This window comes from Andrena cerasifolii, chromosome 5, assembly GCF_050908995.1.
Source record: "Andrena cerasifolii isolate SP2316 chromosome 5, iyAndCera1_principal, whole genome shotgun sequence".
NCBI lineage: Eukaryota > Metazoa > Arthropoda > Insecta > Hymenoptera > Andrenidae > Andrena > Andrena cerasifolii.
Window position 1 is genome coordinate 9,220,964 of NC_135122.1, and position 443,317 is coordinate 9,664,280.

At 40.1% G+C, this 443,317-nt stretch overlaps 8 protein-coding genes across 21 annotated transcripts; 4 read left to right on the forward strand and 4 right to left on the reverse strand.

Moving 5' to 3' along the window:
* Window positions 1-5,631: 5,631 nt before the first annotated feature.
* LOC143369222 (nucleolysin TIAR-like) lies at window positions 5,632-8,796 on the reverse strand. Its single transcript, XM_076812878.1, has 3 exons — window positions 8,594-8,796; window positions 6,880-6,976; window positions 5,632-5,762 (listed from the first exon to the last, which is right to left on the reverse strand). The coding sequence occupies exons 1-3, from the start codon at window positions 8,620-8,622 to the stop codon at window positions 5,676-5,678; spliced, it is 213 nt and encodes a 70-aa protein (XP_076668993.1). The 5' UTR covers window positions 8,623-8,796; the 3' UTR covers window positions 5,632-5,675.
* A 4,512-nt stretch (window positions 8,797-13,308) lies between these two features.
* Window positions 13,309-36,218, reverse strand: LOC143369217 (SEC23-interacting protein). 5 transcript variants are annotated; one of them, XR_013085355.1, is made up of 10 exons: window positions 35,915-36,217; window positions 21,726-22,187; window positions 18,415-20,072; window positions 17,537-18,022; window positions 17,162-17,339; window positions 16,033-16,475; window positions 15,353-15,719; window positions 14,548-14,875; window positions 13,914-14,225; window positions 13,309-13,553 (listed from the first exon to the last, which is right to left on the reverse strand). XR_013085355.1 is itself a non-coding variant. In XM_076812865.1 (9 exons), the coding sequence occupies exons 1-9, from the start codon at window positions 36,045-36,047 to the stop codon at window positions 13,967-13,969; spliced, it is 4,311 nt and encodes a 1,436-aa protein (XP_076668980.1). In that variant the 5' UTR covers window positions 36,048-36,218; the 3' UTR covers window positions 13,309-13,966. The 5 variants fall into 5 exon arrangements, 4 of the variants coding, with proteins under 4 accessions (XP_076668980.1, XP_076668981.1, XP_076668979.1 ...); XM_076812865.1 differs by having other exon boundaries at window positions 13,309-14,225; window positions 15,353-15,716; window positions 35,915-36,218; XM_076812866.1 differs by having other exon boundaries at window positions 13,309-14,225; window positions 17,162-17,312.
* Window positions 22,735-34,353, forward strand: LOC143369219 (uncharacterized). Its single transcript, XM_076812868.1, has 13 exons — window positions 22,735-23,316; window positions 23,683-23,771; window positions 24,369-24,463; window positions 24,530-24,673; window positions 24,759-24,888; window positions 26,740-26,958; window positions 29,004-29,104; window positions 29,745-30,041; window positions 30,164-30,504; window positions 31,655-31,814; window positions 32,751-32,877; window positions 33,669-33,842; window positions 34,069-34,353. Exons 1-13 carry the CDS (start codon window positions 23,012-23,014, stop codon window positions 34,254-34,256), a joined length of 2,370 nt encoding a protein of 789 aa, XP_076668983.1. The 5' UTR covers window positions 22,735-23,011; the 3' UTR covers window positions 34,257-34,353.
* Window positions 36,219-37,120: 902 nt separating the features above from the next.
* On the reverse strand, window positions 37,121-38,254 carry LOC143369033 (uncharacterized). Its single transcript, XM_076812404.1, has 2 exons — window positions 38,095-38,254; window positions 37,121-37,631 (listed from the first exon to the last, which is right to left on the reverse strand). Exons 1-2 carry the CDS (start codon window positions 38,099-38,101, stop codon window positions 37,303-37,305), a joined length of 336 nt encoding a protein of 111 aa, XP_076668519.1. The 5' UTR covers window positions 38,102-38,254; the 3' UTR covers window positions 37,121-37,302.
* A 918-nt stretch (window positions 38,255-39,172) lies between these two features.
* On the forward strand, window positions 39,173-42,606 carry Gen (XPG-like endonuclease). Its single transcript, XM_076812215.1, has 6 exons — window positions 39,173-39,517; window positions 39,598-39,874; window positions 40,312-40,598; window positions 40,680-40,841; window positions 40,912-41,077; window positions 41,147-42,606. The coding sequence occupies exons 1-6, from the start codon at window positions 39,360-39,362 to the stop codon at window positions 42,284-42,286; spliced, it is 2,190 nt and encodes a 729-aa protein (XP_076668330.1). The 5' UTR covers window positions 39,173-39,359; the 3' UTR covers window positions 42,287-42,606.
* Window positions 42,607-48,226: 5,620 nt separating this feature from the next.
* Window positions 48,227-135,281, forward strand: LOC143369348 (putative G-protein coupled receptor No18). Of its 3 annotated transcripts, none has more exons than XM_076813170.1 (8): window positions 48,227-48,910; window positions 92,219-92,330; window positions 125,818-126,046; window positions 126,517-126,654; window positions 130,824-130,936; window positions 131,696-132,029; window positions 133,452-133,752; window positions 134,290-135,281. In XM_076813170.1, exons 3-8 carry the CDS (start codon window positions 125,891-125,893, stop codon window positions 134,463-134,465), a joined length of 1,218 nt encoding a protein of 405 aa, XP_076669285.1. In that variant the 5' UTR covers window positions 48,227-48,910; window positions 92,219-92,330; window positions 125,818-125,890; the 3' UTR covers window positions 134,466-135,281. The 3 variants fall into 3 exon arrangements, with proteins under 3 accessions (XP_076669285.1, XP_076669284.1, XP_076669286.1); XM_076813169.1 differs by lacking the exon at window positions 48,227-48,910 and adding an exon at window positions 71,847-72,094; XM_076813171.1 differs by lacking the exons at window positions 48,227-48,910; window positions 92,219-92,330 and adding an exon at window positions 71,847-72,094.
* A 1,210-nt stretch (window positions 135,282-136,491) lies between these two features.
* Window positions 136,492-262,362, reverse strand: Fife (regulating synaptic membrane exocytosis protein fife). Of its 8 annotated transcripts, XM_076813163.1 has the most exons (24): window positions 257,833-257,883; window positions 225,160-225,200; window positions 224,409-224,777; window positions 218,565-218,673; window positions 205,519-205,600; window positions 203,969-204,110; window positions 202,185-202,418; window positions 195,278-195,437; window positions 194,134-194,439; window positions 191,306-191,513; window positions 184,842-185,017; window positions 180,826-180,894; window positions 173,955-174,079; window positions 172,179-172,291; window positions 172,011-172,081; window positions 170,597-170,655; window positions 158,302-158,480; window positions 157,665-157,880; window positions 156,179-156,510; window positions 154,368-154,556; window positions 147,324-147,411; window positions 146,330-146,412; window positions 146,058-146,165; window positions 136,492-145,635 (listed from the first exon to the last, which is right to left on the reverse strand). In XM_076813163.1, exons 3-24 carry the CDS (start codon window positions 224,442-224,444, stop codon window positions 145,334-145,336), a joined length of 3,387 nt encoding a protein of 1,128 aa, XP_076669278.1. In that variant the 5' UTR covers window positions 224,445-224,777; window positions 225,160-225,200; window positions 257,833-257,883; the 3' UTR covers window positions 136,492-145,333. The 8 variants fall into 8 exon arrangements, 6 of the variants coding, with proteins under 6 accessions (XP_076669278.1, XP_076669280.1, XP_076669279.1 ...); XM_076813165.1 differs by lacking the exons at window positions 225,160-225,200; window positions 257,833-257,883 and adding an exon at window positions 261,860-262,362 and having other exon boundaries at window positions 195,278-195,428; XM_076813164.1 differs by lacking the exons at window positions 225,160-225,200; window positions 257,833-257,883 and adding an exon at window positions 261,860-262,362 and having other exon boundaries at window positions 194,134-194,436.
* A 75,904-nt stretch (window positions 262,363-338,266) lies between these two features.
* LOC143369349 (uncharacterized) lies at window positions 338,267-357,651 on the forward strand. Its single transcript, XM_076813172.1, has 5 exons — window positions 338,267-340,192; window positions 345,464-345,702; window positions 352,722-352,862; window positions 353,210-353,347; window positions 353,976-357,651. Exons 1-5 carry the CDS (start codon window positions 339,850-339,852, stop codon window positions 354,186-354,188), a joined length of 1,074 nt encoding a protein of 357 aa, XP_076669287.1. The 5' UTR covers window positions 338,267-339,849; the 3' UTR covers window positions 354,189-357,651.
* The last annotated feature ends 85,666 nt before the right edge of the window (window positions 357,652-443,317 follow it).

The following is a 443,317-nucleotide window of genomic DNA, read 5'->3' on the forward strand; positions in this document are numbered from 1 at the left end:
GTCAGTCACTCAAGAACTGTCAAAAATGAAGTTGCACCCCTGCTGCTGCAAAGCTTCTCAATTATTCTTCTTAATTTATGTGCACAAACATGTAAGTCACTGTATGCTTTACGTCGAAACAAATAGTTCCGTGTTTCTTCGAATATAGACGTATGGAAATGCTTCTGCGATACACAATAATTTCTCTCGGTGCATTCTACGGGCAGAATTGATAATAGTGGAAATAATGCTTGCATACTGCAGACACGATAACAAAAGCAGGTAGGTACACATAGTTTGCGTTTCCGTTGTAGAACTAAAGAGTGCAGTTCGAAAGCATTCTCGATGAATGCACTTCCTGTGCTATTTTCCATGTTATCGAGTTTCACGTATCGGGGTCTACCAACGGTCACTCTTAGAACCTGCTCGAGTGCTGCGGCGGAAATCGTGTCGATTTTACTCGGAGAATGGGTACAGTCTTAATTGTTCAAGGTGCAACAGATCAATGTCCTTCTCCGTTAGGTACACTCATTCTGTTCTGCTCTAAACAATAGAAATCAAATAAATCGTCGTTTCAGTGACACGTTTAAACGATTCAACAACTCATATATGGAGGGCTGAGAATCATAGCGGCGTAAGCAGAGTTAATAATTTCGAATAAAAATTGCGAATGTTATAATAAATATTTATTTGAATAATGCCCGACTCTGGGTGTAAGTCCTAATTCTGATAATTTGAGTTAATAACAGTTTTTCAATTTTAAATGCTCCATCTGTTTACGCGCATAGTGAGTTAAGTTATAACTTCATTCTTGACTGGGAAATAAGAGCCTTTCTCTTTATCACTTAACTAACAAAAGTAGAGTGCTTCCAAACATCTTAATATATAAAGCAGATGATGTGCCCCAACTCATACCTAGCTAATCCAGATGAATGTGACTATTTTCGCAAAAAAAATAAGTAAACAATTTTTTTTTATAAAATCAGAATCTAAATTTCGGGCGAAGTCAAGTAGTAAAGCTAGTAGGGGAGAGTAGGGTAAAACGAAACGGGTGGGTAAAACGGAACATCAATGTTTCTCTTAGATGAGACCTGCGAATGAGTTGGTATCACGTGACATGGGACCAAATGGTCCTCGCAGCATTTCGTAACAGACCATAGACCCGTGTACACGTTAATTTTTTATTAACAGTGTTGTAAACATTTCCGGTATCGAAGTTCCGATATTGTGTTGTAGTTTCGATCACTTTTCGTCACTCGGATTTAGAAAATTTATATCGCCAAGAACACCGTTGGATCCTATAGTCCTCGCGCTACACTTTGACGTTTTACCCACTTCTTCACCTCGCGCTGAGGTATAAATATTAAATGTTCACTAAATTACCGCAGTTTTGTATAACAGTGAACGCCAAACGTTTTACGAGAAACACCATGCGAGTGACTTACATCGCTATGAATCTGCGCCCTGCATATAGCAATTTTGTTGAGCACTTTAAACGTCAAGTGTTTGATGCAGAAGCACTAAAACACATTCCGAAGTCTGAAGTGAAGAATGCAAATACCGTGGCCGCTATTTGGCGTTTCGCAACAGGTCTGATTCATTTTAGTTCGTACATTCGAGAGTGAAGGAGGATTCATCACACCTGACAAGCACAGTGAGAAAATGGTGAAAGCGATGCAGAAACTTTTGGCAAAGCAACTAATGTTGCCTAATGTACATAGTGTCATGCCCATCTACATTTCAAGCAGACTTCATAATTCTGAATAAATTGGACTTCGAATGTTTAGCTCATCCATCATGTTCAATGGAGTTATTTCCCCTTTCGAATTCCACTGTTAGTCTCACTTGCGGATGTAGCATATAAGTTATTAGGATCTGAACTGTTGAAATACATATGAAGCAACAAGAATAGCCTTATCTCTGGATAAAGGTAGGCTCTCAGTACGCCTCGCCTCGCGTCGGCTCGATTCATGTGTTTGGTCAGATGCTCAGAGAACCGCACCCGGTGCACTCGTCGATTCAACAGGCTCACACTACGCCTCGCCTCTCTTCCTCAAACTATTCTCGAGGAAGAATCCGCGCCGGGGCGAGGCGCAGTATGAGTCAAATTGTCAAAGTGCATAAGAAAAGCATTGAAAGAATAAAATGAGCAGAGGCATACTAAAGGTAGGCTCTCATTACGCCTCGCCTAGTCGCGGCTCATTTTATTCTTCCTATGCCTTTCTTATGTATTTTGACAATTTGACTCACACTGTGCCTCGCCTCGCTTCGCCTCGCCTCGGCGCGACTCCGAGCCGCAGATTCTTCCTCGAGAATATTTTCAAGAAGAGAGGCGAGGCAAGCCGAGGCGAGGCGTAGTGTGAGTGGATGCAAATGGTGCACTGTTCAAATGGTGCAGTGATTCTGAAGAATAATTCCGTTAGTCTTCGTACTATACAGTCTTCTTTCCACGACTCGCAATCACGATCCTACATCAATGAAAAATGCAACCGACAATAACAAACACGTGCTTTCTGGGCATCGGCAGATACCTACTCGTGTGTGTGTGTGCAGTTTGACTCCTGCAATCATAGCTCTGACTTGGGGATTAAAACAAATGGAACGAGGTGGTGGAATCTGGTTGGTCGTTAAATCCAACCCTTGCCTCGATGCTTCACACGATTACGCGTCCCTGCCGCCGTTTACAAACTCCCGCGCATACAGGGTATTAAAATCGTTATTCAGTAAGGTACTTGGGACACCGTTCCATCGGCATTGTCGTCGTCGTTGTTGCTATCGCTTTGATAGTTAATATGTATCAATATTTTATGTATTCCGCATAAACAGCACGGCAGGTATTTGCGTTTATTAGCTATAAACCCCCTGCAGGTGGGGCTCACCCCTGCGGGATTTATGGTGCACGTTCTTAGGACAACGACGGCGCCTCTAGACGGAATCTGGTTTTGTGCATTACGGTTACGGCGTTACGTAAAACCGTTAGATGCGCGGCTATCATCGTGTAGATTTATGTACATGAATGTAGGAACAGAATGAGAGCGTCGTTTTAACCTGTCCGACATCCTTCGCATTATAATATTGCCCTAATTCCTCTTCAAGTACTCCCTTAATGAATAGAGGATTTAACCCTAGACGCTAGCATATTAAATTTTCACTGCGAAATTTCGATTTTCTTGCTGTGAATGGAAACCGTATGAAGAGTAAGGGGGGAACAGGGAATGTCACAAAACAGCTTTATCGAGAAAATTAAGTTCTGATACTTTAGTCGACCAGTAAAGAAACAAGGTCCAATGAATTCATCTGCATTCTTCATAACATGAAGCTTATCATGAGTGAATTTTTAAATATTCAAATTTCCATTTGGGGTCGATCGCGATATACTACTGTGTCAGATATACTTAGAAGTGTCACAGTGTCTAAGTGTATTTTAAACTTTAAACTGAAGTTGCTAAATAGGGTGATCCAAAAGAAAGTCGAAGGGTTTAGGTCTGCAGGTATAGTACCTACTCACAAACACAATACTTGATTTGTCTCCAATTAAACAACAGCTACACGAATGTCTGAAATACTATTTGGGAATCATAGTATATCAAAGAATCTTAGCTAAGATAAGAAACAAGAAAGAAATAATGAACACTGACTATTGTACTATTTCATTGCGATCGTGTGCTACTGCGCATCACGTTAACAAGGTATACGAGGACATTGCGTTATAACTTATACGCCTCAATTTACATTATAATAGTAGTCTGTACTTACGTGTAGTTAGCGTTGATGCATTTTATAGTTGCGTGTTTCGATGTTATTCCACGCGGAGCACATTTTTCGCCACATTTTATTCTTGCACAGCCGCCTTTCTACAGCTAGCAAAGGCTAGTAAAGAACTCGTTGTCATAAAACACTGTGTATCGCGATGATACTATGCTAAATGTCATGGCTGTGTATCGTTGTTGAGCAACAGAACACAAATTCGTTCCCACGAATGAACTGAAAAATCCTTGTAGAAAACACTGTAAGTGTCAAAGTTAAAAAGAAAAACACTTTTTGTGATGCAATTGGGTAATTGTATACTTAAGCATATTTAGCAATCAGAACAAATCAAATTTCGTAAATAATTTAAAGTTGCAGATGCTTTTCTCTTAATTGTATACAAATTTTGCAAGTATTATAAAATATAAAAATAATTGAATCGTAAGTAGCCAGCACACTGAATATAAGAAGAATAGCAGTGTTTAATTGTAATACATAGAAATTAGACAGACCGGAGGTAATTTAAAAATATTATTATACATACTACTAACTTCGGCTACAAATATCAGAATTTCTTGGTATAGGTAGCTATAGATAGTTTTTCTTATCGAATTATACTTTTGATACTTTTAACATCATTTAATTTTTAACCTTTTCATGAAACAACTTTAAATCTCAAATCACTGATTCATGTAATATTACGCAGATGTAGATGACAGGAACGAATGGCACCAAACGAGGCAACACTGTTCTCCTTGATAGCTTCATAATGGGATAGGAATAATTGAAAATTTTTATTAAAGCAGTCGTAAGTCTAGCATCAATTCCACATTGACAAATTTGTGAATTGTAAGAGTGTGGAAGACATTTTCATTATTTTATTATGCAGCAATTAATACTTCAGTATAAAAGTGATAAAATACGAGAGTACCTTCTATTTAGAGTTATATCATATTATGGACAGATAAGTATACATGTTTCCTTATTCACAAGTTAAAGTATGATTAATATACTTCATACGGTGCGTGTGTACCTATATCGATTTCATTCCATAGCACCATTTTGCACAATCCTTGCGCCTGGTAGAATGATCGATGGCATCCGAAAAGTGACTATACGAAAGAAAATTTATAATATATTATTATACCTTCCACTAAATAGTTTTCACATACCTTTCAAACAAAAGCTACTCGAAAACCTTCACCTATACAAATATTTCTAAATCATAGAACAAGCAACCAAATTTGGGATTTCTTTTAAGAAACTAGCTATTCGTTACATCTGAAATTTGGACCATGTTTTCATGCATCTCATTAATGTAATCACGAAGTTCATCAAATAAACTACGAATTACCCCACAATTTGCACTCAACTTATCAAAATTAATTCAATACACATTTCTTCATTATATCCGTGAAGAGTAAACATGAATGAGAAATACCCGTGAGTATATTTTTCGTAACAATTTCCGACAAGGGCATTAACAAACACATTCACCATCCCCAAGCGACATTAAAGAGCCGTTTAATTTTCTATGATTAACGGAAAAGTCAGCCAACGTGCGCAAACTCCGCCATATTTCACGGCAACTGAATCGAGCCTCGCGACGGCGATGAAAAGAAAAGGAGGGAGACGGTGAACAGAACAGCGGAGAACAGTGACGATGAGGGAAAGAAGACTTTCGGCGGTGTGCACGCGAATGTGTATGACGTATGTGCAAGCGTTAAGTCGCACGGAACTGTGCGCGTGAAGCGAGCGTATATCTTCGCGCGACGCGTGCAATCCACCAGTACGGAAGGAGCATAATATATAACGAGCGCGCGACGGTGGGAGGCGGAGAGGAACAAGTAGAGAGGCTAAATCTTACGAGAATCAAGGAGAAAAGTGTACAAACCTCGGTTTCTTGGCGCACCCGAACCCTGTCTGGCCACGTCCCGTTCTTTTCGCGGTTACGCTCCGAAGCGGTTCGTCTCCCTTCTCATTCTCCCCGCGATGCTAGCACGCGTTTCGCCAAACGCGTGCCCGCGTCTGTGCCTCTGAAAACAACATCAACGTCGTCTTTTAGAGAGGCGCGCGGCTCCCGAGGATTTTTGCGGTCTCGCGAAGTTAAGACGCAACGTCAGACAAAATAGCTTGTTCCTACGGTGCGGTCGTTCTTAAACTCTGCTTGGTTCCCACGATTTGAAATTATGGTTACGCAGGGGGGTGGGGACACTCTTGCGGCTCGCGACTGGTATTTTGGGTATGTTCCGTAATTTGAAGGAAAAAAATGGAACGGAATTGAAAATGGAAGCGCTAATTACGAGGTGTAAAAGTGGATCGTATGAAAAAGCCTATAGGCTTCTAAAGGAAGTTTCAAATCGCTGTGTGTAGTTCAATAGAAATGCGAGTCACTTTGAATGTTAATCGAGTTTCAAGAATTTTAAAAGGATCGATGAGTTTTTCTATTTCGCATCTGACGTGTGACCAGTCGACCGTGGAAAAATGAACACTACATACGCATATAGATATACTTATAGTTTGTCATTAAATTATTCTCTATAGTATTTTCTGTGAATAATATATTTCTGTTTAGTACTATCTACCAAAGAAGTACTCAAATAAATTTTGATACAATGATGAAACATGATAAGCATGAATATCAGGAGAAAAACGACTTACATGGGAACATATCAAACCCACACACGCTGATTTTGATGAGACTATAGATTTGCAGAATAGTGAAGAATATTTGACATGTTTTGTTATCGGCAATCACCCATGTTAAATGGGTGAAAACAGCCCCTAAAGTTGAGGGTTGAAAACATGTTTTGTGAAATTTTTTAAAAGCTGAGCGTTTTCTAAAAAATGCACGCATTAAAAAAAATTTGTTCTACGTCTAATAGTTCTCGAGATATTTCGGCGTGTGCGGGTTCGATATGTGCCCTTGTTTGTTCAATGTATACGTAATAGATTACAATTTATATAACTACTTAATATTTTTATAAAATATTTTTATACACTTTATATTGGTGCGTAAATTGTTTAAGTGTTAATTACTGCATCGCGAATACGCATCACTTTAGAAACTGAAATTTATAAGGATGTTTGATATTAAAAAAAATTAAGCAGGGGAAGAGAAGCATTTGACAGAACATGCAACGTCACCCTTACCTCCCTGATGATCTTGCACCCCCTAATGACCCCGATATGCGAGAAGAGAGCGCAGAGTAAATCCTCCGAAACACTTTGATCTAAATTCCCGACGTACCTGTATCGACAATTGAAAAATTAACGAATTAGTAAAACGCAAATATTCACGTAATTCAAATAACTTTCCATGAATTTCTGAAAAAATTCTAAATTGAGAAATCGTGCGAGAATAAATTTAACAATTTTTATAGTTTTATGCTATATGATTCTACATCACTAATTACTAATTAAATTATTTTTTACAAAATTTTTACTACGATATTCCACGGAAAGGACTTCGATAACATTCGTAATTAGCATGTATACACGCTCAACTTTGACGTAACATTTTAAAAACTGAACTACCTTCTTTTACTTTTACACTACTTGCACATGTGTAGATTTGTATATAAAATATTTAAATAGGAGCATGAAACTTTATTTATAAGCAGAATACTTTGAAGGTTGAAAAAATTGGCAAGAATATATCGACTATCTGTGAGCAAATATCGTCTACTTTACATTAGTATACCTACATGTCTTCCTCATTGAAAGCAAGAAAGTTTCATCATTCCACCTCACAGAACAAAAAAGCAATGCATTTTTAATTTACACTATGACCCACGCGCAGGTAATAAATACATTACAATATATGTATAACTAGAAATTAACGTTTGGATAAAAATCTTGAAAGCTGTAGAGGTGCTAAAAATTTAAAAAGATATATTTCAAAATGCAACGTACAATGGTTGTGAAAATGTGAACTCATCGTGGAAAGTTGCTTCCGACCAAATTAATGAAACGCCCTCCGCATAGATGCATAAACTATTATATCAAGACAGCAGCAGTGCACGAGCGATTTCGAAGAATTGTTATCGGTGTCAGCGCGTTATTTTCGCAAATGCTGGCCACGTTAAGACGGCCATAAACGCGGGCCGCGGCCAAAAGCGGAAGATTAATTTCAAATTCGAACTTGATCGCCAAATCTTGATAAAGGGAATCACAGAGCGGTCTGTAATTCCAGAAAATAGCGCGAGATGGATGCTTGCCAAAAATCCCCGCTGGACAGTCGAAACGAAGGCAGGCAAAAATCCAAACTTCCAAAATGCATAAGTTGTGATTAATGCTGGTGCCTGGGGTTCTGACGAGTTTCCATAAAGTGGCCGCTATATTCTCGAATGCTGCGACGCTCGATTTGGAAAACAGCACGGCGAGACCATAGTCGCTCTATTACTAATCTAGAATGAGTGGAGCAAGAATAGAGCGGTACCAAATGTCATTGGCATTAGAAATGAAGATGCCCCCAATTTATTTCAAACAGCGTAGCGTTTGCAATTTGCGGTCGTAATTAATTGAGACCGCTCGAAATTGACGCAGCTTCGATAGCTCCGGAAAAATAATAATGTGAACCATACGTTATCAAACTTTGAAAAGAACGATTCTCTTTCTTTTCCATACGTGCTTTTCAAATCACGTCCAATTGTAGGCATACTGAAATATTGGAAAATGACCTAGTATCGCCTAAATTATTTCGCTGTCACTAGCACGTGACAATTTCATCTAAAACATGAACTCTTTTTTAACCAATGATATTGCCAATAATATTGCCAATTAATTTAGAATTGATGTGGCTTGAGAGGGTCTAGTCGATGATATCACATCCTTTTTTAAGGTAAACAGTTTAGGAAGCACTTACAAGGTTTTCTGTGCTGTCGAGTCCGCCATGGTGTTGTTTGAGACTATTTCACACCACGACAAACTGCCAAGCGACACAACACTTTTGCACTCTGGCGCGTTACATAAAGTAATTTTATTTAAATACAGCTTTGTACACGGTGACTAGAGTGCAGGGGGTATAAAGTGCATAATATAGCTTGGTGGAAGGAAATAGGAGCGAGTGGGGAGAGAATCGCAAGCTCTTGGCGCTTGCGTCGATCTAAAGTGGCCATCTAGATCATTGTCGACACTTTTCATTAATGTAACCGCCACATTTCGACTCGTCCTTAAGGGTACCTCCCAGTCAAAAGATCGAAAATTTTTGTTTCCATATTTTCTTCCCACAAGAATGACCAGGTAAAATTTTAGAACGAAATTCCTAAGGGTACAGATTTTACAGGCAGTTTAGGGGGGTTAACAGTGTGACGGGTTTAAAAATTTGAATCATAATCATAAAATGAAATATGTAATTAAGTGCCATTTACATTATGTTACTTAAACACGCCTTGTTTCATAAACTAGATATTATAAATTATTCAAAGGAGTATTACATTTCAATGTGATATTAATTTTCCAACGAATGACGTCTGGTCGTTTACCATTCTCTCTTAAATCAGGTAGCAAATTTTGGTAGAGATTGATGCACTGACATGAAATATGAACTACTGTTAAGATGCGAATCCACGATGAGATTTTATATGAGACTTTTCTGTCATGAGACAAAAATCTCAGCGACAACAAAATGGAAATAATGGAAATAAAAGAATAATAGCGAGGCACGATATTTTTGTCTCATCGTGGCTATTCACCTTTACGCGTAATTAAATTATTTTATCGATTTATTTCTATGACCTGCAAAAAAAACAAACGAAAAATTTAATATCCTTGTAAATTCAATATCGAAGGAATATTTACAGATATGCATTCAGTTTTGATTAAACAAAAAGTTATTCAAAAAAATGAAACGAATATTAGCAAGATTCAATTAAATCCGTATTGCTTCACTTCTCAGCGATATTACACTTTCTACAAACTATAGAAATAGCTAATATAAACATAAATAATTCTTCTATTCTCTGTGATCAACTGAAATCTCGATAACAAAAAGAGTTTGCAAATAACCAGAGAAACGAGATTTTAAGAAATTTCATGAATATACAAACTTCTTTAAAAAGCAATTCTTCAAATCTCCCTCACTCACGAATAATTAAGTACAAACTAAATAGATATGTTGCAATTTTGAAACTGAGCTTCTGATATATTCAAAACGGGATGTAATTATTTGTATACATGTTTAAAAATATTTTCAGTACCATTTCAAAGTCAGCCCTATTTTTCAAAACCTACATCTTCTAAATGTATTCAAAGTATTAAACAATTTGTAACAGGTAACTTATTATATCCTCGTTACAGTCACTGAGAGTATAATTATCTCATTCGTTAATTATTACCCATACCACTAATCATAACGTCCACCCGATAGTAGGTTACAACCAGATATTTAAAAAATATTTAATCGTGACGTCTCGCGCGACCAAATCGAAATTACAATTATACATTTCCCATAACGGCCACTCAAACCATTTCTCATCACTCCCAAGTTATTACTCATAATACTCCAACAGTGTGCAATGTGCGTATCAGAGCAGGTGAGAAACAGACACAAACGAACATAAAATCCTGACGTCAAGCGTGACCAAGTCGATGCCGCAGCTAAAGGTACCAATTATCCGACGTACATAGATGCCGATGGTTAAGCCACGTTGGAACGTTTCACGTGAAACCCGTGGGGAAACTCAGTTGACGAGATTCCAGAGGCGAGAAGAGGAAACATATTTCAGCGTGGCTCGGGTTGGATGGAAGGGACATAAAACACGAGTCGATCAACGGCGTCGAGTCGCGTAAGGAACAGGGGCAGACGTTTCTGTGCGCGGCCCAGAACGCGGATGTATAGTTGCATGTGCAAAAGCATTGCCTGCACCTTCCAGGACCCCCGAGGAGCCACGAAGTATCGCGAAAAACTTAGTTCTGTCGGGACGATAAATCATGCTGAAATTCGCCCGGGCTGACAGGCATGTAGTTTTACGAGGGCCTGCACGCAAAATGCAAAGCAGCGGCCGCACCGCCCCCGGGCTTGCACCGCAATTAATTAGCGTTTCGTGATACCCGTGCATGTGCCGAAGCATTGTTTTTTATGTCAGCTAACTAAAAACTGCTCGCACGATAAGCTAACGCCATTCGATGATCCCTCCAGTGGAAAGTACAGCGCCGGCTCCAAAGGACAAGGCAGATCCGACCACCGATTAGGACCACTGTGTCGGAATTTCTTCCAGACGAAGGAAACGGGCGATAAGAAGTGAAGCGTTCTCGTTGCTCGCGTGAAACGATCGTCGAAAGATCGAGTGATATTAACGGTGACGTTATAGTACCGTGCAGAGATATAGCGATGTCGTAAGGGCAGCAGGGGGTGAATAAATGAAATTTAGTGAAGTAGATAAAGTCGTTAGACAATGGAAATAAACCAAGGGTGTGAGATAAAGGAAGGTCAGCCTCGACAAAACTATTTAAGGAACCTGGACTTAAGTACCAGACTTTCTACGGGGAGATAAATTGGTACTGGTCATACTATCTTGAGGAAACGTGAAACACATTTGTGAAACGGTTCTGGAGGGGATGCTGTGGAATGGTGGGCGGGGAACGAAGGGGAATGAAGTTGGTGGTGCCCTTAATTCAACACTCCAGAGGCATTTTGGGCATATTTTTTTAACATTAATGCTTCAAGACTTTGGGGTGTGCAGGAATGTGACGAAATAAGTGCAACCCTGTAGCAGGTGATGGAGAACATGTTTGGTGGTTCGCACCCTCAAGGATATCACTTTACACACCGCTTGAATGGGTCTCAGGTTATTCATTAGATATACAATGTCTGCAAGGTACAGCGCAGGGCTGCTACACAAGTAATAGAAGATGGTCCAAAAGGATCGTGTAATGAGAAACGACAGACATATTTGGTGTTAACTTGCAAGGGTTTATACCACTTCAATTTGCCTGCCTTTTATGATTTTGCTGCTGGCGTATTTTGATTGAGAGCTGGAAATCACGAATGTTAGGATCACTTGTGAAGATACTCCCATTTCATTGTGAATTTAAATGTGGTGTCATTGGATTCATCTTGAAGCCAGCTTTCCAATGGTGCGTAGAGATCGCGACATACTTCTTGGTCACAAATTATTCTAGAGCTTCAATATATTCAATAGAAATTAAATAGAAAGCGATGATCGACATTAGATAGCGAATTAATCCTTTTGGAGGAAAAGGCTACTTTCCATTTGAATGATATAAATTATTTATTTATTCGTGTCTCTTCATCACTTATAGTTTGAAAATAGAGGATTGCCTTATTGTTCGTTACTCGATTTCAATAAAACTAGGATTTGTCAAAGAGTGCAAAATTCGATGAGACGAAGATGTCAAGTATGTACTGAGATGAAAGCATGACACGTAGAATGCCTTTTGTAACAGATGAAAATAATAGAATGACTAATTCTACGTAACCAGCTTAACAGATTATTGTGAAAACACGCGTAAGAAGTTGTACGCGTATAGTAAATATATACATTACAAAGTAGATGTGAAGTATTCAGTAAACATAGATTCACAGATAAATAACAGTAAAGAATTTTCCATTGTTTACTCTAATGACGTAACTGCCTTGCTTTCCCGTCATTTTCCAAATGAAGAAAGAAAAGATAACATGGAACCAGTTATAAAAGCAGAAACATGAAAGATGATACGATAAGTTATAATAATGTTCCCGATTTTGCCATAATACTTGACAAATATTACGTCAGGAATATTACTTCTGTTATTGTAATATAAGCTTTGTATTACTTTGATAGAATCGATCTGATGGTTTATGGTACGCAGATTATTTTTATCTACTTTGTGACTATTATCTGCCTGTTGGTTTCTATAGACGAATAATATATGTAATCGTAAATATAATAAGTTTCGAAGGTAATTAAAAAATATAAATATTTAGAGGACACGATGATTTCTTGACAGAGTTATCCTCATTTTGGAGATCAAGGCTGAAACTATTTGGGACTGAAATAGAAAAGGCTCTCAAATAGAAGAATATCGTATTATATTCATATTCTTGCTTGGCTGAGAACGTGCATCTAGATTCTCACAATGCAAGTGTATTTCTCAGTTCACGAACCGAATCTGTCCCTCGGTATCAAATTGGCACAGTGGTATAAGATCGATGAAATGACAAAGAAAACAATTATTTTTCGATATTTTTTTTTATTCAAATTGATGAGTTAACATTTACATCTTAGATTTTTCACAACTTCCGCATATAATAAAACGATGTGCAGGGCATACTGCTTATTTACAAGAATCACAAATAATAGAACAGAATCACTTATAACGGGAAAATTGTGTCAAATTGACACGGGGGACGGATGAGGGTTAATTTATATATCCGTTTATAAATCATATATTTACAATAAACAATATGATTAATCTTCGCAACGTTTTCTTGTATTACAAACTTCCACTCTTACTCGCTTGTTCACGAGTCGCGTTCATTAATTTCCTGCGTTAATAGCAAGTGTTATGTGTGTGTGTATATATACATGTTTGTAGGATTGGGATTGACGGTGGTGGGCGGAATTAAGTAGCAACATCCTAAATGACAAAAGTGTATATTTAATAAAAGAAAAGATATATAATGCTTCTCGCAACGTGGCTAGGCCAGGACTGTCTGCCGACGCACGACGCCGCTTCCGGGGGATCGTCCTCGAAAATAAAAACCGATCGCACTCTAGGTGCGTCACACGCGACTTCGGGACCCGCTTATTCCGCGACCCTTCATATATATCTTTAAGTGTGGCAAAATAGTGGAACGGGTATATCAACTCAGTTAGTAAAATCTGAAATTCAACGTTATAAAGTGCCCACTTGTTAAATCGTCAAACAGCGTTTCTAATTTATTGTAGTCATTTTTTACGAGATACGATTTTAGATTAGTTACTTGGTGCTGGCAGCACGTTGCATAGGCCGATTTTCGAAACGATCGATCGTTCACTGTTCAGAACACACAACGGAACAATCCGTTTGGGCAACATTTCGAAACGCCACGACAGACTCGTTAGTAACAACATTCTAATTATAACTTTCGTACAAAGAACATGGGTTTCAGTGTCTATGTTACTTGTGACTCGTATCAGGTACAATGCCCGCATCAACCTGATGATAATGATAATGGTTTGCTATTAGCTGTTCACCATCACCTCGAACTTTACAGTCGCTAAACTCTTCAAGGCTCGAAGAAATTATTCCTCAATCACGACTTCCTGACGAATCCGGTCTTAGGTGGTGGGCCGACAGGTTTCTCAGCAATAGGTGCAGTGGGATTGATTCCTATGAATGATACAGACGGGTTGACGTCATCCTGGGTAGACGTGGATGGCGGAGAAGCCGAAGATGGGGAAGGGTACACGCGTTCTATCGACAGTGTTTGCTGAGGAAGTTGTGCGTCTGTCTGGATACCCGTGGAACCGTATATCTCCTTCAACATCATCAACATGGTGTCCTCGGACTCCCTAAACAGATACGAAGAGCTATGATATGGTAACTGACAAGGGGAGTGCAGATTCTTCAGATTGCCGACTTGTCTCAAATGTCGAATCAGATTTTCTCTCCACTTCGTTTGTAGATATTTAAATAATATTTCATGCGAACGGAAAAATTGCAGACTTCAGCGTTCTATATTTTTTAAACAAATTGTATACCAGCAAAATGATCACTTAAAGCCCCCCTAATTTTACGCGGATTACATTATATTTCAAGTTCATCAAAATCCCTGACACAAAATGGAAAAAAAAATTTTCGCTTATCAGTAATATATTCAAAAATTGTACTAACCAGTAGCAGACGTGACTTGTCAAGGCAAATATGTACTCATTAATGTATTCGAATGGTGCTTCCTGAAGAACGTAATCTATTCTTCGGCCTCCATTCAACATGCCTACTTTAAAGTCCGCCCCACCATCGTCGTTAGTTTGTTGCTCTGATACAGTCGGCGTTTGCTGCAACTGCTCCTCGACAACCTTGTCGATTTCACGTTCGAGCGCACTATTATCTGGCTTATGAAACACTGCTAACTGATAGACAGAGTTCCACGTGTTCCTCACGGAATCCAGCAACTTCTGCTTTAGATCCGCGCCAACGCGGGCCATTGTTTCTTTCAGTTCTATAACGCGTGACAAAATGTTATAAAATCACTTCCATGATAACTATCATACAGTGGACAATGGTTTTGTGGCTTCCTATTTTCAAACTTCATTTAACAAGGAAAACAAATACGAATTTATACGTCGTGGATTGCAATGATTTGGACTATTTGCGAACCAGATAGCAGGATTGTAAGTAAAGTTTTTGTGAAAGGTAAAATATTGTATATGAAAGTATTAGCGTGTATATAGTAATTTAACACGTCGCTGAGAAGTCAACGCGGCTTTCCCTTTTTCTTCGGCTCACCAATGAATTAAGAAACAGCGGCGTTTTTCAATATTATGTTACACTTTTCGTTTACATTAATTTCATCGTTTAACAGAAATTGGTAACAATGCCGAACAGTATATTAAACGAAGATGAAAACAAACTGATTCATTGCGAATAAGATCGTATTGATCTTTTTAGAGATACCGTATACTGGGTGAACACTTACCTAAATGCATTCTCTTGCGTCCTTTGTGGTGAGGAATTAACATTGGTCGATATTTGTGAGCTTCCGGATTAATGAGGGCCTCGACTCTGTACGCCACGGGATCGAAGGGGTGAAATATGTTGAAGAAAGCTGGGCACGTTGGCAACACGAAATCTTCCCCGAGCATATCGATACCTCGAACCGTCACGAACATACCAATTGGGCTACCAAGAGCGAAAAAGGCACGTGGGTGAAAGTTTAATTGCGGATAATGTATATAAGGTTGGCCCGTTCCAGCGGCGCCTATCACGTAGCTGATCTTTTTACTAAGACGTCTCTTTAGAACTCGGCCAGATAGCGTTTGAGATGAACCAGTGTCCTCGTCCTTCTGCAACAGAAAAGTAAATAATAGTGCTACAAATTGTATGTACAAAATTTGTTGGCTAATTACAGAAGGTACACAGACATAAACTTAAACTCATAAATTATTGTTGGAAATTCTGTAAATTTTGAAAACTGTAACAAAGTCTAATAATTTTATACGTCGTAATATAACAGTAAATAATTCCAACAAAAACTAATTGTTTGGAACCTTTCGCTTTTGATTAATTTCTCCTAGTTCAAATGTGATTTTCGAGTACAGATTTTCTTTGTTCCAATCTTTGTTGCAGGTAACGGAATTAGTGAACACATTCACTCACCTGTTCCTCCTTAGCTTCGGTATCATTGCCATTCGACTTATCATCCGATACTGGTTTCTGATGACACAGGAGGTCAAACAAGATCAGGCTGCCCAACGAATGCCCGCCCAGGTAAATTCCTCCATTGAAATCCGGGTTTCTCTCTTTGAAAAGGGCGTATAGCCTATTCACTTCGCTTCCAACTGTTTGCATAATGGTTTGGCAATACACGGGGCTGGTGTAGAAAAGTATGTCGAGCAACGTGTCGTTGGTGAAGTGTCGTAATTTCGGTATACTCTCCAATGTGATAGCTTGTAATTTCTTATCGATACCAGTGTCTTCGGAATGGAGCGTCGTGTGCCATGAAATCGGCAAAACCTCTATCCTGTTCACGATCCTCTGTTCGCTGGCAGTTCGGTAATGAGACTGGACCAACTGCAGCGATATACTCCGAAACTCGTCAACTGCAATAGGTGTGCAATGCGTTTCATTATTGGTTATCGTTTGCAGTAACTAAACGAAGAATTAATTTAGAAGAATTTTATTAAAATGGAGCATGCTTTAACTTTTCATAAATAATTATTGTGAAAGGTGTCATTAAAGGAGTGGCGCATAAAATACTTGCTGAACGGTAGGAGGCAAAAGGGCATATAAGAAAGCTTCCTTTCCTTATTTTTTAGGTATTATGCGTAATGGTGCAAGAATTGTTTTCTACGTTTTGCCAAACTTATTTCAAGGATGCTCTGCGTTTCTTGTCAATGGAATAATCTGTTCTTTGAGGTTTTAAAATTATTCATGGACCTTGAAAGCTTCGGCGATTTTTTTTTTTATACAACCGAATGCATACATAGGATTAAGAACATTTTACATCGTTAATTTGTCGTATGTCGAATCAGACGTTCCTGAATACTTTTTAACCCCCCTCGGGATATTTAACATTCATGAAATGGAAATGATATTCGAAGTGTTTCAAGACTTGCGTCATATGTTCGAAGTTGCCCGAGGCATCCTGAGGAGTTTCACTGATGCGAATACATCAAGAGAAATGACTACTCATGCGTTCAGGCATAATTTGATTAATAATATTATTCCTTTACAAAATTCAGATATTATGAACAGATATTATTTTCTATCTTAATTCAATACGTACCGACTTCCTCTACGCTTCGAAACTTCAAGTCGCAGACGCTGCCTATACCGTGAACGAGGAACAGAAGATGATCCACTTTTTCGGGCTCGCCATCTTCAATGTGAAACTCGTCGAGGCCTCTTTTTATCACTCGCGGTCTACTACCGGCACCCTGTAAATATGCACTGTCCTCTGAGCCCTGTACAAATTATGATTGAATATTTCCAACAGAACCATGCGTGCGTTATTAATTAGGGAAGGACAATGATGAATGTATAAATGCGTCTATCTTCAAAATTCTACACAAAATATATCCATACAAAAATCATCGAACATGTTCGAGCTGAACATTTAATTTCTCTACATAACTTATCAATACTGCCAGTAGAAATTTACCGCACTATTGCCCCACGACGCTGCCAGCTCTGGGGACGCGGGTGTCGAATAATGAACCTGCACCGTGGCACTGTGGAAGACGATGTACTCTCCATTGTTCAAGTCGATCCTTCGATTCCAATTGTTAGTCAGACACGCTTGTTTGTACTCTTCCTCGAGTCTCGCGGCAGTGCCCTCGTCGTAAGGGATGTATCTGGATTCGGTGGGTCCTTTGAAGAACCAAGAGCACCGTCTCACCTCCGCCGGTCCACCGCTCCAGTAAACAGAGGACCTTTGGCGTCGTAAAATGTCAACATCGTAACGACCACCGTCGGTGCCGACTGTGGTCTCCGGGGTGATCTCGCTGGAATTATGGACCTCCTCCAAACGCAAGCTATCTTGCATGGAGAACGGCAGCCATAATACCTTATTCTCCACCTCTTTGCGATAAAACCAATGGTGGTACACCGTTCTGTACTGCATGCGTTTTTCTGGGTGGCCAGCAGCCTGGAATTAATTAGAAAGTAACGTGTGCTTGTCATTTAAATTCATAAGTGATATTAATATATGCGACAGTTATGAGGTGGACGTTAATAGCGAGGATATTTGGTATCCACTTTTAGAGTATCGAAAAACGTACGTTTGTTGAATTACTAGTTTTGGGAAATTCCGAAGGGATAAGATTTTCAAGCTTGAAATGGCTCTCAAGATACATTGAAAATTCGATGATTATTTGTGCTTTATAATGGAAATGTCTGTGATAAACTAAAAATGGTATTTGTATAAATAAAAGTAGGATGTATTACGTATTTCATCGTTATGAGCACTTCTGTCGTATTCTAGTCTCAACATCATTAACATATATAACAGTTTATATATGTTTATACTTCGTGTCTTACCAAATTTTGAAGACTTGGAGGCACGGTATCCGCGATGAGGCGTCCAGCCAGAGGATTAATTGAGCTTTGTACCGGACTTAGAGTAGCCGAACCCGTCGGTTCGAGTACCGTTGTCATCAAAGGAGGCGTAGCAACAAATATATTATCGCTCCTGCCCACTGTATGGTGCGTTTGCAACGATCCAACCGAATTCTCAAAATACTGTTGAGCTTCGTTCACCACTGGTTGCACGAGAGGGGCGACATGCGGGTACCTCGCAGAGAAAGGTTTCTGCAATTCGTCCTGGAACTGCGCAGGATTGTAAAACAATGGCGGCGGCGCTGACTGAGTCAACGTGCTACATGTTGCGTTTATGGTCCCGGCCTGAGGGATCTGATTTGCATTCCACCCTGATTGGAGCACAGGCGCTGGGGTCCCGGCGAAATTCAAATCAAATAAAGTGCTCGAAGGCGACTGTTGCAAATGGGTCGTGGAGAAAGCTACTCCTAAATCGGTCCGTGCGTTTGTGCTGTGCTCTTTGTACTGGGGAAGAAATGGGTTGGTATTCTCCGAGGAGCTGAAAAACGAGCTCGCTGGCTGCGCGAAGGACTGTGATGGCCCAGAGAACGTGGCTGGACCTTCGGTATAGTTCAGATTCGACTTCTGCTCCGCTGGCTTCTCTGCGAAGAAACTGACGCCCGATGGAGGAGGCTGAGTTTGGTGATACTGTTGGAAGGATGGCACATTCGAGGCAACACCATAACTTTGGGTCACGTCAATCTTTTCGTTGGGTACACGCAGTTCCCGGGGAGCTGTTCGTGATTGCACGGGTTCGGAAGCTTCTTGCTTCAGAAGCACATCATCTAACGAATCAGCCTTTGGCAAATCGCTCTTTTCCTCAGTCTCCTTCGACTCGACGTTAAATGTTCGAACAGCTTCTGTTTCTACTGTATTCTCGTTGAGCTTTTCCCCCGAATCTTCTTTCTGCTCTGCGAGCAAATGCTCCAATTTCTCTGTTACTTGAACGGCAGAGATTGGACCGAACGTTACAGCGGGTTTAACTTCACTAGGCGGAACTACGTTCTCCCTCGAAACTTGCGAGTCAGCTCGACTGGAAACGCTCCTCGTCGCTGCTTCTTTTTCCGAGTTGGGCGTCGCGAGGAAGGCGTCCCGTTGACTCGCGTATAAATCGAAGCCAGAGAAGGCAACGTTGGCAGGTGTGTTCTGTGGTGTTGCAGGCTCTGGAAGTTGGAAGGGGATCGGTCGAGACGAGGATACAGGAGCTGCTGGCTTCCCAGGGAGTTGGACACTCTCGTAGCCCAAGTTGTGGCTCTGGGGCGTCACACTTCGAGGACTTCCGGTTGAGCTGTATGGAATTCCAGTCGCTACTGGACTAGATCTAAAAGACTCTTGCAGGGAATTAGCCTGGGATAGTTGCTCTGGCGTTGAGCGCTGTATCGATGGCGGACTCGTGGGAACTGATGTTTCGTGGGGCTGGTGAGCTTGAGGCTGAGCGACTGGCTCGTTTGGATTGAAGATAGTCGGCGTTGCAACGGTTTGAGGGGTGAATAATGGTTGAACAGCGGGTGCTGAATATTGTTTGGAGGTGCTAGACGTTATGTCGGGCGGTGGGGCGTACTTGAGACGTCTCTGATTGCCGAGTCGATACGAAATGGGGGCTGAAATAGAAGGAAAAACGTCATGGTGTTTTGTGCAAGTAGTGTTCTAGCAAGTACATACGCATTGGGAAACGAGATATCTTGTTCTTTTCTGTTTAACCACTTGCTGCCTTATTTCGAGGTGGACTTGAAATTGTTTCGTTTCAAATGGTCGATAGTGAATTTTGTGGAGATTGTTACATGTATAATAGGTACTAGCAATTGCAGGTAGGTATATTCGTTATGATGTTAGGATTATGTGTTGGTTTCTGCAGGAATCTCTTATGCTCCTAATCTTACTAATTTACACTTTATAAGGTAATTAGGGGGAAGATGCCAAGCAATCATAACTCAGAGTTTATCCAGTAGATATTAGCAAAATCGTATCTACGAGTTCTTGTTTTATTATTATTATAATTACTATTATTATTATTAAAAAACCTTAGGTACCTTCCCCGCAATCACCTTACGCAGTTATTACTGATAATAGTCAAACATAATACTTGCACGAATTTGAGTATGACGATCTTTGTTCGGTCAATGGCAGCTTTAGGTGAAAGATTATATGTTTATTCCGCATTCCGAATTAAAAGATAAAGATTATACAGCGGAAGGAAACGAACGAGAGTTTTAATACATATATTGGACATTATAAATATTTCATTACAAGTACAAAGCCATGTTTTTTACACTATTAGTTATGTAATATAAATAGAAACATGAATAAAAACATAATACAGATAAAGTATATGACACTCACAAAAATAAATAAAAGACTGCAAAGGATTAACGATGGCTTTGAATTAACGAGACATCTCGTTTTTTTATTTACTTTCTTTAAAAAAAATGATGAGATAGACCAATAGACCCCATTATATTTAATCATGTTATTATATGTATGTATGTGAACTATACTCTAAATAAATCTTTGAGGAAGGATTCACAGTTGAACAAATAGGAGAAATTAAAAATTAATTCAAGGATGCCTAATAATATGAAATTACAAAGTTTAAGGTTTTCATTCAATTTTAACACTTTTTGTTGTACTACACTATACATATGACGCATTGAGAACAAAAACTGACTGACTCACATTAAAAAAAAAATGATTTTCCCTATTTTATGTGATTCGTAAAGCCTATTGGAATACACAATAATCCTACTAACACAATTTCGCAAAAAATGTGAGTCAGTCTGTTTTTGTTCTCAATACCTCATGTGTACTTAAAAAAATCTGAAATCTAGTGTATTGTGAGTGAAAATCACTCGAAAACGTATGTATTTAATCGTTCGTACTTCTGCGTTCAGATTTAGCTTCTTTATACCAAATACTTATAGGGAAGCTGTGCCTTTCGCAGATATCGCTAAGGTCAAGAATTCCAGGCTTATGCAACTGACCCTCTGCTTTATCTATTCATATATTCATATGAATATCAATAGGATAACTGTTTAAGTATCTTCAACGATGCAATACTATTCGCCATATTTACAACATTTGTACCATATAATCACTATCCCGGTTACTTGCTCATTTTTATACAATAAAAAGCAGAAGTTTATTGGTAACTCGAAACATTATACCTAACACTTGACATGAAAACGTGGACAGTACAATCACGATACACAAAATTCTCATCTACAGGACGATTAATCGATAAAAATAAAAGAATTTACCATCAGATGAGGAAGGAACTGTAGGTGGCAAAGTTGATTGCGGCGGGGCTGACAAATTTGCGCCACTTCCTGGGTGAATGTCGCCAGATCCCAAGAAATTTGTACGTCGGGGATCATGAAAATTAGGGACTACGGGCGTCGTCGTATCTTTCAAGGAATCATGACGATCGTGAGAAGGCACATAAGGGTTCGTGTTTTGTACACCACCCGCGTGTTCGGATCCCTGATTCCCTTGCGATGCCGAGGAATCGCCCGTAATTGACGACAAAGACAGGTTCGGGAAAGAGGAAAGTATGGAGGTGAAGTAGCCCTGTCTTGCTGGCTGACTAGTTGGGATCTTGGTGTCTTCGGAATGTAAAGGAATAGGTGTGAATTCGGTGTCCGTAGCAGCTGGATTCGTCGGTAAAATTGAATCGGGCGAATTGACTGGTTCCTGGCCTACGAGATTGTCCAGTTCAGCATCTGAAAATCATAGAAAATTTCGGTTGAAGGTATTAATATAATTTTTTGGAGCGAAACAGTGCGATGCAAAGCTTGTACAGAGTGGTTTAGTGGACATTAGGGTTTATACAAGAACCGACTTCTGAAAAAAAGGGTTTTTGAATTCCACTACTCAAAAAAAAAAACGGTTAATCCCAGTTATACGAGAATAGCGAATAATTTTTTATTCGAATAAATTTGTATTGTAAAGCAGCGAATAAGGGTTCGCATGGCACAAACCAGCGCAGCGTTATTCACGAACAAATCTATGGCGTTATTCGTTATTTACGAATGCATCAGCAGTGGAGTATAACCGTCAGGAATAAGCGTGTGTCAGAACTCGAATAAAAATTTATTCGAATTAACACGATTAAAGGTCCTCGTGATTTTAAAAAATGAATGAAAAAGTGTTCGGTACACCGAGGTCCCTCGGTTCGATTATTCATAAACTGCCAATATTGAACAGGATACAATGAACGTAAGTCCCAATGACGAAGATAATGCCCAGAGATACGACGTATCTCTTCCTACGTGGGCGATCGCGCGGGGCATCCTGTCGGACCTCGAATTACCAATTTCTAGACGCGATCACATCCTGTACACGTATGCACATCAAACACCTGCGATTGTGCGACGGGCCGCGTTTACGCCTAGATTTACTTTCCTGTTCGCTCGTCGTTATCAACGGCGCAATAACAGACACCTTAGCCTTTTCTAAACGAATACGCCCGCCACTTATAAGTGGCTGAACCATTTTTACGGACAGTCTTTCGCGAAGATCGTTCTCGAGAGGGGCATCACCGAAGATGCGAGTTTGCATTCGATATTCGGTAATGTGGTACTTCTGCGTCACGTGCGCGATCATAATCGTTGCTACGACGGCTGCGGGCCCTAGCACGACCGTTGAGGAGGACGCCAGAGAGAGTCAAAAGCATTTGGGGGAAAATATGGCTGTGGGCGAGAAGACGCGATCGAGTATGGACTTTCAGCGTGAATCGCCGTATTGGATTATGTCTGTAGGGGACTGGATGGATACTAGTTTTTCTGAGAGATTCAAGGAATCAACTATCGAAGGAACTATACTCCTCTTCTCCACAGATAAGTGTTCTAGGTGAGCTGTTCGTAGAGAAGTGTTTGAGTACCGAGTGGAATGTAATGGAGGCATCACATTGGTGTCCTAAATGTCCTGTAGATTCTTTGATTTCAATGTTGAAAAAAGTGGATGTTTCAGTGTTGCGTATTAAGAATGAATCAAAGTGTCTATTTCGAATAATTATGGAAATACATGGAATGTTTGATTTAGAAAGTTAGTAATGGGCTTTCAAATATAGAATGATATTTTTATGAATGTACCTAATACATTTTAAGAGTGACATAACATTAGTGTCTCTTACGTTTAAAGAGAAAATATGTCGCTAAAATCCAATTTGATTATCGGTATGAAATACGTGAAATAAAATGAAAATTTATCACAAAGGTACTGCATTGGAAAGGGTATCAACAAGAAGGACGATCATTTGCATTACATTAATCTCTTTTGGTCTGCTAATGGCACTGACACGACTGGTAAGATACGCAGAATTATAATAATTAATTATAACTGGAAAACAGAATGGAAGTATCAAAGCATTAACCCACTGACATTGAACATTACGTAAACATCAATTACGTTACGTGTATGCTTGCTTTATTGTTGATTTCTGAATCGACTATCCGTCACAGATAAACTGCAATGCTAACATCTACATATATTTATAGTAGTTCTGTGGATTCGAGAGAGAAACATCAAGCTGAAAGCAGGATACCATGCTGCTTATTTGTGCGAAGTTATACAAGCAATCATAAACAAATATTTTGCACGTGTTTGTTATTGACTTGGGAAACAGAATATGACGTAAAAGAAATTAAATTAAATAGACGAAAGAAGTAGTTGTTGATCACTAAGAGCATTAACTTGAATCTAAAAAGCTTAATTAAAAATATTTCTAATTCTAATTTGTAATAATAAAAATTATAGAGCATATAGTTGATTCAGGAATAACCACTAAACTGTCCTCCGATTCTTCAATCATGTACTTACTATTCAAATTACTTAAAATTCCATACTTAAGCAGAATAAATAAAATAATGAACTAAATTGACTATGTATCATAAATATTTTAGATAATTCCCTCCCAAAAGGTTACTTGCAATTAATCATGCCAGAAGTAAAGTGGTCCGACGAGAAGAATTTAAACAAGGATTCCACAAAATGTCAGGTACAATTCGACACAACTAGCACTATCATTTGAATAGCAATATTTGTGGTCTTATTACTCTTTTAGATTTACCTTGACCTGAATTGCCAAACTGCTAAATCAGGAACTGACACTAATTATATAAAGAAGCCATTTCACTCGAATCTGCATAACAATAGGGAATATGATGGTAGTACCAAAAAATCTAGCAAATCCAATTTTCAGTCTCTCGTTAGTACAATTACATTCTCTATCACGTTATGTAGTCTGTTCCACCAAGTACATTGTTCTAACGAATACAAGCGTTTCTTTCCAGGCGAAGATAGTAGAAAGATTTAACTTGAGCGAACATACAGAAACGAAATTCGTAGTGGACAGTAAACTACGTCGAATTATCCTAAACATCGATGGGAATGTTTCGAACGCCGTGCTTCGAATACCTATGAGTAAGTCTCCCTTTATTCTTTACTGTATTTTCGAAAACTAGATTTTTAAAAACTAAGTGTTAAGAAAACCAAATCGCACAAAACTGTAGAATCAGTAAACCAGATCCTTGGGAATAGGATAAATCCTAACCCAGAATTTAGAAAGCTACGTAATTAGAAGACCAAATGTTGAGCAGCTAGATAATTAGAAAACCAGATTGTCAAAAACTGAATAATTCAAAAAAGAGACTTTGAGATGCTAAATAATTAGACAAACGAAATTAAAAAACTAGGTAATTAGAAAGCCGGAAGTTCAAGGTTACTAATAAATCGATACTAAATTAATCAGTCCTGGGATTATCAATCTGTTTACATAGAGACGAAGGCTGCTGCTCGTGGGATATGTATTTTAATGCTACGCGGCCAATCTCGTTATGTATTGCAAACTAAAAATAATTTTCGGCACTGGTAACGTACGCTGCCGCGTGAATTAATTGCACGCCTATAAAATCGTGTCCGTGTTCAATGTCCGATGACAATGCACATTTATTTCCTACAACACGTGGCCGTCACCGTCCAATGACGACACCCACTTATTTCACACGAAACCGCGACGGTCACGGTATTACGTTAAGGAAAAAAGTTAAAGGAGTGGAAAGTTTCTATTGGAGTTACCTGGATAAAAAGAAGTTCACTGCGCGTCTTAATGAACTGTGCACAATCGTTCGCGTAATTAAAAAATTCACGTCTTGACGGCGTGAACACTATTGCGACGCAGACTTAAATTGTGGATGTTATTAATGGAGTTACAAAAAGGATTCAACGCTTGGAACTTATTGAATAGTAAAGAATGTTTAGTTAACAGAGGCTGAAGAGTTAACTCTGTGAAATTATAAATATATAAAAAATTTTCATAATTTTTGTATAAAAAATATTATACCATTGCAAAATATGAAGTAAAATAATTGATAAGTTTATTTAGTTAATATTACAGGTAATTATTTCTACTTATAATACCGTGATATTAAAAGAAGCAATAGAAAGTAGAAACAGCCTGTCACGCACAGACCAGATACTTTTGAAACACCGTGGCAATAAAAGGACAGTATGTACCTAGGAAAATTTTCGTAGACACCAAAGTGATCACATAGCAGGGCCATTAGTGTTTATGTTTCATTAACTAAGTACTTGTGCTATGTGCTTATCAAATCCTGAATCTTTTTACCACTCTATGAAGACTTCTGAAACAATGCACCAAACGGTGTGATCAAAGATTAACGTAGACTGGAATAACTTTAATGATTGCTTCTCTGACAAAAAGAGAGCCTCTGTCGCAGTGAAGTGATAAACCTATTGTAGTAACGTTTAAAGCGGCAATAGCAATATAAATAGAAGCCCGCGAATGAACTGTTAATCTTCCACGAAACGATCCACCGCGAACTTACTAACAAACGTTCTCAAATTTACGATTGTTAGTGCCACTTCCTCTTCGTCCTCCACGCGAACAGTAAACTGTTTGGGAGCAGTCTTGTACACTATTCACCTACCGTTCATGATATCGACCGCGGCGTCGTCTCGGGGTGATTCAGTTCATGCTCCTCGTATAACACACAGCGATTGTCTTCACTTCAACAAAAACCCAGGCGAGACACTTCGAACAAAGCCTGACGATTGTATCACGCGTGCCCTCTAACCATTGTCCTCACCGAAACGAAAGACCTTCGGTTGCTGAAGGGGTTGCAAAGCTTTCTCTCTAGATGCTCTAGCCCACAAACATGTCCCTCGCGACGACCAACCCTGGCAGTTAGCATTGGGAACACTTGCCAAAGTAACTGTCGAACACGAAGGGATAACACGTATTCTAATTAACAGACGCAACAGTGCCGTCACCTGCAACGGTGATATCTTGGACACGTAAGGGCGATGCGGATGGGGTGAGAATTGACACGAGCAACGCGCCGCCTGGCGAGTGGTGGATGAAGCTCACTGGGGAGGACAATTCGAACTACCACTTCACTGCAGAGAGTTTCGATGAAGAACGGAAGAACGAAGAGGAAGACAAACTGTTTTTTCCGATACATCAACTTCATGGTGAGTGAACATTTTTATCGATAAGTTGGGGACTGTATTGGGGTTGAGAAGTTAGTTCGAACTTGAGGCATTTGATGGAAAAGGGGCAGACGTACCCTTTATCCATAAATCGTTTAAATCGACTCAGGTATATGTTATATATATATAATATACCAAGGACATTACTTCTCTCGCGTTAAGTTAGCTAGATGCTGTTTTGTTACGTGGCGTGATTGACAATGAAAACTTTGAAATCGATTTTCTTGAAATGGCATTTTGGCGTATGTGTCCTTTTTTCATTAAATGCCTCAATTACTTCAACCTTTTTTTAGTTTTGAGTAGTAACCTTGGATTCCCAAAGAACAAGTACCATCGGCAGAGTGATCGATACCGCTCCACGCGCATCAAGCGCAAACAAACGACTCCCAACGCTGACTCTCAGGATCGCAAAAAGACCATGCACCATCGGTCACGAGGCTCACGAAATTTCAAACCATCACCGGCCACCATCGCCACCTATTACACTTACCATGTCCCTCGAACAGGTCGTCTGTAATTAAACCCCAGCCACTGACACAATTTCGAGGCCTAGCCAAGCAGCATCTCGAGGCGCGGGATCAATCGACACGCGGGAACAGCCTGGCGTGCCGTCTGGTCTCGGGGAAACACTGAAGCCTGATCGTTCGATCCAGAGGCACCTGGCGAACGGAATCGTCGTGCTTGCTCGCGATTCTTTGACGCGCCGTGCTCGAAACTTGCTCGCAACGTGTCGTCCATCTGACAACTGCCAAGCGAGTCGACGTTTTCTGGCAGGCAGATACTCACGGTTGTGCAACGAACGGCGAGGCTGCCCTTTGATCGCCAGCTCGCGCGTCCGCGGCGTTGACGCACGATGATCTTCAAGCGGAAACGCGAGGCTCGCGAATTTTTCGTTTTCAGCCTCGCCGCAAACGGGAGGGTGCTCCATGCAGGAAAGAGTCTGCCCCGCGAGCTTAAATTCGCCCCTCATACGCGCTGCTCTATTATTATCTAGTCGTGCATCTTGACCGTGCACTTTGCTTCCGATTACGTGCGCCTTTCCGTGCGCTGATTTAATTTTGCTTAGCGCAGTGAAACGTTGTTAGTCAGCTGTTGTTAAAGACGCAGCTGTTATTTCGTTAACGGTTGTTAAGTAGGTGTGGTGGGGTGGTTGTGCGTCAGGATGGGTCGGTTGGCTCTGAGGATGTCTGGGTGTATGCTTCTTTTCCTTGTGTGCGGACTGTGAATTAGGTAACAGGGCGAATTTCTAGATTAGAAGAAGATAGCTTGCGTGGAGCCTGAAGGAACTTGTCTTGGAGGTATTTTGGATAAATGAGTGCTTCGTGGGGGGTGGAGAGTGTAATTTTAGGTGAAGAAAGTTTCATCAGGGGTGCATACTACTGTTTATGAGTTTGAGATATTTTATAGCTTTTTAAATAAAGCTTTGTCGTGTTAAAAAGTGAGTGATTCAGCAAAAAGTAATTCCCGTCGCTTTTATTAGCGCAAGGATGAAAAAACTGTGGAGCATTCATCTTGAGTTCTTGTCATTCGAGTCAACTCCTTTCTGTTTTACTACTTCCTTAGAAATCGTAGGTGTTTTTTCGATAAATTTCCACTAGAAAGAATTAAGTAGAGATACCGTGTTTCTTCATTTATATATTATAAACATTTTAATTTTGAAGAAGATACGATGTGTTTATCAACTCTATCACCAATTCGTATAAAATCTTCATACTGTATAGGGAATGTACGGATCGGAAGTAACGAATAATTCATTTGTATTACGTATGATTTACGTGTTAATTACATATTGAATTCCTTTTCTACATGCATGTTTAACAATAATTTTCTAAATGATTCCTTCGAAAATATTTGAAATATTTATGAGTTCACATCATTCTTAATTAAACTGCACTGCTCAGAAGGTGAATTGAAAAACTTCACCTAACAGTAGTACTTTCGGGATGCCGGACACAGAATACTGCATCAGTATTCAGTTCACTCCACTTCGGAGCGCAATATCTTCTGATTAAAAACTTTCTTCACAGATAACTTAAACGAAGCACTGGTTCCAAGATATTATTCACGTGTTAAAATAAGAGACGATACAAAATTGGACAGCAACAGAACATTCGATGACTTTGCAAAGGTACTTTTTAATATACAAAAATAGATGGTCGCATTACATTCTTACCTCAATAAGTACAATAATTATTACATGGCTTGTTTCAACAATCCGAGTCAATTTTTGATAATAAGAATCTGAAATTTTATAATACCTTGCCTATGATACCACTGTACACGATAGGTATGTACTCCAAAATAGAAGATAAATATGCAACTTTCTCAAGCTAAAAGAAATCTAAACTCTCTTTACTGTTTGCTAATCTTAAGTCTATTTTTAACCTTTGTTTACTGTTAACGATAGAATGTATGCGAAATTCTAACGTAGAAGTGCGTGTATGTATAGCCTCACGTGTTTATATCTGTCATTTAACCAGCACGTACTTACAGTCCTAACCAAGAGCTTTAATTAGAATTCGAAAACGAAGTTTCAAATTGTAACCAATTATAGTACCATTTATTTTCTCTTGGCGCAAGAAATTTGTATATTTCGACTTGTTTCATAATTTTGGGGCATCCCCTATATTTCAACTTCGCAATAGACTCGATAGCTATTATTAAAAGTAGATTTTGATCGTTCAAAGAGTCAAGGCAGCAGCTTTCCTCGTAAAGTATTTGAAACAGATACACAAATTCAATATTAAATGCGCAATAAATCCTTCTAGACTATTGACTCAGAAATAATCCCATTGGGACGACCGAACTCACACGCATCAATCAACCCTGAAGCAGTCGACGAGAGAAAAATAACCCGGGAAAGATCCTTGGAACATCAATCGTTCGTACAAGAGCAAAGTGTTCCAGCGACAGTGGGGAACTTTGCCGACGATTCTGGCACTGAAAATGTGGTCGTCAACTACGCTGAGTACGCTAGTTTTACAAACGATGGTAGAAACGCAACTACCTCCTCGAGTAGTTCCAATAACGATCAGAAGATTTCGGACAGAATACTTCCAACAGAGGTAAAATAGCAAAATTCTTCAGAATGGTGACTGGAACAGGTCCAGCAACATTTCAGGGTAACACGATTAATTGTTAGCCAATCAAATTTGACATAATAATGGCCCGCGCCTATTTCATTCAGAAAGGGCAAAAAATTCACGGAAGATCGTCGATTGGATTAACCGAAACTTTCGATGTAGATAGTATCGGAAAACCAATAGCGAACTTTAGTACGCCCATGAAAATGGTCGAGGCTTTGGATAATCGTGAATTATCGGAGGAGCTGGTGACCTACAGCAACGAAAATACCGTCGAAGAGAGAAGGATGCTCATAGACGTTAATAGGAATTCTAATTTACTTGCCACGCCTGGAACGGTGCACAGAATAGTTTTCGACGTAAAAAACAGCTGCGTTTTGCCAGTCAGATATGCGTACAGAGTCAAGAGCACGCCGTTTAGAGTGGTCGGTCTTCAACCTACCTTGTAAGTGGACATACGTTCTATCATTAGTAATCTGTTACTCAAGCTTCATTTTTAAAATGGCAACTTTGTGCATATTAAGGGGGGATTCTCGTCTAAAAGCCCCAAAAGTAACTGATATTTAAGATTTTTTTTTTGAAAAACTGTTGGTCATATTGGATTAAACTCTTTTGGGATATAAGGAGACACCTTTAAACTTGCAGAAAATATTTTTTATTGTGGAATCTTGTCCACCTCTTCGACGATGTAACTCCTGTTGGCGGGATGTGCAGCACCTATCACAGTCATCTGATTGCAAAAAAAAAGAAGTTTCTTAAAGTTAGACAGTTTACGCTGGAATTTGTCCACTTTAAAAAAAAAAATGAAAAATTGAAAAAGTTATAGCGTTTGAAAGAAAAAGTAAGTTTTTTCCTTAGACAAATTTTTCATATTCTTCTTTATATCGACGAAAAAAAGTATTAGAACTTAAAACGAAAATTAAAATTTTAGGTCCAGTCCCAGCACAAATTATTTAACTTTAAGAATATTTCCTTCTTTTTGCAAACAGATGACTGTGACAGGTGCTACACCTGACGCCAATATCGTCGAAGAAGTTAACGCGATTCCACAATAATAAATAAATAATAAGAAGGATCAACATTAAAAAATTCTACGAGTTTAAATGTGCCTCCTTATATCCCAAAAGAGTTTAACGCAATATTAACAATACTTTTTTTTTTTAAAAAATCAAATTTCGTGGGCTGTTACACGAGAATCCCCCATTAATTTGCACCATTATGGCCAATGGCGGATTTAAGGGAAAAGGCCCAGGTGGCAAACGGTTTGGGACAGCCTGTATACATAACAGAATTACAAATAAATTTACGCGCGTGTGGTATGAAAATTTTGGGAAACAAAAAAAATATAGTGTGGATAAAATCATAAGTTTTGTTTTTAACACGGGGCCCTTTGGGGCCTCTTGGGCGCAGGCGGCAACTGCTAATCGGCCGCCTGTTAAATCCGCCACTGATTATTCCTTTGTACATATGTACTACTCGGGCGTGAAGATTCTACTCGTCAGTGCTTTGTTCGATTTCTTGAAACAACGCACACGTCGAGGGCCAAGAATAGGCGTGATGAAAGTACGGGTGCGTTTTCATATTTTCAACTTCAGCGCGTGGATATATCCTGGACAGATGAGTAATGTGGCGGTGGATTTGATTATACCCGATAATACCGCAGCGGATACAGATAATACAGTGACGTTATTTATCTCGGGCACGGAAATAAAGGAGAAATCTGCGTATCTGTACGTACAAGGATCGCTTTCGAAGGTAATCATGCATAGATCTGTCAGAGGGGCGATTAATTATAACGGGTATTTATTGAGCGAAATCTTACTGAATGGAATTGTTTTCGCTGCCTGTTGCAACTCGGTTACACTAACGGCTATGACTACAAATTTTCAGCCGTTATCTAACGAAACTAAGTAGTGATTCATGTAACTTGTTGGATCCTTATCTGGTGATAGAGGTCGTAGCGTGTATATGTGACTACGTTGATTTTAAATAACGAATCTGTAGACTTTAGATACAATGCCGAGCAAATGTGCAAGCATGCAGTCATATGCTAAGTTTATTTCTGCGCGTTTCTCAAATGAATACTGAGAATTCTCATAAGGTCTCGTTGTCATTCAAATTACATTTGTCCGTACTATAAAGAAATTTTCCTTCTATTTAGTTTTATTTCGCTTCACTTTATATCTAAATGTACGGAACCGTTGGTCATTCCTTTAAATGGCAACACAACGACGTTTAAATTCTATTATAACTCACCTAGTAGTTATTTGTACTCATTTCGAAAAAAATACACTGTTTTCTTAATGTAAATTTCGAACGTGTGAAACTATAGACGTTAGGTCTGTTTATAATCACCGTAAAAGGAACAGGAGAAAGAAAATGTCACCTTTCAATCATACAGCAATTAAATAAAAGGGATAGCTTCTATTTAGTAAAGAGAGACGCAGTAATAATTAAACTACACGATATGAAGTATTTTCTGATTGCTTCGGAAGTAAACAGATGGGAATCTGGGTTTTGGATAAAAGCGTTTTTTTTTTTAAATTCATCTAATTTTTAAATTTTATTATCGAGGTCTAAAAACTTACAGAAATATTAAATAGATACACCCCGAAGTGACCACGAAGGGTTAAATACACTTTTTCTTATACCGTGCCCACGTCGAACTTCATACTATATTATATTATCCAGTTAACCGATGATGTAAAGCCAAAAATCGAATATTCCTTCAACAACAACTGCGGTGGAAAATTGGAGAAGGATCGATGCTACAAGTCTCGTTGGAGCGTGGACGTTACAATTCAGGACTACGATTCAGGTATCAGTTGAAGTATTTATACGAAACTCGATGTTAAAAATAAATGCTCCCGTTTTACTTTATTTTTGGAAACAAAAATAAAGACCCTGCAGAAAGTGGAGGGTATAAAAAGTCAGCGTGTAAATCTTATCTCTAAGTAAATAAAACTGATTTTGGGGCAAACAGGATTACACGAAACAGTTAGAATCTTTTTAATAACTGTAGTAGATACCGTTTGGGATATATTGTACGATAAATTTTGTACATTATTTTCGTTATCTTATCGAACCGCTTGCGCTGTCATGACGCACGAACCATTTCCAACATGGCTCTTAAATATAACTAACAAGGGAAGATCCCGAACCCGAAAATTCAAAAAATTCTGAAACTTTGTGAATATGTGGGGGATTTCCTCCTGATTACAACGCAATTTTTGTTTGCTGCCCAAATTCACTCGAAGGGGGTGAAATTAACCCTTGAAAATTCGGCTATTTTCCGATTTTGTGTTATAACTCGCGAAGTGTAAGAGATAGAAAAAAAGTTTCAAGACAAAAGTTACTTCTTTTAATTAGATCTATCATTTGGTGAAAAAAATTACTTTATAGTTCACGAGTTATAACACAAAATCGGTAAATAACCGGATTTTCAGCGGTTAATTACACCCCCTTAGAGTGAATTTGGGCAGCAAACAAAAATTACGTTGTTATCAGGAGAAAGTTCTCTACATATTCACAACGTTTCAGAATTTTTTTAATTAATTTTGGATAAAATTAATTTTTCCCGCCTAAAAGAATGTTTAATGGTTAATACAGGTTTGAAACGTGTGATTTCATCCCCGAATGAAATATATCCGCGAACTGAGTTTGTCAGTGGTACAAGAAGCTCCGTAACATTTTATTATTCTGCTACTTGCTGCGACACAACGGTGAAAATTACAGCGATAGATTTACTGGATAATTACAACACTCATACAGTGGATGTAACAGGTAATGTCCAAATAAACTTCCTCACGTTCGTTGCCACAATTCTTTATCTAGCTAATTAATACAAATTGTATATGCTCCAACGTTCGATTTTTACTCCTTTTCCGTAGACGTTGATATGTAATATATTCGTAAATTTCTGCAGAAGAACTGCTGCTTTGATCCTAAAGGAGTTATGAACTGACGAGAACACGCATTTTTAAGAATAATACATGATTCATTCTTTCAGCATGGAACAACTTGTCAGAAGCAGAGATTGCAGCTATTACAGTGGGAGTCTTGCTTGCTCTATTACTCATCATTGTAATTGTACTTTTAGTAATCTATTGTGTTCGAACAAGAAAAAGTCATGATTTGCCTTACACACAAAGATATGGATCTAGATCACCCGCACAAGCTGAAAGGACTAGTTTCTAATTCCTTATGAGTACTAAACAACGTATACAAATTAAGTATGTACTAAATATGTATATTTATTATAACACTGATTAGCATTAAAATCGCGTTCTATTCATATTGCATATACAAATATATGTACATAAAGACCTATCAATAAATTTTTGTATCATATTATAATTATGCTTGATTGCTGTATTAAATAACTTTTCAGGAACTAAAAGTGGAAAAATAAAAGCACAATTTTATTATAGTCTGACTGCTTCGAGGGCACTAAATAGGATTGACTGCTTCAAATTATATTTTACTACAGAAACCCAACGCCAGTTACTTTACAATTCAAAGCTCTCTCTATGATCTTCAATGTGTTTTTCCTAGCACTCTAATCTTGTTTTTATACCTCTTTCATAACTCCTTCATAAGAGTTTCTCAACTCTAGTACTTCGTATTAGAACACCCAAGTTACAGTGGACACAGTAAAATTTTAAATGTGTGGGTATGGACAAACAAACTCCCGTGCGTTATTAGCTCCTAACCCAGACCTAGGACTTGACTGTGTCTACTACTTCGTTATGAATTATGGGTATATGAATTGTTAGTGTCTCATTGGTAATTTTCTTGTTGTTTTATAAGGATTATAAATAACCTCATTAGAATCCTATGATGCATAGTATTTGATGTACTGTCAACTACTAGCTTAAAGCACCCGGCGTTGCCCGGGTAAAGCTTCAATTGTCACAGAGTATCAAGGGGGTGAAATAAGGGGGAAGGGGTGTATAAAATTTCAGAAAGATTCGTTGCGTAGTTGTGACGTAATTGAGTAACAAACATCCAATCCAAATACACTTTCGCATTTATTATATTAGTAGGATAGGATGCAAAAATATTTGTTTTATGTCCGTAATCGCATTCTATTATCTATAAGCATCTTTGTCACTTGCATAGAGATTGGTTTCCTGGGAATAAATAATAAAATACTCGCATCAATACAACTTTACCATATATTTATAACAAGCCTTGACCAAAAGGACTCTAAAGTATATTAACTTCATTTTATAAATTGCTTTTAAACATTCCTTTACATATAATGCCTAATATTGATTGCACATATTGCTTATCAATATTACACTGATATATCAATATCATGTTTATCTTTCCAATCCTTATCGGTAGCAGATTGATAAGTATTATGACCATCACTTTGCCTCCCTTTCTGCAACTACCTGATGGCTACTAAGCAAAAACAGTGATGATATCTCTACAATCACCTATCTTCCCAAAATATTTTTCACAAAATCAACATCTAAACATTCCTCATTTTAAAACAATTAGAAGGTATTTTATCGAATGATACGTGAAATAAATTTCTGATACTGCACCATTTGGAGCACAATGCTTAATCCTGACACTTTAGAGGAAAAACATAAAGTGGCACTGAAAGCAACAATAGTTTGCTTCCGTTACCGACCGCACGAGCAGTATGCATGCCCAGATGTTTAGTCGGGTACAATGGCTCCACGCAGCTGCGTGAACATAAACCCATGCAGTGGGCAGAGGGGCGAGCAAGATGCCTATTAGTTTCATGATGGATAGAATTCAGAAATTTCGTCGCGTGCCAATGCGATTACAAAAACACGAGCCTGTAAAGCCCCACCCAGGTGCTTCAGTAATTGACTCACCATCGCGGAGCACCGCAGGTGTAGCGGGCGTGACAGGCACCAACAGCGTATTTTCAGCATAATTTTCGAACGGGAAGCCCTCGCCAGCCGCTGTCAATAACGGATTTTTCACTTTACGTGATGCACCACTCATGTTTGCAGTGATGTTGGCACCACACGGCCCATAAGCACTGCCATCAAAAGATAACTAAACTAAATATAGGAAAAACACTTTTAATTCACCATGAAATATGCACACTTGACCTATACCGCCACTTCCACGTAAGCACATATACGCGACAAAGGTAGCACGTGAACTGTCACAAACCTTTTTTAACCAGACAGACGTAGCGGGGACGTTGCATTTAGTGTTGTGGCGACGCCTTGCGACGCTTCGTGACCGTTGCCAACAATGCCAACAGATGGCCGCGCACTGCAGATGATTTTTGTGAGTCTCCAAGCGTACCAACTTCTTTTAAATTTTGAAACCCTTTCAAATAAAGTGTTCTCATGTATAAAGCAGAGTACATTAGATATATCCTGCTAATATACTTTATTAGCCACCATCCTTTACTTTAAATATTAGTTTCAGTCGTTGCTGCTACCTCCACTGATTAGTGAAATACTAATATCCAAGCACTTTGTAATTTGTCACTGATAAGCAGTGGTAGGTTTACTACGTTGCATCGAATTTACTACGTGACACGCGTAGAAAATGTAAATAATTGTATAAAATGTAAAAAATGTAAAAAATTCAAATAGGAACTATTAATCTCTGCTTATTGCATTGAATTTTACTGCACAGTATTTTAAATTACTTTAAAAAAGAAATTATAAGTAATTTGAAATTTTTTAGTAAATTTCATATCTTTGGTGTGCATAAGATACGTATTCATAGAAACGTTTAAATTTCAACGTTCGAAATATCTATTTCTAAGGTTTAAGCAGGTAATATAAAGGATAAAAATTAAGATGCTTATGAAGGGTATAGATTTATTATATTTGTAACAATTTCAATAACAATTCTTCCATTAATATATTGTACCTGAAATGGTAATTATGGAGAAAAGGGGGCCTTAACTCGAACTTTGTTGAATTTCAGATGTGTTGTAGAGGGGAAGATTCTGAGTAATATGCACTTTGTCCGAAGCTTGGCGCGATCGTGGTTCAAAAGGTATTAGGCCCCCCCTAATCAGTCCCCAAACCTATACCCATACCTCAATTCACTTTTTAATACTAATGACCGCCGATTATGTTACAAGGAAAAGTTACACAGGGTCATGTCCTTGACAACATATGTCAAGGTCAAGATCATTGAAGTTGAGGCCCCTTTTTCTGCATAGTTACCCTGCAGAGAAGTGTTGCTTTATTCACATATTATATGTAGTCCTGTAGCTTGTTGTTGGTTCCTATGCGGCTTCAGTTGATGTTTCCCATTCGGGTGCAGTTGGTGAAACAGATGGTGCTGCGGCAGTGGGTGGAACCGTTGAAGGGCGGTGGTGTGCATGACACATAGCGTGTTCCGGAAAATCGCATACGCTTTTTCTGGCGTTGAATTCAAGTCCCTCGCTACACTGCATCAAAAATGCGGTGCCGCTGTTGCAAATGTAGAAGGTCTTACAGTCTTCTGGATTTGGTAGTATGGTAACCAGAGCTCCATTTTCTTGTGGGCATTCAACGGCTTGGCTGGTAGAAGCGAAAGCCACGAGAATCGTAGCAAACGCAAGTGCAAGGGTAGCTGAAAATTTTGAAATAATTCTGTTGAACTTCGTGTCAATCGTCTACAACTTTCAGACAATACATCTCCCGTTTAAAAATTAGACGTATTTAATACGAATGAAAAATAGAAAAGACCGAATAAATAACAAAATCCGGTCTTATACTGTAAAATGTTACAGTTCACTGAATTTAGTAGGAATTTCGTTAGTTTTTAATATAATTCACCAAATTACACAATTAAGTTGTTTCTTCAGATACGGAAATTCAGATATTTTCTATCAAGCAATACGATCAACATATTTGATTAGTTTCTAAATCTTATTATTTACGCGAACAGTTTATTGCAAGTAAATAATCCCATTTCTGTCATCATTGTTAACGCGTGTCTTTAATTCACTTGCTACAAATGTTATTTATTCACCGTGCAATGCAAGAAGTTTAAGTAATTAATCTTGTAAATTTCGTTATGTCAGTGAACTTACCTTTCATTTTGAATTCGCAAATTCGTAATTCCCTCGAATCACGTTATAGCAACTATTACAATTGTGTCATCGAATCTAGAAATCTCCTTTATATACCCCTTGTAGATTTTTCTGTCCGTCATTATCAACCACTGATTTTTCATACCTCGCATAGGAGTTCTTATCGATCTCAACATAGCAGTGACGTGATAAGTGCTCTAATGACAAGTCCGATATTCTATGAAAAGATCGAACTATACTGTCAAAAGAATAGTTAATAATTTCTCGTTTACGTTTTTTCCAAGTTTACTCATTCAAATTCCAAGTAGACACAGTCAAATTTTATCTATGTCATTTTTTAATATTCGTTAACACTTGCATTACGATGTGTAGTGAAAGAATGTCTTCTTTGAGATATATGTAGATGTGAAAGTTTAAGAAGAAAAGACAGTCGATTTGGATTACGAGTTCATTCAGTCTGTACATGAATAAGACGGAAATAGATGTAGTAGTACTAAGATTGGCGTTTTATCGAAAGTTTCTCGAATACGTTTCCTTCTTGAAATTTCTTTGTATCACATAGATTAGTAAATAGTTATATCTGAATTTTTATACAGTTAGAAACTAATTTAAAGTTTTTAATTCTAATGTACTTCAATTTTATGAAAAAATCACACTACAGGTTCATTCTTGTGAAGATTGGTAATCGATTACACGATCGTGTTATCAGAAACTGTAATCTTTATCAAGAAATATATTTTTAGATACACGAAGACTCTAATGAACGAGGAATTGATAATTTCCAATAACGGAAAATAATATACCGGAAACGATACGGTATTTTTAAAGGAATCAGTTTTCAAAGTAATATCTACAGATTCAGTAGTAGCAAAATAATACAAAATTACACAGTAAACAAATTGCTAATAATATTTGTCTTTACATTAAATTATGTAAATCCGACTATTATTTTAACGCATATTTTGTTCATAAAGTGAATCTGACAATACTCAAACAGGCGGGTACTCAATAATCTTCTCTCTCTAGAGGACCCAATATGGCGGATGAGCATACTCACCTCTTTAGTGCTCTAGTCGGGTACTCGTCTACTCAGAATAACTTCAAGCCATTGAATGTGGTATTGTTCGATCATTTTTGGCTAACATCAGACTATACCACAAACCATCACAATTCAATTGCTTGAAGTTATCCCGGGTAATGTCCGGGTACCCGGGTACCCGACGGGTTAAAAAGTAACTGCTGTAACCTGATTTAAAGTGTTCAAGATGGGAGTGAAAGATCTGTGGAATATTTTGTCGCCTTTGTGCGAGACAAAACCAATGTTTGAACTTCAGGGGAAGACAATAGCCATTGACATGAGCTGTTGGGTAGTGGATAGTCAAACAATCACCGACAATTCCGTTCAACCGAAAATGTATCTTAGGTTGGTTTCTGTCAATTCTACCTGTCAGCGTCCCCCGTTTGAAATTAAAATAGCGTTAAGTAACTTGTCTTTTATTACAGGAATTTATACTTTCGCACAGCATTCCTTCTCATGCAAGGCATATCACCAGTATTTGTGTTAGAAGGAAAAGCACCTACCTTGAAGCACAATACAATTGCAAAGAGAAATGAAATTCGTCATGGATTTCGAGAGAGGAAAACTGTTAAAAAAGGAGGCAGATCACAGTTCAATAGGATTCTCAATGAATGCCGAGAAATGCTTAAATATATGGGTTTGGCTTGCGTACAAGGGCAAGGAGAGGCGGAAGCTATGTGTGCTTACTTAAACGAAGATGGGGTAATAATGTATTTCTCTCAACACCTGCATTAAATTTAATTATCTATTATTCGAGCCAATACTAAGTAATTTAAAAGTCTAAAAATTAATAATCATAATATTTTTTTCTTCAAATTATTATGTTCCATCTACATGCAATTTTGTTTGCTTTATGAAATAATTTAATTACTTTGTGCATGTCGGATAATTAAGCTGATGTAACTGTAAGTATCGGGACTGTAACAAAAACCACAAAACTGAACAAATAGTCAGTGTTTATAAACATTATCAGTCACTTGAGAAGTCACTTTGTAAATAAAAGTTTATTCTGTACTTACGACTTATTTTTGCACTAAAATCGCTTCATTCTTAGCTCTAAGAATTTTTTCCCACCCTGTACATTGGTTAATATGAATTCTGCTTATCTCTTAATGTTAGTACAATATGTATTCATACAGCTTGTTGATGGGTGCATAAGTCAGGATAGTGATTGCTTTTTGTATGGAGCAAAAGTAGTTTACCGAAACTTTTGCACGAGCGCCCAAGGTAATCGAGGGGGTACAGGCGGTGCTGTGGATAAATACACCATGGAAAAAATAGTGAGGCTGCTGAATTTGGGTAGAAATAAAATGATAGCGTTGGCCTTGTTGTGTGGGTGTGATTACAACGACGGATTGAATGGGGTTGGCAAAGAAGCTGCTCTGAAACTTTTTAAGATTGTGAATGACGAAGGCATACTGGAACGGTATAACATAAATCATAATTCCCCTCGATTCCATCCAGTTCACCCTATAAGGATGTGAGGCAAATATAATTATTTTTCTAGAATAAAAAGTTGGAAAACAGATAATACTCTAGATCAGAGAGAAGCAGAAATATTGTGCTCAAATGTGTGTTCATCCTGTGGACACAGTGGTAAAGTGCAGAAGCACACAAAATCAGGGTGTGTAGATTGTGGCACTGTTATAAAATGCAATGATTCTTACAGGTAAGTTTTCGTTTATTACGCGTTAATCCGTTTAGGCATCTATAATGTTTGCTGCACTATATTCTTCTAGAGAAAAGAGAGCCTTAATATTAAATGAAATTACTTTGCGAAAGAAAGCACTTCTTATCGAAGATTTTCCCAATCAGGAATTGCTAGATGAGTTTCTAGTTAGAAAAGATTCGGTACCTAAAAGAATAGATCTTCAGTGGAAACAACCACAAATGAATAAGTTGATAGTAAGTTTGTAAATTAAATTTTACAGGTTTTTAGCAAGTTTCGTGCATTCATGTTTCGATTTGTGTTAGGACTTTCTGGAACGACATTTATCATGGGATCCACAGTATGCGTTTGAAAAAGTATTTTCTTTAGTGACACGATGGCAACTGGTTCACCTTCCAGATATATCTGTCGCGGATCGTTTATTGATGCCTGATTTATTCGTGCCCGAAGCAATAAAGAAGATTCGAAATATTAGGTCCGTCGCTAGTTACGAGATCATTTGGAAAACTGATCATGATGTAGTAGTAAAGTTGAAAGAATGTATCGCAATGGATGCAAAGAACGACGACGATAATGTCGATGTTTTATCCGAGTTAACGAGCATCGAGCCACAAAGTACCGTATTGAAATGTTATCCAGAGTTAGTGGAAGCCTTCGAAAATGCAAGAAAGCCGAAAGCAAAGAAACGCGCAACAAAAAGTAAAGCGCAAGGTGCTTCGAATGTTGAGAAGCCCGAGGCAGATAAAACGGAAAAGAGGCGACAGAAAAGAGGCGTGAAAAATCCGCCAAATGCGGCGAACAATCGAAAGATTGATGATTTCGTGACCAAAAATCCTACCGTATCGTTAGAAGAATCTTTCGAGAAAATGAGCATCACGCCGAAAAGATGTAAGAAAGTAAACGGGCCACGCGAAAGTCAAGAAAAAGGTAGCAGAGTGAAACGTGGTCCTCAGTTCGATAAAGTGTTGCAATTAGAGAAAGTAAATTCAATGTTGAATAATACTTTGGGCAGAATGTTTGATGAACTTTCACCGGATGATTTTATTAGCGATAACGACGATCACGATTTAAATATGACGGAGATAATCGACAATATATGTGGCGAAAGAGTTTTTCAATTTAATACCATAAAGGGCGAGCACGTATCTACGAGTGAAAGTAATTTAAATGCGAAGACTGATGAAGATTTTAATACGATCGATAAGGGAATTAATAACGAAACAGAGTTTGATCGAAGTCGAGAAAGTATCGTAAATTGTGATCAATTTGTTGATGAATTTGCTAATATAAGTGAATCCTATGTGCCTCTTAATCAAAGAATATTAACTTCTAAAGAGAAGGATGGGTTTAAACAGATTTCTGTTGGGAACGATGAAAGATACAGTTTCGGAATTGATGATCTTATGAACGACACTGACCCCGAAAATGCACAAATTGTTCCTTAACATGGAATGTAAAACGAAGCTTCTTATAGGAGCACTAGTTTTTACCAAATTAAAATACTGTAAATTAACTTTGTATATACGCTACATGTGCATGTAAGGTATTAAATGTATAAATAAATATTTTATATTTTTAGACGACGTTTACTATATTTTTATACTTTAAAACTAATATTATTGTATGAAACAAATGTGAGGCAATATTTTACAAGGAAAGTGTTAGAAAATCTACTCCTCGCGTGCGAATATGATTGAAGTTGTGAAAGAAAATAAACAAGATTAAAATATGTACCGTGAAGGTAATAAAAGATGTTTTTATTGATGATGAATTAAAATTTTATTAAAACCTTTTGTATAATTTATTTATTTTCACTTTATAAGGTATGCTTACAAACAGTTATTTTCGGAACCTTTTCAAGCCCTGCAACTAACTATTGATCACAGTTTTTTTGTAAATATCTCGAAAACGAAAGCCGAGCGGCGGTAACATCTATACCTACAGGAAAAAGTGGTTCAGAATGTTAACTTCGACAACATATTTCAAGGTCACCGAAATCGGTTAGGACTACCCTTTTGTAAATTGTTATCGGAAAAATAAATGATTCACCATGATTTTGACAATTATGTAATTCCTTCGATCGTCTTTGGTATTTTATTTTATATATCCAAAGTGCTATATATTAATTTGACCATAAAAGTCAGAACGCCCTGCACGATTTGTAATATTGATTACATATGAAGTAAATTAACGCGTTAGAAGTGGAAATTGTCGATTTTATTACGAACTGGAATCTTGAGATGGTCCGATATGAAGATGTTCAACGAGTTACCGCACAAGAGGCAAAGCAGAATCGACATGAAGTGGAATAACGTTTTCAGGCTAGAAGTAGCGCAGACATAAAAGCAACGGATGAAATATTCATTGCGAATGTAATGATGGTAAGCAATGAAGCGTAAAATTACAAAGCTTGGATGGAGTCGGGGTTGCGGAAGTACGTAGACAAAAGCGGGCTTTGAATAAAAGGAAAGGGTAAGGATCGCCAAAGGTAAATGCATTTCGTGGATAAAAAGGGGAAAGCTAGAAAAGAAGATAAGAAAGTTGCCGTTCAGTAACAAGGTGTATTTTTAGCTTAGTTAGTGTGAGCAATTCCGTGGTCGCAAAGAATAACTTTGGGCAGACTTGAGGAAAGTTCGCGAGTACATAAAATCAGTCGTAAAGATACAGTTTCCCGGTTAGTAACTTCAGGTCGGGGGTGTAAATGATGGAGGGTATAACATAGATTTTGAAGAATTACCTATTCCATGTTTGTAAGTAAATTTTGGACGAGTGTTTTCAGAGCTAGAAAAATAGCTATTAATAAAATTTAACAACTGATTTAACCTGATAGTAGTTTGTTTCGCTGTACATTGATACTGATTGTAATTGAATGGTACATGTACCTATAAAACGAGTCATTAAAGAAACAGGTTTTACAAGAAACTCTTATTTTCAAAAAAGAAATAAGTTTGGAACATTTATGGTTACTTCATAAGAGTTCGGGAAATTTGTTTTAAAATAAAAACCCTGTGAAACCTCCGCGTTTCGAAGTTCTTTGAAGGAACGCGTGAAATTCACTTCAAGATGAGTGCTTAATAGAGCTCCAAATGCTTGAAATCTTTCTGCGAGAGAGGGTGAAATTCAATTTATCATAAGAACGTTATAAAATTTCTAACATTTAAATTCTGTTTTAGTAGAAAGTGTGAAATTCCTTTTGAAATGAGAATTCAATTACTCTCCGATTATATTAAACGTCTTTCGATGAAAATAAAAAAAATTCAATTATTATATCACGGATGGAACATTTGCCATTTATTAATGCAGTCACTGAATGTCATTATCAGGAGAAAAATGTAATGGGAATATAAATGCTCTTTATTTTGCTATCGAATGTTCTTTGAATTACAAGAAATCTTTCCTCCATCCTGCAGCATAGTATTGTATTACCATGGAGAGCACAGAAAGCTCCCAGTTGCCTGAAGGTAAAGTGCATTTCTCAAAAAAGGAAGAGCTGGTCCGAGTTAAGCCTCTTTTCTAGAAATACTGTAAGAAGGCTTTTAAGTACATTGCACTGTTATATTTAAATATTGTGACGCTATTCAGAGGTATGTAGTGTGTATACATACGTTATGTATGTACACAGTGGCCTGTAAAGGCGCGCATAAAAACTGGAAAGCGTTCTCGACATTTTGAAGGACGGATATAAAGTGTGTGTACAGGTTTTTAAGCTTTTATTTACGCAGCATGAGTGAACCAGTTGAGGAATCAACGCGCGGAGTAAAAATTATTAAAGGAGCACGTGCAATGTAAACGTTCTGATTTATTTAAGGGCAAAAAATCACCTTTCATTTAAATAGGATGTGTAAATAAGGATGCTCAATTTTTGGATCATTTGACATTTAGTGATTTATTTATTTTGATCGATTTTTTGTATTCCTTGTACAGTGGCTCACGCCAATAATCGTACACTCTTTAAAATCGCATAACATCGCTGATTTCGAAAATTTCGCGATTTTCGACCTTATTTATTAGTTTGTAGCTCATAGCAACGTTAAACGATTTTGATGAAATTATCAGCATGTATACAACTTACTTAAATCTGCAAACACGATTTTTGAATTTTCATTACAGGCTCAGAAGAAAAAAGTTGAAAAACGACCTTTATTATTTTTTTTTAAACTAATGCTTCTAGTTTCTCAAAAAAAAACCCAAGTCGTTTGGACCAATTGTAAAAATGTTATGCGATTTTAAAGTGTACGATTATTGGTGTGAGCCACTGTATATACTTTGATAGCACGTAGTTGTTATTTTAAGAAATAAACTAATTAGGATTGATTTTGTTTATACATTCTAAAGTACAAAAGAATATAATTGGTGCAGAGATTGAAAAACGAAGAATACATTTCGAAATTTTGATTTATGCGATGAATTAAATGAATTTTTATGTTATGCAATAAACCAAAGGAAAATTTTAATTCAACTTAGTTGAAATTCTAGAGGGAGGCAAATATTTTTTTAAGGCAAGCATGTAATTAACGTTACTGGATCCAAAGAGTGCTGGGATTGGCTTTGTCGACCTACATCAGGGAAACTTTTAGTTCGTCTTTGGCAGTACTCAGTTCCTCGATTCTTTCTTTACATCACCTTGCATATCAATTATCGATCCACAACTTCAATATCTATTTTCTGTCTTAAACAAATAAAAAGTAGAAACTTCAGATCTGAAGTTAGTAATCTAACTAGGACCACAAAATATGTCATCAAGAAGGAAGATAAATTTTTCTCACCATTCATAATGGTTCTAATTATTAAATCTGTGTAAGTAGATTCCTATCGGTTCGCCTTAATAGCAAGTTCAGGAATCAGACAGTAGAAAGTAATTGAGCAGCACTTAACCGAACGACACTTCTCTCATTAATTTAAATCGAACGGGCCCTGCTCCATTCGTGTCTGGATAGTTTGACTTCGGTGCGGATTATTTCGATTGAAAGAGAGAAAGATTGGCGAAATGTTCCTCTGAATCCATTAAAGCATCGTAGAAGTTTAGTTTACATTTCCCCGAATGCGAGTCATTTGAAAGTTTTGCAAGCGGACGAAGGCATACGCAAAAGTTTCGTTCGTTTCTCGATGGCTTCGGGACGTATGGAATTTCCTTCATGAAAATTAGATCCTCTAGGGTGCTCCACGACTATAAGAATATTGCCTACGAAGCATCTACGAACTCCACGGGTATAAATAGGTATGAATTGTACATATGTGTAGACTGATTTGTGCGATGCAGTAAACAATTTACCAATACGCTTCACAGATAGTGGTTCTGGTACGTTCCACCAATAATAATGATTGTTCGATCAAACTGAATTGGATCCTCGCATCCCAATGCTCGGAGTGAAATTTTATGGCCGTAATTATGCAAGTCCACGTCCAGGTGACGTCAATATTTGTGACGCGGATGATCACACTTTCCAGGTAAGTGCTTGGTGTAAAGTTACCCTAGATTCGATAATTAATTCGACTAAGGACTACATATCACTATTTCATGTTTTTTAAATTTCGTAATATAGGATGTAGGGTAAAGGTAGGTAATATGGAATGGCACGTAACACGGAGCATCGTAAAATTTCAATGAAGAAGCAACAATAAATTCCAAGAAATGATATATATTTGTGTATTTGTATCCCCTACTTAATAAATCTTCACTCTTTTTAGTTTCTTCAGTATAATTTCAAATCGTTTGAATTTTTTATATTCGGTTATGCAAATATGATTATGCATTAGTTCCTACCACCCCTCATGCCAGTTTCATTAAAAAAAGAACAAACTCCCCCACTTTTGGCAAGCTTTTAAATTCAGCTGTCCCATATTACATACGTTTGCCCTACCTACTTTGGCAGATATCTATGAATTTTTCTTATTCCCTTTCTTTCAAATCCGAAATGAATATCTGTTGGAAAGATGAGTCGGAGAGTGTGAAATGACATTTCTTCGTAGAAAGCTTTCTTCCTAAGTAAACCTGGAGTACAAGTGGGGTAGGTATAGACCATGACCTACCAAACGTATTCGTTTAAAAAAATCATGGTGGTGTGGTTGAAAACCTATGGTTTAATATCACAGACTCTTATAGGTCATTTATTTTTCTGAGTCCAATTTGTGTTTATTTTTGCAAAAAATAACGCCCTTCATGATTTATTGCATCCTTTACTCTTTGTGTTGTTCATTTATCCCTCTTCGGCTCGAAGGCAGATCAGCGTCGAAATATGAAGTATTGCATAAAAACACCGTTTTGCACTTTATCTTCGGAATCTGCTTGCATCTTTCATTACTGGTATAAATAACAAATAACACAGCAGGGCCGTAAATAAAATATATCTCCATTACCCATTGTTCACACTTGAAACATCATACTATTAACATGATACCTTCGTTGCCACTTTTAAATTGAATTGTTTATTACTAAAAAATGACCGCACTCTACCACTTAGCAAAATCTCACATAACTACAAAATTTTATTACACAAAATGATGCCAAATTACAAAAAAAAAAACACTTCAAACTGAAGCAGAAATTTTCTTAATACGAGTAAAATAAAAACAGATTCGTTACTCATATACGAAGTAACATCCTTCTCTCTCGTTTCGCGCGCGAAATTCGAATAATTGAGTGTCTCGTGCATCGAACGACGATCAATAAAACTTCATTCAAATAATAACGCTAGTACCGAATCCAGCGATAAATCGCCCTGTACGCTCACCATAGGCCAGCCGCCCATCATAAATCATCCCTTCCGCGCGCTCGAACGCGGGCGGAATTTTTGAAGCGTCCAAATGATATGCCGTGGGCGTAAGATAGTAAAATGGTCGGGGCGATTCATTCACGCAAGGGTATCTCTCGATCGAAGCGACAGTTAATTACTCGAGCCGCGACGGAACGTTTCAATAACCATTGCTCCTCGCGGCATCGGCGGTATTTAATTCCGAGAAGGACGCGTGTGCTCGTTGCGCCGCCCCGTCCTCCCACTGGCGATCGCAGGCGCTGTTATCGAAATTGGTATCTCTCGAACGTACGGAATCTTTCCCGTGGCTGGAGGGTGCTCTCGAGAGCGAACGAAATCCGCCGCGCTGATTAATAACCGTGCGTTTAACCGATATCACCCCGCTAGCCAAAGGGTTGTTACGGCCGCTGATAAGGCGACAATTTCACGTGGAAGTTCAAGTTCCCGGGGCGCGAATGTGCACCGGATGCGTTCTACACACGTAACTTACACCCCCACAACGGCCCGTCGCTACGTGCATAGACGCAGACAGTGTTGTCTGTATTAGAACCGGGGCGGTTGGGGCGCGAGGGGAGGGTCGACGGGGGGTGGTTACTGGGATTTTCAGTACGCGCGCGATCGCCGTGCCGAAAACACGGCTCCAACGTGCATCTGCCCGCGCTCATCCAGCGATGCCTGGCTTCCCGTGACGCTTGAAACGTGTTCAACTTCTCCGGCCTCCCCTTCAGCGGGCTGGGTATTTTTGAAAAAAAAAAAAATGCCGTCCGCTAAATCGCGTCGAACAAACTATGCGGCGTGCTCGTGCTGCGAAGTTGGACAATGAAAAAATTCACTCGCCGGCGGGAGGGCTGAGTTTCTCGGGGAAACGTCGGTGTAGAATCGCAGGATGCTGAATTGTAACAGATTAAAGGACCCCTCGATAAATGACGACGTGACGTTTGTACAAATGCTTGGAGCGTACGTGAACAGGGATTTAAAGTTTTAACGTTTTAAGTAACAAGTTTTACGGTAGATGAGATTTAGATAATTCTACGGTAGAAATGATTCCCCGCCTGATTAAGGGGAACTATTGCTTGGCCAGTTCTCCGAAACGAAATTGAACGTGATTAAGAGTTAGCAGTCGAGCACGCGTCGGAAGTTTTGCAAATACAATTAAATGTGTCACGCGTTTAAACGAACGGAATTACGATGCACGGCTCTTAATAATATACGTACGTTTCGTGCACGGGCACTTGCGACAGTTCAGTGTGTGCATAAAGAATCCGAAAGCCGACGAGGGGACATGCGAGTGGGGTGAAGCGGAAGAACGTAAATTAGGTATGTACACGTGCGAGGGATGATGGTAGAAATTCGTGAATAGGATCAAACGGGGAATGAGGTTCTTCTTTCGGGCCGCGACACGGATGGACATGCTCCAATTCAAGGGAGATGAATTTCCAAGAACTCTGTAATCGTGCACCGCCAGATCCACCTAGGGGAACGCGTTCTTTTGTTCCGCGGGTTACTGCCACTTTGGAGGAAAGTCGGTCCACGATGGGCCATTAATGCTTGCACCTTTGTCAGAGGTCCGCAGCGAGGCTCGACAACAAGTCGGCAGGCCCGTGCTGTAAATCTGTGATCGATACATTTTAATCTGTGCACTCCGGAGTGATACATTCTGTTCGAGGAACTTGCAGCGCTCATTTCGCCCGGCGGTTCCTCGAGAATTCGTTACATCGCTTCGGGGCTACGATGTGAATATCTGGCATGGCGGAATCGCATAATTAACTGGCGGGACACTTGCATTTGTTGACGAACAATGGCGCACACGTTGCGGTGCTTATCATTCTTCTAGTGTTCTGCCGGAAAGTTGGCTCCTGTATTTAGCTCGGGGGGTCGTATTTTGATATGCAGGAGGCGGTATGGAATCGACTGTGTAAACATTCAGGGGGCGGGATCTTTTTTAAGCGTTGCTTTTATTCGATAGGAGAGATGTAGAGATCCGTTTTTAAATTTATGCGGAATTGAAGAGTCCTTGTGGAAAGTATTGCAAGTGCGAAAATTAAAAAGAACGCATCTTTTTAGTGGAAAATATTTTACGTGTCAATGGTAGTGTGGAATTTGATTTTTGGCAGTGTTTTCTACAAAGTCTCTTGAATTATTGGCACTTCCATTTTATGTAGAATATATCGATAGGCATCTGTAGTTTGGCACTCTGCTGTATTTTAAAAAAGAAGTCCGGCAAATGTGTCATTCGCAGAGAAATTGGCGTCCAAGTATGTGCTTACTGGCGACAAAATTGGCTGGTGGATCTAGAGATGATAAATGTTGTTCAGGGATGCTGCTATTAATTCGTCACCATTTTTTTTCTCATTTTGCGCAATTTATCAATGGACGTCGAGACGCTTCCGAACTATTAATTTGTTTCAAACTTGCTGCCACTGGTATGTGCATAAAAGGCGGCACTGTGACGCCGATTTTGCATAATAATGCGGAAAATATGGGACTCTGAGCGGAATGAATAAGTAGCACTTCACTGTTTGAAATTTCCTCCTTAAACTTATGTTTCCCGTCATTAGCGAGCGGATTATTTAAAATTTTGCGCGGATTCAGGGCACGCTCGACATCTGGCACGCATTGCGGTGGGAATAATATTTTTTATCGTTATTGTACGCTCAGATATCCGGTCAAATAAGACAATTTATGTTACCGATTCGGTTGCGTTATCCGTAATTGTTATTAATACCACGCGTGTATTTGGTACTTGACACTTGTTTGCACAAGTTCCTGGACGTTTTTCCACGTACTAGATATTTCCGTCGCGGCGATAAAATCGATGGAATATTAAAGAGAGAAATTAATTAAGAAAGTGTGTAATACTTTCCAAGTGGCGTCAAGTAAGGTTTCCACTTAAACGAACCTACGTGGCAGTGCTGTCGAATTGCGCAACATTTTAAAATGTTCAACTGCGTAGGTTCATATTTTCCTTGCCTCGAATGATTTGAATATTTTATTTAAATGTTTCTTTCAATGCCATGAGTAGATACATTACAGAATTCTCGAACAAGATATTTTTAACGATAGTGTCTTCAATATTCCTTTACTCTGGCTTGATACGTTGTACTTTTATACTACTTTCCCACCACTTTACAGATACATATAAAAGTAATTTCTTTTACTTATTCCACCGTCGCGAAGGACGGATATGTTGCTAGTCGCTGATAAGTGACAAGAATGTCCAAATCACGAGGCACGAGAGTGATAAGAATTAAGTAGAATTCAATAGTCCTGCTCGCGAGCCGCTGTACAAAGGTGCAGTGGAACGAGAAAAAGTTGCAGTACTGTGGAAAACCATCCGGTACCACTTACCGTTAGTAACGATAACGATGCTGTAGCTTTCCTTTTCCAAAAATCTGCTGGCGGCTTGAAATCCGGGAAGATAACAGCGGGGGTTCCTCGCGCTTTGGATCCAATTGCAGGGGGCTGGCGGGGGCAGTGCTTGCCGTTCAATGACATTACTACACCTTGATAACAGTGGGATTTCTTTTATCAGCGTGATTTCGCCGTGTGCTACTGGCATTGTACCAGGAAACGGCACTTTGAATCGCCTCGTTAAATTCGCTATGAATACTTATTGTTAGAGGACTGCGAAAGAGATTCGTGAAGATTAAAGGATCTCGGCCATTATTTCTTCTCCTTTTCGTTCTCTCTTGTTCGTGGCGTGATGGCCACCGAGCTTGAAGTGTGCCCCGGAAACTTTGCGGAGTCATATTATGCTTGTTTTAGAAAGCGCATAATAATTACTCTCGACTAAAACACTTAGCCGAAGTTCACACGTGCAAAGGACCCTTTAGTCGTCACTTGTTTAGGACGTGTTGCGAAAAATGTATTCGTGGTGGCTGAAAGTGTTTGAGCAACCCTATTACGCGAGCTATAAAAATACATTCTCCTTCTGCCATTATAGCTGTTCGTTAGAGCAGTTCCTTAACGATGTTTGGTATTTGAACTTGTTGGTCGATTTATCAGATTTTCGTTATTATCGATACTTTTGCATTCATGGGTTAGTAGTTCGAAACAATTATAGGCGCTGATTTGCTTCTATGGAAATCTATTAAGAGTGTGCATTTCTATGGAGAACTTTATATTGTGAACGCGTTTAACGAGATCTCACCTGGGAAAAATAATATTCCAGAAATTATACTTTCAGATTAACTTCATATGTACATCGCAAATAATGTTGCAATCTTAATTACACAGAGTGACTTATAAATGTATGGTAATTTTTCTGGAGAAGATTCTGCACTCTGGGGCAAGTAAAAAACGTTATATGGATGTAGGTCGTACGTACAACGGTTGCTGAGCTACGAAAGATTAATGGAAATGCTCAAAGTATTTATTCTTTGTTGAATGCACGCTGCGAACCGTCTGGATCTGATATAGTGCTTATAAATAATCTTGCTTTTTGTGAAGCAAATTGTCTAGTAAAGAAACGAGTAGTAACGGCGTAGGAACATAATATTAAATACACTGACAAATTAGTGACAAGGAATGATATGAGCTGGATGTGATATTCTGCAAATGACGTTTAATGTTAATTAAACTGCGTTATTGTTCCCTTAGAATTGGTAAACTGTGCTGCATACAATCTACGCTCACGTAACAGTTCTTACTTGTTGTAGGATGCAGAATGCAGATTCATCCCCTAAAGTAACGATATGCAATATGCATTTATGAAGCAATCTGCATTTCTTTGGTCAGTTTCGCATATTTGTCTTTGGAGGACATTTTCCTTCTTTTTTTCAGTAAATCGGCTCGGTGAATTTCATTAATAACTCTTAAAAACATTTCATTAAATATTACTGCTATAGAAAATACTGTTGAAGCCGATTTTAGTAGCAGTGGGAATGACATTAGTTGTACATTAAATTACATAGTCTTCTGTTTCTGCAATATAGTTCCTATTACAATAAGAACTTATATAGAAGATAACAAAGCTTTTGTACAATAATTTAGGAACCGCGGACAGGTGAAAATGGTTAACTTGTATCGTAATAACGATAAAATTGTTTTTCTGTCGAGTACAAAAGCTTTTCAGTGTGTGTGAATAATCGAAGGTTATTGAATCAACAATACAAGAATCAATCTTTGCATATTATTATTTAACAACATAAATATTTTACTTTAGATACGTTATAATACTGCTGTGATGAGATATATTCATTTATTTGGATCGATACATAGAATTCTTCTGTTATAATTAAAATTTTTAAATGGCTGCAGGACAAAGTGGATTTTAGTACAAAGATGAGGGATGATCTTGTCTCACTTTAAAGGAGTTTTAATCTACATTGTTGCGAGTAACAAACGAAAACTTTTGAATATATTTTTCACCATTCGACTTTCCTACGTGGTTTTGTTTTCAAATAAATTTAATTTTAATATTCGTTGCTGTTTATATATCTAAAAATATACGATGACATTGTTCCACGTAATACCACAGATTTGTATAACTCACTCAGTTCAAAACCTCATACCAAAGTATACCACTGTTCATATTCACAGCTCTGCGAAGGCAACAGCAAGTAGAAATGATCGTTTATAGTCAGCCACGCTATTCAGGCCGTAGTAAACACACTTTACATACTTTCAGATTCGATTTCCTCGAAAACGAACCTTTGTACGAAAATATTTTATTCTACGATTTTAACTTTTCTCGCGAGGCATTCGATCTTTTCTATATCGTATCCCAAATTACGCACAACTCTACGTACTTGTCAAAGAACTACAGTATGTATTTAATTAAAACTTCCAGACCCTTATTAAATTCTTATCTAACAAGGAACTGGCTTAATAAAAGAGAAGTATGGGTACACTGAATGGATGCAGATTCCAGGAAATTTTTACAATAAATAGTGTTACGAATCCAGTTACAAATACTACTTTTCTCCCAAAATTGGTATTCCCTTCATGAAGGGATGTTACCGTCGAAAACGTATACTAACGCAGACAGCTGGAAAAAATGTCGACATGAAATGTGTAAATTAGATATGTGCGGTAACGTCGTCGCGCCCTTACAGAAAAAGCGCAGCTATGTGCTGCCGATTAATCTCATTTAAATGCATGCGCGAATTGTACGTGCCTGAATTCCGAGAATGCCCAATTTATTTCTGTTGGCCGGCTTTGAACGTTTGTATTTTACAGTGAAAATTATTTTTCGACTTTATATGGCATTGCCGACCGTTCAGTGCGTCAGACAGCAACGTTCACAGTTTTATTTTATATTTAATGTACACAGCTCTGAAACCTATTACCGTTTCTAAAACTAATGTTATACGGTTTTGAGTGGCGTCTTATTTCATTTTCAAAGTAACGGCCAAGTGGTATATAAATTATACTTTAGAATTAATAGTGTTACTTTATTAATGATTATAATAAAAGTGGAATTATTTATTCAATTTCCACATTGCCGGTAATGTCGTTGTAATTCATTCTACGATCTTTCAAGATAGGTTTCAACCAATGGTGGAGTAAATTTTTTTTATTAGTAACTTTATGCACGACGATGCTTTGATTTAAATAAAGCTTGCATTGCGACTGAACTTTCTCAAATTCACTTAATATTTACAGCGTGTTAATTTCATAGAGCAAATTTAAGGTTTCATACCTTTTTAACGTTATTAAATTAACACTGCTACCTTCAAGTTGAGTGACGAAAACTGGACAGGGGCATCGCGTGGACCAAATTAGAATAAGAAAAGCTAGATACAGATAATTGTATATATTTGTAAATGCAAGAGCTCACCAATTAATTTACACGCGACAGTGGAGGTTTAATAAATGTATCATTAGTCCTAGAAATTCTTAGTACTCGAGTGGATGACCTAATCGCGTGCTCCAAATTTATTATAATATATATATATATATATATATATATATATATATATATATATATATATATATATTATTTCATTTTTCCATTTTACCAATGTGAATTTTGCCCTACATTTTAGTTCTCCCTCATGGATGATTCAACCCGTTTAAATTGAATGTATTTAAAAGCTCGGCAAGTTGCCATCGTGGACTGTCTGCCTAATGTAGATTAACAGGCACCTGTGTGGGAGGATCGATAAACTTGAGTGAATAGCGTCAAAAAACAGGAGAGGTGATACTGGGGCCCGTAATCGCTGTGTGTTTCTCGAGTATTCGAAGAATTAGTGAAAATTTATTAGGGTCGGTGTCGCCGCCAAAACGACGAAAACTCGACCGCCAGGTTTTCAGTAACCCGTAAATGCACCAACAACTCGTATTCTCCCTGCCTTCTTCGTATTCCTAGTTCCGCTTTGTTTCCTTGCAATTTAATCCCGTCGCCGTTACTCACCTCGGGCGACCTTTATTTTTCGAAGTCCAGACTGGGACTTCTTGGTCGACTCAATCGTTGGCCGTTTTACTAACGATTAAGAAACCGGGTTTTCTTGCTTGTTCACAATTCACAGCAGCCAGGCCAGACTTCTCGATCATTCGCATGAGTTCATCGTGAATGTATCACAGGTTATTAAGTTTACATAGTATTTAGATTCTTATAATTGTAGATATTTTCAAAGTAATGTGTGATTTCATTTTAAGGTGTGCTGACGATCTTGATTATTCTACAAAGAAATGTCTTTTAGGGCAAACGAATGACGTGCTTCATTCCCTCCACGAAATTACTCAAGCTTAACTCCCGCAATTTCTTTACTTTTATAGTAAAACTTAAAACAGTAAACGTGCCTTCCCTGATGGACCACCTCATATGTATCGTAAAACGTGAAGTGCTTGGTGAAATTTAAAAACTCATCTCTGTATGCTAACATAATATCGTACAATGATGAATTTTCCACACATAAAGTTTTACTCGAGCAATGTACCCTACCTTCCTTCCTGAAATAAAACGGTGCACTTAATTTCGTATACTTCGACATCAACGGATCATGTTTAAACAGAAACCTCTAAAATGTTTCAATAAAATTCAACCGCAATATTGGGTAACAAATTAGCGTTCACACAAACGAAATGAATACCTTAAACTGAGCATTATGTAACATTCATAGTTGATTAGCGAAACTAATTATTAGACGCGGAACGGCAGTAAACGAGTTACAGTGATTGGTGTCAACAGGCGTTAGGAGTTGCTTTAAGTTTCCAGATACAAAGGAAACAGTGGCAGAGCCTCATCATTTAGTTGGAGCCGAGGCATGAATCGATTTATCTCCCTTTGTCTCCCATTGTCTTTGCGACGGTTCTGCTTCGAGGAGACATACTTTTATATTATTCAAGATTACATCAGCCTGCGAAGGGAAAGTTGGCTGAAACATTAACCCAAAAGCGGGTGTAAATGATTGAATCCGGAGAACTTCTCAACTTCCATTTATTCGAGTTTATGCAATTACTGCCGTTCGCATCGGGGGCGTAAATTATAACGAGCTGCAACTTGATAAGCATTTCCGTGGGTGTATAATCAAATAATACCGAACAAGTACTCTGTGGCAACGAAACGTCTCGTTTAAATTACAAATCCATTATTAATTGAACGAGTCGATGCAACAAAGTGGACGATTTAAAGGCAACATCGTATTTGCTTCTGATTATTTTTTATCAAATAAATCTGACTTTTAAATACGTTAGGAAAATTGAAACCTAACCGAAAGGAAACTGAATAACAGCTGCAGGGGAATTATATTTACACTCGGCGAAACGTTCTGTTCTTAGAAAGGAATTAAAATCTGTTCGTTACTTAAAGAAATTAGTATTTACTCTACTAACTCCATTACTTCTAAAATGAGTATTTTTCGTACTTTAGGTGGAATAAACGTTACTCTCCCTCAATTTTCGTTTAATTTCATACCAAATAGTTCTTAGTTTCTCTAAGCAACTATTAAATAAATTATTGTAACAGGTACATACCATTGAGTCCATCTTTAACCCTTTATAGCAACTATGTGATTTTCGGGTAACATTATAACATCTGTATTTTATATTGCAGTGGTTAATTCACAAAAGTCCCATATTCAACTATTGTAAAATAGGAATCACAAACCTTTACTTTACCATAAAGTGTTTAGGAAACGAAACTGGAATTAACTTGTTAATTTATGTAAAATCTTCAATATCCACCAATGCCCTAAAAATATCTATTATAGAGGGTAAATTCCTTCACACGGTGGTTACCATATTCCCTCTTCCAATCTGTCACTTTTTCAACCACTTCATTCAACCACACTGAAATTACCCGCCGTACTTTGAGAGGGCCTGCTCTATGTAGAGCAGGACGTAATTTGCGGTACAATTGGAACGGAGATGATCCCTCAGAAAGGAGAGAAAGGAAAGTGCGAAATAGGATCTGTTTTTCATACAAGCATTCGTCTCGAAGAAAATTGAGTTTGAAAGTTCCCGGTAATGTCCCTGCCTTCGACTACAACTTTACGAAGACGTTGCTGTATTAGTGATCAACTCGATTTGCGCGCTGAGAAAGATGCCTTCGCTTCTTCCCGCTGCACGTCAGCTTAATATTGCGTGACTATTTTTATGGCGTATATGAACAAGCTTGCTGAATAGCTACCGATCCTCTGGGTGACGTGTACGGAAATTTCGCGCGCTACTTGCAAACGACCTCACACGTTATGCATAATCTCGCGAAGCCCTTCAGTCTGAACGCCATGCAGCCACGTGCTCGAAGAATGCAGCACTCAATGAGGTGGTTTTCAGTCATAGAGTTGTAAACGAAACTTCCAGCTTGTTATAACATGGAGTTATGGTACATAGTATTGTTTAGGTGTTAGTTGGTCCTTTTGCTTCGTTCCGCCGCTGCTTTATCATAAATTAACTCGTTGAACTCTGCAATAAGCTGGAATGAAGTATCATTTGTACGTCGAGTTTGACTTGGGGTTGGTGTTTGAAGGGTTACTGTGGTAAAGTTGGTGCAACGATACGATGCAAACCTAACTTGGTGTGGAATGTCACCTAAAAACAATAATGTTGCCTTCTGTCAGGATGAAGTGTATTTTATAAAAACAATTTCTTATTCAAATTAAGCTGATCACGCCGAGACACCAGATAATCATTAGTTTCGACCATGAAGCGTAGGATCTCGAAGTAGAATTGCAAAACAGCGCGCTGGAAACAGCGGTGCCAGTGGCATTTTCTTTCTCCGGCATCTACATCACGATCCCTTTCTTTCTGTTTCTTTCATCTCCTCCATTTTTTGCTGAGTACACTCCAGATTTAAACGCAGCTCGTCGTTTACGCGTGCGTTAACGAATGGAGGCAGGTCTACTTTCATTTGACAACGAGCCAGACGTCTATGCCAGAATCCCGTGGTTTCTTGCTTTGAATTTGCTCCTACTTTGATCGGTCGCCGATTCCTTCAGACATTGCTGTCTGCTCTTTTCATCCGTAAGGTCATTCATAAACACGACCCCGCCGCTGCCGCATCAGGCAAAATAAGCTTTCGCTAGTGAGAAACCAGTGTTGGCAGTCCTCTTGACCCAGTATTAATTAAAAAGAAAGAGCCTTTTCCGACGAGATACGTACAAAGCCACCAAAGGTACGAAGAGAATTACACAATGCCACGTATTTTCAGAATTACACCAGTGAAGACTGCGTTTCATCCATCAATCGACTTCTTTTTTTGTAAATTCACTTCAAATGTAATTGATTAAATCTATGAACACAATTGCAGGGAGGACTTGCTTTCGTTCACCTGAGAATTGTAAGAAAAATTACAGCATCGGTTCGCCTCGAAATAATTATTCCCCGCGGTACCAATCACGAGGCATTAAACAGCGCGTCAAGTGAATTCTCTAATCGCCCGGTAACTCCAGAAGGGCGGTCGTAATTTTCCCGACGAGATACCAAATGAACTGTATCATCAGCGTGCAATATTTCAGACGTGCACCGCTATCTAACGCAATTATCATCGTCTTCTGCCTCGCTACCCCGCGAAGACGAGGCCGAGCAGTGGTTTATCTCCTTCGCCTCCCCTTATTGCTTGGCTGTTCTTTCACGTTGAATCATTTAAAGTGCCGCACCAGTTTATACGATAATGGCACTGGCCCGAAGGCTTGAAATGTTCAGCACAATAGCGGTTCAGCTGGCGCCGTGTGAACTGTCTCGTGCAATAGTCCCGCAAGAAGTAATTAAACGAGTGGAGCAGCTTCAAGGCTGCCAGCGGATCTCCCGCGGAGTCAGTGAAATATTACTCCGCGGCTGGGATTCCTGGGGCTGGCCCTTTTATTTGACGAATCGCGACGCCCGTCATTTCTCGCTTTGACTTGCCTCTAAGTTTCGGCAGGCGCCGAACGCGCCAGGGCGCGCGCGACAAGAGGGGTAGCTGTGGCAATCCCGGAATGTTTACTGGATGCTTTTTGGTCGAACAAGCATCGCGTGCTGGAAGTTGGCTACACTCGCTGTCCGTGCTTTCGATTGATTCACTGCAACGCCTCGTGATTGCACGAAATGGGCAAGAATGGATAGAAATAGAACTGTGTAACTAAGAATACGTAAGTGGAACAGGAGAATCACGTGGACGAAATTAGAATGAGGATAGCCAGATACAGATGATTAGAGTCACAGGGTAATTGGGTCATAGTGGGTGTTTCATTCTATCGGAAAATATGTAAAAGTACGACTGAGGAACAAAAGGAGCTGTGGGAAACAGATAATGGCTTGCATTTGGTTGGTTAACGTGTTGCGTTGCAAGACGTCTTAAGCAGGGGTGCACAGGGAGCCGTTTTCAGAGCCTAGCTGCGAGCAACCCGCCTGTCCCGTTGCTAAGTTCATAATCGGTGAGGAGAACTGCATACACTACTGCAGTTCGCCTCACCGACTCTAATCTTAGCAACGGGACAGGGGGGTTGCTCGCAGCTAGGCGCTAAAAACGGCTCCCTGTGCACCCCTGCCTTAAGGTGTTATACTTAGTCAGGCAGCCGAAAAGAGGCGAATATTTGTGAATTTTTTTTGAAGAAACGGAAGCATATATTTTTACAAAACTTTTTTTACTTAAAAGAGCAATATTTAAAGAACATTTGGTAATTTTTTTGTAGAAAAATGTTTACGTTTATAATAAAGTAACAACCGACATCCAAGAAACCCTTTTAAAAAATTAAATTTATACTGTTACTGATAAAGGTATTTTTATCTTGACGCCATAGTAGAATTATTACAATAAATTACGTCTTCTCCTTGGTTTATTTCGCACAATCAAAATGCTGCACCTTTTATTCATTCATTCATTCGCATTTATATTCGTATTCCTTCCACCTTGTTTGTTAAAATCGTAGGTACCCAAGTCAGGCGTTTAATTGCACGTAGAAATGCAATGCAGGCTTTGCAGAGGTCTTAAGGGACTAAGTATTTCGTTCGTTTTGTACTTTTTTGTATTATAATCCTGCTGCTTTTAATGGCACCGCTGCGATAAACTGCTTGGAAAGATTTAATTCTTCGCATTCTCATTGAACTTAAACACAGTTCAAACAAACGTATACAATTCTGGAATAGGTGTTCTTTGCTCTGTTCCCGATTTAGGTAAACGATTCGCTATAAGCACATCGCAGAAACTGTATTAACAATTCGGAATTTTCGGTTTTAATAACGCAAGCAATATGCTTTCTACTGTTGATGACATAGAGTGTATAAATAAAACTTTATCATCCATGAGAAGTGTTTTTGACCGTTCTCTTTTTATTTCTACAAACACTTCACACTTTTTAATAGAATCCTTTACTATTTCAAAAGTTCCTAGTCTGCTTTTTACAGGCATCTTCTACTTCTCATAGCAAGCACCTATTCTTTTTCGTAATATTATAATATTATTACACCGTAACAGTTATTAATTGCAGTATTAATAAAATAGAGTTATCAATTATATCTAGCTGTTTTCTGGTATAATACTGTTTTCCTTAGAGAACATTGCTCCTAATTCTGGGAAGGGTAGCTTTTCAGCGTAGACTGACTAACTAAGCAATTTTTCCTCAATTCAGGGAGCACTAAACACCCTGTAACTTGTGAAACCTTTGCTCAGCACCTTATTAATAATGATTAATCTCTCCATGGTCCCCTTCATGCAATGAATAGAGGCGATAGCTTTAATATTCATCGAATTCCAAACAAGTACGAAGTACTAGCTATCACCTATTATCCTGGATGATGATACTCTTCATCAATCTGAAGTGTTATGCTTTGACACTAAATTCAAGTTAGTTAAAGTTGAACTTGTCAGCCAGGATTGGGGTCATTGCTTTTACAAGTTAAATGCTTCTACAAAGAAGTGGTGAATTTGGCGAACCTTTCGGTCAATTTGGACATTCATTTTCTAGTAGTTTGACTGTACGATAAATGATATTTATTACTGAATTCGTAATTTCTTCTCTATATAGTGTAGATAGATTTTTCAGGCGCATGAGAAACTATCGTACTTCGTTTCATTTTCCACATTATAGTCTCTAAATTTCAGAAATCATTCACTCAGTTTCATCTGAACCAGGGACGTAGCCAGGATTTCATTCAGGGAGGAATAAATAGTGAAACCGAATTTTGAATTTATGTACGTGGTTAGAAATCAATATAAGATTTATTTTCATTTTGTAATAAATTAATTTAATTTTCGATTAGCGACTAATTTATTATTTTTTTCCCGCGCCGAGGGGGGGGGGGGCAAGCCACCCACCTTGACTACGCCCATGATCTGAACATTTATACGCAACAGCGCCCGATTTTACGCTAATCACTGCTGTAATACATAATTTAGCATGGCAATGCGTGATTGAATATGATAATTTGTAGTTGAATATGATAATATGCAATTTAATGTCGAATGGGTAGATAGTAGATAAGTCGCAGCATATATAGAGCCCATCATTCGTTTGATTGTAAGTGGTCACCATCGTGATGTAAATATCCGTTTACGTAAAAAAGTGCAGAATTAAAATTCAAACTCTATAACATCTTAGAGGATATAAACACTTCGCCATTAGTGTAGAGAATGAGCTTGAAACTTTCTAACACAATTTCTATGGAAACGTATAGGTATGTATCAAATTATCGTTTCCCTGAGATTTTTAATACTTTATTTCTGAGTGGTGTGATCGATGGCGAGCAGGAAAGTTCACTGCAAACTATTAACTGCATGGTTTACCTACATAGATTTATGATGTGTATCGTCGGTACGTGTAGGTGGAAGAACATAAAGAACGTTTGTAGTGTCGAACTCGTATGATTTAGCATGTAGCTGCAAGTATACATGAGCTACATGTTCGACCCATAGTTTATAAAACACTTGAAGAAGTTTCATAAGAAAAAGTTGGTGGTGAGCTGTAGACAATGCATTTGCACGTTTACGGTCCCGACTTACATTCAAACTTTAAATTGTGTTCGGCAACTACTCTTGCTGAATTTCATTAGCTTCCAATCGAATAGGTTCTTCTGCTTTCGTTTACTAATGCATTAAGGTATGTAAATACATTCTATTCCTGCGTTTATTATTGACGAGACACTAGAGTAGAAGTGTTATTCGAATCTAGCTTTGCTCACTCGTGTACACGAGAACGGTTTGCCATTTTTGGCTGGCGCCAGTGGAAGCCGAGGATATCTGAATATGAAAGATTTTCAATTTTTGGAGGTGTTCGTGGGGGTTTCTAAGATTTATATGATACATTTTATTTTAATTTTGATTATGGCGGTCGGGGTAATACAAAGTAGCAATAGCTCTGCGTTTTGATTGCAGTGTGGATCTCCTTTAGAAGAGTAAGAAGAATAAATATTCTATGTAAATAATTTTAACTATATTATTACATTAAATTTAGTGTGAGTAATTTGACAGAGTCAGTAAGTTTATTCAAACTGAATTTATTTCTTTAGTAAGTGAATAATATGTAATCCTTGTAGCATCTGTGACACTTCTTGCAATTTATATTCACGTGGTTACTACTTCCTAACAATCTACCTACTTCTACCTGTTCTGTTAACATTTTACAAAATTGTATCACCCTTTCAAGAAGATCTACACAGACGGTTTTATCTAGTCTTTTAATTACTTTCATCGATTTATAAAGCCACAGACTTTAATGTATTTATATAAATAGTAGGGGCCCCCTTAATCCAATTAAAATTACATCTACCCTCATCAAAAAGGCGCCTTCTTGTTTGTTTATACTTTCAACTTTGTAGGCGTCACATTTTCCCTTTGACGATCCCTATGCAAGAGTATTACTGATTTGAGTAGATACTGTGTATCTGAGTGTCCTCTTTGTCTTTATCTTCTGGTTCAATACTCTGTCCCAAGATATCGGCTAGGTCTCAATAGTTTCTTTTCTTCGATTAGGTTTAGCATTCCACTAAGACATTACGATATCTAGATCACATGGGAGCTCGACAAGTTTAATTTGGCGTTGCGCCAAGCATAATGTTCCTCACGAACATGATGATATTATCTTCCGGGGCTTCTGCTGATAAATTCATACCTCAGTAAAAATGTGAATGTCGGCCAGCGAAAATTATACCTCTCTGTGATAAACGTAACGCTCTTCTGCGCAACTTTAAATGTGTTTACCGAGTAATTTAAGTAATTTTACCGGGCTGTTCTCAGACTTTTAATAGTTTTTTGAATAAACACTCGCTCATTGTGTACTTGCATTAGATAGCAGTTGCGTCGTTTCAAACGAATCACCCTCTTCCTTTTTATGAATCTTGCGACACTTAAGAACCATCGAAAAGTACGCTGCTCCTTCTTTTTCTGCACTTTCATGGTCGACACAATGCTTTTCGAATTGTTAATTTTTACAAGTTCTTGGTTGTTGCTAAAGGAAATATTAATATATAGAGTATTGAATAATTATTAGATAATATCGAATGCCGACTAAGTACACTAAATTGGACCGATATAATTTTCGGATTTCACAACAATGAGTTACCTTATTAAGGGGGAGCCTCCTTTAAAACATATAAAAAAGGGATAAGTTTGGGAATATTTTCCAAAGAGCCACTGCAACGAATCTTTTTCAAAACTTTTGGGATATATTTGTGTACATGTTCATTAATAAACAAAATTTTTCATGTTACAAAATGGCCGACGGTTATCGAGTAATTAATAGATTCCACCGTGGTCTCACCGCCGGAGTTGCCAACTCCTCATCGGTCTCACGAACGGAGTTCTGACGTCCGTACTCAACTGCAACGAAAAAACAAAGTAGTTTCTTGTTGCGCATGAAATTACGCTGTCGACGTACCTATGGGAGAAGAAAAAAGTGCAAAATTGAGTAAATAATAAGCTTTTAAGTGGTGGTACGTAAACAATGGCGTATTTCACAATATTTTTTCGATCGATTTATGGAAAAAAGTGGGTCATATTTATACATTATCTTCTAAAACAAAAAAATGCCTTTTGTTCCTTTCAAAACATATTTATGATGTAGTTATACCAATTTCTGATTTAGCCAAATTTAGGCTTCTTCTCTTCAAAATTATTAGCAAATACTCTATCCTTAAAATTTAGTCAGTTGTCTGGCGTATTTATAATATTTTATGGTAAAGTTCACTGAAAAAAATATTATGGTATCTTCGGCAAATCGTTCTTAGGAAAAGCAATTAATGGAGGGTGTGATTTCGAAACTTTCACGGTTAATTAGACACTGCTGTCACTTTGACGGAAGGTCCTCCAGAACGGAAAATACCAACGAAGAAGTTATTGGTTTACATAGTACGAAACCACATCGTGCAATATAAAGCGTCGAGGAATCGTTGGAATTTCAATTCGAAACGAATCTGTACCATCGTGCTTTAAATTTGATTCCCTTCCGTCTTTTGGCGTTAGAATCACGTATGACGCTCGCTTCGGTTCGTAGCATCCCCTTTCTTTTCATTCCATTCCTTTCGAGCTGTATCTTGAATATGACGATTATCAAATCGACTTCAAGTGTAGATTTGTCGAATTTAAATTACCATTCAACATAACTTAGTAACAGTGGCGGATTTAACAGGGCGGCCGATGATCAGTTGCCACCTGGGCCCCTGCACAGAAGGCCCCCTCAAGGCCCCATCCTTAAAAAAAAATTATGATTACATCCAAAGTATATATTTTTCTGTATTATTACATTGAGCCCGTTCTTAGCAACCTACCTCTTCATTTCCCCAAAAAATGGGCCCTTCAGAACGTTTGCCACCTGGGCCTTTTTTCTTAAATCCACCACTGCGTAGTAACTTATTGCATAGGGTGGTTATAGAACTCTTTTATTCTAAATAGAAAGTTTATCTTATCATATAAACTGCTACGCGATTATCCCACATGTTTCATGCACTCGCAATCATTCAAAAGTGTGTCGTCAGCAATAAGAATATTTCGTGGTTTCATGATGCATTTATTATTCTACATCATTCCCAATAACAGTAGGTAATATAGTTCGCAATTCTAAGGATAAGGAAATAATTCAATGATGCCAAGTTAAAAGTGGGTGGTTTCATTATTTATTGACTCCTGATTGCTATATTATGTGGTCAACTATTATTCTGGTGCATGGGAGTTACGGTATTATCCCTGAAACTTTACACAAGTTTTTGGCAGCTGTTAGCTTATTGCACATTTGATATTCATAAAGTATACAGTGCGTCAGGTGCGGTTTGTTCGCGAGTATCTCCACTTTATCACAGTACGTGAAGAAACGTTTTATTTCTTCCGAATTCACTCTGTTTTATAGCTCAACACATTCACCATAACAATTTCTATTAATGCCCCTGTGTACGTGCCATTTGGGACTCATATGCCCTGTACAATTTTATGACAAATCGGAACGTATGCACTGTACTTCCTGAATACTTATTCTACAATTCTGAAAATTTATTTCAAATTTTCTGAATATTTGCTTTACGTTTTCTAAATATTTTTTGTATATTCCATGAATATTTAGTTCATGTTTTCTGTATGTGTATATAATATTTGGATTCAACATTTTTTTCATACTACAAAGTGTGGATAAAAAAATATTTTTTTAGTATTTGAAAAAATATTTCACCTATATTTTGCGCTACTATGGTCTCTTGGTAACTGTACGGGGATCGTTAAACGGTATCGCGACATGTGGAAGTTACGTTTTTGTTTCTGCGCCACACAAGCTGATAGAACATGTGAAATTGTACGCCATTAATCAGGGAAGACATTGCACCAGAGGCTCTTTCGCTTATTACGAACGTATTAAATATTGCGTGCACAAGAGTGACAGAATATTAGAACAGACTTCATACGTTTAGGTTAGTAATAATACGATTTTATTACACGCATAATTATATGATACATTTAAATTGATAATTATGGCGCAAAGTGTGAAATTCAGCTTTTACGGGAAATTACGCTGTTATGGAATCTGACGCTACTGTAATATGATATAACGTCATCGCCATAACTAGGAAGGATAATTTTGCGAGTTTTAGCGTTAGACAAAGATTAGAGCTAACCACTGTGACACAATTCAGCGTGAGCTGACATTACGTAGGTAGTTAAGAAGTAACAAATTATTCGCGTTAGATTTTTAGAAAGTGATATGCTACTTTAAGTCGTATTTCTCGAAGCAACATCGAACAGAAGCTGAGTAAAAACATGTGTTTCTATTCAAAAAAGTATTAGCGATCTTGGAAAGTACTTTACACGTAGAAGATGGAAAATATGCGAATATGTTGAAATAAAGAAAAAGTAATTATCAGTCGCAAGTCACAAAAGTGTCTCGTGTGAAAAAACCCTGGGGAAACTCTTCTTGTCGATACCTTTGCTCCTTCACATTATATTATTTTGTAGCATCAGAAGTATTTATTGTGGGTGACTCAATATCGCCATAGTAGTTTTACTTTCAAGCTACTAAAATACTGCATTTTGTAATGGACGTTGCCAATGGATGTTTATTTGTTCACCGAGTGTTGACAGGTAGATGGGTGGGGTGAAGTTTTTAAGTTTCAAGGGGTGCTTAAATCGATGGAAGATATAATGAAAAAATAACACATTTTGGCACAAAATTTTTATGACATTCGCGAGGCCGCAGTTTCGGGTCAAGGAGAATTCGAAAGCCCTCCATGGATCGATAGTATGATGACGATGAAACAGCAGGAATATTTCTATCGGTCCTACTTCTTAACGTTTTCTTTCTGCTTCCCAAGCTTCGTCAGAGTATCGGCAGAAACTTCGGAACGTATACTTTCAGACTGAGTTTCTCCTATTCCCTTCGAGATTTGTGTTCCACAATCAGATTGAAGGCAGTGCTGCGGATTCTTATTACGAAACGACATTTCAAAAAAGTAATATACTTGTTACATCGTTGGAATTTTATGTCGATGGAGTAATTTTTATAGAATACAAATGTAGTACGTGTAAAAAGAAGCTCGATTTTCATTATGCTCACTTAACTTTAAGGCAAAAAGAAGGGTGGAAATTAAACAATTACAGAATGAAAGTACAGAAGATATAATTAAATAATGTATTTCCTACTGTAACAGTGATTTATTAATTCATATCACATTATTTGTTAAATTGATAAATAAAGCGTAACTCGGCGAGACGACATTTTGTTATTGTTTGCATTCGGGATTAACGGAGAACGGGTAGGAATACGTTTTCGTAAAATCCGGCGCGTAAACGAAATAATTCCCTTAATTAAATGGCTTAGTGGAAGCTCTTTACAGTCGAAACTTCAATTGACGCCAAAGTTACGTTAATAAAAGCACTGTATTAAAAATTCAAATTCTGAAACAACCGTGTCAGAAGCTGAAAGTTTAAATAAAATTTAATGCCACTTAAACACCTTTCCAATATAAATTTTGCAGTGAGATGAAAATTGTGTCGAAGTCGTTCTGTATTATTATACTTTTAAGTTCTTTAACTGAATTAAAGTTCTCCACAGAAATACGGACATTCCAATTTCATTTCGGAATTTATTTTATGCGTTTTACGGTTTTCATGTATTTCGAACCGCTTTTCCAACAGTTAAACCATCAACAATGTGTTGTTTTCGTATATTACTGTTCCTCGAGCTTTTGTACATATAATTGTCGTTTTAATAACTTCCACAAAACATGTCGAAAAACTCCCCAACCGTGTTCGTGAATGGCATTTGCCAATACCGGAAATGTTAACACGTCACTTGAATTTCCGGACCGGATCGAAGCTATTCGGAATTCTATCTGATGGTGGGATGCGATAGTAACACAAGTTTGTTTGATTGACACGCGAATCCCAACCTACCTTTTTATCGCTTAGGTGGAAACTGCGGGCGCGGTTTCCCAGTGTTTCCCCAATTTTCCCCGGGATTTTCTTAACAATTCAAATTTCACCACCTACGAAAAGTGCACCCATGTTTTATGCATGCAATGGAAAATTTATTACAAATTTTCGAATTTCTTTACAATGGCGATAACAAGGAATAATTTGAAATTTGTGCCAATCAATAAAAACATTCGTTCTTTTTTTTCCAATTAGATATACCGAAATCTGAGCATAGATAATGTTACTGAAGCAGTTACGGTTTATTCTGTGCCGTGGATAAATAAGTTTTAGGAATAGAGAAATTGCTGTGTACTTACGGTTGAAATGGGAATTTTCTTTCTCGCTTCAGCGAACGACGTGCAGCTTATATCAGCGTGTTTAGATAACGTCACTGGATATTGGCACCAAAATCGTTCGATACGTATGCACGCGTATTTTTACTGGTTCCCAGAGATCAGCCATTTATGTATATATAGAACCCTTCTTCGCCGAGAACATTCGGTTTTATGCGCTGGCTTATTTCGTATTCACAGTAATCTTTTCGCAATTTCGAATACTTTTAGGCTACTAGATCTATAGAAAACAATCTACATAACTGGGATTTGTGCTTTACAAATTTTGAATAAATGCTCTTGTTACATTTAATAATTATTATCAACTATGAACGTCAATGATTCGAAACTGCAAAGCTTTGCGTATTGTAGATATATTCAGCTTGTGTGACTTTGATTTCGTTTCCATTATAGTTGACCTGTACTACTTGCTATTAACTGGATCACTAGATAAATACTAGTATGATTCATGCGTGCTTCGTAAGTATTCGAAATTGTTTGCCTCATTGAGAATAAATAAGCAAAATCAAATATGTGACATAGCATGGCGTTGAAATATATTATATATTTTCCCGCAAATAAAAGGAACCGTAATATTTAGTTTCTTTCTCAAAGGAATGAATTTGAAGAAATTGAAACACAAATTATTTGATTCGCATGTAATCTGATTAATTATTTAATGAGAGAAAAATACTACCTCGTTTTTTGTATTAAAAAATGACAATCGCATTAAAAATCACTACATAAAAATTGTGGAAATCACGTAGGAGTGATTAAACCAGTTATACAGATATAAAATAATTTATTTTAAAATGCAAGCCAGTAAATTGTAAATTTAGACGTTCATGTGACAGAATTTGCGTTTTTTTATTCGGATTCCACAGCTCATCTGAAGTTTTCTTTATTACCTTACTCGTGAATTGCGAAATGCTCGTAAATCTTTCCCGTCAGGAACAGAAGTGAAATTCTCCGGAAGAGGCCAATGAATAATGTAGTTGATCAATAATGACATGATTTATATTAATAAGTACATGCAAAATTTTCTAAGCGTGAAGCACGAATTAGTTCCATCAAATCCATTTCCATAATATCTGAAATATTTACACAGGAATTTTTATATTTACTAACAAACAAGTGTTGGTTATATTTAAGTATCAGGGAAAAAGGTGAATGAGGATAGGATATTTATTAAAACCCCGAGATTTTAATTTATTGTTGTCACGAAAATACAGGTCTGAGATATTATTGACAATATTGATAATTCCTAATAATGAATAAGGAAATTGCTATATCTCAATATATTATTATCCACATTACCTGTTTTTAGATTATTTCTATTTCAAAAGATTTATTAAGTTTCAACACAAGAACTCCGAAAACTCTCTTACAACTTTGTAAATGAAATGAATGGCACGAATTTTCGCCTGGCTACACATCTGAGAAACTTTTTCAGATAAAGCCAGGATGTATTAAAAAGAGCTCCATAATTTCGTGAACTGGAAATAAATTTCTTCTTTAAAGGAGAATTTTTAGATAGATATCAGTTAGAAATAATTCTTTAAACTTGTTTAAAAGCATTTCTTTCTTAAATTTATTTTTAATACAATTTTATTAAAACTAAGATTCACTGAAATTTTTACTGTAGCTGTTTTTGAACATTGTATTCTCATCGTTCCTATCTTTGATTTCGATGATGGAATGCCACAACACGTATAAAGTACGTTTAGCTGATTCTTGAAGTTAGCATTTTCCTTTGTTTCTTTGAATGCCAAGGATTATAGACTCGTAAGAATGCTTCGACCCAACTTTAAGACACAAAGAAGAGCGCTAATCGTAAGTTAAGAGTCGCTCTGACGTCTTGAAAAGCTACCTTAGCATATTGGAAGGAACTTTTCACGAAGGTCGACTCTGTACAGGGAGATTCAAAAAACATATCTCCTATCTCAAATTTTTGTAGAAAATATATTATTCTATTAGTCTATAATTTAACAAAACAGTTCTCTTAAAAACAATAAAAGCTGAGGTCAAAGAGAAACAGTAATCTACTAAGAAATATAATATCTATCAAACAGATCCTTCTTCCATGAAAACAGAATTGTTATAAAAAAGATTAGTCTTTCCTTAATTTAATTAGTGTAATTGTCTAATTATGCCACTGTCTTACAAGTTCTTGAAACTGACTTGCTGCTAGAATGTTGCTCCTGCGCCGCGTTATCTGCTTACCACGAAGAATACGTGACTCTCGAGTGTTTTTGTAAACGAGGATACGCGTTACGTGCTCCAATAGCACTGCTAACAAATGTTAGAAGAATACAAACATATACGGCAGCAGAATTTTCTAGCAATGAATGTAATGAATAGTTCATGGTATTTCTAAATGGGAAGAACATAACTTTAAGGGTGGATTCACGTGTAACAGCCCCAGAAGGAACTGATATTTACAATTCTTTTTTGAAAAAACTATTCTTAATCTTGGATTAAACTCTTTTGGGATATATGGAGCCACCTTTAAACTTGCAGAAAATATTTTTGTTATGTCAATGCTTCCTGTTATTTATTAATTATTGTGGAATCTTGGCAACCTTTTCACTCGAAATGCTATTAAAAATCAGGAGAATCTGAGAAGTTAAAAGGGGCTACACCTCCAGTCACGTTGGTTCGGAGAGCACGTCTGACCACACACGTTCCTCTATCCCTTATTCTCTTATACTTTGGCTCCTCTGTCCCCTTTTATGCAAACGGGTCAACCTCACTTCGTGTATCGAGGTATGCAATACACACCTACATGCATTGCATTGAAAATTCTTTGGAATAAAAGTTTGCAATGATCAAAATATTTTATCTCCACAAGTGCCTAACTGTTTGCCCATTAAGGGGTTATACCTAGTCAGGAGACCGAAAAGAGTCGAATGTTTGTGAATTTCTTTTGAAAAGGTGGAATTTAAAGAAAATTTTTGGTAATCTTTTGTAGAAAAATATTTACGAACATAATAAAAACACAACGACATTCAAGAAGCCTTTTTAAAAACGGTGAGCGAGATATCTAAAAAACTACTGCACCAATCCTTCCGCAATTCAGTAGATTTTTATATAAAAAATAAGCCCAAAAAGTTTCAGAAAAATAGGTGCAGTGGTTTTTGAGATATCTCGTTCACCGTTTTTAAAAAGGCTTCTTGGATGTCGTTGTGTTTTTATTATGTACGTAAATATTTTTCTACAAAAAAATTACCAAAAATTTTCTTTAAATGTTGTTGTTTGAAGTGCAAAAAGTTCTGTAAAAATATACGCTTCCGCTTTTTCCAAAAAAATTCACAAACATTCGCTTCTTTTCGGCCTCCTGTCTAGGTATAACCCTTTAAAAACATGAGGTTCCAATTAAGTAACAAAAACTCAGCTTCGTAACTATCGACTTGATAATATTTTGGCAGATTCCCAAAATGTTTGCTTGTCTCCACACGCGTATCTCCGTCTCTGCGCTAATGCATCACTGTGAACGCCAGCAGTGGTGCCATTGAAACCGAATCCCCACCGATATGTCATCTGCTGCGTTATCTAACTCTTCGTCGAGAATACGTGACTTGCGAGGATTCGACGAACAATTATGCACGTTACGTGCTTCCGCGGAGCAACCTTCGCGCTCACGTTTCTCGAAAACGCCAGTCAGCCTGTACGCTGGCGTAGGAGGAACTGTGTTGACTCGGGGCCGCGGCGGGCGTGTTAAAAAATGTGTGCGACTTCGTAATTGAATGCATTTTCATTCGCCTTTTGCATCGCGGAACAAACAACCACGATGAAGGCGAACAATGTGCGCAAAAGCACTCGAGGGAGAAAGCAACTGCGCGTGCTGTCTTGCGAATGTTTATTGAATTCCGCGGACATTGTCGAGGGAGGACAATAAAACGCAGCCCTTCGTCATGAGAGGTAACATTGTTCCTTTCAAATATTCAGTGCAGATATTTCAAGAGGACCTTCAATTAATGTGGCGGTGAAGTTGTGTTGGGGGGGCTCGTGTGACTGGCTCGATACAGGGCGACGAAAAACTTTCCTCTGAGGCTTCTGTACTTATCCCTTTATTTTGGGAGGGAAATTTGAAACGAACTTTAGGTAATCTGCGATTGAAATATGAAGCAGGAGAGGGAGAATATGTTGGAGGGATAATGAAGGACTCATCACGCCATCTACTTTTTTAAATATTCTTTAACCCTTACAAGGGGAGGACACCATGTGATAGACATCGATTTTGATGAGGTTTGGCACGATGGATCTATGTCGAAAATAAGTAAATAGGTGTCCGAACTTTTCAGCCAGTAGGCCTTAATAATAGAGATATTTATATTTAAATTATTAAAAATTTCATAGTGGCCGTGGGGTTTTAGTGGGTAAAAATCCCACACTACCCTGGCGCTCCCGGGGGATTCCCCTCTGGAGGAGTTGGGGTGCCTGTTGAAGATTTCCCAAAGTTAAAAAAAAATTGTAAAAGAAATAATTTATAAAAAAAAATTTTAACCTTCAGATATCATCAAAAGGCATCCCGACGCCTTTAGAAGGGAATTCCCCGCGGGCGCCTGGGTACTTGTAGGATTTTTACCCACTAATATTCCTTTAAAGTCGATTCAGACTGACTTACGTACCCTTAAATTGATTATTTTTAAAATCTACGTTCGTTTTGAAAATCACTGTATTGTGTCCTCTCAATTTACTTTTAAACGAGATGTGCTTCTTTTAACCGTATAAAGCATTTGCGTGGCCCAAATCGGACCAGCTGGGGCGAGGAAGCATTCATATGTATTGAAATCAGGAGTTTTTCGAAAGTCCCCTCAGGCTTCCACACGTAGAAGTTTAGAGATCATACGAGAGTCGCGAGTGAAGGAGGCCACTTGACTTTTAAGCGTTTAATCGAAAAGTGGGTAGTAAAGTTATATTCGCGTATCTACGAACTTCGCACCAGGTGGTCGTAAAGTTGAATTGCCCACCTACGGAATCCTGATAGAAACGGAAGGTGCGTTCGCGCCACGAGAACAGACACCTGCGCCACCGTACCCTCTACTTGCCATGCTCAAAATGTAGCAAACTTACCTCCCCCCCCCCTCTGTCACCCCCGTCTGGAAATACTTGCTGCTTTTTACGAGGCTATGTAGTGGTCGCGATGAAAACGTTCCTTCCGAGGGCCTGGGCCGCTAAGAACACACAATAACAATTTAATAGAACTAAGAAGATTCACACGAAAAGTGTTTGAAATCGAGGAAAGGAAAGGGGGTATTAAATTAAAGTCATTTGCTTGTGAATTTAGATATTTTTTATATTATTTAGAGACCTGAAAATCGGAGAATACCGCCCTGATACCACACCGATGATAAATGGCACTTGTGCTGGTGGCGTCACGGGTGGGAAAAAGTTGCAGTCATCTTCCCCAATGGAGGAATTCATTTCTTCAAATACTTACAAATTAAGTTTCACAAGCAATTGCTGTTCAAGAGCCTGATCGTTCGTACAACTCGCAATAACGGCCAATGTCGCGAGTAAATTCATATCGAGTATAGAAAGAAGCAGCAGAATGAAATTTCATGATTCCAATTTCTATCGAACCTAACATTCTTCTCGGTAGCAACGAAAGGACAGAGTGGACCATCGATTGAGCGATTTGATTAGGACTGTGGTAGGTAGGATAAATGGAAACCCGCCAGACAATCGAATGGAGACTTGACGGAAGAAGATTAAAGTGGTCTTTATTGGTGGAATTTTTTCCTTACAAAATTAATGTACACGTATCTTCCTGCTATTATTGTATTATATTATACGTACCGTATAAGTTACTTCTTGACTTAACGATTTTTTACATTACCGAGTCCTCTGCTTCTGCATTATTGCGTCGCTCCGGTGCAACACATATCAAACGGGTCGATTTAAAATTATAATACCATCTTGATCCCAGCTCTCTCATTTTCTACCGTTCCTTCATCGTCTATTTCATATTGCACATCAACGACTACATTCCATCAACAATTCATTTCTTGATTGTCATTATCTTCCCCCTATATCTCATTCGTCCGCATTTTTGCCGATGTCCACGGAATCGACGATCTTCTGTGAATTAAAAAAAAAAAAATTATCTCACCTTAACCTGTACCTTGAACTATAAACGCTGTTTTCTCGAAACTACGTTTTTCAAATCGGTGCCGATGATATTGCAAAAACTACTGAACCGATTTAAATGAAACTTGAAAATTTTAAAAATAGCGTATGATAAAGTCTAGTTTTTTTTCTTCTTTTGGACGACACCCAGAGGAGATTTTTGGCACCACAAACTACTTACGTGACGACCCTGCTATGTTCAACAGCAGCTACACGGCGAACGAGACGCGTTACGCCATTTTTTTTTTTTTTGGAAAATATTCTTTAAATTATAAGTTTTCAAGTGCAATTTACGATTTTTGATTAAAATAATTACTTGTAGATAACAAAAATTCCTCTGTTTACGGAAAATTTCCCGATTTGTTGAGCTTTCATTTCAGATTTATTCCCTCCCAAATTCCATTCTTCCCACGCATTTGTATACACTCTTTCACGAACAGGGGAAGTGGGGCAGATAAATAAAAACTGACAATGTCAATCGGACACTTTCCATCCCCGGTGGGTTCACTGGTGACGAAAGGATCGACTGGAATAAAGGTTAATATGCAAATGGTTCAAGTGTTTTATAGTCGCGTTACTGTCAGTGCTTCCCGCGTGGGAATTCGAGCCAGAGTACCCTCGAGTTCTGAAATATTTCCAGCATAAATATTCGTAATTTAAGATGATTTAATACGCGTGCCCTATGCAAATGCAGAAGAGTATGGAGGAGCGGGGCTCGCGACAATCTGATGGTTTATCTTCGTCCGCGTCTTAACAAGCCGAAGTTGAATGGATGACCTAAATCTTGGGGGCAGGTTGTTCGTAATTAGCAATAAAAATGAGGGAGCAAAAAAAAATAGAGTTACTGCTTGGTGGCAGGGGGCAGGGCGAGAAGGGAAGAGAACGAGATTCTTCTGCAGTCCGCGCTGGGCGAAGAATGACTCGTCTACCGTTCAGGGGGAAAACAAGTTGGGCGAGAAAGAAGGAAATTCCAGTTAAACCGAATAATTTGGAGCAGAATTTGCTAAATAAAATTCCCACGTTAATGATATCGATTTGAAATACTTATCTCCACTGTGCGTCACGAAAAGTGAGGAGGCGTAGAAATATCGGAAGCATCAATATTATGAAAACGCCGAGTATTCATCTCGCGAATGACGCTTGTAGCGACGCTTTCGATAACGTACGTTATCTCTAATTACGTTACCGCTAACAACCACTTGCCCGTTCATACCGTTGCACTAGAACCTCCAAAAGCCGTAATATCAGCATGCAAGTGCAGCTGAACGAAAGCAATTGCCGATTCATCCGCTGGGAAATTCGCAAATTAAATTTTCTGAAGTAAGGGGATCGTGCAGTTCCATTGTCGAATTCATCCAGGCCATGTGGTCATTGTCTGCCCGAGCAAGGGAACAATGGAAACTTCAGAAAGGACAGTTAAAACACTTCTTAGATCGGATTCTGCGATCCCGAAGGGCAAAGATGCTCGCGTATGAAAATTAGAGGTTCACGACGAAATAATTTCGACCCTATTATACTCACAATTAATTGCAATAAAATATTTAGAAGATAAGGACGTGAAATTTGATTCCTTTAAATATAACACCTTCGTTCCAAAAAGGAATCAGTGTACTACTAAGAAGAAATATTATTCTGCTTAGACACTCATCATCAGTCTATGTTAGAAAATTTTCGTCGGAGATTTCACGGGATATGGTGGTAGTTAATTAACTTAGTAACAAACGCGAGATAAATTGCAAGGATATAAGTAAGCAAGGAAACGAATAATGCAAAAAATGAAGGTGCTTGAAGGGAGTTATCAGAGTTATAATTTATAACTTTGTTTAAGTTTGCTGACGATTTTCAGAATTTATGGGCATGTTTCCTCCATTACACTATGCGAAATAGGTATTGCGTACTTCATAAGGTCCCCCAGGTGTGTCCTATGCCCACAGCGTATGTAGATTTATTACACGTATTCCTGTGTGTAGGAGATACCCGTAAACTGAAGTTTGTTCGTTAAGTAATAGGCATGGTTCGTCTGCGCTTCATCATGTCAGGAAGTAATTTGTGATATAGTTTGTCAATGTTAAAGGAGTCCGTTAGAATACACCTCTAAACGCAAAATCGTGTTTCATACACGAATTCGTATGTAACAAATAAAAACTTTTCAAGGTACGAAATTTACAAAGGTAATAGATATAGTTAGGGGAAAGCTGGGATAGTTGATCAGCGGGGATACATGATCAAATCAGTTTTTTAATCAATATATTGGCAATTTGTGCTCGCTGTCACGTTATCGTGGTAATGTTTGCATTATCGCAATTTCACACTTCACGTTGCAGTTTTCTTTCGGGAGCATAGCATAATGTTGTTAGAAGCTTCGATCTTATTTGCAGCCAAAAAGTGAATATTTCGGTCACCTTGTTCTTCCTCCTTTTCGAGTGAATGTTGCATTTTGAACGATTTGAAATATATTAAGTAAAAACAGCAATTTCTGGTCTATTAATGCTATTTATTGATTGATCTAAATATTTAAGGTATTTTTAATTTATCTTTATCAAATCCAATGCATTGAGGGATACCAACTTGATTAGTGTGTGAGGTGGGATACTTGAACAGCTGAAAATGCCCCAAAAAGAACCATAGAACTTTTCATCATCTTCATCAGATGATATCTAAGTGACATGTCTTTTAAGAATGCATTTATGTTGTTTTATGTCATAGAGTTTAATTCTTCGGTTTTTTTCAGTAATTCTTTCAAGTTAGTTATAGTTTACTTTCCTTTTATGATATTTCCTTTATTTCATGTTATTGACTGAGATAATAAATATTTTTTATAAAGTTAATGTGTTATTTACTCTTAAAGTTCACTGATCAAGTCTCCCCTTCAGTGGGGGATACTTGCGCGTAACGTCACTGCCAGAAAATGTTTAAATTCAGTGATTAAAATTAGTTTTCAACTCTCAAGATTGTACAAGTATATTGAGGATACTCTAAGAATCACAACTTAAATAATGAAATACAAACAGAGCAAGCCATTGTTATTATTTTAGTAAAAAAGCAAAACTGTGATCAACTAGCCCACCTTCCTCCTATTCATATTTTGTAAATTAGAATTTTTCTTGATCTTATTGTTAATAAAATAACGCCTGAATGTGAATGTAAAGGTTGTTTTTAGAAATTATCTTTAATATACAAGTTGATTTCAAATATTCAACCGAGACTTCTAGTTGTACTTGAATAATAACTCACACTGGTAGCACTGGCAATGCTGCCATAGTTGCAATTCACTCTTGACACAAGCAGCTGGTTTCATTCCAAATATTGATCCAAGGTTTGCTATGAGCGTGCAACCGAACAATTGTATAAACCATATTAATTTCTCACGTGTGCTGCAACTACCTAATGTTGCTACTGCGAATAATAAATTATTTATATCTCCAACCAATTACACAATATTAAGCTTCGTTCCTGCCAGAATGAAAGGAAAATCTGCGTAGATCGTACAGTAGCTTGTCACATTATGATCACTGATTGTGAGATAGTAAAGGAAGAGCTAACTGTTACAGCAAATTCTAAGGTATGATACAAAATGGACGAATTACAGAAAGTTAATAACATCGATGAGTTAGAAAAAGAATATGCGAACCATGGTAATAAAAATTCTTAACTAAAAAAAGAAAACAATTGATATATTCTAACATAATTAATGCCTTCATGACATTGTGCATAACCAAGTAAATAATACTGGGCTACAGCCCGTAAATTTATAAATAAATAATGAGCAATAAGAAAGTATGAAATAAAATTCCCCAATTTCCTCGAAATTTGATTTGAAGATGTTACCTACTTTATTTCAAGTATTTTCAAAAGCTTTCAAAGCAGCCTGTTGATCTAGAAATTGTAACTCGTCTTATTCCCCTTACGAATTTCATTCAGAGCCGCGATTCGTTGCTTTTCGAATCCCCGACATGGTCATCCCGTAATTTAGAACAAGGTCACGTCTGTCGAAAGTTTTCGTGCTGCCTTTTTCTCTGCATACCAAGGAGGAGTGACGTATTTTAGCAAACGTAATTCGGCGCACATCTGTAGCGAAGCCGTGCAGCCGAAAGCAGAGCAATTTTCCGCGGTTAGTGCGCCACGCGAGTTATTTTGTGTATCTCGTTGATTCTACAGTCTCGTCGGTTTTTACGGGCGCTGCGCGTATTCGACGGAAGTTGTTGCTCGTTGTGGGTAGTTTACTAATGCTCCCCCGGAAACCAGACATATTTCTATCCATCGGCGACGTCGATAATGCCTCACACGGGCCATATAGAAGTCTACCCGTCATTATTACCAAGGCAAACATTTTCAACCGGCTTGGAAAAATAGCGTAACACGGTAGTCGCGTTGGAACTACCATCTGTGGAGCTGTTACGGAGAGCCATGCCCGTTGGGTGCAATTTCGTTGGAAGATTTATTTTTCGAGCGTATTTGTTAATTCTGGTTAGTTACTGGTTCGATAACAACGCTCCATTTTGAACTTAAAGTTTATTGCCAATCATCGTCAGAAAGATCGACAGGAGTCACAGTGTAAGATTCGAAAGAAAGTTGTCAACCCTCTAGCATGCGCCAGGCATCCCCCGCGAGTCTCTGCTGCTTGAGTTCTGCGCTCTCCCTCGCGAGAACGCTTAATGAAAACTATTTCTCCTACCACGAACTCCTTGGCGGAGTTAAGTTCAAGGTGGCAGGATGAACAAGACCAAACTGTTGGTTTAGGTGACACGTTGAGGCGGTTCCCCGAATTTGGCAATGTTGCGCCTTTCTTTCTGCATGAAAAATGCGCAAACTTGCTTGAATCGTACCCCTTAAGAACAAATGCTTATCACGTGAAACGTAACAGGGAAAATGAAAGAAAATTAGTGGTAATCAACTCTTTATTAATAGAATAAACAATTTTATAAACTCAAGCAGCAAAAAATAATCAGCTTGTTTTCATAAAAACGATTTATTTGTAATATGGAAAAAGTACGATTTAGGATTAATGTTCCTAAATCGTACCATACTTATCCTAATTCGTACTTTCAAAGAGTGACCGCGAAAGTAGAATTAGGCAAGTTTACCCTACTTGGAAGGAATGCAGCGTGGTCGCAGAATCTGTGGGTGTCTCAAAGTTTACAGCTGCGAGGTTTTAGAACAAGAGGTCTGGAAAAGTTCTCTGCCACAAAAAGTACCGAACCTCTTGCTTCGCAACCTCAAAGCTGTGAACGTCTATTTTAGGTACAGTAACTGTAAATTCGCGACCAATCCGCTGAGCCGCCAGGGCCCCCAAGCGTGCGTATTATCCAGGGGGTTTATGATGCATCGATCGGTATTGAGCGCTAGAGACTGAAGGGTTCCACGTCCTAATAGGAATTTGGAGTTTTTCTCCGGCCACGTCCGCATCATAAATTCTTGACAACTGTACATCCAAGAAGTGCCTTGCGTGAAGAGGCCCTTCTCCATCGATTTTACAAAGAGTGTTATTTTAAACAGTACTTAACTTACAAGGGAAGATCCCGAACCCGGAAATTCAAAAAATTCTGAAACTTTGTGAATACGTGGGGGATTTCCTCCTGATTACAACGCAATTTTTGTTTGCTGCCCAAATTCACTCGAAGGGGCTGAAATTAACCCTTGAAAATTCGGCTATTTTCCGATTTTGTGTTATAACTCGCGAAGTGTAAGAGATAGAAAAGAAGTTTCAAGACAAAAGTTACTTCCTTTAATTAGATCTATCATTTGGTGAAAAAATTATTTTACAGTTCACGAGTTATAACACAAACTCGGTAAATAACCGGATTTTCAGCGGTCAATTACACCCCCTTGGAGTGAATTTGGGCAGCAAACAAAAATTGCGTTGTAATCAGGAGGAAGTTCTCTACATATGCACAAAGTTTCAGAATTTTTTGAATTTCCGGCTTCGGGATGTTCCCTTGTTAGATGGTAAATGACAACTGCTGTCAATTCATTATTCATAGGAAATGCGGTATGAAATTGTAATTATTTTAAGTGGTACCCATGTGAATTAGACGGTAAACGACAACTATTATCAAATTTTACCTGAAACATTAATTTCAAGCCGAGTGGCACGGGCCCCTTTTCCACTGCGCATTTGTTTTTTTCTCAGCGTGAAGAAAATTTAATATGATTCTGCTTAGTGAAACGTACATGCTATTATATTAGGTGGTGGAATGACACTACATCGCAGGGACGAATTAATGGCACAAAGAAACGAAAATTTATGCATACGTGGCATGTGCCAATTTTCCCCGGGGCCCATTAATTGTTGACAATCTCAACGAAAAACAAGCGATTTCTTCCTTTACACCACTGTCAGAAGTATGAAGGATCCATGGTCAATTATGCAAGGAAAACGCCAACTACTACAATTTCATGGGTCGCGCACCATAGTAGGTGGTTGTGAGCTTGCGCGCGAACGGTGCCAGGTGAGTAAGATTGGGTTATTTACTTTGACGCTGCTCTTGCACTCTGTTTACGGTGCACATAAGTCATGCACTTGGTGCGAATTTGGTATCCAAGTAAGCAAAGGCACAGTTCGGTGTTTGGAACGCCAAGAGCTAGGCTGACCAATTAAGGTGACTTATAATAGAAGTTCATAAGTTGGCGTACGTGTGCTGGATAAATTTTGAAGTATACACAACTGAAACGGTGTCAGCGAGTGAAGCATGCGAGTCGTAACTTGCTGGCGGCTTGTCGGGGAAGTTGTGTTTGCCTGGCTCTGTAACGTTTCACTTCGATGTCACGCACTTTGAATAAAGTGTAAATTTATAACGTCAAGGGTTTCCCGGTTACACAATCGAATATCGTTCACCCGTTCGGCCAATTCCAGCGAGGATTATTTCTCACAATACCGTTTGCGCAAGTGTATTTGCCATGGTAATTAGGTTTCTCGCAATTTATGAGATATTTCTGTCGACAATTTAATTTTCGCATTACAATATTTTACGCGTTTATTTCGGACTGGAAATTTTAATAAAATTCAAGCCACGGACAACGGTAGCCTTTTGCATTTTCAAGTTAAATGGATATTTAAATATCGCAAGAATTTTGTGCATCGAAATTGGATTACAAAGTGCATCGAGGCCCTTTTTAACACCTTGTGCTCCCGTTTTTTAATTCTCTACCTTCATTTTTCATAATAGTCTTAATAATTCTTAATTTCGATTTTACCATTTTACTTGACACGCTACAAAGAATTATTAGTGCGGCGGTAACAAATTAACACCTTTCTAGTTACACTAGTTACTTTATCAGCAAATCATAGCGTCGTTTTTTCCTAAAATTAATTCTGTTTCACCCAAGAGCACATAAATTCCATTTAGCGTCATACGTGCCCATTATACTTTCATATACGACTACCTACAGGAAAATTTATAAACTTGACACATATCTTCCTCTCACTATTAATATCATACCTTCAACTGTTAATTCTGTGTCCGAACTGTGCACGTGGGAGTCCTAACAGTCCTCCACCCCTTCTCCTACCATCCTGCAAATTCCTGTCAGGGGTAATCTGCTAAAATCCTTAAAACCTTATAATCTTCAGAAGTGCGATAACTAGTTGCTCATCAGATTAACCAAGCAGTAGACCATAACCATCTTCCTATATTTAAGAGAGTGCAGGACTATTGCATACGTAAAATCGATGATTTCTTTTGTCTCGGATTGTTTAGGTAGAGTAGACCGAGGCGAATCGGATCACTTTGTGTTTGATGGTAAAAAAATAATAGTCAGCCATTAAAAAACTAATTTTGTAATATATATTCGTGAACAGTACACCTTTAGCTTGAACATTAATATATAAAAATTGAAATTAAACATAAAAATCTTTCATTTATAAACAAAAAACGAAAAAGTGAGAAATACCCGTTTCGCCCCCCTATCAGGCGAACCAATCATCTGAAAGCAACATGCTTTGGGGTGGAATTTCTACACCAAAATTTACAGCATGGAACTTGACTGGCGAATTTAAATAAAAATTGTGAAAGTTACGCACGAATCAATTTTTTCCCCACATGTTTACAGAAGAAAATCGTCTTTAACCGTTTATAAAATTTTTTACAAACATCCAATGTTGATGCGGAAATTCCATGCTTTAGAGAAAGGAATTCTACACCTCCAGTTAAAATTTCAAGTGAAAATAATCATTTGTTCAAAAGTTACGATGTACACGGTGATGTATGGTGTTTAAAAATGTAGTTTCGAGATAAACGGCTTTAAAGTTAAGTCCCCTACGCCAATACCGCTCTGCGAGGCCGTTACTCGGCGGTGCACTCAGTTACGTACAGCGCTATAATTTCCGTAATTATTCGAATTTCCTCATGCAACTTTGTTGTAAATGTTCGCAAAGGATGACACTCTCAGAATTAATAGTAATAAAAAAAAAACGATTTTTCGATATTTCAATAGTCCTGTACCCCTTAAACAAGGGGTGAAAAAATCCGTCGATGGCCTGTGTAGCTTAAAATTTGTTACGTCGATTGGCAAATGAGGCATCCAGTCTCGCACCCGCTCTCACTTTCCCCCGCCTCTTTTCTCTCCTCACAAATAACCCTCGTTCTCATTCAATGGGCACCGTTTTCTAACTACCATTGCCCCGAAACCCTCGTTTTCTTCGACATCAATGGTGACCACTTGGTACGTCCGTAGCATACCTAAGCGAACCTTTGCGGCTCCGCCGTCATTCGCGACCGCTTTAACCGTATTTCCTGTGTCACCACCTGAAATACATTGCGCCAGTGTTTATTGTGCTTTGCCAAGGATACGGGCCCATTGGCCGTGTTACCTCCGGTGCGAAAGGAAATACTACGGAAATAGTCTATCGATATTGCCAGTCAAACGGTCCTCGGTCCTCGGCCACGTCTGCACAAGTAGAATATCCTAACCACTTTCTGCACCGGTGATTCCTCTCGATCCTGGAATGTTACAACAAACAGGGAGCTGGGGTTGAATATATCCTTTGAAATCTACACCATGCCTGTTGATATACTATGGGGATCAAACACTTTCGATATCCCAGGAACGAGGATTGTGTCGGTGGCTGATCGCAAATTGGTTGGCACCCGAGATTTTGTTGTTCTTTTTGGCTGCTTTTCTTCCACGCCTGCCTGCAGCTGCGCGCCTGGCATTGCTCCAAAGCACAGTGGTGGGTAAAAAGATTTTCAGACCGTCGAATTTTTAATTAAGTCGTGCTCCGGAGAAGGAGAGTTAAAGGGTCGAGTAAAGCTAAGAAGGGATCTGCTGATAATATTGGAGTGGAGGGTAATGAGAAGGAAGGGCAGCTTGCGATGGGGGAGCATTTTTTATCTGGTTTTCGTTCAGAAGGATATTTACGAGCTTTCATGTTTACTAAATCAAATTTCAATAGAAGGCACCGGTGATGAACGTAGTGGAAATCGATATTATAAATGGCCGCGTGTATAAAGGGCGTAGAACACCCTTGGCTGTCATGCGTTGAGGGGGAAATAGTACCTGATTGAGTATTTCAACAAAATCATGGTGCGAACCAGCGATCGGAGGTGATCGATTGCCATTGAAGAACGTTGACATGTAAAATTATCCGTAACTAGTTTAAAGTGTTGAAATTTTAAAATTGCAAAGGAAATTAGAGGCTCGACTATGAAAATACACATATGTACTTAAATAAAAGTGAATTGGGCCGGTGATTATGAAAGTGGCGTAAGTAAAAGCAAAGAGATATTATTTAATCACCTCTAGAAATTAGCTAAAATTCTTACTGTTCAGAAATCACTGGATACAATTATAAATTGATGTACTTAAATTCATATTACTAAATCCCCTTTCTCATTCCATTTATACACTATAGCAATATGTAAGTATATATTCTGTGCATCATTCTGGAAATATGTCATTTCTCTGGGAGCATTGAAAAGTACACAATAATGTATTGATAACCAGTAATAATTAATATAATTCTGAAAGTAGATCACACAATAGTAAATTAAATCAGGTTTTCAGATTACCGCGTGAAAAAAAGAATGCTGCAGCAGTATTTAATATAAAAGCAGCTGCTTCTTGTTAAATGTTAAGACTGTACAGTGATAAGTGATAATTACAAGTCTTTAGGTGGGCCCGCGTCCATTCTAATTTGCGACATACCCATCCTCGAAACCTGCCATTTATTACACAGGACGTGAACAGAGTACGGGGCTTCTCGTTGCGTAAAATTAGTGAATCGCGTCAGGTCCGGCCAGGCGAGTTCCGCTTTTCTTTTATCTTCCTACTCTTTGATTACATTGCATCGGATTAGTTTAACATAACTCAGACTCGCATAAAATTGCACCCGCGACGGTGCTTCTATTTCGTCCAACTCTTAACTCTAACTTTTCGCAACGTCCCTCCTCGCTGACAGCTGGGCCCAATAATACAGAACAGTCCACTGCAGAAAGTCCAGATTAATACGGTCTGCTAGATTAATAGCGCGAAAAATTGCGCCAACGAAAGACTGGTGATTTCAAAGGTAAAAGTTTATTTAGGTGCTTGGTTTGTTAAGTGGCTAGGATTATTTGTAGCTTTTTCTTTAACTCTATGAAATATAGTTTTGCGTTTTAATTGCATATAACACGAAGACAAACAAATATTTTCTGATTAATGATTTTACATACAAAAATAACTGTTTATATTTCTTCACGAGCACCCGAGTAAATAGAACCATTCAAATAAATTACTGTCGCATTGATCAAGCTGTGATATAAGCTTCGTTAATCAAGTATACAATTAAATCTCACTTTTCTCCTTCAAAATTTTTATTTTCCAAATCCATCATACTCCTGCACTTTTCTAAGTCAACTACGGGCATTTCACTGCTTGAGAAGACAATGGCGCGGGATAACGAGCGATTTTCATTTCTTGAGGAAATCTAGCATCCCATTTTAATGAATTTTCACGCGAGGAAAAGCAACATCCTTCAGCCACGGCTGAGAAAATATTTAAACGTCCTTCTGAATCCACTGCATCGTAACGTAATCTTTATACTATTCAACGGTCCTCGAGATAAAGACGGGATCTCTTGGTCGAGGGACAATGAAGCTCCCAGCATTATTCACTAAAGTGTATTAAACAAAATACTTTCCCTTCACCCTCACTTTATATTCTAAAGCCCGTTGTTCTGAAAATTGCTCCTTATCATCGGAATCTGCATGTGAACGTCAACCCCGAATGTACAGGGTGTCACCAAACTGTTGATAAAAGTAGAAATTCTGCCGGAAAATACGTGTCAAAAATATGGAAAAATATTTTTTCATTTGGAGCTTCGCTTTCAAGAACAATTACTTGGAATAATTGTTAAGTGCGTATACACGTGACTGAACCTGCAAAAACAAGTGGAAATTGTAGAATACTCGTTTTTAAATCGCGGCATTGTTTTTAAGAAATAGAATTGAATTTTCACTGGTTTCTTGAAAAATAAGGCATGTTCGAAAAAAACTGTACAATTTCGGCCTATTTTTGCACAAGGATTCTTTCATTTTTACATTTCCACTATATGTACTGTTGCAGTCTACCAATTTCAACGATACGAATTTTCACAAATGATATCTTGGAGAATGAAGTCTCGCAAGAGAAAATGTCATTTCATATTTTTTACTTATTTCTTCATGTAGAAACACTTCCTTTAGTATTTGCTTGTGTGCTTTTCTCTTCAGTCTGTAGTATCATAAAATGTTCCGATAATCCAAACTAACCGCGAAAAGGAAACACAACATCAATGTAGATATTTCATTTTTCAAGAACTCCATCGTTGTTACAAAATACAGCACGTGAAAGAACAATGTTTCTCCTGTTGGTTTTGAATTTTCAGATTCGTTTTTTCCCATAGCAACGTATAGCATGACGCCGGTAACACGTGACAGCGCGATATCACTCTGCAAAACTCGCTGACTTCATTCTTCATAAAAGCCACCTCCCTAGCAGAGCTTCACACTGCGATTTTGGAAGCATTCTGTCAGCACCGCGACATGTGATACCCAGAAAAAACATTACGTGGTCAGTTCGCATTTCCAGATTCGTTTTTCTTGTCGATGTAACGCATGGTGTATAAAGTTCCAACAGCGTCCCTAGTAAACTGGGTGTTTCGTATCTATTCATTGATATTTTCGTTGATTTTTATGACTTACTTCTGTCTGAGTTTTGTGTAGGAACAGTCCCAATAGACAGTTAATACGTCGTGCCAGCATAATCGTAATAATGTCCGACATGACAGCAGGATTCTCATTTTCCTGCTCTCAACCCCGTGCTCTCGAGCTTTGAATAAATGACACCTCACCCCTCCTCTCTCCCTTCACCCCGTGATCCTTTAAGCATTTCTCGGCGGTTTCAGAATGGCGTGAACGAATGATAGACACCTTCGTTCGCGACTACTCTTCTCCAGTTAACGAGGCTTCGCTACCCTTGGAGCAGAAATCGCTGGTGCAAGTTTCGTCGAAGCTCCGAAACGAAACGATTTCGTAATTAATTGCTCCGCCCACTGATTGGAAGCACTCTTAGCACGAAATGATTTATCGCCGGCTCCTTATGACCTACTTTCATCTTCGGATAAGATTGTGTACACTTTAATGTGTATTATTTGGAAAGATTTTATACCGACGTGGATTGCAGAGAAGTTACGTCATACATTTCGTGTTTCTCTTGCCGTCTCTCTTACAAATAATTCATTGGTGTTGCAAAACGTGTGTGCAATTGTAAGTTTGTGAAAACAAATGTGAAATTACTGTAGGGAATGTATAATATTTTTCGGGTAAACTTATTGTTTTATGGTTCGTGTGTGAAGACATGCCGGAGGCTTGAAGATCAATAAGTTTATTGATTAGTAATAGTTTCTCTTAAATGAAACTACGTATTTTGCATATTGCAAAATTGTAGCCCACTTCCCATCGAATTTTTTTTAATCATAATCGATAAAGATGAATCACAGTTCATTCCGTCAACATAACTCTGAATTGATATAACCTTCTTTGTATATAAATCTTTTCGATTTTCCCTAATCATATTTTTTCATTTCCCTAATCAATTTTAACCTTTTAATTAGTCACTTTTCAACCGGAACCGCCTCCATCGTGTTTAAAAATGATTAAATACAAGCCACTTAGCCCATTTTGTTTACAGCGAATGTTACACACGGTCTATCACTATATTTATTACGTTTATACATGAATAATTATTCAAAGTTTCGTGGTGCCCTATGTGCAGAAATTTGCAAGTGGTTACTTATTGTTAGTTAAGTCATCTCGCCTCGTTAACAGGCTTTATTTTCCCTTGTCCACTGTAAGTTCACCATATATTAAATTACCTTCCCTCGACAAGTTTACAGGAAGTTGCACCGTAACGACGATGTCGATGCTAATAAATTGCATTGTTAGGTGCGACACAATGAAGATTTGAAAGGGCGATACACGCGAAGTGACATTAACGTTTAATCATTTGAACACGAGATTTATTGTTCAAATAGATACGAGGTACATATTCACAACAAATCGATAATCAGAATTGGAACGATGATTATCAGACATGAAGCCAGCCATTGGATATTGGGTCACGTTTCTCTATTCGTCTCAAGAAAGCCATTGTATTAGAAATTATCTAATGCATTCGACTCTCCTAATTGTATTAAATGAAGTAAAAATGTAAAATTTCTTGTTACTTATTTCGTCGATAACGTTAGATGGAATGGCTCATTCAAGTGATGTAATCAGGTATCTAAATTGTATATTTATCTAAAATAACTGACCTTTCCGCTGATGCATTTGTCTAAACGACATAAATCCACGAAAGTAAACTAGGAAATCTTTTTATATCTTCCCATCGCGGTTCTACCATATAAATTCAGGTACATAAATTTTTAAACCCCAGTGTAGATGTCAGAGCGAAAAATACTCGTTTTATAAATACAGAAATGGCTTGGCCGTTGAATTTAGTAGTTCAGATCGCGACAGTAGGAACGAATCTATATTTTATTTGAGTAAAGGCATATCTAATTTTAACGTTCTCATATTTCCATGTCCTTCAAGGCAACTGGTTTATTGATTAAGAGGGAGCTGTTCTTGGCGAGTTAAAACCGTCGAATCTTTAATATTCGATGACGTTGAAATATTCGAGCCGGGAAATCGCCTACACCACGAACATACCTCTTTTTTTTAGGTGTCACATTGACGCTATAATAAAACATATGAAACAAATTAAAAAAAATCTTTTTAAATTTTGTTTGTATAATATAAGAGTAGTTTAATAAATTACAAAAAGATTTATTTCATTGTATGTTGTACTTATTGAGAAAATAATCATTAAATATAGCTTCATTTTTCTGCCGATCAAAGTAGAATGACCTCTTAAGTGACCTAGAAAGTAGAACATAGTACTTGATTAAATTGTTCTATTTTTATTAGGTGCTATTCATACTTTAAACTGTCTTTAACTATCGTTACTTGTGTTCATATAGTTAATTACGTTGCGTTCGATTTAGGAGTTACCTATCCCAGGTAAAATTTTTTGAACACCGATATTTTCCCTGCATATTTCCATAGTATGTGCTTTTAAGAATGCAAACGAGCAAATCAGAAGTTACGAGTTTTTAAGCCCACCGAAGAATGCCTTCAGAAAATTCCTGAAAATGAGATATACCGGTTTAGTGTGTTAAGTCCCCGAAACTTATCCAAGAAAAGGGTGGCCACGTTCCTAGAATACTTTTCCTACTTTGTGGCATCGCTTTTCTACATTTTCGGGAATCTCGGCGTGCAACCCAAATTCTTCTCGTAAAGCTGGTAACCACGTACCCCTGAAAAGTGACTTTTGAGTGGGGTGAAAAATCATCTACCCCTAAAAGGAGACGGTAAAATATACGAGGCATTGGTCGCTTCCCTTGACAATTTGGGAATTCAGATCTTGATTTTTACTTCTAAGGTTGCTGTGAAAGATATAATTAATTATTTAAATTCAATTTAAATATAATTTTGTTTCTAAAGAACAGATAGCACTTATATGTTATAGCTATATAAATTCCCATTATTTAATCGAAGCATAACATTGTATGTATGTTTAATTTTCAGAGTAACGGTATTTATTTTTAAACTTGATGTTAAAATCATGCACACCAAGGTAGAAAAGTGATTTTTAATGTCTTAATGTTTCATTGGTCAAGTTATGAGGCTTCAGTCTTATAAAAGAATTGAGTTGAAACTAGCTTGGGTTAGAATTGAACAAAATATTCTTTTCTGTTGAAATAGGGTCGCCAATTTATTCCCTTTAGTAGTAAACCCTTAGACATTGTATAGCTTTGTTAACCTGTTTTTGCTTGCTGCTTTCAAGCTGGTAAGTCGACAGTATGTAAGCTTGCTCAAAGCGGGGCGAAATTACTGGTCATGTCACGATTGACTGAAGTGCACATTCTGGGGATGACAGCGAGTGTGTCGTGCAATGACAAGTAAAGTCTATTGTAAATCTACTCCTATCACGAGTGTACACTGAACTGAGCTAATTTAACAGCGGGAACTAAATTCAGCGAAATTATTGCAGAAATGTTTCGACAGAATTAGGGTACTTTACGCAGCTAACGAAACACACAATACTTTCAATTGGACATTACTTTTCATCCACCGCTGCTCGCTATTTGTACTTTTCCGTGGCACACGTGAAACTGCACGAGTGGAGCCAGCGAAGCGTAACTGAGAAAACTTTCTTCAAGGAGAGGTAAGACAAGAATGGCAGAGATAGAAAAGCAAACAACGAGCTCTATCTCTGCAAACGTACACACTATAGAAGCACTATACACTATACTATAGTACAATAGAAGTATAACCTTGAAGAAGCTGCACGAAGAAAATTAACTGTAGGCGATGTAAAATTCATCCTTGAATCGAAAGAAGCATCGTTTCTCTTTGTTATAAGATTACATGTAAAGTTATATTCTCTTTTTGTCACTGTTTGGATAAGAATACAGAAGTTTTGTAATGAATTAATATAAATTAATTTTCTTGCTGTGCTAATTTAAATGTGAATCAATATTCGTGATTTCTGTATGTAAAAGTAATAATTAGGTTTCTAAACTACGTTGCTATTTGAGGAGGAGAGAAGGAGACTAAAATTTATATTGTTTTCAACAATTTTTACTCGAAACTATTTCTGGAGTAATACACGTATGCAGAGTTACTGAATCATACATACAGGTCATTGAAGACAGAGCTTGGTTCAGACAGACTTCTGACCAAAGGCAATCCGCTTCCACTTGGTCTGATATATTTGGCTGCATACTACTTACATATGCTTTACTCAAACTTATTCCACCCGAAGTGGCTTTTGTTTACTTATATGTGGTAGTCAAATGTTAGTTTAAGATTAATGTTTATGCATGTGTACATGAATAATTCTGACATCAAATTTTATATACCACTTTGATATTCAGGGCCCCGAACGGAACAGAAACGGAAACGGTAAACGAAAAGAACGAAATATTTTCTCGAAACAGAAACAGAAACGAAACGAAATTCTCAATCCTATTGCAGGAGTGAAAACGATACAACTGAAATAAAAATTCTGGTTAATAGCGTTATTATTTTGTTTTCGATGCACACTTTATGTTAAAAACATTAAATTGAGCGCGCCCTTTATTTTCATCATAAATGTATTTGTGCCTGAATATAAACAGTATCATATTTCATTTATTATTACATTAAAAACATCTTATGCATTCATGTGCAAATCAATTTAGATTAATTGAAGCGTAACGTCCCTGCGGGATTGTATTTGATAGTTGCAAAGATATATGTGCTGATTTATGCAGAATTAACAATTCGTTGTATGTAGGTCTGTGGGAGCTCAAACGTTGCTCACGTTTACATTTCGCATGTCAAAACGAAATTAATGATCGCAGAGGACAAAAATGATAATTCTATTTTCTTTTTATATTTACTAGAGTTTGATCTTTGAAACTAATTTAACTGTAACTGAAGCCTCAAATTCTACTCATCAAGATATTTTTATAAGAGCATAGCTAAAGGTGGAAGAATCCTTGCAATCTTGAAATTAATGTCGGTCTGGAATCCAGTGTTCTCATGGACTTTCGATACTTCCATCGCTACTGACAGATAGAACGAAACTCCAAGCCATTCGAGTCCTAATTAGTATTTTCGAGTTCTCTTGGTCACATACGTATACCGTAGAATTGTTACAAAAAGATACTTGGAGATTGTGACTTGTAAACGCAAAGAAAAAGTCACGTGCGCGTCGTAAAGTAAGTCCTCGTTGTCTCTGATACTGACAGACGTGCGGTAGTAAAAGACGAGGAAATTCTTCTTATCGGCGACGTAAATAAAACTGACGCAACAATTTTTTCTTTTACGGGGCCGTTGTCAAAATAGCAAGCTCAAAATATTAATCAAACGTATCAGTTTCAAATATTGATTTAAGGGACTTTGCACAGTATAAGTATAAATGAATAGAAAATAGTGGAAACAAATTTGAGCATAGTGAATTTTAAAAATCACGGATAGTAATAAATATTACAATATTAAATATCATAATAGTAGAGATAATATATTTAGCTAAGAAGCTGAAGAATTGTGTACTCCGTGTGTAAGGAGTTTGGTATAACTAGAAGTCAGATACTTTAATGTTATTTACCCTTATAGAATTTAATAACCCATGAAGTATTATAATTATTCGCGAGTACATTCAATTAAATGGTAATTTTTGGCAATTGTAGCTGTTCGTTTATTGCATTCTAGAAAACAAATGTAAAAATGTTGATCACAAGCTCACGTTTACAGTGTAATAATTACAAGTTACTACACCCATTTAACTACATTCTACGTGAAATATTTTTATTAATACTAAAATTTAGACACGACTTCATAATTGACATGCTCGTATCTGTGTGTGCAGGCAAACCATCTTGAAGAAGCTTTCAACCTGTAGTTCACTTTTTCATTCGGACTCGGGGTAATGCTTGCAAAACAGAGGCCACTTTACGACAGGAGGGCGATAATCGAAAATGGTAAGTCCTGGTTTATGCTGCTCACTGAAACGGGGATATGAAAACTAAAATAACAACATTGAATAAGGAAGAAAGTTTTGGGTTAAATCCTTTCTAAGTGGATCTCATTTTAAGACGCACTGAAAGCCTGCAAACGGGACGAAAATGTTTCACAAACATTTCAGCATAGTATCAAACGTATAAGGACTGTAGAATCTACAAACAAATATGTATTCAAATATTGTTTTTAAAATTGAGCAAAATATTTTTAAATGTAAACATCATATTTTCGATGAACGAAGTAGCGCGTATATAAAAAGAAGGGTGCGAGAGGGATTATGTCACATAGAAATATTGGAGCTAATTTTCCTTTGCATCTGCTCTATTCGTGGCAGAATATCATTGATTATTTTAAAGAGATATAAAGAATAATGATACCGGAATTACGTATGCATTTTATATATGAATTATTCTGTCATGTGTAATGTTAACTTTCCTCTGTTTACAATGTACATTGTTTTTCACAGCAGCAAGTAGATAATGTAGATTTCACAAAGATAAAGTTCGTTTACAGCCCCATAAACACGACGACGTGCAATTTAAAGTTGCGGTCAAACAACGTGCTCGAGCTGGAATTATATTTGAAAAATTTGCAAAATTTCCAGCGCGCTTCCCCGAAAGCTTAAAAATTACCGTTCTCAATTGTAACTCGTGTATTGCTATTACATCGCCGAAATCACGTCGCAAATAAAATCAAGTGCAACCTTCTACCTCAATTTAGCATATAAATTGCCGGCCCAGAGGCATTGCATACAAATTTCACAGGGAGTTACACGCCTGCCTTAAAAAAAAAAAAATGGAGCGAAATACTGATATTTAAGAGGTCTACAGAGGCATAAAATCCGATTTCCATTCCAATTCGATCTTTTCAACAATTTCACTCGACCCATGCAGCGGTTGCAGACCAGAGGGGCGTTCTTTTTAAACGTCGATTCTTTTCCATTCACCCGACATCGATCAAAACTTCATTCCCTGTGCATTGCGCAAAAACATTGCATCGTGTAAGTGATATTAAGCGGTACCTATATCGTAAGAATTATTTCCACGGAATATTGACACTCCAGTTGCATTCCGAGGGACACCCAGCTCGTGTTTGTATGTTCTAATTAATATATCCACAGTGGTTACAATTTCGAGGCCAGGAAACACGTGTAGCGAAGTTGTTAGCAATTCTACCGCTATTGCTGGATGTTTCCCAGGGTGAGCACGTAATAAAGAGGGAGCCGTGGATACATAATTCACTCATGTCTGTGCCACAATAACAAAATATTGCAGTCAGGAGGACATGTAGCTGCACGGTGAATCTGGTGCGAGTGCAGCAAGTTTCAGTTGCGACGCTGGCCAGGTCGATTTATAATGAAAAGCAGCATTACCGTTTAAATTATGATATAGGTATTCCACGGAAAAGAAAATTCTGAATTTTGTCCAATGGGTGATTTCACCCCCTAAAACCGCACTACGGTACCTAAAAAAATATCTACTTCCACACACCGTTGCAAATAATTTTCTGAATTGCCGGGTTGCCTAACTTTCCTTCTAAGCACTCCCCTGATTATCGAAATTTGTTTACGAATTCTGAGTTAACAGGTGTTCTTCACTCTTCGACGGAACATCGTTTGAAATCATAAGATTTAATTGCCTTAACACTAATATGGGCTCTGTATTATTTCTGTATACATGAAACAATTAAATATGTTTCACTACGCCATCCAACTATTTACGTGACCGGATAGTGGGAATTAAAACGCAGGCGCGCAAGGTGCAAGTGAATATTCAGAAGGAAAAGTACACCATAACCGTCGAGATCCCGCACAAAGGTGGGGGTGGTGTCGTTGGTTAATTTACCGTAAACTGGCCTCAGACTAAAACTCATTTACATCAGAATGTAGCGTTCCGACTTGGAAACTGTTCAAATCTTCGAATATACCCGAGGCTCGCCTTAAAGAGCCTCATTCTTCAGTCCCCAGAATTACCTCGCGTGTAATTACCTTACACAGCTGTATAGATTTCAACAGGCACCATATTCATTTCAATGAAATTTCTGTTCCCCATTTTTCATTCAACAATCAAACTATCAAAACACCTCGATCTCCAATGCGATAAAGCTCGTGCTTTGACCAATTAGAATTATATTCAGAATGCACATTTCGCAAGCAGCTTGAATCTGTCCAACTTGTGTCAAGCGCAGGGTGAGATGGGACGCTTGCAGTAGAAAAGAACTATGAACCATCAGCATCGAATACACAGTTGCGGCAATTATGCTCGCGTAACATTCGAAAGCGAATGTACATACATCCTCGAACTCTTGATTCCGTTATGTAGGTACATAATTCCCTTGAATGCAACCACAGACAAGGTATAAAGTACGCGGAACATCCCATGCATTTTTCTGTCCCGAGTGTATAGGGTCCTGGTCCTTGTCGATAAATGTAATTTGGAATACCTCCTCAAGGAATTGAAACTTGGTATATTTCAGTGAGGTGCTGGAGCAGAGAGGAACGTAACAAAATTTCAAACTCCGATCAATTTCAACACCAAGCTGAAATAAAAAATTATTTAAATAACGGGTCAAATAAAAGTTACTTTAACTTCAGATTATTCGACGAAGAAAGTTAATTTGTTTAAATGTAATTTTTGTATTCATTATTATAAAGTTAACCCGGGTCAACTTTATTCGGCACATGCTGAGTAATTTATTTAACTCTTATTCGTAATTAGAAATTTGATATAAACAAACATTCTGCCCGTCTCTGGTGTGGAGGTGCTGGCGAGCATAAAAGGGCTTCGTGAAACGTTAGCAAACGTTCAAATATGCCTAGAGACGCGTGGGGTGGGAGTTAAACGAGATTGCCTGAGTAACGTGTTGAAATTTCTATTCGACATTTCGTGATGCTACATTTAACATCGCAAATTTCGTGGCGTGGTTGCTGCAAGTTGGGTAAGTGGGTGGATGGGGGAACGATAGAAAATAGAAATGAAGCTGGGATTGATTTTCCTCTGCCATTTAACATCAGGAGCACGGATATCAATATATATCAATAAACAAAATCCCTACATAACACACCTTTAAAGTTGTTAAAAAGTTACCACTTTTGAAAAGCAATAAAAAATCTAATATTTGGCGAGGGCACATTCTGATTTTAGGATGGCCTAAAAGAATACCTGAAGTGGTAACTCCTTTGTCGGCCCCAAAAAATGTGTTGTCCCGTTCAATGTCATAATTTTTTTTTGTTGATTACATAAATTTGACTGGGTTTTATACAGCTTTCAATTATCCATCAGAATATGTATATTAAACACATACACCAGCTCCAAGTTGAAGTTAAAAAATAACAAAAATGAAGCAAATTGAAAAAGTGGTAACTATTTTGTCCGCTACTGTATAAAATTTCGTATCATAACCAAATGCAGAAAATTTCGTATTATAAACAACTGAATATGTGTTTCAAATTGTTTTGAAAGAACACACTTTCAGTAAGAGTTGTTAGAAATGTTTTTCTACCACAGAAAATAGTTCAGAGCCTCCAATGAATGCATTCGTGAAGAAATGCATTACAGTAAGCTTCTTTACGTGAGGAAATATTCGAAGTCTGACTTTAATCGCAGCAGGAATGTTTTCATTTCACCTCATGATGATCGGGGCATCCAAGCTCCCTCGAATAATAGATGCATGTATGCAAAATACAGAGCTGCTATAGTATAGTTACACCCATGACCCGATTTTCGACAATTTTCTATCGATTTATTTGACCTCCGAGAAACGGGATTGAAACACCAATCTGTATATAAATTTAATGGTTGCTAACGTGCGGCATGATGCAATAAAATGCAGAGAATTAAGATTTATAAATTTTTGCATCTACATCAAGATTATTAAAGTGACACAGCGTTCCTAACGCCACAGATTAATTACTAAAATTCTAAGTGGATTACGTTATCCACCGTTCGCCATCCAAGGTGTAAAATCGATTTGCAAAAACACAGATATATTCTCATGATAAAAAATTATTCCTCCATAATTCGTATTTACTCTCACTTAGCATGTTGCTCTGTGATCAGCAGCTTTTTTTCGTTTCCGTGGCCGAAGAATCCCGAAAATGGATTTAATTACACGGAACTGCTGACTCAGCTGGCGACCGTGCCCGTTGTTTTCTCATTCCTAACTGCGGCCGCAGGTGTTAGCGTGTTCTACGTGGTCTAACCCAAATAACGCATTAACGGAAATTATGCCTTGAACGGCACGTTGTAATCAACACGAACGAGCAGTGTTTACTTTAACACCCACCGGTTGATAATGCAGCGGTTTAATCACCCGCTGCAGATTACCATAAAAGTGCAACGGAAGCGATACGACAGAATTAGAAGTTCGCGTTTGTTGCGGTAATTACGGACAGCTGCCACGGGAAAGATAGTTCAATGCTTTTAAGGTGAAATTTTAAAAGTGCAAGAGCGTCAATTAATTTCACGTTAGGCGTCCGCTCGAGGGGTGGTGGTGAAAGAAGCAAATCGTTTAAAACTCGTGAAAGAAATTACATCGGAGACGTTGATGGTGTTGAGTATTATTAGCACGTATTAAAGAGTTCGAAAGAAGTTTTTTTTAGTTATACAATGGCGGGTAAGAGTTCCTAAATTAGTTGCACGCCTTGTTTCGTTGTGCAGGGGAAAAGTCGAAATGAGTTTTGAGCAATATGAGTTGGAAGTATGGTGAGCAGAGATAAAAGTATGGTCGAGAAATATTATATTTATTTATGGTGGTATTTGTCAATTTAATATATTATTGCGATGTGTATAGGGTTCTAGGTAATATTTAATTCATAAAATAACGTAAAGCTTGTGGTAAGGAAATCAGATGTCAAAGAAAATCACAAGTAAAAAAACAAATATTTATAAATATAAGCACTTTAGGCATTCATTACCTTTTTACACAAATATTTCAGGTTTCAACTTTGGATGACTAACTTTATATTTTGCATATATGTTGCATAAACATAAATAGCGATAGATGTACACGGTACCCAAGGAAATACTGATGAAAATGTATTGTAGTCGTACCGATTGCACTTTTAATTTGCACTGTAAATAATAGTTACAATTGCACAGTATTCTCATAACAGATTTTTACAAATGGAAGGATTAAGTTGGTTGAACGCCAACGAATTACTCTGGAAGATAAATGAAATGACAATCACTGGGTGGAATATTCTTCACAGACAAGTTCCCCGAGGATGAGTTACGCGCCCTTGCTCCTTTAATGTTCATGAGGCGGGGTACACCGCGTTAAAACGTAGATTAAATCTGCCGCGCGATACTGTTGACAGTAGACGCTTCATGAATCACAATAACCAGTTGCTCTGCACCATGGAAAACCAGTGTTTACATTTCCAATTTGTTTGCTTTCATCTCCTCGAGCTGCGCCATGAATTCCTTTATTCTCACGTAATCTTGCTCGGGATTGTTCTGGAACTAAGATGTGCCTTTTGCTTGCTGGTTCGTACGAGAACGCAAGAAGTAGCGTTTCAGTAATACCTCGTGGTATATCTGTACGAATCAGACTGTTGCCACATTATTTTCTAAATAATTTCTGAGAACCCATTAGCCCTGAAATAATCTTCAGTTCAAATCGTTATTTTATACACCACTGCTTCTTCATGCCATCAGTTTTCTTCCCGCCGTTCCTTAAGGGGGAACAACACCTTGAAGCCCGGAAAAAAGTGGAATTTTTTTCAATTTTATGTTAGATATCCATACTTCGTAGGAAAGTCATTGATATGGGGTTTAAATGTGCACGTAGTGGACAGTATTTTAGAATTTTTGTGTGACAAAATGTACAGTTTTAATCAAGTTATAGAGGTCGCCGTAGAGCGCGACGCCTCGAACACGGTCTGATGGTTTCCCAGTTTATTCACGTCGCGTCCATCTGAGAAAAAAAGGAGATTACAGTTAAGCGTACGGAAATTTAATTTCAATAATTTTTGGAGAAATGGCGGAGCTTAAAGGGGAAAGTTCTAAAATTTCGAGTCAGTTTAAGGAAAACATCAATATATTTTGGGGTGGAAAAAATAGTGAAAATAATTTATTTTTAATTTCCATACGCTTAACTGTAACTATATTAATATTTGCACAGTTTAAGCATGCAAAGGAAATAGGATAGAATACTTTCGTAGGCCATATCTATTTAAGTTTGTTATCGATACTAAGCCGAGAGAAAAAAATTCCTCAAAAATGTTTTGTTCTTTTAGTTAAAAGAATTTCAATTTTCGACAGGTGTAACTTAACTAGGAAAGATACTTGGTGGACTCTTGAATTTAAAAGATCTTCCTATGATCAGTTTTATACCCTTGTAAGACTAAGTAACGAGAAAGATATCGGAATATGTGCCAATATTCCGTTTCATGTGGTACAGTGAACTCTTTGGGGTATAGGATTCATGTAGAATTGGCAGTGCAAGTTATATTCCTACTTGTCCTTTTATACGTCCTGCTGGATCGGGAATGGATATCCGGTTAGAACGTGAAGTAGAATCTGAAAGATACCATTCTTCGCTAAAATAATTACCTGCATTGGACATTTTATAAAATCTCGTTTACTTGTTTTAACAGTTACAACATCCTTTAGAAATCAAGCACATTCATTCACAGGACTCAATTGAATTCTAGAAAATTAATTCACTGCAGTTTTAACTGGCCGAACGGTAATTAGAGTTAATCTTTCATATTAACAGTTATTGCAAATGAAGAAGGAGCAATGAATAATCAGACTTCGATTTCCCATTAGTACCATTTTATTTTCCAACTTAGAATCATTTGGAACGGCGTGATTAGGTACTATTAAGACTGATAATCGTTACTTTTTTTTAAAGTTGGTCTCACTTCTTTCTCCTTTTAAAAGACGAGCTAACTGCTGCGTTTTGGCATTTGTTTTTATTTCCAGGCACGACTAAATCCAATCGCACAATAAAATTGCTCGAATACACTTTAATAATTTAATTCGGTGCTGTTGCAACTTCAAACAGCCAATACGTGCGCTGCATCAATGTGCTGCAATATAGATGCTTTGTGCCATTAAGATTCAGTATGAACAGATACTAGAAGCCAAAGTATCGTCATACACGCATTAACCCATTCGAGTTTGACTAGATATCGGTATACAGTATAACAGCTGAAATTTGTGCACACAATTATTTATAAAACTATTGAAAATATAAACCAGTTGCTCGTGTAGAAGTTATTTAATTTGCAAAGGGAATACTAGGGAATACTTCTTCCCTAGAAGTACAATACTAGGTTTCTTACAATTTTTTACGATATTATTACATGCGAAATTGCTCTCCCTATCATGTGAATCATTCATATATCGTGCTGTGAATACGAAGATGCAGTTAATGAGATAAATTAATGGTACTTTACGCCGACCATTTATCAGAGATTTGCATGGGCGTACATAACATAGTTATAGCTATAATTCTGGGATAATTCAGTGATTTCCCACATCATAAGCTCAAGCAGTGTTTAACCTTTATAGGTACCTATCTGTCGCCAATACTCGTGGTAAACGATTGATTAAAAGTGCACTCCGTTCACCTCGTTAAACGCATTCTGGGATGAAGAATAAAGTGGGTGGAATAAAAATGTACCCTTCCATTGACTAACATTGAGTGTTCATTGAGTGTACCATTGAAATCTCTGCAAACAAAATATCTTCCACTTTGAATGAATAAACTCTAATACGGACAATATAATTTTGTAATTATTAATATAATGTGCATTATAAAGATATGATAAAAACTAATGTGCATTATAATACATATGATAAAAACTAATGTGCATTATAATACATAGGATAAATTTTCATATTATTGTGTACAACCATAGGTCAAAATTGTAGATACGTCGATACAGTTTTATTTAATTGTATGGCCATTGGGTGAAACAAACGCAAACTTAAGTGAGGCCACTGAAGATTTGAAAATGACTTCTGCTTTTGTGAAAGTACACGTATATGAACTTTCTATGGTATAATTTAAATGCATCTATAAATTGCGCGAAAGATTCCAATTCGTCAACTCGCAAATTGGAAGTTGGAAGCTCATTAATGCAGCTTTAACAGGCACTATTCGATTAGCAACGATTAAATATCCTTCAATTTCATCACAATTCGATTAAACAAATCAAAGTGTAACAGGAACTTCTAGAAACACGCGGCATCGCTGAAACACCTTTCGATCGTTTCACTTTCTCATCGTCAAACCGTCAAACGAACTGTCTAATTCCGTGTAACAGTCTCTGTCGCGTGTGAAATTTCAATTGGCGGTTTCAGCTTACGGTCGCGTGTCCAATTAGCATGCGAAGTAATATGAAATCAGTTTAATTCTAAATTCAATTCGGTGGCGAAACGTTACACTGCAATCGGGATAAAACATCGAATAGTAATGCCACGGCAGGGATTTGCATTTTAAACTAATTCCTATGGGTGTTCCCACGGTAATCGCGTTATAACCAATTTCACAGATCGAATTTTTCTCGGATCAACGTGACGCCTAACGGAAATCGATAGTGATTCGCGCAACCTCTACAAATAACGATTAGATTCTTCTTTCTGTTTCAAACAATTGGCAGAATGTATGTAGCTCCTGAAATTTCGAGGATGAGAACATTGTATTTCGAAAGGAACGTGACTTTACGAAGTAAATACATACACTTGAATCAATAAGCGCAAGTAATTGCATTTTAACCAATATTATAGATTTATAGACTGAACTTGTCTCATTTCTTAATCGCTAAGAAATTTAGATCGATAGTAATTTTATTATGACCACGAATAGTCTTAGTCAAGCGCTCGAAACTTTGATTTGATACCCTATAACAAATCTGCGACAGGAAACAGATTCAATGCGAATTTCCACGTAGGTTTGTTCTCCTCCCTGCGTATCGTATATCGAAAGGTGCTCGATAACGCTTCTGTTATCGGCTAACGTGTATATTATTGGATATTATACGCAATAATTTAGATCCAATAGCGTAGCCACATTATTTATCGGAGTGCCGATAGAACAGTGTCTGCCTTCCGGGCGCAACCAAGCACAACTTCCATTTAACAATCGCATCTTCGATACAGCAGAACTTTAACAAACAGTATTTTCAGTTTACTGAAATGGTTGTGGGTTATTTAGAATTCTTAATACATTGAACGACGTTCACAAAATTTTTGTGACTTGAAAACTTGTTGTATCTTCTTTCTATCATATCAGTCTATCAAGGCACATGCCCTCTAATACAGTAACCAAAATTTCAGAATTATAAAAATATTATATAAATATTACACAATTATATAAATTGTAATAAGAAAATATAAAGATTTCCTTGAATTTGGAAAATCAGTTCCTACAATTTTCTCCCCATTCACGTTCAACGATTCAAGATCCATGCTACAATATACATATAGAGTATATCGTGCTCATTATTAGATACATATTGTGCATTCAAATGAATTAATGACCTTTTGATACCGTGACAAGGAACCAGATAGGTGGAATGCTCTCTATAAAGGCAGATAGTACGTAACAGCTTTTGATTCTGCCCGGCATGGTGCCACGAGGCTATTATGGAATTCGAACATACTAGTCTCGTACGACTTGGTTGGTATCAGATATTTCATGTACTTCCTCGAGGATGTGGCAGTTACATAATAAATGCACCGTATGGGTGTGATATGTACCTACTGGAAAGTCGATTCCGAGGCAATAAGACAGGATTTTCCTAGGGGACGCGTGCTGGTGCTGATATAGAAAATGATTGTATCTTTTGTATTCACGCATGTGGTGCATCAAAGTTTAATAACTTCCTTATGTGTGTACTTAAGCAATCGAGCGAGTAGTCCGGTTAAACTCTTTAAATAAATAATATAAATTTGTTTCGTGGTTCTTGGATGGAAAATATTGGAAGAATAGTACTACAGTTGAAGAATTTATTACTGTAAATTCTATTGGCGTAATACGTTGAAGATATTGTATAATAATATAAGCTGAAGTAAGAGATGAAACAAGCAGCAATCCCACGATGCGTGTCATTGCAAATAATTTTTGTGATATATATTCTTCACTAGAAACAGGGTGAATCGAAGTAGATAGAACTATGTAGACCAGGACTTCCCAACTTATTGGACTCTATCTTGCGTAACACATTTTCTTAAGTAGTTAATTATAATCACTCTATATTATATTACCAAACTAATATTAATCACTCTAAACTCTACACAAATATGCATTCCTTCATGCGTGTCGTAACGAAAATCAACGAGTTTCCCTTATTAAAAATCTAAATGACGAGTCGATTCCATAAATTACTTACGAGGCAACATCCCGAACCCGGAAATTCGAAAAATTCTGAAACTTTGTGAATATGGAGGGAATTTCCTCCTCATTACAACGGAATTTTTGTTCGTTGCCCAAATTCACTCCAGCGGTGTAATTGACCGTTGAAAATCCAGTTATTTTCCGATTTTATGTTATAACTCGTGAACTGTAAAATAATTTTTTCACCAAATGATAGATCTAATTAAAAGAAGTAACCTTTGTCTTGAAACTTTTTCCCTATCTCTTACAGATTGCGAGTTACAAAGTAAAATCTGCAAATAGCCGAATTTTCAGGGGTTAATTCCACCCGCTTAGAGTGAATTCGGGCAGCAAACAAAAATTGCGCTGTAACCAGGAGGAAATCCCATATATATATTCACAAAGTTTCAGAATTTCTTGAATTTTCGGGTTCGGGATCTTCCCTTGTTAGAATAATTAAATTAATGGTGGACATTTCTCAGAAACGAAACTCCATACAAAACAGTGTATCCTATTTACGTGTATCTCTAAACAGTGTTTAAGTAGGTCTTACGTACATACTTAATCTTGCACGAGGATATACTATCCTCGTTGACCGATACAGATGTGCAATATTCATGGAGCCAATGCAGCACCTGCTGCTCGATCCTGGAATCCAGAATTTGCGACCTTGGATCCTAGTTGCGATCGCCAATTTCAAATTCATCCCTCGTTGCCCGTTTCTCGAGGATGTGTCGAAGTTTACGAACTTTTTATCCGCTCATTCGTTGTGGACGAAGCTCAGCTGTCGTTCCATCAACGGGAAGGGGAGATGTGACGTGGTGTTACGAGGCAGCCCCGCTTTTCTCCCATTTGCTTTCAGAGATGAAATGCAGGGCAGTGCACGCTGGAGAGTGACAGCTCTTCTTCCCAAATGAAGTCGTGTCGAGGAAAGAATGCTTTGAAATGTCAGGCTTAATTATGCCCAGCATTTCACTCGAGAGGATTGTTTATTCTGAGTGGTATATTACTTAATATTTATGCTTCTATCGTGTTTCGGGCTATTGGGAGTTATTTGCACAAGTGGGTGGAAATATTTTGTGCGCAGGTTCGGCAAAGCCTTCGAAAACCGAGTGTGATTTAGTTCTTTAGGGGCGGGGGTGGGGGAGAGGAATTTGTATGCGTATGTGAGGTTGTAAGCGTCAGTAGGGGACAAAAGTATTTGCGCACTCTTTAAAGCAGAATAACTTTTTTAAAATTGGTCGAAATGATTCGAGTTTGTTTGAGAAGCTGGAATGATGCTTCGTTTATTCATAGGCCTTTCCTCTTGAGTTGTGAATAATGTTTCAGCTTTCATGTTATTCTTATACTAGAATGTCGAATAACCGGCGAAAGCCTTTGCGGCCCGACCCGCTCGCGGTCGCCTACCGGTCAGATTCCACAGAATCTGAATTTGTTTATTTCTCTAAACTTGTTCTGAAACTATAAATTACAAGATCAGTATAAAATATTTCCCCATAGGTAATATATTCAACTGTTATTGGCAAGCGTGATTTAAATATTTAAAAGAGTATTATACGGCCCTTCGTATACTGAAATGAAACTACGACACTACTTGAAAATAACTCAACCTTCTCTCAACAATCACGGTAAACTACAATCATTGAAAAATGTAACCTGAATGTATTCTAAAAGATTGTTCTCTGTCAGGGCTCCCAATGTTACTCACGCTTGGCAACGATCTCGCAGTTTACATTACCTTTTCACGTATTTGAAAGGGACATGTACTTTTGTGCCTAGGATAAAAGCCTAGCTGCAACAAATGTGCTCACATGTATGTACGTACACATGTCGCGAGCCTCGCATGTGTCACAATATGGCCATTTGCCATTGTGCATCATTATCCGAGTAGCCAGCTGTACAGCAAAAGTCGCTATTGCATTTTATTCCTTTGGAGGAAATTTCCCGCGCATTGCGAATTTGCTAGAAGCACCTGCAGCATTGTAAAGAAAAAACATAATCTAAGGTAGGCGGATGGCTGTTCGTATACTGTAACATTTTCTACTGATCGTTATAAAAAAAACACGAACGGTTTCGTTTCAAGCCAATAAAATTGCGCAGGGCTGTATCGGATGTTTGCGTTCTCGGTTTATCGTACACGGCGGTCCTGTGTACAGAAGATATCGCAATTTCAGTTGCAAAAATGGCGTGAACTAATTGCGAAATATTTTAATATCTGGGCCCGGCAGCGGCTCGTGAAATATCACTGGATTTCTGCAATTGCTCAGCGTGGCAGCGTGGCCAGTTGTCCCGTAACAGGCCACGCCGCGCACAAACGTGTAATTTACCAATCCCAGAATTGACTTCATTCATTCCCCCCCTCCCCTGTCCCCCGTGATTTATATTAGTTTTTGCACTGTTCATTACACCGTAACTTTTGCCCCCTGCGTTTCCACGCATCACGCGTCCAGCTTCCTCGGCTGTCGTTTCTTCCTGAGCAGCAATTTAATTAGAGCACGAGTAGGGGGTTGGAAAAGGGGGGAGAAAGGCAGCAGGTTCGAGGGAAGTAATCGGATCGCCGGAATAAAAGACAGGTTATCGTTATCGACAACTTAGGATTGCCGTTTGTCGATAGAATTCCTACCCTTGGAACACCAATAATCGCTAACTGCTGGATTTTATTAACCCCGCCTGTATTCCCCCGTGCCACGGGCAAGTTTGACGATGAGGTCGTTCGAATGCTAATAACGAACCGGGTGATATCCGGTCGGGGGGCGTTAGTGTCGAGTGAGGGCAGGATCGTTTAACGAGGAATGGGGAATTCATTCGGAATTAATCGCCAGCGCATTAAGCCGTCGCGGACGGTCGCTTTGTGGAAAAATTGCCAGCTGTAGGTGGAAATTGCAGCCCATAAACGCCGCGTGGAAAGGTAAATTCTAGTCAGCCCTCCGGGTGTAATCGTGAAGAGTGTTGTCGCGCGTCCATCTGCGACTTCCTAGCTAGCGACTTGCAGATGAGTTCACGGTGAACGTATTTATCTGTCTTCCTCTTCATCGCGCCCCCGCGTTACGCGTTCACGTTATCACAGGCTGAATCTTAATTCGGTACACGAGAATTCGATTATTCCACTTCGTCGTTCGTTGAAATTTTCACGTAGATAGGGTAAAGTAGCTGAATATGAGACCCATTTCTTAAAATCATCATAACTCTTGACTAAGAACACTTTTATTAAAATTCGATACACGTTTTAAAAGTAGATAATGTATCCTTTAGCAGCCTACCTAAAAGTACTATAACAAAGGCAAATTGTAAAATATTTGCAATCCGGTTTCTTCATAATAAAATAAACACGAAAGTCATTTAAATGCAACTAAGTGAAAGTTTAATAAATACGTGTGGATAATGCTCATTTGTGAAAGCTGTGTAGTTTTTTTGTGCACTGCCCCTAAAGAAAGCAAAATATTGGCCTTCTACACGAGAATACCCCCTTAAGTGTGGACGAAGGGAAAATTCACTGTTTTTAATTAAAGATCCATTATGAATTTATTCGTAGAACCACCAAAACATTGCTCACGTATGTAATCCTAAGGTATTTAACCAAAGGAGAAAATCGGATTAAATTTACATAGACAAGGGGCCCGGTAATGTTTCAAGTTCAGATTTAAGCTAAGCTTTCGAGTTCGTCGAAGTCTGAAGTACGTATATCCTCTGACGTGGAATGTTTATTAAGTAGTCGTTCCGTTAGAAAATTGGTAAAACGATGCGGTAATAGTAATTGTGGTTTTGCAAACAAATGCTCTCGAATGTGTAAACACGACTAATAAATCTCATAAAGAATAATATAATTCTTCCGTTCCCTTGCAATTATAGTGATTTGAATAACTAAGGATGGTAGTAAATTTGAAAATCAAATTAACCCCGAAAATATATCAGTTAATAAAGTACGAAATGAATTGTTCGTAGAGATGAAGATGTTACACTGCATACTCCGGTGGCATAGTGTATTCTTATTCGAAGGGAACTGTATACGTGATTCTCAAATAATCGATAAAATGGAGAATTCTTTGACAACAAAGCTGGAAGCTCGTTATTACCAAAGCACTATTAGCGAACCTCTCTCCAACGAAGAGAGACATTCCCACGATATCTTGTCCATTGTATTCAATGGAAAATACCGACCTCCTACGTTTAAAGTAAACTCTTCACGTTGATGTCAGCTGTGCAAACCTTCTTTTTTTTAAACAAGTTCCTAACAATAGTACATTGTTAGGAACTTGTCCTCCGATGATGATGTTTATAGAAAGGATCCCTTAAAGAGAAGTCCTTGCAACGTTTTGAGTTTTACAAAGCACTGTCGTTTCTAAGATGAAAAATTATGGTGGATGACTAGCACAGTGGTGTTACTGTTAAAAGGTACAGATTTATGAATAATTCATGATTGCAGAATAGGTTCTCCATCTTTGTAAACACTAAATCCTCTAAAAGTCGTAAATTCTTTTACTATTAATTGCAACATTAATTTGTGAAGCAGATAGGAAGATGGTTTCACATTTATTTATCCCTCCCCCAGAGATATAATAATTTCTAATAAAAAAAGGAGTTATTACTCGAGTAAATTGCAGTGTAGGCCAGGGTCCTATTTGGGAACTGTTTTAGTCAGCAAATTGTGTCACTTATTATCCTCCCTAGTTTGTGAAAAGAACAATTTACAAACATAACGAGATGCAGATTTCATGTAAATGCCTGCCCTATGATTTGTGTAAACAATATTATGCTATGATTCAAAATAGACTCTGAATAGACAGTGCGATCACTTGCCGAGCGATCCATCATTCCCAAACATATTTTCAATGCATTCTTAAAGGTTACCAAAACTGCTTCAGTGCCTGACTTCAAAATAACAATTTAAAGAGAAAGATGAATTGAATGCAAGATGAAACACACAATTTGTAAAAGCAAATTTACATCGAATATTAGCGGTGAGGTTCAGCGATCTAAAAGTACGCTGCTGTTACACGAAACCCTAAACTTTAAATAAAGAATTTTAAAATAATTCAGGACTTGTCCACACGAAACAATTTTATGCCTCGCGCCTGGCATTTTAAACATATTCACATATTTCCTATTCTCTTCTTTTTCAAATCAGCTCTGCATCTGTGAAGTGGACATACCCCGAATACCATTCGCGAGCCACATAATCGTCTCGTGTGAAAAGACCCTTACTCTAATAATGACGGCACTCTTGTTACCGCGCTGTCGAATTTAAGACTTAGGAACTCTTAGCTGACTTATCAGCGCGAATAATTTTCTTAACGTCTGTATACGGCTGATTTATTCCTACGGCGTTCAGCCACGAAAGCGAAGCATTCTGAACTTCCGTCGATGTTACGGGCCTCGATTAAACCAAGGATGCAATAATCTCCTCCGGAAACAATTTCGCAGTAGCCATACTCGGCGGGGGGGGTTAGCCATTTTCCAGACTCTCGAACGTATGTATGTGGGTCCGTTCGAGAATTCGATTTTCAGTAAATTTGCTCCAGCTAAAGTAAATTCTAACGTTATCACGTTCGTGGCTTCGTTTGCATATTGTCTTCGTAAAGAATGCCCCGAAAGCCTGCACGAAGGTTCGCATGAAATTCGTGTATCCCTCAACTTTTTATTTACCCCTGGCGTGTGTTCGGGTAATAAGGGGAGATATCGAATAATTCTTTGGGAAGTGTGTGAAACAAAAACTCTTTAACCGTGTAATTTATTTTTCCAATATATGATTCACTTGATACTTATAAATACATACTTATTAATATTTATAAATACTGAGGAATTTTCCATAAGAAGTCACCTCGAGAGAATCTATAAAAAATAGAAATATTTTCTAAAAATATGATCTAATTATAAGTAAATGGTCTGACCATTCCACGAACTTTTAGAATGGTGAGAAAAAAAAATCTACAGCATGGAGGATTTTCTTCGACGTAAACAAATTTTATTTCTTCCTGGGGAAAGAATCGTTGGACTGTAAAATGTAGATTTTGCAGTCTCGTGTGGGAACTACTGCACATTCTATAATAGTTCAAGGGTTTTGGGTAGTACATTTTCTTCTCAAAGAAATGTGTTCTGCATGCTTATTACAGAGGGTGGCTAAATTATTATACACAAATCATTTTCGTCAATTTTGGGGGTTATTTTAAAATGGATTTAATACTTAAGTTTAAAAGTTATGCCTACGTGTTACGAAACGTATGTAGGTATAGTAGTGATCTTTTGATACCAGTGATTTTGGATGTTCTCCAACAGTGTGCAAGAAATCTTTCCGTCTGAGGGATCTGTTTGTCAGACCTGACCTCGATCCTTCGCAGGCAATACTTCATGCATCAAAATAGTTATGTAACTCCCCCAGGTTTGTGGACATGGCGGTTTTAGAAGGATGTAGGTATCACTGGTCTTGTTTAACGTTGTAGCAGTCTCTTCGTAGCATATTGAATAATGTTCTGAACTAAAGTAAATCAAAGCGTCCTCCAATTAGACGTAGCTCGACTTTAGCAGAATCGACACAGTTACATATACACAGAGTACACATAAAGACGAAGTTTTCAAGTAAAAAGTTCAACTATCTTGCTTCTGTTAATCTTTGTCAAAAGACAAGCCATGTTAGTTTCAATCTGCTATCACCTTTACGAGTCGATTCTCAGTATTATTATAAGTAGGCAAATTTACCAGCAATTATATCCATTAAGGGCCCCGTATCTCGAGATTTGTGTCAGGTATCAAACAGCACATACACGCTGAAACGGAATCACGAGACATCAGTTCAGTTCAAAACGCGGTACTGAAATGTTCCCTCCACCACCGGTGTGTATATCAATTGCTGTAGCATTAACAGAATCCTTAAAGAGAAAAAGTTTCAGTACCTCGATACAGGCGATGATACCAGCTGATACTGATACATCGATACTGAGACAGTCAAATACACGTTGAGATTTGTATCGCGATACTGATACTTGCAACATGTAGCGATACAGCAGTATGGGCCCCTTTACTGTGAATATAGTGATGCTGGATATCAGGAGGTCTCATTATTCCATCTTGTATTCAGTCCTAGTGATTTCGAATCACTTCGAGTATTATTCAGGCCTCAAGAATGTCAAGTCCTCAGAATGTTGATGAATGTTTTATTCCTTTAAGATTGAAGTAGATTGAAGTATGGATGAACAGTATTAAAGTAAGATCGAAATTAGAATCGCGAGACCCCACGTCTATTTATTAAAAGTCCTTTCGAACTACCAAAATTGAAGGGTAAAGGGAAAAATCTGGAAATGTCCATTTCTCGTGATTTTGCGATTTATAGCATATTTTGTTGGTGGCAACTGCGACTACAAACCTGTCAAATCACAAAAGGTTATGAGGTTCAAATACCCACGTAACATGACGTTAAAGATAATACGTACTGGTTAAAAACAGGAAATGTCGACTCTGCACTGTAACAAAATACGTAAAACAAGAAATTATTTGAGAAGAAAATTATGTAAAAAACTTAATTGATAATTAAATTCATTGAACCTTGTTTATTTACTGATGGACTAAGGATTACAATTTAATTTTCTCAATAAAGTTATTGTTGTGACAGTCCCTGCTTATTCCCCTTACCCTTCAATTCTAACATTAAAAAAACATTCAAAATGTTTCAAAACGAGCCAATAGAGAGCATCAAGTAACCATCAGTAATGGATACGTAATAATTCTCCACCACCATTGACCTATCAATAAAAATGTAACAAACATGAGTACACGCGTCGAAATGAAAAAAAAAACAACAAATATTGACAGCCACTGCTATGTTAGCCATTAATTGAAACGGAAGAGGGTCGTAACAATCCAATGTCTCTTATTTTTCATGTAACCTGATTGTCTGTATTGTCAGAGCACGTCACAATTGGCCCAGTCCGAAGCGAGAAACTGTTCCCCTTAAAAATGGCTTTTGTTTCATCGCCGTTGCTCGACGCGGCTAGAATATCCTCGTTTAGAGGGTGGTATAATTTTGAATATTTTACTATCGCTGTTCCGCTCGCGCTGACGGATTTCTCGCTCGTCACGGATCCACCGCAAGCTTGGTATCTATAGAGTGGTCAGTGGCGGACTCTGAATCAACGTTTCATTTTTCCTTTCCCTTTTTTTTTACTTTAGCGCCAGTCGCAACGTGCGTGTTTCCATGAAAGAAAGTAGGTCACGCCGTTTCCCGAAATTCCTGTCGTCATTAAACACCCTGCCTGTACCTACATTTTCGGAAGAATTTAAAAAAATCGCCTTCCTTTGGTTGTATTTTCTATTCGAACCGTTACACTGGTATGTGGTAAAAGAAAGTTCACCAAATTCTATTATTTCAAGTAAACGCGAGGCACTTGTTCGTTAGGTGTGACAATTTCTGTAGACTAGACGCACCTGCACGTAATCGTGTTCGATTCTCGTGGCTGGATTTGTGAAATGTATCAATCGAACAACAATTTTTCTTGCGCAGCGTGAATGGAAAATTAGAATTTTGATTTAGTAGCTCTTATTTTCTAGCCATTTTTGAACCTGAAGTAATAGTGTTAATATTATTTACATAAATATTCGCGTTAACCTTTTAGCGCCGGCACCTAGAGCTCGTTGGAGGAAAAATATCCTGTTTTCCTTTTATCGTTAAAAATGATCTGAATTTTTATATTTTTATATAAAAACTTTTTTTCACAGGTTAAACAGGGTTCACAGGATGAGTAAAACTACTCTAAACATGTACCTACTGCATAATCTGGTGCAGTGCAAACAGCGAGAGCAAACTGTTAAACAGCAAAGGAAATGTATCATATATGTATGATACGTTTAGCGCTAAAGGGTTAATCGTGTTAATACAAGAAATATAGGCATCGTTTGAAATTCGTTGAGGATACTCTTCCTGCAAAACGTTTTTATAGCGATTCTTGTGTCGCAAAAATATGTTCAAATATTTAGGGGGAAAGAGTGAAGGTCTTAGCCAGTGTTGGCAATTTAGCTATCTGTTTTATGCTTCATTTAGGAAAAATGGTGTCAGGGGATTACACGACGGTATGTGATTTATGCATCGCTTGCAAGGCAACCGCCGTGTTGTCAAAGCATTTACAGACGTTTAGTCGTTCTGCTAACAAACACGCGAAGCTGAAATACACACGTTAAACACGCTAAAGCAGAATACAGAAATCCAAAGGTACAGTAGTGGTGTAAAAAATATTCAACACTGACATTTCTATATGCGACTATAAATAACTTGAATTCTGGACTTTATTAATATATCGATGTGTAGGACCTGCAATTACACCTTCTCTAATCATGGTATTTTTGTTATCATTGACATTTTAAATTTTCTTTCCTCTAACATTGCATACATTATGAACATATAAATTTTCATATGAATGAATTTGATTTGAGCTGCTTTACGATTTTTAATAAAATATCGTTTACTTGTTTCGTAGTCATTTATTTTGTACTATTGAAAAGTTCATTTTTAGAGTTAAAGTTGAGTGTGAGACGGAAACTGAAGGTTTTAACTGTTAAGAATATAAAGGCTAATAGCGAGTTCACTGCTGTATAAGCAGGAAAGAAAACACCATCGAAATATTGGCAGCAAAAATATCCTAAAGGTGGACTCTGACACCTCGAGTCCTTTAATAAAAATATAAGATTCTCGCGATAGGATATTCCGGGAACAGCTTCACGCGATCGATGTGTCGTCAAATGAAGTTCGTTTGAAACATTGTATCCCGCGGCGATTTGAAAATCACGGTAATTTTAATTAGAAGGTTTTTGTTCGCCTGTTAAGTTCCCCCCGCGACGTACCTTCGAATCGTTCGTTTCGCTGGCAAAAGTTTTCATTTCAGCGAGACGAAATTGCTTTCCCATCAAGACCATAGAAAATGGTAAAAAATAAAATTATATTCTTTTAAAATAATGTTGCCATTACAGGCTAACGGGCTATTTTTTTATATTTTATTTGATTAATTTTTCATGTACAATTACAGAGCAAAATTTTGCATGAAAAAAAAATCGTTTAACTTCAAAGTGCCATCAATTGTTTACTTTTGTGAAATTCAAGAATTTGGCTCGTCAGCCCATTATGGCAACTTTTACTAAAATTTATTATAATAAAGAACGTTACAACGACCATTAAAAGTATCAACTCCCAAATAGAAATAAATTTATCGCACGATATAATCATAATAAAAATCACCAACCGGGCGGAGTCAAAAACCACGATGGAGCCGAATCATTGAGATTTCGGCAAAGTCGGAGGAACCAGATCAATAGGGGAGAGTGATCCCAAACTTGTGTTCGTTAGAGGCAACTCTAGTTCAAGAACGACGGAAAATGCGTGAACATCCGCCAGTTGCCAGCCACGGAAACAACTCACGTGAAAAGGTTCTAGTTGGCCGAATGTTTCTCAATTCTTAATTGACTGCGGAACGCTTCGCCAGGGCGTGAAGGATTTACTCGAAGTTTGAGGGGGCGCGAACTTACTTCTGCTTCAGCACGTAATGCTTGAGGCGAATCCGATGTCTAAGACTGTTGACTCGTTAACAATCTCTTGTTTCGAATACCTGGGGTCTACGTGAGAGCGTCGGGCGTACCGGAATGAGATATTGCATACGCGTTTGCGCGTTTACCGCATACCGAACGAGGGGCCCAGACAATCGTTGCCAACAGCGAACTAGGCAACGACGCGTGCCCCCGCTGAGAACACACGTGAAAATAAATTCCCCGAATCCCTCGGTATTCGCCGGCCCTTCACCTCGAAATGAACACAGCGAAGCGTCGCGGGAGAACGGGGTGGAAACGAGCTTTGTTTTCTACGCGAGGCCAGTTCTCGGCAGATCAAAAGTTTCGTATTGCAGCTTTTACGTACGAGAGAAAGTTTCGACACGGGGATGGCTGTAAAATATTGTCTTATAGCAGGGAAACAACCGTTGCTGGACCATATCCAGCATATTTTTATCGCCGGAGTTAATATCGCTAGGGCAAACGCAGGGGAGAGAACATTTTAATTTCGGGGATGTTACTAATTTTGCGTAGGTTTTTATAAACTGAATTTCTTAAACCCGAAGGGCACCATAATGAAGCCTATATGCAACACTTTGCACCCTTTCACGTACAACACCTCCTCATCGCTGTGTCGCAGCAAAGTGTCATTTGAAAGTGTTGAGTTTACAGTTTTATTTTATTTTAATATTAGTTTGTTCAGAATAACTAATGCTCTTGTTTGAAATGAAGGGGATCAGGAGGATTCCGCAGGATCAGTTATGAGACACGTGTTGTACGAAAGTATAAACTAATATATATTTTAAACGTTAGAAATGTACTTTGTACAGGTGAATTTAATAAAAAATAAAGCAACGGAATTATTTGTTGTAATCTTCACTACGATTGGATTTGCTCTTCTTTTCTTAATATTTTAATTGAGTATTTCATTCTCTTATCTATCTGACTATCTACGGTGAGCTCACCTCTGCGGTCGCAGCCGGGAAGGACGATGCTTCTACGACACAAGTTCGCGTTTCCTATTCCATACCCTATCTGATATTTCGCGAACTATATCAGGGCGCACAGTTTAAAACTGTTTAGTATTCTGTAAAGTTGCAAGACTGACCAGAATTATGTTTTTGAGGTCATTTTCTTAACAGAAAGTATATTTTAATCAATGATCATCATCTAAATGAAAGCCCACCAATCCCTCGGGAGCTCCGTGTACAACGCGCCACTGGCGCGTTGTATTATGCAGCACGAATGTCCTTTCCACCCTTTCGCACCTCCATTTTCCAGCGGGTCCAGCGACCAGCCAGGCCTGCGGCTCGTTCGTCTTACCATGGATGTTCTTATCCACTGCTATCCACCGAGTCCTGTTTTATACGTCGTAAACCATTTCTCTGATATTGCGTCAGGCGAGCCATTATTTATGACTGACCGGGGGTCCCACGGCTACCAGCTCGGAATATCTCTATCGCCATTTGATCGATCCACCGCGAAACTTCTGAATTACGGAAATGGCTCAAGGCTGGCGGGGGCATTATTTTCGGTTCCCTTTCGGCGATAGCCGTGCCTGCGCGTGTAACGGTAAGTTTCGTTGCTGCGCGAAAATTGTGGACACAAATCCTTGCACTTGAATATTCAGTGGTGATCTCGATTTATCGGTAACATTCTTCTCGTTTGCCACCCGCCGTTTTCCAGAGGGTGTCCCTTTTTAAATTCCGTATTTTGTTCAAAACAGCGGATGTCCTAAGGCATTTAGACGGGAGTGTGCATTGTTAATCGTATTCCCGTCAAAACACCCTCGGGTCATTTTAAACCATACATCGTTGCTTGGCACCGACAGTAGCATAAAAGCAACTAAAAAAAGATCACTTTTAAACTTTGCATTTGCCTAATAGTTGAATACTGATCGTATAATTTGTTTAAAGTGACTCTACTTTTGCATCTATTTCGATTAAAGATCACAGATAGCGTGTCCACCAAGAAATTCAATAGAATATCAAATCAATCCTAATCAACCCTGTACTTTACTCCCTCTTTTGAGTTGTGCCGTTCTTCGAGAAATAACTCCAACTTTTCAAGTTGTAATCCACGTTGAAATAAAATAAAACATACAACGTTATCAACGAAATAACTTGATCGCAAATACGTAGAAAAATACGTAAATATTACTGAAAAAACATAGTCACGTTGATCTGCTCTCTGGTGTAGAACTAATGCCGTTTTATATGATAAAAACACTGCAGGTACGTATATAGTAAATTTGTTTAAAGAACTTAAAGTTTACATTTTTTCACTTATGAGAAAAAAAAGTCAAAACATCCTACGACACATCCTCGTCTGCTACCTGAACCATTCTTTGCACACCCTCGGTACATCCTGTATACACTCAGCTCTAATGCGATGACTACCGAACAAATCCTCAAAGGAATAAGGTAATAGGCGTATTCAAACTTTTTCCATAACGTTTTGCGTATTTCCCAGCGAAATAGCGAACATAACTTGGGCTACAGTCACCAGAACGCTCGGGCGCCATTTCGCTTTAAAGCATAATCGCGCTGAAACGAAAGTTCTGCCTGTAATAAATTCGACCAAAAGCGCGCATTCCTCCGCGACAGTTTTCGTTTCAGCGGCGACGCGCAAAGGGAACAGATTTCGGCACCCCCCGGCTGTCCTGGGCGACCGATTTTTCAAGACATAAGCTTAGAATCGTGTTACCGCGATGAATTATTTGGAAGGGTTAAACCACTTCCGGGGTTTCCAACCACGAAGGACCCCCGCCTTTTTCGTCGAATATGCGAGTGGCGCGATATTGCGCGGGGCGTTCTAGAATTTCGACGAAACTACACCATGATGTCGTTGCGGAAAATTAAGTGCCGGCGAAGAAAGCGTTTCATTTTAAACGCACCTACCGAGTAAATTCCAAGCCGTGCACAGTATTTCGTATGTACGTACGTAGGGATATACAGGGTGTCCGTGAACGAAATGACACTTGCTCGGGACCTGCCAAAGAAACGTTTCCAACCCGAAAATTCTGACTTTAATGAAACTTCATGCGACTGTGGGACGTGTTGGAGTATGCAAGGCACAATTCCTTTTTCTGCGGAAATTCATTCTGAAGGGGTGAAAGCAGCCCTTAAAGTTATTGCGGTTATTCTTCTCTTTAATATAATACAGGAATAGGTTTCGTAATTCCTACATGTTTGGGAGCTGCGGAAAGACGTCTAAAGGTACTTTTATGTTGAAGCTGCGATGCATTTTTTGTTAGGCAATGTTTGGATCTTAGCTGTTATGGATTGTTCTATATTCAGAGTAAGTGTTTCCTTCTTCTTGTTGCTTGAAATAGTGGGGTACGGTTCTACTCCGTATGGTTGTGCCCCAAGACGTAAGCACCTACACTTCTGGTTACAGCTAAATATGAAGATTAACAACAATCGGCCACGATCTTCAAAATATAATAGAAATAGATGCTGTTACTAAATATTTTCACGTAACTTACATTCTAAATACCAAAACACTAGGGTAGTGGTGCCGTTTGTGGCCATTGCACTTTTTTTGCCCATGTGCATAATTATCTTATTTTTAAATTGCTTGCAGATAATTATTATGTGGAGAATTTCACATCATAAATATTTTATTTAGTATACCGCCAGAAATACAAGGTTACATTTATTGCTTACACGGAAAAATATTATATTTTTTTAAGAAGTGGCTGAAACTGGTACAATACCTTAAACTTGCCACAAATGGTGCATCTACCCTATACAGTCCAATTAAAGTCAGTCGAAAATAAGATCAAAGCACTTAGAAACAAGATAAATTTAATAATTCGCTGGAGCGTACGTATTTCGTCATGAATCTCTGCCAACTAACAGTTCAATACAGCGGAAAACAATTGCCGAACGCGCGTGGGCTTCTTTCTTTTATTTTCAGGAATAAGTATGGTATCAATCTTCATTCTCTAATTTTCCTCAGATGTAAAAAATCGAAAGGTATGAGACCTAGTGACTCCTATACTAGTCGCGACTAAACAGCACGATGGCAAAAGTATTTTACGAATAACTTTTAGAGGAATCATTTCTGATTTAATCAGATTCCAGACCAATGCCCTGGCGTTGGAGGACACCCTGTACATGCTCATTCAGACGCGATGTATTCCGTGCCTCTGCACTCTTGCTACATAATGGCATGGAACCGTATATTCTCGACTTGTACTTTACGTTTTTACAACATCGCCATTTCAATCACGAGCTCTGTTACTTTTCCCCTGGCGACGAGCAGGAAGACAGCTACGCGGATTGGAAAGTGACTTGCTGGGGGGAGGCTCTCAAGTCAAGATAAAGGGCAAACACGAGCGAGTTGGTCTACTTCACATCTGCCTCTTGCATCTTCTGGAATTTCGCTTCGCGTAATGAACGAGTTACTTAGGAGTTTTGCGTTCGATTTAATTGATATCGGCGAAGTGGAGGAAGGTGGGAGACACTGCAGTTTAGAGGAGGCTTGTTAAATCAGTCGAGTCCCTTTTCGCTCATTCATGGGCTTTAGATCTTCCTTTTCTTAATTTGAATATTGTTTCAACAATTGTAGTAAATTTTTTCTGACAATTCGCTTGTAAAAAAATTATAAAGTAGGCGCCGCTGTTCGGTAATGCGACGAACCAGGCAAAATTCTAATTTGAAAGCCTGCTTTTAAGATCCAATATTATATTGTCATTGATATTAACATTTTACATGCTTCATGTTAATGTAATAGGCGTTTCGAAGGTGCCTCTAGTAGTTAGTCTAGTTGCATTCTCATTACCGTTATTTTGCAAATTGTTTTATTATTTCACACTTCTTTTGCACTTTGATTGAAATTGCATGAGAGAAATTAGAGTATCACCTAACCTTTTCTACCTCCAGCTTCATTTTTCCAATCCATTTAGCGGTTAGGCTTGAATGATTGAATTCCAGTCACTGCTTTACATTGCAAATCTATGGTATTTACATTAACGCAGCGCCGTATTTGTACATTTCAGCGGGGCAGGATACGTGGAAAGCTCTCCAAAAAGCACCGCAGCCTGGCTTACTTGTTAAATAAATGAGAGGAGAATTGATTTCGTTGAAGAAAGCGATGAAACCGGTGTGGGATCTAATGAAATGTACGCCCTCGATAAAATTGTATCACGCTCTACTATATTTAACGCGAATGGAGCCACGTTTAATGAGATACATTTTTAGGGCTTAATAGAAAGAAAAAAAATAAATATGGCGCGACTTGCGAAAATGTAAATAATTCTATATATTCCCGCGCACTGAAATACCACAGTTAAAATGAAGATGGATGCAAGTTAGGTTCCAGGTAGGCCACAAATTATTCTGTGCAGATGTCTCTAGCTTTATTACAAGCAGAAATTTATGTCCTCGCAGGCTTAAAATCCTAGCTTACCAGGCGGAATTTCCTCTTGCATTTATTTCTTAGATATTATACGGGGACATTATGTACCCTTCAATTTTGCCCCGTTTTACAGAATATTAAAGCAAAATACACTATTTTGTTCTTCAGTGAATTATAATTATCACGAATACAAAGATTTTGGATCGTGCGAAATTAAAAATGTAATTCGTCATAAAGAAAGAAGGGATAAACTTGAGTTATTAAATATTATCTATACTTTGTTCAATCGCCCAGGATATCTTGAAATTTTTCAAATTTATCGTACCGAAAGCTCCTTTTCTTTCGTGAATGAACACCGAATTTAATTATCGTAAGATTGTTAGCGACGTAACACGCTGGATAATAGCGCTGTAGCGGATGCCTAAAAATGAAATAGTGAATAGGCGCGTTCTTGCATACACATGTGCAGGGATATATGTATTTCCTTGCTAATAAGGCTGAAAAATGGATATTGGAGGAGAAGAATTCTCGCGTAGCTGGTGAAATAGAAACCATAATGTAATTAGGAACATGCTACAAAACAGGGCCATTACGTTAAATTTATGCTGTTTACTTCCTCGCTAAACGATTAATTCGGAGTAAAAGGAAGAAGAATGTAAATACCATTCGTCTTTCGCCATCCTCTTTCCGCTTCGATCGTGATAGCAGCGTGGATACATGTAGCTTCTTCTAGAAAAACTTTCAAATATATCAAGCAGTAGATATTTCCAAGAACTTCTTCGGGAATTATTCACTTAGGACATTTCTATCGTTTATTTCTCGAGTAGTGTCAGCAATAACAATATAAAAACCTCATTTGTAAGCTGAAAGAGACATCCACGTCTGAATATCGATAGAAATTTATAGTATGCAATATGAAACAATAATAATTTATTAATGTTGATTAATCGTTGTAATCTCATTATCTGTGGTTTCGTTCTTTTCAGTGATAAATCATATGGTAGGTGCGAAGAATGTCGTGCAATATTCGTTTTTAAAATACTTATTGCTACTGTTAGTACTCCTCTGTTTCACAGTGCAGTTAGTACTCTTTCTGTTTAGCAGTGCCTCTGTTTCGAGTTCAACAATCAATGTGTCAATCTACTGAATATCGTGAAGTGAGAACCATCGGTAGTTTGATGTTTCGGTATTGATAAGATAAAGCAGGTTGTCAGGGATCAATGTTTCACGCCTCTCTGACATATTAAATCCTTAACAGTCGGAGTAGTAATTAGGCCGAACAAAGGGGCGTGCAACAGTGCAGGCATCACACTTGTATCCATTCTCATTTTTGAAAACGTTCGTCGAGGGAACTTCACTCCTCCAGTGTTTCCTGAAAATCGGGTTAATTACTTCGCGAGATTAGTATGTCTGTTTGCATACCAACAAGACTTATCGACAGTTCTTAGCTCTCTATCATCGCTGAAATTTAATTAACAACCGACAACATTTATTCTCCCTCTTCCATTTTCATGGATTTGTATTTGCAGCTGCTTCTAAATAGTGGAGTGTTTAAAACGATTTAAACTGTTTAGTACTTACATAACTTAGTAAACAATTAATCTTGTCAGTGTTATGAATAGACTTTGGCAATGTCAGTGACTTAATTAGTTGTGGAGCAGCGAAATGTATTATAATATTATAGAATGGATAAGTATAATTAACAGCTGCATTTAAAAAATATTACACAGTATTAATTACTATTATTCTACTACAATCTTAGAATATTACAAGTCATGAAATTATAATTAATATAATAGAAAGTAAAAAAACATTGCTTCCTATTCGTTAAATAGTATAAAACTATAAAATGTCTAGCAAGTACAAATTAAAAATGTTTTTTTACGGCTTCTTTTCAAACACCCTGTACATTAAATACAAGTTCAATGGATGTGACTATTACTAACGATTCTATTTAAAATGTTAATCCATATTACAAAAACTCCCTCGGAAATCATTTTCTGTGGCTTACCAAATAATTGGAGAACTTCTTCTATCTCGAAGATGTACTTTCCTCGAAATCGGCGTGTAAATGTAGGTCGCGGACAATTTGCGTACTCCTCTGCGCGTGACAACGTTTTCACGCCATAAAAAACAACGCATTATTGCGACTGCATTATCGCTCCACCGCTAGCAACACTTCACTTACGAATTGTCACAGATTTAAACCGTATAAGTACACTTTATCGTTGCGTAGAAATATCTAGTACACGGTGAGTGAAATGATCGTCCTTTAAGTTTTCAGCCTGGAAAGTTTAGGCCGATTACATTTTAGGCATTACACTCTCATCACATTTGAAGAATCGAGCCTGCCCAAATTTTTACCATTCTTTATCCACAATAATTTCTAAACTCGAGATAGTTCCTTTGCAAATACATTTATCCAAACAAGTTATAAGTACGCGATAGTGCCATATTTTCACTTGCATTAACTCAAATCAGTATTGTCACAAGTAAGAATAGTTCGTAATTCAATGAATTACTTAATATTCTACATAACTTCGAATAACAGCAGAGTTCGTCAGAAATTTATAAATTGCAGAATTTATGTCTTGCACGCATTCATAGGAAAAATTCTTGTTCGAAGTATTTGCCACAAGTAACCCCTATGGAAATCAATATATTAATTCTACAAAATTGAAGTATCCTAAAAAGAAGTTCCATAAATTGTATTTCCCCAAAGTACCTACCTGTCTTTTAGATGAACTTCATTTTTCTACTTTCGATTTTTTAATTCCAAGCCAAGGTTCTGCTTCTGAAACTTCCCTTAACGGACCTTTTAAATCCAAAGAACATTAAAAGCCTGTCGCGCAGCGCGCCATTATAATACAATCCGTATACTTTTCCTCCATTTAGTTCGCCACGGGTAATTTTAATTGGAAGACACGATCAAATTCGGCGTTCCGTTCGGTCCGAGTAATCCACTTAGAGCCGGTGGATTTTAGTGTGCTCATAGAATGGAAACTACAGCCTTGGTTCAGCGAGTTGGTGTGTACGCGCGATTATTCTCGCGAATTTATAGTTGCCAGCGGTATCCAACCGAAAACTTCACGGGAAAATCTTCGAGTTTCCCCACAATCCACTGGCGCGTATCCGTTGACGTTATTAATTGGAAGTAACGTTGGAACTGTCCCATTCACATGATTTGTATCAATACTTTCGCCACCACTTTCGAACTAATGCGCCCGCTAATGGGCTAATTGCCACTTCGGGTCAGTGGGATTTTCAACGAATGGTAAGAGTTTAATGCGCTAATTTCGTAGACGCAAGAAGCTATTCCGAAGTTTCTGTGGTTTGGTAATTTATAAGAGGATCGTTTTGGAATGTGTTGAAATTAAAAAGGTATAATTTTATCTCTATTTTCTTGGAAGTATACTATTTAGTAACTCGATTTGAAATACTGTAAATGAATATTGTGTGGGATGATAGAAAAAAGCACAGACTTTCAGGTGTTTTGTACACGATGCTAAATAATTCTTGTGATTTGATAAAAATTTCTTAAGAACGCATAGAAAATAAGAGAATGTGTATTACATTATTATTATATTTACATGCTGATTAACCTTTAAAATTATTCAGTTTATTCAGTTTAATGTGCTTCTGTTTATAAAATCACGAGGCACTTATGTCACCCAACTACCGGATTTAATATGCCCCATTTAGTGTCCCGTATTAATTAGTTGGTCTAATTTGCTCCAACGTATGCTGGATAAGTATCAAGGCGCTACCATACAAGGATACTAACAAGGTATCATAATGAGTCCAAGCTTTTTGTTGAAAGCAAGATAGTAATATAACTGAAAATGTAATTAAATGAAACTGCGATCAAAATAGCTACTAATTTACATACCTGATTGATGGAAATTTGTGTTGCAGTTGGAAGCAAAGGTAAATTTCCATAAACGTCGCAGATTGCATTGACAATCAAAGGCAATTACAACAATTCGAGTTTAACTGCATTTCCCGCTGTAACGATGAAAAATGCGTTTCCATACATTCGTAATGTCATTAATATTCTGCATGAAAATTGAACGTTTCTTGTAAAATGCGAGGAAAAGTGAAATAGCAATTAGTGCTACTTCACTGATGACCGGGCCATTTGAATCCCATTGGACGTCTTTGATTTTTTAATTCTTTATGCAATTTTATGAAATAAGAATACTCAGACATTAAATATTTATTGTAAGTAATTTCTATTTAGGTGAAATGTGTCTTTTAACACATGTGTGAGAAATTTTCCCCTGGAATTATTGCATCGAAAGGGGAGGGAACATCGAATACCTTCTACAGTAAAGGAAAGCATATTTTCTAACACTTTTCTATTACAATATGTGTGATATTCGTACATTAGGGTGGCTCCTATTTACTCTTGGTGAATTTTTTGTCATGTTCTTCTTGGCAGCTCCTAGAATAGTTCCAAATAATAAAAAAAATATCATCCAAGTTATTGATTACATAAAAAAATATGTCAAACAAAATTTGTGGATCCGGACAGGGAGCATATTTCATGATGTATTACTTTTCTTCGAAAAAAGTGCGAAGAACTAAAAAAAAAAAATTTTCATTTTAAAATTTTGAAAGTTTAAATCCTTCTTGAACACTTTTTACACTTCGCTGATGCAATCGCTATTAACAAGAACCTAAGATAGTTTACGCAGAATGTGTTAACTTTACATTGAATAACTGCTATTCTCTTAATATCTTCCATGTGCGAAAAATAAAACCTAATTGTGTTTGACAATATATCGAAAGCAATAGTTATGTATATCGATTATATATTTGCCTCTCTTGTGACTATGTTTCGTGAATACGTTTTACATACCTCAAATACGTACAGAATATTAAATCCACAACGCGAGCTTAGCCGTCAATAATATCCAGCTACGCACAGTGAGACAATATTAAAATATTCGATGGAAAAGTGTGCAACTACAGTTGAATGTATATATATATATATATATACATAGTAGGCATGGCAAAGCTTCTTATAATGAAAAGCATTGCCTAACTCGAATGAAATGAGAATTTCACTCTCGGCACGTTTAATATCACTGTCTTTATTCATTTCAGCATCGATGGATCTTTCATGCAAGTAAAGCGCTGTTATAGAAAAAATATTAAATAGCTACAGACGAAATATATCCAAGCCCCGTTCAAAGCTTTATCTGGGAGAGTCGTTCGCCCATAGCATTTAAGTTGAGTACCACGCGATGCGCTCTTATCTTTCCTGAATTTCTTTATTCCACTAGACATCCTCATTCAACTTCTCTTCCTTTGAAACCCCTCAGATCCTCTGTGTACGATCTGCAGGGGGATTTCTACTTTTCAATTGAACGCCGTGCGGGCTGATTGAGTGGCGCATTTCAGCCTAGTTCACCGAAAAATAAACTATTTGCTAAAACGACATTCCATTGTCCAAGTGGAGCTTTTGCGAAACATTGCTGGGTTGTGTAAAGGATATTTCCACGTCCACTTGACACAGGTAACTCTGATATTTAGATACAGTAATGTGGGGAAAAGAAGAAAACGCGTGATATATAAAAAGTATTAGACTCCAGCCTCGAAAGTGTTTCGCGTAAAAGGGCCATAATGGTTTAGTTAACATTTTAAGGTGTTACATGCATTTGAACGGTTTCCCCTAATAAACTATTAACTCTTGTCAATCTAATTTGTATTTGTGTATAAGTATGTATGTCGAACTATTTCTTTTGTGAACTGTTTCCAAGTAGAAGTATGTTTTAATCGCTGTCAGACATGTTTTCTTCAACAGTACATCACAGTGTATACGTCGCTGCCAAATAACATTTAAACAATTTTTTTTTAAAGTGCAACATTGTAGTTAGTTAGCCACGTGCGTGACAATTTAAATTTCTAGTTGAAGTCAAATGATGGCCTTGGATGAAAATAACCCCTGTATAGGGGCTTTTTACCACTCTATTGTTGCTCGTTGAAACCACCTACTATCACCAATACATTTCTCGTGTAGCATCGACGGGATGGAAGGCATTGCTGTGGCCCATTTCCTGTGGGTCGTCTCGTATTTTTGTTTCCCTCGGAGCCTAACATTACTTTGTCACTGGAGAAAATCGTCGAACACGACATAAAGCCTGAAAATATCTGGGCAGACTGATCTGACAGATGCAACAGATCGGTGCATACGTAATACCAGTCACGATGCAGAGGCTATGTGTATCCTACTGATCATTTTCACCAGCTGCCCATAAAACTTATATGCAGTTCATATTGTGAACGAATGAACGTAACTTCTCCATGATTACTGAATGAAAATTTTAATTCGTAATAAAATCAATTCTCCCCTCTCTTATCCTACCAAGGAAACTCTGCTGCAGAAGCAACACTAGAACTATTTGTTGCATCTATAGTGAAGGTTTTATTCTATGAAATAAATAATGAAAAGAAGTCATGTGAATGATGTGAAGTTTACCACTGACCATACCCTGGACCATGATGTAAGGATATAAGATCTGCTCTTGCGCACCCTTTCAAATTAGCCAATAACATGCTCTTCCCAAGATCCTTCATACTGGGTTGTCAACCAATAGGATAGAATGAATTTGTCAACATTTCGATACATATATTTTAATATGGCGAAAATTGAGAATGCGCAGTAAAACACGAAAATGAGCCGCTCAACGAGCACACCTTATATCCTTACATCATGCCCCGGAGTACTGGAACTGAGAAAACAAAAAGGGCAGTCGATCAGTGTGGCCTCTGTTGCTCTGTGACTTATTTTTATTCCATGGTACAATAAAAACGAAAAAAGAGCGATGCGAATGCTGTAAAGGTACTACTAGCCGGCGAAAAGAACATACATTGTCGCACCGCGGGACGAAGAGAGCGAGCGGAACAGTGTATGTGGCTACTTCAGCCAATAACCAAAATACGTGTGCCCCGTCTTTAGAAGTGTGCCTAAATAGGTGACTCGACCAATCGTCACAGCGGCGGACTGCATCGCCCGAGACAACCTGCCAGGAGTCTTCTTTTCGCCGGCTAATAGTACAGTACCACCGACCATATCCTGGAGTACCAACAGAACTGAGGAATTTATAAAATGGGGGTTGATCAGTATGACCTTTGTCAAGCTCGTTCGAAAGAAGTAACTTCTTCCCTAACTGAACTTGCGCGTTCACAATGTGTCACCACGATGCCACAAAAAAATTTGTTTTGCAGAAAGCCCTATGACGCTCGGAAATGCGCAAATTGGTGAGCAGAAATCATCGTCGATGGACCGGGGGTAAGCGCCATGGCGAATCAAACGGCCAATTACTATGAGGACGTTTATCAATTGAATCACACCGGGTCGACGGACGATCGCGATCAGGAGTTGGAATACTACCTGCCGGACTGGACGGATCTCGTTTTAGCTGGCCTATTCACCATGCTGATCATCGTCACTATAGTAAGCAACAATGAAACCTTTCTCCATTCGGGGGGCCTCTTGTTTGCATGGCGTTACACTCGGGATTCTAAAGCATTTTACGAGTCGCTGCTTGAATAGGGAGAAACTCGTTGAACTCTCCTTTGTGTACTACATATTTACTTTGCTCCATTGGGGGAAGTTTCCTTCTAAACTTATCTGTAAAATGATTTGGCGAATTTAGGGTCACGCAATACACATAAAAATTTCGCAAACTTTTCATTCCCTAGAAAAAAAATTGTCACATAGTAAGCGCCTTTTCAAATGAAACTCTTCTGCGGCTCGCAGCTGACATTTCGGTAAATCCGGCAGTGATTTTAAACCGATGGAAAAAGGATGAATATGTTCGAAATACAAGCCATGGAAGTGTTTCGTGTGAAAAGGCCTTAAGACTTGCACTTGACGTCTGACACGTGTCAGAGATGAAACGTGTACTTTCTGTTGCATCACAGGTAGGGAACACTCTAGTAATTGCCGCTGTGATAACAACCAGACGCCTACGTTCCGTTACTAATTGTTTCGTATCCAGTTTAGCCGCTGCGGATTTATTGGTCGGCTTGGCTGTGATGCCACCAGCAGTATTACTACAGGTACACAAACGACATATTTCAGAGCTGTTACTAATACAGAAACGTGTCCATAAATAAACAACTGACAATGACAGTGACCTAAATCAAGAAAATTGCAAAATTAAATCAGTCGTTTTATGTGAAATCGATTTTTTTCACCGTTTGATAGCAGGGATTTTTGTAAAATTAATATCTGATGTAGTTCACGAGAAATTAGAGGGAGTTTAAGTCATCATTTTACTGGTTTCAAGTTTGTTTAAAAACTCTGAGGCCTCGAAGTTTCCGACTGTTACGTACTTCGACGAAAACGTGCTGTATACATGAATTTTTATCTTCAAAACTGTCAAGCTTACGAAGTTTGTTTTCCTCCTTCTTTTACTTGAAAAGGATCAGCCTGTCTGAATAAATTTCTGTTTAAGTCACAATGTGGTTTTGACAATATGAAAATTGTAAACCAATTATTATTTTGCAAATTTTGAATTGAGACACTGTTTTGAAAAATGCGAAAAAAATATTCCTAGATTTCCCGAAGCTTCCTTTACAAAATCACGTTGTTTCTAAACTGGTCACTTTAACTTGAACACCACAACGAGGTGTTAAAGATCGCGGTGCCGTCATACGCGGACTCCTTATCATCGATATTACTACTTAGAAGTGCGCAGTGGTATAAGTCAATAATTACGTATACGAAATGCTCAATTCTGTACTGTGTAAAATATTTAAATACAAGATACCCTGTAACTGAAATTACAATCAGGAAATTGACGATGTTACACGAAAAAGTTGAGACAACAACGTATTACAGTAAAATTTATTCATACAAAGTTTTACACAGAGTTTTTCCTTCCTATGCTTTCAGCATGCTCAAAATTACACCAACTTGCGCCACTTTCATTCCCATTAATATTTCTCTAAGAAGTTAGCCGCTGCAAACAGAAAATAATCATTGTGTGGCACAGATCGAAAAAACGGTGAAGCGGAGAGGGCAAAAGTTTTTCGTGTGGTTCTGCTTTCAAATTCAAACTGTTCGTGCGCGAATACACGCCGTTGCTGTGCGAGCCTGCACCGCGAGATTTTCGGGGCACGTCGTGATACAACGTTCGTGGAAAAAAAAAAAGTTAAAACAATTTGTCACGCCATAAAGTTGAAAATATCTGGGGTTACGAGCGATCGAAAGCTGGCGCAGGCAGTGCGCGATGGTCTCTTGAAAATCGGAATATTTTGTCGTCAAATATCGTTCAAGCAATGCGATAGCTAGCGAAGAATACGTGGCAGGCACATAAATCACGGTATTTACATTCACATTCGTATTTTCCGCGCACTGGCAATACGCAAAGCCCCTCGTAACCATTAACTCCTAGGAAGTCCGCGATACCAACTATTTAATGCATAAAAACATTAGCTGCAGCCACAACAAACTTTTTTTAATAATGGCAAAGTTTTAATGGAAATCTGAGCATAGCTGTTGAGGACATCTCTACGTTAGGGGCGAAAACGTTTTATATACCCTGCGATGTCGCTTGAAAGCTAATCTTGCGCGAAATACAATGTGAACTAATGACGAACGTATTATGTGCCATGAAGCGTCGAATAACTAGCTGCTGAAAATCATTGGGGATAAATTTAAACTGAATTGGAACGAATAAATTGAAGTGAAGCGTAGCCACTTGAGAAGAAATAGTAAATGTCCCTTTTGCTTTCTCGATGTGCTCGTCATTCGCCTTAGGGGCGTTAAAGCGTCACGTGAGACTTATCAACATTGACCCTCCGTTCTTCTTGAACAGCCAAGTGCAATTTTGCATATAGATTAAAGCTGAGTCGGGCCATAATGAATGCTCTTCGATACTAGGCGATCCAATCAACTGAGTCTTGCGAAGACGACTCTTAACGTCTACGATTCTCGGTAAAAATGATTACTTTCCCTTATTTATGGAGATTACATGTCTGGGTATTCTAACGAGCAAAGATAATGGAGAGCGTTGGCAAGGGAATAAATTCTTAAAACAAGTGATTGTTAAAGCTTCCGTGCAAAGTGAGGAGTACTTTATAAGAAATTTATTCACACATCTTTATGGACACATAGAATGAATTTTGTTGTTGATACTTTTATATTGCATTCAACTTAAAGTAATCAATTCAAACAAATCAATTCAAACAAAATAAGGTATACCTATCTATATAGATAGGTATACCTTATTAATAAATTCATTTTACTAATTTAGTAATCCTATTTAAAATGTAAATACTATAATAAAGAAAGTTCATGTCTCATCAACAGTTCTACTTTGGAAATACTTACTTTGAGTTACAAACAAAAGAGGTAATTGTGCGGAATTCCTACGTTTCAGTAATACTATTGAAATTCAAATTACGAAGTTCTAAGCGAGAAAACCGGTTACACATCTAAGTTTGAGTTCTGATAGGAAAACTTCATAAATTGTCGCTGAAAGGTTTCTATCAAATTTCCTGCTCTTTTTGTGTGAATCTGAAAGTTCACCATCTTGAAACGTTCTAAACGTTGTAGATACATAATGGAATAAATCGTTAAAAGCATAAAATATGGTGAATACATCCATACGAGATCTTCATGGTTCCCCTATACATCCTTGAAATTCTCCAATATAATTTCCCACTAATTTATGTCAAAGGTCATAGTATCCTCATTGGCTTTGAATTATGTATCAATAAATTGCTTCAGTAAATTCGATAGAAGTTTCCTCAGTCTTTTGCACAGCGAAATATATAATGTTAAAAAATATCAAATGTTCAGAAATTAAATTTTTATTCGAATAACGCTCAACTTAGAATCCAAAATTTCAAAAATTTAAATCAATGCATATTTTAATATGTACTCAACTATAGATATTATTCAAGAATAGGAATTCAGTAGTTAATAATTTTATTACACCGAATTTCGATAAAACGCTAATTAATGTAAAGCTTTTTAAACATCACCGTTCACTATTTCTTACCTAAAAGTGTTCGTTAAATATTGCTAATATATTGACACTTTTAATTATACAGTAGTGGTAAAAAAATCTTTAAAACTCATATATTAACATTTTTGCGTAACTATAAATTTTAAGATATAATTATTTCTAATGGAAGTATCTCATATTAGTTACCGTTCACAGTTTAAACTGTCTTTTGATTGCTGCTGTATATTAGACTCGATCTCATTGACATGATATTCGCATCTTTATCAATATGATAAAAATGGGAACTTCGAAATGTCTTTCATTTTAAATCAATCAAATGAAAAATAGAACTTAGTCTCTAACAAGATCTATAATTCCACCTTCAATAAAATTCTCCCCGAGTCTGTTCGAAACTAAGAATGACATCGAAAGAACTTCTACTGTCCCACCTATCCACCTTCAATCCCCTAAATTCAATTGCATCGACCATACAAGACTTCGCGGGGTCCATCCACTTACAGATTGAAATACAACACCGTGTGTAAGGGGAAGCACACGAAAGCTTCACCGTCAACGGGTTCCCAGTGTCCCGTTGAAATTGTTTGCAACGCTAACGAACCATTCGCGCCACTTTCCTCGCGAGAGGAGTGCACGAAGCTCGTGTTATGGAGTCCGCTCAAATTTCGCATGCAGTTAGTGCACACCGCGTATAACAATACACTAAACAAACACAAACTACTCAAGATTTCGCGAGAAGATCAAGTTCAAACTGTCAGATTTCTACAAACGTCATCGGCTTCACAATCATAGAAATAATTCAAAATTAGGAAATAAATGAAAGGCAAAATTGAGAACTAAGTAGAAACTCACCACAAACTGCCCTTGTAAGTACTTTACTCCAGTGTTATTCAACCGGTGGTGCACGGGCCGGCAGCGGTCCGTGAACAATTTCGCCCCAATCATGTAGCCGCTACTTTAAATAAAAAAGAATTAAATTGTAATTTTATAACATTAGATGTAATAAATAAAACACTAGGTATCTAGATTGGTTTTCATTTCCTCGCAGAATACGCTTAATATATTGTTATACACGGTGTGCACTAATTATCCAGAATGTTTGAGTAAAATCGGTGACTTGAATAAGTACAGTGCGCTGTTCTTATCGAGGATACCAGCTTCGCGTGCCTCGAGACAGGGGAATCCTTGCATGGCTGATGATGCTTAAGTATCCACGTTCGAAGCGTAACGTCTAATAAAACGAATTTGACAAAGCTCACAGGTGGTACTTGGGAGTTGGGCGAGGTGCTCTGCGACTCGTGGGTCTCCCTCGACGTTCTTCTCTGTACTGCCAGCATTCTATCGTTATGCGCCATATCCATCGACAGGTGAGTTATTCGGTTCCATTATCGACCTCCAGCACGTAAATAGAGCGAGATTACCGCGCAGGATTCCCTTATGCGGCTCAAATGGACCGACTTGTCGTCAATGAAAGTTTCGCGGACGCGCTGCAAAGCGGGATCCCCTAAAGTTCAGAGGAGATTTTCCAGGGCGGAGGAAACATCGTTTAGCAGCATTTCAGTTGCCGATCACGTGCCAGCTTTTCTCTATCCCCAGGTTTTTTTTGGTATCGATCTCTGCTTAATCCGCTGAGCGGCGGCTACATCGCAGTAAATTAGAAAGTTCTTAGGCAAACTGCTGATTAGATCGATGGCGCGGAAATTATACACTAAGTGGACGTTCGATGAATATCGTATGAACTTTTTAAACGGAACCTTTTATTGCTTGCTCGTAATTAAGATTCGTTCGAAAACTGGACATTTTTGGTACGCGTATATTGGCATCGTAAATAAGTTACGAAATTACGGGCGTCGATACGATTGTTTGGGATCTAGGTGTGAGGTAAATGTTTAGTTATTGTTTGCTTTATTTCCAAGCTACACAAATTTTAGTTATTGCGTGCTTTATTTCCAAGCTACACAAATTTTAGTTATTGTATGCTTTATTCCCAAGCTACACAAATTTTAGTTTAGTGTGCTTTATTCCCAAGCTACACAAATTTTAGTTTAGTGTGCTTTATTCCCAAGCTACACAAATTTTAGTTTAGCGTGCACCAGATTCTTACGCAGGCTTAATTTTCGTTCAAGGTACCTAGCCGTGACTCAGCCATTGTTATACAGCCGACGACGTCGAAGTAAAAGGCTAGCTGGGCTAATGATAGTAGCGGTGTGGATCCTAGCTGGGGCAATCACTAGCCCACCTTTGCTGGGATGCTTTCCACGCGCAACGAATCGCGACACTAAAAAGTGCTCGTACAATATGGACTCGTCGTACGTGATATTCTCGGCGATGGGCTCCTTTTTCCTACCGATGCTGGTGATGCTGTACGTGTACAGCCGAATATCGTGCGTAATCGCGAGTCGACACAGAAACCTGGAGGCCACCGAAAACGAAAATATCCGACCACGACGCAACATGTTGGTAAGAATGTTTTTTCACCATTCGAACAGTAATGGTATTAAAATTCTCACGCAGTGGCGAAATTTTGTTGTGTCGATAAAAAGTGAACGTCTGATATTTAATAGAAGGTTGTTGCAGGGTTATCGATGTTATATAATAATTTGGGAACTTATTCTTTTAAGTTTCTGGTATGCCTTACTTTCATAGCCCTAGGGCCGGCATTCTCTGTAAAGGGGCACAGATGCAAGAAATATTTTGGACACCTAAACACTAAAAGGTCCATGCTGGCCTTTACCTCCACGATTTACCGACTTATTTGTACTTTCAGTGTGGAATGTTTTTGGTCGCCATAAAAGTCCTTCGTGTGTGAACACTGCTCCAGCTTTAGATCCTAGTTTCTGGCACGTTATCCTGACTAAGGCTTGCTACTTGTCCCAGTTCGTTCCCTGACATCGTTACCTATATTCCCGAATCACCGAACATTTCTGAGGAGACTCCGCAACTGTCATAAGCATTGGAAACAAGCGTCTTTAAAAACATAAATGAACTGGAAAACTGTTTCAGCAAAAGCACTTCGGCATGCAGAAATGATATCGATATGTGGAATAACTATATATTAGAATTCTGTTCTTTATTTTCAATTCCCTCTAATTTCATCGTAATTACACTGCTAATCTCTTTTTCCTTTTACTCGATTTTTACTGATTCTTATTTCATTGTGTCTTCGTATTAATTTACGTGACTTTTAAAAACCATCGAAAGGCACTTATAATTAAACTACAAGTAAAATACGTTTATATTGAATGCACACTTTGCATTCAATTTAATTTAGTTAATCATTTGTACATTTGAAACAGGAATAAAAGTGGAATGTATTACGACGTTCATTTCAGAGTATTAATTAGTCGTATTAAACGACTTTTGCCTCTAACTGTCCTCTTTCATTAGAGGCTGCATCGAATGATTCCCTTGAGGAATTTTAATAACTAGCCAAAGAAACAAAGCCGACAGAGTTCCATGCATGGTTTTTTGTATTAAGGTCACGATTAATGTATTCTTTATCCTTAGAGAAAGATTAATAATAGCAGCAGCAAATAATCTAATTACAATTCCACTACTTAAAATAAATGAATTCCACTTCTTTACAGTATGTAAAATAGCTTTTTATTCTCGTGTGTTCATTCCATTTCGTTTACATGAAACTTACATAAAAAGCAGTTGACAACTGCACAAATATAATCAAAATTAAATTACACTAATCTCGACCTCTACAATCATTTTAATTGCAACGCAATCTCGGTTGCACAATCCCATACGCATTTTAAAAACTCAGCGTGCACAGTACAGTATTTGTGGGATATCTCACAGAATATTCTATTCGTCCATTGTTTGGCTAATTCTTCTGGCAAACTTGTAAACTGCCCAATTATGAATTTCATACAGATCGAACGTGCAAAGACTATCAGGGTACGGAGGGCCGAATGCGTAACTAGCACTGTGACATGCGACAGAACTTCTGACGAGGTGGAGCCATCGACCACCAGCAAAAAACCAGGGATTGTCCGCAGTCATCAGCAGAGTTGCATCAACCGAGTGGCCAGGGAGACAAAAACCGCTGGGACATTGGCAGTGGTCGTCGGTGGATTCGTGGCATGCTGGTTGCCATTCTTCGTTCTCTATTTGGCCACCCCTTTTATACCCAGGGAACCACCGAAAGTCCTGATGCTAGCGTTAACTTGGCTAGGTACCCATACTCACGCTATAAACTTCATCATCTGGGACCTATAAATTTCTATGAACATCGCTGCAACCGCATATACTTTTTAACATGATTCACTGGAATTCTCATGGAACTGTGGAATAATAATCGATAATTTCAAGTTCGTAATATGAGCCATAAGAATGGAACATCCTCAAATGTTCTAATGCATGACAGTGGGATTACCAATTTTGCATATAGTTATTGCTTATCGGGTGTAATATATTAAATGTGGAGGATGTAGCAGTAAAAATATCGAGAGATCAATAGAGTTCAATATGTTGTCTTTGAAGTTGATTAATAATTCTCAATCTAATCTAATCTTTCACAATCCGTTTCATTTTCTCAACAGTTTATTCATATTTTACAGTATTAAGTTACATTCTTCATTGAGAACTTAAAATATCTCGAAAACAAGTAGTGAACAGTAATGTAGTAAAGTTAACATATCTGAAATATCAGTCGCGAACTATGCAACTGCCTCAGCAATGGAATCAAATTAATTTTCACTCTTGATTTCAGGGTGGATTAATTCGGCCATTAATCCATTCATCTACGCCTTTTACTCCGCAGACTTCAGACTCGCGTTCTGGCGACTAACGTGCCGAAAATGCTTCAAAGGTAGAACCAACTTGGAACGCAGCAACCGGAAGTTGCCAACGCCAGCTAACTGGAAGAAAGAGACCTCGAGAACGTGAAGAACTGAACAGGGAACATTGATCGTTAAACGAAGACCTCTCGATCGTTGAAATCGAGACCGCGGCCACTGTGACTTACCAAAGAGAGCAATTTTTATTCTATCAAATGTGAAACGACATTTACATAACATAAAAACGAGACATACGTATTCCACCGACGAAAGTTGATCGACACGCATAACTTTATCAACACTCTTCAGACCCTTTTTTTATCATTGCAAAGAGGAAACAGAATGACTGTAATATTTACATCATTCAAATGATGCGGGTATTAATTTTCTCCATAAAATGAAAAATGGCACATCTGAAATAAGTTTTCCAGTTATAAATCGATCGCATTTATAAGATGCGAAGTTCAAAGTTCTCTATCAGACTGTATAATTAACACAAAGTCAGTGAATCTTGAGTTGTGCCACTTTTCCACTTTATTGTTTCATATACGACTACTTTCAACATGGATCCTATTACATCCTTTGAAAAATAATCTTTCAAACTGTTTCATGAAGGTATAGTTTCCTTTAACATCGAATTTATCCGAAAATATCATCAGCGAGTCAAGTAATATATTTCAATTTCGAAATCACTATTGTCGTTGTCTAACTGAAAGGTGAAGCAGGCCGGATACTATAAATCGACTATAAAACGACCGTGCGTACGGAAATTAACTTCACATTCACATTGTAGAATCCACCAATAAATTATAGTCGGTTATATGAAATAGTCTTCCTTCGTCATTAAAGTATCTCTCCTATATTTATCAACGTACGAATGTCTGTAAATGTAGAAAGAACGCAAGTATACGGATTTTATAACGTTCTGATTGTGTATTTCACTTCGTAAACTCCCACAACGCTCCATGCATTTCTGGAGCCACTCCATTGCAAATCTTTCTCCACAATTTGACGACCTTGCAGCAAGTGGAGTGTAGTTCTATCTTTCCCAAATTCGAGTAAATTAAAAAAAAACTGTTTAGAAAAGAACATTAATTGAAAAATATATATTTTCGCACAATAAGTAGTAGTTATTGACTTGATAATTTTTTTTCATCCGTGGCGAATTCTTCAAATCTGGAGTTGCCCATAACAAAAATATTGCACAAAACAGTGATAGGTGCAGGTTCGAAATTTGCAATAAATCGCCTATTTGTTATAGGATTTGCATAAAACGTGCACAAAACTATGTAGAATTTTTTTTAAAAAAATGGAGTTGTTCTTCTCGCTGTAAGGTCCTCAATTCTTTTTACTAATCCTTTCTTCGTTGCTTTCTCAGACGTAGGGCGACCAGCCAACTCCTACAAATCTGATAAAATATCTTCTAAACTAATGGTTCTCCATACCGAATTAATTTTTTGGAGAACAACTTCAAATACAAGTTCCATCGAAATCCGCAATTGTACTTTGAAAGAAGTACCTATGCACAATGTATTATGCAGCGTGCATTTTATTTTACTAAAAACGCAACGTATTAGATAATCTATTCTAATTTAAAAATGACCACACATTGAGAAAATGTCATTACTAGACTCAAATTCCAAAATACAGTATGAGGTATTGGATCATAAATATTCATTAGTTTAAATTCTTTTATACCATTGGATTTTTTTATTTGAATTAATTTAGGCAATCCAATGAAACCTTTATTGAATTTAAAATTTTAGTCCTACGACATGATTGGGAGACCAGAGGAATAATCAAGCTGGCGAACTTGCAGGTTGAAGAATTTATCAGTTCATGAATTATGAATGAAGTCATACTTGGTAGAAGCATTTCCTTATACTCTTAACTCATTAAATTCTTTACTTACTAACTAAATTGAGTAGAAAGTGGCTAATTAACCAGTTCGAAAAATTAACCTCTTCAAAGTTACAATTAATTATCTTTATAATTCACGTTGTTCATTTTGAGGAGTAGTATTTCTCACATAACGAAGGAAAATATAAGAAGAATATGAAAAATTGTTTCCTCCAAAATTACTGTGCAATGGTTTCTTGAGAAGGAAGGGGCAATGCAGCACGACCTTTTGCAGCTCCTTTTTCTCGCGTCTGTATTTGTACATTATCCGTTTATACATCTTTGTTATTAAGGGAACAGGCCAGCGGGGACACGGATGGGGTACACAAATCCACAAAGTTCCTCGAGGCGAGGAGTGGGCGAAAAATTCGAAAGACTCGCGCGACGCGTTCATTCGCGCCCATGCACACTACAAAAACGTCATTCATCTTCAGATTTCATCGTTGCGCCGAATAAATTAATCACCGGAGACGCGACAATCTTTCATCGAAATACACTTCACACGAAATTACGTACGACTCCCGCCAAAAATTTCGAAGTCGTCCCCGTATCAACCGTTGTGCCTAACCGCGATCGTTGAAACACCCTCGCCGCTCTTCCTGTTCCTTTTTCCCCCCAGAACAGTGATTTCCAAACCACGTGTACACTGTCGACTGTCGCAGAAGCGTCTGACATTTCGATACATCTCCACGTTCTCACCTAAAATATATATTCGCTCACACACAACGTACATATTCATACCACAATTGTTCTCCTTAGCTCGCAATTACGCTTTCATGCAGGAAGGTCATGATCTCTTTGGGAATTGTCCTAGTAGTCGCGTAATTTCGCTCACTTTAGAAAGCTCAGGGTTTCGGCTGGTGAATTATTGCGTCCCGAACAAAGGAAGACGATTCGTCTATGAGGAACCATTGTGTACTCTGATAAACTCTGGGATCATATATTTCTCTTGCAACATCGATAGAATTATTGATATTCAACTTGTTTTTGGTATTCCGCTATAAATCTCTTTGCATCTGTGCTTCATAAACTCTGGGGCCACAATTTCGTCGGCAACATCGATAGAATTACAACACGTGTGTCTAACTCGCTGAGAGGGATCTCCCACTTTCCTTTCGCAAAATTATATATTATATACTTTCATCTGTAACATTCGATAGTTCTATTGTTTCGACCATTCAGAAGATTCGTTCCCTTGCTAGCTTATCCTTAAGCCCGAGGTCTCGTGTCCTTCTAGCGAATCAGAATGTACGCCTCGAGAACGAAAAGGTTGAAATACCTGCACGGTCCATTTTGAAGAAATGAGAAAATAGAAATAAGATGAAATTCTTTAGAACAATATGAAATTCTTTGTGTCGAGCTGATGAGAATGAACAGAGAAGAGTAAATGTTCGCCTGGTAAGTTTCCATTTTTCGCACTTTTAAGTAATTGAAATAATTAAACCACAGAATCGATTCATCTTTGAAGAAGCGTCTTTCAGCCGGAAAAAGTAACTTCGCACAAGAGCGCTAAGAATATCGACGAAATTTTAAGCAATTACTTCAAAGGTGTGTACATACAGAAAAGCCAACCCCAGTCTCGTCGAAATTCCCATGCAAAACCGTATTTCGTCGCCGCGACTCGAAGACGCTTCCGCCCCTAGCATCCATTACCGAATCCACTTACACACGGGCTACCGCCATGGGATAAATCGAGCACAGTCGATCGCGTAACCTCTAAGTTGATCGTTATTCGATTAACATTATTATAGCCTACCGCACGCCGTGATTCTAATCCACATGTGCGACAATCAACACTTAACACATAAGGAATCACATGTAATCCTGTATACAACGATACACCGTCTAAGTTTGCTTAACTACCTTAAAGATGCCTCACCCAGCGTGTCTCTTCCAAACTTCGTGCTCCACGAATACCCGAAAGGAGTTTGCACAGATCGTTAATCTTACAGCTTCGTGGAAAGATGAGCTCGAAATGCGCCGACGGCGATGTTAAGAATCGTTAGAACCGCGAGATAAGCAGCGATCAATGTATTACTTTCTTCCCCTTCGCTCTTCCTAACATACAGTTCATCCTTCCGACACTGCTCGAGGTGTACCCGAAGTGCTTCAGAGACGTCGAAGAAGTGCGACATCGGAGATACGTTAGATTGGCCGAGATTTGGCTTCGATAACGGGTGTTTGAAATTTGGCGCGATTCAAATCCCCGTGCACGTTAGACCATGCGTGTGAGGGATGATTTAGAACGTCCCGGAGCGGTCCAGGCCGGGAACTATCTCGTTGCTTGCCCGTTGGAGTGTTAGATAGTTATGTTAAATAGATTAGGTTACACGTATACTAAAGCTGTACGAGGATCAGTGAAAATTGGGGTTGAAAGTTCGTTTAAAACGCGATTCGTAATACTTCTGCAGCGCGTGCCTGCAGGCGTTGGATGATTATTGTCATCCTTTGGCATCAAGGTCTCCGCGACCTAGCAACACCGACTTCCGAAACATTCGAAGCAGTGTTTGTTATTAAAATCTGCTCCGCGATATTATACTTTTCGCAGTTGATAAATCGATCGCGATTGGCCACGCCACGTCGCCGCTGACGACTGCGTCCTCGATGCGCACGGATAGTTGTGCATATCGTTAAGAAATACTCATTTACGAGGATCAAGCACTTGTCGAAAATATGGTAATTTACGTTCGTTTGCCCTCTTCTCGGTTTAGGCCGTGGATTGAGCAGTATCTGTACGACTTGCATGGAACTTTTGAAAGAAACAGAGCGAGTTTGCGTTCGGTTGTCTCCTGCGAGTTGTTCGAGTTAAGTTTGTAAGGATTCAATTTTGTTATTTAATTAAGCAAAGCGTAACTGGGTGGTATCAGTACTTTGATGTTACAGAACGCTACTGGCCAGAATTGTGAGATCAATGAATTTTTTTTGTTTTTGTAATACAGCAGTATAAAAAATGCTATAGTTTATAGTATAGCGCTATTTTCTACGTAAGAATCAAGGAAAGTCAAACTGTGAACGTGACAATTGTTTTACTTTCGAAGATAAGGTGTTTAATTTTGGAAGAACTATGTGGAATTTCTTTACGAACTTATGAGAATGTAGAAATCAGTTTTTAAGACAGAATACTATTTCTCACCAAGCTGTAAATTGAATGATATTTAACAAATTTCACTACATGGCTCTAGAATGGTTTTGCACGTTTCTAACTATTTCGGTATATTTCAGGCCAGCAGTGTCCGTCGGTGTAACATTTTTTAGTCAGTTCTTATGATTACTTTGTAATAAAAGATCATACGTTTCTTCTACACCAATTAAGAATCTTGAAAGAATGACAAATGACGCCGTGACTACTAGTTCTCTATACCAAGGACAGTTTTCTACCAAGTAGAAAGTTCCATAAAAAGAACTCTTAAATAGGAAACATACGAGCATCATTATATCCTGACGCAATTGGCAGAATAATAAAAATATGCTTCGAGAAATCTACTGTAGCTCAAATGTCTAAGGCTTTCATGGCCCTGGTTGCTACCATTTAATCTTTCCAGCCATAAACCACGTCCTATTGAATTATTGCGCCCACTGATACTACTATCAGAGTGCTAACAGATCCCCGAAGAATCTAACTTGCAAAGCTGATGAAACATCGGAACAAAATTCCAATAGCACACGGTTTTACACCTAGAATCTTTTAGAGCTACTCTATCCAGCTCTAGAATTAAATAGAAAGAAGCAGAGATTAGAGCTACAAGACCCTTCAATTGTTGCCAGTAACACCGATCACAGAGACACCATTGAACTCGAAATCGATCTCTAAGCTGAACGCGGACAAAAGTTCACTGTCAGTTGTTTGATCCACGTGAGCGTGGGCGCGATTCAATGAGATTGTCTTTGACACTTAGACGTTAGAACTAGTACGTACAACACAGATATGTACGGGAAGAGGCTGTTGCTTGGATGTAAGTCCTAATTTATACTGTACCTCGTTCCCCGAAACCTTCGACTGCATCTCGGAAAGATTTTGTAATATTTACCCCGAGGACCTCTTTCGATTGTCTCCCTCTTCAAAATGCAGTCGAGTGTCTCGGTAGCGCGCGACATCGCAGGTTCATACATTCAACTATGCCAATGATGTCATATCTATACACATCTACAATTATTTCGCACGTGGCCGTGCTTAGATAAAATACGATTACGTACGAGATATCTGTTAAAAGATTCGTAGCATACATAATTACATAATCCAATGATTAATGATCTCGATTGTCAATTTCGATACGGCATATGTACGCATTTCATATATGTGTGTGTATATATATATATAGATTCCTTTTGTATTTATATTTAAATACCTATAGTACGTGTATATTTATACGTATGTATATAAATGCTATGTACGTGTATATATATAGTATTTATGTAGGCGATACAGTAGTCACAAAGTTAGGCAGATTCGATATACACTCGACATCGAAGGGGTGATATCGTTTCATAGAAAAAGAAAACGATAGCTTTATACGAACTCAAGTTATTCTTTTCATAGCGTCGACGTTCTTTCGTCGCGTGGCAGAAAGCTGAAAGGGACGTCGGCACGAGTGCCTACGTACAGTGGCATACGAAGGTAACCCGCGCCTTTGGGAAACATATCTCGCGTCAACTCGAAATCCACCTGCATTCTCGTTGTCGGAATGCAAGGAACGCAGCGACAGCTTAGGTAGAAACCGTAGTGCCAACGAATGCAATGCCAATAGTAGATAATTAGTTAGGTAGGTCACTTCGAAGTCTAGTAGAAAATGTACCTACAGCGCGCTTAGCCACTTACGAAGGAAGAACCTTTCATTCACAGGTTTAGATGATTGCATTCGTTCAAGAGGATTGTCCATGCGATTAACATCTGGCGAAGACGCTTTCGAGGGGAGGGTCGCGCGCGTCGCGAGCATCGATTCGTCGAGCTCTCGTCGAAAATCTCTTCGCGCCTGATGTACCCTTAAAGAAAAGTTAGGATATGTTTGTAGGCCGATCAGATTTTGCGTTTCGCCAAACATCTGCCCGTGTATCCCTTTCCTCGAGCGTTCCTTTCTCTCGGTTCGTCGTCTTTGATGGGCCACCGTCACCCTTGTACTTATTCTTCGTGATTAGACGACAAATGGATCGTCCCGGTTCGTCTGCTTTCGAAGGAGCGTCTGTTTGTTCCTCGAAACGACGGTATAGGTGCATCGAGCATTAGAGAAGTTTGTGGTAGGAGTTAAAACAAGGATATTAGAATAGATGTTCAGAGTAGGTGGTCAGAATAGGAAACATAAGGGCCCATGAAAAGTTTCTTGGTCGCTAGCCACCTCAGCGGTGCTTCGATACTAAATCTGCCAGACCTCGAAACTAGTCATCGCTGTCCCCCTAGAATTCGCCCAGTGAATACTACGCCCACTTCCCGCTCTCTCGCTTGCGCATGCGTTCTGGGGACTTCGCTACTGCTCGATGTACCTATAGGTAGGTGAAACTCAACGTAGCGAGGTAGATTAAACCGATGATCTATGTGCGCGCCAGGGCTAGATCGTCTTTGGAATAATTAGAGAAGTGATTTGCATCAAATGTAACACGAGCGTGATCAGAAATAATCTGCAGGAGCCTTTAAGACTGGCAGACTTCTATACCTTTCTCCATCTTCTCCTTCTCAAACGGTTCTGCAATTATCGCTGGGACAAGGTCATCATCCAAGATAATAGTAATTTGTAATACTCGGAGTTCTCTCTGCAGACATTAACCTTTATCGCACGAGAGATCGATACAATGGTCCATACTTTTACCGTTTATTGCTCTACGAGGTTCTCTCCAGATAAAGCACTTGCGCGAAGCAAGAAGGTTCGATCCTGAACAAAGTACTAAATCACCCAGACGCAACCGAAAGACCTAGAAACCCACGAAAAATAATTACACACCTCTTCGTTATTAAATATCTCAATCGTCAAACTTGTCTCTGCAGCTGTATATCCTTCAAGCTGTTCCCTTCTTAAATCTCTGCCGTTCCACTGGCACTTTTAAAGAAATTCGAAACATTGCGCGTTCGCGCTGAAACTTCGATCTTTTCTTTCAAAAAGAATTCAATACGATAAAGGTTAAAGCTGCTCGTAACGGGGATTTGGTCGGCGAAATCATTGATTTCTATGTACCATTAACGCACGCTTATGTTTGATTACGTCGTGCTAGAATTACCTTGTAAAAGTATCGTATAACGCGCGCGACCGCTGAATACTTCCGTGACGCGCGCATTTCCATATACGCGTATCGAATAATTTATACTTGACAATACAGTGTAGCATCTGCTTCTAACTCGGGCGGGGTAAGCGCAATACTTTCGGACAATTTATCGTCCGTAATTTACTCACGCTTCGATTCTTCCGCCACTAGCTCCTACCCCCGATTCTCTGCTCTTTGGCCACGTGCCGGCCCACCGGAGGACCCAAAAAGAGTCCCACCGAGAAAGTTACTGTAATCGTTACTCTCGTGGCGAAAGAACGGAGCGTTCATTTAAATATGAACATCCCAGGTGCCACTGCAATGTCATCGCAGATAGAATCGATCAATTGAAAGCTTCAACAGGTTGGTAAACATCACAATGTAACGCGATTAGTGTCATTAGGTAAAACACGTAATTGAATGATTTATGGAATATTCGTCCTATTCCCTGCTACAAGCATGTAGATAACACGACAAGCTCTCGGAGCGTGCACAGTGGCCCCTGGGATCGCCTCTCTCTGGAGGACCTCGGATATGAAATTCGCGATCGTTAAAGGGATCTTTGTCAGTCTACGAGCTACAAAAATTGCGTGACCTCTAAACACCGATTAATCAGTTGCTATTCATGTTGCCCGTAAAGTTGCTGTGGTTATTACCGATTGCTCCTCACATTTGGGCTCGGCCAGCGAGCCTTGGATTGTCTACCGTTAAACGATTAAAGCGTCGAAGGAGTCGTCTCGATCTCTGGCTACCATCATTGAGCGTACCCCCACACGCAGCGGGGCCGATTGCACACCCCTCTCTTCTAATCCTGGCAATTGTCGATAAGTTTCATTGCTCCTCTTGTTTTCATTTTATTTTAATCACCGATCATTGAATCGTCGATTGCCATCGGTATTTAAATACGAGTCAATGGGAGCGTTCGCCTCGGGACGCCTCCTCGACGAGAAAATACCTAACGACACGTTCGTCAGTGAGCGCACGTGTATAATGTGCCTCACCGAACACAAATCGGTTCGCCATTTTCGCACGAGACACGATCGAATCGCGATACTGGATCAACCAGAGCACACCACGCCGTGGTAGATGTCGATCGTCCCTCGTATTTCTCCGTCGATCCTTAATTTTATGGGAAAAATGGACCCTCGTCGTCTTCGTAGGACGTCACTTATATCGTTCTCCACCCCCCTCGCTTTCTCTCGCCCTTTGTGCTTTTTCGCCTAACAGTTCGATGAAAAAAATAGAATCTCTCTTACGTTGCTTTCGTCGTAGTTGCTTCTTCGTTTTCGTATGTCGTTTACATTTGCATAGGTTTGTACAGGTACACCCTTATTGCTAGAACCCTCGTGGACGTTCGCGAACAATTCTTTCGTAAGTAAGGTGGGAAAATACGATCGAAGGGGATCGATATCCAGGGATATCTGATCGTTCGACGGTTCCATTTCGTGTGTGCATTGTTTTGAGAATCGTTCAACGTTTATTTATTTATTTTTTTTTTGCTTCCACGAAGGGTCATATGAAAAGGTTGTGCTTCCATTTGCCATGGGCTCCAATATAGATACTCGGGTAAATTATCGATTGGAGGCGTTCTGGGAGTTTGATTGTCTTATACCACGATCTTTGTTGTGAGATCGCGATCGATAAACGAAAGCTGGAGCTTGAATAAACGGTCAGTTCGTAGTACAGCAGAATCGTGGCTGCTGGAGTTTTGGTCATTGTTGACACGTTCTTGTTAACTGCATCCACCAGGATAGTAATTGGAATACAGTCACCATTTGTATAAGTGCTTTGCAAAACTGAGTTTTGAATCCTTGTAAAGAATAAAGTTATATTTGGAAGTAAATGAACACAAAGATATGTATACTCAACTACTAAACTTGATTTCCAGTATTAGAAGAATGAATTAAAAAGTGCAACACCTGATGTCACATGAGACGTACAAATATTATATACAATAGGGTGGTGCTTAAATTTCAACTCTTGAAATATTGCTGGGGCACACTAACATTTTGTTCTCTGTGCTGAAAAAATTGTCTTTCCGAAATAGTTGCCTACCCCTTACTCTGACTAGTAAACATTACTACTACGCTTTTATAAATATAAATTGACTATTTTTAAAAGTTGTTGGTTCACAAATTTACTTGGTAATAATATTCCAATGTTAAGTAAATGTGTTTAAAAAATATAATACGTCGAAAAGAAAGTTGCATTTTTATTCTTAAAAAGCACAAAATTCAATGCCTGGTAGCAACCCCTAATATGTAACTGCAAAAAATAAAACTAATACCACGTTACTTATAAAGGTGAACACATTGACAGGGTGCCCCGTGAAAAAATACAAAAATAATTTTTTGGAGTCAAATAAGCATTATCCTAATACACAAGTATCCCTAATAGGATTCAAATCTACATTCTGCCTAATTGAAATCCAAATACCTTAATCGCCGCTACTATCCACCGCCAAACTACTCAAATTCTCAGCCCCTATCTTCCCTTATTAGACATCATTTCGCCCGACCAATCCTACCATTATTTCACTAGAATCTCCCATTCTGATCACCAAGCCGCCCGCAGCCGCACTCGAACCAGCAACGCATCTAACTGGTTGCCAAGACTCTGCTGTACAGTTTCACGAAAATCTGGTGCATTGAATCGAACAAAGGGACATCCGTTCAGTAGCGAAATTTAAAGGAAATAAGGAAAAGCAGAACGAACGGGGATGTGTTGAAGGAACAGTAACCGATTCCATCAAGAGATGATCTTGACGACGGACTCGCCCTCGTTCTTGAGCAGAAGGCTCAGCCTGAGGTCGAGTTCCCCAGCCTCGAGGGCCCATTTTTCCCTGAACCATCATGGAGAGTCCGCGGTTTGGGTGTCAAGGGTGTGCATCGGGAACAACGGAAACCAATCGATGGTCAACCGTGTCAATGGAAGACGATCGAGTTCCACTTCGACGCCGCCTAAGCCCTGATTACTCTCGAAGGCCTGCTTCTTCTCCCACAGCATCACCAGCACATTCCTCCCGAGCGCGTCGCAGCTGCTGTACTTGATGGTCTGACGATACTGCGGGTTCCTCGAGTGTCGTATCACCCGCGTTTTGCGCTTCTGCAGCCACCTGTCGCCGTCACGGAGATACGTTTTCACGTATGTATCTGCGTAGCGACAGAAATACGACTTAGTCGATTTGGAGGTAGAAAGATCCGAGGAACTTTGGGCAGAAAGATGAAGGGGATTATTTGTGGCAGTCGGCGAAGCTAAAGGAGCTGAAAAGGGTTGGAGACAGGAAAAGGAATGAGAAGACAGTTGGGATTTATTTAATTCCACCAGAGTTTCTGACTTTTCTGTTCCCCAGCACCTTCAGCTTTGCTTGTGACGCCTATACGGGGTGTATCATGATACGTAGGCATAAGGTCGAGGGTGAAAGTGATTTAAATACTTCTAAATACTTTGGATTATAACGTCCCCTATGAGGAACAGACATTGCCGTAGAGAGCAGAAAGTATGGAAGGAAATAAATAATTACTAAGGGTAAGTTATTTAAGCCAGTTTCAAATAAACAGGAGGCACAGGTTACCTGGTTCTTCTTTTTCTCCTGGACAAATGTCTTTGGCACAGATAACTTCGACCTCGAGCGTTCCCTTGCTTAGGCAGAAGCCCAACTTCACCTCGCCAATGTGAACTCCTGAAATCCATGAAAGATTCATACAGTTGACCCAGGATTTGCCAGGACGGCTTTTCTCCAATAAACTCATTTTTCTTCACTCTGACATAATCTTGCACCAGTTAAAATTGGTATAATAGTGTTAAAAAGTGTAGTTTGTCAAACGTGCTTTCCAAATTCTTTACCAGTGATCATCTTGACTCCTCTCGGCGGCACTTGCCCACGACCCAACTTCACGTCGATACCATTTTCGTTTCTCGCTGGCTGACTGAAAGTCACAGGGAGCAAAAAGAAAAATGGTCATTAATGAGCTGTGTCAGGATGAAACAGATAAAAAGTGAAACGAGAATATAATTATTCAGAGAATTATACGTAACGTATTAAATTGGTTAACAGAACGTGAAGTGGTATTTGAAATAGCATTAGAAATATGGTGTATTTCACTTGCTGATCAGAATATTACAAAATACAGAATAATCCTTTGAATTTTTAAGCAGAGGTATTTCGACTGGATTCAGTAATTTTACTTCCTTCTGTCGTCAATTTTTATTTCAACCTACACACTGTTTCTTAGAAGCTACATCTATGAAAGAAGATACTTTAAAATGTCAAGGTGGAAAAAGGTAATTATACATCACTTTGTGTAATTTTCTTTCTAATACAGATTTCCAGGATTTCGAGAAAACATTCAAAATGATTCAAGTACTTAGACAGCAATATTAAATTATAAGAAGCGATCAGTTGCACAAAAATTCTTCACAGTTCCATCTTCCTTTCCCCTATTTCATTTCAATGTTCAACCAAAAATACACCATACCCTCGCTTAAGGGGGAACCTGGTGTAATCGGCAGAAATCAAGGCTCGTTTTGTTCTGGAAACACTTAGCTCCGAAACACTTGCGCCACTTGGAATTGCTGCCTTATTTTTATATAAAAAAATGTTTGTTCACTTCTTTAAATACATAATAATATAGCCTGAAAGTTTTAAAAAGATTGCATGCATAGTTGCCTTACAAAAAATTTCCGAAAAGAACCCTTGACTTCTGTTGATTACACTACTAGTAATCTAATTTAGTGATCATTAAAAGTCCAGTCCAATTGCTTTCTTCCAGCCGCAGAAATGAAATATTCGCGAATATTTAAGCTTCACTTCTGTATTCATTGAATTCACTTTGCTTACCCCCCTCTGTCTTCCTCGTCCGAGTCATCGTTGCGATCTTGGAACCTCTCCGGAATATTCATGATGCTGTCTTTGCGCTCACCCCGCCCTGCGATTTAGAGGAAGATATTTTCTTTCTGTGACGCGTGCATTTCACGATTACACGCCCACCAATCCGCGTGAGCCGCGCGATGTGCAGTGCATTTTTCAAGTGTCGCCTTGTCCTTCGTTAGCCCGGAGAAATGGGGAGGCAGTTATTTCGCTTGCCTTCCCCTTAAATATGAATATACGCGACGTCACGCAGATTGCTGGGCCGCCACTGCTCGAAATCCATTTTATACCTACTGAGTCTGGCTGTCTACCTAGGAATTCATACTTTCAGAACAAAGCCTTGCTTTACGTTACAATCACGGAAGCTCTCAACTGGATACGAAAATGTCGCCAGGACTGCAAAACACCTCCGACTGCGCGTATTACAGGATGTTTCAGAATTACAGGTAAACATTTAAGGGAGGAATGGGATTCGTAAATGGTGTAAGAAGTTTTAATAAGTACAAGGTATTGCGACAAGTATGGGACATTTTTTTCAGGATCTAGTATACGCGTTAAAATATTAAACAAGATTTGTATGCACGAGTGTTCTCTTCGTGAACTTGTGCAGGCTTCATTATTGTTCGATATACGCTTCAATATCGCAGAAGTGATTGTAATTTGAGGAATTGAAAAGTCCTCGTAGAAAACACTGTAAGTGCTAAAAATCTACTTTTACAGTGTTTATTACAAATACAATTTTTTTTCTCGCGAATTTGGATTATATTAATACAAAAGATTGGAAATCTTGCGATGTATTTGGTTATACTTAAGTGTGTTTAGCAATCGAAACAAATCAAATTTTGTAAATAATTAAAAGTCAGGGACGATACTTCTCCCACCTGTAAAATTAGATTTTTGGCACTTACAGTGTTTTCTACAAGGCCTCTTCAATTATGGAACTAACTCGTGTCTTTGTCTTGCTACTTCGTTGAGTCTATACCCATAGTTCTAAAATATCCTGTCTACTTGCAAGACGTGGGATGAACACTGAAGTAATTTCTTCGAGGAAATTGCTCTTTGTGTCTTCAGAAGCCAAGGAATCAATACCTTCCAGGCCACTGATTTTGATTGAGGTCTTAATATGATACACAATAAAATATCATTTTATAGGACACTTTCAAGAAATCTCATTAAATTCGATGAAACATTGTATTACTATACAAGCAGTAACGAAGGAATAAATATTGATGTATACATTATATTCGTTCAAAGTGTCAACCTCCTACGTACTACCTACACTAAAATATAACTATCTATCCTTGCTTGACATTGAGAATATCCAAACTCCATCAAGTCGAAAATGTTCGACTAGAAATTTCAAATCATGTCACTGTCGACGTAATTGCATGATACACAGGTAGTAAAACGTCCTACGTCAGAGTAAGAAACTAATTCATCTTAACAGCTACACGAGATAAAAAAATTTACTGAAAAGACTGTACCTAATATTACCTGCGCACTATTAGCAGTCATATAATTTGTCACAGGCACAACAGAGAGTTTTTTACCATTACCATTGCACGAGTAAAAAGAGAAGTAAGAGGGAAGCGTTAGCGTCGACAAAATCCACAGGCGGCGGTGTTTAAGTCGCCCTTAAGCCTACTTACGCTTTTCTTAGCTACGGGTAGCAAAACTCTAGCTAAGAATGGAACGGGTGCTTGAACTGTAGCTATCTCTTCAACGCCTACGAAATTACTGGTAATGCGAGGTTGACAGTGCTATCACAAGGTACTATCTACTGCGTCTACTGGACCTACGGAGTCTACGTGAGAGAAGCGGCATGAATAAGTATGGTAATAGCTTATGGGAATACGTACAAGAGCGTAGAGTTAGCACACTTTCGATCCAGCAACTTTTAATCACGTGCGAGCAATATTACTCTACATTGTGGAGCGAGAACTAAGTATCTCCTCCTTCTAAGGCATGCTCTACTATTTACTGTGCTAAATGAAGGGCTACTCTATCTTCTCTACTACCACTTATCGCACAAATGAATTTTGAGAACCAGGATGTCAGCATTGTCACTCTTACTGATTCATTCGAATATATTTCAGAGTGTACGTTCAAAAAAAAAAATTCAAATTTCGTCTGGATGTCGCAGGAGTCTATTAGTGAGCAGGCTCGTCGGTTCAGCCCCTTTAACAATAACATTCCGTTACACATCTGACAGACATGTCAGAAATCTCTCGTGGACGATGTTTGATGCGAATACCGATAGCATGTTTGGAATCTATCGGAAGGTTATGGCAGGACTGAAATTACTGGGTCAATTTGCGGCGTGTTTGATCAGTAAAGTCTGCGGTCGTACTGCCTCCTTTCAACGTTTAATCGTGACGATTTTGTTAATGTCAGAAGTAGATTAGAACCAGAATAGAAGTGTTAAAGCGGGCTAATAAAGGCAACGTTATAAGTAAGTAAAAATTCTGTTTAAATTAAATATTTACAACAAACTAACGTAACAATTTAGGATAATCAATACTGTATAAATAAATGAGTTTGATGCCTATTTTCGTTTACTCTAATCTGTGTAGATTTTTAGTAAGGCAGGGAGCTGAAACAGGCAGCAAGTAGTACAAGTCAATAACTAGACAGACACTTAGGTGTAGTTCTGTTCTGTACCAGTTTACTGACGTGTAAGTAATTTTGATGACCCCTTGACTTCGTTCATTCACTATTATTGAGGAAGCTTTAATTGTGAATATCTTTGTCAATGAAAACAGATTGGTGTTCTCAAAGTGCATTCATCGATACTCTACTATTCTGGTTTCCTTACCTAGAGTCATAATTGCGGATAGCAACGTGTGGTTAGCGATTGAAGGTAATCTACAGTTAATAGTATCAGACCAAGCGAATAGTTTAATCTACGAAGCACTACTAGCAGGAATAAAGGGAATTAACTCGAAACGAGGATGTGGGAATTGCTACGTGATGCGTAAACTTCCTACTCAAATACCCCCCAGACTTGTACAGAAGGCAGCGTACTTTCGATTCTTAACGAACACTTACATTTAGAACAACATTCCAGGACAAGCACAATCATCTGTGATACGTTTGCCATTTCTTTTCCCCTTTTATAATATTCTAACTAGAATCTTCCCCTTTAAGGTATAATATTCAAATAACAAGGTAATAACGAGAAAAAAGGTACCTCTAAGTTCCCATTTTTTTTCTAAATTTCCAGTTAAATTAGTAGTATCTGATAAACGGCAAACGAAATTCTAAAGACAGTCATTAATAAACGAAAAAGAAGGGTTAAATAAAATGCGGGGTGATACTCGTGACGATCGCCAAGATATTTGAGCTACCTTTGATAGTTTGGTATGGAAACATATTAATCAATATCCTTTGAGGTGATCTTAACTCTGTTTAGTAGCAAATAGTTTTCAAGCAGTGTTTGTGTTTGATTGGGTAAACTGTACAACGATTGGCACCCTCAGCGGAAATCCCAATTGGAATGTCTATATTTTTTTGCGAAGTAATAAGATAAAAAAAATAAGAAATTGTAAAAAAGTACTTCCTAAGTTCGTGCTTCTTAATATTTGGCTTTTTATTCAGGAGTGCCAATGATTAGTGCAGTTTACCCTGCACCCCGATTTTTCACTCAGCTGTACCTATCTGTAAAATAGTTTCTCAAATCGTCTTTTTCGATTTGTGCCCGTCAGAGTCTTTATTATCCCAAGGAACAGAAGATTCCGAAACGCAGAGGGCGTTAAGAGGCATAACGCAAAGAAATTCCAAGCACTGCACACAAATAAACTTCAGAAGTGTAAACAATAAAATTCCTAGCAAGGATATGTTGCACCTCAGACATATCATTTCCAAAGTTATTAAACTTTAAATCCAGTTTATACAGTTCAAGAACTTGACCCCCAAAACTTCAACATCGAGCTGGCCCCGACGCAATGTCCCCTTCCAGCTTATTGCCAAACCCAGCGCATTACTTTCGCTAAAATTTCTCCTCCACCCTATCAAAAATATCTGAAAAGCCGGTTGGCATCGTTACAAGGGCCGTTCCGCGTAACAGAAAATACGGCACAAGGGGAAGTTAACTAAACGAACATAAAACACCACGCTGAAGAGGGGAATGACGCACGTGTTCGTCCAAGAGTAGGCAAACAGATAAACAGACGGATAGGCGAGGCAAACGTGTCAGCAAATATGCTGTTCGGTTGGCAGATAGACGGAGAGACGGAACGAAAGATAGAGAGGGGGAGTAGGGAGAGAGGGGCGGAGGGGGGAGGGGAAGATAGATAGAGAAGTAGAGAAAGAAAGCGAGAAAATGTGTCTTACCGATGGCCCGTGACGGTGGTCCACAGTGTCCTGTGGTTATTTATCGAGGTGGTATGGAGTGCGGCAGTGGGAAGGAGGCCGAGTTACCGGTCCTCGGAGATACAGGCTCGCACTGCCATACAGTAACCGTTGGGACTACGCACGCTGTTGTTCGTTGATCGATGGTGGTGGTTGGTCGGTCGATCGAGAGCCCACGATTCGTCGTCGATCGGGGTGGTTGTGACGATGGCCCGATGGCGTTTCGACCGAGCGAACCGAGCATTTTGATCGACCGTGTATGCATGTCAGAGATTGCCGGACGGTGCCGACCGAGAAAGGAGATGAAGAAAAAATGAACAGAGAACAAAGAGGCTTTTATTGAGCTTTCAGCTGTGACGCGACGATTCACCGTCGGGCGGATCATGAGAGAAGACGAACAGTCAATAGTGGACGAACGATCAGCGCATAGCTTATTGGCAACTTTTGGCGTGTTATCAACGTAAACGAGGAGCCAGGCCTGCGTGGGGTAGAAAGGGGCGAGGTTGGGTTGGTTGAAAGGTTTTTTTTTTTTTAACATGGCTTGCAAACCCGCTGGCGGCACAAGTGCAAGTGGCACGCCAGGTAGGACGAGAGCTGAAGGTTAGGGATAGGGGGGAACCAAGGTCTGTCGTTCTTGGCACAATCCTTCTCGTCCTCCTTCTCCTGTCTCTCCCATTTCTATTTCTCTTTGGTACTGTATTCCCTTCTACGTGGCTCACGTGCTCTTGCCAATCACGTTCTGCCCTTGGTCTCGTGGACGTTGGTGTCTCAGGCTGGCATAGGGGGAACGAGTACTCAGCGACAGGCAACAGCGGCGCAACAGCGATCGCACAAAGATGAGCACAGAGCACATATTATTGCGACGGGTGATCGTTTTGGGGATGCTGGCTTCACCATGAACAGAGAGATAGACAGACAGACACAGGATGACGCGGTATCGCGCGGTCCGAGCGCGACGCATCCGGTTCCAGGCTTCGATCGATCCCACTACCTGTGGCTTTCGAAAATCACTTGCTTGCCCCGAGTGATTTCACGCGTTAGGGGAACTCGAGTTCCTGCGGCACGCACCTGGGATTTATCTTTGGTTTAAGCGACAGTACTTACGGGTCCCTGATTCCGTTTCGATCAAGTTTTTGAAAATGGCCACGCGAGGAATCACATAGAAGTTCCCTTTACGCCGAATAAAATGCAACGATAAAATAATTTCAGGGATATCGGAATGTAACGTTTTTAGCGGTAAACCGCGCATATTCGGTGACATACACGGCAGCTTTATACAATCAATGTTCAATTAAGAGCAAAAGTACCAACAAGCGTTGGCCCGGTTTGCAAATCAGTGTGGAAAAAAAGAATCGAATATCCAGAGCTGCGGTAACGTAATCAACTTATACGAATGGAAGTTCACTTCTGTGTTACGGGCTTCTGGCGAACCAAAGATAAACCTCGTTTCGATAAAGTTTCGATAGGTCTCTGGCAATAATTTCCACACGTTAAAATGATCGGTCACCGAGATTCAGTATCGAGTCGCAGACGAATTTTGAATTCGAAGAACTGGAGCAAACAACCAGCGAGATGATTAATCAATAAATCACCGAGCCATTCCCAATGCGCTAATTATGCGGAATTCTGACGAATTTTTTTCAACGAGCCGTCGAACATTCTCGAGGCTCCCTTCGGGGGCAATCCGTTTCCGGCTCGAGCAGCTATTACTTACGATTAACGAGTATCTGGGAATTCCACGTGGGCTAGCTTGGGCAAGAAACTCTCAGGATACTCAAACCGTTCGCTCGGTCAAATCGCTCGAGATCGATGAGAAGTGATCACACGAATAACACTCGGAAGAAGGAAAGTAGAGAAACAAACAGACGTGTATAAGTGAAAAGAGTGAAGGAGAAGAAGACACATGGCGACGCATAGGCAGTACACACAAGTGTTAGATAATAAAGACGTGTGAGTGATGATGCGTGGAAAAATGTACAAAATATATATATAAATGATATGGACCTACATATATACAAAACACTGCTCTTTATATTTACATTGATCTTTGTATTCTTTAAAAAGCATCTGAACTGTATACAATGCTTTGAATAGAAAATAGGAAAACGAACTTTCTGTAATAGTTCCTATTGCAATTACTATTTCAATTTCTAGTTCATCTCGTTGAATTTCATCAAAACATCCATTATTTTAAACTATTATACTAAACGGAATAAATCTTCATCAACAATCGGCTATTACCATTCAATAACCCGGTCTTCCTAAGTACATGTCTCGTATGTTTCACATTTCCATTGAAGATGGTCGATGATCATTCTATTCGCTCCAGTTTCATTGCTCCCTACCCCCCCGGGTATACGTGTACGTCCATGCACACATATTTATTTGCATGCGTACGATACGCACGGCGTTGGCCGACGAAGAGGATTCGATCTGCAGATCGGCTGGTGGACGAAGATGGATCGAGCAGAACGACGATCCGACGATTGTGGTGATGAGAAAATAAGAGTGGAGAAGTGTATAGAAGGTAATCGACGAGCATGTGAAAGACAGACAGACAGACAGGCAAACAATTTTACGAAATGGATGAACGAACTGACGGACGGACGAGCGGATGGTACGGCGAGAATGGTGGACAAAGAAAGCAACGTGACTGTTACTCACGGTTCTCACGTCTTTTGTCTCCTGAGAGACTCATCGTTCTGCCAAGCTCCCTCGCCTTGGTCACCTTCAGCGATCGTAGATCTTCCAGAATCGCCTCCGGGTCCCTCATCGGTCTGGTGAACGAGCTACGTCGACGATCGCGATTATAGTGGACGATGGCCGGCATGTCAGCCTCTCCCATGCTTCCGCCTGTGAAATCGACAAGTGTGTCTTTCTTAAACCTGTAACTCCCAGGGTTACACCGGCGCAACAGTCATTTCAAAAGTGCGTAAATTTCTATCGCCTGTTTATATTTTACTTTTGTTAACAACCATCCGCAGTTTTCCTGATGGTAGATTTCAATGCTCTCGGTTTAGAAAATCAAACATCCTCTTCCAAAAATTATTGTGGATTATTATATGAAATTAAAAATAAAAAAATAAAAAAATCTCTATGTTTCATTTCAAAATAAGTAGAATAAAATTAGCGGACGTCCCAACATTTTATCGCGCCTTCAATTCTAAGGGACACCCCACTCTCTGTGTTTTGTGAAATGAAGTATGGTGGAACTAAAGAGTGACTACCCTTTTAATTTTCTAAATTTGGTATATCCGTGTTTATTATATGGATCCTTGAAAAACTAGCTTTATTGCTTACGAAACTGTTACGCGCCTATCACTTTTGAACCACTTGTTCAAATATCCCTATAAATAATAAACTCAACAAGTTATAATTCAGTTCTACGATACCTACTCCCCATCGCATGAATCGAAATTCGGAATGTTTCCTAATCTTTTAAGAAGATTATTTTATACTTACGAACACTGTGTCACACTGTCTAAATAGTTGTGCTGATACAGCTTATGTAAGTTAAAGAATTATATCATGGAGTATGTTGACTGGAAAGAACAAATTGGATGTGCACTTTAAGAGGATTACGTTGCACGGAGTTCTATTCGCTTTTATCGAGTGAAAGAAATAGGATCAAATGAGTGTTCGAGGTTGAAGAGTGGTTTTGAAATAGAAGGTAGTACAAAATAGATTCTGTCCGTTTCAGGACAAGGACGGGAACGAAGATAAGTGCCATGAGTAACCTGCACCAGCCGCGACGCGATATCTCGAAGTCTGATTTCCAACCCTGACCTAGTTTTCAGAACAAACACAATTCAAATAAATTCTGCTCCCGTAGGTCTATTATCCCCTTACTGGCTAACGAACGACTGTTGTCCGGGAAATGAAAAACTCAATTTAGATGCTAATGAAATTTGCCAGGTGATATAGGAGAGCTGGCAAAAGGTAGATTTTTAAAGTATAAAAGTGGACTTCGATTAACCGCGTTCTCGAATTAATTTCTTTGTTAATAATCAAGCTCAATGAAAGAAAGTCGAATGAATTGAGGACGCATAATTTTACCGTACAATTACGAAGTTAAAGCTAGTCAATTATTAAATTGCAATATAATATACTTCCTAGCTGTTACTATTTTTTTTTAAAATTACGTTAATTTAATACATAAAATTATATTTTACTTTCGATTTATACTTTCGATGAACTCCAAAGATCGTTTAAATCGAGATTAACATTTGTACACACATTTGTACTAAGTAATTTATAAACATTGTAAAACAAAGTTTACATTATACTGTCACTTGTGTGTGAATACACAATAAAGTTTCAAGTATTCTTTTTATACTTAAACAGTGCTAATCTGGAATTGTTCCGCGTGGAACATGAACCTGCAGCACTTTTTCGCCCAAGCAGAATCAAATTCGAAGGTAAATTGTATTTCTATTCTTATTATTTCAATTTAATGGATTTTCGTATACACTTACGTTTACTATCGGATCCTGCTTGGCTTTGGAAGCTGCTTCTCCGACTGCCTGGCAGGGATCTGCTGTAATCCCTGTTCAGCTCGTATGGTTCGACTTCCAGTTGCTCCGACTGGCTGGAGCCTCTTCTTGAACCTGCATGCCAGGCGTGATCTGGATGCAGGAAACCTAGCTCAGGGCTACCGCTGTCGCTCTGCGTATCGTCGCTGTAACTTCGTTCGCGCAGTTCCGTCTTCCGCAGCAGTCTTTGGGCAATCTCCGTCGAGAAGGACCCACGGGGAGAGCAGTAAGGTGATTTGCATACGCGAAATCCGCGAGGGTCTTCTAGGCGATACCTGAAATACCTCATGATCTTACTTGCGAGTCGCTGCGTACCATTTCTGTAAACACCCAACTTATCGGAGGCACGCAGTAATTCGTGAAGTATCGCTTTGGGGAAAAAGATTACTGAACTGGAGAACTGATATCGTTTCGTAATCCGACGGAGACATTAGCTATCTCGATACTACGATCTGAACGCTACACGTGCATCGATTCTGTGGGATCGGGAACCCTCAGACCATGAGAGGGAGAACCCGGACTAAGAGACCTCGGAGAGTCGGCGCTAGCTGTGGTGGTTAAAGGTCTGAACACACTCGTCAGAAGAAGAGGGGCATAGAGGGTCTTTTATTCTTACCACTGGTACACCGGAACGGCATTGACACGGTACTGACAAGTGTGTTTAGATCTTAATGCGATTGATCAGTACGCGGACGGCTTGGGTTCTCGAGTCCCAGCAGCGTTACCGGGAAATATTCTACCGTAGCCTATTCGTAGTGGAGGGGGTACCAACGCCAAGATAGGTGTGGACGTAACGATGGGAAACAATGGAAAACGACCGATGCCAGCGCCACGTATCTCCCGGCGAAGCTGGTTGACTGTGGCGTCACTTGGCTTGGCGCTGACGTCGGTTCGTTTCCCATCATGGCGGTTTACGCACACATACATATACCGCCGCGGCCGTAGATGTTACCCCGCCACTACGCTAGGCTATGGTAAAATTAATTAATATAATTAAATTTTGAGCATGTTTTTCTATTTATTTTTGTGTATAGTCTCTTAAGCCATTGTACTAAAGGTAGGTAATAAAACTTTTATTCGAAAACTGTAAATTACACCCGAAAAATATTCTTAAAAATGGCTTATTTTTCCGGCCGTCACAGCGGTGTTCCCTCTTAACAAAAAAAAAAAATGGATACTGAAACCTAAGTCGCAGCCAAAGAAATTTTGCTCCATAACTGTATCATAGTTATTAATAATTGCTAAAGTTTAGGGGGGGGGTGCTATTTTTGTTCTGTTTGATGAAATAATCTATTTTCCAACATGAAATCGATTACGATCAATGAAATTATTTATTTAATTGAAACTTAGTTGCGAATAGTAGCGAAAGATAAAGCGAAAGGGCGTGAATAATCAATAACAGTTTCGTTTGTATAATGGGAATACGTACCAAACCGCCCTGTCGTTTTCGAGTGCTCGCTGCAGATCCACGGTGCACTCGCCGAGAAAAACGATATCACCATCGGGGCAGAAATCCCAGAGAGTCACTTCTATCGCGCGCCTCATTAAGCTCTCCCCCTCGACCCCGGGAAAAACTAACGTCGCGTTCCAAATTGGCTTCTGACTTGGCTCGGCGACCACGGTTTTCAAAGTGATTTGATCAGTGCTGAAATAACAATCACGTCGAAATATGTTACAAAAAGAAATGCACGTTTCTATTCAATATCCGCATAATCTAACAGAAGCACATATTGCTTCGTACATCTCAGATCCTCCCATTTCTTTCACTCCAACTCCTCACTACCATATAATACCTAAAGCAATCACTACTTCCACAAGCTTGCAAATTAGTAAGAAGTATTTTATTTTAGCAAAGTTCCAATTAGAATTTGGCTCACTCCATGGCAATTAAACTCTAGATTTCGCCCGAACCCGAACGAGTGCAGGTGCCTTGAAACAATTTGCAAAAATCGAAGCTATGTGCAACGTTTCCAAAAAAGGCAGCAACTACTTAATCATACAAACTGTACTCATACATAAAGTTATATAAAAAAGTTATTAAAGTTTATCTTAAACCAAAGCCTTACCAAACCGGAACAAGGACCAGTTTAGCATACGCTTCTGGCAGCATTCCGTAGCCCGTGTCTTTCCTAACGCACAAATCGTCAGCCATGAAAACGGACACGATTAGCTCCTTGCGATCCGCCTCGTACGAGACTTGAATCTGCACACGGCCCGAAACTTGCTTCTCTTTCGCGATTTGTTCCTAAAATAGAGAAAACGGAACTTGAGATCAGCCGTGTCTGAGGCCAGTCGTCATCGGGGGTAATGTCGAGTCTACGAATGAACAGAGACGCGATCTTTGGTGTCACAGGAATCGAACACGCGGTAAATTCGATTCGCTTGATAGAGGCATGGAAAACTTGCGAGAATAAAGGCTCCGAAGTGAGGAAAGCTTGGCAACAGATCGGGCGTCTGTGTTGCACACGTGGCTCCTAGGTGGAAATTAAAGGGTAAGACGCATTCACGCATGCAAAAGCGACTTGTGAGGGAATCTTCGTTGCTCAGGCAAAATAAGAGCGAGCAATCTATGTGTGTCGGGGTTCTGGTGTGTCTTAGTCCTGTGAAGAGTAATTCTACGCGACAGCCGCATTTCCGGTCGATAGCTGCAACTACGGGAGCATGGTAGCGAGCATCAGTGATGAACAACGTCGTGTTCGACGGCATTCACGAGCATCTGTGACGTTTTCTTGAGTTTGGCCGGGCAAATTGTAATGGAACCTCGAAGTATCTCCTTTCAATAAGGGAAAGTATTGCCAGGCTTCCTGAAGGGATAAATGGCGATCTAGATTGAGAATTTCAAATGAAATTGCTGGCAGACTTGTACACACGTGACTCAGAATTTTGTAAATCTGGCAAGGGATAGGCAACTCGATAGGCAAACAAATTAAAAGGACAGTGGTAGAAATTGGTCAATTTTGGACCTGGCAAACGAATCTATGCCGACATCACTAACACATTTAGAAGAAATTCTTCGTAACGGAGCTAGGGAGACATAATTGTGCAGAAACTTAAACGAACACTATTTACTTTTAACATACGTTCACACTTTGTAGAGGCACCAGTACTCTCTAAATAACTACGAACGCGTATTCTATCGACGCATCTATTCTGCCCCTTTACGTTACTTTACTTCAAATCTCTGTCATCACTGGCACATAGCTTGAAATGGCAGTGCTATGCTATTTACTACGCCCATCAGCAGATGAAACGTGCAACGCAATTTCCGTCGAAGGGACCGTTGTGCATCACTGATGCGTGTACGATACAGCCAAGAAAAAGGTTCGTTTCCGTATCTCTTTCGTTGCAGCGCCCAGCATTCCCTCGCATCTCCCCAGTCCTCTTGATCCATTCGCCCTTCGCGAACTTCTTAGCACACCTTTGCCCTAATCATATTCTCCGTCAGCCTCTACATCCCCCCCCCCTCCCCGACGAAAAGAGCGCGAACAAACGTTGCGTTCGTTCGCCTTTTCTTTCCCTGCACGTCCCGTTTTCCCGGACTGTACGTCATCGTGCTCTACATCGTCGACCCATTAACGCCCAGCGCCCTTTCGAAACGACCTTTCCAACAAGCACTCGAGCACTTCAATCCATGCACCTGCTTCTACTCCATCGACTCCAGAATTCACTTTAGAAATCACGTAGGATTCAATCGTAGGTTCCAAATGCCTCGTTTGAGATTCTCGTTAAAAGGTCACCAGAAAAGCGATTCGTCTCTACAAAAATTCTGGGCGTCAGCGGGCTAACGAGAGATCAAGGATCTACGCAAGCGAGGTGTGCGTGCCGTCGCGGCGCTTTTTCGGCCTTAAAGTTTCCTTAAATGTTTAGAACTCGAGATAGTCGGGGAGACGCGACGAACGAAGCGGAAGAATCATCGACAATCCGACGGAGAGCGGCTCCGTGGGAAATTTTGCTCGCTCGGAAAATTTGCCCTCTCGCCTCGTTTGCGCTCGGCCACGGTCTGCTCGAGCGGTCGACGCGGATCAGTTCCGTGCCTCTTCCGGTTCGCTTCCAACAGCGACGCTCGAGAATCTCGCTAATGGCGACGAATAAGTTGACGAGCGCGTGTTCACGCCCGTTCACGCTTCACTTGGCGAGCACCTTTAAAGCCGAAGCAGAGTCGCGAGAAAAGCGTGGCGTTCGTGTTGTGTGTGCAACGATGTCAGGCTACGATCACTTGTGCGTACGCTTCCCCCTGGTATCATCTTTGAACTTGGTACTATCGATGCGATCACTCCAGGTCGTGATAATATCCTTTTTAATTTAATTATAATTGTAAACTGCACTTAAATCAATTGCAACTCGAGTCTCATTTCATTTGATTCGTTTAGGTGGGTGTTTCCCGGCTAAACTCGCAATACCAACGTTTTCACTATTGTCACTCGACCATGCAATCGTTGGTGGTTCGTTTAATAGTGGTTGTCAGCGATAAATTTTAATTAGTTTGCTTGTAAACGTTGGCTGGTCTTAATTGTCAGCGATGAATTTTAATTAGTTTGCTTGTAAACGTTGGCTGGTCTTAATTCAATGGGGCTCGTTGAATATAGTCCATGATCGAATGAATTGTTTAATTTATTCATTTTGTTGGTTAATGGTACCAGTAATTCGGTCTTGTCAATGGAGTATTTAATTATGCGTGATGAACCCGTTTGATTTTCGGCGTAACCATTTTATTCGTTTAATTGTTATGTTTATAGTAAAAGGTTACTGTTTGTTACAACCTATCTGTTCGTTCCGTTAGGTATAATACGCAAGCACCGGGCTTGGAAACTTTGGGTTTTCAAAGTGACGCGACTAAGCTCGTTCATTGATTTATTATAACGCGAAAAACAATTATATATTATATTCTCCGTATCAAAATTAAGGTGGTTTTTATTCACGTCCATAACACGTAACAAATTCCTGAATATAAAGATAATTTGTATAATTTCTTTTTATTGTTCCTACTTGTGAATGCATTCTAAACATTATTGTAAAGGAAGTGCAGCATATTTGGAATAATGTTGGTAATTTGGGATACCGAAGTATCTAATAAACCACTAAAACTGTCTAATTTGTAATGCCGTAGATAATAGGGGCTATTGGCCTGTTAACTAATGACATTTGTGGCTGAACCGCTATTTTGACATTTTCGACTTGATCTGCAGAATAAGAAAACGTCAATCTGCAAAATTTTTTCAGCAAGTATTCAATCGTTCCAATCGTGGTTAAAATATGTCACAACTTTAGAGTTAAACACTTAATTTACTCATTTGCATGTATCTTCTATTGTTCCACGTCGGTTTTGCGATAATTTCGAGAATGCAACGTGTGACATGAAATTGTACGTTTCAATGCCATATTGCTAATTCGGAATACCAACGGTGAAGGTAATTTGGAATATTCCAAAGCTTAGCGATGCTTTTGTTCCGCCCATAATGGCTACCGCCGCGTCGTTTTGGATCAGCTCTGTCCATTTATATTTACCTAAAATTGTCCCTATACTGTGATTTTTGAGCCTAATTAGATCGTAAGAGTCTGTAGTTCCTTTTTTTTTTTAAGTTAATAAAGTGAAGGCTACTCGAGCTGAAACATTATCTACGATCGAAACTGGTGACATTACGTGCAGTCGCATTTGCAAGAAGAAATTCTCAATACTTCGAAAGCAAGCGGTGTAAAAAAAAGTGCAAAAAATCGCATTCCTTTCCCAGTCGAATCCAATTGTCTCGATCGCGTTTCACTCTGTATTGCCAGCTGACAAATTTCCGGGGGAAGCGTAAACCAAACGCCCGCAGTTTCGTGCTCGTTTGCCGTCCTCTGTACGCCAAGGACTAGCGAAATTTCCAAAAAAATCCCTTTAGTTACGTTTGGCGCGCGCACATAGTTCTAAAACGAGTTTGCTGTGCGTGTATCTGCGCTTGGAAATGAAGTAAAATCGGTACGTAGTTGAACAGACGTACAGACAGACAGAGAGATGAAAACAGAGCGAGAGACAGGCAGAGAGACAGAGAGACAGAGAGAGAGAGAGAGAGAGAAAGAGAGAGAGAGAGAGAGAGAGAGAGAGAGAAAGAACGACAGAAAGGAGTACAGAGCGAATGAAAGAGAAGATACGGAGCAGAAGAGAGAGAAAGAAGAAGTGAACCCTTCGTTTCATACTTCATCGTAGGCAGAGCAAGAAACTAACAGATTCCACTGGTTTCGTCCAATTTCGATTCAATATAATATCTACACATCTACCTCGACGAAGACTACATACTCCGCTTGCATGAACATCAAGTCACAGACAGATTAGAACGTACTTCGGCAGCCGAAGGTGAGAGCTTGCGCGTTCAGCTACCCGGCAACAAAGTCAGATACCAATCACACCGAGCTAATCCTCCCCCCCCCCTCACCCTACCCCTCAGTTCTTCCCTCGCGACATCGCCACCGCGATCGGTTCGGTGCTGAGGCACTCGCTCTCGCCTCGGATCTTCTATCGACAGCTACTGTCAAGTACACGTGCATGCCTTTGTCATTCATTACGCTCTAAGCCCATGAAACGAAGGAGCGGAGCAGCGGAGAGAACGTAACAGACCAGGCTCGAGGAATGGGGGACGTTCGCGGGACAAGCTGATGAGCTGATCGCTGCCAAGACGACGAATTAGCCATACGTGAACGATATCGAAAACAGACACAATGGGAAAGAAGAGAACAGAAGAGGGGGCTGGGCTGGGCTGATGGCGGGTGGGCTAGGTTTTTTTTTTTTTGGAGAGACGCAGGGGTCGAGCCGCAAAAGAAAAATGAATGCTAATATACAACTAGAGTCGTGCCAGTTGGGAGAGAGTAGCATGGAGGGCCAATATGCTAAGTTTGCTCAACAATGGACAACTTACATTTCCTTCTCATTTTCTCTTTCGTCAGCGGGTTTCTATTTCTCTTTTTGTTTCGCTTTTCGTGGCCGGGCAATGTCATTTAGGAGGCTGCGGCAGGGTGGGGGGTGGGGTCGGGGGGGGGGGGTGGGGTAAGGGGGAAGCGACGAAGGGATCGGCAAAGAGAACAACTGATGGGCGTACATGTGCGAGGTCCACGGGGGTTTACAGAGAGCGGCGTACAACGTGGATGGATGTCGATGGCGACACACCGACCGGGCGGAAGTACATGACGTGGACGCGGGGCGAAGTCGAGTAGATACAGAGATGTAACGTCACGTGCAGCTTCACAGAGCCGTACAGGATAGTAAGAGCGTAGAGAGAGAGAAGTGTGACGGAAGAGACAGGGAGGAAGTCGACAGGTTGGAGAGAGAACATCCAAGTGAAAATAGTAAGGGGTGGCAGCGAAGAAAGGCACACACATGGTACACCAGCGCGGTCCTGCAATTAATCGCCCGCCCACAGGTTTACACATACACGCATGCAGTTACGGGGACGCGTCCTTGTGTACGTATGTGTGTGTATGCTCTTCTTCCGGCGTGATCCGTTCACGTACACGTACGCACGCATGTGTCGTATATACATGACGAAGGAGACACAACGCGAAGATCGAGTGCCGTAGCCTCCATGCGTGAACGCAGCTCGAGCTCCCGCGCCAAGAATCCCTTCTGCACCATTCGTTTCTCCTTCTGAGTTTATTTCGTTCTCTATTCTGGTTACATCCGATTACACAGATTCGAGGGCGACACGCGGCTGATTATAAGCTTTCCTGGGGTGGGGTGGGGTGGTGGGGGTTGGAAAGGGTCGGGCGTGTTACGTCCCGCGTGTTTCCCGTCCGTTTCGTTCGAACGGGCAGGTCCGACTACCAGCTAAGATAGGGGCACGTGGGGTAATGGGTCGTGTGTGTGCGCGCGCGCGGTTACAGACCGAGGGCGAGAGGCCGAAAGCGAGAAGTCCGACACGGGAGCTTGGTCGACGTCGGCCGATAGAAACGGAATCTCGTACGGTGGGAACGAAGCGGAGTAAAGGAGAAGAACGGCGAACAACGCAACTCGCCCCCAACTGACACTCTCGTTTCCCGTTTCTCCTGCTACATATCAGATATAAACACTGCCAAAGGGGTGCTTCCTTTGCCGGTGCTTCGATCAACCACGATTCCCATCCAGCGGAGGGGCAAACGGAAAGCGCGCGAACGTTCCTTCTCTCTCGCGGAACATGGGTTCTCAAGGGATGTGTTCTTGGTTGTGTCTCGCCCTGTGTTCCACGCGGCAGGCCGCGTATACTCGAGGCGCCTCCTGGCTCCCGACCGATTCCTCGTCGTCCAGACTCACGGTCCCCGAGTCTACGCGCGCGAGGCGCGCCGGGTGGCGCGAGATCCGCGGCTAAGACTACTTTACCGCGATCCTCGGGTTCTCTACTTCTAAGTTACATATATAACCGGTGACCAGACGCACATAATTCTTAGCGCTTACTTAAGTCGATTGTCGTGCGCTCCTTTCGAATGAAGTAAACTCATCGTGTGTTACGAAAGAAACGGGCTTGCTGGATTGAGGGAAGCTCGATCGCGCTGAAAGCATCTGCGCGGGGTCTTTCGATTGAATAGACGCCCTATTAGGGAAAGATGGCGAGGACGTCGAGTGATGTAATGGTGCACGGAATCACAACGAATTTGAGACACTCACGTTGGATTATCGTGTCAAAGGAGAGTAATTGCAGATTGTAGATGACTCGGACCTTTCATGTCTTCTGAAGTAACTGTCAATTAATGCGACAATTTGGTAAATTCTTTAAGGTAAAACGTAAGTTAGTGCTTCCCAACCATTCTTGAGTCGGGATCCCCTTTTATAATATTCAAATAACCTGCGATTCCCTGCATATAAGGTAAGGTAAATTTAATAAGTTAAAGGAAACACATAAAAATTTAGAAAATCATTAAAACCGACTTCAAAAAAATAAAAATGCACTAAAAAGTAAAAAATAATTTTTTCCCTTACTTAATCAGCTAAAAATAGGTGTTCTAGAATATATATCAAACTTTATAATAATAAACAAAAACGAAATCCGTGGTGACCCACCGGTTGGGAATCACTGACGTAAGTGAAATGATCAATGAGTATTCAAGGAATTCAAGTTCAAAAAGTATTCAGCATCTCGAACAAGATTTCAATCTTCGCATAAGATAAACATTTCTGTAATTACTGTAATTTACAAATTTGGAATTACTGTGTGAATAATGTGTGCAAAGAGGTATTATAAATGCAATTTTTTTCATTCCTCTCTCACCAAGCTGTAAGCTCCAGAATTCTCTGACCTCTGACTGTTCAAAAGATGCGAGTTTCGTTTATCCGCGTTAGTTATTTAATTTTCTAAAGTAGTACAATGGGTTTAGAGCTTTCCGCCTTACCACAGTATATTTCCATAAGTGCTATAAAATTTTCATATTGTGTAAGATTATTTTCGTTTTTCTTTTTTTGTCGCTTAGAGGAAATACAAATTTACCAAACATTGAATTATAAAATACTTTTGCCACGCCAGAGTAATGCCACCGTAAATATAAAATGCGCGGAGAGTGAATATGAAATTTTCTGCCACTGAGCGTGACTGATATTAATTGACGTCAGAGAGTGAATGTACCTTTTGGACGAGCGGCTCCAATTTCATAAGAATGGGAATGGAACAGTGGGCGTTATAATTGACGTTAGCCAGCCGAAAGACGCATTCACGCGTTGATCCTAAAATGAACTGCATTGATACGTCGATATTCTGCACTTTTCAAAAACAGAATGCACATGGTACGCACTGCTGTGTTCGACCATAAATTTTGCACGGGCAAACTATGCTGTGATAAAAAAAAGAGTTCAATGTAGTTACCAATATAAAATTCAGAAAAGCAGGCGAAAAATTTTCAATCAACGTACATCTGAACATCAACCCCCATCAACCCTTGTGAAATTGTAGATTTCCTCAGGAGTATTCTATGCTCGTAAATTTTTTATCCTTTTCTTCAAAAGAGTGAGCATAAAATAAGAACGTAGGTTTTAACGCGTGATCATGAATTTGGAAGAAAGTGAAAATTGCGCAGGCGAGAACTATAAGAAATTTTATTTTACGAGCACCTTTAGAAGTTGGCGATGGAGTAGGTATCATTCTACAGGTCTCATCGTTCGTAAAAGCGTATAAATATTTGATTCTACCGCATATCTCTGAGCTGCAAGTTTCTGTTTAAGAAGTTCTGACGTAAATTGCAAGGGTTAAGGAACATGAATATGAAAAGACGTCTCTAAGTGAAAACTTATCCTTTATGGTAAGGGCAGGCTTACGTTTTACTTCAAAGTGTTACCCAGAAGCGACATTTCGTTTTAAATTCAATGCAACTTGATCTTTGTGAATTATATAAAGAAGTTAATGGTGGTAATATCAAGGTAGCTTATAACTGTTGTAGTCAAATTGCAGGCTAAATATATTTTTAAATAGTTTATGGAGAAATTGTGTGATCTCTGCTTGTTACTGATCTCGTTGTTACATTAATTAAAACAAAACATTTGACACTAGTTATCTACAATCTATACTTTATTTCGACGTTTAATAGTCTTACTTAAGTTCGAATATCTCTGGAGTAGTGCACACATTAGCATCAACAAATTAGGAATTCAAAAGTGCAATTCCTTGCAAATTTTAGCGATGAATGATATTAGAATATCTGTGAAGAGAAACGCCGAGACATAAAAATGTAGTTCAAATCGAATGGAAAGTGTTTTACTGTTATCAAATTATTTCTTGAAATCACTCACGAGCTTGTAACTTTAAATTATTACTTCATGCTTGGTATTCAATAATAATATCTGTAAGGAATTCCATATAAAGTATAACATAAAATTATCACATAAATCAATATCAAGCACCTTGCTTTCTTCCCAATAATAAAATTCAAATAGAAAACTAAGAATTTTAAAAAAAATGTAACAGTATCTTATTTCCCCTCAAAGTATTCGAATATAACGAACTCCATTAACATTCTCCAAACTAATCTATAAAGTGCAAATACTTAAATTTTGCGTCACGATTAGGAACAATGCTCCCATAAAACGCTCGGATTCCCAAGAATTCGTCGATCTATTAAATATTTCCACGAAGAACGCGGTGCTTCGAATTGATTTTTGCTTTTATTATCCACAATAATCGATTTGCAATACTCCCGGCGTTCCTTGGTGGATTATCATACCAGATGCTTTCCGCTCCATCGAAGACAAAGGAAGAATAGAGCCACCGCTGTGGTTTCATTATTCCACTGCGGCGCAATGCTGCATGAAAATAAAAGAAAACACAAAGAAAAAAGGGAAGAAAGTAAAAGACATCGGGGAAGATAAAACGCTACAGTTAATCGAAACATGAGATTGCTCCCCAAGAAGTTTCTCCTCGAAATACTCTAACAAAGTTCCGCCACGGCGACGTCTCCTTATATACGACATACACCTATTGTCAGCGACCCTGTATAATTAATTACGGATCCACCCAACAACAGACACGTGGTCACGATACACATGTAGCGGGCTCGACCGAAGAGCGTGTTGTAACTTTTGCGCAGAAAGTAGTAGTGAAGTCGATCACAAGCAAGCCGACACCTCGTCTGACGAGTGGTTTACATTTATGCGTGGGCGGCCCCCTAGCTAACAGCACCTAGAGTTGATACACAAGAAAGCGTTTCGTCGTCCGCGGTTTTTCATTAGTTCCTACGCCCAGGAGATCTCCTTGCTCCGTGACGCACGTCCTTTCGCTTACGTCGAAGCAACAACGCCGAACGGGGACACCGGCGCGAATTGATCCATCGATGGAGAGACTCGTTATCGCGATAGGTGTCACGGTTCCGTTTCACTCGTCTACGGCTACATGCTCCTAAATTCCATCGGGGAATACCGAAACGAGTTGTTCGTTCGCGTCGATTTTGCCTTTAGGGTCCCGGAAGATAGAACGGAGGAAGCTCGTTTGTATAATTCCGCTCGAAGCATGTGCACGTCGCGGACACACGTTCGTGTCTAACGAAAAAGGTTCCTTTCGCCCCGGGCAAAGTAGATTGTCGGTTTTGAGTCTGCTGCAAGTCGCGCGACACGGATTTCTGATAAAAAAGAGTCTTATCAGCTTAGGTTACAAATGTACAAATTGGATGGGTGCCTTGGTTGGACGAATTTCGGGTTTTTATCAATTTGGATGTTGCCCGAATTGGGTGTTAATTGTGTGAACTCCTTGAAAGGATATTTGGCTGGATTTCTTTTTGGAATTTGTTATTGTTACTCGGTGTGCTATGCGAGTTAGGTTTTCGTAAGAAACCTTTGGAAGATTTAGTGTATACAGAGTTAAAATCGAATCCATTCGGTGTGTATTTTAGAAAATCTGCAACGTAATTTCTTTAAATTAATTTGGAGAATTGGGATTGAAAGAATTTTGTACGAAATGTCATTCGTGGTAATCTAATATCTTGAAAAAGTTACGAGCTTAATAATGTACATAATATTGTAACGTGTAGCGTGTCATTTTGTACGTTATTTAATGTCGGTATAAAAGTACAATATCGCTCCATTATAGATTGCAGCAGACAATTATTTAATTATATACATTCACCTTTAAATACACGCATGGAAATGTCAATCTCACGTCTTTTACGTAGCAAACAGCGAATCAAGTTCGTCGAATGAGCTATGAAATTCAGAGCTTTGAATCTTTCAATATTTTTGCTTTTCATAATACATTACGTGCTGAAATCGTAACGTCATAGTATAATTTTTTCGTTTAATAAAAATTGTATAAAATTTCGTCTCTGTTACATCTACAATACAGTGCGTAATACAGTAAAATCTCGACAATGCGAATATCTTTTAACCGAATATTCGGTTAACTTAACGATTTTTACCTCAACATTCGAATATCCAAATAATGTTGCTGTGTTAAGTAGCAAAATGGTCATAATGCGTAGTAATAATTCCATCGAGAAACGGAGAAGGCACTGACATTTAAAAGAACTGTTTAAACACCAGAGCACCACGGCACTCCCATAGAAGGGGCGTTGTAAGAAGAAAAGAAAGCTGAATCTTATTCATTAACTAAATTTTCATAAACATTTAATGAATTTTACTGAATTTGCATTAGAAATATTTTTATCCGTTCGACTCGGCTACCCCCAAGATTAAATCTTGAGTGCCCCACTGCACCAGCAGAACGAAAAATACGAAAATGAAAGTAGCTATACTCTTAAAAATAGTAGCACTACACTTCTAGAGCGAATAGAGAGATTCTAGAAAGAAATAGTCATTTGAAATAAATGTGCGAATTAGCAACTCCGAAAAGTTGTACACTTAGAAATCTCCTAAGTAATTTTTTTAGTAATTTAAAAAAAAACAAAATATTTTTGCAGTTTTTGGTTTCTAAATGGAAAATTAATGAATAAATCAGCGCCCTTTGCGCTAAAACGTAATTATCTGATAAAATCAATTATCCGAATAACATGTCCGACATTCCGAATAATCGAGATTCCACTGTGTCTTCTCTAAACGATGTTGAAAGTGTAAATTGCCCACTAACTCATAGATCGTCCGCGACGTTTTTGATTTTAATACGAAATCTTCGATATTCGCCGTACAGTGACTCTTACACTCGAAGATCTGTACATACTTGCACATCCCGTATGAATGTCACGCTCTAACAGCCCCGAAGTAGAACGGCACAGTTTAGGGCATTGAAGCTCTCACGTAGCAGAGCCCGAAACGTGAAAGTTGGTCGGAACTTTTCTGGCGAGCCACCGAAAAGTGCGTTGAAATTCAACGACGCGAATTATCGATTTCCCCGCGGACACGGGTATCCAGGAATAAGCGTGCCATCCCCTGCGAACCAATGAAACTGAAACGCGGAACTCGACGGAACGTCGTTCGTGTCTCCTAAGTATCCTCCGTTCTTTCCTTGGACGAAATCGTTGAGAAAGCGTGATCGCGCTCACGCGTCACGTTTTTAAATGGCGAAGAGCGCACGTCTGCTATTTACATCGAAGGCGGTCTTTTACAGCATCTAACAGGTCGCTGCCGCTATTTCTTGCCCCTACACACCGATATAATGCGTTAGGTACGCGTAAGTAAGTGCAGCTTGTACCCGTGGTACTCGCAAACGAATATACGGATCGCGAGATATATATATATATATATGTATGTGATATATATACAAAGCGAAAGACCGAGAGAGGCGGTGAGAGATCACTTTCGGCTTCTATTTCGTTAAGTGTAGGGTGGTGCTGTTGCGCTTCTCTTTCCGCTACACTAATACAAACTCGGTCAGATCGAGGTTTATTCCTGGTGTGGTATGCGTATGCGTGTACATTGCGTGGAAATGAGAGAAAGATAGAAAAGAAAGAGAGACGGTCACGTGTAGGTGTCAATTTATGAACTCGTTATACCGGCGTCTTTGGCAGTTTCCTGCGCGTCGGTGAGGAGGGTGTTTTATCCGTTTCCGCTTCTGCAAAACATTTCAGATTCGTCGTGAGAACAGCAGCAAAGGGATACAGACTTCTGTATGAATTATTTTTGGCAGAGCGCTCGTAACTTCGGTATATGAACTTCACTCGTGGCACGAGAGGTGATTGCCGAGTTGAAAGGAAAGCCGTTGCATGTGGGCGCAGAGAACAGCTATTACCGAATTCTTGGTGAATTTATTCATTTGCTCCTGGCAACTTACTATGTGCCTAACTAATTAATAAATTGTAGGAATAGCTTTCGGAAAAAGAGGGCCTGAGGCAATGGGAATCGAACCCATGATCTTCGGATCCTCTTGTTCCGGGCTTGCTCTTAAGGTGCAAATCCCTGATGAGACAAAAATAACGCGTTTCACGCGAAACTTTAATCTTATGAGACAATTATTTCACTATTCTATTCCTTTCTAATTATTTTGTCATTGGTGTCATGAAATTAGACTCTCATCAGACAAGTTTCATGATATATAGGTGGGTGCGGGTACCCGAAATTACGGGGCTCGATTTGCGATTCGGGAGCCGATTTTTCTGCTTAACAATTCTTACATCTGACCACACTGCAAAATCACAACTAAAACTAAACACGTATAAATTTGCGAGTTTATGGGTGCCCGAAAACTTTTATGTTGCGATTTTGCAGTGTGGTCAGATGTAAGAATTGTTAGGCAAGAAAGTGGGCCCCCGAATCGCAAATCGGGCTGTTATTTCGGGTTCCCATACACCTCTAATGATACATTTCCATACAAAATTTAAAAAAAAATTAAAACCGACTTATCTGACAATAATTGTTTGCTAATGTGAGCACACCAGTAACGTAGTTGATATGACCACACCCGGCATTTATCATCCTGGATTTCAAGAGGGGGACTCATGAGCCGTTCTGAACGGAGCATTCCGTGGAAATTGTTTAACTTCTATAATTACTATTAAATAGTTCGTTTCTGTACCCACCAACGGTTCCTTCTCCGTCAACTAATTGCAAGTACAAGCGGGTGCCTCGCGCGGAGCTCGTACCACCGATTTGCGAGCGCCCTGTATCTCAGTGCGTGTCCTTTCTCTTTCTCCGTCGGTCGAAGAAAGAAAATCCAAAGTGGACGTATCGTAATCTAGCAAATCTACTGCTACAATGGCTACTACTGTCCAGCGCAAACAAAACTACTCGCGCCCCTCGTTTCCTGCGCACGAAACGCGCCTCGATAGCGAGGCCGGCGATCCAGCCGTTTCGTGCGAGTTATCGATTTTAAAGCCGACGATGCACTCTACCGACACTCAGCATCTAACGATCGATCTTTTTCACTGAGTGAACATGGCTCGTTGGAGCTTGGCTGCTCATCATACTCACCCATCAGCAGGCCCATATTCCCCGACGATTTCCCCGTGGCCGGTACCGTGCCCAGATCGTCTGGCAGGTCCCTGTATTTTGGGTTAGGCAAAAGTGTGTGGATGATACAATAACCGATTCGGAAGTTCGTTCGGCACTTTCCAGCGATCTAATATCTACTTTACTTACGCGTCAGCGGCCTGCTCGATCACCAGCTCGACAATCTCATCCCCTCGCTCGGTTATCTGAGCGACTTCCTCGAAGCTTCGATCTACTAGAGACACTCCAGCCCACTCTAACACCTGGGAACAAGACTCGAATTCAAGTTCCTCGTTTACCGGAGGAGTATTCGGTCAGTATTCGGTATACAGTAAGCAACCCGCCATCCCACAGAAACTCCCGGACATGAATAACGAAATTAACGGAACCACTGCTTTATTCTAATTTTAAGGATGATAGTATCGAGGATAGCGCTAAACTTTCTTTGTTTAAGCCGGGGAACTACCTGGAAGCGAAGCTAAGCTATGCTATGCTATGCTATGCTATGCTATGCTGTATCTGACGGTGCTGTAGACATAAGTTTGTATTGATGCAAATTTTTTAAAACTTAGCGAAGCGTAGCATAGCTTAGCTTTGCTTTGGATTGAGAATACAATAATGATTGCTAACGCTGGCTTTGACCTGAGAAATTTCACAGAAACCCAAGTAAATAAAATGAATATAATAGTTAAAGAGGGAAGAATATTATCATTCAAACTTCCCTACTCGAAACGGCAATTTCATATGCACCCAACGTAATATTTATAGAAGCTGCAGCTGTAGACTACCGAGTAAAGTTACTGTGTTTTATGGTTTAGAGAGTTGGATTCCTGCGTGTGTACTGTTTATTTGGTAAAGCTGTCGAAATCCATGATAATGAGCACGAAACAGATTAGCTGCGTTGTATGCAGGGTGTAATTGTTAGTCGTTCCTGGTGTTACTTTCGCCGTGTAAAATTAAAAGACCATATGTCAATGAATTCGTGCGATTTAGCGTGATATACCATTCCGGTTGACGTACACGATTGTAGCGCGTTTTCGTTTGCGCGCAGCTGTCGATAACTTAATTAAAATCACAGCTGGGGAGAATGGTTGTCGATACTCGCGCGCATTAACCGCATACAATAAACGCTACCCGCTAAATGGTGGACACACGTTGCCACGGCATCTTCGTCGTTTTAGTTGAAACTTCAACGATCATTAAATACTTCTGCGTAAAAGCGAAAAATGGCGAGGTAAACTCTGGCACGAAACTGGGATCTCCAAAACCCCCCTATTTCGAATCATCTCGAAAGAAATATTTTCTACGTATTGCATAATTCTATCTGCTTCAGTTTTTGCAAATCATGGAAGCTAAACAGTCTTTAGACAAACTTTTATTTATTCCTTTACATATTTATAGAATTTCAAACATGCTTGTAGAAAACTTGAGCTATTTTAACATTCAGAAATCACTTATTCTCAAAGCGTCACGAAAATTAGAAAGAACCTTTTCTAGGGGTAACGTTTCTCACAAAAAAATCATAGTCAAGGAAAATGTTTTTTCAACCGGGAAAATAGAGATTCTACGCGTGGGGCGAATAAAATATATATCTGTAGAATAAAGTCTTTCCATTCGAGGCTTTATTTTTGAGAAAATCTGTTTTGAAGATGACCGACGATTTTCTTACAGACGAAACCACGTATAAAACTATTTTCTTCCATAATTTCTACTTACTTCTTTTAAGTACAAACAGTACCTTTTCGGTTCTCCCCATACCTACCTACCGTCTATCACCTACGTCAAACATCTTTTATCTAAATTCATCAGGAATCGTTCGATAAAATGGTAAAAACAGCACTTGCCCTCTGGCATACGGTGCTTCTCTAATTTACCTATTTATGTTAACACGTCTGCGCAGCGAAAAAATGTACGAAGCTTTCTTACCTTGTCGCCGCGTTGCACGCCAGCTTTTGCTGCCGGTCCATCTGGCACGGTCCACATCACATATGCAAAAGTCCGCCCGTCGGACCCTGTTTTACCACCCACCACTCTTAGTCCGAAGCCAGCAGCTGTAAAAAGGGGTTGAATGTTTAATGCAGGAACCCGTGAAACATGCACGCCCCGGTTGCACTCTTAACGGTAAAGAATTTTTATCTAAATCTCCTGAAAGCTCAATCGAGGGTGAAACAATCAGGAGCGATTCTGCGCGGAAATTACTTGCAATGTCTATTTCATTCGGGAGCCAAACGAGGACGGGTAAAATTGGCCGAGGTAAACGGTACTTAAGTGTGCTTCGAATCGATAACGAGGTTCTTAATTAGCGAATTGTCGTGGACGGGATCTGAACTTTACATCGCCGTGCAGATGGCACCGATTAATCGCTCGTTTGCATGGAAGCAAATTAACGTCCGATAGTTGAGCGAAGTTAGAAACTTTGCTATTACAATGTGAAAATCGTATTTCACGGCCGCGGAATAATAAATAATAATGAAAAAAGTTGACCATGCCTGTGGGGGGGGGGGGAGGGGGAAAGGGTGCGCGGATGACCTTTATGTTTGTAAATTGGTATTCATCGCAGCTGGTAACCTCGGCGGGAGTTTAAAATTTTCAGCGTATCTGAAGCCTGCTCTTTTGTGCGAGATTGTAAATTAAACGAGCCACCGCGTTATAAACCATGCCCCGCTTGCTCGATAGCCTCGAACGTCAAGGAAACTTTATTACATGACGCCTACAAATAACATCCGTGCATGTGCGTTCATCCCTGTGGCGTTATCTCCTCTGTTTTCGCTGTAATTCGGGCTGAGGAACACCCTCTTGTTTCCTTTCAATGAAATGCGTGAGTTGAGCAACATTTGCGCGTGGTTTATTGAAAATTCATCGTAATATAAGAAATGGGTATAGAAGTTAGGTGGAATAACTGTGCACTTTTAGATCTGGGTTGGACTAACAATTTGTATTTTTTTTTTTTTATTTGCATTTTATAATATGTGCGACCACTAATAAAATTGAGCAGTAATCGAAGTGACAATCGCCGATTTTTATGCAACTTTGGTAGAGAGTAGTTCTTACACACATATTTGACACGTTTTTTTTATCGAAATTTATGAAATACGAGTGAAATATTTTTGTAAGAACTACTTTCTACCAAAGTCGCATCAAAATCGGCGATTGTCCCTTTGATATGTTCCCTTGTAAGCATTTCTAAAATTCATCCTAGGGAAATGGAATTCAGCCCCTCGCAAGCGCCATTTGCAATAATCTATTGGAAATTGTAGTAACTTGATAAGTCATTGATAATCATCTATGCCAAGAGATTACATGGTTATTTGAACGGGTAAACTTTCCTAACATACAGACAATTGCATCCTTTTTAAACATGCAAATCCATAATGCGTTTGATATGGTTTATGGTTTTGAAAATAAGAGAGATAATTGATCTCTTCCAGCTGCAAGTGTGAAAGATACATTTAAACAGGCATAAACCTAGGCGTTTGTATAACTGTATCCATATTTATACTGAAAAATAAACCTCTGCTTTTATCAGTGAATACTACAGTATTTAGGAGTACAATATGCTCGGTATTTATGAAAACAAACTGAATATCCATGTTTATTTATCTGCATTTTGAAACAGCTAAACAATATTATTGTTTTCACTATTCAGTGTTCTCTACCTTTGTCACACAAACAGAGATTTCAGAATGCAGTGCTGTTTTCTACATAATCAATTCTAAATGTTATAGGTACAATTTCAAACATTTTCAACCCTTTGCGATCGTACACCCAGAGTGCTTGGATATTGATTTTATCCCAGCGTATCCCACATCCGAAGTGTCTGGGCATTTCCTTCATATTGTCCGATATTTTTCAATTTCTTACTAATCTTCTTGGAAGAAAAGAAGAAAGATAGAAAAAAATATATGTACCATCATTTTTCATTTCTTTTCATTTTAACTTAACTTAGACTACCCTTGCTGCATTTTAAAAATGATCGAACGCCACTGAGGGTGAATAAAGTTTATAGTACAAAAAATCTACAAAGAATAAATTCGTGATTTCGCTAAAATACAAATAAATATTCCTCCTCAAATCTAGAACGCTAAAAATTGATCATATTATCTTCGCACCACAACTAAAGCCACGGAAATAATTAATATCGTCTCGTTCAGTGTCTTCTAATCTCGACCGACAGATAGTGCGTTGTCCTTCGGAACGCTGGGTTATAATCTCATTAAAAAACACCAATCATCGACAAGGTGAAACAAAATCCACACAACAATGAACGTTCCCCTTTGACGGCTGTTCGCCTCGTAGCGTAACGAAGTAAGCTTGCGATTAAAGCCGAGCTAATTTAATACACCGACTAGCACGGCGACTAAATTAACTCGGTTACATACGCACACACCGTGCAACAGGTTCCACGGATCTGGAACGATAGTTATCACGAGATTCGCGCTCACTCGAATGGAAGATCCAAAGCTAATCAGCGTCGTTAATCTTTGAACGTCTCGCGAAAATTCCAGTCCATATCACTCCTCGCCCCCTCCGTCACTCATCATCCCTCTCTTCATTTTATAATCCATCCGTTCCAGTCCTGTCTCTTCGCTCCGTCGCGCAGGAATAAGATCGATTCGCGCGGATACTCCGTTACAGCGAATAATTGAAAGTGACAGATGCGGATGAAACCTAAGCCGGAGTGTTGGAGCTGTTTTTAATCGTTATTCTGCGACAAGGGCATCTGAAACGCGATACACTTTGAAGAAAATTGAAACGCGATGTTTGTGCAACCAGGGGGGAGTTAAACTAGATGCCAAGGTTCTAGGTATAGTGTTCTAATATTTACATTAGTAATTAATAATTTAAATCCCACTAAGCAGAACCCACCGCAAGATTAACACCCTTCATCCCTATATAAATATTAACACTTTAACGTCGCCGAGTGTAATAATAGTAGGGAAAGCTTCAGAAATGGAAAAATTACTTCTCTACTGTTCTAAGAAAAATAACATAAATAGGTACAGTACCTAATAATTAAAGGTTAAGTGGTGCGAGGTTTTGAGAAATCGCCCTTTTAGTCGGTCAGGTCTCTTCCAGCGACCGCTTCTGCCTGGAAGATTTCGTACAGAGCGTACAAAGTAAACTCCGAGCTTGGTTTGCTCTCAAAGTGAACACTCGGTGACTCTCGGACAATAATTTCAGCCCTTTCCAGAAAATATCGACTCGAGGACCAATGTATAAATACACTTTATTGAACTTTCGACTTGACTTGGTGAAACGGTGCAACATGCATTCTTCGGCAAGCAAGCCTGGCGACGGGAAAAGATCAAGGGGGCTGGATAGTCCCGCAGAGAGGTTCGAGCAGAGTTTTGATGGGCACGCACGAGGATGCCAATCAAAAGCCGTCATTCAGCCTTAATTAACAAGCCAGGTACGTCGAGCCTACGATGAAGCACGAAGCTGCGGGCTTGTTCTGGTAATGACGTTGCAGCGTAATTATCTGATCGGCTGGCGGTTCGCCTAGCTTCTCCACGGGGTTTTCAATAAATAGCGGCTGGTCTATCTTGTTAGCGATTGTCTACTTGACGAGCCTCCATAGCCCGAAAATTTCCCTCCGCCTCCACAGCAAATCGAATATCCCGTCAGCCGTTCTTTGACACCGTCGAATTAATTCGCTGAACAGAGCCAGGTCCATTCGAACGTATTCAGGTTGGAAGTACGTGTAGAGCCCCTTCACGCGAGACCATTCAGCTCTAAACATACCCGGAGAGTGAACAGCAGTGGGAAGAAGTAGAGGCGACAGCGGTCTGAGGGAAATAGAAGATAAGCGGTGAACCTATCCTTCTTCTTATCATCCCTCTCACTCTGTACTATCTGTGTTATGTATGTATGTGGTGCGGGGGTAACTTCGCTCACATGCACTATACATACATAGCCTGTTGTAAGACAGAGATAGGTTCACCCGTTATTTTCCCTCTTTCTTGGACCGGCTGCTGTTACTCTGTTCACTCTACAGGTACGTTTAGAGCTCAATGCGCGAGACACTTTCCAGACTCGCTGATAGCATTTCATCAAAAAAACAATCGTCGTTCACTCGTTTAATTCATCACTTCGTTCTCGTTACGAAGCAACGTACAGAGTGTGAAGAGGACTGTTAAGAATGCAAGAGTTAAGAAACAGAAAAAGAGAAATTATGTGACAATATTTCTTGTGAAAAGGTTCTTTAGTCGAGTAGTTTAGTAAAACAATGGTAAATTTACTAAATTACTCGCCACTGGACTAAATTACTGGACGTGCCTGAACCAGTCTTAACAATAAGTAATCTACTTTTCATGAGAATCACTTTCTCTGTCAACTTACTTGTAGTAGACCAATAAATTAAGTCTTTACTGTAATTATGATTATATACCGAAGCAAAAATCGTTTTAATTATTTATCGTTAATCAATTTATGTATGAAATCATTAATCAATTTATGTATGAAATCATTAATCAAATTATGTATGAAATCATTAATCAATTTAATGAATTAATATCAAACGATTCTCTGCCACTCCTGTAAAAGTCATATTCCCCGAAGTCTGTTATTTTTATTCTGTATGCGACACAATTTTATTTCATTCGCCCAGAATTTACAGTTAAACGTTGCCGTATGCACCAGCTACAGTGCATGCACGAAAAACACGAAACGTTGACTGGTTCAATGCGGTTGATTATAGAACGAACGCGAGAACGCGCCTCTCGAATGGTCAACATCAATTAGCAGTGATTGCTCCGTTCAAATGCTTATGAAATTGACGTGGGCCATCCAAAAGGTGCATTTGCTCTCTGACGTCAATTGGCAATAGCTGCGATTGCTGGTGCCAAATTTCAGACTAGCTCTCTGCGTATTTGATATTTTTAGTTACGTTACTTTCACCCACAATCAGCGAAAGTGTCTCGTAATGTGTTATTCGATAAATGTGTTTTCGAAATGAAAAATGTGCACGATGTTTTTATATCGCTTGGGAAAAGAAATTGTGGCAAGGAAGGAAGCTTGAAACACGCGGATTGTACTATCTCAGAAATGTAAATGGTTAACGAGGATAAACAGGGCTTGCAACGTTCAAAAAGTTTCTGGACAGAAAATAGTGGAGTACAAAGCTCGCTTGAAGGAGAGTGAAGAACATTATGTAGAATATACCTTCGTACACTTTGTTGACGTAAGCTTTGAGCTGCCATTCACGCAGGTAGTTGATATTTTTGGATTACGGAACGTCCTGTGTCGCGCTTAAAGGTTTAAATCCCGTTTCAAAAGAAGAATTTCTTTTCGAAATCTCAAATTCTGTGGTAGTCCACCTAGTGCTTTGGTAAAAATCACTCGTAAGAATTCTTATTAAAAACTTTTCTAATACCTCGGATCTTCGAATTTTTATTAACGATTTTGAAAAGTGGTATAGAAGCGAGTGTCAAATGTTCCATCACTGTCGAATGTTTATTTCTGAGAACAATTATTTACCTTTAAAAATATAAAACAGGTGCATCTTTCCATAAGAAATGGCACGTGGAGCCACTGGAACGTTCTATCGTCGTAAGGGTTACAGAAAGAGATTCATATCTCTAATTTAAATATCATTTCTCATTAACCTTCTCTCATTTCCTTTTCCACTAATTACATATCTTACCAGTTCCTCCATACTTCGTCACTTTGAAATGCCGCTGTATTTCTCAATTTCTATCGAAATGAATATTAATACCAGCACCGCCGATGATTTAATGCATGCGATATTCTCAATCAAATTATCCACATGGGTTGGCGGGTTACAGTCATCAAAGCTTCGCGCGGCAACACGTGTGGGGTAATTTTAATTTAGATGCGTGCCATTACCCTATTCACGACTACTAGGCCGCCAAGCTCCATTTCCCGTTTTACAACTTCGCGTATATCCTATCTCCACGACCTCAAGTGCTAACCAATTCACAGCACGGATCTGGAGAAGGAAAAAGTGAGCAAGCCCAGCTGAAAGCGCAACCAGTAATTAAACGTCATTCGCACGACTACTACGGTCGAGCAATTGTTCCCATTGCTTTCGCTCTTTATCAACGTTTATGACACCATTTCGGCTCGCACGGTTCATCGGCTGCGTATTTGCGAGTAGCTGCATGAAATTTCCATTCGTTTCGAATACACACTCTGTACCCAAAGAAATTATTATATATATCCATTATGCGAGTAACAGCAGAACAGAATGATCCCATGGATTTCGCGCGAAATTGTTTTCGAAGAGAAAGTAATTTCAAAGAAGTGGAATGGTGTATTGTATTCGAATTGGTACTTCTTTTTTAGCTTAAATTCTTGATATACTTTTTGGAATTAGAGTAAATATGTAATATCCTTTGAGTTTAACCCTTCGTTGACACGCTTCTTTTCCCGATCAATTTCAAGATCTCTAGAATGTATTCCAATAATTTTGTGATTGAAATTTTATCACAGTTTTCGTAAGGAAATTCTAGATTACCATATGTCGAGAAGAAACAACGAAAATCTTCAAAGCATTGTAACTTTTACTTTCAATATTAGAAGTTAAAAAATCTACAGAGTTGTTGTTCGTATATAATATTTTGCGAAAAAAATAGTTTGTAACTCGGCTTTGGAAAAACGGTATTTATTTTGCATGTAGAAGGTGCAGAGCGTCAAAATCAGCTCATGGGTGGCTCACACCCAGGGTATCAACGAAGGGTTAATACAATGTGGGACAGTTTGGAATGAAGTAGGAGTGTGGATTCGGTACACACTTCTAAAATCAACTTATCTAATTTCTGTTGGATCGTTTACTTACTTCTGTGCCCTTTGTCCATGTTTGCATCTCTTCTCAGCTTTATTCTTCTTTTTGCGTTAACCCAGGGTGCTGCGACAGAAAGTAAAGAAAATATTTCTCTTCTACTTTTATTTCAATCAACGTTTACTTCTGTTTTACATTGAACATCTGATTTTCGAGCTATTATCGCAGGCGCAACGATTACGGAATATGAAAACGACTATAATATAAAAGGGAATGTCATATTTCGTAGATTCGTGACCGCAAATGGATTACCATTCCCAAAGTTCCACTTATTTGAGGTAAATGACCTTTGGATTATGATAAGGACTTCCCCCAATGCTATCGCAGAGAAATGATAACAAAGGAGGAAACTTCGAAGGGTGGATGAAGATTGGACCAGCTTCCTTTTTTATAATGCAGACGCGTGACTTCCGCTCGATGTAGCGTAAAGACGATTTCGTTTATACCCCCAATTCCATTGTCGATCGATGCTCATTCTTGCAGAAAGTGAGTTGGCGTCTCCCACTCTCTTTGGCAGTCCACCATTTTTTCCCCAGAGGACCGTGAAATATGATAAAAAAAAGTCTATCGGAAAAAGGATCTGTTTGCTCCACAATGTGAAAAATTGGTAATACAGCGTCCCAAGGAAATGTTTGAGAATCATTTTCTCCCTCAATGACCACCTATTCCCTAAATATGCCGTATCCCCCGTGCAATAAATAAGCATTCCTTAGAAAAATGGAACAGCAATTTTGTCAACATTATAAATTGATAAACGGCCCTGAGATGTATCGAATAAAAACCTTCTTATCTGCACTGCCCACACCAAGATTGCAGTCTCTCCGATATGGTACCATAGAAGCTTTTCATAGCTTTTTTACGGCAACCTTCTGAGGGATCTACTTGCAAACTGATCAAATTTCATATTCCGCTAGATCCCCCAGGAATTGCGTCGAAAGATCAGGTTCACTGTCCCGCGACTAGCTTTTTTCACTTTCACGTTTACTTCTTTGGACAAATCCCTTCGCCCATACGCGTGCATGTTTGTTCCATCGGCGAAGCACTTCGCCAAAAGAATTTTTACCAGCCAGGAAAAAAGTGCTCTCGCTTGGAATATTTCCTATAAAATTTTTCACGTTAGAGATGGCCGATTATCTTTTATCGATGTACTCCCTTTCGTCGAGATACTTCGTCGGGAATGAGTGTTCGTTTGCATAAAGTGTTATTGGTCTCTCTCGCAGAAAATAGTAGGAATATGTAATATCGCTATGGAAAAATGTGACTGATAAGTTACAAGTTCAGTGCTTTTAAATTAACCATCAAAATGTGCAGAAAATTATATGGCACGCCATTTCAAGGGATGAGACGGATGACGTTTATGCTCGCTATCGCTATGCATTGTCATTTGTGGGAAAGAAGCTTGTAACTCCTGTGTAATCAGAGATGGGCAAAATTTTTATTTAAATAAATTTCGAATGACGAATAAGAGTTAAAAAAATTATTCGTCATGTGTCGAATAAAGTTGATCAGTTAAAGTTGAAAAATTTATTCAACGCTGAAGTTGAAACGGACCACGAATAAATAAATTAACTTTAAGTAAATAATCTAAAATTAAAGTAACTTTTCTTGATCTGTTATTTAAATAATTTTTTATTTAGTTAATGCCCAACTCTTGTTGAAGAAAACTGAGTTGCAGAAAGTACCAATTTGGCGGAAGAAGTTGCAAAAAAAAATAGATTAATGTCACTTTGTGAAACTTCTTTGTTAATCCCAGTAAAGAGGAAAATAGCAGATGTAAAATGATGTTGAATTTTATAGCAGAAACGTAACATTTCGTCAGAAACTCATAACTCGTAATATTTAGCGTCCCCACATTGCTGTGTGCTTTTAATTAACTTAAAATCATTTCTATCCAGCATTATCTTAACTTTTCTGCTGCCTTTGCTCCTGATTTCATTAAACTGCGCACCATGAGAAGCAGTAGGTACAATGTTCGGGTGAATAAAAATTAAACGATCGTCGCGAATGAGTTTTTAAGCTAATAGAACCAACTGTGATAATAAACGAGCTTAAGGGTATAGGTCTGTGCAACGGATAAAGAACAAGGACGTCATTAGAGAATTTTCACATAGAAGAAAGGATGTCCACGTTCAGCAAGTTCGAAATCAATCATCTGATTCTTAAAGCAATATTACAGTTCAAGAGCATCTTCATTCACTATTAGATCTGTTTCACTGCACTCTTTATTCTCCCTTTTCTTTTACTGTACAGTAAACCTGAAGGGACAATAACTACATTATCTTGCTTCGTAATATGATCTCTAAATTATGTAGGAAGATCTACTTCTCAATTAGAGATCCTTTTAGTAATCTTAAATAAACAAATCTCTCAAAGGAGAATAAAATGGTTCCAAAAGAAGTTTCATTACCATTTTTGCAAGGAGTTTTCAAGGAAGAGTTGACAAGAAAGTTGCTAAGATATTTTTGAGAGTTGATGGTTGTGGAAGTGAAGGATTATGAATAGGATTTAATATAAATTAGTACATACTTTTAAGTATTCTGTTGACATAACAAAACAATTTGGAAGATAATGTGTATATTGTGCGATGCACGTAGCAAAATAGAAAGAATTGTTGTTGATATGTAAGTGTAGAGAGCGAGGGAGAAGCAAAACGTGAAAGAACAAGTGATGACGGTCCGTTTATGGTCAGACGCGCGTGGCAAACCAATATTACTGGAGATACGTCTCTCCGTGACCTTTCGCGTTCGCATTATTTTGAAAACTATTTCAAGTAAACGTTATTCAAACTGATAGGAACCTCAGATATGTGTGCAGCAATTCCATTTCAAATCAATTTTTCACTCTTGTAGAATAAACGTAGTCTACTTTTCTGTATAATACGAAAAACCTCGTCACACCATAAAACTTATTAAAATAAATTACACTTACATAATGAATGTAAAGCATGATATATTTGCGACAGTGTCAGAGTGAACTATAGACACCGTGTAAAACAAAGAATGTCGCTTCACAAAACATTCGTTTTCTGTTTTATGCTTTAGATTTACCCCCTACAGTATTGTCACGAATTTAAAGATCAGCTTGCATAGACATTCCAATTTTATGAAACGAGACATCATTTAAAATTTCACAAAAGTCTGATTTACAGGATCTCTTTATACTTCTTAACATTGCATCGAAATGTAAACCGGAGCACGGATGATTTAAATTTTGTAGATAATTTCTGAAAAGTTAAATGTCAAAACTATGGTTAAATTTCTGGAAACCACATCGCGCTCATCGCAAATTTTATTCAATACACTTAAAGACTGTACATGCACCTAGAATTATGCAGGCGGAAGTCAAACTTATGTCTGCTATAAAAAAGCTTACAAAACATGAATGATGTAAGTAGACTCTACTTCAGCCGCGCGTAAAAGTGTGCATTTTATGAACCCGTGACCCACTATATTGCACTTTGGAATTCAAAATTCACCGTTGTCGTTTTATTGATTTCCACGGCTAAATGACGTCATCTTTACAAGTGCACGATAAAGGTAAGAGTTGGCGCCCTTAAATCGCAGTACGCCTGCGAGTCAAAAGTTGGATCATTTCGCGTATATTTATAAATCGAAATGCATCGAAATCTTTTAATAAAAAAAATATTGAAATACTTTAACGACAATTATTTTATTTACAACGGAATTAACTTCGGCTTACGAGCAAAATTATAAGAAAATTCATCCACCTGATCGCGCAGCCTACCTCTTTTAAATCATCGATATATTTAACGATCTTTGGTAACACCGATAGTTTTGGAATATTACACCAGTAGTTTCAGTTACGCCATCCACCTCGTACACCAATATCCAAGAACATACTCCAAGTACACCGTGATATTGTTAGCTGAAGTTATAAGTTTTAGGATAAAGCGCCTCAGGCGTGGAAAACAATAAAGGCCCCGTGATATTACTTCGCCGTAATGTGGAATAAGAAGAGGGAGTTTAATGAAAGATTCTCGCGAAGATACTCACTCATATCGTTGTCCGCATGGTGGATAACGATCTTAATGCTCTCCCCGTCCACGAGGCTTCCCTGTCGGGCCAGTTCGCGATCTTCAGCGGCCACCCTGTTTACAACTGGCGGAGGAACCACCTTTGTTGCTCCTGGAGCTACAGATGTCAACGCTTTTATCGCGTTTATATCCGGTCTGAAATCATAGTGTCAAGCATTGACTTGCACGCGGAAATAGTGTGTAATTTGTAGATTGAAGGATCAGGGGAATAATAATTATTGTATTCTCTCTTCCTCGAGCAGGGATGTTAAATTATATAAAACGTCTGCTAACACTAGAACTACCAGCGTCGGATGAACATATACCTAGTTCTACCACACCCGTCAATTCGAAACATGTGCTTTTACATGTGGTTTTTTGGATAAAAATTATAAATGCAAAAACAGCATTTAATGTATTAAATTATTTGTTTATAAGGTAATTGTGTCGATAAGATTTTGTAGTCACTGTGATTTCATGTTACCACGAAATAATATCACTTGGTTCGACATTTCGGAAGAAAGTATCATGCAATAGCAGTAATTATTGCACCAGTTTATAGTATAAGAACGAGAATACATTTTTGTGATAAATAACGGCGAATCTTTGTATAAATGAATAAACAGATATTGATCTATATTTTTTAGTCTAAAACTCATTTTATAGGTAACTCATTTTAATGACTAATTTTCATTCAGACAGGTCTTGGTATATTTAGGTATACATTAAATAGATAATTAATAATTAAAACATTTGAACAGGAACAAATAAAGAAATATAACCGTTGTTCCATCTTATTAAAAGTCATCATAAACTTCTACGTTTATATCAGCATGGTGTTAATAATTTTAAAGAAAAATATTCGCAACCCATCAGTTTGACGGGCTTGGTAGTTCTAGTTTTAAAATGCGCTGCAAAAAAAACTAGGAGAAAAGTGATCTCTTAATTATTTTAAGTAGTGCTGTTATTATCCTCGTATTTATATGTTTAGGTACCAGTAAATTAAAATTATTTGTGTTTTATACATTTGCTTGTGTTTGAAATGTTCAACTGCCTTTATTTATTCAAAATTTCTGTTTGAATGATAGATAAAAGCTCCTTCGTTAATCGCCGAATCCATCACACCCGGATTTAACAAAACTAGTCAAGTGAATATTAATTATTCCACAATGCGGTTACTATTATTATAATTAATTACAATATTATTATTATTAATGGAGCATCGATTCAAATTGATTGACCGATTGCACATAATAGCATTCAAAACTTAATTGACGTAATATTTTAATTCCAATTTCCCACACGTTGCTTAATTTCCAATTGAATACATAAATAATTCAATTAAATCGCAAAGCTTTTTCGATTCTACTTTACGACCTATTCTCGTTTAATATTCGCTTCAATATCACAATTATAGAGCATTTTGCTGGTTACATTTCGTTCTGTCTAGTAAATAATAACGAGCTCTAACAATCGCCACGGTCGTTACGAAGCACAGCACAAAGAACAATTTATTCGTTGCACGTTTGCGATATTATGACTGCAGAAGGTAAAACTCGCGTGGAGAATGTTTTACATACAACAACGATTGCACGCGTACAGACTGTTAACGTGTGATCCGCAATGTTTCACTGTACTTTGGCATCCATTAGACTTACGAAATTGCGTCATGTTATTAGCAGAATTAGTGCGTAGTGCTCGGTGAAATTCAGAGTAACCCATTTCGTTTATCTTCAGTCGCATTAATTAATCGTGTGACGTACATCGATGAAGTTAGGTAAAACGAAACAACTGGAAACCAGGAGTTCTGAATTATTCAATCGTGAGTCGATGGGATCAAATTCGCTTTCCATCAGTTGCTTAATGTATGACATGTAAAGCAATATCGTGATGATTTAATCAATCCCTTTTGGTTAAGCCTCAATTAAAAAATGCATATTAGAAATCATCCAATTTTTCAGATGATTTGTATAATAAATACGAAAAAGATTTATTGCATCATATGTTGTATCTACGGAGAAAAAAAATCTTTAAAAAGAGCTTAATTTTTCAAACCGCCACAGTGGACTGACTCCTTAATGTGGACCAAATTTTCGGTTACTTTCTCTTTTTCATTATTACTGAGAGTTTGAAATATAAAAGTTTATTAATTTCCCTATGATATTATGCAGTTTTATTTGTTCCCATCCTCTGCCGTAATTTTTTATTCGCCTTAAACAAAGTGGTACACCAAATATACTGCACTTCCTCTATATAAATGAAATACACAACTAGGCGAAATTTTTTGTCCTTGCCATAAACGTATCAGATCAGGTCACTTTGGAATTAGTAATAGGAAAGACACAGGTACAGTTGCCTAATAGTTACACTGTCCCCTGTAATCCTAATTAATCTGGGTCTCGACCTAAGTACCTAAAGTGTCCCATCGGTCTGGAACACTTCTGGAGTGGTCGAGAAGATCGAGAGTGGCTTAAGAAGGTTGATGCTCGAAAAGCGCTGAATCGAGTGAAACATGGCATTTCGCGAGGCCTCCGCTCAACTCATGAGCTCCCAGCAATCGATACCGCCCATTCGGATACATCCGTATTAAAAGGGAAGCGGCGGCGGTTGAACGTTGCTTGGGAGAAGCGCGAAGAAAGGTGAAGCACCAGCGTTTTCCGATGCGTTGTTGTGGATCGTTGTGAATCCCCCACTATATAATCGTGCAAATTTTTTCAACGACGGAGAGATAAGAGGACCATCGAGAAATACCTTCAACGGAAGTTTTAATCGCTTCTGGAAACTCTTTCCAGCTAGAACGTACTGATACCCGACCTCTGAAACTCAAACTGTTCCTCTTTAAAGAACCATCGGTCAACGATTTCGTTCCCTTCTTCGCTTGGCCAGCTCCATTCTGGTTATAGCGGTCTTCTTCTCGAATTAACAGAGGCCCCTCTAATGGCCTCCAAAGGTATTAAATGGTGGCCTCGAGGCTTCGACTACTTTCCAGATATTTCACTCGATGTAGCCCGTAATGCTTTCGAATGAGAAGAAAATATGGTTGAAAAGTGTTGGGATGTAATTTTACTAGGGTGTGTAATTGCAAGGGCATTTTGTGGTAATATCGAGAATGAGATATAAATTTAATCATGTTGTTGGATGGTTAAAGCAGGTTCTCCGAAGTTAAAAGTATTCCTCGTTTCAGAATATGCCACTTGAAATATTAGGTAACAATATTCAGGAAACCTTGAAAGCTAATAATTGCCATCAGTGCGATGGCGGAGTAGAAAATATCTCCGTAACTATTAACTTTAGACTCTGATGTCACGTAACATACTATTTTATTCGATATTCGATACTCCTATCAGTATCAGAACGATACGTTGACTCTTCCCTTTAAATAATATAAAGGTAGGTATATTTCGTAAACAGCAAGTGTTTATAAAGTATCCCTTTGGTATGGCATCAAAAGAGGTTTAGAACCCCTAAAAAGGACAAAAAAATTCTCAAAAATACTCCACTGTTCACATATCAATCAATCAACTTACTACCTAATCGACTGAACACCTTGAAACCATTATTTTACAGACAATCGTACGTTTACCAGACCCTTCCCCAGTCTAAACTCCAATTAACCAGTCGAATCTGCACCCACATCTCCCAATAATTCTGCATTAAAATGCAAAATCGAGGAGAACTTGCCCAACGACTCGGCATTGAAGGGTTAACGATGGCAACGAGTCTAAATCGATATTTGATAAAGAAGGGGATTCATCTCGGAGAACAATGACACCCAGCCCTCCGTCGAACGGAGCCATTTCGCGAAAATCGAGAAGTAATTCCACCCTCGGGATTAATAAGGCCGTTGTTGGGAACGCGGATATGAAGCCTCAGAAATTCGGGCGGATCTGTGGAATTGCGATAACTCCGGGCGGCCATGTAGGAAGGAAACGGGGTTACAACGTCAGGAAGACGTGTTCGCGAGAGCTCGCGTGCATAGGTGTGGCATTAATTATTTCTCTAGTGGCGGGAACGTCGTGTTTGCAATCTACTTCACTTTTTGCTGGTTCCGCGGCCGAGCCGCGTCCTTACAGGGGGGAGAAGAGCGGAACACAGTTGAACGAGGGAACAGCCAGCCAGCGGGAACGCCGGTAATTTACCGCTCAAGACGCGATCCCGGGGAATTATACCTCTTTTTAACACTTTAACGTTACTCCTCGCGTTACTCCTTACTCTCGTTCCCGTGCTACAATTACCAAGTTAATGTGCGGCGAGTGGTTCCTGGCGAGGACGAGGAATGATTTCGACGGGAGCACGTTTGTTTGATAGTTCGCTAATCCAGATTGCTGTAATGGAATCTAGCGTATGTAGAGTGTGTTGACGTGTCACGATGTGTATGTGTGTGAGCGTGGATGTCCTGACACTGAGTAATCGCTGGCTTCTTTTTGTAACTAGGGTGTTTGACGTGCGAGCTCGCAATTTGTTACTTACACCGCACCGAATCTTACCGGAGTTCCTCAAGTGTCAGTGGATGTACACCTTGTACCACCTAGTTTTGTGTGGTGAAAATTTTGGTTGGAAAGAAAAGCGTGAGAAGGGAAGGGAAATTAGTGATTCGGTGCAGGTACAGCGATTGGGTATCGTAAACGGAACTGACGATCTGAGAGACATCCTGGTCTAGAATTTTGTTATTAAGGTATAAAGTAAACCAACTGAAGGAAGTAAACAACGTTGAGATATCGATTAATCGTAAAATTGTTCGCAAGGGCCGATTCTTAGAGGTTTATTAATTCCTTGACTTTAGGATTCTTGTTAGCTGCTGCCTAGTTTTGTGGAACAACTCGAATGGGGTTTGGGATAATAATAAAGTACGATAGTTAATTTAATCTACTTTGGAAGTATCACAAAAATGGATCCAAAGGGTAGCAAAAAAGATTCGAGTGTAAAGAGTTAATTGCTGTTTGATCGTTGTTTTTTTGGATAAATTGGTATAGTGGGGGATTTATTGGGGATGATATTTGTCACCCATGAAAAATAGGTGCTACTATTATGTTTCATTTGGGATAACAGCACGTGTATTTTACCCAAACAAATTGAGTGATATGTATTGACTAAGTTATTGTAATTTTGCTAGGATATGGTAATTGATATACATACATGTAAGTGTAAGTGACTTTTGTTAAAGGAATTTTGTGTATGATTAATTAGATTGTAAAACGCCCATAGTGGACCCCCTGCATTTTGAACAAGAGCAATTTTGAAACCACCTCACTCCACCCACGTGTAATATTTTAATTAGTACTGAGTGTGAAGTTATAGCAACTATAGTTAACAAGTGCCCCACAGGAAGCATAAACGTGGAACGCAATTTTCATGGCTGATGGGAGTTGAGTGTCCCTTTAACATGAATTTTGGATTATGATTTGAATCTTTTACATTACATTTTTAACGAGGTACTAACGTCTCAAAATATGTTTGTGATATTTTATACTTCCATTGAATTTTGCTTGCAGATTTACTAAATTTATTAATCTTTCCTCTTAATATTATGCAGTATAAATATTCTTTATTAAAAACACGAGATTCATTGTGTTCATCAAACGCGAATAAATCGATATATAATGCAACGTTGTTTTTATAAAATATCTGTTTCGTTATTCATTACTCACTCGTAGGGTTTGAAACTTGCGCAACTTCTGGGAAAATTAAACATCGAAATAGAAATACAGAAAGGTTTCAAAAGAATAACCAGATTCATATTTTCCCAAGGCTGATAAATTCGAAACCCGCTTATAACGGGTTACTGGATTCAAAATAAAAGTCTTGTGTCCCTGATTGTATGCTTTGGAAGTGGGTCCCTTATATTGTGCCGTCAAAGAGGAAATATTTCGTCTGCGGAAAGAAAACCTCTAGGGATGCGGAAAAGGAGACGGGTTTCAGCACGTCGTGTCGACTACTCGACTTAGAAGTTTCTTTTTCAACGTATGCAAACGAAAAGTAACATTATATAGGAGTGATGTTATATACTACTATCTTATACATGTTTCCACGAATAGTACAGTAACAGAAATTTTCAAAAGCAATTCTATATATGTAGAGTAGTAAACTCTACATATAAACTATTTAAACATGATTTGAATGGATTAAGTAGATGCAATTTGGCACTTCCAGCTGTTTTGCTTTGAATCGTTTGTTGAATTTTGTCAAAGAGAGAATATAATGACTTTGGAAAAATAAATACCCTTCAATGAACAATAGAGTTTCAGGGACTTTGTACATTTAGAAGCTGCACTAGCCCATTATAGAATTTCTCTAGAGCTATTTTGTTCTCGGTTGTCTTTTTTTTTATCAATTGTTTGCACTTTCAACGTACTTATTAACCATAATATGTATGTACATTGTTCAGGAGAAAAATAATAATCACTGTCTATGGCTACGTGGAAAACTCAACATTTTGGCACTCACAGCTGCGATCCTCGTCGTCTGGTGCGTCTTTCCTCGTCAGGAACCAAAACGGGTTGAGGCACCACTGCTGGTGGAACCACTGGCACAGACGTTCCCTCCAAGTTCATCATACTTTCATCTCCAGCCCCGACTTCGTACGGCATCAATGGCTTCACTGCACGAAACGACGACCGTCGGATGGTCGGCCTTTCCTCTGGTTTCCTGCCACCTGGGGAATGGAAGTTTCGTTCGCATCAGCACACACGTTCTCCGTATCTTTCAAATTTTAAATTAAAAACCTATGGATTAGTTACGTTCGTGGATCGTTCTCACTGTTCATCCCCTACGTCTATTGATTGAAATCGTAAAATCCAAAGGCACAATCATCCCTTCTTCCTCTACCAATTCATTCTCTACCATTCACGGCTCGATTGTTCCCTTCTCTTTCAACTTTTCAACTGGAAATACTGTGCACTACAGCATGCGCAACTATTGAAGTGTTTATGCAGGGTAGTCAAAATTTTTTTGATATATACTATCCACACGTGTGGAATTCGGTCGTGCAACTGGTGAAATTTTTGCCAATCATGGATTCTAGAATTCGACAGTTTTCGAGTTATAAAATATACAAAGTTTAATTCGTTACAGAAGATGATTGATACTGCGAGTTGTGTATTTTAATGGGGCTTTTGTAAGGAGTAGTTCTCAGAGAAATATTAGACAGGTGTTTTTTGTTATCGGCAATCGTTCATGTTGAAAGCGTGTAAACATCCCCTAAAGCTGGGGGTCGACCTGACTTTTATACCTGTGACAAACATTCAGTGGACAACTGGCAAAATATAATATAACTTAAGGGTACCCTCCAGTCAAAACGCTTGAAAATTACGTGATTTTCATGAATTAAAAAGAAACAAACTGCACAAGATACAGTAAAAAAGCTTTTTGGACTTTATTACTACATACTTGAGGAACAAACAAAAAATAATTGTTTGAATTCTATCAGTTTTTGCATTAGATATGCAGCATTCATTGTACCACTATAGAAATTAGAGCTCTTGACAGGCGCCACTGTAAGAAGCTTAATTATGGACCGATTTCAAAAGCTCTTAGGGTATTCAATTCATAATTAGACTCGCTATCGTCTTATCCACAAAGAGTAATTTTGGATCACCCATTTTTTTTTTATGGACAGTGGGGATTCGATATGTTCCCTTGTTATCAACAATCCTGTATTCGTTGTTTCAGTTTATTTACAACGTTAGAATAATATACAGATATAATATTGTAAGAGATTTACGTATGTGAATGGACGTGGCAGTGACAATATTGAGAGAATAAGTGTCACTGGGTTATTAAAAATAGTTACAAGTCGACTCTGTGTGTTTACGTTTATGTATGTGTTGGTGAGTCTTTAAAGCTGACAGGTGGGTGGTAAATTTGTCCTTTAATCGTATCAGTCTTTAAAGAGCAAGCAGAGAGAGAATTCATAGCCAATTCAGAGAGTTTAGCGAGTGGAGAAAGTTTCGGTGAATAATGCTTAAGTTGAAATATCATTACTATAATTACCCGATAGTCAATCTATTTTATCTCCTCATCGACCACTCTGAAACACAACTCTTCTACGTATAGACTACAGCAAGTGTATTTCACAAAATTTCTAATAACAAATGTTATTAAAAGCTTAAAATTAGAGCGGTTATCGTCGAAAAGTATCTCGACCATTAAGTACAGATTAACGCTTAAGTTACAGATCCGGTTGAAATTAGGTGAAGTTAGGCTCGGATTGTCGTGCGGACATGGATGTGGCTAACTAGAAGCCGTAGTTCCCGAAGGAAGCTAAACTCGATTACACGTCCCAGGGACTTTCGTCCCACGATAAGGGCGGCAAAAGGCACGGCCGAGATAATCGAGTGTACGTCCTTTTGAAACTGTCCCACGACTAACTCTTGCGGTCTCAAAGCGTAACGCTGCCCGCGTATTTGTCCACGAGGAAGCGGTAACGTCATTTACGCGGAGAACTTAAATAGATTAAACGAAATGAAAAGCCGAGGATCGCGGAAGGTCGAAGGTTTGACGGAATAAACGATTCGAAACCATCGGGCGGAGAAGTGGCAGGTCGGGGACACAGAAATAAACACTACACAGAGGGTATGAATTTTTCGGTAACAAACGCTTCAGGAAAATTCGTAAAATTGACGGACAGTGGTGAACGAATTATTCAATTATCGTCTGGTTTTATTCCCCTTCATTAAATTCCATCGAAACGTATTTGTTGTTAAATTCATCGAGGGCTGGTGGAACCGCGTTCGATCTTTAGCGGTACGAAAGCGAGCGCGATTTTTGAAAAGCGGCGCATAATCGGGGCTCGTAATTGAAAATCAGTGGCTGTGCCAGCGTAATGGAAAACTGTAATTTATCAGCCACTTAAACGAGCCAGCATTAATTAAAACGGAGTTAATTAATGCAGCCACTGTGCTGTCGATATTGGATGATCCTTCGCTCGCGTCACATACCAACTGCACAATACAGAATATGTTAATGTACCCGGTAAATTTAAGAGAATTATAAATCCTTCTTTCGAAATATCTAGTCATTGCTGACAGATGATAATTTTAGAAAATTTGCATACCTTCCCATTTTGGGAAGACGTCGCAGCAAGGTCGTAAATGCCAATCATTATATATATATAACCACACAGTAATATATGCATCTAGTTAATGCACACAGCTCGTGCTGGGAACGCCAATGGGCGTTCAGCGAGTGTGTTTCGTAAATACGAGCGAAGGATCTCCGCACGCGACATATGCTAAACTTTCAATCTCCACATTTAAAAGAGTAAGCTTTTCTACCTTGCGCTGAAATTGATGCCCTGTGCTGTGCAGCCGCGATGGCCATGGCATTAAGCCCCCCGACTACTGGGGTGGCGTAAACGTCGTAGGCTGATGCTCGCCTCGGCAGCTGGGGCGGAAGTCCCAGGCCAGGTTCAGGAAGCGCATGCTGCCCACCACTCCCACATATACCCACGTTCTTCATCTCGTCGTCGTATGATCTTTGCCTGGTCATTCGGGATTTAACGCGAACAGTGCCGCCAGTCTTACGAGCCCTCCTACGACGGTCCTCTTCATCGTCTATTTCGATCGGTTCCGGTGGCTCTACTAACATTACGATAGACCACATGACTTTCGAAACGCTAATCCTTCCTGTTGAATTCTTTCATGTGTAACACAGGGGTTTTGGTAAATTATCAATAATACTTTTCCATAGCGGAATCCTAAAACATTATCCAACAAAATTTAACTTTTTTTCTGTTCTCTAACATTCAACGGCCGTTGCTTATAGATTTTTGTGCGCTGAAAACGATTCCGCAAACCGTTTGTCGCCATCATTTTATTCAAATAGATCCACTAATCTCTGAGATATTTTCGGTACCGCAAATGCTGTAACTATGAAGAGGCCTTAGAAGAAGGGGCTGCTGTAGCACCAGTTGCTAAGATATCAAATTTCGTTTTGAAGAGAATACAGCTTAATTTATGCACAAGACAGTGCATATCTTGATTTTTAAATATCAGGTTTCAGTATATGGAAAAAAAATCTTAAAAAGGATTTCCCGATTTGTCAGGGGTCCTTTTGATACAAGTCAGTTCCCTGTAATGATTTTGAATATGCAACTTTAAATGCACTGGAGGCGTTTCTAACTTTCTCAATTCTTTTCCTTTATTATTTTTTTTTTAATTCCTCAATATTGCGAAGCTTATTGCTGCGTAAAACGAACCAGATGGTCCGAGTTATACGATTAGAACGCAGATTTCGGAAAGAAAGTTCTGAAATACGACCAATTTCGAATTCCGAATAAGAAGTAAGGTTTTATCCTCCGATTTTTAGTTACTGCCCTACGAGGAACTTTGTTTCGAAAGAAGGAGGCTGTTGTTATAACGGAAACAAATGCTCGTGTAAGGAATGGGGGATTGTAAACTGTGAGGGAAGTATCCTTACCTGCGACGGAGAAAGGTTCGACGGCGACCCTCTGGGGACTGGTAGCCCTTGCCCTCTCGACCTGGTGACGATCGGGTGACGTTGCTCTAGACTTGCTTTTGCGCTCCAAGTCCCTCTCCCACCTGAGGTCTTCCCGGCGTTCCCCTGCAACCTTTCGAAACTACAACATTACACACAGATTAGAGTCTCACAGGGGATGGCACCATTGCGTGAGGGAGTTATGACGTTGGCGTGACAATGCTCACATCGGGGACAGAACTGTACACTGATGCGAGAAGCTATGGATCGAAGGAAAATTTGTCTGACATGTCTGGAAAATATCGAACGGTGAGCAGCAACAATCACAGTTTACGCGAGTCCATCAATTAACACTTTGAGTGGCCGAGGAATTTTCATCCTGAAGCCTAATTTACATTAGTCAAGTAACTCGGCCTAGTGAACTGAGCCCAATGCTCGGCCCAGCTACTATGCTGTCCGCTCTACCACTCGACTCGGCTAATACTCGCCCGTTTACTCGACTTTTTTACTCTACCAACTGTTTACACCAGTCGAGTTAGATATGCTTTTTCACACTCGCCACTCTACTGTACCGTTTACTTGACTAATGTAATATGCACGGTTTTAGCGTGCTTTCACGTTGATGTACTCTGAAAAGCATGGAAAGTATTGCTCGGGTGCTCGAAGGAGCATTTCGCGGAACCTTGCGCCAATCAAAGTGTTAAAATCGTCCTCGAGACACGTTTTCTCAGATATAATTTGTGGAACAACTTTTGGAAAAAGTGAGAGGGAAATATAAAGTATTCGTTGCTGATGCCTGTGGGTAGTTTTCAATCAAACTTTTTCCATGATTTCGTGTAATGTGAGATTCTTTACCAATGATTTTGAATAATTTTAAATACGAATTAGCATAGCAGAATAAAATCAGGATTAGAATGATTAAGGGGATTAGCATCTGCGTGGGTTATTTTGGTTCTGATCTTTATAATGTCAAGCAACATTTTGTTCATTTTGATGAGGCATTCGTTGGATAAAAACCGAGTGATGTCTGGGATTTTCACTATATTCAAAGAGGATGTTCTGGACGCACAAAACCTCACGTTTTACTGTTCACACAGGTACTTCTCGAAGTCCGATCTGTTCACCCGCTTGCGATAGACGACAGACTGAGAAAAATGGCTGAGTGAACGATCGGATACAGAATCATGTTGAAGCGCGCCGATCGCAATAGGGTGGGGCATAATTAAGAAGCGCGAGAATTCAAACGTCAACATATTTTATTGCTACTTCGTAAACATCAGAAAAACACAGAGTAATTTGATACCGATTGGATAACATACAACAATAAAACCCTTGTAGGTTGTTGATTATTTCAAGGGTCGTGATCGTTTTGCAAAAACATCGAAATTTAATTGCAATACAATACCTTCTGTCTGTGCTTTTAATCAAGCAGTTATTCATTTCGAAATATTCAAACATTTCGTTGGTAACACAAGTAATATTTAAGGAAGGAACGTAAAGTTACGAGAGAGAAATTCAGTTTCCCGTCGCGAAGAATATAATTGCAAAAGGTAGGTACTAATTAGCAGCAGTGACTGATGAAAATACGTTGACTTTGGAGCAGTTTATAGATTACGATAATTCAACACGTGGCTTATTTTATTAACGACAGAGGACGGTTCAGGTGCATCGGGTTTTGCTAACGGGAGCTTCGAACTGTATAATCACTACTCAGGAATGAAAATAAATCATTATTCTTCTGGCAGTTAAATCCTCCACTAAAGGATAAAGGGAAAATATTACATTGAATAAAGTATCAAATTGGTCTCTAACAAATCCATTACCGAAAGTACGTATTCATTATTACAATAGCTTTTTAATTTCTGCATGAAACGAAATTACGTCGACATCACATTTAACTACTTGACACTTCTCATTCTATGAATTGAAGATACCTTCACAGTGTAATGATTTAACTGAGAATTTTAATTGGTGTTTTCTGCGTATCGTTAAATACATTTATTAATGTACAGTTAATAGATCCCGAACTACGTTTACGTTTCAGTAGTAAAAATTAGTATGCAATTAACCAGCGATGTATAATGTAGGTGGTCGTGACGCGGTATGGATACCATAAAACAGAATAAATATTGATTTAAGCTGCGGGCCAACACAAGCCTCATTAATGGCAAGCGATTCCGATAATATCGTATCACGACCTTTTAGCGTCGGAAAGAAGCGATAGAGACGGATACAAGTGGCTCAGTAGGAACGATAACTTGCACCGTCACGTCACAGGTATGTATAATAAGGGAACGTCAATGTTAATATTTTAAAAGCACCTTCGCGACTAAATGAAAGGAGAAAAGAAAGCAAGGCTCGATTTTGATCGTGATTGTTTTACCATGACGGGCATCTTAATAAACTTGTTATTGTGAACGCTGCTGCCGCGTGAATACTGAGTGAAGGGAGACGCGGGAGACATGAGAAGCTGTCGATTTTAAAAATGAAGTAACTCAATCGATCATAACTTTATTCATGTTCATTTCTTCAGCTTAACTGAAAGTACTTACGTACATTTTGGTCGAATATTTTACAGAAATTAAGCTGTGTTAAAAATAGATTTTATTACCTGTTTTCATCTTTTGCGATGCACTCTTCATGAAATACACATGTATTAGTATGAGCTAGAGCTGTTCTTACTAACTGTTCTTTGATCTAGAGTGTTCATAAAATTATAGTAAGGGGTGAATCTACTTTGATCGGCTTTGAAATGCCTCCTTTTAAACAAGCGTTATTAAGTCAACTGAATTTCTAGACAACGTAGAATTTATACCACTTTCAGTTCAGCTAAAGGAAGGAAACTTTCGATCACGAACAAGTTAGGTACTTCATTTTCAATGTACATAGCTACCTTCCAGTGTTTCCCACCCTGTATAACAGACTTCCACGGAGAACGTCGGCCATTTTAAGTACCGCGCGGTGATCTTGCTTCGATCACACATTCGCAACCCTCAAAATTTGCAAGTTGTTGTCAGGTCTGTTGTCAGTCAGGTCTGCACGTCACTGACGTTCCCGTAACTGGGATTGAAAGGCCCCCCCCCCCCCCCCCCATTGAATGGGGGACGCCCACGGGCGAGGGAAATCCGTTTTCCCGGCGACGCCGATGTCACTGCATCGGAATAAACGAGCGGCCATTTTACGAGTCGAAGGAAATTCGTTATTTACGGTGAACGACGATGTGTCTGCGTCTGACGCGGATCCGATTTGTCGGGGAAATTATTGTTTATCTCCCTACTATTAATTGGCATTGACATCTGTCCCAGCCGGTATTCAATCGATGCTCCAATTTCGGGGTAAAAGCCCCCAGCGAGCAAACGGCTGATCCAATTAGAGGTGTAATCGAGGAAATTGCGTCAGATTTTAACGGAATCGCGGGATCTAATTTTCAGATTCCCCGCGCTAATTGCAGCCGCTCGAACGGCATTCTAGGCCCGATAAATTTGTCGCGAGGCATTATCACGCCACTCACAATTGTAATTCGCGCGCCTACGTTCCGAGCTCCCTGCAACAACGCCGGCCACGGTATCGAGTTATCGATTAGGGGCCTATTAATCTCTCCATGAACACCCCCCCCCCCCCACTGGTATGTATTTTATTGAGAAAGATAAGTAGTGTATTTTGTGTTTGCAGCGACAAGGAATAGCTCTCTGCTTTTGTGTATTAACAGTCCCAGACGTGGGTGATCAGACTTTGGCAATATATTAAGTTAGTAACTTAAGATCTTTAATTTGAGAAATTCAAGTCTAATAGTGGACTGTTGAATGGTTGTAAAGAATTGTTAAAGGTAGAAAATCTAGCGTTTGAATTTGTAAAGCTGTTAAGTAGGTTTCTTTGGGAGATAAAGAAGGCAAGTAGAGGAGCCCAGTATATGGTCAGACAGCATCAAAAGGTTTGCATTGCGAACGCGTCTGATATTATATTTCAAATTAAGCTTGACATACATCGCCAGTAAATGCTTTAATATCCAACATCATGTTAAAAGTTTATTATCAGGCAAACTGATATATAGAATATCAGGCAATCCCTAAAATGGGAAAAAAATTTCATATTTTTTTCTTCATTTTACAAAATATCCATCCATGACGCTCTTAATTTCTGAAAATGAGGAACATTGTCTTCCCATCTTATTTCATTTCCCTGTGCCATTAACGAAGTGTGCGATGATTAGCTGCGTGAAATAAGAAATCCTGGTGCCAGAACAAAAACAGATCTTCGAGGAATGTCATAGCCGAGGGCTGAATATCCTTTCACAGAATTTTCTCATTTTATGACTTCCTTAAAAAAGATAAATCCAAAGCTCTCCTGAAAACGAATACATAAAAAAATATATGGCAACGGGAAGGAATGGAATACCGAAATGTATCTGAATATTCGTGTTGCAGAAGCCCCGGCCTTTGTTATTGGCAACCCTTAATTTCCGTTTGTGCAACCAGCAGAGATTTAAAGACCCAGAATTCCCATTCGCGACCTCTTTTCACTTTCTCGTTCCTTTTTCGACCGATTTCCGGATTCTGCCTAACTCGCCGCCCTCTCCCGTCACGGCCTCGTCTCTGATTTCAATTTCATTCCAGTTTCTTTCGTTTCCGCAGCCGTTTCCAGTGAAATGAGATTTCGCCGATTCTTCTGCCGACCAACAAAAACGATTTCCAATAAATTCTTAGGATCGAAAGCAGACTGTTCTCTTACCCTCCGTCTACCTTCCACCAGCTTCCTAGTCGTTTCTTATTGGCCGTGTTTCGCTGCAATCGAAAGTAGGTACCTAGTTGCAAAGTCGATAGCGATTTTCCTGTTAATTAGCTTCACGAGGGTAGGACAAGTTGCAAACAGGTTCGTCAATGATTTTTCATAAATAGATGGCTCGAATATGAATCTCAACGTCACAGTTCACTAGTTCCCCTCTTATATTCGATTGTTGAGACAGAGTTATGGAGGGGCGACGTGTGTACGATATCTAAAAAATCCAATATACGAAGCAATAGTTTAAAATGTACCTAATTTTGTTCTGAACATCAACTGGAACAGTTGGAACTAGGGGTGCGCTGGTACCCGAAATTACGGAACCCGATTTGCGATTCGGGAGCCGATTTTTTTGCTTAAAAATTCTTACATCTGATCACATTGCAAAATCACAACTTAAAAGTTTTCGGGCCTCGGGTACCCGTAAGAATTTTTAAGCAAGAAAATCGGCTCCCGAATCGCAAATCAGGTCCCGTAGTTTCGGGTAACCGCACACCTCTAGTTGGAGCGTATAGAAGTCAGATATTTCAAATCTTTAATAAATTTCACATCCAACCGATAAAAAAAAATACGATGCAAGGATTTTTGTAAGAACTATTGTTTACCAAAGTCGTATCAAAATCGGCGATTGTAACTTCGACATGTTCCCTTGTTAGGTACACTTTCAAATGCCTCTAATCATTTGCAAATATAGTGTTTCGTGTCACCTGTCTAACAAAAATTCCTTTTCTTTTCTGATGAACAGACCATGATCCAGCCTGCTGGCGTCTCTGTATTAATAATTGAGAAATAAAAATCATTGGTACTACTCTTAAAATGAAAATGTCCAAAGTCCCTAAATGAAATATTATTTTGAACACGTGTCTCAGAAAACGTATCTCGAGTAGAAAATTGGGGTTTCAGATTCTTCAACGTGATCTGAAGAATTTCACTTTCATTTCTCAAATGATGAAATTAACCCTTCAAAGCTGCAACATTTTCAAATACGATTATCGAATCAAATTATTTTGTCACACAGAGCAGAAGGCACGCATATGTACTTGGTATTTAGCTTCACAATATCTTTGAAACATCATTTTGCGATCAGAAGGAGAAACAATTTAAAGCGTATTTTTTTAAGCGTAAGACACTCTGCAACAAACATAAACATGCGCCCAGTCGCGGTACGGCTGTACAAACAGTACGCGTCGACGCTCGGGACAAATGAAATTGCTGAAGGCGAACGTGCCATGTATTTTCTGGCACACGATCAAAACGATGAAAGCACAGCTGCTGGGAATATGCAGCTTCCGACCGCAAACAGTTACTTGCAATCAGCTTCTGAAGAGTTAACGTATTCCTCTGGTCCAATTATCGGAGATAATAAGAGGATCAATGCACTACAGATGATAAGTTTGAGACCAACAGTTAGTAAACCAGAAACGAATTGCTTCATTTCTGTTCTCCACTTCCAATTAGATTCTCGATTGCAACGACTACGGAAATAAATTCATCTATGAAATTGATAAACCGATGAACCCTGCCATTTGTTTCGAACCACTGCATAAAAAGAGAGACTGTGCAGAGTTGCATTGTTAAAATAAGAAACCGGATTCTTCAGAAACATGGAAACAGTAACCGCGAGAAAAATTATCCCCACATTAACATCTCCATTTTAAATTGAACAATCCTCGACGTCACATTCTTAGGAGTTCAAAGACAATAGAAGTGTTCAAACTTACAAGGAAATGTTTTTAGGTGTCCGCCTCTGATTGTTTTGGTTTCTTTTTCGGTCCTCTAAAGCATACCCAAAAACCAAAACAATCAGAGACGGACACCTAAAAACCTCTCCTTGTTAGATACCCATTCCTAAATCTCACGTAATTCAACATACAACAAATATATCCTCTTATCGCAAGAATGTGACTTACAAGCCTGCAGAATCCGCATATTTCGTTACGTATACCGTCTCAAACTTGTGATCAGCAGTTGACCTGTTTTACTTGGACCATTCGAGACGATTATCAAAGCGCATACAATATCTAAAATGAGCTTTGCATATGTGTTGAACTTCGTTGTTGGAAGACGATCGAGAAGCACTGCACTAGGTTGTTCTGGAGACTTGACGTACCTTCTCGAGTTCTTTCAAACTTGCGGGCGACACATCCGAATGCCTCCTGAGCTCTGGACTCCTCGGCGGTGCCAATCCGGTACCGAGCCCTCCTGTTTGCCGCGCGTCGCTGTGCCTCCTCTGCAGAGCCTCCAGGACAGGGACCTCCAAGAGGGAGTCAGTCGATTCCTGCGTCACGATTGGCTGATCTCGAGACGCGAGTTTTCGTCGGCAGACGCTACACCGCCAGGACGACTGAAAACGTTTCTCGTTAAGAATTGATGTCCCTCGATCGAGAGACCTACATAGTGGGTGAAAAGATTCTCCTAGCCTGGCGCTCGTTCTGTCTATTTGTGACCGAGCTTTCAATTCGCTCGAACCGCCGCGGATAAAAGTGGCGGTGGTCAATCGTCCCTTCGAAATTGACGGACTTTTGTAGCTCTCCTTAAGTAATTGCTGAATACGCTTCAAATGAATTTGTAGTATACAGGGTGCGGCCGAAAGGACGATACAAGCGGGCAGGGGGTGACACACGGATAAATCAAAGGTGTGGAATAAAAAAAAATTCATCCGAGGCTTAGTTTTCGAGAAAATCAATTTCGAAATTTTACAACCACTGTCATTTTAATCGAGTGCTTCGAATGGAAACGTGATAAGCTCTCTCGTGGATCGTTTTATTCGTATGAACGAGTTTCTAATTCAGATCTGTCTGAGAAGTGACTATTTGTGGTAGGACGTTATTCAAATATAGAGTTAATGAGTAATAATAGAAGTTACTGGAGAAAGGTTGTCCTTCGACACTCTTCTTTTCTGGCGCTACTCTAACTTCGAAATTGAATCCGGGGTCTAGAAAATAATTGTAAATGCATGGCGATAACATCGATTCAAGGGGCTGCACCTTAAGTTGCCGATAATAACCAAGGACAGCACAATGCCGCGGGGACATACGCGATCAAGTTCTAATTAATTTCGAAGATGTCTTGTTGAACAGCTTACGAAGGACATGTTTCATTAGTTTACGCGATGGAACGTTGAGGAAGCGGATGTGAGTGGTCGAGGTCGCGGCAGTGATCGGCAAGAAGAGGAACAAGGAAGCAAAACACAGAAACTAGATGAAAACTAGGATTTACGTTCCCTGGGAAGAGGGATGAATGAATATAAATTATTGGAGATGTAAAGAGCAGGATAAGTAGATATAATTAAATTTGGGAAAGGAGGTTAATAGACGAAGCTCAGTAATCAAATTATGAAAAATAATATTCGATACAATTTTAATATGAAATATTGGACGAGGAGGAGAAATAAAAATCCAACGGAGAAGCTAACGAGAGAAGCTAACGAGAATGTTTAAATGAAGAAAAATGGAAACAGGGAAGTACGATTCGAATAAATTGCGTCGTAATCCATTAGTCTATTGCCTCGCTTTTAAGAATCTCCTGAGTATTCGGGACGGAGAAGAAACGGGGTTTAGCAATAATTAAAAATGGCGTCCAGCCAGAGACTTAGTTGCACGCTGCACAAAATCGATCGTGCTACACATTCCACGGAATTCGCATAAATATTCACTTAATGCTTCTTCGATATTTAAGCTTGCGCCTCCCGTGGCCCACAAACGATCCAATTCTCTGCAATTTAACAAAAATAGCTCGCATCGAGTGTTATGGAATCTTTCCAATAACGCGAGCTGAATAATATTATTACTAAACGCTACTTTCGGTTGGGAGCAGCATTATCGGATTATAGGGTACCGACATTATTGATTGATCGTTCCGAGCGGATACTAAATACTCTAATTAAAGTCTCACCGGGTCATCGGAATTCGTTGTCGTCGAATAGCAAGCGCAGTCCTCGCAAACTTTTTGTTGACACTCGCAGCACACTCTCGAGGCTTCGTCAGGAGCGAAGGACTTCCGGCACACCCTACAATCGTCGCCGGTTTTCGACTTCCTGAAACGTCCGTGTTAATACTTTGTAAAGTTCGTAGCTGGGTAATTGTTAGTAACTATGAATCGTTGCAGTTTGACAAAGCAGGGGAAATGATACACCACCCTTTATCAAGCGATATTCTTGTTTCGGGATTCAACACTTTTATGGCAACACTGTCGCGTGTGCATGAGTTCACAATTTCGCTCTATATTTTCGTAAGCTTGATCAATTTTATCTATGCAAACTTAATTAAACACTATGAATGAACAATAGCATAGTTCTATTTTCGTCTTTCAGTTCACCCTACAAAGTGGACACAAAGGAAACAGGTATGGTTTTGTATAATTTCACGAAATTTGCCTCCTTTTTTCTATGAATGAACAATAGCATAGTTTGATAAATTATTCTCAGGCTTTTTGGATCTATTTTCGTCTTTCAGTTCACCCTACAAAGTGGACACAAAGGAAACAGGTATGGTTTTGTATAATTTCACGAAATTTGCCTCGGATTTATGTGTATGCTATATGTGATATTTCATTTGGAAAATTAGATCACTCTTAATTAGTGTTTTCAGCTTGTCCGTAATGGGTAGGCAGATATCCATTTTCATTAATTAGTAATTAGCCGCTGTGCGCACAATGCCCTAGAAGTATCTGCAATTATTCATGGCTGATACAGTGTAATGAAGGATAGTTAGGGAAAAGAAACATTTTTGGAATGGAACGCGTATTGTTAAATTTTCCATCGAGTTTATCAATTACAAATTATCAAGTTTTTAATACGACTTTTTAGAACCAACAGTCTTTCAAAAATATAAGAGCGATAAAAGAAATTTAAAGAAAACTTTTAGTATTGCTCCATATCTCTCTATTAATACTACTTTACATATTAGGAAAGTGTGACACAAACTGCACACGTAGAGCTATTAAATTATTCTTCTTTTTTAACATTTGTAATTCGTTGGAATAAAAGTTATCTCGCTGTATTCGCGAAGTCAAATTCTAGTACTGTATTACAAGAGAAAAGTTTCATTCTACAAATTGCACTAACATTTTTCTTAACCCATTCTTGTCTTCATAATTTCTATCTGACTTGAAATACCTTATCAGTAGACTACGGATGTTTATGCAAATTTACATTTCTATAGAAAAGGACTAAACAAGTGAAACTTTGATAGAAATATGTTTCGTCATTAGAGGGCCTTCAAAATATATTTTTTATTTGAAAAAATGTTATGTTTATTTATTTCTAGCATACACAGTACTTATTTACTTAGCTCGAGTATAGTAGCCGCCATGATACAGTGTATTCGATTTTCTTACAATAGGGAGGTCGTAATTATCGTAATAAATATTATACTTGCATAAAGTTCCCCAGTCTAGTTATCAGAGTTTTCTTGGTCTATAAATTTACAGTAGAAAATACTTACGTTTTCGTTGCTTCCGTCGTCGTTTCTTCTTTAGGTTGAATTTCTTCGACAGGCGTGACCTTCGTGGGCCCGAATTTCGCAACTGTAAAAGAATAAAAATCCATTTACGCATATCTGCCACAAATCAATTGGAGATTATTAATTTTCACGTATCCACATCTCCCAACTTTCATCTACGTTAAAACCGAGATTTCGAAACTTTCAGTCAAGTATTCCAACAGCGCATAAGTACACGAACGATTTCTGAGTATTCCTCTATCGATTTTTCCAATTTCTGAGGATTCCTCTATTACAATTAAATATTACTCTCATCGGTGTGACTCTTGGGTCCAAAAAGACCCAGGCACCGCCGACAGAAGGTTAAAGTATAATACTTTAAAAAGCCCTCGTTCCAATCGCACCAGTACCACCCCCTCTCCAGACGTGCCCTCCATTAACTTTTCAATTAAACTTTCTGACACATCTACGTCGAAATCAGTCCCTTTTCGGAATAAGAACTATTCACCTGCGCCTTCGAATTTCCAATTCCACTCCTTCTCTGGCTCGCACGAAAGGGGTGGGCGCAGTGAAAGGCTCTCGGAAAAAACCGTACCCGTTAATGCCTTTATCTCCGGATTACTCAACCAGTCGCCAGTTGGTTGAGCTATCCAGCCAATAGAAGCTTAAACTCATTATTGCCGTTATCCAGCCACTCGAGGGCGTAAAAGGGCACGGCGAAAAAAGCCGTGGAATTGCAGTTCCTCCTCGTGTAAATCTTCAAACTGGCAAAGGGAGAGGGTTAGGCCCGTAATTACCGCCAGCGGCGGGCGTTCGAGCGTACTTGCTAAGAAATTGGCCAATGGGGGAAGCTGACGCGATGTTACCTCCGAAGAGCACTACAAACGTTTTCTGGCGAACGATGCTGCGTCACTGCTCGAAAAATGGTCCCGGCTTCCAGGCAATCAAGCTAATTGCCACCCGCGCAGATCAGGATACGGAACGGGACCACGCAAGTATCTGGAACGCGAGCTTCTTTCGGTCCGCCTATCTAAATGGTCTGCACGTACTTACTTTGAAGTTCTAATACCTCTCGGGTGCTCACGCTAGCTTCGTCTAATGCAGGCATTGCGAAATCCATGCATTCGTTGCGGACCGTGTTTCGGAAATGGAATTGTTTTCCTACCGGCATTCGAATCGTTGTGATATGTAATTAGAACGTTCTTTTTATTTCGATATGAATTGTCAAATTTTTAACACACTAAGTTTAAACCATTGCGACGCTCGATATAAAACTTGTATAATGTCTACATTTTAAACTACAGAGTTGGGCATTAACTAAATAAAAATTATTTAAATACCAGATCAAATAAAAATTCCTTTAGCTTTAGATTATTTGACGAATAAAGTTAACCGGGTTCAACTTTATTCGACACATGAGGAATAATTTTTTTAACTTCTATTTGTGATTCGAAATTTGTTTAAAAAAAAATTTTGCCCATCTGTAGTTACAAGTGTTTGATTTGTTAAATATTCAAGCAGGTGGCACGTGATTTTCTGCATAAAATACAAATCGCGTGGTGGCCAACTCATAACATAAGCAATTCGCTCTAAAACAACCTAAACCATAAATCATAGTTCCCCTTATCACGTTTTATGGTTGGAATTCCGTACTGTAAATATCTCCGTAACTGAAAAGAATGGCTCTGAACCATACCCTGTTTTTCCCTTTTATCATAACTTAACCCAATCTTATCTAAAATTCATCTCAACTCTCCCTTTCGAGTGGAAAATTAAAAAAGTTCACGCTCGAAAAACGTTTATACGAAGCTGTATTTACAAGCAACGATGAAATAATGAAAAATACAAGCGTCTGAACAGAAATCGACGTCTAACGAAGCACCTAAACTTAATAGTAGCTATAAAAAGTTCCAAGTGTAATGAAACACTAATGAGAGCGTCAAATATACAATAATAATACCAAGTTGCTGTCATTGGTATACAAGCGCGATAAGGCAGCAATTAATTATAGTTATATGATATATTAATTTCACATCGCCGTTGCTTATTTGAGAAACAAAAATCATCGTGATTACACTTCAGGTAACGATACACAGGTTTACGTGGATCATCCAAGTAATCCCAGAAAATTTATTCAAACATTTCGAAGTTTACGCGCAGATTCGTCGACAGTCACTTCTTCAAACATTGCAAACAAGGTGGATTAGCACAGGATAGAAAGACTTGGGAAAGTTGAGTGGAAATCCTCTGAGACAGGCTGTTCTGGGATCAGTCGAGTTTCTTTTCCCCTGCTCTCCCTTCCATTGGCCAAAAAAATCGGTAATGTCGTGGAATAAAAGGAGTCGGTGTTAGGCACGGGCGCAGGATGTCGGATCAAACGCTTAATTGACCTAAAAGACATCCTCGTCCTTCTTCCTACGGCCTCCTACCGCTTTTTCCGCGAGGGAAGATTTATTAGCAGGCTCAACTGTCTCGACTCTATTTCACGTTCCATCGCTTCCTTACTGTTCCTTACTGTCGCCCTATTATTCTGGATGCTCTACTTACACGCGCCTCCTCGCACCCTGGCACTTCAATTCTAAACTTGAAACGTTTTGACCCCTAGATATTAACTTCCAGTTGGTGTCATCTAAAGTGACCCCAACGTAAAGTTATCTCATCAATTACTTTATGAATCGTTGAGAACAATAGGAAATATCTGGTGCTTTATTACGACGATTATAGTCGCTCGTGTAGTTAAGCAATTTTGAGAAAATACTTTTGAATTAAAGGGTATATTAAAGTATTATATCCCAGATTCCTGTCTACTAACAATTGAAATACAAGACTTTCCAGAAAGATATTAAGATGAGGTTTTGTGTCAGAATTATACTCTTATTATTATTATTAATCGTCTTTGTTACTCTACACTATATTCAGATTATAATATATCATATAAAGATGATTGGTAAGATTAACAGTGGAAGATCCTGTTTGGCGAATTAGAACGTGAAAAATTATGACACTCTCCTCATTTCTCTGATTATTCGACAACAGATTTTTCTCAAATATTCGTACATTTTAAATCGAATCGCTTTTAATCAGAGTCTTCCGCGGAGTCAACGAAGACGTCTTGAAAAAATGATAATGAATACCATTACTACAGGAGGTAACAAACGACGGAAACGATTCCCTTTTATCGCCCGCAGCTTAATTATGCCGCGTAAAAAAGAGAAGGATAATCTAACGCTAAGGAGATGAGTCTTGTTGGTCCTCTTTAGGGTTGCGTAATCCTTGAGCAATTTAACGTGTTTCGAGGGTGGATTTGAAAGTTCTCGCTTGTTTCGGTTGCTTAAACGAGTCTCTGTTGGCTAAAGTGTTCTTGAGAACAGGCAGCTCTCCTATCTTCGCAGCAACAAAGGCAAGTACTTGTGCTATCACTTTTTCACTCACTACGAAACCCTTAATTAAAGCATACAAGAGATTGCTAGGAAGAGTCAGAAATTCTTTGAAACAGAAAAACATAAAACTTTATATTAAAATAATAATTTAACAAAGAGTTGGAAGTTTTATGGTAATATTTACAAATTGTTGCATTTTTATATAGAAATATGAATTATTCCAGAAACTACAGCGATAGAATGTAAGCTGTGCAGATCATTTCTAAGGTCGATCTGCGTACTTACATCGGCATGCAAAAGTTTCCAGACAGTTACCTTCTTATATTTGCTTTGGAGAGGGATATGGCCCTATAAACAAGAAGAATGCTTCTTTACTGTGCTTCTATCCATCCTCCCCATCATACTGTAATTGCATATTATCTAAAATTCATCTTAGCTTCCTCCCTCAAAAGAAAGACCCAAAGTTAAACTATCTGGAAACTTTTAAACGTTGCTGGGTTCAAAAGAAAATATGTAAAATAAGGTATTTTTCATGGTATCTCAATTGCTTTAGCCTTTTTTATTAAATAATTTAACTGAATATCGCTCTGCAGTGATCTGTAATAAATGTGACAAATTGATCAGTGATCATATTTCAAGAAACCATCAGTTCCACCTGATCAAAAGAAAACCATTATTATGAAGTTACATAGGCAGTAACTTATCTTTAGACAGATGTAACACCTTTCGCGAATATGATTTCATATTAAAAATGTGGTGAGATCAATTATATGTAGTGCAGAGGAAAATGCGAATCATTGGATTATCAAAGCAGAAAATCGATGCTAGGTAGACTCAGAGTTAATTTTTAACCTCGTCACTCGAGGATAGTAAAGCAGCTTAATATTCCTTTTATTTCATGTTCCACACCGTTTACATATTACATTGATAGTCCCAGCTCATAATAATGCCGTGGATTATATTTCGACCCATTTCGTGAAATCCATTTCTGTAATTTCCTCAACTTCAAACAATACGGTAACCACGAGAGGGGGAAATCTCATACAGACTACAGCTGGTAATTAAATATTTCGAATTCCGAGAAATGGAAAATTAAAAAAAAACCTCTGCATTCTGCGAAACTTTATTAACCGAGTAATGCTTCGTCTTGATATCACCAGATACATATATACCTATTCAACATTTATATAATAGCATTTGTTGTTACAACATTTGCTCGACTGCATCTTTGAACCTACGTTCTTATTGCAACAAGAATTTTGAAAGGTACACTAAGTTGCCATTTCACATATATACATTTATACTTCGTAAATAACGAACAACTAGCAATAATACTTTGATAACCCTTGTTGTATATTTTTTAAAATATATTACGGATGTTTTATCTCAATTTTACCGGGGTATTCTCATCTAGAGAAATCCTCTATCCTCTTTAAGAACGACGCACAAAAAACTACCTACACGTTGTGAACAAATTTCAGCAATATAGAATAATAATTAATGGAGATATGGGTTTTTCTCAAAGCGGTGTTTTTCATGACGGTGTGCAAGATATCTATCTCAACTTCTAGGGGACCAATCTGGTCCATCTTTTCTTACACCTTCAGAAAACACATACTTCTAGCCGGTAGCAGAATCGAGTCGTCAGAGTTTTTCTTTCACACGTTTAAGGCCGTTTAAAGACGAACAAAGACGCCAAAAATGAGTTTAAATTCAAACTCTCGCCATTTTGTGCTAGGGCTATAGACACACTCTTACCGATTAAGAATCCTTTTGGTTTTTTTATTTTAGAATATTTTAGATCAACGGAACAGACAGAATCGTGCGCACCATGAGGCAAATTTTTTTTACCCAAACCCCCGTTAATTATTATTATATATGGCTGAATTTTTTTTTACACCTTACTGAAATGTTAATAAATACACGTGGATAATGCTCATCGGTAAAAACTGTGTAGTTTTTTTCTCGGTCGTCTCTAAAGAAAGGCAAGAAATTGGCTTTCTAGAGGAGAATAGCTCCTTAAGCTACTAAATTTCCAGTCACAGGTTTGTAAAGATTTCCTGGAAGCTTAGTCACTTCAGCACATCTCCAAGCTGAATGTGCCTATTCTGTATAACGGTTTGCCTGTATCTCTCGCTATTATTGTCGACGATCGTGCTTGTTTGCACTCGGTGCATGCAATAAAATGAAATCTCTCATTTTTCTGCCAATTTTATCGGCACACGTTCTGAAACTGATATCGCGAGATTCAATTTTACGAATACGAGGGGAGCAATAAGTTTCGCGTCGAAAACGAGACACATTTCAGGATTATCTTTTGAAAAACGATTTCGTTTTTAATCATTTAAATTTTTCCAAATAAAGGCTCGCATAACTCGCCCAGGGGCGTAGCATGGAAATCAACGAATCTATGTGGTAAAAACAAAGCTTTGGTGAAATATTTACTTCTGCAAGCACACGCACAATAAAAGGAGACGTTAAAGATAACAAAAATACAATGAAATCGTAGCACGAAACGAAATTTCACGCGGCTGGAGGTCAAGGCTATGTTTCAAAGTATATTCTCGTGAAATTAGAAGCGCAGCAGAATTTTCATTATCTGAACCTACGGGCATCGCGACTGTTCGTACAAAGAAATTTTTAAATAATAGAGCACTTGCTTTTACGTCGTCGATCATTCCATATTTAAGGAAAAACTAGTATAAATCTCGACAACACAAGTGAAGAAGATAATAGAACGAGACGATTTTCTTAAAAACGTGTAGATTCCAATGGCTTCTTATCTGTTAACAAGTGACTCGAGATTTTTGACTCGTTTATTTGCGTGAAATTACGTTCTGTTTGCATCTTAAAACAACTCAATTATCCTGTGGTTATCTTTCATTTCGAATTCAGAAAATAAAGATATTTATTTTAAAAATACATGTTTTTTGCCATTTATTAAAGTAAAACAGCAAATTTGAAGAAAAACTTCGATGTAACTATACCCGAATTCTTTTTAACGATTCTATCGATTTTTTTCACGTTTCCGTGGAAGCGGAGCAGAATATGCAGCATTCTGTCTGAAAAAATAATTTTAAAAAAGTAATTTTAATATGACCCTGAAAAATCCATGAATTTGTCGTTGACACTATCAGATTCTGTATTAAAAGAAGTAATAGGGAAATGTCTTCTCATATTTTCTTGTAACTTTTATCATTTAGCAAGTGTTGTATAGAAATTTTCTGTGTATAGGCACGAACGTAAGCGATTCCGTCTAATTACTATATTCAGAATTAATTTTAGACTATTACGAAAGCATGTTACAAAGAAAAAGACATGACCTGCCTGGGTAAGGGAACATTCGAATAGTAGAGCATTCAAGGTTTAAAGGTAGTGGAGGAACTGTTGCATTAGTCAGACGTCAGTACTTTAAGGGAATAACGCGGCGTAGACACGCAAAACCTACGGACGTCTCTGTAATTCTGTACAATCAAGTCTATTTACTATATCAATTTGAAACTTTGCACCTTAACTATGCTAAATTTATACATATATTCTCAAGTTGCCTAAATCTTCTCGTACAATAATGTGGCGCCAAAAAAAGATCCATATGCCCTGGTGGCCCGAAGTAAAAGAAAAGGAAAGATATTATTAATCTACACGAGTATGGTTATAATACAGGAAAATATAGAAAATTAGTAAAATGGTAGCTTTTTGAAGAAAGCATATTAATTCTTCATTTTTCTGTCTTATCCAGTCGCTCGATATTACAAGTGACAAAGAATTATTGAAGAGCTACAATCCTTTCCGTATAACAGAACGAGACTCTTGAAATAATATTTTTCTGTAAATGTACACACATAAGGAACGTAGAAATTCGATTTAACGAAAATATACATTAAAACGCTGCTAAAAGCGTAGTTATACGTATTGCAGTCTATGTTTAAGAAAGGAACTCCCACCGAATCAGAACTATCATCTAAAGCTCAGTCTTTAAAGACTAATTGAACGAATTCACTGGGAAAATCGCAGAAAACTCGAAAATTATTTTTTCCAAGTACCGGTGGTCACGTCGTCAAAGCTCTGTGTTCAATAACCGAATCCCTTTGGAACGGATAAAAGTATGTTAAAGTATTCCACGCTGGCTGCGACCAAGGTACGCAAAGAGAAGATGGAGGACACTGTTTCTGAGTTTCAAGTTTCAACCCTCTTGAAGCCTCTCTATGTTCTCTCAACGCATACCAAGGCATTCCGTTTATCCAACCTCTGACTCGCTCCTAACCCACTCCGTGTTCCATTAATTCCTTCGATGATTAACAATGCGATTGCGTTTCGAGACCAATTACACCAATGACCTACTCGCTATGAAACGGGCCACGAGCGAGTTGAATCCTACCGCGGCAGATTACAGTGGAATAGTCTTGCTTGGAATCTCTTACAATACGGTCCGATTTTTTTTACAGTCATGAATTTTAGAAAACACAAAATTATAGTACTGTTACGAGTATTGTAAACACTGCGTTCGCAATTACTGTGATCCTACCAAAAAAAAAGATGGCAATCGATCTTTACAGACAATTGTCGATGAAGTAGATAGGCCACTGCAGGATTATTAATAAAATCTGGTGTGAACCTTTAAGAATACTTCTCCAGAGTTCTGTGTAAGAATTGAAAGAATTGACGAAGTTACGTATAAAAGTAATGTTTATGAGATCGGATCAGCTGCATGGGCTGAAATACAAGTTATGTCGAAGACGAAGATAGCGAAACATTTAAAGCAATAATCGATTTCAGTATAATAAAAATAATTCATAAACTATGTACACAAGAGAATAGGAGAATTGTTTAGAATTATTTGAACTACACAGATTCCGCAGAAACTTATTAATAATTTCGTTGAGACTATTACAGTTGAATTGTTAGTTTGGGTAATTGTACAAGTATCATGGAAGAAGGAAGCAGCTCAGAACGTAACAGTGTATTGAAGAAGTAAAGTAGAGTGCCATTAGGAAACATTGTTTATGCTAATTTCTCCTTTGTAGGGCTATTTCACGATTGCAATAGGAGATTCCAATAGGGAAAGGTACTGGCGAAGTGCAAATTGAGGGTACATAGCTTAGAACACCATTTATTGTTTTATACTCAAGATAAAATAACAGCTGGATGGCTATTTGAATAAGATAATAGTGCTAAATTCCTGTCGAAATTGGTACATGCATGATGGCCATTAAAACATGTACGACAATTAAACTAATTGTTAGGAGCACGTTTACATATACCAGTTTGAACTTGCTAAATGAAGAAATATAGATTTGTGAAATACCATAAAAGTAGAATTATATAATACGCCACATAGCTGCCTTTCACAGGTTCAAGTTTTATACAGAATTTGCTAGGGAAAATATAGCGACAATTTATACTTTCCTTGTATGGCTCAAGTGCCTATCAACGCAACACGTCGTCGCCGTCTCTGACGTCCATACGATTTTATTTTTCAATTTGCAGATCTCTGTTTGCGTCGACAATACTGCAATCACCAGATACAACGTGGACGAAAAAGAAATTTCAGATTTTATATCTTTGTGTGTGTATGTAAATAACTTTAATACTATGATTCCTTATATAATTAATGTTAATGCAGGGTAATTCTTTCTTTTTGAATTACGTTCAGTATCGTTCACATTTTAAACTCCCATTTAATCTACGATCTAGTTTTTGAAAGCAAAGAAAGCGAAAATATTCAGAATGAATTAGGGAAAAATTCCAAAGAAATTAATTTTTTATTATAAGAGGCATTGATAAAAAGTTATGTAGAATCCTGTAATGGAATAATACTATGTCAAATATATCAAACTTTCCATTTGGTTCATTGGATTTCAACAAAATACAAATATAATGTAGTCCACGTAAAATCAGTCTGAGTTTAAGTGATCACGTTTCTGGTTTCTACTTTGTTTAAAAAATATGCAATGTCGAAGTTTTGCCTGTTTATGCGGAAATGAGCTGCATAAATGAATTTTATCTTCGGAACCATCCATAGTGAGTTCATTTTTACTTCTTTTCAGCGAAATATAGTGGTCTTCTGAATAAGTTATTTAAGGCTGGAAAGTCATATATTCCAATTACTTTGTATATCGAGGTTGGTGGAAGTTGCTGCAGAAAAGAATTTCAGCGCTAAAATGATTTATGTTAACCATGGAATAACGCGAACATCTACGTTGCGATGAATATTTATGCAAAATTTCAAATAAACACTGCTTAACTATTATTTAGCTTGACTTAATGCGAAGTTAACTTTTATGGCGAATTTCACCCATGTTTATAATGCTTAAACGCGTGATAAGACTCACATAAGTGTAGTCGTATCCATATTCCAGCGAAAGTTTTGAAACAGTTATGCGTGCAGAAGAAAAAAAGATCAGTAGCATTAAATTAACGCGTGCCTAGTAACTTTATAATTCATACATCGTTGTAAAATGGAACAAGTATCCATACAGGATTTATCCGCAACCTTTAGATTGAATGATATGAATCTTCTTTATAATCAGCTTCTTATAAGAGTATTAGAAAATTTACATATATTGCCCAGGGAATGAATTTAAATTCAGTAAGACAGGATTTAAATAATCCACAACTTCTCAAAAAATTCTCCACATTATTGGCCAAAGAAAATTTGAAATCGCAATTTTGAGGTATCTTTTTGCTGTATGAAGTAGAAACTGTGGGATACAGCTTCTTCTGATTAAATTATGATAATTTTTGTTACTCTTCACATTTCAAACTTTTTTTTATCTACTACTCACAGTTACAAAATAACCCACACGAATTATTTCCAGCTTCTGACATATTCCATCGTAATTCAAGACTCCACGATCTCACAAGCAAGCCATTTTGATTGACAAGATTTTAATCAGAGTAGGTACTATTTCCAGAAATATGCTGCATTATCCAATACTTATTCTCAAGTGGCGTTCGTTCACCTTTAATCACAGTTTCCATAAATTACATTGCAGTTCGCAACGTGAGCGAAGCTTTGTATCTTTTCATAGAAAAGGAATACTTTCCAATGGCAGTGGGACAAGTTTTCCCTTTTATTTCGACAGGTTACCAAAGGGATCGTAATGAAAGTACGAACCGAAGGGGGGCGAGAGAGGAACGAGTAGGTCGTGTCGCAAGGAAAACTGTTTCCTCGGCTCGGAGTTAGAGTTTATTTCATTTGGTAAATTCGATGAGAATGACTGTAACGAAGAGAGCGAGCATCGTCTGAAAGTGGGTTAGCTAGCTGCGTCCAAGTAGCCGAGGCCTGTTCGAAATTGCAAATATCTGTCGGGCTTCGGAAGCAAATTTTTCAAGGGGATTCCATTTCAACTCCATACGAATTGTGTCGAATCTCTTATCGTGCGAACCGATCCGCGTCTTTTGTCACCCGACAATTGTTACGACGCTCATAACAACGTCGATATTCATTTGCAGTCAGCGACTTCCGATATCTAGTTTCAAACGCCAGAAAATCTTCGAGGATTCAAGGAAGATAATCGAGAAACGTTTCGAAGAAAGATAATCCGCGAAACAATTTACGTACCCGGGGATGATAACGATTCTCTATTTCACTTGCTCCCCACAATGTCTGAATTAAATTTGTTAACTTGTCCAGTCTATTATAATTTCACGGATATTTTGAATTATCAGCGCAGTGAAAATTATAACATGAAATAACGATGTAATAGAATCGTTTAGCTAATCGTAAAATCAGTATGTTAGTGAGTAAGGGAGACCGGGGCTAGTTGACGCAGGGGCAGATTGATACAGACAAATTATCTCGACACCGTATATATGTAGCTTCATTTGAGCGACATATGTGAAGTTTGTTGTTCAATTCTTTGCCTTCGTCCAAATAACATTTTTTCATTCATTTTGTATGTATTTTCTCAAGTTTTCGCTTACTATATATTAAAGAGGAAGGACCGAAGTATATTTTGGCATATTTATTATTAAGTAATTAACGCAAACAAAAATGAAAAAAATTGAAAACTGAATAACGTATCAACTAGCCCCGGTCTCCTCTACTGTAATAATTAATTTAGTAAAGTAATAATTTAAACATTGGGCAGGAGTTTGATATTATTAAGTGCGTAGGGTTATTTCGCTTCTGTCACTTTGTCCATTTTCCAGGCAGGAGTTCAATTAATAATTTCGAGCAATCCATCAACGACACATTAACGCCTCGCTTATTCTTGCTAGCACGAATTTCTTAATCATCTATTGTACACACAATCAAGGAAAGTGTATTCTGTAACATTAAGGAACATTACATATACTTCTGTAACATTAAGGAACGGGAATTACAGAGCGATTACAGCACGCGCTGGATTTTGCAACTGGAAACTAACTTCGAAATTACAAACGCATTTCGTGCCCCAGAAAACTGAATAAATTATACTTGTCGCCCGTAATTTCGAACAAATTACACCGCCCTTTAAAGAGGGAATACGGGGGAGGCTATAAAGGGGACGAAATCCGTCGTTTCACAATTGTCCTGGGGGCTCTCATTTTCCCGCTCTCTCGACGCCACGTTGCCCCGTTAAACGAGACCCGACAGTAATTAAGTAAAAAACGAGCTCGCTATTTATGCGGATTTGTTCCGTTTGCATGCGACACTAGAGCCAGGGCAACATATCCGTTTGGATTGAGTCGAGAAATACAGAAGAAAGGTGGTTTGGAGATCAGCAACGGGGACTGGTTTCGTGTCACGAACATGGCTCCTTTGTTCTTTCTCAGATTGTATTTTCTACGCATCTGTTTGGTATTCACTTCAGTCTACAGGGTCACAGAAAGGGAAGCTTTAAAATTTCTAACTAAAACTCCGACGGCTCTGCAGTTTTTTCCTGCCTGCCAATAGCAATTTACTTGTCAAATCCATAAGAACATCAAACAAGAGATATTCTTCAAATGCCCGGCGCTGTTTTTATTATCTCAAAACACGTTTTCATCCTTCAAATATATCATCAGTATGATACAATAATTTCTTGGCTGGCTACGGATAGTTAATCTGCTACATATATAATCTGTATATCTCCTAAAAGATATTCGAGGCTTATGGAGATAGAATTCCCCATTTGAGAAACGAATTTTCAGTCTTGGACAAATTGAATATTCCTGTAAAAGCCAATGCGAGCACTAAGGTGGCCCTTGGTTACTCTTGTCGAAAAATAATTTCGAGATCTTTGCCGGGGACACCCCCTAGAATTGTGCCACGGGAAGAAAAAATAATGTGTGCAAAAGTTGAAATCGATTGGAGAACGAGAAACCGTACCGCATCGAATTGGAAAATATTTTATTTTTGTAACTCGTTTTTCTCCACTGTAGTATATCGTTAATATGCATGTTTATATATGGTTAAATTTGTCTTTTTACGCACCATCCAAATACGACAAAGTTCATGGGTTGGAGCAGTGAACAATTGCGCAAAGTTTCCTCAAAAATTCGTGTGTGACACTATGAAAAGTCCCTTGTTAAACACTTTGCACTTCGAAGCACCCTGCCAGTTTAGACTTTGCCAATAGTTACTAAATCTCTCGCGTTCGTGGCACGTTCGGTTGCACGGGGAATTCTCTGCGAGTTTTTCGCGGCATCCCCCGCCATGGAATTAGTTTGCTGGTTAGCAGGGTGAACAGTAGCGACACTTACCGTCTCGTATCACGCCGCTTCCCAGCTGTCTCCATTTGCTGAAGGTGGTGCCGCCGTCATCCGGCGTAACCGATCCGGTAGTTCCGGAATCTGGTTGCTGCGTCACCATCTACGACAGAAAATAGTTATCCCCGTGAGTGTGGTGTTCGAAACGGCACCCTTTTACCAAAGTTATTAAAGGGTCGCGCGGAACGCAATTGAAGTTGTATTTCGCGATAGTCTGGGACTCTAGGACATCACCAATTACTGGAATTTAGCGACCTCCCGTGTAATCATCGTTACAGCTCGACGACCAACTTCGTACGTGACGTGATTTTTGCCACACGAAAGGTTTAATCACGTGAGAGATTCGTGCGTTTATGTAACTAGTGGTAGGGCCAACTTCGATGTGGAATGAATATCGATCGACTCTATCTTGGTTCCTTTCATTAGAATCGAGGTGTACTCGCAGAAGCGAATGTTTTGTTTCGTGCAGACTTGGGCACAACAATAACGCGCTACTTGTTGTTAATTTCGTTTTTTAAATGCGACTGGGTTGCTTCACGGGAAGAAAGAATTGCGAGAAACATTGTGCATCGGAGATAATGAAGTAGTCGAACGATACCTCCACGGAGCGTTTCAATTATACAGTGCCATTCTTTTTAAATTAGCGATTGGAACCTTCACGTTTCACTCGTTCAGTCACTGGCAAGGGAAGATCCCGAACCCGAAAATTCAACAAATTCTGAAACTTTGTGAATATGTAGGGGCTTTCCTCCTGATTACAACGCAATTTTTGTCTGCTGCCCAAATTCACTTGAAGGGGGTGACATTAATCTCTGATAATTCGGCTATTTTCCGATTTTCTGTTATAACTCGCGAACTGTAAGAGATAGAAAAAAAGTTTCAAGACAAACGTCACTTCTTTTAATTAGATCTAGCATTTGGTAAAATATTATTTTACAATTCACGAGTTATAACACAAAATCGGAAAATAACCGGATTTTCAGGGGTCAATTTACACTCCCTTAGAGTGAATTTTGGCAGCAAACAAAAATTGCGTTGTATCCAGGAGGTAATTGCCTACATCTTCACAAAGTTTTAGAATTTTTTGAATTTCCGGGTTCAGGATGTTCCCTTGTGAGTTGGCCACATCTATCGTTCGCAAGGGGTCAAATAAAACCTAGTTGAATTCATCTCTATAAAATCAGTTGCAGTATCAAGTGGGCAGAGAGCTACTTGTCAAACTCCTCCCTACGTATTCCCAAAGTCTCATAACTTTTTACAACCTTGAAATCGAGAATCCTCCCCTCAAAATAGCCTCCTTTGAACTCGATAAATTTCTGCCATTACCCTCCGCATCTTCCCTTGTTAGCGAATTCGTTATGGCAGACCTTTTCCCTCGTTCTAGGACGTCGCGTGAAGTCGCAAATGAACCGGTCATTTGGCGGCTTCCTTTCCCGTGGACAGCAGCAACGAAAGCGTAGTTGGAAGGTCAAACACTCGCCGACCCATATTTACTGCAAGTTTTTTTCGCACTCATTACCGCGGCAAATAGAGCTCGCTTAGGATATATCGCCCGAGCCTTCTCAGAAACGCCCAGTAGTGAGGATCAATATTTTAGTCGACCTAATAATTATCTCCGGCCCGATTGCTCCTTTTTTTAACGCCGCCCGGCGCCAAAATAGATCTCACGACCTTCGTCACGGCATCGCGAGTTAATAACTCGGGAGGATAGCCAGGTCGAGTGCCAATCTTGTAATCGGTATGTAAATGGCGGCTTGTCTGGTACGCTGCTGGCCATTCTCCACCTCCCCCTTCGCCCCTATTCCTGACCGTTTCCTCTACTTGTCTCACCGAAGCCGTCTTCACCTCTCTCTGGTCCTTTGGAACTTCCTCCAGCAAGTACAGGGTGATCTCGGGAGGTCGGAGGATTCGGGAACACGCGGCGATCGCAAAAATACATGCTGTTGTTCCGGACAATTGACAGAAGTAGTCAGCTTATTTAATTTCTGGAACCGAATCGCGAAAATAGAATCATATGTCTGCTTTCTTGTGACTTTCTCTAAAAAAAGGAGTGCACCGAGCTTTATCTCACCGATTTATTGAAAATTTTGCATATACTTAATACTATTCGCAATAATTTGAGAAAATCAGGAACGAAGTTTTGCAAGAACAAGACTGGTTTGAATCACTAAGTATAGGAATAAATAATAAGTACAGTTGTATCTATAATTGACGAACTTGCAACAAGAGAGGTGCAACTCCATTTTTGACAGTGTTCGAGTTATGACGTGTAATATACGTAAAAAAGAATTCTACGTCGTGTGGTGCACGTTTGATGCAAATCCGATAGTAATGGAGAGATTTATTGCAAATTTCGAACCTGCACCCATTACTGATTTGTGCAATATTTTTGTTATTTATTCCAAGGAAACCGTTGCATCTTTATAGTAAGCTCAATACCAGGGCAAAACCAGACACTCTTTCTAAATCACTGTATAATCAACCTCCTGTGGCGCCATTTGTGAAACAAATATGTAGACCGAATAAAATATTTTTTTACTTTACGGGATAGTAATAAATATTGTGTAAAAGGAAAAGTCTGTGCTTGCTTTCATCTCTTTGTAATTAATTAGCACAAAATACTTGATTTTCGCGCGATTTCACTGCCCAGTCCGCTCGATACATTATTGTGCACGTTGCGAATTGACTATATGCAAAACGTGAACCAAATCGGTGACCCGAGCCTTGCGCCTTTACGAGGAACACATATACAGGTGCACGTAAGCATAGACGTGCCCTGTCCTTGGTCCTTCGTCCTTCGATCCGCGAGCATGTTGTAGAGGAGGCTCGGCTTTTGGGAGGATTCCAAAGAGGCTGAGAGAGAGAGAGAGAGAGAGAGAGAGAGAGAGAGAGAGGGTGGCGCGCTATCGTAATCCTGAGTGCGCGATGGAATCCCGGAAATGCAAATTCGCCGGGGAATATTAAACGGCCGATATTCTACAGTGGCCTTCTGCAGTGATCCATTCGCGACGCACTGCGGCATATGGCGGCAGGAAAATGAAAATACAATTGAATCGCATTGGGCCGAATGTATCGGATAACACAATCCACTCGGATAAAAATGCCACGATTGCTATGAATGGAACGGCCTCTGTATCGATGATTCGAGTCGACTAAACCCTCACGCCTCTACCGAGCTTGCTTTCCTTTTCAGGCTGCGATCCGGCGAATCGCGTCGGCAAATTAGTCAGAGGGAAATAGGTGTACGTAAAAAGTGGACTGAGAAAATGGGTTTGAGGTTGAGAGACATTTTAATTATACTCCCTTTGTACGATACTAGCAAGGTGCGTTGTTTTTGTTTATTGATTTCGTGGTAGGAAGGAAGTAAAAGTGACAGACAGGCTTGCTTTAAAATTGACGATACATATTTCGGTTAATACAATTTTGGGGAAATATTCGAGGAGAATGTGCAGGTGTCGATGGTTTAGTGCACAAATATTGTATATCCACTTTTTGCGAAATTGGAGTTTTTATATGCAACAAAGAGTTCTTGACTGTTTCTTTATGCTATAGAAAAATCACATAATAATAATAAATTTTTTTCTGTTAAAAATAATATTTTTGTTCCTGAATCTTATGTACCATTGTATGTTTAACCTGTTTTTTCTCTAAAACGCTAAAACTGGTCATACAATATTTTTGCACAAATTTATTTGGAGGAAAAGGATTGTGTGGTGTGATGGTATCACTAAATCAGTAAATTCGTAGATTCATTCTATAGAGTTCAATTTCAAAGAAGGGGTATTTTTATATATTAAATTTCTTCCTTGCACTTGCTAAAATATCATTTCATTTCATGAAAAATATGATATGCACTACTTGCTAACTTTTTACTGTATGGAAATTCTGTATCAAATATTAGCTGTTTCACAGACAGCTGATCTTCCCCAACGCCGCGCATACGAATAATTCTTTGAACAGCAAATTTTGTACGACGAACACAATTCGTTTGTGTCAAATCCGTGGCGAATCTCGCGAAACCCTCATAAATCTTTCCCGCTGTCCCAATATATCGTGAAATTCGATCTGAACATCTGTGGTATCGAGCAAATATCGAATGACACCACCAGAAAGCTCTGAATCCATCGGAATCCCCTGCGTTAATTCCGCCACAGCCTTTGATTGAACTTTTTTTGTCATCTCCCATGTCAAAGGAAACAGATAGCTATTTATTGTGCAATCTGTCCTGCTCATTGAAATTAGATAGGCCACTACAAACTCCACTAACTGCACGATTATTTCCTGAAAGGAATTATTCTATTACACTGAGAATAATTTATTTTTCTTATATTAATTTCATTTATTCAACATCAAACAAACAAGTGATTCCTTAACTATGTACTTTGAACAGTCCATGTTGCACTAGTGTAGAAGTCTTCCAAACTCGTTCCCTTCAAAATGGCTCCCTAGAAATTCAATAAATTCCTACTATTATTCTCCAAATTTTTTTAAAACTTTTCTTTCTAATACCCTTCGCCATGAATATTTCATTGCATCCAACACTGTCAAAAAAGGGAACTAAAGTGCAAAGAATCTCAGTTAATTCGTCACCAGATTCATCAAGCTTGACGTAACTATAAATTTGATGAAGTACTGGTTTTAGACACGGCAGGTAGCAAACTCGATATTAAAAAGGGACCGCCCTCGGGACTGTTCCATCGCGATGAAATTTAATCCTCCCGGCTCGATCCAAGATCTCGACGCGGTCTTGAAACAATAGCGTTTAATCTATACTCGAGGCGAACTGCCAGAAGATAAATGTGTATAATTCATTGTCAGTTACCCCTAACTCACGTCAGATCACCATGATAGGAAGAAATAGGGTCATGTCCCTGCACCTTGGTGCAAGCTTAAAGCAGACACTGTATATCTGCCATAATCGCGTTGCAAAGGATAAAGACTATCATAGACGTAACGCCACGTATTTGCCTGGAAATGTGCGCGCCCCTCTATTTCGCGATAACCCAGTATTTGCTGGGCTAACTTTACCAAATGCTGCTTTAAAAGGCCATTCGCTTGTTTCACTCAAGGAGTACGCAGGGAAGCACACAATACAATTAATGGTAAATATTCCCTGTAGAATGGTGAGTTTGTAATTCGCGTGGCACTCTGCCCAGCTAAACGGAACTGTCCTTCGTTCAACTTGCCGAACAACTGTTCAGCAAATCCGTATGAATAAAACTGTTCCGCTTTAAAAAAGTCCACGGCGCACGAAAGGCGGTAGACTTTCACGGGAACAAAACACATAGTACGAAGTCACGGCGGTTTTTACATCGCGGAGCGTGTAATTCGCTTCGTCATAAAGCAAGTTTAATCTTATAAAGCGGGTACTTGGTTACAACCTACATATGGCCAACCTAGAACGTACCACCTTTTATAAGAGAAGAACGTGATGTTCGAGTCAGTTGTTTTCGCTTCCAAGTCGTCGAACTACTTACTCAGTTTCTGGCATTAGCATTTTTCACGTGGGTAAGATTTCTTATTTGGTAACCACTAAGCTTGACGAGCTTCTTCTGGTATGAGAAATGAAGTAGTTAGAAATAAAGGCAGGGCAAGGTATAATTGGAAAAAAGGTGTGACGAAGAAAATATTAGTGAGCTTACTCAAAATAGCGTCGACTGTTGTAATAGTTGAATCTACTTAGTAGCTTCAATAAGGACAAGGAGAAAGTTCTGTTGTAATGTAATACAGGGATGGTTCGAAGACAATTTTGAATATATATTTTTCTGTTGAAAATTTTAAATATATATTTTTCTGTTGATTGATCAGGCAATATAAAGAGGAAGAAAACGAAATTACCTTTTTGACGAAAGATACCATGTTGGCGGGCAACATCTTGGAAGTTGTGTACCGCGCTGCTTGCGGAGGGAGAAACGGAAATACTCTTAGCTCCCTGTTGCGCCTTCCTTGGCGTTCTGTTTTTCGGCCCTGATTACCGGCATAAAGTCGTTCTCGGGGCAGATATCGGCCGTGTTCTTCCCCCGCTTCACAAAGAGACGAAGAAAGTGCCTTCGATGCACCGAAAACAGAGATGCTGTAGACCGAATCTGCACGGCGCGGAGCCACTTGGCTCACCCTTCTGCCAGAAACGCATTCCCATGAAATTCAGGTCGTTTCACTCCGCGTTGCATAGGAATTGTCCCATGGAAATTTCAACGGGGAAATGACCTGAAACAAACATAATATTTTTTATTAAGCATCATTCGTGGTTTCTTATCATTTATTTTGCCTTACGTTTTAATCGTTATTTGGTAGTAATTTGAGAAATATAGTAATAGAAGCGTTGTACCTATTAAAAGTATTTGGAAGTGAAACGGAAATAGGATTCATTTGAATCGTGTACGAGTGTTACGAGAAACAGTAGCTTCTGATTAGGGAAGACCGGTGCAATTTGATACGTTTTTCAGTTTTCAATTTTTCATTTTTGATTGAATTAATTACTTAATAAAAAATAGGCTAAAATATACGTTGGTCTTTCCTCTTTAATCTATTCTAAGTGAAAACTTGAGAAAATAAATGCAAAATAAATCAAGAAGTTTTATTTGCTCACTGCGGGGCAAGTTGATACCCCTTTTGAGCCTGCTGATACATCTGTAAAATATACAATAAAAACATAATAAATACTGAAGAATGTCGAAAATACGTTACACGTATGTTTATGAGATAATCGAATACAAGAAGCTTGATATTAAGAGACCAGCAGGGAATAAAAGAGAATTATGACAGAGCATAATACAAAGCAATGGGGAAAGAATGTAATTTATGACCGAGTTAGAGGATAACGATATTGGAAATCGGAGTGAAGGAGGGATCAAAGTTCAGCAGCTTTGGAAGCCCAGAGTCAAAGGATGTTATACTGGCTGTGAAAAATATTTATTAAAACTTTGCAACATAAGGTTACCTATTCCAGTAAAATTCCAGCACGATGTTACGTAACTTTGTAATTAATTAATTTTTAATCAAATTTTAATGCGTTCTAAATATTATCCGCCTTCATTCCCTACGTTACCGTTCATAACAAAGTAAAGTCTTTTAACTTCCAGACTGAAACCAGTTAATCAAGTTTTAATAAATGCAAGAAAAATCACCTCCCTTTATTCTTTAAATTATAATAACCTATCAATGTATGAAGTTATAATAGAGTAAGGTAGCAACAACCTTCTCCCACTATTAATATTACATTCTGCATTCCACTCTCAGTTTGTTTTACATTCTGCAATGAGAATATTCTGAAGCATATAGTTTATCATTTAGTAAATTATTTTTAAAAAACCTTATTATTAAGTTAAAGTTTAGTTAAGTTTTCTCCTATTAACCCAACCAAAACGGCGAGGCGTGCTATTTCCTATCGCTGCACATTGCTGCTATCTGGCAGCAATCGGTGACGCTCTTATTGACCTCTACAATTAATTTCGAGGGATGCCCCGCTTCTTTCTCGAGGACACCGAGGCCGAATTCCTCGGAGCACGCAGCATCGAAGGTAGGAATTACCAAGGATCGCGAGCTCCTACGTTGGGATCATTACGAGATAAACTAATATGTGCTAGACCATTATGCGCGTCATGCTTGGAATTCCACAACGCCTCCATTTCCACCCTTATTCGGCATCTTTCTTCGTCGAGAAGACGCCGAGCCTTGTCTTCAGCTTTTTCCATTCCCTCCTTTTCATGCTGCAAGCTTAAAACGGAATGCCCGGTGTTTAATTACGCTTCCCAACGAACCCTGTATTTATTTCAAGCTTCCACGTATTTACTTTCACCCTGTACAGAATATTTTCAGTAATTTCCATGAATTATTATTATTAATTATTATTAACATTGACTTATTCCTGTCGCGTTCGGCTAAAGTGATAGAGAAAGGGAGTAAATACAAAGAAGGAAAGCAGAATACTTTCACCGGGGCTATAAGAAGAGTATAGTGGCTCAAGTCTATGTACCCCTTGGAATCTTCACGCAAATTTCGGCCGGAAAGTTTTATTTCGCTCGATATCAGTGGCAAAGTATTCTGTCCGTGGCTCGTCGCCCTGCCATCGAAATTTCTATCGATATGGCGGAAAGTTTCCCCGGCAAGAGAACAACCACGCCGAGGGGGAAAATTCTAAGCCCTCGCCCTCGCTCTGAACCCCAGACCTCCTCCAAAGGATCCATCGAATATTCTGACGAATACTCGGGAAATATGGCTTTGCAGGCGAGAGACTGAATAAATTACCGCAAGAATTCGTGGGCGGTGCAGATGTTACAAAGGCGACGAGCCGGGACCTCTTCGTCGATACGCTCGAAACTATACGACTAGCTCGGAGCCCATTCCTTCACCCTCCGAGATAAAATCGCCCGAGCGAGAGTATCGAATGCGCCGATTACGTTCTCGAAATTATACCGAAGTGTTCGACCACCCCCTAATCGTTACACGTGGGTTCTCAACATACAGCCACTCGAATAGTTTTATTCGACCCGAGTTAATAACTTTGCGAACAAATCTCGTTTCTGGGTATCGTACTCTTAGCTCTTTCGGGTTAGCCAGACAGACTTTGTAAGTTATTCGTATTACGTGGATGAAATTGTTATATGGAACTCCAGTTTAAGTGAAACGCGAGCACTAAACAGATAAACTAGTGGAACATAATGGAAACGCATCAATCGCTAAAGAATTTTCAATCATTGCTTGGCATGTATGTACATATGTATGGAATAACAAATGTGGGACCATACATTTTCGTTGCCAAAAGGAATTGATTCTGCCTTTGTTTATGAACCATTCTGAATTTTGTTTGTTTTTAATATTTTTTGGAATATAAATTATTGATATGTTATTTTATATTATTATATACATTATGGATTATACAAAAACCGACTTTTGAAAAAACCGGTTTTATTCTAATTTATTGGAATTATTTAGAATTTGGAATTGAAGATAGTATTTGAAATATTGTTTCTCCTGTGGCCCGCCGTCTGATATTTCCCACGAAATTCTCCAACTGTGAAATAATTTGCACCCCGAAAAATATGTTTAAATTCACGGATAATCGGAACGATGCTATTAGAATCAACTAAAGTAGCAAGTAGCAAGTAGCGATCATCTAGAGTAACAAGATGGCCGCCCACATAGCTTGCTCAAAAGATAAATGTTTCGTACAACACAAAAATGCCTGCAATTTAAAAACAGAGTCAAACTAAATACGTTAATATACCTGAATATCTATATGACTTTCTTTGATTAACTTTCTTCATTCTTCAAACGATCCCCGCACTTTGTAATAACTCCAATGTGAAAACGTCAAATTGTACGAGATACTGTCGATCTCCCTGAAATTAAACCGTTACGTATGCCGTGGAAGTCACTTCGATAAATCGTAAGGGAGAAGTAATGAGTTTTCATATCAGAACGATTAAGCCAGATTAACCGAAGTGAATCTCCTCAAAGCCTGTGCACTTCGCGCGTCTTCTGGTGCTTAATATTACTGCCCGCGGTAGTGGCAGTCCCTCAGCCTTGATAAAAAAAGTTTCCTTCCTCCTACGTGACATTTCTCACCCCTTGAACCAATGTCTCCCTATCGCGGGGTGAATCTACTTATCCTGGGGTTATCAGGGTGTACGTATGGGTGGAACTTTATATACCTGACGTTACGATACTAGAAAGTATCAAAGATCGTGTCACGATAAAATAAAATTGCGCAGGGACCAAAAGCGTTCAGCATCAATTCTTCAAGTACAAATTAATACCGTAGAAAATCGATCGGTTAGCTACAATTTCATTTATTCCGAAAGATAGCCCAGGTTCTAAAAACGAACAATTACCTTATTCGGTATTATTTACAGAGAATAATTTAGAGGGTAACGTGTTTCTTTCGCAGAAATCTGAATCTTTAAAGTTGCCTGCTTTCCTTCAATAAAAGTATCGCACTAATATTTCGTCGATTTTCAGTACTTTATGTGATAAGGATAACTGTAGGTTAAAAAACAGCAAATGTCACTTAAAACGTACCTGGACTAGAAAAAGGAAGGAAACGTGACAGTTCGATAAGACAAGTATAAAATAACCATGCACATTTTTGAATGTAGAAACAGGAGGGTTGTAACTGCTGTCAATTGATGTTTGTCGGGACCAATCGTGATAAATTGCCGTTGGAAGATCGACGTACTGTGCATCTAGCTCCAGTTCGTACACTGGTATTACGCTGTCCGTAAAAAGAAGACAAATCTTTTCCATTTTGTTCGAGGTACGAGATGTACTCCGGTTACATCAAAGGGATTGTAGAATACCGAAATAGTTTTGCTATCCTCTTTTATCGCGCCAGTAGAATCCAGCCCTTAAGAGATTTTTTATTACGAATTCAAAAGGTCGTGCACGTAAAAGCCAGTGGCAATTGCATGAACGGGAACCGTATCCTCAACGATTCTTTTGTAAGGAGTGTTCTGTAATTAGCAGTAGTGCGATGTTAAATTATAAAGTGCAAGTTGTGTAGATTTTTCTTATTAAGTTCCTGTATCTTTGTTACTGCTCGAATTTGAAATTTTCTTATAATTTCCATTGACTGTTATCTGTACACTATGGGGCAGTTACGTTGTATAGGTAATTGATTTCGTCCAAAAGCATCCGTAGTTTGATCTGTATAACCAGACATCTGGAATCACTTCGCTGTCTAGTTGATACTTTCAAACTACTTGGCGGCTGACCAAGCAGCAACTGTTACTACTTGTTGCGGCCGTCCAACGCGATGCTACACGGAGGACAGTCTTCTTTCTTTTGTCGGTGCTTCGTGGTGAGCCACGACAAATAGAACGCCCAACAGTACCCGAGATTACATTTCCCTAACGTTATTTCTCCATAAAAAAAATTAGGTCTCCCTTTTTACCTTGTAAAACTGCGAACATTCAAATCTCCGGGCCACACTTCTACACTAATCTCTACAACTCCGAAATTCCGCCGCAGCAGATAAATCAGATGACTTTGATAAAAATGTCCAATCCTCTAAATCATACATTCCATTCAACGAAAGCCAAAAACCTCTCTACCATTAAATCTCACCATTCCCATGAAACGCTCAAACGCAAAGCAGAATTCCAGACAGCGATAACAATGCGATTTCAACTAAAGACAAGCCCCGCACGACTTCTCTCGAGGAATTATCAACGCGATCTCTAAAAGCACGGCGGCAGGAAATAGGAAGTGCCGTACGATGAAGAATCGTTGACCTTCTCCTTCATCGAAACGTGAACCCCATTATTGGAATATCGCGTGTCAAGCTTTAAAATGAAATTCGACGAGACCTCGGAATGCACGACAATGTATCGGGGAAGGGACGAGTATATGCGGGGTCACTTCTCACATCTGCCCTGCGCCGATCGGGAAGCCGAGAATAACAGACTAAAGTAAATTTAGATCCTTGCTGGCGAATATTCGGCCAGCGGGCACACGAGTGCACGTACACAGACGCGCGGGGTATTCCGCCGGAAATATTCGGTGGAAAGGACTCGTTCTAGTGACCCGTCGGCCGCTCTATTTAACCGAGGGAAGGAAATGGTCGGCGATATATGCGGTTTAATCAATATGTCGGGGTTATGAGTCGCGTAACGACTCGGCGAAGACAGTGCTTGCGGAGGGAAAGGGTTCCATCCAAGTACCACACTCGCACGGCGAGCCAGGGAAATTGCTTTTGTCAAGATTACCCTCGAGTCATTTAATCTCTCCTTTGAACGCCAGTTAACCCCGGTGACATAAATGGCTTCTCATAAGAGGAAACGATCGCTTTACGGCCCTGTAAAAATTCCTAGATACCAGGCCACCCAACGGCTGCTAACACTGTAGCTTCCTAGGTAAACGGGCGCAGACGATTTTCACTCCCTTCCGCGGCTTGAACTTTAATTCAAGGGTAGAGGCGAGAGCGACGCTCCATTCGCGGATACTTGGTTTCTCTAACGAAAACGCTTAAGAAAGGAATATTATTTCAATCCCAGTGATTGGTGGTGAAGTGCAGATCAATCCTGATTCGTGGGGAATTTGAGGTCGAAATCAAATTTTCCACCTTCAGGTGAAATTTTCTAAAAACTGAGCTGGGGGCTGGATTCCTCTTTAAGAACACACACAGTTTAAAACAAGCATTGTTCTACATCTGATAGCCTAAAAACCTCGAGGGCTCACGGTGCGTCACAGCAGTATTAAAATTGAAGACATCTTCGTAGCTGAGAATCTAGCAGAGATTCTGTAAATTAATTTCACATCTTATAAGAAGTAGAGATGCATCGACCTTTTTCTCCGACCTTCAGTAATGATGCAAGAGGCTTACGCAGTAGGTCATGATCAGTTTTAATAAGCATTCGCTCTCCTGGAACTCAATTACAGACTCTAATAAGGGAAGCTCGATAAAGTAACATTAATCATGAGAATAAATATGACATTGACCTATATAACCCGGTGGACTCCGCCGTGCGCCGAGGACTCCGAGGAAGGAATATGGAAAAAAATGTCATTAATATTAAACAGCGAGAAAACTGTCGGTAATTGAAATGAATAATGCATGCCGTGTCCCCATCGATTCGTGAGATCATGGTAATAGGCACCGAGAACGATTAATCGGATAAAATCGGACGTAAAAGTACCGCCGTTAGGTGTAGATGTTCCTCTTTCGTTGAAATGAATTTAATGGTCTGCCTGGTAGCACACGTCTGACAAGGAACATCACTCAACTGTTACACGGCAATTTTAATGATACTCGACGCACAGGTGGAGTACCTAAAAGTATTACACGCACATGTTTTTTTTTAGCAGCGGAAATTCATATCTGAGGGGTGAAAATTACCATTTAAAGTTGGAGTTGGAAAACTATTTAGTCGAATAACTTGAAAGCGACTGGTAATAGAAAAAAGAAATGATAAAGAAGAATGTTGCATGGTTTTTTATAAGGAATAATATGGCGTAGGCAAAACTGAAAATAAATTTCCGCCGCTAAAAAGAAATGTGTGGCTAATATTTTTGGGTACCTGCTCTGTCTACCTGTGTGCCGGGTCTTATTAAAATCGACGTGTAACAGTTGGGTGATGTTCATTGCGAGCGGGGCCAGTCGGAAATATTTAAACACTCGAAGTGAAGTTTAGTGGCTGAAACACTTGAAATGGTAATTCTCGGGATTCTGGTCGTATTACGAGGCCATCAAAGCTTCCCTTGCCTCTCGTCCTCTGCTGGAAGGCTTTTGTGCCCCGCGACCAATGGATCGACTCGATTAAAACCCGCCAACCGATCCGTGTTCGTTTCATGTCGTAATCAAGCACAAGCCCGAGATAAACCCGATCTCGAGAGCAACAGTACCCCGAACTTGATGTCTCTTCTGTGCGCCGTGAAATGGGCCCAGGTAGCAGGAAATTCGCGTGGAAACAAATCGAGATTGCGATCGCGCCGTCGTGAAATGTGTCGCCGGAACTCTCCAGCTACTACGCGACACCTGAGCACGAGAACAACCCTTAGAAAGGGCGTTAAGAATTCAATTTGCCTGCATCAAGCAACGAGGAATGATTTTCCTCGTACTCGAGTTACGAGTCGAGAGTGTAACAAGTAAAATTTGCAGGGTAGATAGGTCGTAAATGAGAAAGGAAACTTCTCGATGAGAATGTGTCCGCAGGAAAAGGAATTTGGTACAGTCTTCTATTTTTCAGGAAATATGCGTGTTTCGAAAATCGATGTACTTTATTAATTTTTTTAAATTACCTTTCCCAATATTTTTGGCATCGTAAATGTGACAAATGGATAGCTTGAAAAATGAAGCAATTAGACAAGTGATTTATAGTGTTTATATTTCACAAATTCAATGTGAACTATAGTATTTTACTTTTTTTTAATTTTTTCTATCTGACTCTTTTAAAATGTAAGTATATTTTCATATTACATTCAAGCCTTTCAGAATTCGAAGAACATCCTTATTTCAATTTTAAAAGTCGGTCACAATCAGGAAGCGTCACAAAATATTGTACAACATTTAAATATGTATATGAAAGGTCCTAATTGTCCTGTCATAACGTATTGAATTATACAAAGGTCTGTAAAATCAAAAAAGGACGTGTTAAAGTATTTCAATTGATTCCACATGCATTCTATACTGTTTACAATAAAAACTTCTAAAAGGGAAGGTAAAAGATGGGCCATTTTTAGAACAACCAGCCGATGAAAGTGTACGCTGATGGGATGCACAAAATAAAACGAGAACTGCGAAAAGGATTTATGTCCCTGGATTTTCGGTTAACACGTTAATCTTCGTGTAAGCGTTGCACCCGTTTTTCAATCCATTTCGATGCGATCTAGCACAAGACACGCCTTTCCCGTGGAGCTTTGTTGCTCTCTAGCACGCTAGTCTATTTTAAATAATCCTCTTTCCACGTTACACTCCGCGTGAATGTGTTAAAAATAGGCCGAGATCCTATAATTAATCTTCAATTCGTGGAATCAAGAATTAAATGATTTAATAGTACCCTTTCGATAAGGATTCACCAACGTTAAATTGAAATGAAACATCGTTACAAATTATTATTGTCATAGATTATCTTATTGAATCAAATTACACATGTTTTTATGCAAAATCGTAAACCTCTTACTAGTACAACCATTATAATTACACATGTTATGGAAAACTGAAAACAAACGGTAACTCCGTTGTGTAATTCATTTCAAAACTCTGCGGAACAACAAGACCGACGACGTTCCAAATGGAAAATCCAATCGTTCCAGAAACGACAGAAATTTCAGCTTACAAAATTAGTAGATTTAGCGATGGAATAGGATGTTGATACGTTAACAGTTGAAAAATATTAAGTGAATATATTCGACTGGGGATTTTAATTTGTGTACCGCGTCACCGAACACAGACCATGCATTCGTTGTGAAATTTAACGAACAAAGTAATGTACAGAATCTAATGAGTGACATTAGTTGCCTGTACGGGGAGGTTGTTAAGGGGTCATTCTACTTTGAACCGCCGATAAGTTAAGCTATATTTAAATATTTTTCTCAGTAAATGCAACATATAATGAAATAAATCTTTTTGGTATTCATTAAGCTACTCTTATATTATTCAAAAAAAAAATTTTTTAAATTTTTGCAATTTGTTTTAATTGTTTTTTTATAGTGTCAATATGGCACCTAAAAAGGAGAGGTATGTTCACGGCGTAGGTGATTTCTCGGTTCAGGATTATCCGAAGCAAACAATTCCAAAAGATTCTTAATCTGTACGAGTGTCGCTATAACTCCTAGCTCAATTAACAGTTTTTGTTGAACAGTAAGAAAATGGCGCCGGTACCTCTCCTTTTTAGGTGCCATATTGACACTATAAAAAAATAATGGAAACAAATTGCAAAAATTCTTTTTAATTTTTTTTTGTTTAATATAAGAGTAGCTTAATAAATAACAAAAAGATTTATTTCATTATATGTTATATTTACTGAGAAAAATATTTTTAAAAATAGCTTAATTTTTGGGCGGTTCAAAGTAGAATCACCCCTTAAGTTCTTGCCAAATCGTATGCACCAAGAATTAAATTTTCAGGAATAAATTACCGGCGTAAGCTACAGAATCGATTATCAATACATTTTCAATTCCGCCCACTGCAATTTTGGGTTACCGGTGCCGCTAACAATGTTGTCGATAACTCGCAACACGCATGCTCATTTCGACGTGTTCGGGTAATAACGTTAGTGGAAGAACTCCGTTGGCCTCTTTGTGGCAAGCAGGAACTTGGTGCTGCAAGTGTGGTAGCAGTTGTACACAAAGGCCGCGGTGTCATCGACAAGGTATAGGTTTTCGTTGTTAATTTCGGTTTTTTTTTCTCTCTTTCTTTTGACCCCAGCTCAACAACGCTAGCCACCGTATCAAATATTGGATTTTTGTTTGTTAAAAAAAGCTAGGAATTGGTTGCGATCGTACAGCAACGTGGAAACTGGAGTTCTAGGTGCGCACTAAATTAGAAAAAACAAAGGGGCAGATGTTTGCACGGGCATCGATTCGGCAACGGAACATGATGACCTTTTCGATATTGTTGACTATTCGCGGCTGTGAAATGAATATAAAGTACGACTTCCGGACCTATTGGAGGATTTTATGTGTGGAAAATGAAATGCAGTAGCATATTTTATAAATGAAACGAAACGTTGACTCTTTGAATTAAAAGCAACATTTTATTCAAACAGGCTAGTCCTTTTTACTGTAACAAATGAAGCTCGAACTGCGGACGGTTGATAATTTCGGAAATAAAAATATATTCATAGAGCCTATTATCGCGAAAATAGAGAGAATTTGGAAACTGTGACGACCTGTATTTTTTCAACAAATTCGAAACCAGTAAAGCGATGACTTAAATCTTTCCTAATTTCACGCGCACTACGTCATATTTCAATTTCACCCAAATCCCTAGGAAGTAATAGACAAGTTTATCGATTTGACGTGGAATGACACAGATACCTTTACAAATTAACAGGGCACAAATAACTTTAATGATTTTCATAAAATTATCGTTCGTCCCTATAAAATGCAGTTATTTAAATACATATAAATTATTTTAACAAATAGTGTCGCATTAAATATGCACGTGCTTTGTGCCACGCAAATAATACGAGCCCTTTGCCCAGTCCATTTTAATTAAATCCATCGTGATTACGTCATGCACGTCGCTGACGTATCTCAAACGTAGATTCATCCAAAAATACACAGGATTCATCCGCATAATCTGGAATCCTGTACAATGAATCTCTATTTATAATTCCGTACCGCAAAGTAGGTAGGTTTACAACGTTCCATCGGCTACAACATCACCGTCCATTGAAACCAAAATAGATATATCCCACCACAGAATGCTTAAAAGTTCTATCAAACTTCTGCCTTCACCTTCAATGGAAATTCTCAAGTAGACTAAAAATTTCTTTCCTCCCTGCTAGACAGTAAACAGAAGTATCTTCTACCGTATTATATCGTACCCTTTTATATCAAACCCCTTCACCAACATTCAACCGAACCAGAATCGCAGAGAGCAACCGACGAAGTTAAGAAATCGTATCAACTCTGAAAAAATATCAAAACGTTTCGACACCTACCCCCGACTTCTTCCAATTAGAAACCCCAAGATTTAATCGAGGCTCTCTAAATAACCCCCGCGAGAGCTCTCCGCGTCCTTTATGGGGCTGGAGAGAGGAAGACCCGAGGTCCGCGATAATTTAAAACATAAATTGTCTTTACGTCCTGAAAACCGCCTACGAAACTCAGCTACGCCCGGACGCGTCAGAGTCTAATGGCCACGGAGAAAGCGCCAGGGAAAAGGGAAAGGCTCGCGAGGATAACAGGTAAGGGGCAAATGATACAGTTACAGGGAAACAGAGAGAGCGAGGGCGGGCGGGTGGAAGCAGCCGTTGGCTAGGAAATGGCTGCCACCTGTAGCTATTGATCGGTAGGGCGAAGCCTGGTGCGTGTAGTGAAGTTTCCCCGTCGCCCCTCTTCCAGCCTGACCCCGCGAGCTTTACCAGAAAAACGTTGTAAGCTTACATCCGTTACGAGCCTTTGTCTACGCCGACATCCGGCTCCCTCCGCCCTCCGCTCACTGTCGCCAAGATTTCCAACGTCCCGACGCGTTTTTCTCCCCCGCTGGACACGTCCGATGGATCACGAGCTCCTCCCACGATACATCGTGTACATACTATCGGCTCTTCGGGCCGCGCACCGCCGGAGAAACCCTCGACGGAACCGCGAGCCTGAACAACGCTCGCAACTTACCACGCTATTCCCGTCGAGATCCGTAATTACGTTTCCATTTTAATTAACGCACTCGACGTACCACGAGCACCCCTCGACTCGTGGACCTCCTACGCGCGAAAAGACGGTGTTTACAGAGAAATATTGGTCGAGGGACGAGGAGCATCGATTCCCACACGTAACGCTCCAGTTTATCAGCCCCTGTCTGCGAGAAAGCGAAATTCCGCGCGGCAGAAATCGATGACGCGAGGCCGATCTCTCCTTGGCGAGGAACTGCCCGGGGAATTAGTGCCAGATCTATAGGGAAATTACGAGAGGTTCGTTAAATGCGCACGCTGAAATGTGTCTTTATCACGAACAATTTCTGTAGCCCCCCCATTATTTTTCTGGGTGGGATTGTCGCGATTCGCTGATGGACATTTTCTATATTCCGTCACGTACGCGATATTCCCGTCGTCGGTGGTTTATTTGTTCAGTAGCGGCTGTGCAGCTATGGCGCTTTTGAGAAACTAATACAGCGTGGGTTCGAGGCCACAGCTTTAGACTCATTTAGTTTCTGCTTTTCCTTTCAATTGCGCATTTAAACTTGTGTATAAAGGTAATTCACTTGAAGCTCGGATGAGCGATCAAATGGCATCTCCATGAATAGTAAGAACATTTGGAATGTAAAGTATATTTCGGTAAGGAGAACTGTCGATGTTTCCATCGCTTTTATAATAAATGAAGAATGACACTTATAGTAGTCATATTTTTATGCATTTTCCAATATTTCTTAATACGCTAATAATACGCTATGGTAAACAAAATTTTTATACTAGAATTATTGTACAAGCAATTGCTACAGTCGTATATTTTATATCGGTCAATTGTTAGGCAAGGCAATCAATATTAACGATATACGTTTCCCAGGCTCTTTGTCTTATTTGAAAATTGAAACCCGTGAAAAAGGGTGAGGATTTCAAAATAATACTGCAGGCGATAAAAGAGGGATGGATTTGGATTTTTTTGACAGAAAACTAAACGGGATTGATGTCAAAGCAAATGGAAAAATTTTATCTCGTATACTGTTCACCACCAAAGCTAGTCACTATCCTAAGTGGTGTATAACCGTTCTCTTTCAGCCCTGTCCCCGAAGCACCAGAAAATAGAATTTTTTTTACTCCATACGCAGTTAAACCGTCTAATCAATACACTAGCGAGTATCCATTTTGAATAGTCTTTAAAGAGATCCATCTGATAGCAGTGGAGAAATGCGAAATAAATGCGCCTCTCGACAGAGGAAGCAACAAAAACTAGATTAAAGCCTTTATTCGAAGAAACCATTAAGCCGTGCCTCGCTGAATTTTAATGAGTCTACTTTTTGAGAAAAAAAATGTAAAAATGTTCTCACTGGAATAGTGAGAATTCTCTTACTATTATAAATCCGTAGCTCGTTCAAAAATTGAAAGAGAAATCTTTCCGCCAAGATTAACGTACAGACAGTATAAACGTACAGTTGTTAAATAAATTTCCGAAGATATTGTTGAAGAACGGGCAGTTACACTAGACTACCCCTTTAACTCAATTTCCCAAGAACTGTGGGTTAGTCCGTTCCTGTTCTCAATACCTCATATTACAATCTACCTCACCAGCGGCCGTAGCCGCGATGGAAAACACCGGTTCTCGTTAGATCACCGAAGTTAAACATCGCGGGGCGCTGTACTGGGGAAAGATGGGTGACCACCTTTCTCCCGGTGCGCTGCTGCTGCTGGGACCCGAAGGAGAGAGGAGGGAACAAAAAAATTGGACTATATATAGTTCGTTGGGCAATATAAGCAAAAATAAGCTTGAAACACCCACCCCATCCTGCTTAAAGCACAGGAAAACACTAAAAACAAACAAAAAAGCAACAAAGCATCTACCTTCATACATATACAAACTTTCATTCGTACCATAAAATCGCCCGAGCGAGAGCGAGTAGGTACATCAGCTAGAGTTCTCTATAAATTCCTAAAAAACCACTCGCGCTCCTCACAGACCCCTATTAACTACCCTGTACACCAGATCGTACGTAATTTCACAGAAGCCAACAACGCGAGGATTTCACGATGAAAGCGATTCATTTGATCTGGTCAGCCTAGCAACGTTTAAAAGCCTTAATAGGCACACATTAAACGTGCCTTTGATGAAATCGGCTGCAGAAATAGAGGCAGCTCCAACCGCGGTCATGTTAATCAATCACCCCCGCTACAATTGCAGCATTCGGTTTCATTTCTGGGCGCATTGTAAGCTCCGCTTGCGAGCTGAAAGTAGTTGGATAGAGGCCAGCGCGTGGGAACGGCGATGCGTGGGAACGCGAACGGATGAATAACAAGAATCGTGGACAATGAAACGTTAGAAGGTCGAATAAAATTTAAATGAATTATCACCGGAATTCGAGCTGCCAAGCAATGCCGACTGCGCGCGTTCCACGTTGCTCGGCAACGACTCTAGCCGTTACACGACCCTCCCTGGTTTCCTTTGGTTCACGGAAACCCGCTTTGAACGCACAGCGAAGCGCTACTGCCTTACCAAAGTACATTTGGAAAGACATTGTAGTCCCGCATCACTGTGGCTGAATTTGCCCAGTGGAACTCTCGGAAGTCCTTCCCGTTTCCACAGTTTCTTCCGCTGTAACACCAAGCACAGCCCTGGTGTAACTCAGAGGTGACTCAGAGGGTCATGAAAATATTCTCGTGCTTTTAGTCGAAGGCTCCAGGGAGCAGAGTACCTTAGAAAGTTAATTTGCAGCTAGGCGAAAGGTAACGTGGAAAATGTAGAACAAAGAAATCCTTTTACACTTATTCCTTCGTACATGAGCAGCATCAGGAACATCTTCAGGGATTCAAACTTCGAAGATTTTACTCGCGAATTGTAGGTACTTATTGTCAGTTCTCTTTCGTAACCACGTTTGAGATCAAAGCTGAGGATATACAGGGTGTTAAAAAAGAAACAAGAGCTTAAGGGGGTACTCTACTGTAACTGCCAGTTTTTCAACGCCATCTTCGGGAATTTAATTAACAAAAACTATACTAAGTTTATACTATCTGGTGCTTTGCCTGCATATTAAGGTGTGATTGAAGTAATACTCAGAATTTTTTTATCTAATTTATTGCACATCTACATAGATATAGTCGGTGGCAAAAACTTCTTCAAAAAAATTCTTTTCCGACGGGCGTTAGTGTGGGAACTGTTCTAGTCATCCAAAATGGATTAACTAAGATTTATTTCCTTTATTATGTTTGTCGCTATCGTTGGAACCACGGACGAGTCTCTGTATTGTATAAAATTAATTCTACAAAACGAAAACAGCTAAATTTATCAGCAAAAATCTAACATTTTCTTCAAACTCCTGTCATTCCGCAAATTTGCATTGCTAGAGGGCCTCTGTGGTTCCAACCGTAGCGACAAACATAATAAAGAAAATGAACCGTAGTTTTACCATTTTGATGGACTAGAACAGAAAATAATTTTTTTGAAAAATCTTGCGCCACCGACTGTATCTATGTAAGTATATGTGCGATGAAAAAGTTAAAAAAAATTCTGAGTATTACTTCAAACATACCTTAATATGCAGGCAAAACGCCAGATAGTATAACCTTACAGTTTTTATTAAATAAATTCTCAAAGATGGCGTTGAAAAAGGGGCAGTTACACTACTTAGAGTACCCCCTTAAGGGTTGATTTTAGAACCCATGTTGCTTAAGCATTTATTTCTCCTCTCGGCGAGGACTGTAAACCGTGAAACTCTCCATTCTTAACACCCTGTATATCCATCGACACGAGGTTCAGAAATTACGGAGACATTTGCCAGTTAGGATCTTACTGAAACATCGCAATTCCATTATTCCCACAATTTTTCCCGAACAAATGTCATTGCCAGAGCGAGACCCAGCCAGCGACAGCATAGGAAACAACAAAGATTCGTTTGCCGAGTTTTCTGGGAATTAACAGCAACGCGATTACAATCTCGCTTAATACCCCCAGCTTCCCGCGTCGAGGAGAGTGCTGTGTGCCGCTCGATTCCGCGGCAAAATTTATGTACATTCTATTTGTAACCCTCGTTTGTTCCCGGTGCGCGGTGTCCCGAGAAATTTGTCAAGCGATGTCGCGCTGCGGGGCTTCCAGCGCGCGCCCGCTTTTCCGCCGTTTTTCCTGGACAAAAAGACCAGGGCGATAATCTATTAGTTTCGTTACGCTCAATTTATCCGCTCCCGACTAACAATACAGCTTCCAATTAACTGCGTTGCCAGCCCTGATATCATTTGGCGATACGTACAGTACTGGGAAATATTTATTGCGCCGCTCGAATAACCACGTTATGACTTGTACCCCTCAAATTATCGGTACTAGAAAAATGTTATTTCAGGAATGTGTAGCTTGCTGCTTTAGCAAACCAAGTCGGATAGGAATCATTTTATCGATCACATTGTTCTGAAAATTGTAGGTAGTACCTAAATTTCTGCGCGAAGCAAATAAATATTTCCAGGACTGTTTTATCGGTTGGCCAGCACGAGGACAGGGCCCTCTCCTTCTCATTGGAAATAACACTACGATCTCGGGCCCCATGCTGCACATCTGCGGGCGACGTTGAAAAATGAATGATGGAATAAATCCGGGAACTTCCCCCGCGCTGCGTGATCTCGTTCCCCCGACGCGGAAGTGACGCGTCCCTTTCAATTCGAGAAGGGTCAGCTTTCGCGAGACCCCCGCGCTTAACCAGAAGTAAAACGTAAAGAGTCTATATGTATTAATAACTGATGCATTATTGCTGCAGGTTGGATCAATAAATTCATATTACATCTTCATAAGTTCGTTAATCAGTACACGAAGTTTCACTTTACTATATCATGTGGATTCCTTTTAAAAAAATTCAGGAGATTACGCACTTTCAGGCTTGAAATATGAATCTAGTGATGTGAGTCAATAACGGAGCGTTCAGCCCAGTAGTACAAATCAATAATGGGCGACTGGAGGCGAAGCACAATTGCTCGAAGGAGTTGATAAACGATTGTAGCTGCTCTACCTGATTTATAAGAAACTATTACATTCGTAGCCATGGAAATATTTATATAAATAATGTTTTTTAAGCATAATACTGTGATCGTTTCTCATAATGCTATAAATATACATTCAAAGTTCGCATTGACTTTTATTTCCTAAAAGCAAATGATAAAGCTACCTGCCTGAGAACGTGTTCCTTTTTTTCCTTTTATTAATCGCCTTCAGCCATTATTGATCACTACTTGGGAGCCTTAAGTTTTAGGTGAGCCTCGAACCTCTGTGTTCTGTAATGTACTTCATTTTATTAGAACATTCCCTTTTTCGTTCTTTTTCAGGAAAAATTTTAACAGCTTAGCGAACTTAAATTAACTAACAAATTCAGGACCCCCCCCTCCGATTCAGCAATACTTTAATGGATATTTAACTATTAATACTAACTTAATCGAATCATTTTTAGCAGTTAATTCGTTCGCTTGATAAGCCATGTACATTTTTCATGTTCCTGCTTTTAACGTGTTAACGCGTTAAAAGCACAAAATCTGTTCCTGTAGTTCGAGTAATTTTTACATTCCGCCAATCGTCAAGCACCACTTTCTAGAAAGCACCACCTCGCCGTCAAAGTTAATGGTTGTCTAACCACTGCTTCCTGCATTTTGAAATTTTCCAGATAATTCTCCATTTCACAGTTATTAAAGAACAATCCAACTACTGCGAAGCTCGAAAGCTCCCAACGCATTTGTTTCTTATTGGAACTCGTGTGGACGACAGCGTTGAACATGCATTCTGCCAGTTGTCATTTGAAAGCATGAAGATACGTAGGTATTCGTACAACGTTACTCACGAGATTAAACAGAACAAGGCTACCACTACAAAATAGCGAAACATTTAATGTCTCGGCGAAATAATTGAACTCAAACTTGGGACAAACAACTGAAGAACTCTCTACAACTAAAAAAATCAAAATACACGCGAATGCACGGTGTTTGTGAATTAAAGTTGGACAATGTTTCAATCGGCGAGTAAGAAGACATACAAAAGAAGATAAAGCAGTGTAGATTCGAGCAATTTTTGTCTGGCAACATCGCCCTCGTTTCGCGGTGAAACTTCCCTCTTCGTATGCGGAAGGAGTGTTACGCTCGCGATGCTGCTTGTTTTTCGGTATTTCGGGGAAAGGATCCCCTGAGCCTTCCACGAACAGAATCACAACTAGGCTCGCCGTTTCCCTCCCGAGGAAGCCTCTCCATTCACACGCGGTGGGAAAACAAATTCAATTCGACGAAATTTAGCAGCGTGTTCTTTGCGATTGCGCCCACGTTCGGTAATATTTCACCCTTTAAATTGGCAACGAGATCAGTCCCGTTATCAGGACAGTAACAAATTTGTTTGCGTCATTCCTGTGGCGAGGAGCAAGGAAGCACTTGTCTTTCCCGAAATACGTTCAACCATCCAGATCCGTAGTCGCTTACGAGCAGATTTGTGAGATGTGTAGTGTAATTGAAAACACTGGTACGTACAGGCTCTTCCTGCTTATTAGCAGCACAAGTGCGGTATAAATAATGCCCACCAATTACGCAGCGAGAGATGAAACTTTCACGCGGATAACACGACTGCTTTTAATACGAAACTAAGATTGCCGATTCCCCGCTACGCTCTCGCTCCGCTCCTTAACCTTTCGAGGCTCGCACCCGCGGAGGGGGGCCGTCGATCGGCTTAAAAATAAATGTCTCACAATTCACCTCTGAGCCACCAACCTGCGCCATCAATAATGCAATCGCGTCGCGCGTCACGCCAAGATTGCACGCCGATGGATTCGGAATCGCTCGGGAGGCACTGGTAGCGCGACACAACGAGTCCCGAGTCCTCGCGCGCGTAAACGGGCAATCCTGGGGGATCAATGGACACGCTAAAGAATTAAGGAGGCCGTTAAAGGGCGCTGACAGGGCGCTCCGTTACCGGAGCAATCGCAATCGAATAAAGTGTTGTCCTGGCCGCGGGAATGGGAGGCCCGCGACAAGGGTATCAGAAATCGAAGGGCAGCCAGGGACACGGGGATCAGATAAAGCCAGCCGGAATAGGTGACCGGAGAGAAGGGAGTCTGGCCACGATAAGGCAGTCATAAAAATGTTTGGTACGATCGCAGGAGGGCGAGCGGGCGGGGTTGAAGGCCCGATTGGTGTCAGATAAGCCCCGTGGCTCGTGAATTCACGTGCTTGACGGCCAGGCATGAGTGACTCGCGCGAGCCCGCCACCTCGTTTGCTTAACTCATTGAAAAGTTACAGGGTCGCGAAGGGTGTCCCTTTTGTCGCTGTCCGGAACGTTGTCGCGTGACCCGCGGCGACGTTGCACGCCCGCACAGATAGCATCTGCGGGAAACGGACGCGGCGGGCCTGTAGCTCGCGTTTACAAACAATACTTTTGCACTCTGCCTCCCCGCTTTATCGCGCGGTCGATAGAGCGCGGGAAGCGGAGACGAATTAGACGCGGCGACAGTTTTTTCGCGCGATCGATCCGCCCGCGATTTATCCGAGCGGGTATCGCCGGCAACGCGTCGCGCGTGTATCCGCGGAAACTTATCGGTTATTCAAGCGCAGCACCCGCCCGGGGCGGGGGCCTCGAAGTTTCCTGTATGCATAATCAGACCGCGTTTTCGTAGTCGATCGCCCCCGAGCTGGCCAGAAAAGTCATTTTGCTTCTTGACGGGCTTACCGTGCGCGGTTATTTGTAAGCCAACCTGCCTACGTGCTCCCGTGTTCCTGCCGTCATGGAGCATTTATTCCAGTCCCGCTGCGGTTAATATGGATATTGCATTCGGAGAAACGTTTACTTGTCGCGGGATCACTTTGGGATTTCAGGGGTTACATACCCTTGGCAGGTCGGAAAATAGCGGCATTTTTATCAATTCTTTTCATACAAAGAAACGTCAAATTTAAAAATCAAGATGTACACCTCGTTGTGCATGAATCAAGCTGTATTCTCTTCGGAAAGAAATTTGATATCTTAAGAAGTGGTGGCATAGCAGCTTCATAGTTACAGCATTATCGGTACCGGAAATATCTCAGAGATTAGTGGACTGATTTGAATGAAATTTTGCATGAATATTCTTGAGATTATAATCTAGTACTTGTCGGGGCGATTTTTCGATTATTATCTTGAGAATATTCTTGCGAAATTTTATTCAAATCGGTCTAGTAATCTCTGTGATATTTTTCCGATGATATCACTAGTTTACAAAGTCCAAAAAATTATTTATTGATCGAGACTCCACTCTGAAATTCTTATGTAAGGTGGTCCCCTAAACTCAAAAATCGCCATGAGAAAAAATCCTCAGAATACGTTTTTGAGATATCGCCTGATGAACATTTTGGTTATTTGTTAAGAAGACGACCCGACATTTTTGGCCATATCTCGCGTCAGGGTTGACCAATTTGATCGCGATGACTCCTAAATTACCGGTAATTAAATTGCATACAATTCTTTCCTACATTATTTTCCAATCGGACCAATAGTTTAGACGGAATCCAGCGAAACTGAAGAAAAATGTAATGTTCTGGAGCCGAAATTGAAATCGAAAATTCACTACATAGCCTGGAATACATAGAAATTATCACGTGACGTCCAGTCTCTTATTTTTTACGTAGAGTGCGCACCTTTACGAAGGAAACAAGCTCAACCTGGGCAAAATCCATGCACAAATGAGGAAGTTATGGGCGATAGAGCGGGAGTGCATTTTTTCAACTTTTTCCCTATTTTTGCATCGGGCGATATCTCAAAAACGTACATACCTATCCTTAGGATTTCGTCTCTTGTCGTTTTTTGAATTCAGGGGACCACCTTACATAAGAATTTCATAGCGGAGTCTTAATTGACATTGTTTATCTTACGTGATTCTTTCCACATTTGATAGTGTTTTTCTTTATTAGTGTAAGACTAGTGGTAAACACATTTTTCAGTGGCTTGGTCGCGAGAAGGAAAACTCGGATATAGCAACCTGCTTGAGAATGTGGTTGTTTATCGTGCGAGCGTTCCAGTTACTAAGAATGTAGTTCTATTAATTTAATGGTGGCGGGAGGTTTTCAATTAGGGAGAATTTAAAAATGGGCCACAGCTGTGTATTCGCCAAGCCACGTTTTTCTGAGAATTTGTCAGGGATTGTTAATTCACGCAATTTCCACTTTAAAGGAAAACTGAATTAAAGGTAAATCACGGTGCCCGGCTCAGTTACATCACATTCGTTTGATGCATCGCCTGGCATAAGAATAAATTTGTTGAAAATATGGACCGCAGAAGTAGAGCAAGGTTATCTATATAGAAATTTTCAAGCTCCCGGGAGGAAATCTGTTAGGAAATTGCATTAGAGTGAACGTTCCCGCGGCCGTTATTTGTGAAGCTTCGTATCGTGTTTCATAATATTCTCCATTACACAATGAAATGACAATTTCTTAACATGTATATGTTTCTGGATATAAGGTATTTATCACTATGTTATTGGTGGAATGTTAAACGGAAATTCAGTTTTCTAGAAAAAGCTTCTCTCTGTATTAAACATTCCTCTGTCTTTAATTAAACATTAATGAATTATTATAGAAATACCATGCACATATTTAATATTCACTACTTCATCTTCATTTAACAATAGTTTATAATACTTCACAGACATTTTGCCTCGGATTAATTACACCCCCGTGAAATGATGTTATATAATTACAAATTTGAGCAAATTACCTATATAATACAAAACTACGATTAGGTACTTCACAGAAATGTTACGAAACAAGCGCGATGGGATTTTACCCACTAAAACCCCACGGCCACTATGAAATTTTTAATAATTTACATGTAAATATCTCTAATATTAAGGCCTATTGGCTGAAACGCTCGGACACCTATTTACTTATTTTCGACATAGATCCAGCGTGCCAAGGCTCATTAAAATCGGTGTAAACCACATGGTGTCCTCCCCTTGTTAGTTAAGTACGCGCGTACCAGTCGAGTTTTCCAAATCGATATTCCCAGAAACTTTTATTCTATATATTCTACTTATCCTTCCATGCAATCCCGCCACCTCTTTAGTCACACCACCTGCTACGAAACACACTATATATTATCTACATCATCTCCCCCACAAATCTAAAGAATTTACAAACAAGACTAGCTGAACATTCGATTATCCTCCAACTTCAATAATTCACTTCCCCCAAAGTGCAGCACAAAATCACTAATAGGTACCAAAAAGGGTGCACTTCTCTATTAGAATCACATCATCCCTTTTTGCCACTTCTGCTCAAAGTTACTTACTCTCGAATTAAGCAGAGTTTCATCCCCCGCGAAAATGGCAGAAACACGTAACCTTGTAACAGGTTCATCCGTCCATTCCCAGAAAATCCTTCCATCGATTTAAATCGAAAGGCGAGCGCGTTGGTTGGCGTCGCGCGACTAATGCGCGATACGGTTGATCGAGGAAACATTAAATTTCCTCGGCGTACGGGGCGGAAAAGACGGAGGGGTTGCTGGCTGTCGATGTGGGCGAGCAGGAGGGAAAGAGGATTGAATTTATCCTCCCCTCCTCGAGTGCCAGCAGCAAAGGGGTGGTTTCGAGGTCGAGGGCTGTCGACCGACCTCGACCGATCGATATAGCTACAGGTGTCCGAAACCTTATCCGCTCTGGCCGTCTTCGCTGGCGAAAAACTAAGAGCGACGGGACGCGCCCCGAGCCGACCAATCTGCCACCTGGGAGTTTAATCTGTTTGGAATGTAAGGTTTTTTCCCTCCCCGACGACAAGCGTTCTTGGGCAGAGCACGGGGCGCCGCGTTCAAGGCTTCATCGATCGATTTAGCTACAGGTGTTCGAAAGTGCCTTCCCTCCTCGTCGACGGGGACTCGTACGTGTACAGGGTGAGGCATCTAGCTTGACGACATCAAGTTACTCGTAAATTACTTGCTGCATAAAAAACGCTTGAAAGTAAAGTTGCTTGGTACCGTGGAGGGGTGCAGTTTTATCGAGATACGAAGATTATACGGCAAGTAATTTACGAGTAATTTCGAGTCGTGTAGGTAGGTGCCTCACCCTGTATATGTACGCCATAAACGGAACTGTGAAACCTGTCGCAAACTATTCCGCTATTTTTATTGCCTCGTGCGATCTTGTCGATGACTGGACTGAATAGATTGCACGTTTATGATGCAGCAGATGAGCTGGTAATTAAGAGCGATGGTTCAAGGTATTGGTGGAAAGATTCAATTGTTTCGGACGTTTTTGGGGGTGATATAGGAGAAGGGTGGGCGGATTTAGCTTCTTGGAGTGATGATCTGCTTCAGATTCAATTCAATGGAATTCGCGTTATTATTGAATGTGGCGTTATAAAGGAAATAATATGTTCGACTTCTTAGAATGGTTCTCGCGGTTTAAATTTCATTTAAATTATTGAAAGCGAAAGATTCATTCGCAGGGAATGCTGATACTGCTGAAACCCGTAGGCGGATATATAAACATTTATTCGATGCGCGAACATGACAGACAATGGACATTCGGGTCGATTACTCGCTTTGGCAAACGAATCTGACCTAATTTGCAAGCTTCTGTGGCTTACTTCGTGCCTAACAGAGAAAATAGGCGGCATCTGATTTGAGAGATGAAGTTTGTGAAGTTTAGTATTGTTATGCACGTGGAAAGTATTACATGTTACTGAAAACGTGGAAGCTACTCGCTGAAACGCAGTGAGTGACGAAAGTATTCGAACGTTCCTGTGTTAGATACATGTGCTCCGAAGGTAGAATAAGTTGCTTGTACGCATGCACGCGAGAAGCTTAAAGGGGATGACGCGAAGCGATTCCTTAACGATCTACTTAGACATCCAAAAGTGTTTCACGAGGTGTCACCTGAGTACCAAGGCTAAATTCACCGTGCAAGAATAATTAAAACATGCTCGCGTAAATGTCTAGCTTATCTGATCTAGTTTCCCAGTTATAACCACTGTAAATGCTTCTACAAATCTCGCTGTACAGGAGGAGCTAATTCCACTTTCGATTGAATTCGCTTAGGTATGTGCAATTTTGATGATGCAGGGCTGGGGAAAATTTGAAAAGTTTGAGACATAACATTAAAAACTGATATATCACCATAAGCAAATACTGTTTAAAAATACTATTTCATTTAACGCTTGAATCAAATAGATACTATTTGAAAACACTATTTCATTAAATACTTATATCATGAGCATATACTATTTACTATTTGCACATCCGAATCGTGACAAATTTCATTAATGCTGCGCGGGATTAGTGAAAGTGGGATTCGGGATTCGAACCCCTGTTTTTGAAATGCACATTGCACATTTCTAACCGTGTCGCGATCGATATCACACGATACGCATCGCAGGAGATATTTTCCACACACTTTTCACCATTCGCTTCCACGCTTTCGCGGGAAATCGAAGCCGGACGATTTGCTGTCTGTCATTACCGACGACACAGCAGAGTTGCACGCGTTGTTATCGAACACTGTACTGGAAGGTAACAGTCTGTGTCTGACATTGCGTAACGCAAGTAATATTCTGCTTGTTGGTTACCCGACGCAAGTCGTAGGTAACAATAGTACACATTGACAAACAATCAACGCGGAGAGCAGGCTTGATTGCGTAACGACTTGCGTCAACATTAAATTACCATGTTACGATACTCTCACGATTATAATAAGACCCCCAGTCGAGTGCACGTAACTGATAGTCGAACGAAATGGATTAAGTTACAGACTCGATGAATGCTTTCCGTGAATGTAACTTTCCACGATCTTTAAGACTTGTTGCGCCTTACAATATACACGAAATTGAAGGAATATCAAAAGAACTTAGAAGAAGGATCACTTCCATTGCAGCAAAGGGCACATCTGGTCCCATGCCCTTTCGCGTTCGTGAAGTGCACAATTTAATTAAAAAAATAGTCGCTACTTTACAATCAAGGCACGCGCCATAGACCTTTTTGATCCTGGAATCGCTATATTTCTTATAAAGTGAGCAAATGAAATATTATATTCATAACGAGTGCTTTAAAAATCATCTATCAGCTGGCTCGAATTCATAATACGAAGTTGGATATGTAGAACGATTTACTAGGAGTAGAACACCTAGCTAAATGAAATACAAAATATCCTAATATTTATTAATGTCCTTTATAAAGAACTCTGAGCATCAGATGCGTAGTAATAACTTCCATTCAATCATCTACCTACCCCCTGCCCACTAGTGCCTGAAATATACGAACTGCCAAAAGTGCAATAAAAAGAAAAGATTTAATAATTCATTTACCGCAAAGAGTAGGAAAAATCCGTGCATGGAGATCATTCACTGCGGTTCAAGCATGGAGTAACATAGAAAGTAATATCTGAGAAACTCCAGTAGCAATCAATACCTACGTGGTAAAGCGGTTGATAGCGCAACAGGAGCGATGCTAATAAATTTGTTCCAATAAAGGAGAAGGAAGGGACATAAAACCACCCCAGGATTTTATTCGCCGCAACATATCGATGCGGGCAAAGTTTCGCCGTAGGAACGTTAAGGGGAAAGATATCTGACGAAGGGTGCACGCGAAAACGCATACTGGCTCCTTTGATACCAACGAGAGCTTTCTACTTTTCCGTCGATCTAACTGAGTAAAGCACCCGCGCCCTTCGCCTCTCGCGATTTATGATCGGAAAAAAGCGCATAAATATTAGCTCTCAAGCCAGCGTGGAAACGCGTTTCCACGATGGTCGCGAGAAGAATGTAAGAGGCAGCCAGTCATAGTAAAAAAGATTTACTGATGCACACGTAGACTTCTAATAAAATGGTACTTGTTACTCCTCTGGGGGACCTGTTACTTTATCTGCACGACCACTCGATGCCCGTGCACAGATGCTAAGTAAATTTCTAACGTGAACGTTTCCCTCGTGCTCCCTTTTCTGTTCGTGACTCGGCGTCCACGGTGATTTTTATTCTACGTCAATTTTCGTCGTCGTTTCCTTGGAAACTGTGACGATATTGGGTTGGTGGATATGAGATTGCCGATCGCGGGTAGCGTAAAAGTGGGTGCAATAACAATCGCTAACGCTGGCTTGCGACCTGAGAAATGTCACAGGAGTTCAATAGAATGAAATAAATAGAATAGTTAAGAAGCGAAGAATATTTTCATTCAAACTTCCCTACGCGAAACGGCAACTCCATATGCACCAACTTAATACATATTTAGGTGTGTGTATACTAGACAATATTCTACGCATTCGAAGTATTAGTGGTGACGCCAAATAATGAAGCTTTTGGGGGACACATTTTTTTATAATGAAAAATAAAAGCTACTTTTTTAAGTTTCTTTAACTGAACCGTGTAATTATGTTTTATTGTGTTACAGGGAATAGTTTAGGCAACTGTAACTGTCTGTTAACGAGTGGCATTAAATTACATCCATTTTCTTGCTTAAAAATTCTTGCGTCTGATCACACTACAAAATCACAACTTAAAAGTTTTCGGGTCTCGGGTACCGAATCGCAACTCGGGTTCCGTAATTTCGGATACCCGCACTCCCCTGCTTGTTAGAAAATGTGTAACCTGATGTCTCCACACAAAATGATGCCTATTGAATATCAAATTAGCATAACTTTTACACGAATGCTTTTAAAAAAATAAAACTAAAGCTGCCAAATCATTAACAAATTCTAACTTCCACATTCATTTCCATGTTCATCAAAAAAGCTATATTTGGTTTAAAAAAAATTCCCCAAATTTTCTGGAATGACCATTCGTGACATTTATTGTCCCTTCATCGAAAACTCTATGAAACACCACTGTAACGCATGTAAGCAAAGCAGACCCATTTACCGAAGTTCCTACAGCATCAAACAAGCGGAACTTTCGCAGTCTGGAGGAACTCTTTCGAGAATTTCGACTGTCCCCTTAGCGCACACAAAACTTTCCACGAGCAAAACGGAACCGTCGAGGATCTTGAGGCAGCTCCTCCTTCTCTTCCTGACCGTTCCGAGTGCACAATTCTCCTAAGGACGCGGTTCCTTCCACGTTACGAGGTAACGTTTCGGGGGGAAAGATGGTTCGGAAAGGATCACGCGCTGGGCATTCGTCTGTAACTGAAACTCAGCTCCCAAGGTATTTGTTTTGTTCGTTAGCTCGGCGGTCGTCCTCTTCCTTCCTGTTTGCAGCTTCATTTCAGAGGCGAGGCTGGCGTGCTTGAGCCCCGAAAACTGGGTCAACCGATCATCATGTTCGCGTCCATATTACGGGGAAATAGGAAACGCAAGCGCGTTCTTTCATCGATCGCCGTATCCTTCGCGTGCGAGGCAAACGGGAGAGATCCTCGAGCAGCGTTTCCGATCAAGTAATCACCGGGCGAAATTGTTCCCGTCGTTGACAATCGATCACGATACCAGGGAGCAGCGACGATTTGCACCGCGGGTTCGCCAGGGCGTTACGTTATATTGCTTTTCGTTCCGGTCCTCCGAACGATTTCAAGCGTTATGAAGATGCAGATGCTCCTGCTACAAGTTGTTAATTAACTGCTTCACTCAGTTGGAGATTTTGAGCAGCAACGGAACGCGATGGGCCAAGGTTTTTGTGGAACGAAAGAAAAGGATGGGGAAGGTGACAACGATGTTTGGGGAGGTAAGGAACTATACATGTACAGCCAGTCACAAAAGTTTACACACACTGTGGGAAGTTACAATGAAAATTTAGAAAGTACAGATGTGCACAGTGTGCATGTACAGAAAATACAATATTTTAGATAGTAGGTACACATGTATTTTGTGAGATTGTACTATATATTATATTATTATATAATATAAATTAAGGTGTAGGTACATAATATTAATATCTTCTCAAAATATTTGTAACCTTAATTATTAAACAATTTAATATCCTCACTGTTTTTGAAACTTTTGTGTTTCTTTAAACACCACAGATATATAGAGAGTATACAGACTTTTATGCTGGTTGTATATATATTTAAACAAATTCTATAAACTTTAATGTGTATAAATTTTGTAATAGGGTTTTCTTATCAGTGAGATTATTAAATAATGCAATTTTCTCAAAATATTCACAACCGATTACCAGCAGACGTACTGTTATCGAAAATTTTATATTTTCTGAAATATCACGATTTGTAGAGTGTAGTATGTAGGCTTTTGTGGCCGACTGTATACATATAAAATAGAATGTCTATTTGTATGTTTCCTATTAACTTCTAAAGCCTTTGACCAGTCTGGACCAAATTTTGCATACTCTCTACGACCCTGCGGAAAATATAGGCTACTATGAAACCTAGACACCCCACCCCATCCCCCCAAGTTCATCCCCTTGACACTTTGTAATGATTTAAGTTCAGTGCAATATTATGTAAGTAAGCGTTACGTAACGAAGTATATGTAATTAAGCATTGCGTAATAATTAATGAGGGTGCCAGTTAATTTTAAAGCCCGGGCAACGCCGGATGCTTTAAGCTGAATAGTTGAATATCTCGTCCAAATGAAATTTTAGGTATGAATCGTGCAACTACTTAGACAAAATTAAGATTCATTGTTGTATATTATACGAAGAATGTTAAGTAAAATGTTGAGCCTGAAACTTCGCGGCCTAAGTTTAAATTAACAGCTCTGTTGCAATTATGAATAATACATACTGAACTTCTGTCTTATGTGTTTCCCTGAAATCTAATTGAAATTAGAGGAACATTACAACTTTTGCATCTTGAATGCAGTTTTTGTATTATATTCGCTGTATTTAGTTTTTACTTTCAATTTCACAGGTCACAATTTGTATCACATAAAAGCTCAGTATTTCTTCTTTTTTCTGCGGCCACGCTATAATGAAGCTACGAATCTATTGGTATTTTTATGAAAATATATTACGTTATGTCGGTGTTTTTACAGCTCGAATTAATAAGGGCTATGAAGATATTACTTTAATTTACCATGACACCTGAAGAAAAACCGGAAAAATCCCGGTATTTATTTCGGTTTCGGTACTTCAACGATTTCGGTATTCACCTATTTCGATTCTATAACGGTTTCGGTAATCATCTGTTTTGGTACGATATCGATTTCGGTGTAGCTTTGCTGACGTAATACCGGTATGAAAATCATACCGGTTTGAAGTCCCTGGATAAAACACAAGACTCTATGATGCATGATAATTATTAAAGGTAGAACGTAACGCAAGTATAATGGTATTTGAGTAGGAACAGACCACGTTTCAAGCTCACGAAGAATATTTCCCGATTTCATGAGTTTAGGATTTCTAACATGAGGAGGCCATAGGATCCGGGATTCCCCCCCCCCCTTCTATTATTACTATCATTCTGGGGAGTAGTACTACATGAACTGTGAAACAAGCAGAGGAAAACGCATCGAAGGAGACGCTGAAGGCAGAGAGGGAAAATGGATGAGGATGTTCAGCAGTTCGTGTGGCCCGCAGGAAGGAACTAGGCCAACCGGTGACCTTCTTGCAATAAGTAACCAAGGTAATACACACCCCCGTGGAAAATTATAACAGCAATTCTCTGGGAAGGTCGGTCAAATATTCACTAGGAGTCGTTAACGTGACGTGTACCGATTGGCTATCGAGCCTATAAACATCATCGCGTAGCACAGAAATGTTTCGTTAAACGACCAATCAGTTATCCAATAAAGTACATCTTCAATCGTGTCCAACTCATGTTAGAAGATCTAAATTTCGGTTATGAATATTGCTGCACCTCGGCTGCCAGCAAGCATAAAGAAAGATTTTAAATAAGAAGTCCAGCTTTCAGATACCAAGGAATTGAAGTTTACATAATTTTTCACAAAACGGTGTTTCCGTTCGAGCAACAACTTGCAGTTCAAGTTAAATTGAACGTGGAGGATGAAGGTATACAACGTACGAGGTATCACATAGTTTCCCAACAAGCAGAATATTTCAAAGAAATAGCAATTTGACACATTATTTTGTGAATCGTTCTCTTCGAAGTTTCGAATGCCTTGTCCTGCTTCCTTGATCTTCTGAAGCGTGGTGACTTCGAGACTGGCGCTCGGTACTCGCGACATAAATACAATAAACACACGTAATTAATTAAGGAGAAGGTTTCATTATACGAATCTTGAGAGACATTACTACAAATATGTTTAACTTTCTTTTTTATGAGACAAATGTACGCGTTCTTAAATTTTTCATTTTTTAATTGCATTGCAATTTAGTGGTCGGAATGCGCTATGAGTGAGACGAGGTAGAAAATTGAAATTGGCAAGATTTGCGAATGTAGTACGTTTTAAAATTAAAATTGTTTCCGAATGCACGCGCAGGGGTTTGCAAGAATTATTGATTGAAAAAATTAATGCTCCAAATACTGTTGCGAATTTCTCGCGTACGCATTAATTACATGTTAAATACTTCTTCTAGTTTAAATCGCACCATCCTTTTTATCCACATGCCCGCGTTTTTCATGCTGAATTCGCAGCAAGTAACGCGCAGAAACTCGCCCATAATCTGGGCACACGTCTTCAATTAGTCAAATTATATCAGATCCTCGAGTAAGGGATCTGTGAAATTCCGGATTTTCCATTTCATCACGTATTAAATTGCGCGATTTTTGCGTCATTGCGGGCCAGATTATGAAAATAATTAATCGGATCTGGGCTGATAGGTTTCGATCGAATAATCCGCCGGGAGCAAAATTCTCATTCAAAAAACGTCTACCTACTCGACCAGGCACGCATAACAAGATTTCTATTATACTATTATATTATTTAAAAAGCCTCAGTTTGCTTATCTTGCAACGCAGCTTTTCTAAGTGACAAAAACTCTGTAATCCTAAATAAAAAAAATTCTGTTAGTTGCTTATAAAATTAGTGTTGCGCAGTGTCCTCTTTATAATGTTGCCCTGAATGGATCAAACATTAAAAAATGAAATTGTTCTAACCCTGAGACGCAAAGGGGATCTGATAATACTTGTCAACCTAGTTTCGGCAGAATTAACACTATCGTTAAATAAAATCACTGTTCCTGTGTGCAACCGAGGCTATTAATTCCATCGTAATATTTCACCGCATTGTTTCTCTAACTGCCATTAAGGATTTGCGAATACACCAATATTTCACACCAGGCAGCGATCAGTGGTTACCTAACTCAAACCACTGGTAGAACTATGTGCAACACTAGTGAAACATCAGAGTCATAGGTAGGAGCTTCAAGAAGGCTTAGTTAACACCTCGATGCCACTGGCAGTTGAAAGCTTCAAAGTTCTGATTCTTCATGTCTGATTCCCTCAACTTTACTCAAGTTATCGCAATTTATGTTTAAACAAAAATTGACTTTGGACGATGACAGATTCTTTGTTTATAATTTTTAGCTCGAATAGTAACGACTGGATAATCAAACTTTAAACAGAAAAAATGTGCGTCGCGACGAGCTTTACAGCACTATATTTTTTAAAATACAGTTTAACAAATTTAATTTTCCAATCTTTCTTAGCGTTTGGACGATAATTTTTCCCATTTTCGAACGCCAGTCCCCTTGTTGCATCCGACCCTTCAATTACGAGAGTGAGTCGAAAAGGGTGGCCAATGCGCCAGGTAGACTTGTCTTTTAGTCAGTCGTTAGTGGGCATTCGAAGGGTACAGGTATAGCGCCGTTAGAGAGTTTATATAAACATTAGCTTGCGTTATTCTCCAGACATCTATTTTAGAGTTTAACACCGTGGTCTCCCCTTCGATCGACCAACACGCTCGACGGCAAAGGTGATACCGTCGCCCGTGCTTAAATGTCATGATATCAGGGTGTTAAGATGTCAATATGTCAACGGCGTCGACGTTGTCACGCGTGTTTGAGTTTATACCTGCAACGAGCGTTAGCCAGCAATACTGTAACTTGCGTTAATTTACGAAAATGAGAAAGTGTCAATCTGTCAGCACGTCGAAGTGCTTACATTATCGTGCGTGGTCGTGAAAGTTTTAGCTTAAAATCGCTTATATATCCAATTACCACGAAAACAGAGTATGTATCGACATAACCCGTTACTTTCATATAAAAAGAACACGAATTATTTTTTTTTTCTTAGGGCTCACTCGAATAGACATACTCGATGGGAATCATTTAATATTTCTCTGGTGGTTAAACAATCTCTTGTTTGCCTCTTTTTGCGAATCAAAGTTAAAAATAAAAGTTTCTTTTAATTTTCACGTCAAAAATTTACCACCATCATGGCACTTTAAATATTCCAAGCGTCACCCTGCGAAACTAATAATTCTGACTTATACTCGCTTGCCTGCCCACCAGAGATTCCTAATATTATTTTTGAAGGTAGTGTGAGTCAGATCAATAAAAGTGTTGTATAGTGTCCAAGGAAGAATGTAATAACGTATAAATTATGTTTCCAGAGGTGGTTCCTTCTTTAGAGGCTTTAAAATCATACGAGTTTCTTTTCATGCGGCATGATACAGCTACTTTATACCCTAGTAGAATGAGAAAAGGGATTCAGTGGTGTGTTCTGAGAATCCTGCGTAGCTTACTTCGCGTTTATACAACAACGGTGTAGATGAATCGCCGAGTTCGAGGGTCCAATATTGTACAAACGACTTTAACCAATTTTTGAAATACAACGAATGGTAAATGTCAAAATAATGGTGGTGGAATATTTGATAGAGAAGTAGGTGGTAGAAGAATATCACTCTTCAGATAAATATTAATATATATAAAACTGAACAATGTTGAAATAAAATCTTAAAATCTCTCACTCTCTTCCTGACTTTTCTTGGACTTGTGACTTTTTAAGTCTAACATTTAACACTGATATCTATCACAATTAATGGTTCCTCCTTCTTTTTAAAATTCATAATATATCGGGCCTCTTCTGCGCCATCGCACATAGGATACAACAATCTCCCAATGCAACACAAGTTCTGCTACCATTCCTGTTGATATCCACAATCGAGAAACCAAGAAAAAACACTGCATCGAACATTCTGCTCTCCACAGCGAGCAAGCCCAACACTGCCAGAACTTTCCCATTCCCAAAACCTACTCAGAATACTTCGTCAAAGATCTCAGCATACCGGGCGAAGCACAAAGCGTGGCAACTGAATGTTTTAAAAAATACTGTTAATATGCAAAATGTTATTAAGGCAAATTTCTTATGTCACTTGTGTAAATGTAATGTGCATTGTCTTATATTACCAATCTTTTCGAAAGTATTCAAATCTCACTCTTTGTACATCCCTCCCTGTACGCAACACGCAGATTTCAGCTGCAGCGAGTTCCCCTTTCCCCAGATTCTCCACCATGCGGGCAGCACACACCACCAAAACAGCAAATCGTAAAATAATTCTCCACCCCCGACATGAATTTTCCACGAATATCGTGGCGCGTACGCGCGCATATCAAACGAATGCTGCGCACCGCCCTCGAACATAAATATCCCCCCGTAACACGAGAAGCGTAACGCTCCGGGCTAATGTGCTCGTAATACACTTACACGAAATAGTAAGCGCGTCCACGAAGTCCTTTGAGCATTAGCGACGGAAACTCCCGCGGACAATTACGATTGTAAGAGCGTCGAGCAGCCTACGTCTGTTCAAATGTCACGCTACCGATCATTTCGCCTGTTGTAAAATACTGGGAAACATCGTGCGCGATCTCGCCCACGCGAGTCTGCTTTTCGGGACAGGGGTGCTTCGAGGGAATAAGCCGAGCGATTGCTTTCAGCGTAAACCAGCGATTGTGGCACGCGTGTGTAGGATAAAGGAGGAAGAGACCGCGGGTGTCTCGATGCCCGTGGTGTTGAATCTTTTGTAAAAACGACTGGGGAGGTAGTCTAGATAAGGTGACGCCCAGGGAAGACCGTCTGAGGCGGGAGAAGCGCGGCGAGAACACGCACGAGATTTCTGCCTCCGTTTTCGAGCCTCGCCCATCGATGCGACGCTTTTAGGAGAATTGACGCGGAGACAATGCTTTGCATTCCGTCACGGTTATCGCGATGCTCGGCGAAAAGGAGATGATGAAGATAGGGGCGGATGGTGCGAGATGTTTGCCCAGCAGGCTTCTCGTAGGCCCAGGAGCCCCGCGAACAAAGGAGCTGAGGCAAGCAACTTCTGCAAAGGTTCGCCCGCGCAGCTTTCAACCTCGAGTGGAGTCGGATGAATTTGCGTTTTCCAGATTGTAAATTTCAAGTTCCCATTAACTCTGTTATGTACTCCCCGCGAACGAGGCGCCACAGCGACAGCGCCTGGCTAATTTCGCGTCGGGACGCGGAGCATATTTCCATGGCGTCTTTCAACACCTCGTTAGCCACCTCGCCGAAGTGTATCGTGGACTTAAGAAATTGGAGCCCTGGGAAGACATTCGCGATTACTCCCAGTGACATTTACTAAAAATTGCGCGCTGTGCTCCCGAGCTCCGTTTGACAAGGAGGTTTGGTGGCGGCACTAAAAGTTTCTGAAGGTGTTGAAGAAGAAAGGTTTAGCTACACCGACTTTTTCGTCTGCTCATTTTTTATGCGAAAAAGTTGATCAAATGAGTCGGTCGGTTTTTAAATCTGGAAAGAGTATGACTACTTTTCTGTATATAATTAACGGGGCTGGGCAGTCGAATCGCTCGAAAATCAAGTATTTTCTGCGAATTAATTACAAGGAGATGAAAGCAAGCGCAGGCTTTTCCTTTTATACAATGTTTATTCTTATCACGCAGAGTAAAAAAATATTCCTTTGGTCTACATATCTGTTTTACAAATGGCGCCACACGAGGTTGATTGTACAGTGGTTTAGAAAAAGTGTCTTTGGTTTCACACTGATATTGAGCTTAAAAATAAGGATACAACGGTTTCCTTGGAATATGTTTCTCCTAGAACCTGCAATTTTGGAGGGGACTTCTGAAAAAGGATTGAACCAAAATTATTAAAGTAGCAACTAGGAGAATGCGATTTTTCGCGGTGCACAGACGAGTGGTTTTTTCTCTCTCGAAAACTAGAACTTTTACACTTTAGGCTGAAGCACATTCCAAAAAGGAATAAATTTTGAACAAGCTGTAAAAATTTCAAGTGGATCCGAGCCTCGGTTTTTTCGCAATTAGGACAGAACTGCAGAATAAACGCCCACACATCGCACGACTGTAGCGCCGTCATATACAAGTATATATTGTCAACAAAAAAAACTTTTTTTACAGTTTATAGTATTAATAAACATTGCCCAAAAGGACTAGTCACAATTTGTATTCATCTCCCTGTAATTAATTCGCAAAAAATACTTGATCTTCGAGCGATTTGACTGCTTACAATTAGTCGTCAGTGGCTGAACGGCCAATATCAATCAATATCCATGATAAAAATCTATGTTTCTAAAAAAATCAGCCATATTAAGTAAGCCTTCCGACATAGAACAAAATATTTCGTGCTCCTCTTGCAAGCTTGAGCAGATGCACAGCTAACGAATCATAAATGCATTTACTATAAAATTTACATGCTTTTGAAGATCTGATTAATTGGAATAATTTTTACTCGAGACTATTTTGAAGATAACGAACGCGTGAAAAGTTACAGAGAGATATAATTTCAGTTACACTAGGATGGAGCGTTGCGTCTGACCACAGACTGACCACTTTCACTTCCCTCGCCGTCTATCTTGCCATATCGTTTAAAACGTACATTATTTTGAACATCGTTTCGAGTAAAAGTTGCCAAGGTCAACAAAGCGTCCCGAGAAATGTATAAATTTATCAGAATTCGTATTATCACAAAACACTACAATTCATTTTTACCAAATAATCAGTTTAATGACACTACACTTGACACAATAATTCTGCAAATATTCTGATGTAATAAAATCACATTCACAGGTTTTCAAATTCATATTCAACGAGTGACAAATATTCAATAAAATCTTAATTGACAATAAAATGCTGAAAATCCCAACGAGAATGGTTACGCGACTGTAACGTATCAAAAATTTAATTTTGACGCGGCGAAACATTCAAAAAATTTAATCTCGAACGCGTGGGAACATTCTGTACCGAATATTTAAATCGGCTGTAAAACGTCCCCCTGGAAAAGCGTCGAAAATTTCGGGCAGGGAACTTAATCTTAACGTAACTACACTAACTACGATCTACCGTTCTCTGCTGAAAAAAAAACCTTGAAAAATTCCCATCAAGGGTCTTGCTAAGTAAACCTTCAGCGCGAGCTCAACACCCGATTTTAATGTCGATAAAACCGAGGAACTTTCGCGTGGAAGATTACCACGACCTTTGGTCATTAATTCAACCATGTGACGTTACTTAATGCACATTTTCAGATGCTTCTAAAAACGGCATCCACAGAAGAAACAATAATGTTCTATCGTGGACATACTTCTTCAAAATTACTTGGTTCTTAGAAATACATTAGGTTTCTCTATCAAATGGCCATTAATTGGTAGCATAAAAATCTTCGTAATAAATTTGCCTACCCTCAAATAACGTTTTAAAATCATAATTCGTCTAGCATCGAAGCATTTGTATATCTGGGGTATTTTTTCCACCGAACGAGAAGCTCGATAAATCCTCGAATACCAATTTCAAACACCGCTCGCGAAACATAAAGCTACGCGTCTGTCGCTTGACGCCCGTCACGTACCTACTACATTCCCGTCGGCTACAAGTGAATTCAGAATCGCATAAAGCACCCTCGCTTGCATAATGCTCTTATTAACAAGCCCTCGTGCCTGCAGATCGCATTATTAATTTACGTGGCCTTGATTCGCTGCAAGACCTGTTACATGCGTGGCGTGCAATCGCGCCCATGGGCGCTTGCAAATATCCGCGTTACCCATTCAAAGCAAACCACTTCCCACCCTCCGGCGGCGCTCCATTTTCCTTCGGTTCAGTAATTTTCGTGCAGGGTCGACCGTGACACGCGACTGACCCCCGCGAAGCAGAAAAACAGCCAGTACCTCGTATTTACATACGCAGCGAGTCGAAGCGATGGCTCCTTTTCCCAGCTGACCTTCGATCGTTCATCCCCGCGGAGAAAGGGAGCGCGAGATAAGGGATCAAGGGGCGAGAAGAGATCGAGCACAGAATGGAATGTTCCCGGGGAATCGAGGAAATGGGGGCGGAAATCGGTCGATTAAACGCTATCAAATCCATCTGGGAATTACGTTGCGTGCGTAGCTCGGTTCCCGTGGAAAGCCACATATTCCGTGGTACATTACACGACTGTCTCAGAGCCGAGAGAATCTTCGATACGTTAATTACCAGCGTCATCGATTCCACGGATTAGAAACCAATCACGATTAAATAAATCCGAGGAACTCCCGAAAGCTTCGCCGTTCCGCTGAACGGTTTCCAGGCCACCTTTCAATCAACAGTACTCCCGTGCCCCAGAGAATCTGCTCGTTCGATTCGCGCTAGAACTCGTTAACCGACCGAAGTGCTCCGCGAGAGTGCCGGGGCGGCGGGGACGTGGTGTTCGCGATCCGAGTGGCCGAGGGAAGCGCGCGAAAGCGGTTTTAAGAGAAGCCGGAATGACCAACCTGTTACTTGAGAGCTGCGGTGGCTGCCGTGGCGGGGAAGTGCGTGCGTTCTTTCGGCCGCGGTCTCGCGCTCGCCAGCTGTCCCTCCGTATGGAGATACACGTGCTCGTATGTCTACGGGCACGTAAGTGCGCGTAACTTTCCAGCGATACGTTTGCCCGACAGTCGGACACGGCTCTGGGCCTCTGCTCCCTATCGCGCTGCTATCGTTGCGTACGCGCGCGTAACACATACGTTTCGCGCTGCTCTAGCGGTGCACGGCCCCGGTTACGTTTGCGTGTACCTGTACGGTGGTCTCGCGTGCGCCGCGTTATGCGTGAGCTGTGCCCGTGCGCGTCTCTGCGCGGCTGGTGGAGCAGAGGACGCGCATGCCCGCGCTAAGGGACGCGCAAAAGGAAAACTCGCGGGCGAGCGGCCGACCAACTTCACGGCTAAATGGGCAAAGGAAAAAGTTGCAGTGTAGAATCAGCGTGACATCCAGAACGGCGACGATATCGTCGGGCAGGCTGCCCGGCTTGTACTGCCCGGGTCTCCTGTTTCTCCCACCGAGCGAACCACCCGCCCCTCCGATTCCCATTTCTCCCGGCTCTCCTGCCTCTCCTGCCTCATCCTGGCGCTCTCCTTACACCCCCGTTTCGCCAGTCCTCTCCGCCCCGCTCTCCACCCTCCGCCGCTGAGCGCGCCCGCCGAAAAAGCTCGCCCACTCTACCCCACCTTTCGTGCCCCTTTTCGTCCTCCGTCACCCCCCCACGTCTGCCCTATGACGCTCCTCCGTCGCTTCAACCCCTTTGCGCCCTTCCACGGCCGCCCTGACGCTCCTAGCCCCGTGACTTCGCCTCGGCGACTCGGCCAGCCGAACTCTGAACGGTGTCGTTCCTACCTTTTTCTTCTCCAGCTGGTTTATTCTTTCCAGCCGCGAGCAGCTCAGGGCGCAAGCTCCCCTGGCGAGGAGAAGGGAAGAGGCTGTCGGGCAACCGCCGGCAGGGATATCCTCGGTAGGGCCCGAGGGATGCGGAGACGCGCCTTATTCGCGAACATTTCCACTGCACAGGGGAAGCTATAAGGAGTTCCCGGCGGCCTCCGCGGGCAGGGATCACGGCACTCAGGGACGCTTTGGAAGTTTCTTCGCCTCTCGGTCGAGAAGGGTTTTTCAGGCGATGCGCGTGGGGTTATTCTTGGACCGCTACCAAGGGCATGGTTGGAATTGGATTTATGAAAGGGAATGATGCGTTCTGGAATGACGAGGGAAGTCTTGTCTTCTCGGTATGTTGGAGAGAACGGGCTGCCGTGCCAATGACAGTTGGAAACAATTTTTGAGCGTCACGTGCGACGGACGTTAAGAGTTGGAAAGACCAGCTCGCAGAACTTGGGACAATCTATCCACGTTGGAAACATACTTCGATATCTTTATAGGCAGTTCCTTGCGTACAAATGCTGCACCACCCCCAACTGAGATGTAGCTTTTCGGGTTAATCAACTACTAGGTCGAAGCGATGGACGAATTATTCTGCGCTTATCCTCAGGTCGAAGCGATGGACGAATTATTCTGCGCTTATCCTCCTTAAAGTTTTATCGTAGTGCGCGTAAACGCAAGTATTAGGCGGAATTTAGATTTTATGCGAAGCGGCTTGTAGTCCAGGGGTTTCTCACCCAATTCAAAGTTTTAAAATGCTGATAATACAGTCATGATTTGATGTTTAGATTCGTGAGTAAAGGTAAGTTTGAGGTAGATTTTAATGGAAATAAAGGTTCGTTGTATTTTCCCTTAGTGATTAATGATCCCTGGAGTGCAATAATTAGAAAGGGAGAATAATTTCTTTCTTCCGGGTTTTTAGTAAGCGCGTTACAATTTCGTAATTGTGGTCATTGGCTTAAGGAGACTAGGCAGTCGAAAAATCGATTTTTTTTTTATTGCATTTTCCGAAAATACTATCTTCCTATACTAACATTCCAGACGAAGAAAAAATATAGAAAAGTATTATACATTTTACGTACATGCTCTCCAATTCTATTGGAATGATCAATGAAATTTAATGATGCATGGAGTTGCACAGTAAAATCATTAACTCGATGAATAGACGACAGAGTAACGTTCTCCAACGAGTAAATAAAAACTCTAGAACTATTTTTTCAAGAGAATACTAAAATATAATCTGCTTTATCTACAGTGTAATCTAGATTATTTTACATAATATAGATTACATTATTTACTTATTACTCTAAATTACATTTTAGTAGTGAAAAATGTGAAATAATGAAATATGAGGACACCAAACTTTAAGCCTGTTTCCTCCTCTTCTATCACTGATAGTGGAAAACGTGTGAAAACGGAAAGCACCCCGTTCGCAAGTATAGCTAATCGATCCACCTTATTCTGAAATCTTTCGATCGTTACACCTCGTAATTGATTAGTGTTAGAAGAGCCACAGATAGACCGGGGTGCATAGTTAAGCCAGAGTAGGAGGCAACCCGTTGCACCTGACCGATCAATTGGGCGGAGAATTCCAGGGGTGGAATTGGGTGAAGGTGACGTGCAAAACGGCGGCCGAAAATGGGCTTTTTTCGGCAGCGGTGTTTCGGCTGCTTGCCGAAAATAAAAGCTAGCGGCTCTATTATACGCGGACCCTCGGTGACCCGCTATGTAAACTGACGTTTCGCGTGTGAAAAAGAGTTGAAACGTAACGGCCCAACTCTGCACGATATATCGATCAATTCTATGCAAACAGTTGACACCTGCAACAGCTTTTTCGTCGCGGACGAAAAAAAAAAACGGGTACGAAAACACTTCGCCCCGTTGGCTTTACATTTTTTACGCGGCTATTTCGGTTCGAACAATTTGCCGTAGAATTGAAAAATTATTATTAATACGAGTCTCGAAATTCCCTGCCTCCGCGTAGGCGCGTTTCAGTTTGTTTCGCAGCTCGTTAAAATGCACACCGTTAACGTAATGCTGCGTTATCAAACATGCAGGTTCCATCAGACAAGCGAATGCTCGGCTCGCACTTTTGAGACACTCGCACTGTGCAATCTGGTAAACAGAGTGTTTTATTTAAAAAAAGAAACTGTAGGTATCGTTTTTTTTCTTCCTAGCATGCTGACGCAGTATTTTCTTTTTGGTAATTTTTTTACAAATAGTGGAGTTGATACTTCTCCGAGGGAAAGGATATTTATGTGCACAATGTAGTACGCGTAACGTGTTGCCAAGTGAAATCGTGAAATGGTGTTTGCACGAGAAATAAAGCCTTTTGAACTGATTCTATTGGCGCCAGTATTCTATAGATACTATTAAATACTCACCATCGTTCTAAAACGAAGTAGATTTAACAGTTTCAAAATCTCTTTCCACCAAGTACAGAATCGCATGAAAATAATTATTGTTTCAGCAAACCAGTATACAGTAGCTTCGCAGTTTTAAATGAGAAGCTATACAGAAAACATATCGGTCTCTATTTTTAGTTAATCAGAATTCAATTCCCATCGAGTGACACGCAGGAAGCATTCCACTACACATGGTGTCAATAAATTCATAGTGATGAACATTACGTAGTTAATTACGTATAGTATCCATCAAGGTGGGCAACAGAAATATTAACAAATATAATATATTCCAGATCGCCTCATGCTTCAGGTAAATTGGAATAAATGTATGCCACCTTCAATCAAAAAAACCTGCTGCTCTCAGTCACTTACACGATAGCACCTGCATCGATGAATAAGAACATGTTTATTTTACAAGTACAAAAGGGTTTCTTCTCAAGGCCATATTTAAATATACCTTCCTGTTTACTTCGTTGAGTGCTACACAGGTACAAAGTCTTTACAGCGTGTTTGTGAACAATGTATATATTATTATCATATGCAAAATACGCTCACGGTATCGCCCGAAAAGATCTCCAGGCGCTACTGACTCCTCAGCATCGCATAGCCCAGCAGCGAGGCATTCCCCAGGGCAATGGCATGTCTACATCCTCCCTCGAGCATTCCCTTATCGTGCACTGTCGAGTCAGAATCCCTGCAAAATTGCCTACGGGTCCCCTTTGACAAAAAACCGCGCCGCAGGAACGTCCTGTGACAGTTCAAATCCCTTGGATCTCCAATTGTTATGAGCTCCTTCTACGCTTGACAAGCTTATAATAATTCCCACGCTAATGATCAAATCAGTGAGTGTATTTCACTGAAAGCTTTCTGGAAGATTATTCTAACACTCCTGTAGCATTGTAGTTTCATTGCGGAATTATTTCTATTGTGCATTATTTATATTTTATACTCGGTTCTGAGTTGATCGACTAATCGGTCGATATGGTTTGAATTAGGCGGGGGTTTGGCCTGGTAATGGGATTAATCTAAATTAACACTATAGTATTATACATCGACGTAGTACTATGGGAAAGAACGCGACTTAGTTTCGAAAACCTTTAATGGTTCTAGTTACGGGAACCCGAGACGTGAGAATGACTAAGATCGCAAATGGGTGTGTCATTATTAACCAGCTGTGATTACAATAGTTTGAGTAATAAAATACTTTGAAATCCACATTCAGAGGGGAAGTAATACGTGGTGCCTGAATTTATTTTGGAGCTTGAATCTATACAATATTTTACAATTATAACGCTCGAAATGATGATTACTCTCGGAACAGAGATGAAATGGAAGGTAAACTATAAAATATTAGGTTGTCTATTTGCGATAGACAGATACTAATAACAAAGAAATTCTTTTCTATTATTCCATGCATTCGAGCCTAGATAAAAGCAAAGAAGTTAGAGCAGTATCAAAATCTAGAAATAATTTAAACATCTTCGGTGTCTAGAGTTGCTTTATAAAGTTTGATGTAACTAAAAAAGAGATTGGAGAAGAAATGATTTTGCATTAGTATTATTAATATCATGGCAGACAATGTATTGGATAAATCTAACATCCAAAGAAAATTTTGGTTGCAGGGTTCAGGGGCTGTAGAACCCCCTTACCATTTTTGTGTCGCATGCAACGTTGCCGATGAAGTCTCGAAACAGATTGTAACGCTACGCATGGTAGGAACTAGAATTAAGCACGAGTAAAACTAGTTTATGTTTTGAGAGTCAATGCCCGCGATTTACAAATGTTTCTGTTAGAGTAACAATTTAAAAATCGTCTTATGAACATCTTCCGTTCAACGGAAGAGAACGGAGGAAGAAAATAAAACAATATCACATTCGTCTTTTAACCTTGCTGTCCTATTCCGGTTTATTTAACGCAAAACAAATTTATTTAACATACAAATTTATATAATCAACAACATTATTTGTGGAAGACATGCTTTCATGATGTAACGTGGAATACCTTGCAAAGGAATTGTAACTTTGTATATTTCAATAAAATGCTGAAGCAGAGAGGACTTTAAAAATTGTGAAAAACTCAACAGTTCCAGTATCTCGCTGAAATATTCCAACTTGCACTTATTCTTCCATCTTAACACTATATTCGTGTTCTGGGGTTCGGTAGGAACAATCGAACAACATTTTAAGTTACATATTTTATTCTTACATTCTACCATAGTATTGCAAGTTAAAGAAATTCTTATATGCGACTAGAATATTTGACAATCGCAGCCATCGGCTCGGTTCTCACCGATTACCAGGTCTCACCGCGAGGAGGTTGCTGCGCTTGGAGACCCGTAGAGAGATAGATGGAATCAAAGTTCCATCGATCTCCCTGTACATGAAGCCTACTAAACCAAAGAGATGGATGGAAACAAAGTTCCATCGATCCCTTCGGTTTAGATATAGAATCTAGGGAACTGCCAAGCAATCACTCGATTAAAAGAAATTCAGGAAAGAAGGAAAGGCGAAGGGTAAGCATGAAACAAGTATTGGACGGCGCAGTTCCTACCACCCTGCTGTCCAAGTCGAAAGGGAAAAGCGCTCGGCGCCTCCCAGACGATTCCTGTTGCTCCGATGCGACTCGTCAGGAGCAAACACTTGACCTGACTCAAGCCGTCCAACACGGAGATTGGGTAATCGAACCGGGTGACTTACGCAGGCAGTGTACCAAAAGGTGCACCCCCTACGCCCGAAACTTTTCCCTTTGGACAAGAACACCAAGGGATGAAACTGATCCACCCATACCGATTCCATGCTCAGTCACTTGCTTCCGCAAACGGAAGCAGCGGTAACCTCCTCATCACAGATGAGGAGCCAATAAACGAACAACAAAGTTAATGATTTAGTGACTGCTTGGCAATTTTACATGGGACCTTAAATACTTCATACTATAATAAATTAGCCTAGCCTACCTTAGATGTCTTCTTTCACTGTCACTTTGCACGATCACTTTTCACTATCACTTTTCACTATCACTTTTCACTATCACTTTTCACTATCACTTTTCACTATCACTTTTCACTATCACTTTTCACTATCACTTTTCACTATCACTTTTCACTATCACTTTTCACTATCACTTTTCATTATCACTTTTCACTATCACTTTTCACTATCACTTTTCACTATCACTTTTCACTATCACTTTTCACTATCACTTTTCACTATCACTTTTCACTATCACTTTTCACTATCACTTTTCACTATCACTTTTCACTATCACTTTTCACTATCACTTTTCACTATCACTTTTCACTATCACTTTTCACTATCACTTTTCACTATCACTTTTCACTATCACTTTTCACTATCACTTTTCACTATCACTTTTCACTATCACTTTTCACTATCACTTTTCACTATCACTTTTCACTATCACTTTTCACTATCACTTTTCACTATCACTTTTCACTATCACTTTTCACTATCACTTTTCATTAGTTTCTTTTTAAATATATCGTGTTATTAACTCCATTCCCCGAGTAACGGTGAACCTGAAAAGCTGAAACAATCAACTACTATATGTTAGTAACGGTGTGGTCGGCCTGGAAAGAAATTAAGGAAAAGCTTATTGAGTTGGAGACGATCGAGATAATTTCGACCAACAGCAGAGCACGCACGAGCATGCAAAACCACCGCAGAGATAAGTACTTGAAGGAAAGAGCAGAGAATGTAGACCCATCGATGAGATGCATGACAGAGTGACAGAAGTCACAAAAAACCATCGAAGACATAGACGAGATGAAATGAATCAGGGAAAACCATCGAAGACATCGACGAGATGATATGAATCAGGGAAAACCATCGAAGACATCGACGAGATGAAATGAATCAGAGAAAACCATCGAAGACATCGACGAGATGAAATAAATCAGGAAAAACCATCGAAGACATCGACGAGATGAAATTAATCAGAGAAAACCATCGAAGAAATTCACGAAAATGAAATAAATCATTTAAACCCATCGAAGAAATGCATCAAATAAAATAAATCATGCAAACCCATCGAAGAAATACACAAAATAGAACGACTCGCGCAAAATTCTCGAAGGTATGTATGGAAATAGGACAGATGATGGAAAACGACCGAAGAAATCAGATTTGACATTCGCAAAACAATAAAATTTTAAATGACTTACCGAACCCCAAAATTTCATCAGCACCAAGCGAATAAACGAACCCAGGCCAGAGGGGTGAGGGGCTGACCAGGTCCCCAGGATGTCCAGCAGTTCCGAATGGTCCAGGTGGCTCGGCAGCTCCGGGGGAGGGGGAGGAAGAACCAGGTCCCCAGGAAGTCCAGTGGATCCAGGTGGCTCGGCAGCTCCAGGGGGGAGGGGGAGGAAGAACCAGGTCCCCAGGAAGTCCAGTGGATCCAGGTGGCTCGGCAGCTCCAGGGTTCCCGAAGGTCCTTCAAGTCCGGAGGACCGACGACGACTGAGTACATGAAGATCTGTGAGCTCCTTATGTAGACTTCGAAGAATGATGTCCCCCGATCAAAACAAGGTCGACGGTTAGTTACAATTGCGAAATCCAGCGAATTCTTCGGCAAAAATGGATTTTCGGCTAAAATATCCATTCCAGTGGCTATTGCTGTGACAAATAATGGTAACAACATTTACACTAACCGCCCAGTATAAATTATTATTAACTATAATCGATAGAACTCGAGATATCAAGCAATTTGTAACATTTGGCCTTGGATTTGCAAATGATTTTCTGCGCCGACTGAATTCTCTTTTATTCTCAATGTTTAATCGTTCGATACATTAATGTTAATGCTTATACATATCACGTAGTATTATTTATAATGTATAAATACGTTTTAGTTGAACTTAGTGTAAGTGAATAGTTGCAGGAATATTTGGAGAAATATGAGTGAGATACTTGTTTCTCCCCCTTAGTTACTAACATCGGCGAAGTATAGGCTAAAACGATAGACCTATCACCTTATGGGAATTCGCGTTCGCATCACTAACACGTAGAGGCACGGTACTCTATGAAACACTTTTTGGCAGGCACAGGCACTGACTCTACAATCGCGTTGCACACGATTACAAAATCATTTTCTGTTTTTAAACATCCTTCAGTTTCTGAAAAAGTCTTCTAAGTAACGGGTATATCTGAATGGAATCCTGTTAAATTAAAAGGCCTCCCACATGGTCCAGTAATCGATGAAATTGAGAAATCACGAGATAATATGCACTATGCCATGCACACACTTCACTGAACCGATGAATTTCTCAGGGCTAGACAAACTTTTATTTCACAATGCGGATTTCAAAAGTAACTCGATTTGCAGTTGCATCCATGCACCACAAGACACTCATGCATCATGCAACTTTCTGCGAGACTTTTAAAATTAGATTCTACTGTAAATTTCAGTGTAGGCGGTAAACTAATATTGCCGGTAAACTCTTATGTCAAACTCTCTCACTTTAAAGAAATTACACGTGTACAAGTACGCACACACCTTTCAGCATTTCAACACATTTCAGAGTAGTTGCTGAGTTGAACGCTGTTCATGAACAGAGGTCGCTAAATTCAGTCCTCAAATTATGGGTCGGTAACACAGATTGGGTGGCGACACGAAGTCCCATAAGGTGAGAGGTCTATCCTATACCTCGTCTGTGGCGTCGCATATGCATCGCCTCTGATGTAAATCTAGTTCCATGTTTAATTATATGCCGGTAAAGAAGAATTCTGCAACAGATTATCATTAGTCGATTAATAATTATTTCCTTCAAATTTCATAGCGCAATCGCACGTGGTAACATTTCAATCAGATATAGTTTGAAAATAAGTGGTGACTCACAGTAGTGGTGTTCCTCGGTAATAGTGAATCTTCGTTAATCTGTGCTTTAATTGCATGCCAAACTGAAACAATAAATAGTACAAGTGTGTATATTTCTGTTTTGATACGATTAATCTCATTTTTAGTTTATCATTTTAACTTGCTACTTCTGAGATGTCGCTTTATACTCGATTCTTGAGGTGTGTTAGCACTTCGGACGTCCTGATATTTTGCTCTTCAATGCTCACGTCCTCCTCCATACTTAAAAGAATCTGTTACTTCATAAATGAAGCCGTAATGTAAATCAAGCAAATATACTTAAATGAAAACTAATAGCTAAACAAGTAGCGATATATGTATTATATTACATTATCAATAAATGTATTAGAACTCTTTCGTTTCTTTTTACGAATTTTATTGACCAGTTCAGTTTATACGTATAACTTCGGAACACGTTTTGATATTAGTGTTATATTCTTAATTTATCATGCTTGAATGCATGCTCTGCTATGTTTTTGCTTAACTTGGTGGAAACGGTTGCATAAGAATGTATTGAAGCTAATTTTTTTAAAACTTAGCTTGGCATAGCCTAGCATAGCGTCGCAAAGCATAGCGTAGCTTCTAGCTGGATTCCCGACTTAATAATACAACTACAAAGGAAAAATATCAAATTTTTAAATATTATAGACAGTTTTACAACTTCACTGTGCACAAAAAATGTTTTTTCGCAATGTTTTCAGATACTTTTCCTGAAACTGACTTTTGGCACTGAGGCCCTTCTCGAATTAAAACCCTTCGACCCAGCGCATTCATCAAATACCCAAGAATCGTTCCGGATTCAATATACCCATCAAAGAAATTCAAACTCACTGTTAAATAAACCCGTAATAGCTTCTTAAGTGTGCTTTTAAAACACTGCGCCCTCATATGCGCGTGAAATTAATCTCCTCGGAGTCATACAAAGGGTACGATCTTCTGCGATAGACTGTACAACAAATTGGCCGCAAGCACGCCTACTTATGAGACTACATTCTCCCACGTCCACCTGGAAAAACCGTAGAAAGTTCAAGCAGGCGGGCAGGACCGAATCTGTAACAGGGGAAAGAGCGAGCAGAAGCCAGAGGGAGGTCGGGGTGCGTGGACGCCTGCAAATGGCCGTTTGAAAGTGTACTTAGTCGGTACACAACGGCTAACTGTATAGTCACACTCTGCTGGCCGCCGTTTGACGAGAGGCGGCAATTTCCAGATAGTAACTGTCGTCGGTGCAATCGTCGGCCAGCCTACAAGGAAGGCGTTTAATACCCTTTAGCGAGCGCTCGCTGAGCAACGCGCGGCCACGCAAGAAAGTCAGCTCGGCGTCTAACAGCACAGTTAGCCCAGCCGTCCGCCGACCGGCCTGCGACCGTACCGGCTCCTACTGAGAAATTTATATGGCGGCTTACCAGCAATTGCCCAGCCACCCCGCCAGCAGTCGCGCGTTCGTTTATCGGATGCTGGGCTAATTGGACCACCGACCCAATGCCAACGGACTCGCCTCTGATTGCACCTCTCTGACGCACCGTGTCGCCCAACAATGATCTCGTTCTTCTCAGCTATATACGGCGTTCGCAAAAGGTACTGGCGAATTTTAGCGCTCCTATTTCAGGATATCTGATGCAAGTAGTACTGAGTTCTTTGGGGAAACTCAACTTCGTCAAGCGCCAAATGACATATTGATATACAGTACTGTCTCGAACTCAGGACGAGGTTTCGGTCACGAACTAAGGCGAGCGTTATCCCCCATACTTATTCTGCTCTTGCCGCGGCAAATGAGATAAACTGCATGCCGCAGACTCGCTCATTCCACGCGATAAAGCCATAAAGGCAAGCCGAAAAGTCTCCCCGCCTCGAAATAAGGTGACGTTCGGAAGTATTAAATTGCATTTTTGTGTACCTGGCCATTTGCATATGAAAGTCTCACGCGATACGAAAAGCTTAAACCTGATATTGTAAAAATTCAACGGCAACCACCCTTGTGTAAATTGTGGTCGTGAATATAAACGTTTTGCCAATTTCACTTGCCAGGAAAACTTAAATACCGCATAGTACACGCGTGCGAATTTCGCATTCAGTTAGTCAAAGCGGCATCGCAATAACGAGCAGAAAAGTTTGGACCGCGTGAGTTCCTTCCCATCAAGGTGGTCCGACAAAATAGCTATCCCGTTCGCGTTCTATAGAGGAGGCACGAGCACGTCTCACCTGGTGAAATATTATACAGATGTTAGAAGGGAAGAAATGGGCGTCCTGAAGGGCGGCCATTCGTACTAGGTCCGCAAGGCAGTTGTAAAATATTTAGAAGTCATCCCGCCCAGTTGTAAAGCCAGAACTAGGCACAATGGTTTGTGTTCTTTTTCACGGTACTTCAGGATCTACAATGACTGACCGTGGTTCGAAAGGTGTGCCAAGATTCTAGTATTCTTCGAGGCCATGCCTCTGTTGCTTTTGTTATGCCTGACTTTCAATGTCACTGATGAACGAGTAAATAAGTAATTTTAACAATGGACCATGGCGCTGATTTTAATGAAACGTTGAACTTTGAATAAAAATTCGGTGACTAAATAAACAAATATATATATATATGTGTGTGTGTGTGTGTGTATATATATATATTCACCCCTTAGAGTGAATTTGGGCAGCAAAAGAAATTTGTGTTGCAATCAGGAGAAAATCCCCTACATATTCACAAAGTTTCAGAATTTTTTTAATTTCCACGGTCGGGATCTTCCCTTGTCAGGCGTAAGTGTAGGGTACAAAGTTTCTTCCTCCAAAACGAGAATGTTATTAAATTTATTTATGACAACTGGAGTAAATATAGCTTCATTAGTACCTCCATCAAATTGTAGATTTTGAAGCACATGCAGCAAGCCATCATTCAGTGAAGATGATACTTAATTAATAGTCAGTTAGAGTAAAATCTTAAAGACTTTAGATGTGACATAGATAAATAAAGCAACCAAAAATGAAGAATTTTCCATAATTTATATCGTAAATATATGAACACCCTGACACGAAGTGTACAAAGAACTCTGCACACCTCAAGTTTACCTCGAAAGGTGAAAAGTACATGAACCTACTAGTTTTTGAGCAGCTGATGCTACGTGCACCAGGTGATCTAAGAAAAAGATCAAAAGGAACACGTGTCCTTGCCAATAGTGAAGATTCGGCCGCGTGTCTCGACCACAATTACAGGCCATTCAAACGTCCCACCTTTCTGTATGCCGCAGCTGTAACAAAATTATAAACTCGGGAAAAGTTGGCAGTGTCGATAAATTCTGAACATTGCCATTGTGCGTTCTTTCCAGTCGACAGATACCCCAAGTGCCTCCGGGATTTAGTCACTCGTAGATCTGCCTCTACGAAACACCCCCTAAAAATAAAGCAATATCATTACTTGCAAACTAATAATTTATCACGAACGCGATGAGCAACAGAAAAGCTAACATCTACTCCTTTCTTTAGTTTAAACTTTCAAAAGTGATATTTTCTTCGCAGAGCCTGCTGATCGAAAATAACTCCCTCATATTACCCTCACCTCCATATCTATAATCATTATTAATTCAAACCTTTCAGTCTTCCTTCCCCACGAAGTACTTACCTGAAAACATGCAAAGACAACAGGAATCTCCCGTCCACCCCAAATTCAAGTAGTACATACACACAGCATGTCAGAAAATAATTTTGTCCAAAGTGAAGCGGTAATTGACGATCATCAGTTTGATATAAAGACTCCTTGAATATGCACACGTCGACACTATAGGTGTCCATATCTTTCAGAAATAATCTGAAAGCCAGTTGAAATTCGCGAGAGTACACCGACGGCTGTCACGGGAACGGAATGTTGATGCACGCAGTTACACTTGGCAGGGGCATTAAATACAGGAGAGGAGTAAATTAATGCCGGGGCTCTTTAGCTAAATTAATTACGCCAATGGTAATTACACTTAGAACGCGCCGGTGCATCCTGCTTTGGACGGTGCTAGGCACTTTTTCCACGTGCATTTTCTTGCCCCTCCCCGGCTCCTCTCGTTCTCCTCTTCGTCCTCTTCAGCGTACCAGCCTCTTGCACAACGACAGGGGCGGTGCGCCAACCTGTTCGACGATAGTCACAGGTCTCCATTGACTGTCCGTACAAGCGTGAAACATGTGTTCGCACACGCACAAATATAATTGGAAATTTTTGCGGTGTCCGAGGCGATACAATGTTCCCTCGCCTCTTTCACTTCGCGACACGCATACCACGATCCTACTTGCCGTCCGGGGGACACTGTTCGAGCGAATCAGACGTGTTCTGGTTTTCCGTACAGTATCCATAGTCATTAATGCGACTAACAACCCAACGTTGATACGATGCTATTCTTTCCACGAATGAGAACATTAAAGGTACTACGCAGGCGTTCCTGTCTATAATGAAGCATTACTGTTTCAATTAATTACAAAAAGACAAATTGAAACTGAGACTTGTTCTTTGGCATGCAGCTTATTAACATCGTAAGCTTTAAAAAAACTTGTTTGTTTAGTCAAAAAATTAATCCCCGTTCTGCCGTTTGCATGGACACTCAATAGTTGTCGAAATATTTAATTCTAAAGATTTATAGAAGAATATGGTTGAATATTCTTGTACTTTCCTATCAAAAGAAACCAATTTAACTGTAAAAGGAGTAACTATAAAATATTATTTTCTGCACGAATTTCACAGGAAACGAAGGCAGTACCAACCAAATATCTGGTGCTCTTTCACCAGACGGAGCAAAGTGGCCGCACACGACGGCTCTTATTGCCCGTAACAATGGTCATTTTCGCGGTGAATTACAGCAGAGTGGCAGAGAAAAGTGCACAATGTTTGCCCTGGCAGAGGAGAAACCCCCCCCCGAGGACGAAAGAGACAGGCGCAAGAAAGAATGAAAGGGGAAGAAGTAGGATCTCGACACAGCAGGGACATCATCGAGAAGGGAGGAACTAGAAGCGAGGGAAGATGGAACTGAAGACGAATTCAGCTTCTCGAGCTGTGCTCTCGAGTATCGAATGATGCATGACGGGGTTCAGGCAGGGGAGGAGGCTAGAGTCAACGACAAAATGGTAAAGAGATGGCAAGAATAGTGTGGAAGAGGAATGGGGAAAGAGATGGCGACAGGTATACGTAGGTAGAAAAGTGTACCGTGAAAGAAAGAAGGAAAGAAACGAACAAAGAAGGATAGAGGTGAAGAAAGGGAGCTGAGAAGGAGAGGAGGCGATGGTGGAAGGTGGAGGAGGGAAGAGGAGGACCGTTTGTCGGACATACCTTGGGGCCACCCTGGCGTCTAATTACGTGTAATGCACTCTCGGCTTGTCAGCCCGGAGTTGCCGCCAGAGGAGAGCCGGGCGAAAAACTCGGGTCGCGCAACGGCAAAACCCTGGCGATCGCGGGGACGCCGTGCTATGTCCGGCACGCTCGGGACCCACACGACGAAGACGACTGGGACACGAGGTGGTGCCTGACGAGGACGGCGAAGACCATGTTCGCCAGGACGTCGATCCTCACGTGCAGGGCTATATCGTGTCTTTTCCGCTCGGCCCACGTCCTGGTTCCTTGGAATGTCACCGCCACCTTCTAACTGCTAAAATGAAGACGTGTTCTTCGCCGTGTTCGAACAGCTCGATATGATCCTGGTTAAGCGATCGCTTCTTTAAATCCGCCTCCAGCTTTAAAACCACTCCTACCAAGACGATTTGTAAGCGAGCAAGATCACTCTCATTACCAACCGTACATTGGAACTGCAAGGATATGGAGGTCACCAAAACGCTTTACAAGAGAGCAATCTGTGTTGGCCACTCCTTTTGATTAACAAGTCTACGACAGACATGGACGAAAGGAAGATATACGTAGAGGTTGCTATCGCGGTTAAATGGGGGGCGGTTTATTAATGTCACTATCTTGTTTTGTCGCATTTTATCATATGAGAAAGAGAAGATCGTGGAGCAATCGGGAGCGGCGTAAGTATTTAAAACGTTTCTAAGTATTTGATGCCGTAATTGCGCGGAATCAACGTCCCAGACGATTTCACCTACTGCGATATCGCAACGGTTAATCTCTTTGGGCCCTGAGACTGGCGTCCTTTAATTGCAAGACGATCTTTTCGAGGCCTTCCAAAGAATCAGCGTGGAATGACCCAGCGGATCGAAAACTACGACGGCGATCACTTAGCGTAGCTAACAACAAGTTTTTTGCCGCGACAGCTTATTATGAATAATGATTTATATCTTGTCCGACGGGGTGTTCTCTATCGAGTGAACCAGCCGCGTAACAGGGGCGAAATAAAGATAGATTCAAAGGGGTCGTAGCGGAGCGAGGGAGACCGACCGAGGGGTTAATAACGGTCGCGTGTTGTAATACCTGCCATTATCCACAAACCAACCGCCTAACAAGCTACCTGCTAATAATATACGACGGCACGGCACACACGATCACCTGCGTGATCTTTTTACTTCGGACCCCCCCTCAAATTTTTGTCATCGCGATACCTAATCACCGATGCGATGCCTCGACTCGATCAATCGTAGTAAGTTTCTAGAGGCGGGCGGTAACGACGATTATAAATAATGTTTCGGTGTTCATATAGATGGAAAATATGAAACTAGAACAGCTGATTTTAAAAGATCGCCACAACTAGAGGCATATTTTGTTTTCAATGAAACTAACGTTAAGGCACGACAAAATTAATAGATAGTCTTATGTTAATAGGCAAAAAAAAGTCAAACGCGGCGAGTTAAAAAAAAAAAAAATGGTACTTAATATTGAACATGTAGGAAGCAAGGGATTTGAGCCCTTTCGTGAGCCACTACAGCTCTCACCCCTAACAGTGCCTCTGTTTTGAAACTGACAGTGAGGAAACTCAATAATTTTCATATCGTACACATAAAACGAACAATTAAAATAAATTACTCATTTATTGCACTAAATCAGCAGCGAATGGCATAATTTCAACGAACGCAGACGAAACAGAGACCTAGATGTAAAAATTCATTAGTTCAGCTTCGTTCAGTTTAAACAGACATATCGGCTGCCTGCATAAGCTGTTCTTCGAATTAAAGCTTATTAGAAGAAGCTGGAGGTGAAGCAAATCAGCCTTGTTGACGCAAGAAGAGAGGCAGGCGGCATGGTCCGTAGAGAAGGCACTCGGCAAAAGTCAATCAGTAGCGGAACAGTTACATCCGGTCGAATGGACCGCTCTGATCGCCTTCTCTTTGCACGGCTCGGCTTCACCTGTCATCGAGCAGTAATACACGAGTAAAACAATCAACCAAATAAAGAGAATGAAGAACGCGAAGAGGGAGCAGCTTTTACGAGTCGCGAAATAACAGGGCGCAACTATGACCATCGACCTCCCACCAGCAGTTTCCTATCGCTTACCAATCCACTTCTTCCTTCCTCTTATAACTAGAAGAGAGATTTCTTTACGCACTATTTAGTGCCACTCGGGCGGGCTAATTGGTCGACGAGAAGTTTCTATTCCTCGCTGAATGGTTACGTAACGCGTGAATGAAAAAAAAAATCAATTAAACTTACTGTCCATCCTAAGGGTGTGCAGTGACAGGACAGATTTATGTAGCTTGGCCTGGTGATTTCGAACAGCGGTCACTTTTTATGTGAAACCGTAAATTCAAAATGACGTTCACCAGAATGTACCTAAATCGTTAACTTACAGAAGACATATTTTTAATTATAGTTACGTCATCATCATAATTATTTGTGTTTTGTTACACATATTTTATACTTCAGTACGTCTGGAGATGTACTATATGTAGTACGATCGGGGCTAATCAATGAAGAATGTGCAAGCAGGGATTTCTCCTAATTCTACTCTTCAGTTTTGCGTACAATTACTTTTTCTCGTTAGTTTCAGGATTCCACTACGATATTTCGACTATATTTTGCAATCAGGTGTTAATCTAATTATAGCAAGTTACGAAACGACGAGCCAAGGCCTGAATCAGAGGGAAATACAAAAAAATAGTGAATATCGCCAAATATTGGACATATTCCCTTTTCGAAATTATTAATTTATTTACGGTATCTACTGATTCGATCCCTGTTCGCTACCCTTCAGGCAGGCCTTACGTCCCCGTTCGACAAACAGTAGTAGGGAGACAATGTGTTTAGAATTGGCTCTGGATCGTTTTATCGCAAAAATGGCTCGCCTCCATCTATGCGTGTAAACAGCGGGTTCGTTCTCCGGTCGGATGCAATTACGGATCGGGGCCGGACCGAGAAAAACGCCCAGTGCATCGCTTGCCAATTACTGGAAGGAAAGGCAAAGGAGGCTCCAATTTGCTGTTAACTTCTCTCAACGAAGGGCGGAAGCGGCACGGAAGGGTGTGGCAGCACTTGCCGATCGCGAATCGCACGAAGGCCTTCATGAACGCGAAGCGAACCGTGTGGAATCCTATTTATTACAATCTTGCGGACTACTCGGGACGAAGAGATCAGTATTTATAAAGTACTGATTATGTTCTATTATATAACACGTCTAGCGCCTGTGACCAACCCCTTCGAATTTACAACTTTTCCATCGAATGCTCACAATGATCCAATTCTTAGACTAGCGAACTTTTCAATAATACCACTGTCTTGATTTGTTTTTTAGTTCTCAAGATTTCCCGGAACTTAATGAACAAATTCCCTCCGAAGTTTCTTAATCCATTCCGAAATGTTACTATCTCTCGCGAAAGTTGCAGTTTCAGCGCGAAATTTGCTCAGTATTAATATAAAATGAGAAGCAATCAGAAAATCCTAATTCAATGCCAATCTGTTGATTAGACTCGGAGAAATCTTAGCAAGCGCAACATTTTTTTCGTCCGGATCAATTTCAATGACACATATCAATTTCAATAACTTCCTACACGAGACTAATACTTTGCAACAATTCTTATATAATCTTGCTCTTCGAACGCTGCATTTCTACCGAGTACATTGATAGATTACAAAAATGAAGAAGAATTGCCAAACCGAAAAATAAATCGTAAAGTTGACCTTACTGTTCGACCTGGCGCGGCAATTATCCCCCCCTGGTGACGGTAGTGTCTTCCGAACAATTCGCTGGCATACAGATCACTGGTTTCGAGGACGCAGAGACGGTAGGAGGCAACGTGGGTGTGAGAGACGAGTGAATGGAGTCGGGCAAGTAATCGAAAATGCGATGCGAGTGCCACGCCGGCGGTCTTTGTCGGCGAGCCTGCACGGGCAAATGCAAAAGGCATGAATGTAGCTGAAACGGCACGAGCCGGCACGAAAGGCGTACGGTAGAGAGCGACGTCTGCTGACGCAGTCCGGGGCTTCCTCTTTAGCCAGACTTCCTGTCGGAAACGATCGTCGCGATTCGCGGCGAGCTGATCGCTCATGCCAATGTTATGATTAAACCCTCGATCTTGGATCCAGAGATCAAATAGTTCCGCCACCCTGTTCCGATCACTTTTCCCTCTACTGATATCACGACCCTTAACACCTCGTGCACCGCTCAAGTAAATGTCCGCGTTATCGGCACGCGTAAAAATATAACCGTTTAAGCAAACTAGACTGAGTAAACTACGAGTTATGGTAAATGTTGGCGTTTTAGGTTTTCAATTTCTACAGTAAAATCGTATTGAAAAGGGCAATTAGATTTGCTTCTAGGCATAGGGTGTTCTTATCTTGTTTGGTGAAATATTGCTAGAGTAGTTAGCTAGTGGTATGAATAGGTTTGTGCTAGAAGTGGACACCTTGAGGGTGGAAATATGGTTTAAATACCATGTGCTGTTGTTCGTTTGAGACTTTCAAGAAATTAATTACAAATAAAAATATAAAGAAGTTTCTGAATAACAGATGTATTATTTAAGGGTTTTATCCAGTCCCTGAAATCATGGAGAGCTACTTAGCTAAGTGCAAGTGAGTTATCACTTCTTTTCTTTTCTTAGTTCTATTTAAAATTTGTGTTATCTACATTCTTGATAATCGAATATAAACAATACATGGAAAATATAATTTCTCTGTTGAATCACTATCCTTGTAATTGCACAACTTTCAATTGTCAGATGTCAGCTGCATATAATATGCAACGTATAGCTAATTTATAAAAATATACTCAAACGTTTCCACTGATTATTAGTTTAAAAAATCTATTTAATCCCTCGCCACCTTTCCACGGCTAATAATACTGGTTGGCAGCGCGAGCAATTAAAGCTGAAATTGCACGCTCTATTTTCTCATGATTCTTCGTTACAAATATATATAGGTCCATGCAATTTCACTCGCTTCATGGATCGTGTGAAATATCACGGAGCAGTGTTCAACGCAATGCGATATCGTTAAAGTTAACGCCACTCTTACGTGACATCTGCTCGGATGAATCACGTTTATTTTCCAATTAAAGTATTTATTGGAGAAATGGGTGCCTATATACTTCTGTGTATATAGGAGGTATATATACCAGTGCCGTATAACATACCCTCTAACTTATTCTACATTAAATAAAATCCAAAATACTGCGCTAAGACGCGAAGTGAATAAGTATTAAAACAATTAAATAAATAAAATTAAACGTGGGGTCCATTTCACGAAAAAGGGCCTCATTTTAAAATCTAAATTTTGGTGTATTCGTAATTTTCTTTCTGTCACAGTTGGAGGGCCCATATTCAATTTTTTCCTAGCTTTTCCAACCGTGTTTTTTTTAATTTTCCAATTTTTTCAGGGGCCCTCTGAGCTCCGGGGCCCTGCGGCGGTTGCCCCTTGCGGCTGTAGGTTAAGGCAGCACTGATATGTACACACACATATGTAACAAATGCCCCCTATCTAGGGCATTTTTCATCTCTTTCAATCTTTGTTTGAAAAAAAGACACGAGACACGGTATTTAGTAAATCGAATGAATCCAGGTGCGTGGCTTAAATAGATTTCTTCACGGTATTCTTCTTATATTCCGCTAATTGAATGCGACGATCGCCGTAGGTGGTCAAAGATGTGGGCGTGGGGAGCATTTCACGGTGCCGAAAATCACGACATCTTGGACACCGCGTCGACATCCGGAGGAAGGTGCTTCGGCCGCGCATATTAATTATACTATTTATCGATGGTAATTAATTCTTCTAATTAACTGGCCGACGCAGTAACGCGCCGTTAGCGCCTTTCATTTACATACGATGTGGCACATTGGCAACTTTCGCGTGTTCTTTCCGTCACATCACCTTTGAATCCGCTTGCCCCGATCTTCGGTTACGTATATCGATACAGATTTTGCAAGCAGGTACGTCAGATTAGCTGATTCGCGAAAGATAAAGGCCAAGTGTTACGAACGGCGAGTGAATTTTGTTTAAATATCGCATTTCTCTTCCGCCTGGTGTCATTCACTTTCATTAGACGAATTATAAGTGATCTAGTGATTATTGCCAATAAAGTCTTCGTGTACATGTTCCTGGAATCAAAGCGATGCAACGTTACGTCACGGAGAGATCCGGAAGAAATGGACCCTCTGCCTCTCCGAAGAATAAAGGTCTTGGAACACGTATTAGTTCCGTGTCAGTAGCGTTCCAACATACCACTGGTATTTAAGAAGTACTACTGAGCCCGCTAAGAATAAAAATTTGCAGAATGACAGCATTTTGAAAAAAAATTTCGATTTTTGTTAAAAATTTAGCTGTTTTCGTTCTGCAAAAAATAATTTTTTACAAGATAGAAACTCGCCCGTGGTTTCCATCTTATTGTTAGCGACAACCATAATAAAGAAAATAAACCTTGGTGTCTCCATTTTGGATGACTATAACAGTTCGCACACCATCGCCAGTTGGAAAATAATTTTTTCTATAAAGACTATATTTACATATATATATGCGGTAAAAGAGGTAAAAAAAATTCCTCAAACCTCAAATTAATTTGTCGAACTGTTTTTGTAGCAAAAATTCACAAACAATTATCTATTGTTCGGCCCAACAAGGCGCAATCCTCCCTTAAAGCCGTTGTCTCGTCGAAGGGCAAGATTTTTGGGTCGCGTTAAAACGACGAATTACGTGTCTTGTAGTACAAGGTATTCTCCACCTAACCGATGGAGCTAATGATTTTTTTATGCAGAGGAGGGCAGACCCATCCCTTCCAACGGTCCGTGGATTCTTGCTGGACGGATTTGGGTGGGGAAGATTCTGGTCGAGTGGGACACCGTCGAACCGTCGGAGGGGAAGTGGATTAACTCGCGAGAGACTCTTGTACAGGTGCTCACGATGCAGCGTTGAAAAACTCCTGCAAAGGGATTTATGAGACATTACTTTCATTCTTCCTCTAAAAATTTTGTTCCTCGACGGGTTCGTAAGGTTTCGGTACTTCCCGCCGCGAAACACGACCGACAAGTGGGCCAAGTTATGCACAAACTGACCAACCCTCTATATGACCAAAAATTAGTTAAACCCTAATTTGCAAAAAAATACTGAACCGTAGAACAACTCTTACATTATACAATTATTAAAACTACCAAGCCATTTTATGCTTAAAAAACAAAAATTACAGATGATTTAAAATAATATTAATTATGCTACTCACTAGTAAATAACCCATTGAGAAACGTTGTAAAAGTATAAAAAGAAGTAAAAGATAGGCAATAGAAATAAAGCTACTTTTCTTTAGCAATTAAAATCTTCAGACTAAATCTTCCCAATTTCGGATCATTTAGGGTGTGGTAGCTTTCTCCATAACTTGGCCCAAGTAGGTACATATCTATCTACTCGTTTCCATTTCGCACGAAATTTCATTAACGTAGAAATAGGGCTCAGTTCAGTACCCATGACATCATGAAGTTCCTGAATGAAATTTTTCACAGTGAAGAAAGGGTCTTTACTACCGTCATCAACAGTTAATGTCTTTAATATTGATATTGCACGTTTCCCATAAATTTGACAGTTTATAACAAGAAATGGCATCAAACAGTAAAGTGATTATGTTGTTTGATAAATAATTTGATAGTAATTATATCTATGGTTCATTCAGTTAAATAAAATGATGGCATTTGATATTTCTTCAAAAAGGAGATTTCCTCCTCCGTTCTTTGATACTCTTATACTGATTTCAGTGTAACAAGTTACAGATCGATATGCTGTAGCAGGAGTAGAACACTTCTTAGCGGTTATGAAATCTAAGTAGTTTGATCACTCACCAAGGAATTGGAATTATATTAGATAATATTAGAATTAGACGCTCGCACTTTCTTACTGCTATATTTATTACATTTTAAATATCTTTTCTTTTAACTTAAATAATACCTGCACGTTGAGATTGCAATAGAAATGATATTTTTACACAAGAATATTCTCATACATCGTGTTATGATTTTTACTTTGTAATTTTAAAATCGCGATATCTAAGACCACAGCAGAGCGGTACCAAAATGGCGGGTCAGAAAGAACGTCCCCAGCCGTTAGAATTATTCGGCGCATCGATACGTGTGATTGCATCTCAAATAAGAGGATGATGATTTTGAAACAGAGTTCCATAAATTGATGATATAGTACGGAGGGAAGCGATGTTTAGACATCTTGAAACTCGAGCAACATCGTGCTACAGACTACTGACTGTCGACAGGGTCGACGCCCGGCGAAGGCCGCTAACGACGCCTAATCTTTTCCAGGAAGTTGTCACAACTCGCCGCCCTTCTGGTATCGAGCCACATTCAGGATCAACTTAAGCTCCACGATGTACTGCACTTGGAGCCAGGTATAAGTCACCCGATAACAGCTGCTGATTGCATCTTTCAAAAGCACCGATGCGTTAGCTTCACCGACCTTTGCCTAGGTGAAGCATGTAAATTTCATTGACCATTGTTGCCTAGAACTGCAAAATGTGTACAAATAACTTCACATAATATTTTAGTGAATTCTGTATTTATTTATAATGAATTTTACATTCAATTTATGTACATTGGTGCCGAAAGCACTGACGTTAGCTTGTTTATATAAAATGTCAACATTGGAAGATCTGTTTTTAAACATTTAACGGTACTGATCGCTCGTTTCTTAAGTTTCTAAATACGTTTCAACTCATTGTTTTTGGAGTGCATCAATACATTTGAATAAGTCAAGGAATTTTATTTTAAATAGGCACTTCCTCCTGTCTTTTAACATCTTCATACTGGTTTATATTATGATTAGCTGTTTAATTTACTGTAACGTGGAACATGTGTCTTTTGCAAAAGTGTCAGAACTTCTCGTTCTTCTTGGGACATCACAGAAAATAACACTTCTACGTTGACATTAATCAGTGCTTGGTACGTTCAATGTAACACGACCGTACAATCTATGCAATTGTTGCGCAAGCGAATAATCAGTGCACCTGACTGCTAAAAATTTCAATGTCGTCAATTAAATTTCTCTCGTGTCTTTCTTACAGACACATTTATGCCTCATGTTTTTTATTCTCGTATCAATACTTCTAAATCAAATTATCATTTCAACACTAAAATCAATATTTAAAAAGTACAAAAGTGTCACAATTACACCTTAAAATCAAATAAAAATACCTTTGCGCATATTCTATAAATCGGTATTTACCCTTAGCTTTATATGTAGTTCCAGTTTAGCATTTTTATCCTGCTACAGCAACTTTCTATCTAGGTATCAGTATAGACATGTCATACAAAGGAAAGCCGACAATTGCAGCGGGAGAAATTGAAAGTAATGAAAGCAATTTGTGCAATTTACTTTAACGTTTCCTCTAATACTTATTTAGAAGCTTGTACGATTTTATTACAGCTTTCTTAGCTTTTAGAAATGACGGTCATCTCTGAAAGCCTGTATAGGTACGTTTATATTTGTAAAACAGTGACGTAATAGGTATTATAAAAGTATTTAAATTAATAAACACAGTGTCTGACACTTTAATTGATAAAATTCAAATTACAAAATAAAACGTAGGTATATTCTACGGTAATTTAAGAATAAAATTAAGTTCCATTGACAAATTAAGGGGCAGATAATATACCATAATTTGCGGTAAAAAACTAAGCAGGAAGTTTTATATTAAAAAATATATGAGTATGCTTATAATTTTCAGTAAGTAAGAATGAGTGCATTTACGACGAACAGACGTTATTTTGCGAGTTTCGATTTCAAGAAATGTTAGGAAAGCTTTCGTTTACAATTTTCATTCGTTTATTGTATAACAGTTACATTAGTACACACTACAATACTTCTACGTGCAAACATATATTTTTATATTCATATCAAAATGTGATTTGTATAATTTTTTTTAGAAAACATTACATTAAGCATTACAATGCTAAAAGAATAGTTTCTTTCACTAAAATAATAGTGCATTCGCACCATAATATCTATCATTACTATTTAGATTTTAGAACACTACATTTAATTTACATTTTCTTCAAGTTACTTATACAATATAGTTTCTGTTGAATTACTTTTAACATTAACTGTCAATAGCAAAATGGCACAGAAATATAAAGCAGCAAAAGAAATGGCACCTGTTCAAGGAATTTGTGAATTATAGTTGTTCATATAAGGAACATTTTCTTAAAACAAAGTTGTATTAATTCGGACATAATGTAGTACAAATTAATCGCAAAATGTATCTTTGAGTCCAAGATAATCCGTACAAGCTCAAGAATACTAGGATATCTGGTTCTGCCTCATGTCAGGTTCACTTTCTACATGGAGAAATTAATCAAATTGCCCCTAATCATTACTCTTTCAAGAGCAAGAACCGTCCAATTAACTTTCCTACCATGGCCAACCAGATCTGTTACCTTTCGCACCCTAGATCTTTCCTACGTCCTTCTGTACTCTCTGCTATTTGGTATTCATCAGACGGTCCGCCATCTTCCCGTGATGTTGTAATGATGATGGCTACCCGTTGTACATTTCCCATAACCTTCCCGTACTGAGAAAGTATGAACCCCACCTCGGAGGATCCATAATCCTCGGATCCTTATCTCGAAGTCTGATTTACTGGTCCGGAGGGCGGATCCAGAAGGGGGTGACAGCCCCGATCGCCCCCCAAAGAGTAATAAAATAGAAAAATATTATGACACTGTGTACTATTCGGTATAAATAATTAATGTGAATTTAATTATTTCGGTTACAGTATCAGAGATATTAAAATACAAATTACAAGTAAATTTCGAATCTTGTAAAAGAAGGTTAAAAAATGTACTTAGGTACTTTTGCATATTTCGCCCCCTCCAAGCAGGGCTCCTGAATCCGCCACTGACTGGTCATCAGCTTACGATGTATTCGGCATGTGATAGAGTACTATGAAAAACTGGAGCACAAATACGTGGTTCTTCCTGTAGAAGAATACTCTCCTGGGTCGTCTTTGAGTCCGCCGATATTATTCCAGCTTTAGGTGAATGGGAATTTTGCTATTCTCGAAAGAAGAATGGTGCAGACTGCAGTGGTTAGGACAATTTCAAATCCGCTTCGCCAGCAGCCTGGTCCAGGTACTGATCTCTTGGAGGCTGGAGAGGCGTGGCGCCAGGTGATACGAGTTCTGCCATTGGCTCGTACCTGTTAAACCATCCACTGACACAGGTCTTCGCTCTACTACACCGGTGCAGCGGGTTTATCGATCGTTTTGCAGTGGGATTGAAAGATTCAATGACGCTTGCTCGTGGAGCTGGCAGAAATTTCCTAGTACATTTTACATTAAAACAGTGTAATTGTATTACCCTTATCATCGTGCTCTCCTATCTCTCTTATACTTATAGTCCTTCATAGAAAATGCCCGACCGAATAAAACGCTGCGTTTCAATGTTTACATCAGTTTTGCTGGTTTTTGTAACAATTAGACGGAAAAAGAAAACCAATTAGCATATTCGTTGTCACCAATAGCTAGCTTGTTTATAGTACAGTAAAGTGTCAGTGGCAGGGAACGTGTTAAGTGTACATCAACCTACTTTCAGCACGCATTTGACTTTTAAAAGGGACCCGTTCCGTGTAACCAGCACGAGAATGGAATCTCGGAAGGAAGAGGCTGTTTCTCCGTAAACTGTCGTCAATTCCAGCAAATCATGAAAATTCATAAGGATCGCTTCCAGGGAGCAAGTTACGAAGCAACCTGGTAGCTTTACCGCGAACCAGGAACAGTAAGAATCAAAACATACCAGACTGCTTTTTGATGAGCGAAACTATCTTCGGAAGCAATTGAAGTGTCCTTGTAGAAGACACTGTGTACTCCCAAAAATCAAAATTTATACTAGCTACAGTATTACCATTGCCACGTAGAATATTTCCCGGTAATATTTATTTTTTTAATTTTTTTCAATCGGGAATTCAGGAACAGAGCAAGATAAATGCATAATAATTTGATGTTTTGAGAGTGGAATATTCAAATATATATCAAATATATCAAATTTTATCTCAAACCCATGATCATTTGTAACCCTATAATTATGCGTTTTCGAAACACTATATTTCCTACGCTTTACATTAATATTATTTAATTAATGTTATCATTTAAACATACCGATTAATACATACGACAGTGCAGCAGTAAAGTGAAATTCCAAACAAACTTCGCGACATTTTGTAACGCCGCGATGTAACAGTTATACACGTACTTGGCAAAGAAATATTTTTATAAACAATTGGTCAATTGTGTTCACTCCGCGATAAGTTACTCGTAAACAAACAGTTATTCGCATATTGCCACAACAAGACGTAATAGTAAAGTTTCACTGGGAAATAAAAACGAGCAATTAACTGTGAATTGCTATGTGTCTGATTTTCTGACAGGGTTTTCCCAATTGGGGAATTTGAATTGTGATTCCCCATTGCACACCAAGTGGAACGTTCCAAATACTAATTTCATTTATGACGTTCACATCCTGCAAATTCCCAACTTGATCCCTATCATACTCATTACAGAACAATTAAAAAATGCGATTGTAGAATAGCATGCGGTTGCAACATTTAAAGTCACAGTTTCAGACACAACAAACAAAATGATTTGTTATATGTATAATTAGCCTAATTTTAGTACGCAATCTAAATTCATGGATAACTTATTATGAAATAATTAAAATTGTAGAATTAATATGAGTGGCATAATATTGACTATTTCTACATTTTTTTAATATAAATTATGTATGAATCGAAATCCACAAAAATTCACCGCGACAAAATTGACGCACTCTATTCATTTCGCACTAAATTTGCAATTTCGTAGAAACCTCTGAATTCGTAAATTCACTGTAATCGTTATCTGTAACCTGTAACTACGAATTCTCGAACCCCACAGCTTTCTGACTATTGATAGACATCAGCCACGCAATCGTTTACTTTTAGATATATGCGTAGCACTCAGGAAGTGAATTCCAGTGTATTCAAATTTAGATTCGCACCGATAGAATCAGTGTTGTTACGTGAATTTCATTTTGCATCCGTGGACACTGTTTTGGGCTATGAAGTCTTATTAAAGAGTAATCATGGAACAAATTCTGAGTCCACATCTTATTTGATATCCAAAATTTAACAGAATATGTAAAATATTATGAAAGCACTATTCCTTGTAATAATATTAGGATTATTGATCTAGGTAATAATCTTTATGAAATGCATTTACATTTTGTTCTCATCGCTGCAGCGCTGAACTTTAACGACTGCCGAGTTATCGACGTTTAATTAGATGAAAAAAGCAATTAATCATTTAAATGGTTGTGTGGAATTTCCTTAATAAATGTTTTCTGCACAGTTAGTAAACTCTTCTCGCTTGGCAATCGTTACGTAAGCCTCGCCTTTGCTTGCAATTAAATGCGGAGATAAGTGTGAGTTCCTTACATGCAATACCTGTGACGTACATCATTCGCATAAGGTAATATATGCCACGAATGAATTGCACTGTGTAATAAATAGACAAGCAATTAAAGTAATTTTAAAAGGAAGAAACGGTTTTGGCTAAAATCTTTTTACACTCAAGAATGTTACTCGAGAGAAGTTTTAATTGAACATTCAGGAACAGAGCAAGATAAACGCATAATAATTCGATGTTTTGGCAGTGGGATGTTCAGTTTGATATTCTTCACTTGTAGAATCTTGGGATTTGTATTTGAGAAAAGTTATAATGCTATATTTTATATATAAATACACGTACAAGTATTAGAGATAGGATTATCGACAAAGGGAAAATGCTACATATCGCAACTATGTGTGCATTCTATTATTATGCACGTATGTACTTAGACTTTGTAACCTACTCACATGATTCATGCTTGGACATATAACGATTCCAACCAACATTGTGGTATTAATGAGAATAGCTTAAATATAATTAGTGTTTTAAGTAAGAAAAAAATTTGAAAAAAAAAATAAAACCGACTTCAAAAAAATAAAAATGCACTGAAAAGTAAAACATAATTTAATCCCTTATTTAATCTGCGACTCTCATATTTTTTTTAAGTTGGTGCAAGATTTGAACAGTGCAAATGATGAGATGCCGACTTAACAAATATGAGAGTCGTAAATTAAATAAGGGAATAATTTTTTTTTTACTTTTTAGTGCAGTCTTATTTTTTTTAAGTCGGTTTTAATGTTTTATTTCTTGTCTTTTTATATTGACACAAAATGCTTAGAATTTATTTAATATATAAATATTTAATTTCTTCATTACTTTTTATATAAAGTGAAATAACCGTACAAAACTACCGAAGAATCTTATTCGATGTCGTTTCTTTCCCCCAAAAACTGCATCCCTTCATTTCCTCGTATTTCCTACCATTCAGCAGCTGGCACTTATCCATAGCCACTCTGCATATGACCAATTCCTAAGTATTCCATTCAAATCCTTCCTCTGAATCTGTAATGTAGCGCCAAAAATTTTGATGCAGCAATACCTACATATACATAGTACTCTTCAGAAAATGGAAATTTTTTTTATTTTTATTAATCAATAGTATGGCGTATCTAGAATAACAAAGTTAAGCTAGACTTAGATAAATCGCGTAATAACAGTCCGCGACTCTGCGGGTCTAACTTCACCGATGTGAGTTTGGGGATGCTGAAAATGAGACTGGAAAAAATTACGTTTTAGAACCAGAGCCACCCTAATATCTAACGGCGCCGGCGCTGGCGAACATAGTCGGGATGTTGACGGAACCCCCTACACACTCAACAGGTACTCTTGAAAGCACCCTCTTTCTAGCGAAAAAATTATGTTTCAGTTAAACTCACATCGGTTCGCTACCATGCTTTACGCGCCCCCTGCACTAATCTAGCCCCAACCAATACTAATACCTACGCGGGACAAGTTGGAAAGTGGAATGCGTTGTGTCGGAATTAGTCAACAGAAATACTGTACGGAGAAAAGATCGTGGTAAGGTGATTAAAAAATTTTCCTTCAAATCCACGAGGAAAAGTTTACCAAGGTTTTTTGCGCATATTTTAGAAAGTAAGGCCGACCGACGATTACATGTATAAGAAAAAGTTATTCAGAATCATGCCCCCTACAACATATTTCAAGGTCATCGAAATATAAGTATGTATTAATGATATACACCCGAAAGACCGCAGGATTTTATTCAACACTTTACCTGAAAAAAAAATCGATAAAAATGCCCCATTTTCAACCCGAGTTACAGTGCAGCCCCCTTTTTCTCACACCAGTGGGGGGGAACTGTCGAAGAAGAATGAGCGAGGAGGAACGGATCCCCGAAAAATTGTTTCGGTCCTCCGAGGAAAACGACGCATTCCTAGCCTGCACGGGCGTAATATACATACGCCCGCGCACTAATTCCCATGCAAATAAAGGTCGCCCACGAGAGAGCGCAGACGCCCCACTCTCGCACGATTCTGAACGCGGTCGAAGCCACATATCTACATACCAGCGCGGAGGAGGCACTTATGTATACGTTAGTACCAATACCGACGGCAAGCTAGACCGATACACGCGACCGCCTCGTTCTCCGCAATCTCTCACGGAGCGGCAGTTCCTCTCTAGCGTCCTCCACAACGCGGACACGCTTGCTGTTTCCAAATTTCCCGCGGAAACCCTGTCCCGCCCGCGTCGCGGCCCACATCCCCGTGTCGACTCAACGAGCCGCGCGATAAGTGCTCGCGAGGTGCGCCGAAAGCAAAGTGGCCGAACATTTAACCGGCTTAGTGTGTCATTCGCGCCTCTGGCACCGTTATTCCGTCCTTGAAAAGATACCAGGCCTCGCAAGAAGCATCGGGACGGCCGACTGGGAAGCCGCAGTACGCGCGCGATCGTCAGGTCCCATCGTGTTTCCGATCCCATCCCATCCGATCGATTGTGAGCTGCGGACGCTGCTGCGGAAGAACTCTGTTGGACACCAACAGCGTCGTTTTTGGGCACCGTTGGTCGTCGCGGGACGAACATTGGTCGACATCCGAAGGACGCGATTATACATCAGGTATGTTGTTTTCGAGATCGAGGCTTGCATTCCGTTCTTTGTTGGTCAAAATTCGCTAGTGCGGTTTAATTGAAAATTTTTGCCTGTGCTATTTGAAACTGAATTGCCCACGAAAAAGTGTTCCGCCAGGTGAAGTAGAACAAAGTATCGATTGTCTGAAACCGACCCGCTGCTGTTTATTATTTCGGTGAATTTTATTCAAAACAGCGCGAGAACTTAAGTGGGGGATCCTATTCTTTGCGCTAAAAACATAGGAAAATTGGGGATTTTTTTTTTAAGAAACTAGCGATATGATTCATCTGAAATTTGGACCATATTTTGATCCATCTTGGAGGAAACAATAGTTTTATTTTTATAAATATTTGATCACAAATATAGGAGTTATACATGATCAACCAACACGCCGCACAAAATTCGTCGTCCGCTGGTGTCCATGATATTTATCTTCCTGGTAATCTGAAACAGAAAAATGAAACGGCGTTTCAGTGTATACATATGTAGCCATAAATTGACGTGCCAGAAGAAAAATACAAAAAGATTTTGAGGAGTGTAGAGCGCTTTCAAATTGAAAGGTGTGAAACATTGACTTTTGCTATACAATTTTGCACCGATTTTCTTATGCAATCAAAGAAGTATACAACTTATCGGTATCCTGGTTCACGAAAGTACGAAGTAATGTTTGTTGGACAAACAGGCGAAATTTGAAGGCAATCGGCTCAGTGGTTACGGAAATATCGTGCGCACAAGCGGACAACGGCGGCCTGATGGTTGATCATGCATAACTCCTATGTTTATTATTAAAAATTAATAAAAAAAAAACTACAACTTCTTCAAAGATGCATAAAAACATGGTTCAAGTTTCAGATTATTCGAATCGCCAGGTTCTACAAAAAAAAAATCTAAAATTTCGCTATGATTTTAGTCCAAAGAACAGGATTCCCCCCTTAAGAGGTCCCCAGGCCTTGAAACATGCTGCGATGCATGCATCGATTCTCAGGTCTCATGATACATGTTGCTACGTGGGTAGATAGCCGCACTTGCATACATCTTGCTCGACGTCGTGGCTGGTGCGCACGGTACCCTTTTCATGAAACCTGAGAGTCCAGGCATGCGTCGCGACATGTTGCATCGCCCACAAACAATACAACGCTCGAAGTAGGGCTAAATATTTGTTAGCGAATAGAGTACTTCCTCGCGTGTTTAGGCAGATGGAGTAGATCCAAATTCGTCGAGCGCGTAGCAGATATTAATATCCCGAATCCAAAAATGATTTCGTTCTCGGTCGATCTGCGTAAGCCTTCTTATTACGTCGGGCAACGTGGCTATGCTGCGCGAAGGTATTATGTAAGAGAAAGTCCTTGACAACCGACCGCAAATAACCTCAACTTCCCTCTTCGATCGTTACGCTGCGTATCACGAAATCGAAGTTATCAGTACCGGCATCAGTAGAATGAGGCCTGCCTTGGTTAGACATCGCGTTCGCCAGAAAACGTTACTATTGATCCGACAACAGAACCGCCGCACAATATCCCGCGAGCAAGTATCGCAAATGGTTTTTCGTTGTAGCACGCGGCGTAAAACATCGGCCGCGTTGGAATATTTAAAGTGCAGGAGGTTCGTGACGGGAATACTATCGTCAGACGGTCTCGCGTGGAATACCGTGCCCGTTAATCTGATACCAGAATTTTCTTTCACGAGCATTAGATTAATGTGAGCCCGGCGATACGCACACTTTAGAGTGGACGTTAGTTCTGGTGGTAAGAGAAAACAAGAGTTTGGAATGTTCTGTGGTTGAATTCGAATTATTGCGAATCAGTTTGATAAGCGCGAATTTCTGGCTGTGGTTTTATCGAGCAAATTACACCTACTGTTTATTTATTTCAAATTTACGGACTGTTCGTTTCATCCTAAAGGCACTTAAGATTATTTTTCATTAACACTAGAACTACCAGACCAGTCAGAATGACTGGCTATTTACAAAATATGTTATGCACGGATAATAAAGATTTAGCTATTCATATTTCTTTAATTTTTATATCCTTAAAAAATATATGCATAATATTATACATATTTTTACTACTTAGAAATACACTTTTTCATACGTAGAAATGGTAAATTTATTATGAAATTTAAGCCAGTCATTTTGATTGGTTTGGTAGTTATAGTGTTCATAGGATTGGTATCTTTGAATTATGCAGTTTTTTTTTAGAAATAAGTACGAAGAATGATTGGATTTATAGACTTACGCGCAGTAAGAGATCAGTGTTTTAATGCTAGGTAGGTATATGTATAACTATTAATAAAATATGAAGATAACGCAGCTTAGATTGCGTTTTATTCGTTTTATCGGATCAAACATCCTTATATTGATGTCAAACGAACATTGCTATCATAAAAGAACCGTTTATTGTGCTAATAAAAACGGCCTAGATACCAACTGTAAACCAGACGCTACAATTAAGGCTGGAACTATATTTTCTCTCATGTTTCTACGTCCCGCAACGTTTCTGCTTTCCTAGCGTATCAAGATTCCATGTGTATATGCGTATCTTTAAAATTTCAAACTGAAGAGTACATAAATGTTTCCTTTTTTTAACAGTTTATTGAAAAATAAGTAATGCTAATTTAAAGGAATATTCACTGAAGAGAACTTAAAGCAGGCTGGATGTAATCAAATTCATCTGAACTGTTATTAACTTTACGATAATTATTGTTATTGCACCGTGGCACGGAACGTGTTTAGCGATCAAAATGATCAGTTATCATCTGAATGCAAGCCTATATACCTACATAATTGGTCGTTGATCTACGTAACTGAAAATCCTGTGCATCCGTCCAGAAAAGTTTGGCGAAGCACCACCATGCGTAAACCACATCCAAAGTATTATGTGAAGAACGATTTACCTATAGCATAATATTCTTCTGTTAATCTCTTATCGAGAATGATAAGCGTGACTCGGAACATGCATGGGATGTGAAGTATCGTCTGCAAATATTGTGAATGAAATCGACCGAACTCGGTCAAGAATGATTAGTAATCATTGAGTGCAATATCGAAATAGCTAACAACTCAGAAGTATAGTGAAACAAATCATGTTACCATTTCAAATTAGTTCCTAAAGCAAATTTGATATAATGCACAGATCGCACAAATTGCAAAAATACATTTAAAACAGCAGGGAAATCAGCCAGCATTACAAAAGACGGAGAAACCAGTCTTGTTACATAAGAGTGACATAAAAAATGAGGCTTCGTTTCGCTCGCAAATCAAAAGGTTAAGGTCAACATCATTCTGCATACATCCATAATAATATGGATAAACGGATAGATAATTGTTCGCGTATACATGCTCACCATTCTAAACATTTAATACGATAATCTCTACTTCGCATATTAAATTTTGGGTTTCGTGCAGCAAAAGAGAACATTACGCCATTTAAAAAAAAAAATAGAATGAACGGTCCGACTGTTACTAATGACTTTTGAAAAAATAGTTTTGCAATGCTCTATACAGCCTAATCTGTGTGAGTGTCTATAGTAGATGTGGGATCTTTTAAAACACTGTAAAATTACTCTTACATGTATAATAAAGAGAAACTATTAAACATTATATATAAAAATATAAATCCTATGTTAACGATTTCAAAATAAACAGTAATACTCTTTTCCCCGGCTGTGCTATTCGTCATGGAAAACCCTGTATTATTGTTTTATAAAGAGCTATTTTAGTGTTACAAAATTATAACCAATATTGTTAAATGACAAATTATTAATTAGTGCTTAATACTCTTTTCACTTTTTCCTCTTTTCACTTTCATGTAATTTCACTCTGTGGGCTCCCTTCACACCAAGGATTTCCTAATGATATTTACCTTTCAAACACCTTGGAAATAGATACTATTCTTAGGTACAACATAACGTTGCGTAAGGGTGACGGTTTAATAAATCTACTAATTTGCTTGACAGATAAAGGACAGTGGCAGAAAATAATCACAACAGTGGGAGTGTAGTATAAAAATATCTTTGAAAGGAAAATGAATCACTCGTTCTTCCTTATGTATGCATATAGATATAGGTACATAAATAACGAATGTACATAAGTATCACTTGCAACATTTTTATGTAATTCTTACACGATCGTTGCAGGAAATGATAAATATTATTGTAAAATACATATCAAAAAACTTATTCAGTAAAAATTAAGACAGTGAGTAATTATAAATAAATAACTTCGAATAATTATTGAGGTTCAAAGCAGAAGATAGAGGAATTTTATAATATTCTACAATTTAAAATAAATTAAAGAAAAATGTTTTGTGGGAGAGGCTGAAGGGATTTCACAGGAGACATCGATAAGTGGAAGTTTGTCAACATCTACACTGCGTTCCACATAAGATTGGTCGTAGCACTGTCGGGATTGGTCGTAGCACTTTCCCTGCCGGTTTACTACCAATCAACAGTGTATCCCTGCGCGAAACAAGTACGCTCTAATGTGGAACGCAGTGTATGTAAGTGAATGCGTCAGATATTACAAGGTCACATATATTTCTTTTAATAAAAGCAGACGTTTTAATTGCCATATTATTTTAGCTGCCGAGGAAACGAACTTACCCATCTGTGACGTGTCGACCTTCAAATGATCGTGGGTAAAAATATTCCACGTACTGTCGATATCGGGTGCTTCTTCTTCTAAATGGCAGACCTTGAAAAAATCAAACTCTTTTGAGTTGTTGCTCTAGTATCAATAATTCAGCCGAAAAAAAAACAATTTTTCTCAGGCTACAAAATTTTACATTTATATCCAAACACATTCAAAGTGTACACATTATGTTATTTCAAACATTTTCGTCACGGGTAGCTTTTACAAAGCAACCTTCTCCCAATGAAAACTACCTATATTACAAAAGTTAAGTCCCATACATAATTTTAACCATCACGTGAAAACTTCTACAGAATAATAATCGCTGAGAAAAATCTGAAGAACTTGATCTTTCTTTAAGAATCTATTACTTACACAATTTTCTTTAGAATTTTAATAAATTTCTAACTATGCTACTTATAGCACCTACGATTCGTGGAAAGGGGAAGGTAATTCTAAGTACAAGTATAGGTCGACGCCAAGACAAATCGATAGTTGAGTCTGACGTAATGTGTTCTTTGTCGAGTTACGAACATCACTAACTTCCCCAGCAGTGAAGTAAGAAAAACTGCTTCCAATCTGTACGATATAAAGATTTTGTAGTATTATCATTTTATTAATGCAACAATTTATTTCTCTCTCTCTACGTGCATTCATGTTTCGAGAAAGGTATCTAACACACCTTTGGTATAGGGTAGAGTAGGGTAAAGCGGAACGAGTGCGTAAAACGGAACATCAATGTTTCTCATCGATGAGAGAGTATTGTGTTTTAGTTTCGACCACTTTTTTTCACTTGGATTTAGAAAATTTATAACGCCAAGAACACCGTTGGATTCTAAAGTCCTTGCGCTACATTATGACGTTTTACCCAGTTCTTTACCTCGCGCTGAAGTGTAAATATTAAATGTTTACTAAATTACCGCATGTGGAGCAAAGCGGAACACATTTGCGAGGGTAAACAGAACACCTATTTAACCCACTTCCACTAATCCAACTGTCTTGAAACTTTGCAGGCGTGCGTAGTTATGATGACAATACAAAATTACGAAAAAAATACCGGGAGGGGTGAAAACGTGCTTGTTCCGCTTTACCCTACCACTTGAGCGAGGCGAAGACTTTATTACCTCCGGTAAATCTCATTTTCCTTTTTTGCCAAATATTTTTCTTAACAAAGGCTTTGATTTTCTTATACTCTATGGTCCAGTTAATCGAGCGTGCCAAATTCTATACAATTTTACTTTTTATTCTCCGTTAAATTGATTTTAATAGCGGAAGAAAGAATATAATTATTCTCTTAAGAAAAGGTCATCTTTCATTTAATATCATAGGTCAGAAGTGACGCCACATTGACTGTTTTATGTTCTTATCATGTATAATTGAATATTTTATCTTTTATACACTGTACGCGTGTGCTTCAGTTTTTTACATCGTGCAATGGGAAACAGGCAAAAAAATTAGACAGAAAATAACACCCGACTCTTCGTCGTGGTTTAACATTTAACGGAAAGTCTGTTCCCACTTACATTTGAAGGAATGCATTTATGCCCTGTGAGTTGTTAGTTTTGACACTGAACATACTGTTAAGTCATTAAGAAACTGTAATTCTTATTATTTAAAAAATGGCGCAACAGTCGACACAGACGATGATCTTATAACGTCAAATCAGAAGGATATGGTGGATAACTGATTGCAGGTAAACCGAAGAAAAGTAACGAATTTGCGCATGCCCAAACAAGAGGATCACTACAGTGCGACTCTAAGGGGCTATAGATTACATAGATACGAGGTTTGGCAAGACATCTAGTGTCTGGCAGCCAAAAACATTCCACGCATTCTTTTGTTTCTAAACCCCCTTCCTGACGTCTTCTAATCTAACAAACCTTACCATTGCTTAGTATACATACACTTGTTAGTTCACATCGCTCACAACCAGTCTCCTTTGAACTTTAATTGCTGCAAGTGATCGAGGATTATTATTATGGGAAACGATTCCTCTTCCGTTAGCACGTGCACACCCCCCACCCTTAAGTACATAAATTAATTGAACCACTTGCTGACAATAGTTTTAAAATTATTGCTAAAATTGTTGGTCTCTTCCGTCATACTAAACGCGAAGTGTGAATCTGTTACATGATATTCTAATGAAACACATCGTATTAACAGATTCTTAGTGGGGCACGTGCGCACATGTACTGTGCTTCGCATCCAACACGTCTGTATGGTATTTTTTCCACGGTCGATAGAGAAGAATCAGTCAATCGGTAAAGAAGTTCACTATGGTGTAAGTCCCGCACACACACTATCATTTATGCTAATATGTGTGCCTTCGGGCATAGTATTTAAGTCACTATTTCTGCGTAGGCGTACAAGTGAGTTAATCACTTCTTCTACAGATGTCTCTATGCATGCGATTAATGGCTTAAGTCCCTTTTATTTTGTATTATAATTTGCGCTGCAAATTCTACCGACGTTTACTTACGTGATTGATCGCGTAATTAGTCACAGTGACCGACGGTAATAGAAACAAATGAGTGGAGGCTTTGTAATTTAATTAGTTTCATTTATTCTGTATTTTTAAAAGTAACGCGACACGTGTCTCAGCCTTCAACACTTAAAAGTTATATTCTATTTGTTTAAACATATGTTAATATTTTTCTGCCACAACTATATTACGTTACTCGGGCTCATTTCGAGCGCAGTGGGTGATATATTCTGATTTAAAACTGCAGGCAGTATTTCATGGCACTAGAATGGAATGAAAAATATTAAAGGGCGAAAGGACCACCCCCCTTTTTTACTATAAACAGTATTAGCATATATTCTTTTTGCATAACTTTTCCCCCTGATTTTACGCAGTACAAAAAGTATTTAATAACAAAGAAGTCAGATCAACAGATTCTCTTATAATTCACGTATAACACAAAATCGGAAAACAGCTGAATTTTCAGGTGTTAATTTCACCCCCTTCGTGTGAATTTGGGTAGCAAATAAAAATTGCGTTGTAATCAGGAGGAAATCTCCTACATATTCGCGAAGCTTCAGAATTTTTTGAATTTCCGGGTTCGGAATCTTCCCTTGTCAGTACCAATGGAAGGGGGTTAACAAAGTTTACATTTTACCTTCAAAAAAATAAATTTGTCGCACGCTACAACTTTATGCCGAATCCATTTTAACAGATTTATAAATGAACATTTAAAAATTCGTTTACCTTAATGACAATCATGCACTAATGATCAACACGAATTTTATTTATTTATTTCATTATTCTATATTTATTGCTTCCTTTCTTTCATTACCATCAGAGTGACAATAAGACATGTGTAGGTATCTCCGAAAACCGAGGTAACAGAATAACAGTATACCAGAAGATAGTGAGCGATGAAATTTAGGCGAGCATTTATATTTTGTCCACGGATGTGTAATGCGAGATATAAAGCAGGACATTAAAGCAACTATATAACCACCGAATAAACTCGCGCGACAAGTTCTGTTCACACGACACTGACAACCTCTAGTCAAGTTCAAACTGGGATACAAAATGCTTCGTTTTAAAACCTTAAATCCTGTAAATTGCCCTCTAGATTTGGAGAGTTCGATGCAGGTGATCACATTTCTCTATAGGCAATTTACTACGGATCGAACTTCTTCGTGATTCGACATAGATGGAGAGATATCGTTCACTTGAACGTAGGGTATCGCTGCTCGTAATGTCTCGTGAAGTAAGTGCAGGCAATGAACTGAATTAGTTACTATGATTGCAAGTTGCAACGTCTAGCGTAGGAGAAATATTTTAGTGAATCATGCTGCTGTGAAAATTTATTAAACCACCACAGTTTTACGTCACATTGGGAAAAGCTAGCCTTATAAATTCAATGAATGCATGAATATTTACCGGGAGTAACTAATTAATCAAATGCTTAAGAAATTTAATCGATGCCAACATTTTTGTTAACGGAAACAGATTAATTGTGTCTTATGTACCGCCTGCCAGTGGTTTCAGTCTGGTATTTACTACAGATGGAGACACGAAAGCCGAGCTACAGAGCTGAGCTTCGTTTGCCCAGCATGAAAACCTCGTCGTCTCAACAAATAATATGTAATAATATAAATAATTCGAAATTGAATTTCTTTATTTTTATAGTAGACATTTTATAAACATAATCCCAATAGAAAAACTTTCGCAAGAAACACACCTATAAATGTAACTTCAAAAGCTCATAAATAGGTGCATGAATTAATTAACATTTCTCAGGAACCTAGCAGTTTCTCAAGATCCCAATTTTGTTTGTCGTATTTTTTCCCAATGGCGATTGAAACTCTTTAGATATCAACAGTTACAATCCGCGGTACACCAAACACAAACTATTTCTATTTTGTCTGTGATCAATTAGATACAAAAATATTAATTACCCCTCAATTAAGAGCAGTTTGAATTTGTGCAGGCGAAGTCCCGTACACTCACCATGTACGCTCTTCCACAGTAGAGTATATTACCTTTTTTGTGGTCATTCATAAACGCCCACTAGCCAGGAGAAAATGAAATGAATCATACGTTACAAACACGCGTGCCGCACAGATTCATTCCCCATTTATTTGTGACCGAGCAGGACGTGGAAAATTAGCCATCATCTATCGGAATCTTACACCTCCGTACAAACTTCCACGGCAAAACTGCACACGATGGAAAAATATAAACATTACCGAGCAAAGCTTGCACCAAGAAAATGATCCGTGTAATACGCGGATACTTGTTGCTGCTATTACTCAATCAAATTGGTGATGACTTCACCCGAACATATCTGTAGGCTCGGGAAATATCTTATACTTTACGTGGTTCCGGAAACGCTTAAGACACTGGTAAAGCATGACGATACTTCAGTTTCTTCAAATATTAATCCTCACAGTATTTATGAAACTATAAACATTTGTCTAATTCATAATTTCATCGCAAGCAACCCTAGAAGCATTTCTAGTTGGTTCGCAGCGTTTCCAAGTTGGGAATTAGTTGGCCATCAAAATGCCAACAATAAATGCTACTACGGAACCGGGTTTCTATGAATCTGCGCTGCAAAGGACGCTTTTCTTTTTATTTAACTGCAAAGTACGTTGCAGGTTTTTATTTTATCGTTGCTATAATATAGGTAGCTTAATAAAAATCTTGTGGCTTTGTACGTAGTCCTATCGTCAATTTTTCTTGTGAGTCATTCGTCGTGATAGTGACTCATACAGTTGTATGCGAATGCCACTCACCTGCTTCATCCTAATTCAATTTCTAGGCAATATCTTGGCTTATGTAATACTAACTTTACTACTCGGCTCCGCCCCAAATTTATATTATGATTTTATACAAAAAATATCTTTTTTCGATTTTTCCGTGAAAATGTTCAAATTCCTCTAGATTAGCCAGGCATAATGAGCTGAGGCACGTTTCGAGATTTCAGAGTTTATCATTCGAAAGTTTTTAGGCAACAGACTAACACACAAACACTTTCTGCTGTATATATTAAGATTGCATTAATTTGCACACGATAACAGTTGCTGTTTTTAATGTTTTTGTAATTCTTAATCCACACACAATAATTAGGAATTGAAAATGGAGAGGATTTGCTCGGGCATATTACTTTGTTGAAATTAAAATTTGCTTTCTGTTCTTGCAGAAGTTAGTAAGAGTTCCATTGCTTCAAATTACGATTCTTTGCGCCCCCTTGGGACTACCACCCCGCATCTTTCCAACAATCTTTATAAGTCTGTAGCAGCTACAATTCTTTGTAAACTATCACCTGAATTTCGGAAAATAGCCCAAGGTCATAGTTTAACACAAATCAGGAACTCACGAATTCCACGTGTGATTAACCCGTTAATACCCGCCTCCGTAACATTACTCTTCTAGCGAACAGTCTCAAAATTCCACCTGCGTGACATTACGGAGTTCGATTGAATAAAAAATAAACGCTCTTTCCGAAAAGCTGTTTCACCCTAGTTCATATACATTTTCTATCTAGCGAGATAGTAGCATAAAAAAGCTTGTAATCTTTTAACGTTCTTCTAGAATCGAATGTTATTAGCTTAACAGCTTGCTACTGCGCGTGTACTACTTAACCCGCGACGTAACCAAAATACAATCTCGGCGCGCAATTCCGAAATTAGAGAGTCCAGGCGATCACGCGTCTCGGCTCCCCAACATTGTGCAACGAAGATAGGTCTGATGGTAAACGGAATCCTAATCATCGACCGATTCGGCTCGGGAAGGATGGCGTTCGATTGTTCTTGGGTCCAAAGAGCATCGGAGAGATCCACGGATACCTGGCGAGTACGGATACGGTAGCGCCCTCGCGCTAACATAACGAATCAAGGCGGCCGACACTCATGGTCAGCAGGCCAAGGTCAGCGGTCTTTGCCGCTGCCAGATGGAAGGAGAGAGACGTAGCCGAACGGCACACGACGCGAAACACGCGTCGTGTATACACGCGATTGCGATACAGGGTGTGTGTGTGTGTGTGTGTGCGTGCGTGCGTGTGCGTGGAGAGGCACGGTTAAACGAAGCACACGCTCGCAACCGCGGCCTTAAACCTTTCGCACGCACGACTCTGTCGTGTCACTGACCACGCGTTGCGTGGCGGTACACAGCACATACAGGCCACTCTGTCGTGCGCGAGGCTGCTCCTCCGCGCTCGTGTCGCGAGTCAATAATCCGCGCTCTGCCTTTCTAGATGCGCATCGATTGTTAGCAATGGATGACGGATGATCCTTTGCTGCGACGCGTTAAGCCCGGTGTCACAAGGCGCTACATGTATCGCGATACGTGTATGATGGATACCGATGTTACATTGAGTATTGTGATCATTATCGAACCATTCGCGCGACGATTCTAAAAAAAAAAAAAAAACACTGAAAATCGCCGTGTGAAACCGGGTTTAATGCCACTGTTTCACGAATGAATTAAGACCGTCACGCGTCTAGGCGAAGCGTGGGGAAGAGTCTATACACAATTGATGACCGAAGTACAGTGATAGTTAATTGATTAATTGTTATTAATTTCTCCGATTCGCTTCGTCGCGCCGCGCACCCCCATTATGTGCGGCGGCCTTTAACGTATTTTGCGCCATTCGCGTGAAATCGTTTACGTTCTCAGATATCCTCGTCTCGAAAGACACCAAAATCCTTGTTATTTTTATGAATAATTATTATCAACAGATCACGGTTTTCTGGTCGATGGTCATCTGTCAATTCGCATTTGTGCACCTTATGCGCTTGACGAGCTAAATATGCTAGTACTATGTACGAAGGGGTACTTAATAGGTCCCACATTTCCTTTAATCTGAAACGAAACATTTGGAACTGCAAATCTAAGGAATAAATTAAAATGCACGTATGCAGAATGTATTAGCAAAACAATATACCTGTTCTGCTACCTTATCCTGTCACAAATCCTGGATAATTTGTACCTGTAACGCTGCGCACGAACTTTCTTAACTCCAGGATTAAAAATTTCCCAACCCGTGCAATATGTCAACGATCAAGACCGAGAATGGCACTTATAAGTAATTGCAAAACGTGGAAATGTCTTCGGAGACTTCACACAACGTTATTTGATCGTATGACGTAAATACAGACGTAGGCAAACGTCAGTGCGTGTTTTTACACATTTGCTTTCGTTGACGTAATTGTAAACAAACAAAATGAATGATTGTAGTCGCTTACTAATCGAATTCAATAAACAAAAATAAATGTCGTTGACGTAGACGGATCGCGAAAATATGGATGCGATTTTTTCCCTGCGTAAGAAGCAGACGAAATATTCCACACAGTATCAGTAATAAGGAAGCTGAATTACGTAAACGCGTGAATAATACCGCAAAATTGCATGTGTAGTGTGTACGTGTATGTGTGTAAGTGTTTCAGAGGAAATGTTCTTAAGATAATATAGATATCGTAATGTAAAATTTCTTAAACTCGTTTAGAGTTGTGGAAACAATAAGCTCCCTGAGTTATAACAATTGATAATCGAAATGTTTATCTTAACGTTATATTTAGATGCTAGCTTTATTATTCGGCTTTGCCCGAAATTTAGATTCTGATTTTATAAAAAAATATTTATTTTTTCATCAAAAACAATTATGTCGAAGAAAACAGTGTCCGAGTACTTATTTCACACACTGTAGCACTTAATTGTATCTCGCTCTGACAAACATGAAAATTTCAACACGAAAATTTCCAAATTTCAAGCAGAAACTGTCCATTAGATAACATCGTAAAATAGTAGTGCCATTCAATGTTGCATGTGGCATAAAGTGCTTCTTACATAATCGAACATAAACTAGGAACAGAAATCCAAAAAGTGCACTGTTTAAATAGTTTTTATTCTTCTACTACGTTCATTCAAGCGGTGATAATAAGTCTCGCTCAAAAACACACTTCTACGATGAGAATAGAGTAGTTTCCTAATTGTGAAGGCCAGTGTAACCTGCCAGATCCAAATACCGAGTACTATGACGTTTAGGAACGTGACTTTGACATCATCAAAATTTCCATAAGAGTCGCTGAAGGCGTAAGAAAATTATATTTGATCTAGGATTCTAAGAGAAGTGTCTTCCATTCATAAAACACGTTATTCCCACAATGAAATTCTTTCCACGTTACGTATATCTAACGACCGACAAGTTCATTTGAATGATTAACGATTGTAGATCATGATAAACAGAATATTTGAAATCAATTTACATTTATTAAGACACCGTCTATAACATGTACATATTCAGCACGAACAGAATTTTCGCACCATTAACCCGTTTATTGCCATTTCTTTTATATGCAGTTTTTAAATTAAATTGAAATATTATTTAATATTACTGGTAACTCACGCTTTAAGAATTTTTTCCATATTTGCCACGCGTCTAACAATTTTAATAACATTTCGTTTGTACTTTTGATTCCCTTATACAAATTGCAATGATCATTGGAAATAAAAAATGCTTTCTATTACTCTCATTGTGTGAAAATAATTGTGATCAAATTAAGAATGTTTGTAAAAATTATACAGGAGATACACCTATTTTATGTACCAAATGCACATAAATAATATTTTATGTATATTTCTGTATTAATCAATTTTAGTCAATTTGAGAAATTTTAATTATTTAATTCATTTTCTATGATGGTTAATTCATCTCTTTTACATTATTACTTTACATGAAATAAAAATATCAACTTTCATCTGGAAAATGGCGTTCGAATGTTTGCATTTCATGCATTCATTCCGACACTACGATTATTTACAATCAACAACTTTCAAATTGTCACTTTACGCGCCTTCCTTACGTGTATTTTTTTTACAACTTTTCAATCGTATCTCCTGTAAGTAATTACGCTTGTATAATACCTTGGGACTTATTGAGTTACCTCTTATCAAAACTGTATGTGTCGGGAAAAATGCCAAGCCCAAATAAATTTGGCCATTTTTACCATCTTCCTTTCTCAGTCTCCAAATATATATTCCTTACCAACGAACTTACATACGTCATAATTTATAATTAATCGATTATCAACAGTTTATAATAAACTGCAAAATCTCATAAATATAATACAGTGCAAATTTATGGAATGCTCGTCCTCCTCTAGATACAAAAGAAATGCTCGTCCGAGCGTGCGAATTTGGAAACCAGTGATTCATATTGGCCTTATTACGTTGCACTTTCACTCATTCGCAACTGTCTCCACTTTCTCGCTGAAAGGTGTCCTGCTGTGATTCTTTAAACGCTTATAAGACGGATTTCGTACTGACGTCACGTGGGTTTAATTCCACAACCAGTGAAATCTTCTCGAATTTACTGGAGCGCCTGGAAAATCTGTCGACACTGAACGCGCAACTTTCCCGTCGCACGGCTCAAAGTCAGCCGCAAAAATTATTTAAAATTCAAGTTGCATTTAGCGGAAACTGAGGGAATTTCCGAAAGGCATTCTCCTTTTACCTTTATTTTCTTCCCATGAGACAACATGTTACTTTCAATTTTATCCTCTTAATTGCAGCACTGTGGATTCCCATTGAAACAGACAGGAGGAAAGTAATACATGATAGAGAAACAAAGAGATTCTTTATGTAATAACGTGTTTGATAAATGGTATATTTTTTGCTTGCCAATGATATAAATGTGATTGAGCGAATAATGTCAGAACACGAAGCATTCAAGTTGTATATAATCTCACCTCAGTATTGATGAACGTCATAGGTATAATACGATGTAAAATAAATAAATCGATTTAGTAAAATCAGTTTAAATATGTATGCCTGCAGAAAGAGTCAGATCTTTTCCTTCGTTTAAACCTGGATTATCTACTTTTGAGCTCGAATCTTCTTACTCAATTTGAAGGGTATGTAATCCAGGAAATACTAATAGCAATGGATTAGATTTTAAAAATATTAATAATAATAATCACAGATTAATTCAATCTATTCTATCATTTAGTGAGTAAAACATAACGAATATAATTATATAACTAATAGATATTTCCACTTTAAAAAATAATATACCGCATACCCGTAAAACGTAAAGAAATAACTGAAACCATGATAATCTCATTGAGAAAAATTTTGAACGCATCGACTGCACATTTTTTGCGTCGTATATAGCATAGCATAGCATAGCATAGCAAAGCTTAGCTTCCCGGTGGATTCCCGGCTTTACTAAAATAATCTAGCAGTCGCTTTTCGCCACCAAGACGCTTCCAGTCCATTTTTACCACCGAAATGTTACGGCATTACCAAGTGAGTACATGTACTGTAATAGTTCGAAAATGAACAAACTGAAATTAGTGCTCCGTCGTGATTACAGTGTCGTTCGTACGATAGGGGCAACACGCTCTGAATACTAATCCCGTCGCGGTTCGTTCGATCTTTGCCGCGTTCGAAGGAGGATCTAACTAGAAATCGATCGACCAAAGTAACGTTTGGAATTACCGGCGCGCTTCATTGTGCAATCCTCTTGACGTCACTCGGTCGTTACACTTGCTTGCGACTGATTCATACACCTTGCAGACTTGCGCGCCATACCTGTCGCTACTCCCCTCTCGCCCACGCGCGAATATCGCGCGAAACGCTCGCTTCCTGCATCGAATGGCAATTCGACTTGATTTTTGTCGCCGAACTTCTCCAGGAATGTATATACACGCTACTTCCGGATGAACAGAGCGCTACAAAAATGGAACCTTTCCACGGAATTATTGATGAAACGGTAAATACATATGGGAGATACGAAACGTATAAAAAAAAGAAAAAACGTACTCTTTTCTCCAACAAGCCACTGTCATTTACAAAAATATTTTGGACATATGGGAAACGATCATAGAGGCGTTGATACTAAGGCTGGGACTATTTGTCGAATTTTTCGGTATTCGAATATTCGAATACTTTAGTTGCTCAATTATTTGGCGAATATAATTCGAATATCCAAGTATATAATAAATATCAAAATATCAACTACTGACAAACAACCACCATAAATTTTCATGATAGATAACAAGCATTCTATTGCAGTAGGGAAGTCTGCGATTGTACTTCCACCACATAAGATGTACAAATTAAAGTTAATACGATTTAGTGTCTTTTGAATCGAGATGATTAAAATAGTCAAATAAATTCTGTTACGAACATAGTAATGACACCGACGAAAAACAATTCTGAAAAAAAGTCTGCGCAGTGCACAGCGAGCATTCGCGAAATTGTACATCAAGGAAGGAATTCACGGTGTCATTGTTTATTGTTAATTTAATGATGACGTCCTCCTCGCCGTCATTTGTGTAACCGGTGACAACTGAGGAGCTTAGTGAAGGGACATAGCGGTTCCTCCGCGTCACTGTGAAAAAGAGGTCAGGTCTGTGGGATAACGTGAGCTACGTCACGGAAGCTGTTAACGTAATAATTTATCCGACGTATTATTCAACTCTCGTGCCTACGCGCGTGTGTGTAGGCAAAGCGCAAGGTCGGGGGATTTACCACGGTATAAACGCTTACAATTAGTAACACTTTAGATCGGTGGTAGGATTCTCGTTACACCTGCGCTTCGTCCACATTGCACGCGCAACTCAGAAGATTACGTACCCGTGACGAATAGACGTTACACATCAAAGCATCTTTCACTAACAGAATTTTCATTAACACTTATAACAGTGGTATAGTTTTAACACTTTGATTTAATACCTTACCTATGGTTTTTACGTCGTTCCAGATAATCAAGGATATCTGTTTGCATTACTTACTGGTTACTTCGGTGGGCGTTTCTTACATTTGTGGTATTTAAGCTAATCAAATGATGACCAATGTTTGTTCGGCTATATAGGGCTGTGCCCTGAAATGCCATCTGCTAGTCTTATAAAAAACTGTAAGCTGGGAGAAAATAAAAATCTAACCTGAGGTAATCGAAAGAATATTTTTTAATAATACATGCTATATTACTACCGTTAGCGAAAGGTTCACATAATGTTAATACAGATGGCAGTAAGATAAACAGTAGAGCAAATGGTAAAGCATAGCTAGAAATGGTAGAATGACTAAGATGGTTCATACTTGTTATTTATGTGTAGATTAAGTGAGTACACGTTTACGAAATGTCCTTCCCCTAGTGATCTATTGTTTGTATAGTATGTAGATGCTTGAAGCTTGTGTGAGTTTCTTATTTCTTCCTGGTAATTTATTTTCTAAACTCGTAGCAGGTACTTTTCAACTACGTGATTAATATACGCTTAACAGGTTGCCATAAATTATCCAGTACATTAACTTACATTATCCTAAATGTATTAACAACTGTTTTTCTAAGGGTGGGGAAGGTGTTGTAAGTAGAAATCAAGTTGATATCTAATCGGGCCTAAGAGATATTCAGAAATTCGAGAAAATACATTTTACCCCTTTTTAGCCCCTTGGGGATGGAATTTCCAAAAATCCTTCCCCAGTGGGCTTCTACGCTATGAAAACAATATACCTTCCAAATTTTAATTTTTGAGTCAGTCAGTCAATCAGTCACTTCTTCTTTTATATATATAGATTAGCCTTCGATAGAAAAACTACGACATGTTGCCAAAACGGAGCAAACAAAATGTCCTTGCATTCAAATTGATATTAATCTTTTAATTGTGGTATGACCAGATCGGACGCAACTTTGGTGTTCAATGGCTATTGCGTTTTAATTGAGCGTGCAACTGAAGAACGAGCCGCTGAAAAAGAGGGCGGTACGACAAACGTTGGGGAGAAGAAGGGACTCTTTTGAATCTTTGAAACGTGGATAATAGGCGTTCACCTGATGAGTGGAGGTGCACCAGGAGACAGGTCAAAACTTGCGCGAACGTGCGTCAGGCAGACAAGGAACCAAACCCGGTACCCCAAAGTAGGTCGATCATTTAGTAAGAGTGAGAGTCGTAGGTCGAATGTAACATCAACTGGTCTCCGAAGCAATGTTTCATTCGACGTTAATTCCCCTCCCTTCTCAGTTGCCAAACTATGACTCATAAATAATAAGATTCTAGCAATATTAACGGGCAGCACTGGTTTTGTTTAAAATTAAACAGAAAGTGCTGGTACAAATAATTAATGCACTAGTGGTTCAATATAGAAACTGCGCCATAATAAAATGCTAGACAAATTTACCTAACCCAATTATCACTGACAAACTTATAATCTGTTCATTCGAGTCATAATCGTGTGTAGTATGTTGAATTTCAGAGGAAGATGATCTGGTTACTGAGAAACTAGTTAGCTGGTTTCTCGGAGTCATGTAATGACTCAGCAATCGCGTTGGGGTTTACCTATGGTCTTCCACGGACCGTGAAGCTATTATCCGCGGGAACTTGCTCGAATCAGTTAGGGGCCGTTTTCACACTCCTTTGACCGTGCACGCGCGAATGCATAAATAATTTTTCTCTCCAGAAGCAACATATTTATGACTCGATAAGGTCTTATTAATTTCGAATGGACACCAAGTATTACCAATTATATCTGTCAGTAATATACATAAATTAATCTGCTACGTATAATAAAGCGTTTTCTTAATTCAGGTTACAACAGGTATGCCTCTTTCGTATTATCATAGGAATTGAAGATTTTGATTTAAGATTTAATATGAAATCCCTATCCCTACTGAGATCTGAAAATGAAACGTATTCTGTTTGTTTGTTTGTCCTTCTTTCAGGCCTAAGCGGCTAAAGTTTTTTTTAATGAAATTTTGAGTAGGTACACATTTGCATACGTCCTAGATTATAGTATAGGCTATTTATTTATTTTTTTTTAGGTTTTTTTTATTTTGGGAACATCATACATAATTCCCGCGTGAAACCGGGTAATGGGTCGGCTAGTATAACAATAATAGGAAACGTCAAGACTTTAACAACGTCGCATAACTTTTATGATTAATAATGTAGTTTAAAGCTACTAATTTGGAATATATATTATTAATGATACAAACGTGATTCTTTAAACACACTCGCCCAATTTCGGTATTTAATGTTCTATAATTATTAATTATTCCATCTATTAATATCTCTACTGTTATTAAAGAATGATGAAGTTGAAATACAAATGTTCCGTGCATTGATATTATTCAAAAGATGACACGGAATCACTGATTTATACTAAATTCAAAATAACAGTAACAGTGTACATCAGAGCTCTCCAAGGTCGCTTACGCGTAAGCTCGGGGTTCCCCCACTCTCGTCGGCGTTGTCGCGGCAACCGCGCGACGCTATCCGCGAAGGCGCTAGCCCGGCTAGCCCGTCATGGCAGCCTTCGTAGCGTCGCGCGGTCTCCTTGACAACGGAAGGCACGCTGCGCGATAGAAAGATTGGAAGGGGAAGCAGGCGCGTGAGGGGCCCCTACGCTGGAGAGCCCTGATGTACATATTCTAAGTTCTATTTTATCTATGTACACTTTAGACTCCTATTAACCATTAATTATGTAAAATCACGATTATACGGAAAGTCATTCCTTGATTACTCATTATTTGAATGCATTATTAATGTTTCTTTCCATTCAACAGTTTCATCTAAATAATCGTTCGGGTATGTTAATTACCCATTACCAACACCAAGTTATCATTCACCCCGTCCAGACAATTGCCGTCATAGTCTATATACTTTTCACTAACAACAAGTACATACAGGGCCGGCGCGAGGTTGGTTGGCCCTTATGCAAGAAAATTTTTGGCGCCCTCGAATCTTTGCACCTTTTTTTCTATTTAATATGTTTTGCCTTTATGGAGTAAAATAAAAAAAGGATTACATTTACATTTTGATTATGTGGGAGTTGGATTCCTTTATTACTTAGCGTGCGATATACTTTTTTTGTGCCCCCCTCGACTAGCGCCCCTATGCGGCGCATAAATTACATAATGGGTTCCCCGGCCCTGTGTGCATGCAATACAATTTATGACAAAATTGAAACAACAACCACTTGATAATTACAAAAGCTGCCGTCTCTTCGAATTATCAATTTGTATACCTATCGCTTAAAGCAAACGCGAAACAACAGTTTGATACTTGAAAGCGTTATAAGCGGTCCTCCTTTCGCGCGATTAGATGTATAATAATTCAACGAACACAAGCTCCATTGCGCGACAAATACATTTACATATTACGAGCGTTTTCGAGTACAATATAACCGAACTTACGTTCACGGCAGGCGTTTATGGTCAGGCGAAGAAATGATACGGGTATGCTAATTCGCCACGCGAGCCAGTAATATTGAAGTTATTATCGTCACGTGTCACTGACCGGTCCGGAACGGTCCGGCTTAAAGCAAGGATGGTAAAAAACAGCGACAATATTCGCTGACACGGGGACGTCGTCGAGTGTGAGAATCGGTCACAATCGTGAATATCATTCCTGACTACGCGCGGCCAAGGAGGGGAATATCACGGCGAGTGTCTCTCAGGATTCCTGCGTCGTAGACAACAAGCAACGGGAAAAATCCTTGCGTTTTTTTTTTTTTTATTTCACCTTCAGCCGAATGACTGTTCACCCAGAAATTGCTGCAGCTTTGCACCGAGTGTGGTGTGACGCTTCAACGATAAGATGCAACCTCGATCGGGAATCGAAGGTGAGCTTCCACAAAAGAGAATTGACAGCTGCTAGAACGGGGCACTCCAACTTCGGCTGTTATAATCAGAAGATGAATGGAAGCTTCTATGATGAGGAATTTCAGTAGCTTAACCACTTGCGAAGTTAATGATTCGAGTTCTGTTGTTAAAATGGTTTATGAGTTGTGACTGCATACCTTCCTCGTTCTTTCTCGCTTCGTTTTATGATCGCACTCGAAAAGTGTAGAGAAACAATCAGTCGTTTATTGCTGGAATGTGGAAGTAATGGGGAAATCTTCCTACTTTGGTATCTAAAAACAGGTATCCTAAGTATCTTTGTTGCAAACCGAGTGACTGGAGCAAAAACTGCTGTATCTTTTAAGGAGGAAATATTTTAGATGAATAATTATTAGGTGCGTTAGATTTAGAGAAACTAAATATTGAATTAATATGGACATCACTTTCCTGGAGATCATTGTTTCAATGTTTGTGGTGTACAGTGGTTTTAAAGGAATCGTAGTTTTTTTTTAAGATTTGAATTAAAACAAAGATATGTATTTTTATGTGATATCTACTGGCGCACATCAGGTGCTGGTGGATTAATGCATCTTGATATTATGAAATGGAGGAAAACAATTCTCTGAGAGATACTCGTAATAGAAGACAATAATATTGCTCCGTATATAGTACCTACATCAGGTCATCGTCTATATTAACGCATTACAGTCCATTATTATTTAATTAAAAACTTGCTCCGGAACCGAGCGAACTTCAAACGAATGATGGAGTTTTGAAATGTCTTTAGCTTAAACAGTTACAACTAAACATTTTTTTATTTTATTTATTTAATATATAATTAGAAATAAAGGAATATCAATATCTATTTAAAAACAAATGTGATTTTGCTTTGTGCTAGTCTTTTAATGTATTGTAAATCAATAGCATTTTCAATCGTGAGTAATGCAGAGAAAAAATTTTCCTCGATACTTTCACATCTTTTTACAAAATTTCGTAATACATGTGGAGAAGTAAATTTCGACTTATAGAGGTTTTCGAGTTTTATGCAGGTTCGACTGTATAAGAACACTGTACCGCTGGCAAGCACTGTCCTTGATGACGCCCTAACGAATCGGTGACCGGATTGGGAGACTTCTGTTGCACAAGAAGAGAGAAATTAGCGTCAGACAGACACGCTGAAACAAAACTGTCCAGGACACGAAATGCTTGTAACGGGACCTGATCTTGCGCAATACCTTGAAAAGAGAGCCGATCGTGACTAAACATTTACCGATAGGTGGTCCAACACATGGTTATCCCTGGCGTCTGCGGAATATGTAACCACAGTGATTCAGAACAGACCAGCAGAATCCGGTGTACCAATCCTGCAACTTTTCCATCATAATTTTCAACACTCTAGTGCCACAATTTGTGGGACACATATACAAAGCGTATTGCAGTATGCAAGCAGCAAGATTTTGCGGAAACTTACTCTGAAGTAGTGAAAGCCTTGAGGGTCAACCCTTAAAGTTATCGCGTTGTTTGGTTTTTTAATACAACTTTATTTTTCTTTCGGTACTCTGCTAGAGCATAACAAACTGAACAATTCTTCTTTTAAAGTTTGCGTTCTACCTCGCACCGTTACAAAGTCATATTAAAAAACCGAGCAAACGCAATAACTTTAGGGGCTGATTTACCTCTTCGGGGTGAATTTCTCAATATGCTCTACATTCACACGAACTTTCACTGCAATCAGAATTTTCGTGCTAGGGACGTTAGACGTTGGGTTACTTGGAAACGTTACTGGCAATAATCAATCCCCTATCGAGTGTATTCTTAACGCGTGTCACACGGGTATTCCTCTTTGACGCACCGAGTACAAGAGTTACGTAATATCCTTTGGCAGTTCGTAAGATGGCGCTAAATTAATTTACAGGAGAATGTAAAATGCGAAAGGTGATGCTGCATATTTCGAGTTACTTGGTCTTTTGACATTTTGTACGTTGATCAAAGGCTTGTTAAAATTGGAGTACCTAATTTCTTTTTGTACATAAGAAAAGAATTCTAAACAGCTTCTCTTCGGAATGAAGGTGGCTGTTAATGGGTTACGAATAGAACTACTTCGAAGTGTTCGGCGTTTTGAATCTCACGGGGCCAAACTGTTTTAGACAAAACTCGGATGACTTATTCTTAAAATTCGTTGAGCTGTCACTAAGAATGACGCGACCTCGAAATCGCAACTGTCTACGGAATTCAGCCTACACACGGTGAGAATGAGGTCAGAAAAGCGTTTCTTCCTCGTGGGTTCGTCGATTCCGCAAGACCTTCGGTTTCCGCGTCCGAGACATTGCTCCGAGATGAATGGAGCATTCCTGGAATCGACCTGTGATGATTCAACGACGGACCTCAATGTCCCGTTGACAGAGTATTTCCATCAAAAAGTGACCCCAAAAATTTTGACGTCACATTCGTGGTGAATGAAACACCGAGGACCTATGCAACGAGCACGTCCACCGGAAATTCCGAGAATTTTTGCCAGCCACGTGGCGTGAAACGTCTTTATATAAATAGAATATGCCTAAATGTGTATTGGGAATATATAGTCCTTTGCAGTGACCTTATTTCTGAATGGCTTCTTCCCTTTCCTGCAACTTCGAAAAAACGTGAATGCAGCCAGTGTTTTTGTTTGCAAATTTTAAGTGTCTCATGATTCCATACTCTTTGCTTGTCACGTGGTAGCTTATTAAATAACCAGCTTTACTACTCGGCTTCGCCCGTAATGTAGACCCTGATTTTATGATAAAATTTTTTTATTTATTTTTTGTGAAAATAGTCACATTCGTCTGGATTAACTAGACATAATGAGCTGGGACACGTTTCGTGACCCCAGAGTTTACCGTTCGAAAGTTTTTAGGCGACAGACAAACACACAAACACTTTCTGCTTTATATATTAAGATATTTGAGCAGCTGTGGAGTAGTTTTTGAGACCATTGATGCATGCTATAATAAATTTATAAGTAGTTTTGAATATAGGCAGAATATTGTTCCGTAAAATAAAGAGACTTTTAATTAATGATACCTGATATGAGTTCTAAGAGAGCGGAATCAAATGATAATACATAATAAGATGTAGATCAGTTTGTTTTGTAGTGAAACAAGTTTATCTTGGAAGTGTTAATGTTTCTTTTCTAGTAGATCTCCAATATCGCACAATCAGTTTCATCTACTATAAGTAAGATAAAGGAATACCTGCCGTTCGCATATGCCAAATGTCTGGCTTTTTTGAAAATCTAAAATTGTTAATGCATGTCTTCCGTGCTGTAATTTGTGCAGTTTATACACTATCCTTCAACTTCTTAATACTTTATAAAAATAAAAAATAATAATTACAGTCAGAAAAACAGACAGACTTGACTTTATCAATATTATTTATTATGGCGTAATGGAACTACTTAGACAAATTTTCTACATACTTCTCTTAACTACAACGACTATTGCAATTTTCAGAGCAACGTTGAAAGTGGAAACCAAAATTTAAGCACATTTGTAGGTTTCAAACATATCTCTACGTATCATGGTAGTTGGATTAATAAGGGACACGTATTCACGGTTTCTTGTGGCAATTAATTTCACTATTTTCTGTATGAAAGACAGTAAGAAGTTTAATGAATGGCTTACTATACGAACACGTGATTCTGAAGCGAAGTATCAATGGCACGCAATCGCATTGAATTTGCTCCGCGTCACTGCGAGGAATAGCGAACAGATGGTCGTTCGTAAAATGATATTCATTCAGGAAGAATATTATGACACGCTGATACCATAACGACCTTTCAGATTAAATACTTTCTCGTTACGTTTCAATTTCAGCCTCGTATATAACATAAATATGCATGAGTCGAAAGAGTATACAAATGTTGCCACTTCTGTCAAACTGAAAATTCCCCTTTCTTGTGAGCGATAGCTCATTGCTCTTCAAACTTTAATTAAACTTTATAAATGCATGCAAAATTTCTAATACTTAAAAAAACTGTTTTTACGAATTCTAACTTTTATGATATCTCAAATACGTATTGTAAGGAATTATATCGAACATTATAATTAATATATAACCACTCACATGTTTAATATCTGATGGTTATTGTTAGCACTCATACAGAATTCCTAATTCCAATCTAGAAAGGAAATTCTTTGGGAAAGTATATTGGCAAAAAACGTCATTTTGTAGAAATCAGTTTATAACAGTGATTCCCAACCGGTGGGTCGCGAAGTGTTTTCTAGGGGTCTGGGTTTTTTTTTAAATATTATTAAGTTAGAATTACATTCTGAAATACCTACTTTTAATGTTTACTTTACCGTATTAAATTTACCTTACTTTATATGGGGCGGGTTTCAGGTTATTTGAATATTATAAAAGGGGATCGCGACTCAAAAAAGGTTCGGAAACACTGGTATATACATATAGACATACATGTTCAACTGTTCAGAACAATTTCTAAAACAGGATAAAGTGTGAGCAGATTCATAGTAACACCTAAAGTCTTGATGCGCTTTTAAATCCTGATTAATAGAGTTAATAATCATATAATCTATTTGAACAATTTGGTAATAATAGTTGCAGATAAAAACACAAGTTTTACGATATCGTTAGAATATCAAGAGAGGATTATTAGTTAGAAGATTTTTAATTTCCTTAAATTTCTTTTAAAACGTTTAAAGCAAATTGCGAAATTCATTATCGAAATATAATTGCACAATTATTATAATACAATTAATACAATTATCCAAATACCATGGCATGGAACATGTTAAAGATGAGGGGTAACGTGTAAATTAGGCTGAACACATTGCACGTCTACCGCTCGATGGGAAACGATAAATGATCAAACGAATAATCACGAAGATCGCTCAGGTGTCGCTCGTCATATACCTACCGCGTTGGAAACGGAAACGGACCACGATCCCCCTCGATGAAAATTTAAAGGTATTCCAAAGTCGCCGCGACTTCCGCCCGGCCGTTTGTATCACCGATTCAATCGATACAGCTATGTACCCGGTTTGAATGAGCACAGGCATGAATGGACAAATGATGCCGGAGGCACGTGTTGTTGACGGTGGCGCAATCGCGCAGTGCCCATTGGCAATCTTATCGGGAGAAACGTCTGGCCCGAACGGATGAGGGGAAAGAAAGAAAGGCAGCGAGGAAAGGCGCGGGCAAGACAGAAAGGCGAACAAACGTGGAGTGATCTCGAAGGAGAGAATGTGTGGCACGATGCCACCGTGGCTCCGCGCACAGGTGCACACCCTGCGAGAGGGTAACGCGATATCGTGCGATCTTTCGACCTCGCGTGGAGATCCGCCATTACGACCCTGAAGGGCGAAGCTAACGTATATGCGCGATGAATCACCCGGAGGAAATGATCTGTACGTACAGACGCTCCGAGACCGACAAGTGTAAGCCAACAGCCTCTCGACCACGCGCCATCGTGAGAGCATTCGAGAGCTATGTGCACGTGATTTCGCGAGCCCCCGCTATCTCGCCGGCCGATAGATATTTTTGCGTTCCTACCAATCAACAGAATACCCCTGCGCGGAACGAGTCTACTCTAAAGTGGAATGCAGTATAACTCATATACCTACAATATATTTTGAACCATAATCCTCCGGTTACGTGTGATGTCTAGCATGCGCCTATCACTGAACCATGCACGTAACCAGCGAATGTCAGAAATACCCCCCAAGAAAGGAGAAATTGTAATATTAATTATATACGTACCGTACCAGGAAAACGTAATCAAATTTTGTAAAAAAAAAACATCAGAATCGTAAAAAAAAGGGGGGAAGCAATTACTCCATCATCCGAGCACTCGACTATCCGAAGACCTTTCAACTGACAAAGAAATTGCCTTAACCCCTTAACGATACACTGACTTTTCGAAAAACGTAAAAAAATTACAACTCTTTTTATGTTTCTACTTCCCAATATAAATGTTTATAAATTGCGATGAAGCACTTTTTCGAGAAAAAAAGCGTAAAGCGGTTAGACACTATTCCATCGAACGTAATATTACGAAGTTGGAATTTTGAGACTGTAAAAAAAAACACAATATTACGGAGGTGGGTGTTAAGGGGTTAATAACTATCTCAAGAGAGGCTATTTCAACAGTAGAAACAAAATACGAAATAACGATCGAATTGAAAAAAAAACTTCAATATTACAAAGAAGCACGGAAACGGCTTAACAAGAATAAAAAGACTAATAAAAATTGCGTTTCTAAATTATGTTCATATTGATCATTTTCTCGTGCTGTTGAACGGCTTGCGGATAATAAACTATGCATGCAAGGAAGAAATAAAATTTCTTCTCTATCGTCCGTAGAAAATCTGTTCGTCTGATTGCTATTGCCAGTCTTAATAAGTTCGTGCACATCGAAAGGAAAGAGTCACGGGCAAAGATTTACGCAACATACCACCGAATTGTCTTACGATAACGAGCGCTCTAGATGAGTGCACAATTGTGTACGAGATTGAATGCCAAAGCGGACGCTCCGAGAAGAGCTAGTGTTCTCGGTACGCGATGTCAGGAAAACGCAAACGATACACGATTTACGAATGCCAGTCACACAGCTGTCCCAGCCAGAGCGGAACCTGCCTACGCTCTGCTGAAATACAGGGCGATTACGTGGAAACGAGCGCAACAGGTGCCTCGTCTTCTCCGTCGATAATCCTTTACAATCTTATCTGAATATCTCGGTCCCCCCTATTTCATGGTACTTCCCCTTCGGTCGCCAAAATGACAGTTGACTTTCGACCTTGTCATTTGAAGAGAAACTGTTCATTCGTACCCGACACAGGATGTCAATAAGAGAAAGAAAAATGGAAACAGACGGCGAACAACACGAACGTCATAATGAAGTAATTTTGAGGAGGCAGACAAAGAACTCGGCGCATTTTGATCGGCAAGAGTTCAACAGTTAGTGGCAGCACGGTTTAAAACACGCGAAACAATAGCCACATATTTGAAGGATGACTACTTTTTTTCTCGCCCACTTATTACCGCGGCAGTAAATCTGACTCTTGGAGGAACTGTGAAACCGCAGGACAAACATAGTAGGGTTATCCCAGGATTAAATACACCTTCCCTCCTACCGTGTAGCGATCATTACACGGAGCTTAAAAATAACTTACGCCAGAGACCTGATGATTTTTATGTGTTTATTTCTCAGCCAAGATTTTGGCTAGAGTAGTGATTGATGGGGGGACACAATACCTCAACCGGTGCCGTTTTAATAGCCATGGAACCGTGGATGGCACAGTATAGCGCATTTGTTGTTGAAACGTTTTTAAAAATAGTGATTCGGTAACTGCAGCTCAGCGGCAATTTCGCAGTCATTTTTATATTCCTCGTCACGGAGTGGTTCCCTGTCGGGACACGATTGAAGTGTGGGCGCAAAATTTTCGTCAGAACGCCTCTGCCTTAAAAGTAAAAGCTTTGCCACAAAACGGTAGAAAATTGACTGAAACAACTTGAAATCTGGAAAACAGATTGTAAATGTGTGTGCGGAGTGAAGGGAGACACCTAAGTGATATCATTTTCCACACATTAAAATTGCACTCAAAAGTCTGCATACAGTGTTACAGTTTCAAATAATTTTTTTAATTAATTACTTTAATTAAAAAAACTAATTAGGTCTCTCTGGCTCACCATGTACATTTAATTATAACAACGTAATAGACTGTTGCTACGAGGATAAATTTTTATTAAGTCTCTAATATTACCGTTCCTTTTTCTAAAACAAGGAAACTACTTAATCAATTTTTCCTTTGTTACAGGATCGAAGCAAGAAGATTTTTCAACGAGATTTACGTAAACTTGGGGTAAGTGAAAATATGTCCTTCGTTTAATAAATGTTATACCAGGTAATGTCGATTTTATCTTATTTAGAATAACACATTTTGAAAATGTGTCTATATAAGCGTGTTACGTTACATTATTTACGTAGCTTTGTAAACGATTCGTTAGAGGAAATTCTAGTTCTCTGACGTAGTTCTTACGTATTTCATGACGTTGCATGATATTTCACGTGAGTGGAGTTGGTCATCGTAGCGAAATTTGGTGCCCAGACGTTTCTCCAGAATCGCAAATATAGGATTCGCATGTGTAATACTTCGTGTGCCAACTACCAGTGGGCGGGTTCAAGAGAGGAGGCCCAGGTGGCAAACGTTCTAAGGGGCCCATTTTTTCGGGAAAATGAAGAGCTACTTTACTAAAAGGGAGCAAGTGTACAGAAAAGAATAGAGAAAAAATATAGTGCTTGGATAAACTCATAATCTATTTTGGAAGACAGGGCCCTAGGGGGGCCTTCTGAGCAGGGGCCCATTTTTGGGGAAAATAAAGCGGTAGTTTACTAAAACCGGACTCAGTGTGATAATTCAGAAAAAAGCACATCTTCGTTCGGATCATCAAGTGACTTAATCCTACGAGAACACTTCGCGATACTATTAGCCGCATAATTTCATTTTCCAAGACTTCGTTATTTTTAGTTTAAGGAAGCCCCTCGTGGTGACGTAGATAATACTGTTTCTGCGAGAAAAGAATCGTCGCTTTCTAGAAGCGGATGAGCCACCAATTTTGTAGCACAAGGTTTAGAGATGAAGTTCGTGGAGATGGTTTTGGAAGTAAGGATATCGTCTAGACAGTACTGGCGCCAATTTTACTTCAGTTAACCTTTAGCAACCGCAATGTCATGGTCTGTGTGTGAACAATTACACACAACCTGTTCATGATTTCCCTCATTTCGGGGCGAAGCTTACTATGGAACAACTGAGAGTGGATGAATTGTACATTGCGTCCAGTATACGAATACTTTCAACTATTAAGGGCTGAAAGGTTCAAATATACCCAACGATATTAGGTTTATTAATTTACCCACGTGTGAAGAATGTATTTCTTGTGTATTGAAATTATTATACAAATTAAACACAGTATACCCATAAAATTTGAAAACGATAAAGATATCAATTAATAAACCATAGAAATGAGAAATTTGTGTTTGAAAACTGGCACCAATACATAATTAATAACGTTGGCATACATTATACTACCGAAAAGATAGAATTTAGAATAGTAGCAACAACGGACTAACCCACATTGAAATTTTTTCTCCCTATTTTATTACTACTAACTCAATTTCGAAAAAAAATGTGGGTTAGTCCGTTGTTGCTCCCACTGGCTCAAATAAGCTGTTGAACATATTGAAAGTTGATTCATATTCTTAGTCCGGGAACATTGTAACCCCCGAGATCCGGATATAGATACAGAGGTTCGATAAAATTGATTTACGAGACCAATATTTCTCATTAAATTAACGACAGTTAACTACTTCGTTTCCGAAGAAAATGCTGCTTAGCGGTGACACAATTGGAAAATCCTGCCAACGTCTTTTCGTAACACGCTGCACTGCTAACATACTCACCGATAATAGCATCGTTTCTTGCAACCATCCAGTCAGGTGATTTTAGACATTCAAGAACCGCTAGTAGGAGTTTCCGCATGTGTCATTGTGCTTCCGCGGCTTCTATTCCACATCGAACTTTGTGCCGTTAACATGTCGCTAAAAAAAAAAAAACTAACAGTACAATACATTTCAACGTGTCATCAACTATTCAATCAGTTCACAATTATTAAGGTTGCTGCAGATGAACACAGCAGTCGAGTAACCGTCCCTGGATCATACATGACGATTGTGCATCGAGTTCTACATTTTCTAGATCACGATCACCCAAGTGAAGGCGGACTTGCGCAAAACGATGCGCGCTAATTTCCCCGTCGGTTTCGCGGGCATACCAGGTAGATGAGCGGTCGAAGAGGGTGCGGTAGGATCGCGATCGGTCGAACATGCCGATCGGCCTTTGGTGACAGAGCCGCGGTTGATTATGCGTGCCAAGCCCGCGGGATGACCTAACAATAAGTTGCTCGCAATCAGCGACGGCGTCGCGGCTTTCCCTGTGCTTCAATTCGCGCGGCATCGCGATCACACGCTAAAAATAATAGCAGACGGACCGGAGCAGACGGGCCGGGAGCGGGTGTGAATCAAACCGCGGAGGAAGTAGCGGCTAGCGCTCTTTCTTAATACGTTACTCATTTGCACGATCCAACGGCTACGTCTGGCGGTTCCGACCACGGGATGCACTTTAGCACCCGGCCGATGCGCCGAAACTTCTACTTGAGATTCGTAAAAATAGAACGACGTCGGCGTAAAATTTAACGGGACAGACTTTGATCGCGGCCGCGGGGCTCGGCGAGGAAAACAATTGGAATTGGAAACAAGCACTGGCGAATTAGCAACCACACTGCTCGCAGATTTGTGTCATCTGTGAATTTGACCAAAATTTACTTATCCGTGTAACTTTACAAATTTCGTAGGTATAAGGGTTGAGAGACAGAGCTTAAATTTTCTGATACCACTACGAACACGACCTCCTTCATACTTTAGTGCATTCGCGTGATCTATTTAGCGGACCATCGTCGCGTAACAACCATTTCAGAAAATGTGCATATAGTGCCAGAGTAAGAGAATAAAATTTTTCAGTGCTTATTGATGCTGACCTCGTTTAATTGAATTAAGAAATAATAATCTCAACATTTATACAACATCGCTAGGTAAACGCCTCGGTGACCGCGACAATGAATATTCTGTAGATAACAATGTATAAAACTGCTGAAGTAGATTCGCGTATTTTACTCGTTTTTTTTTTTATCATTGCTTGTCGAAACCTATAAAACATTTCGAGCAACACAGTATTATATTTCAAGATGCGCCTGCAATGTAATTCCGACGCAGACGTAAATCGGTCAGAACCAGTGACGATAAAGCGCGATCGAGCATTCAAGGACGAACTTCCGGCTCCACGATTGTACAATCCAAAATTAACTCTCACGATTTGAACCGAGCGCGTCGAGCAACGTGTAACTCTGTCTCGCGACATTGCCGAACCGTATTTACACAAACAGGTATCCCCTCTCGGTAATTCGTCGCCTCTATAATAGGAGAATTCTGGGAACTGCCGCTGAAATTCTTATATTCCGTGGCGTATCGCTATCTGTCAAATTCCTCGGTGCTGGAAGCGCGTGTTCCTCGCCGTGGCCGCAAGCAACACAACACAATTAATTGTTACTCGCGAAACAGGCAAAGGTAAGATTAATGAGCTGGCGAAGTAAATAAACACCCATCAATCGCTCGTGTTCACAAAGCTTCTACCAAATTACACGCTCATATCCTCCATTAACTACTTTGCCTTGAACGAAATTGTGTGTGAAGTGAATTTCATAATTGTTACCAATAATTATTATCAGGGGTGTAGTCAGGCAGGCTTTCGTTCAGGGAGTGGCAAAAGACAGTGAAATTGAATTTGAAATTTTCTCGCATAATGCGGAATTACTTTACAATCTAATTTATTTCTATTTGGTAATAAATTAATCTAATTTTGGACGAACGTCTAATTTTTTTTTCCTGTGCCAGAGGGGAAGGGGGCAAGGATCCACCCCTGCCCCCCCCCCTTGGCTACGCTAATGAATATTATCCACTCTGTATAGCGCCGAGCATTGTGAAATAATACAAATCTGCGGTTATTTGTATGAATTTAGATAAAAAGTTTGTTACTCCATAATTAAATAACTTCTTTAGGAAATAACATCTTTCAACCGTAATAAACCCAACAGGCATCTGCAAAAACATTCGACAGCAACAGTCGAAGAAATTGCAATAATTATATTGATTTTTTTTTAATTTAGAAAAATTTAGGGCGCCCCATATGTAAAATTGTTATATTCTTTTGAATGGACCCAGCAGCCGTACGACACGAGGTTTTAGGGGAGGGTGTGTGGGCCCTAAATCTAAAATTGTAGCTAGTTCACAAGAAATGAATAATTTTTTATTAATATTTCGGAAACTGATAAACACCCGAAGCTACAATTTTAGATTTAGAGTCCACACCTCTCCGCTTAAACCTCGCGTCGTACGGCTGCTGGGTCCATTCAAAAGAATATAACAATTTTACATATGGGGCGCCCTAAATTTTTCTAAATTAAAAAAAAATCAATACCGCGCCAACGCGCGAAGTGAATAAGTATTAAAACAATTAAATAAACAAGATTAGACGCGAGGTGAACTCCACGATAAAAGGGCGCCATTTTAAAATCTAAATTTTGGCGTACCTATTCGTTATTTTCTTTCCGCCAAAGTTGGAGGGCCTATTTCCAATTCTTTTCTAGCTTTTACAACCCCTTTTTTAATCTTCCAATTTTCAGGGGCCGCCTGAGCTCCGGGGCCCCGAAGCGGTTGCCTCTGTCGCCTCTATGTTAAGACGGCACTGCCATGCACAGAGCCCCGCAAAATTTACGATGAGCTTTTCGCGGACCGCGAGGCGGGGTGCCGGGGTGCTGAACCCGCCTCGTGCCGACCCTGTTAGATATTATCTCTCTAACAAATAACGAATATAATATCGCTTAAGCTTATTGGGGAACTACTCAATACCCCCGACACAGTTATTTAGTTTGAAAAGTGCAGATTTTCGCCTGAACTATTTAAATGGTCAGAAAATTGATCCGATTGCCCGGCATCGGTCGTGGGGTTAGATAAACATTGAGGGTACACAAACTGTGTCTCTACGTGTCGCGGTTTACGGTATCGCCAGATTCGAAGGCAGCGGTGTAGAGGGTCGGTGCTCGCGAGCAGTATGATTTTCCAGTAGTTCAGCTCCGCTCGGCCCAGCTGATCGGCCCGCGCCGCAAAGAAAAGACGCGACACAGTCCGTAATAGAGTGTCCGATCGTGCGAACGACATTCACGGTCGGATAACGTACGTCGAGTGAAATGCTCGAACGTGATCGCGACGTGAATGTTCCATGGCGTGGGACTCGACGCCTGAGGATCTACGCTGCAACGTACCGAGGAATGCCTCCCGTGAGTCTTACAAAACAGCGGTGATTCTTTCTCGATAGAGCAGTCAGAAGGTCAGCTTTCGTGTCAGTTTTGCGACAAAGTGACCAGTCATCGGCGCGCGGACATTTCCGCAAAAGGGGGGCGAAGCTCCATTTTCAAGCGACTTTTCTGACTGGCGTACTTACGCATTCGTAATCGCTTGAATTTCACACCCTATGCTATACGTAATTTACAACTTTCTTCTGCTTCTTCGTTTTCGAAACTAAAGCGGACGATAAGCTGATATTGTTGTAAATTTCTTTATGGGTATAATCGAACGTAGAAGTTGGAGTTGGAAGTCTACGAAATTGTATGTCTGCCTACCACGATCGTGTTTTTCGATTCAGTGGGTTAATTACCGTTTAGGTTTCATTGTCGCAATTTTGTGGCTGGTCGGGACGAGGGGAAACATCGCCAGGCGACAGGTATAGGCAAACTTTTATATTTCGTGACGAATTGAATTGCAATTTAGAAAATAAATCGCTACACAGAGAAATGGACTTAAATAAATATGAAAAACGCGATAAATTACTCGCAAGGGAAGATCCCCACCCCAGAAATTCAAACAATTATAAAACTGGGCTAGGGGATGTACAGAGGATATATAGGTATGCATTACGTTTTTTCTTTTGCTGTTAAAATTCACTCTAAGGGGGTGAAATTGACCCCTGAAAATCCGGCCATTTTTCCGATTTCGTCTTATAACTCGCGAGCTGTAAGAGATAGAAAAAACGTTTTCGGACAAAAGTTGCTTCTTTTAATTAGGACTGTCATTTGGCAAAAATGATACGCGAGTTATAGCACAAAATCTGGAAATACCCAGGTTTTCAGGAGTCAATTGCACCCCCTTAGAATGAATTTGGGCAGCAAAAAAAAATTGCGTAATACATACCTATATGTCCCATACATATCCCCCAAAGTTTTATGATTTTTTGAATTTGTGTTGGGAATCTTCGCTTGTCAGTAGAATTGCTGGCGAAATCACAGTGGCGAAGAAAGCTTCCGCATCATCAATGACATAGTATGTCTGATAGTAGAAATGTCGAAAAGTGGCGGATGTTTGTGTTTACACCTAAGTTGTCACTGACAAAGTCTAACTCGACCTTGTTTCTACCTACCACGCTGATCACAAATCTTTTCATGAATTTGAAGTGGCATACGTGACGTTTTAATGTTAACATCGAATCACGATGCATTCGTAAACATATTCTCACGTAATAATAAATGTTCTGCCGTAATATCAGGTTTCATAAATATAATCCCACGTTCTGTGAGAACAAAAAAGCAATGGGAATGATTATAAAAAAAAAAAAATGGTAACTCGTAAAGCAAGTATCACGGAAAATTTACGAATTAAGTTGGAGAAGGTTCATACGGAAACGACACGATTCGGCTCATTTCTCTAGCGAACTGTCACTGTTGCTCTTTTGTTTACCTTCTTTCGCGTCGTCGTGCTCTCATTGATGTGTGCGCGCGAGCCAGTCTTGCCAATTCACCGTGCAATTCTCATCGACCGCAGTGTCCAGAAAAAATTACCGACCATTTGGCACGTGAATCCATCTTGGAACCCTTTGGCGTCCCGCGATACTCCACATGGCAAATAATTCCTCCGTCCGACATAATAAACATTCGCTGGCCCGAACACGCCGATAAATGAACGCTGATTTCACGGCTCAGAAAATTTTTAAGTCGCCGCTACCTCGATGCTGACCTCTCTCTCCTACTCCGGTAAGCTTCTTTTATTTCCTTTCGACGCATTAAGGCCTCTGGACTACGTTCCTCTGCGATCAGATCGCTGCGGAGGAAATAAATTAAGAAATAGGGAAGGAATGAGACGATCGGTCCCCGCTTTTTATAAATCTTGTACGGGGAATATAATTTGTGCGGGAGATGAAACAGATACTTTGGAAGAAATGATGAATTTTCTGCAGAATATGAGAGCAGAAAATGAGAAACATTTATAATATTATTTTTTAATTATTGATTGAGATTAAGTCTGGGTTAGGTTGATATTATAAAGAATGTGGAGGAATGCTATATATTGTTATCCAAACAGATTAATATGATATTTTAGGTATTAAAGATAAATTATAAATGAAATATTAACTCATTAACGTATGCAAGTTTATATCTGTAAGTATATGCAGGGATAGAGGATTTGTACATAAAAAACAAAGTACCTACAGTAGACCCTCGTATAGCGCGGGGGATGCATTGCACGTTGTATAAAAGCAATACAATTTATAAAAAAATATAAAGTTTTATTTTAGAAGACATAAAATGTATCTTCAAAGTTAATATAATAGTAGAATATCTTTTCTTTCATTGGAAAACGAAAGAAAAACGACGATTGAAATTAAAGAAGCTTCTTCATTTTGGAATATTATTGACTTTTATTCACTGTCGGAGCTATTCAAAACTAAGTTCCAATGTCATTGTCTCCAAATCTCTACATTCATAATATATTAATATATTCCACGATTAAACATTATGCTTCTTCATAATATTGCACAAATTTGAAACGGACTTGTCCACTACTACATGTACAATCGTACACACAGCAATGACAAAGCTGTCCAAAGTACCGACCAAATACAAACTTTTAAATATTAGGTTGTTGGGAAATAAATGGCCGAGTGTGCCGTGTTATTACAGCAACAGTTGTTGTCGTCCTTCAATTATTTTTATATAGCGATAAAGTTTAACCTTCGCAATGTAGAGTACTTCGTTCTTTTCTTGTATTCTTTGTAGAAACTTAACTACATGCATTATTGTTTAATACGAGTAACCGCGATTTACGAATATCGTTGCTTCACGAGTTCAAAATGGGGGCATAACGTTGCAGAAGCTACCCGAAATATAGAGAAAATTTGGGGCAGCGATGCAGCTAGTGAGCGTACAACACATTTCAACATTTAAATAGGACATTTTCTCAAGCAAGTAAATTTCGCTACAAAAGCAATGGAACCCTTCGAAGGCTTAGTTAATTCAAGAACTCCAGAACTCCTTAAAAAAGGCATAAATAAATGATCTTGCAACTCGTTGGCAGCAAATACATAAACTATCAATATATGTTATTTTATTTGGTGATTGATACCTGTAAGTTATATCTGAATTATAACGTGTCGAATACAAGGACGCTGATCGGCTATTTGTGTCCGACCAGCCTAATACTCGAGCACGTCAAAAGAAAGCACAGAAAATTTGTGGCATCGCGTAGCATTTATTTTTAATAGGTACCATGTTAAATCCTCGGCGTTCCCAGAAAATCAGAAATACAGAATATACTCCGAAACACCCCCATAAAACAAGTATAGAATGACCCGGTGGGAGTTCTATAAAAAGTTTCCTCATAGTGTTTCTGCAAGTGACACACCCAGCTGAACTCCTTACGTAAGATTCATACACAGATGACGTGAGCAGTACAATTAAGGGTGGTGGAAGTGAGGATTGCCGTAGGTGTCCACGCGGAATGTTCCAGTTCGTAGCTAAACAATTACAAAAATAAAAACTCCAATTAACAAGATGAAATAATTGTCCCTGGCATAACGGTGCCAGGCACCCTACGCCCCACGTCCGCCCCTCTATATACGTGTGCAGGTTTTCTCGCCCGACCGGAGCGAACGTTCTAAAAATTGCAAAGCACGGACCGAGAATCCTTTCGGGGCAGCCCCGCTTTGGCGGCTGACCCGCTATCTGTTTCTTTGGCTTTTAATGCCCACGGTATACCTCGGGTATTGAATATTGCGCCAGGCAACGAGAGTGGTTCTGGGTGGTCCTTGTGTGGCCGAAATGTTAAGCAGAAAGGGCAAAAGCGGCAAGCAGCAAGACGGCCAGGGAAAGAGTGAGATAAAGAAAGAGAGGAAACGTCCTGGTCCCTATTGGGTTCTCGGCGTGCCTGTCGTACTGTTGGAATGTGGCCGATGTCTCTATCCGCTTCTTGCAACCGTCGCGATCGCTTGGACCACACGAATCGATAATTGCCTCTTTCGAAAAATCGCCTCCCGCCTTTTCCACTTGGGCCAGTTTAAACGCCGTTTTTCTGCGCAACGTGCCGGTACGCGCCTCGAATTCGCTCGCGTAATACCGAGCGCGAAATCCCGACCGGTTGCAGAGATCGAGATCCTTGTACGCGCACCAACCACCAACACACCCTGGAGCAGAGGGTCCAACGAACTCCATCTGAAATCTTCAGACGGGCGGCGAAATTAGTTGCCCTTATATCACGATAGATCCTTTTTAACGCTTCGCTTTCGCTCGAGTTCGAAGGAAGGGTCTTCCTCAGCGACACGTGGGACCGCCGCGTCTCTCCTTCAACCTTCGAATTTTCTTTGAAAGTATGCCGAAACGAGGGGATTATCGTGGATTCTTATTAGTTACTGGCAACCCTTAGATGATATTTCTCGAACTTTCCGGGGTCTCTCATGAATTTCCGTGGCTATCTTGTTTTCAACAATTTGAAGTTTTAAAAATATTTAATTCTGATTACACTGTTATTTCGTTCCTTTCGTAACATATGAATTAACAAAAATCATTGACGTAACAAAAATTAATAAAGCTTTAGCTTACAGATATCATTAACTTCTGTCACCTTCTTTTCTATTACTTACGTCACATCATTTCTACTGATTTGAAACGTTACATACATACAGTACATACATATACAACTTTTTGCAACAGAGAAACGGTATGGCAAGTGAATTCTTATCATACAAAGTAATAATAATAATTAAGAAATGTAACTGCGGATACAAAAGCAAGAATACATAATACATACATAAACCGAAAAATGTTGATACGCTTAACGTAGGGACGTTGATTGTCCATTATCGATTTAATTACTACATCCAAAGGACCTCGTTGACCTACATATATAAGAAACCGCACAGACGCTTAGTTTTCACGCCATCTTTCGACATCATTGCAAACTGATAATGTAGAGCAAAATAACATTCCTTAGGAGTCAATGGTTGGGGTACAAGATTCTGGTTATTCTTTCCCGTTTCCATCGAAGTGATTATCGTTATGGTGGCTGGCATTACACGCTGATGAGTGGATACTCGCGTAATAGCGTGATGCGAAGTTAGGCTAATTCGAATAACTAACGTAATCCCGTGCGTCAATCTCGCGAGCATCGACGACTGGAACTCGTCATGCGCTAGCTGCGCGCCATGGCGCACTCTCAGTTTTCGGTGGATAACGCGCGTGTTTCCCGCGAAACAGTAAACCGCCTTGACTCACTAATTAACGAGCCCGTATTGCTCTCGTTTATTCGCCTCTTTTTTGCCTTCGGGCCTAGCGCCACGAGGATGCGTACGTTTTCTGCGTAAAGCCAACTAGTCACCGCTTAACCCCAGAGCGTCGTATATTTGAACCGGAAGTGAAATCTTGCATGCAAATAATGGGCAAATCTGGAGACCGAAGCGTGACGCATGCCGAAGGAACTAAGTTTTCACGTGGCGATAGATTCGTAAGATAACGTCTAATCGTGGCTACTAATAAATTATTCGGTGCGTTTGTTTATATCGCAGTTTCGTATTAATAGGATAGTTTTCACCTTTTAGTGCCTACTCGTGGCAAAATAAGAAAAAGAAAAAGGAATCTAAGGTGAATGTCCCAATTTCAGCTGATTTAAGAGGTAACTCGTCATAAAGAAGGTGTAAATAATTTGTTTGTCATCGAAATTTGCAGAGTAATTGATTGATTCTTTAATAATAAATCAACCAATTGAAAAACTATTTAAGAAAGATATTTCAAGATGTTTAACTATTAGTAATTTGTAATTAAATATATAACGCTCTAATGTCCGTATTTCTGCTCATGAAAAATAGCGATGTATATATTGGTCCAAGCTCGTGCAACACTCGCGTAAATGTTTAAATAATTTATAATTAGTTTGTTGCAACTACGGCACAAACGTAACGCATATAATAATAAGAAAAATACGAAATGATCAGAAATTGGGACATTCACCTTAAGTATATTGGTGTAGAATCCATAACAGGACAGTAAGGTGCCAAGGAAGTAATTCAGTAAAAGAGCAGGCACTTAACTATATTCCTTGACATACTGGACTATATTTTAAACATGTATATTGTAAATATCTTCAAAAAGTGAAGAAGGGTATAAAACATGCAATACATTGAAAACACTGGGAACAAAAAGAATTGCAAGTTAAATAGTAGATTAATTTTGCAGTTAGGTATAGTGGCAAGAATTAAATTTAGAATTTTGTCAGGAAATGAAAAAAAAATGAAAATAATAATGATGATAAACTCGTGTTTATAATAAGAGTCGATATAAAATGAAGGAAGATAATTAAAGGCAGTTTCTCACGTTAGACAAGATATACGATATAAGTATTATAAAAATGAGCGACTCAGTGGAAAACAGGCACATACCACATGTGCAGAAATTTTCGTTTCTTTGTACCATTAATTCGTTCCTGCAATAGGTATGGCGTAAAAAAATCATAAAACGGTGGCATGTGCCTAATTTCCACTGGGCCCCTAAATATTTATCCAATAATAAATTTAATGCAGCGTGCAGTGAAATTATAAGTACCTAAGTTAATTTAGTCCTTCTGTTCTGTATTGCCTGAACTGATGACGTGTTTCTAAGCATGCTTCTCTATCGTTGGAAGTTGTAATGCTGATGCAACGCCTTACGTTATTTACACGCAGAAAAACGCCCGTATGTATGCACATAGCACGTAAAGTGTAATCTCAAACGAAGCTACTTACTGAAAAAACGCGTGAGGACGGTCACGTATAAAAGTGCTTAAATTGAAATGCGGCTCTTCGCCGAATGTGTCACTGGAGATGTTCACACTTACTTAGTAATCGGACGTTGGTGAGGTTAATAAGATTCTGAAGAGCGCACGGATGATAAATTCTGTACCCCGTACTGTTCCCACGATAAACTGCCTGTTTATTTCTGTACTATAAACACGATAGTGTAATTGAGATATTTATTATTCTCCAGCGAGTATCCCTTTCTCCGAATCGATGTGTGCAATGAAAATTATCATAGTTTTTAAACAAAGTCATTTCCATTATAAACATTTTCACAAAACTTCACGAAGTTATTAATTATATTTACATCTATAACCACGTAATCTTAATTAATATCTATTCTCGGCTCTACATTAACAAACCAAAATATTTTCTGCAAGGGCGGACGTGGAGATTTGGCGCCCTTAGGCTAACAAGGGTCTGCCTCCCTTTCCGTGAAACACACATTATCAAATATTTTAATTTAAAACAGTTAAGAAAATTTTAAAGTTAATTGAATATGACAATTCACATGTGAGTTATTACTAATTTGCTACATCAAGAAAAAAGTGAATTGTTTTTAAAGTTGTCTCAAGCCTCTGTATTTAAACCGTTTTCAATCTCTTTCGCCTAAAATTTACCGCCCCCCAAAATTTGCCGCCCTAGGCTGCAGCCTACTTAATCTACACCTATGCAAATTCGCCCCTGATTTTCTGTCAATTTACATAAACTTAAAGCAGTGTCAAGTCTCCGTTAGTGAATAATAGAATCCGCGCGATTTCGCCGATTAGCCTAAGCAGCAATTAAACCAAAATTATTTCGAATAGTAGGCACGTATAGGAATTAAATTGTTGCGAAACTTTTGCGTTCAAGTTTGCAGCCGTCTGCGTGACAGGCTCAGAGGTTCAGACGAGGGAGTCCTCCGTATTGATTCTCTGTAAAAGTGGCGACGGATCAGTTAAGTTAAAAAATCTTATCAAAGTTTATGCGTGCTAGAATTATGGCAGACGAACGGGTACGCATGCGACAGTCAAGACACGACTTCCAGGAGGAGGTATCAACGACAGTTTGAATCGGCACGCGTACTTCCCCAGCCGATGACCCGCATAATCCTATAAGAGTTGAGTAACGGTAGAAAAGACTTGACGATTGTGTGGCATTAGGTCCAGTTAAGTCTCTAAACCTTGCAGTTTAGGTAGAGATTGCATCTTTTACTACAATTTACTTCTTCCTCCTTTAATATATGTTAACTGCCAATGCGCCCCCGCCCCCCCAGTTTACGGTATTATATATCATTTCCTCTCTGCCATATTTCTAATTATTTAGCTATGTTAATTATTCCCTCCTGTTCTTTCCTCTCATCAAAAGATACGGATAAGTGAGTACGTAGCCGTGAGATGGTTTGTTAGTGAAAAGACAATACCAAACCCCGTTAGAAGATCATCACCATTCCAATCTGTGATCCAATATCGAAGCATTACTGTATTGACCAATTTCACGGCTCCTTTTTCCGAGTAACATAATATAACGAAAAGAAACTACTATATCAACGTTAGTTACACAGTCACCTATTGCAGCGCTGGATCCTGTCACATTTTCCCTTTTCATTTCATCGACAGTTCAGCTCGTATCGTAAAGCTGTACCGCAATATAAGATGCCTATCTTTCCATTATATAAGAAAAAGCTGCTCCTCTACGTATACCGAGGTACGCGCGCGTCATACTCCATGGTATTCCCTGAATGCTCCTTGTGCACTTGACCCCGAAAATTAAACGTGACATAGCCGGCGTACGCGTCCACCTTCGTAGGCGCGAAAGAATTTCGCAAGTATCGGCGAGACCGGCGTGCTCGTTGCGAGAATCGCCAAGTCACTCTATTAATCACAACCAATACCGTAAACCGACACCAGCGAAAGTAGAAGAGAGACACGAAGGAGGAGGGAATTGGCTCTGATTCCGAAATTCAAACCTTCCACTTTCAAGATCTATCCTATCTATGTCGTGGAATCTTTATCAACTTCCCCGGAACTTTTGATCTCCTTATGACGTCACGCGAGTAACCACGACAGAGTTGCGTCGCCTGGCGTAATCCGTGGCACCAAAACCTACAAACAGTTAGTTATTCCAGTGTCCCACTCATAACGCGATTTCCAATGTTTATGTATTAGGAATCGATTAGTCACGTAGAAAGCCTTTCTTTCCACGATCCTTCAAACGCTCTGCGACAAATCCACCCTACGCGCAGAAATGACTAGGATCAGATTGTCTCAATCGCTAATTGAATTATTTTTTCATTAAAAAGAAAAGCTCGAAGATATGAATGGAAAATTTAAACAACAAATTACGAATAAATAGAAATGGGATTACAAAGAGAAATTCGAATACATGAATAGAAAATAGAAAAAATAAAAAGCGAATAAATCAAAATGGTGTTACTTGTCCACTAATTTGGTCAAAGATATTATAAAATACTATTATATAGGTAAAATCGTTTAAATATTAATACAGTTGAATATACATTACGTATATTGCCTTGATTGATTATCTCACATCGTTTACTCATAGCACCGTATAAAATTAGTTTGACACCTATTTAATTTGTTTGCCCCCTCGTTAAGGAAGTCTCCTTTCGCGGTTTTGTTGTCGATTTATACAAAACTCATTAGAGGCACATAGAAAATATCTGTCGGAGGAGTTACATCGTCCCTGGAATTCACGGTCATTCAGCTTAATAAGAAAAGTCGTTTGCTTATTGGCGGAAGTGCGAACGGTACGTCACTAACGAAGAGCATCTTAATTAAATTCTTTTGGTGTAGCGACGTTCACGCAGTGGTACAAGATACAGGATTGTACACAGAGTGCGTTTGGGCCTAGTTATGCAGAAAGCTACCAACCCTCAAAATGACAAAAAATTATTTAAACACAGTACAGATCCCATAATTTTCTGATCTTTGTTTTGCAAAAATTTACCAACTCATAGAACAATTCTTACATTACACAATTATTAAGACTACCAAGCCATAGTTCCATTTTACATTTAAAAAACAAAAACCAACAGAAAATTTAGAATAATATTAATATTAATATACTTTTCTTCAGCAATTAAAATCTTGAAACTAAATGTACTCGGTTCCAGATTATTGAGGGTTGGTAGCTTTCTGCGTAACTGGGTCCATTTGATTCTCGGACACCAGCCGCACTCGTACAGCGAAAGAAAAGGCCCCTTCTGTGCTCGCAAGGAAGATGTAGAGGCCGCCTAAGAGGGGGCGGCTCTGTCGCTGTGTGAGTGCGGTTGGTGTCCGAGAATCAAATGCACTCTGTTACGTACGTACGTCAGAGAGGCAGTGAAAGGAAACGTCATCGGTGATTTTAGGTGGGAGGAAAAGGAAGATACAGGGTAGGTTTCAGGTGGGGGTTACGGGTATCGAGGTGGGGAAATCGCAGACGTGAGAAGCACACGGTCAGCTGAACAGAAACATAATTGATCTCGATGCGATGTACTATATAAATGGAAATCAGCAAGATTAATCGTTTACCACTCCAATCGTAAGAACAAAACAGCATGCCTACTGTTTTAGACTGTTCCTAATCGAACAATTGTTACTTTCAAATGTACGCAAACATTTTATACAGTATCAGAAACTACACACGGAAAAGAACACCATGTACCATTCTTACATGAAAAATGTCTCGCGGCGCACGTTCGTCGATTACGAATTAATTCTGTCGGCGTCAGAAAGAAGGAAAATGCCTGCTATCACGAACGCTCAGGGACCGCGTTAATAATAGTCACCTACTGTGCAGCTATGCAAACACATCATTCGGTCGCTATAATTCCGCCGTAGCTCGTCTTCTATTTGGCGGGAGGAGAGACTCTTCGATAAATGGAATCGACGTAAATCGCTCGTCGTCATTGTCATCCAGCATGCGCGACATGCTCGTTATCGTTAGAATCTCGGCTGCGATTAATTTGCCCCATTGCCGCGAGACACCCGTATTATTACTATTATCGTCATCTTCTCTATTATTAGCGTTGTTCCTCGGTTGTTATGGCTAGGGAAACGCGCACGTGAGCGTGTGTGGACACGCATGTAAGCTCGTTCTGACGTACTCGAAAGTTGAGAGCTGCCATCGTCGCTCCTTAATTGCATGCCCGAGAGACGAACCTCTTTGCAGATGCTGCGTAGAAAACTCTCGTTTCACGTCGGCGTCGGGCACAGGGATCGATGTCGCGTATGTGCCAGTGACGATCATTAACAAAGGCGCGCGTACGATACAGCTAATAACGCACAGGTTCGCCTGTATGCATCCACGTGAAGCAACGTCTTCGATATAATTCACTTATTTGCTAAACACATTAATACACCATTAGTCCTCGAGAAGGGAACCTAATGGCTAACGATGTGTCTTCCGTTCGAAACGCAGAAAAAGAGCTTGCGCGTCAATGACGGAACGTTCCCGCACCTGCGAGGACCGTGCCACTGGAAAGCATACCGCCCAATGAGTCTCTGTTCAGAATAAAGCACGCGCACGGCGCAAGCTCAAGCTCGTGCTTTGGAAAACTTGTCTGCGATGGATAAAGTGGATGTAATAAGACGAAGTGAACATCGCCCGATCTGCGAATGGAAGTACTGGAAGGTGAATAAGAGGTCCGATGATAGAGTTGCACCTAGAAGGAATGTACATGCATCACAACGAATTGCAAGCAATCCTTTGGGAAGACACTTTCACAGTAAGAAAGCAAAAGAGTATTCCGATGACAAATTCGTCGTCCAGATTACTCTCAGTTCATTTCACGGATGCTAGTTAAAGATTTGTTCAAGTGCTAGCTCTTGAGAGGTCATCGAGATCACTTCGACCTTAGGATACTTCCAATTGATCCAACGTCCATTGATATGTTGAGACTCACGAGAAGCGAAGAGAAAAAAAACACAGCATCCGTTTGGTGGACGGCTCGATCTTCAATGATCTGTGGCAGATAGAGATCGCGGTGCACCTGTAGGTGCAAGGTTGGACACGGTGTGGAGCGTGCCAGCGTAGCATCGAGTTTCCAACAGGCTGATCGTGGAGCGAAGTCGAGATCGTTTCGTTAGATGCCACGGCTTCTACTACGTCGGGGGCCCGGTGGGGATAAACCGTCGGAGGGCGTTTAGTGGGGATGGCTAGTCGCTTGTGGGGAGTTATGAATGAGTCGTGTGGAGTCCTGACCCACGAGAGAGTCACGTGTGGTGGGGGATGCGGCAGTGGTGAGCGCGAAACGAAGAGGAGGGATGCCGATGAGCGCAGGAGGCGACTGTGGAGGAGGCAGAGGAACAGAAGGAAAAGGCTGCTGGCAGCGGGGGAGGGGAATAGGAAGAATAGAAGAGAACCAAAGAGTAATGAAAGGAGAGAGAGAGAGGGGGCGGGGGATAGGGGAATGGAGAGAGAGAGAGAGAGAGAGAGAGAGAGAGAGAGAGAGAGAGAGAGAGAGAGAGAGAGAGAGAGAGAGAGAGAGAGAGAGAGAGAGAGAGAGAGAGAGAGAGAGAGAGAGAGAGAGAGAGAGAGAGAGAGAGAGAGAGAGAGAGAGAGAGAGAGAGAGAGAGTGAAACAGATGGAGGGAGACAGGGAATGACGGGGAAAGAGCGAGAAAGACGAATGACCATCAACGATAGACGATAATGGTGGGGGTGGTTAGGATTGACCGAAAGCGGGGTGCGGGCCACGTGCTTCGGTGCCTTTACAATCGTATATAGGCACCGGTCGACCAAGTGGCTACTACCATACACTGATAGTCGTATACACGGGGCGCACGAGATAAAAAAGGGAAAAGAACGCCGGGCGAGGGAAGGAAGGAAAACGAAGAAGAAGAAGAAGAAGAAGCAGAAGAAGAAGCAGATGAAGAAGAAGGAAAGGACGACGAAAGGGAAGAAAGAGAATACACAATAGATAGAGAGGAAGCTGGCAAGAGAAACAACCTATACCGACAGGCCAAGGCAGACAGACTGAAGTCCACCTTCCACTTCCATTCCCTTACGCAGGTTCACTCCTACTATAACGACGGAACGAACAGCCTGCCTCTGCACACTCGCCTGCCTATAGCTGGCTTCTCCTTCTCTGTTTCTATACCTACCTGCCTGCCTACCTTCTCTGCGTCGTGGTTAAAACTCGGACAGAGGCGAGAGGTGATACACTCGACACACTCGGCCGAACGAGGGCGACGAAGACCTCAGTCACCTCCTGACATTCGGTATGGTACGACCTTACCCCACGTTGGCGTGCGAGTAAGAACGTACCCGCCAACAGGAGGGCCGGCAGGAGTGACCGAAAAAGATTCCGTGGCTCGGGACCTGTGGGGGACTAAACCGGTGAAAGGAGGATAACGACGGGACAAGAGGCGACGGGGAAAACTGGGAAAAAGGACGATAAACGAGGCGGGAGAAAAGAGAGAAACGAAAAAAAAAAAAGGGGCACCGCGCATGGACGGTGTACCGACGTTGATTCTTTTTCCTTTCCTCGCGTACCCCCCGCCATTCTTAAGTACCTAACTCCCCCTCCTCCCCCTGGCCCCCCTTAACCGCCTCTCCGCCCCCCTGAGACAGCTCTCGCAACCCCCCTACCCCCCTTGTATAAGAATCAGTGCATCGCGTGTGTCGGACCAGTGCCAAACGGATTGCGATTCTGTGCGGACAGTTTTTCAATTGTGATCACTCACGGTAACAGAAGTGACCGGTGAATCATTTTTATGATCGGACAGACGATACATCGGTGCACCGTGAGCAACCCGATTATACGTTAGATTTCTGTCACGAGTCATCGTACCTCGCGCGCCAGTCTCGCCGACACAGTGCCGCCCACGTTAAGGATTTTCGTATTTTCCGAGGCTCGCGAGCACTGCTGATAATAGGGTACCACGTACCACCGGACCCTCGCAAGACGCCTTGCTACTCTGCCAGCCACGCGCCACCGCGAGTGCCCTGCGTGCGACAAGAAGTGATCAAGTGCTATGCGAACATGACGATTGTCGAGGATACACCGATCGCCAGTGATCGACAAATGACAATGGAGGCGATCCTCGCCCGTGACCAAAGGACCACATCGCACCGAGTACTCGATCATCGCGCCACGCAAGACGGCGCGATAACGATGACAGCCGCAGCCATGACAACGTCGGCGAAGCGGCGTAAAGACCTGGAAGCTAATCCTCGATACGCGGGTGTAATCGACTCAAGAATAGAAAAGAATGATCATGCACAGAGGTACTTACGATGTGATTCGTATCTCGTCCCGGCATTTTACGACGACCGAGGGATACGATCGAGACACAACGCATCCATCACCGCGACCACGTGGCTGAGTAAGTCCAACAACTGTCTATAGAGCGCGATGGGATGTTTAGGCATGCGATTGCCACGGCCGTCTCTTCTTACCCTTTAATCTCCTCCGTCCGATCGATTCGCAGGCTTACTTAGGTTACTGTATCCGTTGACGTTCAGAGGCAGTTTAGGCGGCAGTCGGAGCAATATTTCGCGTGACACTTCCCTTCTGTATTTCCGCGCAATGTTTATGGCGACCCGCTAGGACAGGTGCCAACTCGATCCTCACTAAGAGGATTTAGGCCAGGATTTAACGAGAATGGGCAGCGAGGTTAATAGTTTCATAAAGGCTCACTTGTGAAACAATTAGACGCTGCCCCGAAAGTCTAGATGTTACGGTACGCTCCCTTTGTCGCAGCATGGTGGTGAAACAATCATTTTTACAACGTAAAGGGTACAAGTTTGTACCTGAACAATAGTTTTCAGTCTCATCCTTTAAACCGTTCGTTCCAAAGGTAATCCTTCGCGTGCGAAAGCAATAGTTCTCATTGCTAAATGCGGTACGCTTTTCACTGTGCTTCAGCAAGAGTATTATAGGTACAACTATTTATGAAAACGTGCGTTGGGCTACATTGTCCTTTTATCTTCGCTATGTGCTCGCTGTCAAAATAAAAATTGCATCCCCTTTCCGGTTGCAATCACTTCTCCGAATTGAGTTAGAAACCTTATCAAGATATACTTCACTTGTTCCACCGACAATCTTTATGTACCGTTTTAGTCAGTTTTCCATGTGAAATTCCGAGCGGTTCACTAACTGTCAAATCAATCAATATATTATATTCCATCCAGTCACCTAGAACGTTATTCTTTGAACTTCCTTTTTAAATTTCTTAATTGCTCGTAACATTAAAAGCCCCATGGCTCCAATGAATAACTCTGGGTCGACTTATCAATTTGTATTCGTTCGAATCACAATCTAGCCAGCTTGAATCATTGTACCGCAACTTCCACTCATTATCATTCTTATATCTCTATCTTAGATGTGCGGTACACTGCATCCGTCCATCTGACGCTGACTCACGTAAAATTAATGCTTTCTTACGTAACGATTGTCCTCATCTTTCCCCGGCACAATTTTCTTTTTCGCCCACACCATAGGAGAAGAAACGGGATGCTCGAATTTCCACTTGAGTTACATTCGCGTCTTATTCTTTCGCCGATCGTTCTACACCCAGCTAAACTTTTGTCAATGACCTTTCGTGCCTCCACAAGGACCGCTTCTGGCGGTGTGAAACGGCACCGTGCACCGGGAACACGTAAATGCCCGCTTGCAGGCGAGCGTTTGGCGGAAATTCTGTACGATTAACGACACCAATTCCTATCGTTACACGTCAGAAAATTTCGCGGTGAGGTCAAGCATTCTGAAAATCGAAGATAATCCACGCGTCGCGCCGAAGCTTTAACGTAGCAGGTGCTTCGCAAACGTGACCGTGCAGTATTTATTTTTCGTCGATCCATTGTCCCTCGTACCATTCCCTTTCGCGGTTTGACGTCACTTTTCAGCGAGTCGATGAACGCGTTAGTCATCCTCCTTGTAACGGTCCTTATCGATTCCTCTTCGTTGCCCGTGCGTTCGAAAGTAATCCTCTCGGGCACGGTACCCCGCTTCGCGTTCACACCTCTTTTAACGCTCAATCTTCCATCGAGCGAGAGTCACGTGCGCGCGATAGGGCGATGCAACCGCGGAGTCGGTGGAAAATGTGACACCAATTCCGACAGCGGCGCGCGCCCTCAAAACACACCCACCTGTTGAACATTCGCGTGCCTACGGGCAGCTCCGGGCCAATGCCAGGGCGGTTCACGAAATTTACATGTGCCATGTTCCTCGTGCGAGTAGCCCCGCGCAAAACCCACCGAAACGCTATTCGACATAAAAATACAGGTGTATAAAATTACGCAACACGTATGTAACGTTCCGAAATGTAGCGGAAATCGTCTAGTACAAAACAGTTGATCTAATGGCTACAGTAACTGCTGCAACCAAAGCCTTTACTTTCCCATGCTTTCGCCATTCTATCCCTGAAACTCGAAGCTGTCGCGGCATCGAAGATGGACGTACAACGACGCGAGGGTAGGTATACGGTCGAGATGGAGCAAATATATAACGAAAACGGCGTATAATAAATCGGCAAGCGTTATACACGCACCGCGTACCGCGACCTACCGCAACGCGCTCGGTCCGGGCATGGACACGATCTGGCAGATAAGGGGGTGGCGGGACGGACGTAATGGGGTATAATTGTCGCAAGCAATGCGAGGACAGTGCGTCATTACCGCATTTTTCACCATCTTCTTGCCGGCCAACAGCAGAGATGCTCCTTGCACCGGTGTTCACCGCCTTTGCGCGCCTTACTTTTTTCCACGTAGCCGCGGGTTCTCAGGAATTTCGTTGGAACGCCGTCGCCGAGCGTCGTCGTTGAGGTAGGCCCTAGCTGTACCGTCGACACTGTCCAGGCCACACGGGGCGAAAGTACAAAAGACGCGAGTTCCGACCGTTAGATGACCGCCTACGAAATATCCGCGATTAATCCTGCAGGCAGCGATTAGACGAGGGGTAGCTCGCGTCGTTGGGAGGCCATAGCCGCGAGTTTCGCGAGTATCCCGGTAGGTTCGGTCGCTGGTTGGTTGACGCGGAAATCGGCTGGATGTGAACTCTCCCGTGCCCCTAAGTCGAAAGGTATTACTTTATGTGTCAACTGGTTTCTTTCGCAAATAAATGATTTACCTCGTCGAAAACTATCGCGAACTAAAACTCCGCGAACTGGCATGACAGTTGAGATAAGAGGATATAGCCTCCAGACGAGGCAAATCCAATGATGCATTCCGGTCGGCGGGATTGCAGGTTGCGAGCCGCAGGTGGTTCTTTTCTTACATCGTAAGAATGCGAACTTGCTCGAAAGCACCACCTATCATCGTAATTCCCTCCTCGGACAAATTTGGCCGGCCACCGCGGACATATCGCATGGCAATTAAATTCCACTAGCGCAAAAACGTGGCGCGATTAAAGAAACTGGCGAAAGTACACGATGCGTAGGTATACCAGAGACAAGTAAGGAAATATAATCGTGGAGGCCGAGCTCGTTTACCTGGATCACGGCAACTTCTAGTACAATAAAAATACTTGCCGCATTATTGAATAGGCGTGCTTTTTTTCTTTTTTTCTCGAAACTACACGGTGCTCTGTGTCCGCTGCCGGGGAGCCTGCTTCTAACGATATCGTTTTAACGCTACTGGTGGGTCTTAATTGCGCGTTCTCCGCTGGCAATCGTCATACCGTTGGAGAACGTTCGTTCTCTTCCTATTTCGCGACAGGCATTATCTCGAAACACGTAAATTCCGCGTGGCTGGAGCCTCTCGAACACGATCCGAAGGGATAACGAAAATTGAACAACAAGCGTGCACGTTGATGCAAGCGCAAGCGAGCAAATTCACGTGACTTCCATCGAAACGAACGACGTGTGTGACCTATCTATCCCTCGCCGAATTCCAATACAATCGACACTGGCTAAAGTCGAGGCGCGTGCCTTCTTTTAGGTTGTATCGCCGAATATTTCTGCCCGCTCGAGTTGCCTTAGAGCAGCACGCGTTGCCCGCGGAAATCGCGACGGCGCTGCGCCCGAGCGTCCACCCAGTCTCAAGAAACGGCACCACCGTTAGATGGTGCGCGCGTTGACACGATTTTCATAGTTACTTCGGGGCGCAAACTTCCCCGCGGCAAATTACTCTCTCGCCGAGACGCAAAACGCACTTAAGAGCCGCTCATTAATATGCGTTAAGTGTCCGAGATGTCTCCTTGCCCTCCCCCTCCTTTCCCCCCTATTTTTTTTCGCGGCGTCTCGCTCTCTCCCTCTTTCTCTCTCTCTCTCTCTCTCTCATTCTTTGTCCGCTTATTCTTCTCCACCCGTGGCTCGAGAACGCGTCCGCCGCGCACGTTGCATCACGCGGTGCTGCACATTAAAATTAAATTCGTTAGCGCCCCTTACGGATCGCGCAACGCACCTACATATTCTAGTCCTTGATACGACCGCTGTCTAGACAATGACAGCCCCTTCGATCCCACTTCATGGAACCACCGCGAAACGATGAATTTCAATGCGAAGTATCGACTGTCGGAACGTGAAAGATTCAATTCTGCGGGGGTGACATTAATTGCCATTTAGAATCAAAGGGGATTGTCATCGTTCGGCGCACTCCCCAAAAGTTTCAGCACCCCGTCCCCGTGTCGGACGAAAGCCCCGAGTAGTTTGGCGGTAATCAGGCCTGTTTAGACCAACAGGCGCCATGTTAATACGCGCGCATCAGTCCGACCCCCTCGCGTTACAGATCGGGCACAAGGTATTCGCTCGGAGGCGAGCACACTGGACAGCATCGCGGTGGGAAGACGGTGGTGGTTAAACGGGGAAAGAGAGCTCGTACGCGGTAGGCTGCGGTGGTTATACACATCCTTCGAATGCGTACGCGACCGCTGATGGTTTGTCGTCGTAGCGGTGCACGTGATCCCAGGCCCCTCATCAAGGGTCGTAACTCGTGAAATAATGCGACGACGAATTCGCGTGGATGTAATTCGACGAGCGGTGATCCCGAAACTGCCGGATGATCATAAGACGGTCTCGATCGAAATCTACCATTTAGGCGCTTACTATCGACGAAGAGAGCACACCCCTGGGGGAGGGGGGAGGGAGGGTTGAGAGAGAAACCGGGGAAGGTAGAAGCAACAAGCCGGAAGCTGCTGGATGATTTCTCTCGAGGGCATCCTCTCCGCGAGTCGCACGTCAAATCGTTGATTGCTACCGGGCAGCGAGCCGCTTCTTATCTGCTTCTTAATACACCGACGATTCTGTTTAATAGCGTACGCCGCGGTAGTTAGTGGATGAATTGGAAATAAGAGCAGCGGGATTCGGGATACCTCGAGTCGTGCCGATGAAATTAACAGAACTACCGTTTCGACGCTTCGATTCTACTTGGGTTCGCGTATCTTATGCGAGCGTAGGATCATGCTGAAGGGTGAGCGCGCAACGTGGCCTCCGTATGACAATGATACGGTAGCACGCGAGACTTTGTTAGATAGTACCCTTCGTCTTTAACCGGTTGCTCGGTAGTTTTATACATCGCCCCGAGCCGATCTAGTTTTTCATCGCCGACTATTACCTTTCAATGTGTCTTGTTAAGAGTAGCCTGGGCGAGTGGTGCCTGGGGTCGATTCCTGCAGCACGATCAGCCGCAATCATTTCAAAGTTCGATTTAACTTTCAGGGTTAGGCAGTCTTCTGGTCACCCTGCTCGTGGTCTCGGTGCACGGCGCTCCGACGATGACCCTCGAGGGTAGACGACTCAGTTCGCCCCCCAAGTGGGTGAATCCCTGTGGCCTCGCCGCCGAAGACTTCACCGGTGATTTGGACGTGGTGCAGCTAACTGACTCGCAGCTTCTGCACCAAGTTGTTGTTCAGGCGAAAACAGCGTCCACGCACGCGAAGCTTTTTCGTGACGATTACGTGAGTACTGTGGATCATTCTATAGGTTATTTGTCTTTCGCTCTCGCGCCTCTCGTCATACTTCCTTCGCGAAAGTGGGGCCCCAAGATTCTCGAGAACGTAGCGCGACACTTTGCCGCGATACCAGAGACGAATCAACGAAGATTAAGTTCATCAATGGTTCGATAATTACTGACGTGACTTCTGGTGGGGATCGGACGGGGAAAGGAGACGTCGAGCGGAAGGCAGTTATGGCAGTGCTTCCGGTCGTACGGACGTTGATCGTAGAGTCCCATAGACCTTCGAAAGAGATCGGGTCGGACTTACGAACCGACTTTCGTACCCAATTGAGGAGGTACTTCTCGATTCGGCGTTATGTCGCGTACTTTGCACGCGCGAAATTCTTTCGTTCGCGGTGTTCCGTGATTTTAGGAAGTTCGATCCCGTGAGGAAATAATTTATGTACATTACAGAGAAAATAGTAGTAAAGCGTGTTGAGACTATAGAAATAGTGCGGAGAAACTGAAATTGTAATAATTCACAAAGTTCCTGATCGTTAGCAATTTACTTTCACTGTCGAGGGAAATTAATCTGTTACCAAATTGTGGGTCATTTTTGTGGGCAAATTTTCAAGTCCATTATCGTGTATATGTTAATCGAAAACAGTCGATTCTATTTCAATGATAAGTTCAGTAGAAGTATATATTTCTTCAGTGTCGTAGGTAATAGCGCTATCAAAATTCTTTCACATTTTATTTCTTCCCTTTCTTTATTATTTAATATTATATTGATGCTCGGCAAAAGTAGATTCGATTCACCTTATTATGTTATGTGCCACAACGTACGTTTAGCAATAATCTTCGTTATAAGTAAAAGGCTCCCAGCTAAACAATTTTTTATGTATCTTAGTTCGTTCAAATCTCCCTCAGCATGAGACTGTGAGAAATATTAATTTATTCCTATTACACAACCGATGAATCGGCAGACACAAACGCCTCGAGTTTACTTTTCAATATTTGAACGTCACTTTTGGCGCAGGATTGGATGAAAGGCGGTCGCGACAAAATTACACCGTTTCTCTTACTTCGAATATCAAACGTAATTTTTATCGCTCGTAATTGTATAGGTGCATTGGAAATGCAGAGCGTTGTAATTGTCAAGAATCCGATTCTTCAGGACCAACGGCAGGAGGACTGCTCAAGTCCCGCCGTATGTAACTTCGTAAGGAATGCAATGCCTTTTGGCGATCGTGACATTCGTACACCGGCTGATACCTTCTTCGCCCATACCTTCCGTGAATATTATGAAATGTGTAAGCGATCTGACTGAAAAAAAAATAGATCCGTGCGACCGCGCTCGAGGATCCCTCGTTTCGAAAGAATCTTCCCAGCCGATCGTGCCTTATTATCTCTAACCAAGGACAATAAATCACGGGCCCCGGGTTCGGCCCGTTACTCAAGGTTCCTCTTCTGAAACGATCCGAAAAAAGAGACGCGAAAACCGCAGGATCGAAGGTACGGTTACACACGCGAAACTTTACTCTCGTTTTTTAAGAATAGATTAAGCTGGTCCCCCTAGTTATGCATCGTGCACACGTGTCGACATGATTCCGGGTCTAAAACTGAGCGTCCTTACGTGCCCGCCAAATTCTGGGACCCACCTGACTCATCCTTGGCCACCGCTCCACGCGCTTCCTGTTTCTCTATTACTCCGGGCACTCGTTCGGGGCCGTCCTATGCGTCGTGCAGTTTCAATTACATTCTCTCTCCCTTTTTCCGAAACTACTTCACCGATGTAGTATCGAGTTGCCTGCAAGAAATTACTATTAAGCGACGCTGAATATCCATGAGTTCCATTCGGGGACATTCCGTGATCGATTCTCGAATTAACGTAGGCAGGGGTGCTTGAAACGAGCGTGGTTTAGAAGCAGTTTATCGATTTCCAAAAAATGACGTCTTGGAATATTCAAATACTCATCGACAATGATCAAAGGGCCCTCCGTTCTGTGTTTATGTCGCCAATATTATGCCGCCAACACGTATCGGGTATATGAGCGATAGAATTAGCATTCATCGCGTGCGACCACAAAGGGTATTTGTGTCTGTCCGTACGTATAGGGCCCGTTCCGCCCTGTGGCCCCACCGAAGTCACCGTGGAAACGGTCCCCGTTACATCATCGCTCGACGATACTCGATACCGATGTTTTCTAAGTCAGCGCATAATCCGATATCGTTTGGTTCGCTAACAGCCCCTCTCCTTTTCTCTCTCTCTCTCTCTCCCTCTCTCTCTCTCCCTGTCTCTGTTTCCTTCCCCTCTTGGGAAAATGAACGTTGTGCACGATATGCGCACGTTACGCCATTTAAAAAGAAAGAACGAAGCTGGCCCGTGGCTCGAACGAATCGTTTCTCTTCTTTCGACATGCACCTACATCGACATCACTCGGCCGAGGATGTTCTCGGGGCGTCCCGTGCTGAGAGCGAGTCTGGGCGACGCACTGTCTGGTGGTCCAGTGACGTCACATTCCAGGTCTCGTTATCGTTTTAGCGTCGGCAGACACTCTGCAGAGGGAAAGCAGATTAGAGAGGGATACCGAGAAGCAAGGAAGTTTCGTGAGACTGATTGCCCGCGCATGCACGTGGCGTGCTTCGCGATACAATTTCGATTCGCGAGTCCCTTTGTCTCTAATGAGTCTAAAGCAGCGAAGCTTCGTATCACTGGCATTACCATCTGGATGATCTTTAATTCGTTTGTTAACTCGTACGTAAAATTATAGAATTTATTAGTATTACGTTCAACACCGGCAAATGCACCGTCCGGCCTGTGAAACTGAACAGACTCCATGAAGAAATAAAATTGACAAAGAAACTAACCATGTCGAATGGTGTGTTGCTAATCGAATATTCTGTTTATGAGATAATTATGAAATAATACGGCAGCGCGTAGCGAGAAAGGAAGCCTTTAACGCGAGGGAATTGTGTGACGCGTCCTTGCGGGATACTCGTAAGCAACTGCATGTGGTTACATCCGATATACTATTCTTCGTAGATAGGAAGTTGGACGTCTACGAGTCGCATATATGCGCCGCTGGTACGTGAAGGAATCGGATAAAATATCGGAAGCGGAGGATTCCAATAAATCAGAATCGGAAGCTGCCCCTCCCCGCCAAGGATGGGGCATCTATACACCACACCGGCACACTGCCTGCATACTAAAGCGCAGACCGGATATACAACCCGCCAGTGCATTTACTCGCCTCGATACATTCAGTACTCACTACGACACGTATTTTCTGCCACTCTGCTGGCTGTCAGCGCTGACATATTTATCAAATATATTCTATTCTGGTCGATTATACTCCGCGGGGACCATTCGCTCTCGCATTAGCGTCAAACTGTTCGTCGATATCCTAAAAATAAACTGTCTTCCACTGATAATCTGTCTTTCAAATGGGAAACCTTAATGCATCATCTATTAGGCGGGTACGGTGACGTTAAAGTGACGTTACGTGATCGAAAATGTCTTCCTTTACTGCACCTACTTGCACTTTTGCCAGAAAAATGTCAAAAGGCCATAGCTACCCAAGAAAAATACTTTGGTTAAAAAAATATGTAACATATTGTTACTTTCAATGGAAACATTGATTTACTAAAGCGCGCAAACTTTTCCACCGACCTAGTAGAAGGGAAACTCGAAACCATCGATATCCTATTGTAAAGAAATTACACGTGCAATAAGGGCGTACGAATCCCCAGCAGCAAAATGATTTGGAGGGACATAGGTAATTGGTGTGATTGGCCATATTCGTTACCAAGCCGTACAAGTTGAAAAATAACCGCACGCGGGTCTATCGAACGGAAAATTGAGTTGAAACGAGGAAATGTTGAGTGGCGTTTGAGCGTTTCTTTTGCGTCTCGTTGTGGCGCTGCGGACCCGCGCGCACCGAGCCATTCAATCGGCTGGAGGCCGTCGCACCGAAATTTTATAACTTCTAATAAGCGGTGGAGCGGTGAAGCCGCGCTAGAAGAAAGACTGAGAGGCTAATTGATTTTGACGGGTCCTTGGTAGTACCGCAGAGACCGTGCCTACTCTTGCCAGCCTACTTCCTGTCAGTTTTCAGCTCAGTTTTACGATTATCCGTGCCCCGGTGTGGCCGTGGAGACTTTTACGAGGCACAAAAGACCCGCGCCTCACAGATTTGTTCGCCGCCAGTGGTTGTTAGCGACAATTTCTTTCATTCTTCGCTTTTTCTTCTCCCATTCCTATCCGCTCTCTGGCTAAAACGCCGCGGCGATTGCCTCGAAGCGAGCGGCAATACGAGAAACCAGCGGATATTCGTCACCCGTTCGATTTCGAAATCGATAAAATATGGCTTTTAAAAAGGACAGGCGAGTCCCATTTTCCTCGATTCGAAAGTATGCGTATCCATGTGCAATAGTCGTGGATGCCTGATGAGCATTGGCAGCCGAAAATCTATAGATGTAAAATTCATTTTCTGTCTGGTTGTTTGTTTGTTCGTAACACAAATTTACATCGCTGCAAAGATTTCGTTCAAAGGCACATATTATGTTCTACACATCCGAGCGGAGGTCACTGTATAGGTTTCGTTCACCACGCCCACGTTTAAACTCGAAAAGAATTGACGAACCCTCTGCCTTCGACAATTGGGGTGGTGATTCCGGGAATCACTCTAACATTTAGTACTTAATTTCTGATTAAGTTATTGTCCCAATGACAACAAATAAAATATAAAAAAAATATTATTGCCTTTCTCGCTAACTTTAATAACCCTTTCAACGGTTTTGCCGTCTATAATACTATCGTTTTTATTTTGAAACTTGCATTAACCCGGGTAACACCGGGCATTTCAGCTAGCATGCTATAAAACGCGCTATTCCAATTCGAGTAGGCTTCTGGCTACTTTAATATGGGAGAAGGAGGGAGGGCACGAGAATGAATTGCCGAAAGAAAGGCCGTAGAATCGTTTAACGTACTCATTAGGGAACCCTTCGCGTCAGATAATCATAAGTTAATTACTCTGTCGATTCCTATTCGTGAAATCGACCGAATCCAGGATGTCTTAATAGACAATGTTGCTGCGATACTTGTAATAACAGTTTAGTGATAGTTTCGAAAAGTGTTTATATCTTCTCAGAGAGTTTCATAACGATTTGGGCGTGGGGAAGGGTCGATTACTGATCGAAGAGAACGGGTAGCTTTAGATACGCGAGCCTGGACATGTTTAGCGTGAGACTTCACTGACTTCAGTCAGCCTAGTGTAGTTCCCCCGTCTTTGCTTCGCTGAATTTCCACCACTTTGCAAGCCCCTATTTTTCATCCGATCGCATTCGTTCCTGAGCATAGCCTTCAGCTTTTTGGTGTTACCTAGGTCCTTGACGTCCTCGCTTAGCGTTACACTCTGTGCGGTGCTGGAAATATTAGACGGCACCTTTGAGAAGCAATTATTTATCAGGCCAAATGGCACGTCATTCCTGGCAGCAGCGTAGTTCTCAGGAATGTTGTTTGCTTGCCGAAGGTATTATCGCAGTCTGCAGGTCGTAAGAGTAGTATCGCACGATGATTACTTCCATTCCCGGGCCAGATAAGGGTTTGGATAACCGCGTTATCTCTGCGTGGGCCAGCTGGTCCGAGACGTGAGGTCGAAGACGCGTGCAATGATATACTTCTGTGCACGCGAGACAGGTCGATCGATACGTATGTAAAGTAAAACCTGTACTATCAAAGTATCTATAATCTACATTTCAAGCATTTACAATTTTCAAAGCGCATAGCCGATTTTAATTAACTTTTTATTCGCGTTCCTCGGTTAAATATCTCCATCGATAACTGTTGAGCAGTACGGAGCTACTTTTAGATCGTATAAAAATATATCCCTCGTCAAAATTAAACTGCTAACGATTACAATAGGCTTCGGCCGAGTAATTCATCGCTGCACCAAATCCTTGTGGCGATTCGCCGCGTGTCAGCGCGACCTTGCGATCAGCTACATCACCCTGCAGCACATGCGGGACGGTTGAAGTTTCGCGGTACGTAGGTTGACGGACCACTTCGAGTCGAGGGCTACTCCCTTCCTCCACGTTACTTGCCACAGTTTTTCGCATCACGTTGTCGATGATTCACAACGACACCATCGATGAGAACGATGCTCGCATAGCACAATTTGGCGCGTCTGGCCGGGCGCCGGGGCTTCCAAGTAGTTTCTGGGTAACGGCCTAGCTTTCACGAGCCGACCCACCTTGGTATTTCCAAAAAGCCAGCAACGTAGCTCGAGGCAGGCGCGTGCTGCTCGCGTTTGATCCGCATTGCCCGTCCAGGGCTTACTCATCCATCAGCAGGCTCGTCCCGCCGTACCAGGAACGAGGGATATCGAGAGCCATCGTGAAGCAGGCACGAGATGCTTGCTGGCTGTTTAATCGGTGACTAAACCCGCCAAACTGGCATTAAACCATATAGCTCCCCTAATGAAGGAGCCGCGCAAACTTCTCCGTACACACGAACGGCCGCGAGTTCGATCCGAACCACTTAGAGCAGCTTGAAAATAAAGACATTTAGTGTTTCATGGACGATCATTGGTACCCTTGACGCGCGAATATCGGTTATTTGCACGTAACGCAACAATCAACTTTTGGAAAAAGTATATATGCTTTCTTTATGAATTCTTCTTCACCGCTCCCTTCGTTTACGGTCGAGCTACATTTTGGAGAAATTATTGGCTTTGCGCGCGACGGGGCTCCCGCTGTAATGCCGTGCATTAAGTTCGCTACGATTAAAGGGTGACTTTTTGCTCGATAAAAACAGCGCGCGTAAGAAGCCGTCGGAACGATAGCACACGCGAAAGGTTGAAAGGAAACGTTACAGTTTTGCTAATGACATATGTATGCGCCAGGTTTTCTTGCAATTATTCCCACTGAAGGAAGGATGACGATGAAACCGAATGTGCACACGCACGTGCTATTTTGTTTACGGTTTTAGTGAGCAGCTTGTCTAATCACTCCTTGAATTTTCTTTTCTGAACTTTACAGGCCAAGCGAATATTCAACATCGACTTCGCGGACTTGCATTCGACGTTTAAGGACAATCACTATGATTGGCTCCCTGGACAGAAAGAGATCCCGAAACAACTAGGTGAACAGCTCGATCAAGAGTTTCTCGATAGATTAGAGGTATGCGTGAGCATATGTATTTTTTTTTTATAATTTCTTGTTCTCTTACTTTTGATAACAAACGGACAATGAAGGAAGTAAAATATAACTATAACGATCCGATGAATTATAAAAGTATATTTTCAACACGATAATTTCATAATTTTGTGCACACAATCTTCCTATATTTACGTAGTCAAATTCGAACTTAATGCTTTGGTTATTTAAACTACCAAATACTGAAATTTTTTTATATCAATTCTTCGAAACAGATATCCCGTTAAGCTCGACGCAATTTAATTCTAAACCATTTCGATTTAGAAGAAACTTTCAATGTTCTGACCGAAAGTGGTTAATCCTTTTCACAGCTCGACACGGCCCTCGTTGATGCATACGAATACATGCAAAAGTATGCAGTAGGCTTGGAACAGATTGTTTGGGATCAAGAGGACCTTCAGCTGGAGTTTCGCAAGAAATTTAAGGAGACGGAATACAATCTGCGAACGGTGAGTAGAGATGTCTGATAGAACGATTTATCTTCCCGATTGGCTATCCCAGTTAACAGATCTCGTTTCGCGTGCTCCTTTGTTTCCTTCGTAAAAAAACGAGAAAAGATAGCGCGACTTTCACAAATGGTACCGAGTACACTTAGTCTGAATCACGTTACTTTCCATTGTCGCAAAGGCGATAAGAAAAAGCACCGATTTTACGAGTTTTACGCGAAACCTATGCAGCTACGATCTAGTACGGAAGCGAAAAAATCTATGGGTTTATTAGTACCTAACTTCGCCACGTCAGCTTCCGTTCCACTTCTCTGATTCCTCAGTTCCATTGTCCTTAGAGTATTCGAACTTTAGAGAAGACTCGCTGTACAATATTTCACTGAGCATTTACATATATCTATATAAGAACTCCTCATACATGCCTCCTCCGAAATTATACATCACAAACTTCGAGTTGCGACACGGAGAAGTATTATATACCTACACGTTTGCAATTTATTACAAAATCAGCTTGCTTTATTACATTTGATACGACACTTAATTCCTAAAAACTTCCTCCCCTTCCTGAAACGCATCTCCTTGAATCAACCAGGACCAAGTGCCTACAATGTGCCTGATGTTCGGTTTGCAGGTCCTCTGCGAGCTGCAAGTGGCGTTAGTGGAGCGGCAGCTGTCGCCGCGGCCGGACGTCACACGCGACATAATGAAGCCCGAATTCCGTGCAGTGTCATCTTCGGAGACGTATCGGAACCTACGCGACTGGCTGATCTTTCGGGACTACATGAACGGCCTGGAATACGTGGTGCAGGTGTTCGAACACTTGCGCCGCGGCCTGCAGTCCTGAGGATGGCAAGGCGGAAGCCGAAGAAGGGCAACCAGGCGACGACTCGCCCACCTCAGGAAGCCGGAACAGCTCAGTCTGGATGGCCAGCCCTCTTGAAGGGCTGCGGAGGACGTGGGTGACGAGGGGAAAGGCCCGGGCGTGCTCTGGCAAGCACCGCCGAGGGCCCTACTACCCGTCCCGGTTCCAGTGAGACGTGTCTCCACGGCGACGACCGGGTCTATCCATCGGACGCGGGCCATCCACCGTAGATAGCTCGCCGTTAAACCGATCGATAATCCGTGTCGTCGTGTCGCGAAAGTACGCGCGTGCATCTGGATCGAGTTCTGGCCACTGTGGGACCACATTGGGACAGGACCGATCGGAATCACTGGCAACCCCCCGCGGGCAGCGCGACCCCCGCCGTCAACGATGCTCGCTGAGGATTCCGCGACACGACCGGGGAGAGAGAACGACGGGGAGCAGAGTCGTACGATAAACAGCCCATATTGGCTTTCGCCGCCAAGTTCAGGACCGTGCAAACATAATCGTCTTGCACGCATTTACGCTAATGACGGTACGCGCGGTACGTACCGTACACGACACGCCCGTGTCCAACGTGTGATCGTATCGTGCAAGAAGATGGATGCTACACCGACCGGCCACGATGATCAGCTGGTCCTCGAGCGAGATCCACCTCGCTGAGCCCTCGAGCACCGAACAAAGCACGTTGCGTGCAACTATTCTTCTTCCCTCCTTCTCGATTTCGTTCACGTGTCGTCAGGTATGGCTGCTCCATAATTTCTGTACAAGAAATTCGATAAATTTTAGGACACTGATCGCTGGTCACTAGCCCTTGTTTATGCGGATTTTATCCGGCGAAAGAATTCTTTGGTTATTCTATGATTTGTGGATGCTCGAACGAGACGCGAGTTGCTTCGCTCGATCGAATAATTAAAATGCTAGGATAGTGGCCCCGAAGGCCCCTCGATGATGGCTGTTTTCTGTCGGGCAACTTCTCGGTGTTTTCACTGGTTTCTTTTTAAATAGTTGCCCTCCGAAACGGACTCGCGCTCCGTTCGTACTTGAAAATTCCGAAGCGGCCGTACTGACGAGCGTTTTGTGCGCGATTTTACTGCGGGACATGAGAATGAGGGAGCGCAACAGGAGGCTCGACGGAAAGTCGAGGGAGTGCTCGCACACGAAAGGGAGGGAAAGGGATTCTGACGGAATCCGTTTAAACGAGCTTGTGCACCGCAGCGGTATTATATCCTAAGTACACAAGAAAATACAGTATTCGCGCTTAAGTTAGACTATTCGCGTGCAGCGAGACGGAATTAAGGAAAATTCTCTGCGCATTTTTGTGTCGCGTGGTATCTCGCGCGCGCGCGCGCAAAGTGTTTCACGGCGATCGTCGTTGAAACGTCGACGTCCTCCGTCGAGAGATTCGTCTCCCAACGAGGCATCCGCGCCCTTCTCTTAATCCTACATAATAATTTATTGACTAACTGTAATATTATTATATTCGTATTTATTCAGATTATTTATTTTATTTTTGTAAAGATTTTACACGCCCGATTAACTGTATTTAAAGTGTCTAGTTGAGCTTAAAATTACCTAGAGTGTAAGAGAGATACAGAATGATATATATTATTATTATTATTCATTATTACTAGTAGAATTTTAATAGTATTGTAGCGGAAGAACGAAGGAAACACATCGACGCGGCAAATGCCATTTTATGTTACACGCCGCGCTGCTGCTGCTCTCTTTGCTTCGCGCATGTACTTTTGCACGGCACGAGAAATGTTAATTCGACGAGTGAAACAGCAGACAGTGCTCCTCCCGTGCTTTTATTCGCAACGTTTCCACGCGATACACACTGCGTGCAAACCGATTTTAAATCCAATTTTATTCGACGCCGATTCAAAGGGGTGGCTTTTTAGAAGAATCTCTTCAACCTTTTAGTTTCTTATGACACCGAGGTCGATACTTTCCTTCCCGTTTTAGTCGCATTCGAAACTGTTGTAGGCTCGTCGAGGCGTACCCTTCTTATTTTTTATTCAGACTTTTACTTTTTGAACCGCATAATTTTACCCGTTTACGGTAGTCGCTTTTCATTTTATTCTTTTATTACTAGAATTTTTTTCAGACTTCATTCCTGTGTCGCGCAAAGTTTCAAGGAGGGGGCGTCGCGCGAAGCCTCCGGTCGACTATTCGCTCGAGGGCGATCTTGTTATATTTCGGAGGCTTCTTTCGTACTTAAAATCTGTCGTCGATACTCAAGATACGATTAATTAAGCGTCGCAATCGTAACGCCGACGTCGGATCGTGTACAATGTTATTTAATTCTCATGTCATTGGCGGCCTATAAGCTTATCATTGACAGCCCTTGCGAGCGCGCGAGCGGCTGGCAGCACCGCGTAATCTACAACTGTACGGATAGACGTACACGCACGTTATACGAAACGCACTTTCATTTTCATATTATCGTGTCTGTGATACGCATCGTCGAAAGTCCCTCATGCGAGTGATTATCAGTAATGTCGAATCGAGCTGCCTGATTCTTCTGCCGATGGAGGAGGAAAGGAAGAGTGAAAGAAACCAGAGTGCAAGAGAGAGAATGTTTGTGTGCATGTGAAAGAGAGAAAGAGAGAGAGAGAGAGAGAGGCCGATTTGTGTGGCAACGTCAATCTCGTGAATCGATCTCGAAAACGCATTTCATTTTACCCACGATATTTTTTATATTATTGTAATTCAAGGTATCGATATTTTTAACTATTTTTTTTTTTTAAATAAGGAAGACTGCCATTTTAGTTCTATCGCTTTAATCGTCATAGAGCACGTTGAAAAATTAGACAGAACCTCGGCAATTCTACGGTTCAATTATAAGCAGCAGCGCAGCCTGTTCGAGCGTCGATCGACAAGGATAATCTTAATGATTGCCCGATGAGGACCCTTTACTTTTATTTCTCTTGGAATGAAATCAGCTTTTCATCGGTGTCTCAAAATTTGTGTACTCTTTTTTTTTCTTGTCTTCTGAATCGAATCAGCGCGAGCACGCTTTTTGGCGATCTCTCTGTCTCTTGTTATTAGAACTGCTACAGCTGTGTAAAGATACGTGTAACGTGCCCGGCGAGGCAACGTTCCAGCGAACGTTCGCGTTTCCCTCGAACGGTGTCACTTGCGCGGAAATTTCGAACGGTCGACTCGGTGAAGCGGTATCGTTGACCCCCAACGACACGAGGAGTCGTCTTCAGTGACAGAGCCGGGCAGATTCCGCGAGATCAATACACGTGATATACGGAAATTTTGTGTAAAGTAGTTATCGATTGCTTGGTATATGTTGTACATAAACGAATCTGATGATATAGAAATTGCAAAGTATAATTATATATGTGAATATGTAATATGTACACGGGCCCCTCCCCCCAACCAGAACGCCCGTTCTGTTGTATCATATTAAACCAAAGACAGTTCAACATGACCTATCTTGCAATTTATTTCACTACGATCACATTCTCCAGTCCTTTCATCACTTATTCTTTGATCGAGGATACCAGCTACGAAAGAAGCTAATTTTTTTGTGAAAAAAAACAGGTATTTTAAACGTGATAAGTTTCATCGATTATTCGTGAATTAAGTTGTGCAATGAAACTGAGAGTAGTGAATTTCATTACAAAGGTTTCTACTCCACGTTTGCACCTTTTGATAAGAGTGATATTAACAGTTACGCGGAACTTCGAATTTCTTGAAACTTTTGAGAATTCATAGTTACTTGTCATGCAACGAGATACAACTTTTTCCTTTTACTCGTTTTTTCTGCGTTAGGACATTGTAATGCTCTGATAGGTACCGCCTTTTTGGCACAATCAAATCTAAACGAGCTGCAGTCATGAATTCAGCCTGCAAAGTTGGCGTGTATCATATCTTTGCGCGCAGAAAAGGTGAATAAAGTTTGTAATATTTAAAATTTGCAGGTAAATCAGTGGAATTGAAGATGAATATACAAAAAGCTGCAATGGATGGTGGGAAGTTGTATGTAGAATTTGAAAATGTATGCAATTCTCAATTCTTTTAAACGAGTAGTATTTTAACAACCAAATTCCTTTCTATCACTGATTTTCCAATTGTATTTAATTGTATGCAATACTGAAACTACGGGGAGAATAAAAATTATAGAAATTCATTCCCTAATAATTGATAATCACACAAACCTCAGGTCTGTTGACGTTCTGAAAATTAAATAAACTTCACGATTCTTATAATAGAACCAAAATAACTGTAAATCTTCATTAATGTATCAACTCTACTGCTGTATGCGTACATGTATCCCTCTATTCCTATTTCCTTAATCAATTCCATCACGGTTCTACGAGAAAACCAAAACAAAAAGGTACCTCTATACGACGACACTTTTGTGTACATCAAGTGTTTTTGTGTCTAGCTAGAGCTAGTTGCAGTGTTTTGCTCTAGGCAGTGTCCGATCCTCCGGAAATTTTTTTGAGCGTCGTATACACTTGAACTGGACACAGAAGTGCCACCGTGTAGACGTACCTTTCCACCAACCATTAAAGATTGCTCCTTACTTTCATGCCTCTCTTTCTTCCTAGTACTCAACATATATGCGCCACTGTAAGCCATCGATATAATAAGTTCCATTGTTCAAAGCCAGCAAAGCAAATATATTAAAGAAATACTCGGCGAGAAAGTTACACCGCATAAACAATGTTAGCCTATACACAAGATCAGAACAGAAGTGTGCAATTCCACTGACCAGGTCCAACTTCCTTCTACCGTGGCAGGTATCGATCGCTACTTAATCCCGTTGCTAAATTTTCAGGCCTCGCGAGGAGGACTTCGTCGTTTCCCATGATCAATGGCCGAGAAGACGTCGTGTGTTCGGTGCTGCCTACGTCGTCGATGTTTGAGAGGAAACGCGTAAGTACATGATCATCATCCCGGGCACGGCTCTGTCCCAAGCCGCCGTGTTTGCGCACGCTGTTAGCTCGTTGTCATCGCTCTCCCAGCTTACCTTCTCATAAGGATTTCCACTTCACTCGTGCTGACCGTCTGTTTGACGATCTCTGCCCCGTCTTCCCTTCCACGTCCTCGCCCAGGTGGTTTCCCGAGCGCCGCCAAGGTGTCAATGTTTTGCCTATCCATTAAGATCGTTAGTCCTCCTTCCTGCATCGCCGTGTATTTGGCGGAGGACGCGATCCCGGGGCATTGAATTCCATTATAATTGCCCCTCGGACAAGGTTAACGCCATCGAATTCTGATAAGCCGCGGGCAGGCCGCCGTCGCGTGATCTGCCTCCTGACATAGGCCAATAAAGGGGTGAAATCTTTCTGCGATTGACAGGAACTCCTTGCCCCGGAATATTGTCGGACGGTATGAATATTCGTAGAGGTCCCGTTACACGAGCGATCATCGGGGTAGCCGACAAGTATTTAAGGCTGGTTAACAAGGCGGGAGAGCGAACAGTGGAATCCGAAAGGTCCGGCGCATGCATACCGGCGTGGACCTAACAGAGAGGCCCGAAAAGGATGACGCGCCGAGTGTCTTCGCCGATGATGCAGGTAGGGATCGACGATCGGATCTCATGCGGCGAGGTATGAATGAGTCGTGAGAAGAGGGCCAAAAAAATTGGTCGGTACCATGAATGGCTGGGAAAACTGCGACGTTCCCGCGGAGAATGTACCATCTCTCTCTCCGCCTCCCGGTTCCCCTCTCCGCCCTTCCTCCACCTCCACCCCTCCAGCCCCCTCCCGCTTCCCTTTTTACCGGCGTCTTTTTCGTTTTGCCCGATCCTCGATGACGGCGAAGTGCCGACGATCCTTTTGCACTTCGTTCCGAGCAAGTCCTGGGAGCGGCCCCGGAATCGTCTAGCCACCGTAGCCGCGGGCAAAATACTTCGGCTCCTTTCAGCTCGAAAAAAATAAGAGGCCTCGTTGTAATTAGGACAGTGCGCCCGCATGGCCCGCTGGATGGAGTCTCCACCATCTCTTCTCCCATTCTCCTTAAACACCCGCTATCTCGTCCTTCCTGCCTTTCTCCGTCTTCCATTCTCCCCCCTCTCTCTCTCTCTCTCTCTCTCTCCCGCCTTCGCCCCCCTCCCCTCCACCCGCCCACCCCCTCCGACACCCCACCCACCCTCTACGTCTCTTTCTTTCTTTCCGCCTCGCTTTTCTCCCATCCTCTGTCGTCCTTGAATACCCGAAGGCATCCTGCCGCTACATTCCTAGTGACCCTCGAGACAACTTTCAATAACGTTGAGACAAAAGGCTTCCAAAGTTGAGTGGTCCCCGCGGCTGAGCGCCCGTGTGGGAACCCTTGCGTGTGTTGGGGGTAGGCAGGGGGGGGGGGCGTAACGCCTCGCGCGTGGTGGATTCGACCACGGGCTCGGTGCAGGATTTAAAAGGATCGTTGCCATGGGGCGATAAAAGCTCGGGAATCGCGAGACGCCTGGATTTTCCTCTAAGGATTGCCAGTGGCCACTCAATCGGCCGTTTGATCTATTCCTTTATTTAATCATCTGCGCGTGCTTGACACCCTGTCGGTCTCACTCGATGTCTCGTTAAGGCGGCAAACGTCTGAGGATGCTTGCCGTGTCTAAAGGGGGAAGGTGCGAGTCAATCATGCGCGAAGTTGGAGGATCGGCTGCTGGGAAAACGGACGCGACGTAACATTATTCTTAACTACCGCTAATAGAGGGGCGGTTCCGCGGTAAGCTTCCACCCCGCGATCGCCTACCCGGGACATCGCGCTTGAAAACGGCCCAGATTTATTTTAACTCGGCTGATCGGTTGGCTAATTGGTTACATCTTCTTCCACCACTTATCGTCCCTCTTCTAGCGACCCGTTTTCTTAACATAGTCGTAACGATCGGTACCCATTGTGTCGGTAAAGAAGCTTCGCGGGAATCATTAGAAATAGGTATCTCTGTAAAGCTCATCGACCCCTGATAACTCGCGAAGGTTTATTGCCAGCGAGGGGTGAAGCTTAAACTGTTACTCTATTCGGTGACACGATCAGAGATACGAACGACATCTTGGGCATCAAGACGTGGTTTCTCTCGGTCATCGTCGAGATGGCTTCAGAGAAAAGAGGTGCCGTTCGTGGGAACCGTGAGACCGCTTCCAAGAAGTGGTGAACACTATGTAGACGTCGACCGGAAAAAAGAAAGTGGATGGAAGATTGGAACTGGGGAGGGACGATCAGCATTATGGAAATCCAGCTCCTTTCGCAACGTAGGCGCGGAGGCCTGGTGCTCGGACGATGATGATCCTGGCTGCGGTGGTATCGGCCAGAATTTCGGCCAGCTGTTCCGGGCCAACGAGATGCATTTTGTCGCGAGATAACGCGACGAGAACGATTCGGGCGCGTGGGTGGGACGGCCGATAACCGGTGAAACACACGAACACTTTTAACGACTAATTGCCGTAGATAGGAGCGCGCCTCGAGAAGCTGGGCGTGGAACTGGTATATATCTTTGATCGTCCTCGCGAAATGCATGGGAACCGGAGTCATCTGACCGATGCGTGCGTCATCATTGTTGTATCCATGTGGATTTCCATAACGATCTTGATCCGCGCGTATAGGCCCGTGTCCTAAGGAACGACGGTTGCCAAGCGTAAGAGAGCAATTCGAACAGCTCCGAATGACGGATAATGCCATTTCGTCGGCCTTCTTATAAAGCGATTCCAGAGATTTTATTACAGTACCCCTGGCGCGGCTGATAAGCAATCGTTATGGTCTGCCTGATGTTTATGGCTTCTTGTTTTTGATAATGCTTTGGGAGATTACTGGCTCCCGTTTACGTAGAAATTCAGGTACACGTGGGTACTGTAAGTTGTGGGATACCTGCGTTGATTTATAAATATTCACGCAGCCATAACTGATGGAAATTTTTAATTCGTGTACAGAATAATAACACATTTGTGTAAAAGGTATTACTCATCTCTATCTCCATCTTGCGAACTGAAAACATTTTGCTTTGCTCGCATTATTCTTCAAATCGCACAGTGCACTCGTACGCAGAGTATCAGACCTTTGCATCTGATATTATATTTTTCTTTAGTCATCGCCAAGGTATCAATAATCTGCAGCGTGCATGGGTACTGTAACATGGTCGTACCGATTTACGATCGATCAACGCCATTTCTTAGGGAGTGAAATTCACAGCTACATAATAATCTTTATAATATAAAATTCCTACATAGTACTTTCAACAGTAAATGATCTCATTCGCTCTAATATATCCACGTGCAGATATTTCATTCAGAATTCTGAATACACTAACATCCTAATTATGTCAAATCTGTACAAAGAATACACCACACGAAAAATAAATACTAACAATCACAATCCATATCTTCTCTCTGCCACCATTTCCTCTATTTTATCAGAAGACGACGCAACATGCAGATCCCTCAGCGTTATCTGATCATCCGTGGAGTTACTCACAATCAGGAATAATTCGGGTATTCGTAACCGAGGCAGCAGCTTTTCGGAAGGGAAAATGTACGAGTCTGTCGTGCTTTGGCGAGCCATTACGAATCGTTACAGATCTTTCAGGCCCTTATGGGAAGTAGTCGCGGCCAGGCAGTCAGTTTGGTGGTGGTGGCGGTGGCAGTGGCGAAGGTTTAAGAACGTAGCCCGAAGCGGGACGACGAGGTCGCGACATCGTGACCACGGCCAGCCACTGATTTACATATTGTCCACCGGTGAACCAGCATCGCGGCTTTTTGTTTTGGAATGCCTGCCGAGAGCGAGGAGAGGAGCGTTCCATCTTCGTTTTTCTCGGCCAGCCTCCCCTTTTTCTCTCTGCCCCGTTCGTAATAGCGTCCAGATCCCGACGCCGGTGCTATCCACCGAGCCACCAACGTCGATCTCCTCGAGAGCTCAGAGAGAAGGCGTCGGGGTAATGCATTCTCATTTTTCGAATGGCGACACCCTTTCTGTCGTTCCATCCGGTCTATAGGAGCAAGGCCGACGATCGGGACGATTAGAAAAATTCTTCTGGTCATGGATCGTTGATTCTCGAGCGATAAAAGGGACACTACGTGTAAGAACGTTGTTCCAATTGTTTCCGTGTACGTTGGGAAAAAGTGAAGCTCGGGACTTTGAAGAACACGATATCTGGTTGCATTTGCTAGTAGGTACTATTTTATAAAATTATTGCTCTAAGCTAGACGCGTAGATAGGTTTGTTATTTAAATGGCTAGATCAGATTTTTTTTAAAGAGCATTTGGTATACCTTTTGCTTTTGGTACAAAATTCGACGGTGAATATTTTCGATTTCAGTATGGTTATAATTCATATAGTTCAGTTGGATCTGTACGTAAACTATAAGCAATTCATTTTCCTCTGACTTCCCCAGTTTCTCTGTTAAATGTTTATAATCGCAAAAGCTAATACTCTCAAGTTAACGAGATATATTTTCCATCGTTTTAACGATAAAATCCATTTTCTATACCGGAAAATGACGTAACAAGGATCATAATATTAATGCAGCTTTATATTCCTAAAATCAGGTAACTAAAACTAAAAGTATTAAACTATTGTTTAGCGATATGTTGATAACGCTTTACGAAATATATTGAAATAATAATAAAAAAAAACTGTAGCAATAATAATCTGAGACGGTTTCAACTTCTAACGTAACAATGAATAATAATAACAGTAAGGGATTGAAACTTGCAGGGTTCTAGTATTTACTTACGTATACAAATGTTATTTGCAGATCCATCGTTTTCGTTTCTTACATAAAAAGAAAATGAGCACGATTTAAAAAAGACATTGATAGATGCCATATTATTCACGTAATTGACATTATCAGTGATAATCTAAGAAAACAAAGTTTCCATAAATAAGTGACCATTGTTAAATCTCTGACTTGGCTCTGGAGACAAGCAAGGCATGCGAGAATAAATCTTCAGTAGGACGTAAATAACACCTGTAATTCCCATTATCTAACAAACTCGAGAAAGATTTGTCGCTTTCAACGCGTCCCCCGTACTTAACAAATGACCATTCGACTGTATTCAATGTAAATGAAGGTGACGTCTGTTAGTCCGTTGGAGAGGTATTGGCACGGTCTTTTGCCCTATTCTGCCGCGGTGAAACTGAGGGATCTGGAGGGCCGTGAAGCATCGATTACGGAACCACCGACTAACCCCTGGCCAGGTGGGTGCGTAGAAGGCGCCCGGTGGTAAGCAGAGCTGTAAAACCGATCCCCCGCGGCAGATTAAGGTGTCGCAAAAGCGTGTAAGCAAACTGCAACGTGCTGCGAATAATAAAACAGCAGGTTAAGGGTTCTTCGCTTCAACTTTTGCAGGTATAACTGTGCACTGGCTGGGCCGGTGGTCACCTTAAGCACAGAGACCTTGGCCCGTTTAGTTTCACGATTTTCACAATGCAGCAGGCACGAGGCGCGGTTTCTCGCACAGAGCCGTGACGAACTGTCACAAGTAACGGACCAACTGGGGTGCAACGTGGTCCATGCAGTTTCTACCTCTTGAAAAAAAAAAATTTAAGGCTGTCCTCCACTGAGTTCCTCTAGCTATTTGATGTTACAATGCGATCGTATTAATTAGAACACATTACAGTAATAGTTTTAGACTTTTCACAATTCAATTTGAATATGTTGACAATATGTGACTGGTTCATCCTTTCCCGAGTTTGCATAGAGAAACTGTATTTTAACTATATTACAAGTGTATCGAAGTGAATTGTAAACAAAATTAAATATTCATCTATCGAATTCGTAAAGATTTCTAGAAGTATTTTCAAACTACTTTTGTTGGTACACTTTAAACGTGAACTATTTTCAACATCACGTGTAGAATGTAAATATTGGATACACGTATTTGTTTCTTTGGGGCTGTGAGTAAACAATTTGATATTGGAGAAAATAGTACGAAACAAGTGTGTATGGAAACAAGCAGCAAAGATGTATTTAAATAATATTGAAAAGTAACTGTTGCAGTTAAAGCGTGAATGCGATACAATTATTAAATTAACGTTATAATATTTACGTACAAGGTGTAGCAACTACGCGAACCATATTTGCGAGTGTATGAGTAAGTTTCAAGATTTGACTAGCGATGATTTGTAGGAGCTGGGGAATAAATTAGTTAGGTATAAACCACAGGCTGAGTCAAGGGAGCATAATCGACTTCTTTGAGAATGCTAAGCGGCGGAAATGCTCTTCATAACTCGATCCAAGCCACCCGCAGGCAAAAAATGCGCCTGTTCGTAACTCAGGATCTTGTCGACTCTACTTTCTCGAGGACAACGGATTTCAGAGCACGTCCGACACATTCCACGTCAAATTACATACGATTTGACACTGTAGCCAGCCAATTTTTCCAAACTCCCAGCATTTAGTAATGGTCGCGTGGGATTAATTCGTGTTGAATTTACAAGGCATATATTTTATAGAACGAGAAGTCGAAGGACATAGGAAATACTAATCTCAAATACTCTTCTCAGGCTTGTAAGTAAAGGACACGTATCTTTTCCAACGGCAGTAACACAGGTTTGAGGGATGAAGTCACCCTTCGACGTGGCATCCCTCTCGTATTATCTGTAAAATTATTAGAAACACCAGTTTTCGTATATTTTTTTATGGAACATAATGTGAAGTGAACGAAAGAAGTATGTAATGTGTAACAAGCAGTTAAAAGAAATGAGTTTTACAGATGACACAGGTAAGTGAGTTTATTTAATCCTTAATTTACAATCCGTCGCTACAAATTTGATAAGTACTTGGCACTGATATTACACACTGACAATTAATAACAAAAAATTATTATTTTATGGCAGCGAGGATGCATTGTCATTTAAAACAGATTATCAATAACTTCCCATATTTATATTGTACACTGACTATACTTAATTAAAATATTCGTAACATTATTAGAAAGGACATTTGTTTTAATTTTAAAATCACTACAACTGCAAAATAGAAGTCTAAAATAGAATCTAGAGGGCCATAAATGTGTGCCATTCCATTTTGTTTAATTACCACGACATTGAATATCACAAAAACTGTTAGGGCGACGAGCTGAAAATTTCACCGAAATTGCATTCTGAGTTTAAGAAATCTATCACTGTAGGTAGTGCCAAATACCGCAATTGCGTGTGAAGCAACATATACCTGCATTCGACTAATAACAGCAAAGCCGCTCAAGACACTTGCGCGTTGCGAAAATACACGATACATCAGTGAAAAGGGAGAAACAGTGATGGGGAGGCGAGGGGGTGGGGACAGAGGGCGGACCGCGAAAGGTTAAAACGAAAAACGAGGATGGGATGAAGACCTTTAGGAAAGGCTTGCCAAACCGCAAAACCTGCCGTGAATCGAGCATTTCAGAATCGATGTTGTCCAGTTTGCTGGGCCGCTCTGACTGCCGCGCCTTTTCTCTTCATCGTCCCACTTGTTGCCGACCGCAGCCAGGCACGAGGCTCATGCTGATGCCTTGTTAACATCCGCGAAACGACCATCAAGAATCCCAAAGAGCTTGCCGCATTAGAACCGGCTGGGAGAAGGAAGCTGCTTCGGGTGACTGCCTTCCATGTAGATTTGTCAGACACAATAATATGGCCTACCATCATATATCCACCACGTTCCAGCGATGTTAAAAGGATTCCTATGGGATTGTGGGCCGGCAATTTCGAAACTCGAGTAATAACAGCAGATAAAAAGCGGGTTGTAAACAATTCAATCCAGCAATAGGGTCGATGTAGGTAAATGATGGTATAAAAGATACTGTAAAGGACTGGGCGTGTAGAATATGGGAACTTAGGGATCAGGTGGATGTGGAATAATGAACTTACAGTGGCTCACAGCCGTACGCTCTTTAAAATCGCATAACATTTTTAAAATTAGTCCAAACGTCTTGAGTTTCTTTTTAGAAGCTAGAAGGATTCGTTTGCTAAGTGACGTGCTTCATCGTATTGAAAAATTGCAATTGGTCGGAACAACGAAACAAAAATAGTAATAATAGTATCAAAAACACACCTTTCATGCAGGTGTTGAAAAAAGTACCGGGCAGCAAGCTTCGCGCTCGTTGAAGTCGCTTTCTTCTCTCCTTTGTCACGCACTGTACTATTATTTACTATCCATATCGACAAATATAAATAGGTACGTGCTACGTGCCGGTGATCGTCAAACGGGCCTAAGCCACATATCGTATTGTTTGTTAGTAGATATAGATACAGAGTGAGTTAGAACCCGGCATATGATAGTTGCTCGAACAAAAGTAACTTGAAAATGTAGAATACATTTTTTTCTGTAAGCCTCCGTTTTTGAGAAAATTGATTTTGTGAATCCATGAGGTACCTTTACACGCATCTGACCTAAATTCAGCAGAATTTATCAGTGAATATGGGGTGCATTACTTCCAGAATCGTAAATCGAGTCATTTCCATAATTGAAGAGTCCTTGTAGGAAACACTGTAAGTGCTAAAAATCAAATTTTATACTATAGTATTACTATTGTCTAGTAGAACATATTCCGACAAATTTTTTTTTTAATGTTGTCACTTACGGTGTTTTCTACAAGAACCCTTGAATTATTGGTTGACAGAATCGTATTAAATACGCATATTAATTTTGAAACCCCTTTTAGATGATACTTTCCCACAGTAGTTACGTTAAATCGTTCCAGGGACAAATCCTGTGTCCAAGAGACAGCTACCCGAGCCCTTCCGTTTGTGGTATTTCGCTAGGGGTACCGCGGCCGGCGGGCGCAAAATATGCAGAGTCGAGGTGAGGAGAGATCTCGTCGGCGGGATGAAACGGGATCACCCGCACGTGGGAAAGTGCGAGGTTTGACCGTGGGGGGTCTTGGTCCTGTTCTATCCTGCCCTGTCTTGTACCCTCTCTCGTTCTTCCCCCCCACCTCTCCCTCCACCATTTCGCCCACTCTTTGCTTCCAGAACAGAGCTGTCCCCGCAATGCGGAATCGTATTTCTTTCGGCGGAGCTGTCCGAGGTAAAAGCCGGTCGGTAGGTAGCTCTAAAGTCCCTTCATAACGGCGTCTGGATAAACACCGTGGAACCAACCACGCCACCCGCCATTTTGTCGCGCATGAACGAGCATTATTGCTGAGAAAAGGCTCGGTAAACCTCGTCTTCTGATTTCGCCCGAAGAATTAATAACCGACAAGTCCGAAACGAATTATGGAGAGAATGAATTCTACCCAAGGCGTTTAGATACCTAGAAATAATAACATTTAGTGCTTGAATGACGTTTTGTTGTTTAGCTTACTCTCGAGGAACGGTGAAACAGTTAATAAGTAGGTACTGCAAGCACTGAATTGGTGAACGTTTAAAGAATTGGAAATAATGTAAAGTTAAGGAGTCTCCCTACCTTGACGTATACCTTGATTCGCTGCTTTTTTAAGTCGCAAAAGTCTAATTTGGCAAAAACCGGCTTAGTTTTAGTACCAACGAGAATGGGACATCTACTGATGATATATACCAAGTTTGAAGTAAATCGAGTGATTGGTTTTTGAGACATCGTGCTAACCAATTCGAAAAACATCATTTTGAGAGAAACGCGTTTAAAGTTTTAGGTAGTGCCATTACTTACATTTAATTGTGGCTGAGATTTTTGCCTCGTGATAGAAGAGCCTCATGTAAAATCTCATCGTGGATTCGAAGCTTAACGCTCGACCACGCGTTTATGTCTCCGAGATTCCCCAGTGGAAAATCTCGTGCATAGTGCAAACGTCTGAACGTCGTCGCCTGCGATCTGTCGTAATACCACAATATTTGCAATAACTAGAGATGCAATACAGCCATAATTAGGTATCACTCTCAAAGACGTAGGTACCTAGGTATCTACAAGACGTTTCGAATATGAGCGGGTAATGTTCGGAGCGCCTCAGAAAGATCGTTATTCCTTCTCAAAGTCTAGACCATTCTGGCTACTTTTGTTCTCTCCACTCCTTATAGAATGTGCCTGTTATAATGCTCGTAGAACTGCCCTCTATTAATGTACGCATATTTGTATCCAGCCATCTCCGATTACCATGAGCGGAGTCTGCTTTCGGATCGCGGGCCTGGACCACCGGCGGTACACGCAGAAGGATTGCTTTAATTTTTCCAACACACGTGTCAAATATATCACGGCCACGGCGATAATATATTAACGACCTAAAGCCTCCCTGCTAACCTGTGCCACGGTCTTTTTACTCTGTTTCTGGAATTAGGATTTAGTTATCGCGCGAGGATTAGGAGGACTATTATGTTTCTTAAAGAGGAAGCCGCGCTTCTCTTCTTCGTACACTTTCCTTTAGATAAAAAGCGTACGAAATTTATTAACCTCTTCCACTCCAATTTATTCCGTTGCCAACGGACGAATGTTATTTATGCTTCAGATTCTGCGTATTACACATTTATCTACACATTTTTGCAATAATAATAATAATAATAATAATAATTATTATTGGAATACCAGTTTGTTTAAGACGAATACAAAATTACGGCAGGGGATGCGAACAAATAAAACTGCATAATAACATAGGGAAACTAATAAACTTTCATATTTCATAGTCTCAGTAAAAGGAACATGCAAATGAGTAGATTAAGCGTTTAACTCTAAAGTTTTGACGTATTTTAACCATGATTGGAGCGATTGAATACTTGCTGAAAAAAGTTTTGCAGATTGACGTTTTCTTCCTCTGCAGATTAAGTCGAAAATGTAAAATTGGCGGTTCATCCACAAATGTCGTCAGTGAACGGGTCATTAGCCCCTATAATCTACGGTGTTGCAAATTAAACAGCGTTAGTAGTTTATTAGATACTTCGGTATTCCAAATTGCCAACTGCTTTCACTTCCAAGGAGACTCCAGCCCCTTTTAGCGACGGTTTTTGTTTCCCCTTAAAGAGGATACGACTAATTATAGGGCAAGTCTATCGAACGGTTCAGGCGAAGATACTTATCCCCGTGTCATCCGGGAAGAACGACCCAATAATCCAGCTGGATAGAAAACTGATTCCGTACTTCATACAGCGCAGGACACTGTATATGTGTATATCAAACACGTCATCGATTGCAGTGGTTGGGTGGCGAGAGAATCTCGTTTCTCGTTAGTCCCGTGAGAGGGTCGGGTACTATCACGTTGCTTGAAGAGACGTTCAAAGATCCGAAGGTAACGATATCGAGCGTGAGTCGCCAACGACGATGCTGATGACCTGCACGGAGGCTCGACGTACATATGTCTTATGTGCATTCACCAACTAGACCAAATAATAAGTCGCTGGCTGTGCTAACAGAGCGTAGTACAAGGAACAACGTTATGGTTTAAAAACGCACGACACACTTTTTACGAAGTAGGTATACTTCCCGCTCTATTTTTAGTTTCATTAATCAACTGTGTAATTGGTGTACAAAGAATATTATTAAATGATTTGATAGGAGGTAACGTTGCCTTCTACTTTCCTGGAAGTATATTTCACTCGTTGTTAGTAAAACCACCATTACCATAACAGATTTGATTTAAGAATACAAATAGGATACGTTCACTTTGGTCACATAGAGGAAACGATTAAAACTCACTATTATTAATTCACTTTTGCACACGTCGAATATTAGTACTAATCATCGCTGCAAGCCTGTTAACTTGAATATGGAAATCATGTACCTATTACAGCCGCCTGTACGGTGAGTTCTCAAGAGCCAGACAGTTCGGTGATCTTCAATGAAAAATCTCGTTTTGTCTCTGTCTCACTCCCCTTTCCCCGTTTTCCCCTTTCCGTCTCCGCCTCGTTCGATGAACGTAAGCCCTGTTCATTCACGAATGCGCCCCACAATGGCCCCTAACTAGCAGATTCCTATCATTCTGCTGGGAGGCATGCGATTATCGTAGAAAATCCCGGCCAGCAAACACGATCGGCCACGTCTCATTTTACGGGGTAGTTTTCTTACGTGCACACGCAGCTGACACTTACATGCGTACACATGTATACACGGATGCACCGGTGAAAGGGAGACCGCATGTTGACAAGGGAAAGAGAGGAACATAGTAAAGCACGACAAGCTGGCGCCACTTTAGGCCCATCTCCGAGTCCCTTTCTCCGTCGCCTATCCCTCCTCGTTCATCCTCTTTTCCGCGTCTGCTCCTCTCTTTTTCACTTGTCTCTCACCTCAGGCCCTTCTATCTCATACCAAGGGGCCCGACAATCCCTTTCGGATTTGGCAACATTCCTTCACATGCTAAATGCGCAACAATAGGCTTGTTTAGGGTATGATTTAGGGGCCGGTTCGACGCTTCGTCCATCGAGCATGGTCATCCCCCTCTTATCCCACTCTTGTCGGCTATCATCTATCTTCGATTCACTGGGAAACTGAAGCGCCTTCCTTTGTGCCGTGTTTTTCTTTCCCGTGCACGCCCTTTCTTTCGCGGCCTCCTTTATCGCACGATCTCTTCGGCATTTTGTTTCGGATCGCGAACACTCTGTCGCTACCATTTGCGGTACAACGAAACCAGCATTTGGGGGATCTATTTTGCTCGCGGCTAAGGAATGTAAAGCCTATAAGTAATAGTTTTCTCTATTGCAAGGGACTGGAATTTTGTCGAAGTGCTGTTGTTACTAACCAGTTTCCTCAATTTATTTAACTCTCATTAATTGGTCTGAAGTTATTTAGAAAAGAAAAATTACAATTTACAAAACTGCTTTGTGATACATGTGTTCTTAGTATTATTCTGTCGCAGTAGTAGTCAATTCAGCTTCTAAGTAGTCCGGACAACGTGAACTGTGTCAAATAATATTTTTTATAACATATAAAAATTATAAATAATTGGAAGACACTTAAACTAATTTGAATGTACCATTGTCATAAAATTTCACATTCACCCCTGCTACCTCTTCTTTAAATAACAAAAGCCGTTAAGTGGGAATATTTTGGGAATAAAAAATGAGTGTACGTATAAAAGTATTTGTAATTTAATTCGAAATACATGGCTGCGTTTAATCTTTTAGGTTTCACCTAGAAGTGTACCGCATTAATTACAACTAATTGGCGATGGGACACGTTCGTACGCCCTAATTAGGGGTTGCTCCTCCATTGTATACCTCGGGACACTTTGGGCAAGTGTAGTGGCGTGAAAAATACTCGTGCTACTAGAGTAGTGGCATCAAGTGGCGTCACGCTCCGCCCTCTCGGTTTCACGCTCTTCAAACTTCGTCGATCTGCGAACATAATCTGCGAGCAAATCGGGATTTCACGGCCCGACTGCGGGGCGGACGCTTCTTAAGAGATCTACGAAGGCCCTTTGCCATCCCTGGACCTACCGACGATGTTAGAAATATCGTCCATATAAAGTGCCTCAGCAACCTGTTAGCGCCAACCGTTCACGAAACCCAATTGACTGGAAATAACACGTACGAGTATATATTATTCAAATTCTTGCTTCTTCGCATTATAAAAATACTTCATTAATATACCTATATTTTTAAGGAAATGTAGCAGCAATATTCAACTTTTCATTGGGCGTTTTGTTGCAAATTTTTATTTCTCATTTCACGTAAAAATGACGCTGGGGTGCAGTGAACCCGGTCTGACCAATTTGTGATTATAAGATGGTGTGACCACGGAGGATTAATATCTGTTTTCTCCCTTTTCCTTATTTTTTACTGTACCTTTTATACGAGAAAGTCGTATTATCATTGAATGACATTCGCATCACAAAGTTATTCGTTATTCCTCACCATAAACCCCAGTGCTTTTACACCACACGAATTTTCAAATAATTCAGTACAGAAATCCAATCCTTCATGCGAGAGAGAGAGAGAGATGCAGACGTTTCGTATATTTCCGTACGCAGAATCTCACAAATCGGAAGCTTGCACGTTGCAATAACGCCGAATGATCGGTGACGAATATTCTCATCGAGGAGCGTGCTCGCGCGCGTATTATCAGTGTAGTCACTCGCGATTTCGCTAGCAAGCAGATCGTATGCCGAGGCACGTCTGGGCCACATAGGCCGCTGAAAAGGGCCCCGAAGAGGGTCATGCAACGTAGCGGAGGATGCAATAACGCGTGTTGCACGACGTTGGCGACAACGCGCCGGCAAATTGTATGCACGCTATGGTACATTGTTCGCGGCGAAGTATACGACACGACCAACCGTGAACTACGGCTGGGATCGCCATTTCGAACACCACGATTGCTCGAGAAGCCTGACGGATAGGAAGTCGCGGCTCATGCATTCGCGACACTTTTACACCCTGCACATCGTTCTTCGTTCACACGCTTCGCAGGAGACCCGGGTTCTGCACGTTCGCTTTCAAACCGTTGGTATATTATTCGTGGTTCCCTTATAATTGTCAGAGAGATTCTAATGCTCTGGCAAACAGTGTATTTTAAACTATGGCGATCAATTTTTATCGGGGTTAGTAGATGCATCGGGGATCGAAGTTGATATTCTAATTAGAAGCGATGTTATTAAAAAGAACAAGGATGAACGAACGTGAAAGGTATATTTCGGAGCTGCAATAGTACAACGTTCAGTAGGAAGAAATCCAATTATGAGTTTACAGTGGGTGGCCAAATTATTATACTCAAGCAAAAAGGTTTGAGATTTTGTAAGTTTAAGCGATGGAATGGTTTTAGTATGGAATTTAGTAACTTACAGTTCTTATAGTTCGCGAGTTATAACACAAAATCGGAAAATAGCCCGATTTTCACAGGTCAATTTCACCCCCTTAAAGTGAATTTGGACAGTAAAAAAATTATTTAATACATATCTATATATCCTCTACATATTCCCAAAGTTTCATAATTATTTGAATTTCCGGGTTGGGGATTCCTTGTAACTAACCTTTCAAATTTCACTACTTTCTTTACAGAGTGCTACTTGGTCCTTCTGGAATTTTTCAACTGGACACCATTTTTGAACAGTCTGAAAAGAACCTTTCGATAAACCAGGTGACGCGGGTGGATAAGTCGCCGCCTCTGGATTTCCAGCACGAAGTACGTGACATTTCGAAAGAATGCGATAGTACTGTGCAAGATCTCACACGCGATCGTGCGCGCTCTGGAACGGGAAGGGGGGCATTCGAAACAAACGGGCCCCGGTGATTAAAGCGTCTGTTGCGCGCGTTGAGCGCGGACCGTGGCTTAAAGAGAAAGGGAAAAAAGTCAGTACATCAAAATCGCATCTGACGAAGGCGGATTGTGGGCCCGCATTGTCGAGAAGTGTGCATTGTAGCCGACGGCTTAAAGTTAAGTGCCGCCAAAGGAAGGCGGAGGGGAAAAAAGGAAAGAAAAGAGGGTAAGAAGACGGCGAGGAAGGTGAGTTTCGGAGTTGTGCGCATTCCCGGGGAACCAGCCGGACGATCGGTGGATCATTCGAGTACACTTCCTGGGCCCCATTGTCGTTTCGACGCCATTCATCGGCGTGCCCCTGGACCCCACACGGCGATCCCGAACGGAAAGAGGAACCTGGTACCTTCGAAAGCGCGTATACCTACCTGGGATAAGGAGCGGCGCAAAACGCGTGAAAGCGAGTGGCGCGCGAGAGCTTTTTCTTCTCCGTGGACGGGAGGCGGATGTCAGAGGCGTACACGCGGATCTAATGATCCCTCCTCGTCGATCGTCGACCTTCAAATGATTTCGCGCCGCATTTCGTGCGGCCACGCTTCGCAGAGGGAGCCCGTTTCCCAGCAAAACGATGCAATCGATTCGCGCAATTTCCACGATTATTTGTGGACACTTTGTGCGCTCCTTCGCGCTCCAAGTGATACGATTTCGTCCCAAGATTACCCAAGGAACAGCGCTACGCGTCCACAGTAGATTCGACATGGTAAGCCGATCGATCTCGAGGAAGCACATGGGACAGGCAATTTGGCAGGATTAACGAGGTACAAGAATCCGTGATCCTTCGGAGGATACATCGGCTCCCTGTTCCCTCGGATTCAACCATTGTATCGGGCCTCCGTAAAGCCATCAAACCTGGCAAATATTTGGTTTGGTGAAGGGGCAGGAGGGGGAGAAGCGAGAGAACGAGGCGCGTTGGCGGGGCCTTAAACTCACCGTAGGCACGAGACCCCCTTAATGAAATTACAGGGAGGGCGCTGCCGGCCAATTAGCGTGAGAATGTCGAGCGGTGCTGGGGTTAGGGGGTGTTGGACAGAGGATCCACCTTTGGAGAAAGGACAGAGATACCCCGTTGCCCGGAGAGAGAGAGGCACCGATCGTCCGAGGCTATCTTCGTCGTTTCGTCGGGACCTACCTGAGTAGCCCCGGGGACTCATCGTCGGGACCAAACACGACGGTTTTGGGGTCCCGAGAGTGCCTTATTCCACGGTGTTGTATGTGGCTATTGAGTTGTCGGGCCCGCGGGGGACACATACCGAAACCTCGTGAAACACGATCGGACACGGATGCACACGAGCACGCAAACAAACAGAGCTATTCTTCTATGGGCAGTGGGGGAGCCACACCGGTATCCGATTGATCTCTTTCCTCCTTGGGCCTTCTCCCCCTTCTCCCTTCGTTCTGCTCCTTTTTTCCGCCCTCTCTAAGTGGACACTGTGATAATTTAACTCTCGATTTCTCTCGGTTACGTACTCACGAACTGTCTGCATTCGTAACGGAGGTCGAGTCAACTTGCAACGCGCATTAATATGTAGAAAATCTTCTTGTCTCGTGGCATCGAAGACAATTAGTTTTGGGGGGATTTGGGGAATTAAGGTTTCGCCAGGTTTTCAATGGTCCGTTTTCAAGAAAATTTTGAAAATTGTTTCTAATTGTATATTGTTATGATGGGTGAGTTAGTTTGTGTGTTTCGAAAGGTAGTTAAGACAGCTACTCTTCCGGCACGTACCTGTTGATTATAAGAATACTGGTATAATAACAATCACGAGGTTTCTTTTATTCGATATTCCCCAGTTTCGGGGGATTTATCGAATATTTTAAGCATAATTGTACAAAAAGTAGATGTATTCTTGAGAGAAATTCCAAATTCGTAATATTCTCGGGTACAGGAATATTCAGAAACATTTAGGTTATTTGTTTTTCTCACAATACTTATGGTTTGTATTGCACCTCATTTTATTGTAAACATTATTAAAGATTCCATTGGGCACACACTCGTTACTTTTCAAATGGCATTTTATTTAAAAAAAAAAACAAAATAGGAAAAAATGATGGTATTCGTGTATAAAAATACGTGGAAAAAATATTGACGTCCATTATCCCAATATACTTATACATCACATATTATATTAATTATCCTACTACATTTACGTGAAATATGTAACCCTTTATTATCAGTATTAAAAGATACATACATGGAAGAAATCTGTGTACTCTTTTGGTTCCTTGTAACCACCAAGTTGTATCTATTACCTAGATAATTATCAAGTGACAGGTTCCCCTTGATTGTCGCGCGAAATCTTAGACGCTCCCCGGACACTGTTTATCCCTTAAGTGGCAATTACACATTCGTTCCATGTAAATTACGACAGCGTGATAATCGAGTGCCATTTTGGTTGGCCAGGAAAGACGAGGCCTAGGGGGATCAGAAGGAAGATGACGAAGCGGTATGCGCAGGCAGTCTGATAACACCGTGGAGCGTGAAAAGCAGTTAACCCCCAAGTAAGAGTGGGCCACGTTCCACCGTGCTCCGAATGATATCGAGCCTCGTAATCTCGATCCGGTTTAAACCGAAAAAATGTCACGGTCTGTTGTCGGGTGGGATAGTCTAAGGGCGGGACGTGAAGCTATGCCGTTGTCTCGCGAGGGTGCCGCGCCACTTTCCCACCCTTCTTCGACGCGTCTCCCGCGCCGACACGGCGGCTCACCGAAACTGAGCATAAATGCGTTTACTGCGACAAAAGCTAAGCATCCCGACTCCCACCTTCCTGTTCGCCTTTCTCGCGCTTTAAGTTCGGTTCGCTCCCTAAAAGCGGCCACTTTGACTGGCTCGGCCGTGAGGTCCGCCGTCTATCTGATCGTTCGAGAAGAAAAACCAGTAAAATCATGATGTTGTCAGCCGTAGAAGGCGGCTACCCACAAAGCTCCAAGGTGGCCCTTCAGCCGGGAGGAGGGGAGCTCGAGGCCCGCGCCACGGGGGTCTGTCCAAAGCTAATAGAGAAATCACCCTGGCGCTGATACTTCCCACTATTGGTAACGCCGTTTGCTCGAGCTGTACCAATGAGAGGGCCTACCTCCTACGAGCCTCGTAAATCCACGGCTTATACGGTTCACGTCGAACCGAAGGTGGTCTCCGAACCGTGCTTCATTCCCCCGATGCTGACACCACGAGTCCACGGACACCTTTCAATCGGCCGTGCTCGATTGCTGCGGCAAATCGATCGTTTGTCAGATTTAGACACGCAGAATAATCGGCCGCTGTGGTTCGACGGATTGTGAATCATTTATTACAGTTAAATTGGGCGAGCTCCAGTCATCTGATGTTGAACTGCCCTGTCGCGTAATTAGTTGATGATGTCTGTTATAGAATATCGTTATTCCCTTGCTACCATACAACGCGTTGAATTTATAGGGCGGTATTCGCAGTCGCTACTTATTCTCAAGCAAATGCTTAAGCATGCGGCATCCTCTACTAACCTAGTAGCTAATAAAGGATGCCGCTGATGCATTTGCTTAAGAATAAGTAGCGACTGAGAATACCGCCCACAGCGTCGATTTCATGCTTCATATTGCATCCGGTACTCGTCACATTTGTCTTAACATCCGCTACAATAGAGACTATGTATACAAAAAAGATTAAAGTAGTCGTCTTTAAAAAAAAGCTCGAGGTAACTCTAGTATCTCATTGGAAGAGAAGTGTGTTTAAAAATTTTCCAAATTTAACTTGTCCAACGTGAAATAATTTCCATTAGTATAACATTTTTTGCATTGTCGCAAATGTATCGATTATCACATAGACGTTATTAGGTTCAACCTGTACGCGTGCACAACTGAAATCGAAAGAATTAACAAAAATTTCATCTAGAACAGGCGTAGAAAATTTCAGGTTCCATTTCGATGACCTTCCGCGAGCCTTTCAAATTTTAACGAGTAGTCTATTTTGAACGAAGGATAAGCTACATATAGAAACGCGTGGAGCTTAACGTATCGTAGGGTTGATGGCAGCTGAGAGCCGTGAAAAATTAAGGGCGTGCGACGACGTGATTTGTGGCCGCAAGCAGGCTACAAGAGCGAACGTTTGTTGATGCCGCCACACACTGTGGTCCCTTTACACGCAAGTGAACGCCTACCCTGGCAAGGAGTAAGTGCATCAGTAACAGGGACACTTTACATGAGCGTAATGTGTTGTCAAACACTTGACACCAGAATGGACACGTGAGCTTGGTTTCGACGCCTTCTAAGTTCTGTTAAGTGATGCCACCGCGTCAAGATTATTACATTGATATCATTAACACGGGACAAACTAACTTTTGAGAATTGCCATATTTTTCGACCTTTACATATTTGATGATATAAACATTTTATTTTTGTTTAATACGAAAAATTATGAACAGGTGAAATATTTATTTTCCTTCTTATGCAAAAATGTATAGTAATCTTTCATTACTAAAATATTCTTTGCTTTAAACGAATCGCTGGCAATGCGTTTTTATTTCGATTTTAGTAAATTTCGTTTTTTTTTATTTTAATGATGTATTGATAATTGAATATGAAACTCCTACCAACTTTTAATTTAGTATTTTTCAATCGCCATCATTGAATATGAAACTCCTATCATCTTTTACTTTAGTATTTTTCGTTAATTAACTTATAATTGTGTAATTAAATAAGATCTACCTATTTCATAACGACATTTTTTCACTCGTAACAATCAAAAATAGAAATCAGCTTGTTTTGTGTTATAAATAAAAACGAATATACCTACCTCGAGAGATTTCGTAGTCGAGACCAGTGAAGTTACTACAATATTTGTACAATATTGGAAAGTTGATTTCATCATTTGTGCAGCCATTAGACTTATTTACCGAATCGGCACATCTACCGTACAAGAGGATACCGCAAGGAAAAAACGGCGTATCGATGGGTGAGACGCCCACAAAGCACTTTCGGTTCACGCAACAAATAAATCGCCTCCCCAAACAGGGTTCCAGCGTCTCTGTAAAAAAGGGACTAACGTGGGAAAGCAAAGTGGCGAACGTTTCGGAGGCTGTGCTCTGCCGGTTTTGATCTCGCTCGAATGAATGAGAGATACGGCGCTGGTTCCACGGCTACCAGGGCCATGTTCATTGAGCTCTCGGCCTCATTCCATTTTTCGAGGGCTGAGGAACAGCAGGACGAGCAGGAGGAGAGGCTGGGATTGAGGAAAGAGGAAGAAAGGGAGACGAGTGGAATCAGCAGGAGCAGCAACAGCAGCCGGATAAGAAGCTGGAGGAAGGAAAGTAGCGGAGAGGAGAACGAAGCTCAGAGAAGCTGGCTGGGTTCGTTCAGGCTGGATTGTTTCTGGTGTCGCGTTACCGTGGACTTCACAAAGGATCGCGCAGGATTCTTATCTCGGTATCGCCTAACTTGTTAACATACCTAACCTGCCCGGGGGAGTAGCTCACGGAGGATTCACCCGGCACCTCGGGACAACTCAATCCCAGCGGTCTTCGTCCCACCAATGAGGACCACCGCTTTTTCCCCCTTCGACCGTACGGTCCAGCCGTCTCTTTCTCTATCTGTTTCTCTCCTTTCCCTCGCATATCCCCGTTTTTAGTAGTGCCGCGTTAAGATAACGGCCTTGTACGCATTTCGACCGTATATGTTCCGTTTATATCCGACCCGTAGCTAGATTCGGCCATCTGCTAATGCATCGCACGCAAAAGACGAATGGGGAAGGCCCAACGAGACATGAATATTTATCTCGTTCGATTGGAGAGGCACTTTTGCCAAAGGAAAGGTGCTGTGGTTAAATTCCGCCTCCGCGAGCTCCGTGGCCCCGCGATTCAAGGCTTTCGTGTGTATACCCAGCTTCTTTAGATACATACTTACGTGACTTTCGATCATCACGCTCGTTATTGCCTTCGCGATGGTGGGCAAAGCTCGACTTGGGAAGCCTAGCTGAAATTTCTTTATATTTTATTTCTTTATTTCCTGGTTTTATTTCTTTATTTTTTATTTTTTATTTTATTTCTTCATTTCTTCATTTCTTCATTTCTTCATTTCTTCATTTCTTCATTTCTTCATTTCTTCATTTCTTCATTTCTTCATTTCTTCATTTCTTCATTTCTTCATTTCTTTACTTCTTTACTTCTTTACTTCTTTACTTCTTCACTTCTTCATTTCTTCACTTCTTCACTTCTTCACTTCTTCATTTCTTCATTTCTTCATATCTTCATTTCTGCATTTCATCATTTCTTCATTTCCTTATTTTTTTTATATTATTTTTTAGATTCATGAACTGTTCATACACTTATGCGTAAGAACTAATGTAGGTATTTAGTATTAGTATTCCGAGACGGGTGTGAATAATACTAAGTAATTCAGTTCGTGAATTTTCATTAATTGTCATAATAAACGATTTAGAAGTTTATAGATATCTTTTCATTTCTCTAGATAAAATATTCATCATTATTAATTTAAAGTTTATAATATTACCAATAATCCCTTGGGCGCTCCGTTTCTCAAATGCGTCAGTGTGGTACGATAAAAAAAAAATTCTAGCGGAGTCAGTATATCATTCGCAAATGCAAAGCAAGAATATTCATCTAATTACGGGCAAGGAGCGGAAGGCCGATCAAATGTCAAACGGAGGCGCCGCGGTGCGCGTCTGTGGACGAAAAAGGTTTCTGGGCGCGTAGGACGGAACGCAAGGCAAGGTAGAGACAAGACTGATAACGTTCACGAGGAATAAAGCTCGGCGAGTTTACGCTCGTTAAAATGTCGCCGGTGGACAGGACGAGTAAGTCATCCTCGGTTTATGCTAATCTCGCCGGCGGCTAGGTCCCATGGCCAATAAATTCCGGAAAAATATGCCCCAATTACCGAAATGACTCATCAAGTAATTGCGCATAAAACAAACCGCCCCGCGGGAGATGGCCACGCCGCGATAACGGGGTTGCCTTTGCATTCGGAGCACACACGGGGTCAAATAAGAACGTAGATAAGGCATACTTTCCCATGGCGCTCGGAACGATCGACCAGATTTACTGTAACCGTGCTGGAATTTGGGCGAACCTTCCTTTCTGGTAGCCTCCGCGCGTTTATTGCTTATTGCGCCGTAATTGGATACTGTTTAGGGTAACCGAACACGGAACGAATGTATTTACCGCGTTACCCTAGTTCTGTTATTATAGGCCTCATTGATGCTTGTGGGAATTACGTGAGGAGATGTTTGTGGTAACATCTGTCGGGGCATGTAATGTTTATCTATTTATCCCGCGGGAGAAAAAGTCCCATTGTTACAAAAGAAAAGAAAGACGGTCAATGATACATAAGTACCACGGATAATACATAAATCACATTAGGCAGTTAGGCAAGAGTATTTAATTAAGCAAACGGGCTATCCGACAAAATATTATCTAATAAGTTAATAATTTTATTGATGTATATGTATCTTCTATGTGCAAACATTGTAGTTCGTTAAATGTTCGAATATTTCTGCGACCAAAGAATAACACACTATGTAATAAAATTGCTTGCTATATTAATAAATTGAATGTTTTAAATCAATAAAATTTGCATTTTTTAGTACGTAGAATGCATGTTTTAGAAATAGGATTAGAGTACAAGAAATTAATATGGAAGCATCTGTACCGAAGAAGCGGAAATTACGTAAAGGCCGTAATGTTAACAAAAGAAAAATAAAAGGATTTTATTGATTATTGCAGCGAGTTTTATTCGATTTCAAATAATTTCGTGCTACATAGTCGATTATTTTAAAGAGTCGAGTATCTTTAATATAAAATAAATTTATTGAAAAACTACCCGATCCACTGGATCTCTTTCTGGTATTTAAATTGCTGTAACATTCAAATATGCGTGTATAGATTTCGTTAGATCACTCGTGCAAAACAGATGTAAGTTTACCTTTCTGATCATGAACCTAATCCTGTAGAACGTTGTTTCTCATTACTATTACATTTTATGTTGAAAGTTTTGAAATTCACTTGAATCTATAATTCGCCCCTCCATTTGTCAATACAAATGTGTAAAACAACCAGGAAATAAGTATGTATCTTCTTCGAGTACAATCTATTATACCTACTTGCATGTATAGCGAAATTTAATTACATTTTCCAAAGTTTCTAGTGTATTTAATAACTTGAATAAGTTATCGTCACGCTTACAGCAAAGTTGTTTCTACGAACAAATGTTTATACATATTCCTAGTGCCACATGAACATTTCTGTTCGTCATACTCGCCAGAGAATCCTTTCCTTCCAGCATCCTTGTTAGCATGGTTGCGCCCCAAAGGGTGTTGCACTTAAAAATTCCCGCCACGCGCATTAAATTTCTTAAAAGATCAAAGAAAATTGAAAAATAAATTTCCTAAGCAACTATACAAGTGCCGACGTACCTGCACGTATTCTATTAAAAATAATTCTAAACCTGCTCACCCATTTAGTCCAAAACTGCATAATTAAATACGATTGGTCCATTTTATTCGATCAATGAAACTAACTAAATCGATTCTTTAATAACGACGAAGCGTGGTGCCATCATATTAATAACCAAAGTGAACTGACATTTAAAAAATGCAATCTGTTTCACGCGGAAAGTCCGTTTCAAAATTGCAGGCTGCAAGAAAGAGTCTCCACCGTGTCGGTTGGCGAAACTACGTCAATACTGAATCGGTATTGGAGATTTCTACATTAACGTCCTCAAGTTACGAACATCGTAAGTCCAACTTTCCCTTGAAATCTAAATTCTATTCCGTCCAAACCTTTCAAATGAAAGCATCAACAGTTATGCCTCCCCTGCGCTCACGATCGCTCCCCCCAAATCGCACTTTCTTCGCGATCTAATTTCATTGAATATTCCACGTTAAAGTGGAATCGTGGATCCACCATCGAACCAATCCATCCCTGCAAGTCTCCGCAGGCACGGTGCTTCCACGGTAGAGAAGACGTTACTCCCCTGGCCAGGGATACCAACCGGCGCAATTCAGTTTGCCAGCCAGAGGAGACGTATAAATTAGATTTCGCGATAACACAATAAATTGCGCCGAATGCATGTAAATGTCTGCCGGCGGGCTCGCAGAACGATATTTCACGTTCGCTCGCGCGATGGCCCGTGTTGGGTCGCAGTCGCTCCTCGGGATGCGTCACGGCCTCGAATGGGCAATAAACAGCACGCGATTCCCGAATCGAGTGATTTAAAATTTCATAAAAGCGGCCGTCTCTCTCTCTCTCTCTCTCTCTCTCTCTCAACCTGGGCGTTGTTAGTTGGCCGTCGTACAATGTATATAACTTTGCGCGCAACCGTGGCTGCGCGTTGTGGCGTCGTGGAGGGCAGCGCTAAATAAATCGTGGGAAAGACCCGCGGCTACCTAGAACTTTTACGGCCGATCGTTTCCTCGTGGCGCGAGAGGCCACCGATTTACCAACTCTCCTTCCACGAAAACCGATCGCCGGCTACTTATTCCGTTTATTCAGCCCATTGCCTTCTGCGACGTTACGGATTGTCAGGAGGCGTGTCTAAGTCCCCTTGGTAACGGTGCTCCGTTTTTGCTGCAGCCGCGCCGCGATACATCGCGCACGGATTTTCTCCCCGCGAACTTTCGACTTTCGCGAGGATTAAAGGATCCCCGGCTAGGAAACGGCTGACGCGGCGTTTCACTTCGCTGAAGCCTTTCGACGGGGTCGGCGATTTCAAATCAAACAAAAGCGAACCCAAGGGTTTTGCGTAACGCGAGGCGAGTGGTTTTTTTTTCTGGATACCTCGCGTACAGCTGAGCGCGCCATTTCAAGAACTACGGAGAATGTCCACGTGATGGGCGACATTATCATGATTTTTTAATTTTTAAACTTAAGCACCTACAGGGGGTAAACGCTACGTGAACGTCGGGTGCACCATACCGCAGTGGCGCGCTCAGAACTTAAGGGGGAGGCCTACCCGGAAATTTTCGAAAAATCGGCTTTTCGGTTTTCATATTTTCTTCGGGTACATCTTGAAGATATTACCAGAAAGTCTCGAGTTAATCCGACCCAAAGTTATACGCGCGTAAGTAGGCAGGTGTTCCTCGGTGAAGCGCTGAGACTCAATAATCTTCTCTCTTCAGAGGACCCAATATGGCGGAGGCGCATACTCACCTCTTTAGTGCTCTAGTACCTACAGCTGTACATCGAAACCTGGATGACTGGGTTCGCTGTATGAGCTGTAAAAAATGGTTTCACGAAGGGTGCTAAAAAATGTTGAACTTATGCAAAGAGTACGGAAATGTTCTGTGCAAAGAAAAGAAATAATTTTTCATCTTATTAACCTCGTAACATGTTATCTTTTATAAAATGCACCTTTCCCATAGACTGCAATTTTATTTTATTTTGTTAAATGTATGATTATTTGTTTAATTCAATTTCATATTATTTATCTAAATGCAATTTCCTTTTGCAAATATATTTTTGTCCTTTATAAAACCACTAAATTTACGGTGTACTGATTGTTTTAAAAAAAGCGGGCCATCTCCCTTCGACTTACCCTAGTTTCTGACAAGGAAACGTTCCCAAGCCGAAAATTCTGATTTCAATGAAACTTTGTGCGAGTAATAGTATAGAACATATTGGAGCATGCAAGGGGCAATATTTTCTGCGGAAATTCACCCTGAAGGGGTGAAATCAACCCCTAAAGTTATCCCGGTGTTCCTTTTTTTTAATATAACTTTGTAACGGTGCAAGACAGAACAGAACTTTAAATATAAGAATTGCTCAGATTGTTCCGCTCTACCACACTACCAAAAGAAGACTAGTTACGTTAAAAAACGATGAAACGCGATAACCTTAAGGGCTGGAACCTTTTCAGCGTGGATTTCCGCAGAAAAAATTGCTCCTTGCATACTGCGATATGCTCTACATTCACACGTTTTATTAAAATCAGAATTTTCAGGTGGTGACGTTTCCTTGTGAGTTACAGAGGATTAAAGCCTGGTGTTTCTGTGGAGGTTATGGCACGTCTTAACGTTAAGCCTTGCACTCGCTGGATAATAGTCGCGGATATTCTCGGAGTGCTTAACGTCGGATCTGCAGCAATTTCGACAAGAAGTGTCTTTGCTACTTGAGGCGTGGATGGCGTAGGCGCAAGTTCTATGTACCTATAAGCTGAAATCCGACAGTGTTTAAAAGATTCTCGGTACAAATAAAATGATTTACTTGCATTCGCTCAACTATACGATAAACACACGCACGCTTGTGAATCCCCGTAATTCTCCTTGTAAATCAAGTCTCTGTGAAGCATAACAATCTTCAACCTACGATTTCAGTGTTGTGAGTTTAGAGATACTGATTTTTGTCCTAGTAGAAGTTTTCATTTAAAAACAGCGTTTAACGCCCTGTATAGTGCTGACAGTGACACTATTTCTTTTCATCGAAAACATTTCCAATGTCATAGAATTTTTACAGAGAAAATTACAGAATAAAAAATAAATAGCCGGTATGAAAGTTCAACTTAGAATTGTTTGCTTCTTTTCAGATATAAATTTTAGACGGAGAAAAATGAACTTTTTCTTTCTTTAAGCGTGATATAGTATATGTGCATATACATATGAAAATTATTCGACCGCGTTTTATAGTCTTCCTTTACGCTCGTTCAGTGCGGTTGACGATCGAAAATATTTCTGGGTTCTGACTCGTTTGATGGGACAGTGGATGTCCGTTTACGGGCAATAAAACATTAGTAGGTGATCCTCCCTCACAGTGGACATTCGTCGTTCTATGCTACCTTCATCAAGACCAACCCCATCGCAACAGACACGAATTCCATTCTCGGTTTTTCACCTCTGGCCCCTTGCGCTAAATGAATTCTCGGCTTACTGGCCTTCCGACGATATATTTCATATTTTATGATTTGTAGAATGTTCTCGCCTACCTTCGGTCCTCTGCTTTAATCGCCAAATCAGCCAGCAACCGCAAGCTTCTACTATCGCGAACCGATGTTCCTAGCAAAAGAACAGTAAAAATGGAAGAACTTATACACTGTTTTCTTTATTAACATTGTGCTTCAATAATTATGTAATCGAAGAGTCCTTGTAGAAAACACTGTAAGTGCCAAAAATCAAATTCTATACTATAGCATAACCATTAGCAATTTCTTTTTTTAATTTTGTTACCTTCAGTGTTTTCTACAAGGACTCTTCAATTATATTCTACATACATGATTCATAAGAAAAGTAAACAGTACAAGTAATTTAAGTGATTAATTTAAGTGAAGGAAAATATTCAAACACAGAAGGATAAAAGAATTCGACGTGGACATGAATAATAATATAAACAAACAATTTATTCACGAATGTACGTAAAAGAAAAAACATTTTAGTGACAGGATAGTAAGAATTAATAAAAACTATTTACAGGATGATAAACATAGGTAGCATAAGATTTATAAAATATTCAATTAAACATGCAAACTCGTGAACTCCATTCCAAGTAAATATATCTAATTCCCCTAAACATCCACATAGACGGATACCTAGATGTACCTATCTCCGCCTCCTACGCGGCGCGGCTAATTTGCAACTTTATCGAGAAAAGTATGACAACGAGGAAAGGGCAGAGAGCCTTTACGCGAGTCCTCGGTAGGAAGGATGAACAAAGGAAGCGCTCACGTCCAATTACATGACGTTCCTTTAATTATGCAGCACCGGTGGACCGACCACGGACAGTTCGTAGGAGGTAACCAACGGCTTTAATTTGGGTCTGTGGAGTTTCGCTAGAGCCCGCTGCCCGGGGCGCCATACGTGGGAACATAACCTGGACCATAGACGGATCAGTATGGGTGGCTGTCTACGCCACGTTGCTCCGTGTCCTTGGTCCTTAGCCCAAGATAGTCGTCCGGTTCTATCTTCTTTTGCGGTCGCCCTCCCGCGGAACTGTGAGACTTTCCCCCGCGTCGAAACGAGAGCTCGCTAGCTGACCGCGTCGCGCCGCCATTACCTCCAGCTTGCCGCTTTCTAATCAGCGTATTATTCTTAACGGCTGGCGAATTTTACCCTCTCGTGTGGTGGTCGGATCGACCACTCCAGTTTGGTAAACCAGTCGAATCGAGTGGATTCAGGAATTAATCCAGCTTTATAATATTGCGCCAGGTTCGCTTAAATTCGCCTGAATTGCCAGAAATTTTGCGTTGTTCAAGCACTTATTTTTATTGAACGTGTACTCCGCGGAAACGTTGAAAAAATAATATTTTAACAGTGTCGCGCGGAATGTAGATTAGCAAGATTTATTTAGGTACAAGCTTTTGTAGCGGTGATAGTAATTTAAAAAAAAAAATGTGAGGAAGGTACAGAAGTGCATACTAATAGGAAATAACCCTTATTGCTGGCATTTTGATGGCCAACTAATTTCCAACTTGGAGATACTGTGGGCCAAGCAGAAACGCTACTAGGGAGGGTATAAAGTGAAGATAATCTACTTCCCTCCTAATTAATTTAAACATTCGACTACCCCTAACTGTAATTTGCATAGCTATCGAGTGTCGTCTTGCAATCTTCTTAATACTGAAACGACATTGTAATATTCACTCTAATGCCAGCTACAACATCCCAGTGGCAGCAGAATGAAATTGCCATCGTGAACACGAAATCCTACGGAGGAGGGCAGCTCGGGGGAGCCGTTCGCCGGCGCTCTAGATTCCAAAGAAGCGAGAAAGATAGTGCTTCGTAAACAGAGATCAGGAGAGAATCAGCAAGCCATTGAACCGGTCGAGGATCTCGTAGCCGTCGAAAATGCCAACGTACGGTCGTACGTTTTTGCGGTTGACAATATGCGCGTAATGCTAATCCACCTTCATTGCTCTGTGCGCAATGGTTGAAAGAAACGGCTGCCCGTCGAAAACGGCGCTTAATAATACCGCTGCGACGTGGCCGGTTTGTCATGCTTGCGCTAAACTAACGCCAGATCGAACACTAAACCAGCTCTCTCTCTCTCTCTCTCGTGGGTCTTTGGCGTTGAAGGAATTTTAATGGTAACCGTGACAAAGTGACGCCTTGACAATAAGCGTCGATCGTCGTGCGACAGGGCGAAGGGGCAACCTGGTTCACGGTCTAAAACTGCAGACTGATAAATTGTTCGGTAATCAGGTTGATCCTCTTGGAAGCTTAGCGCTTGAATGGTGTTCTTTCATGAAGGAAATGATATACGGAGATCTTAAATTGGAGTTTCGCCGCTCCAATTTCGGCGCGGCTGGAATAATGGCACCGACTCTACTGTGGAGGGCAAGGGGTGGCAGTGTGTATCTTTTACAGAGCCACACGCACGGGCTGCATCCTCGGGACGGCAGAGTGGCCTGCATTCCACGAGAAGGATACCGCGCGAATTTGAATATCGGTCGATCAGCAGAGCCGCCGGGCGATCTTCCTCGGGAACGTGCTACCCGTTCACCAACCTGTGACCCCTTTTGTCCACTCGTGCGATCCATTTTAAAATGCAACGAGAGATTTTAGTAGCATTTTTTCGTAGCTCGTTTGCGTAAAATCGGAGCGGCTTTCACGTTGCTTGTAACTGTAGTGTTTATTCGCGTTGAAGGTGTAATTAAAGGAAGCAGTTTTTTTTTAAATAATAATATTGACGAAAAATACAAAATTAAGTTTGCAAATGTAAAATTTCTGTTATATTCAAGTTCAGTTTCAAGGTAATGGATATTAGGCTTAATTTGAATTTTCATTCTCGCTTTAAGAACTGCAGTTGTATTTTGAATATGCGTGAGTTTAACATTTCGTTTAAAAAAATCTGCAATCTGCCTGCGATTTGCAATTATTACTTTCAGAATCCCAGCTTTACCTGCTTTGTCTTCGTATTGAAATTTGAATAATATTTTTTGACTACCTTCAGGAATACATAATTCAAGTAGGGATGAGTAATATCTAAACGTCACACAGAAGCCTTTTTATTCGTTTAAGAATACTGTTGTTTCCTTTTTACACGAAATTATTGTCACCAACAAGTTATATCGTCGAAGCAAACGATCGAAGTAAGATAAAGTACTACAATTTGCGATGAATTAAAGTACATATTAAATTACGACAAATTTATCGCTCTATGTAATTATGGTAATTATTTCCAATCCAAAGAATATCACAGGGGATTACGTTGTATTTTACGACAAATTATCGTACCTACTCCAGATTCGAAGCGTGTGAAAACTGTATGACAAGTTAATAGCCTTCTAACGATCAGATAAGTCGACGTTTTATCGGATTTTACTGGCAGAGACCAGTTTCCCTCCTACGTTGTCTCCCCACACCAAACTGCGCGCCAAGAGATGAGAAACTGGACGAGTTGCGGATCGAATTTTTTCATAGGTACCCACCGTTAATTCACGAAGTTTGTTTTTCTATCATTTTGTGTTTCTGCTGATGAAAAATAGCGATGTATGTATTGACCCAAGCTCGCGCAACACTCGCGTAAAAGTTTAAATAATTTAGAATCATTTCGTTGCAACTATGGTACAAACGTAACGCATATAATAATAAGAAAATTACGAAATGATCAGAAATGGGGACACGAGCAGAAATTGGGACATTCAACCTTATGTCGGATAGCGTATGCGAACGCGCTATGCCGGAGTAATATCTATGAAACCACCTGCTGTCACGAATGCGTCGCGGGCGCAGAGAACGATACCGTAACGTTTAGCTGCGTTTCATAGCGGCACCGATACGTGCAGAAACTCAAAACTCGATGGGAAAAGTTACGAGGGCCGGGGTTCGAGTCACGGATAATTACAATTTACGCGTATCGCTGGAGGAATCTCGGTGGCGTTCGATGCTCGCAGTAACGGAAGAGGTGGCCGCTGAGGCAAGGGAGCTCGGAACAGTTGGATACCTACATTGTCCGCCGCGGCATCCTAAGATCTACGCCACGAAGGTGTTTACGCGGTTTCTGAGAAGCGCAGTTCGTTTTTGCTACGACCTGTCCCTTCGTTTCACCGTCGAAGACCGTTTCCCCTTGCTTACCTACCGCCTTTACTTCCCTGGCTGTCGCTTAATGACTGTCCAGTGACAAATAAACCCGAGCAGCTACTTCCAGATGTTCACCCTCGACACACCGGACCATTCTTTTGCTTGTTGAGATAATTGTCCGCCGGAGGAACCGGCCTCGGTTTCGACCTCACCGCTAGCTGCCTCTTCGGTCATCCGCAATTGCAATTGTCGAGAGCCTTCATCGGTTTCAACGTTCCAGGGCTTCGTGCATTACTTCCGTCGCGTCCGCATCGCCGGCGCTGTAAAAATTAATTACGTTAAGGGCTTACATACACCCGGAATGATCGAAACCATCGATTTCTCCAATAAAGAATTCGCAGAGGGTGCAACATCCAAGGGACATCGATTCTACGGCGCCGGAATCGACTAGTTTCTGTAAATTCAAAAAAAAAAAATGATCTCACTTTAACCTGTATCTTAAACTTTAAACGCTGTTTTCTTGAAACTACGTTTTTCAAATCGGTGCCGATGATATTTCAAGAACTACTGAACCGATTTAAATGAAATTTGGCATGATTATTTGTCACATAAACATCTACTTAGTCTTTAGTATACGGATTTTTTTTTTATTATATTCGTTACATTATAAGATTCCAAGTGCACATTACGACTTTTGATTAACAAAATTACTTATAGTTAAAAAAATTTCATAAGGGCCCCCTCTTTTCACGGTCCTAGGTGTATGTAATCCTGTAATATGCACACTTTTTAAAGGCCATTGTCACGTACGCGTGATTTTACTCTTCCCTGCTTCATTATTTTTGGAGTTCTGCTTTGAAATGATGAAAAGCTATGTCATTTATTTAAAGCAGTGATCATAATCTGTGTCTCAAGTTTCAGATCAGTTTTCATTTACACATACTACTTAGTCTGCTAGTTTTTAAGTTCCTATCAAATGTACAGGGCGTTTCACCTAACTCTATCACCTGAAATATTTTTGCTACATTTTAAATTTTTTAAAAAGTTGCATAGTTTTGTGGGGGCCGACGTATAGTAGGTAAAAATACTTTTATTCTCTTGGGTGGGGATAACGGGATGAAACTTTGCGAAGTAGCCCGTCGCGACTCACTAACCCCTCCCTACCAGAATAAAACTATTGCTACTATACATCGGCAGCCGGCAAACCTGTGCAACTTTTATAGAAAACATTTTTTACAGGAAAATAAGAAATTAGGTGAAACACCCTTGCGCATTTTCTATTTGAGTAATTCTCTCCACTTAATAGCCCCGCAATGTATGTTACAATCCGCTCGTTTACACAGCACTTAATACACGAATGTCGCATAGAAAAGCAAGACTCGGTGTCCATAGTAGGTAATAATAACAACAACAGGGTCCCCCGTAGTCTGCCTACCACGCCATCCGCCAGCGAGCGCCTCTCCGCTCGTTTCAAGTGTCCAAGCCGCGGCCGCGTGAACGTCGTCAAACATTGCGAAGCCAAAGAGTCGGCACCGCGTCGATGGTGTTTTCAAAGCCACCGGTATGCGGACATGAAAGCTTAGACATCGATTCCGTGTTTGAACGCGTGCGCCTGGAGCGCGGGGATCCTGATTCGAGGCAACAGGTCGTTGGAGACGTTTCGCAGGGCGCGGCCATGGAGCCGCGAGGGGTGAGAAAAGTGAGGAAGGGGTGTAGGAGGGCTGGGGGAGAGAGAGAGTGTGTATGTGAGAGAGAGAGAGAGAGAGGTAGCCAGCGAGCAAGATGGGTCTCTGCGAGGCTGCCGTGGCTCCTCGAACATTCTAACCGGTGGATTTCGGTATAATTTTCGGTGCGCCTCGATCTTTATGCAGATCGGGAGCAAACATCTAGTCGGGCTGGCTGATTGGTATTCCCCACGGCACGCGGCTCATCACTTTCCCCCCAGATTTATCGTTCAAAATTCAGCCCCGCATTTTTATATTGATAATCACTCAGGGGTGGGGGGGGGGTGGGAGGGTGGCACGAAAGGGGAGCAGAGGGACCAGGAATGTGGGATGGGTGAGTGCAGTCACGACAGTGACGTCATGCCGGTGATGGTAGCGTATCTTTGAGTGTGGGTAGGCCAGAGGAGGGCTTTACTGCTCTTTCAACTACCTTTCTCTTTGCTTCTACTTCTCCGTCTTCTTTTTTTTTTTGTTCACCTTGCGCCTCTTCGTTCGATTAATGGTGCGTTTGCATGCACAATTTAGTCATTCGGCTAACCGTTCGTTAATTCATGCTGCTCCCTCGTTCCTGCTCTCCCTACCTACACGCCTGTTCCGCGACCTGTGTATACAGCGTCCCGGGGCCTGAAGCTGCCCGAAAAAGAGACGAGGACCGCGGCACGATACGCCAGGTTGCGAAATAATTACCGCTATCCCTGCGATCCGGGGGCTCCTCGAGTTAATGTAATTGTCGCAATTCGTCTCATAGCAGGAACGTCGCACGCGCGAATTACGGGACGCTGCTTACGATAACGACAAATGAGACGCAAATTTCACGCGTTATTAAGACACAAAGTCGTTCCCTTGCTCGTTGTCAGGTGTGGCATTAGGTCTGGTCATGTTTAGAGCGCGATAAGCTTCGAGCAGACAATTTAGCATGATACTTTACACGTTCGCGTCTTCGGTATCTTTCCTTTTTCGAACACTTCGTAATGCTTTTGCAAACGTACTGTAATCCTCGTACTACAGTACTCGGATCAGCTTGTTCTTGAACTGTATCCCGTACGAAGTGCCCTGATCACTATCTTAATGCAGAATTTGTACGCGGCCTTTCTCTACATTGTTTCCTGTATGACTTGTCTATTATTCTCTCGATGATATGCAAATTTCAATCACGATTGCAACACGCTACTCTTAAGGTACTGGAAACGACTGAATGAATTGTTTTCTGTTAAAAAGGGGAATTCATTTCGAACATACACGCGCACGTGCGCGCACACACACACAGATCGCCACGATTTTCAAGTGTATTAAGTTACTGGTCGTATTAGCATGTTTGATGTTATCTGGCACTACGCGCAATAGCGTTAAGTGTTACTTCGAACAGTTCTTATGAACAATAAGGTAAATGTAATTCCCCAGCGACAATGTAGGTATTGAAGCAATTGCATGATCCGAGTACTGATTCCTACGTATAACGATACTATATGAGGATAATCTCCTACACAAGGGGAGCCTCCGGTCAAAACGCTCGAAAAATAGATGATCTTTATGAATTTTCTACAAGAAGAGGTTACAACGTATCCTATAAAATATGTTTGGCATCTCTTGATACACTCGTTAGGGTACGAAACAAATTTCTGTGTATCGCATACAACTTTCTCTCCACAAGTTCTGGGTAAGTATGTTTACACGCCTTTAATAATCCCAGTTTCTAGTTTGAAACGTCTGCAGCGTCTTCAGTTATTTCAGTATGTATTTGAAAATGAGTTAAAATGAATTTCAAATCTTACAATATTAAATATATATTCTGTAACACTTATTTTCATTATTTAATTTACAATATCCTCTTTCCCTTCAAATAATACAGACAGTGGAAGCAGTACAATATAATCTTTAGTTTAAAAATGTCAAATTAGTATCTCTTTCATCCCTTTTAAATGAAATCAATCGAAGACTGCTATCTCTCATCACCTTCTCATCTTATTTCAATTATTACATTCTCACTAATAATTATCGTTGTGATTTCCCGTCTCAGTGACATCTGAGATTTATTGACGAAGGAAACTACTTAATAACCCTAAAGGAATACTTACTCTAACTACAAAAGAAACATGGTCTAATCTTTCTCCATTTTTATACGTCCCATATCAAAATGTGCATTTGCATTAACATCCTGGTATGTGGCAACGTATAAGCTGATGTATGACAGTTATTAACGGAGGATTTACTCCAAAATTAACACGAGTCGAGGATGCTCTCTAGCGTCAACGAGGATCGAACTGAGAAAGTGGTAAAAGAAAAAGGAGGCCGAACGACATGTAGAGGTTATTAACATGTTTTGAGAGTAAGCAACGAAAGAAAGACACGGAGCTAGTTGAGTTCGTCAACCCGGCACCGCGTCGGGTGACTTTTCGTGCACCGCCCACGACATACATGTAGACCTGTCAGAGGAAAAAAAGAGTAGCCCTAATCTCGATCCTTCCACCTATTTGTGCGAATGAACTTGTTAATCCTCAGCGATTTCCTCGATTTATTCTGCAGCATCATGGCATTAGCAAAGGGTTTCTTCGACTGCTTCGTTTCTTGTCACTAAATCCCATTTCATTTGGTGACATAGCACTTCTGGTAACATTTGGAGTCAATATTGGCTTCTGGCAACTTCAATAAAGTTACACCATCTCATTTCTTACAATATTACAATGCTGGCCATCACCTTTTTTACATTCTACACTTGATTAAGCATTTCTCGAGAATTTAACGCAGAAGTTTATATTATTAATTAGACAATTTCGTTTCGTTTTGCTGCAAAACAAAAGAATCTTTTTTAAAAACCCTCTTTAATGATCCATCTGAAGCCTCATCTGTAATGCCTATTTTTGGCGAAACAAACATGATTCCTTTAAAGTTTGTGATGTTACTAAACACTGTGTCGAAGGACGAGGCTCAGTTTCAATTTATTTCTTTGTAATTAATTGAAAAAGTAATGATTTATTTTCGAAAAAAAAACGACTACCTAGTACCTAGTTTCTCATAAACGAGCTTCTCAATGTTGGGTGCGATATTCAAAACTGCTACTGTAATACAATTATTTAATCGTTCGTCAGCGAGTCAATTACGACGATCACATTTTAAAAATTTCATTCTCGAGAATAGTTGCTGGCACGCAAATTATAATTATACGACATTAGAAAGGGATAACTTTATCCTAATTTTTGGCGCAAAATTCATTCCGATATCTTTTACAGTTCAAACGATATACGCAAATGTTCAGGTGGGTCGGGGGTTGCTCATCACTGGCCACATCTAAGCCGATATCTCCTTCAGTTAATAATAATATCTCACGAAAATTTAGAATAATATAGTTAAAAGATGTATCTTCTAGTAGAAAAACATTGCGTATGATTTTCGCTTATACTTTCCCCCCAAAAAATTCCTGAACTTGTATGCGTTTTCCGGACCTCTAGGTGGATGTAACCCCTTAAGAGGTTAAGCAGTACTTACACATGTATCATAGTCTCGACTGAACTCGTTATTTAACATTACTCAAATTCCCATTTCCAGCCACTGTCATTGCAAACACGATACAGTAAGAATCTACACCAAACTGTTCGCGTTAACCATTATCTCGACATCCTCCCAGGTCTTCGACGAAGTAATCAGATAAACGCATACAATTACGGACGTCACTTCCTCGCTACGTTTCCGCTAATCCCATATGTCGGCAACGCAAACACGCGTAGTCACGAGACACTTCGGGATTCCCCTTCGCGATCGCTTTTTAAAGCTGAATCGAAATTGCGTAGGTGTGCAATGACGGCGAAAATAAACGTTAGACGGCAGAATCCTGAGTAATTCCCCTTTATTCATTTACGATACGCCGCCTCCGCGTCAAAAGAGCCCCGCTGACGCGGTGCGTACGGAGACTTTCTATACCTAAGATCTGTGTGAATCCCCTGACCAAGATAATTCACACGACGTCCGCCGGATTCGAGGTGCACAGAGACCGGCGTGGTGAATGACGTAGTTCGGGTAAACACAAAGAACGGCCCGGCCGTCCGTTGATAAGGGTACACCGTGATGGCTAGGTGGAACCGAGATGGTAAACCGAGCCGATAAGGTGTGCAGGTGTCTCGATGCTGATCCACGAGAAGCTTGACGCCGCACAAGTGAGGTAGTAACGTTCCTGGAGCGACAGTTTATCCGACCGATGACATAATCGTGTCACGTCTGAACTATACCACCTGCACGATCCCTATCGCTACTAATGCATGCGTGGCAAAAGCCGACTCTTTCCAACTGGTAACCGCTGGGAAAATGGATGCAAAGAATTTAATGCTGAAGGCTCCACCTCCACTTTATCACGCTCCTTTTTAAGACGAAGTAAACGATTTACTGTATTCCATTACACGACACCTTTCGTGCTCATGTCTATAGGCCGTAGGACAATTGGGACAAGTTATGCAGAAAGGTACCAACCCTCAATGACCTGAAATTGAGTAAAAGTTTGAAGATTTTAATTGTTAAAGAACAGTAGCTTTATTTCTATTGTTTTACAATGGTTCTTAACCATTCGTGGTCACACCTTATAATCACAAATTGGTCACATGCGGTTCACTGCACCCCAGCGTCATTTTTGCCTTACCATTTTCGTACTTTGGGATCTTTTAACTACTGAATGATAATTGCACATTCGTAGTACTTACACAACCATGCTCTAATAGTCTTTCCTAGAAATGTGAATTTTGATGTGACGAAACTTGTAGTTGAAAAAATATTTGTGGAAAAAAAGCGATCTTTTTGGTTAAAATTTACCAAATTTTATATTTTTATGTTAAGGTCGGAAAATTTACAGAAATATTGGCAAAGAAAAAAAATCCCCGGGATGCGATTCACCCTGTCCGACCACGAATGGTTAATGGGTTATTTAATAGTGATTAGTATAACTGGTATTATTTTAAATTTTCTGTAATTTTTGTTTTAAGAGTTGTTCTATGGGTTAGTATTTTTTTGCAAAATAAAGATCACAAGATTATAGGATCTGTATTTACTGTGTTCAACTAACTTCTTGTCATTTTGAGGGTTGGTAGGCTTCTGGATAACTTGGCTGAATGGTAAAAATCAGCCTTTTTGTCAAGGAAAAGGAAGGCTGAGGAATCATGGCCTTTTTCACCTAAACCAGACCTAACCTAAACAAATTTAATAGCATTACCTTGGTAATTTAGAAGAGATCATAATTCCTCAGCCCAAGTGAGCTAAAACGTTTGTTCAGTGTTATTAGAAAAAGGCTGATTCTGCGATTGCCCTGAAACATGTACATTTTCGGGACAGAGCAAATATTATTTTGTAGCGCCCATAATGCACAGACTGGGAATGATTTCGAATCGTCGCTTCCTGTTAAAATCAAAATCGGGAGAGCTGGTAGCTGAACGATAGCGGTTACATATTCTTTTCGGGATACCCGAGTAAATTTAGAAACGCAGCACTGCAAAGTGTAACATTATTCCTCCGCTTTTTCTCGCGCTACTACTTCCGTTTTTTAAGGCAAACGCATAACACACATCGTGCCACGGAAGTTGCAACACTTTAATGACACACATGAAAAAGTAATTAGTACTTTTTCTTTTCATCTTATCAGGCAATGTTCATGTGTCTGGGCGCGTAAAAAAATGCACGAGTGGTTTCCTTTCATTCTTAAAAGGTACACCGATCGAACACAAGGCGTGTACATACGTGGGTACTTATTTCCTCCGCTGCTGCAGGCGTTGACGTCGCTCGCGGAGGCATGGATGCCCGGAGCTCTACAGCGTTTGTAATTAATACCTTTTATCTGGAACTTTGTACTACAAAGCACTCGGCGCTGATCGTTTGTAAACAGACGTTGCACCAGACCATTGTTTTTGTAGATAAACGATGGCGCAGAAGGGCATTATATCTGATCTTACCGCAATTACCACCGGCTGATTCATAACGCGCGGGCGTCCAAGCGCGATCTGCGCCGCTTTCAACGACTCGATCAATTTCCGGCCGCGTATGAATTTCATGCCACGGGACACCCGCCTATGGGCACCTTTTATTGTCCTTCGTTCTTTCCCTTAATACCCTCGATCGGCATCAGATCAACGTTTTTACTGGGATCCGGGTCTTCTCGAATTTCAGGCACGAGGTCAGATCAACCTCTTCGCCGGACAGCAAATAACACTTTATTCACTCGCGTTAATAGGCACCCTAATTTGTATCCGTCAATTTACGTACTGAGGCAAAGGTACCAGTGTAGGATGAGTGTGAATGTTTTCGGAAGTTTATCAAAATTCAGAGTGAACCTTCAATTTCATTATGTTCATTTTGTGATATTTGTCAGCGTGGTAAATGTTACGTTGTTAGTACGTTTTTAAACATCCATTGGAAAGGAATTTACGGAGTTTTTGGAAGAAGTGGTTAAAGAAATTCAATCACGGAATTCATTTTTGTTATGCAGTCAGAATATGAATATTTACGGGCACATACACTTAGGAGAAGGAAATTAGGTAATTCCTGATTTCGAAATTATTGGTTCTTGATATATCTATTAACACGTTCACTGCCGACTACACCGATCGGCGTGTTTTTTGTTCTGTGACCAACGCCGGCAAATCAAAATTTTTCGGCGTCGAGGAAAGCACCGTCCGATTTCATCGGCAGTCCGCGTGTTAATAATTTGTAATTTCCACACGCATGTAACTGCCATGGGATGGCCGAATGTATATGCACGATATTTAAGAAGATTTGTGTCTGGTATCATACTAAGTTAAAACCATAATTTTTTTGCTAAATTTGATAACATTTTTTTAAGACGTTGCCATTCCTATGTTTTTCAACAGTTCTCCATTATGCTGGTTCAAACGATAGCCACACGTCTACAGATTACCAATCCTTTTGAAATTTCTGGGCATAGTTTATAGGCTAGATATTAGGTCTAGCATCCGGAAGGGTGTTTTCTCTCCACGATGCTCCTACCCCACTGTAAATAGATATTTGTACTTACAATTTTTTTTATCGTCTTAAAAGGTGATAGAATAAAGCCTCAAACGTGAAAAATCATAATGTCCAATACTTTCCTTCTTTAATTCCCGAAAAATTAAGTTCTTTTCAGCCGTCACACTAGGAAGACAACTTATAATGTTACTTTCACCCCTTCTTTTCCACAGACCGAGCGAAATTTCGCGATGTCGAGGGCTACCCTAATAGACTGCATAATAAAACGAACAGAGTTACAACATATATCCCTAACTCCTTCTCCCAGAGATGCAAATACCAAGCGTCACCTTTCTCCCTTATCTCCTGTACTACATTACAAAACATGCAGCTCGAAATTTACATACAAATATGCAGCGCGTGCGGAAAATTGAAATAAAGAGTCGTACCTTATTACACGAAGAATCACGCCTCGTCTTTACTACGAATTCTTTGTTGCCCGAAACGCTCCGAGGCGTAATTTAAATCAACATGTCCGCGGCTCAGCGCGCTGTGATCCTTGCGCAGCTTCCAGCAGGGATACATATTCAATTTTCCAATTAGAAAGTTATACAGCAGCGTCGGAGGTATTTTCCACCGAATGATTTGCACGGGCTTCTTTGAGAGCACGTGCGTCAAAGCGGCCTATCGTATTAATATTCATTAAACCAGTCGCAGCGAACGCTCCGAGACGTTACCGAAAGTCGTTTAAAATGCCACCGTGAGAACTCGGTGGCACAGCGCGCGGTCTAATATTGGTTTACCGACAGAAGCTTCGGGGACGCGTAAATTCGGGGCAGGTCCGCAGCTCGGCTGATTCACCCGGCAGGTTTTTCGGCGGCCGAAGACCACCGGTCGAGGATTCCAGGTGAATCACTGACATTCAATACACCCGGTAATCGTGTTACGATCGAGCTCGGCTCCGTCGCGCGTAGGCATTAAAGCCTCCGGGATTCTCTCGGTTAGGTCAGTTCTAATTTTACGAGTTATCAGTGTTAGTCTCCAAACGCGCAGGCATGTACGCGCGCGATTCATTCCGAACCGTCAACTCGTTAGCTGGCGGACACCTCTCGTATCGGTAAATTAGTCGCTGCTTAAGTGGTTATTAGTATGTCTCAATTCAGAAGTCATTGGCTGACCGCGGGGCAATTAAATTAACATCGCCGGCTACGCGAGATCGCAACGCTCGACGCGGTGCTCGTCGCCAGGTGGGTCATTTTTATACCTGCCGAATGGAAAGCACCGCTAGATGTCCGCTGGCTAAGTCGCCGCCGTGATTTTCCATTAAATCAACCAATTAAAAGGTGGGCAGCGGCTGAACCGATTTATCGCGGGATCGCTTCCATCCTCCCCGTGACGCGCAATGTTGTTCCCCCGTTTTCTTACTGGTGAAAATAGATTGACAAAATTATATTCGAGTAGTAGGCGACGAAAAGAAAGCAGAAATGATTCTGCTCGACGAACGAATATCTTTGTTTACATTTTATTTTTATTTATCTTATCTTCATTTACTTACATTCTTAGTTTATTAAAATTAATTTCAACCTTTAGAGGGCCGGGATTTTTTTCATCGAAATTGTAAATTTCATTTACTTAGAATTTCTTATATACTACTCAGCACGTTTAAATTTGAACTTTAGTGTTTCTAAGGGTTTTTGGTATCGCTTATCACATTTCTCAGGTCACAGTATCGAAATTATTCAGTTTGCCCGACTGCAGCCAGCATAACGAATAGTAGAATACGATGAAAAAATCCAAAAATAACACACGAACTCCAAAAAAACAAAAAAAGAGCTACACATCTTTCTGCGTCCACGTTGTTAGCTTTGGGTAACGTCAAAGGAAAGATTTATATATGAATGTAACTGCTGTTATTCATTTAGGCTTGCTTAGGTTGGCAACACTGTTTCTGTGTAAAATTTCGATACTCTGACTTTAGAATCGTCTGTAGCGATATCAAAAATCCTTGGAAATGTATGAGTGGCGAGGAATCGCAATTTCAGAATCATAGTAATTTTAATAATCAACAATCGACAGTTACAAATAGTATTTCTCTTTTTTTTTCATTAAAACAAATTATTGATTTGTCTGAGAGATGGATGTCTGATGAATTCATGTAATAGGGCTTTCGTTACGTGTTTTTTTGTTGAAGTCTTGTTGAAAATGGGTATCGACGGCCGCAGGGGCGATTGACACGTATTATTTTCAAATTAATTTCTCATACTTTCGTTATCGAAGGATCTAATGGATGTACGGTGTTCGGAGCTCACTGAAAGGTGCGTGGTCGTCGTCGAGATTGACCGCCGCAGGAAAGCAGGATTCAGTGTATGTTTACAAGGACTGACGTCATTTGCCTAGGGCGACACATGTAGCCAGCCTGTCTGGCTGGATCCCTACCGGTGGTCGTGATCCTTGATAACGAAAAAAACACAGGGATCCTTTCAGGCGTGCTCGTATACACGTCGGACTACTGCTTTCGGTAATCAACGCCTTCTTCTGTACTGGCGTCCTACCTTGTACGCGACTGTATGATGATGCTGATAAAGCGATTACGATTATGTTGAATGAATAAAAAGTAGGATTTGATGGCATGTGGGTGATAAAACGCCCAAGGGAATCCTTGAAATTGGAATGGCGGCGAGTAAATTTGTTACAATGCCGCGTATATGGAAGTGTACGATAACGTACATCTTCGTTCAATTTAATGCTCCCGGGAATATGTTTAACTTTATTTAACTGTGCACGATGGTTACATTTGTCTGAGCAATTTCTTCATTCCTTTTGCGATCCTTAGGGGAGCGGATGATTCGAGAGTTTCTCATAAATATGTCGTAATAATGTACACTTATACAAGTGTAGGTACTGTTAGCATACATTTCGAAGTTAAGAATATTAATCTGTATGATTTCATATTTTTGTTGCACATATGTTTGAGTGTATAAGACAATAGCATTCTATATACCTACCTAGTATAATTTAAATAATAAATTAAATAAAAATACAAAAATTCTCAACTTCAATTACCATAATTATCTTACTATTTTATAAACATATGCTATTTTCTGTTCAGATTCACTCGCAGAATCGAACGACAAAATATTTGTGTTAGAGTTCAAGAGCACCAAATATACTACATTTTTATGCCACTACAAAACAGTGCCAACAAAATGAAACTAACGAAAATTAGAATATCAGATTTACACAACATATTATTAAAAAAATATATGAAAGCGTATCATCTCGCTAATCATTGAAAAAAGTATATTCTTTTTTAAATTATTTAATATTACCATCATCATTCAATGTAATAATTTAAATAAATCAATCGTCTTAGAAGATGAGCTTCGATCGAAGATACACCTACCGCCTCTCAGAAAGAACCTTAGAAAGTAAAAGTAAAATCCACCCCATTTCGTAAATCCCAGCATTTAAAGGAAATAAACGTCAACAAACGGGACACCATAACGTGTCGATAATTCTACACCTGGAATTAAGTAAAAACTTGTAGACTTAATGACTAATTTGTTCCGTGCCAGATATGAAACAAGAACCGGTTTTAAATCAAAGGGTTGTACAAATTGGATACAAAATTTCCATTGACACGGTAAAAGTGTTCCTTTCGTATAATCGCGCCAGGCTACTGTGATGCGGTTTTTCAAACGCGCGCCGTTTGCCGCAAGTCCGACAATACGAAGAAGGCGAGCCCTGTCTAATTACTTTCCGCATATTAGGATACACGATGCGGATAATTCAGTGTCGCAAGAAAGGCTCGAGAACTAAAATGGAAGCTGGCGGACGCGTAGCGGTGGTGGCGCTGCTTTTCACCGCGAACCGTTCGATTATTATTGCGCGAAATGAGTCCGAGTGAAACCAAGTCTTTCCTTACTTCTTGTGCATCTGTGTTCGCTGCTCAGCTCGCTGGGCGCAGGAGCGACGGTCGTACTTATTGTTGCCGATTAACGATCCATTTCACGGTACAAATAATTGCGCCCCAGGCTGAATTATGAGGATCGAAACCGTATGTACGCATGAAAAGCTGGATCGTGTCCAGATCTAAACGGTTCTTTCGTCGCTCTGGGCAAAAATGATTTTTGGCCTCCTTTATATTCAATTATAAATAATCATTTTAAAATATAATTTTTCACGGTGAGTGAAATTTTTTCTAGGTATTTGTTAGATCACAAACACGTTTGTTTTATGAAAAATTTAGTAACTATATGGGTGATTTAAAAAACAATTTATAAGTTTGATATTAAATTTAATCATGTAGGTATTGCTTACTTTTTCTACCACTTTTTCAGTTTACGCTTTTCTATCGGTTTTTATTGATTTTAATTTTCTCTTTCTACCAATTTTGCCGCCCCCACATTCGCCCCCTCTGTTTGCGCCCCCTAGATCGGGCCCTGATCGTATTTTATCCATGTACAATAAAATAACTTTCACTTTTACCCAGCATTCTTTTTAGCACACGTTAATAATAAGGAATGTTTAAACCAAACATATCTCTTCTATCGACCACGTCTGTGCGCAGGAAATTTTTCATCGATCATGTAAGAAAATCTGCAGAAGTTTAAATTAGTGTGTTTCGTTGATTTTATGTCCCTTTTGTTGTAGTTGTGCAAAGGTGCCATTTATGAGTCAGTGATTTCAATGTGTAGGACGCAGTGAGGCACGCACGAAAGGGCAGCGACATAGTCTACCGAGATCGAGACATTCTATAAATGATTCATGAGTAGAAAATGCACTCGCGCTAATTTAATTGCTGGTATCCAATAATAAAAATAAAGCGGTGACAGAGAAACTCATGACAAATGAGTACAGAGACGTCGGCTTTAATCGAACTTCTACGATGTTAAAAAATATTTCCAAAAGGATTTTTACTAGATATAATTTCTTTCCTAAACGTTCCTTTGGATTAATAAAATAATGCACGAGGGGGTTTTACAAAGATAAAAAAAAATAACATGATCTACTTATTCTTTCTTATAAAGAATCTCCACCATGTATCTCTATTTGATACTTTCCTTGCCAAACGAAATAATTCACACTCATACAAATGTACACACGTATCTGCACCCGATGGAACGGCCAAGAAAAATCCCCTGGTTCGTAATGACCCCTAATTCCAGTCACGCCCACCCCTCCCCCCCATTAGGCGAAATTTCATTACAGCCGGCGGACAAAAACATTAACAAAACTCGACGTATTTTTCGAGTAGAATGAATTCCCCGCCTACGAGCAGTGTCACTCCTCCCTGGTTCGTCCCTCGAACCGTGAAACCAGGTCGTAAGGTACACGTAAGATGCAGTTATCGTGCCCTCGTCCTGGGCATTACCGTCGCGAATTTCAAGCGTAAAAACGTATCCGTGCTGCCGCGATATAATTCTCGAGGCATCGTGGGTCAGGCCCCGGCGCGCGTACACGCGTCCCCGTAATTGCTCGTTCCGGGGGCGTCTCGATATAGGTGTCACGGAGCGGTGCATCTGTGCCTGTGCATTTGGTGCACCGTGCCAGCAGGAAGAGAAGAAAGAGCTTTCATTTGTCGTGGAAGTGTTAATGGCCTGACGTAAAACCCGACGACGACAATGCAGAGCGAAACAACGTGTGGGCGCCCCGAGATATGGGCCAGCCCGCCGCCCAGGACCCCGCTTATGCCCGCCCGTTGCTCGTCTTAATAACGACAGACGATCGCCTTCCTCGTTACAAGATACTTGCCCCGGTTATGTCGCCATTAGGGCGAGGGGTTACATCGAATTCGGGATCCACGTATCACATTCAACGAGATTCGTCTCACTGAACCGATGTCCCGGGCAATTCTTTCGGAGGCGATAATTGCAGTGGCCAGGGAGATATTAGCGCGATACGCCGCACGCACTCCTCCGAGCCAAGGATGCTTCACCCTTCGCATTTTGATGGCTTCTTTTTCTGCACTTTCCTTTGCGCTACGGGTCCCTAAAATTCGAAGGTAATAGGTACGTCGATACTTGTGTAATTTCAAAATGATTGCAGACGCTTGTGCACGGGGTGTATGTCTAGCAGTACCTACGTTTACAGTGGGGTGTACAATTTGTCGAAAAGTTCTCCTCCTGTACAGCGTGCACTGTGAAATTAGGATGAACTTCCAGTGTCTCAGTAACTTACAGTTTTAACTGGAAGCTGATATCTACCAAATATCCATTAAAGATCGGGTTTCCTTGCGTGGTAGCCGCAATCAATGTACCACGAATTTCGAGACTCGTAATCCTTCCGTTTACTCTTACTTTCGTCTCCCACCAGAAAAGCCGAGACGACAGGAATGCTACGGCGCAACAGGGTGTACGTTGGCGATTTCCAGCGGGCGACGATAGATCTATGTCCGCCCTCGGTTTTATACCGTTCGAGGACCGGGTTATTTTTGTCGTTTTCCCGGCGGTGTCGCTGTGACAGTTGCTTTAAATCGCAGCCAGTGCGCATGACCTTTCTCCGTGGGAGTGCTCCCATCAACGATTGACGTCTTCATGATGCCCTCGTAGAGGTGAAGCTGGTCCCAGGTTGACGCCCGGGACACCGTGCCCGCGCCACCAGACTGGACAAAACTTTTTCCGACCGCGGCGGAGCACGTGGGCTAGTAGGCCACGTGATTCACCGGGCGTTGGAGCGCATCGAGATGTGCGCACTCCGGATATAAATATGCGAACACGGGGCATAAACTTCCAATTGATCATAAAAGCGGAAGTAAGGGGCGCATTTTGACGTATGCTAGATCGTGATTTGCTGGGAACGGAGTTTATGCTGCTTCAGTAGCGTAGTCAGGATTTAATCTTGGGGGGGGGGGGGGCGAGGAGCTGATATATCCGAACGGATGAAAATATTTTTAATGGAAAATTCAATAAAATTCATTAGGTGATTATGAAAATTGATTTAAAGGATAAAATCGAGTTCTCCTTTCTTTTTGCAAAGCACTTGAATTACTTCAGTCGCGGTTACATTAATCTCCTTTTTCTTTGGGAACTGCCAGGGATAATAATTTATTACACAGAAGTGGAGAAAGAGCAGGGAAGAAAGTGCATACAACACTTATATGTGTAACTTGCCTAAATAAAAAGGTGTAATCAAAACGTAGTATTTCAGTTTAATCAGGATACTCTTAAAGAGAGGATACGTCAAGCAGAAATTACGTAGCCGGAAACCAACCAACGGAAGAGGAATTCTTAATTCTTCTGCATAAAGCGAATGATTTTTAACATTAGGATTCAAAAAGTACATTAAAGCTGCGCCAGGCTATTCCACAAGAAATAAATTACTTATAAGCAAGACTGCAAACTGAGGGAACGTGGGCATGTTTCTGTGACATTTTGTTATATAATGTAAAAATTAACATATGTACATTTACTTAAAGTATCCTATCGTAACATTGCATCTTGTGCGCTAATACTACAAGTGTCAAGATGCATCAAATTCTGATCCCTTTTCCTTCTGTAAGACATGCTAAGTAACTGCCAATGTTACCCCCAACTTACGGTATAACACCCTGTTCAATCTTCATCAGCAAATACACCAAACCTTTTTCACCAAGCTAATAGAAGTTTCTACTTGAGTGGAAGCTTCGAGCGTGGGATCACAATGGCGATCGGGGAATAATTAACCATCCCTCTTATGATACCCAGTGGAGAAGACGATTCAAAGGTAACTTCGTATAAGGTGGGCCATTGATAGACTACGCGAGATCTTGGTTGCTTGTAAAGCTGGAAAGGATCTACTTATTCGGTTGCGCGCGATGACGTACGCCTGTCGTAAACCGTATAACCCGGAGTCGATAGACGTAAACTAGAATCGATTGTAAAACGGGCCCCGCGTGGCCATTCTGACACCCGTCGGGACTGCGCGCCCCCTCCGCCCTTCGCTTTCTTTCAGAACACCTCCTCGCGTGAGGAACAAAGGTTACACACCTCGTCGCATGCACACCGCGGAGTACCTGGCCGTCTATATTCATACCACTCATAAATACAGACGACTCACAGGCGTTTTCTAAACGTTTTCGATGGCCGCGGTCTCGGGTTACGTTCAGGGGGTCTGCCTCGGGATTTTTCTGGGCACCATAGTTTGCGAGCGTAAGCGCCTACCGATGATTCGACCGTATAATGATCGCGTGTATGGGCACAAAGGACAGGAGTCGCTGGCCAGAACCACAAACCGGCGATACTACCTGCGCATTGCTGCGGCGAGCAGAGCAAAGAGGCCGCGCCAGCTGAACTACTCTTGGGAACGGGTGTTGCGTCACTTAGAAATGGAATGATTCGCGCTAAGTACAGTGGACAATGTATTTTAATCTTGTAATTAAATATCACAATTCGAGCGAAAAATTTGGTAGGTATTCAATATTCTAATGTGTTTCATGGACGATCTCTTATTTATTTATCTATTTATTGCTTTAAACCAGGTGTGGTTTATATGGCAAATAGATACCGTAGGTAAGCTTGCTTGTAGTTTGGATAATACATAATTTCCAAATTTTAGTTAAGTTTGCCTGGTAAAGGACCTCTTCGTTTATTAAAATTATTTCAATTTTGGTCCAATTAATGATGAAAATTAATAAAGAAATCATGAAAAAGTCGAGAAAGATGACGATTCTTAACCTTTAAGGGACCAGCAAAGCCCCTTTTCAGGCTGTGAATAAGCACACTACTTAGTTAAAAATGATTTAAAATATAAATACGTTTGTGTGTGTGTTAGTGCCCGACTGTGTTTGTATGTATGCTCGACTATAAATTCGTTCTGTTCAAAAGAGCACAAAAAATACGACAAAATAAAATAATTTCTGAAACAACACAAAAATATTAAATAAAAACATGGAAAATAGGGGAAAGAACAAAAAGAGGGAAGATGATATAAATATTTTCTACATTTACGTTGTTAGCTCTGGATAACGCTAAAAGAAAGTTCTCTGAATTTTGGTATGTGTTCGTTCGATTAGGTCAGTAAAACTGCCGTGTAGGTCAGATATTTTTATAAACCGAGTACAAATTCTTGGTCAGCAGTATCAAAAAAAAAAAATATATATATATATATATATATATATATATATATATATATATATATAAATTGGAAACTGAATACCACTATTTTTGCGAATAAAAAGCCGGTCCGCTAAAGGTTAAAACCCACGATAGATTCCACGACTGTTATCTTACACTGGAATATTTTTAACCAATCTTCGGTGTAACACTATCACGGTCGCATTACCTTGTACGAACGACATCGTGGAGGATTTTTGTCACAAAAGGAAACTTATTAAATAAGTGTCATCCGTATTTCTCGCTGCGTATATCATGTTACGCTCGCAGGATTACATTTGTTATTCGATCTGCTCCATACAACATCGTCCTGTTTGCAATTTATCACGGGCAAACTGCCGCGCGAGCTTGCACGGGAGGAGGAACTAGTTTCGGGTTCTAAGCGTTGTCGATACGCGTCTCTTGACACGCAGCCTTGCGTCAAGTAGAAACCGAAGACGACGGCCTGCTACGCGAGAGTTGCTTCACATAGGGATGGTGCGCAATCGCTGTCATAATTGCTGGTACCACTCGAAGCATCTCCTTTACGCTATTGAACCGCGTGGTGAATCTGCACTCAACACGCGCGTACTCGTCGCGCTCGTGTTGTCGACGTTGGCGTACGTACGATTTGTTGGAGGCCTAAGGTCTGCTCGACACTAAACAGATTCAGATTACATGATTGAATTGGTATTAACGCGGTGGGGAACGGAATTATTCATGTTCCGTACAGTACCATGTAATAGTTAATAGGCGATACCAAAGAGTTTTGCAAGAAGAGAAAGTATTACAGTAGAGGCGCGCGAATTGAGTGTTTCACATCGAATGACGCTACAACAATTTTTGGGAGTTGGCGATAATAATGGTAGTATATATCTTTATTATATTATGAAGAAAATACAGCGCAGAAGGCGAGGCACAGCTTCTACTTAGTAACCTGACCCGAAGGGGTTACCGATAATTGGAAATTCTTGCGAAAGTGAATCCATATTATCATGTAGGTATATTGAATTTACTACAACTTTGCTTTCGATGCTTAATAAACTTTGAAAAGCGTAATCACTTGGAATAGAATATTGATATTTATTAGCCATTTTTACCATTATTTTCGAAGCAATTTTTCTTACGCAAATCTGTGATTTATTACGTTGCTGGAAAAAAAATTTTATTCGATCACTACTTACAGTTTTATATTTATTATCATTGTATTTGACAAAGAATGCCACTTTTTAATGTAATGGATCATTACCAATAGTAGATGTGGAATCTATTAAATCAAGCTTGTAAGTTTCTTTCAGGCACTATTGTATATTTCAACATTTCTTTGCGAGAATTCTAAAACTAGACCGGGTTTATAATTAGCGATCTGGAGCTGAGATATCTTACTGTGGAGAACAGAAACCAATTAGAGGATAGCGCGTATAAACAAGAAAAGTCGATTTCGGAAAATAGTTTTCATTATGCTCGTAGTTACTACTAATGGCGGGAAATAATTAGTCTCGCTTTCAGTGTTGCCAATAAAAAGAGGCAACATAGTCATCCATACCAATGAGCGCAGCGCTGTCACAATCGGCAATACTGGAATCAAATAGGATCAACAGGCTCGTAAGTGAAACGACGAGCGCAAAGTGGGCACTATAGAACTTTGCCAAAAACTACTTGCAAGTTGCGGTATTGTTTTCAATGATAGTGAGGTCGTGTTATTGTAAACGGTTTATCAATTATCGTAAAACAATTTCATTATGATTATGAATTATTAAATAGTTAATCTAATTGGTACCATTTTAATTGTACCAGGTAATGGAACCCAATTTCAATATCAAATTTATATTACAGTAAATATCGCACTAGTGGTATGTTGAATGAAAAAAGAAACTGATTTTGATAATACCTACGACAAAACCAATATATGCACTTAAATAATTCAAGAACTATAAAACAACGGTATAACATAACTTTCTGTTTATAATACTTTACAATTTTTCTTTAACACACAACACTTAACATAATATCGAGTAGCACTGCAAAAATAAAAACCGTCAAGAGTATCGATAAATATCACGCTTTTATTCCTCTGAATACAGAAATTATTAAATAGTTTTTCTATTACACGAATCGCTATTTTAATGAATACTCCAATAACGGCAAGTTCCACATATTTTTGGCATATCATATTTAATTGATAATAACTCACGGTGCTCCGTGATAAGAGCAGAAACTTAAGAAAAATTGCCTCAGTAGCATCCTCCTACATTCACTTCCTCTAACACATTATTAATAAGCAGAACTGATAGACTACATAAACCTGTAATGATTTTCTTGTAAAGGTAACGTGCATAAGAAATGCCCGTAGGTTGCATGCAAAAGAATAAAGAAATAAATCAATCGTCGCTAACTGGTCACCAAAGCAAACCGATAGCCCGCGGGGTTTACTCGTGAGTAGGACCTTAAGGAGTCCTCCGGTAGCGTGGGCGTGCAGACGGACGCAAGATGTACCAGTGGGGCGAAGATGAGAACGGGTACCGTGAATCGACTGTTCACCAACAACGGGTTCGCCAAACCGTCGCGCGGATGAGTTCGGGCACGAGAAACGGAACACCTGAGCTTTCGTCTTGCCTCTGCACGGCCCTTCTCTTCTTTGCCCCTTTACCGCCACTTCTTCTCCTTCCTCTTCTTCCTCTTCTTCCTCTTCTTCCTCCCGTTCCTCCTTATCCTATTCTTCCTCATCTTCCTCCTCCTCTTTTCCTTCTGCTTCTGCTTCACCTCCCTAGCCACATTCTTCCCCTCAACTCTCACTTCGTCCTCCTGCTTCAGAGACCGAACCCGCGTGAGGACTGCACTCGTCGAGGAAGGATGGCTTTGCACTAACTCACCCACGTGGGACGCGCATTTCCGAACTCTCTCGTCATCGACCCTTTTAGCTCGAGCCGCCTTCCACCTCGCGGAGCACCTACGAACAAGGTCGTACCCACCATTGAGGACCGATCGGATCCTGGAGGGTGCTATCTGGCCCGCCGGCCAAAGTCCGATCAAGGTCCAGGTCGTTAAAGGAAAATGCATGCGCCAGAAAGGTCGGGGAAACAATTTTACGTTGCTTGTCATATAGATGGCTCCCCTGCCAGAGGAAGAACAATTTGATATCGGATTTCAAAGGGTGGTTTGCTCTACCTCGACGCAATATTCTTCTAAATAAATGTTTATGTAACTACAAATATAGTTGATCTAGATGCAAACAAATAATAAACGCGTTAGTGAAGGGAACTTCGTTGTTCTGTGGGATATTTCATTTTCACAGTTACCTACGCGAGCAACAGTTAAACGTTAAATTTATTTATGGTGATTTTAAAGTTAGAAACGACTGTAAAGACGTTACTCGAAAGTTGCGAATGAAGATATCAGGTAGTAACATTAAACAAAAGTTCGTCTGCATTAGGTGCCTGAATCATTCAGTGAAATTTGAATATATCAGAGAAGTGTCTGTGGATCCAACCTGATGATCATATTAAAGAATTAATTTAAAAAGTTAAACCTTTATCACTCGTTTCACCAATCCAGTTGTTCAGTATACCCAGTGGCGCGCTCAGGATTTAATCTTGGGGTGTACCAAGTTGAACGGTTAAAAATATGTTTAATGCAAATTCAATAAAATTCAGTAGGTGATAATAGAAATGTATTTATAGAATAAAATCTGGGTTTCTTTTTATTTTATAAAGCTCTTGAATTACTTCAGTCGTGGCTACGTTGATCTCTTTTTCCCTTCTTTTTTGGTGGGTGCCAGGGCCCATTGCCCCCTCCCCCTCTGGATGCGTCACTGAATATATCCTTTTAAATACCTATAATTTCTTTCTGATCTATTATACCACATAATTAACTGAATGCTTATTTAGAATCCGTGTGATTACATATCGCGTTGATCAATTTCGAAAGAGCACGGGCGACTTTATTCCGTATCGAAATCCTTATTACCCAAAAGCGAAATATTATAGCGACACGTGTTTTTATAGCACTCCTCTGACTAACTAAATGTATTAACGCGTCTTATGACGGGGGCCCCTTTTCTTTCGGGTAAAGGTGAGAAGCGGAGAAAGAGTTACGAAGGTCGCCAGATTTATTCCCACTTAAGATGTAGTCGTAGTGTTCGAGCGGCTTGTAACAACTTGGGATAGGATTGCCCTCGTCTACCTGCTAACACGAAATTGCTTGTTGACCAAGCTGGCCAATAAAAGAAGTCTATCAAACCGATGTCGAGGCACGCACAAGATCATCATTGGAAGATTAAGTGATCGTAATTATCTGTTGCTTTATCTGTAACTTCACCTCATGGAATATCAAGAAAGAATCGTTTAATTATATATGAATTTCCTCGAAATCCACCGTTCTCGTCGCTATTTCATGAAGGTCCAGTTTCCTTTGAATAGTTGGGAAAGTCAAATCGGGACGAAGACACTTTTATGTGAATGAAAATAAATTGCTTCATTGCGGTAATGCCTGTCGAGCAAATCGAGCCAGTTTGACACAGGTATTACTTTATTCCCTATCTGTTGGCGTGTTTGCCACTTGTCCCGGAGACATTCGAGTGATTTCACGGGAAATCCGGAAAGATTTATTGCGAATGTTGCGAAAAGCTCGATAGGAAGAGATACTACAAATTATTGACGCGTTGATCGATCAAAATATCGATGAAATTTCCGAGTTATCTGATCACATTATGTGACAATTTTTTATACATTACCCACTTAAGATAAGATGAGATTACATGATTCAACTTCCGAATAAATATTTAATAAATGTTTTCTGTCATTTGGTTTTTCACAAATGAATCAGAATTCTTTAAGGAAAAGGAAAGCCGAAATTGGAATCGTTAATTTGTTTAACAATTGTTAAATTTTTTTGTGGCTAAGCTTCACCCATTGAATGTGAGTGCTAAATGTTTTGAATATTGAGAAGGAGGGGTCATTTACGTTTAACCCATTAGGTGCTAGGGTCATTTCCAACGAATATGTCTTGTTTTTTCTTCATTTACTCTCGCTTTCACATTTATTGGAATAACTTCGTTTAAAACACTATTTCACAAATTTGTGAAAAATGTGAAGTTTATCAAGAAGTTTCTGATGTATAAAGAATCGTGAAATATAATATAAAAATGTTATAAGAACACAAATTTTGACAGGGGACATCTGAAAAAAAACATCTGTCGTCTGCTACCATAATCAAAGAAAGTCCAGAAACAATTCAAAACCTTAACTCACAGTTTCCCAAAGTCCCAAACAGATAAATTTATAAACATCTGAAAGCGGTAACTTTCATTCAACGTTAGAATGTGCGGCAGGGCGCGTCGTAATTTTTCTTTCCGAAAGAGATAACCCGGGTGACCTGTTTTCAGGACTGGAATTTCATTCGTCGTTTATCGCGATACTTTAAAGCTCGATTCATCTGGGGACGTCAAAATTCGCCTACGCGACACGGCCGCGCGTATCCTGAATTGCACTCGCGCCGGTTTCGCGAGAGGCGTCTCGAGCAGCGGTTTTCGCGTATAATTTAGAAGCGTGTCCTTCGTGTATCATCGATTTAATCCCTGGCTACGCGATACCGTCGCAAGCTGTCTCTGAACTCTCTCGACTCCCGTGCTGGCGGCTATCTCGTTCGAGTCCACTGGTCGAGAACGCGCACGTGGAAAAGGAAGAGCCCGGCAAGACGGATAGAGTTTGCCCTATCGCGTACAGTGTTCGCGCAAAACAAATGGTACCGGGGGCCGCCTACGTCCCCTTCGGCGTCCCGGCGAATTATTCGTCCTGTCTCTTCGTTCTACGCCACTGCACGCATTAATGATATTTCGCGACCCGTGTACCTACCCATTGCGACACCAATAATTTTCTATGTTAGAACGTGACAGACGAGGCTGTCATCTATGAGAAGGATCAACCCAGGAATACTAACATTAATTTTTTCTGACACTATTGTTAACACGGGGCACGGTATGCCCCATCCAGTGAAAGTAATAGCTGTGCGCAGTTTTTCATTAATTTGAATAACATCAAACCTGTAAAAATTGCTTATTTTAAGTTCAACACAAATTAATAAGTACACGTTTATTGAATTTAATGATGCTCTTAAAGGGATAACTTGAGAACAAAGGTATTCAGGGTGAATCGCATAACTTAACCACCCCGAATAACTGTACCATGGAATGCACCGAAGCACTATATTCACAATATGAAAAGCTGCACAGCGCACAGGCCATTACACTCTCAGCCGACTGCTTAAAGTGGGATGAAAGTCACAAAGCAACTATACTGTCAGTTCCGTCACCGAAAATGTAGAGATGAAATAAAATCCTTCAGGGCACTGTATTCCCCGCGGTAGTCTTCTATAGTTAAATTTTGCAAGTGCGTTTGTTCGGTCTTTTATGTGTAAAATCTGTGTCGCATTGGAGCGATGGTAGCACGTGGCAGGACGGGAGACAGGGAGCTGGATGTATCATGATGCATAGCGAAGTATCAAGTTATGTGACAATCATGACTGCGTCAAAGTAAGTCAGTGTGGAAGCGTGGGACGCGGACAATTTCATGTTCGATCATAAATAATGCGACTCTCGCGAATGATTCTCCAACGACGAAGCGTAATAGTGAAGGGGAAGAAATTAGAAGGATGATTCGTGTCAAGAAGAAACCTTTTGCTAGATGCATCGGTGTATTAATAGACGATGAACTAATACGGATGTCTTACTTTTGTTTTCTGCTATTGTATCGGGCGATTGAATAGCAAACGACTGCCTCTTCTCACTGTTTTAAATAGTAATCAGCATAATGTGCGCGACACTTTTTACGTATCTTTGAAAACTCGGGTATTCCGCGGCGATGCGCCTGAATTGGTCAAACAAATGTGCGGATTGAAAGGAATGCATTGAATAAGCTGATAGTGAAACTGACAGTTTCGTAAATGTTAGATATTAACGAGTGCTTGTAAATATTCATGCGTTATACAAATAGCGTAGGTGATTTAAGTGTCGGAATAAGATGAGGGAAATTTAGACGATACGCCTGAACTTTAGTGGACGCGATGTTTATAAGCCTTTGCAACTAATTGAGCTGTCTGCACGATGATGTCATGTGTTCTCACATTCAACATAAATCGTTGCCAAGCATTAGGTGTCTGTTGTAACGCAACGGTCGCACACTTCTTGATATTATTATTCACGGCGCAACAGTTAATTCTAGCTCGTAAAAAAAGTCACTCTCCTTCGAATTGAAATGACAGGAGACAAAGCCCAATGAATTAATGTTAACGAACGACTCGAATAGTAAAGTAGAATATTGACACACTGCAAAAGGGATTTTAAATCAAACGAATTCAGGTCATGAAATACTAATACTCATTTTTGCCTTGTATATTATTATGTATTTCAATGACATCGATAGGCAGGCAGAGCATGGTATTATATATATATTAAAAGGTCCTGTGTGCTATCTATGACATGTTTAAAGGTGAAGTCTTATAGCTGTCTAATAGCTGCACTCGTCATTGCGTAGGTATGTAGTGTTGCTTGTAATCTTTCTATTGTTGTGCAATAATATCATACTAGCTGAAATGCCCGGCGTTACCCGGGTTAATTCAAGTTTTAAAGTAAAAGCGACAATGTTATAAATGGCAAAACAGTTGGTAGCGTTATTAAAGCTAGCGAGGAAGGCAATAGTATTTTTTTATAGTTTATTTGTTGCCATTAGGACAACAGATTATTCACAAACACACGTCTCAGCAGAAATGTTACTAAATGTTAGAGTGATTCTAGGTACCACCAAACCAATTGTCAAATTTGGCAGAACTTTCGTCAATTTTTGTCGAGTTTTAAAGTGGGCCTGGTAAAAGAAACCTATAACCAGCGACCTCCGCTCGGATGTGTAGAATATACATGTTGTATTACGAACAAACAAGCAGACAGAAAATGAATTTTATATAATATATAGATTACTTTGTCCGCACTCGAATTTATTTACTCATCGATCGATTAGAGACATTTATCCTGAGTGTTCATGCTTGTTAAGCAACACTTATCGTGGAATAAGTGCCAGAGAAGTGTAAAAAATTAAATAAATATAAATACTGCGTCGACCACTAGATATAAGATTAATTTTCAGTAAACTGAATATCGAAGCGTGCACACATGTGCAGGGTCATCCGTTAAAGTTGCAACCTACGCGCGCGAGAACAGACGAAAATGGCAACACCGCCTCACGGACGCATTCTACTACAATCATACGTCGATGCTACCGCCATCTATGAGCCGAAATATGGGGTCTTTAGTTGTCGTAGAGGGCGGAGGGTACTTTTGACTTGCGCCAGAGGATATTAAATTTGACGTAGCAGACGTCTGAGAAAACGGTAGCCATGTTAAGAGTGCGATCGCGACGATCCTGTTCCGCATGGAAATGTCTAAGTACGTATCCTACGGTCCAGCCGGAAAAATTATCCCCTTCTAATGGCGGATAACTTAACATATTTTACGTTTACTTAATTTTTCGTTTCCCAATTTTTTTTAACCATAATTGTTGTGAAAAGCTTTTGCAAACTGTTTATTTAAATACTTTGCTCAATGCTCCTTTTAAAATTCATGGTGCTCAGAAACAATTGGCTAGTAACTAATATCCTCTGGCGGAATCCAAAAGCACCCTCGGCCCCCTACTACAACAAAAAACTCCACATTTTCATATTTGGACTCATAGATGGCGGTAGCATCGATGTATGATTGGTGTAGAATGCGTCCGTGAGGCGGTGTTGCAGCTCGCACTGCTCGCGCGAGCGCGGGTTGCGGTTGTAGTGGATGACCCTGTACACCTCTTCCTTAAAAAATGTAATCTAAATATATAACCACATATAATCAACGTCGCTGAAAACATGTACTTTGCATTACTGAACAAAGCTAAGGTGAGCAATTTTTTATAAAAAAAAAATGTAAAAATTCATGTAAAGCTAAATAAGAAAGAAGGTATTCAATGTAGACATTTAATAGTGGAGAGCTCGCTATAAATCTGTATTCATTTACTTCTACGAATCACGAATCCTTCCATTTTAACAAATTTTAATCAAATCAGCATGTAACGGTAATTTAAACTTCAGTGAGACCGAAAGGTACACTTAGAGTGAAGCAGGTTTTTCTAAATTTGTTAAAAAATCATCATTTAATCCTAAAGTATACACTACCTGAGTCGTAACGTAAATTGCACAGAAGAATGACTGACGTGTTAAGAATGCTGAAAGTCATACTTACATTGTATTTAAAAACCTGTACAAAGTTTACTCGCACTTTCAACCTCCTTCGACAAATAGCAATAATCGTTACAGGCAGAAGAGAAGGTAAACTCGTTTATAGTACAAATATATTAATAATTCTATGCTTTCTAGAGACTATAGTTGTTTGCCCACGTGAATGCTTGTACGTGGTTGTTTACGTCGAATATGGTAAATTAAATGAAGTGAAAAATGTAGGAAACTAATTTTTTAAATTTCAACAAAAGAGAAGTTTAGCACATACTTCGGAAAAATATTATGAAAAAACCTTTTATTATTATTACTACTTTATTCGGAGATCTGACATCATTTCATAAACATGATATGTGTTCCTTACTTCTGTTAAAAAATTACTGTTTGCATATGTTCAGCGACATTTATCTGTAGAATATAAAATCAGCCAAGAACTGCCTATTGAGGTTACCATGAGGTTGGTAGCAAAACCATTTCCATAATTAAAACACAGTAAGGTCGCAAATAACTGATAAACAGTGTGCAATTACTCACAGACGCCAAAAATGTTTTCCATCACTACAGGAAAATGTTTATGTAAATCGCGCGTCGCCTTGAAAATTAACAAACGAGCGGGAAAACCGCTCGGTCGAAAATCCCCCTAATGCAGAATTCTACGATTAATGGCATTAAAATATATATCGAATACATCGAAGCTTACGGAACAAGTTTCCAAATGACGGTCCGGCCAAAACAGCAAAATGCCATGGATTTAATATCGCCGCGCGCAGTGAGCTTTTTCTTTTGAAAGTGGAACGAGCCCCAGTCGGATTTACAAAAGATATTGAATTACTTTCGCGGGCCCCTGGGCACTTGTCAGACTCACTGTGCGCCCGCTCGAATTGAGTGACCAGTACGTGCATGTGCGCGCGCCCGCAAAAAAGGCCCCGGCACAGGTAAGTAGGTACGTGTCCGAGAAGGTACGTGTCTATTCGAGCGTGTTACGACGCGTGCATTCACGTGCACGCTACACACTTGGTAACGCCCGTGAGATCGCTTATTGGCTGCCAATCTCGTTGGTTTTTGCCCATAAGAGAAATTCGCTCGCGCGGAGGTGTGGTACCAGTTTGTCGGCTAGATTTACGAGGAGACCGCCTTGAAATTATTGTCGCGCACTCGCCGCAAACCACAGCCGAGGAGCCGCCAATAATGCGCGCCAGCTTTGTTACAAACAAAAAAAAAAAAAGGGAACACCCAATAAACCCAGTCGATTTGGTCCCTTTTAATCGGTCCACCCGTTCCCATCGCGCGCCTCCCGAATGAATTCCGGATTTTTTTCTTCAGATGAGACAATACTATCGTGATCGAAGATGGATGCCCGGGCTTCGTATCATAAATTGCAATATGCAAATTTCATAAGCGCCCGCGCGCGTCGAGCTTCATCGTTGCCCGCGACCTGCTCTTCATTGCGCCGGGCTTCCCGAGACTTTATCGCAATGGTGTCGTAAGAGAACCTTGATGTATCCGTTGCAAGTAAATAACGTTATTTAATGTGATCGTAATTCTTCGCGAGCACGAAAGAAATGTTCTCCAATGTTGACTTTTATTAAGGGGTTTGAGAGTGAATGATAAAATGATTCAAATGTGAAACGCTTTGTGTTGAGTTTTGAATATTATAATGTTCTTTTCTTCTCGTCTGGAATTGTAGAAAGGACAGAATCTGAATTTTTCAAACTGTCGTGGAGAACTTCATGAATAATTACTGAATATGTAGATTTCCTTCAGTACGCTGTAAAATTGGCTGCTGGAAGAGAACTATTTGCGGTGGAACTAATGATAACAAAGAAAGTAATCTTTTATACCTACCTATATAAAACAATTTCAGTTTTACCTTTTTTTGTGAAACAAGTAAGACATCGCGTTTTTAGAAAATATTAAAGCACCTATTAAATAGATATATTGCTCGAAATATATATTTTATTAAAGCGAGCCAATTTATTTGATTAATTACTTTATTTGATACGTCGCCCTTGAAATTGCAAAGGGGGTACAAGTTGCTCGAACAGAATGACCCTAGTGTATAGTTGTACGAGTAATCGAGGATAAATAAATATTTACTTCCTGTGAAATTATTCATTGCTTAATCACACGAATAATTATCGTACAAATACCTATGGATTCAGATACATTTACCGGAACGATGTTCTATCACGAAAATGCGATGCTATTGATAAATTTTCGAACGCATACATCCTTCATTAATTGCTAATAAAAAGTAAAAAATAAGAAAAAATTAAAACCGACTTCAAAAAAACAATTTTGTTCCTTACTTAATCTATGACTCTTAATTTTTTTGCGGCCTCTCATCATTTGCACTGTATAAATCTGGCGCCGACTTAAAACAATTGAGAGTCGTAGATTAAATAAGGAACAAAATTATTTTTTACTTTTTAGCGCACTTTTATTTGAAGTCGGATTTAATTTTTCTTAAACTTGTAGATATTTAAGTTACACAGCTACATTTAGTTAAATAATGAAGTCGGTTAATGAAACAGATTTCTTACTTTTGGTGTAACTTCAAAACTGCTTAACCGATTTCGATAATTCTTGCTGCACGACCTAAGCTGATTCAAGCTAATCGAAATGCAGTAAGTTTCACGAAAATCGGTCCAGCAGTTACGGAGAAATTCGCGCGCAAACGTAGCGCATACTAACATGAACAGCATAAACTATCCTTTCGAAGTCGGTTAAAAATTGATTTAACATTGATTTAACACCATATGAAACCTACGTACAAACCATTGGCAACATTAATAATTAAGGGTTAAAACCTAGCAAGCATGATTGCACTGTATAAAATCAAGTGCCCTTCAGGATTCAACACTAACAAATTCTTCTCCTTCAACTGATCACCTGTTTAATTGTAAGCTTTCTCGGTGTGATTAATTGTTTGACCGGAACACTTCTTTCATCTTGTACGTCCGCAAGATTAATTACAATAACTCCGCATTAACAGAATTGTTGCACAGCGGTTACATTACGTATCAAGGCCGCTCGAAATTTATCTCGCTGGTGAGCGAAGTAAGAGTACTTCGTACAAAGTGCTCCGCAGTACGAATGTGCCAGGTACTCGAAAGTACAAGTATCCAGCTTCCCTGATTACCGTCCGTAGCAATTAAAACATATGTTTTTATTTTACAGACCCAGGTCATTAATTGCATACACAAGGAATTATACGTTGCAATGAAGTGGACACCCTGCTGCCTCCACTTCTTCCCTGCCACGAAAACATGATTTTTAATTTATACAAGCTACGCGAGCAAGAACGGGCCAGGAAACAGACTTCGACAGCCGCTGCTCAGCAAATTGACGTTAGCAAGAAAAACGAGGAGCAAAGAAAACGAGGGAAAAACACGCGCACGCATAGCGGAGCGTACGCGGTGCCTTGTAACGAATCCGCAACTTTTCCTTGGACCGACGCCGACGTCGCTGCGATACACTCGCGAGCCGCTGATAGACGTAATTGCATCGATCGACAGCAGGCGTGACTGACCCGCGCAACGCGAGACGCTTTGTGATTTACAGTTACGCCGCTTGAATTAAATGCAATTAAGTCGGAGTAAATAAGGCGCGCGTCCCCGTGAACCGGTCAGATAAATCAGCCTTGTGTTTGTCTTCGCGTGTAATCGCGAGGGGATGGACGCGCCGCGGGGCGAAAGAAGCGGCGAAGAGCGTCCCGAGAGAAGGGAATGAAACGGAGGAAGAAGAGCCGGATGATGGCGAGGAGGAATCGCTCGTCGATCGTCTTGCCCTTCGGCAGCGAGCACGATAAGCGTGTGTCAGAGCTGGCTCGTTGCTTCGTAGGATCTCTGAAATGCGGACGGGGTTGCTCCGCGAGGAAGGGTGTGTTCTTACGCGCATCTTGCAACCCTCCTCCCACGCTGCCGCGCTAGATAACAGACACTTCGTGGGACTGGCTCGTTAATTATACGGAGAACGAACATACATTTAGACATCGATTACGGAGCAATACAATAGAGGGTCCATTTTTCTTATTTCTCCTTTCGTCGGTACATTCTAACAGCTGCTAAATATTAGGCTGTAACATAATACGAAATGTCAATTTTCATCGGTTAAAATAAATCTCCTTTCAAATGTCTCGCCACAGCACTTGTACCAAGTTATTCCGAAAGTCCTCGGACAGACTGGCGTGGATCTGCTACAACTAGCGGGGGAACTACGTGAAATGTGTGATTTTTGTAGAATCAGCGTTTTGTATGGGTTGAAATATTATACCTATATTGATAAGCGTATATTTATGATTTACAAGATTCGTTATACATGGAATAGATGCCTATTCTGGCCATTATTAACGATATTTAAAACGAAAATGAAATGGGAAGAAGTTGAAAACGGAATGCATCTTGCAATGTTTCCACATAAAATAAAATATAAATAATGAAGTTGGAATTTCGATCGTAAAATTTTTTAAAAAAATTTAAAACATGATTTCGGCGCACGGTTTCGGTCAATTAAAATGACCGAATCATATGTTTTACATTTTTTTACAAAATAAAATATAGCTCAGCATTAAGTGAGAAAATGATTTACCAACGATTCCACCTTTATTTGACGATAGAATCAAAATGCTTTGTATATACTACGCATGTCTCAACACCCTTCTCCGAATCACAGGTCGGTGATAGAATAATAAAATCAATCAAGTGCGTCATAACGTCCTAGCAAAAGTCTACAAATTTTCTTCGAGACACATACACTTTATTTTTCGTCTATCTACACCTGCAGTGAATGTAAGACTGTCAACACATCACTCTCGTATAAACTGCGTATAATCAACAACCTATGCCCAAGCTTGAACGTTCCAACTTAAATGGAAAATGAACTAAAAGTAACAGCAGCCGAGTGCATAAAATCACAGGAATATTGGTAACCCGTTAGTAATGGTGACATCACGGTTAGCGTGTTAATAAAGTCTCGTGGACACGTACTGCTAATAAAGTGTACTCTTATCCGGCCTCATCCTTTAGACCTTGTTCGCGTAAGCACAGCACCTAGACGCCATACCTTCTCGCACTGCTCTCCTCTCCAGCCATTCTGTTATATACTTCAGAGCCTGGGCCTTAATTTACATATCTTTGTATCAATGCTACTACCTTGCTTCACAGGCGCATACATTCAGCGACCTGCAGCGGTTCACATTTCCGGACTTGGGGGTCCTCGCGGTGGACAATGAAGTCAAAGGGATTTTGGACAGAATTACTGGGCAATAATCGATAATCACAAGTAACGTTGTATTTCCTATACCCTTTTACCTATTATTTCCAAGGGGCAGCCATCTCGTTGATTCTCTTTAAAAGGTTCGAAAAACTCACAGACACAGGGGTTGCAAGTAATTAATTTTAACTTAAATATTTTCGCTGGATACAACACAACCGATTTCTATCTAAGCGGATAAAACATCAGATTACAGTCGGAGTTGAATTCTGAAGCTCTAAAAGCGCGGGAAACAGGCGACTTTGTGAATGAATTTTTATTGCAAAATTGACCATTTTTCACCAGCTGAAAATGGATGGGATACCTGATTGTAACGGTAGAATTCTCTATGTAATAGAAGTTTACTTACCCGATAACAAAAACTCATCCGTATCGCTATCTCCCACCTGTTCCATTTCAATGGCCGCATTCATTAATTCCACGACCTCTATGGGGCAGTTTAAATTTCTATCAACGATAAAAGGAGTCCTCTCGCCCTTCGTATTTCGCAGACTTTATCTTATTGAGGGTTATTGAATTGCAAGACAACGCCGAAGCGTGCCCGTTATTGAATCTTTCCGATCACTTGTATTCCCCCGCTTTGCGTGTGGGTGTTTAGAATAAGACGGCGAACAAAAGCAGCGAGTAACATCGTAAAGTACACTTCCATATCCGTTTAACCGGCGCGATACCTTCTTACTCGATTATGTTGCTGATAATCGACTCATTATTGATCTTCAATACTATCTATTGATCTCCTATATTATACAATGCGCAGTGCTGGTAATATTTAATCGGTTAAATTTACATAGCCCTTCGCGGGATACACATACCAGCAATAAGCTGAATTTATTTCGCGAGCACTAGTGCAGCCGGTTAACTGAAATTCATAGATACATATCCAACTTTTAACTGTTACGTGTATTTTATGCAAAATTTATTAGGAGCTATCAAATTTACCTTGCGTTTTTATGCTGTCGTTAGGAGAATGGACGAATCATTCTTACAAAAATCAGTATTATTTAATTTCCTCGTGTACTTCCCGAGATAATCTTACATAGAATTAAAAAAAATTTGGTTTCTTGTGCTAGGTCAAAAAGTGAAGGAGAAATCTTTCGTTTGTTGAGCGTTGGCGTCGCCATTTTGTGTTAAAATTTTTTTTAAAAAATTGTCATTATACTTCAAGGCATGTACAATAAAGCCCTTCAAACGGATTTTATATTCCATTCACTGTACTCGCATAAAAAAAAATCTAAAAATCGGGCTGCCTTTCCGGGCTCTACAGTGTCATTACCTCGTAAGAAAAATTATATACGATTTAGAATTTAGAACATAGAACTGGAATGTAGAATTTTAGCTAAAAAAATGAGCGTCAATTTCAAATCAATTTTAGTAATCGTGAAAAAATGGCAATAATACAAAAATGTAACTGCAGGTGAAAAAATCAAACCGACATTCCGCGTTAGGTTCTTTGCGAATGAAAAGCTTGCTGGATAAATTATTAGTGACAAATTTTTCTGGCAGTTCCGCGACTGCATATACTGTAACATAAATTTCTACGAATGCGACTGCATTTCCTTTAAAAGAACGAGTTCTTATGAAGTAAATATACATGTTATACTGCTGGGCAATAAATCAGAAGTGATTACTCGTATGTGCAACGTACCTACCACACTTCCAACGTACTTGTGTGACAAATGTATCGACATCGATTATCCGACAAACAGGATTCGTAGGAGGGCAAAGTATGAATAAACGAAAGTTGAGGATTAATAGCAGGAGTAACAAGCTAGAAAGGAGTGAAACTGTAACTTCCTGTTGTTCAAAAGCTAATGGTCATTTATTCAAATTCTGTTGATCTATATTATAATTATTTGTACTTATGAACAATTTCAAATATTAGCTTATTTACGAAACTTTTAATATGTAATTGCAAGGCTATTGTAAAAATAAATCTGTAATACGACATTGTAGAATCAATGTATAAAAGTAGAGAAGAAGTAGGAGAATACAATGAAAAGTAAAATAGATTGTTAAGAGATTTTACAAATTGTTGACATTTTGTATAAAATTTTATTTTACTAAAAATTTCTGCAATTTTACCAATTTTCTAGGTTACAGTAACAAGTAAATATATTTGTAACCCTGAATAGAAGTAACCTCTCCTACTTAATTTCAACTTATGAATGGTTGAAGCTGCAAATGATAAATTGAATAACTTTCTTCTTCGAGTACTCCATTCATATACTCTGTATTTCCGATTTGTGAGCTGGGAAAAAATACGCCCTATTAATGAACAGCACCTCGATCCACCTGCGATCTGACTAACTTGATCGGCGTCACGTGGGTTTCATGGCAACTTTCAGTCCTGAACAAAAATATACGATCGTGTTATTCTCCGTTTTTGCCACTGGACTTACTTAATCGAATATTGGCAATAAAATACACTTACAACGAAGTTATTTCTTCGATCGCTTCGTGCGCTATCTGCTTCCTCATAACCAAAGCCCACGCACAGGATTTTTGTCCTGTTCGTACGCTACACTAAAATTCACTCATATTTTTCCATATTCTCGGTAATATTGAGTCGTACAAATTCGGAAGAAATCATTTTTTACGAACATGGCATATGTTATCCATATAAATATGTACCGTGATTTATAGAAGCTGCATTTTTCATTTTCGAAGCAAATGGCTGTACAGTGTAAGTACATAATATGTTGAAATGTGTGGCACAAGCTTTAAGCAAGTAACTTCTCAAACAGGAAATGAATAAAGAGTGAATCGAAAACTTTAAAATAAAGATTCTTTTTATGAGCCTTCCTTTTTAAGAAAATCACTTCTTAAACGAACGTGGACGTTGAATAAAACTCAGTTTAGTAGATTTTATTCTAAGTTCTATCGTGGTTTTATAGTACATAAATATATAATACAAATTCTAGAGAAATTAGAAAATACATATATATGGCTTTTATTTTTTACTTATACTTGTACTTAATTTTGAAATATTGGTATCGTTCAGGAGTGTGATAAAATTAATTTTCATTCTTTCAAGAATTCTTTCCTCGTTCTACACAGGTACTTTTCAGTTTTCCTGTCCTTCTTCGGTTATTTTTTTATGGAATTTCTATAAATTGCTATATTTCTAAAATTATTGCAGTGGCATATAATATAAATTGCACTAATTCGTCAAGTAGAGCTCGCAATTTATGAGGCACTCGTATATTAATATAACGATTTTTTTTTTGCAAAACAACACAATCGTGCCTTCATACTCGTATAAAAATAATTCTCTGAGTGGCGCTTTAATTGCTTAATGGAATGATTTATCTTAATTTAAATGTTCGAGCTTGTATAAATCTCGGGGAAATCCTTCGATAGTATCTTAAAGTTATTGCATAACAGAAGATTCGTATCTTCTTTCAATTGTACTCCTTGGCCGCGGTTTGTCGTCATTCCGTGAGATTTCTCGTTCTCATTCAACGTACACAATTCTACCTAACCATGACTATTCGCTATGCAGCGGATGATCACAGCTTTAAAATTGACCTGTTACAGGAAAGGAAAGATCATGTTAATCCAGTTTTCCCATTGCCATGTCCCTTTAACACTATTCCTACCACGACCGGTCAACTGACCATTTTTAAAATTTCGATTAGAATTTCCTATATACAACGTAATTGAATCGCTTTTAAGCTTCGCGACTTTTCCTCAAATATACGTATGTACATGATATACTTCTAAATAAAAGAAACTATATTTTTATACCGTCAAATTGGCTATTATCTTCAATGTATATTAAAAAATATAAGTTGTGCTGAAGGACATATATACGTATACGTGATTAGGTATACGCGAAGTGTCGGTAGGAACAGTGTTAAACGTTCACGCATCTCGCTCGAGTTAAAAAGCTTGATTTATCGCTGAATTACAAGAGAAACATTCTTTCAGGCACAGTGGTTCATAACATTCTCATTAGACGATCTCATGGAGTGATGATAATTAACCGATGCAAAAGGTGCAAACACCTCGTTAACGAACACACCAAAATTAACCCGCAGTGTGACCTTAGGGTAACTAAGGCTATTGGGGGGCGTCTTTGTTCCGTCGGCGGTTTATTTAAATACACATTAATATTTAATTCTCGGTGTGTTTAAGTGGGAGTTGCTTTCGCCGACCAGCGACCAGCCCTATGTAATTACTGACGGCCCGTACCTGCGAAAGAACAAACCAATGCGGACCAGCACGAGAACCTAATACCCGAAAGCGAAAATACTGCTAACTCCGTTCATTCAGTAGAATGATCTCTGCAATACCGAAACGAGTACAACGGAGTGGATATGACTGAGGTAAATGTAGCAAAGGTTGACATTTTGAGAAACGCCTTTAAAATTATGCTCTGAAAGTACGGTTTAATCAAATTATTGTATGGAGGAACGAAGCGATCATCAGGGGATCAGTTAGGAAGTAGAACAATTTATGTAACTGTATGATTTCTTGTAACACGTACGAAGTCTGTTTATTGTAAAGTTTATTGTTCATAATCTGACACTTTTGAGGGATGGAACGAGGAATTAAATTTCTAAGATTCAACAGTAAATTTACCTACACGTAATAATGTAAATATATATTTGTAACATGCTAAATGATACTTGTGGCTGTTCTTTAAAGGGGACGAATAGTGTTTTATATTAATTTCAGGTTTTCTCGAAGAACCCACAACGAGAGGATTTCAATTTGAAGTTGACTAAATTTCAATCGCATTTCGCGATGTTTAGTCACGAAGTACAGGGAGTAAACGATAATAGATTTATATTTCGACATTGATACGTATAAAGGGAGTCACGAGCAAAGTTAATCATTCCGCGAGTAAGTCACGATCGTGTAATTAAGGTAAACGCAGCAGAACAGATTCTGGAGATACTGCAGAGGAGTGGCTCACATGGAGCAGAACAATTCTTATCTTCGTATCATCAACATTCTTCAACGAAGTCATTACCATCACTTTTGTATCCGGTGCCTGTAGTATTTGCACCAATAAGCGATAAGTAACAAGATGACCAGAAATCCCCGCGAAATGACGTATCATTACGCGTATTTGCGTTTGCACGGAGGCTTCGGGAGGAGCAGCATAAAAGGAAAAAGAATCGAAGGAGAAAGAAGTGAGGACGATGGAAGAAGGGCGAATACCGCGTTTTTCGCGATTTTCTCACGCAGATAATTTCGACGATTAGCGCAAAAACGGGGTCCACGGCGGGGAACACGAGCACGAGAAAACGGGAGACAGAAATTGTTTTGCTGTGCCGTATAATTTGCAGGGCCGCGGCTATCATGTATCATTTGCGCAAATTATAAATTCATTATTCCACAATTATCATAATGCATTTGCGAAACTGCCGATGATCCTGGTGCTCTGTGCCGAAGTAGCAGAGAAACTTTACGGAGCAGCAAGTCTCTTCCAAGTTAAAATAAATCTGCACTTTCTCGTTCATATTATGCTACTGTGTTATATACTCTGTGCGATATCACTATATAGTGAAACTACTAGGTTACGTAAACTATTAGTTATTAAAATAATGTTTAAGATATATTTAAAAATCTGACGGAATGCTGGATACTATCAATTCCTTTGTACAAAGTCTAATAATATTATCGTTGTAAGCAAAGTGCATGTAAACTTAGAATACCTCCTTAAGAGTATAAAGCATGCAATTATTCATTAAAAGGAAGGTTTATGCTACTAAAAATTATAATTAGTGCCAGAGATCAATCAAATACGATTATCTAATCCTAGTTCGACCCCGACAAAGATTCGATCAAATACTCATCGCCACAATTAAGAGGTTACACGCAGTTAGAAGGCAGACGAAGAACGATTCTTTGGGAATTTATTTCGGAAAATGTTCATGCATAGTTTTATGCAAAGGTTTTTGTTTACCGATGAAGGACACTTTAACAGGTTATTATGTTCTGTTTTGGTGTAAAAGTATTTAGTTATTGCAAAATTACAACTGATTTCTCGAAATGGGTTCTTTGATTGCGATGACCAGAATTTTTCAAAAACTACTTCATCAATCTCTCTGAAACATTGTAGGTTTCTTCTAGACATTAAAATCTAGCCTTTAACCGAAGCATTTGTTTTTCCGATGCATAGTTTTAATAGTGTTTCTTCGTACGAGAATCGTTCATTTCGCTTTAACATCAGCCATTTTTCCCCACCTTAATATTTTATAAAACGGAACTTAGGTACTGAGTCTTCTCTGTTTTTTGATTTCAGATAACCCAGTTCCGAATAATGTTGGTCACCGCGAAACGTATTTCTAAAAACAGCTACCGGGAAATCAGTTGTAATTATGCAATAACTAAATACTTTTATACCAAAACATAACATAAAAACCTGTTAAAGTGTCCCTCGCCTGAATATAAAAACCTTTGCATACAAATATGCATGTAGTTTCTAAAATAAATTCCCCCAAAAACGTTCTTTTCCTAAAAGAACTTTTTTTTAAAATGTGCTTTAAGAGTCCAACAAAATGTACAAACGAATGCGCAATTAGCATCGAGGAAAAACAAACTGATCCTATATATACAGGCGCCGATAAGTGAAACTCGAATCCACTAGAGATCAATCGAGATCACTCGTTAATTCCGATTCTGGGTAGTTGCAAGCCGCTTAATTCTTTCTTATCGCGTAGAGAGGTGGTTCCGTAGCGTTGTTCCTCGATGAGCGCACCTTACCGCGAAGTATCGCCCAGTATCGAGGGACCATCTCACGGTAGGCTAGATCAATTGTAGAGATCGTGAAGGATCGCAAGCCAGAGGTGCACGCGTGACGAGACCTAGGCGTCCCAACCAGTCTGTCGTTGCCGGCGCGGCGCGACTTGAATTAATTCGTCCCGCGGCGTGAATGCGCGCGCACGCGTTCACCGACGCGTTATTCGACTCGCAAAAGCTCTTTAAGCGCGCGTTTTACGAATACGTCACACGGGGATGCGTTACGTGATCGGTTTCGCGAGGGAGCCAGCCGGCGCGACGAAACCTGCCCGTTCAGAGCGACGTCCGTCAGAGAATCCGCCGTTGTGCATTCGGGTGTACACCGCAGGATGCAATACGCTCCTCCGCGCCGTTTATCTTATCGCGAAATCCAGCCGGGTGAAAATAACGTTCTTTGTGCGGACGCGTTTTTTTTTCATTGATTTCACATTTCGTCATCGGTGTGTGAATTTCGCGTGTGACCCGCTCCGTGGCTGGGTGTGGGCGTCTATGTGCACGTATGAATCGCGCTTTGACCAAGGGTCCCCCGACAGTGCTCGTTTGTGGGCAATCGATGGGAGTTGTTGCAGATACATTTATGCTTCTCGAATAATGCCACCGCGCGCGAGGAAACGGTCTACTCGCGATGGAGATCGCGCGAATGGAATATTAATGTACGAGCGGCACGACGCCGTGTCCTAAAATACCATTGCAGCTGGTGCAATGGAAGTCTCTGTTATGCTATCTAGAATTATGTTTGCGCGACTTTTATTATAGTAACTAGACCTGGCAGATTCTTTAAATTATTACGATAATAAGTGTTGGAGAACTGTAAATAGAACGTCCCTTCTATTGCTTTCCTAGGGTAGCAAACGAAAACAGTGGGAACGCGGAGTTCCCCTGGCTTATTTAATCTGCCCGACTCATCCGTGCTCGTGTCACTGCTATAATTCATGTAGGACAGGTTGACGCAGGCCAAACCTTACGAATTTGAATATGAAACTTACGACTGTCTACGACCGGAATCTGCATTCATATTGCCTGCAGCACCGTCGCAATCTTTCTTCGCGAAAGCGAGAGTATCATTGTGACAATAAAATTGTCATTCGAAGAATTATGCGAGGATATTATTCTCTAAATTGTGGACGGGAAGTGGAGGCTTATTTAAAACACCATTGAACCCTCCGCGGGTGTACATAAGATGAGTCACAGGAATTAATGAAAAACAAATTTCTCTATCAGACTCGTTTATGATTTTACAGCACTGCATGTATCAGGAATGGTAACAGAATCGTGTGCTGGTTAGGCGATTAATTATTACGCTGCACAAGATTTCACGCGGTATGTACAGGTGGTTTTGTAAGTCGGGAATCCACCTGGAAGCTAAGCTATACTATGCTATGCTATGTTTTATAAAATTAGCTTCAATACATCCTTAAGCCGGGGATCCACCTGGAAGTTAAGCTCGGCTATGCTATGCTATGCTAAGTTTGAAAAAAATAGCTTCAATACATCCTTAAGCCGGGGATCCACCTGGAAGCGAAGCTAAGCTATGCTATGCTATACTATGCTATGCTATGCTATGCTATTTTTTATAAAATTAGCTTCAATACATCCTTAAGCCGGTGATCCACCTGGAAGATAAGCTAGGCTATGCTTTGCTACGCTGTGCTAAGTTTGAAAAAATAAGTTTCAATACATCCTTATGCAAACGTTTCCACCAAAACTTAAGCTAAGCTGTGTTATGTTTCTACTAAAACCGGGAATCCACCTAGAAGCTAAGGTATGCTAAGCTATGCTATGCTATGCGATGCTATGCGATACTATGCGATGTCATGCTATGTTTTAAAAAAAAATTAGCTACAATACATTCTTATGGAACCGTTTCCACCAAAACGTAAGCTAAAACTTAGCACAGAATAGCATAGCTTAGCATAGCTTAGCTTCTAGGTGGATGCCCGGCTTAAGGATGTATTGAAGCTAATCTTATAAGACTTAGCGTAGCATAGCTTAGCTTAGATTCCAGGTGAATCCTCAGCTTTAGTCATCGAAAAATTCCCGTTTACGCGCGCTTAACGGGAATAGTTGAGATAGGATCGAAGCGGCCAGCTAAAAAAATCGGAAACGGTACGAGAATAAAAAGCTATGCCATCCGGTTCCGGTGGACGTTTTTCCAATTAAATCGACGTACACTCTTTGCGTGATCGAAATCTCTTCCCGGAAGGTCCGACTCAATCGCGGGCAAATATTTAGACACGGTCTTGCAACGTCGCCGCGACGTCATCGTGACGTCGGCGGCCCGACGATGACGCAACGACGTTTCGTCGGAGCAGCGGGCTGTTGAATCGCACCGTCAGTGAGGCAGGCGATGCCCGGCATACGTACACACGCTCGCGGAAAAATGGCCGCGGCGCGTATAAGCGTCGTTAATTTTCTTCTATTTTTAGCAGAGGCTCGTCCCTTGTGTTACAAACGAGAAAACGCCAGACACGATATCAGACGGCCTTCGCCGCGAAAAATACAGCACAGCCGTGGTATTCGCTGGCACGTAGATACTCGCGTTGTTATGTCATTGCAGTTTTCTGCGGCTTAAAAAAAATGACGCGCGACAACGTAATGAGTGTCGGGAAGCATGATTAAAGTTGGCTTTTATGTTGGCGTTTAAATCGAATTGTGTAAAAATGCGCAGCCATGCTCTTCTTTCGGCAATTCTTAATATATAACTTGAGCGAAATTGAAAATGATATTTTGCATACAAATATTGTTCTAGTCCTATTAGACGCGTTTGCTTTTTTATTATTTTTTCATGTTTCAAAAAATTAAATGAATGCACTGTAGTGTCTATTAATTTACAGAATTTTTGATCGTTCATTTGGGCGTGATGGATTAATGTTAAATTAATTAAATATAACATTAAATTGCTACATGCTGTATACAGTATCTAAGAATTGGAATGGAGCAGACACTACAATATTCGCAGGCATATAAGTATTTAGAAATATGGGCGTGGGTAATTTTGATAGAGTACCTACGTTAAATCAATTCTCTATTAAATAAGACAATATTTTAGTTTCAAAGCGTAACGAGTAATCATGTGCTTTATTCGTGCTTTCAACATGTATATATAATTTACAACCGCAATGTTATCCTTCATTGTATCATTAAGATCAGATTTGAATTATGAAACGCATTAATCTGAGGAGACGCTTCGTCGCTCGACCACAATTCTTTACAGCCCCCCCTGGTCGTTACGCAAATCAATATTCGCAGACGATCTGTTATCGAGATGCAAGGCGGTTCGAAGTTCGGTGCTGCAGGGAAGCACGTCAGAAGAAGGCTCGTCGGCCTCTTGGCTAATGGATGTGTCGTCTCGTTATTAATTGCACCTACTGGCGACCTAATTCAGCCACGTAATCGGTGTCTCGGTCAAGTTTTGACTGGTGACGTAGATAATTGCGGCATAGGCCGATTAATCGGACCATTAGCCATGGAGAATGCTGAAGAACGACAGATACCAATGGTATTCGATGTAATCGGAAGAAGCGAAACGACTCGAGCCATTTGAAAAGACCACCGAGGTTATACCGATAGCGGCCTTTTTTTACAACAAAACTCAAATTGATCGTTCCCCTCGTCGAATCGCACGAAGGAAATTTATTAAACGGATCAACGCTGCTCCCGAAAAAGGTTGCCCGCTCTCGATTCGTCAAAAGCATTTTTAGTACTCCGCTCCGTGCATTATCGTCCACCTTTCTCTCGGTGGTCCGCTTCCTTCGACAGGTTTTCATAGCAGATTAGATACGAGGTAGCATTTTAAATTGTACTATAATACGGCGCAGTGTATTGATCTTGGGTAAGAATTTTCCAATACGAAAGGTCGTTGCTCTCGAATGAATTTAGTTAGATATACAGGCATGCTCACCTTCGTTTAATGGAAATCTAGAAAAACATCGGCGATAAATATTCATACCGCGCGATCCTAATACCTACCTAGGCTTGTAATTATCCGTTGGCGCGTATAATATACAAATTAAATACTACCACGGCAAACAGTGAATTGTCCCATTTGTTTATTTTTCACGTACTTCTGTTTCTTTGCACTCCCCGTGCCTGTAAAAAATATTGCAACATCTCGAAGACGATTTAAACGGCGATGTCGATGATGGCATTTAGTCGCGATAAGGGGCGTCTTTTGCCACAGTAATGACATTGAATGGTGGAATTAAAATACGCGCGTTCCTTTTATTCCGCACTCCCACGACGATTTTACCACTTACAGTACTTATGGCGCGAGACACCGCCCGCGTACAAAAGTTCGCGGAAGAGAAAGTCCTCGATGACGGTGACATCATCGCCACCATGGTCATGGTCTCTGCAAAATCTGGATCAGATTCGCGGTAAAAGTTTGATCGGGACTTTCCATGAAATCGGGTAACGGTCTTGCAAGCACGTAAGTAGCAGTCAAGCACGTGTGCCTGGAATACTTAGAACAGTCTCGAAAAACAGTGTCAGACGTTTTAAACAATGCTTTTTAGGTCTACCGATGATAAGTCGCATATTAATAGGCGGTCGCATAACGCATTCGTGATGTCATTACACTGTGAAAGTTATGCATATAAACAGGATATTTCAGAACCACAGGAGCAATTAATATCATTGCTAAATAGTTATGTGTAATTTTGTTTTTTAGTTTGCAAGGTACAAACAATGTACCTCGAACGCTCAAGTTGTCGTTCATTTCAATGTATAAACAGACAAATTCGCTAACATATTTACCCCTTCGTTGACAGTCTGGGTGTGCGTCACCCATAAACTGATTTCGACGCTCTCTGTACCTTCTATATGCAAAATAAATACCATTTTTCCAAAGCTGACTTACAAACTATTTTTGTTTCTGAAAATATTATATCTGAACAACAACTCTGTAGATTTTTAGCCCCTAATATTGAAATATGTAGAAGTTACAATTTTTGTTAAAATATTTTCTTCGTGTTTTCTCAACATATGGTAATCTAGAATTTTTTTTGCAAAAACTGTGATAAAATGTCAATCAAAAAACTATTGCAATACATTCTAGAGACTTTGAAATTGACCCATGATTGTTTTCATAACGATTGGATTCTTTAGACGAAAATGGCAGTCGTTTAAAAATTGTTCTGGGTGTGAGCCACCCAGGTATGTCAAAGCTGATCGAAAAAGGTGGTGTGTCAACAAAGGGTTAACGTAGACGGTAATTCATCTATTTTCCTAGAATCAATGTTATGCCTGCACTTAAAATTCTTTACAATTTATGTATTAAAAAATTGGTTAAATACATCCCAACGAAATCAAAAAGGAAGAGGAGTATGAATTAAATCGTACGTACTATGTAGGACTTGAAAGCGCCTAGAGTTCATAAATATAGCTGTCACCGCTCATGTTATACTGAATAATGTATTAGATGACTCTTGTATTTAATACATGTCAACAATCCCTCCGATTAAATCGTTTTGCGTCACATTTATTTACAATCACAGCTGGTAATAGTTATGTAATCTATTCGCTACTGTAGTTTTCGAAATATACAGTGGGTAAAAGAAGTATTTGCACACCCCATGTTCTCGACATAACTGCTTGTAAAAAAAAGGATACTATTGAACAATATTTTATTTCATAACTTATTACAAACATATACTTCGAACTTTAGCTTTGCCATATTTTTAATGCACAATACGGAATTACAATAGAATTACCTTCCTCGTTAATTTTTCCAGCATTAATAGCGGTATAATTTATTCAATAATAGCGCAGGCCTTTTGCTTCATTTCTTTGAGAAACATAGAAATTATTCTAGTACATCTTTGTTGTGCTATTTAATTTTAAGCCTACATCATCGCGAACCGGTGTTCGCGCAACGTTCATTATTGCAAATGTCCGTGCTTTCTTCGATCGATTTTGTAACCGGAACCACTCACGATGTGCTTCTTAATTATCACTAACACCTATGGTACCCGATGAATGATTGCCTCGACAATCAACGTAGGTGACACGTACACGTGCCAACGTATACACCCTACTCCTCCGCATGAACCTACTGGTTCGAACTTCCAAGACTCTTACTCGCTTTCCTCTTCGTCTAGCGATGCACGTCTATCCCTGAACAATGTGGCACCAGAAAAGTGAGTGACGTCACTGGTTGCGAATCGTACCTTCTATGGATTTCAAGTTGGGAGTTCGAATCGTACCCACGTTGACCGCCTAACACCAACCACAAGGCAGAAATTACGCCTAGAGGAAACTACATATCGTGGCTTGATAAGATTTATGGATCGTAGATACGACCATTTCGACTGTTGCTTACTATTGCTCCCCCTCGTGCAATACCTCTGTAACATTACTCTATATAAAACGCACGAGTCATGAGATCCTTGAAGATTTCTGCAATATCTCTAAAATGGGACGTACAATGGAAGTAGAGTCTTAGGTCATACACGACACATGCGATATTTGTAAACGCCCTCAAGTGAAATTTAATAGAAATTTGTAATAGTTATTGGAGAATGCAATTCACTGCCATTGATACGCAAGGTACACGTTTTATAACGATATTTAAATTTAATTAATAGACAGAGGAATATGATCTTAGAAAGATGCTTCACTGGGAGAAGTCTGAAAATGCCAATTTAATGAAATTAAATAGACGAACGCCATCCATGTTCATCCGTTAAAAAATCGCGCAATTCTAGAAGTTACAGTTACGGCGTCTCAGTAATCCATGGCTATGTTTCCCTCATTAGGGAACTGGACGTAGAAGGCAATTGATACTTTCATAACCTGGCAGCATTCCCACCTGCGAATAGCTGAGTTTTTGTTGCGGCCTCGTTAGAGGTGACAATAAGTAGTTACTCGGTTCCAGGTAGGTACCTGCCTACCTGGCTGCTTGCCTGCTGCGAAACGTCGCAAGTTGAAAGACGGTGCTTCCACCCTGAAATCATTACGGCGACATTACAATGCGGCGATGCAATTTTTCTCATCAACCGATTCGATGGATCTGTCGAGCACCCAGCGGAACGTTCCGCATATAGCTATTTAAGAGGGAAAATATTGGCATCGCGCGGTTAAGCCGATAATCTATTTCAGCTTCGATAAGCGATACTGCCTACAATATTCTAATAAGCTTACCTCGCGCAGGCACCTCGCGTGCATTGTCTGGGGTGACAAGCATAACTGATCGGGCGCAATATGTTTTCTCTCACCTTTATTATAATTTATTACAAAATGGAAAGTGTTTGGAATGATTAAAGTTCATGGTTTTAAAATAGTGTGCGTTTTTCGACATTTTTTTGCACGAACCAAAGCAATGTGACGTAGTTACAGGTGATCGAAAGGACGTTCAAAAGGTGAACGTAGTTCGAAAGAAACTATGTTTTCTAGTAATAGCCGGTTTATTGTAAAGATATGCGTCATATAAAAGAATTAAAGTAACAAAGGAATATGCAAGAATAGCAAGTTTATATCTTATTTCAAAATTAAGAATGAGAGAAACTAGAGTTGTAAGTATTCGAATATTCGGATTTTCGAATAATTAGGAGTATTCGAATATTCGGATTTTCGAATAATTAGGGGTATTCGAATATTCGAAGGAATTATTCGAATTTTCTGATATTCGAAGAAATTATTCGAATTTTCTGATATTCGTAGAAATTATTCGAATTTTCTGTTATTCGAAAATTTATTCGAATTTTCTGATATTCGAAGGAATTATTCGAATTTTCTGATATTCGAATTCTCTGACACTCGAATATTCGAAGATATTTTTTCACTCCTCTGATATTCGAGTATCCAAATATTCGAATACTTAGATTATTCGAGTGTTCGTTAGAGCCCTAAAAGAGACCAATCAAATACCTGGTAGTACCTGCTCATAACGTTCCTATTATATTTATTCCTCTGCATATTAGAGGGACGTATTGTTAATAAGCCAAATACATTCATGCAAATATCAAGAAGTAGTCGATGTTCATTTATTACTTTGCAACGTTATTATTTCACACGAGACCACAAACTTACGTAGCGTATATCGTAAACAATCAATAACAAGACGAGGCATTTCAATATAGGCATCAATAACTGTCGTTAACGGACAAGCGACTCGATGATTGGAGCCTCCTTATCCAAGGTTTAAATCTATGAGCAAGAATGAAGCCCGACGTATCAGGGATACAGTTACGCTTCGCACTGACTGCACTCGAGGAGCCACGACAGCTCTCCCGCATCCAACCGAACGATCCTATCTAATTATGTAAGTTACCGGCACCAATATATATACCCTGCGTGCGTGTATAATGCATGCCAGAGTTTACAAATTAGCTGTGGTTACGAGACGCCTGTACACGAGTGTCGGCGAAACACTAATCACGGTGATTGCAGGGGAGTGCAAATCGTCGGAGGGATAATATTCCGCGTAATTGGTTCAGCCCCTGTCAACCTGTCTAGCTACCGGACGATGTCTTAACCTGACAGTCTGTACGGCACGTAAACGTGCGGGATGTACATACGCATTTTCGCAAGGTATCACCTACCATGTCCGTTCGTGGAATCTATTACGTATCCAATCTCGCGCACAAAACGTTGAATCCTGTGTGGGTATGTCTCTGAACTTTTCTTGTCGCAACGTGAAGGGAAAAGTGGAAATATAATTGAAGGGAACGGCAGCTTAGGCTGAGGTGGCTATTCAAATAGGACTGTTTTCCCCTTGATTTACTTGGAAGGGCTTCGTTCTGTGCGCGGTAGTGTGAGAAGGAAAATATAAAGGGTAACAGCGACAGATCTGAATGTGAATGAATGTTTATGGTAGTAAGACAGATTTCTTAATATAGGAAATTGGGGATTTTTAAAACAGAGGTGTTTATACTTACACTTAAAGGGGGACCCCGCCCTGAAGCCACTAACAAAACACAGAGTTGGGGATTTTTTTGTTCGTATAAATAAAAAATATTGGGCTTGGATTTTTATATAGTTTTAAAGCAATCGTTACTTTGCTAGATTTTTTTTTATGAAAAATTGTACAAAATGGCCATTTTTGATTTTCAAAGCCATCAATGAAATAACTTCTGATACTCTATACTCAATGCCAGTAGCAGTTTATGTCCTTATTTTCAACGAAAAAGACGATTTTTCACAGGGAACAGTTGTTCGGTAGAAGTAAAAGATTACTCAACTTCACCTCGCCAAATAATAATATTTTTTTTAATCAATCATAATAACGCATTTTTCCCGTTAAAGTATGACACGAAACCTTTCGATTAGTGTATAATTAAACCCTCGTATCTTTTCTTAAAAGAAACTGTAATTAAAAGGAAAAAAGGCAAATTTTTCAGAACTTTCACTAACTTGATCTTCGAGATATCTCGAGTGCCAAAAGATTTACGACTAAATCCATATGTACATTCTTTTTCCTTACTGTCTCACGAATCGATCAAAAGAAAAATCATTAAAAACGGTGCGGTACATCCAGAGATATAGGCGAAAGAACAGTCTGGGTTACGTTAACCCATGCCTGTAACGGGAGCAATTTATAGTGTGACCTTCGAGGGTTAAAATTTACATCCCATAGATTATAGGGTTGCCAGAATAGGACAGTGCCACCAAGCCAATAATGCAAGCCACATTCAGTTAGTTACGCAGACATGTTAATATATGAGTTTTAAACTTTCTTTTGACCATTTCATACCGCACACAAGGCAAAGAAATAAATCGTAATTTTATCGAAGAAGCGTTTATCCGCTAGAGAAGAATTTGCTCAAAAGCAATCCTCTATTATTATTTATCATTACTCTGTCTAGGTCTAGATCTGAATCTACTACTTAAGAAAACTTCTGCTAACAACCTACGCTAAGACTTCGTACCAAGAGAATCGCGAACATTTATAAAGTCACCTAAAATTCATTAAACTATCAAATGCCCGACAAAATATGCCCAAGTATCCATGAAATCCCAGAAATTTTTCCAAAACCGTGACAGATCTACTCCATTCATTTCCCCGAGAATTATAAAGGTGCAGGTTTACCGAACTACTCCCTAATTTCCATTAGTTTTCGCCCGCGAGGCTCACCGGAGCAAAAACCACCCGGCGGAGAAAAGTGAGTCGGCGAGGAGGCGAAACCCCGTGCGCTTTTTACTCGTCACGCATGTACATCGAACGCCAGGCATTCTTTATAAAGACGTCCCCGTTTCTCGCGGAATTCTTTCCTGACAGAGCGGCGCAGGATGTTTCCTGGAAGGTGGACCCGCACCTGTCGGGAATACTCGACAATTCCAGCGGCGTGTGTTCGCCATCTCCTAGTCGCGTTCCTTCGGCTCCAGCACGCTGGGCCCCCTCTGTATCTCGTGGCCGTCTCCGTTCCCACGGGAGCCCGCGGAAATGACAGACCTCTTACCGCCCCTCGCAGTCGGATTTGCCTATGCGGCCAAAGGGAGGAACTTCCCTCCAGATATTAATAAGTTATAGCGGGCCGATCGGTGTTTTTTCTCAGAAGGTAGACCCGAACGGGGCAACAATGGCCGAATTCGCCACGGGGGACCTGGTCCTCGGGAGATATGCCCCGGGATAGACTTTGACAACGCGATCGCCAGTGTCCCGTATTATATGCCTATGCCTCTAGACCGCAGATCAGATAAGAGATGCGTTTGAGGAACCGACCGACCGGCTTCAACGTGCGCCAGAGGTTCGCACGTATTTTCTCTCTGTCTTCTCGTACCGTCGCCGTCGCGACTCGAAACCGTCCCACGCAACCCGGCCCCCAGAAAGAGAAAGAAGCGCGTGAAAAGCAAAGGGAGAAAGCAGGAAACAGATTTCGAAATTCTAACGGAACACCCCCTCCCCCTTCGAGGCCAGGGAAAAAAGGGATCGAGAGGTAAGTCGTTACTAGATCGAAAGTACCGCGGCGCTTTTCAAGGTGTTAAGGTATCGGGCCCGGAGATCACCTCTCCGGTACCATTGTTTTCTCACATTCGCTTTCTCATGGCTGTGCTTCCGAGAAATTTGGCGTTCGTCGTACAGTTCGACACCTTTCTCCGAACATGCGCACGAGAGGAAGATTTACACGGAACCCGCGGCGCCCGATGCTGTGAATCATTGAACACGAGAAAGTCGCCGGGGCATAATTAATGCGCGCGGATAATAAGGTCGAAACTCTGTACGACGTCACTGCGCGGATCGTTATTTATTTCGCGGAGCACAGATCGCGCAGGGCGCTCATAGCAGCGCGGAGGGTGTCTGTCAGTATTTGGGGACGTGGAGATTTTGGTTAGAGAATCTGACGCATTTAATTGGTCGCAGGAAGCTCGCGCATGCGGGGACTGTTCGCGGGGGCATTGGTAAGCCAAATGATTTAATTAACTTTCCAACCGGTCCCGATTCGGCTGGATTACCAGCGGGGTACCCGAGAGTCCTTGACCAACGGGTGTTCGGAGGACCCCGGCTCGCGACGACAGAAAGCGCCCGATGGTACCAATAATTTGCGGGACGTCGGCCGTGCTGCGGGCCGGCTCGAAAACAACGTCTCAAAGGTGATACAGACGATCCCGTATCCTCGAGATTTATTCTTCGCGGCAGACACGCAAAGTTCACTGGCGCTTGCGTCACCGCAACTTTACTTCAAAGTGCTGCGGTTAATGTCTCCTTGCTCCGATTTTTGAGCGTAAATAACTACTTGCTCGGCTGGAGCCGTTTGAAATGGCAGTAGTAAAGCATTCCGGCGCAGGAATGCCTGTGATTTATCACAGTAGGAGTAATAATTATTGCGTGCGTATGTAGATGCAATAACGGACCCGGCGATAGTGGCGTTTTTCATCGGGTATTAATTTACTGTTAACCCGATATAGCCGCGTATCTAACGCGTAGCAGACCGACGGTTTCATCATTTCTCCGTAATACCTGTCACAATAGAGCGGCGATTCGAAATGTACGCTCGTCAGAAAAGTCGAGCGAGATTCGATGAAAAATCGCAATAGACGGCGCGCGGCTATCGCAGCGTGAAATCGGCGGCACGCTCGGATGGGAATGTCTGAATAATGATGTAATTGATAAAGATTATCGTGGCACTGGAGCGCGATGGGATCTACAATGGTGTGATTCATAGGTGATTAGAAGAACACGAACAAACAAGAATTTCTGTTATTCTATGTACTATCTGTATCTGTTCGTGGCGCTAAGTAACGTAACGTCGCGATATCAATGTATTCTCGGACAAAATAAAAATAAAACATTTCCTGTAAAATAGAGAAAGCTTTGTAAATAAATGCACGTGTTTGTGTCATTTTTTAAGGCTAAAAAATAGCGTGCTACTGAATTTAAAAAAAAAATCGTACTCTCAATTATAACGTGTTTTTGCGAAATGCAACGACACTTTCTCACAGGGACTCGTTATTTTTATTGTAGAAAGCAAGTGGTTGCAAGTAGGATGGAATAATAATCGAAAGAATTATGAAATCAGTAATTTCATTTGTGGGCCGATATAAATTTCTCTATAATAGTCAGCACTTCTCTTCCTCCACTTTCTTCTTCGGGGAACGGTTTGCCCTTGACGTTTTTAGAAGTTTGCAGAAACCCCACGGTCTGCTGTAAGTATCTGAATTTAGTGACGAAACGCATGCAACGGCCGTTAATCATTGGATATGAATAATACATTTTTCCTGTAGACCTACGTTAAGAGACAACTGAAACAATAAATCTATAGTTTCAAGAAGCGTAGATTGTTGTTTCAATTCTGAACATAATTATTTTGAAGTGGATTCTGAACAGTGCGCTATACAATTCTTCTCGTGCGTTTTACAGCACTAGGTTGAGTCATTGGTAATTTCCAACTTTGTCGATCAACATTTGTGGTTTATCCATTGCTTCTATAAAATACCTCGATCTAAAAGATATTCGTTATTATTTTCTATGATATCTGGCCATTCTTTTAACGATTCGACAATTTTGTGGTTGCAGATATCTCGTGACCACGATGAGAAGTAGATTTCAAGGGCTAAATATGCACTATTCATATTAGAAAACTAATCCTGTTTGGAGAAAATCAGCTAGCGTTAAAATGAGTGTGAAGAGCGTACTACATACTACTACTAACGTTTTAACCCAAGTTCTAACTTGCTACGCGAAGTTTCGCATCAATGTGCAATAGAGTTTCAACCTTACAATTTATCACAGTTGGTCTTTCCCATAAATTTTGTTTAGGTGACAGTTTTATTATAGTTTAATAATTCATAATAGATAATTCCATGGCGATATCAGCAAAAACCTTGATAACACGATAACGACAGTATAATGTAACCTTGTTTCTATATAAACCTAGGTTACAACTTTTAAGTGTCAATTTTTCTGGGTCTAACCAGTCCATATTTCACTAATGGATCCACTTTTCATCTAACGCTACAATTTTGTAAAAATAAAGCTCTATATTAAATCGCGATGCAGTGACGGCCGAATTAATATACACACGACGCATTCTGCCTTGTTCCATTTTGGAAGAGCATAGCACTATATAAATATCCTCGATGTGCAAACTTTTTCAAAAATAGTAAACTTCTTTGCCACTTTTATAAATGTATTTGTACCCTTATCTCTAACTGGATCTCTGGCAGTACTAAAAAGCCGTAGAAAACCCTGTAAGTGCTAGAAAAACAAATTCATCGGGAAATGTTCTACGCGAGAAAGTTTATACTATAGCACGGAAATTGATTTCTGGCACTTACAGCGTTTTCTGCAAGGCGTTAGATAATATCGTTGGCCTGTTGGTAAAACTGAGCAGGTTCACTTTTTCTAAAAAAAATTCATTTCAATCGTCACCTGATCTACTGTAATAAATTCAACAGAAAAATTTGCATTTGCCAAAAATTACGGAGCATAGATTTGTTCAGTTTTACCAACAAGCCAGCGATACCAATTCTCCAAATGAAAAACCCGCGTACACTTACATAAACTTCTGGCTCGACGAATAATACCGATCCTCCGTAACCTGCAGTTACTTTACCACTACCGCCGCAAAGCGTGTCCATCACCACTGACATAAACGCTACCTCCGAGTCCGAATCGAAGAAATTCTTCACGACTCAACTGAATCCACTTTTTC

Coding starts and splice junctions, on each gene's coding strand:
- LOC143369222 (XM_076812878.1), bottom strand. CDS start 8,622: ATGGCGGACTCGACAGCACAGAAAACCTT. Junction 6,977..8,593: donor TCGACAGCACAGAAAACCTT/GTAAGTGCTTCC, acceptor TTGTCGATACAG/GTACGTCGGGAATTTAGATC. Junction 5,763..6,879: donor GGTGCAAGATCATCAGGGAG/GTAAGGGTGACG, acceptor TGTTGTTTTCAG/AGGCACAGACGCGGGCACGC.
- LOC143369219 (XM_076812868.1), top strand. CDS start 23,012: ATGCGAGTTTGCATTCGATATTCGGTAATGTGGTACTTCTGCGTCACG. Junction 24,464..24,529: donor AGGATTCCACAAAATGTCAG/GTACAATTCGAC, acceptor TTACTCTTTTAG/ATTTACCTTGACCTGAATTG. Junction 32,878..33,668: donor AATTCAGGACTACGATTCAG/GTATCAGTTGAA, acceptor TGGTTAATACAG/GTTTGAAACGTGTGATTTCA.
- LOC143369217 (XM_076812864.1), bottom strand. CDS start 36,047: ATGAGTGGTGCATCACGTAAAGTGAAAAATCCGTTATTGACAGCGGCT. Junction 22,188..35,914: donor ACCTGCGGTGCTCCGCGATG/GTGAGTCAATTA, acceptor TATGATTTTCAG/ATGCTGAACTGGACAATCTC. Junction 14,876..15,352: donor ACGCAAGAGAATGCATTTAG/GTAAGTGTTCAC, acceptor CACGCGTTATAG/AACTGAAAGAAACAATGGCC.
- Gen (XM_076812215.1), top strand. CDS start 39,360: ATGGGAGTGAAAGATCTGTGGAATATTTTGTCGCCTTTGTGCGAGACA. Junction 40,599..40,679: donor GACGAAGGCATACTGGAACG/GTATAACATAAA, acceptor TTATTTTTCTAG/AATAAAAAGTTGGAAAACAG. Junction 41,078..41,146: donor CACAAATGAATAAGTTGATA/GTAAGTTTGTAA, acceptor GATTTGTGTTAG/GACTTTCTGGAACGACATTT.
- LOC143369348 (XM_076813170.1), top strand. CDS start 125,891: ATGGCGAATCAAACGGCCAATTACTATGAGGACGTTTATCAATTGAAT. Junction 126,655..130,823: donor CACCAGCAGTATTACTACAG/GTACACAAACGA, acceptor AATTTGACAAAG/CTCACAGGTGGTACTTGGGA. Junction 132,030..133,451: donor GACCACGACGCAACATGTTG/GTAAGAATGTTT, acceptor AATTTCATACAG/ATCGAACGTGCAAAGACTAT.
- Fife (XM_076813162.1), bottom strand. CDS start 224,444: ATGTTGCCCGCCAACATGGTATCTTTCGTCAAAAAG. Junction 185,018..191,305: donor AGACGACGAGGATCGCAGCT/GTGAGTGCCAAA, acceptor CTATGATTTCAG/ACCGGATATAAACGCGATAA. Junction 146,166..146,329: donor AGGAGTCAAGATGATCACTG/GTAAAGAATTTG, acceptor CATGGATTTCAG/GAGTTCACATTGGCGAGGTG.
- LOC143369349 (XM_076813172.1), top strand. CDS start 339,850: ATGACGATTGTCGAGGATACACCGATCGCCAGTGATCGACAAATGACA. Junction 352,863..353,209: donor AGTTTCTCGATAGATTAGAG/GTATGCGTGAGC, acceptor TCCTTTTCACAG/CTCGACACGGCCCTCGTTGA. Junction 353,348..353,975: donor CGGAATACAATCTGCGAACG/GTGAGTAGAGAT, acceptor TTCGGTTTGCAG/GTCCTCTGCGAGCTGCAAGT.